The sequence below is a fragment of the Podarcis pityusensis genome (genome assembly GCF_964106645.2).
Source record: "Podarcis pityusensis genome assembly, chromosome: 7".
Taxonomy (NCBI): domain Eukaryota; kingdom Metazoa; phylum Chordata; class Lepidosauria; order Squamata; family Lacertidae; genus Podarcis; species Podarcis pityusensis.
The window spans coordinates 83,428,012-84,004,727 of NC_138031.1; the positions used below are offsets into that span (position 1 = coordinate 83,428,012).

A 576,716-nucleotide genomic window follows, 5' to 3' on the forward strand; every position below is an offset into this window, starting at 1 on the left:
AGGGGCTGCCAGTTGAAGAGAGCTCTGCAAGGGCAGGGGGTGGGGCTTATGGTTACTGTCCAGTGTTCTAAATTTTTTGCATGTTGAGGGTGTGGCCTCTATACCATCCACAAGTAGATACCATCTCCAGCTCAGTCCTTGATTGGTAGGCTTTGGTGGTGTTTCCAGGAATGCTGGGGACAGAGAATCATCGAATCGTAGAGTTGGAAGGGACCCGTGAGGGTCATCTAGTCCAATCCCTTGTGACACATGTTAATCTCAACCCGCAGTCCCCCAGCCAATTTGAAACCAGACCCTGCTTAGCTTTGCAAATGAGCTAACAGGTTTTATTGCCGCACCAGTCACATTGTGGCCTTTCCACCAGTGCAGCAACAGCGTATCTGTCGTCCAGATGTGAGGATTAGGATTGTTTTGCTCATTTGGGGATTTCTTTCTCTCGCCCCACCCCCTTTTAATGGTGTCATCCATTCCCCTGCACGTGCGTATTTAATGCATCTTATTAAGACCTCGAGGGACGCGGGCGGCGCTGTGGGTTAAACCACAGAGCCTAGGACTTGCCGATCAGAAGGTCGGCGGTTCAAATCCCCGCAACGGGGAGAGCTCCCGTTGCTCGGTCCCTGCTCCAGCCAACCTAGCAGTTCGAAAGCATGTCAAAGTGCAAGTAGATAAATAGGTACCACTCCGGCGGGAAGGTAAACGGCGTTTCCGTGCGCTGCTCTGGTTCGCCAGAAGCGGCTTAGTCATATTGGCCACATGACCTGGAAGCTGTACGCCGGCTCCCTCAGCCAGTAAAGCGAGATGAGTGCAGCAACCCCAGAGTTGTCCGTGACTGGACCTAATGGTCGGGGTCCCTTTACCTTTTTATTAAGACTTCAGCATATGTTAGAAGGTGTGCAATTGCATCTATGCATATGAAGACTGTCCTACATCGTTGCCCATCCCAGACCATATCCAACAGTATGTACCAGGACCTGGCACACTTGGGAACTTCATACATGAGTGCTGGCTGATGTAGGTGTGTAGGTTTCTTGCCATGTTGAAGGTCCACCTGGAGTGAAGATGGAGGGTGCAGCGATGGAAGAAGTGGCATCCATCAGGATGAAGATGCTGGACTAGTTGGGTCTGGATGTGCAAAGAGTATGCCTGTCTCAACTACTTCTTTCTCCTCCCTCTGGGCTCCATAAGAACTGGATCTTTCCTCCACGGTGTTGTCTATAGCTGCACTACTGAGGTCCTCCATTGGAGTGCTGGATCATGCCTTTAAAGTGCTGGATTATGTCTTCAGTGTCCCTGGTGACCTCGTCTACTGCAGTGCTCTGTAGCTCACACTGCCCTGCCATAACAGGAGCTTTTCCTTAGAAACAAACAAACCAATTTCTGTGCAGTTCTTATGACATAAAACTAACATCATGGGTGCTTGTCAAGCAATAACAAAGGTGAAGAAGTTTTGTGGCTTTCCCTACACCCCAAACCCACACCTGTACCCACACACACACTGTGTGGGGACTGGCTGCTGGCACTGTATTAGGTCTAGCACAAGTATGGAAAAAGTCCCAGGCTAGCTGTCTACAGCAGCAGAGGCTAAGTTGCAAATCAGAACTAATGGTAGAAATCCACCATTGGATTGCCTGATTATGATGAAGATGATGATGAATTAAAATTAGCTGCCGGGGCTTTATCAGAGTAGCAGTGCTTGAAGAGGGTTTGTTTAAAAACAAAAACAAACCTCTTTCCCCCAGTCTCAATCCTCCCAAGGTCTTTCTTTCCTTCTTCCTCGCTTCTCAATTTGAGATGGTCTGACTTGTTCGGTTTCATGCCTTACAAGGAGCCTCGTGGCCAGAGCTGGTAACTAGGTAAACAGGATAAACAGGGCTCTAGGCAGCAAAAAACACTGGAAAGGGCAGAAACATACCCTTCCTTGCAGATTTTTCATATCTGCTATGCTGGCTGCCCCTAAAAGAAGTTCTTTTCTGGCCAAAACTGTTTGTGGAAAACACAGGAGTACACAACATCGCAAAGAACAAAAATTAGTGTTAACCGACATTCAGGGCCCATTGGTTTAATGTGGATTGTGAAGTCCTTATTCCTCCTTTAATCCCACCTTCCCCATGCATACGCCTCCAACCAACGCTGCCCCACACTTTCTGCTCCCTAAATCAAGAGGCTCCCCATGCAATCGACGTACGTAGCTCTCCTATTTGGGTTTTCAAAGGGCCCTTAGTAGAACAGAAGAGGTGGCAACAGAATGATATAGGGTCCAAGCTGAAATCCTAATTAGAAGGGCAGTTCAGCAGTGGAACAAGCTATCTAGGGAGCTCATCATGAATCTTCCTTCCTTCAAATATTTAAAAGAATGCTTTCAGCAGACATTTGTCGGGCTGCTGTAATACATGGCAGTGTTGTCTTTAGGTCCTTTGAGAACTTCCACTCCATTCTGCAATGGTAATGGCTGTGCAGTCTGACATACAATTTCTCTTCTCTTCTCTCCCCACACCCTATAGCTACGCAGATTGGTTTATATTTGGCCAGCGCTATCCTATCTACTCTCAGGGTCCTTTCCTATTGTGTCTTCCCAGTCTTCTCCAGAAGCTTTGGACTACAAATTCCATCATTCCTGACTGCCAGCCATGATGATGGGGCTGATGGGAGTTGTAGCCTAACAAACCCTGGAGCAAAATAACAACAAACAAACAACAACACCCATGAGTACCTACTGAGGCACAAACAGTGGTACCTCTGGTTAAGTACTTAATTCGTTCCGGAGGTCCATTCTTATCCTGAAACTGTTCTTAACCTGAAGCACCACTTTAGCTAATGGGGCCTCCTGCTGCTGCCACGCTGCTGGAGCTCAATTTCTGTTCTCATCCTGAAGCAAAGTTCTTAACCTGAGGTACTATTTCTGGGTTAGCGGTGTCTGTAACCTGAAGCGTATGTAACCTGAAGCGTCTGTAACCCGAGGTACCACTGTATATAAAAAGAAATTATGGTGAAAATAAGAAAGCGGGGGCAAAATTTGTCCTCGCTCAGGGTGCCATGTTACCAAAATCCACCCCTGCACAAAGTAAAGTCACTAGAAGTGAGGAGAAGGGCCGGCCCACCCATGAAGCAAGGTGAGGCGACTGCCTCAGGTGGCAGGATCCACATAGGCAGCAGATGAGTGCATCACTCACTGTTCCTACTTCGTGGATAGAAGATGCTGGTGTTCTCCTTCCACCCTTGTTCCTCAAGTACAGCAGACCTTTATTCCACTCTTGTTCCTGATGTAGAACTTCACTCACTCCCTTCTTCCCTGACCAGGGGTGAGGTGGGGGGCATAATTTTGTGGTTTGCCTCAGGTTCCAGAATGTCTTGGTCTAACCCTCGTGAGGAGCCTGGTCCACAGCTTGGAGGCTCCAACATTCCTCAGATGAAAATAGGGACATTTCTCACTCCCCCCACAACTGACCCTCCTTGACTCCCCATTCCCCCCCCCCATCCCTGGCAGAGCACAACCCTGACACCAACGGTACACAGCACACACGCCCTCCACCAACCTGAAAAAAACCCTTAATCCCGATTTTATTTTATTTTACAGTGGTACCTCGGGTTAAGTACTTAATTCGTTCTGGAGGTCCATTCTTAACCTGAAACTGTTCTTAACCTGAAGCACTGCTTTAGCTAATGGGGCCTCCTGCTGCCGCTGCGCCGCCGGAGCATGATTTCTGTTCTCATCCTGAAGCAAAGTTCTTAACCCGAGGTAATATTTCTGGGTTAGCGGAGTCTGTAACCTGAAGCGTATGTAACCTGAAGCGTATGTAACCCGAGGTGCCACTGTATTTTATTCTTTGGTAGATTTACAAAAAGAAAAACACATACCAATAAATAAATTTTGGAAAGGGTCAAGGTTAGACATGGACACGCAAAGCATTTTATTTTTTAATCAAGACTTCTTGTGCTCTGCTCAGCTCCCCCTTTTTCCTTGCCCATCCACCTGCCGTCCACCTGCATCTCAGAGACGGTTCTCAGAGGCCGCGGAAAGGCCACAGGATGCTCCCTCGCTGCTGCCACATTCCGGGATCAAATCAGAAGCCGGGATGGCTTTCGTAATTCCAGGACTGTCCCTGAAAAATAGGGACAACTTGGAGGGTATGCAACTATCGGGTCAGAGGAAGAAAGGAAAGAACAGCTTTACTGGACATGCTTTAAAGCCCTCTAGGGAGCAAGGGTCCTTTTGCCAAGCAAGCAAAAAGAATTGCGGCATCATCACTACCAATCGCAATGATTATAGGTCTCACAGCTGCCTTTGTTATGCTGACTAGGAAGAGGCCAGGTGAACAGTCTGTCTCAAGCTTAGCCAATACAGACACAAAAGCCGCAGGGCTGGACGTGCTGTGGGTTTTTACTGAGCCAGCCACATGGCTATCCTTCCAGCTGCATTTCTTACTTATTTAAGGTCCTCTGAGGGCGCCATCCTGTTCCCCAGAGATACCTCCCTGCAAAATCAATGCAGGAAGGCAGCTTAGGGGAGGGTTAGAGCTATACAGTCTTTGGGACAAAACAGGAAAGGGAAAGGAGAAACTAGGTCTTTTAAATGCTGTTAAGCACTTTGTGGGCCTAATGGTTTAAAAGCGGGATATAACCCTAAACAAACAGCTCTCAGTTGCTGTCCACCCCACAGCGATGGTGGGAATACTGCCTTGGAAGATTTAAACATCGTTATTTTAATTTATTAAAATATGTCTGTACTGCTCTCACATAGCAGTGTAGCAGTGTAATGCATCATTAAAACACACACACACACATTAGAACAATTAAAAGCACACAGAAAGCAAACAGATTCCAGGCCCAAGCAGCCGTTCAAAATTTTTGATAGGTAGTCTATTTTATTACATCCCACAGTTTTTAAGGGCGCTTTATGGTTTCTAGTAAACATACATTGTTGTACACACCACTGCTGTTTGGTGAGGGAGGCAGTATATAAATACTTTTGTCAATTAATAGGTAAATAAGCAAATGAGCTATCAATCAGCAATCAACAAATGTCTGGATATTTATTTATTTTCCACCCATCTGGCTGGGTTTTCCCCAGAAACTCTGGGCGGCTCCCAACAGAACATTAGAAACACGACAAAACATCAAACATTGAAAACTTCCCTAAACAGGGCTGCCATTCAGATGTCTTCTAAAAGTCGGATAGGTGTGTATTTCCTTGACATCTGATGGGAGGGCGTTCCACAGGGCGGGTGCCACCACCGAGAAGGCCCTCTGCCTGGTTCCCTGTAACCTCGCTTCTCGCAGGGAGGGAACCACCAGAAGGCCCTCGGAGCTGGACCTCAGTGTCCGGGCTAAACGAAATATTTTTAAATGCTGGTCCCCAATCTGTGAGGGGCAACTGTTTCACAGAGCAAGCACCCCTGCAGACAATGTCCCTTACCAGGCTGTTGCCAGGTGGACCAAAGTTGGCCATGGCACCACTGAGAGGGGCTCCTCAGGAGATCTCAGGGTATCAGCAGGTTCATATGGGGAGTATACTGTCTCAGAGAACCAGCTCCCCGAGTTGTTTAGGGCCTTATAAGTCAATGAAAAGAACCTTAAACCAATGGGCAACCATGTAGCAGGGTGCACCAGCAAGCAGCCTAGCCCCAGTATTATTATTCTTAATGTATGGTATTTTTATTAAAGGTTTTCTTGGTTTACAAAAGTATATGCAATCTCTCTCTCTCTTTTTTCCCCAGGTAACATTTTTTACAGATCAGTTTCATTTGTTGAGACATTAGGAAGAAAAGGGGGAAAGAGGGGGGGAAGGTGAGTGGGGGTGGAGTCGGGTGGCGATGTTTCTATTTTACTTAATATATCTGGGGCTTTGTGTCAGCGTCACTTGTGCAGGTTCTGCAGTATTCACTTGTGTTCCTTTGGTAGTGAGAGAGGTTGGGGTTGGCCTAGGGTGTGGTTGGTTGGTTGTTTGTGATTGGCTGTGGTGATCTTTGTTTTCATGTCTGAGTGGGGTGGGTGGGTGTTTTGGATCAGGTTAGCCATATTGATTTGTATGCTGTCGGTGGATTTTTGTCATTGCCTTGTTGGGCTGTGTATGTGATATAGGGGAGCCATACTGGGGTGAAGGTGTCTTCTTCTGTTTGTCCCCGTGTCAGTTTCAATTTATTGGTTAATTTTTCTTGTAAGGCTGTTTCCCATACAATTTGATACCATTGGTCCATGCTTACTGCTGACAGGTCTCTCCAGTGTCTGGTTATGATGTTTCTGGGTGCTGAAAGTAGATGGGTTATGAGTTCTTTGTAGTGTAAATGAGCATTATTGTCTTGGAAGATGTGTAGTAGGGCCAATTCTGGGGTGATTTCTAATACTTGCTTAGTTATTTTACATATTTCTCGTATGGCTGTTGTCCAGAATAGTTGGACTTTGGGACACTCCCACCACATGTGAAGGTATGTCTGTGGATGTGCACCCTGTCCGGCATTTTGGTGAGGTTCCTGGGCGTATTAGCACTAGTTTTCTTGGTGTTAGGTACCACCTGTAGGTGAGTTTCAGAGTGAGTTCTTTTCTTTTCATTGATATGGATTTAAAGGGGGGTTTAGACCACATTCTGGTCCATTGAGCGGGGTTAATCTCATAGCCTATGTCATCCTCCCATTGTTTTTTGATTGTGTCTAGGGGGTTCATGGAATTTTGGAGTAGTATTTTGTATATTGCGGATACCATCCCTTTACCTTGTCCCTTTCTTGTTAGGAGGAGGTTCCTAGCCCCAGTATTTGCTGCCTCTTGCAGCCTCCCAGCAAAACCTAAGAGATGTCCCGAAAAATAGTGCACTTACGGTGCAATTAATTTATTCATAGTGTTTTTGCAGCTATTGTTTCTTCCTGATTCATATAACAATTTTGTAAGGTAGGGAAGGGTTACTGGGCACATGGAACTTTCTAAGCCTGACACATCTTAAATTCATTAAATCCTACACAGTCATGTTAGACTGAGCTGCAGATAAATTGTACGCACACCGGAATTCTAGAATAAGCAGTCGCTGACATTAAGTTCAACATTTCACTGTCATTCTAAATGCGTCCTACTTTTACGTGTAAGATGCCAATTCAGAAAATTTATTTAAATATTGCAGCCGCCTCACAAGAGAGTCCAGCGGTTCTGAGAACAACAGCTGTAGCCCACTTCTTTAAGAAGTGCAAAACTGAACCTTAGCCCAGCATTTGCTGTTGTCGTGGCAACAGGACCCGGAAGCAGTTGGCAGGGTCTGAGGTACTGAGGAGACAGAGCAACCGCTGCAGCCCAAACTCTGTGAACAAACAGAATCCGCTTCAGTTTTGAATGGAAAGGGAGCACCTGGTCACCACCAGCAGCGCCCCCACATGGAAATCTAGCATATCAGGGAGAAGGATGGCTCAGCAAAATGCATATTTCAGTACAGTAGTACCTCAGGTTAAGTACTTAATTCGTTCCGGAGGTCCGTTCTTAACCTGAAACTGTTCTTAACCTGAAGCACCACTTTAGCTAATGGGGCCTCCCGCTGCCGCCGCGCCGCCGGAGCCCGATTTCTGTTCTCATCCTGAAGCAAAGTTCTTAACCTGAAGCACTATTTCTGGGTTAGCGGAGTGTGTAACCTGAAGCGTATGTAACCTGAGGTACCACTGTACAGTAGAACCCAGTTGGCACTACTATCCCTTCATAAATGTAAAATAGTCACAATAATAGTAGTGGAATGCCATTGCAATGGTAATTAAAAACAAACAAACACATACACAGGGAGATAGCATTGCACAGTGGCTAAGAGCTTTAAACCAATAAGTTCTCTGTTCAAATCTTTATTCTTCCAGGAAATCAACAACACAGGCCATGTTTTTTCAACCTCTACTCCTCAGCTGCAATATGGGGATACCCAGGACTTTTTTTTCAAACAGAACTCACCAGATCTCAGTTCTGCCACCTCTCAGGTGGGTGCCATGGTCATCATAAGAGAAGTTCATGGTAGGGTACATTTTATCATATGTGGTGGGATTGTAAGGTAATTTAAAAAATTTGGGAAATGATATACAACGAATTGAAGAAACTGTTCCATTTAACATTTGTTTAAAAACCCGAGGCATTTTTGTTGGGGATTGTAGGGAAAGACCTGCCAAAAAAGTTGAAAAACATCTTCATGTATGCGACAACGGCCGCGAGAGTTCTGGTAGCACAAGGATGGAAGACTGAAGAAACCCCAACTAAAGAATCATGGCAAGAAAAATTGATGGACTATGCAGAACTGGCAAAACTGACATATAAGCTACGGGACAAGGATAACTGTGACTTTAAGGATGAATGGGAACCCTTTACAAAGTATCTGAAGACGCAACAAAGCGAACTGGACTCCTTGGCAGGTTTTGAATAAATATTCACAAACTTTTTATTGATAATAATCAGCTAAATAGTTTGAGGATCTATACAACTTTGTAACATGCAGAAAACAGCATTCTTAGAGAAACCAAAGACTGGAACTGAGGGAAGTCGGGGGGGTTGGGGGGGGAGGAAAAATGGGGTGGGGGGACAAGGATGATATGTTTTTGGATAATATGTCTTGTTGTAATTTTGAATTATTATTTTTATTTTATTTTTAAGAGAAGTTCATGGTGAGTTCCGGCACCTCTTTTTCTACAAAAGTAGCACTGGGGATACCCTTCAGGGTTGCTGAAAGGATTACTGAGATAATGCTACATGAATGGGGTAACTGTGCCCCTGAAGGACCAGGTGCGCAGCCTGGGAGTCATTTTGGACTCACAGCTGTCCATGGAGGCGCAGGTTAACTCTGTGTATAGGGCAGCTGTCTACCAGCTCCACCTGGTACGCAGGCTAAGACCCTACCTGCCCGCGAACTGTCTCGCCAGACTGGTGCATGCTCTAGTTATCTCCCGCTTGGACTACTGCAATGCGCTCTGTGTGGGGCTACCTTTGAAGGTGACCCGGAAACTGCAATTAATCCAGAATGCGGCAGCTAGACTGGTGACTGGGAGTGGCCGCCGGGACCACATAACACCGGTTCTGAGAGATCTGCATTGGCTCCCAGTACGTTTCCGAGCACGATTCAAAGTGTTGGTGCTGACCCTTAAAGCCCTAAACGGCCTCGGTCCAGTATACCTGAAGGAGCGTCTCCACCCCCGTCATCCAGCCCGGACACTGAGATCCAGCGCCGAGGGCCTTCTGGCGGTTCCCTCATTGCGAGAAGTGAGGCTGCAGGGAACCAGACAGAGGGCCTTCTCGGTAGTGGCGCCCGCCCTGTGGAACGCCCTCCCATCAGATGTCAAAGAGATAAATAATTACCTGACATTCAGAAGACATCTTAAGGCAGCCCTGTTCAGGGAAGTTTTTAATATGTAACGCTGTACTGTTTTTAACACTGATTGGGAGCCGCCCAGAGTGGCTGGAGAAACTCAGCCAGATGGGCGGGGTATAAATAATAAATTATTATTATTATTATTATTATTATTATTATTATTATGAAGCAAACACTCAAAAGTGTGGTACAAATGCTAGGGATGGTGATGGCATTGTCTGTGGATAATATTTGTGTGAATGGGTGATGGCATTCTACGTACCATGGTCTATCTTGGTGCCCCTGTGTCAGTGAACAAAAGAAATCTCTGCTGAAAGCAGTGGCCGGGATAACTGAAAGAAATCAAGGCGCCACAGACGGAGAAGCATGAACAGGCTTAGAAAGCTATGTACGTACAGCTAAAGCGAAGGGGACTCAGGTCAGCTGCAAAGTAGGCATTGGAAAATGCCAGTGAGATGCAACAGCACAAATGGCTTCAGCAAAGAGAGAGAAAGAGAGAGCGAAGACTCAACGGCTGCAAGGAGGAAGCTGTAGGGAACAAACAGAATAAGATGGGTGTTGCCATGGGAACCAGAAAGTGCGTGTTCCAAGGAGCGAAATGGCTGTGGGCAAATAACGAAATGGTAGGCCCTAACGTGGCATGAAGCAAAGAAGAGCAGAACGAGGGCATCGAACGGCAGCTCTAACTGAAGTGACGACGGGCACTGCATGTTCTTTTCTGAACGCCGAGTGGCAGGTGGCGCTGACCTAGTTTCTCCTGAACTTTGTGTTGCAGAGATTTCTTCTCTTAGTTTCCTTGGAAGGAAGTAGGGACAGTAGGCTCTCCTCATAAGCCCTGGGGAACCCATAACTAATCCCTGGTTTTTCACCTCCGATTCCTCCTGCTTTTTCTCTGGGGGAAATGGCCTTGTACTATTGCTTGGTTGTCTGGCATTCCATGCACACATGTCCAATCACCAGGTGCCTCATCTTTGTCATATACAAATTCCTTTTTACTGTCGCTCATATTGTTACATGTCACCCCGATCTCCGAGCGGTGCAAGATTCCAGGGGTTCCAAGCACTTACCGAGGGTTTGTTGTTCCTTTTGGAAACAAGGCCCAGTGGAGACTGTGGTGTCTTTATGATATATGGTTTATTTACTCAAGATATACAACCTGCGCCTGCAATGGAGGGGCTCACAGCATTAACATTTCAATAGGGTCCTGATTCCCCCATTTCTGCAGCCGTGGATTCAAAAAGAAATCAAACATAGCTCTGACTCTAGCCTGCTGCGTTTAAAGACTGCCACTTTTTCTCTCAAACTTACATCACAACAACTCTAAAACTCTACTTCAGAGCCTTTTGTCTTTCTAACTAATTCTGAGATGATGGTGAGACCCCTCCCATTTACCCTCTGGCACAGAAACACCCCCTTTGTCCCCCTAACAAACCATCTTTGGTGGGTCATTACCAGGCTGGCCTCACTATTCCAGCAACTGAATCTGTGTTGGATCCAGGAATTAGGAGGCAGTCCCAGGTGATTTCTTGAACATGGGATGCCACCCTGACTTGTATTTTAACATGCTAAATTCAGTGTCCAGCACCCAGGAATCAGAAGCAGGGTCCAGGCAGCTCACAAACTCACAACAATATTGTACATGGCATTTTTAAAAGAGCAGCAATGTAAGCGTAAGAAAGATCGCGCCCCAAAGGAATGTACCATCTCAAATGTGTCAAAGAGGTGACAACAGGAGAAAAGCATAGCCAGGAAGAAAGATGAGAGTCAAGTGTAATAGGCTGGAGATTTGTCAGTGTAAATGTACATACTTCAGACTATGTTTCATCTGAAGGTAAGGAACAAGTCAAAGGGTTGATGAAAAGCATGGCTTTGGAGAGATTTGGAAGAAGCAAGAGAGATGGTGGTTCTAGTAACATGTGTGGATTTATTGATTGAAGGCAATCTTCTTTTAAACACTTGGAAGAACAGTACACCTTAACGTAGCTTTCTCCTCAGTGTTCCACCCTCCCTCCTCTTCACTCTTTGGCTCAGCTTGGATCATAGCTGTCAACTGTCCCTTATTTGGCGGGAAACTCCCTTATCCCAGCGCCGTTTCCCACTGCTGTCCCTTATTGATGATGTCCCTTAAATTTCCTGGGCTTCAAAGGAAGCAGCTCTTCTCCCTCCCTGCCTGCCGGCCAGGGAGGAGGGAGACTCCAACTGTGTTGCTTGGCTGCGTTGCTCACCCAATAAGGAGTCTAAGAACAACTGGGGGGTGGAGCTTGCATGCCTTGTGCTGATCAAATCAGCCGCGTAGGTGTAGTGGTTAAGAGCGATAGACCCATAATCTGGGGAAGCAGGGTTCGCATCTCCGCTCCTCCACATGCAGCTGCTGGGTGACCTTGGGCCAGTCACACTTCTTTGAAGTCTCTCAGCCTCACTCACCTCACAGGGTGTTTGTTGTGGGGGGAGGAAGGGAAAGGAGAATGTTAGCCACTTTGAGACTCCTTCGGGTAGTGATAAAGTGGGATATCAAATCCAAACTCTTCTCCTTCCTGGGGACTCACCTTTGCTCAGCGCTTCCCAGCGGTGGTTTTCCTTGCTGCATCCCCTCTGCCGGGTTGCTGCGCTGTGGGAACCACCGCTTGAGGCTTCGTTTGGCTGCTGGTTGACTAAAATCCTTTATTTTGGCTGCTGATCCCTTATTTTCTCTAAGTTGACAGCTATGGCTTGGATGCATGAGCTTTGACCCCAGGGTTCTAGTTGGGTGTCACCTGTTGACCAACTGAATACCACCAGAAACAGTTCAAAGCACAGAAAAAACCAGTAGAGTATGTTAAGGGGACAGAAGACTCTTTCCTCCAGACTGTAGCCTGCAAGGTGTCTTGGTGAAGCCTGGCAGGAGACAGAGCAGGACCATGGAGCTGGTAATATCAGCTGCAGAGCATTCAAGAGCACCAAGCTAGAAGGTTGTCCTCAGTCTGGACACTGAGGTCTAGCTCCAAGGGCCTTCTGGCAGTTCCCTCACTGCGAAAAGTGAGGTTACAGGGAACCAGGCAGAGGGCCTTCTCGGCAGTGGCACCCGCCCTGTGGAACACCCTCCCATCAGATGTCAAGGAAATAAACAACTATCTGACTTTTAGAAGACATCTGAAGGCAGCCCTGTTTAGGGAAGTTTTTAATGTTTGAAGTTTTATTCTGTTTTTAGTGTTCTGTTGGGAGCCACCCAGAGTGTCTGGGGAAACCCAGCCAGATGGGCGGGATATAAATAATAAAATTTATTATTATTATTATTATTATTATTATTATTATTATTATTCTCCCTCCAAGGAAACTGTTGGTGTTTCAAAAAGCTGCGCCCTTGCCCTATTCCTCAGGCACTGGCAGAGCTGTGGAGTCTCCAGCTCAAGAGTGCTGGGATCTCTTGAGGAGCTGTTCTCAGAGTCAGAAGAGGTGCAGGCAACCACCATAAGCAATGGACAGCAGTCAGAAGAGAATGAGAAGCCATGAACCAGAAGTCCAGACTGAAGAGTGCTCAAGATCCGAGGGCAAGCCAGAAGGTGGGACTTGAGAATAAGGACTGAAGGCCAGCCAGAAAAACAAGACACACCAGAAGTCAGGTAGACATCATTGCTCAAGAAAAGTTCCATTGAGAACAGCAAAGGCAAATCTTACCTTTGTACAATCTATGCTCACACAGCCCTCTCTACCCTCCATCCTGGAAAACAAGAAGTTAAAGGGCACATTCCAGCCAAGCACTTGGAATGTGAATCCAGGCCACTGAGGGGTGTGTCCTAAAAAGAGGAGGCGTGGCCTGTGGAGAGGGCCGACCGTGTATAAGACAATATTTTTTCCTTAGAAATAATAGGCAAAAATGGTGGGTTGTCTTATACACGGATACCAGAGGGGGGACGGGCGATTGGTGGCAACAGCCAGCAGGAGATTGTCAGCAGCGATTGGCGTGTGATTGGTTGCTGCAGCAAGGCCTGCTGATGAATGGCTGTGGCTGCAGCAATTGGGCGGGCTATTTACGTCAGCGGCAAGTCGTGCATGCAGTCGGCTGTGGTTGTGTCAAGCGTGCAGGTGGGCTTTTGGCTGCGTACAGTCATACGATTGGTGGCCGCGGTGATGTGTGCAATTTGCACTGGCGGGCAGGCTGTAGAGCGATTAGTCCCGGTAACACCCTCCCCCCCCCCGAAAAGCTCATCAACTTTGGGCAATCCCTCCCCCCAAAAAAAATTATTTTTTGCTGCGATCCAAAAAAATAGGGGTCGTCTTATACACGGGGGCGTGTTATACATGGAAAAATACGGTATATTAAAAATAGAGGAAAGTATCTGACTTTAGAAATCAGAAATGTAAGCACTATAAATGAAGCAAGAAGGCACGTATTATTTTTCTTATTGTGCGCTTTCTACCAAACCAGGGACTAGCAAGTCACAGGTTCTAGGAACCTGAAGATTCTCACTGTCATTATTATCATCCACAGAACTCATAGATGATTTTGTACTCCTTCTTCATGTCCTTCAACTACAATGGTTCAGTCCTCAGTTATGAATATTCATGACTCTAATAGCTTAAAACATGGGTTCTTAACCTATGGTCCATGGGTGCCTGGGGGCACAAAACTGGGACCTTTTTTTCTTTTCTTTTCTTTTTACCCCAATGCAATACAACTAATAGTATGCAAAATTCTGTATGAATGTACTTATGTAGATTTCCCCCCATAGGAAGTGGGTTTAGTTTTCATCAGTTTCTCAAAGTGGTCTGTGTCCCAAACCAATATAAGAACCACTGAATTAAAATATTTCACGTATACTTTCCATATCACTAGGAACACTCTTTTATCTAAAAACTATCAGCACGAAACGTACAGAAAGACCTGGAAACTTACAGACCAGTTCAGTCCTTGTTTACTCGGAAGTAAGTCTCACTTTGTGCTATGGGACATTTACAGATGAGAGTGCCTACTACTGCAACCTCATAAGTAAGTGTTCTTGCTTAATGTTTGCATACGAAGATAGAAAGAGCCAAGACGACTGTTCTCTAAGCAGACACAATTCTGCAGTGCAAAAAAAGCATGTAGGTTATGGTTTAATGGTGTAATAAAGGTTCCATTTAGTTGCAAGCCAATATGTCTTAATTGTATGTGGCCATGGGCTACTCTACATGCCTGTTCAAGAAATATATGAATGCCCGAATGGGATATTTGATTTACATCAGTTATTTAAGTTGGCTTAATTTAAATCACCATGTATTGTGTTTCAGCTGAGTTCAGGTGTTTACGATTGCTCTGCGGTGGATAATTGCACATCATCACTTGGCGCAATGGTCACATAGGTGAGTTGGCCATAAAATGCACATCTGATCCACTCACATGCTCTTTGTGCCACACACAAATGCTACTGAGATGTGCTTTTCACATTACAGCAGCCCTAGATCCATCCCATGGGGCAGCTGCAACGTTTAAGGGCTTGTGACCAGGTGGTCAGGACGAAATGTGAGAGTTGCTGCTCATACAAAATTGGCACTGCGGGGTAAAATGTGGCCCCCATGTTGGTGCTGTTACACCACCTGACGCAGGGCAAATGACAGAAAATGAATTTATAATTTCCAGTCAATGTAAGATTGCATTACATTACACTGCGTTATAGGTTATTCATGAAAATGTTTTCCAGGTTCAGGTCTGACAGCTTTATTTTTTTCTTTTTTGCACTGGTGCAGCCATGAAATCCCACCCTTTGCCACTGGTGCAGCTGCAGAAAACCCAAATTGCTGTATGCTCTGATTCAGTACTAAAGAGCAGTTTTTCCTGGGGAAAGTGGTGGGCAAACAGTGCTCTGGGACAGGCCTGGAAAGCCCAGACCTTGTGCCTATAATGTGTGGGGCAAAAACGTGGCTGAGCCCTAAGTTACTACAGATCCTGACTGATCCCTCCGTGAAATTATTTCTCCCGGTAATCATAGGGAAGAAAACTGAAGCTCTTATACTGTACTATTCTATACTTCTGTAAAGCGTTTTGTGAATTGACGGCACTATATCAAGAAGCAAAACAGCCCTCCTCTTCAGATATACAGGATAGAGGCGTAGTTGTGTTAGTCTCTTGTGCAAAAACCACGAGTCCTCTGGCACCTTAAAAGCCAACATTGATTGTCACATAAAACTTTTGCTACAAGGAAAGCCTTTAAGGTGCCACAGGACTCTTGTTGCTTCCACACAAATATATAGCTACACGCGAGGAATGGAAAATAGGTGGCAGAAAAAAGAATCCCTTTTTCTTTGTAGTGCCAAGAAGCAGCCCAATAAAACCCCCGGTATCTTTTTCCTTCCCTAGCCCACAACCAAGGACGTCTACTCTCCTTACGCATGTGAACGTTTATCTTGTGACGAACGGGATTTTTTTAGGCTCAGACACACACAGCCCATTAATACGTCTTGCATTTCTCCTCCCCCCCCCCCGCCCCGTCCTTGCTGGAATCAACCTTGGTCTGAAAGGCATGCTTTTAAATCTTATTTCTTAAACAAAACAAAAACAAAAAAAACTGTTGCAGGTCTACAGATTCTTCGCCTCCCGCCGCCCGACATCCACCTTGGTATTTTGCAGGTCTCTTGTTCACACGCACCTGCAATTATCCTGAATTATACTATGGCGAGGGGGAGGCGGGGGATGCTGAAGGGTGGAGGAGGCTTGCTGCAAAAGCAGCAGCCATCCCTCCTCCATCCTCCAAGAACCACATAATTCCAGCTTCTCCCCCCCATCCCCATTCTCCAACCAGTAGGGACCCAGGTTGCCACCACGTGAGCATCTGCCTGGCCCGGCCCTCCTCTTCTTGCGGATACAGAATAGTAGGCGGGCTTTAACCGGGGTTTTTTTTCTCTCCTCCTCTGCCTCCCTCTCCGCCTCCCTCCCCCCCCCCCCCCCGCAATGTCAGATCCGCTGCAGAGTCGCGGGGCAGCCTGCAAGGCAGAAGGAGGCGCCGCGCGCAGCTGACGGGGGCTCCCCAAAAGCCTGCAGCCGCGAGGAGGCGAGCGGAAGGTCAGCGCCCTCGCTTCGCCGGCGTGGGGGTGGGGGGTCGCCTTGGCTGGGGAGGGGGGAGCCGTCTCCATCTTCTCCCCCACCGGTGCGCACGAACGGCTTCGCTCCGGTATTAGCCTCGCCTGCGCCGGATCCCCGGCCGGAGAAAAGACCGAAGCGGAGGGTTCCTGCTTGCAAAGCAGCCGGGGAAAAAACGGGTGCCCTAGGAGAGGAAAGTCAGACGGTGGGTAGTAGGGGTGGGGTGGGAATTAATTGCAAAATAAACGCATGCGGCAGAGCCACCATCTCACCTCGCTGTGGAGAAAAAAAACTGGGTGAAAGAAGACACCCCCCTCCCCAAGAGCAAGCCCGGCTGGATCCCATTGTGTGTGCGCGCGCGCGTGGTTTGGTCGATCGGAGCTGAAGGTTATTGTGGAAGGAAGCGGCCTCCTGCAGCAGCAGCAGCAGCGTGTCGTCGGGAGTGGGCGGAGGGAGCCGGGGTGGCGGCGCTTTCCAACGTGGGATTCCATGGCTCTGGCGGCGGAGCTCTGGTGACCCGGGGAGAAGCGGCTCGACTGCGGCAATGCTGCCAGCAGCAGCAGCACCGACGGCTCTGCTGAGAGGAGGCGCCTGAGCAGCTGCGGCGGAGGCGAGGGCAGGCGGCAGGATCCGGCCACATCCACCCTTCCCCCGCTGCCTTTTCTGTTTCCTCCCGCCGCCCCTCCGAACGGATTCTCCCCACTCCACAAACCTCTGCCCACCGTTTGCGCTCTGCTCGCCACCCGAGGGGAGGCGAGGCGTGCGCGGCTTGGCTTGCCTAGCCCGGGCAGGTAGCGGGTCTCTGCGTCCTCCTTTTGCCCTCCTTCCCTCCGACGACCCCCGCGGCCAAAGCCCTTGGGAGCATGGCTACCCTGCTGCGGAAAATCGGGCTCATCCGGATCCACAACAGGGACACCGAGGACCCCAAGCATCACCACCACCATCACCACCACCGTCGCGGCAGCATCCAGCAAGGCTCCTCGCTGCGGGGCAAAAGCAACCAGAAGAATAAGCAGCAGCAGCAGCTGCAAGGCACGCCGGCCAGCGGCTGCGGGAGCCCCGGCAAAGAGAGCTGCAGCAGCAGCCGAGGCAGCAGCCCCGCGCGCAACAAGCCCAAGAAGGTGCTGGAAGTGGCCAAGCAGCAGCAACAGGCGAGCCCCGACGGCGCGCCAGAGAAAGCGCAGCAACAGCAACAGCAGCAGCAGCGCGACGCCAAGGAGGCTGGCTCGGGCAAGGACCCGGCGTCGGGGGGCAGTGTTGGGCGCTCCAGCACCCCGGCCTTGGTGCCGCCGTCGCTGGTGCCAGCCAGCCGGCAGGCGCACTGCACGCAAGTGCGCACCCGACGGCTGATGAAGGAGCTGCAGGACATCGCGCGCTTGAGCGACCGCTTCATCTCGGTGGAGCTGGTGGACGAGAGCCTCTTCGACTGGAACGTGAAGCTGCACCAGGTGGACAAGGACTCGGTGCTGTGGCAGGACATGAAGGAGACCAACACCGAGTACATCTTGCTCAACCTCACCTTCCCGGACAACTTCCCCTTCGCGCCGCCCTTCATGCGGGTGCTCAGCCCACGTCTGGAGAACGGCTACGTCCTGGACGGCGGCGCCATCTGCATGGAGCTCCTCACCCCCCGGGGCTGGTCCAGCGCCTACACCGTCGAGGCCGTCATGCGCCAGTTTGCCGCCAGCCTTGTGAAAGGGCAGGTAAGGAAGGAAGGGTCTCCTGGTGGGGGGGGGAGTCTTGGGTGGGGGCTCTCTAGGCCGAGAAGCAGTGGGTCCTGGCCCACTGAGAGGCCTTGGGTGGCACCCAGCCCGGCTGTGGTTGAAACACCCCTGAACCTCTCCCCCCTGCTAATATTTGGCCAGCTGGCTCCCTCTGTGACTCTGGTCCCTTTCTCTCGCTGAGCTTTGGCGTTGAAGGGGGTGTTCTGGAGCAAAGGCCTAGGCTTGTCTCAAATCCATCTCCTCCTGCGCTGCCATTTTGCTGCACTGCATTAGCCACGTGGCTGAATACCAAACCACACATGATGTGGGCGATCTGTGACTTCCCAACTTTTGCCTCTTAAATATTAAAGGAGGTGTAAGGGGCTAAAAAATTGGTCAGAGGAGCACCACTTATCCAAGTCCCTCCTGTCTTGTTCGGTTGTTTCTTCTTAAAAGGACGTGCAGACACAACTATCCCATGCTGTGAGCCTTATTCAAGAGATCCCTTACAAAAGGGGTAGCCAATGCTCTCCAGATGTTGGAATTCCAACGCCCAGCAGCCCTTTCGTCCCAGAGTTTTAGTCCTGCAACACCTGGAGAGCAGCAGATTGGTTATTTCATACCTTATAGTGTCTCAGAGGATGCTGGAGTGCACCTCTGGGATGATGCTCAGTTGTGCCCCAGCATCCTCTGCTGGAATACTGGTGAGGATACTGGGATGCCCATCTTGGGCCACACACTGAGCACTTACAAAAAATATTTCTGGACCTCAAACAAGCCCTGCCCAACTCCCCACCCCACTCCCCCAAAGGGTGTGTAGAAAACCTTTTGCCAAACTCTAGCGCTGGCGGGGGGGGGGGGGGGCAGGCAGGCATCCTAACCACTTTCTCAAAGATGGGGGAGGTGGTTCTGGCCCCCAAATCTTTGTGTAAATGGAAGAGGATGACTGCTCTGTAGTATTCTGTGGGCTGAGTAGGAGAGATTCGTATTCTAAGAGGCTCTGTAGAATCCAGCAGTCAGCAACCCAGCACGGTGTAAGCGACCCTTTGCAGGCCACAGAAGGTGCCCAGGAGTCCCCCACAAAAGGTGACTTTGGGGAGCAGACATGCAAAGCCAAGATTTATAAAATTCAGAATTATCTGGAGAGCGTGAGTAAAACTGAGTTATTCTCCCTCTCCCAGAACTGGAACTTTTGAGTCATCCAGTGACAAATTGACTGGCAGAAGAATTTTGTCATATAGAACAGTAACGTAGGCAGTCCCTTGCTACAAGATGACACGATAGCGACTACGGTACATCTGTTGGCTAAAAAGGGAAATACAGCACATTGATGGAGACCAAGTTTGCCAGTGACTAAGAGTCAGATTCTGGGAGCAATTAATTCCAGGACTGGCTGGTCAAGTGCTCACACAAATGGAGGCACAGTGTGTTCTTTGCTCTGATCCAGAAAAGCATTTTTGATGTTTTAAAGCGGTCTCACAGCCTGACACAGCTATCTATATTGTGGTGCTGCGTGGAGATGTGATGTTATGAAATGAAGCCTATGGCTTCAAAGCAGAGCCTCTGCAGCCCCGCTTAAGATTGTACGGATATGTGAGACAAAGCAAGGAGCACCACAGTTCTTGTGTATAATAAACCCCAAGCTCTTGAGGTGTCTGCTGAAATGAATGGGTATCAACTGAAGCCTAAGCTAGATAAAGCTACCACCTTGCCAGATCTAAGCTGCCTCCCCAATCCAGCCTTCTGGCTCTTTGTAATCTTGACTAAATATGCAGGAGACCCCTTTTATATATATTTGTCTCCCTGTTTGTGTATAATCACATATATGTTTCATGTATATCTATATGTGCAACCCAATCCTATGCATATACATTTGGATGAGTTTAGTGGGATTTACACCCAAGTAAGCAGGGATAGGATTGCAACCAAAGTCAGATATACGGTCTTCAAAACAGAGACAGCAACAATTCCTCTGCTATGTTGTTTCATGAAAAATGTTTTTGGGATGTGGTGGGAAGGGATTTTGGTAAGAAAATCCACGCACCCATTTATTTCTTTTTTAAAAAAGTTGCTGTAATGGGTGTACCTGCCTTGGCTAGCTCCCAGTGAATGGCCTCAAGATCTTAATGTGCTTTGTATCCCATCCTCCCCTGAAAACGTGCGCTGTGGTCACAGACCAATGCAAAATTTGTATTGCTTTTAAATGTTTTTCTGTCGTCGTATGTCATCCTGATGTTCTGCGAGACGGCGGTATATAAATCCGTCTATAAATATATTTTTTTATTAATCGCTCTGTCATAAATTAAATTTGGTATTGACTAATGGTTACAAACCCATATTTCCAGGTAATGGTTTTAAACAACTGCGTATTGCAATGCACTTATGCAGGTTGTAGATCTTTCTTGAGCCTCCTCCTGCTTTCCAAACATCAGTATCACTAAGCAAGACAGACAGGACAATGCCCTTTGGAACATCCTTAGCTGTTTGGGTTGCAGTCTGGTGGGAAGTTCTGTGCAAGCCCCATTGAAATGAAGGCATTGTGCAGATCTTGTTCACTTCGGTGGGCTTTGAGCATGATAGTATCCTTTCATTTTTGCACCTTTCATTTTTTCTTTTTAATAGCTCCAGCATAGGCATTGGATGTGTTCCTCTTCAGTGTTAACCTCCAAAGACTCCTCCCACCCCCAAATGCAGAATGTACATATACATAGATAAATTAAAACAGAATTGAAAAAATCAACACACACACACACACACAACTTTAAAAAATAAATAAATAATAATAGCTTGGTGGACGTTAACTCTGAATACCAGCATGTTAAACCAATACTTACAGCCTCCTAGAACTGAATTTTGTGTGTGTGTGTTGTGTGTGTATGTATGTATGGGGGTTATCTGAACAAGTCATACTCTAGAGTAAACCCATTGAAAGCAATGGAACATGAGTCCATTTATTTCAATGGGTCTTCTCTGTTTGACTTAGTCAGGTGTCACCCACTGAGTTAAATACCACTTCTCCCTGGGGAAAATATGTTTTGAGGATAGAAATGACATAATTGTGGCACGATAGGACACATACTGTATTCTTATGATGGGTTTGAGACAGGTGCCCTTGGCTTCGCCAGTTATCACAGATATTGGAATCCAGCTCTTGGTTCCAAGAGATGCCATCCTATATATTACTAAGAGCAGACTACGTCTACCTGGGTGCTCTTGTATAATCCTATTTTTTTCACCAGCTGAGCTTTTCAGTTTGCTTCATTCTCGAATTATGAATCCTTGTTTAGAAGTTTTAAGGGCAGTCTTGAGGACTAAGTGGCTGTTATAACCGAAAAGGTTATGTAAGGTTTGGGCTTTATATATCCGCTTCATTTCTTTGGAATATCTATATCTCACCTTTTGAGTGAATTATCCTCAAGCTGGCTTACAACAGACTGCAGCAGTGCACACCTGTGTGAACACTCAGCCCAAGCTCACACAACCCAACATCATCCCTTAGTCCGCCTGGTCAACTGATGGGGCCAGAGTGTGCTTCCTTCGACTCTGCAGTTCCAGGGCAACTGGCAGGCAGGGGTTAAAGAATCTCACTTCACCTGCTTCTTCTGTGATGGATGGATGGATGGATGGATGGGAGCAAGTTGGTGTCCACCCCTTGCCATGATGTTCTTCTAGAAGGCAGGGCGGAAAACATCCAGTGGCCCAGTCCTTTGGCCAATGTCAGACACCAGAGGGTGCTTCTTTTCAGTGCTGGAATCTCAGGGCACTTGGACCTGTGTACAGTGGTACCTTGGGTTACATACGCTTCAGGTTACATACGCTTCAGGTTACAGACGCCACTAACCCAGAACTAGTACCTCAGATTAAGAACTTTGCTTCAGGATGAGAACAGAAATCGTGCTCTGGCTGCACGGCAGCAGCAGGAGGCCCCATTAGCTAAAGTGGTGCTTCAGGTTAAGAACAGTTTCAGGTTAAGAACGGACCTCCGGAACAAATTAAGTACTTAACCCGAGGTACCACTGTATTCTTTAATGTACAAAAATGTCCCATGGAACTCAAGGGAGATTACATGCAGAGGATTGTACTGATTAAGTTGCTTAATATATTCAGTTTTACTAAAATGACTTTAAATGTTGAACAACCTTTTCACATTTATAACAGGCCATTGAGCATGCTGCGTGATTGACTTCTATTTAACATTCCTAATGCACTGCTGCTTAACACACATAAGGAACATTTACCCATTTAATAGGCAGGTGTATTTACATGTATCATTTCCCAAAATTCATAAAAATACCAAGTTCATTTATTCAGCTATAGATATATGAACACATCAATACATAATAGTATACTTTGTAGATAGTCTACATGCTCTCTTTGGATATAACCTATTTTAGTAATTATATTAACTGGTTGGTATGTATCATTGTTTAGGAAAGGTATGACATACCAGTGGGATGGGAAATTTGATTTAAATTAATGATTTAAATTGTAGGGTGTGTGTTTTTTAACTCAACAAGAGAAAGGCCAATATAAATCATTGGTTTAATTCAAGTTTCTCATTATACTTCAAACCTTCCCTAAACAATTACCCATATTCCCTCAATTCTAATGAACCCACCTTGCCTTCTTAAAGTATCAGCCGCCCTCCTAAGTTAAATGACTACCAAAAGACAATGAAATTGTCTGTGCCATTAGGCTCAAAGCAGTTTTCAGTGAGAAAACATTTTTTAAGCCTGTGAAGAATGCACAAAATGGACATTTTGGATATCAGTTTGATGGACACTTTATTTTATTATACACAGGGAATGAGGAAACCAGTTTTATCTGCTTTTGCCCTGCTTTACCAGAAAGCCATTAGGAAACCAAATATTATATAGATGCAATTTCAGGGTAAATCAATGGTTTTGTGACATTTGCCATAATTATTTCTGCCAATACTATCTTCCTCCTCAGCTTTCCCCTCTGCTCCCCAAAAACCTCCTTGTAATTGTACGGCGATTTTCTCCTGGAAATACTTCTCGTAAATATCTGTCCGTTTGGGGATTAGAGGATGAGGAGAGGTGGTTGCACGTTTAATTAAACCATATTGCTTCATGTTTCAGGGCTAGATCGTGGAACCACTTTCCCATCCATTAGTCATATGATCCTTTTTGCCGCTGATATGAGTAATTCATGTTACTTCAAGCCTAATGAGAACAATTGTCAGCGCTGGGTCTTTTTTGCATTCTTGCAATTAAAGTAACAGGCTTTTACTTAATTGCTTTATGTGACTCAGTCATGTCTTCTAGAAAGGAGCGTAGGATCGTGTTGTACTGAGCAAGCTTTTGACTTCCCTAGGAACACTTCAACAGATTAGTTGTCAGGAAAGCCTACTACGGATGGGTGGGGCAGGTGGGAGTCCCCATTTAGTGCTGATCCAAAAACAAAATGTGGGAGGCAGGAGCAGACGATTCAATTAGGCTCAATTAGCTGCCGCAGTGAAGAGGGAGACCAGGTCCAGAGGTTCCTGCCTTGACATGTGTGCCCATATACGAAGTCAGCATCAACTATTCTAATGCAGTCAACCTGCACCATTTTAAACTTAAACACTGAGACGAATAATTATTTCAACATTTGTTCCTGAACGCAGTCTATTGCTTCAACCCCTCCTTATCACATGAGTGTCTCTGTGAGAGAAAGTGTGTGCTTGCGAATAAGAAATACAGAGCTGTGATATAATTGCTACAGAGAAATACATTTTTAAGGGAAGTTTAAATTGCAACTCTAAATATACTTTGTAGGGAGTAAGCCTCACTTAGTATCGTGGGACTCCTAATTATTCACAATGCACTGTTTTCACTGGAATTCTATAATTTTAATTCTGTAATCTAGAATATTAATTCCTATACTTGTTATTAAAAAAGTATACGATGTTCCTGTGTTGTTGAAGAGCAAAGGGAAAATGCAGAGGTGAATGTTTGTCAACAGTTTCATAATGCTTTTTTGTAATTAAAAATGTGAAGGCAATCGCATAGGGAAAATGAGAGGGTATGAGAGTGTTGTCAATGTCTGTTTGATAATCTGAGCAACTGCTGTCCAGTAGCAGTCGGATTCAGCCCCGTGTAATACGAGTTGCATTATATAACCTGGATGATTCTGTTGCATAAGGCAGATGGTACGGAAGCTCTGGCTAGGAGGAGCACTTGAGATTTCTGGTCCTGTTTGTAGAGCTAGTCTTTCTTAACACTTAGTTTCAGAAGGGCACTTGCACTGAGAGGGAACCTATTTCCATCTGTTGGGAAATACAATCATTGAATTTGTGAAACTCTTAACTGGCATTATACCCATTGTGTAGCACTTGGTAAGATTCCCAGTGTTTCATCAGAAGAGCTTCTGTCAGTTTAATCAGGCAATGTTAAGATAGTGCTTTAAATGGAAATAAGAGCCCTGTTGGATCAGGCAGGGACTCCCTCTAGTTTCCAACAATGCATTGCAGGAGATTGAACTAAATGGCCCTTGTGGGCCCTTCCAACTCCTCCATGATTCTGTGAATGGCCCCAAATTGATCTCCCCTGGGCAGCCCGTGGAAGGAGAAGCTGGAGCAAAGCACATGTTAATGGATCACTACAATTATTGGGATTAGTAGTATATTCCTTAGTGGTGCCCGTCTTACCGTGTGGAAAACGTCTAGCAAAAAAGCACCAGAGCTCCGAAAACTTATTTACGTAGCATTAACTATTATTTAAGGGACGCGGGTCGCACTGTGGGTTAAACCACAGAGCTAGGACTTGCCGATCAGAAGGTCGGCGGTTCGAATCCCCGCGACGGGGTGAGCTCCCGTTGCTTGGTCCCTGCTCCTGCCCACCTAGCAGTTCGAAAGCACGTCAAAGTGCAAGTAGATAAATAGGTACCGCTCCGGCGGGAAGGTAAACGGTGTTTCCGTGCGCTGCTCTGGTTCGCCAGAAGCGGCTTAGTCATGCTGGCCACATGACCCGGAAGCTGTACGCTGGCTCCCTCGGCCAGTAAAGCGAGATGAGCGCCGCAACCCCAGAGTCGGTCACAACTGGACCTAATGGTCAGGGGTCCCTTTACCTTTACCTTTAACTATTATTTATCTCACTAATAAGACACAGGAGATGTAGGGTTGTTTCCAGCTAAGTTCTACTCAGAGATCCATTGAAAATATTGAGCCCAAGTTAGTTATGTTCATTAACATAGATAGGCCTACTCAGAGTAGGATTAGCTTTGGCCGCAACCCTGAGGGGCAATTCCTTGCTCCCTGGGTAGGCAGCTGAGGGGCCATAAGTTTCTTTAACTTCCTCCTCCACCAGGGCGGGGAGAGTGAGGTTGCTGCCAGAGGCCTTCCTGATGCACAGAGGAAAACTCTGCCACTGACTGATGCATATTAACTCTATAACGACAAATAAAATGCAGCAGCTCCGCAGGGACTCCCACAAAAGCTTGAGCAAAAAAGTGTGCTGAAAAACTCATCCTCATTGGCAGTGGCGTAGCGTGGGGGGTGCAGGGGGGGCGGCCGCACCGGGCGCAACATCTGGGGGGGCGCGCTCGCACTCGCAGCTCTCTGCCCCTACCTGGCTCACTCTCTCTGCAGTGCTGGCTGTGCGAATCCGATCCGAGCCGCTGGGTCGCCGCCCACTGTGAAGGGGGTGGGTGCCAGGCGTGCGGTGCGGAGAGAGAGCGAGGGACTATCTGGGGGAGGGACAGTGCAGCGGCCACCCAGCGCAGCACTGAGCGCGGGAGAGAACCACACCAGACCAGACCAGGCAGCAGCAAGAAGAAGCTGGCAGTGGCGGCAGGTTAGGGGTTAGGGGGCCCAAATTACCTGCCTTGCCCTGGGTTAGGGGGCGCAAATTACTTGCCTTGCCCCGGGTGCTGACAACCCACGCTACGCCGCTGCTCATTGGTGCCCAACTGCACCTGAGAAGGGAAGCATAGAAACATAGACTTGTAGGGTAGGAAGGGAATTTGAGGGTCATCAAGTCCAAACCTGCAATGCCGGAATCTCAACACACGGTCCTCCATTCTATTTGAAACAGTACAAAGCCCTGCATAGCTTTGCAAGTGTGCTAGTGATTTTCTTGCTGCACCGCTTGGAGGGCCAGGGAATTCCATAATTGGGGCACCACTGCTGAGAATGCAGGTAGATGCTACACAGTCAAGAAGGCCTTTCCCAAAGATCTCAAAATATGGCTTAGAAAGCCCTGCTGTGATCCATCTTTTACTTCATGTCATGATTCTGATGTTGGCTGTGAATCATCAGACTAATGAGATGGGACCGTGGATTTGAAAACGTGTTTCAGGGAACCTTGGAAGCTCGTTGAGGCTCTTCAGTAAGGAAACTCACCAGTCGAAGACAGCTTGGCCATAATTATCTTCTCTTCCCACAGAATGTGCAGCTTCAAAGTACCTTTAGATCTCTTCTAAGCCATGCTCTCAATTGACATGGGTCAACAGTGAAAACCTATGGATCTGGCCATTAGGGAGAAACACAGAAAGCTGACTTACATATGAATCAGAGCATTGATTGACCTAGCTCAGGCCTTCAGGCAGAGGCCGTTCCCAGCCCTACCTAGTGATGCCAGAGACGGAACCTCCACTGAGCTTTGGCCTTTCCCTAAAGACAGACATCGGTTGGTGAACCACCAACCTTTTGGTTTACAGTCACGCAGCTAACCAGTTATGCCCAATTGCTTCCCTTTATGAACTGAATGTGATCCTTGGAATGTGACCTGGAATTATTGACAGTGCACAAGGCAGCCATGGCAAAACAAGTTGATCTGGAAAAGGCTCCCTGAAGGTAGAAAACTTTAGACTAAGACATGCTTACCAAAAAAATGGTTTGTGGACACAAACCATTACAAAACACAGTGTCCTGCCGGGGCTGTGGGTCTATTGAATACAAATGTTTGTGGATCAAGTCTGTGGGCATATTTGGGCAGGCCTGTGGGCACACTTTTGAGTGAGGGGCATGGACAACACCCTTCCGGTCACTTCTCTCCCCCAGACCAACCTCCACTCCCAAGAGACAGAAAGAGAGAAAGTACATGCACATACAATTTGCATTTCCAAGGAATCTGGGTAAAAGCTGGATCCAGTGCAGTTCACTGAGCCTTGTGAAACACAAAGAGCTGAAAGATGAAGTGTTTTCCCCAACTGTATGTACATTTCAGTACAAAAGGTATTGAGAAAAGGGTAACCACTCTTACCGCAAGATGACTAGGGGGCAATGAGTGGGGAGGCACTCAGAGGCTTTGTGGGTGCCAGGGGAACAACTCAAGGGGACCTCCCATAGGCTCTGTGTCGGTGACCCCTAAGCTGCAGTCTCCAAACCACTGTCCATTATTCCTAAACTCATTTTTAGAAAGTGGTGCTTTTAAATTATGTGCTCTGAACGTGAAAACACGGGCCATGCAGATGTGGCGAGCCTATTAAGAACACAAGAATGCCCTGCTGAATTGGGGCAAAGCTGCCTAGTTCAGCATCTTGTTTCCTCATCACTTGGGATTCAGCCGCATGCTAATGCTCATCTTGGAGGTAAAAAGGTAAAGGTACCCCTGACCGTTGGGTCCAGTGACAGACGGCTCTGGGATTGCGTGCTCATCTTGCTTTATAGGCCAAGGGAGCCGGCATTTGTCCATGACTAATCCGCTTCTGGCGAACCAGAGTAGCGCAGGGAAACACTGTTTACCTTCCCACCGGAGCGGTACCTATTTATCTACTTGCACTTTGAGGTGCTTTCAAACTGCTAGGTTGGCAGGAGCTGGGACTGAGCAACAGGAGCTCACCCCATCGCGGGGATTTGAACCACTGACCTTCCGATCAGCAAGCCCTAGGCTCTGTGGTTTAGACCACAGCGCCACGCGCGAAAACAGGACTGATAGCCAATTATAGCCTTTCCCCCTGTGAATTTGTCCCTTTTAGGGCCACCTAACTTGGTAATTAAAAGGGATGCGAGTGGCGCTGTGGGTTAAACCACAGAGCCTAGGACTTGCCGATCAGAAGGTCGGCGGTTTGAATCCCCGCGACGGGGTGAGCTCCCGTTGCTCAGTCCCTGCTCCTGCCAACCTAGCAGTTCGAAAGCATGTTAAAGTTCAAGTAGATAAATAGGTACCGCTCTGGTGGGAAGGTAAACGGTGTTCCTGTGCGCTACTCTGGTTCGCCAGAAGTGGCTTAGTCATGTTGGCCACATGACCCGGAAGCCATACACCGGCTTCCTCGGCCAATAAAGCGAGATGAGCGCCACAATGCCAGAGTCGGTCACGACTGGACCTAATGGTCAGGGGTCCCTTTACCTTTAACTTGGTGATTGTGATAAGTCACCCTACTTTATAGGTGGGGAGCCTGCCTTCTATTCATTTTTGCCGATTCACTGATGCATGTGAAACGAGGGATTCCTAATTTACTCCCACCATTGTCCATAAATTCAAAACCTAACTGCCATATATTTATATTATCCTGTTTCTTAAAGCCTTCATCTACAACCCAGTAGCTGTGGTATTATAGACATGGCCTAAAACCAGCTAGGCACACTTATTATAAGTAAAAGTATATAAAAGTAAAAAAGGTGTTATTTACCTATCAGAAACTATAAATGTAAAATAAGGCAAATTCAGCTGGGTCCTATTTCTTACTTATGTTTGCTAAATTGAGGTTACAGTGTCTTCAAGTGACAGTTACAGAAGTTTGGGTATGGCTGCCTAGTAAAGTGTAGCTCCTAACCCATTTAATTGATATTCCACTTTCCCCCCTAAATCTCACCACCAGGCACCGTAGACTTCAGCCGGTTTCCTCTGAGCCAGACTTGCAGACAGTTCTCACTCTGGTCAGCTCCAGAAGCTCCTTGCTGAATCCCTCTCACTTGCTTAATGCCTTTATATGGCATCACTGCCAAGTCTTCGGCATAAGCCAGTGATTCAGCTCTTTTGAGACAGACTATATTTCCTTTATATAATTTTTATTAAATTTTCTGTTTTACCATTTCAAATAAACATTTTACATACTTTAAAATATCAATGACTTCCCTTCTTCTCTTTCCATGGTTCATTTTGCATATCTTACATCCTTGCATATTTTACAAAAATTGTTCCAATCGGTTTTCCATTATTACATCCGTCAAAAATTATTTACACTGTTGAATTGATTTTAATCCTGCCAGCATTTTCAGCTGTACACAGTTATTTTCCATATACTCCAGTCTTCTTTAAACATATGTTCTTCTTGCTTTTTTTTCTATATGTTAAGTCTGCAAGTTGTGTATATTCTGTCAACTTAAGTTGCCAGTCTTCTTTAGTTGGGACCTTGCTCACTTTCCCTTTTCGGGCTAACGAAACACGGGCTGCAGTTGTTGCATACATAAATAGCCTTTTCTGACACCTGGGAATTTCGGTCTAAATTATCCTCAACAGAAAGGACTCAGGGTTTTTTGGGGGGGGGGGGAGAGGAGTAATTTGAAACATTTTTTTCAATTCATTATAAATCATTTCCCAGTGAGACAAACCAAATTTTCAGTTTTCTCTAGGCTCTTAATAGTCCCTTGCCTGTCTTCCACCTGCTTCTGCCTCCTCTCTCAACTTGTTCTTCTTGGCTGTCTCACTCTCCTGTCTTCTTTATTCTTGTCTTCTTCATTCTTGTCTTCTTCTTTCTCTCTGCCCCCCCCCCCCCCGCAAGACTAGTAGAATAGCTTCATTTATTTTGCAGCCAGCCTGTCCTTCAGCCAGTCAGATTTGAGTGGAATCCAACCTCATCCAATCACTTTTCTTGTCCAATGAGTGATCAAGAATTTCTTCCCATTAAGCCCATCAGAAGTGTGGTTTTACAGTTCTGTCCCATAGTATTTAAAAGGACCCAGTTTCTCCCCAGACCAGACTTTTGTAACTTAAATAGCAGCTGAATGTCAACCGCCTTTTAATGGGGAGAAAATGTAGTCTACGTTTACTTTACAATGGAGTGTTTGAATGAGATTGGCATCAGTGCCCGAACAGACAAGCACTCTTACCTAGAAATAATTTTTTCCACTTTAATCTCCCAAATGATTCCTATCAAGTGAAAAGCCATTGAAACATTTTTAGCATCTGCAAGTCAAGAAAATGCTGCTGAGAATTTTTGGATAAAGTGATGCATATCTCTGGGGCTTGGGAAAGGATTTAAGTCATTCAGCCAGCCTATCCAAACAACTCTTAAGAGTTTATATTTCGTACCTCTCAATTGAAAAGTCAGTCACATTTCCAGCACATTCTGGTGTGATTAACACAGAAGAACCCAGAATGGGACTTTGTGGATAGGAGCTGAATTGATTCCCAATGGTTGGAGCTATCAGGGGCAGAGAGCAAATTAAACAGTGGTGTCTCCAAGTACTCCCTTTCCCCTTTGTTCCCTACAAGTGAATAATAATAATAATAATAATAATAATAATAATATTTTTAAAATATTTATACCCCACCCATCTGGCTGGATTTCCCCAGCCACTCTGGGCGGCTTCCAACAAAATATTAAAATACAATAGTGCGTCAAACATTAAAAGCTTCCCTAAACAGGGCTTCCATCAGATGTCTTCTAAAAGTCTGGTACTATAGTTGTTTTTCTCTTTGACATCTGGTGGGAGGGCGTTCCACAGGGTGGGCGCCACTACCGAGAAGGCCCTCTGCCTAGTTCCCTGTAACTTGGCTTCTCGCAGCGAGGGAACCGCCAGAAAGCCCTCGGTGCTGGACCTCAGTGTCCGGGCATAACGATGGGGGTGGAGACGCTCCTTCAGGTATACTGGACTGAGGCCGTTTAGGGCTTTAAAGGTCCGCACCAACACTTTGAATTGTGCTCGGAAATGTACTGGGAGCCAGTGTAGATCTTTCAAGACCGGTGTTATGTGGTCTCGGCAGCCGCTCCCAGTCACCAGTCTAGCTGCCGCATTCTGGATTAGTTGTAGTTTCCGGGTCACCTTCAAAGGTAGCCCCACGTAGAGCGCATTGCAGTAGTCCAAGCGAGAGATAACCAGAGCATGCACCACTCTGCAGGCACATAGGGTCTCAGCCTGTGTACCAGATGGAGCTGGTAGACAGCTTCCCTATACACAGAATTGACCTGCACCTCCATGGACAGCTGTGAGTCCGAAATGACTCCCAGGCTGCGCACCTGGTCCTTCAGGGGCACAGTTACCCCATTCAGGACCAGGGAGTCCCCCACACCTGCCCACCTTCTGTCCCCCAAAAACAGTACTTCAGTCTTGTCAACCTCAACCTCAATCTGTTAGCCGCCATCCATCCTCCAGCCGCTTCCAGACATGTTTGTCATACATTCTTGTGTGAAAAAGAACACTTGTTGCAGCGAGGGGGAAACCTGCCTTTCCCCCCGGACTATGGGTGTCTCTGCCTTCACTGACCACAATCCTCCAGTGGGGTGCAATGCGCCCTCTTGTAGATATGCAAGTATTGCCTACCCACAGACACCATCCATCATAAAAATGATGGCCATTTCCACCAATTTAACTGCCAATAAGGGGCCACTCGGTGATTTCAGTGAGGTATAACTCAGTCTACCCCAGGGGTCACCCATCCCTTGGGAGCCAGTGGGCACATTTTGAATCTCTAGAAAGTGTCGTGAGTGCCAGTCACAAAACGGCTCTTGTGGGGTGTGGGGCATAACACAAAATGGCGGCTGCAAAGTCTGGGCCAGTGACAACAGGAATTGAGCAGGAAGAACGTACCGTCTCTCATGCATTGCAAATTTTGAGGGGATCTTTTACTGAGGCCTATTATGGGTACCATATGAGGTACTGCCAGGTTTTGTATGCTGGTGCCTGCAGGCTCTATATTTGTGTCCCCTGATCTAGCCTATGAAAGGAAGAAGAATGAACAAAGAGAGAATTCTCCAGTACGTGTGTTTTATCACCATAGATAGCTCCGTCAGTAGAGCATGAGACTCTTAATCTCAGGGGCCTGAGCCGCATATTGGGCAAAAGATTCCTGCGTTACAGGGGGGTTGGATTAGATGACTCTCATGATGCCATCCAGCTCTGTTATTCTCAGAACAGGATTAATGGCAAAAGAAAATCAGATTTGTGATGAAAATTTGCAGCAAGTACCGAGCATGAAATCTTTTTTTAAATATAAATATAATTTATTAGTTTTTTTTTAACGTATCATTTTCAACAGTAATTAAACATACTTTTACATCTTATTCAAATTTTTGACTTCCATCAATCCTGTCTGAAAATTTTCCAATCTAATCTCTCAGTATGCATTTCTTATCTTCCCTATTATATTTCAAACTCATAACCAATATTTCTATCTTTTTCTACTTTGTAACACTTCATATATTTCTCCTTACAAAACTTCTTGTAGTCCTACTAGCGTAATTTGTTGATTACAGTTGCTCTTCAAATAATTCATATACTTCTTCCAATCTTATGTAAATCTCTGGTCCCACAGGTTTCGAATCCTTCCTGTCATTTTGTCCAATTCTGCATAGTCCATTAATTTTGTCTGCCATTCTTCTTTCGTCGGAATTTCTTCTTGTTTCCATTTCTGGGCTAACAATACTCTTGCCACAGTTGTTGCATATAAAAACAATTTAACATCTTGCCTATTAATGTCCTGAACTATAATACCAAGTAAAAATGCTTCTGGTTTTTTTAAAAATGTATATTTCAACATCTTTTTCATCTCATTATATATCATTTCCCAGAAGTTCTTTACTTTTTTACATTCCCACCACATATGATAAAATGTTCCTTCTTTTTCTTTTACATTTCCAACATTTATTATTTGTCTTATACATTTTAGCTAATTTCACTGGTGTAATATACCATCTATACATCATTTTCATCATATTCTCTTTCAAAGCATTACAGGCTGTAAATTTTATCCTTTCATTCCACAACCTTTCCCATTCTTCCTACCAAAGAACTCATAACTTAGCTTTATTCACACGCATGTGCTCAATGTCCCTCTCACCAATACCGTTTAGACATCCAAGATTTAAAGTTGGCTAGATGGTACACATTCCTTGCAAGTACTTTTGTTGCTGCTATTTAACAGGGATAAGTGGTTATGGAACTTAGGGCTCATTCACACTTCTGGGTTCTGTGATTTCTTCCATTTGTCCCATGATTTCTGGGCACGGCTCCAAGAGGTTTTCCTTCCGTCCCACCGCTTTCCCCAGGAAAATCCCGCTGTCTGCTGTTGAATCTGAACAAATGTCAGTCCGCAGAAAACCCAATTGATGTTTGTTCCGATTCAGAAGTAAACGGAAGTTGTGAATGAGCCTTTACTTAGCCACATACATAAATAATGTAAGTTGAGAGTATTACAAATGGGAATTGTTAAAGTGGGGACAGGTTTTTTCTTTATATTGCTTACTAGGAGGCTGTATCATACAACCTTAAGGTTTTTGGAATTCATGGTTGTAATAAATCCATTGCTCTGCAATCAGCAAGACTTATTTGTGGGATGTGAAACACAGGAGCAGTCAATTACAACATTCCTAGAGTGTGCATGTTTAGACATGGGGAGTGATGTTTGTCCAGCCAGCAGGTAAACTTCCTGCTTCCCTCTGGGCTGGGACAGACTTCCTCCGCATGTGACTAGAGGTGGGTGTGGCCTCACCTGTGCAGGTAATGATAAAAGCACAGGGCAGGGGCAGCCATCCCTCTCGTGCCTCTCTGCCATCTTCATCTTCGAACAAGCAACATCTCTCCTGAGTGAAAGATGCCCTCTTGGCTCCCAGCCAAGATAGAATCCAAATGTATATTACTTCACTAAGCTTAAGTCTGCCTTCTGGGATCTGATTGTGAACAGAATGTGAGTAAACTCTTTTTATATTTTTGTAAAGGACTGTGTCGTGTCTTCTATTTTAAGAGGGAAAAAGGGGAAATTACCAGAGTGATTAGTATAGAGGCTTAAGCGAGCCTGAGCAAACGCTGCCGTTGCAAACTTAAAATAAAGGGGAATATTTTACTCTGCTGATATTTTGGGAACTTGTTAACACAAGTTGGATAAGGATATAATCACACAATATATCCTCTCCTGCATCCCTGAACATTCCCACATTATTTACATCACAAGCATGTATCCAGAGACCCCATTTCTCGCGTTCTGAATGTGCTCTGTCCTTAAGTTACGATTCAGCAGCTCCCCTGTTGATTGTCGCTCTCCTTATGCGAAACTGGTTGGGCTTTGGGCTGTTGCTGGGTTTGCTCAGTCAGAAAACCATCACTAAGCTGGTGCTTTTGAAACATGTTCTTCCCATTGTATCTGTGCCTTTCTCGCCTTTTTTTGTGGCAGCTTAGAAAAAGCAAATTCCGTGTTAGGGAGCATCGGGGAAGGGATTAAAAATAAAACTGCCAGTATAAGAATACCATTATACAAGTCTGTGGTGCTATCACGTTTGGAATGTTTTGCACAGTTCTGGTCACTGTGGGTAAAGGGATATTGTAGAAATAGGGGGGAAAAGCTTGAGAAAAGGGAAGCAAAAATTATAATTAAGGAGATGGAGCAGCTCACCTATGTATTTCTTTTAAATGGCTGGTTCACTTCCTCGCAGAACAAACTGTTGTGTTTGCTTTTGCTTAATTCGTGGGTTGAACAAGACCTTAAATCTGTGAAATTTCCGTTCTGAGTTTTGAATCGCTTGATGGTTGTGTAAGAAGCTGATTGATAGAAAAATCAATGTGCTGTTTCACATTGCAAAAGATGCTGCGTTTTTTCCAGAATTATAACCTAGCTAGTGTCAAAGAGACGACATGCTGCATTTTCAGATTTTTATATCCCCAGGTACATTTGCATCACACTCAATTATGTGAGCAAAGTGGGATTTACTTCTGAGTAAAGGTGAATAGGATTAGGCTGAATATACAGGATTATATCATAGAATCATAGAATCATAGAGTTGGAAGAGACCACAAGGGCCATCGAGTCCAACCCCCTGCCAAGCAGGAAACACCATCAGAGCACTCCTGACATATGGTTGTCAAGCCTCTGCTTAAAGACCTCCAAAGAAGGAGACTCCACCACACTCCTTGGCAGCAAATTCCACTGTCGAACAGCTCTTACTGTCAGGAAGTTCTTCCTAATGTTTAGGTGGAATCTTCTTTCTTGTAGTTTGGATCCATTGCTCCGTGTCCGCTTCTCTGGAGCAGCAGAAAACAACCTTTCTCCCTCCTCTATGTGACATCCTTTTATATATTTGAACATGGCTATCATATCACCCCTTAACCTCCTCTTCTCCAGGCTAAACATGCCCAGCTCCCTTAGCCGTTCCTCATAAGGCATCGTTTCCAGGCCTTTGACCATTTTGGTTGCCCTCCTCTGGACACGTTCCAGTTTGTCAGTGTCCTTCTTGAACTGTGGTGCCCAGAACTGGACACAGTACTCCAGGTGAGGTCTGACCAGAGCAGAATACAGTGGCACTATTACTTCCCTTGATCTAGATGCTGTATTCCTATTGATGCAGCCCAGAATTGCATTGGCTTTTTTAGCTGCCGCGTCACACTGTTGGCTCATGTCAAGTTTGTGGTCAACCAAGACTCCTAGATCCTTTTCACATGTACTGCTCTCAAGCCAGGTGTCCCCCATCTTGTATTTGTGCCTCTCATTTTTTTTGCCCAAGTGAAATACTTTACATTTCTCCCTGTTAAAATTCATCTTGTTTGTTTTGGCCCAGTTCTCTAATCTGTCAAGGTCGTTTTGAAGTGTGATCCTGTCCTCTGGGGTGTTAGCCACCCCTCCCAGTTTGGTGTCAATAAAGTCAGGAGGATGTAGCCACAGTACTAGGTAAAAACAGTAATGTTGGTTTAAGGGTACTTACTGGGAACTGTAGCTCTGGGAGGGTGAAACCACAGTTCCCAAGATTCTTGGGAGGAGTGCTCTAGTGCATGGTGTGTATAGAGCAGGCACGTCCAACAGGTAGGTCGTGATCTACCGGTAGATCACTGGACATCTGTGGTAGATCACTGGTAGATCACTGGCTCCCCCCCAAAGATGCTCAACAAATTTGGCTCCCCTAAAAAAATCTGTGCCCTGCACCCCTAAAAATGGGACTTTCCTTCATTAAAAAAAGCTCAGCAACTTTGACCTGAAACCCGTAAAAAGGGGTAGACACTGCCAGTTTGTGAGTAGATCACAGTCTCTTAGAAGTTGCCCCCCCCCCCCCCGGTACAGAGCACAGAAAGGAAAACAAGACCAAAATAACTTGGTAGGACAAAATTTGTCTCTTGTGCCTCTCAGGCAAGGGCAACACATGCATTGGCAAGGTGAAGCCATTTGCTTTAGGCAGTGAATCTGACCCCCGCCCCCAATGTTGCACTGATGCCAGCACTTCATTCATGCTGCCAGCCTTGCCACTGTAGCCGCCTTGTGGCAGCACGGCTGCAGCCACAGGTGAGGGTACCGTTATGGCAATGGGTCTGGCAGCAGCACAGTTGCATCGGTGGAGGCAGTGGGGTGAGGACCCAGATCTGCAGGGGGACGTGGCATCGGGGCACCTTACCTACGGTGGCAAAAAATCTTGGGCCACTCCTGCTCTCAGGACTAATTCCAAGAGGTGGGTGCACTTGTTCAGTGCCAGATTCAGAAACGTGGAAGTAATCTTGCTGTGTAGCTTTGATCCCAGAAGATCCCGCTTACACACGGCCTGCTAGGGCTTGGTTTGACAAGATTTTGGAACTGCTTGTTATAGATAGGTATCCACACAGATAAGCATTTCTGTTCACCCAAATTTTAATTTTGATTTCCTAGCAAATGTGTTCCCATTTATTACCTGTGTAGGCTTAAAGGAGGAAAAAAAGATGGAGATGACCAGCAATTTTGAGCTGTTTATTCTTTGATGATGATGATAGTAGTGGTGCAAAATAATGTCAATATAATAATGAATTCATTCACGTTCAATAGTCATTTGTAAAAGTTATGGTGTTAGTGGGCACATTATAAATTGCAAAGAAGAACCTCTCTAAGTTGCATCTGAACTTCTCTTTCCCCTGGTGAGCCTGGGAAATGGACGTAGGCAGAATTATCTTGGTTGTTAGTGAACTTGTAAAAAAATAATCGTAGAGTTGGAGATAGTGAAAGAAATGCAACAACAGTAGCTGCCTATTGGGGACACAGGTGGCGCTGTGGTCTAAACCACTGAGCCTCTTGGGCTTGCCGATCAGAAGGTCGCGGTTCGAATCCCCGTGACGGGGTGAGCTCCCATTGCTCGGTCCCTGCTCCTGTCAACCTAGCAGTTCAAAAGCACACCAGTGCAAGTAGATAAATAGGTACCACTCCAGCGGGAAGGCAAATGGCGTTTCCATGCGCTGCTCTGGTTTTGGTGTTCCGTTGCACCAGAAGTGGCTTAGTCATGCTGGCCACATGACCCGGGAAAACTGTCTGCAGACAAACGCTGGCTCCCTCGGCCTGTAAAGCGAGATGAGCGCCGCAACCCCAGAGTCGTCTGCGACTGGACCTAACTGTCAGGGGTCCTTTACCTTTAGCTGCCTATTGAGTATGTCATGGAAGTCCAGCCCTGGAGTTACGAGAGCATGAACAGCAAAAAGGAAACAGGGCTGAAGAGAAAGGAGAATGGGGTTGAACAGTTAAAGAAACAAGTGGGGCAATTGATCAAGACCATGAGTTGGAGTGACCAGGTGAGACCTTGGCAAGTATGAGAGCTTTCTTCTCCCCACCCTGCTAAAATGCACTGCCCTTCATAAACTCACTTTTATCTGCAATCTGCGTTTAGCTGATTTCAGTTCCCTGCTATGGGCAGATACTGAATAAAGCTGCAAAAATACTCAAAAGAGATTGACTGACCTTTTTAAAATAAAACTAGTGCTGCAATCCTAAGCACATTTAACAAGGGAGCAAGAGCTCTGTAGGGTTTGTTTCCAGAATAAACCCAGTTAGGACTGCTGTGAAATTATACGTGCTGGAATATGGTGCTGCTGTTTCCCTAAGTGATGAGCTGCTTCAAGAGCAATGCTTGGCTTCTTTTGGAAGATCACCCAAACTAGTGGCAAACTTGAATATAGGTGGAGGCAAACAGCATAGGCCAACTTTAGGCAGCGAGTTATATCCATTATCCCCAGAAAGAGATATTTGCGACCCTAAAGATTCCTTCCATTCTTCAACTCAGCCCCTACTACTTCAGTCTGTCTGCTTCAATCTGGGTCCCCTGGACAGCAGAAGATGAATTGCTTCCTGAAGATTCAGATGGGTTTCACATTCAGGGCTGTCTTTATCCAGGGGTGCGGGGCACCCAGGTGCCAAATTCTAAGGGGCGCTAAATGTATACCTACTGTACACCGGTCCCTCTTGATTGGCGGCAGTGAAAAGCAATGGAGTGAAAGTCCCCTCCCCCTTGCTCTGTTACTCCGTAGCGTCAAATATTCCTGACAAGCCAGGAAACAAAAGCAGTTTTATTCATTGCGTCGTCGTTACAGGTGAGAGATTTCCCCGCTAAAGAAGGTCAACAACTTTGGCTTCCCCCCTCCCAAAAAAGCTCAATAAAAGTTAATTTGGGGGCGCTGGGCGGATCTTTGCACCCCAGTGGTGCATATGCTGAAGACGGCCTGTTTACATTCCACACCATTCTCCAATAAAGCAGGGGTGGATGGGGAACTTGTGGTTCTCAAGATGTTGGACTCCCACCGGTTCTAGCCAACATGGCCAGTGGTCAGGGATTATGGGGATTGCATGGGAGGTTCCCCAATCCTGCCCTCAAGAGCCGTTCATTGAGCATCTTGGGTCATTAGTGAACAATTTGATCCATAGCAGATATAGAAAACAGAGACATACTTGGCCAGCATTCATAACAGTAGGCTTAAAAGATAAATCCCCAGGAAGCAAATGTTATTCTATAGAATGAAGCCGGACTAGGAAAAATCGAGAAATTTGATATTTTATTTCTAGCTTCATTTGTCTTTTTCTTTTATGTGAAATTTATTTCATTGTTTATTTTCCCCGCATGTTTATAAATTGCTTAATAACAGAACAGTCTCCAAGTGTTTGCTGTTAACTGTGAAATGTATGCAGAAAATCCCATTCATATTCTCCGACATAAATTATATAATGCAAAATCCACTTTACAGATTTCACAGATATAAAATTTAATAGACTCAAACTTCTGCGAAGAAGATCCTGCTTCCTTGGTTGCTCAGCTGGATGCAAAATACTATCTTCTCCTATCAGCAGGGAGCAAACAAACCACTATATTTTTCCAATGGCTCAGTTGGGCGCAAACAAATTCTATCATCCAGTAGCCCTGGACGCCGGAAGCAAACAACTTACATAAAGTGTGAAGGAAGGGAGGAAACCAGCACATTAGAGGAAACTAGTCTTTGCAATCCAGAGAATTCCTTCTGCGCTGTGGAACAGTTTGTTGTGCATATGCAAGACGGATGTGCAAGAACTTCGCAAGAGGAAAAGCAGGTTGTGTGCAGAGAATCTGTACCGTGTAAAGACGCTTGCTTCACACAGCTAATAGTGGACATGATTTGTGAAAGGGTTTGCAGATCCATTTTTCTCCCCATTCATTCCTTCATTTCTCCCTTGATTGTTATCTAGTCAAAGAGTGAGCTTTGTTGCTGTTTAGTCGTGTCCGACTCTTCGCAACCCCATGGACCAGAGCACACCAGGCACTCCTGTCTTCCACTGCCTCCCGCAGTTTGGTCAGACTCATGTTTGTAGCTTCGAGAACACTGTCCAACCATCTCGTCCTCTGTCGTCCCCTTCTCCTTGTGCCCTCCATCTTTTCCAACATCAAGGTCTTTTCCAGGGAGTCTTCTCTTCCCATGAGGTAGCCAAAATATTGGAGCCTCAGCTTCAGGATCTGTCCTTCCAGTGAGCACTCAGGGCTGATTTCTTTCAGAATGGAGAGGTTTGATCTTCTTGCAGTCCATGGGACTCTTAAGAGTCTCCTCCAGCACCATAATTCAAAAGCATCAATTCTTCAGTGATCAGCCTTCTTTATGGTCCAGCTCTCACTTCCATACATCACTACTGGGAAAACTATAGCTTTAACTATACGGACCTTTGTTGGCAAGGTGATGTCTCTGCTTTTTAAGATGCTGTCTAGGTTTGCCATCGCCTGTCTCCCAAGGAGCAGGCATCTTTTAATTTCGTGACTGCTGTCACCATCTGCAGTGATCATGGAGCCCAAGAAAGTAAAATCTCTCACTGCCTCCATTTCTTCCCCTTCTATTTGCCAGGAGGTGATGGGCCCAGTGGCCATGATCTTCGTTTTTTTGATGTTGAACTTCAGACCATATTTTGCGCTCTCCTCTTTCACCCTCATTAAAAGGTTCTTTAATTCCTCTTCACTTTCTGCCATCAAGGTTGTGTCATCTGCATATCTGAGGTTGTTGATATTTCTTCCGGCGATCTTAATTCCGGCTTGGGATTCATCCAGCCCAGCCTTTCGCATGATGAATTCTGCATATAAGTTAAATAATCAGGGAGACAACATACAGCCTTGTCGTACTCCTTTCTCAATTTTGAACCAATCAGTTGTTCCATATCCAGTTCTAACTGTAGCTTCTTGTCCCACATAGAGATTTCTCAGGAGACATATGAGGTGGTCAGGCACTCCCATTTCTTTAAGAACTTGCCATAGTTTGCTGTGGTCGACACAGTCAAAGGCTTTTGCATAGTCAATGAAGCAGAAGTAGATAATCACGCAGCTAATAGTGGACATGATTTGTGAAAGGGTTTGCACATCCAGTTTTCTCCCCATTCATTGCTCCCTTGATTGTTATCTAGTCAGAGACTGGGCTTACTTTAAACAGATTCCAGAGGAAAGGTTTGGTCTGTCTTTTTAAATGGGGGAGCATTCAAACATGCAACCCACACGTTCTCACTGAAGCACTGCAGTCCAAGAACTTCTTTGCCACATGACTCTCCTGATTGTGGAAACTGAGTCCTGTATACCTGAAGGAGCGTCTCCACCCCCATCGTTCAGCCCGGACACTGAGATCCAGCGCTGAGGGCCGTCTGGCGGTTCCCTCATTGCGAGAAGTGAGGCTACAGGGAACCAGACAGAGGGCCTTCTCGGTAGTGGCGCCCGCCCTGTGGAACGCCCTCCCATCAGATGTCAAAGAGATAAACAACTACCTGACAATCAGAAGACATCTTAAGGCAGCCCTGCTCAGGGAAGTTTTTAATGTGTAACGCTGTACTGTTTTTAACACTTGATTGGGAGCCGCCCAGAGTGGCTGGGGAAACTCAGCCAGATGGGCGGGGTATAAATAATAAATTATTATTATTATTATTATTATTATTATTATTATTACTATTATACCTGACTTGCCCACTAATTCCTACCAGCAAAGTACCTGTCCAAGTCCTGATTTGCTATTTGGCTTGATTTCATTGCATTTTAGGTGCCGAAGATAGGAAGGAAGAATAGGAACACTTTTAGTTATTTTCGTTTTCTAAAAAAAGTTTTCATAATACCCCACCTTTTTTAAAGCAAAAAAACAAACAAAAAAACCCCAGTTGCTAATGTGTTGTTTTCCGATCCGTGTAATCAGGGGTGGTTTATTGTCTGTTTAAATGGCAACAATGCCGACTTACCAGCAGGCACCGCAGATTTCTTAATTCCGCCTCTGACCTCAAGCTTCAAAACAAAATTTTCCCGTTGCCAGTTTCCGTGTTTATCTATTAAACGACAGACGTGGTTTTGACAAAGCCAGAGTAAACCCTGGTAAGCCTTCGCTCCATTGTAACTATTTCCCAGCAAATAACGCTGTGGGGAAAATGGAATGTATTTCAGAGATGTGCTTAGTATTGGTCTTGCTCTTGTTAGAGCATTGGTTATTAATATATCTGCATACAACAGCAGCCAGAGACCTGTTATTTGCTTAACGGAAAGCATACGAAACGTTAAGGGGAGTTATTGTGCTGGTCAGATTAGCAGCCGGGAGCAAACTACATGTGATTCATCCATCACATCTGGCGTTCATCTGTCTGCCCCCCCCCCATGTTAAAACATGGGGTTTCTACTTTGTGAATCTCTGCATGTGGGGATGAAAGCCTTTCTTATGAGAGCCAGTGTGGTGTAGTGGTTAAGAGCAGTGGACTCGTAATCTGGTGAACCGGGTTCGTTTCCCTGCTCCTCCACATGCAGCTGCTGGGTGACCTTGGGCTAGTCATACTTCTTTGAGGTCTCTCAGCCTCACTCCCCTTACAGAGTGTTTGTTGTGGGGGAGGAAGGGAAAGGAGAATGTTAGCCGCTTTGAGACTCCTTTGGGTAGTGATAAAGCGGGATATCAAATCCAAACTCTTCTTCTTCTTCTTTTTCTTCTTATTCCTTGCTACTTTTGGGACAAGAGGGTTGGAGTGATGCAGCCCAAGGCACAGTATTCACATGCAGCACAGAAAGTAGGGTTGAGAAGAGCGTGCTGCGGTTATACTTTGCTGCAAGAGATCCCCCCATTTCCTGCTCACCTGTGTGGGGTGTTTTGCCTTGGCAGCCCCAGCTGATGGAATAGACCAGTGGTCCTCAAACTTGTTTTCTACGGGCCGCACTTTCAGAATAAAAATTGGCTCGCACCACACCGAGAAAACAATGGAAAACAAAAAGAAAACAACTCCTGGGTGCGCTTGATTTATCACATAGAACACAGCTACTTTATAATAGGAACATGGGACCTCCATAAAGTATAAAATAATGCAGCTACATAAGAACATGAATCCTTCTCAAAACAGAATGATAAGCGAGCCTCTTATATATGTACCATATAAACTCAATGAGAGGCGAGCGCTTGCTCTTGCTGGCTATTCTCATTTATATTATGTCTAATTTGAAATAAAAAAAACCCCTCTCATCTCCTTGTTAACACACAAAAGCCTTTCTCTTTCATGATCTTTCATACTTGTCATACTTGAATTTTTTGGGAAAATATATCTATCCATATTCTGCAAATTTTATATATGTGTGTGTGTGTGGATAGATGATAGGTAGAAAGATAGATAAGATAGATTAGATGATAGATAGATAGATAGATAGATAGATAGATAGATAGATAGATAGATGATAGATAGATAAAGATGATAGATAGATAGATGATGATAGATATAGATAGATGATAGATAGATAGATGATAGATAGATAAATAGATAGATGATAGATAGATAGATAGATAGATAGATGATAGATAGATAGATGATAGATAGATAGATAGATAGATAGATAGATAGATAGATAGATGATAGATACTATGCTACACTGAAGTGTTCCTTTGATGGTCCTTGAATCTTCCTGCCACACCCTTTGAGAATGACTGGAATAGAGCACGGTACAGTGGTACCTCAGGTTACAGACGCTTCAGGTTACAGACTCTGCTAACCCAGAAATAGTACCTCGGGTTAAGAACTTTGCTTCAGGATGAGAACAGAAATCGTGGGGCGGCGGTGGCAGCGGGAGGCCCCATTAGCTAAAGTGGTACCTCAAGTTAAGAACAGTTTCAGGTTAAGAATGGACCTCCAGAATGAATTAAGTTCTTAACCCGAGGTACCACTGTATTGGTGTTTTTGTGGCCAGAATACTTGTCATGATCTTAGAAAGTGAAGGTCCAGCTGTGTGCTCAAGCTGCAGAGAGAAGAGGCCTTGCGCAAAGTGTTCTCTTCCAAAGTGATCCTCAAGGAAGCACAACGCCCTGCTAAGGAGATGCCGCCCCATCTTGCATTGCGCTGCTAGCTAAAGTTATGGCTCTCCTGTGTTTTTATCCTTGGTGGTGTGCTGCGATTGGCTGCTGAGTTGTACTAATTGAGGTGGAAAGGAAAGAAATTACTTCCGCCGGGTGTGGAGGTAGTTCAGAGTTGCACCATGAATAGGGACCTGGCCACTGGATGGAAGGGCTAGCTCCACCCATGAGGCAAGGTGAGGTGACTGCCTCAGGTGGCAGGATCCACAGAGACAGCACATCAACCCTTCAAGGAATGCCTCGCCCGTCACTTCTGCCACTGCCGTGGTCGCAGCAACGACTGCAGCACACTCAGTAGAGGCCGGATCGCCTGTCTCCTCAGCAGCTTTCTCCCCCCTCCCCAAATATCGCCTCTACAGTGGCCTCTTGGTGAATAGGTACCTATGACATATGGGGGGTATCCTGCTCGCATATTTTTCATGGCAGCGGTACAGCCAGTCAGCTAGTATATTTTAAATACAGTGGTACCTCAGGTTACAGACACTTCAGGTTACAGACTCCGCTAACCCAGAAATAGTACCTCGGGTTAAGAACTTTGCTTCAGGATGAGAACAGAAATCGCGCAGTGGTGGCAGCGGGAGGCCTCATTAGCTAAAGTGGTACCTCAGGTTAAGAACAGTTTCAGGTTAAGAACGGACCTCCAGAACAAATTAAGTTCCTAACCTGAGGTACCACTGTATAGGATTTCGTCCCAAGTCTCTTTCAGTGGGACTTACTCAAAAGAAAGTGAACAGAGTGTTGTAGCTTTAGATGGCCTCGAATCTTTGCAACCTGGCAGGTGGTATGGGGCAGGAATTTACAGAGTGGATGCCAGCATGGCTAAGCCGGGACAGGGCAGTAACACTTACGCATTTCAATGGTTGGGGACTTAAACATACATACATGCACAGTTTTGTCCGCCTGCCACCTTTCCACAGTTCAAACCCTGCTCAAACACAGAGAAAACAGATAACTGCAACATAGCAAAAGTATTTAGAAACAATAAACAAAACATCAAAAAATGCACAACCAAACTGAACCATTTCCACATAAATTGCACGATCGCAAATAAAGATGAAAAAACAAAAGCAACAAACTTCCCCTGAAAAACAGCACACCAGTATAGTCGATTGAGCTTGCACATCACAGTGGAAGCAGTTAGGACTGCCCTTAGTTTGCCTGCTGAGGCAAAGGAGATGGAAAGGACAAAAGCCTCTTCAGGCATCCCTCCAAATGTGGGCAGCCTTTTACATTAAGTCTCCCATTTAGTGGAGGATAAAAAATATTTTTTAAAAAACCCTATATTCCTGCAGGGGGATGGAATGGTGAATTCACTGAGTTCTTTTCTAATGTCCAAAATTCTCCCCTGCCAGAATGAGAGCTTTTGGGCTGCTACTGCTGTTATTATTTTTTAATGTTCACATCGCAGCATCTTACATTTGACTATTTTCAAGCCCAAAGCTTGAGTAAGGCAGCGCAATAATTGAAGATGCCTCCTTTCCCTTTGAACTGGGATCCACCTTGAAGTGAGGAGAGGGCAAAAGAGGTGATTGTCTTCTAACACTTTCACCCCCCAGACTGTAATAATAATTATTTGTTTATTTGTTTATACCCCGCCCATCTGGCTGAGTTTCCCCAGCCACTCTGGGCAGCTCCCAACAGAATAATAATAATAATAATAATAATAATAAAGCAATAAAACATCAGACATTGAAAAATTCCCTAAACAGGGATGCCTTCAGATGTCTTCTAAAAGTCAAGTAGTTGTTTATTTCCTTGACATCTGATGGGAGGGCATTCCACAGGGCAGGCGCCACTACCGAGAAGGCCCTCTGCCTTGTTCCCTGTAGCTTCTCGCAGGAGTTAGGTTAGGAAGGAAGTTGTGCCCCTCCATGGGCAGAACCAAGATACTGTATTTTTCGCTCCATAAGACGCACCTTTTTCTTCCTAAAAAGTAAGGGGAAATGTCTGTGCATCTTATGGAGCGAATGCGTGGTCCCTAGAGCCGAATTCCCCAGGGGCGAAAATCAGATCATGCTCTCTTTTTTTTGAAAGAGGGAAGTAGGTGTTGAAACAAAGCCGCTAATGGGCAAGCAATTGGGGAGGGAGATAAGGGACGCTAGCAATAAAGGAGGCTGCCTGGGAGGGGGGAGGTAAAGACAGCGAACTTGGAAGGAGAGGAGACAGGAAGACTAAAGCAATGAGGAGAGAAATTACAAGAAAAGGAGGAGCAAAAAACTGCTCCAGCTAAGGAAAAGACACTAAGGCAAACAAGAGGGAAGGGAGTGTTGAAAGGAAGCAGCTGATCGGCAAGCGATCGGGGAGAGAGATAAGGGATGCTAGCAATAAAGGAGGCTGCCTGGGAGGGGGGAGGTAAAAGCCCATGGAGCCTCAGGATTTTTGCATTGGGTCACCCCAAATTCACCATCAGATCACATAGCATGTCCATGGCTACAGCCTGCACCAAAAAAACCACACATCCACTATTACGTGGGGCTGCAATGGCACAAAAGCGTGGTTACAAAGCACGGATCCACATGGATCCTCAGGATTTTTTGCATCGGGCTACCCCAAACTCACCGTAAAATCACATGTCTGTGGCCACAGCATGAACCACAAAAATCATACACCCACTGTTTCATTCAGAATATTTTTTTCTTGTTTTCCTCTGAAAACTACGTGTGTCTTATGGTCAGGTGCGTCTTATGGAGCGAAAAATACGATCGGATGGATGGGAGAGGGCAAAAGGAAATCAAGGATTACAGATGTGCAGGCCTAAGGAAAACTGGAGGAGGAGTTTAAACATTTTTTTATTTTTTCAGGGGGGGAAATGGACTTGAGGATTAAAAAAAACTAAAAAATGAACTGTTTTTTTCTTTAGAGAAAATGCTTTTAAGACAGGATTTTAAAATTTTTGTTCAGCTGCACTTTACCCTGTCAAAATGGGGAAACTGTTGACATGCTTAGGTCCTGCTCTGGGGCTTCTCAAAGGTATTTGGCTCATCACTGTGGGAACAGGAAGCTGGATTTGAGGGGACCAGGTCTGAGGCTGTAGGCTTTTCTCACATTTTTATAATTCATTTTAGGATCTTAAAGTAATAAGGGTATGTCTAGAATTGGTAAGACAATAACTGTCCCATATATTTCAATTTCCCCTAACATTTCTATTTCATTTCTCGTTACTGGGGGAGAATGAGAGGGGGGAATTGTACATTCGTCAGGGCTTCAAAATCTTTAGCCAAATTTCACCTACATAGTTTGGAAATATATTGGAAGAATGAGGGTCTTCTGCAAAGTATTTCAGCCTGGAATTAAAATGAGAAATGCCCCTTGTTTTTTGTTTATCAAGATAATAAAAAAAAAAATTCATTTGTGAGATAAAAAAATTGCTGCTTTGACTGCCTCCGCACAACAGGTGTGCCAAGTCTCTTAGGGCGACTTTACATACTACGTTTTAATTTGTGAGTGCTAATGTTTGTGTCGAAGAAAACACACAACTAAGCAATTTATGAATGGTGGCTTTGGTTTCATTTTCTGTGTGGGGATACTGATATATATGTATCCAATTCCTGATACGTAAACCTGGAATAATACACGTTTGCTGCTTCTCCCGTATTACATGGCACACTCTTCTTCTGATACTCATACTCAGGTTGCAATAAGTATATTATGTCATTGCCATGTTCTGTTATGCAAAGAGGGGGTCCTCTCTCTAGACCAGGCACCCCCAAACTCAGCCCTCCAGATGTTTTGGGACTACAACTCCCATCATCCCTAGCTAACCGGACCAGTGGTCAGGGGTGATGGGAACTGTAGCCCCAAAACAGCTGGAGGGCTGAGTTTGGGGATGCCTGCTGTAGACTTTCCTACAGCTTGACAACAAAAAAAGTCCTTGTTTTAGGAATATGGAAGGTTGCTTGAAGTCCTTCAAAGCTAAATTGGAGTCTGCATTTACAAGGATTGTTGTTTTTTGTTTGTCAGAATTAACTATTTTTAGGGGCAAAATCCACTTTTTAAAAAGTTTGCATATTCTGTGCTTTAATGTGATGCTTCGCTCAGCTATAACAATAGCATTGGGTCAGGTCTTGGTTGATTATCCAAACCTGGCTTTGACCTCAAAGGTACATAAATACTTAGGAGCACCATAGTGCAGTTCAGGCATCAGGTACCCATAGGTACTGATTGTCTGAAGGGTCTGTCTGGAATGTGCCTGCCTAGATGCTGATGTGCACGCCAGCCATGCCCCCTAAGCAACAAGGGATGAAACTCAGTTCTGATACATACATCTGTATGCATTTAGACGACTTCCATGAGGACGCGAACTCTGATCAATCAAGAATTGTCTCCTGTGCATATAAGAAACTTGTATCAGTCATGTTTTGGGACTACAACTCCCATCATCCCTAGCTAACCGGACCAGTGGTCAGGGGTGATGGGAACTGTAGTCCCAAAACAGCTGGAGGGCTGAGTTTGGGGATGCCTGCTGTAGACTTTCCTGCAGCTTGACAACAAAAAAAGTCCTTGTTTTAGGAATATGGAAGGCTGTTTGAAGTCCTTCAAAGCTAAATTGGAGTCTGCATTTACATCCAGCATTAGCTGGAGTTGTGGCGAACTCATGCATTGTCATCCAGGAAGGAAGCTTGACCCACACATCTGTGAGAGCCCATGGATATGTTCTTACTGAAGAGGGCTGATGAATTCGTGTTGCTAGGAGGGATTTATTTAATGCTTGCATCTGCATTGGGGTACTGAACACACCTTTCTTCTCTCTCCCCCCCCCCCACTTTGTTTTCTTTTACACAGGGACGCATCTGCAGAAAAGCCGGGAAATCGAAAAAGTCCTTCAGCCGCAAGGAAGCTGAAGCAACATTTAAGAGCTTGGTGAAGACCCATGAAAAATACGGGTGGGTGACCCCCCCTGTGTCCGATGGCTGATGCTACATGCAACCCGCTCATCAGACGCTAAACAAAACAACACGACAACGATGAAGTACTCTTTGACATTTCCTCAATGCTGTACACCACATCCATCCTTTTTCTACTTCAGCTTCTGTTAGATATCATGAATGTCATGGAGACGTCCAAATTATTTATGAACAGATCTGTTTACAGAGGGAGGGAGGGGAAATGTTGTATAAGATTATATTTTGAAACTGGCGAATGATCGGTTGATCATTAACAAGTCACTTTAGCGCAGATGTTGAGATTGTATCACTTGCCCCCTTCCCCACCCCACCCTCTTCTTCCATCTGAGCCGCACTTGTCGCCTGCTTCTCCCCCCCCCCCCCCCCCGCCCCCCCATGGCACAGCAAAACCAACCGGGCGGTTCTGGAAATCCCATCCATCGTTGCTTAGTTCATTTCCATGTAAAATGAAGCAGTTAATATTTAAATAAGGAAGCAGTGCATTGCAGATCCATGTTTGCTGTGCTGTTTTTAATCTATGTTTTCAAGCAGGTCAACCTAACTTGAAGATGTGTTTTCTTTTCTGTGGAGCTGTGGTCTGCTGTGGCTAAATTTTAGACCTCATTTGTGCTCTGTAATATGACCTTTGGTTCATAAAAAAAAGAAAAAAACAAATTCTAGCAAAGACAGACGCTCTAGTGTTAAAAAAAAAAAGGCAAAAGCACCCAGTTGGTCAAAATGTGCTAGCTATGGTGATATTGTGGTGTGCTGTTGTTCACCAATAAAACCAATGTGATCATATGAAGGCTTTGACACCAGATGAACCCAAGTCAAGGGGCTGTGAGGAGCCAAATGGTTTTCCTCTTCCCAATAGGACAAGGTACTTTTGGAACAGTGTATTCTGCAACGATTGAACAAAAAAGTTAGACAAAATGCAGACGAGTTAAGCTTAAGTGTATGGTATTAGGTTCGAAATGATGGTCCAAGTACAAAAGCAAAGTCAGATTTTTAAGACCTAAGGCATTTCTGTACTATTTGTATGCCTGGATTTCCCTGCCCACCCAACATAATAGATAAGTACTTTTGAGTCCCATGTCAGAGAGAATCAGTTAACATATAAATGTCCAGCAGGGTCACTAAGAATTCACATTCCCTCTTCTATCAAACAAGTTTTTAAGACTTCATATAATGTTCCTAAGAATACAAAGGGTGAGTTTGAAATGTGGAACCCAAATGGAGAATTGTGTTGGACACATTCTAAATAAAATCAAGCAAACAATTTAATTGCCTCAAGATTTAAGTCATTCTGTTTGCAGGACTACTGTGTAACGCTAGAAATCTTACAGATATATTCCACTATGAATACTTTCACAGCATTTTTGGTAAAGACCTTAGGAAGTTTTTGATCGTGAAAGGTGATGAAAAGAAAAATTGCAACACACTCCCAAGCATATTGACTCAGAAGTAAGTCTTGCTATGTCCAGTGTGACTTGCTGCTTAGTAAGGATGCTTAGGACAGAGGGCTATTAAGAAGTTTTCCGTCATAGAGAAGACCAGGCTTTAAAGACATCTGCACGAGAAAGCGAAATGTTCATGTATAAGGCATTTGGTAGCAATGATAACAACAAACCAGACGCAAACCGCCTTTGAAGAGTATTATTTTCCTTGCACACCTAATGGTTTTCCCATTAGGGAAACTTGCATAACGAAGGTGCTTCATTTTGTCCAAGCTCCAGAAGAGCTAGTGATTGTGTATCGGAAGCATTTTACCGGCCTGAACAAAATTTTACCTTCTTTGCTGATTCCCAGAAGTGGAGGGCGCAAAGGCAGACGACAAACCAGAAAATGTTTTTTGCTGTTTGCGTGCATGTGTGAGCTATCCTAGTGCATATGATTGCACAAAGGCATCATAAGGGTGTCTGCAATTTCCATTCACTTGGGTGCACTGTGAAAGCTGAGTGAAACACAATTTGAACGTGAGTTTGGACACACTGCTTCTAGGCCAGCGTTTCCCAACCTTGGGCCTCCAGCTGTTTTCGAACGACAATTCCCATCATCCCTGACCACTGGTCTTGCTAGCTGAGGATTATGGGAGTTGTAGTCCAAAAACAGCTGGAGGCCCAAGGTTGGGAAATGCTGTTCTAGGCCTTTGTTTGAACAACTTCTTTCAGGGGTTGGAAGGGGAACTTTGCACGTACTTGGCAATCTTTCTTGACAAAACTGCATGCCCTCATATAACGGAAATAAAAACATAATGTAAAACAGGTGCTCCCCTTTTCTATCCCCGATTCGGGGATCTTACTTTCAAACAGAAACACAAGAGAAATATGTAAAGGACACATATCGCAGAAAAGCTCAGGCTCATGGCATCAATCTGAGAGAAGGTGGCCCTTATGCCCTAGTCAACCGTTTTGCCAGACCTCTGACTCTGACCCAAATTCTTTGGGTTTGGGTTGGCCAAAGACCCCGACTCCAAGCCTCTGGACTCGCTAATCGTTCTGTGGACCACATGCCAAAGCTGACATGGGCCCGTCCCAACCAGAAATGGAAATACAAGATTAAAATACAATTAAAATATTGAAACATTAAACTATTAAAATGCAGCCTCATCACAGGAGGAGAAAGGAAAAAGGAAAAAGAAAGAGGGGGAGGGAATCAAATTGGCTCCAAGCCAAAGGCCAGGCGGAACAACTCTGTCCTACAGGCCATGCGGAAAGAAATCAGATCCTGCAGGGCCCTGGTCTCATGAGGCAGAGCGTTCCACCAGGCCGGAGCCAGTGTTGAAAAGTCCCTGGCTCTTGTTGAAGCTAATCTAACTTCCTTGGGGCCCGGGACCACTAGGGTGTTGCTATTTATGGACCTTGAGGCTCTCCATGGGACATACCGGGAGAGGCGGTCCCGTAGGTACGAGGGTCCTAGGCCGTGAAGGGCTTTAAAGGTCAAAGCCAGCACCTTAAATCTGACCCTGTACTCCACCGGGGGAGCCAGTGCAGCTTGAAAAGCACTGGGTGAATATGCTCCCATAGCAGAGACCCCGTGAGGAGCCTCGCTGCTGCATTCTGCACCCGCTGGAGTTTCTGGGACAGCTTCAAGGGCAGCCCCGCGTAGAGCGAATTACAGTAGTCAAGCCTGGAGGTGACCGTCGCGTGGATCACTGTGGCCAGGTCGGGGCGGGAAAGGTAAGGGGAAGGGAAGGTAAGATGAAGAGACACTGCATTCCTCCACCAAATCATTTCTCAACTGGCCCCCACTGTTGTACCATTACATTACCTCACCTCCATCCATTTGGTCTGGAAAGAGAGGAGGAAGAAGAGTATTATGATGGCAGCAAGGGATGTTTGCAAGCAGAGCCACGTGTCTCCAGTGGCAAGCTCACCAGCAGCTTGCCATCATTAGTGGCAATGCAAACCATAGTGGCAGCAGCTGGAACAGGGTGCTGTCTGCATTTGGGTGGGCTGGCAGCAGACGTTGGCACCATAATTGTGCACCAATTGATGGGGGCACAGCTTGAGTCCGTCCAGCAGAAGATACCGGGTGGAGAGAGATCAAGATGTACATGTGTGTGTATGCATGGGTGGGAATGTGTGATGTGTATATGCACAGGTGGAGAAGTATGCATAGATGCATGGATAAATTAGTGTGTGCATGCATGCACGCACATGCTCAGTGTATATCTGATGCATGAGACCAAACACACAAGTGTCACAATGGAAAATAGATCCTGAACTTTTGTTTTAGTTGTATTTCACTCCATTTCATTGAATAACATCTTCTTGAAAATACTAGCATAATGAGAGAGACCCATGACTTCTAAATGTAACCTCTGTGCTTTATACACCCAAGATAGAAAATGAAATTAATTGAAAAACTTGAAAAAAAGCTTTCCAGCTTTTTAACATGTTAATATATTCCTCAGCTGTACATGCATGTTTTCAAATATTTCACACTATTTCACGACGCAGAAGATGGAGGAGTCTGAAGTGACGGTGGAGTAAGAGGCTACCATACAAAGGTTTTGCTATGCTGTTGCAAGAGTAATACACTTGGCAGATTTCTAGTTTTGACCAAATACCTAAAGATGTTCTGTTTTCTGAAACTCTAGAAAGTACCGTATTTTTTGCTCTATAAGACTCACTTTTTCCCTCCTAAAAAGTAAGGGGAAATGTGTGTGCGTCTTATGGAGCGAATGCAGGCTGCGCGGCTATCCCAGAAGCCAGAACAGCAAGAGGGGTCACTGCTTTCACTGCGCAGCGATCCCTCTTGCTGTTATGGCTTCTGAGATTCAGAATATTTTTTTTCTTGTTTCCCTCCTCCAAAAACTAGGTGCGCCTTGTGGTCTGGTGCGTCTTATAGAACGAAAAATACGGTATTTTTTAAATATTGGATGTGAGCCAGGCCGCAGGGAGGCCTGTTCTCAAAGCTGTGTGCTACACCAGCCTACCTATTGTCTGCAGAGAAAGGTATCACATGTACTGTGATACATGCAAATGCCTCCACACAATGGGGAACTTGGTTTTTGTGGGTTTCCTGATTGCACATAAGCCTTCATGCATGCAGCTGTACATGTGAAGGCTCTTTTTTGCACATGTCCATGTCAACACAGAAATGGTGGGGTGCACTACAGCTGGGGGGGGGCTAGTGGGGGCAGTCCTACTCCCACATCATGCATTGAGTCAATGCATGAGTTTGAATGCATGGAGCTGGTGTTATCACACTGTCCCAGCCGTTATTTTCTGGTGCATCGGTGCGAACTGCTACAGACTTCATGATTTAGCTTCCAGGTCTCTAGAAAATAAACCCATCACCAAGTGAGTGAGCGGATGCACCTTGTCTCTAGTCCACACATACGTGTGCAAATGTTTGTGCACAAACACAGTGGCACCATTCAGCACCCAAAATACCATTTTGAATACTAGCAAGGCTAATTTTGAACCAGCCTTGTCACTTTCATTGATCATATAGTCCCGAGACAAAAATTCCGAACGGAACTTTTCCAGCAAACTTCTGGGGGAGCGGGAGAAAAAACAAAATGAGGATGGGGAGAAAAGCACGACGATTTGGGGGGTGGCTGGCGGGGCTTACTTTTCAGATTGGTAGAGCGTTCCCCCTCAGAAGAATCAGTAGAGCCCTTCTGCGCTTGTGTTATTCTTCCATGCAGCCTCAAGAGATCAGCTTATAGCAAGTTTGAGAAGCTTCAAGGATTATAAGACAGAGGACTTCACCCAGTCCACCATCAATCTGGTGCCAACCCCAGTTTTGGGGGGAAGAAGAGCTGGCCTTCAATACTGTCTCTGGCCACAGACTTGACCATCCTAGCAGACCGTCCTCTTTCCACGCTGCTTCATAGCAACCTGCACTGGCAGAGTTATTTCTGCAGGTTTCCTCTTACAAAACAGCTTCCTCTATCCTTCTCTGTATCGGTGCAGTTGTAGAACAGTATGGCAACCCTATCAATGGGGGCCACCTGGCTTACTAGCAGTGCATTTGAAAAGGATCTAGGGGGTTTGGTGGACTACAAGCTTAACATGAGTCAACAGTGTGGTGCAGCAGCAAAAAAAGCTTATGCTATTCTAGGCTGCATCAACAGAAATATAGTGTCCTGGTCAAGGGAAGGAATAGTACCACTCTCTTCTGCCTTAGTCAGACCACACTTGGAATACTCTGTCCAGTTCTGGGCACCACATTTTAAGGAGGGTGTTGACAAGCTGGAACATGTGCAGAGGTGGGCAACCAAGATGATCAAGGGTCTGGAAACTAAGCCTTATGAGGAGCGCCTGAAGGGGCTGGGAATGTTTAGCCTGCAAAAGAGGAGACTGAGAGGAGATGTGATAGCCATCTTCAAATGTCTTAAGGGCTGTCACATGGAGGAGGGAGCATGCGTGTTTTCTCCTGCTCTGGAGGGTAGGACTCAAAACAATGGTTTCAAGGTGCAAGAAAGGAGATTCCGACTAAACATTCAAAAAAACTTTCTGACAGCAAGAGCTGTTCAGCAGCGGCACAAACTCCCACGAGAGGTGGTGAACTCTCCTTCCTTGGAGGTTTTTAAGCAGAGGTTGGGCGGTCATCTATCTGTCATGGATGCTTTAGCTGAGATTCCTGCATTGCAAGGTTGGACTAGATGTCCCTTGAGGTCCCTTCCAACTTGAAGATTCTATGATTCTATGTATTCTTCTGTTTTCACACATGTGTGGGAGCCTGTGCACTAGACCTGTAAGAAGTGTGTCTATGCAGCTAAGGATGGTTACACTTGAGAATTAACAAAATGAGAGATTGCTGCCAAATAAAGCTCTTCCCACCTACAGAATCATCGTTACATAGATTTGGGTTGATGATGCCTTCTGTCCTGGTATGGTTCTGCTCTAACTTTTCCACAAATATCCTCATCATATGATGTTTCCCCAAACTTCAAGAGGCCATCATCTCAACTGACTGGGCTCCAGTTCACATGACATATTTATCGCACTACCTTTTAGATGGATTCTGAAATGTTGAATGGGCTTCAGGTAGGATGTCAACCAAATAAAAAGTCCAGTTGATTAACCAATGTTTAAAATATAAACACATTTACCTATTTTGTCAACACAAATCCTCAAACTAGATGCCTTTATGAAATATCTAAGGATATTGCTGTTTTATAAGCAAAAGCTCCACTCAGAAGGTAAGGCCATCTTCCATGCTTCCTCTTTAGTTAACTGCTATAGTGATTCTTCTGAACCTAAAGAACATCAAAATGTGTGCCTTCAATTCACCACCACCCCTGATTACAATTTATCCTCACTGATGAAAATTGGTCCCCTACCAGCTAATCAATTACTTCCTAATTGATTAACCTACCACTGAAATCTTGCAGCCATAGTTTAGCAAGTAATTGGACTGCTTTTCCCAGTAGCAATTAGAAGCTGAAATAGCAGTATGCTGAGAAGGTGCGATGTCGCGCTCAATGGGGTGTGTATACACATGCAAAAGGAGTTTGGGTGTATGAGGGTCTGGCTTCCTGAGGTGAAGGACAATTTTGTTGTTTAGTCGTTTAGTCGTGTCCGACTCTTCGTGACCCCATGGACCAGAGCATGCCGGGCACTCCTGTCTTCCACTGCCTCCTGCAGCTTGGTCAGACTCATGCTGGTAGCTTCGAGAACACTGTCCAACCATCTCGTCCTCTGTCGTCCCTTTCTCCTTGTGCCCTCCATCTTTCCCAACATCAGGGTCTTTTCCAGGGAGTCTTCTCTTCTCATGAGGTGGCCAAAGTATTGGAGCCTCAGCTTCAGGATCTGTCCTTCCAGTGAGGACTCAGAGCTGATTTCCTTCAGAATGGAGAGGTTTGATCTTCTTGCAGTCCATGGGACTCTCAAGAGTCTCCTCCAGCACCATAATTCAAAAGCATCAATTCTTCGGCGATCAGCCTTCTTTATGGTCCAGCTCTCATTTCCATACATCACTACTGGGAAAACTATAGCTTTAACTATACGGACCTTTGTTGGCAAGGTGATGTCTCTGCTTTTTAAGATGCTGTCTAGGTTTGTTATTGCTTTTCTCCCAAGAAGCAGGCGTCTTTTAATTTCGTGACTGCTGTCACCATCTGCAGTGATCATGGAACCCAAGAAAGTAAAATCTCTCACTGCCTCCCATTTCTTCCCCTTCTGTTTACCAGGAGGTGATGTGGCCATGATCTTAATTTTTTTGATGTTGAGCTTCAGACCATATTTTGCGCTCTCCTCTTTCACCCTCATTAAAAGGTTCTTTAATTCCTCCTCACTTTCTGCCATCAAGGTTGTGTCATCAGCATATCTGAGGTTGTTGATATTTCTTCCGGCAATCTTAATTCCGGCTAGGGATTCATCCAGTCCAGCCTTTCGCATGATGAATTCTGCATATAGGTTAAATAAGCAGGGAGAAAATATACAGCCTTGTCATACTCCTTTCCCGATTTTGAACCAATCAGTTATTTCATATCCAGTTCTAACTGTAGCTTCTTGTCCCACATAGAGATTTCTCAGGAGACAGATGAGGTGATCAGGCACTCCCATTTCTTTAAGAACTTGCCATCGTTTGCTGTGGTCAACACAATCAAATGCTTTTGCGTTGTCAATGAAGCAGAAGTAGATGTTTTTCTGGAACTCTCTAGCTTTCTCCATAATCGCATGTTTGCAATTTGGTCTCTGGTTCCTCTGCCTCTTTGAAATCCAGCTTGCACTTCTGGGATCCACATACTGCTTAAGCCTGCCTTGTAGAATTTTAAGCATAACCTTGCTAGCATGTGAAATGAGCACAATTGTGCAGTAGTTGGAGCATTCTTTGGCACTGCCCTTCTTTGGGATTGGGATGTTGACTGATCTTCTCCAATCCTCTGGCCACTGCTGAGTTTTCCAAACTTGCTGGCATATTGAGTGTCTCCCCCAAAAAACACACACCCATTCCATGTATATATGTCAACTGGTCTGTGCCCTCTGGGGTCTCCTGGGCTCTGTACCACCCAGTCACATGAAGAGCAGGCCTTCACCATCCCCTCCCATTATAGCATTTGATTCCCACTTCAGCCATCTGGTAAGGTTAATTTGATTCCCCTGCTTGTTCCCAATGTCGATCTTCACTCATTCCTTCTTTCCTACTTGCGGGGACAGGGCACCATTTTGTGGTTTCTGTCAGGTGCCCAAATGCCTTGGAGTAGCTCTTGCAGAGAGGACAACAGCTAGGGGGCTACACCACCCCATTTAACATGCATATGAAAACCATTTATGTATGTAACCTCGCAGCAGAGTTCAGTAATTGCCCTTGGGTATATTCAAGAATAAATCACTTGTAATTTAAAACCTCACAATAGCCCAGATTGAGGTACTCGGGGAGAATAATCTTATGTGGTCTGGAACTGGGGAGGGGGTGGGACTCTGCCTCTTCCACCTTCCCCAAAATAAACCCCCTGAGCATCTTAGTGACTTTGCCCTCTGTCTGATGAAAAGTTACCACCTTTTCCTTGCCCAGAAACATGGAATGATAGGGGAAAGGTTACTCGTTTTGCAAGCTTTGCCACTTTGTTCTGTTGAATGCATAAACTGGGAGTAGCAGCAGCAGCAAGATATAAGCAGAAAATCCCGAATCTTTTATTCTTGCTGGCATCTGCCTTCTGCCTTTATTTATTATGATAGCTCTGCTTAACGGCATTACAATAATACCATCTGAGGACTCCTAGGGCGAAGCCCCTACGGAAATGACAAGCGGCAGTAAATTGTAATGCCACGAGAAACAAAAGGGGAAACTTCCCAATGTGAACATTTCAAATGTTCAAAAGCTTCACCCTTAGGACTCCAGAGTTTCCTGCTAGTCCTTTTGGCATTCGTTTGGCAGTTCCTGCAAAAGCCTTGTTTTAAAAAATGAAGCCAGGCATGAGGTATGCTTTGATTTTATTATGCTGAAAAACGGTCTATAGTTTGGCAAAAATGAAGCCTTTGAAATGTATCGTAAGCACTCCCTATTTAAAAAATAATAATCAATGAAATGTAATGTTTCCAGTTCTAATTAAGTGTCTGCGTGATTTAGAAGCCTTTCCCCCTTCAGATTTCATTTGCATTAAAAAGATTTGTGGAGTTGTTTAGTAATGAGCCCCTTCTCCCGCAGTTTCTGGAATACAATAAAAACTTAATTGAGCACCACTCATCTCTTAACAGAACAGGATTAAATACATCTCTCTAGAAATTAAAGTGGGGAATGCCAAAATACATAAATCACAGGGTAGTGTAACAGAAGAAATGAGAGGTATGTTTCTGGGCTTGACCTTAAATTCCAGCACTTTGACCTTCTTGTGTGGAACATGTAAAATCTCAGGGTGAAGACCAAGAATTGAGGGGCCAGGCAACTTCGAAGCTTTTTGCTCTGCCAACCGCAGGAAAGGGGAACCATTTTCAGACCCAAGACATTTTGGCAGACCCCAAAATGGTGCCCCCCCCGCCAGGGAAGGTGTGAGGGAAGATCTACATCAGGAACAAGGGAGAAAGAAATATTGGCATTGAGACTGCTGCCCCTTGTGGATTCTGCTGCCTGAGACAGTTGTCTCACCTTGCCTCACGGGTGGGCCGGCCTTGAGCCCAAGGGCTCATTCCTTTCTAAGCAGCCTTCGGGCACTACGTGCCAGAAGAGCACAGGGCCAGAGGCAAAAGTCGGCACAGCAACAAAGGCAAATTTGAACTTTCCGTAGTAGGCTAGTTTTGATAAACACTTGCAGAGCCCTTCTCCTATCTTCTATCCAGGTAAACAAGAAGCATTCTCAAGGAGAGTACAATGTTCCTTATTCCAGTGGTGGATCTGGGGGTCTCAAATTTCAGTGGCGCCATGTGCAATGCCAAAATTCGGCACCCCCCGCCTCTCACCTTCCATAGTTGTGGTGCCCCCGGTGCTCTGCGCCGAGTGCGACCGAATCAGTCATGCTCCTCTGAAATTCCCTCTGCTCATTTGTTGCCTCTCTGCTGCAGGCAAATCCTCCCTTCATCTCTTCAGCCTGAGCCAACTGATTCAGCTATCTTGAGCTAATCTTCAGCAACCAAGCCATTCCACCTACTTCCAAGCTCTTCTTTCTGCCCTCCTTTCCTCTGCTGTCTTCTTCTCCATCTTCTGGCTGACTCCACAAACACCAACAATTGCAACCGTCCTACAAACGCTGCTCTCCGTTTAACAGACCCCCCCTCAACTGACCAGCTCCTGGCCATATATAAACTATTCCTGGCCTCTTTAGTCCTGCCCCCGTCAAGTCATGTTGCCTAGCTCAAATGGCTATACCTGCACCCACCAAATGAAATGTGCACACAATTTATCCTTATTTTGCAGGTGGAGAATTCTCACTCGCATCTGTCAGCTAAGGCCCCATGCGAAAGTTAAACTAATTTTCTCCCGACCAGAAAGAAAACTTCCCACACCAAATACTCTACACTCTGATGTTACCATCGAAACGTCAGAACCACCTTCCACAATACCCACTGGAACTTAATTCAAATTAACAGGATCTCTTCACAAACGAAGATTCAGGTGAAAAGAATCAACTTTTTGGGTCAGGTAAGGATAAGAGACAGCTGGTAAAGCGCAGCCCCTGGGCATACAAAGAGTTTCCAGCATGCTATATTGCATAATAATTCATATCATTAGAACTAACCTGTCCCCATAGTCGCTTGTTATAAACACGAATGCCATATACCAGAGCGTTGAAATGCTGCTGGAGCTGCTGTCACATGAACTTGGCAAGAACGGAGTTATTGTTCTAAGAGGCCAGGGTGAGAATTAAACATGATGAATGTCCCACCACACGGTTTCTCCAGCTGTTGCTTCAAGGCCCACAGCAACAGTAGGATGTATCTTAAGCTACACCAGTAACGCCGCCACAATTTAACATTTGTATATATGTGCACGCTTTGTTGTTGCTGTGCCTTTGGGGGGGAAAGGACATGGAAGGAAAGGATGGGGAGAGATGGAATGCAACTCTGAGGGAACCAATCTGAGAGGGTAATATTCTCCCAATATTATTTCAAGGGGTGTATGGCGCGTTAGGGGAAGGGGAGTATCTCTGGTGGAGGCCACATTGAGCTTCTTCTGGGATAGTTTATCCCCCTTTGGTCCCCCACCCTGCACTCAGCTCTCACCTGGGGCTCCTTGAAGCTGTCAGCATGTGACAGGGGTCCCACACCAGGAATGGCTTTGACTGGCTGAATAAACCAGGTGAGGGCAGCCAATGGGTCTCCAAACCTCAGTAAGTTAGGGACTTCCTTTACATGTGAAGACAGGCTCCAGCAGTTCAGACCAATAGTGGGTCCAGTGGTCAAGAAGGCAGTTTCTGCACATGCTGTAGAGAGGTAAGGTAAAGGTAAAGGGACCCCTGACCATTATGTCCAGTCGTGGCCGACTCTGGGGTTGCGGCGCTCATCTCGCTTTACTGGCCGAGGGAGCCAGCGTACAGCTTCCAGGTCATGACTAAGCCGCTTCTGGCGAACCAGAGCAGCGCACAGAAAGGCCGTTTACCTTCCCGCCGGAGTGGTACCTATTTATCTACTTGCACTTTTTGATATGCTTTCGAACTGCTAGGTTGGCAGGAGCTGGGACCGAGCAACAGGAGCTCACCCTGTCACATGGATTTGAACCACCGACTTTCTGATCGGCAAGCCCAAGGCTCAGTGGTTTAACCCACAGCGCCACCCACGTCCCTGCTGTAGAGAGGAGTGAGGGGCAAATGGGGCTCATTAGCCTGGGAAGAGAGCCCATTTAGGAGAAGGAAAACCGACTCTAAACCTCCAGCAACTCCTGCAGCCAAGCTGGTGCCAAACATCTTGCTCTGCTTTCCTTTGGACCACATCAGCCCAGGACCTCCATACACACTGCCCAGGCTTGCGTCTTGGGAAGGTCACTGCTAACAAAGCAGTTTGTGTTTCGAAATAGACAGATGCCAATGCATTCTCATCAAGGGTAAAGGCCCATTCTTGAATATATATTAAAGATATGCTGGGGGGAGGGAACACAACATGAATATTTTAAGAGCATTTTATGTGATTCATTTTTAAATACAGTGGTACCTTGGGTTAAGTACTTAATTCGTTCTGGAGGTCCGTTCTTAACCTGAAACTGTTCTTAACCTGAGGTACCACTTTAGCTAATGGGGCCTCCTGCTGCCGCCAGAGCACGATTTCTGTTCTCATCCTGAAGCAAAGTTCTTAACCTGAAGCACTATTTCTGGGTTAGCGGAGTCTGTAACCTGAAGCGTATGTAACCTGAAGCGTATGTAACCTGAGGTACCACTGTACTGAAATACAGTTATTTATAAATAACTGTAACAATGATATGAACACAGGCCAAAGAGTTAAACTTTTGTTTAATTGTTGAAGCAAAGGCATTTGTGTCATTGGTAGGCACATCTTGGCATGGTGTGTCTGTTTCTGCCAAAGGTGAAACATCACCTTGAGTAGCTCTGGATGCCAGCCATGTAAGATTGTGCTTCTCCTCCAATCTTAAAAAAAAGATGCCCCAAGCCTGGTCAGACTTTCTACTTTCTGAGAAGAGAAAGACAAGTTGAGGTTGGGGCACAGGACACAAAGACTGGAGGGAGAACCATGTTGTGCGGACGCCATATGCCAAGGAAGTGAATGGCAACTGCATCCGAAGTGCCTTGCGTAGAAGCATCCCTGGCACAATCTCATGTGCAACCCAGGTAAGCGATGCCCCTCCCCACCCCCTATTGTACCCATGAGAGAGGAGGAAGGGAAAATAGCAGAAGAGAAGGAAAACAGAGAAAGAAGACGGATGTAGAGGAAAGTTTAAAATTTAAAGGCAGGTCCTGAGTCTGGGAAGACTAAAAGCTACTGTCTATCTCTCAACTCTCCAATTCCTATTTGTATTGTAAATTCCGCATATCTTTTTTCCTTATAACACCATTTCAGTGTGTATACTACTTTATTAATTTAAGTATTAGTGGTCTGCCGAGGGAACAGATTTGAGAAGGACTTTCAGTCTGGCCAATCTGTCATTTGCTCATTAATATGTATTTTAATTTACTTCAGTGCCTGGCATTTCCCCTATACTATCATGTTTAGATGTTTAATTTCAGCCTAGTCTTGTGGAGCATTTTTAAAATCCCTGCTTGAAATAAAACATGTCACTCACAAAGGCTGCGAAAGTCCCACAAGAAAAGTTAGAACGAGATGATTATTGGTTGAGCGGCTCGGAGAAGCTCTTAAGTGAATTCATCCTGGGCATTCTTCTTAGAAATGGATTCAGGGCTTATATGATCATTGACTGTTTTGCTTGAAGCTGCTCAAGAAAACAAAATAAATCATTTACAAGCCTCCAGATAATGAGTAAGAAGAGAGGCGGTTTTCTTTGGTACACCTGGTGATGGGACTCCTAGGATGTGCTGAGCTGGTACCAACCTGCACAAACGGAAAGCGATTTGCAGGATTTGTGGGTGAAGTGGCAAGAATCCAAAACAGGGCAGATCTTTTTCAGGCCTCTAGTCTACTTTGTACATCCAGTGAGATCAGGCTGCCCAGAGAAAGATAAATATTTTCTCTTTTCCAGACCCCTTGCTGCCCCACTGAAGACATGAGGGGGCAGGGAAGGCCTGACCCACCCAGAGAAGGGCACGAAAAAACCCAGAACCTCAGTGCCCATATGCACACTCAATTACACTACTGGATCCTCAAAGAAACTAGAAGAAAGGTAGTGCAAAGAAGACCCCATTTATTTTAGACCAATAGTTCTCAAAGGGTGTGAAAGGGGAGAGTGGCAAATGCGGGAGGAAGATTCAAGCACAATCGAATGACATTTAAACACGTCAGAGTAGTATAGTATCATCGTTATTTTTTGCACAATATGGATAAATATCTTTTCAAAACGAGAGCAAGAGCATCAAGTGATACGGAGGACAATATTAGTTATGTCTTCCAGTGTACAGTATTTCTTAGCAATAAAAAAATTGGTGTGGCACGAGCAAATTTTTATTCTAAAAGTGTGACCCAGAGAAAAAAGTTTGAGAACCACCGTTTTAGATGGACATTGACAGTACCAGTAAATTCTGGACATGGGCAGTGTATTCAAGGTCGCTGGGTATTTGGGAAGCACAACTCATCTTCTTGAGACTTTCGGGGTTTTTTTCCTTTTAAAATAATGCAAGTTTCTAGTCCCTTCGCAAGAATCATCCCTTGTGAAATCTGAGAAGCTAAAGTAGCTTAATAAAGCTGTGTACACATTAGCAGCTTGAAACACATCATGGTTGTTAATTCCTGCTGCATTACAAGTTGCATTTTTATGCTGCAATATACACCAAAAGGGGAGGAGGTTTTTCTTCACCGGATGCACATTACAGTGGTGCCTCGCAAGACGAAATTAATCCGTTCCGCGAGTCTCTTCGTCTTGCGGTTTTTTCGTCTTGCGAAGCACGGCTATTAGCGGCTTAGCGGCTATTAGCGGCTATTAATGGCTTAGCGGCTATTAACGGCTTAGCGGCTTTAATAAAAAGGAAACAAACTTGCAAGAACTCGCAAGACGTTTCGTCTTGCGAAGCAAGCCCATAGGGAAATTCGTCTTGCGGAACGACTCAAAAAACGGAAAACTCTTTCGTCTAGCGAGCTTTTCGTCTTGCGAGGCATTTGTCTTGCGGGGCACCACTGTACTTGGTTTTTTCTCTGCAGCTATTTAAACTCTCTATTTACTGAAGCTGTCATCTGCACATGTGCAGAGGCTGTTGTAACCTCAGCTTTAATGGCAGCCAAATCAGATGGGAGCTGGATTGAAGGAAAATGCATCACACAGCAGTATTTCTTGAGGAACTAAAGGATATGGAGTATGGTCAATGCCAAAGGTACTCAGGTTTGAGCACCAACCATGGGAGAGCACTGGAGCCAGAGTAAAATGTAATGTGTACACAGTCTAACACTTCCTGTAAATCTCATTTTCCCCCACTGACCCAGCCTTTCTGCTACCTGGTACCCTCCAGAAGCCCCAGAATGGGGAGGGCTAGACCACCAGAAGCAGACTAAAACATGAGCAAAAGAAGCAAAAATATGCACAGTTGCTTTAATTTGAATAATTGATATAAATGTCAGAATTCAGTGTTTCTTGGAGCAAAATATGGGTTAGTGTTGGTACAGAATTTCGATTTTGCTTTTTCTAGCTCTGATTTGCTTTTTTCAGCCCTGCTGAAGAAGCCACAGCACAGCCCCAAGATATTTGCCTACGGTGGTACAAGAAATCTGCAAGGACATCCAAGAGCAGAACAGATGTCTCCTGTCTCCCGATGATGTTTGATGTTTCCTACCTGCAAAGATCAGCGTCTCGCACCTGTTAGAAAGCCCTTTTTTATTCTCTATTCTTTGCCTTCAGGCTACAGAGACGGAAGATTTTGGGACCTGCCAGTCACCATAGCAGGCTTAAGAGCAGCTTTCTCTCTCTCTCTCTTCGTGGTTTAGGTGCTTTTGCAACTGTCAGAAAGCTGCTTTCATCCCTTCAGCAAAGTTTGGGCAGCCTGCTCTGCTTCACAGCCCCCTTCCTGCTAAGCTCCACTGCTTCCCTGGAAGCACAAAGGCAGCCTAATTAAGCAGAGTTATTCTGCAGGCTCATCCAGCTTCTTCACCCAAGGTCAAAAGGATAGCAATTGGTTGCACTCTGCCCTCACTGATGCTAGGCAAGAAACAGGAGCTCTTTCAAGCAAGCTTCAATAGCACAGTCATGCATAGGGATTTCTTTTGAATTGCAGTAACTTTGACATCGTTATCAACATTAGAATTTAGCAAGGCTGCTTTTGTCAGCCCTGGCCAGCAGTTAAGTGTTCTCGGAGGGCCAGGAAAGGGTCTGGAAGGCTGGTGGCAGGATAGAAATACACACCCATTTCCCTGAAAGTGAACTTTCCAGGAAGACTCACTGCTCCACTCTTGATATCCACACACTTCTGCATCCAGGCTCTTCAGAGAGCCAAATTTGGCCCTGGGCTCTCCAGCAGTTGCCCATCTCCATCCTATAGCTTCCCACCCTCTGTCAGGAATTGGCACGATGCTGATGCGTGTGCACTAGGGGAAGAGGGGCTGGAGTCTAACTTGGGAGAGGGGGTCAGTGGTTTGTAGGGACCTGTCCCGGCCAGGAGGCAAGAGTCGGAAGCAAGGCATGCTCCTACACCACCATCTCCCAGAACCAGGAGAGGATTGATGAAGGATGAGGGGAGGCAGTTTCTACTCCAGTTGTGTGTGAACAGCCTGTCAGGGGAAGTGGCCCCCTGTTGCTGCAATTGCTCCATACAGTGCTGACCTGGGAATAGCTGCCTGGATGCTCGATTGGTGTGCATGGGTATTTGGAGCCAGGAAACAACCAAAGTGTTATCTTTGACAATAAGGAGTTAAACTATTTGTGGTGTGCATTCTTTTGGCTAGAGACATCCTCCTCCACACACACACCCTTCCTCAAGTCAGTTTGTATTTTAATGAACAAAATCAGTTTAGGAATTTCCACATTTGATTCTTTCACCCTTTTATTCTTCATGCCTCAGTAACTAAAGTGGCTCCCACGGAGACTGCCGTTGTTAAAATGGGGTGATGGATCACAGAAAAATACTGATGAATGTCAGTTGAAAACTCAGGTTTCTTCCACAGATGGGGACTGAGGAAGCTCTGAGGCACAATGGCAAAGGACACATGCTACATACGGAAGATCCTAGATGCAATTTCAGGTAGGGCTGGAAAGTCAGTAGCAATCTGTGTAGGCAGTACGGAGCTAGTTGGAAAACAAAGAGGTAACAAACTCCTTGCCAGCGCCAGTCAGGATTGCAGAACCACCATCACCCGTCCATACCCGACACCCTCACAATTCTGTTCCTGGAAGGCTTTTTCCTTAGCTGAGATCTGATGCCAGACTTGCAACTTTGCAAAATGCACTTGGGGTGAGGGGCTGCCAAATTCAGCACCAGCGGTGAGGAGGGACGTCTGCTGTTATTCAAAGTGATTCTCCCCCCCCCCCAAAAAAAAACCCCTGTGGTATTAACACCAGGGCCTCAAAGGGGAGGGGAAAATAAAGCCAGCTTTCTGTTTCAGCCCAATATGGTGTTCAGGCTTTCTGCACGCACCACAGGGTGTCAAAGTGAAGCCTTACTAACTTGACCATTTACCAGATATTTGAGGCACAGACCTTCCAGTTCTGCCCCCCACCCCAATTCCATAGGAATCCTCCCCTTTCATTCTGCAGCTGCAGCAGAGTGTAGAAGGAACTGAGTTTTGAATTGCTATTCAATGATGTTTGTTTTTAGAAAGGTTTTCATTGTTTTCCTCTTGGATTCAACGAGGTCTCGAGGACCACCAGAAAGGAACCACCAGTTGCCCTGGCCACTTTACAGAAGAATGCATCAATCCCAAGCTTCGTTCCATGAGTCCTCTGGAGCCATTTGCTCTGAAAGTGCTTTCTGCAGCAAGGCCTGCTCACTTATTCTGCCACTCAGCGATCTGGATTATCTAAATCAGTACCTTTCAGTCTTTTCATCCCAACCTACAGCATGAGACTGACTTAATACTGTAAACCGCCCAGTGATCTTTGGATGAAGGGTGGCATATAAATGTAATAAATAATCATACTTTTTAAACTCTCTCACCCCAGCTTTCGCTTCCTGTTTTCTCCAGCCTCTCATCTCTTACCTTTCCCGCCCCGACCTGGCCACAGTGATCCATGCGACGGTCACCTCCAGGCATGACTACTGTAATTCGCTCTACGCGGGGCTGCCCTTGAAGCTGTCCCAGAAACTCCAGCGGGTGCAGAATGCTGCAGCGAGGCTCCTCACAGGGTCTCTGCCATGGGAGCATATTCACCCAGTGCTTTTCAAGCTGCACTGGCTCCCGGTGGAGTACAGGGTCAGATTTCAGGTGCTGCTTTTGACCTTTAAAGCCCTTCACGGCCTAGGACCCTTGTACCTACGGGACCGCCTCTCCCGGTATGCCCCATGGAGGACCTCAAGGTCCATAAATAGCAACACCCTAGAGGTCCCGGGCCCTAAGGAAGTTAGATTAGCTTCAACCAGAGCCAGGGACTTTTCAACACTGGCTCCGGCCTGGTGGAACGCTCTGCCTCATGAGACCAGGACCCTGCAGGATCTGATTTCTTTCCACAGGGCCTGTAAGACAGAGTTGTTCCGCCTGGCCTTTGGCTTGGAGCCAATTTGATTCCCTCCCTCTCTCTTTTTTCTTTTCCTTCTCCTCCTGCGATGAGGCTACATTTTAAGATTTTAATGTTTCAATATTTTAATGTTGTATTCTAATTTTGTTTTTAAGTTGTAATCATTCAACTTGTTTTTATTATTGCTTGTAAGCCGCTCTGAGCCCGGCCTTGGCTGGGGAGGGCGGGGTATAAATAAAAATTATTATTATTATAACGTGGACCCTCCAAACTTCCTTTTATCCAAAGCTAGCATACAGCTATGGCACAGTTGTAGCCCCAAGCCAGTTTTCTCTGCTTCTGACCCACAAATGTTTTAATTTTATCATCATTTATAAATAGATGTTCTGTTAGTAAGAAGAGAAAATCCAAGGCTACACTGTGACCTTTCATCAAGCAGAAATTGCTTTGCTAAATAAAGCCGAGGAGTGTGGGTCTTGCCACGTTGCTTGTCTGGATGGGAGATGCAACAGAACACGTATTAGAGTGCTGTATTCAGCAGTAATTTCGGATTAAAGTTTGAGGTCTGTCGTGCAAAGTTAACAAGACACGGACATGCGAATCCTCTCTTTTTGCATGGTTAGCTACCAACTAAGACCAATTTTACCTCATCAGCCAACTCACACTGGACTTGGTTTTCTCAAAAGGGCAGGAAAGAGGCTGAATTGAGGGCAGGGTATTTTTAGCACTCATCACGGCCAGAGATTTCAGTTGTCAGCAGCTTTTCCCTTCTGCAGAGGTGGGAGAACTACCTGCAGAGGCTGATGGATCGCATTGATTTTCAGATGGCACTAGGGGGCTTTGTGGCCTGGCAACTGACATGGTCATTCCAGAGCAGTATTCAGGTGGCTCCTGTATGCTGAGAATACAACTTGAATGCAGGAAGAGGAAAGCTTGAATACAAGCAAACATTAGTACATGTTGATAGTCTACTCAGTGGTAGTGAAGGCTGCAAAGAAGACTTTCTTAACTAAATGCCAGGCAGGTGAACTTTTCCAGGTGGTTCAGAGTCTTTTATCTCCTGGCCCAAACGAGTCTGTGGAACCCCCAGCAGCCTGCTGTGACTCATTTTTTTTATTTTTTTTTAAATGATATTTATTAGGGTTTCCAATAAAAAGAACACATCAATTAAAAAAATTAAAAAGAAAAAAGAAAAATACACAATTCAAAAATACACAATACATAATCCAAAAAAAAAAAAACAAAAAACAAAAGACAAAAAAGAAAACAGTTAAAAACAATGCCACCTTTTCGTCACCACTTTTAAGTTTACTTATTTTCTGGACCTCCTCATACCTCCCTCTTTTGTATTCCAGTTCAATTTGTTTGTCCAGCAATTTCTTTCCCTCTTTTTTAATCCCAATCCTTAATCTTAATATAATATTCTAAATCTTTTTTCACTTCCGCCCAACATTTTTCATAGTTATCTTTAAATAAATTCCCATTTTTTGCTGTCATGTTGATCCCCAGGTATTTAACTTTCTTAACCACTGTTAAGCCTGTCTCATTCTGAAACCTCTCTCTCTCAATCGGTGTTAAGTTTTTCTCTAAAACCTTAGTTTTTAACTTGTTCAATTTAAATCCTGCAACTTGACCAAATTCTTGAATCAATTCTAAAACTCTTTTAGTACTAGATTCTGGCTCCTGTAACGTCAATACTAAATCATCTGCAAATGCTCTCAATTTGTACTGTTTAGCTCCGACCTGTATACCTTTAACCAACTGGTCCCTTCTGCTGTGACTCATTTGCACGGCATTTTGAGGATAAAATCTCTTGCATCTGCCAGGCCTGGGATTCCACTGTTGCAGCCAATCCATCTCACAAGGCATCCAGACTACTGTCTGGTTCAGGGTTATTGGACGAGTCTCGGTTGGCAGGTTCAAAGATGTGGACAATGTACTTGGATTGGTGTGTGAGCAACCACTTGCATACTTGACCCTTGCTCTCCATGACAGGTAAGATGTAGCACGGACAAATGGCTGGACCAGGGTGTGTGTGATTAATGGCGGTAAGACAACTTCTTAAGAAATATTCCCCAGGCCCAGAATGTCTTAATAATTGTAGACTGGTCAAACATCTCCTTTCTAGGAGGTGTTCCAGAGCAGGTGGTCACTGAACAAATCCAGGCACTATTGGCTAAGACTGATTTTCTGGATCTACTTAAATTGGGCACTGCCCTGCTATTATTTTCTACCATCTCCTCCTTTTTCTGGGTGCCTTCAACTTCAGCATTGGTTTTTCAAGCACTCGTAACATGTCTCCTCCCACTGAAATGCAGCTCACATCAGCACCAATTTTTTAAAAGCTTAAAAAAATGAGTGAGGAACTATGCTGCAAAAAGTGGGACCCCAAGTAGGAATCTGGTATGAAATCACGTCTTGAGTCTGGAAAGGTTGATGACTACTTTCTTACAGGGTGGCTTTGCCATAAGAGACATACTTTGGAGCCATCTTTTCTGCACACATATACTCCCTTCTGTGGCTGGGGTTTCTTCTGCATATAGTGATGGTGCTTTAAAAAGTGTTTGATGACACCCGCGGAATTGGTGAAGTTGTGAGCCATCATTTTAAAATGGCATCTTTTACACTGCCCTTCAAATTCGCCTAAAAACTCAACCTCTGGTTTTCTGGTTCTTCCCCAAATTCTTGGTTTTAAGGCTAAAATATTTAGCCAAAGTACATCCATAAAACATCATGTACACGGATAAACACACAGCACAGACAGTTCTCTAGACCCAAAGAACAAAGGAATTGAGTGGCAAGACCAAAACACATTAGGTATTGTGTCTGCGGTGTCCTTGCTCTTGCAATACAACCTTCCTGCCAAGGACTGGCATCTTAAGTGTTCTGCCATTATTCCTGGATTACCCTGTGCTGCCCCCTGCTGCTCCACCTTAGTTATTAAAATGTTATCAGCACATCCCTAGTAGAGCTACACCACATGGCTTGCTGTATTGCATTTACCGTATTTTTCGCCCTATAAGACGCACTTTCCCCCCTCCAAAAATGAAGGGGAAATGTGTGTGTGTCTTATGGGGCGAATGCAGGCTCCTTGGCTTCCGCGATAGCAACGCGAAGCCTGCGCTCCGGAGGCTTTGCGTTGCTTCCGCTGAAGCCAGGAGAGTTTGCTCTTTGAGGCTGGCGGTGGGGAAAAGCAGTGCTTCCCCCATGGCCAGCCCCAGATGATGGGGGGCAGTGGGAAGGCGCGCGACGCCTTCCTGCTACTCTCCGACCCGGGTTGGAGGCTGGCAGGGGGGGAAGCAGCGCTTCCCCCATCCCCAGCCCCAGAGGATGGGGGGCAGCGGGAAGGCACGTGACACCTTCCTGCTACTCTCCAACCCGCCTTTGAGGCTGGCGGTGGGGAAAGCAGCGCTTCCCCCATCGCCAGCCCCAGAGGATGGGGGGCAGCGGGAAGGCGCGCGACGCCTTCCCGCTACTCTCCAACCCGGCTTTGAGGCTGGCAGTGGAGAAAGCAGCACTTCCCCCATGGCCAGCCCCAGAGGAGCGGGAAGGCGTGCGATGCCTTCCCGCTACTCTCCAACCCTCCTGCGGGCTTTTGCGGGAGGTGGGGGAATTCCCCCACCTCCCACAAAAGCAGGCAAAAGCCACACGCTCTTTAAAGGAGCTCCGCGGCTTCTGCTGGCTTTTCTAGGAGGTGGGGGAATTCCCCCACCTCGTAGAAAAGCCCGTAGGAGCCGCGCAGCCTTTAAAGAGCGCGCCGCTCTTGGGGGCTTTTCCCCGAGGAGGGAGAAGGGACTGACTGGCCATTTCAGTCCCTTTTCCCTCCTGGTCGAAAAGCCCGTAGGAGTCGCGCACGGCTCCTGTGGGCTTTTGCGGGAGGTGGGGGAATTCCGCCACCTCCCGCAAAAGCAGGGAGAAGGTCTTGGAGTAGCGCACAGGCTGCGTGCAGCCTGTCCGCTGCTCCCAGAGCTACGGGGGGGAATCATATTTTTTTCCTTGATCCCCCCCCCCGAAAACTAGGTGCATCCTATGGGCCGGTGCGTCCAATAGGGGGGAAAATACGGTACTCAGCTGATACTGGAAACCAACCATTCATTTCTGGAATGCAGAATGAGCGGCAAGGATACCAGACTTTTGCCTCTACCAGTGTTTTTAAACTTGTTACATTCAGCGATAAAGCAGATGTATCTAATGCAGAGAAGTCAAAGTGCAAATCTATCTGATTCAGGAAATATGAAGTGAGATTCCTATTAAATTAATCCTCACTGCTTGCTGCTTCATGTTAGAAATAGTAACCAGAATTAGAGAAGTACAATATCCCCCAAGCCCAAAAGGCCGGCTGAGCTAATGACACTAAGAGTTATGCAATTACCTCCTTCACATTGGAGATAGAGCCCAGTGGAAAACACCACAAATATAAGGAATTATATGGTGTCAACATCTGGTCTTTGATTTCAATTTTCATGTGAGCACATTTCAAGTACGCAGGGACAATAAGGAAGTTATAAGGTGTGTATAAAAGCTGACAGTTGTGTTCAACAGGTTCTACTGCAAGTAACAAAGAAAATTCATAACCCAATTTTACAAGTTATAGCCACTTAGCAGTAAATTTAATATTGATGTTGACAGATGTCATTTTAGCGGTGCAGTCCACTGCCAGCAACAGACCCACCAAAATTATAAGCGTCATGGAACTTACACGGTACAAGAAGTAAATATGAAAACCATTTATATTTTAAAAATAAAATGTAAGGAAACTCTTGTAAAATGATTCCCATACAACACCCCCCCCCCCATAAAACCTGAAATACCCTCTTATTAAAAATGTGTTTGCAGATGCTTAGCCGGAGCATAAATATCTAGAACAATGCACATGGATAGTCAATGAAAGTTATCCCATTAGACATTTTTATCACTAAGGTCAACATTATCTTTGCTTTCTATATTTTTGGTGCTCTCATTTTTGACGCTGGAAGAAAGGCTTTCTACTAGCTTAGCGTCTATGGGTTCCATTGCAGGTTGCCCATTCAGTTCATCTTTAATTTGTTCAGGTAACTGACTGTGTTCCTTAGCTTTGCATCCCAAGTCCATTTCTTCCACCACCTGCCCTGCGGTGTCTATGGCTGTTTTACCTTCTGCATCTTCTTCTTCTGTTTTACGTTCTACATCTTCTTCTTTTCTCTTTGCTTTGAACACCTCAACCCCCATCATTCTCAGGTAATGCAACCTCTCATTCTTGGCCACGAAGGCACGAAGGGAAGTCTTGCCCAGCCAGCCACAAAGAACAATGGAACACTGAAGACTGTCTGGCTTGCTGCAAAAACAAGAGATCACCAGCATTAAAAATATACATACAGTATATTGAAAATTAATTCAGCGACACAAACAGTTTCTGTAGGCTACTGCTTTCTCGGTTAATAGTAAATTCCGCTGCCACGTCAATGAGATGTATTAGTAGTTTTAAACAATACTGCTGGCTGGTTTTTAAAGTACTTTAATCAGAGCGGTGGCACAGCTCAGTGGTAGACCACATGTTTTGCCATGGAGATGATCACAGGTCAAAATCTCAGCACTTCCAGTTAAAAAGGATTTGTGGCAACAACAATGGGAAAACTCTCTCCCTGGGATCTTGGAGAACATCTGCCAGTCAGAGCAAGGTATACAGAGATAGATGGTCCAGTGGCCTGACCCGGTACAATGTGTGTTATTTTAAATGTAGTTTTCCCCCCTGCTTGCATACTCCTTTAATTAATTGCCTTCAAGGCTAAAAGGGGAGGATGAAAATAAATAAATTGAAGGAAACAGCTAAGGAAGTTGAAAGCTGAAGGTAAAGACTGCCAAGAGGTAAAGTCAGACGTGAGGGACGCGGGTGGTGCTGTGGGTTAAACCACAGAGCCTAGGACTTGCCGATCAGAAGGTCAGCGGTTCGAATCCCCGCAACAGGGTGAGCTCCCATTGGTTCTGCCAACCTAGCAGTTTGAAAGCACGTCAAAGTGCAAGTAGATAAATAGGTACCGCTCTGGTGGGAAGGTAAACGGTGTTCCTGTGCGCTACTCTGGTTCGCCAGAAGCGGCTTAGTCATGCTGGCCACATGACCCGGAAGCTGTACGCCGGCTCCCTTGGCCAATAAAGCGAGATGAGCGCCACAACCCCAGAGTCGGCCACGACTGGACCTAATGGTCAGGAGTCCCTTTACCTTTACCTAAAGTCAGACGTGAAAGTAAGAAGAGCGATGAAAGAGCTCCTGCCCTGGGTAAAGGCAGGGAATGAACTGGGAAAGAGCCTCCAGGAAGAGGCTGCATTGTAAAGGTTTGGTCAAATACTCCTTGCCTTCCTAAGTGGTGGGAGCATCAACCTGTATTACTAGACGCCTCATTGGGAAATCACATGGTCTGTTATATTTCAACTTTTAAAAAAAGATTTAGGTGTTTGCTGATGGTTTTGTAAAATTCTTTAGAGAAACAGGAAAACGGAGGAGGCAGATGACCAGGTCCTCCCTTCTGTCCTTTAAAGCAGAGCTTTCCAAACTCTTCATTTCACAACACAGTAATTCAGTTTTATTAGCAAACTGGAGATTACACTAACCCCTTTCCAGCCCCGGGATGGGGAGCGTTCGCAAGACTACCTACGCACTGCAGCCGACACACCAACGTGTTGCAACACACGTGGAAAGCTCTGCTTTAAAGGTACAATAGCTCTGAGATGTGGCCTTCACAGGTTTTATTAGAGTTAAGAAGACAGGGGCATAAAGGCTTCAGTTTCCCCAAAGCTCGGTTAGCTGCTGCCATACAGAAGCAGCTGCTGTTTGTTGCATGCTTTTATTTCCACCAATTTCAATGGAAGGAACGTTAACCTGAAATCAGTCAAACTTAGAAGTGCGTCTGTATGTGCACATGTGCGCACACACAATGAAACAGTGCAGTTACTTACGTTGGATCTGGCTCATACTGCAGGACTATGCTTCCCATAGCTGCAAAAAAGAGCATATGCTTTATTAGACAACATCAGGACCTGCTCCAATCTCACCCCATGCCACCATCTATTTAATGGGAACAGAATGAGGAACCAGCCAAAGACAACATCTGGATTCAACCAGTTGGATTCAAGTTAAGATGGGACTATGGTGTCCCACTGTTTTCAATGGGAACTAAGTGCAACTAACTTAGCGAAGCTGATTGCGCTGGCCACTCGGTCAGTGCCTGAGGGCTACCACCTTGTTGAAGCTAAGCAGGCCTGGATCTAGTTAGGGGCTGGATGGGTGACCAATCACATGCTTGGGAATCACTGCCATGGGTTCCATAATGGAAAAAAGGCCATAAACATACGAAAGTACAAATAAAGGAAACAGAATGGGCTTGATCCAGACCAAGCATAAGTCCTACTACACACCTGAAGCTTGTGTACTCTTGATATTCAGTCTGTGTTGATTGATAAGTAATTGCTTATTAGAAAGCTCTGTTCTTCAAAGTTAAAATTAGGGAGTAACTATTATTACTACTATTACTACTACTCTCAGGGGACGTGGGTGGCGCTGTGGGTTAAACCACAGAGCCTAGGACTTGCCGATCAGAAGGTGGGCGGTTCGAATCCCCGCAACGGGGTGAGCTCCTGTTGCTCGGTCCCTGCTCCTGCCAACCTAGCAGTTTGAAAGCGCGTCAAAGTGCAAGTAGATAAATAGGTACCACTCCAGCGGGAAGGTAAACGGCGTTTCTGTGCGCTGCTCTGGTTCGCCAGAAGCGGCTTAGTCATGCTGGCCACATGACCCGGAAGCTGTACGCCGGCTCCCTCGGCCAGTAAAGCGAGATGAGCGCCGCAACCCCAGAGTCATCCGCGCCTGGACCTTATTACTGCTATTAGGGAGTAACTATTACTACTATTACTATGGAGCTCAAGGTAAGCTGAACAGCAGTCAGAGCTTAATAATTAGTATATTTCCTTCTGTACATGATGCTTTTTACCACTGTGAGAAAAGAATGAACCAGGATTGGAAATCCTCAAAGTGAATACTTACCCATTGCTTTGACTTGATTGCGCACCTCATTACTAAGTTTACTTAAGAATGGGTTTTCTTCTGTCAGCAGCACTTTAACATCTTCTATGCTGGCATTTACAATCCTTGCATTAATGAAGGGATACAGTGTGTATATCCCCTGGATGTAAAATAGAAAACCTATTTTTAAAATGCAGTCCTTGCTTTCTTACTATAGGCTTGGTCATTTTACTGGTCCAACACAACAACAACACAACAAACCACCAGCACCAATAAACACCCCCTTTAAATGCATGTTTTTAGCACCATTATATCTAAATATTTTTGGACCATTATATCTAAATAAAAAAATAGTCAATTCATTCTTCCTCCCTCCACCCCCAAATCAGTTCATTGTTGTGAAAGAAAACTTGCACTGAACTGATAATCTCTTCCTGGTCAACTGAATGTTAAAACATATGAAAGCAGAATATAGCCAAAATTTTCAGCCCCTGCACTTTGAGTATAACAGTATCAGGGAGGTAATGCACATTTGTCAGGTTCCAATTTTATGGGATAGGAAAAAATACAAGGGAAAGCCTATACTATACATGTGGAGACCTACAATGGAACTACAGAAATGTTCATAAGCCTGTCAGGAAAAAAACCTTTACGACAGAAAACCCGTCCTCAAAAGGGACAAAAATACACAGCGCACCCAACAACAGATTAATAAATTTAAGCACAAGAGAGTTGGATCCAGGGTCTTCTCCCAAGTAAAGGCAAACAAGCAAAAACCAAAACCATTTTTGGAAGCAACCGTGCTTTTGCCTTTAAGTACTAGAAGCAGCTTACATCCCACCTGTGGACAACTTACACTCAAGGGAAAATATATACACTTATCCCATTGGTATTTTAAGCTTTACTTTGGATTGTCACAAGCTGTAGCCCTTGCATTTCACAGCCACTTAGCTGAACAGATCACAATTTTTTTCTCTATACATACACAGGTATGAGAGAGAGGTCTGCCAATTAATTGTCATGAACCTTATGCAATGAAGTTGGCTGCAAAAGCAAACACCGAAATAAACTTGTCTTTAACCACAAAAAGACTCTTTGTTTCAAGGCATAGCATAAATAAAATACTTTCACAGCATAACTGTAGTGCGTTCATTGTTACCTCTTGCGCTAATCTGAAGGCACAGCCAAACTGTTCCCCATCGCTATTGCGGGACCACACTTTTATCCCTGTGTTAATCACCTAAAAACAGGGTTGAAAAGAAAGCGAGAAACAGTATTAACATATTTAAGCATTCCAACATGGAATAGGGCTTCGGAAGTGGCTTGGCAGGCATCAGTATCGGTAAAAAGACATAGCCTATTTTTCTTGACAGGGAAAGGCACTGAGTGGAAATATAGGCATCTTACATGGTCTACTCTGAATTTCACAAAATATGTAGAAAGACAAAGAAGGGGATAATTGATTCCTAATAAGGACCCCAAGTTGGGAAGAGTTTACCTCAGCCTTTCATAAAGGGGCAGTAACTGAGAGCTTATATGGAGGTTTAGGTGCCCAAGTTGGGGGGCGGGGAGCAAGAGGACGAAGGGAACTGGAAACAAGTGACTGTCCTCACCAGAGGAATCTGCTTCCTTTCTTCATTTTCCTCAGCAATGGGACATTCTAGGCACAATTTACACTTTTAAAGCACTCTTTTCTCCTGTGGTTGTCAACGTGGTATTTCCGGTCTTGAAAGAAGCTAGCTGCTGAGTTTGCTTATTCACTGACACTTGAACTGTTAGGGAAAGACTGTGCTCCACCGGGACCAAGTTAAACGTCATGGTGGGAGACAGCTTTGACAGACAGAAAGAGAAGTGCAGCCATTATGGATCATCAGACAAAAGGCCTAACTGGTCCAGCATTCTTCTCATACTGGCCAAACAGATGCCCATGGGAGCCCCACAGACAGGACAGGAGTGAATAGCATTCTGCAGCTTTTGATCCCCAGCAATCAGAAGTTATCACCATCCCTACCCGCCAGGACTGGGACGCAGGTGGTGCTGTGGTCTAAACCACAGAGACTAGGGCTTGCCGATCGGAAGGTCGGCGGTTCGAATCCCCGCGACGGGGTGAGCTCCCGTTGTTCGGTCCCAGCTCCTGCCAACCTAGCAGTTCGAAAGCACAGAGTGCAAGTAGATAAATAGGTACCACTCCAGTGGGAAGGTAAACGGTGTTTCCGTGCACTGCTCTGGTTTTGCCAGAAGCGGCTTAGTCATGCTGGCCACATGACCCGGAAAAACTGTCTGCAGACAAACGCCGGCTCCCTCGGCCAGTAAAGCGAGATGAGCGCCGCAACTCCAGTCTCGTTCTCAACTGGACTTAACTGTCAGGGGTCCTTTACCTTTTTACCTGCGGGACTATTGTTTATTTCGACTTTCTTGCTGAGACAAGAAATACAAGTCAAACCTTCAGCTTTTCACTGTTGTTCAGGAGTACATTCCTGATTTCCTTGGAAACCATGTATAACTGCCTTTTCTTCCCTTCCTGAGTACGAGTTAACAAATTCATCTTGGGAAAGGAAGGATCCAATGCATAAAAGGTTCTAATAAACAAACAAACATATTCAAGTTTTATTATTCTGTAGTTCTTACTATATTGTTGATGTTTAAGCTGTATTTTTGGTATTTTCTGGAAAGATAAACATAAATATTGATGTTCATAGCACCTGTGAACCTTTAACTTGAGATGCTGAATTGATTATTATTATTTAACTCAACGTACATTATGAAGGCTTAAAGCAAGTTAATATCGGGCCAATAATATACGTAGACCACACATCAGTGATATTTGAATAGATGTGCAACAATTCTGCTGAAATATATACTGGACGGAGACTGAATAATCCTTTCCTGCAGAATAAGGCAACTTCTTGAGGATTTGAGACATAATTTCTTTTTTCAAACGAACAGAACAGAAGGAATGGATTAACAGTTTAGAAAAGATTTAATGTGCACATGAGATGAATATAAATAAGGCAGCTTCAAAAGAAAAAAAGCAATATGCAGAGAGAGTAATAAAAAACCAAGATGTTAGAAAAAGTACTGTGCATAAAAGATGCAAAAACATAAGCTAAAAATAGCCAGGAACTAAGTTGAAATTATTAGACGCTCACGACAACAGCAAAACCTTTGCTATACTGTGTGAGACAGCAAGGCAAGTTCAGAGTGAGACAGCAAGTTTCCCTACAGCTAGGTGTACAATGCAACCCCAAGTTGTCCAGTTTTTTTGCTGCACAGTGCTCTTTTGAAAGACGTGTTGTCTGCACACCGAACCACAAGAGTGGGCTTCTTTCTTAATTTCTTGTAGGCTTTAGCTTACTGAAAGGGAACCTATGACCCACAAGCCTAAATTGGTTTGTGGTGGAGAGGCATATTTGGGCTAATACATTTAGCACACTGAATCTGTGCTTTCTCCAAGTAGACAGAAAGTAAAATAATGTCAATAGAACCCCTGACTTGAAAATCAAAAAGATGGACTGACTGAAATGTCACACCATAAATTTAACTTTGAACTGTTGTCTACTCAATGAAACGTCTATGATAATTTGTATTATTTAAAATTTTTATTAATATAAAATAGTGAAGTGAGGATCACATATTTACGAAAGGAACCTGCAGATTTAAAAATGGCTTGGTCGTTTCATTTCTTCTCATGATCCTGTTGTCTGGATCCAAAAACCAGTGACAGTAGGAGAAAATGCAATAGCAGTATTCTGTGAAATCTTCTGGAAGCCAGCAGTATAGCACCACAACATTACCAAGAGGTTATTGTGCAGGATGTGAAATGTGCTGAATAAGTAAAATAAATGCAGGTTGTTATGTAGCATATACTTATGTTGTATGAAAAATGAAACGTATTTTCTTACTGAATTGGTGAAAATAGTGAATCGTCTTCAGAAAGAAACACAAACGGATCTTCTTTAAATCCAAAAAGCTTCATTTTTTTAGACGGTGGAGGCCTGGAAGTAACAGATTTATCCAGGGTCAACAGTTTATGGATGGACTGGCAAAAATTATGGTCAATGGGTTCCCCCTTCTGCTCCACCAAAGAAGCTCCCCACCACCACTAGGAGAGCCTGCCATTTTTGGGTAGGCGGTTTTGGCTGCTCAGAGAGAAGGCTGGTTTGGCAGTGAGGGATGCCAGTGCCAGCATCCTCCCCCCATCATCCCTCTCAACTTTAGAGCTGGAAAGGGAGCAGAGATCACCACACAACTGCTGAGATTATCTCTGCCCACCTCTGCAGTTTTTAAGTAGAGAGGAGGGCCAAACTCCCCAGGTCGAAACCTGGATATATCAAAGTTGAGCAGTACAGGAAGAATTTTAACAGATTTCCGTACAGTGGTACCTCAGGTTACATACGTTTCAGGTTAATGACTCCGCTAACCCAGAAATAGTGCTTCAGGTTAAGAACTTTGCTTCAGGATAAGAGCAGAAATCGTGCAGTGGCGGCGCAGTGGCAGCAGGAGGCCCCCATTAGCTAAAGTGGTACTTCAGGTTAAGAACAGTTTCAGGTTAAGAACGGACCTCCAGAACGAATTAAGTACTTAACCTGAGGTACCACTGTACTTTGCAGTGAGAACTGCCAGAAATATATTTTAAAAGGCTGGTTCAACAGCAGTTCTAGAATCCTCTCCTGGGAAAGCTCAGTTGGTAGAGCATGAGACTCTTAATATCAGAGTCATGAGTTGGAGCCCCACGCTGGGCAAGAGATTCCTGCACTGAGGGGGATTGGCCTAGATGATGCTCACTGTCCTTTCCAACTCTACAATTCTTTGATTCTATGATATTCACTAATGCAGAAAAGCATAACCACGTAATACTACTACTCTAGTATGTGGGAGTTCAGTGTTCAAAGTATTCCATATATATTCTCAGCCATCCTTAAAACAGCACAGTAAACTAGTCCACTATTACCATTATAACACTAGCTGAAGAAGTGTGCATGCACATGAAAGCTCATACCAATAACAAACTTAGTTGGTCTCTAAGGTACTACTGGAAGGAATTTTTTTTACATTTTAACACAGTGGTTGGGGTTGGGAGGAATATTGCTTATAGCCAGCTAGGATGCGGGTGGTGCTGTGGGTTAAACCACAGAGCCTAGGACTTGCCGATCAGAAGGTCGGCGGTTCGAATCCCCATGACGGCTTGAGCTCCCGTTGCTCGGTCCCTGCTCCTGCCAACCTAGCAGTTCAAAAGCACGTCAAAGTGCAAGTAGATAAATAGGTACCACTCCGGCGGGAAGGTAAACGGCGTTTCCGTGCGCTGCTCTGGTTCGCCAGAAGCGGCTTAGTCATGCTGGGCACATGACTCGGAAGCTGTACACCGGCTCACCTTGGCCAGTAAAACGAGATGAGCACCGCAACCCCAGAGTCGGCCACGACTGGACCTAATGGTCAGGGGTCCCTTTACCCTTTACCTAAATTCATGGCAGAGACAAAATTTAAACAAGGCTTTTCCACCTTGTAATTCTATCTAATCATTACGTTACACCAACTTTCCAAAACAACTACTTCCGTATCAGTCAGCATAGGGATGTCACAACCATGCATATGAAGTGGCCCTCACGGGTTGGCTTTGCTTAGGGCAAGAAAACAAAGTGTTGAGAAGGCTGAGTGGAGATTGTATCTCAATAAGGCTGCCTTTGTGGTTCTATGATCTCAAGAGCTTCCAGCTGGAGACGAAATCATGGGGCAATTTCCGCTTCCCTACATGCTGGGAGAACCAGCAAAAGCACCAATAGAGACAAATGGCTTGGCTTGACTATCTTTAACAATGGCAAGCTTCATTTTAGTTTCTTACCCACACACTCCATCCTTCTTGTTTTCAGTAGTCTCAGTTACAAAGGAGCCTCCATCCTTTGCTTCTACGGCCACATGGTCTTCAGCAGTTTCTAAAGAACCCTGCTCTGCGGTGGCAGACACTGTGCTGATTGTCTTCTCTGGCAGCCGGTGCTGCAGCTATTCCAAAACAGAAGGAACAGGTCTTGATGCATAAAAAAAAGGTCTCAAATGTTACAACAAACACCATTTCCCCTTACCACTGTTTAAATCATATCTATTAAAGATCCAAAGTGCGGGAGCGGGGGAATTATGCTTTTCATAATGCACTGAAATTCAGAGTTACAAACCATGTACAACTTTATGTTTTATTCTATTTGATAGCAACAACAGATCCGCCTCCCTGTTGAGTGGGACACCAAGTTACACTGATAAGCTTCACTTCCATCTTTGGTAACTATTTTTGTTCTTATGGTTTTTTTTAGCTGTGCTGTGTGTTTTTTAGTCTTACAGAATTACAGATCAGCTTTGAGCTACATGTGTCTGCATGCATATGTCTTATGTAAATTGTCATAATGTACCATTTTACTGGCCTTACAAGATGTAATCCCTATTAAAAAAAAGTGAGACATGAGCACTGTGCATTCTGTTCCTAAAGTGTTTCTTAGCAGCCTCCTACTCAAGCTGCTGGTGCTGAGCTCCCAGAAATGTTATTAGAGGGAATAAATAAGAAAATTCTAAATTATCCATTTGTATCCTCTTATATGTAAGTTAAAGAGGGCCAGCAATAAATAAAACAAAAAAGGGAGGTAGCCCCCCAAAAAATCTGGACAAAGGCAGCAAAAACCATGAGATAGAACATTATTCCTTTTTCCTATCCTGTGCATTTTGCTCCTATTTATATTTTTTACATTCCACACTGCATTTTCTAACTGTGTAACTTCACAGGAACTGTAATAAATACAGCAAAATGAAAAACTGTGAACTATCAATGAATTTAAGTGTACCGCGAAATCCACAGAATTTGCATGAATGCACATTCTAAAACGGCAAAAGATGCTTTAAAGATGTTTCCACGCTATCCTGAGTACAGAAGATTTAAATATTTTTTCAGCTGAACACCTAGGGCACTGTTGAAATAAATGGGCCTTAAGAATTGATTAGTTCTGACTGGATTGTGCCACTAGTATACAGCCCCCCCAAAATACATTATTATGTATTGCATTATTATGCAAATCTTCAACACTGCGTCTTTGCACTTCTACTTTCTTATACAATGGTTTCACAGTTATTTCTACAACTATCTGAAAAACTTGTCAGAACTGGGTTTCAATGAAAGAGCTGTTCCTTGTCCATAAGTGTCACAGGACCAACTTCAAAACAGAAGCTGGGACAGCTAGTACTCATTCTGCCATTTTGAGATCAAGTGCTCAACTAAAAGGGCTTTGTAGACCCAGCCTTTTTCTAGAACACCAAAGAGATGTGATACTTTGAGACATCTAGCATAACTCTGTTATTATGGAGAAAGCAGCCCTACACAAGAAAACCAGGTACCATAAGGTGCCATGTTACCTTCCATTTGTACAGGTTTTCATGCCTCAATTTCACTAACTAGCCAATTATGCAGCCATATGCATCTGGAGTTGTATTTATGTTATGGCTGCATAATTGGTTAGTTAGTGAAATTATCCCTAGACTCACATCTCTTTGATGGTGTTTAGAGCAGGGCCAATGAGGGGCAAGCCTGAAGAGAACCCCAAGAAGAAGAGGCCTTTGGCCCACGGACGTAAGGTTTCCTGATACTTTGAGGCATCTAGCATAGATAACTCCATAATAACTCCGTCATTATGAGAAAGCAGCCCTACACGGGAAAACCTGCCTCTTGTTCTGGGGGTTCTCATCAGGCTTGCCCCTCATTGGCCCTACTCTAAACACTCCCTTGTGGCTTTTACCTGCCTGGAATATGGGCCTGGATTAAGAGATATGTGTAGAAACCTCTGACATGCGTGGCCGGAAGGCAGCCTACTGTACAAATCTAAGAGTCACACACATTTCTATGTCCACTTTTGCCTCTGACATGGCAACATAATGCCCAGGTCTCAATGAATTTCTTTGAGGATGTTCATAGATTTGGACTGCTCAATGAGTTGTTTTTTTAAAAGAAGAAGAGAAGAGTTTGGATTTGATATCCTGCTTTATCACTACCCGAAGGAGTCTCAAAGCGGCTAACGTTCTCCTTTCCCTTCCTCCCCCACAACAAACACTCTGTGAGGTGAGTGGGACTGAGAGACTTCAAAGAAGTGTGACTAGCCCAAGGTCACCCAGCAGCTGCATGTGGAGGAGCAGGGAAGCAAACCCGGTTCCCCAGATTACAAGACTACCACTCTTAATTGCTACACCACACGGGCTCTCAAAAATTCACCAACTGCACTTGAAAATTCCCCTTGACATCCATGCTCAAAAACAGTTCCCCTTGGTGGCCTGGGGTGAGTGAGAGGGGTTGCTCTATGAGACACAGAAGCCCACAGTCCTCTGGGGCCACCAAACTTGTCTTGGAGATCTTGGGATCCTAGCCTCTCTTTCACAGCATGTTGCAAAACCGTTCCAACTAGAGCAAACATTACCTTGGGCTGACGCTTATTCCATGGCATCGGAGATTTTTTAATTAATACAGCGACAAAGAAACCTCCAGTATTCTGATGATGTGGCAGAATTCTGAAACTAGATAAAGACACAGATTTTGTACCACTATGCACCACCTAAGGAAGGAAACTGAAGTCCAGTTTATGAACAAGGAAGTTTATACTTTTTGGTGTATTATTTTTTTTTAATCAAGCCAAATGAAATCTAAATGAACTGTTTTTCTACCATTATTTTTTTCTGAACTGTCATCTATTGAATAAAGAATTCAGAACAGTGACATTTTCATGGTATTTGACTGCTTTAGGTTAAGGAACGTATCGTAAAAGCAAATATCCAAAGGATTATGAAACGTAATTTTTAATCAGCTTGAGCTCAGCAACAGAAAAGGATGATATAAATGTAGTAACAAATAATAACAACAGCTTTTTTTTTGCTTTTAAGAAAGTTGATCTGGTTTTCTGCATTGCCACTTAAGCAGTCATCCCCAGTGCACACACCCTGTTTTAAAAATAAAAAGTGCTTACAGCTGTCTGAGCACATACTTCACAACTGAACCCAATTAACAAGTCTGCCAATTTCAATGGCTCTACTCTGAGAATGACTTAGTTGGATGCAACCTGATATTTAGATGAACCTGAACTAAAACAGTCTACAGTTCTGAGACCACCAACAATCGACCCTGAAATAAACATCTCCTCATTACGATCAACTAGGAACTGCAAGAGTATGCTGAGCGTGGAAGCAATCAGCTGCAAGAATACCCACCAGCGCTCCAAATGTAACGCTTTAAGTTTTTCTTCATCTTTTAAGGGGAACATGGTGGGACGGATCTGGGTTTGCCTGTTGGAAGGCACTTCACTCCAGTCTTCAAACCAGTGGCCATCTTTTGTCATTACCTAGGTGGGGAAATGTACCAATTAACAATGAGGGTGGCCTCAAGTTTGCCAATGACAAGTCAGCAGATTATAAGAGGAGACTGTTAAATAGCAATTTCAGATTTTATTAAGACTTTAAGACTCAGCCCACTAGGTGAAATAGATGAATCTGCTAGAAAGCTGGAGAATGTGATTTTATACCCCCTGCCCCAGGGTACCCCCTGCCTGCTACTGGGGATAAATTCTGCTCCCTCCAGGAAACAGTCACAGGGTAGTACCTGTATGAATGTTTTATCTAGGGAGTGTATTGTTGTATTGTTGCCTGCTTGTATGTTAGTACTTGGGTCTCACAAAGTCACTATGCAAAGGGGTTGTTGATCAAGGATGTAACACTTGTAGAATGTGGACAATATGATTTGAGGGTGTACCAGAATAGTAAGTTTTGGGCTTGAATGGAACTGAATGGTATTTATTCTTAGCCACTGTGCTTACTGCAGTGGATTTAACTGGTTTGTTTAATGGTATGACTCAGGCATAGGCAAACTCCGGCCCTCCAGATGTTTGGGACTACAATTCCCATCATCCCTAGCTAACAGGACCAGCGGTCAGGGATGACGGGAATTGTAGTCCCAAAAATCTGGAGGGCCAGAGTTTGCCTATGCCTGGTATGACTGATTCATACATGGTGCTACAGAAGAGTGAGTAGCTTTTCTTTTGCTTTGTTGTTCATCATGCTATTTTAAAAGGTGAAATTTATACTTGCTAGTTGATTTTCACTTGTAATATTTTACTTCCTGATGTTTACAGTATGTTCAAAAGTTAATCTGTTTATTTGTATACTATGAACATACTTTGCATTTTTGTGGCTGATTTTTATTTGTAATGTTCATTTTCATGCCAAAAAGGATACTCTTTGGTTGTTAATTGTGGTTTATAGAATGCAGAAAATCTGTTATTTTTCTCTATTTTTCTCTATTTGCTAATTAACCTATTATAATGGTATGGGGTTGCTCGTGCGTAAGTTGCCGCCTCTCCTGGCTATGTTGCCTTGTTAAACCTTTCTGTCTGGACAGCCCTTCAATTCGTGGATGCCTCAGCAGAATCCGTCAGTGGGCGTTTCTTAAACCTTTTCCAACATAAAAGTTGTTTGACACCCAGTCTCCTCCTACTTTCTCTGCGCGGAAGTCTTCTGCGCAGGGAGGGCGTGGGTAGCGGAGGACCAGTGCTCTCCCCGCTGGTGTCCGGTGAAGAGTCTGGGAGCCCTCTCTCCGATTCCCCCATCTGCCCCTCCTTATTCCTGATGTTGCACTGAATTGCTTCCCCATCTGCTGAGCTGCCTCTCTCCCTGCTGGGCCCATCTCCAGCATCATTAGAGAGCCTCCCCTCCACCTCTAGCTCCGATGTCAGTTCCCTGACACCTATGTTAATGTTTTTAACCTATGCTGTAAACTGCTTATAGTTTCATTTCAATGCAAATTGTCCAAACAAACAACAAACATTAAACAATCCAGAAAGTTGAAGTGCTGTGTCCACCAATGTATATTTTCATATTATGTTTGTTTTCAAACACACCCCTATGTAATGTATTTGAACAACATAATTCTGCCCCAAACCCAGCATTTCTCAACTCGGCACCAGATTAGGAGAATTCTCAGTCTCAGGTATCCTTCTCTCTTTCCCTCAAGAGACTGGAGGTTACTGTCTGGGTAGGTGAAAGTTAACTTCTTGGAAGCCAAGAAGTGCCATAAAAACGGTAAGAGCTTTCTCCTGACAGGGAAGTGGGAGTTGAAGAATGAACTGCTACAGAACAGTAGTGCTCTTTTGCTTCAGTATATGTTCATTTCCTACTCAACATAGGATTAGGAGAAGACAAGCCCAAGAATCTGTGCCAGGAGTCAGAGGACATATATCTTTAGGGCCCCTATTCTTTCAGGCAGAGAGAAGTTTATTGAAACTCTGGAGAGCTTCACATAGGTCACAAGCTGCGTAGGTCTGACTTACAGAAAGAAGAAATACAGTGGTACCTCGGTTTAAGAACAGCCCTGTTTACGAACAATTCGGTATAAGAACTCCGCAAAACCAGAAGTTGTGTTCCGGTTAGCAAACTTTACCTTGGTCTACGAACGGAAGCCAAACAGTGGAAGGGCACCGGCGGGGGGACGCCTCATTACGGAAAGTGCGTCTTGGTCTAAGTATGGCTTTGGTTTAAGAACGGACTTCCGGAACTGATTTTGTAAACCGAGGTACCACTGTAGTTCAGTGATTGAGGACATTCTTTGCACATAGAAAGATCCAAGCATCTGAGACCTCCCAAAAAAAAGCATCTCAAATAGTATGACTGGGAAATAGCGCTGTTTCAGATCTTGAAAAGCTACTGTGGTCAGGGTAGATAATGGTCAAATGGTCTGATCTGGCGCAACGCAGCTTCATATACAGTAGTACCTCATTTTGCGACCGGGATCCATTCTGGAGCCCCGGTCACTGGCTGAAAAGGATGCTGGACAAAGCACCGTGTCTGCGCACGCGCATGGAGCGGTTTGTGCTTCTGCGCATGCGTGAGTGGCAAACCCGGAAGTAACCTGTTCCGGTACTTCTGGGTTTGCCACGGACGTTCGACGGAATGAGTGCTAGACGAGGTACCACTGTACCCATAAACACATGACTACTCATTTGATTTTAGAACAGAATGCTGTTCTCTATTAAAGTTTGATTTGGATTCTATTACAATACACATTTCTATTAAAAAATACCTTCCACTGTGTAACCCCAGGCATCCTTTTCAGACCCGGCAATTCAGAAGAGACGTCAGCAAGTTCTAAGGCACCTTTGAACAAACAAGATTACTGTAAATAAGAAATAGCTAGGAAAGTTGCGCAGTGCCAACTCTGAGAAACTATCCCAAGCCAAGAAAAACAACATGTTTTGAAGCGACACAATTCTTTTTATGATCTGCAAACAATGAAGATTGGCAGTTGCATTTCTCTAACTCTGCCCACGTTATCTCCACAGGATTGCTGTAAGAAGCATTACCTATTCATTTCAGCCAATGAATGAAGCATAAGAGAGAGCGTGGAGGTACATGGAGACGAACACAACAATTCTAACCAGGTCTACTCAGAAGCAAGCCCTATTAAATTCAATGGGGCATACTCCCATGTGAGTGGGATTAGGATTGTACCCAAGTGAGTCATATTATACCAAATTGTAGAATGCATTTGCTGAATGTACAGCACAAATATAGTCACTAGACCTGTGCACCAGATTTGGCTGAGGCCCGAGCCAAGCTGACTCAGAGGAACCCAGATGGGATCAACCCCCAGAATGCCCTGAGTTGGGTGTCCTGGAGCAATCCAGGACTGTCAGGGGGTGAAGCATCCAACAAGAAAGAGGCAGGTGTGAGCAGGAAAGAGGACACTGTGTAAAAAGGCCTTGAGTGGGAAGGACCAAACTTAGGGTGCCAAATTCTGGAATGCAATCAGGTTCACAAGCAGAAGAACCTTAAAAGGGATGTCAGAGTTGCATGTGAGAACTGCAGGTTTGCATTCAAACTGCACACTTCATTAGACTCCACTTCATGAAGTACAGGATCCTGATCAAGGGAAGTAATAGTACCATTCCATTCTGCCTTGGCCAAACCACACCTGGAGTACTGTGTCCAGTTCTGGGCACCACAATTTCAGGAGGATATGGATAAGCTGGAACCTGTGCAGATGTTCAAAGGCCTGGAAACCTGGCCTTATGAAGAATGGTTGAGGGAGTTGGGTATGTTCAGCCTGGAAAACAGCAGACTGAGAGGAGATATGACAGCTATCTTCAAATATCTAAAGGACTGTCACATGGGGCAAGCTCTTCTTCTACAGCTTCAGAGGTTAGGACCTGAACCAGTAACAAGAAAGGAGATTCCAACTAAACAGGAGGAAAAACTTTCAGACAATAAGAGCTGTTCCAACAGAGGCACAGACTCCCTGGGAAAATGGTGGACTCTCCTTCCTCGGAAGTTTTTAAGCAGAGGTTGGGTGGCCATCTGTCAGGGATGCTTTAGTTGAGATTCCTGCATTGCAGGGGGTTGGACTAGATAATCCTCAGGGTCTCATCCAACTCTACAATTCTGTGATTCTGTGACACTGGGCACATACTCCCTGCCTTCTTGGGTAGTGGGGGTAGTCAACTGCCACTACCTGATGCCTCCTTCAACCCAAACTGAGTAGTTTATACCAATTGAGTATAGTTTAACACTTGATTCCACTATTATTGTCTGTTCTCACTATACAACCAAGAGATACACACACCTTCACTTTTTTCCAGCAGAGAGGCAATGACAGCTTCATTTTCAACAGGATTCAATGAGCAGGTAGAGTACACCATCCTACCTCCTTCTGCCAGCTGCTCAACTCCACGGGTTGCAATCCTTAACTGCAATCTGCAAATTGATGAACGGGTTAGCATCTCATCATCCTTTCCCAACAGTTGGTCCTGAGATTTCAAGTTGACTTTGACAACTAAATAATCCAAACATTGCTTTCAACATGTTTTGTCACACTGAAAGAGCTCAATTGTTCCCACCCATTCAACAAGTCAATCAATTGCTGTATCATATACAAAGCCATTTATACGTATGTAGAATACACCATTTATTAAGTCTTTTGAGTGTATGGAATAAGGACTCAACTAAGATGCAAGCGAAGGATGTCATACACTGTGTGTAGAAAAATTAAGGCTGCAACCTGAATTGGTGCTGGTGTTGGATATTTGACAGTCAAAAACAGTTTGCCCAAATAGCCAGTTAACTAATGGTAAAGTGTTTTTAAAAACATTAACACTGTGAAAACAAAAGTAACAATCTACATGTCTGATCTGTATCCTAAAAAGAAAATCGTAATTACAGCTCTTATTGTGAAACAATGGCACAGTTTTTTAAACTGTTAATTATTTAGCTTTATAACCTTTTTTACTGTTCCCTTCAACTAACTGACCTTTCAGCTAATGTGTTTTGTTGCTGAGTGAGGATTTGAGCCTGAGTCTCCTTGACCATAGCGTGACAGTATATCTATTATTATTATTTACTCTGCATTTGTTTAGCCATTAAGATGCCACAAGACATGTTGCTTTTTCCTGCAAATGGGAACATGGTCAATCCTCCTCAAACGTCAACACGCTGGCATTCTTGGAATATCTGATTAGTCAATAGATAAGTGCTGACCAATCCCTTTCCTACAAGCTATTCTTGGAAATGTACTGAACACACTGAACTACAATCTGAAATGCCATGCAAAGGTGCAAATGTGCTAACCCAGATAAACAACAAAGGAGCAGACTGCAAGACCATTGCTCTCTACAATCCTTTTTTATAACTGGTATGGACATACGTAAGTCAGTATGCTATATTCTAAAATGTATGATCAGCCCTGGAATAATTAATGCCTGGTTGGCCAGAGCTGCCTTCTTAGTGTCAAGGGTTTGGTTGGGAAAGCAGCAGAGAGAATATAAATGGGGGAATGTAAGACTATGAATCTGGAATGTGTCCAGATTAAAGCATCTAAAGTATTACCAATGGCGCAGTATTTGTTAATGAGAGTTTATATTGTTCTCACATCTGTTATTCTTTTCTCCATTTTGCAACATTTAAAAAATCAGTTGTCAAATATCAAACTTTGAAAACAAAGTTGAAGGAAAAACAGTTTGCTTTTATATATTTTAGTGGTATTCAACCAATTTTTACCCAGAGTAAAGGTAAAGGGACCCCTGACCATTAGGTCCAGTTGTGACCGACTCCGGGGTTGCGGCGCTCATCTCGCTTTATTGGCTGAGGGAGCCGGCGTACAGCTTCCGGGTCATGTGGCCAGCATGACTAAGCCGCTTCTGGCGAACCAGAGCAGCGCACAGAAACGCCGTTTACCTTCCTGCCGGAGCGGTACCTACTTGCACTTTGATGTGTTTTCAAACTGCTAGGTTGGCAGGAGCAGGGACCAAGCAACGGGAACTCACCCCGTTGCGGGGATCCAAACTGCCGACCTTCTGATCGGCAAGTCCTAGGCTCTGTGGTTTAACCCACAGCGCCACCTGCGTCCCTCACCCAGAGTAGACCCACTGAAATTGACAGGCATGACTAAGTTAGGTCTACTCTGAGGAAAACTTAGTTGAATACTACCTCTGGGTTTATACATTTATCTTACTCATTCACACCAAGTTATTCTGAATTATTTAGTCACTGGCCTCTGTTTTGCACACCATAGTTATTACATCATTATGATAAAACCCTCACTAAGTAAGGGCCCTGACATCTAGGCATTTCAAGCAAAGAGTTTGCTCCTGTGCCCCACTAGGCATAAAACCTATATGCTTGCGATATGTGTGAACCAATTTTTATCTTTACAGTAAACTAGCTTCAAATACCTTGGAGGATGGGGAGATTAAAATACAAGGAAATTAATATATTTTGGGGAAATGCAAAGTTATTACTTGTAAACTTATTTTTATTCCACTGAAGTTCAAAAAGTATGTGATATTAGAAATAAAATTGTTTCTTACCCATGTAGCTGCAAGCTGTTTTGAGTAGTCCACTTTTTCCACACATCAATGTTTTTTCTCATGGTACCATCTCCACTGCAAGAGACATTCACACATGAATTCCAATGAAACCAGTAAGCTACATTCTGAGTCAGTAACACACCTCGTGTGTTTTGAAAATCAGAAATCATTGACTATTCTTATTTATTAATCGCTTTCTAAAACACTGTCTCAAGGCAATTTACACATAAGGTACCATATTTTTTGCTCTATAAGACTCACTTTTTCCCTCCTAAAAAGGGGAAATGTGTGTGCGTCTTATGGAGCGAATGCAGGCTGTGCGGCTATCCCAGAAGCCAGAACAGCAAGAGGGATTGCTGCTTTCACTGTGCAGCGATCCCTCTTGCTGTTCTGGCTTCTGAGATTCAGAATATTTTTTTTCCTTGTTTTCCTCCTCCAAAAACTAGGTGCGTCTTGTGGTCCGGTGCATCTTATAGAGCGAAAAATATAGTAATTATAAACAGTAAAAAACAGAAAAACAACTAACTAAAACTAAATCAAAACTAAACTAAAACAGTAACAAGTGGGTGGTCGTGGTAAAGAACATTTATCTACCTAGGAAAGTTTATTGGAGCAAATATGTCTTCAGTTGTTTCTGGAAAGTGCAGATAGTAGGTACTGATGGTATTTTTACAGGAATACTATTCCACAAAATAGAGGCACACTTAAAAGCTCTGCTCTGAGCTACTATAGAGGAGGCTTCTGAGAGCTTTGGAACTTGCTGGAGAAACTGTCCCACAGATGGCAGCTGTCTACTGGGTATAGAAGGGTTCAGGAAGTCTCTTAAATAACCTGATATTGAACTGTATAGGGATGGATATATTAATACAAACACTCTGAACTCGGCCTTCAGCCATGAGGTTACCAATGCATGAACTATTGTGGTCAGGCTGTGATTTCTCTTGAAGCACAAGGTGTGAAACTGATGATATCAACCACTAGGTTCTATCAGCACCAGAAAATCAACAGACTAGATTTGGCAAAAAGCGATGTACACTTTTGTAATCTATTCTTTCAGTTACTCCTTTCCCTGTTTGTTTGTTTGTTTGTTTGTTTGTTTGTTTGTTTTTAAGCACAGCTGTTGTTAGTAAGACATTGGTTCGGTTTTTGAGATCTTGCTATTTCAAAGCAGATGCATACTTCAAAGAAAAACTGAACAGGATGCAAAAGACAAACATGACACTGATAAAAGGCACAACTGAAAATAATATTAAGGCTGAGAAAACTTTACTATGCTTTAATTTTAGAAACTTATGAATTATTTTGTATTCCACACTTCTTCCAATGAGCACAAAGTGGCATGCATGAGCACTTTTGCTTCCCACATTTAGTAGCAATCTTGGGATATACAGTGGCACCTCGGGTTAAGTACTTAATTCGTTCCGGAGGTCCGTTCTTAACCTGAAACTGTTCTTAACCTGAAGCACCACTTTAGCTAATGGGGCCTCCTGCTGCTGCCGCGCCGCTGGAGCACGATTTCTGTTCTCATCCTGAAGCAAAGTTCTTAACCTGAAGCACTATTTCCGGGTTAGCGGAGTCTGTAACCTGAAGCGTATGGAACCAGAGGTACCACTGTAATAATTTGCCCAAGGTTACCCACAGAGCTTTAACAGTGCAAGAGATTTGAACTCCGGTCTCTCAGATACAGTGGTGCCTCGCAAGACGAAATTAATCCGTTCCGCGAGAGTCTTCGTCTAGCGGTTTTTTCGTCTTGCGAAGCAACCCTATTAGCGGCTTAACGGATTAGCGCTATTAGCGGTTTAGCGGCTATTAAAGGCTTAAAGGCTTAGGGGATTAGCTGCTAAAAGGCTATTAAAGGCTATTAAAGGCTTAGCAGATTAGATAAAGGGGGGGGGGAAGCGAAAAAAAAATCTCTAGACTCGCAAGACATTTTCGTCTTGCGAAGCAAGCCCATAGGGAAATTCGTCCTGCGAAGCAACTCAAAAACGGAAAACCCTTTCGTCTAGCGGGTTTTCCGTCTTGCGAGGCATTCGTCTTGCGGGGCACCACTGTACAAATCCTATCTCGCTATACAAAACATCACACCCTGCTTATCTTGATGTGATGTAAAGGGCACACTAGTATTAAAAAGTCATAAGCATTACAACACTAGCAACATTAAAAATAAATATAGCATACCTGCAAGGGACATCACATAATATCCTATCGTAAAAAAGGATCTCCTTCTTTCCATTAGTGGTGATCTGTAAATTAGGGATGCTGGAAGCATCATGATTTACAACCATGATGCAAGGGCTGTTTAACCTCTTTGCTTGATGAACCAGTAGATAGCAGCGCTTGTTGTCAACATCATTTGCAATTACAAATCCCTCTAAAGAAAAAAAAATGAACTCTTTAGGTTAAGGGTGGAATTTTGGAGGGAGGCAAGCAAATGATTTTTTCTGCAGTTTATTAGACCAGGTGCTCAAAAGAATATTAAAAAAACGTTATAAGCAAAAGCATAATTTATGAGAAATGTTTTTAGAATAATCATCAATATAAAGTAGAAGAGATATACAATGGATGTTAACATTTTGTAGGACATTTGTCTGATCTAATAAGCACATGATGTGATAGTTAAGTTACGTTTTGAGCATTATTTTAAGTTATATAAAAAGAGAAGCCTGTTATAGATTTCTTTTTAACTGGTTTTAATAAAACAAGAAAAGCATTCTAAGAAATTATCAGTTATGAAACCACTAAGTAGCTTTGCCCACAAAAAATAACTCTGATGAAGTCAGGGCAAGGAGAAAGGAATTCTGTAGTGAGAGAGGTAAGAGAAAAGAAAGGGAAATTAGTTATGTCAACACAATTAGTCTGACACACTAGTGGCACTAAAAGTACAGGAAGAGAAGATGAAGACTGATAGATGACAAAAACAGGATGGATCTGGGAAAGCAGAGGGACAGGAAAAGGCCAACACAAAATGATGAAACGCAGCTAGCAAAAACAAAAGAAGAGGAAGTCCATTTTTGATCCAGACAAAGAACCCCAACAGGGAAAAGGTGCTTCTTGGGTGATGGTTTAAAGGTTCCAGGGTGGCCAAGTAAGAGAAATAATACACAAATACATATACCTCAATACTAACAAAATGTGTGACAAAGGAGTGTTTCCACTGAGGAAGGTGAAATGGTGGAATCCACAGGTAAGATCCAACTGCTAACAGCAACCATATTGAGGTTCCAGAAGCAGGTCCCTATCCTATGCAGGGCCTATACTGTTTGGCACCATGGGGCTTTAAGCCCTCTCCCTTTCATGAATCTTTCTGGCAAACCTTCAAAAAGATTACTTGAAGGTCCGCCTCTTGGATTGAATTGCATATTATGTGTGAGCAAACTGGGGACTAATGGCCACAATCCAATGCTAACCCTGAAAGGTACAGCCTTGACTGTAAATGAATTTTGTTTCTCAACAAAAAATGGGGCAGGGATCTCTATATACCACTCCATCTCACTTACCTGGAAAAGGAACATTCATGTCTGCGTGCAACATTTCAATAAGCTGGGCAGTTTTGGACCCTGGTGCAGCACACAGATCTAGAATCTACCAAGAGCAAAACAATACACAAATAAAAGATCTCATTAACATACGTACAAAAATTATATTACATATAGGTATCTCCCCACTTACACACGTTCCAACTCGTGTGGAACCGCATATATGCAAAGCACTGGGAAATGGTTAAATAAATCAATTTAGACTGCAAAGATGGCACAAAAAGAGTGTTGAAACGGCTAGCAATCCCAGGAGCCTTTGCAACTGCAAGCTCAGAAGCCTTTGGATCAACCTTTGAAGCCTGTGGAGAGTTGGAATTTGAGAAAGGAGGCTTGGAGGGAGCGATTGTGGTGGAGTTTGGCTTTTTAGATAGTGTTCCCCAATGTAAGTGATTTCGTGTATACATACAGCACCCAGGAAAGTAACTCTCACAGCTGTATTATCTGCTTAGAAGTAGTTACTTCAGTCATATGGGGCAGAGTCTACAGAATTCTTCATTTCAGAAAGACGATACTAAGCCCTTCACAATACTACAAACATTCCAGTTAAAACTGGGAGATCTAATTAAGACCAGTCCATAGCAACTGAACAGAAGTTCATCAATAAGGAATGCATTAATTCAAGTATGTGTTGAAATACCTTTCCAACTAACTTCATAATCCTTTTCATTCTGAATGTATGCAATTGAAAAAGAATGAAGCAATAAAAGGATAAAACAATTAAGCTACTCGTGCAACTGGCCACTGCCCCTTTTATGAAACAGAAATGTGTCTTATTGATACCCTGAAGCCAGGTTTCAAGAAAGCCACTACCCAGGGTGAATTTGTAATATAAATTTATAATACAAAAAAGAGCATATTAGATGTACTGTGTCAGGCTACTTTTAACAAGACTTCAAGATCCAATAGCAATGCAAGGCCTACCTTATGATGAGACTGGACATCAAGGAGCAGGGGAGGAATCATACTGACAGCTTCTTGGCGACTAATGTTCCCCTAGAAAAATAAAATAAAAATTTGTAATCAGTGGCAACTCCAATTTCATGTTTTGAATATTTTAGATGCAGAAAATGTATATATGAAACCCTAATGTAAGTTTTATTGTTTTAAGCTTATCTGATTTTGTTCCTAACAAACCCTTAATGGGAGAATTTCATTAACACATTGTCAGAAGTCACGTTCACGTGCAAGTTACTATTCACTGTGACACAGTAATCTCTAGTTCCCCAAGGGACATGTCAATGGCAAGACAGCGAGTAACAATTCTTCAACGCAAAAGATCACAGTAAGACACAAAATGAATTAAAACAACAGCAATTTAGGAACGTACTTACACATTCTGTTTCACTAACAAGAAAATGATGGAATTTTTCTAGTTGTGGGGATTTTCGCAGGACCTTTCTGCTTAGGTTTGTATGCCATGCCAACTCTTCTGGATACCTAATGAAATATAGTTTTTATAAGAACTATCACCAGCATATTTGAAATGAAATAATGGAGCATGCCATTCCATTTATATATATAAATGTTTTTTTATAAACAAAATAAACTAAATATAGAACATAAATAAGTAGTATTGCAGCAGGTTGACAACATGGACATTATCACGGGGCCTATTCCAAAACACTACAAAAATACCCATTCTGGAAATCTGTTCAGACCATTATCTCTGATATGTTAGGATATCATATACCTTTGGAACCTAAAATATTTCTGCTTGGTTATCTAAAATATGTAATTTTTGAAGATGATCAAGAAATACTGTTCAACCTACTAACTGCTGCTAAGATTAGAATAGCTAAAAATTGGGGGGGGGGGGAGTATCTCCTACGACATCTGAATGGATTGAGAAATTTAGTCCATACTAAGTATAATTACGCTAACTTATTATAATAGAATACATATAAACCTGTCTAACAGGTTTATGCAATTGCATTTTTAACTATATACGCACAGATTTAACTTGTGTATGAAGCATGTAGAAACTGGATAATACTAGACGTAATAAGGTTACTCAATGAGGTAAAATAAGCATGCTAAACACAAACACACATTGATGTCAGCAATGGGCTTTTAAAGAGAACAAAAGCAGGATACTCTCAAGCCCTGATATATGTGTTTTAGCTACTTTATTATTTTAGTATGTATGTTTTAGTCCTAGAAGCAATATTTATGGTCCACACACTCTTTCAAAGCATTTGCACTTACCCAGCTATTTAAAGATACAGACTTAGAACTAGGGATGGACAGAACAGTCTTGTTCCAATTTGTGTCCACAAGCAGACTAGTGGACAAATTCTGTCAAATGTCTGTTTGGATTTTCTTAGGCAAAGTACTAAAAACACCTCCACACCTTTTAAAGGTTTCAAAAAGTTATAAAGCAGTTACAAGGTGGCCCGAGGGATTTCCTGACTTTTTTCTTTTTGAAAACAACTCCTAGATCTGATACTGCAATAGGCGTGGGGGGGGGGAATGGCTGCCCCCCACTAGATACATGAGGGCATCTATTGCTCTTTGTACCTTTACTCTGGAATGGGTGACATACTATACCGTTACTTCCAGGAGCTTTTTAGTCAAATTTGATTAATATGGAAAGCACTGTGCTTTCTAGAAAAATGTCCTGTGCTTTCTTAGACCACACTGCAAAAAGAAAAACATAACCTGGATCAAATCATTCTTAGAAAGGTTCATAGACAAGCAATCTGATCCCTGTCTACATTAAGATCCAAGTATGATCCATTGGATGTTGGCCAGGGAGGTTTGCTGCTAACTGTGGAGTGAACCAAAATCCTCCACCATCCCAACTTGGATCCTGAGAAGCCCATCTGCAAATGAAGGGCCCTCTTGTACATAGAACAGACTCCAATCCGCCAGACGTTCACACTGTTAGAAGTGGAGAGGCTATTTTCACCCATTCCCTTCCCCCTGCAGCCACTTCTCAATGGTATTTCATGCATGTATTTATGGGTCCAAACTGTATTTATTTAGAATAATCTTTAAAAAGATCACACTGCAACTAACAAGTTGAGAATACCACATAGCAGAGGGGGAATGGCTAATAATACCTTCAAAGTCAGTGTAGACAATTACACAGCAAAGGCAGGAACATGCTAAATATGTTGATGGCCATCTTACAGGTAGTCTTACCAGCTTAATGGCTGAGGCATTTCAATTTTCTGACCGTCTACCACCTGGTTTTCTAATTCCTTGAAATATTTATTCTTCAAACAATGGAGAATTTCTTTAGCATGGCTACAAAATGAAAAACAACATTAGAACCGTAAAGAAAACAGTACAACCTATTATTTCACTGTAACTACTTTTTAAAATCTCAATAAAAACCTAATTCTAACTACTACCATAGTTACAGGATTTTTGGAATGGACTCATTTTCTTGAAAAGTACATTTTACATGACCAAGCACTCTAGAGGCTGTTCAAAATTTAATCAGTATGCCAATTTACTACGAGGTACCAACTGCAAGGCACATCACATAATATAACAAGACTTTCTCCATATTGCCACAGAAGTCTTGAGTCTCTTTTACAGCCAGAATAGAGAAAACCAAATAGTAACTAATCAACTGTCCTCTCCATGAAGTAGCTTCTGTGCCACTGTTTATAAGAAGCAAGATGAATAATAGTACTTTATAAAGTATTTTATAAGCTGTTTAACTCTTATAAAGGGGTGGGGATAGATAAGTGTTATTGTCAGATCTGTTAGAAAAGTGGGCTCTATACAACCCCCCCACAACCCCCCCAAGCTGAGAACCTGCTATTAGATCTTTCCCACCCCTCAGGTGAGATAAAAGGAAAAGTGGCATGAATCTTTTATCAGAGGTTGTATTGTTCCTTGCATGTCAGTATTTGTCCAGGTTTGCCTGGGTCTCATGATATGGACATGTCAGTGTTGTTGACTAAGGATGAACAATTGAATTAAGGAAATACTTTAGTATTTGGAGAAAGGAATTAAGAGTGTGCCAGAATATTAAATTTGGATCTAATATTAAATTAGAATCTTTGTGTTCGATGCAAGTTGTGTCGATCATGTACAAGTGTGCTTGAGTGGAACTGAATGGTGTGCATTTTTAACTGTTGTTAGATTAAGCTGTGCTTATTGCTCTACAATTGGGGCTGGAAATTTAATTGGATCAATTTGTTTAATGGTATGATTGGGGAAAATGAGCTGGTTTTCTTTTGCCTAACTATTCATTTTATTGTATGTTAAAAAGGTGGAATTCACACTTTTTAGTTGATATTCATTGCTAATGTTTAACCCTGATGTGGCATATGATTATCCAGAGAGGCCTTGGGCCGGATTAATTCAGCCTCTGTTCTGGGCTGCTTGTGTGAGCTCTTTAATGAACAAGCCTGTCATATTAAGCAACACACATTTTTAGCATAGCCTGCCCATACCCTGGATAATACAAGTTACACAGGTAGTTTGGCATTACTTCAGAAAACTGCCCGGTGAAGCAAGTTCTGCAGATTTTTGAAGAAGTACAAAGACCTGCAAAACATTTGCTTTTGGCAAGCACCAACAGTGCAAAGGATATAAAGTCTATGGCTTTTGAGATGTAGGGGTCCAACTCCCTTTGCTCCCAGCCAGCACAGCATAATGGCCAAGAGATTTGTAGTCCAATGTGGACTTTATCCCTGTAATAACACAACAACAAAAAAATAACTGCATACACCACAGGCTTTGGTTTGATTCAGCAGGGCTCTTACGTTCCATTTCCATCAACCAACCGCAACTTTTAAGATTTTGCACACCGTTGTAGAAATTTATCAGTGGGCAAAAAATAATTGTGTTTAATTTCATAAGAAGCTTCAATGGTGAAGGAACCAGGAACACAGTCCTCCCTTACTACAGGGCTTCCTTATTTATTAAGAAAACTTATGTCAGTTGCATTCTCCACTTTAAAGCTTTCAAACTTATATATATGCTTATTGGAAGGGAGCACGTTTCCTCTCAAAGGGGAAACTGGATTCCCCCTCCCTCCCCCCAATACATAAAAGGAGTACTGGCTAAGAGACAAGCAGAGCAATCCCAGCTCCTAATCCACTGCGCTGAGGTCTGGATGGAACAGACTCTGCTGAACTTCCCTGATGAAGAAGACACACGGGGGGGGGGGGGGGCACTCTGATGTGAAACCCAAAACAGGAAGTGGAAAATACAGATAGCAGCATCCCCACGAGTGGAAACCCCAGAAATTGGGTCTCTCAGGGATGGGGCATTCTGCTGTCACATGACTGCAGCAGGCCCAATCTGGGACTCTTCACTGCACCAGCCTCATGGCATAAATGTCAGGGCTGTGAATGCAATGCTAGCTGTTCTGTTGCATCAAGTGCTGCTCTCCATCCTCACGAAGGATTAAGACTGCAGTGTGAACTATGTAATTCAGAAAGTCCCTGGTTTGAAATCTTGACAATGAACTCACTATGAGTTCCTCACTAGGTTAGGAACTCTCCCACCTTGACTCTTCCCTCCACTTTAGAATACAGTGGTACCTCAGGTTACATACGCTTCAGGTTACAGACTCCGCTAACCCAGAAATAGTACCTCGGGTTAAGAACTTTGCTTCAGGATGAGAACAGAAATAGGACTCCGGCGGCGCGGCAGCAGCAGGAGGCCCCATTAGCTAAAGTGGTGCTTCAGGTTAAGAACAGTTTCAGGTTAAGAACGGACCTCCGGAATGAATTAAGTACTTAACCCGAGGTACCACTGTATGGGAATAATAGCTACAGGGACCACACTATGAGCAGGCTGCTTTCATCACTTTTAAGATCACTGGATAGAAAAGAAATTTTATGCACACGTAACCAAATATTAGAAAACATGTAAAATTTGGACCCACCCCATTCTCTATGCACCAGCGACCAAATTTTGCTCACCTCTTGTACCCTGTGATGCGGAGTGTGGCAGGGAGTGGCTCCCGCAGGGCCGCCATGAAGCTCTCCCACTCCCCATGAGGCACAATGCCCTGCTTGCCATAGTAGTGCTCAAAAAGCTCATTCTCCTTCACAATCTCCGGGTAGCAGCTTTCAGGCCAGCACTGAAAATGAGTGGGTGTGAAAAGTTATCAGAGGAGGAAAGAGTCAGCAAATCCCTTATTCTGCGTCTTCAGAATTGCAGGTGCGGACATACGCCAACAGAGAATGTGAACGGGCTTTGTGGTTTTATTGTGCACTGTGAACTACCAAGTTCTTTGGATGAAGGGTAGAATACAAATTTAATAAATAACAACAATAATAGTAATAATAATAGAACTCCCTGCACACAAAAATCTAGCACATTAAGGAGGCCAGCCCTTCTTTACCCACCCGACATGCACGATCTCCTTCCATTTCCAGTAAGTACCATTCCTTCATGAGCCTCCTCCATGTAAGGTCTGGAGGAGGATGGCAACATAAAAATTGAGAATGAGATTTCTCTGTGGTGGCTCCCCATTTGTGGGATGCTCTCCCCAGGGAAATTCGCCTGGCATCTTCATTATATATTTTTAGGGATCAGGAGAAAACGTTCCTCTTCAACCAGGTCTTGGGCGGATTAATATTCTATACTTTTTTTAATGTGTCTGTGGGAAGGGAGGGTTACTGCTTTGCTGTTTTACTAAGTTTTTGACTTTGTATTTCATTCTGTGAACTGTCCTGAGATCTTATGCCAAATAAATGAATAAATTGGTTCAATAAATCAATAAGCCCCAAGCCCATCCCGTTTGGGAAGAAGGCTTTCTGTCACAGGAACCCTACCCCCCCCCCACCCGCCGGCAAAAGGCATGCGTAGGAGACACGTGTACAACGAGACACGTGTACAAGGAGCAACGTGTAGAGCGAGACACGGGCACAACGAGACACGTGTAGAGCGAGGCACGTGGAGAGCGAGACACGCGTGGAGAGAGACACGTGTAGAGCGAGACACGGGCACAGTGAGACACGTGTAGGGCGAGGCACGTGTAGAGCGAGACATGGGCACGAGACACGTGTAGGGCGAGACACGTGGAGAGCGAGACACGCGTGGAGAGAGACACGTGGAGAGCGAGACACGGGCGCAATGAGACACGTGTCGGGCGAGACACGTGTGCAACGAGGCCTCAGCCAGGCCCAGGCCCTGACTCACCCCAGGGCCCTTCTCTCGGGTATTCGGCTGCGGCTGCCGCCTGTGGCGCTGCCTGCGGCCCATCGCGCCCGCACCACGCAAGGCCTCGGCCCGAAGCGGAGCCGACGACGAGCCTCCCTCAGCCGCGGACGCCACGCTGCGTTGGGGAGACGTGATGCGCATGCGCAGAAAAGGGGGAAGGAGGGAGGGGGGAAGAAAGAGGACCAAATCTTTTAAACTCGCACGACGCCCGTTTAGTTTCCGGGTTCATTTGCCGGCTTTCGGCTTGCGCGTGCGCGTCAGAGTCGAGCGAAAGTGCTGCCGCGGAGCGTCGGTCCTGCAATATTGCAAGCGGTTCATCGCGTATCAGCAACGGACAGGGCGCCAGAGAGCTCATAGCGCACTCTTTCCTAGCCCAGAGGTTTCTTGGGCATTTTAAAATTTCCATTCAAAGTTGTTGCAAAGCGTTTGCAATTGCGTGCACTGGGCATTTAATCAATGGAAATTTAAAAACTTACAAGAAACCTCTGGCCATCCAGAACTTGGTGGAAGTAAAAGGTGGCTTTCAGTCGTCTTTCTCATTCTAAACAGAATGATGCAGAAGACTAGCTCACAGATACAGAAAGAGAGCAGGCAGAGGGGTTCAGTGAGGTCTGTTTCCAGGAAGAAAAACTGAAGCACTGGCAAAAAAATTTTTAAAGGTTTCAAAAACTAAATAAATATGACTTACAGAATACGAAAAACCCATGCCCCTTTAATGGTGTTGCAAGGCCAGATGAAAGACCCCATTGATGTCGCCTACTTACAAACCTTGTTAGGTAAAGGTAAAGGTACCCCTGCCCGTACGGGCCAGTCTTGACAGACTCTAGGGTTGTGCGCTCATCTCACTCTAGAGGCCGGGAGCCAGCGCTGTCCGCAGACACTTCCGGGTCACGTGGCCAGCGTGACGAAGCTGCACCAGAGCAGCACACGGAACGCCGTTTACCTTCCCGCTATAAAGCGGTACCTATTTATCTACTTGCACTTAAGGGTGCTTTTGAACTGCTAGGTGGGCAGGAGTTGGGACCGAAAGACGGGAGCTCACCCCGCCGCGGGGATTCGAACCGCCGACCATGCGATCGGCAAGCCCTAGGCACTGAGGTTTTACCCACAGCGCCACCCTTGTTAAGTTGCTGCTAAAGCTGGGATGGCCTGGGATGAGCCAGAACAGCAAATATATAAATAAGATTCCCCCCCCCCCCATGTTTGAGACACCTGAAATCCATATTTTTCGAATGCAAACCACTCCAGTATTATAATTTATTTACCTCTTAAAACCCAAAACTCTTCTGAAACAGAACATGGTTGGATTTCAGCCTCGTGTAACCCTAGCATATTTGCAACTAATTAGTGCATGAAGGGATTAAAGAGTAATTGTCTTGACGGCTTAGTCTATGCCACCTCCCCTCAGTTTGGGAGGAAAGGGGTTGCCAAATCTTTGTTATCTCACTCCTCACGTGGATTTCAGTACATCTTTAAAGGAACTCCTTCCAGGCAGCCACATGGCTTTAACCAGCCTCTCTTGTTTCAGAGCAGCATGGAGACTTGCCAAACATGTGATCTCTGTGTTAGGGAAGTGGAATAACTTGGAAAGAGCTATTAAAAGGGGGTGTTTTAGGAACACACTGGAAGGGCACATTTTAAAAGTTTGACAGCTTACGTTCAAACATTGCCTCCTACATTGCCAAGAATTGGGGCAGGGTGGGGTGAGTGGAATGGGAGGGGAAAGAACCAGGAATTTTGGGCAGGGCATGTTTGTCCCACTTTCCGATCCTGAAATGTTGGACGGTATGTGCTAAGATAAGGGACGTGGGTGGCGCTGTGGGTTAAACCACAGAGCTTAGGACTTGCCAATCAGAAGGTCGGCGGTTCGAATCCCCGCGACGGGGTGAGCTCCCATTGCTCGGTCCCTGCTCCTGCCAACCTAGCAGTTCGAAAGCACGTCAAAGTGCAAGTAGATAAATAGGTACCACTCAGGTGGGAAGGTAAACGGCTTTTCCGTGCGCTGCTCTGATTCACCAGAAGTGGCTTAGTCATGCTGGCCACATGACCTGGAAGCTGTACGCTGGCTCCCTTGGCCAACAAAGCGAAATGAGCGCCGCAACCCCAGAGTCGGTCACGACTGACCTAATGGTCAGGGGTCCCTTTACCTTTACCTTTTATGTGCTAAGATAATAGAAATCAAAGTGGCACGTTGACCTATTTTCCAGTGGGGTAATGTGTGATGAGAATTGAGCAATCTCTTCCATTATGTTACGGGAAAATTTAGGTGCGAGGCTGCTCAGTCACCCTGAAGCAAAGCTCTTAACCTGAAGCACTATTTCTGGGTTAGCGGAGTCTGTAACCTGAAGCGTATGTAACCCGAGGTACCACCGTAAAGTGAGGCAAGCGCACCTTTCCCCCAAAAAAGACCCCGGGCCATAATGCTGAATTCTGTGCACGCTCCGCGCTCCCTTTGCGGGGTGCAGCGCGCGCCGCGCGCCTTCCACGGCGGCGCGCTCCGGCTTGGCTCGCGCGCGCGCGCATCCCGCCCGCCCTTGTGACGCCGCGCGCCCGCTCGGCCACTCGCTCGCTCGGTGCCGGCGGTGCCCTGGGCGGGCGCGGCGGCGGCGTCCTGGGCGGGGATGGCCACGCCCGGAGCCCCCGCCCGGACACCTTCTTCCCGCGGGGTTGGCCTGTCGGCGGGGAGGGGGCCGGGGCCGGCTCCCCTTTTCTTCCCCCGCCGGCGCCCGGGCGCGCAGAGCTGAGCCGCGTCGCCTGGCGCCATGGAGACGTTGGCTTGGGCGCTGCGCTGCTCGAGGGCCTTTTGGCGGCGCGTCTCCGGCCCGGAGGAGCAGCGGCTGCTGGAGGGGATGAGCTACGGGATGGTGGGCAGCATGGCGCTGGCGATGCTGGCCACCCGCTACCTGAAGATCCCCTACGGGCGCTACGCCTCGTCCGCCTACGGGCCGCCCATCCCGGCCAAGGTGGCCTGGGCGCTGCAAGAGGCGCCCGCCTTCCTGGTGCCAATGGGGCTCGTCTGGGGCAGCGACGGCGCCCGGCTCGCCTTCTGGCCCAACCGCTTCCTCCTGGCCCTCTTCGGCATCCATTACGCGTACAGGTGAGCACGGCTGGCGCAGGTGTGTGTGGGGGGGGGGGTTGGCCTTCCCGGGACCTGGAGGACCCGGGGAAGGAGCCCCGACGCCGGAGGGAAGCAGCCCGGCAGCGAGGTCCCCGCCGGGGTTGTTCCATTCTTCCTCCGGCTGGATGAAATCGGCGGAGGAAATAGAGGTCAAAACTTCACAATAGAATGTAGAATGGCCTTTTATTTAAAATGCATCTCTGGGTTATTTGTGGGCCATAGGAATTTGTTCATATTCCCCCCCCCCCAATATAGTCCAGCCCCCCACAAAGTCTCAGGGACAGTGGACCGGCCCCCTGCTAAAAAAGTTTGCAGACCCCTGATTTGACCATTGTGACCAGTAGCTACTGGTAGCTTCTTCCATTAAATTGTATAGCCCATTTCAAAGCCTCCACATCTTAGGCATGCAAATTCCATAGTTTAAACCACTTGCTGTGTAAAAATGCGTTTCATTTTGTCTGTCCCGAAATTCCTACTATAGTCATACCTTGGTTTTTGAATACAGTGGTGCCCCGCAAGACGAATGCCTCACAAGACGAAAAACTCGCTAGACGAAAGGGTTTTGCGTTTTTGGAGTCGTTCCGTAAGACGAATTTCCCTATGGGCTTGCTTCGCAAGACGAAACGTCTTGCGAGTTCTTGCGAGTTTGTTTCCTTTTTCTTAAAGCCGCTAAGCCGTTAATAGCCGCTAATAGCCGCTAAGCTGCTAATAGCTGTGCTTCGCAAGACGAAAAAACCGCAAGACGAAGAGACTCGCGGAACGGATTAATTTCGTCTTGCGAGGCACCACTGTAGCTTAGTTCCTGAACGTTTTGGCTCCTGAACGCTGCAAACCCGGAAGTGACTGTTCTGGTTTGTGAACTATTTTTGGAAGCCGAACATCCGACGGGGCTTCCAGTTGGTTGCAGGAGCTTCCTGCAGCCAATCAGAAACCACGCTTTGGTTTCTGAACCTTTTGGAAGTCGAATGGACCTCCGGAACGGATTCCGTTTGACTTCCAAGGTACGACTGTATTTAGCTTCATTGGACAACAAGGTTACGCCTGTTGGTTCTAGCATTATGAAAGAGGAGAAATATGGATTGGGCAAGAGATTTGGGACATAATATAATGTTTGAAGATTGGGAAAGGTTGTGGAGGAAAGGAGTCAAGTTCACTGCATGTACGGTGTTAAAGGAAAATATTATGAAAATGATGTATAAATAGTACTTAAGCCCTGTAAAATTAGCAAAGATATATCATAACATAATCTATGCTGGAAATGTAAAGAAAAAGAGGGTACCTTTTATCATATGTCGTGGACCTGCCCCAAGGTGAAAGACTTCTGGGAGAAGATTTATAATGAATTGAAAAAAATGTTGAAATATACATTTATTAAGAAAACAGAGGCCTTTCTTCTTGGAATAACAGGTATGGAATTGCCCAAAAAAGATGTTAGATTGTTTTTGTATGCCAGAACTGCAGCTAGAATTTTGTTAGCCAAGAATTGGAAATCACAAGAAGTCCCAACAGTAGAGGAATGGCAGATGAAGATGATGGACTTTTCGGAGCTAGCCGACCTGACTGGAAGAGTCCGCGACCAGGAGGAGGAGGAGTACCAGGAGGAATGGATGAAATTCAAAGACTATTTACTTAAATACGTTAAGATAATTTAACTGGAAAAACTTGCAAATATAAGATAGGCTTAGGATTTAAATATGTGATGTTAGAGAATAATATGTTTAACGTTAATATGAAAAGAAAGAAAGATGTTAAGTGATTAAGTTAATTTTATGGGGGAAAAAGTGGTTTTGGAAAACTGTTACAATGATATACACTGAAATTCAGCCAGGGAGGAAGTCACTTAACAATGTTACTAAGATTGGATCAAGTACAGTTCAGATCTATGTTTGTTTGTCTGTTTAAAATTTTGGAAAATCAATAAAATGTATTTTGTGCTATGCTGAATAGAAGGCTCTGCTTATTAAGGGGGATGTCGATGGTCTTATACCTTTTGCCTCAGGCCTCAAAATCTCTTAGGTTGGAAAATGTCCTGTGTGTGTGCAACTTTCTTCTTTTGCCCCTGACCTTAACATACATTATGCTTTAAAATACCATTTTTGAACCACTGCTATTGCAGTTTGTCACATTTTAACCAGCACCCACTCTTTCTCTATTTTTCTTTTTACAACTTTGGTATACCTTTCCCTGCCCTTTCCCCTAATATGTGACCCGATTTGTAAGGTAAGCATTGTGAATTGGGGACAGCTTAAAGGAGTAACCCAGTTCCTTCTCATTTTGTATTACTCAGCTAAGTGGAATCCTTGCTACCTTACGTTACCAAAAGCAGGGTTATTTGATCACAAGCTGTGCTTTAAAGCTGCTGTCAATATGAACGCTTACAAGTAAATGATTCATTTTTAAAGTCATAAAAACGTGTTGCAAAGTGCAAACGATAGCTTTTTCTAAACGTAGTTGTAAAAATACGGAAAGATTCACACCATAATTACAAAGGGACCTTAATCTTCTCTGTATCGTTCCGTTTTTAAGCTTCTGTGAGCACACATAATTCAGTGTTTAGGTAAATATGACCCAAGGTTCTTGCACCATAAAAGCTAATTTGCCTGTGTGTCTACAACTTAAAGGCAGCAAACTGCAAATACAAAAATACGCATGCGGCAGTGTATGCTGCGAAATCTATTCTAGCAAAGAAAGGGGGCTGAAGCCCATTACACCTTTTCAAATAGACAGCAATGCATTCTGGGAAGCAGAAACTTCCTTTGCATAAATAAGGCTGAGGGTCTTGAGACCTTTTTTGCTGTCTTCCCCAGCGCCAATCCTATCATTAGAGTGAGGTGGCAACTGATTTGGGTGGTCATGAAAGGGGAACTGTAGTTATTATTCACAGCCGTGGTTTGAAGTAATTGAAGTTTCTGAACAGTCTTCAGAGATGGCCCCATGTACAATGCATTGCAATAATCTCATCTGGATGTTACCAGGGCATGACAGGCTATTCTTCTTCAAGGATGGTCACAGCTGGCCTTCTGCGTCACTGAAACCAGTTAGGTCTCCAGTTAACAAATGGCTCCAAGAAAGGCAGAGTGCTTGTAAACACTTCACCTTACTTGCCCAACTCTGGAATGCAATTGGACAGGCTCTGGGAGGTTCTTGCAAGATCTCGTGGGACCGTCTGAGTTCCTGAGAGATCTCGCAAGAGCCTCCCCGAACATAGTACAGTGGTACCTCAGGTTACATACTCTTCAGGTTACATACGCTTCAGGTTACAGACTCCGCTAACCCAGAAATAGGGCTTCAGGTTAAGAACTTTGCTTCAGGATGAGAACAGAAATCGTGCTCCAGCAGTGCGGCGGCGGCAGGAGGCCCCATTAGCTAAAGTGGTGCTTCAGGTTAAGAACAGTTTCAGGTTAAGAACGGACCTCCGGAAAGAATTACCGTATTTTTTGCTCTATAAGACTCACTTTTTCCCTCCTAAAAAGTAAGGGGAAATGTGTGTGCGTCTTATGGAGCGAATGCAGGCTGTGCAGCTATCCCAGAAGCCAGAACAGCAAGAGGGATTGCTGCTTTCACTGCGCAGCGATCCCTCTTGCTGTTCTGGCTTCTGGGATTCAGAATATTTTTTTTCTTGTTTTCCTCCTCTAAAAACTAGGTGCTTATTGTGGTCTGGTGCGTCTTATAGAGCGAAAAATACGGTAAGTACTTAACCTGAGGTACCACTGTAAGTGAGTCTGTGGGCTTAAAAGCTGTTGACACACTGGGAAAACCCAGCGCAAAAGAGACTTTGAGGTTCTCTGCCTTGCATGCAATTCATTTGCAGGATTTCAGCCAGCTAGCTTTCAGCTGCTACAAGATGCAATTGTACTGCACTCCGTCATTTAGTCAGAATATTGGGATCCAGATAAAATCCACACCACACCCATAATATATAATCTAATCTAGAACTACTATAGAGTAGATCTCGGCTCCCGGCCTCTTAAGTGAGATGAGCGCACAACCCTAGAGTCGGACACGACTGGCCCGTACGGGCAGCGGTACCTTTACCTTTTACTATAGAGTAGATCTAAATTCTGGTTGAAATCAGTGCGACAAGATAAGCCATGAGTAACTTGCCCATTGGTTTTAACTACATTGATCTGGAACCAAGCCTATTAGTGGAATGCATAGGATTAAGCTAAGAGTACATTGAGAACTATGGGACGCGGGTGGCGCTGTGGGTAAAACCTCAGTGCCTAGGACTTGCCGATCGTATGGTCGGCGGTTCGAATCCCCGCGGCGGGGTGAGCTCCCGTCTTTCGGTCCCAGCTCCTGCCCACCTAGCAGTTCAAAAGCACCCCTAAGTGCAAGTAGATAAATAGGTACCGCTTTATAGCGGGAAGGTAAACGGCGTTTCCATGTGCTGCGCTGGTGCTGGCTCGCCAGAGCAGCTTTGTCACGCTGGCCACGTGACCCGGAAGTGTCTCCGGACAGCGCTGGCTCCCTGCCTCTTAAGTGAGATGAGCGCACAACCCTAGAGTCGGACACGACTGGCCCGTACGGGCAGGGGTACCTTTACCTTTACCTTTACATTGAGAACTATGCATGAATGTATAATCAGATTAAGGTTGAACCCTGGTCTGTCAGGAGTAACACGCAATACATACAATGATTTCCAAGAACTAAAGAATGTTCTGTGCATGACTGCCTTTTACGGGCTACACAATCTAGTGGCACCTGAGCCCTTTGCACATGCATGTATGATGAAATGCATCTGCATTCAATGATTGGTGGTTGAAATGTTCTGTGCGTGATTGATTCCTCCCCAAATTGGAGAGGAAACAAACTATAATCTGAAATATGTGTCACTTGCACAACATCTTCAGAGGAGGTTAATATTTAAACCTTAGAATAGCTTTGGAAGTGGATATAGGCTGTAGGGTTAGAAGTAGAAGATAGGGTATTTTAAAATAGTATTATTTGTAAGTGATAAAATGTGAAGTTATTTTAAGTGTGATTAAAAAAAAAAGAGGGTTAGAAATTATGATAGATGTATACTGCGAAAGATGAAGTAAAATGAATATCAGATAGGTGGGACTTGGGGAAGCCCACTTAACAATGTTTAGAAAAATAAGGATATGACAAGAATTTGTTTGTATTGTTTGTCTTTTCTGTTTGTGTTTTTTATTTGTGTTATAAAATGAATAAAAAAAAATTGGGGGCAAAAAACATCTTCAGAGGAGGCTTCTGCTTCCATGAGACCCTGGAAATGCAGCCGCCCCATACGGGGATCAAACTGCGGTTATCAGCACCACGCTTTAAGCAACCGTGGAGGCTACCAAGGGTTTTCAGAAGCCAGGAAAAACCAGGGTTTCGAAACAAACAGAAGGCTTCCTGAGCCTAGGGGGCTTCCCCATTGCAGACAGTTGCCAATGAGCATGCAGCGCATTACAGGGGCAAGGGCAGCGTTGACATCCGCATGCACCCTCTCATTTGCGTCCTTCTCTGTTCTGATCCATATCAGAGCAGGGTGGCACTCACAATACCCAAAGCAGCCCTGCCTCACCTGTTGTTGCATCGTGCACAGATGATGGAAGATGGCTTGAAGTGAGTTTCTTTGGGAGATGTTGAAAAGCAGGACAAAAACAAGTATTTTCACTCTATGAGACGCACCAGACCATAAGACGCACCTAGTTTTTGGAGGAGGAAAACAAGAAAAACAAATATTCTGAATCCCAGAAGCCAGAACAGCAAGAGGGATCTGGCTTCTGGGATAGCCTCTTGATGTTCTGGCTTATGGGATAGCTGCGCCAAGCCTCTCCTGGGCAGCGGGAGGAAGGCTCCCCCAAGAGCTGCGCTCCCTTTAAAGAGCCGCGTGGAGCATGTGTGCGGCTCTTGGGGGCTTTTCCCCTAGGAGGGAGAAGGGCAGCCCAGCTCTTTAAAGGGAGCGCTGAGCAGAGCCTCTCGCCTGCCTTCGCTCCATAAGATGCGCACACATTTCCCCTTACTTTTTAGGAGGGGGAAAGTGCGTCTTATAGAGCAAAAAATACGGTAAGTAAACATGGCTGCTGCTTGGTGAGTCTGAAAAAGGAGGCCACTCGAACCAAAAGAGGCTTTCTTTTGCTTTTCAAGTTTTTGCAGCTTGTCGTTATTTTGGGGGAAAGAAACCCTCTGAAACACTGGAAATTTCCTCCTTCACCCCAAGGGACTTGCTGTGAGCTCTCCGGGTGGGGGGCGTTTCACACTGTCCATAAGCAAAACCTCAAATCCGCAGGGTCATCTTGTTTGGGTGATGGACATTCTCCTCGGGTCTCAAACTGCTTCTGCCTCGATGTCTCACCCCAAGGATTAATTTCTGAACCAAGGGTGGCCTTTTACTTGGGTTTCGTAGCCAGGAAAACATCAAGAATGCACTTTTTTGCACTACAGACCAAGTTTACACCAAAGATACTGATAATGAGGAAACTGCGGGCACTGGTAACAGTTTTGTGCACTTTTCAGGCATTTTAAAACCGTGGATTAGCGAAATTATGGAGAGGAGAGCAGGATCACACCCATTCTCCCCTCTCAGCCTGGAACAGTCTCGGATATGGCATAGAGAGTTGTCATTTGTGGAGGGGATTGGTGAAAATGGGATGTGCTCAAATATAAAGGGTAAAGGGACCCCTGACCATTAGGTCCAGTCGTGGCCGACTCTGGGGTTGCAGCGCTCATCTTGCTTTATTGGCCGAGGGAGCCAGCATACAACTTCCGGGTCTTGTGGCCAGCATGACTAAGCCGCTTCTGGCGAACCAGAGCAGCGCACGGAAACGCCGTTCACCTTCCCGCCAGAGCGGTACCTATTTATCTACTTGCACTTTGACGTGCTTTCGAACTGCTAGGTTGACAAGAGCTACGGGAGCTCACCCCGTTGTGGGGATTCGAACCACCAACCTTCTGATCGGCACGTCCTGGGCTCTGTGGTTTAACCCACAGCGCCACCCGCGTCCCTGTGCTCAAATATACTTGAGTATATTTGCAGAAAAACAAATGGGAAGATTATTTGGAACAGTTCTCCACCTCCTTTACTTAGGAAAATGCAGCAGCCAGTATTGAAGGGAGGCTTCAACTTTCCAGATATTAGTTTATACCAGACGGCATATTTGTTAGCATGTACAAAGGATTGGCAGGTTTCTCCTCCTATCAACACTCCAGCTTGGGTAATTTTAGAGATGACTTATTTAGTAACACCTTTATTTGGATGGTTAATGTTGGGGTCTATGTATAATAAAAAGAAAGGATCTAAACCACATTTAATTTTAGCAGCTAGAAAGATACAGGGTATACAGGCTTGTCAGTTGCAGTTTGACCCACGTGCTCGTACTAAATTAAATTTATGGGATTGGAAGATAGGCAGCCTTTTTTGCGGACGAAATAACAAAATGGGTTGAATGCGATGTGTGTGTGTGTGTGTGTGTGATTTGCTATTTTACAATTTGAATATAGATTACCAGCAAGTACGAAATGGCAGTATCTTCAATTACAGCCTTTGCTGGAGTCTATATATAGCCCATCTGCTTTGAGATCTTTGGTATCTCCTAAGGCGTTGGAGGAAATTATTGGATCTTCCCAGAAAGAACAACCTGTACCTGTTGTTTATGAACGCTTAACGGAACTTCGTAAGGGAGAATTTCAAGAACTCAGAGGTGCCTGGAATAGTAGGTAATTAGAATGTAATATGCAGCCTAAAGAATGAAAAATTGCTTTAGAAGAGACACAGAATATTACCTTAGAATTGAAATACCCACCGTTCCAACAATAATTAATTGAGTGTATTGGACTCCACAACATTTGTATAGGAAGTCACTGTCTAATAGAGATAAACGTTGGTGATGTAACACCTTGGTTGAGGTACATGTTGCAAGCTTGTCCGGTGATGCACTATTTCTGGTCTGAAGTTTTTATCCGCATTGGCATCTGTTTCGTATTGGCAAAATATTTGTGTACTTCTAAAATATATTCTTGTAGGATGGGATTAACAGCAGGACAACAAAAGTGGATTTTTGTGAGCCCTTATGATAGCTAAGAGACTCAAACTTCAAACCTGGAAGGGTAAATTCCATGGTGACAATTGGACGTATTTCATACAGACATAGATTTTTGTGTGGATACCTATCTGGACATTTGGGGAGCTTATCTTAACTTACATATTTGACTTAAGATTTACTGATGATTTATTGTACTGTACTCAGATTGTGAACCTATTGTGGCTTTTTGGGGGGTTAGTATTATTTATATACTACTTTTAATTGTCTTTATTATTTTGTTCTCTTCCCTTTCTCTTCCTCTGTTAAATTCACAATTTAAAAAACGATTAATAAATGAAAGACCAACTGACACAGGGCCTGGACTTCTACAGCATCACTGAGTCTCACCTCTGCTATTGCAGGAGCAAAGCCTCCCTCTGCCGCTGACTTGTCTATGGAGGGTTGTCGACCCAGTAGGCAGATTCTGAGGATTTCCTGGTTAGGAAAGTTTTTAACGTTTTTATCATGTTTTTAATATTCTTTTGGGAGCCGCCCAGAGTGGCTGCAGAAACCCAGCCAGATGGACAGGGTATAATAATAATAATAATAATAATAATAATAATAATTCCCTCCTCCTCCTCTTTCTTCTTCTTCTTCCCTGGAAGTAGACTGGCCGGGTGCCTTGGAGATGAAGGCATAATAGACATCTAATTAATAAAACAGATCTGCCTCCTGCTTCACTGTAAACAAGGAATCTTTGCTTCCTGACCTACTGATGCCAGTCATTTCAGTCCGATGAATGCTCTCCATCGCAGAAGCGACACCCAAGGGAGCCTGCTACAGATATGCCTGCAATGGCTGAAATGAGGGCTCCCTCCAGTGCTCTTGAATGATACCATATTCGATCCTGGCTCTGCAAACAGTGAGGGGGGAAAGCTTGCCTATTTCTGGGCTGGATTCCTGGACACCCTTTAAGTTGCACTCTAGAAATCATCTGGTGCACAGACTATTAACATCAAATGAGCAAAGTCACTCAGCCCTCAGGAAACAATTATAGGCTCCTCCCTTGCCTCGCCTCTCAACAAGTCACAGGTGTCCTCCTTCCCTGCCCCACCTTCCTGCAAGACGCTTCGGTTATTTAAATAATGTGCACGAAGTGCTTTGAGCACGTTCGACTTCCAAAAGGTTCGGAAACCAAAGCGCGGCTTCTGATTGGCTACAGGAAGCACCTGCAGCCAATAGGAAGCCCTGTTGGACGTTTGGCTTCCAAAAATAGTTCTCAAACCAGAACAGTTTGCAGCGTTCAGGAGCCAAAACGTTCGGGAACTAAGCTGTTTGAAAACCAAGGTACGACTATAGTAGGAATTTCGGGGGGGAAAAGACCGAAATGCATTTTTACATTTAAACTATGGAATTTGGTTTAAACTGTGGAATTTGCATCCCTAAGATGTGGAGGCTTTGAAATGGACTATACAATTTAATGGAAGAAGTTACCAGTGGCTGTTGGGATTTTTCCTCTATGTGCAGCTTCACACGAAGTCAATTAAGAGTTGCCCAACAGCCAAGACTGAGCAAAGAAGAGTTATTTGCCTAGAGATATGGGACCTTGGAGGCAGCTCTATCATAAGGTCTCACGCAGGCATAGATAGATAGATAATACTTTATTCGGCTATAAGCCCACAAGGTAAAACAAATCAATAGATAAAAATCAATAGATAAAATCAATAGCATTTTACAATCTAAAATATCAACTAAAATATTTCAACGCATAATCTCTAAATGTACCGTGTTATGGCCTTGAAGATAAAGATGGTGCATAGAGTTTACTGAATTTTTAATAGTCATGCAGCATTCCATGAAGTCTTTTATATGACAGAACTGAGATCAGGAATCTAGCAACCTGTAAAGTTCTATAAGAGTCAATGTCCTGGAGTAGATAAGCCAGATGTAATTCAGGTGGTTTAGCAGCAATTTCCAGAATGATTGAACTCAGGATCCTTGATCGGGGAACATTGTATAAGGGGCAATCAAACAAGATATGATAAAGGGATTCTATCGATTTGTTGTCACATGCGCACAAAACAGAGATTTTACCGTTAGAAAATCTATTGCTCAGCACATTTGAGGGGAACACATTAAATCTGGCTCTAACAAATGCGAATCTATGCGACGCAGCCGATAAAGTAGACAGATATCGAGGTATCTGGGACATAGATGTAATGCCCTGATATATCGGGGAACATGTACCTCCACCTGTGGTAAGATTTTGTTGTAAATCTACCTCCTCCAGTCTTTGTTTGATGACCTTTTTAGCTGTAATTAGATCTAAATTAAGTATATCGGAAGGAGAGATTCCATAAGACAACAGTTTGGAATGGATTTTTGTTGCCCATGGGCTGGTGAATTCATCTCTCCAAAGGCACTGAATAAGATGGTAGTTTGGCAATTTATGCCAAAGGGACAGCCAATAATTAAAGGCATGTCTCCACATCAGAATCTCAAGGGAGGGGGTCTTAAGTTCTAAGCGAATGGCAGAGTTGCTTACACAGGAGGGTAGTTTCAAAAGGCGTCTTAGAAAAAGATTTTGCAATGTCACCAGAGGCAAGAGGTTTACAAAGGCGCCCCATAAAGGGACCGCATAGGCCATAGTTGCAACCACTTTTGCACTATAAACTTTTAAGGCGGATGGAACATGCATAGCCCCCTCAGTAAAGAAGAAGCGTAGTAGAGCGTAGATAAGGGCTTTCACCTTGTTTTGTAAATATGTGATATGCGCTTTCCATCCCATATTATACTGGAAGTAAATTCCTAGATATTGAAATTTGTAAACTTGTTCAATTGGCTTCCCCTCAAGTTCCCATCTATACAGTTTACGACTCCTGGAAAAAATTAGGACTTTAGATTTGGAATGGTTAATAGTAAGTAAATTTGTTTGGCAATATGATGCAAAAATCTTAAGGGCCCTCCTCAAACCGATTCGAGAATAAGAGAGGATCACCGCATCGTCAGCGTACAATAATAAGGGGCAGCGATAGTCTGCAAGCCTGGGTGCATGAATGGAGGTTTGGGCCTCAGCTAGGGGCGTCCTCATGTCACTAATATAAAGGTTAAAAAGATAGGGGGCAAGGATACACCCTTGTCGTACCCCCTTGTTTATTGGAACTGAGTTTGTGAGATCGCCCTCAGGTGTTAACCTCACCCTAGCGGCCGTCCCTTCATGTAATTTAATCAATAGCCACAACAGCCTTTTTTCTATGCCCCACTTTGCCAGTTTTTCCCATAACAGGTCTCTAGAGATACTGTCAAAAGCCGCCTTCAGATCTATAAAAGCGGCACATAGAAGACCATGAGTAGGGGAAGAATACTTCCGCGCCAAATGATATAGAATTATAGCATGGTCAATAGAAGCGCGATTTGGTCTAAACCCGACCTGTTCGTGGCCTATCAGATTGGAATCTTCGGCCCATTGGGTTAGTCTGGTTAGCAAGAAGCGAGTGTAGATTTTTCCGATGATTGATAATAAACTGATATTACGATAGTTTCCTGGGTCCTCTGGTGGTCCTTTTTTATATATAGGAATTATGATGGACTCCTTCCATGATGTAGGTATCTGGCCCGTGGCATTGATTGCATCAAAGATTTTTGCAAGAATTTTAGCCCACCATATTGGGTGTTGTTTAATAGCTTCCGCCGGGATCAGATCAGGCCCTGGGGCTTTATCAGTTTTCAGTTTAGCAATTAAATCTACTATTTCCTCCGGGTCAGTATCTGGCCATATGGGCAAGTGACTTGAGAGAGTATCAGATTGGATGTTAGAGATGTCTGTCTGGGAGAAATATTTTCTTAGAAATTGTTCCCATGTCGGGGCTGGGATAACCGTCAATGGGTATTTCCTCGATCTTTTGTTGATTAAATTCCAAAAACCGCGAGAGCTGCGAAGCTTAGAGGCAGCAATCAGCGCTTGCCAACGTCTTAGCTGCCACTCGTGCTTGGCTGACTTCTGTGCCTGTTTGTAAGCAATTTTGGCCTGCAAGTACTCTGGGGGGAGAGTTTCAGCTCCAGAGGCTTTATATCTGTTGTAGATACAACAGAGAGAGAGTCTAGCTTGCTTACATTTGGCATCAAACCAAGGTGCACCGAACCTGGGTTGATCTCGGTTAGCCAGGTGAGCCGGCATCGTAAAGAAGCTAGTTAAATCTGCAGAGAAGTGGAAGAACCACTCCAGTATCCTATTTGGTTCAGACAGCTCCGCCAATGAAACAATAAGGGATTCGGAGCTATTCCTCTGGAAGAATTCTGCATATTTTGGGGCCTGTTTCATGGACCATTTAATGCCTCTTACTTGAGCTGTGGCATTTAAACCTACATGAATTGGGTGTGTTCCGCTAACCGGGTGCCAGTCAAGCGTTAGCTTGGCCGCTAGAGGTAGGTGATCACTGGATTGTACATTATCTACTTTGAGGTAAAAGAAGTTTGAAAATAGGTCTTCTGAGACTAGAAGATAATCTAGGACACTATTTGATGTTGTGCCCAAATGAGTGAATTCACCTGGCACGTCCGGAGGGCAGTTGCCATTTAGAATGTTCAAATTCATACGAATGGCCAATTGATAAAGAAGGACTCCCGCCTCATTCACTCTGTTGTCCTTAGATCTTCTTGATGTGAAAGAGATTAAATCAGATTTTGGGTAGGGGGGAGATACCCACCACTTGGCCTTAATTATCCCATTCCAGTTGGCAGCTGTACGTGCATTGAAGTCACCACCCATTATCGATGGAATATTAGGGTACTTAACATAGCATGCCAATAAATGATCTTCCAGAGAATCCCATCTATAATGAAGGTCTGATATCAGACCACCTGGAGGAAGATAAACATTGGTGATTAATAGTGAGAATTTTTCACTTGAAATCAGACCAGTAAAAGCAAAAGGAGGAAAGGTATGAACTAGCGAGAGTTTGGCTCTCATTTTAAGCGATATGACGATTGCAAGACCGCCTCTGGACCGGCCACCTTTCTGGGAGGGGATAGCTGGAAGTGATATCAGTTCAAAGCCATTTATATCTATTTTATCTTCTTCCCATGTTTCTTGCAAAAGGATTATCTGGAAAGAGTTTATATAGGACAGAAATTCGGGATCTAATCTTTTCCTTTTCCAGCCAGCAATGTTCCAACTTAGGACTGCTAGCTGGGGACTTCTATGTTGTTCTTTTAACAGTCAAAACGGGGGGGGGGGGGGCAGACTCTCTGTTAAAGACAGAAGATGTAACAAAAAAGTCAGTTATTTTACTTTGGGAAGATGGTAACTGTGAGGTGCCCTGCAAATTAAAGTTTTTAACAATTTGGTTCGACTGTTGGCACACTGTGGATGATCCACTGAAAGTAGATCTCTGAACAGGAAGTCTCTTCATTTCGAAATTCTTGGTACAACTTGACAGAGAAATACCCAGGTAGGGGGAAATTGAGTCCGTCGGGGTAAACCCTCTCGCAGATTTATCATCCGACATTCGGATTATTTTATTGATGCGTCCCATCGGGTCTTCAATCGTTTCTGACGGCGGGTCCCGAGGTGTAACATTCGCAGCTTCCTTTGAAGGAGGTAATTGAGGGGGCATCACGGGGGTGGAAATTGCGGAAGACTCTCTCAGGGGCATCACTTGTGGACTACTTCTATATCTGGACGAAACTGGAGAAGATTCTAGCTCTGGCATAGATGAGTGAGTTAAAGAGGGATTTGAGTCAAGCAGGGAAATCAGAATTTCTTTTTTTATATATATAGATTTTTATTGGTTTTACAACATTTTTTAAACAATACAAACAAATAAAAAGACAAACAAACATGTATAATTTCGTAACCTTTTTTCCATAACCTTCGTTTCTCGGACTCCCCCATACCTCCCCTTTCTGCATCCCTGTTTGCAAAATTATTTCAGCAGCTTCTGAGCAATTTTATCAAATATATGTCCTCTTAGTCCTTTCTCTAACTTAATCTTATGTCACTGTTTCCCTTTTTCTCTCAGCACCTCGGCATTTTAGCATTCATCAATTTTATAATAGCTCTTAAGATAAATTTTAAATTTCTTCCAGTCCTCTTCCGCCGTCTCTTTCCTCTGATCACGGATTCTGCCAGTCATCTCAGCCAGTGTCATATAGTCCATCACTTTCATCTGCCATTCTTCCACGGTGGGTAGGTCTTGTGTCTTCCAATACTTTGCGATGAGTATTCTTGCTGCCGTCGTAGCATACATAAAGAAAATTCTATCTCTCTTTGACACCAATTGGCCGACAATGCCCAAGAGAAAGGCTTCTGGTTTCTTAGGGAAAGTACATTTAAGTACCTTTTTCATTTCATTATATATCATTTCCCAGAAAGCCTTAATCTTCGGGCACGTCCACCATAGGTGATAGAAAGTACCTTCAGTTTCTTTACACTTCCAACACTTATTATCAGGCAAATGATAAATTTTTGCTAGCTTGACTGGGGTCATGTACCACCTGTAGATCATTTTCATAACATTTTCCTTTAAGGCATTACATGCCGTAAATTTTATACCGGTGTTCCACAACCATTCCCAGTCAGCAAACATAATATTATGACCAATGTCCTGTGCCCACTTAATCATAGCCGATTTAACTGTTTCATCTTGTGTATTCCATTTCAGCAGCAAGTTATACATTCTTGACAAATTCTTGGTATTGGGTTCTAACAATTCAGTTTCTAATTTTGATTTCTCCACCTGGAAGCCAATTTTCCTATCTTGTTTGTAGACCTCCATTATTTGATAATAATGGAGCCAATCTCTTACTTTAGGTTTCAATTTCTCATGACTCTGCAATTTCAATTTATCTCCATCTTGTTCCAAGATTTCCCAATACTTTGGCCATTCGGCCTCCATATTGAGTTTCTTCAATGCCTTAGCCTCCAAGGGTGACAACCATCTAGGGGTTTTGTTTTCCAACAAGTCTTTATATCTTATCCAAACATTAAATAACGCTTTTCTGACAATGTGATTTTTAAAGGCCCTATGCACTTTGATTTTATCATACCATAGATATGCATGCCAACCAAATGTATTATTGAAACCTTCTAAGTCCAAGATATCTGGGGGGAAATCAGAATTTCGTCCTTAGGTATGTTGGTTGATGAATATAGATGAAGTGAGGATGGCAGAGCCTGGTCGTCTCGTGATGTAGCGCACGCTGCAGAAGCAACTTGAAGATTTGAGTCTTGTCGGATGGTTTTTGAATTCAGAGTGGGGCTGAGCTGAAGAAGGTCAACCACTTCTGTCCGGTGAGCCCAAGTGGGATTATTTGAGACATCGTTAGTATCTTCCCCTCTATGTTGGACTTGCAAAAGCTGAGATTTAAGCGTGTCAAATCTTTGCATCATCACCGACTGTTCTTTCGGAGGGAGGGCTCTAAATGAATCAATAAGTTCCCTTTCGTCGAGGGCAGTCTGCAGATTATCATCCTCATATATAGCAGTTTGAGAGGGTATTGAGTTTGGTCGCGGATGGCACGCTGCAGAGTCATCGCGGTTGGGCCTGACAGTATTTTGAAGTAAGGCAGAGTCTCTTGTCCTAATGTCCTCACCGCCAGGGCACCTATTTAGAAGGGGTTTGATCTTGCTGTCTGTAAAAACCCTCGTTGCTACAATGTCGGCCATGGACAAAAGCGTTTTCCTCCTAACAATAATAGATGGTATCTTTTCAGAGTGGAACGCAAGTATCACCTTCAAGAAGTTGGTCTGCCAGGGAAGGGGCATCACAGCATATAGGTCAATCTGATGTTTCTTAATTTTTAAAAGTTTGCTTAAGCAGTCTTTAGCTCCTTCTAGCGTTGACCATCTTCCTATTTCCGACCTGACAGAAAGGCAACTTTTCTTGGGTTGCAAAGTTAATATCTGATTGTTCAATTGGGAATTTAAGACATATTTAGTTTTAGTCTCCAGTATTTTATCTGAATGGGGGTGAGGCAATAAGTTTTTGACCTCACAAACTGAAGATTGTGTTGTTGATTCAAGTTTTCCGATTTTCAGCAGGATATTGGATAATTGTGAAGATACCTCGTCCAGCCTTTTAAAAATACAGTGAAGGGTCTTAATTACTAAGTGTAACTGCTCACAACTGGGGAACTCCCCCATAACAGATGCCAAACCATCTTCCTGCGATGAGAGTTTTTCTTTCGTATTCTCCTTTACAGGCTTTACATTTGAAACATTTTGAGTCATCGGAATCGGAGTAGCTTCTAAATCAATTAGAGGTTGGAAGCGATTTTGGGTTTCCACTGCAAAGCATTGCTCGGCATGGTCACTCCCTCCTCCATTCCGGTGTGGCACCAACCTTGATAGTTTTGGTTTAGGGGATGATAGGGGCTCGTCAAAGTCTCTCAAGCGTTTTTTCTGACCCATGCTTTCCTCAGGCCAGAGATTATACGATTCTTAAAATAACATAACACTTGACACGCAATTAAGATAATGGCGTTCTCAACTCCTTTAGCGGCTAAAGCCAGCCCGCTGATACGAGAGAAACAAAGAGCAGCTTGCAGCAGTCTGGAGCAGGGCCAAATCTCTCAAAGAGTTTCCATAGTATGCGGCTGCAGCAATTATAAAATACTTCAAAAACTGACTGAGTCAGTTGAGATAAAAGTATAAAAGATTAAAAGAATATTAAAAGAAGCCCGAAGAGCACCGGTAAGCGCGTCTTACCTCGGCGCCATGTTGGCTCCTCTCTCACGCAGGCATAATGATTTATGACCTACTGACTGGAATGTGTTTTGTTGGTCAGTGTGGTGTTTCCGAGAGTCGTTTGGTTTTGTTAAGAGAGAGCTAGTTAAGATCCGTGTATCTGTTCCTGTATATAGTAACTTGTAGAGTCTGTTGTACATAATGTTGTTGTTTAGTCGTGTCCGACTCTTCGCGACCCCATGGACCAGAGCACGCCAGGCACTCCTGTCTTCCACTGCCTCCCGCAGTTTGGTCAGACTCATGTTTGTAGCTTCGAGAACACTGTCTAACCATCTCGTCCTCTGTCGTCCCCTTCTCCTTGTGCCCTCCATCTTTCCCAACATCAGGGTCTTTTCCAGGGAGTCTTCTCTTCTCATGAGGTGGCTAAAGTATTGGAGCCTCAGCTTCAGGATCTGTCCTTCCAGTCAGCACTCAGGGCTGATTTCCTTCAGAATGGAGAGGTTTGATCTTCTTGCAGTCCATGGGACTCTCAAGAGTCTCCTCCAGCACCATAATTCAGAAGCATCAATTCTTTGGCGATCAGCCTTCTTTATGGTCCAGCTCTCACTTCCATACATCACTACTGGGAAAACCATAGCTGTACATAATAAACACATCTAAGTAATCAAGTTACTAGTAGCAGCATTTGTTCCTGCTTCGTCCATCCTGCCTGCAACTGATTGCTTTCTGGAACTCTTCGTATGTTCTGCTAAGGTCTGGCTAAGGTCCTACAGCAGGTCAAAGTTGCAAGACACCAACAGTGGCTACTGGTCACAATGGTCAAAATGTACTTTATGCATACTGCACAATTTGCTTAGAAGGGATTCTGTTTTCAATAAGCTTGGAGCTTAGTTTTGCGTGCGTGTGTGTGTTGCATTTCTGCAACGTTTAAAACTAAATAAAACCCTTAATTTTGCATTTATTCCAGGGCATTCATCTTTCCTTTCTTAATTCGTGGAGGAAAGCCAACTCCTGCCATTGCATTTTTGCTAGCTTTTGTCTTCTGCACTTATAATGGATACCTGCAGGGCCGGAGTTTGAGTAACTATGCAGAATACTCTTTAGATTGGCCAACAGTACTGCGCTTCATTCTAGGTGAGTAACCTTAGGTACTAAATACGTCACAGATTTTCAAGTGCAGCCATTGGCGATGGTTCAGAACATCATGATGCAAGCAGATCGGATACAGACATACTGTGGTGCATTCTCATAACTTTTTTTTTTAAGGTTGTGTTTCTAAACCAGCATTCTAATATATTTTCAGGTTTTTCAGGGTGGCTAAGTGGCCTGCTGATTAATGTGCATTCTGATAATATTTTGAGGAATCTCAGAAAACCAGGGGAAACGGGCTACAAAATACCAAGAGGTGAGTAATGTGTCATTGAAATCCTATGCTGCAAATGTGTCATTGAAACTTAAATTATTTTATAATGAAGCATTCTAACAGTAAGGGTCCCAGAGACCCAACTTGCGTTGCAAGTTGCTTGTCACAGAAGTGGATTCAAAAGGAGTAGAAGTGTTTTTTCTTATATATAAATTCCTGCGCTCATAAAGCAGGTGTTTTTTAAAGAACACAATAAAACAGATTTTTCCTTTTTGAAAATCTCTTTAGCTATTGCTGAGACACCCGCTTTATTGACAGTAAAAGCTCTGGGGCCGCATCACTTTTCCTAGTTGTGTGTGCTCAAATCCCATTTAATTTCCATGCGAGTTAAGTATATGGAACTGGTTGGAAGGTAACCCAGTCCTACAGTCTTGACAAGGTGGTTACTACCTCTGCTGCTTGCAAAAGTGCAAGCCAAGTCTGTCTCCCCCACCGCCATCCTCACTCAGCAGAAATTCAACAGCATTTAATGAAATGCAAATGCAGAAATAGCAACCAGTCTCGCCACGCAGTGCTTAGCAACCATGCAGCTCCTTATCAATGGCGACATTGTCTGTGATCCGCTCCATGCGCAGCTGTGCTTGGAAAGCACCAATCAGCCAGCAGCATTGTCACCTTCCCCCCCCCCCATGCCGCTCGCAAGGTAAAGACCCTGTAGGTTTATATGCAAAGGAAACACCAGGCTTTCCCTCCTAGCTTCTTGAGAAACATGGAGAGGCAGTTTCAAGCTGTGGCCCTGCGGGGAACGTGCCTTAGCTAAAATGCAACATTCTCAGTACAGCATGCATTTGATGGAGGCAGGCACACATTTCCCAGTACTGTGGATCACAGCCGTGAATTCCTGAGTTTTATTTATTTGCCAAGGGCATGATGCAAGTTCACTAGGTGTCAGGGCTCTTTTGTCCAAACGAGCCTGCAACTTACTACAAGGTTACTCTGTCTTCATTCTGGGATTTACTGCTAAACAAATACAGTGGTGCCTCGCAAGACGAAATTAATTCGTTCCGCAAGTTTTTTCTTCTTGCGAGTTTTTCGTCTTGCGATGCACGGTTTCCCATAGGAATGCATTGAAAATCAATTAATGCGTTCCTAGGGAAACCGCCTTCAGACCAGGTCCGGGGACAGTCTGTCCCCCGACCTCTTCTGAAGGCTGGGGGGGGGGGACAAGGGCTTTTCTTCCCACCCCCAGCATTTTAAAAAACCCCGGGACAGCGGAGGACTTCTCCGCTGTCCGGGGCGATCTTAAAATGCTGGCGGGCGGCATTTTAAAATCGCCCGGGACAGCGGAGCACTTCTCCGCTGTCCGGGGCGATGTAAAAGCCCCTGGGAAGGCAGGCAGGGGGGACAAAGACTTTTGCCCCCCGCCCGCCTTCAGAAGAGGTCCTGGACCTCTTCTGAAGGCGGGCGGGGGGCGAAAGTCTTTGGCCCCCCCGCCTGCCTTCAAAAGCCGTCCGGGAAGGTAGGCAGGGGGGAGCAAAGACTTTCGCCCCCCGCCCGCCTTCAGAAGAGGTCCTGGACCTCTTCTGAAGGCGGGCGGGGGCGAAAGTCTTTGCCCACCCCCGCCTGTCTTCAAAAGCCGTCCGGGACAGCGGAGAAAGGCGCTGCCTTTCTCCGCTCTCCCGGGAAGGCAGGCAGGGGGGAGCAAAGACTTTCGCCCCCCGCCCGCCTTCAGAAGAGGTCCTGGACCTCTTCTGAAGGCGGGCGGGGGGCGAAAGTCTTTGCCCCCCCCGCCTGCCTTCAAAAGCCGTCCGCGATAGCGGGAAGCTCTTCCCTGCTATCCCGGACTGCTTTTAAAATGCTGGCGGTGGGGAGCAAAGCCTTTCGGCCCCCGCCGGCCTTCCTGGACCTCTTCTGAAGGCCAGAGGGGGGGAAAGGCTTTGCTCCCCACCGCCAGCATTTAAAAGAGGTCCCCGGAGATTTCCCTATGGGCTTTCGTCTTGCGAAGCAAGCCCATAGGGAAATTCGTCTTGCGAAGCGCCTCCAAAACAGAAAACCCTTTCGTCTTGCGGGTTTTCCGTCTTGCGAGGCATTCGTCTTGCGGGGTACCACTGTAATTCCTTTGAATTAAATTGTATAGCCAAGAGGGCTTCCAGAGGAATGTACAGCCATATTAAAATACAAAATAGTAAATAATAATCCAGAGAGGTTTGGAGAGGGTTTATTTACCCCACCCCACCCCCTGAGAAATTGCACACCCACCCTCAAAAGACAAGTCCAAACCACACACTGACAGCAATACTCTCTTATCAGCTCACCAAACAAAGCTGGAGATGTGAGTTCAGTCCCCATTACGGGGAAGTGGAATATGGCCTCCCCTCCTGTTTTTCATGCCTGACCAGCAACAGCGATACCAAGCAAAAAAAGAGGAGCTCCCGATATTTGAACCCGCTTAGCCACAGCAGTAGACAGGGAAACAAGAGACACCACGGGGCATTTTGCTTTTGCCCAGCTCCCTCAAGACTCAAATACGTGCACTGACATCACATGGGCTTCAGAAGGAGCCCATGTCGGGGGTGGGGGAACAGCTTAGGTTTCATATGCAGGGGATCACAGGTTCAAATCTAAGGCCTAGACCTAGCACCACGCTTGAGAAGGTGGGGGGAGAGACTTCCGGTTGGTCGCCCGATTAATGGCGACGGGAGCTCTTTCGGCTGAAAGAGCCCCGGCGCTATGAAGATTGGGGTGACCGCGAGAGTGTTACGGAACCCCGAAAAAAACCTCACATTGAGCATTCTAAGGACCGGGTACCCTGAGCGACTCCCCTGCTCCCCGGGAAGCTCTAGTAAGAGCCCCGAGAGCGAGCGGGGTTGGAGACGTGGGTACTGTGGAATCGACTCGCTTTCTTCATTGCGCAAAGCTCCAAAGTCCGGTGATCGTGAGCGACCAATTTCTCCGAAAAAATTAAGATTTGGAAACCGTGAGTAAAAATCTAAGGCCTAGGCCTAACACCACACTTGAGAAGGTGTGGAGGGGCTCCCACGTGAAGGCATAGTTGAACCAATTTGTAAGAGTGGTGTATGATCCAATGGCCCTCTTGGTCCACCCTTCCCCTAGCAACCCATGCAACCAGTGCCTCTGACTATTTTCCTTGCTAGGCCAGCCCTAACGTCCCAACAGACCCAAACATCCCTCCCTATTCCCCCATGCTGCCACAGTCTCTATTTGGAACATCATGCAAACCACTGCTTTATTTTGTAACGGAAACCAGAAGGGTGCAAAGAACCACCATGTGTTTAGCTTCACCTCTAGCTCGGACTCGAGGTACCGTCTCTGACAAAAGCAGCAGCCAAGAAACAGAAACGACCACGCCTGAGTCACATCTGTCTGCTACAAGGGCTAAATCAAGAGTTTGCTTTCTCAGAGGATGTGGATGTAGCTACCATGTACTCCAGCAGCCTGGTCTTGCTCAGCTTTAGACCTACTTGCAAGCACAGATGCATCTGACTATGAAGCTCTGGATGACATTGCAGAATTGGGAGAAGGAATTAAGAGTCTTGCAAAGTACAGGATGCCACCCAAAATGAGGGTGACCAGAGTTGCAGATATTTTTTGGTGAGCACCAGGAGGGGGAACCTCAAATCCTCCTTGAGGATCTGACTTCTCTTGTCTTGGAGCAACAACAACAAAGATTTACTTCTTTCTCTCTTCCTAAAATCTTGTTCTGAGAAAACAGTTCCCCCTCTGGCAAGAGTCTAACTTGCTTCTCTTGCCCATGGAAGCGATTGGGACAGGGCTGGAAACCATGACTTAATGTAACATCAATATTGCTAGAAGTAGCTATAATTAGTTGTTTTTCAACTGGGTAACTCCCAATACTTTCGGATTTACAGTGACTTAAAGCTATCATAGCATTAATTGCTACTACATTTTGTTCTACAGGAGGAATGTTTGAATATGTGACTGGAGCCAACTACTTTGGAGAGATTCTTGAATGGTGTGGATTTGCTCTTGCCTCCTGTACCTTGGAAAGCGCTGCTTTTGCTGTTAGTACATTCTTGATATTAGGAAGAAGGGCACAAATGCATCATCAGTAAGTTTTCAGAAATTCTGATTTCTCTTGAATTTTCATGTGGGAGTTTTAATGCATACTTATTTGTTTTTTTGTGATAAACCATACTTAAGGTTCCCCCTCTTCTTTGTATGGACATAGAGCTTATGTTTATTATCTATATTTGCTAAGGAAAGTGACAGGGAAGCTAAATATTGAGCTGGTTTAAATCATTATCAGGCCCTTCAGTTATTCACCTTTCCCTCCATCTGGTACCCTCCAGATGTTTTGCATTAAAATTCCCATCAGCCCCAGCCATGCTGATTGGGACTTAGGGGAATTGTAGTCCAAAACATCTGGACAGCACCACATCTAAGTCATTGATAAAAATGTTGAAGCATTGGGCCCAGGTTGAATCTTGTAGCACCCCATTTGAAACTTGCCTCAGGTTTGATGAGGAAGCATTGTGAGTCCTCTTTGAGCGTGATTTCCCAACCAGCTCTAAATTCTCCTGATTGTATTATCATCCAGCTTGCATTTAACCAGTTTGATAACAATATTATGTGGAACTTTGTTTTCCTGAAATCAAGATACCGTATTTTTCGCCCTATAGGACGCACTTTTTCCCCTCCAAAAATGAAGGGGAAATCTGTGTGCGTCCTATGGGGCGAATACAGGCTTTCGCTGAAGCTTGGAGAGTGAGAGGGGTCGGTGCGCACCGACCCCTCTCGCTCTCCAGGCTTCAGGAAGCTATCAGCAAGCCTGGGGAGCCTGCGGGAGTTTCCGCAGGGCTCCCCACGCTGCGGATAGCAGCCTGCCGCCCGGCGCGCCCTGAAACAGAGCGCCCCGCGCTTCGGGCAGACATCGGCCAGCCCCACAAGCTCGGGGAACAGCGGCGAGGCGCAGCGCCGCCATCCCGCTGTTCCCCGACCTGGTTTTGGGGGGGAAATAAAGGAGAAAAAAATTTTCCTTTATTTCCCCCCCAAAAAACTAGGTGCGTCCTATGGGACGGAGCGTCCTATGGGATGAAAAAGACGGTAAGTTACATTCCCACAGTCCGCTAACTCAGTAACCCAACCTTAATCTGGACACAAATCCGGGTTATTCTTGATAAATCCATGCTACTGATTTGTGGCCGTGGTGGCCCAGTTGGAAGAATTCACTTGGCACCAACTTTTTAAGTGTCAGGCAAAGACTTTAAAAAGCAAACAAAAAACCAGTCATTTTAACTGTCTTTATTATATACAGGTCGTGCTATCCAAAAACTCATTGTATGAAAAGTCATTTATCCAAACAAGAGGAATTAGTACTCTAACCTCGCCTATACACACCAGATTCAGATATCCAAATAGCTGGATCTGCATATAGTATTGTAAACAAATAAGCAGCCTTAAAACAAGCCTTACTTTTTTTCTGTTTTACTGACCCATAACAGCCATGGTGAGAGGGAAGGGAGGCAAGGGGAGAGATTGGACAAATAAATGAGCATTTTCCCCTTCTTGTTTGCCTTTTGCAAGGTTTCAAGGGGTTTTCCAGGGATTTTACAAGGCTTTTCAACCTTTTAGGGCCAAAATTCCATTGTTGGGAATGCATTAAATTTCCCCATAGGAATCAGTGGAAATTGTGGACTCGTTGTGTGAATGCTTGCCTAACAAACTATTTCCCAAGAATGCATTGTGTTCGGATAGCGAGACCTGTGTGTATTTTAAACTGACTTTTAACTGTGTTGGTACCTGCCACTTTTATGCTTGGGTGTTTTTAAAGAAAAATATTAGATTTATTACCTGCCCTTCACCACAAAGTATCAGGGTGGGTCACAACAATGTAAAATACAACATTAAAAAATAGTTTAGAACATTACAATCAGAACTAGAACAGGTCCTAAAATAAATATATCTCAAATAAATTGTTTTCACTTTGGTGCGTTAACTTTGTAAACAACTTAAAAACCTACATACGGCGATAGAGAAATGTAATAATTAAATAACAATTGCATTGTTATCAAGTTGCTTACTCCGTAAATAACCTGTTCTACATGAATTTGGGTTCTAACATACCGAATTTTTTGCTCCATAAGGTGCACCGGACCATAGGGCGCACCTAGTTTTGGGAGGAGGAAAACAAGAAAAAATTATTCTGAATCCCAGAAGCCAGAACAGCAAGAGGGATCTGGCTTCTGGGATACCGTGTGGCTGTTCTGGCTTCTGGGATAACCACGCCAAGCCTCTTCTGGGCAGCGGGATGAAGGCTCCCCCTTCCCGAAGAGGCTGCGCAGGGCTAAGGCAGAAGCCAGGACAGACACGTCGCTGAAGGGGCGCTGCGCAGTTCTCCCTCTCTGAGAGGGAGAACTGCGCAGCGCCCCTTCAGTGAAGCTGGAGAAGGAACAGAAGGAGTCCCTTCTGTTCCTCCTCCGGCTTCGCATGACAGGCGCGTCGCTGATAGTCACCTGAAGCCTTTGGAGCGCATTGGGAACTTGCGCTGCGCTCCAAAGGCATCGGGTTCCTTTCGCTGAAGCCGGGAGAGTCTTGCTCTCCCGGCTTCCGGAAAAGGAACCTGAAGCCTTCGGAGCGCAGCGCAAGTTCCTGCCTCGCTCCGCAGGCTTCAGGCGGCTATCCCTGAAGCCTGGAGAGCGAGAGGGGTTGGTGCGCACTGACCCCTCTCGCTCTCCAGGCTTCAGCGAAAGCAACGCGAAGCCTCCGGAGCGTGGAGGGAGCGCTCCCTCTGCGCTTTGGAGGCTTCGCGTTGCTATCACTGAAGCCAAGGAGCCTGCATTCGCTCCATAGGACGCACACACATTCCCCTTCATTTTTGGAGGGGAAAAAGTGCATCCCATAGAGCGAAAAATAAGGTAAATTTGGCTTTTCCTGTTCTTACTGAGGCAGTTAAGAAATGTATTTGTATTTATGAAGATTTAAGAACGTGCCTGGGCCTTATTCCAGATATATGAAAGCTGGTAATGTTCTAGTTTTATACAATTTGAGCCAAATAGTACTCCTCACTTCTTCTGCTTCTTCTCCTTCAGCTGGTACCTCAACAAGTTTGAAGACTATCCCCGCTCCAGGAAAATTCTGATTCCATTTATCTTCTGAGCTCTTCCTCACATTTCCTGCTGATTCTCAGCAATAGCTGCTGCTATGACGAATAAGAGAAGTTAATGTTCAATAAATGTTGGCTAAACGGGGCCTCTGAATACCCACCAGGGCACTTCTGGCAATGCAAATACTGTGCTTAATGATGCAACAGGGATATTTCACATTATAAAGTATTTTTGAATTATAGGTGCTATACCGTAACTCTTTACGAGCTCGTTATACCTCAACTTAATGTTCTCTAAGGAACTTTCTTAACTTTCTCGAAGGAAAAGGCCCCTTACTAGGTTTCCAAAAGGTGCTGAAACCTTAACCTAGGTAATTATTATATACTTATTATTATATACTTCCGACTGCTTTTCTACTTTTAAGAATTCCAGGCAGTTAACAGACTAAATTAGAAATATAGGGTGGTTGTCATTCTTGGAGCAGACCCACGGGAATAAATCAACTTTAAGTTCATTGGTTTCATTGGGTCTATTCCGAGTATCACTTAGTCCACCCTTAATGAAAGACAAGGAGCAAAAATAAACAATATAATAATACCATACAGTATAATATAATAATAATACAATACACAATATACAATAATATAATACAATATAATAATATAAACAATAGCAGGCCAGTAGTTAAATGGCACCCTTCCCAAACAACTTAAGTTTTAACTCAGCCTTAACTCTTATTAACACTCCTCAAAAAGGAGAGTAGATGGATGTGTTTGGGGATGGAGTGCCAAGGCCTACAGGGAAAACCACCTCTGGCTTTTTTCGGGTGTTTTCCAGAGGAAGCAGCAGGTCCTTGGGAAACTTACTAGCTTCCTTCTCTCAGGGAAGAAGGACAGAAAATAAAGCTTTTTGCTGTAATGTTCATGAAATGAAATACTAATAGGAATTCTTTCAAAGCGTTAATTCTATTATATGCTTTGGCACACCATTTTATTTTTATTTATTTTTAAAAAGAAGCCTGAATAGCTTTTCAGATACCTTTTAACTGAATAACTTTCTAAAAAAGTGCCTAACGTAACTGGTATTATAGTTTGACGTCTTCTTTATTCTGTTATATTTTACTCCAAGAAGACCCATTTATCCTAAACAGAACCCAGTAAGGCAGACATGTATGTACAAAACGTTTTGTGTGTTGTTTTTTTTAAGTGACCCCATTGAGATATCAAGATCAAAATTTGCAGGTAGCTCTTAGAAATATATTAAATAATTAATATAATTATTGGAAATTTTTAATCACGTTAATTTTTTAACCACTTTTTAAATTTTGTAACTTTAAAATGTAAAGGAAGTCCATCATGTGACATATCGTTTTAAAGCCCATGAAGTTCTGAAGACGTTGGTATTTTTAGTTTTGAAATATCTCAATTCTCGGCTGAACTGTTAAGGTTTTTGTGTAGTTCAGCAAGGCCAAAATTGTCATTTTTATTTTATTTTTTAATTTCAAACCATAACTCAAAAACGGGACGAGATAAATAAAATTTTAGATTTAAACTTAGTTTGGATCATTCAACAAGTGTGCTAAATATTAAGAAAAAAAATGGATGACATGACGTAAAAAAATTGGATCACTTGATATGGAATGACCCAACCCAATGGATGCAACCCAATGGCATTCGATACGGAATAGGCATGTATGCAATTGAACTGTAGGGCTACAATCCTATGCACATTTGCTAAGGGGCAAATCTCCTTTAAATGAGTGGGGGTTACTTCTGTCTAAGCACGTTATGTGCTGCTGACTGCCTAGGAACAAATCACCAACAAGAGCTCAGGGTGTTGATCAGAGACTTCAAAAATACTTGCTGCTACCTAGAAGGTGACAACTGAAGAGCGATGCCTAAAGATGTTGACCATTAGATTGACACTTGGTACGGCTGAAGCCAAAGGCATAGAACTTTCTCTGAGCAGACAAAATTGAGGACTCAATAGCTTGGAAGATGGCCGAGGCATTTACGCCGCATGAAGCCAATTCATGCATGTTATAAGAGAAAAGCACACGAGAAACTGTTGAACTATTGAGCTAGTTATTCTGGCAAGCATCTTAACCGAGGTTTGGTTTTACAGTTCTGATTAGAACTTCTTTCACTGTATCTTTGTAAACCACAGAGACTGTTGTAGTATATACATTATTTAAATGAAATAAATCATTAATAATAAAAGCAAGGCTTATCTGCCACCCTACACGACCGCCATGCAGCCGCTTGCAGTAGCTAGAAGCAGCCTCTTTGAGAATCCATGTCGCACATGCTCAAAATTTGTACACCCTGGATATCCAGGTTGGTCAGAGAGATGCGTTGCCTTTTCTGTCACAATTATTTTTGGTGTCATAACCAGAGAATTCCTTTCCCGCCAGGGTTGGGGGCAGGAGTGGAGTCAGGAAGTTTACTTTATTTGTGGATACCCCCCCCCCCCCCGCTCAAAGACACTTGGTATAGAGATTTACCGTATTTTTTGCTCTATAAGACTCACTTTTTCCCTCCTAAAAAGGGGAAATGTGTGTGCATCTTATGGAGCGAATGCAGGCTGCGCAGCTATCCCAGAAGCCAGAACAGCAAGAGGGATCGCTGCTTTCACTGTGCAGCGATCCCTCTTGTTGTTCTGGCTTCTGAGATTCAGAATATTTTTTTTCTTGTTTTCCTCCTACAAAAACTAGGTGTGTCTTATGGTCTGGTGCATCTTACAGAGCGAAAAATACGGTAATTTGCAGTAGGTTGTCCCATCTAGTGCAAGCAGCAGGAAAGACGCAGCTACTCTGTGGGAATAGGGGTGGGAAGTTGACAAAAATAGGAGAAAAGACGAAATTGTGTTTTGATGTATAGGTTAGAAATGTTGAAATGTAATAAAATTGGTAAAAAAATGAATGTATCTGCTGCCTGAATATATGTATAACCTTGCTGTCAGAAGCTGCCTCTGTATACCCCGTCTATCTTCATTCCACGTAATAAACCAATCTTCATTCCTTTGTTGTGTGAGCTTCTTTATTAGGCGTAAGGGTTAAAGCTATACACCAATGTTCAACAGATACATGTACAGACTCCACATGAAAGGTCTTAATCCTCTTAGAGCTGTATGTTGAAGACATGGGTGTTGTGAACATGCACGTAGGTTCAGACATACACCTCGTGACACTAGCAGCCTGGAGTAGCAAAATTAAAGGTTGAAACCAGAGATAAGAGGATAAGAAGAACAGAGGAAGTGGGAAGGATTTTGGAATTCAAGGAGGAATGTGTGTCTAATAATAATAATAATAATAATAATATTTTTTTATTTATATCCCACCCTCCCCAGCCGAAGCCGGGCTCAGGGTGGCTAACAATGCATTGGATCAATAGCTTGTCCCTAGAGTTTGAGTTTAAAAATTGAAAATTTGGAGCAGATTTCAGCCAAGGTTGAAAAATGGCAGGCTTCAAGACACATAACTTCATGCTGTGCATGGTTCCAAGTAAAAATAAAGTATTCCCACCGCTGCAGAATTTCTGAGTCCTTATTAAGTTCCAGAATATGACTATTTAAATTTACTAAGATCTCTGCCTGGCGTTGCTGCATAAACTGATGTTTATTTTAAGGACATGGATTCAAAGACTAGCATTGCTTTCCACTGCTTCACTTATAACCGTTTAACAAAGTGTTTGAACAACACAGTGGGCGGGATTCACTAAAATTCCATCAGCAGAAGCCCTACACTAGGGCTGTCCGGTGCGCAGTGGGGCTTTCCTTGTCACTGAATTCCAGCCCATATCCATAACTCATACTATAATGTTGAATATCATTTACCACTATCGCAGCCCCACGAGGTAGGTTACGAATATTTTCATTATATAATTTTTGTAGATAGTGGCATGTTGCAAAAAAGAAAAGGAGGGAAAAGGTACATTGGAAACAGAAAAATTGTTGCTTCAGTCAAAGTGTAGTCACTTTAATCAAAATATATTACTGTAAAGGGAAAAAATGATTAGTTTTCCATGTTTCTGGTATCCTGAGCATGAGCCAACAGGTTATGTATTAACCTTCTTTGGCGATTGCTCGTAGCCGAGTAAGATTGTCTTCCATAAAAACGGTTTTAACTATGAGTCCGTAAGTGACTGTGGAGGCCAATTACGTACATACATAAGCTCTGCTCTGACAGGCATGGTTAGCAAAAAAAGAAGAAACATTTTACATATCTCACGCTGTTGAGCAACACGTTTTAAGATTCAAACACAGTTCAACGGCTGAGCAATACTGTTCCCTACAGTTCTGAATGATCCTATAATTTCAAGGAATACCCCAAGTTTCCAAGTCAGTCATTTCACCAACTACTTTCAGCATGGTAGTTGCTTCTGGAAACATTAAGGCAGTCTCTTTTAAGTTTAATTATAATAGCTGACCATCGGTGGTTGTTGTTTAGTCATTTAGTCATGGCCGACTTCATCGTGTCTGACTCTTCATGACCCCCTGGACCAGAGCACACCAGGCACTTCTTTTTTTTTTTTTATAAATATTTATTAGGGTTTACAATACAAATAGATATAATAAACAAAATAACATATGTTATAACATAATTTCACATCTTCTTTGGACTCCCTCGCATCTCCCGCTCCCACTTTCATCGTAATAAATTTTTACCAGCAATTTATCATCTTGTTTGCATTTATATCCCATCTATTTATTTATAGTCTAATAATTCTCGAAAAAGTTTATGTTTTCTCATTCACACTTATCATCCTGAATCATCTAATTTATTGGTGCTCAATTATTTATGATCTAGCATCCTGCTTAACATTCAATCAAATTACAGTATTTTTGTAGATAAATCTTGAATTTCTTCCAATCCTCCTCCATCCTCTCTTCTCCCAGGTCTCGGATTCTGCCGGTCATCTCAGCCAATTCCATATAGTCCATCAGTTGCATCTGCCATTCTTCCAGTGTGGGTAGATCTTGAGTTTTCCAGTGCTTTGCAAGAAGTATCCTTGCTGCTGTTGTTGCATACATAAAAAATGTCCGGTCCTTCTTTGCCACCCCTTGGCCGACAATACCCAAAAGAAAGGCCTCTGGTTTCTTTGTGAAGGTATACTTAAGTACCTTTTTCAGTTCATTATAAATCATTTCCCAGAACGCCTTCACTTTAGGGCAGGTCCACCAGAGATGGAAGAATGTTCCTTCACTCTCTTTACATTTCCAGCACTTATTATCAGACAGGTGGTATATTTTTGCAAGTTTGACTGGGGTCATATACCATCTATATATCATTTTCATTACATTTTCTTTCAAAGCATTGCATGCAGTAAAGTTCAACCCAGTACTCCACAACCTTTCCCAGTCCTCAAACATGATATTATACCCAATGTCCTGCGCCCACCTTATCATAGCCGATTTAACCATTTCATCTTGTGTATTCCATTTTAACAGCAAGTTATACATTCTTGAAAGTACCTTAGTCTTTGGTTCTAACAATTCTGTTTCTAGTTTCGATTTCTCCACCTGGAACCCTAGTTTCTTGTCATTTTTAAAAACTTCTTTAATCTGAGCATAGTGTAACCAGTCTCGCACTTTATCCTTCATTTTCTCCAAACTCTGCAATTTCCAGTTGTCTCCATCTTTTTCTAGTATTTCCCAGTATTTTGGCCATTTGGCCTCCATATTGGGTCTTTTTCGGGCCTTAGCTTCCATAGGTGAAAGCCACCTTGGAGTTTTATTTTCCAGCAAGTCTTTATATTTTGTCCAGACATTAAACAGTGATTTTCTGACAATATGGTTCTTAAAGGCCTTATTGATTTTAACCTTGTCGTACCATAAGTATGCATGCCATCCAAAAGTATTGTTAAACCCTTCCAAGTCCAACACGTCAGTGTCTTCGAGAAGTAGCCAGTCTTTTAGCCAGCAGAAAGCTGCGGCCTCATAATACAACTTTAAGTCTGGCAGGGCAAAGCCCCCTCTTTCTTTCGCATCAGCACACCAGGCACTTCTGTCTTCCACTGCCTCCCGCAGTTTGGTCAAACTCATGCTGGTAGCTTCGAGAACGCTGTCCAACCATCTCGTCCTCTGTCGTCCCCTTCTCCTTGTGCCCTCCATCTTTCCCAACATCAGGGTCTTTTCCAGGGAGTCTTCTCTTCTCATGAGGTGGGCAAAGTATTGGAGCCACAGCTTCACGATCTGTCCTTCCAGTGAGCACTCAGGGCTGATTTCCTTCAGAATGGAGAGGTTTGATCTTGCAGTCCATGGGACTCTCAAGAGTCTCCTCCAGCACCATAATTCAAAAGCATCAATTCATTTGTGATCAGCCTTCTTTATGGTCCAGCTCTCACTTCCATACATCACTACTGGGAAAACCATAGCTTTAATTAGAGGGACCTTTCTTGGCTGACCATCGGTACTGACACAAATTCTAGCTTCCAATACACTAGAAGTCTTTTAGCAAAACGCCCGGCCCAAGCTGGCCAAATTGGCAGGTCACAAGTGTCTAATGATAATAATAATAATAATAATAATAATAATAATAATAATAATTGTATAGTACGAACACACAGCCAGGGACTAGAAATGCAGGCCCACACTATATAGGGCATCTTCTTGTGCATAGGATTGCTGCTTAAATCTGAGCAGGAATTCTAAGCCAGATCCACCCCTATTGACTAAGGAGGAAGTTTCACTGGTTTTAGTGAACCTTTTATTTCCCCCTTGTTTTAGCAGCCTCAGCCTAGGGCTCCCACCTTCCATTCCACTACACAAGCTGTGAGCACCCATGGATCTAGGATTAAAACCTAATGTATTACTTGTGTATTCCTTTGTTCTGTTTATCTGGAAACATTTCCTACCTCCAATATCCTCTAACATTGTTTCCCCAAATGCCCTCTGTGATTTATAAATGTTAATTGCATTTGTTGTGCTGACTGATGGTTTTATTTAACTAAACTGGAATATACTTTTATTCATTAGAAAAGGAAATGGGGTGAGGGCTGTTGAAGAAGAGAACACACTTTTGCTCTCCTTCAGCAGATATCAAACGTGCATGCTTAATTTTATTATATTTACTGTACTCAATGGAGTCAACCATTACTTTAGGTTGTTCATATTTATGAGTTTGCAAGATGAGAAGGGCTGTTTAGGGCAGCCCTGTTTAGGGAAGCTTTTAATGTTTAACAGATTATTTTATTATTTTGTTTGAAGCCGTCCAGAGTGGCTGAGGAAACCCAGCCAGATGGGCGGGGTATATTATGGAGGAAAGGGGTAAAGTTTACTGCATGTACGATGTTGAAGGAAAATATAATGAAAATGATGTATAGATGGTACTTAACTCCGGTTAAATTAGCCAAGATTTATCATAGTTGTGATAATATATGTTGGAAATGTAAAGAAAAGGAAGGTACCTTTTATCACGTGTGGTGGACATGCCCCAAGGTGAGAGACTTCTGGGAAAAGATTTATAATGAATTAAAAAAAATGTTGAAATATACATTCATTAAAAAACCAGAGGCCTTTCTCCTTGGAATAATAGGTTCTGAATTGCCCAAGAAAGATGTAAAGTTATTTTTGTTTGCCACAACTGCTGCTCAAATTTTAATAGCCAAGAAATGGAAAACACAAGAACTACCGTGGAAGAACGGCAGATGAAAATGATGGAATATATGGAGCTGGCTGACCTTACTGGAAGAATCCGTGATCAGAAAGAAGAGGAATACCAAGAAGAGTGGAAGAAATTCAAAGACTATTTGAATAAATACTGTGATATTAAAAATTAGAAATTACTTGAAAGTACCAAAATAGGCCTGGGACTAAATGAAGAGTTAATTAAATAAATAAGACTTAGAACTTTAAGAAAAGTTAAGAAATTTTATTTTAATTGGAATACTGTGTTTTAAAAATGATATCAGAAAACTGCTACATTTTATTTACAAGGAACTTCAGACGGGAGGGCTCAGAGGAAGTCCCAAACATGTTTATGAGGACAGAAGTTTAAATAACTAATTAATTTGTGTTGTTTAGGTATTTACTGGTAATTTGTTCTTTTTGTTCGTTTGTTTATATTTGTGATTTTGTCTTTTTTCTTTGTTCTTTTGTTGTGGTACGTGTTATATTTGTAAGAAACTTAATAAAAATTATTTATTAAAAAAAACAGATGGGCGGGGTATAAATAATAATAATAATAAAATAATAATAATAATAATAATAATTAGGAGCTATTTGAGAAAATTACAAACATCCATAATATTAGAAATTTTCTGCGAGCACAGGTACAGCCTCGCCCCGCCCCGTAGAGGGAACCAGGAAGTCCTCGCGAAACGACGAAGCTCCCAGAGCCACTGACGACTACAAGTCCCAGAAGGCCAGAGTGCCGCTTCCGGTTAACCTCTTCCTCGCCGCATTCTTCTCGAGAACCGTTTCCCTGTCTCTGGAGGTCCTCGGGGGTGTTTGGGCAGTGAAGACACACACACACAGAGAATGAGACACACAACGCCCCCCCCCAATAAAAATTCCCTCAGCTCTGCTTTCTTTCCCTCAACGGAAAGGCTGCCCGTCCTATATAGGCCCGACGCGCCCCCCCAATAAAATTTCCCTCAGCTCTGCTTTCTTTCCCTCAACGGAAAGGCTGCCCGTCCTATATAGGCCCGACGCGCCTCCTGAGGCCTTTGGCTGCCCCTCGGGCGGGCTGTGTCCCCGTCAGGCGAGAGCCGCGGCCTCCCGCGAAGCCCCTCCTCCCTCCGGCTCCACGGCCCAGGCGGCGGCGGCGGCGCCTCCTCCTCCGGGCCTGAGGCAGCGGGAAGGGAAGCCGCTTCCCCTCACGCCCGGCCGCCGCCGCTAGGGGCGCTCCGGAGGGCTCGGCGTCGGGCGGGAGGAGAGGGGTCGGCGGGCTGCGCGGCGCTGGGCCGGGCCGGGGCGAGGGAGCTGAGGGCCGGCCGCGCCCGCCCGGGCCATCGCGGGCTGCCGGCGAAGCCCCGCCATGCCTGCCGCGCCGCTGCCGCCCAAGGAGAGCAACCTCTTCAAGAGGGTCCTGGTGAGGAGAGAGGGCAGGGCCTTCCTCGGGGTGGGGTGGGGGGTCGCACCCTCGTCGTCCTCGTCAACCCCCCCCCCCGCCTTCCTTCCCTTTGTGCGGCGCCCGCCCTGGAGCTGAGCCCCCCGACCCAGCCCTCCTTTCCGTCCCGGCACCTTTCCGGGCCTCCCCTCGGAAGGAGGAGGCCTCTCTCGGCTCCCCTCCTTATTGACGGATAAGCTAAACAAGCTCTAGCTTAGGGCCCCACTCCCTTGGGCCCCCCCTCCAAAATAGACTTCTTCTTAAATTCTCTCACTATTAATATACTTCTTAATTGTCTCTCACTTCTTCTTAATTGTATTTCAGTTCAGCAATTACTTTGATAAAACACCTATTTTGTTATGTGCAAATGTACCTATTAGGTCCATGCATTACCATATAGCATATATTCAACACACAAAACAGTGACAATTTGTTGTTGGCAAAGGGCAGCTGGACATATAAAGGGCCCCATTAGTAGCTTAGGGCCGCATCAAACCTAAATCCGGCCCTAGGCTCTCTTTCTCTTCCCCCCACGCCCTTCTGCTGTCAGTTGCCTGCAACATACCATTTGTGCATTTCATTTGTTTTGTTAAATTTTCCTGCTGTCCTTCCTCCGGAGGCCTCATCCTGCTCTCTCCCGCCCACCCTGAATATCCCACACTTCTCGCCCCTCGCTGGAGATCCCCCGTCTGGTCACGGCGTGGCTTCATCAGGACCGAGGACACTGGAGAAGTGCAGGATTTGCTCCAGCCCCCCAGCTGGGCCCGCCAGGGGCTTCCCCAAGGGAAGCCAGCTGGCAGGATCCGAGCCTCTTGTGTACAGAGCCCTGCCAGCCAGGCTGGTGACCTGGAGAGCCTCCCCCCTTCCCCCATGAGTGAGTGGGGTTGAGCCCTCTTTGACAACCACCCAAGTTATGGTCATAACTGTTTGCAAAGGACCGCCTCCAACACTGCAACCCCATGAACACGACAGGGTTTAATTTTAAATGAGTATGCAATAGGATTATGCTGTCCAGCTGCAACCCCAGTAAAGCTGCATTAGACACAGTGGGGCTTGTTTCCCATTGAACACCCTGAAAAGCTGCATCCCTTAAACTCGCTCCAATGGGAATAAGTTCTGAATCAAACGAGACAGCTTAGGATCATGCTGCACTTCAGCAACTTTTTCACCTCCTCAGCCTCATTTTAAATCAGGTCCCCAGCCTCTGTTCTTAGCTCCCCCTGAAGCACCAAACGTACAAAACCCTTTCAGTCATTTTGGGGGAGTGGGTTGTGTTCAGAAGCCAACTTGCATTCTGCATGTTAACCATGCATGCCAGCTCCTCTTCTGCTTCCCCAACTTAGGAGGAGTTAGGGTCACCTGTGCCCACAACCTTCCTTTAGAAACAGGCACCCTGGGTCCTTGCAGCTTTCCTTCCCCATGAAGCGGTAGATATACCCGAGCAGTCAGTGTGCTGTCACTGCATCATCTCTACACAAGCTTCAAAAGGAAGCGTACAAAACCAGTCATCACAATGTACTGGATGACCCAGGCACCAAGACAATAATAAATCAGTAGGTATGGGGTGAAGGGGCCTCCACATGGTGTTTTGAAATGCTTCTGGAGTCTTCTAAAAGACACTCATTTTTTGTAATTGACATTTCCACCCCCCCCCCCCTTTCTTGTACTAATAAATTACCATGTTAAACATGTGGGCAGTGTTTGATTATATATGAGCAGTCAAAAAGTTTTTTTTTTTAATCTGTCAGATTCCAACCTTTGTAAAACTGCTTGGTTTTAATACTGTATTTTACTGGGAAAATGGGGAGAAGTGGAGTTAGTTTGTGTAGGTCTGGGTAACTTTTTTCACTTAGGGGGATAATCTGCTGGGAGGTGCATAACATTGGTGGGCAGAGCCCAGAGCAAAGATGATTGGTAGACCTAGAGGCAAACAGTCTGGAATAAAAACCACCCTGTTACAAATCTCACCATGATTTCCGCAACTTAGAAACTCCAAGTCTATGGAGGCTTACTCAGAAGTAAGCCCCACTGGGTTTGATGGCATTTCTAACAAGAACATAGGAAAATGTTAATTCAACAGAGTTGCTGTTGGAAAGCAAATTAAGCCAACTCTTTTCTGACTTGGGCATGCTAAATGTGCATACAGAGACACACAGGCCTGGTTCACATATTGCATAGCTGAAAACAGACTTGTTTAATTTGGATGTACTGTACACTGGTTCAAGCTACTGAGAAGTTCACTCCTTCCCCACTCCTGCTGCTGCATCACCAAGCAGCAAGCCAGAGTCCAGCTTGTGATTCCTGAAGCTGGATTTGTGGTTTGTTTCTCTCTAAGCAAACCATGAGTGGTAACAAAGGTTTGTTCTTTGCATTCTGCTGGTGGTTTGTTTGGAGGAAATAAACCACAGCTCCTGGTTTGAACATCACAGCAAGCCAGACTCCTGACTTGTTGCCCAGAGGTATGGCAGGAGCAGGGGAAGAGCAGAGTGAGAATTTTTATTGTTCACATAAAATCATTGCTTAACTATAACTTGTATGGCCCAGTTTGCCTGTCAGAACTCTTATTGGACACCTGGAGGCATTTAGCAAGGGGAGATGGCAGGTAAGGAAAAGGAAAAAAAGTTAAGAACTATTCTCTCCCACTGCTGTTTTTAATTTTTGAAAATTACTGTCAGTTTCCCTGCATATATTTGATTGTGTTATATAGTTTGACCCTCAGAGATCTCATTAAAAGGCAATCTTGTCAGTGATTTGAAGTGCCAGTGAAGAAGCTAATGAATTGTGATACTAAGTTAAGTAAGAGATTACTTTTTAAGATAGGTGTAACCTAATCTTATTTTTTTCCCCTTCCTAGAAATGTTATGAACAAAAACAGTACAAAAATGGACTCAAATTCTGTAAGATGATCCTTTCCAATCCAAAGTTTGCTGAGCATGGAGGTAAGTGCATTATTAATTTAATTTATTCATTTTCTTAAAGCAGGGGCGTCCAACAGGTTGATCGTGATCTAGTGGTCAATCCTCGGGTGGTTTTGGCTCCACGGAAGACGGAGTTTTCCCCCTTTTTATTAAAGTTCAACATTTTTGTATCCCCTCCCTAAAAGAAGCTCAACAACTTTGACCTGAACCTCTGCTCCCCCCAGTTTTTTATTCCAGTCTCCTTGGAGTTGGACGTCCCTGTCTTAAAGGATGCAAACTGTTTGTTTACCCAGCAGATATTCAGAGTGTTTGTTTTACACCATTTAGAATGATAAATTTTAAACTTCAAGTATCTTGAAATAATTTAAAACAAGCCTTTTCTTCTGAGCAGTGGTAGAAACTCAGCCACATAAGCTAAGTGCCAAATGGCACCTTAAACCTAGGTTACGTTTGCCACAACAGACTGTCTAGTTGCCTTTTTTGGCAGTGACATTTATTATTATTCCTTTTCTATACCAATTTATATTTTAAAGAAAAATCTCAAAGCGGTTTACAGCACATTAAAACATCAAATAAAACAATTCAGAATAAAACGACAAGAAATCTCCCGTGATCGGACGACTGGCTGGCATACAGCAGCATCTTTTGATGTGGGGGTGTGCAATAGCAGAAAACGCTGCAGCCTGCTAGCCAGATGGAGACGTCAGTCGCCAAACCTAGAGACGAGGCACTGTCACTTGGGCGAAATTGGATCTGCACCAGTTGCAAAATGTTCCTGGCACCTGTGGAATTTCAGACAATGCTTCTGAGCAGAACCTTAGAGAATTCAGTCTTGGTCTGGTGTACGTGTACAAAAGAATGAGGTGGTAAGGTGAATTGTGCCATTTCAAACTGCAGATGGTAGATTTTGCTCCTATATCTATAAATAAGTAGAAAACTAGCAGAATTGGGAATTAGCTGAACTACAGCCTTTTCTCTCACATGCTAGATGTTTCTTGCACAGCTTGTGCGTTTGTGTATTTTAATATGGGGGCATCCTCACCAGAAGTCTGAAAGCTCATTACAGTACAAAACCTGTTCCCTTATGTGGTAGTCTTTGTTTTGTTTTATACTGGTACAATCTGTATTCTGAACTGTTAAACTTTCTCCTACCACTCTGTTCTGAAGGTGTAGAGATCAGAACTCTCTGGTTTCTGGAAATGAATGCATGTTCCATGATAGTTGTTGGTCATCGGTTATTATTGAGTTAAGCTTGAATAATTTCACTTTGATTTACTCTGATTCAGAGCTGCTTTGTTTGGGGAGTGGGGCAGTGTTTTCTCCTTCCATTCTGCAGAGCAAGAGCAGGATGATGTACACATTCTTCTGTGTGCTCTAGACTTAGCTGCCCCACCCCACAAAATAGTGAATGAGAAGCTTTGTGGATGTGTGGGATGGTGAGAAGCCATACCAGTGTTTGCATCCATGTATTCCCAAGAGGCGCTTGGATTATTATTATTATTAGATGTGGACGGTGAAACTTATCACACGTGTGTTGCTTAAACTTGATTCTTACATTATAAAATATTTCTTACAGAAACTTTGGCTATGAAAGGACTGACCTTGAATTGTTTAGGGAAGAAAGAAGAAGCATATGCATTTGTTCGCAAAGGCCTTCGTAATGATGTAAAAAGTCATGTGTGTATCCTTTCAAATAGTACACCAATTTCAATTTTTCCTAATAGTTCTGAAATCCTCTTTCTCTACCCCTCTCAATTATTATCCAGTGAATACTTTGCTTTGTAACAAATTTGAGCATTTTATGTTTAAATGTATAGATTAGGCCATTAGATATTGTCTAACATACCTGTGGCTAACCTGTGGCCATCTAGATATTGTTGGGACTCCAACTCCCTGCCAACCATCAGGGATAATGGGAATTCTAGTCCCACAACAACTGGTGGGTCATAGATGAGCCACTCCTGGTCTAACAACTTAATTTGGTATGTAATCTGTTAAATTTAGGAAATTCTAAAATGCAGGGTATTAGTCATAACACTGGATTCCTGGGTACTTACTGTAGGTCAGCACAAAACGTTTGATGTTTACTATGCCATTCTGTTTCTGCAGGGATGGGGGACCCTTTTATTCTGGCAGGCCGGATCCTGTGGACTCCTGCCCTAGACACCAGCCTTATAGATTAGGCTGAAAGAGCCACTGCCTGAGGTTACTCAGTGAGTTTCATGGTGGAGTGGGAATTTGAATGCAGGTTTTTCCAGTGATGCTTGTTTTTAGCAGGAGTGGAAATCTCCAGCCTGTGGGCCTAGTTAGCCCTCTAAGCCTCAGATGTTTGCTCCCCAGGCTGTTTTCTCTTTCCTGGGCCTGATGTAACAATATATGGCACTGGGCACAGGAAAGTCAAGGCCTCAAATAAAGGAAGAATTCTGAGCACCCGCAAAGCATGCTTCTGATTCTTCCTTTACAGATGCTTCTTGAACTTTGAATTACTTGACATCCTGTAATGTCAGGGGATGGAAAGGTGGTTGAAACCACCCACCTGCTCACATGGTTTGCAGAGCCCGGGCCAGTTCTGGATCTGCCCATAGGGACTTCCCACCCCTGACCTACAGCCGACTTTTGAGGGTACAAATCTGTCAAAGGAACTTGCAAACAACATCAGTGCCTATTAAAACACACCCAGATTACTAATCCAGGGAGGGGGGTCCTTCCCCCAGGGCCCATGGCAGCCAGTGAGTCTGTGGCAGAGAAAACCTTCCAGCTGGAGCAGGAGGGGCCAGTCTCCTGGCGTCTCCTCTGGCCTGCTTGGCCTTCTCCTGGCTTTCTGTTCACAGAGCAGTTGTCAAGAACTTCCTTCATATCATGCTTCTGTCCTTCTGACATGCAGCTGCTTCATCTTCTCAGCTGCTTAGCCTCCTTGAATTTGAGTCATTCTGCAGAAAGGCAGGTAGCAAAAACAATCAAAATAATTTTAAGTAAAATAATATGTTTGTCCATACATCACCTCAGCCTCATGGTCTAAACAAGTAATAGGCTATTTTGTGAAAATGAAGAATACCTAATATCACATGATTTCCTCCTCCCTTGGCTTATGGCACCAGAGTATCCGATGGCTTAGTCATATACAAACTTGGCATGGGAGCAAAACCTTATCTTTACCTTTGGCCTCCAGTTCATCTGGGCCTTTGTCTAGCAATGTCCAGAAGGGCTACATCACCACAGTAGTATGGGAGATTTTTCATGAGGAATAAGCTCTCACTAGGATTGGGAAATACTTCAGTTTTCTAGGTGCCAGGATGTCTTGATTCCCAGACAACTGAGCACTTTGGACTTCTTTAACCCAAGGAACTTCTCCACAATTTTCTGTTGAAGTGCTATGGTAAAATGGCAATTTAACATTTAACTGGCAGATGCACAACTATACCATTAATGCTGAATGCCTGCGCAAAAACATTGTTCACATCAAAGTGCTATTAAATGCCACATCATATTGCTAACTCCTGCGTTGTATTTTGTATTTGAAATCGCTCCTATGGCTATATAAATCCTTCATTATAATATGTGTTTGCTCATGCTCTTAAGTTGAGATAAATGAATAACACTCATTTATGAATCCTTTCAGGACTATAAACATTTGTCTTCAGCTCCCCATCCCCCCACCCCCAAAAACAGTGCATTTCCTTAACTCTGTTAGGTTGGCATGTTTATGGACTCCTGCAGCGCTCTGATAAAAAATATGATGAAGCTATTAAGTGCTATCGAAATGCTCTGAAATTAGATAAAGACAATCTACAAATTCTAAGAGATCTCTCACTGTTGCAGATCCAAATGAGGGATCTTGAAGGCTACAGAGTAAGTAATTCCTCCGGTTTTTGTGTTGAGCTTAACCGAAAACTTGCAAAGTGCTCTCTGAATATTTACTAGAGTTGAGAGGAGCATTTGAGTTTAATTAGGTTGGGGAAATGGACATGCCAATGTTATCTGGGCACCATCTTATGGGTATATGATTTATTTGCCATGTTCAAAACCACCATTGTACAGAACAATGGGGGGGGGGACTTTACAAAATTGTAGCACATGGCAAAATGGAAAACCTTTCTTGATGTAGTACCTTCCATTGCTACTTGCAACACTATTCTTTAATTCTGGAGGAGTGACAGTGACAAATTGTAAATTTACTTGCTAGTAAACATAGTTAAGGTCAGAGGTTGGGCTTCAGTTATAAGCATTTACCGTATTTTTCGCTCTATAGGACGCACTTTTTCCCCTCCAAAAATGAAGGGGAAATGTGTGTGCGTCCTATGGGGCGAATGCAGGCTTTCACTGAAGCCTGGAGAGCGAGGGGGGTCGGTGCGCACCGACCCCTCTCGCTCTCCAGGCTTCAGGAGAGCCCCAGCGCCAGCCCCACAAGGTCGGGGGACAGAGGGAGGCGGAACGCCGCCATCCCGCTGTCTCCCGAGGTGGTTTGGAGGCTGACGGTGGGGAGACCCCGCCGCCAGCCCCGCAAGCTCCGGGGACAGCTGGGAGACGCAGCGCTTCTTCCTGCTGTCCCCGGACCTGATCTGAAGGCGGGCGGCGGGGAGAAGAGTGCTTCTCCCCGCTGCCTGCCCCGCAAGCTCCGGGGACAGCTGGGAGATGCAGCGCTTCTTCCCGCTGTCCCCGGACCTGATCTGAAGGCGGGCGGCGGGGAGAAGAGGGCTTCTCCCCGCTGCCTGCCCCGCAAGCTCCGGGGACAGCTGGGAGGCGCAGCGCGTCTTCCCGCTGTCCCCGGACCTGGTCTGAAGGCAGACTGCGGGGAGAAGAGCGCTTCTCCCCGCTGCCGGCCCCACAAGCGCCTGGGGGGGAAATAATTTTTTTTTTCTTTATTTCCCCCCCAAAAAACTTGATGCGTCCTATGGGCCGGTGCGTCCTATGGGGCGAAAAATACGGTAATAAGAAGTCCAGCTGAGCTTTTCTAGTTTTCTTTGCTGTTAAGTCTTCATCCTTTTTTTCATTAAACAGAATCCTTTTGCACTGTTGGTTAAGAATGGCAAAATGAATTATTTGGTAGATTATATTTATATTCATTATCTCTTTAAAGGAGACCAGGTATCAGCTGCTGCAGCTGCGGCCCACGCAGAGGGCTTCTTGGATTGGATATGCAATTGCATATCATTTGCTAAAAGATTATGATATGGCCTTAAAATTACTGGAAGAGTTTAGAAAAACTCAGCAGGTAAGATCTTTTAAAAATGTCAATTATTGTACACAGTTAAGAATCTGAGTAAGTGTACTGTAGTCAGAATGATTACTTATTTTCTGTTTTTCTATCCATTGTTCGAAAGAATTACAACTTTGGGACATATGAAATGTTTCCATTTATTGTACAGTCAGTATCAAATTCCTTATAGCCTCAGTTATGTTAGTGGAATGATAAGCTAATCAAGTACCAGAGATTGTGATACATTATACACCTGAAATTAAAAAATAGAATGCCACGGGCAATGCACACAGGTGGTTCAACATACGCAAGTCTTTGTACTTTGTCCTTGGTGGAATACCAGAAGAGTATTGTGAGTTGTCTGTAAAGCTGTCATTCTTGTTGGGTGGATCAAATTTGATCTCTACAGGTCCCTCTAATAATTTTGTTGTCAATTTGAAATAAGACTTTTCTGCGAAGAAGCTAAATTTAAATGGAAACCATTAAGCCACGATATCATGAAGAATTGACAAATGGTGTTTGTCAAATTCAGTTCAAAGCATCTGTTTATAATTTATGCTGGTGGGTGGGATTATTCACTTCCTGAATCATATACAGTGGTACCTTGGTACTCGGAATGGCTTGGCTCCTGTACAAATCGGCTCCCAAACGCTGCAAACCTGGAAGTGTTCCGGTTTCTGAATGTTTTTCGGAAGCCAAACGTTCGACGCTGCTTCCATGGCTTCCGACTGAGTGCAGGAAGCTCCTGCAGCCAATTGGAAGACGCGCCTTGACTTTTGAACGGTTTCGGGAGTCAAACAAACTTCCGGAATGGATTATGTTCGAGAACTGAGGTGCCACTGTAAATGCTTTTTTTTTTTTAACCTCTGGAATAATATGAACCTGGAACATTGTGGCATTTTTGGTACTTCAGTGAGGGATAACGCTATCAAAATACTTTGTTTTGGGGTTTTATATACCTGGGTTCAAAATACAGGTCCCCCCTTTATAATGCATGGCAGCAGGAGACTTGTTTCTCCTTCTTGCTGCATCTCTTTTTAAAATTGGAAAGCGTGTATGCATGAAGTATGAATAGTACAGTATAGATGTACTTTGATACCAGAGTAAAAAATGTATCCTAAGAAAAGAAGCAAATATGAATGTCAATAGTTGAGAGGATAATTGAGGAGATCAACTTATTGCTTTGTCATTTTTCAAGGCAAGAATTCTTTTAAATGACTGTTCATTTCCAAGTTCTAATTCAACTATCCAGTGTCCCTTTATTAACCAAAAAAGAACTTTTGTGAAGTTAGTCTTCTGGGGCAGATTAAATGTTAACTCTTCTGTTATTTTCCAGATCCCTCCTAATAAAATAGACTATGAATATAGTGAATTAATATTGTACCAGAATCAAGTTATGAGAGAGGCTGATCTGTTTCAAGAATCTCTGGAACACATAGAAACTTACGAGAGGCAAATATGTGACAAGCTCATGATAGATGAAATAAAAGGTAATACTTTTTTTCCTTTTCACATGCTTAAAATATTCCTTCACGTGAATCTTGGTCTGTGAGGTGGTTCAGTCTAGGGAGCTGTGGACCATTAAATCTAGAGGAAGATCACGTTTCCCCCTTGTCATTAGGTGTTTTGGGGGGGACTCTGTGTGCGTAATATACCGTATTTTTCGCTCCATAGGACGCACTTTTTCCCCTCCAAAAATGAAGGGGAAATGTGTGTGCGTCCTATGGGGCGAATGCAGGCTTTCGCTGAAGCCTGGAGAGCGAGAGGCGTCGGTGCGCACCGACACCTCTCGCTCTTCAGGCTCCAGGAAGCTATCTGCAAGCCTTGCGCACCCGGGGGGAGTTCCCCTGGGCACTCAAGGCTTGCGGGCAGCAGCCTGCAGCACGGAGCACGGGGCGCCCTCCGGAGGATGCCCCGTGCTTCGCGCAGGTGCCCGCAAGCCTTGCGCGCCCAGGGGGAGATCCCCCCTGGGCGCGCCCGGCTTGCGGGCAGCAGCCTGCAGCGCGGAGCACAGGGCGCCCTCGGAGGACGCCCCGTGCTTCGCGCAGGTGTCGGCAAGCCTTGCGCACCCGGGGGATCTCCCCCCGGGAGCGCAAGGCTTGCGGGCGGCAGCCTGCAGCACGGGGCGCCCTCGGAGGACGTCCCGTGCTTCGCGCAGGTGCCCGCAAGCCTTGCGCACCCGGGGGATCTCCCCCCGGGAGCGCAAGGCTTGCGGGCGGCAGCCTGCAGCACGGAGCACGGGGCGCCCTCCGGAGGACGTCCCGTGCTTCGTGCAGGTGTCTGCAAGCCTTGCGCGCCCGGGGGGAGATCCCCCCTGGGCGCGCACGGCTTGCGGGCGGCAGCCTGGAGCACGGGGCGCCCTCGGAGGACGTCCCGTGCTTCGCGCAGGTGTCCGCAAGCCTTGCGCACCCGGGGGATCTCCCCCCGGGAGCGCAAGGCCTGCGGGCGGCAGCCTGCAGCGCGGAGCACGGGGCGCCCTCCGGAGGACTCCCCGTGCTTCGTGCAGGTGTCTGCAAGCCTTGCGCACCCGGGGGATCTCCCCCGGGAGCGCAAGGCTTGCCGGCGGCAGTCTGCAGCGAGGAGCACGGGGCGCCCTCCGGAGGACGCCCCGTGCTTCGCGCAGGTGTCGGCAAGCCTTGCGCACCCGGGGGATCTCCCCCCGGGAGCGCAAGGCTTGCGGGCGGCAGCCTGCAGCGAGGAGCATGGGGCACCCTCCGGAGGACGCCCCGTGCTTCGTGCAGGTGTCTGCAAGCCTTGCGCGCCCGGGGGGAGATCCCCCCTGGGCGCGCACGGCTTGCGGGCGGCAGCCTGCAGCGCGGAGCACGGGGCGCCCTCGGAGGACGCCCCGTGCTTCGCGCAGGTGTCGGCAAGCCTTGCGCACCCGGGGGATCTCCCCCCGGGAGCACAAGGCTTGCGGGCGGCAGCCTGCAGCGCGGAGCACGGGGCGCCCTCCGGAGGATGCCCCGTGCTTCGTGCAGGTGTCTGCAAGCCTTGCGCGCCCGGGGGGAGATCCCCCCTGGGCGCGCACGGCTTGCGGGCGGCAGCCTGCAGCGCGGAGCACGGGGCGCCCTCGGAGGACGTCCCGTGTTTCGCGCAGGTGTCCGCAAGCCTTGCGCGCCCGGGGGGAGATCCCCCCTGGGCGCGCACGGCTTGCGGGCGGCAGCCTGCAGCGCGGAGCACGGGGCGCCCTCGGAGGACGCCCCGTGCTTCGCGCAGGTGTCGGCAAGCCTTGCGCACCCGGGGGATCTCCCCCCGGGAGCACAAGGCTTGCGGGCGGCAGCCTGCAGCGCGGAGCACGGGGCGCCCTCCGGAGGATGCCCCGTGCTTCGTGCAGGTGTCTGCAAGCCTTGCGCGCCCGGGGGGAGATCCCCCCTGGGCGCGCACGGCTTGCGGGCGGCAGCCTGCAGCGCGGAGCACGGGGCGCCCTCGGAGGACGTCCCGTGTTTCGCGCAGGTGTCCGCAAGCCTTGCGCGCCCGGGGGGAGATCCCCCCTGGGCGCGCACGGCTTGCGGGCGGCAGCCTGCAGCGCGGAGCACGGGGCGCCCTCGGAGGACGTCCCGTGCTTCGCGCAGGTGTCCGCAAGCCTTGCGCGCCCGGGGGATCTCTCCCCGGGAGCGCAAGGCTTGCGGGCGGCAGCCTGCAGCGCGGAGCACGGGGCGCCCTCCGGAGGACGCCCCGTGCTTCGTGCAGGTGTCTGCAAGCCTTGCGCGCCCGGGGGGAGATCTCCCCCGGGAGCGCAAGGCTTGCGGGCGGCAGCCTGCAGTGCGGAGCACGGGGCGCCCTCCGGAGGACGCCCCGTGCTTCGCGCAGGTGTCGGCAAGCCTTGCGTGCCCTGGGGGAGATCCCCCCTGGGCGCGCACGGCTTGCGGGCGGCAGCCTGCAGCGCGGAGCATGGGGCGCCCTCCGGAGGACGCCCCGTGCTTCGTGCAGGTGTCTGCAAGCCTTGCGCGCCCGGGGGGAGATCTCCCCCGGGAGCGCAAGGCTTGCGGGCGGCAGCCTGCAGTGCGGAGCACGGGGCGCCTTCCGGAGGACGCCCCGTGCTTCGCGCAGGTGTCGGCAAGCCTTGCGTGCCCTGGGGGAGATCCCCCCTGGGCGCCACGGCTTGCGGGCGGCAGCCTGCAGCGCGGAGCATGGGGCGCCCTCCGGAGGACGCCCCGTGCTTCGCGCAGGTGTCTGCAGCCTGCCGCCCGGCGCGTGGGGCGCCCTGAAGCAGAGCGCCCCTCACGTCAGGCAGACATCGGCCAGCCCCACAAGCTTGGGGGACAACGGGGAGGCGCAGCGCCGCCATCCCACTGTTCCCCGACCTGGTTTTGGGGGGGGAAATAAAGGAAAAAAAATGTTCCTTTATTTCCCCCCCAAAAAAGTAGGTGCGTCCTATGGGACGGAGCGTCCTATGGAACGAAAAATACGGTAAACATCACACAGACATGCTTGCACACACTGTGCAGACACATGCCAGTCCATAAACATTTGTCTGAAATGTTCAAACAGTTTAAAGGAAAGGCTACTCTAGATTAAAAAGATACCCTATAGCGCCCATCCCTGTCTGCTTCATCATGCCTAGGGCTCCCATTCCATCACCGCGAGGGCTTCCACAACAGGCTGTCACCAGAGAGCCAGCGTGGTGTAGTGGTTAAGAGCAGTCGACTCGTAATCTGGTGAACCGGGTTCGATTCCCTGCTCCTCCTCATGCAGCTGCTGGGTGACCTTGGGCCAGTCACACTTCTCTGAAGTCTCTCAGCCCCACTCACCTCACAGAGTGTTTGTTGTGGGGGTGGAAGGGAAAGGAGAATGTTAGCCGCTTTGAGACTCCTTCGGGTAGTGATAAAGCGGGATATCAAATCCAAACTCTTCTTCTTCACCAAACTGCCTGGTGAGCTTGAAAGGCAAGCTGAGCACCACCACCATCCTTTTGTATTTTTTTAATTTATCTAACAAAATTTATTTACCTCTTGATGGCAAGAAAACCTCTTAAGCAGTTCTTGTTTTCAAGAAAAACAGGTGCCGGAACTTACCATGAAATCATTACAGTAAGTCGCTGGGTGACTCAGGGCAGCGCTGAACAGACACAGCAAGACCTGTCTCGTTATCCTAATCAGAATGCTCATTCCATATCACATCAGCACTGCCCATGCTGGGTAGAAACTGATCTGGGAGAGTATTATGATCGGGGGCAGATGCGGGATGTTGCTGCCGCACAGTTTCTGAGCAGCTTTCTGCAGAGTAGTTGGTCAGTGTCATCATCACTGTGGCTAACTGGCTCTTTCAGGCTTCCAGAGTTGAAGACTTCACCTTCCACCTGTAGGCTGTTTCCCTTAACTAAATCTGGTTTGCGATTTTATTACTACTTTAGGAGAAATGTTGTTGAAGTTGGGAAGATTGAAAGAAGCTTCTGAAGTCTATAAAGAGCTTATTGATCGGAATGCAGAAAATTGGTGTTACTATGAAGGCTTGGAGAAAGCTCTACAGCCACGTAAGTATTGTGGTTATAAACTTGGCTTGCACTTTTTTTATTAAGCAATTGGTGTCTTGTTAAGTTCAGAAATCAGAATCCTTGGAACCCTAGACCTTGGAAAGAAGATGTGTATTTGAATTTCATTGTCCATCATAATTTCCAGTGTTTTATCTACTTATAAGCCTATCTGTACTCAGAACCATAAATCATTACCAGGGACTGCTTCATATGGAGCAGCTTAAAGAGTGAGCTAAATGGCTATGTTCCTTACTGAAGTGATAAGCTTACAGCTTTTTAGCTACTTGTTTTTTTAAGCTACTTCAGTGTACAGAAACCCATCACCCTGAGATTAAGAGTCTCGTGCTGTACCAACTGAGCGGCATCAGAAGTATAGCTCAAAATACTGTCCTTGGAAAAATGCTGCCAGAGAAATGATGGTATACAAATGGAAGAACTACTTATAATTACTAAATTTACTCTTAAATGTGCTTCACTGCACTATGCATAACTATTACATTACAACATTTATAATGAAATTTCAATGCTATGCATCCATTTACTGCTATTTACACTCAACGGCTTCAATGGAGTTAAGCACAGTCAAAGGATGGCAGCCTTTTAAAGATTATATTTTAACCTTTATAACAATGCTACTTTTTTAAGGTGCTCATAGAATTGCTTCCTCCCCCATGGTAAGTTCTGAAGCTCCAACATGTGATTTCAGAACTGAGGATTTATGTACTGCAGTTTGACTTTTGACATTGTTGAAATATTTTGCAACATGGTTGCACCACAAAATTGTTTGGTTTCTTTAAATGCATCCGCACGCACGCACACACATAGTATATTTCTATCTTTCTTTCATCAGCTGTTCTCTTTCATCATACTGAAAACTGCTTTTCAACCTGTTCTATATAAAAAAATGCAGTTTGAGACGTTCACCAAGGGCTTCTGTTGAAGAGAACAAGATAAAATTCCTACTAGTGTAGTTTTCCATATTGCATATAGGCACACTTGTGATTTAAACCAGATGCTTATAACATACAAAGACTCAAACTGTACATTTATTATCTACCAATAGGCTCTTTAGATGAGAGACTAGAAATGTATGAAGAAATCAGCAAGCAACATCCAAGAGCGGTTTCCCCTAGAAGATTACCTTTAAACTTTGTTACAGGTAACATTGCATATTTCTTTAGTACCTTTAGAACTAAACCGTTGGCCCCACATACCAGTAGCATGCAAAGTCAAAACATTGTGGAGCTCAGCACTGCAGCAGAACGACTGTGAAAGAGCAGAGCAACTGCGATTCCCGCCCCCCCCCCCCCCCCCGGGAGCTTGGCTTAGGGTGACAGGCCAATAACTGCCAATACAAAAGGCAAAAGGGATTTTTTGTGTGTGGAAGGCAAAATTGTGTGCTTGGCACAAGTACAGTGGTACCTCGGGTGAAGAACTTAATTCGTTCTGGAGGTCTGTTCTTAACCTGAAACTGTTCTTAACCTGAAGCACCACTTTAGCTAATGGGGCCTCCTGCTGCCGCTGCGCCACCCGAGGTACTATTAACCCGAGGTACTATTTCTGGGTTAGCGGAGTCTGTAACCTGAAGCATCTGTAATCCGAGGTACCACTGTACTAGAGCAAGACAGGAATCCCCTCTTTTCATTGCAACCTGCTGTGTCCCCCCAAAACATTGCTGCTGTGGGTTGAAAGATACAGAACAGGACGGGATTCAGCACAGAAGGCTGCCACCACATCGTAAAGGATTGGTGAAAGTGCTTGAGCTAGTGGAAGCATGTCCACTAGCACAGAGCCACCATTTGGCCATGTCAGATGGTTCTGTCAAACGCTGGTCACAAAACAGCTGACTTTCTTTCTAATGTACACACATTCAGATGCTTCCTGTATTAGCATAGCACACTCATCCTTTATTGCTGTTACAAACAGCAGTAACGGCCACTAATTGTAAGGGTTCAGATATCTTCCTTAAGTCATTTTTTAACAACTCCGTCGTTAAAACGTCATTCTGCACTCACTGAACTCCTTGGATATGTCATAGGTTCAGTTAAAGAATGTGCTATGTGTGTTTTTTTAAAACAACAACAACAGCAACCCAGTATCCTGGCAGGCTGAAAAGGCTGAATTTGTGTATAAATTATGCAAATTAGAAAAATTATTCAAAACATTCAAATTTGCTCAAAAAAAGACCAGGTACAAGTATTTCTGTCGAAGCAGAAAAACTTTTTAATTTCAAATTACAAGTAGATCACTGTTCTTACCAGCATCTTTCAGGTTTTAATATAAAATTTATAAAAACTATAACATGAGCCGAAATCAGTAGTGCAACACTAAGTAATAAGAATATAACCCAATGCAATTTTGTTTCTAGGTGAAAAATTTAGAGAACTAATGGATAAATTCCTGCGGGTTAACTTCAGTAAAGGCTGCCCACCCTTGTTTACCACTTTGAAATCTTTGTATTACAGTAAAGAAAAGGTAAAACTCCAATTTATTCAGTTTTCATACAGCTTTGTGTGTCGTAAGGATAATTTACCAGTTACAGTCACTTTTCCTTTCCATTTCTCATGCCATGGTAAACTGTAGTAAATGGTTAAGATTATTAATAAGAAGAGTATTTCACTCCTTCCCACTCTCCCTGGGTGGGAGGAAACAAGCTGTGACCCTTGACTTATGCCTGAAGCAGGGATCATGGGTTGTTTCACTCCCAACAAATCATGGTCTGTGGCCAAGTTTGTACTTGGCTTATTGATCATGGTTTGTTGGAACAAAGCAAAGCTTCCTGGTAAGAGGAAGCCAGGGATCTAAGCAAGGGAGAACTGAGTCTATGTAAATCTGTGTTTAAATTTCATTCATCTGCCATAACCACCTGAAAATTTGATTTCGTATAAAACTTGCTATAGTCTTGTTTATCTACCCTGCTACAATTTTCTATTTTACTTGCTTACTTGGAAGTATATTCTATTGAAGCCAAAAGGTGCCTACTTGCGAAATGTGCATAGAATTGCAGCCTAGAGATCTAGATGCAGTTTCTGTTGCTCACAGATTGTTGACATGCCGTTATGATTTTCTAAACTTAAAGACTTTATATATTTCCAATCCATGTCCTCATAGCGAAGGAATAGTACAAAAGACAATAAAATGATTCTGAAGTCTTCATTTTCAGTAGAAAAAATGATATAAAAACTGAAAGAAAATATTGTCTAATGCATTTAATAACTCTTTGTGGAATTATGTCTTTTAACATAAACTATAACATAATCTCTAATGTTAACTTAAATGTGTGGGTAGTGTCATGCAATAACAGTTTAAAGGTTATTTTAAAAACATTTTCACAATTTCAGTAGCCGTATATAAAAAAAAACTTCAGCGGGGTGGGGGTGGGTGTATAAAAAATACAACTTAAAGGTAAATACTCCTGTTATTCTTACCGTAACATTAACATTAGTTAATATCACTCTTCATCTTCAGGTGAAATGGCTGGCTGTTAAATAGTCAGGGAAGCCATGACTTCCTGACTCTTTTGGAAGATGGGACTCAGAAAGCCACCTGTTGTGTGGTGTGTACACATTGTTATGAATGGGAATTCCTAAAGTGGGATATTTATGCCAAAATAAGGAGCAGTCGTTGATTTATTGTACTGTCTTTAGGAAGCTATCCTGTATTCTGAGTGGATGATTTATCTATATAGACAGCAGTTGATCAGGACCTTGGAAGAAGTGAGCTGGATGGCTTTTACATTGAAGATGGGTTTGGAAAGTTGAAGTTGATGGGTATTTTGTGGGGTTTGGCCTTGTCATCTTGACACAATAAGATATAAAAATAGAGGATTAATGTTTGTTTTGTGAAAAGCGTTTTCAAAGAATTTTAGGTGGCGATTTTGTTCCCAGATAGATGCAAAACCTTAGCTGTAAGAGTAGAGGCTCTTTTTTCATTTTATAATTTACCCATAGAGCAGTGTCTAGTGCGCAGGCAGACATAATTTACACAGCAGGATTTCCCCTTTTCTTGCTTATACACACACAGAAATCTGCCCTGCAAGATCTCCCAACCCTCAGGCATAGCTTTTTGGAGCAGTAGAGAGCATACGGCAACACCACATACCTGACCTCCCTCCAGATAAGTTACTGCTGCACACCTGGAGGAGGGGCAAGGCCAGTGTAGTGGCAGGTGCTGGTGATGCATTAACCATGTGCTGACCTGACTGCCATGTCTCCCCTCTCCATCTCAGGATGTGGCAGCAGGTTGGCCAGAGGGCGGTCAGGTAAGCAGTGCAGCCCCACAGCGCCATCCACTTTGGTTTGGAGGGAGGAGGAAAATTCCCATACTGCAAGTCTTTTCCGCTTGTGAATGGCAGTCACCTGTAGAAAATGGAACAGGTTGTGTTCCCTGGAGTATGTTTATAACATAAAATAATAATAATATAATAATATCTTTATTGTCATTGCCCCCTTCGGGGACAACGAAATTACTTGACTGCTCCATAAAAACACTAATTAATCAGTACAGTATAATACAGCAAGGGAGATTAGATGACTTTCAAAGTCCGGGCTTCCCATTCAGGGCCGAGATCGCTCTGGAGAAGAAGCTGTTCTTAAGACGGCTCGTTCTTGTCTTCATCGTCCTGTATCTCTGTCCCGACGGCAAGAGCTCGAAGAGACAGTGACCAGGATGCGATGGATCTTTTACTATGTCCAGTGCCTTCCTATGGCACCTTGTGGCATAAATCTGCTCTAAGGTGGAGAGTGGGCAGCCAACAATGCTCTCTGCTGCCTTAACAACCCTGCACAACCCCATCCTGTCCTGGGTAGTACAGCTTCCGTACCACACACATAAGCCATAAGTGAGCACGCTCTCAATGGCACAGTGATAGAAGGCAAGCAGCAGTTTCTGCGGAAGATGGTTTTTCCTTAGTATTCTCAAAAAGTACAGTCTCTGCTGCGCCTTCTTCACAAGCCCCCTTGTGTTGACACTCCAGGACAGATCCTCTTGTAATTCAATGCCCAAAAATCTGAACGTTGTTACCCTCTCCACACAGACCCCATCAATCAAAAGTGGCTGGACGTTGCTCTTCTGTCTCCTGAAGTCCACCACAAGCTCCTTTGTCTTCCTTGTATTTATGAGCAGGTTGTTAGCTCTGCACCACTCTGTCAGCCGCTCCACCTCATCTCTATAATCCGTTTCACCCTCCCTTTCAGGGATGAGCCCAATCATGGTTGTGTAGTTGTTTGTGCTGCAGATGGGTGCTATTCTATCTGCCCTGCTCATGGATGCCCATAGCCCCATTGTCTTTCAACAACTTTGTAAGTTGTGCCACTGGAGATGTCTGCATCTCCAGGTTGGGTTACTGCAATCACCCTAGGGCAGGAGCATCTGAAGGACTGCTTGCTCGTCTTATGAGTCTGCCCCTTCCTTGGCCCTTGCATCAGTTAGAAAGCCGCATCTCGGAGGAGGAGGGCTGTGCATGGCATTGATTTCCTGCTCATTGTATCAGTCGCAAAAAAGCTTCCCAAACACTCTTCAGAATTCTAGCAGTCAATCCTTCAGAGTGAAATACGAAGGGAGGACTGTAAAATAAGTCAACATCAAGGTCTACGTCAAATGTGTTGCAGGTGTGTTGATTCCATTGAAGCTCAACATCATGTGTCCTCTTTGAGTAACTTAAAACACGGAGAGGCTGTGAGGAAATAATGCATGAGGGAATGACTGGCTGGAAGAAACAGCAGAAGTCTCAGAAAGTGTACTCAGGAAGGTAGGCTGACTCCCCCTGAAGACTTTTCTTTTGCCCTCGTAGGAAGGCTGGCTTTGTGCCTGATAGGAAATAATGGGGGCCTGAGGAAAGCTGTGGTAGCTGCAGAAGAAAGAGAGTCTCTTCCACAGCCAGAACAGAGGGGGAAAATCATTCTGTCTGACTGGATGAAACGTTTGCACAGGCAGAACGTTTAGCATAGTGAGATTTCACCCTATATTCCACCTCTGCTTCCAGACTTCAGGAGGAGAGTATCATTGTTTTTCTAGCAAAAACAGCACCACACAAATGGGAGGAATCAGCAGAAAGAAAGAAAGAAAGAAAGAAAGAAAGAAAGAAAGAAAGAAAGAAATTTCCACGAGTGTGTTCAGATAGACTGGGCAGGACAGAGAGTTACTGTGGAAGTAAGGGGGCTGGTCTGCAAAGTTGCTCACTTTGCAGCCAGCACAAGCCGCATTTGGGTTGTGAAGGCCAAACAACTGTTGGCTGTGGGGTGGGCGAGGCAGCAGCAGAAAAATTGGACAGAGGGTACGAAATGGGGAAGAGGTGAGTGAAGAAAGCAGCAATGGAGAAAATGAAGACGGAGGAAGAAGGAAAGAAAATAGCAAAGAGGAAGAAGGGACAGCGAGAAAACCGGAACTGAAGTGAATATAGTGAGACTTGCAGAAAGGGAAACTAGAACTTGAGAAGAGTATGGGATTGTTTGGGACATACCAGGGATCTGTAACGTTTCACTTTTCCTTGCCTGTTTGGCAGCTGTGTATACCCTAAACCAGCATTTCCCAACCTTGGGCCTCCAGCTGTTTTTTGACTACAACTCCCATAATCCTCAGCTAGCAAGACCAGTGGTCAGGGATGATGGGAATTGTAGTTTGAAAAAGCTGGAGGCCCAAGGTTGGGAAACACTGCCCTAAACAGCTACGAGGAGCTCCTCAGTGTTCCCCCTTGCCAGGCCTAGCTTGGGAATCCATCCCTCTAACCTCTCTGGCAAACCTCATGGATTGAGACAAAGCTACTGGGGGCCAGGAGGAGCCAAAGTTCATTTTTGCCACCTTACTGAGTCCACCCATGCAGCTTGGGTGGCTCCTTTTCTTAACATCTGCTTAATTTTGCTTGGTACCTCTCCCACTTGCCTTCCTTTGAATCCTCACTCCCTTCCGGTCCTGCCAGCTCAGACTATCAGCCCTAGAATCACAAGATGGGCCTTTCCCCTGTGGTTACAATATTACCATGTGCTTCCTTGCAGCAGAGGATTATACAGTACCATGCTAGGTGCACTTGTGAACGGGGCCTTGAGTCACAGCTCCTGTGCAAGTGCTAAATGAAATCAGTGGAGTCCTGCAAGAGCTTGTTTACATAATCAAGGATTCAGAGGTGACTGTTACGGGATAAGTTGTCATCCACAAACAAAAATTCAGGTTGTTTCCAGTGCACCTTCTTGATCTTGAGCTGTTCACTGTGTCACTGTATTTTTCAGGGGGTCTGTCTCATTTGTCAGAGATAACAAGGGACATACCTCGAAAAGATAAACCTATGATCTCTGATTCTGTTAACAATGATTGATTCAGTCTTCAGTTGTCCATCTCCATTTCACCCCTTGAGCACTAGATTAACCGCATAGGCTGCTGAAGCAGAAAAGGGGATCGTGTTCTAAAAAGCAAAGCAAAAACAAGCTTATCAGTGCTCTTTTGAGTGTTTCATTGAGTGTACCCTTACCAAGGATGCACAATCCTCAGTGAAATGAGTTATGGTATTTTTCTCCTGTGTGTGTGTGTGTGTGTGTGTGAGAGAGAGAGAGAGAGAGAGAGAGAGAGAGAGAGAATGAGAATGAGGAGGCATATTGTGTAGGGACCTATGGAGAAAGGGCTTGGCTACTTATTTATATCAAATCAGAATGCAAAATGAGCCACGTTCCCCCCTTGCTTCATGGCAGGTGGACACTTTACCACATCGCACACCAGCAGAATTAAATGCATGCGTTTGGATAGAGTGTGAGGTTTTCCCTAGCACAGCAGGGAAGACCTTTTAGTTTGATTCAGTAGGGCTGTGCTATGCTATCCCATGTCCTTGTGACCGACCTCTCTCTGTTTCTGTGGAGGCTTCTCTTTCATTCATGCGTCTTGCAGATACCAGGGTGGTGCACTTGTCCACGAGATTTCATGTGTGGAGGTTCACTTACACCAAACTGCGCTTGCTGAATCCAAACCAGTATCTGAAATGCGGATACTTTGAAATGAGCAGACCCTCACCCCGTCAGGTGAATCAACACAGCAGTTGGAATGGTTATGGACATTCTGTGATGATTAGCTTCATCACTGAAAATGAACACTCACATTATCCAATATACTAATCGTGTGCTGATCCTTATGTTGCCAGAATGGCGTTGTCCACACTCCAGGGGGAGGTGTCAGCAGGTTCAGGGGAGACCCAATGTTTGTAGAAATCTGAAAATAAAACTTTAATTAAAAAAGTAACCCTAAGGAGTGGGGGACCAAAAACATTCCAGTGGGGCGTGAGCACTCTTTTAAGTGTCTGTTTCCAGGTGAGGGGAGAGAACAGAAAACTGGGAGGGGGAAATGAAGTGTTCTGGAAGAGGGCTGGCTTGCTGGTTATTAGGGACTCCAAACAGAAGCATTCCACTCTTCAACACTTGGTTGCTCATCCCGCTTGATCTGTATAAATTCAAACACAAAATGGGCCATTAAGCTATGGATTTCTCACAGGTCTCTGGTTAGCAATTGGGGTAAGCATAATGCTGGGCTAGATGGAGGCTGCTTTAGTATATAACACTAAGCCATGGTTGCTTTAACCATGTGTTGTTCAATAAGCCACAAGTCATCTCACAGACAAATCATATCTTGTTTCTCTGAAGCTTGGTTTGTTTTTATATCTCTGTTGCTTTGGAAGAGTCTGGGGCAGACAAACTATGGTTAAGCAGAGATGCTGGGCTCTGACGGAACACCAAGCCATGGTTAAAATAATCCATCAACAATCACAGTCCCTTCCAACTCTACCGTTCTATGATTCTATGTATCTGTGGCTTCACATTGTAGCTTGTTGCCAGAAAACAAACAGTGGTTAATCTTCTGAATTAGAATGGCTAAACAGACCATGGATTTCTTTGTTATTTGTGAACCAGGCCAGCCCGCTGATGGGATCCAGCAGTTTATTCTTATGTAGCTTCACCCATGTTCTCACAGAAACCCCATCTCTTTTGTGCTCTGATAGCAAAAGTAGAAACTGATTGGGTTGAACTAGTCTGCAAAAGTAGTTAACAGTTTTAAAAACAATGGGGGAAAAATAGGCAACCATTTAACCTTTATTGTAAAGAGAAAGGAAAGGGATCCTCACCGCTTTGGATATAACGGGTGATATCCAGTGTTGGTTATACTCTGAGTAGACCATTAGATCAATGGTTTGATGCCACTAGCTTTTACATGTTCCGATTTTGCTCTGGGAATAAACTAGGTGCGGATTATTTGTTTTGCAAAACATAATGTATTATACAGATTTTAGTATTGTTTTAAGTTAGTTAGAAGTATTAGCACTATTCATTTGGCATGATTAGCTGTATCTGGATAATATATCAAATTGAATGCAATGTGATTTAAAGAAAAAATCAAGTTAAAATAAACTTGGCAACTATATTTTTATAGGTTTCTACGATCCAAGAGCTTGTTACTGGTTACGAAGCTTCTTTGAAAACCTGTGACTTGTTCAGTCCATATGGTAGGTTTCATTATTCATGAATTGTAGCTAAAAAGCAGCTTTTAATCCTTATTTTAGCTCTCTTGGTAGACCTCCAAACAGACATAATAATAAGTAAGCATTTTAATTTCTTGCCAAATTTTCTGACACGTATGTATCATTGCAGAAAATGGCGATCAAGAGCCACCGACAACTCTGCTTTGGGTTCGCTATTTCCTTGCACAGCACTTTGACAAACTGGGTCAGTTTTCCGTGGCCTTGGATTACATTAATTCTGCCGTTGCAAGTACGCCAACACTAATAGAGTTGTTCTGTCTGAAAGCAAAAATTTATAAGGTAATATTGGCATAAATGTCTCAGAAATGGAATATGTAATCAGTGTATATCCTTTTCATAGGAGCTGATAGACATTTTATGTTGAGATAAGAACAGAACCACTCTTACCAGATCAAAGGAAAGCAATGCACAATGTTTTCAATGAAGCAGCTAAAGTAATGTTAAGTGCAAAACCAAAACATCTAGAAATCACAAGCATATCATTAAAAACGCCGAAAGAGTTTTTGCATGGGCAAGACCCAGCTTTCAGTCTGCTTTTGTAGGAGAACGACCTTCCTAGCCACTCATAATCAGAACCAAGGTGCTCCAAGAACCCTAATAGCTAGTCCTATCTTAAACTCTCAGGTACCCATGTAAGCCCAAAAGAAAGCTACTACTTCTCCCTTTCTGGAACAGGTAAATTTTAGCATTTCAATTTCAATCTCTCCCTTTCTCCCTCCCTCTCTCACTCTTCTGGCTTCCTCTTGAGGCCTAGTCCCACAGCATCAGCATTTTGAACTTGCCCATTCCAAGCCTCCATTATGCCCCGCTGAATTCCAAGCACCCTTCCCTCTCCTTATGCAGCAATGGCAGTTCTTTCCACCTCTGTTTCCCTTTCCTTCTCCATCTGCCTGCGGACTGTCTCGCCAGAGTGGTGCATGCTCTGATTATCTCCCGCTTGGACTACTGCAATGCACTCTACGTGGGGCTACCTTTGAAGGTGACTCGGAAACTACAACTAATCCAGAATGCGGCAGCTAGACTGGTGACTGGGGGCGGCCGCCGAGACCATATAACACCGGTCTTGAAAGACCTACATTGGCTCCCAGTACGTTTCCGAGCACAATTCAAAGTGTTGGTGCTGACCTTTAAAGCCCTAAACGGCCTCGGTCCAGTATACCTGAAGGAGCGTCCCCACCCCCATCGTTATGCCCGGACACTGAGGTCCAGCACCGAGGGCCTTCTGGCGGTTCCCTCATTGCGAGAAGCAAAGCTACAGGGAACCAGGCAGAGGGCCTTCTCGGTAGTGGCGCCCGCCCTGTGGAACGCCCTTCCAGCAGATGTCAAAGCGATAAACAACTACCTGACATTCAGAAGACATCTTAAGGCAGCCCTGTTCAGGGAAGTTTTTAACGTGTGATATTTTACTGTATTTTTGGTTTCTATGGAAGCCGCCCAGAGTGGCTGGGGAGGCCCAGCCAGATGGGTGGGGTATAAATAATAAATTATTATTATTATTATTATTATTATTATTATTTATTATCTCCATAGAATCAGCTAAATTTTACCCAGGGTAAAACTTGAAATTAATGAACACGATTTCACCAAGTTTACTCTTAGCTGAATATCACTCAGTGAATTTCTGTGTGGCCTGTACATGTATCCACTTGTCCCTGTATTTCTTATCAATCAAAGTGGCTTTTTCCACCTCTAGCTGTAATATGTGTTCCAATGCTGTCTACCTGCACCCCACCCACAAATTATTGGTATACTAGACCCCAGATCTTGGATAGCATGCTGCGGTTGGATCTATATGTACATGTGCATGACCAAGGCCTTAGTGTTCGCTCCTTTGTCCATGGCCTCTTGCAGCAGTCAGAAAAGGGACAAACAAAAGTAATTCATAATAAATTGTTCATACGAAATGTTTGTGATCATCGTCTTTTTGCGGAAGCAAATAGTGGGCTTGGACTATGGAAATGGTTTTTGTTTTCAATGTAAAATGTGAGCAGCTCTCACTCAAAGTTAGTAAAGGTTCTGTGCTTCTTCCATACTCAGATATTTAATGCTAACATAATTTTGCCAGACCTGTGAAGCTTGACATAGGCACTGAAGTCTGAACATGATCCTTTGTTGTTAACTTCTTTTTTTAGTTTTCATCGGATCAATATCTTCAGAGCTACGTTTCACACAGCAAAGCATAATAAGATTGGCTGAGATTTGTGCATGCAAAATGTTTCGGAAAGGGGAGATGCACGTGCGCGTTACAGTTCTCAGAGCTTACACAATATGCCTGTTACTGACATTGAAAATTAAGTATTAAACTCTTCCCTTTCCCTCAATAGCATGTAGGCAACCTAAAGGAGGCTGCCAAATGGATGGATGAGGCGCAGTCCTTGGATACAGCCGATAGATTCATCAACTCCAAATGTGCAAAGTATATGCTGAGAGCAAATATGGTGAAGGATGCAGAAGAGATGTGTTCCAAGTTCACACGGGTAGGAGATATATTTTAAATAGAGGTTGGTTGCGTATTTGTTTTGAAAATTTCCTCTGTCAGTTTCAGATTTTTTTAATTTTATTATTATTATAAGTCATTGGTAGCAGAATTGTATGATGCAGGAAAAATTCACCTAACTTCAAATTGAGCCAAGATAATAGTACTGATGAATTTCCAGGAACAGAATAGTTCTATTTTCCCCCTGTAATCTTTAAATATATTTTAGCTATTTCACTGCAGTATGAAACAGCTTCATCATGAGTAACCCTGTCACAGTAAATGAATTACTCATGAGGAGGCTGGAAGTTTTAGTGGGAGCAAATTCCATGTCCATAGACTAGCCAACTAAAAGTCAACATTTTTCATTAAGATGCATAGGCTAACTTGGTGGTGAAAGAAATACAGGCATCGTTACTACTGAAGACTACGTTTAAATTTCGTAAATTATTAAATAGACTGCAGGCTACAATCCTGTACCCATTTACCTTGGAGTAAGCCCAGTTTAACTCAGTGGGACTGGCTATTGGAACTGTATGTGCAAGATTGCATTGTAAAAATCTTTGAAATGTCTTCCCATTCAGGCAGTTCTTCACATTGCCAAATTTTCCATTGGCATTTGACCTTTTGTAAGGTCTCCGTTCATTTTGACTGGGAAGCCCAGCCAGATGGGCGGGGAATGAATGAATGAAAAACTATAATATAATATAATATAATATAATATAATATAATATAATATACAGTCACATTGCCAGTACGGTGTTGAGTGGTTGCCTTGATGACCACAGAGGGAAAGGAGTTGTTCAGATTTGCTTTTTTTTTTTTTTAATTAATATTTATTAAAGTTTCAGAAAAGAAATAAAATCACATTAATAAACAAGAAAAATTTAAAAAGAAAAAAGAAAAATACACAATACAAAATAGAGAATACAAAATACAAAGAGAGAAAAAGAGAAAAAAACAGTTAAAAACAATTCCGTCTTTTCATAACTTCTTTTACATTTACTTGTTTCCCGGACTTCCTCATACCTCCCTCTTTTGTATTCCAGTTCAGTTTGTTAGACCAGCAGTTTCTTTCTCTCCTTTTTAATCCCAATCCTTAATCTTAATATATTGTGACATTAGATTTTTACCTATTTAAAACCAATTTTTCCATTCTTTTAACCTTTTTAATCCTAATCCTTAATCTTAATATATTTATAACTTTAAAACCTGTACAGCTAGAAGCCACTTAACTTCAATCCAACATCACTCTAACATTCATTAATTTTGCAATGTTTCTGTAAATAATCTTTAAATTTCTTCCAATCTTCTTCCACCGACTCTTCTCCCTGGTCCAGATTTGCTTTTCTTGGACCTCAGTCCTTTACCCTCTTACCTAGGAGTAAGCCTCATGGACATGAATAGGACTTACTTTTGAGTAGCTATGTATAGGATTACCCTCTTAGTGTTGCACCTCGTGTCTTCACTATTAAAATTCCCTGCCTTCTTGAGCTGTCAGTCATTAATTAAACAAGACCACATTTATAGCTTTTTGCACACAGTGTTTGCTACTACATGAGAAATATTGTCTGGTCTTCTTAAGAACACCTCCCTTATCTCTGCCTCTTTTACAGTGAAAGTGCCCACATTCTCGTTTCTGTATGAATGAAATATTGCCCTTCTCACAGACTTTCCCCTTAGCTGAATAGAAAAAGTATGCATTAGGTAAAGCCTTTGGAAAAGGGAAAAGAATAGGATACTTTATAAGACTGGGGGTTGCCAATATGATGCCCTCCAGGTTTTGTTGGAGAACAACTCCTGTCACCCGCTGCCTGACCATGGATTGTGGTGGTCAGGGCTATGGCAGTGGCTTGGTTCTGCAACATCTGAAAGCGCTACATTTGCTATCCCTGCACTCAATAATTGAAAAATCCAGAAATCAATAATTATCTTCTTTTTAAAAGACATCTGAAGGCAGCCCTGTTTAGGGAAGTTTTTAATATTTAATGCTGTATTGTTTTTAACACTTGATTGGAAGCCGCCCAGAGTGGCTGGGGAAACTCAGCCAGATGGGCGGGGTATAAATAATAAATTATTATTAATTATTATTATTATCCAAAGAATCATATCAGTTATTTATTGTTAAAGCATTCTTATAGGATATCATAGGGCTGTGTGTGTGTGTGTGTGTGTGGATGGATAGACAGATAGATAGATCTCACACATATACATATAAATTTAAACGACTGTTGATCCCACACAATACTTTTTTATTTATTTCAGGAAGGAACTTCTGCCATGGAGAATCTGAATGAAATGCAGTGCATGTGGTTCCAAACAGAATGCGCTTTAGCTTTTCAGAGACTAGGGAAATATGGAGATGCCTTGAAAAAGTGCCATGAAGTGGAGAGGGTAAGTAGGTAAACAGATTGCTTTTTCCTGACTACCGCTTCTCATAAGCAACATGAGCTTTGTTAACTTGCCACCTGCTTTAAAGTTGCCGAAAAACTTATTTCGAAAAAGCTGTAAGCACACCTAGGAAGCTGCCTTATTTGTCCATCTAGTAAACTGCATCATAAAAAATAGTATCCTCTTTTATTTTTTTAAAGCACTTTTTTGAGATAACAGATGATCAATTTGACTTCCACACCTACTGCATGAGAAAGATGACACTCCGTGCCTATGTGGACCTCTTGAGGTTGGAAGACATTCTCAGGCAACATGCCTTCTACTTCAAGGCGGCTCGCTCAGCAATTGAAATCTACCTGAAGCTATATGATAACCCGCTAGCCAATGAAAGCAAAGAACAAGAAGTAAATTCAGGTATTGAAGCAATAATTTAGATAGTGTGAGTATAAAAAGCTTTGTACAGAAGTGTTCACTGCTGAAAATGTAAAGCAGCAGTGGTGGTATATGTAAAGGAAACTTATTTTATACAGGGCTGGGGAGAATCATCTGCTGAAATGGTTGTAAAAATGGCTTAATAATCAGTGCAGTATTAAGAATTTAAAACAGGGATTTCCAGCCTTTTTGTGCCCACATACACATTTGAAAACTGGGAAAACTGATTGCCATTCATACACCACAACCGTTGAACACACCTAAATCTGTTGTGTTGGCTGCTGCAGGCACCAAGTTGATGGACCCTGATCCAGCACAGAATTTAGATGGTTGAAAATCTTCATTTTAGGGTTGTTGTTTATCCATACAGAGAGATTTCTCTGAATCTCAATATTTCCCCCCATCCCCTCCGTGGGGCCTATTGTCAACGTTTTCAACTGCATATTACCGTATTTTTCGCTCCATTGGACGCAGTTTTTCCCCTACAAAAATTGAGGGGAAATGTGTGTGCGTCCTATGGAACGAATGCAGGCTTGTGCCATAGCTGCGCGCAACCCCTCCGGCAGGGAGAGGCTGCACAGGGCTATGGTTTCTTTAGCTCCACGCAGCCTCTGACGGCAGGGAGAGATTGCGCGGGGCTAAAGAGGAAGCCAAAGCAGCCAAAGCAATCCATCCCGCTTGCTGCCTTGGCTTGTTCCATAGCCGCGCGCAACCCCTCTGGCAGGGAGAGGCTGCATGGGGCTATGGCTTCTTTAGCTCCACGCAGCCTCTCCTGGCAGGAGAGTTGTGCAGTTGAAGGAAAGGTAATTGTCAGGGAACTGACATCGGAGCGGGAGGCGAAGGGGAGGCTCCTAGATGATGCTGGAGAAGGACCCAGCAGCAGGGGGAGAAGCAGCTCAGTGGAGGGGGAAGCATTTAAGCGCAACACCAGGAACAAAGGTGGGCAGATGGGGGAATCGGAGAGAGGGCTCCCGGACTCTTCACTGGAACTCAGTGAGGAGGGGACAGGTCCTCCGCTACCTACGCCCTCCCTGCGCAGAAGGCTCCCGCGCAGTGAGAGGAGGAGGAGACTGGGTGTCAAACAACTCTTATGTTGGAAGAGATTCAAGAAACGCCCACTGACGGATTCTGCCAGTGACTGAGGCAGTCATGATTAGAAAGGGCTGTGCAGTCAGAAAGGTTTAACAAGGCAAATTAGCCTAGAGAGGCACCAGTTTACGCACGAGTAACTCATACTCATCACAGTAATGGTAGAACTTTTAGCCGTTAACTGAAATGTTCTACAACAAAACGCTTTCCTCTGGTGTTCACAGAACCACGTGTCATTTAGATCACTGCAGAAAGGAAAATCTGTTGTTGCTTCAAGCAGCAAAAGCGTTCACGTATGATGCTTCTGTTTACTTCCCTGTCAGAAAATATAGTTCTCTTAACTCACTGATGCTTCTGTGCATACACAGGCTGAGACCTATATAAATTTATAGGAGTTCACACTTTTCTCCATTGTGCAAATTGCAATTTATTCCTACAGTCTGCTTCCTATCTTTTAACCATAGCATATCTACCTCTTATCCCAAAATTGCTACGTTTTCTTGAGAAATTTTGATGAGGGACCTTGCCAAAAAGTTTCTGAACCTGAAGCGCATAGTGTGTACTGGAGTGCTTATAGCTAGCTTTTAAGAATCCTGAAGGTTTATTTAAACAATAAATTAAGAGTTACTTCTTTTATTTGTTTATTTTGTGTTTTTGTATAGTAAAGGCATTTAATGAAGTGATATTTAAATATGACACTATATTTTTTCATAAACCCAGCATTTCGTATGGTTTGTAAATCTCCTATTACTTGTAGAAAACCTTTCGGCCAAAGAACTTAAGAAAATGCTTAGTAAGCAAAGACGAGCACAGAAGAAAGCTAAACTGGAAGAGGAGAGAAAGCACGCAGAGCGAGAGAGGCAGCAGAAGAACCAAAAGAAGAAGCGAGAGGAGGAAGAGGAAGAAACCAGTGGTCCCAAGGAAGAATTAGTTCCTGAAAAACTGGAAAGGGTAGATTTGTTTCTCCTTTTCTATATTTGTTAAACATCGCATATTCAAAACCTTCTTCACTGTGCCATATCAAACCAAAATATTTACCGGAAGGTTGGGGTCAGTTAACTCACTGGCCTGACATGTAGACCGCACATATGATGTTCACAATCTTGGATTCACATGTGCCGCTTTGTCTCGAATGTGCCAACTGATCAAGCACATTCTGGGGGATGTACATGACTGATCAGATGACAGACACATTGTACATGCTGGAAGAGGGGCATCAAGATCAAAGCAAGCATTTTGCTGCTTTCTTCTGAACTTTTAAGAGTTCTGTGAAACTTGGTTTTGCTCACATAATTCTCTTCCACTGAGCTCCTGTTCCAAACCTTTCTTGGTATCATGTTTGTTCAGCAGAGTTGCTTTTAATTCCTTCCTGTGTTTCGTCTATTGAGTGTTGTTCTCAAGAGTAGGCTTTATGGTCATACATTTGTTCCCTCAACTTTGTCCCATCTTCCTTGCTGCAAGAGAAGTGAACAGTCACATTGGGAAATCCCCTGTTTGAATAACAATGGGGTTATTTAGGTAGGGCATTAAGTTCTCTGCCCAGTGATGATGACAAAGCAGGGAGCCCGTTAACCTGAAACTTGCTTTCAGTTTCCCTCTATAGGGTGGATCCCGGGGAGAAAATGAACAGCTGTTGGGCATTTTGTAATTCCTAAAGTACCATTATATTGTAGTTGTTGGGATGGCTCAAAGTTACGTCCAAGATGCCAAGCTCCTTCTTAAGTATTTATACAACTCAACCTGTTTCGTTGACTAGCTGTCTTTTAGAAGGGCGGGTAACTATGATAAACACTATTAAATGCATTGTGTGCAAAAATACATCAGTAAGATTATTGCAAGCTTGATCTTTAGAGACTTTTTTGGTATGACTTCAGTTTATAACTAACTTGAATTTCTTTTGGCAGGTTGGCAATCCATTAGAGGAAGCTATTAAGTTCCTTATACCACTTAAGACTCTTGCGGCTGATAACATAGACACACATCTTTTAGCATTTGACATTTATTTAAGGAAAGGTAAAGTATATGTAATTGTGAAACAGGATTGTGAAATAACAGGATGATTTTGTAATAGTTACATGTGTAGATTTATCCATTATTACATAGTTTTCAGGTTACCTGTCTGCAAAAACACTAGTCATCTCTGGGCTTGACTTACTGGGTTTTCCATTGTCTCACCTTGGTCACAACTGTCCGGCACTGCTGCTCAAATTATTCAGTTTTCTTATTGCTCTCTGCACATAATGCCTGTCCTTAAATCCCTGCCCTGGCACCCTTTTTGCTCCCAGTTTCTGTGCAAGCTTCTTATCAAGACCTCCCTCTCCCCCCACCCCCTTGTCTCTCCATTTTTATATACCAACATATTCCTGTATTTTGGTTTCATTGGTCCAGCTCCACAATCCTTGGGTGTCCAAAGTTCTCCTGCCACCTCAAACAACACCATTTCTTATTTCCTGCCACTTACGCCTGAAACTTCCTCCCCATCGACCATCTCCCCTACTTCATTCAAATTCTCCTCCTCACCTTTTCTGTGATGCTTTTGCTACACTGTCATTCTCATAACCTTCGATGACTTAAATAACTTCACATTCAGCCCATCTACCCCTGCCTCCATTCACCTGCCCCTTCTCTGTTGTCTGCCTCAGGCCTGTTTCTTGGTTGTAAGCCCCTGTAATGGGCTGGCTGGGCACAGAGGAGTGGTGGGAGGCATCAGCTGGGGGACCTCCAAGGGAATCCCAGAAGCTCAGAGCCAGGGGACTGGTGATGGAATGGCAATGAGAGGTCAGAGGGAGAAGAAGGAGCAGATTTGGGGGGAGGAGGTGTCAGAAGCAGAAGAGGTAACAGGGTTTAGCGAGCAGGAAGAAGCAGTGGGAGAGAGCAGTTCAGACTCGGAGGCTGAAGCAGAGGCTGGAGAAGATGGTCAAGAGGCAGAGGGGAGACAGGTTCCTGAAGAAGCCAGGGAGTCTCCCCGTCCTTCTGCAACCACTTCTCTCCGCCTGGTCATCTAGAACACGCAGAGAAATGAAGAGCAGAACAGAGATTGGCTGTGCGCAGACACAGTCTATGACTGCTTGGGAAAGACCCTGGAGAGCAGGAGCCTTGGAGAGCAGTGGGGCCTTCAGTCTTTGCAGCTGCCTCATTCGGGCAAGATCTCCTGGGAAGAGTTTCTCAGACCACTAGGCCTGCGCTTTTGGGGCTTCTCTGAATAAAGAGTTAACTTCTCTGACACTGTATTTTTTTATTGCTGACCCACGTTTGACTTCAGCTCCTGGCAGCCCCATAGGGCAGGGACCTGGCCTTGCCTTGTTCATAAGCTGTCAGGTGCATATATAAATAATAGGGGTCTCCTTTATTTTGCATGTGACACATGAGCGAGAGTGTGTGTGCAGAATGGTTGTAACGCAGCAATACAAACAGATTATTCAAATGTAAATAACATCATAAAAACTAGTTCTTTGTTCTTGTATGCAGGAAAGTTTCTCTTAATGTTGCAGTCGGTTAAAAGAGCTTTTGCTATTGACAGTAATAACCCGTGGCTACATGAATGTTTAATTAAATTCTCCAAATGTGGTAAGTATAAGATAAATCTGCTGTTTGCATGCTGTAAAACTGTGCTTGGAACACTGAGGTACAGTCTTGTCAGATGGTAACAACTATGTGCTTTGTTGTTGTTTTTTGCTTTTTTAGTGTCTGATCATAGTAATTTGCCAGAAATTGTGAACAAAGTCCTAACCCAAGAAATGCAGAAGATTTTTATTAGTAAAGATTTGGAAAGTTTCAATGAAGAATTTCTCAGACGCAATTCTACCTCCATACGGCATCTGCTGTCAGGTTGGTTTATTTGTGTTTTAAAGGATGACATTATGCCAAGCCTGTGTTTTATGGTAGGACTTGAAGCAGGTTCAGGAGAAGAGCCCTGCTCCACAGACCAAAGGTCCATCTAGCCCAGGACTCTACCCCTGACAACCATAAACCTCTAGGAGGCTCCTAAGAAGGCTTGAAGGCAGCCTGGAGTTGGTCAGTCACCATGAATTCAAGTTCTTTAAGGTCCTCTGTCTTCTAAAGCTGGTGACAATCGTTCAGATAAAACAAGATGCTCTGGCTCATTACAGACTTCCTGGTTTATTCACTCCATGCCCTCCAAGTGTCCCTATTTTCCAGGGACAGTGCCGAAATTACGAAAGCCATTCCGGGTTTTTTATTTGATCCCGGAATGTCCCTGTCCTCTGCCTATGCTGCTGCCACCAAGCTTTGGGAGGAGGAGGTGGCGCTTGGCCTGAGCTGTGACGCTGCAAGGGAGCATCCCATTTCCTCTCTCTGGTCGCTGGTGCTAGCCTCATCCCTTGGGCTGCTCAAAGTGGCTGCTGGAGAGCAGGCAAGGAGGAGGGTCTGTGGAGGCCCACCCAGCCTGGTGTGACACATCGGCTCTGAGGCGCAGACAGAGGGCAGGGCTGCCCTGGGCAGGAAGAAAGGGGAAGCGGAACAGAGTGCAAGGAGTCTTGATTTTTCTTTTTTAAGCTGAAACGATGTTTATTTAAATCTGAGCACATAGAGAAGTCCTTATGCTAACTAGCACACAACCTCCACCAACTTCTTTTATTTTTTCTTCTGCTTTTCTGCTGAAGAACTTTGCTTTTGCAACTACAGGCTGCTTGGGCAGTTTCCCCTTGCCCAGGACTGTATAATAACCTGAGCGCACAACATCAATTACAGGTGATAATCCGGCTGGATTTTTGGCATACTTGAGCCTTGTCTGCTCACTAACAAGCGCCCACAGTTTTTCCAGGTTGACTGTGGGACAGAAGTGCTGGTTTTTCTTCAAGTGGTAATCCTTTCCAAAATAACCAGGATGGTATCTATCAAAGTTAATTATTGTGGTGGTGCTGACCTCCAGCATTACCACATCCTCCAGGATGCTTTCTATGCTTACCAATACGACCATGGCCATGGCTGACGTGACCTCACAGTTTCCTGGTCTTCCTCAGCCTTGAAGGCATCTTGGCGGCTCCAAGGAGATAAAGGAAAAGAGTGCTCCTCTCGTGAGATTTCACGGAAAGGAAGGAGTCTTGAATTTTAAAAACAATGCTTTGTGTGTCCGTGTCTAATCTTGCCCCTTTCTAAAATTTATGTATTGGTTTGTGTTTTTCTTTCTGCAAATCTACCAAAGAATAAAATAAAATTGGGATTAAGGGGTTTTTGCAGGACGGTGGAGGGGGTATCTCTCGTCTGCTGTTGCTCCACAGCCATTAGTATTCAGAGGCGGAGTACCTCTGAACATGGAGGTCCCATGTAATCAGTATGACTCATAGCCATGGTACATTTCTTCTCCATGAATTGGAGAATTTGGCAAACACTCCAGCTAGTGGCAATGAACTCCATAACTTGGGTGAAGCAGCCCTTCCACCGTCCGGAATGTGCTGCTGGTCAGTTTCATTAGATGATTCCTAGCATTATCACTTCCAAGTTCAGAAGGAAGGAAAGTCTAAATCAGACAGGGCCAAAGTTGGCCCTCCAGATGTTTTGGGACTACAACTCCCATCATCCCTCGCTAACAGGACCAGTTGTCAGGGATGATGGGAATTGTAGTCCCAAAACATCTGGAGGGCCAAGTTTGGCCATGCCTGGCCTAAATGAAGACTGAGAACTTGAAAAAACATTGCTAATTGTTGTCTTCATCATTTTGCAGTTTTATATATGTGTTTAGTCTACCACCAGTCTTTATGGGCTGAGGATTTCCATCTCTGTCGTCCCCATTGTCTTCTATTATTAGAATGCCTTCCCCCATTACTTCATCAGGTCTTTCCCATGGGGTTTTCTTACTCTGTTATCTTTTTCTTTTGTGTGGTGTCTATTCTTAGTGGCTTCCGAACTGTAACTCACAATTTCAGGTCGTTAGCATGGATCTTGCTACATTTGCTGCCCTTTAAAAGTCATGTTTATTGTTAAATACACAGCCAAATTACAAAGCTAAATTACTTTAATTACTTTAATGAGGTAACTGTGGATAATTGAACTTAATTTTCTCTTGTCTTCATTAATTGCTTTAGTACCTGTGGCAAATAAAAAATATATTCAGATTTTGTGTCATGGTTCGCCTTTAATTTAGACTTATTGGAGTTCAACGTGTAATGGTTGCAGTGAGAATTTGAAGTCAAATACCCGGTTCTGAGTGAAGTAAGGTTTTTCCCCCTCCCAGAACCTCAGAATAATTGAGGTCATATCAATTAAACATATCATTAAGTTCTCCCTTTGAATGGTTTCCCTGTTCATAAATCTATGCCACTTCTTTTTCAGGTGCCAAGATGATGTATTTCCTGGACAACTCAAGACAAGAGAAAGCTATTGGCATTGCGACTAAACTAGATGAAACGATGACAGACAAAAATGTGAAGGTAATTCATTATTACGATTGTGAAACTGAAGTTTCTAGATAGTATGCTGTTGTGAATAGTGCATGAGGTGACATGTGCATGAGCAGGTGTGGGGAACCTTTAGCCCCTGGGTAGGCAAACTATGGCCCAGGGGCTGGATGCGGCCCAATCGCCTTCTCAATCCGGCCCGCGGACGGTCCGGGAATCAGTGTGTTTTTACATAAGTAGAATGTGTCCTTTTATTTAAAATGCATCTCTGGATTATTTGTGGGGCATAGGAATTCGTTCATTTCCCCAAAAAAAATTTAGTCCGGCCCCCCACAAGGTCTGAGGGACAGTGGACCGGCCCCCTGCTAAAAAACTTTGCTGACCACTGCTTTAGCCCTTCTTATGTTGTACTGCAACTCCCATCACCCCTGATCATTGGCCATGCTTGCTAGTGCTTATGGGAGTTGCAGTTCAGCTGAAGCTTACCCACTCCTGTATTAGAGGATAAACGGGAAGGTAAACAGCGTTTCCGTGCGCTCTGGTTTCCGTCACGGTGTCCCGTTGCACCAGAAGCGGTTTAGTCCTGCTGGCCACGTTACCTGGAAAGCTGTCTGTGGACAAAACGCCTGCTCCTTCAGCCTGAAAGCGAGATGAGCGCTGCAACCCCATAGTCTCCTTTGACTGGACTTAACTGTCCAGGGATCCTTTACCTTACCTATTAGAGGATAACACATGGAAGAAAGTATTTTGACTTCCAGTGGAAAAGAAAAAAGATCGCGGCAGCAGCCCTACACTTGAGAGAGGAGCTAATAGGGAGGGGTGTTTCTGTTGGGATTATTTTGTGGAAGACACCCCAACTTAAAAATAATCCTTTTTTCTGTCTTCAGACTTTAACAACAGTTTTGGAATCCTTACTTGATGGCAGCTTTGGAGTCAGCCCCACCCAGAGCGATGAGTATCGGCTGGCCTGCCACAAACTCTTTCCTTTAGCATCTGCATTTGTCTCTCCCACGAAGGAAGATGATGGTAGCTTTGCATCGATCAATCATACAGCCATTCATCACAATGTGCTGTCCAATGAAATTTAAAGCCGAGCAATGAATGGGATTGTGCTCTCTTCCACACTGGTTGAACATAGTTCAGGGTTTCTACTTCCGAACACATTGGAAAAATTCAAACAGGCAGTTGAATGAAAATGTCCTGTGCTATGAGCTCATTTCTCTCAACAGGAGCTGCTGATATTTATGTAGACATCTATCTCTGCATAATACTGGTTATGTTTATATTTGTACAGTTATGGATCTTTTTATCCAAAATCATGGACACAAGAGATTGACCATTCACATGAATGCTGTTACATACTCAAATAAGGACAGCCACTTCTTATAAAACCTATTGGATTAGCAAACTTGGCAAGTTAAAAGGGTTATCATACTTGTCCATTGTTTTCAGCTTTTTTATTTGTTTCTTTCAAAGCACAAATCCTAATTATGGGTGAGGGCAATTTTCTGTTTATTTAAAGCATTTTATGAAAACTGTGCTTAATTCGGAGAGCTTATTTGTGTTTTTAAATTGGTATGCTTTTTTTAAAAAAAGCTATAACCTCCTTTTTCTCGTAACTATTAGTTTGAACTGTTTATTAAATATTTTTGAACTATTGAATACCCGCTATTACTGTTTAGATACTTGTTTCTTCACCACTTACAAATTTTGAAATATTATTCCACTTTTTTGGGGGGGGCGAGGGTACGACAACATAGAATGTGGCCAATCCCAGATAATAAGTTATGTTTAAATATGATGTTGAGCTCTGTTAAAACTCACAAGAAGTGAACTTCAGTTTTTGCTGAAGGATTGATTTAAGTGCTATAAAGCAATTAGTGGTTAATATTTACTTTAACAAATTTAAATGAGCACAATTAGTTTGTCTACAAATCACAGTTAATATTTTTCTTTGTATTTTGGTGCATTAATCCAAATGGATTATGTCTACAACATATCAAAGTTCTAAGTCAACCATCTTAAATGTTTTACTTCATGGCATCAATGGCTATTCATGACAACTTTATATAAACTGCTGTCCAAACTTAAAATACACCCTGGCTTGTACAGAAAATCCATTTTCTGAAAAATAATCGAACCAGTTTATTTTCCTTTTTATGGTTAATGTAAATATTTAAGTAATATTACTTAGGCCCTATGCAAAATCCAAGAAGGGAAGTTTTATCAAGACAGACAGTTACCTTGAAGACAGTCTCTTCTGACATAGTTGAATGAAAAATTCACTGTAAAATAATGCCAACTGATGTAATGCTGTAATAAATTATTTTGTACACATTGGCTCTGGTTTTGTGTTTCTATATATATTGAATGTTTATTTTTACGGGGCCGTGGTCATGAAATCTTTCTTTTAAAAACTATGAAAATGATGACCACAGGATACTGCCTTAGACCAAATCAGACCATTGCTCCATCTAACTCAATATTGTCTACTCAGTCTGGTAGTAGCTCTCTAAGTTTCCAAATAAGATAATTTCCCCAGATCTTATCTGAAGACAACAGGGATTAGAAATTGGGGCCTTCCGCATTCAAGGTAAATGTTCTACCACTGAGCTGTGGAATTTTTGAGCCACATGTTGACCTGGAGGGGGTTTCTAGTAGATCAGAACTTACCACCACCATGTGATCGCCTTGTCTGTCAGCAGTGGTTTTCTAAGGCAGAGTTTATCCATCAGGTTATCAGGAAAGATCCACATCTCCCATTGGTAAACGTGTGTCAACAACAAGAACCTGAAGAACAAGCCTTGTTGGCTGATGGACACTTGTTTCACCTTTGCTAAACATTGGAGAGACTTAGAAGGAAGACTGACTGATTGATTGATTGATTGATTGAATTTACCATATATACCGCCCTATACCTGAAGGTCTCAGGGCCGTTCACACAACCTCCTCCTGCACTGGTTTAATTTAGCTCTTCTTTCAGATCCAAATGCAGAACACTGGGTTTTGTGAAGGTTTCTCTAGGGTTTCGGTGTTAACTAATTCTAATATCCATTGTGGGATGTTCATGAATCTCAGTGAGAAAGGAAATATGTAAGAAGTCTCTAAAGGCAAAAGATGAGTTTTATAAACAAATGCACGCATGCATGCACACTCACATATTCTATATTGCTTTGAGGAGCTCGCTTCCAGGTCACCGATTCAAAACACAGCTTTTAGCATTTGTTAATTATTATGTTAATGCCTCTGTGATTTCTTACGTTAAGATGCCTTCTTGGCTCCCGCTCAAGTTCTGCTGTTAGACATCTGTTCACATTACAAAATCCACAATCGTAGTGAAGTTAGACTGCCAAATTCAGTAGCGGCTTCTGGGTTTGAATTTATCCGATTCTTGTAATATGATGTAATAGAAGCAGATTGGTAAAAGCTCACTTTCTTGAGTTACCTGCTAAGTCACAGACTTATTTGCCTGTTTATCCCCTTCACCCTGGGATCCCACAGCTAATTCTTCCCTGGTCTCCTCGCTGGCCCAAATAGGACTAATTTAGCCAGCTAGATCATCTGGTGATCACCTAATGTTTATTGGATGGATTTTCCCCTAAATTGATTTTTGAATTCTGAATTTATTGTTATTCACATTTTATACTGTATTTTAGGCTGTTTTTTGTTGCATCAATTAATGTTTTAAATTTGTCAGCTGCCCTGAGCCTGGTTTTCTGAACCAGGAAGGGTGAGGTATAAATAAAAAATTATTATTATTATTATTATTATTATTATTATTAATGGCATCCTATAGAATAAAAGCTCTCTTGGTGCTTACAGTAAGTAAATATAAAAGCAATCATTTCTTGACTGGAAGGTTCTTGGGGTGATCATGTTTGCTTTGCACTGAAAGAAGGGAGTTGTTGTTGTTTAGTCATTTAGTCGTGTCCGACTCTTTGTGACCCCATGGACCAGAGCACGCCAGGCACTCCTGTCTTCCACTGCCTCCTGCAGCTTGGTCAAACTCATGGTGGTAGCTTCGAGAACACTGTCCAACTATCTCGTCCTCTGTCGTCCCCTTCTCCTTGTGCCCTCCATCTTTCCCAACACCAGGGTCTTTTCCAGGGAGTCTTCTCATCTCATGAGGTGGCCAAAGTATTGGAGCCTTAGCTTCAGGATCTGTCCTTCCAGTGAGCGCTCAGGGCTGATTTCCTTAAGAATGGATACGTTTGATCTTCTTGCAGCCCATGGGACTCTCAGAGTCTCCTCCAGCACCATCATTCAAAAGCATCAATTCTTCGGCGACCAGCCTTCTTTATGGTCCAGCTCTCACTTCCATACATCACTACTGGGAAAACCATAGCTTTAACTATACGGACCTTTGTTGGCAAGGTGATGTCTCTGCTTTTTAAAGAAGGGAGTACTGCACATTAATGCCTGCTCACCGCAGCTCAGCCCCCTGACCTTGGCTTTCAGCAGAAGAGCTGGAGGGAGATCCATGGGGCAGGAACATGCGGCGCAAGGAGGAGCCTTGGGCAACAGGGCCGCTCAGTCCCAGGAAGGGGCCTCCAGGGGTACGGCTGTACACTTGCATGCTCACTGTTCAGAGCTGCTCCTGGCTCCATTGGGGGGTGGGGGGCAGAGCAAGTGGACCCCTTGGGTGTTGGGTTGAAAATCACGACAGACGAGTGGCAGGTGTCATATGAGAGGCGTCTGCCGGGGCAAGCCCCGGGAACTCTCTTTTATTGAATATTACAAACATTGCCACAGGTGTGCTTGTGGCTGATTGGTTGATACAAACACAAAGCATCTTGTTGCTGATTGGTTAACATAGGTACAAGGCGGGAATTACATATAACTATTTATCACTGATAGATCAAAGGCTGAGAAACGGAGCTGGAACTAGACAGGCATGAATCCTCCTAATTAAATTATAACTAAAGATTGATATTGAAAGAACATAACATGAAAGAATACAACAATCACGTTCCGTAGATGTGGTCAGCAATGCATTAAGAACAGGTCAGGATACACTGTTTCATGAACTCAATGGGAACTGTTCAGAACATTCTCAGACTCTTGTGCAGAGGCAAAAACTTCCCAGAATGCAAGAGAAAAGAAGCAATAGTTCTCATAGCAAGACTTAATGCCACAGTTATGTGCAGAAAGAGAACTGCAGAAAGAGAACTTCCCTTTACTTGGGCATGGAGGCAGAGCACTTGGAGGGGCCACTCCTTGTAGCCTTCCTTCTCATAGCTGTCAACTGTCCCATATTTGGCGGGAAACTCCCTTATCCCAGCGCCGTGTCCCGCTGCTGTCCCGGATTGATGATGTCCCTTAAATTTCCCAGATTTCAGATGCGGAGACTCAGGAACATTCTACCATATGTGGTGGATATGTAGGAAAATACAGGTATTCTGGGAGAGTATACATGTAGAACTGCAAAAAATGCTAAAGATCTCTTTCAGTAAAAAACCAGAGGCCTACCTCCTGGGAATAACAGATTTGGATATTCCACAAAAGAGGAAGGGTATCTTTTTATATGCGACTGCGGCAGCAAGAGTTTTGATCGCAGCAAAATGCAAGAGTAATGAAATCCCCTCTATTCAAGATTGGATCCAAAAGCTGACAGAATATGCTGAATTAGATGGTTTATCAGAAAAAATAAAGAATAAATCAAAACAGGAATTTGTTTCTAAATGGGAGGTTTTTAAAGAATATCTGAAAAAGGAATATAGTAGTTTAAATTCTGTTGCAGCATTCGAGGAACTTCAGTAATAGTTGCAAGTAGATATAAGAAATTAGATTTAATGAGAATAAGTTTAATTATGAAAAAAAAAAGTATTGGCAATAAGTAATATGAATTTGAAGTATGGATGTTTTATTGTTTGCTAAGAATATTAAGTGTCTATGGTTATTTTTGTAATTTGTGTGTAATTTGGTATTTGTGTTTTTTGTTTGTTTGTTTTTCTTGTTGTATAATTAAAAAACTAAAAAATAAATAAATCCCAGATTTCATGCTCGCCCGGCTCGGGAGGAAAGCGGCGGATTGGGGTCCTCCGCCTTGAAAGAGAGAGCGCACAAGCTGCCATGTCTCCGTCTCTCCCTTTTCCCCCTCAGGGGCGCATCGTGAGGAGATGGGGGGCGGGCGGGCAGGCAGCCCCTCTCTTGCGAGACTTCCTGAGGGAGGCCTGAGGGAGGAGGAAGAGGAGGGGATGGGGAGGGATGCAGAAGGGCGGCGCTTCAGCGGCCGCCGTGGCGCCGCAACCACCTCATGCCAGGCCCGTGGGCGGCGTAGGCGAGAGTCTCTCTCCCTCCCTCCCTCTCTCTCAGGTGGGGAAGGGCCGATGGAACTCCTTGCACCAGGACGACGGCAGCCCCGACGTGCTGCTTAGCATCTCCTCCAACCAGTGCAGCATCTTAATGTAGTGATTTCCCCCTCTGCATCCCTTTCATAACTCTATTTTTATAAATCATTTGTCCATCCATAGTTCAAATTTTTACTACAAGTTTTCTGTCAATCCTACCAATGTATATAACTCTTTACAATAGCTTTTCACCTAAATTATAAACTTTCCCCATTCTTTATTAAAGAGGCCCTCTTCCTGATTTCTAATTCTGCCTGTAAGCTTTGCCATCTCGACGTCATTCATCAGTTTTGTCTGCCACTCTTCTTTGGTCGGCGTTGTAGACCCTTAGGATCATCTAGTCCAACCCCTGCAAAACACAGTCAGTGGCAGCAAAAGCAGCATGGATCCATCAGTGGCGGATTTCTGTATAAACTAAACCAAAACCCCTTATTTTGGCTGCTGATCCCTTATTTTCAAATCTGTAAACTGACAGCTATGCTCCTTCTGCATTTGCAGAAACACTCTTCTTCCGAAGACATTGGAAGAGCAATGCGCAAAAGAGAAATCGCGCACGATCCAGAGCATATGCTCCTTCAATGAAAACTTACCAGAACAGCATCCTGCAGTTGAATCGGCGATAACCGCAATTGCACACGCATATCCCCATTTGTATGCCGCCCTGCGCGCGCCAAGACCGTCGGGCGGTTCGCAGCCAGCAGCCGGCGTGGCTGGGCGGGGCGCCGGGGAGCCTTCCCGCCTCCCTCCGCCGGAGAGACAGCGAGAGACGGGGCGGGGAAGAAGGCTCCGTGGGCGGCCCCTGCCTCTGCCTCCCGTTCCCCGACGGCGGCTCCCGGTCGGCTCCGTCGGAGGGGGAATTGGGCGCCTCTGGCTGGACGTCTCTCTCTCCGCCCGGCGGCCATGCAGCGTCCGGAGGAGCAGCAGCAGCCCGGGGGCGCCTTGGAGCCGTCGGGGCGTCGGGGAGCAGCGGAGCTCGGCGGGCGGAGGCGCCCCTGTCTCTCCGCCGACGGCAGCGTCTCGGCCAGGCGGCCGCCGAGCCGGGCGGCGACGGAGGGCCCTCGCTGCTCTCTCGACGGGGCTCCCGGGGACCTGGCGGAGGAGCTGCGCGAGTTCGACGCCGTGCTGGACGCCTTCTCGCCCGGCGCCCAGCAGCGCCGCTTCCCCGGCGAGGAGCCTCCGGAGTCCCTCTTCCGCCTCGACGCCCAGAGTGAGTCCATGTTCTGCTGCTGCCAGGAGGGAGCTCTCCCCCTTTATTTCAGCCCCCTCTTCAAGGGACCCTCGGTCGGTCGTGGGCTCAAGGATCTCTCGGGGATCCAGGGCTCATCTCCTCCTCCCCGTCGCTTTTGCTCGACGGACACGCGTCTGCCCCACAGAAAGCGCTTGCTTTCTCGAGCGCTTCAGGGGGGAGCTGAAGTCGACACGGTCGTGTGCATGAAGGATGGGGATTCAATTGCCCAGAGCAGAAATGGCTCCGAGTGTCAGCTGAAGTTCCCGGTTCAAGTCCAGCTTTATGGAGCACACACGGGGCTGCTTCACCTGTCATGGGCATTTGAATGTTAGTGTGCTGATTCTTGCTTGCTTGTTTAAAATGTGCAGATAGATGTGCAGTCCTGAGAAATTGACTGCTGTTCTTCCTGCCTTGGTAAACAGGAGATGCCCACTTCGAATAGTCATCTGTGTACTTAATTTCGGGTTGGCACTTAGCCTCCCCCCACCCATGCATTTGAGAACCTCAGGTGTGCTGCCGCTTAGTGCCAGTGTTCTTCTGAAAAAGGTGCTGGCTTGACCTTTATCTTTTGCATCTCTACTCTGATAGGCTCCCAAAATTGTTTCTTATTTACAAAAAAAAACAACTCTTTAGGACAGATGCGTTTTCTGACAGTTTGCTCAGTGCCATTCATAGCAGATCCGGGACTTGACTGCTGCACTTGAGAATTAACTGCTCAAAAACATCTGCTTGTTTACCCGGCTTGTTCTTGAGAGAGGAATGCTTCTCAAAGCTATTTTTACCTGTCTTGGGACACAGACACCCCCACCCAACAGAAACAAAAGCGCAGCTTTGTTTTGTGCCCGTGTTTTTCCTGCTGACGATATTTATTGCGATATATCTTGTGTCATTAAAACTCTGGTGGTTGGGAGATCTAGTCCTAAGTCCCTAGAATTCACTGGAGTGGACTTGTATAGAAAAGTGCTAAAAATCTTCATGATTGGCCATGGAAGCAGCTAGGGCTGGGCGATATCAACTTTCCAACATCGCAATGTATCGCCAGCTAAATAATGTGATCATAGTGATTGTAGAATTGTAGAGTTGCAAGGAACCCTGAGGATCATCCATTCGGGGATCGAACCAGCAACCTTGGCACTATCAGCACCACGCTCAAACCAACTGAGATCCATTGTGATGTTGAAAAGGAAGGAGCGTCATTTGGCCCCGTCCCCACGTGGCGCTGATGTGAAACCACCTCGGCTCCCCCCACTGCCAGCACCCGGCTCAGGGAGGAAGGAGGCAGCTGGAGAAGGAAACTAAGGCTTGACAATATACCTCTGAGTGAAGGTGCCATCATGCTCCAGCCCTCAAACCAGTCCTGGGCAATGGGTTGATACATAGTCCAGGCCTAAAAACAGCATCTCCACTGTGTTGCATGTCAGGTGCCTTGCAGTATTGAAGTCCTCTAATCCCGAAAATATAAGCAGGGTACTCCCACCCGTTCTTCAATGGAACAGCAGAACATCTGGAGGGATCTCTAGAGAACGGGGTTGTTGCAGCTGCTTCAAACCACAGCTGTAAGCTTGTTCCATAAGTGCCAATTCCTAGGGTCCCAGGTCCCTTCACACACACCCCAGTAAAATATTTGAGGGGGCTGGTCTTGTGGTAGGACCAGGTGACTGACAGATGGTGACCCTACCTACCTGTCACAAGGGACTGTGGGGAACCTAATGGTTTGGGGAAATAGCCATCCAGCCCACTGGCTAAAAATCATTTCCCAAATCTGCAGTGTGGCATAATTTAGCACACACAAAATGAGAATTCAAACATTCTGTTTCTTAAAAAAGAAAACACAATGCAAATGTGCAGCTGCTGTATAAAGATATTTGGAACCACACAGGCAATATTTGGAAAAAAGACTTCTGTTGCCCTGCCAGCCAGCCTGTCCTCCTCTCGCAGCTTCCATTCAGACAACTTTTAACACCATCCTTCTTGCTAAGATGTCGTTTGACCACAATCATATTCCAAAGCAACAGTGAAAATCCAAATTTAATAATGCCTGAAATATTGCCACGATAAAGCGTATGAAATAGGGGCTAAAGCACCATGTCCAGTCTGTTGAGTGGGTAGAACGAGGGAGATCACCAAAGATGGTTGTTGGGTTCTCAAGAAGAGGATTTAGCTCTAGGGCAGGAATGGGGAGCTTGTGGTCCTTCAGGCCCAGCCAGGGATCATGGGAATTGTAGTCCATCAACATCTGGAAGGCTACAGGGTCTCTATCACTGTGTATATCCATCTCCTCAGAGTATTGTGGAAGAAGGATGTCAATCAACATTTGATGATCTCCTTCTTCTGGTCCACAATAGAAAGTGTCCTTTCATACTGCATCATGGTGTGGTACACTGGTTTGACATCAACTGATAGGAAGTGCCTACAGAGGGTGGTGAATATAGCACAAGATATTATGGGCTGTCCCGTGAATCCACTGGATGAAATAGCGGAAGAACGTTGCCTCAGGAGAGTGAGGAAAATTCTCAGGGATGATTCACACCCTGGCCGGCACTTTCTTGATCTCCTGCCCTCGGGCAGAAGATATAGAAGCATGATTAGTCGCACCAACAGGGTAAAGAACAGCTTTTATCCGTTGGCTGTTAGGCTGCTGAATGAAAAGATAACAACCGGGCAACTGACTTTCGGGTTTGACGGGTGTGAGTCAGTAAACGAGTGGAATTAAGACTAAGAGAGCTGAGTGGGAGGTGCTCATGTAATCTCACTGTGTACAAGTTGTACAAGTGACAATAAAGTATTTCAATTATATAAAAAGACAAGTCAGGGTCTGGGTGTGTTTAAACCCTCGTCAAATTGGGAGGAGGCAGACTTCTAGTTACATGGACATGCCTTGATTTCTTTCTTGGTATTCTTGAATGGCAATATAAAGAAACGACAATGACCTTTTGTAAAGAAATCCGAAAAGCGTAGCAGGATTAATAGAGAGGGCCTTTATTCTAGGGAAATGCACAGATGTCATAACTTGACTGCTTCTCCTCCTTGGCCTTCTATGACACACACTGCTTACAGCCGCTCACAGTCCAGTACTGTTCAAACATCGACTCTCCCTCTTTGAATACAAGTTTATTTCCCTTTTTGTCTCTGTAGCGAAACTGTGGTGCCAAATTCATTACCCCGCCGTTTCCTTGGTAACACTTATGCGAAATGTCAGTGTGGGAGAAGCCAGGCCACAAGGAGACATGCTCTAAAAACACAAATCTGCAGCAACCGCAGTATTAAAAAAAGAAGGCGGCTGCTAGGTGGTATTTTGTCTGTAAACAACTTTTATTGGATGGAACAGCAAGCCACCTTACACATACTCTCTCCTCTGGCTTCCTGCAAATTCATATCGGCTTCTTCTGATCTCTGCTAGCTAGTAGCTTAACCACAAGCCAAGAAAAGCATTCGACCAGCTCTTTCTACAGATCCTCTCTCTCTCTCTCTCTGTTTTGGGACTAAGGCTGTGACTATACTGTGTGTAACCATCTGCACTGCGCAGTGGATCGATAACTGAGAGTCTTGATAGCTAACCTCCCCACTTTGCCTTTGACCTGCCCACTCCGTGTGCGATTGTGATGGGTTCCAGAGCAGGAGGTACTAGGTGTAGGTTCTAGGTGTAATTGCAGCACCAATGTGAGGACCTCTGCTACCAGCACTGGAGCTCCTATTGCCTTCTGGCCCTTGGGATCAAACAGTGGTCTCTCCTTACACAGCAACCTTTATTTCTTCAATGTAGAATTTGCAGAAGAGTCAAGTGTAATGACTAGTTATTATAAATGCTCTAGATGGCCATGTCCTTTTGGGCCCTTCTTTGGAGCAAAGTATAGAAGATGAGTTCATGCGATTTAAACAGATTTGCGAGCTAAGATTTGTCTAAATCCAATTCTGAACGGACTAAAGACAAAAGCTAAGGCTGTCCCTTGTCATCACTGTTATGTATTCGCCTTGGTTTCAGAACCATTAGCTACAAAAATAATCAGTTAATTTTTACATCAAAACTAATTCCCAAAACTTATTTATCCAGTCACTACTCTGAGGCAATAATAGAGTTTTCCATTTGGGGGCAAACAGTACTGTCACTGCAACTATCATGTAGAAGGTTAATTCTATATGCTCTGTACTGATTGATTGAGATGTGCAATTTCAGAACAATAGTAGGGAATCTAATATTTTAGACATTAATCTTATAATAATGTTCCAGTACGTATTTCTGTCTCATTTCTATTTCAGTATATTCTTTTCTATACAAAGATGAAATGCTTATTGTGCACATTAGTAAGACGTTCTTGTGAAATATAAATGGGAGATCTAGGGGTATTTATTAAGTAAGTTAAATTCATACTACATGTTTGTAGTAATTCTTATCTGCTCGTTTCTCTGTCTCTCTTCCTGGATTGGAATCAAGGTGTATTTGCTTGCATCCGAACAAGCTTCCCTCACTGCTGGAAGAATAGCTGGGCAGCAGACCTACAGTAGATAAGCAGTACCATCAAAAGAAGGAAGTTGTGCACGATTGTGCAGCAAATCAGAACTGGCCATCCCTGTGTGGTTCTCCTGAACCAGGGCGCTTAATGCCTAAGAGCTCCTCCATCTGGAAACGCCTAGTTTGTGCCAGCAAGGCTGGTGGGTGTCTGAATCTCTGTGTGTAAATATACCAAAAGCAGCGTGTTCACATTGGAGATGGAGGGAAAAGGTGATGTTCCAGTAACACATTAATGAGCCATAGAAAGACTTTCCACTCATGCAGAAAAGTTGATTCCCCTCCCTTCAAACCCTGCAATCCTGGCTATGGACTTTTGTCGGTGGCCCCATGCACTCTTCAGGACACACATGGGGCCTGATATTCTACACCAGGGGTAAAGGTAAAGGGACCCCGACCATTAGGTCCAGTCGTGCCCGACTCTGGGGTTGCAGTGCTCATCTCGCTTTATTGGCTGAGGGAGCCGGCGTACAGCTTCCGGGACGTGTGGCCAGCATGACTAAGCTGTTTCTGGCAAACCAGAGCAGCGCACGGAAACGCCGTTTACCTTCCCGCCGGAGCGGTACCTATTTATCTACTTGCACTTTGACGTGCTTTCGAACTGCTAGGTTGGCAGGAGCTGGGACTGAGCAACGGGAGCTCACCCCGTCGTGGGGATTCGAACCGCCGACCTTCTGATCGGCAAGCCCTAGGCTCAGTGGTTTAACCCACAGCGCCACCCGCGTCCCACACCAGGGGTAGTCAACCTTTTTATTTACCTACATGCACTCTTCAGGACACACATGGGGCCTGATATTCTACACCAGGGGTAGTCAACCTTTTTGTACCTACTGCCCACTAATGCATCTTTCTTGATGGTAAAATTTCCTTACCGCCCACCAGTGCTTGATGGAAGGAGGATTCAGCTTGTGCCGTAGAACCCCCTACCGCCCACCTAGAATCCTGAAATGCCGACTAGTGGTCAGTAGGGACCAGGTTGACAACCCCTGTTCTACATGGACAGTTAGTTGCAGATGTAAAGAGAGTTTGGGTGGCATCTGCACTTGGCTAGGGGTGGGGAACATCTGGCCAGATTTTGCTGGAACTCCATCTCAGATCAGCCCCAGCCAGCATGGCTGAGGGTTAGGGTGGATTGAAGTTGGAGCCCAACCACCTCTGGAGGGCCACAGGTTTGGCCAGCCCAATAATTACCTATTCATGGCACAGATTTCAGTGGGGCGTTGTCAGAACTGGAGCATAACCTTGTGAAGGCATGGATTTTTGTGGCTTGTATCCTCCTGGAAACTTTGATATTGTGCTGGATTGTAAAATGCTCTGAGGATTTAGCTAGTTCTGCTGACTCTTCTGTCTCAGGTTTGGATGACTACCACTTGATTGGATGTTAGACATAATTTATTCTTGGCTCAACAGCCAAGTTTGGTCTCTCCATGCTTTCATGCTGAATTCAGTCAGTGGAACTCCACCAAAGATGGATTGTGCTTTTGTGGCACAAAGCTATAGGACTAAATCCAACTCAACACAGCTTAGAACTGCATCTGCAGACTTCCATCTCTGAATAATAGAAGGGTAAGTCAACCTTGCCCACCTATTGATGATTACAAGGTCTTGGTATTTTGCTGCAACAAATCTGCAGAGCATGTCTCTGGCAAAAGCACTGGGGTCTTCTATTCCAAGTTAGACCATTTTGAATGAGTTTTGTTTTTGTTTGCATAGAGAGTTGCTGGTTGTGATGCATACAAAAATCCCCCATAGGCGTAGCATGGGGAGTCCCACGGGGGCCGTGGCCCCAATGCACACCTGTTGAGTAGGTTTGTTTAAACGTTAGGGTTCATTATTGTTTCACAGGATGTGTACCATTTTAAAAGCCAGGGTGCATATCCTGACCTAGTTTTTACATCTGTGTAGCGGGTGGCGCTGTGGGTTAAACCACAGAGCCTAGGGCTTGCAGATCAGAAGGTCGGCGGTTCGAATCCCCGCGACGGGGTGAGCTCCCATTGCTCTGTCCCAGCTTCTGCCAACCTAGCAGTTTGAAAGCACATCAAAGTGCAAGTAGATAAATAGGTACCGCTCTGGCGGGAAGGTAAACGGCGTTTCCGTGCTCTCTGACTTCCATCACAGTGTCCTGTTGCACCAGAAGCGGTTCAGTCATGCTGGCCACATGACCCGGAAAGCTTGTGGACAAACACCAGTTCCCTCGGCCTGAAAGCGAGATGAGTGTCACAACCCCATGGTCACCTTTGACTGGACTTAACCAGGGGTCCTTTACCTTTTACCTCTCTCCTGGGCATCAAAGGATTTCTGTTTGAATCCAAGACTATGGGAGGAAATAAACCATATATCATTAAGACTCCACAGTGCCTCATTCCCAAAGGAAATACAATCCCATGGAATCTTGCACTGCTCGGAAGTTGGACTGGTGTGGAAGAATACGTTTAAGTCAAAGATGCAGGGTGACTCTGCTATAACACTAAGGATTATGGGTTGTCTTCTAGGACACTGGTTTTCCACCCATTAGTGAGGCATGATCTGACCTAAAGTGGGTTTCAGCAGCACTGCTATCACTGTGTAGATTATATGGTATAAAGTTAAAAATCGGGTCCCACAGTGCATGTCTGGACTAAAGGTGGGTCCCCAGTCAGAAAAAATAGTTGAGTACAGCTGTTCCAGAATAAATGTGTTGTTTAAAAATAATTGCATGGTGATTTCTTCCCTTTTTGCTCTAAAAGGAAACTCTGAGTGTTCTTCTACTGCCCTTTCGACTAGTGTAATAACTAACTGTTGCTTAAGAGGCAGGCCGTCCTGCATGTAAGTAGATCTCTTGAGGTTTCGCTGAAGTCTGGAATAGAAATAACTGGAGCTAACCATGAATTATTTTGCCTGCCAAGGTAAGCATCCATCTTTCTGTACTCCAAACCCTTCATTAAGTAAGTTTTGCTTCAGCCAAAGCAGGCTGAATCTGCTTAGGAACTTGAATTCATATTCAAAGAACTGGGCTTGACGATACTTTCCTTAGAATTTTTCATAGTCTGATCCACCAAAGTTAGTGCGACTGGCATCAGGAGTCAGAAGCAGGTGAAGGACATGGTTGGGACACTTAGTGCCCACATTCTATCTGGGGTGATGCTAAATATTAAACGATACATTCCCAGGAATCGAATCCCCATGTTAGGAATCGAATCCCCATGCTAGGATCCAAGAGGGTTGAAGAGAGAGACAGTACAGCCCAAAAGCTTACTGTTCGGTATGACATGGTACTTGGAACATCAGAGGGCTGGTGTGTAGAGCCATGCTCCCTTCAGCTGATGACAGTTACAACTTCATTTTCAAGGGCAACCCCACATGAAGTGCATTGCAGTAGTCATTTTTTTTAAAAAAAACATTTCTGCTTTAGGTAGTTGAAAATTTCTAATTAGGAAATAATTTTGTAGCCTCAATCAAAGCATCGCGTAGTGCCAATTTTGCAGTAGTTCATACCAATAAGTCGGATGTGGGTCCCAGTAGACATCAGAGATTTCCCTTATGCTCACGGCTCTTTGCCCTCTCCCTGGAGACTCTGGAAATAGCCATGCATAATGATAGAAATGGAAGGGGTTACAGGAGGGAGGGAGAATAGTATATCCTGAACCTCTATGCAGATGATATGATACGTATGATTCAAATGATGCAGGATACCTCACGAGCATTGTCAAAAAACCTGGCAAATTTGAAATACCTGGCTTTTTGGATACATCTTAAATAACATATTTCAGTATACCCCCAATGATTAAATGCGGCTAAAAGAATGGATAAATATTCCACAATGCCATAAGGATTTCCAATACCTTGGAATCTGGATACCCTGAAACTTGAACAAATTACATGCTTTAATTTGTTCTTTTAGTGAGTTTTTTTTAAAAAGGGCATGAGTAGATGGAATAAATTACAATTAACAGCTTTAGGAAGAGTTGTGGCGGCACATATTATGATACTTCAGAACTTACCCTTTTTGTTTCAAGTTCTCCCCACCCCTCTCCAAACAAGTAATAGTGCCACTGTATTCTGCTCTGGTCAGACCTCACCTGGAGTACTGTGTCCAGTTCTGGGCACCACAGTTCAAGAAGGACAGTGACAAACTGGAACGTGTCCAGAGGAGGGCAACCAAAATGGTCAAAGGCCTGGAAACGATGCCTTATGAGGAACGGCTAAGGGAGCTGGGCATGTTTAGCCTGGAGAAGAGGAGGTTAAGGGGTGATATGATAGCCATGTTCAAATATATAAAAGGATGTCACATAGAGGAGGGAGAAAGGTTGTTTTCTGCTGCTCCAGAGAAGCGGACACGGAGCAATGGATCCAAACTAGAAGAAAGAAGATTCCACCTAAACATTAGGAAGAACTTCCTGACAGTAAGAGCTGTTTGACAGTGGAATTTGCTGCCAAGGAGTGTGGTGGAGTCTCCTTCTTTGGAGGTCTTTAAGCAGAGGCTTGACAACCATATGTCAGGAGTGCTCTGATGGTGTTTCCTGCTTGGCAGGGGGTTGGACTCGATGGCCCTTGTGGTCTCTTCCATCTCTGTGATTCTAGGTAAAGGTAAAGGTAAAGGTAAAGGGATCCATGACCATTAGGTCCAGTCGTGACCAACTCTGGGGTTGTGGCGCTCATCTCGCTTTACTGGCCGAGGGAGCTTCCGGGTCATGTGGCCAGCATGACTAAGCCGCTTCTGGCAAACCAGAGCAGTGCACGGAAACGCCGTTTACCTTCCTGCCGGAGCGGTACCTATTTATCTACTTGCACTTTGATGTGCTTTTGAACTGCTAGGTTGGTAGGTAGTTTGAAACAATGGCCCAAAATTATACCTGTTTTTGCATTTCAGAAAAAGTAACCTGAAAATCGGAATTTTGAGGTCTTAGTTATATGGTAATGTTCATAAGCGTACCAACCAAGCACATACATAGATCAGCACAGGAGGACCGACCTGGAACCATTTTGATTCCTAAACTGAGCAAATGTTTTCTCTGCAAGGTCAAAGTGGGAAATCTTCCCATTGTCTCTTTCCTCACAAATCCTGTCTTAAGGGCACATTTAAGATATGAATAGGGTGTGAGCCTGTGACCTGGCCCAGGAAATAAGTATATATCGCTACAAAAGAATGGCTAGGCTCCCCAGGCAATCCAATCAAGTAACCTGCCAGACAGGAGATGAACAACAACAGGAGAAAACAATATTGAAATTTCTGTTTTAGGTTGCCTTTTCTGTGATGTAGGTATGATGTATCTGAGGGGTGGTCTTAGGTTACACCCCTTCTGTGATGTATGTATGATGTTTCTGGGGGTGGTCTTGATCTACAGGGTGGCAATTTTAAAAGTCTTTATAAGGCCTTGCGCGCCATTTTTCTGGGTTCCTCCTCTCCTGCGGGCGAGGGGAGCACCCTGTTGCAACAGATCAATGAAGATCAAGCTTACTAGCTGCTTTGCTTCTCAATATTCTCTTGTTGGCCTCTGTTATCTTCTCCTTCCAATAGGGAACCTATGTAAGGACTCTATATGGGTTCTTGGATACCCCATAAGGGAAAAGGGCAATTTTTGTTTACAACACTGTCAAATGGCCCGAAGGCAGAAGTTTGTTTTCAGCACATCCAAGCTACATCAGATCTAATCAGCCGGGGCAGCACATGCTTTCATGTGCCAAAAGCACACAAATCCACACTGTTACAGTAAAATCTGGGCTACTCTGCCACCCAGCTCGTCGGACTAAGTCCGCGGGTCCCTGCGGAAGAAAAATGAGCTCAGCCGGAGACAGGAGCAGACTGCAGAAGATCCAAGTTTATTGCGCAACAGGTTCAAGGCGAGATTGAACAGCGAGAAAGGGGTGACATGAATTTTTGAAACTTCCCTCCATGTCCCAGAATACAGTGCAAAATACATCCCAGTTACATCATGAATACATTAAGAAGAGGTTGGGTTACACAGATTACATCACGAATACATTAGGAAGAGGTTGGGTTACACCGGATTAACATATGGAGGAGGGAGGGGGGAATATGCAGAGCTGGAGATATGCGCAGATAAGCACATCCTGAGAAGACAATGGTCCATGTATGCATGGTCTGCCACCTGGCATCGCCCGGAGGAAGGGCTTGGCAGAGCGATTTGACAGGATTAGGGTCTTGACACCTTGCTTGAGGGATTATGGAGGACAGGGGAGGTGTCATGGAGTCCTAGAGAAATTGAGCAAATTCGCACGTTGATTTTCTATGAATTTTATAGATTTTAGTCCAATTTTGCAGTAGTTCATACCAATGTCGGATGTGGGTCCCAGTAGACACCAGAGATTTCCCTTATGCTCACGGCTCTTTGCCCTTTCCCTGGAGCCTTTGGAAATAACCATGCATAATGATAGAAATAGAAGGGCTTACAGGAGGGAGGGAGAATAGTATATCCTGAACCTCTATGCAGATGATATGATACACATGACTCAAATGATGCAGGATACCTTAAGAGCATTGTCAAAAAACCTGGCGAATTTGAAAGGGTGGCTTTTTGGATACATCTTAAATAACGTATTTCAGTATACCCCCAATGATTAAATGCGGCTAAAAGAACGGATAAATATTCCACAATGCCATAAGGATTTCCAATACCTTGGAATCCGGATACCCTGAAACTTGAACAAATTACATGCTTTAATTTGTTCTTTTAGTGAGTTTTTTTTTAAAGGGCATGAGTAGATGGAATAAATTACAATTAACAGCTTTAGGAAGAGTTGTGGCGGCACATATTATGATACTTCAGAACTTACCCTTTTTGTTTCAAGTTCTCCCCACCCCTCTCCAAACAGGTAAAGGTAAAGGTAAAGGGACCCCTGACAATTAAGTCCAGTCGTGACCGACTCTGGGGTTGCGGCGCTCATCTCACTTTATTAGCCAAGGGAGCCGGCGTACAGCTTCCGGGTCATGTGGCCAGCATGACTAAGCAGCTTCTGGCGAACCAGAGCAGCGCACGGAAACGCCGTCTACCTTCCTGCCGGAGCGGTACCTATTTATCTACTTGCACTTTGATGTGCTTTTGAACTGCTAGGTTGGCAGGTTGGCAGGATTTAGAGGTGTAACCATTTTGTAAATTGTCATCTACAGCAATACAAAAAAAATCCATATACATTAAAAGATCAGGACACGGGGGGGGAATGGAGGGTCATTCACCCCCAATGCGCTTCTTACTGTTTCCACTGGAATATCATCCTCAGGTTGTAGATTTACCTTGACAGAAAACCATTTTGTATTGGGAAAAGAAAATTATGTTCAGCAGCCTCACATTTCTCCTCAGTTATCCCTACTATATATGCGGACAGAAGCTATGAAACCAATTGTAATGGGAATTAGAGCTGCTTGTCATCAACATATTGATTTCTGCACATTGGATAGTTTTAAAATGCTTAAAGTTGCCTCTCTAAGGCAGATTCCACTGTTTAGAGTTGTGGGGTATCCTTCAGGTTCTGCTGGAGTTCATTTATTTAATTTTTATTATTATTAAAAAGAAAATGCTACCCTGAGGAGCAGACTTCCAGGTTACAGCATGGTCCATCTTGCCACCTTTCAAAATGATGCCTGCCTGTCTGTCTTGTCTGTGTGCGTTTCATTTTTAAAATACCCAGTTTCATCTTTCATTCTCTACTAGCTTTTGTAGTCCAGCGCCCATATAGCTATAGGAATAAGAAACTTTGAAAAAACCCTCTATGTTTTCACCTAATAAATAGCATAATTTCAGGAGTGTTGCTATTATGGGAGCCCAGAATGTGGAAGGGGTGATTAAAAACCGAGTGGAGCTGATAACACGGAATTGGTTAAATATTTGCCAGTTATCTGAACCTTTTGTTTTCTCTGCCGTGCCATCAGGCCACAAAGATCTTGCTCCCTATTGTGATAGGAATTTTTAGGTCTTAGATATATGGTAATGTTCATAAGCGTACCAACCAAGCATGTACATAGATCAGCACAGGAAGACCGACCAGGAACCATTTTGATTCCTAAACTGAGCAAATGTTTTCTCTGCAAGGTCAAAGTGGGAAACCTCCCCATTGTCTCTTTCCTCACAAATCCTGTCTTAAGGGCACATTTAAGATATGAATAGGGTGTGAGCCTGTGACCTGGCCCAGGAAATAAGTATATATCACTACAAAAGAATGGCCAGGCTCCCCAGGCAATCCAATCAAGTAACCTGCCAGACAGGAGATGAACAACAACAGGAGAAAACAATATTGAAATTTCTGTTTTAGGTTGCCTTTTCTGTGATGTAGGTATGATGTATCTGAGGGGTGGTCTTAGGTTACACCCCTTCTGTGATGTATGTATGATGTTTCTGGGGGTGGTCTTGATCTACAGGGTGGCAATTTTAAAAGTCTTTATAAGGCCTTGCGCACCATTTTTCTGGGTTCCTCCTCTCCTGCGGGCGAGGGGAGCACCCTGTTGCAACAGATCAATGAAGATCAAGCTTACTAGCTGCTTTGCTTCTCAATATTCTCTTGTTGGCCTCTGTTATCTTCTCCTTCCAATAGGGAACCTATGTAAGGACTCTATATGGGTTCTTGGATACCCCATAAGGGAAAAGGGCAATTTTTGTTTACAACACTATCAAATGGCCCGAAGGCAGAAGTTTGTTTTCAGCACATCCAAGCTACATCAGATCTAATCAGCCGGGGCAGCGCATGCTTTCATGTGCCAAAAGCACACAAATCCACACTGTTACGGTAAAATCTGGGCTACTCTGCCACCCAGCTCGTCGGACTAAGTCCGCGGGTCCCTGCGGAAGAAAAATGAGCTCAGCCGGAGACAGGAGCAAACTGCAGAAGATCCAAGTTTATTGCGCAACAGGTTCAAGGCGAGATTGAACAGCGAGAAAGGGGTGACATGAATTTTTGAAACTTCCCTCCATGTCCCAGAATACAGTGCAAAATACATCCCAGTTACATCATGAATACATTAAGAAGAGGTTGGGTTACACAGATTACATCACGAATACATTAGGAAGAGGTTGGGTTACACCGGATTAACATATGGAGGAGGGAGGGGGGAATATGCAGAGCTGGAGATATGCGCAGATAAGCACATCCTGAGTACCGGTGATGGGAAGACAATGGTCCATGTATGCATAGTCTGCCACCTGGCCTTGCCCGGAGGAAAGGCTTGGCAGAGTGATTTGACAGGATTAGGGTCTTGACACCTTGCTTGAGGGATTATGGAGGACAGGGGAGGTGTCATGGAGTCCTAGAGAAATTGAGCAAATTGGCATGTTGATTTTCTATGAATTTTATAGATTTTAGTCCCTTTTGACATTGACAATTGGAAATAAATGGATATATTGTAGCGAAGAAGAAGGTGAAGAAGACATGCCCCCCCCTTCCGTATCAACACGGATCAATTAGATTCCTATTTTAATAGACACTCGGATGGAGGGGAGCTTTTCAGCCCCTTAAAATCCTCAGCCTGTTTCTAGACCTGTACTTCTGTGGGCATGGAGCCCGTAATAGCCATTTACATAGGGGCCTGGAGAGGTTTGGGGGAAGTCTCAGCCTAGTTAGTGAACGGGCTTTATGCCAACGTCTCCGAACTCCACGAAGGACGAACAGAAGTGTAAATAAACCCACATACTGTAGCTAGTTGTGTTGGGTTCAGTGGGAAGCTTGCTGCATGCAAGGGTACATTAAATATTTTCACCCACTTGCCCACCTAGCCTATTTCATTCCGTTAGAAGAAGCAAGCTAGCCGACAGCAGAAGAAAGCTTTTATGAGCTTCTGCGCATGAACCACAGCCAAAGAGGCAGAGAGCAGCTGGTAGAGACAGAAGGAGCATTAAGACTGAAGCACAAAAGTCAAACAGCATTAAATCTTGAGAACGCCTTCGAAGCCACGCTGCCATTGTCAGCTGCTGCCGTTGTCCTGAAATGTCTTGTGATTTACCGTGGTTGTTTCAAACCTTGCAGTTAGTTCTGGCATTCAGATAAGCCGATGGAACAATCCCCGTGCTAATTTTGCCTTTTCAAGCATTCCAAATAGCTGCTCAGGTAGAAATCCCATCTAGCTGCAGATCAGAATCTCTTCGGGGGGGGGGGGACATTGTGGGTGCGTAGAGGAAGCTTATCATCTCACAATAAGTGCATGGCTTCTCGTCGCTTGAGAATTCAAACATTGTTCCTCCAGGTAATTTCATTGTTGCATTTCATAGAATCAGAGAGCTGCAAGGGAACCCCCCCCCCCCCGGACCTTCTAGGTCCAAGATTCTGCAACGCAAGAACCACAGCTAAATAATCCCTGACAGATGGACTCTTCTGTTCAAAAACCTCCAGTGAAGAAGATTGCACAACCTTCCAGCTGGCTCGGGTGACAGTTGCTGTCAGATGAGAAAGGAGAGGAGGATGTGGGGGCAGCCTGAGAGGGTGGGGGCTTCCTTTGCCCCTTTGCCTTTAGACACAGGCCTACTGGCTCACTCTCCTGCCCCATCCACAGAGCAGCCATATTTCCTAGCAAGCTGGGAAGGGAGGCTGCACAGCTGGAGGAGCAATGAGAACCAGAGGAGTTGACCCCCCCCCCCCTTGTCACCAATAACTTGTCACTGCTTCTGCCATGGGCAACAGGCTCACACCTTCAAACACACCCGTCTCATAAGGAGTTTTGCGAGTGAACACACCATCTTACCTTTAAGGCCAGGGCCTTTTCAGTGATGGCTCCGACCTGGTGGAATGCTCTGTCCCATGAGACCAGGGCCCTGCAGGATTTAACCTCCTTCCATCGGGCCTGTAAGATAGAGCTATTCCGCCTGGCCTTTAATTTGAATTCAGCCTGATCTTTTATTTCCCTTCTCTTCCCTCCCCCTCCCCTTTTATGAAGATTACTCTCTCTGAGACCCCACAGCTAATTCTCCCCTGGCCTCCTCGCTGGCCCAAGTAGGACCAATTCAGCCACCTAGCCCTGGGGATTATCTAATATTTATTAGATGGATTTCCCCTAAATTGATTTTTGAACATTGAATTTTATTGTTGTTCATGTTTTTATACTGTATTTTATGCTGCTTTTACAATTAAGTGTTTAAAATTTGTTGTTAGCCGCCCTGAATTATTTATTATTATTAGTGGGAGGGAGGGAGGGAGGGATGTAACCATTATTAAGACATCTTTGTGACTTTTATCCCATCCTGGAATCCTGATGCCGTTCTTGTCGCCCAAGACTATCTGTCTCTGACTTGGTTCGTTGCAGGCTGTGAATAAAGCTTGCCCCCCCCTTTTTTTTACATGTAGGAGCATCTGTTGAAGATTTGGGACAGGAGCCAGGATAAGCACACAGAGAGTTAACTGTGAAACCTTCCAGGAATCTGTTGCTTCTTTTTTCTCATTTATTTGGGGTGGTGGAGAAGGGATTTTAATCAGCTCTCATTGATTAAGTCTACGGGGTAATCAAATTTTGCAGCACTAGCAGAATGACATGGGTATAGTCATTCGTTCTCTCTCTGGTGGTGGGAGGGGGTTGAGGAAGGGGGCTCCTGCTGCTACAGATTTTGCTGCCCTAAATGCCTGATATGTTTTTGTTGCAGGTGAGGATTCACTCTGCAGAAATAGTTTCGGTTTCAGTGACGGAAAGCTAAATTCCCCAGCGCTGTCTCCTGCAGCTGTGTCTACTCCAACAATAGCTTCTCGCAAAGGTAATGCAATTCTGAATAGCACAGGTGTGTTTATAAGGTCATGTTTATGCTGAGCATCCATGTATCTTATTCTATGTTGTAGAGATAATCCACCATCACCCCCCAAACCCCTGGATTGACTTGATTAAGCTTCCTCCTGTGAGGAGGAAGAAAAGATCACCATGAGCTCAGAGACCGGACACCAGACTGTGCAGGCTAGAGAGGGATTTCTCCTTAGGAACCACCCTCTTTGGCCTCTAAGCTCCCACATGTGGCTCCGGGCCCCTTTTTCCGTGGGATGGTGGCCATTGGATGCCTGCTCCTGCCCTACAAAGACAGTGTTTGCCTGTGCTTCAGGATCGCATTACGGACCTCATTTCTGCTAGTGCTCCATTTGTTTCCATGCCAAGGCAGAACCTTTAGGATCTATAAAGTAATGGGAAATAAAACTTGTTTCTCAGGAGCGCAGGTGCATTTTCCTTGCCACTAAGGAACTCTAAAAGACACTCCTTGCAGCCAAGTTTAGGAAGAAGGGCTTCTGGATCAGAAAGAGCCATTTTCCTATCATGCAAGGGCCAGACATCTTTTCACAGAAATCGGGAGAAATCAGATTCAGTTAACACTTAAAGGTGGACCTAACACGATTTGCACCTTGCAAAACAGTACGAGAACTGAAACACAGCCATCCTTTAAATTGGTGTCTCTCTGAATTCCCAGTGCTGTTCTCTAGCCAAGTATTGCACACAAATATGCACTGACTGCAGTAAAGTGTGCATAGAAATGCATATATAGCATTAGTGAAAATAACGTACAAAAATTCATTATATTTTGAAAAATTACTTTGCAAAAATGTTGATACTGCTTACAGACTTGTGCATATTAGGACAAATTGGTGGGTGGGATGTTTTAATGTTATGTTCTTTTCTGGGTTTTAATGGATGGATGTAGTTGTTTTCTTTCTGTAAGTTACTTTGGGTTGCCTGTGAATAATTTCTCAAGTGGCATTAGAACTCTGGAAAACTCATGAATTTGTGTCTTTAAATGTTCATTGTTATTTATTTAGACATGCACCATAAAGCACCATATCAATCTTGGGCTTGTTTTTCCAGGAAAGCTTGGAGACACAAAAGAATTAGAAGATTTTATCGCTGATCTTGATCGGACCTTGGCAAGTAAGTCAGGCTAATGGGCAACCAGACTCAAATTCATTTATTGCAGATGGCGGGGAAAGGATGGCTGCAGCCTCACCTCTCAGATCCTGGGCACAAATACCAGGGGAAAACTGGAACCTACTTTAGACAGCTGAGGCAAACCACAAAATGGCGTCTGTCTGCCAGGGAAGAAGGGGCGAGCGAAGATCTACATCGCAAACAAGGGGGAAATCCAACCAACCTTACTCAACAGTTGAAGTGGGAATCAGAGGTCGTTGCAGGGGAAATCTGAATCACTCGGGGTGTGTGCAGAGCCCAGGAGACCCCAGAGGGCAGCCCTTGCCATTTCCTTCCTAGGTATGGGAGGAGACCCCTAGTACCTGCTATTCACTGAGAGGCCACTATAGAGGCGGCCTTGGGGGGGGGGAGGGACGCTGAGCAGGAGGTCTGACCCCCCCCCCGAAAAAGTGGCACCACAGCCATTGCTGCCACCATGGCAGCAGCGAGGAATGCATCCCACCGGATCTGCTCCTATGGATTCTGCCACCTGAGGCCGATCGCCTCACCTGGTCTCAGGGGTGGGCCGGCCCTCGCCTACTTGTCCCCATTGCATCCTCAGCTTGGCCATAAGGGCAGGAATGATTACTCCTTGTTGGTATAACTTGTGAACCTTCCCAGCAGCGGTGTGTGACCTTAGCGAGGTTATCTTGCTGTCGTAGAGGTTTAAGGAAACTGACCCCAAAAATACAGTTGAATGCACGACAGCAGGCCATTTTGATACCTGCCCTGCCTTATGTTCTTATAGGTATGTGAAACAACTGTTTTTGCATGAAACTGGCCTGCAAAAGGATGAGGTTGAGTCTGGGCTGATCCTGTTCTGTACGACAGAGACACAGACGGAGACCCTCATCTCCCAAGCGTGCAACCTGCCATCTGCTCTTCCACTTTTAACCGTGACGACTCCTGCAACTTTCTCTTCAAATAACAAATTTGCTGATGCCGTACTTTTTCATAAGATATAGCTTAACATTAATTTAAAAGAGCTGACGAAAAGGTTTGTAATTTTATATAGCTAATGTAAATGCTTTCTTTTTTGGTTAAATATATTTTTGTATGCAAATAAAATACGAACTGGATTTTTTTGTTTTGAAAAAGGGGGCTGTCTGCTATTTGACACTTTCATCCCATTCTTTCAGAAGCTTACAGCGGTTAACTTGGGAAGCCACCATCCTTCTGACACAGATCAGTGTGGTTCTAGTTCACCCTGTGCCCATTGGCTTGCAAGGATTCCATCCTGCATTAGATAGCACGCTGGCCGGCTGGCTGGCACAATTCTGCCTCTCTTTCTCAGTGCCCATTTACAGTGACGAGAGGCGTACTCATCTGATATGACAGACATGGATGGGAGCGACAGAGCTGTAGCAACCGAGCTTCTATTGAGCATCAAAACAATGGGAACGCTCGGCTGGCGTACGTACGGTAGTCTGTGAGGCCAGATCTCTTGCATTCGGTCTGGTTTCATAAGGAATACCTCCCCCTCCCGGCATGTTTCCTGACCCCATTTTAATTAATGTAGACATTCATTTCAGTAAAAGCAACATTGCGTGTTGCACAGTCTTTCAATATTTGGTTACTCGTGATGAACTTTGAGGGCAAGAATGCTGAGCCTAACTATATTCCTGATATATTCATTTTTGTTGGGAAGAGGGAAATTCAGTCGTCCTGTTCTGAAGGAGGGTTGTACCACAGGGCTATTTTGAATGTGAAGATTATTTGAGGGTTGCATTGAGGGGACTCGTATCATACGCTCCTCCTGGGCTTGTACTGTTTTAGAAGCCACCTTTAAATAAATCACTCGGACAGCAGTAAAGGTTAGTTGACTCTCCCCCCAAAACCTTTTATCAAATCTTGCAGCTGCTTTCCCTGAACTGAATTCCTCCCTTCTCCAAGTGCAAATTTCTTTATGGCTGTAGTACATTAACTTCCAGAGAGGCACTGAAGCATATTTTCAAAAAGAACACTCGTGGGAAATTGTTCACATCGGGGTGAGTTGCATTCTGTTATGAGTAAGAATAGAAAATAAAGACCTACACACTGTGTTCTCTAGATACAAAGAGACCCTTATTTATTCTTTTAAATGTCAGAATGGGGAAAACGGGTTATTATTGTTCACACGTTTTTGGATGCAGCAGATGGGCTATTTAAAGAAACATTTGCTTGCTTGCCAATGTGGCTGAGCTGGGAAGAGATCCGAAAACTGACTGACATTGTGAGTGTAATGCAAAGTCTAGAAAACAAGGAATGAGTCCAAACGCCAAATTATGAAGAAATCTTAAAAAATAAGAGTGCTTTGTACAGCCCTTCGGGGTCTTAGGGCACAGAAGTAGAAATGCTATCACTGTCCTTAAGAAATCAACCTTCCCCTCAGGTTTTCTATTTGTCATTGAGTTGCACATAGGAAAAAGGTTGTAAGAAATTTGTAGTAAGTGTATTTTGCATTTTGCATCCAATTCTTAAAAAGCCTGGTTCACACACTGCTTTGTTGTTTTTCCAGCTCATTCTCTTGTGTATCACAACACATACAGTCTCACATGGGGGGGTGACTGTTTCAGCAAACAACCACCTTGCATTGTTATTTTCCCGGGAAACAATGTTAATTAATGGTTTGAAATCTTAAAACATTTTCTAGCTGAAGATATTCTGCTGACCCGCTTCATTTTCTGATGTATTACCTGCCTTGCCTCTCTCTCTCAATCCAGAATTTTGAATTGAGACGTTTACGTTTTGAAATACATTGTGAACCGCCTTGAGGATTTGTTGGGGAGGAATGAAATCCACAATATTATTCCTCTCTTCCCCCTGGTTTGAATTTAGCAGATTTAACAAACTGGTAGTAACATGTGGTCCAGAGCCAAGTGACGCATGAATTGTGAGGCATCTTAATACATAACCATTATTCACTCTTGCAATTTACTAAACTAAAACGGAATTTCAGAGCTTGCCATACGTGGATGGTGGTGCTTTCACGCCAGTCTGCTTACGAATGCAATAAAATATTACCGTTTGTGTCTCTTGATTCCTCGCATTGCCCCTAAGCTGGTTTTTTTTAAAAAAAGTTTCGCATTTAGAGGAAGCTCATGGCCTTTACCAGTTTTATGCTATTATCTGTTGCCCTTCCATCATCAGGAACATTGTCATGTCCATGTACAGCAACATCTCACTGCCTTGCATGATGGAAAATGATCTAAGGAGTTTGCTCTAATATTGTACTGCTCTGGCTTTCAGAACGACTCCACATTTTTCTGGCTCATTCAGTGGACAGGGAATGGCTCTCAAGTACCACTTCACTGTGGATGGCAGAGCTCTCTCTCTCTCTCTCTCTCTCGAGACTTTTTGCCGTCTCTTCATAATTGGACAGTCAGCATCGTGCTATGCAGTGTTTTCCTTCCTACGAGACAAACAGCAGCTTCAAGAGAAACATTTAGATTGGGAAAATCTGATTTGGTTCTTAGCCTGGTCAAATATTTTCACTTAACACAGCCTCAGAAAGTCAGCTGCAACCAAATATAATGCCTCTGGGCATTTTCTTTCAGTGTTTGCAGATGCACTGTTGCTTATAATCACAGTTAGATGTCTACACAGAGCGGCAGAAAATCCTAAGCTTCTGAAAAACAGTGACGGCCATTCTAGTCCAGCAGGCATTTAAATGAAGCTTTGGAGTTTTTAATGATATTTTATTTTATTTTATTCGTTAATATGCTTTTGCAATTTCTATGTACACCACTTGGAAACATTCATGATTAAGTGATATATAAATAGCTGAAATTATATATTTTTTAAAAAAAACACTACAGTGCTGCTTGTTCCAATTGTGCAGTACCTTTCATGGGCGAGCAAATCACTGCTCACACTGCAGCCAATTCAAGGGCAGATTAACGATCTAGAATTAAACAAATTGGTTTTTCATTTGAAATTCTTGGAAGTTTTCAGATGCCTGTGAGACAACTGCAAATCATCCCAGCACATTAGCCTCCACACCTTAACACTCAAGGCAGAAAACGCAAAGGAAGATTATTACATCTGTCTGATGTGCACATTACTACATTTATTCTTATTAACGGACAGAAAATTGTTATGAGTTTTACCAGCTCAAAAAAAGGTGTCCAGTGGTGTCCAAACTTTTTTCAAAGAGGGCCAGATTTGATGAAGTGAAGGGCTGTGAGGGCCAACCAAAGTTGTTGAGCTTTATTTAGGGCTGAAGTTGCTGAGGTTTTTTTTAGGATTTTACCCAGGAAATAAACTGCCACAGGGGCCGGATTAAACCGAACGGCTGGCTGGATTAGGCCCCCAAAATGGACTTTGGTCATGCCTGCGGTAGACAAGATATTCAGTGCAAATCAGTGTCTAAGGAAACTGTAGATGGAAAGTTTAAATTACTGAAAGCTTTTAATGTGGGTGGGGTTTCTTTAAAAAAAAAAACCACTAAGGTTTTTACTCAAATGTAGCAGTAATAGGTAGATATGCCCATTTAAGTACAATATATACTCCAATGTAAAGTATAGTACTTATTCCAATTGGAGGCATACGGGTTGTATTCTGTGCCATCCATGAGCAGCACTTACACGTGTAGAAGGCAACTTCTTCTTCCTATCCTCTCTCCTCTAATCATGCTGAGGGCTCCTCCCTCCACAGAAAACATTGAGGCGTGTGGGCTTGGGGAGGGAGGCGAAGTCCCTTTACGGAAGCACAAAGTCCACCGGTACAACGCTAGATTCCACCCAATGTTACTAGAATTAGATCACCCTCTTAAACTCCACCGAGGTGCTTCCCATATACAACTGACCAGTTACAGATTAAAAGCAGGCCCCTTCCTAGGCGTTTGACAGCATGGTGGAGGTGAAGATCTGCTGCAGAATCTGTGGGATGTCTTTGGTGTCCATGGCAATAAAGGAACGGCCGGCTGGCAGCGTCCTTTGCAACCTGCAGATCAGGAAAGAGAAAAATACATGATTGCAAATTGTGTCCCACTACAATAAATACGTGGACGCATGTGGCGCTGTGGTCTAAACAACAGAGCTTAGGGTTTGCTGATCAGATGGTTGGCAGTTCGAACGGGGTGAGCTCCCGTTGCTCGGTCCCTGCTCCTGCCAACCTAGCAGTTCAAAAGCACGTCAATGTGCAAGTAGATAAATAGGTACCACTCCGGCGGGAAGGTAAACACCATTTCCGTGCGCTGCTCTGGTTTGCCAGAAGCGGCTTAGTCATGCTGGCCACATGACGCGGAAAGCTGTCTGCGGACAAACGCCGGCTCCCTCGGCCAGTAAAGCCAGATGAGCGCCGCAACCCCAGAGTCGTCCGCGACTGGACCTCATGGTCAGGGGTCCCTTTACCTTTACCTTTACACTAAATACATCAAATAACGTTTAAATGCTCTTAAGAAGAAAGTAAAAATTTCCTTCTAAATCTCTTGTACTGTAACTGCAACCTGAAAGACTTGGAAACTTTGGTGGGAGCAAGCGGAAAAAGCTTTGCCTCTGCAAAAGTCTTTCTGCAGCAAGACTCCTTTCTTTTTGTGTTTGCTATGTGCTATGCACATGCGTGGCAGTCAGCACAAAGGAAAGTACAGCATTAATACTCCAGATATTATGGGGCTTGTCCAATGGGACTGCGATAGGGTGTCGCCTAAGATGTGGGATCTACAGCAAATCCATGAGGAAACGTGTTTTGTGTTCCCCAGAGCACAAAACCAATGACTGATTTAAAGTAGATTTTTTATTTTTATTATTATTGTTATTATTATTACATTTCTTAATTGCGAGAGGTAGTCTTTGGAGGCACAGAATACAAGTAGCCCTTTGGTAAGGTAGCATTTTACTTCAACCAATACTGAGTTAAACACACAGCAGAAGAAAGGCCGAATCTCTCATTTGTCACACCAAACTCTGGCATGGGCAGAAGTTTTTGCTTTCTGCAAAGCTCAGCTTGGCGTGAGTTCTCTGCCGCTCACAGCACAAGAAACTCTGTGTGATGCTAGGCAACCAGCCTGGCCAGAATGCCAGACCTGAGCAGATTTGTGGCGAACTGTGCAGAACACATTTTTAAAGAAAACTTATGCCATATGTATGCATGCCATGAACTCATTGACCTACCTGTCTGCCTGATCTCCTAAGGAGCCTATGAATATGGCAAATGCGTTCACTTTGGGGTTGATGGTCAAGGCTTGAGCAAACCGGGCTGCGGGGATGCCGTACCGCTCAAGGTTGGCATCGCTTAAGACTATGACGAAGTACTCGTCCGCCTCTTCTTTCGCAATCTCCCGAATGGCGTGCTCTGTGCCCTCCAGAGTGTGGTCGCCACTCATACAGAACTGCGCATGGGCATGCATTATCTGCGGAGGGGGTGAAAACATCAACGAAAAGAGGCACGGAAATGAAAAACAAGGAAGCAAACCTTTCAGCACCCATTGAATGGAAAAGCCTATTGCATGTGAATTCGTGTCCAAATTTTAGTTCAGACAATAAAGCAACTTTTTGATTGGGAAAAAAAGGGGAAACCTTCCCATTTCACCTCAGGCAGCAAAATGAGATGGGACACCCCTGGGACAGAAATATGGAAAATAAATGGACCCGTGAACCAGAAACTTATCTCACTGGGACCATAAGACAAGACTTGTAGTGACCACAAGGCTGTGGTGATCACACAGGGTCCCCGAACGTTTCACCGTCTATTGATCCGTGTGCCACCACTATTTTTTGCTGCCACCACCCAGGCCCCACCTGGGACAATACTGAGTCCAGTCAGGGTTAAATTGGAACATAAACTTCTGTTTGTTTATTGCATTTTAACAAGCGTGTGGTTCCCTAAATGGTATCAGTCAATTACAATCATGGGGTGCCTATCCAGTCCTATAACTTCCGCTTCCTGCTCTCACTCACTAAACCGCCTCTCAGATATTTACTCGTCTTCCTAGTTCCTAACTGTTCCTGACTCAGCTTATTTCGCTACACTAACTCAACCTACCCACAGACTCTATCCCAATTCACTCCCACTCCAACCAACCACCCAACTCCCAACAAACTTCTCCCTTCGCCCCTCCCAGAGCTGGTTTTATAGTCCCTCTGACTCCACCCCCTGGGTCCTGATTGGGTAACCTGTTTAACTATTTCACTTCCAGCACTCTCATATGTTAATGTCACTCCGGCTTTCTTAGGCAAATCCCCAGTGGACTGAGAAGGGGGTGGCTGGGTAAATGTACCATGCTGACCAAATTGGAATTAAAGAGAACGGTCCTTCATTTCTGACAGCATCGCTCCAGAGCAGAGCAGGAAAAAATGAACGCCATCCATAACCGGCCTTTGCTGGAAGGCTCAAAGTGCATGCAGAACAACCAGTGCCTAGCGTTTATTTCAATAGTAAAATATGGGATATGACGCCTTAACAACAAGAGATGAGAATTTGCAGAAAAATAAAATGTTTTGTGGTTCCTTAGAAACAAAAGGATTTGTGAAGTGTTATCTTCAGTTGACGAGATTCATTATTTGTATCTATCTCCATGCGCACACCATTTTTGGAGAAAGCCCATTAAATGCGAGAGGTCCAGGTGGCCTGTGAACCCTCTGCAACGCTCAAACGCATAGAAGAGAACTATAACTACTCACAACAGTAGCAACTGGTGAGAACACCATCTGGACAGGGAACGAAATCCGTATGTTAATGCGTATGCCATTCTAGAAAGTCACTCCATAAAAACAAATAATATATTGGCAGCCACTGTGAGAACAGGATCCCCGACTAGATGGGCAAGTGGCTGGATCCAGCAGCTTCTCCTTACGTTCTTATATTCAGATTCCTAAGTGCCAAAGGTGGGGGTTTTTACAGCATGTTTATACTTTCACACTCCCTGTCTCGCTTGGTTCTCTTTCTGGGATACCAGGCACTACACAAATGTCTAAGAATTTCAGTCAGATAGGTTTACCTTCAAAATTTCCAGTCTTTGTTTATTGTTCTTCGGAACATTGTCATTCTGGACCACGGCAATGTTAAAACCATCTCCCGAATGCCCAGTGATGTCATACTGCATGGAAAAGATTTAAACATCATTTTTAAGCATCATCCCCATAATAAAATGTATGTTTTATCATAAGGCACCAATCACAGTTTGGAGCCTTGAACCACCATTTGCCACCCACCAATTTCTGTGTTGTTTTTTAAAAAAAATACCCTTGTGCTCACAGGCCAAAGTACAAATTAAGGCTGGAAGAGGCATATTTTATGCCTTTAGTTACACATTCAAATTCTTAATATTGATTGTTCAGCCCTTTTAAGCAAACCACAACAGCATGTGCTTTTCAGCATCAGCTTGCATGGACAGATCAGACAAATTCATACTGGAATACCAGGGGAAGGGTTATCTTTTAAGCTGTCCAGTGTCTGATTGCCTATATTTCTATGAATATTAATTTTATTTTACAAGACTTATATGCCACTTAATCAACAAAAACTAAGCAGCTTACATAAAAAATATAAAATATTCATTTAAAAATTCTGATAACATTAACGTTAAAACCAAACGGGCAAAAAATGCATAAACATTGTACTAGACATGTAGTAGAAGCATGATCTGGCCAACAGACATTTAAAATGTTTCCGGATAAGAGAGGGATGTTGAAACCTCTCTTACAAAGACAGAAGGGAGTCCGTTTGCACCATAAAGACTCACAAATCTTTTGCACCATTAGCTTTTGTGGACTAGAATCAGAGAAACAGAGAGTTGGAAGGGACCCTGAGGGTCATCTAGTCCAACCCCCTGCAATGCAGGAATCTTTTTGCCCAGTGTGAGACTTGAACCCACGACCCTGAGCGTCTCATGCTCTGTTGATGTATGAAAAGGTCCGGGGGAAAGGAAGGCACATGAGATACCGTATTTTTCGCTCTATAGGACACACCGGACCACAGAAGGGGGAGGACAGGAAAAAAACAATTCTCCCCCTCTCTGCTCAGCGCCCCTTCAGCGAAGCGGCAGGAGAAACGGGGCCCCTTCCATTTCTCCTCCCGCTTCGCTGAAGGGGCGCTGCGCAGAGAGGGAAAACTGTGCAGTGCCTCTCCAGCAAAGTAAAGCCTGGAGAGCGAGAGGGATCGGTGTGCACTGACCCCTCTCGCTCTCCAGGCTTCAGGCGGCCATCTGCAAGCCTTCAGAGCGCGGCGGGAACTCCTGCTGCGCTCTGAAGGCTTGCGGATAGCTGCCTGAAGCCCCCGGAGCGCAGCGGGCATTTCCACTGTGCTCTGGGGGCTTCAGGCTTCAGCGAAAGCAACATGAAGCCTCCGGAGCGCGTGGGGAGCGCTCCCTCTGTGCGTCGAAGGCTTCGCGTTGCTATCGCTGAAGCCAAGGAGCCTGCATTCACTCCATAGGATGCACACACATTTCCCCTTCATTTTTGGAGGGGAAAAAGTGCATCCTATAGAGCAAAAAATAAAGCTAAAGTTAAAGCTATATTGATGCAATATGCTGAAGCCTCACTACTACCAACATTTAACAAGAGCATTTTAGACACTAAAGCTAGAGGCAAAACGCAATTGATTTTTGTACTCTGCAATGCTCCCAAACAATGGTGGTAAGACTGCTTTTTGGTTTCGTAAGAGAAAGAAATGTCTGTTCCTTTTGCGAGCAGTAGTGCAGTCTACATATTTCTACTGGAAATGGTCTACTGGAAAAGCTAATGCCGAAAAGTTAATAGGTTCATGTGCAAATCACCTTAAATTTCTGCTCGTAATTCTCAAAGGCTTCCATAACCATGCAAACAGCTTCCATGGAGCGCTCCAGCCGCCCGTCCACCCCGTTGAAGCGGTACATGCTGCCAGAGACATCCACGACCAGGCGGAGGCGTTTGGGCTTTTGCTGAGGGCTTCCCAGCTTAAAGAAAGCAACAGCAAGTCACGTTGGTGGAGGGGTGGGTGAGCTTCAGTCAAAAGGGACGAACAGTTACGTGCAGGCTTAAAGGGCAGATTTAAAGAAATGTTCTAAGGCAAAATTGGTACAAAAGTACCTAGATGAACTGGGCACAAATCCTTCTAATTACTTTTTCAGGTACCTTTCTGAATCACTGTTCTAAGAGCAGGTGAGCTCCTTCTCTGCTACCTCTGCTTCCTTATTTGTGCATTTAAGACGGACCCGAAGGAACAATTCTCTGAAAAGCAAGGGTTAGCTCACTGTTTTGAGAATTGCACATGGTCCTCATAAAGGTCGCGGGTGGCGCTGTGGTGTAAACCACTGAGCCTCGGGCTTGCTGATCGGAAGGCCGGTGGTTCGAATCCCCGCAACGGGGTGAGCTCCCGTTGTTCGGCCCCAGCTCCTGCCAACCTAGCAGTTCAAAAGCAGTTCAAAGTGCAAGTAGATAAATAGATACTGCTCCGGCGGGAAGGTAAACGGCATTTCTGTGTGCTGCTCTGGTTTCACAAGAAGCGGCTTAGTCATGCTGGCCACATGACCCGGAAAAGCTGCCTGCGGACAAACGTCTGCTCCCTCGGCCAGTAAAGCAAGGTGAGCGCCACAACCCCAGAGTTATTCGCGACTGGGCTTAACTGTCAGGGGTCCTTTACCTTTACCTTTTTTACCTCATAAGGGTATTGTAATCCTGTTAAAATATTACGGAAAACACTTCTTTTGAGATACAGTGCTACCTTGGTTCTCAAACGCCTTGGTACTCAGACAACTTGGAACCCAAGACAGCAAACCCAGAAGTGTTCCGGTTTGCTAACATTTTTCGGAAGCTGAACGTGCTCTGTTTTGAGTGTTACGCTTCCATTTTGAGTGCCACACTTCCGTTTTGAGTGTTGAGGTCTGTCTGTTTTTACTATTTATTTTTCCTTTTTGTTTTTGCGGCTTTTTTGTTTTGTTTTTGTGACTGTGTGGAACCCAGTTCAGCTACTGACTGATTGATTGTGTGACTGTAGCACATTGTTTATTGCTTTCATTTTATGGATCAATGGTCTTGTTAGATAGTAAAATTCATGTTAAATTGCTGTTTTAGGGGTTGTTTTTAAAAGTCTGGAACGGATTAATCCATTTCGCATTACTTTCTAAGGGAAAGCGTGTCTTGGTTTCGGAATGCTTTGGTTTTGGAATGGACATCCGGAACAGAATGAGTTTGAGAACCAAGGTACCACTGTATTGAGAAAAATCTACTGAATAGATTTCTGGATTTAAGTTGCCCATACTGGAAACAAAATCCAAGAAACATGTCACATAAGGTTCTGCAGGTAAAAGTCTTTTTTAAAAACAAACAAACACTAAAATCTCAGATTCAGAATTCATTCTAAAAGCAAATAGGGATTTTTAAAAAAACATGCACTGTGGGGATAACTCGGCTTTGTGTTGCAAAGCTTGTCTGGGGACATTACAGCCTTTAAAATGGGATTCTGGGCGACCCTGCACTCAGACTATAAAGTAGATCATTTTAAAAGTGAAGCGCCTGTTTTAACACTTTCTGGCATTGCTGCTGGATCTGAAAAGGTATTTCATGACACATGAAACAAGGCAAGCCGGAATACAAATACCAAGCTGCTTACGGAGAGTTTGGCAAACAGATAAAAACGCTTAAAATATTTGTTTTGTTCTACTAGCTTCCAATGTCATTCTTTCACTGAATCACCATTCAAGCATTTTGTTTTGAATTCTCTTCTTCTCCACTGAAATAGAGATGCTTCTCATAATTCGGTTCTTTGTCCCCATTATTTATGATTTACTTCAATCCAGAAGACCCAGAGCAGACATTATAAGAAGAGGTTGGAATTGCGAACACTAAGCTCTCTGGAGTTCCAACAGTTGCAGGCCTAGGACCAGAGGCCTTCAAACATCACACATCCAAGTGGAGGCCTTCATGGTCAGTCATGGCAAGGAAATTCCCCAGAAGGGCACACAGCCATCAATGAGAGCCCAGAATGTGGCTGCTGATTCAAGCTGCCCATTACGAGGTTCATATAGCAATTATCTCCATATTCTGAGGGCCAAATGGCAGAAGAGCTAGCCGACCTAACTGGAAGAGTCTGCGACCAGAAGGAGGAGGAGTATCAGGAAGAGTGGATTAAATTTAATGATTATTTAGTTACATATGTTAAGTTAAACTAACTGAAAACAGCTTGCAGATACTTAATTGGCTTGGGATTTTATTTATGATAAGTGACGAATTAATATGTTTAATTTCATAAGATTTAAGGATGTTAATGTTTAAGTTAAATTTTATAAGAATTGTGACTTGGAAAACTGTTAAAAGGATATGCAATGAAATTCAACCAAGGGGAAGCGGGGAAGTCACTTAACAAAGTTAGTAAGTGTAATTTTCAATAAGGTTATGATTTATGTTTGTTTGTCTTATGTGTTTGTTTGTTTATAATACTGTGAAAATCAATACAAAATTTTGAAGAAGAAAAAAACAAATGGCAGAAGACTGTGGGAAATCTGTAACTGGGTCTCCTGCTATTCTTTAAAAGTGTGCTACCTGCAGAGAAAATAGCAGCTTTGGAGAGGGCAGTTTTATGAGGAAAATGGAGGAAGGGGGAAAGAATCAACTTCTTCCAGCTGCACCGCAGTCCTTATCAGATTCCTCCTCACCACCTCCAGCAGCTACTTAGTAAATAACAAAGGGAAGCTGCTCTAATCCCAGACCTCCGGCTATCATGTCTAACGCCCCCTGGGTCCAGAAAAGGTAAAAACAGCTGACTCAATATCATAAAAGCAAGACTGAGAAAAGTTGCTCTCAAAGGCATGTTTGGAGACAGAGTTACGTCACACAGAGCTGCAGCACAAAATGAAACGAGCACAAACAAACAATGTCAATGGACTCCGCAGGAGAACTGACTCCATCCCAAACATAATGCACATAATGTGATTCTGGAACCTGCATGGAGCGGCAGGACAGCCACAGTTGCCTCCCAGAACAGGCAATAATTCTGTGGAAAGTCACTGTGCCAGACTCCAGGGGGGCATACTAGCGGGGCTCCATTTAAGTTGCCGTGCGGGCTCTGTGCAAGCTCTGCCTTACGCATGAATAAAATGTGTGAATAATAGGGCGGGCGGGCAGATTTTTGTAAATTACACCAAATTACCCAGCAAAATGTTAAATGGACTGAGAAAAGCATGTATGCCAGGAGAACAGTTGGTGTGCATGCACTTTAACTGTGTCTCAGTTAACTTACTTGTGGGTCAAGATCTCCCCGTCGCTTATAGATAGTTTTTTCTCCTGTCAGACTGTCAATTATCTTGGCATCATCTAGTTCTCCAACGGCCTGGTTTCTGAGCCACTGTCTTTCCTTTCCTTTCGCCTGTGAAAAAAAAGGAAACACTTGTCTTTAAGATTATTTTCTTTCTGAAAAGTCTTTGGACGTACTAATGGGACTTCTGCTGCAAATTCTACAATGAGGTTTGGCAGAAATATTCAAACCAAAACACGAATAGGCAAGTATTTAAGAACACAGGGCTCTGCCTTATACTGGACCCGGACATTTCCTACTTAGAGATGCCGGGATTCCAGCTGGGACCTTTTGCCAATGAGCCACAGCCCTTTTCCACTGATAATCGATCCTTCCTATCAAACAAACAAACTGTTAATAGTTCAAGTTGTATGGCTTAAGTGATGATGGGCAGATGACACAGCAAATAGTTAGCAAATACAACCCTCAAAATACAGTTAGCTTTCAGTTACTGACATAAGTAACTGGACTTTGAGAGACGTGTTAATAGACGGCCATCACTCTTAAGCCACATGTAGTACAGTGGTACCTTGGGTTACAGACGCTTCAATTTACAGACGCTTCAGGTTACAGACCCAGAAATAGTACCTCAGGTTAAGAACTTTGCATCAGGATAAGAACAGAAATTGTGTGGCAGTGGCGCAGCGGCAGGCCCCATTAGCTAAAGTGGTACCTCAGGTTAAGAACGGTTTCAGGTTAAGAACGGACCTCCGGAACGAATCAAGTTCTTAACCCAAGGTACCACTGTACAATGTCGTGACTTGCCCTGTTTCACTGGTCTAAGGATGCTTTGTGACTCTGAGCAGGAGGCACTATTGTGTGCATGTTAAGAAGAAGATAAGTCCAGACCACGTCTCTGTGGCATCCATTGTCCATTCAGCCACACGAACCTCCAGCTTGAAGCAGCACCACGCAGGCACGGGTTTATCGCCTCAGTGAGAACTAGTCCCAAATAACGGGATCATACACCAAATAAGCAGGTTGTTAAGTTTCACAGTTATATGAGTCTTTTCCTCCTCCTTTTTTTTTTTTTTACAGGCGACAAAGAATGTCTGGTTTCTGGGTCAGATAGTTTTGCTACACATTTCCCAGGAAGACAATGCAGCCTCAGGAAACAGAGCATACGGCGCTTTCCCCATGAACTTAAAACAACCTTTTGTTAGTCTAAAGGAAAACGGATGCGCTTCCTTCCCTGACGTTGTGGCAAGTGCTGCTCTGTGTCTCTAGGCACCAGGGACCAACTCCTAAGACCCTGGCCCTGAGGGAGGGGGCACAGGGCTAGCGGCTGCTTCCTCCCTCCCCCTTCTCCCTCAGCAGTCCTGAATTGTGGAGCCCAAAGCCTAAAATGCAATATATAACATGTAACAACAGTAAAGTGTCTTCAAAAAGAAGATTTTGATCATATTATTATTACTTACTACAGTGGTACCTCGGGTTACATATGCTTCAGGTTACATACGCTTCAGGTTACAGACACCGCTAACCCAGAAATAGTGCTTCAGGTTAAGAACTTTGCTTCAGGATAAGAACAGAAATCGTGCTCTGGTGGCGCGGCGGCAGCAGGAGGCCCCATTAGCTAAAGTGGTGCTTCAGGTTAAGAACAGTTTCAGATTAAGAACAGACCTCCAGAACGAATTAAGTACTTAACCCGAGGTACCACTGTACTACCACTACAAACAGAATTTTGAAGGTTTCTTCACTTATGACCTGGAATAACTATTTGGGTTTTTTTTAAACAAAAAGAGAAGCTGGGGGGAAAGCACACTGTCTTAACAATTTGGGGGCACAGTCAAGCTCTTTTAATCTCTACAAAGTATGAGCTACTCAGATTTTGAGAAAAAATATTTCACTGCACACTTTGCAAATGGAAGCTCATCTTGATTCTCTCTCTGCATTTCTCCTTCTCTCCCTGGCTTTCAGGCAGCAAAACACAGATGTCAAGAAAGATCATGCCATGGACAAATAGCTGAAACACTCCTGGAGCAGATGTAAAGGCTCACCCAGCTGAAAGCATTATCTGAGCACAATGGCATGAGTTTCAAGGATCAGTGAACTATGACACGAATCACCCTCTCTTTCAAAACTAGATGCAGCACCTCCTAAAGCAGCAGCGGGAAACGGATGGACAATGGCCCAAACGAGGTCACAAGGCCATTTCCCACAAGCTCCATCCACCTTCTCGACATTAGCTATAAGGTCAGGTGTGGAGCAGGAAAAAACGCAACTCACCTGACCTCATGGCAAAATCAAGTGAGTGACGGATGGGGAGCCCTACCCGCCTATCAAAATGGACCTGTCAAGGGTGTTGGAGGAGCTCAGGGTCCATCTCTGTGCCAGCGTGGTGTAGTGGTTAAGAGCAGTGGACTCGTAATCTGGTGAGCCGGGTTCGCTTCCCCGCTCCTCCACATGCAGCTGCTGGGTGACCTTGGGCCAGTCACACTTCTCTGAAGTCTCTCAGCCCCACTCACCTCACAGAGTGTTTATTGTGGGGGAGGAAGGGAAAGGAGAATGTTAGCCGCTTTGAGACTCCTTAAGGGGAGTGAAAGGCGGGATATCAAGTCCAAACTCCTCCTCCTCCTCCTCTTCTTCTTCTTCTTCTATATATTTATGGCTTCTTCTTCTTCTTCTTCTTCTTCTTCTTCTTCTTCTTCTTCTTCTTCTTCTTCTATATATTTATGGCTGTCATTCCAATATTCTAACCCCTGGCCACAAATAAGCTTAGCCCTGGTTCATACATGCACACATGAGGGAAGAGAAGGTTTTCCATTCCTTTCCATTCCATGGGTTCCCTGCATTCTGCTCTTCCTTTTGGTTTACACCTCCTTTGTGAGCTGCGATTTAATTTGTGCGCAAATATGTATGTTGTGTGATCACATCGTGATCCTTTTTTGTGCTGTATGTATCCTGCCAGGAAAGGATGTGAACTGAAAACTGTGGCAAACTGCACAGAGGCCTAAGCAAAACTTGGAAATAAAAAATAGGGAAACAGGTAATTGATGGTGCATTGGTGCAGCTTCAGAAAAAAGGCTGAGATGCTTTGGGACTCCAAAATGAAGATTTAAATTCAAAGCAGGAAGCACCTCTTATTTCACATGGATCTACTGTTCACAGCTATAGACTTGATGGGCAGCAGCTGGACGTGTGAGTTACCTCTGCTGAAATGTGAAGAGATACAGCAGCCATGGCAGAAAATCCCTATTGTGACAGTCTACTCAGATATGCAACTTATGTCCAGTTGGTTGGGTCAGCAAGTAATGAATTCAAATATCACAACTCATTGCTAGCTGATTAGTTTTCTACCGCTAGAGAATTCTGAGTGGGATCCGTAAAACAGCTCCCACAAGTCATCCATTAAACCCTCATACCAGAGAGACCCCTCCAGTTTTCATATATTTTTTCCTTGCCAATAACTTGAAAATAAACAATTTCCTCTCAGGTAAAATGAAGAAAAGGGAGTTTATCAGTTTTTAAAAGTCAATTCTTACCTGTAAATTATCCAGGATGATTCGGAGTAAATGAACTTGCCGTCGAACAGCTCCAGAGAACCTCTCATACGTAGATGCATCATATTCACTCATCTGGATTTCTTTTAGTCTGAAGAAATGAGATGAATATAGAATGAAATGAGTAAGAGGCATTTTGCACAGCTATAAAAGAGTTGGTCAACTTTCTTAAAACAGGACATACAAGTACAGAATAAAACAGGCCTTCATAGCTTAAGTTCGAAAACAGACATTCCGCCATTAACTGGGATGGTCCAAATATCAACAGAATTTGAATCTCAGCTAGACTATTTTTATACTGAACTCTCACATCCTGAAATCTGGCTTGTCTTATACTGTTTCAAGAAGATATAGAAGTGAAATCAAGAAAACTGAAGCATTCAGGTAGCCACTTTGATTTCCTTCACACATATTGGAGGTTTTTAAACAGAGCTTTTGTGATTCCTGCCTTGCAGGGAGTTGGACTAGAATTAAGCTGCCATATTCTGAAAAGCAAAAAAGAGGGCAAATTTGCTGACTTCTACTTTTAACTATGAATCACTATGATGAATCTACCAATGAAAAAGAGGACGTGTCCTGGAAAAAGAGGACATATGGCAACCCTAGCAGGGTCCCTTCCAACTCTATACAGTTCTATGACTCTGGCTCACGGCTCATCCAGATTTCTGCTCACCCTGCCACTTTCTCCCAAGGAAACCCAATCTTTAACTCTCTAGCAGAGCAAACGTCAATTGGGTTTCCTCAGGAATGACATTTGCCCTCATTTAAGGCTAAAGAGGAGGGTTTTCCCTTGGAAAGGGAGGGAAAGAAAGGAAGGAGCACGATTCCCCATGGGTGTGGGGTGACAACTCTAACAGAGAGGTCTCCAAGCGGCTAAGCATGTAGATACATGTCACAGTCTACCTCTCAACATGTGCAGGTTGTGTCTTGTCTAGCTTTTCACCAACACAAATATCATGGTGCAAGAGTAGGAACTTCCATAAGTTCCAAAAAGCAACAGCCATTTCCCCAAGGGAGACCACAAAGTTTGTGTCAGCTTAAGGCTTCTGGCTAACCACCGAAAACAGGCAAGGGAATGGGGTTAAAGACAGGAGCAACTTGGGACAAAGGGTCCCGCAACCACGTCGTATTTGGAATTGAGCCACAAATGTGCCCCATGTGGGAAATGGAGGGAAAAGAGCTTAGCTTCAGGCGATGCAATTAGCTCTCAAGTAAGTTTGCAATGGGGCGCTGCCTGCCCAAAGGAGACTTTTGCTCTGACCAGGGACAGTGGAACCTGAGGCTCCTGCTTGGGTTGGCAGATGGAAAAGCATCAGGAGCAAAATGAGGTGTTAGCACAGATCCCTCCTTCTTCCACCTCTCAGTTCCATGAGGACTATCAATGCCTTTGCAAAGGAGGGCAGCCAGTCTGTGCCAAAGGCTTCCAAAAAGTTTGTACTCCTTGCACCGCCACCTGTTGAGTGAAGCTAAAGGAATCACAGAGTTCCTTGGCATGTACAAAGCGCCAACGGACCTGAGCACTTCAAGAACAATGCGCCCGCATGCTCCCAATGCGATCACGTGAGTGACGAGCAGGTTTCAAACTAAATAGCACAATATCTTTCAAGTAACGGAGCAGTCAAGACAATTGGTGTAAATTATACATAACTGCAAACAACTTCCTGGGGGAATTAAGAAACAAATCAATTGGAGAAGGAAGGCAAAGGCGCAAATAATTTACTGAGCAGCTGCGTGTGCCTTCTTATGCATACTCATGTTTTTACAAGAGCTGAATGAATCCCTCCCATGCATAGCTGTCAACTTACAGATTTGAAAATAAGGGATCAGCAGCCAAAATAAGGCATTTTAGTCAACCAGCAGCCAAAGGAAGCCTCAAGCGGTGGTTCCCACAGCGCAGCAACCCGGCAAAGGGGATGCAGCAAGGAAAACCACTATCACCTCTCCGCTGGGAACCGCTTAGCAAAGGCAAGTCCCCAGGCAACGCGGCCGATTTGATCGGCACAAGGCATGCAAGCTCCACCCCCCAGTCGTTCTTAGACTCCTTATTGGGTGAGCAACGCAGCCAAGCAACACAACTGGAGCCTCCCTCCTCCCTGGCTGGCAGGGAGGGAGGGAGGGAGAGGAGCTGCTTCCTTTGAAATTTAAGGGACATCATTTAAGGGACATTTAAGGGACATCCATCAATAAGGGACAGCAGCGGGACATGGTGCTGGGATAAGGGAGTTTCCCGCCAAATAAGGGACAGTTGACAGCTATGCTCCCATGTATTAGCATCATTTTTATTAGGACTGCAGCCTGGGGAGTGGGGGGAGAGTGAACTACCCCTGCTCCCTACATGGTACAGTCCTGATCGGTGCTCCTCTTGTTGCTGCTTAAATGACAAAGATCAGGCATGTTAAATGCACACACATGCATTATCTGCTGGGGCCCTTGATGGATCATGTGTCTAGTAGGCACAAGGGATTTCACTTCATAAACCCAATGCTTCTTTCAAAGTGTCCATTGCATGAAGAGAAATCCATTACAAAGTGAATATTAACCTCTGTTTAAAAGCCTTTTCTCCCATCTCCCTGGCGGCTTTCTTCACCTCTTCAGGCACAGCATCTTTCTCCGCTTGAGACACCTGGTAGACCTTGTGGCCAGCATCCAGTCGGTACGGACCGCCTTTGCCGCCCAGCCCAGCCGTGTCTCTTCCACCTAGAAAAGAAGCAGAAACGGCGCTCTTGATTTTGGATGGAGGAGAATCCAATGGCTTTTCAAACGTCTCATGTTGGTGACACACTTTTTAGACATCATGCATCATTTCGTGACACATTTCGCGACACAGTCATACAGTTTTACTAGGAAACCGGAGGTCATACAGTCATATAGTTTTACTAGGAAACCGGAGGTTCCTTTCCAGCCCAGGGAGGAGCGTTTGTGCGATGCACCTACACAGTGCAGCAGACACACTAACGTGTCGCGACACAGTTTGGAAAGCTCTGCCCTAGAGAATGAGGAGATCAGCACACTGTCATTTCAAGCGAATTGTTTAGAACTGCATGCTACATAGGCAACAGAGCCTGGGACACCCTAACCACTTCAGCACGTTTCAGGGATGGCTCCTGAATATCAGGCGCAAACAATGGTTTTGTACCTGTTCCACCAGCCCACATGTTTCCACCAACATGAGGAGTGTTATCTGGATCTATCTTCCCATGCTTAGGAGCGCTGACATCCAAACCGCTTTCTCTCTCGATAGTTATCTGTTGAAGCAAAAACAAAGTTTGCAGAAAAATGATGGTTATAGGATACTCCGCCATGCGCTCTTTATAAGATCTAGGCATAGAACCAACTTGACCATATTAGTATTCCTTTACCCAAAGGATGGCTGATGTAATGCATCAAATAAAAGGTTTCCTGGGAAGGAAAGAAGATCAGGGCTACATATGGGGCACTGAAAGAGTGTGAGCAAATCAAAACATATAAAGCATAACAGAAGGGTACCTGTTCAAATGATCAGGGCTCCTTAGAAAAATCAACAAGGGGGCGGAGAGAACGAAAGGAGTTAATTTGAATTTTGTCAAAATGCTCTTTATGCTCCCTTGCTCCCGAGAAATTAGGGCACAAAATGCGGAAGTGTCTGAACTTGCTTCTGAGTCTGGATCTTAACTTCTTCCACCATCAAAGGTGCTAAAAACGTGAAACTTCCCGTCAAGTCCAGGCACCTTGCCCTAAAGATCAACGTGCTCCTCTCTCCTGGGCAACTCAATTGCATGACCTTGAACCTCACCGCTTCCTTTGATGGTCTAACAGGAATGCCTTCTCTGTTTCTTCCAAAATAGTTTATTATGTATATTTTAAAGTTATCTTTTAGATCAGTACTGAATAAATGCTTGAGGATAATTTCTATATTCATTTCCAATCTTCATTAGAAATCTGATGCTGAACACATTGGATACATTTATCACCGTGTGCTCCATCCATGTCCATCAAGGGATTATAGATACCTGTAAGCAGCCATTCACCACAGCCTTTACAGAGAACGACTCTAAGGGAAATGCCACTCTGTGAACTGTACTGTATATTTATATTTGACCAATGGATGGTGCTGTGGTTCCTCCAGTGATGATGAGAGCAGCTAGCCCTGGCAGAGCAATAACACCAGGAACAGGCCGCCAGAAGCCTTTTTTTCTTATGACCTGCGAAAAGCATTTGATGACTCCAATAGCAGGAGCACGTCAGCAGTCACACAAGGTTCTGTAAACAGAGAGCATCTTGCAAAAAGGGAATATGGGACAGAAAAGACCGCCCAGTGAAAGGAACTTTGCTTCCTGCATCCTGGTTCCATAACCAGCCTACCAGGTGCTGCTGAGGTTTAAGACATATTGTTCAAGATGAGAAACAATTATCATTTTAGAAAATGCAGAAGATGGAGGCTAAAAGTGGTTGCCTGGATATTGTTGGTATTATGGGCTGTGTGCAGCAATCTGTGGCTCCGTGTCTGGATTCTTTACTACATTCTTCTGCTTGTTAACCTTGCCATCTCCTGCAGACCTGTGTGGGGAGCTTTTTCTTCAGATGAGAAGCATTTTGCCTTTTTGTACTTTCAGACCAGTCTGGTACTATACCCACATCCAAACCTGAAATACACTGTCTTCAATCCAGGCTTTGAGGGAATCTGGAGCCATAACGGAGGTTGGGACTGGAGCCTGCAGGGTAGCAGGCAAAGATAATAATGGCCTTCTGCTAAGTTCAGGGCAGAAATCAGGGCTCCTAGTACTGACTGTAAGCTTCCTTCCTAGATTGTTATAGCTGCCCCATAAGAGAAGCTGCCTGCGAGGCTCACAAAATAAAAGGCCAAAAATTAAAACACAGCATAAAACAGTAAGAACCCTAAACTATTAATAAAACCCCCACAAAATGCAAATAAAACACAATTTTAACTGTCAAACCAATTCAGAGCCATCATACTGAATGCTGTTTGCAGGGGCTGCTTTTCCGTTTTGTCCTTTAATAATAATAATAATAATAACAACAACAACAATAATAAATTTTATTTATACCCCGGCTAGAGCAGGGCTCAGTAAAATTACAGTAAAAGCATAGTGGGGGGGGGGGACCCAATTTAAAATACAGGTTAAAATGCAATTTAAAATGCAGCCTCATTTTAATAGTAGCCCATAGATCAAAACCATAAGGGGAGGAGAACATAAGGGTCAGACTGAGTCCAAACCAAAGGCCAGGCAGAACAGCTCTGTCTTGCAGGCCCTGAGGAAAGATGTCAAGTCCCGCAGGGCCCTAGTCTCTTGTGACAGAGCATTCCACCAAGTCGGGGCCAGTGCTGAAAAGGCCCTGACCCTAGTTGAGACCATTCTAACCACCTTGCGACTTGGGACCTCCAAAATGTTGTCATTTGTGGACCTTAAGGTCCTCCGCGGGGCATACCAGGAGAGGCGGTCATACCAGGAGAGGATTTTTAGGACTGAGCACCCCCAGGCCCAGGTAACTCAAAAGGCTGTGTTTCAGCCTAAAAGCACAAAATTTAACCCCTGGAGCCCCCGATGTGGAATGTGCTTCTTCGTCTTACCTGCACAGGCCTGCCATTCTCTTCTCCAATCATGGTTCTCCATTCCTGGAGTGATCTCTGAAGACTTTCCAAGCTGGTTTCCCAGAGCCTGACATTGCCACCCATGTCAACAGTGACCACACCTGCTTCGCCGAGTGCGGCCAGCAAGACGTCCGTGTCTGAAATCGCCGAGAGCCACGATGTATAGGGAGTCAGGTTCGTTGGTCTGAAAACCAAGGGAAGCTGGTTTACCGAAAGGGTATTTTAAAACTATGGAGAATTGAAAACGGTGCTGAGCTTTGAACAAAGTTAGGGAAGCCCTACGGATTAAAATATTAGTGCAATGGCTTCTGTTTGTTGTTTGCGGCTGAGACAGATTTAAACATGAAATACCTGGGAACAGGAATATATTTAAGTTTCTTTGTTGTAAGATCCGTAATTTCCAGGTAACCAGCAGCTTGGGGAGGAGTAACATCTGCAAACAGAAGTATTGGAGGGATATTTTATAGTTAACAGGAAACTCTTTCAATAAATCGTGTCTCAACATCTCTCAAAAACACTTTATAAAGCTTAATTTCAGAAAAAGAAATGAAAGCAAAGACAAATGCTTATGCCATGAATGTTGAACTATAAGCAAACATGAACAAAACCTGATCAGGCATGACTGACCCCAACTTAATCTATCATCTCGTAACAAACACTAAAATGTACACTTGAAGAGCATTTCAACACAGAACGCTTTGGAAAAGCTGAATGCCAGAGACACAGACTGAGACGAGGATGCCCCAATGGATTTCCTCTTCCAGATTTTTAGTGACTAGCAGATTTTAGAAGCTGCAAACATGATATTTCAGTTGGTATTATAGTTATCTAGCAGCATTAAAACTGTTAATGCATGTACATACAAGCAAAAGACTTAACTTGCACTTGAACCATTTAGACCCAGGTGGGTTAAACATAACTTCTATACTGACCATATTGGCAGCTCTACTCAGTCGCTCAAGCCCCTATAGACATCTGCTGCAGACAACTGGAAAGAACTGATTAGTAAGCATTAGCAAGTCCTACCACAAAGCACACTGGAAATCTCTCTGGAAGGCTTCTGCCGCCACTACAGAATAGTTTCACAAGCATAAGGGCAAAAAACTTGCTTTCAAAATAAAATAAAAGACCTTTTTTTCCCAACCAGGCCTTTGGCTAATTAAACAATCTATGGCCTTTTAAATGCGTTTGTGGGAGGGGGTCATTTTTTGTTCTTGCTGTTATGTTATGTATTTTGTGTTTTCATTTTTATGTTGTAAACCGCCTGTGATAAAGAGTGGTACAGAAACATAATTAATTAATTAGTTACAAAGTGAGGTTCTTGTTATGCACCCAGAATCACATTCTGTGCATTTACACAGAATCATGAAGCACAGAGTCCTGACTACACTACACAAAAGACTACAAAATTCTATATTTGCCAATTCAGAATTCTGTTGTAGAGCTTGCTGCTTCTCAAAGAATCTCACAGCCCAATTTTATGTATATTTACTAAAAGTAAATCACACTATTTACTTCTAAGAACTGCAGCAAGCTAAGTGAAATGTAATTTAGTAATCCCACTCGTGTTACCTTTGGGATAAAGTTCTTTCAAAGGCACATCTCCAGGAGCCAGAACCCTGACCACCTGATTGGCAGCTGCAAGAGTCACACAATTTGGTCGCTTTGCTGCTCCACCTTTGCTGCGCTTTCCATAATACAACGGATCAGAAGCCAAAGGTTGCCTCTGGCTCAGGACAGAGTCCCTCTTCCAGCTGTAAACCTCATTGGGAGACTGCAAGAAAATCACAAGAGAAGCAGGACGATAGGACAGCACTGCACAACAGAGTATACAATCCTGGTCCATAAAATGTGTTAAGGATGAACAATGAGGAAAAGGGAAATATCAACTTAAACATTCACTTCCTTGAACAGGGACTAATGAAGGCTCAACAGGCTTCTGCAATTAAAAGTTCACCAACTGAGGCTCCTCCTAGCCACAGGGACCCGTGGTGTGGTGAAATCTACCTACAAAACATCTTTCAAGGTGTGTTAACAGGAACACCTCCTAGATCTTGTTTGGAATGCTGTTGTTAACTAAGCAGATATTTAAATGAAAAATGTATATTACTTTTACTGAAATGTTATATTTAATTTTATCTACAATGCGTTGTCTAATTTCTTAGGTATATTTCAGTTAAATCCCGCTGCACGATCCAATAATTAAGAGGTGGCGGCATCTCCTCTCCAATTCTGGGCAACAGACGATGGTAAAAAAAGGTAAGGTAAAGGACCCCTGGACGGTTAAGTCCAGTTAAAGGCGACTATGGGGTTGCGACGCTCATTTTGCTTTCAGGCCGAGGGAGCCGGCGTTTGTCCACAGCTTTCCGGGTCATGTGGCCAGCATGACTAAACAGCTTCTGGTGCAACAGGACAACGTGACAGAAATCAGAGAGCACGGAAACGCCGTTTGCCTTCCCACTGCAGTGGTACCTATTTATCTACTTGCACTGGCGTGCTTTTGAACTGCTAGGTTGGCAGAAGATGGGACAGAGCAATGGGAGCTCACTCTGTCACAGGGATTTGAACCACCGACCTTCCTATCAGCACGCCCAAGAGGCTCTGTGGTTTTTATAGTGGCACCATAAATGCCTCCATTATATGAAGGGCATCAACTGCTACCATGTAGGATCAGAATTTTATCAAGCTTGTCCAGAGCTAATTATCTACCTAGTGTGGCATCCTTGATGCTGGCATTTCATTTATTTAAGCTAAGTAAAAGCGATGCCTACCATGAGGTGTGGAAATCCAACAACGAGAGAAGCATAATTATGTTCATCGGAAAGCATTCTGTTGGGGGAGCTGATCTTCTGCCCAAGTGCTACACTTAGGTTTTCGGAAGACAACTGGTCACATGAAACTGCCTGTGGCATATGCAGTTCTGAAGTGAGGCAAAAGTGAAGCAAACAAATAATAATAATAATAATAATAATAATAATAATAATAATAATAGTAGTAGTAGTAGTAATAATGATAATAATAATAATAATAATAATAATAATAATTTATTTCCCTAGCCACTCTGGGCAGCTTCCAACAAAATATTAAAATACAATAGTGTGTCAAACAATAAAAGCTTCCCTAAACATGGCTGCCTTCAGATGTCTTCTAAAAGTCTGGTAGTTGTTTTTCTCTTTGACATCTGGTGGGAGGGCGTTCCACAGTGCGGGTGCCACCACTGAGAAGGCCCTCTGCCTGGTTCCCTGTAGCTTGGCTTCTCGCAGCGAGGGAACCGCCAGAAGGCCCTCGACACTGGACCTCAGAGTCCGGGCGGAACGATGGGGACAGAGACGCTCCTTCAGGTATACAGAAACATTCTTATTTAATCCCAAAGAGCAAAAGCTTGTATCCAGCTAAGGGGCCAATCCTATGGCAAGATACGTCAGGGAGAGCAGCTGAGGATGCCGCAGATCTCCAGCTCACCTGGGCTCAGCTGACATTAAGTTGCCAACCCCAACTCAGCCAAAGATATGCCAGTGTAAACTTGCTCTTCCTGGCTCAGCAACGGAACAGCGAGCTGAACTGAAAGTGGCTGAGTCTGGTGCAAGGGGAGATTTGAGGCCAAGGGACTCAATCCATTCAGCTGGCAACCCAACACACCCCACTCTTTTAAAGGCTTGTTTTCCCTCTGCCACCCTTGGGCAGAGCAACAGGAGATCCCCCACTGATGAATGGGGGCTTAGATCTAGTATGATTTTACACCAGTTTAATTTACTCCAGCTCGCTTTAAGGCAGCTTCTTTTGCACAAGATTGCTCCCTAAGTCATCCTGAGATAAACTCACTGGAAAAAACCAACAGATTTAAATTAGCTTTTGCCCACTGATAGTTTGTAGGCTGAGAAGGATTCTCATGGTTCAGCGGCTATTCCCTAAGAGGTGATGAGATGCAGTTTTCATCAGGTGATTGGCAGGAGGCATAGAAAAGTACGGGAATCACATTACACCTCCAGGCATAAGTTTTGTGCTTTTTATTATGCAGTCACAAACCATATTTAGGCAACTTTCTTGTAGCAGACATGCAGGACAGTAGTTGACATTGGCCACCACAAGTTCCTACCAAACGTGTCTGAACTGAACACCTACAGCTGCCTATTGCACAGCATTCTGTGGAACCAACAGTGAGCCTAAACAGGACAACAGGGAATTTCTGGTCTTATACCACAGTTGTTGTTTTAAACACCAACACCATCTGATGACATGGCTCCCCAAATCAACACAGACTGTGGAAACTTCACACTGGATTTCAAGCATCTGGCATTGTGTGCCTCCCCATTCTTCCTCCAGACTCTGGGTCCTTGGTTTCCAAATGAGATGCAAAAGCTGCTCTCATCAGAAAAGAGCCATGTCATCAGCTGGTGTTGGTCCACTGTGCTTCATTAAGTCCAGGGTCAACACAGCCGTCTACCGGGAGATTTTGGAGCACTTCATGCTTCCTTCCGCAGACAAGCTTTATGGGGGTGCTGACTTCATTTTCCAGCAGGACTTTGGCATCTGCCCACACTGCCAAAAGTACCAAAACCTGGTTCGATGCCCATGGGATTACTGTGCTTGATTGGCCAGCAAACTCGCCTGACCTGAACCCCATAGAGAATCTATGGGGCATTGCCAAGAGAAAGATGAGAGACATGAGACCGAGCAATGCAGAAGAGCTGAAGGCTGCTATTGAAGCTTCCTGGTCTTCCATAACACCTCAGCAGTGCCACAGGCTGATAGCATCCATTCCAGACCGCATTGAGGCAGTAATTGATGCAAAAGGGGCCCAAATGAAGTACTGAGTACATATGCATGCTTCTACTTCTCAGAGGTCCAATATTGCTCTATTTGCAGTCCTTGTTTTGCTGATTTCATTTAATATTCTAATTTTCTGAGATTGTCAATTTGGGGTTTTTATCAGCTGTACGCTATGATCATCACAATTATAACAAATAAAGGCTTGACATATCTCGCTTTGCATGTCATGAGTCTATCTCATATATTAGTTTCACCTTTTAAGTTGAATTACTGAAATAAATTAACTTTTCCACGATATTCTGATTTTCCGAGTTTCACTTGTATGGTGGCTCTGCCAGCTTCCATTCGCACTATTGGAAACTACGTGAGGTTCTCACTGAGACAGTAGGAGGCTAGACTAAAATCTTTCTTCCTGACATGCTAGTCCTGACATGGGGAGAACTGTGAGAAGTAAGTACGGGCAGTGACCATTTCACACGGGGGTTCTGTTCTCGGCCCCCATGTGCATCGGGGGAGCACACCCTCCGCCCGGTTACGCCCTGCCCCACCCTCTTCCAGGTCCAAAAGGACCCTAATTTTGGCAGTTGTGTGGCTATTGGACACGCCTCAAATGCTTGCCCCCTGTACTGAGGCTCCCAGTTAAAACAGGAAGACATAAATGAGTTGCAAGTAACTTTTCCTGTTGATTTCAATTAGACTGAATATAAACTTTCTTTGGATGTGAGTCACTACATCTTGTCATCTGAAGTTTTAACTCTCCTACTTTGGCATTTGGAAGGGACACAATTGTAGAAGAGGCCACAATCTTGTTAGCAGTACTGTAGTAAGACTGGGAATTGTCCCTTTAAAGCTTTTAATTCACATAATACGTGTGACCAGGTGGAAACCTGACTCATGTAGTGCCAAATCGATTTTAAATTCCCTACCTGTTTTTATCCCAGATTCGGTCTCCGTTGGCTCTTCATTCAGTGCATGTAACTGGCAAATTCCATTCATTTCAGATTCCATATGCGTAGGCTTAGTTAAAAGATATTTCCTGCAAATCAGGTGGAATTGCCCAGTGGTTATTTAACACGGCCATATTTATCTCTTGTCCATTGCACTGATCAACACCGTCACAATTGTTAGGTTCCTGAGCCCCCAATCTCTCTCTCCCACCCTCAAATTATCCTTAGGACTTATTCTCAGGTTAACAGTGATGTAGCTACCACTTGTAGAATCATAGAATCATAGAGTTGGAAGAGACCACAAGGGCCATCGAGTCCAACCCCCTGTCAAGCAGGAAACACCATCAGAGCACTCCTGACATATGGTTGTCAAGCCTCTGCTTAAAGACCTCCAAAGAAGGAGACTCCACCACACTCCTTGGCAGCAAATTCCACTGTCAAACAGCTCTTACTGGCAGGAAGATCTTCCTAATGTTTAGGCGGAATCTTCTTTCTTGTAGTTTGGATCCATTGCTCCGTGTCCGCTTCTCTGGAGCAGCAGAAAACAACCTTCAAAATGACTCCTTCCTTCCAGTATAATACCAGCAACATCTTTAAGCAGGGGATTATGGGAGACAGGCTGATGACATGACTTCTTCTTCCCACATATGTTGCTGATGTCCATGAGGTGCCATGGCTGTGATGCAGGAAAGGGGCAGCCCCACCTCCCTGGGCACAGTAAGAATGTTCCCCACTCTTAAATTTAGGGTAGGAGATCACGGAGGTAATCTTTTTGTGATGACTGCAGATAGTCTTGATCCTTGTAGACACTATTACAAATAATATTCCATTTGCTTTACCAATCTTAAGATTCATAGGTAAAGGTAAAGGGCCTGACCATTAGGTCCAGTCGTGACCGACTCTGGGGTTGCAGCGCTCATCTCGCTTTATTGGCCGTGGGAGCCAGCGTACAGCTTCCAGGTCATGTGGCCAGCATGACTAAGCCGCTTCTGGCGAACCAGAGTAGCGCACGGAAATGCCATTTACCTTCCCGCCGGAACGGTACCTATTTATCTACTTGCACTTTGACGTGCTTTTGAACTGCTAGGTTGGCAGGAGCAGGGACTGAGCAACGGGAACTCACCCAGTTGTGGGGATTCGAACCGCCGACCTTCTGATTGGCAAGTCCTAGGCCCTGTGGTTTAACCCACAGCACCACCCGCGTCCCTCTTAAGATTCATACCCCACGTTAAGTGCTTGAAAACCTCGTGGATTTCAATGAGTTGGAGCAAAGCAAGTTTTTAACTCATTAGCATGAACACTAAGCCAAACCATGGCTTAGCAAGAATAAGCAGTCCCTGGAGTGAAAATCACAGCTGCTTTGCTCCTTCCCTGAACCTGCTGCCGCCATGCAACCCAAAGCTAAGCCATAGTTTGGTTGACTGTCATGTGTGAAACCAGGTTTGTGGTTTGTCTCCCCCAAGCAAACCACAAAAGGTAAATCAAGAACAAAACTTTGTTATATACTTTATAGGGAGAGAGACAAACCACAAGTCCAGGCTGTAAGCCAAGCACTGGGCCAAGCCACGGACAGCAGCAGCATGGCCAAGGGAGGAGTCAAGTGGCAGCAATTTTCACCCCAGATACCCCAGGATTACCAGCTCTTACTAAGCCAAAGTTTGGCTTAGCGTTACATAAAAACCACACCAGTATTTTTGGCTAGACCATGCCAAAAAACTTGCTAAAGCAGCAGCAGGGGTTACAAAAAATGGAAATTCCCAAGTTATGGAGAAATATTTTCATGCAAATATTTAGGCATGGAGAGGGCATGGATATGTCTAAGTTTCTGGGTGGAACATGCAGGCATATCTAGTATCTTACTGGTTTGTTTTGCTCTCGACCAGGAGCCAGTGGTCTTCAGCCACCAAAAAGACAGAGGAGAGTTTGATAGGCAGCGTGATGGTGTGAGCATGGCCTTCCAGGACATCTAAAACGGTAAGGTGACTCCTGGAAAATAAAGGGGTAAGAAAGACAAAATTAGGCTGAGGACAAACGCAGGAGAGGGACCTCTTTTTTTTTGCCGTGAGGGGAGGGAATAGGAAACAGGAGTTCTTTCTCACCCTTCTTCTTTATAGAACACCAGCCAGTTTTTGTGGGAAAACTCCCTGCACATTTTGTGACTCTTCTAAGAAAAAAACAAATTACAAAATTACCCAATTCAAACTCACAAAGTTACCAAATTCATCATAACTTCAGTTGTAAAAGAGTTGTCTGCCTGCTTACAGAAGGAAAAACAAACAAACAGCAAATGAATATTTGGCCTCTATCTATATGAATGAAAAGTGCTTCAGATCAGGCTTTTACTTCCATAGAGACCTTGTTTGGCAAAAAATATAGTACTATATTCCAAAAGCCAGCAGGGTGCACTCTACTGATATATAAATGCTTGTAACCACAGATTCCCTGGTTTATTTGACGTAAACTGGATTGAGACTGGAACAAAAGAGATTTATCATGCGAAGCTGTCAGACCACTGGGTCCATCTAGGACAGAAGACTTTACCCTACTCTTGAAGAATTTAGCCCGAGATATTTCTAGTTCTTTTGAATTGAGATCCTGGGTACTGAACAAGAGGCCCTTTCACATGCAAATTATATTGCATCACGACTACATAGCTCCTCCAAAGCGCATTTCCTATATCTGACTGTAAGGGAAATTTAATTAAAAATACATGCATACAAATTTCTGAAGGGTAGCTATGTCAGTGCCTGCAAGCAAAAACAGTTGTTCTAAAGAAATGCACCCTGGCATGAGGTTTCAAAGAGAAGAGCTTCCTTTATGTGTTGCTGTTCATAAAGGCTAGACAGAAAAATTCTGATAACTAGGCTTGGAAGAGACCGAAGCTTCTCATTTCGCACAAAACATAGTTGGCTACTGGGATGCCTTACCTCAGGGGTAGGCAACCTAAGGCCCGGGGGCTGGATGCGGCCCAATTGCCTTCTCAATCCAGCCAGCGGACGGTCTGGGAATCAGTGTGTTTTTACATGAGTAGAATGTGTCCTCTTATTTAAAATGCATTTCTGGGTTATTTGTGGGGCCTGCCTGGTGTTTTTACGTGAGTAGAATGTGTGCTTTTATTTAAAATGCATCTTTGGGTTATTTGCGGGGCATAGGAATTCGTTCATTTATTTTTTTTCAAAATATAATCCGGACCCCCACATGGTCTGAGGGACGGTGGACCGGCCCATGGCTGAAAAAGGTTGCTGACCCCTGCCTTACCTGCTCTTCCTTGTTGCCCCACCAGGATGATCTTTTAGGACCCTCTTTCACACCTGGTGACAGTAAAAGTCGGCGTATGGATCCAGTGTTAATGTCCACTAATAGAATAACATTGCTCTGCAAAAAGAAAGTAAAAAATTACATTCTTTTCCAGCATATGCCATTTTCATGGCATCATTGATTCCTTTCACTGAAAAGATTGACACTGAAGACATTTTAGAATTTTGAGTAGATTTCATTTTGTTGGAAACCACTACCTAAGCTTCTTTCTTTCTTTCTTTCTTTCTTTGGAGGCCCCTCAACAGCATTTTGTCAAAGTTCACTGTTAGGTTGAAATCCTTGACTTAGAAGAGAAATATATGGTTGGTCTGTTGTGTCAAACTGGTCTCAATATCCCAACCCATGTAATGTCATATGAATGGGAGAGCACCAAAGAAATAATCACAGATTAATTCCACGATCTGCTACAGATCACTTCTTTGGTTATTTTGTTGGAGGAGGCTGGAGCAAGTGAAAGTGTTCAAGCAACCTGGAATAAGATGAGGCACAATCTAGGACCATAAAATTCATGCATGTCTATTTGGAAAGAAGTGTGGTGAGAGAGCTCCCCTTATATTTTAGGATATGGCACTAAGGTAAAGCATTTCATTTCTTCTTTTTTAAATTCAGCTACCTATTCAAGACCATGACAACTGGGGTCTCCATGCCATATTGCTATAACTTCACCCTAAAAAACAGACAAGCATCAGTTTGGCAGAAATGTAAATTATGTGAATTATGTAAATGTGAATTATGCCTTGTTGTTACTGGGGTAGTGAATTTGTATCTGGGCGATAACACTTCAGGTAGCAAAAGGGAACGCACTTGCCTGAATGTTCCTTCAGGCAAAAGAATTCCTTACACAGAAAACTTGGTATCAGGGATAAAGCTTCTAGCCGAGAACCCCTTGTTGTTGTTGTTTAGTCATTTATTGGTGTCCGACTCTTTGTGACCCCTGGACCAGAGAACGCCAAGAACTCCTGTCTTCCACTGCCTCCTGCAGTTTGGTCAGACTCATGTTGGTAGCTTCGAGAACACTGTCCAACCATCTCGTCCTCTGTCGTCCCCTTCTCCTTGTGCCCTCCATCTTTCCCAACATCAGGGTCTTTTCCAGGGAGTCTTCTCTTCTCATGAGGTGGCCAAAGTATTGGAGTCTCAGCTTCAGGATCTGTCCTTCCAGTGAGCACTCAGGGCTGATTTCCTTCAGAATGGAGAGGTTTGATCTTCTTGCAGTCCATGGGACTCTCAAGAGTCTCCTCCAGCACCATAATTCAAAAGCATCAACTCTGCGGTGATCAGCCTTCTTTATTGTCCAGCTCTCACTTCCATACATCACTACTGGAAAAACCATAGCTTTAACAAAGTGGACCTTTGTTGGCAAGGTGATGTCTCTGCTTTTTAAGATGCTGTCTAGGTTTGTCATTGCTTTTCTCCCAAGAAGCAGGCGTCTTTTAATTTCGTGACTGCTATCACCATCTGCAGTGATCGTGGAGTCCAAGAAAGTAAAATCTCTCGCTGCCTCCATTTCTTGCCCTTCTATTTGCCAGGAGGTGATGGAACCAGTGGTCATGATCTTAGCTTTTTTGATGTTGAGCTTCAGACCATACTTTACATGTAAGAACCCCTTACATGTAACAAATCTCCACTCATACATTCCGGATCGTAGTTATATTCAGCAAATCAACATCTCTTCTTAAAAAAGAAAGGTTTTAACTCAAACCCAGTAAGATATTGCCAAGCACTTGGCATTATACCCTACGTAACTCCAAGAAAGTGTTTGCAATGCTCACAGCCCCTATATATACAAAAGTACATGAAGGAGAAGATTAAAAATGCCTTCTTGATGAGTCTCGAATGCGCATTAGCACAATCTAACTAAATAAAGGGTTAAGATTTCCTGGCCATTGCAAGTATTAACAAGGCAGTTGTGTTCTTTCACGTAGCGGTGGGCTCAGGAGGTCGGCTGGCACCATCACAAGGCCCCTTTCCCAACCCTTGCAGACGTTAATGGCTCCCATCTGTAACAGGGACTGGTGGTGTATTGGTTTGCGTATAAAAATAGAAATTTGCATCACTGGTGAATACTTCCAGTTACAGCTTTGGCAATTCTTCAAGTGGGCTGGGAAGTTATGCTGTGCTTGTGCACAGTTTCGCTTATGTTTATTCTTTACTGGGAGAAAAGAAACCTTTGGGTGACCTCATGTCCCCAGTGCCTTGAATTCCAAATACTCAACAGATGTAACAGCCATTATTTTGAGGCGCCGCTCTTTTATTTTTAGCTACTGCAAAGCTTCCCTTTCCTTGTTGCAGTTTGTTCCTTCACCAGGGTTTTCCTCCCTTGGAAGAACTTAGTTCAAATAAGGGTGTAATTGCGACTAAGGGAAAGGGAAGCTGATGTTAAGAGTTCTTCTAGATGGGAGGAGGGGAGTTTAAAAATGAAGAGGAAGAAGAAAGGATAGAGAAGAAAATATTTGAACAGGACTTATTTCCTTATTGCTTTTCCATCCCTCCTTTCCTACAGGCAAGTATTTCCTCCAAAGCCATACCCAGTTCCCACTTTTCATGCCCCCCAAGAACAAGAAGGTACTCAGTATTTTTGTTTTGTTTTGTACATTTGCTTGAAAGAGCTTTGGAGGCATTCATTAATTTCCTTTTCTCTTCACTTTCTGCTGGAGCTCTGGAGACTGTTTCAGACAGTACAAGCGCATTGCAAGAGCAATAAAAGCAAACAACTTTTTTTTTTTTTTAGTGCCTAATGATGAGCCCCAGCTTTCATCTGCTTTCTTGTACAAAGTCTGCAAAAGGAAATTAGGATTTAAACTGGACTCTGAATGGCGGTGGTGGTGGCAAACTGCTTTTAGCCTGCAGAACAATTATCTGCATTTCTCTGTGCCATTAAGGTCCTGGAACATGAATAAAGGCATTTTGCCCCCAATGCACCAGTTAAATGAAATATCCAGAATGCATTTATCTTGTTAGAGCAGACTGTAAAGGATAGGAAGAGCAACAGGAAGCAAACAGATGATTTGGTTCAGGAATTATGCGAGTGCGAAGTTGCCATCAAACGCAGCAGCAACACCTCTCTTTTCATTTTCAGTGTTTAGCAATGCAAAACTGGAGATATTATGTCACCATAAATTTTGCTCTGCCTAATAAGTGGCGCGAGAACAGAGAAACTTGCAAATGGCGACATTGTCGCTCCATACTTTTGCATGAATAACCAGAAGGAGCAGAAGGAGACTGCCTAGCCATGTGCCGGCTGTACTGCGTAATGCCGACTCAGAAAAGTTAGTGTTCATACAATTGTTTCATTCAGCCCAGACACTGAGATCCAGTGCCGAGGGCCTTCTGGCGGTTCCCTCATTGCGAGAAGCGAAGTTACATGGAACCAGAGAGAGGGCCTTCTTGGTAGTGGCGCCCGCCCTGTGGAACGCCCTCCCATCAGATGTCAAGGAAACAAGCAGCTATCCTATTTTTAAAAGACATCTGGAGGCAGCCCTGTTTAGGGAAGTTTTTAATATTTAATGCTATATTGTTTTTAAACACTTGATTGGGAGCTGCCCTGAGTGCCTGGGGAAACTCAGCCAGATGGGCGGGGTATAATTATTATTATTATTATTATTTTGCTTCACTTTTGCCTCACTTCAGAACTGCATATGCCACAGGCAGTTTCATGTGACCAGTTTTCTTCCGAAAACCTAAGTGTAGCACTTGGGCAGAAGATCAGCTCCCCCAACAGAATGCTCTCTGATGAACATAATTTCAATGCATGGCAAAAAGATATTTCTAAATATATTTGGCAAGGGAAAAAAACCTAGAATAAAATATAAAATATTGATAGATGCAAAAGAGAAAGGAGGTTTCTCCCTGCCTGACATGAGATTATACTATGAAGCATCTTGTCTTTGTTGGTTGAAGGAATGGATGACATTGGATAATTCACATATTCTAGACTTAGAATGTCATGATAATATTTTCAGTTGGAATGCTTATTTATGGTATGAAAAGGTGAAAGTACGTAAAGGATTTACAAATCCTATAAATGGGAAAAAAATGTATAGAGAATGGAATAAATACAAAAATCTATTAGATGCAAAAACAGCACTTGGGCTGTCACCACTGGAAGCCATAGTGGTAAAGAAAAAGAATATGGTGGAAGGTTGGACAACTTATAGAAATTTATTTTAAAAATTGTGATGAGTATAAATTAGAATAATTTAAGGAATTATCAGGGAAATTGACAACATGGATACAATATCCTCATTTGAATGAAGTACTTAAGTAAGATAGAATACAAGGGACTGGGGAACAAACATCACAACTGGAGAGAGATCTGTTGGAATGTAATGTAAAAGCGCTGTCTAAAATGTGTAATATGCTATTGGAATAGAAGACAAAGCTTGCAACAAGTCTGTAAGGTAGTGCCACAGAATTATCCCTCTCTTGCAGATGTGGATGTGGAGGCAAAGTAGCATGTCTAAAGGACCCCCAATTAGTTTTTGGACAGAAAATCCCCGGTGCAAATCTTGTCTCCAATTCATAATGCAGTATCTTAACCCCCATACTACACCAGCTCTCATGCGGTACAAGGAGCCAAGTTTACAGAGGACTGCAAGTGAGCAAGCAAGATGCGTCACAAGCCCAGCTCCTACACAGTCGGAAAACGTTTGGTGAAAACAACAAAAGACAGTGCCATACACCAGGGGAACGTGTGTCCTCCATAATCCCAACCAAGATGAACTGGATGAGAATTATTTTTTATCTCAAAACTAGACAGATGTTAGAGCTTGAGAAATATGAGGGATCCCTCTTCCTGGTGGTAACAGATTAACCCCAGAAATGGAAATCATGTTGGCTTTTTTTACCTGCTCTTCGTGTAGAACTACTTGACCTTTGAGAGGGTTACCCAGAGGTGCCAATGTCACAAACGGTTGCCATATTCCACCAACGGTCCTTGGGAAGATGTCATACAAGTCTATAATGCATCCATTCTTACTGGCCAGATCCATGGCATATAAGGACACAGGATTGCATGTAGCCACATAAAGGGCGTCTTCTGCTTCCGAAAGTGGGAATAAGATACAGATTACATGAAAGCAAACATATGAACAGATTGCTTATAGGCACAGACATTGTTTGCATAAATATATTGATATATGGAATGAGTCTATACATAATATAGCAGGTTATTAATAATCCTATATGTATTCGCATATATATGTATTCACATATTATACAAAGGTAAAGGTAAAGGGACCCCTGACAGTTAGGTCCAGTCGTGGACGACTCTTGGGTTGCGGCGCTCATCTCGCTTTATTGGCCGAGGGAGCCGGTGTACAGCTTCCAGGTCATGTGGCTAGCATGACTAAGCTGCTTCTGGCAAATCAGAGCAGCGCACGGAAACACCGTTTACCTTCCCGCAGAGGGGAGGGAATTAATATAGAGCAGAGGGAATAAAATAAGGCAGCATACAAACTAATTTATATTAATTATGTTCTAGATATCTACACATTCATACTGTTTCTCTTCATCACTAAATAAACAGAAAATAAAATTTATACTCTACCTTGAGCCACAGCAACATCACACACAAAATTAACTTCATTCAAAGGCAGTGACCAAAAGGCACGTTCTTCTGTAAAGCTCAGGGATCTGGCTTCATGTCTTTCCAGTGGGAATGCCTGCACATTTAAGTACATTGGACCCTAAAAGAAATATAATTTATATTTTGAATTAGACACATATGCGGGCACCAAAATCTTTTAAATGCTTAGGGCCTCTAAGGGTCTTTATCCAGCCCTGGAATTGGTAGACTACAAATTGTGAATACATGAAAAAATTCTGTATGACTTTAAAATCCTGGAAAATAGGGTATGCTTACAGTGAACATTAAGATTTATTTTTTAAAATCTTACCTTTATATCTATGTGATGTGTTTCAGTTGGGCACAAAAGTTTCTGTTGTGGCTGGCTGACTTTCCAGTAGCCCATTAATTTTGCACTTGGCAATGGCAACCTGTCCAACAAAGAAACTATTATTATTTTTTTGTTTTTTAGGTAGGTAGATAGAAAGATAGATAGATGATAGATGGTAGTTTTCAAACATTTACAGACAACAACAACAAAGAGAAGAGAGGAACAAAACAAAACCAAAATCAATGTAAGAGGGAAAATGCAAGTTATTGGCATCTGAAGTGCCATGAATGCTAACCCACCCATAACTTTCTCTTTTTAGACGTCACCTCATCTAAAAATACATTTCTGAGCTGAAAAGTTTCCTTGTTAACCTGCCACAGAGTCAGCAGTCTTAAGATCTCAAGGAAACAATACCAGGAGGAATCCCACTGAAAATTATACTCTGTGAGGGAAAGACTTGGAAACCCAAATGGCCTGTGCAAGTACAGTGGTGCCCCGCAAGACGAATGCCTCGCAAGACGAAAAACTCGCTAGACAAAAGGGTTTTGCGTTTTTTGAGTCGTTCCGCAAGACGAATTTCCCTATGGGCTTGCTTCGCAAGACGAAACGTCTTGCGAGTTCTTGCGAGTTTGTTTCCTTTTCCTTAAAGCCGCTAAGCCGTTAATAGCCGCTAAGCCGCTAATAGCCGCTAAGCCGCTAATAGCCGTGCTTCGCAAGACGAAGAGACTCGCGGAACGGATTAATTTCGTCTTGCGAGGCACCACTGTATAAGCTGTGTCCCAACATATCCAGAAACACTTTGGCTGCACGGAGGCCACAGGTTTGAATGCAACAACTGACAAAGGAAGAAGGAAATACATTTCTAGAAAATACAAACAAGTTCTGCCAAATAAGAGTTTAAAGAGGAGGCCAAGTTGGGTTCTTTTTTTCTGTGGGGTGGGAAAGATAGATGGGGAGCTGACAAGATCAAGGAGAGACTAGATAAAAATAATAGGAAAAGTCCTCTATGCCAGGGCTGCCATACGCTCGGAATTTCCCAGAGATAGTTGGGATCTGTACGTCAAAAATGGCGTCTGGGTGGAATTTTTGAAAAGCAGCACGAATGTCCAGGAAAACTTGGCAGCCCATATCGGAAGTGTTGATTTTTTTTGGTATTTTCCTTTTTTTAAAAAAAGGGTTTAAAAAAAGCACTCCATTTTGGGGGGAGATTTTGCAAAAAATTGAAATATGGCAACCCTATCGTATACAACTCAGCCCATTTTCATTAACTGCCATGACTGATGAAGCATTGCCATTGAACGGCTGTGTCTCCCTCAGAAGAAGGTCTCCCAGCATTTCCTGCACGTCACAGAATGCGGTCAGGGCATAGAATCGGAGCGGATGAGGACACACATTATCTTAACACATTAGTTAAGATAATGCTTGTTAAACCTGCCAGACTTCCAACATTATGACTCTTAAAGGTAAAGGACCCCTGACAGTTATGTCCAGTCGCGAATGACTCTGGGGTTGCGGCGCTCATCTCGCTTTACTACTAAAACATCTAACAATACAAACTTGACTCTGAGAGGCAAGTGTTCCTTTTCAAACAAGTTTTCTGAGGAAGGGGAGGGAGACAGTGGGCTTGCTTCATAGCCCAAAGATCACCAAGATGCCACTTAGGTGGCACAGTGCCGAAGATGATGCTTGGGAGCGATCATGTCAACTGCCCCTTTCATACTGTCATTTCATAGGGAGGTCAGTGCTTTGACAGGAACACATCGGTTTCTGAGGGGAGGCCCTTCAAATAGGCCCACTCCCCTTACTGCCAGGAATTGCCACTACCAAGCCAAACTTCACCAGACCAGGTAATGGTCCAAAAATAACAAGGGACTGCACTGTATTCCCTCATTTTCAAACCATCCCTCACATCACTCAAAGGTATGCCCTGCCTAATCTGTTGGCCCAACAGCCACTTGAGACATTCCCATGGTTGTCATGAAGGACATGAAATTTCAAACCAGCCCAATATCAGCCTCCACAGGGACAATGGAGTCATGCAAGACAACTGTCCCAGGATCCTCTAACACTATGCTGGGGACCACCTTGTCCAGCTCAATTTCATTGCAAATTCATTATTCTCGGACTTCTGGGGAGGCATCATAGCTGGTTAGCTGTCTCTGTTGAGGCTCTATTCTCAAAGATAATTAAGTGGTGATTAACGATAGCTACTGTCTCGTATTATCTCTGAGGAACAGATATAACAGGGATTATCTTCCAAATGTTCTGGAAGGATTGCTCCCGCCATGGGACCAAGAAATCTTCAAGGAACCCAAACGGGTGAATTTTGCCCAACCACCACTTAATAGCCCTAGAGGTCAGCCCCTAGGGCAAAGATAATCAAAAGCTCCTTTCTTCAGTTATTTCTGAAACTCCTATAAATTACTACTACGACTATCTCTCTGTTGGTTAAAATGTTCATTTGAAATACAACCCAATAGCTGGCTTAAGAGGAGACACCATTAAGGGGCTGTAAACAAATAAATAAAAAAAACATGCTCTTATTCCACATATCAAAGAAAGTTTTTCAAACAGCTAAGTGATTCTGCAACTTTGATAAATTTTCATCTTATTTTGTTCTAGTCTTAATCCTGTTTTACTGGTGAATGTGCTGCTTTGTACTGTGAAACTACATGGCTGCTCCCTGTGAGAAGGCAATGTTAGAAATGCAACTTCCTGCAATTTCCAGATAAGCAAGGACTGTGTGAATTTCTGAGAAAGCACTCAGGCTGGTGAAAATGCTGAAAAATACTGCATTGACTGTTGCAGTTGTGCAACAATTATTAAATGAGCAATTAAAGGAAATAAGAGTGAAGCTGCATAAAATGTTAAATGTTAATTGGGCAACACTGTGGTTGGATATATTATATATATATAGCCTTTGGAAAAAATACTGCTGGAGATTTGCCAGACCAGGAGAATGGAATGATATAGTTGAAGGCAAGAGATGATGAAAGTGAGAGGACCTCCACACAGGTGCCTGGAGGAATGAAACAGTCAAGCTATGATGTTGGAGGAGGGGAAGCGGTCCATAGATGGAGAGACTAAGAAATATCCTGAGCTGGCAGAGATGAGCTGAGAACGAAAGGATTCTGCATACAATTTGGAATAAATCTCGAGGGGAAAGCTACTTACTCTTGTAACATGTTTGGGAAAAGAATGGAAAAGGAGGAAATGGAAACTCTCTCTCTCTCTCTCTCTATATATATATATTAAAGGACTGAAAACAGTGGCCATCAGGAAATGGGACTGGAAGATATGGATTCGGATGTGAATTAATGATTATACAATAAGTAAATAGCTATCTATTATTGTCTTAACAAATAACCAGAGTGAATAAACCCTTGAGGAATAAAAAACAAGGACTGAATGTTTCTTAATATTGGAGATCCAGTTGTGATGCCGGACTGGAGGAAGACTACTGCTGACTTTTATATATAATAGCATAATAACAATCGGGGAACCTCTTTTGGACTTCTTATCTGGAAGGAAAAATGAATGAACTTGAGATGTCCAGACTGAAGGCTGGGAAAAGTCACTTAGCAGAGGGAGGAACAGCTGGATACTACTCTGGAGTAAATATTTGACTGTTTTGAAGAACTCTTGTATATATAACTGGCAAATGGGTAGTTGGAAGTCCCTTTTCCTTTTCTTCAGGAAGAAGTGCCGCCACTGGAATTCAGTTGCTACTGTAGTGGCATTGCTCCAAACCATGCTGATCTGGGCTCAGGCCAGCATAACATACCCCAGCTTTGACCCTAACCATATTCTGTGCCGGAACTGTACATATGAAGCTAACTATGGAAAGAGAGGTAGTTCCCAAATGCTTTAACAAGATTTTTGCACCCATATAGTCTCTCAGAGATCCAGATAACGGTCTCAACCGTAAGCCAACATTCACTTTTGCTTCTAATATTTATTTGCCCTCAGTAATCCTTGCCCCAACATGCCTTCTGCCTTGCAGGTATGAAGAAAATACAAAGAACTGCCTGGCAAATGCGGGCTGTTATGTTATGTGCAGTGAGAACAAACAGTCCCCATCGTCTACGGCCAGGAAGGAGAGCAAATCCAAAGTTTTGTTTCGGATTACATTAACAACTGTAATTGATAAAAAAATAAATAAATGTAACTCCTAAACTATTGACTGGAATGAGGCAACATGAACCAATTTTAAAACAACTTCACTTGACTACCTGTTTGTTTCTATGCCCAATGCAAGGTGCTCCTTTTAATCCTTAGGATCCTAATTTTAATTTAGGCATGCATTTTAGATGGTATTTACTAACTAACTAACTACCTGGCCCTTCACCTAGGCAGTTTCCATAAAAAACAATTTGCCTAGCACCAGTGGTTTGTATGTATAAAGGGGAATATTTGTTTTTCTATAAATGGTTTTGGAAATTGGTTTGCAGCGCGATCTTATCCATGTCTGCTCAGAAATAAGTACTACTGAAATCAATAGGGCTTACTCCCAGGTAAGCCGAGATAGGACCACAGCATTAGTAGTTATGACACATAAATTATGTGCATTTATTATACTCATCAAAAAAACAGTCTGAAACCAGAGGAAGGCCACCAATATCATGAAGCAAACTGGATGGCCTGTAAGCAGTTTGTGGAGTTGTGGTTTTGCAAAGTAGATGCCAAATGTCTGATGATGGGAATAAGTATTGAAATGCTAACTTCACTCAAGAATAAGTTACTCTTTGGACATGTTCTACAAAGTATTTTGAAAGATTTGTGCAAGAATAGGGGCTAACATATTTCCCCACTATTGATAAAAAGAATTTGGATTTGCTACTAATCATGGAAATAAATTGCAAAATGATCATTCAATGAAGAGAAACCGAGAAGAACGAATTTTCCCCTTTATTGGATCCATTTAATCATACAAATCATCACTATTCATAATATAATACATTCACAATTTATACATAATGCTGTAAATGTGCAGAGTTAAAATAGTATAAATTAATAATAGTTCAATAATATATCAATCTGTTTTCAGGTATTAGCAATATTTGCTTCAAGCATTCAAGGCAGACAGGTCGATCTTAACTAGCAGCAAATATACAATGTATGTTAGTCTTACTCCTTAGCCAGGTGTACATTGGTGGGTTTTGCTCCAATGGGGATGCCATGTTTATGCAGAGTCCGAATTAAAATCTCACGCATTTCGTTATTGTAGGAGTCAAAGTCAAATACATTTCTGACAACGTTGGCAAGCCCTTCTGTTGGAAATTTCTACAGAGAGGGAGAAGAGCACAAGATTAATGAGCTCCCCATGGACCGAGATGCAAGGTTTCACAGGTTCTGAGATGCACAAATGGAGTTCTAGGTAAGCAGGAACATCTCCACTCACTAAGATTCTTTGATAGGGATGCACATTGCAAGGCTGTTTCATACGCTGAAGTGAAGGCCCATTGCTGGCATCTGTCTGTCTCGAGAGACAATGGGAATGACCGTCTGGGGGTGAAGTCAAACTGCATTAACAGCACTGAAGGGACATCTCTAGGCATAGGCCTGGGTGGTGTGTATGGAGGTTCTGGGCTGCCCAGATGACAAGGCCCCCCTCTCAGCCTCACTGATGTGGTCCAAAAGAAAGCAGAGCAGTGTGTTTGGCACTCGTGGCCACAGGAGAAAGCAGCCGGCAAGCACCTTCCCATTACCAAGACAGCTCTGTTGAAAGCCGCCCGCCCTCCAGCTATGTGACTATCACATCCCCTCTAGGTAGGCTCCCTGACTTGCTATAGACTTCGGTTGGTCGCCTCAGGACCTGGTAGGAATTTTTTCCAATTGGTAATTGGCATATACAGCCAGTTGGTTTTTCGCCTACCTCGTAGCAACTCGCCACAATTCCTCAGTATTGGCGGTTAGGCATTGGCAAGGGAGGGTTAAGTGGATGAGAGGGGGGAGGGAAGCGCCATCGCCTCCCCCACAAAAAAGGGTAGTCCGATAAAGGGCTCGGGGGGGGGGGGCGTTGCTCTGTCCGAAGCCTATGGAGGTATGGGTCCAAGGCACGCCCCCAAGCGGTGACTCCGGGGGAGTTCCTAGTTGACGTGCCTCAGCAGGGCTCCCCCTACTGGTGGTTAACCCTTGCCGGTCTTCATGCAATCGGGCTGGAGCCGGCTAGTCGATAGGGCCAATGCCTAAGCCAATACCGCTCATTCCTGTAATCAATAAAGTTGTGGCCTATTTTGCCCATTAACCTTATATTCTGGTGTCCTGTGTCTTTATTTCTTCCTGGGTGGGGGCGGGAAGTCGCCACGCAACCAAGACAGCTCTGTTGAAAGCCGCCCTCCCTCCAGCTACTGACTATCACATCGCCACGGCCAGTGTGAGAAAGCGACAAACCAACAACAAACAACACAAGCAACACAATGACCAGTATGCTAGATAGCACTGCAATTGTTATTGCATAATATACATAATTTAGTACAAGCGGTGAAACTTTTTAGGCGTTCATGGTGCCGAAGTAGTAAGTGAATAACTACATAGGACAGTGATCCCAGATAATCTGACTGTTTCGCTGGAATCTTCTTCAGCACAACCCACAGATTAGAAAAATGCACAAAGTTTTACCTCTTAGCCCACAGGATAGCATCTATTACTTTGTTTCAACTACAGACTTATTATACTTCTACGGACTTTCAAAGATTGACAGAGGTGTGTTCATTTGATTTCAAATATATTAGAGAATTTACAAGTGTACACATTTTGTTTTTGTTGTACTAAATTATGTATATTATGCAATAAGAATTGCAGTGCTATCTAGCATACTGGTCATCATGTTGCTTGTGTTGTTTGTTGTGTTAAGTTTGAAACAGGGGTTTGTTGTTCTGTATTAGTGAGAGAAAGTGGCCCGCCTTCCGCTGTGGAAGCTCAATGATATGCTGAATAACAGAGAACTCCTTCCCAAGCTTCTTTTTTACCTCAGCCCTCCCAATCCCTATTCCTCTGGGGTCAAGCCTAAGAACATGGGATTATCTCATTTCTAATATTCATAAACTGCTCTGGAAGCCTTTGCCTCGAAAATGGGTAAATAGGTTATATTATTTCATTCTGAACAAGCTACAAAGAACACAGGATAATTTTTCTGAACCTTCTGAGAAGAGTATTTTAGGTTGCAACCCTAACATACTTCACAAGGAAAAAGCCCCATTGATCATAGCTGGCCTGACTTCTGAGTATATATGTAAAGCACTGGTTTTCAACCAGTGTCCTGTGGCACCCAGGGGTGATTTAAGGAACATTCAGGGGTGCCCCTGGGGCATTGTTTCATTAACTTGCTGCCCATATCTTCCTGCATTATCTCTCTCTTTCTCGCTAAGCAAGATTCAGGGGAGCTGGCAGCTTTAACTTGCAGCCCATTATCTTCCTGAAATAAAACAGTGGCAAAAAAAGTGGAGAAACACTCTTGAATGACTGTTTTATCTTCTTAAAATCTCTCCCCCCCCCCAAAAAAAAAAATCCTCCCCAGCTTCAGTAACTAACAGTTCCTTAGTTTTACACAGAGGGCTTGAAAAATGCAAGAAAATAGCAGGGTAGCTTGATGTTGCGTGTGCCCAGATGTGTGTGTGTGTGCTTTGCTGGCATGTGGCATCTGGAGGGATCAGAAGTTGCTTGAGGCTGATAAGATTAGCAACCCCTATTTTATGGGCTTGCTTCCACACAGAAGTGGCATGTCTACAAAGCGAATAAGAATAATATAATAATAATTTTTTATTTGTATCCCGCCCTCCCCAGCCGAGGCCGGGCTCAGAGCGGCTAACATCATAAAAACATAAAACAGACATCAATTAATTAAAATGCATCTTAAAATTAATTCAGACAAGTTAAAATCTGGCCAGGTGACAATTATCAGGTAGGAATTGAGCGTGGTTAATACTTGCCAGGATCAACTGTTTACACTGATCATACAAGGACCTGGGAGCGGGTTGGGGCCCTCCTTCGGGCTTGTTCTATACAAAAGAAAGTCAAACTGCACCCTGCCCAAAGGCCTGGCGGAACAGCTCCGTCTTGCAGGCCCTGCGGAAAGATGTCAAATCCCGCAGGGCCCTGGTCCTTTATATACACAGGAAAGGAGGAATCATCTGGGCACATTTTCTCTTGAGTCAATCAGATTCAGGCCCCTGCTGGACTTGGGTCATCCACGACTAACCTAATTTCACTGCTTTCACTCTGGAACCAGCCACAGCCATTAAAACCACTTAGATGGTCCTACAAACATTTTAGGCTTTACCAATTTCAATCTACTCTTCCGAACGGTTTTTGCAAGTTACATTAGGAAGAACTTCCTGAACTTCCTGACAGTAAGAGCTGTTTGACAGTGGAATTTGCTGCCAAGGAGTGTGGTGGAGTCTCCTTCTTTGGAGGTCTTTAAGCAGAGGCTTGACAACCATATGTCAGGAGTGCTCTGATGGTGTTTCCTGCTTGGCAGGGGGTTGGACTCGATGGCCCTTGTGGTCTCTTCCAACTCTATGATTCTATGATTCTATTCTATGATTCTATGATTCTATGTCAATATTTATCAGTGGGTCTGTTCCAAATCGTGCCAGTAGCAGGAATGTATATACTGTACCTGTAAATGCTTGACTATATTCACTACTTCTCTCGTTGAGTAAGGATAGTTGATAATTCCTTGGTCGGCCAAGCTTCTGAGCTCTCCAAAAGCAGCCACCAGTTTCTGCAGGACTGGCTCAGGAACCGCGGGCCCGTATTGTCGAAGCATTGCAAGTTCAGAGCTTGGTTTGGGGTTATCAATTGCATGGCAGCTAAAAATATCTCCTGGAATAAACAAGCAAGGAATGGAGAGTTGTGGAAAGGTTGTAGCATATAGTAATGGAAACCCTGAAGCTATGCAAACGCCACAAAGCCAGGTGTTGTTGACACGGTTGCATTCCTGGACTGGAGGCGGAAGTCTCCACTGAACCTTCAACCATGTTGCCCCTTGTGCTATTCAAAGGGGTCTTTATGGCAAACGGTCCCTCTAGATACCTATTGCCCAGCTTCAACGCATCTTCGCGTATGGAAGTTCGCCAGCTGCTGAGTGCTCTCCTCAGTGGGGACCATAATCATTCAGTCCTCCACTTGAAAGTAGCTCAGGCAGAAAGGCTGGGAACGGATCCTTTGTATGAGATTTCCAAGAGCTAGCACCAGAGTTGATACTATGAGCTTTCAGCAACCTGCTGCCCTCCCAATGAGGTGCCAACTTCCATCAAGCCCATCCAACACTGAGGAAGGTTGGGGTATATGGACCCACAACAGTCACGGAATGCCAGTATTTGGACCCCTTCCTCTCGTCCCAAATTACCTTATAACAATCCCAGAAACATAGTTCTTCTTGCTAACATTCTGAAAAAGTATGTGCTGCTATGTGCTTAGCCAAATACTTTAAAATTCAAGATCCCTTATTTTATGCAGCCACTTTCCCCAAAGAGTCCATGTGTAATACTCTTCCAAGTTTCAGATGAGAAAATGACTGACACAGCCTCCTATCTGAAAGGCTGAACAGATTTCTTAAAAAACAGCCTGTTTCCTGTGTATCTTTTCTATCAGGACGACGAGTAAAGCAAAGCTTATATTTTCCATACTGAAGTCTGTAGAAAACACAGTTGTTGGTTTATTAAGCACTGCACTTACCTAGTGTTCCAAAAAAGTCATTGCCCAAAAACGGAAATCCAGGTCTGTTTGCTAGAACGATCATTCTGAAATCTGGATGAATTACCACCACATTTTCTCTTCCACTCACACTAGCAGAGTCTAGAAAATACATATAATTGAATTAATATTTTCAACTTTACAAGGCACGGTTCAAGTAACAAAATTCATGCCCACTGAAAGGTTTTAAATAATCAATATATATGAAATGATCTGCTTAACTCTACAGTGAATATAACCCATTATCATTAAAATTTTGCAATAGAATACCCCAAAAGTACAAAAAGTATAAAATTATGCATTTTGTTACAAATACATTTATATACATATTTAAATATGGATTTTCATACAGATTTTTTAAAAAATACTTGGTGATTAGTGAATGACCACATGAAAAATTCATATGAACCATTAGCATTTTGATTCATCTATCCCTACATTTCCCTTGAACAATGTGTTACATTTCACAATTATTTAAATTTTACTGATTCTACAGCCTTCTCTCCTGCTGCCAAACTATTCCATTCAATTCCAGTCTAGAGAAACTCAACAGTTCAACTCATTCTTCATAAAAAGGTAGAGGATTTCACCTTTTCCAATCCTGCAGGCCCACTCCAAGCAAACTTACAACAAGCTAACTCTCTCTATTAACACTCTGATCTGAAACATTTATTAAACGACAGAACCTAAGGCTTGCCGATCAGAAGGTCGGCAGTTCAAATCCCCACGATGGGGTGAGCTCCCGTTGCTCGGTCCCTGCTCCTGCCAACCTAGAAGTTCAAAAGCATGAAGTGCAAGTAGATAATTAGGTACTGCTCCGGCGGGAAGGTAACCGGCGTTTCCGTGTGCTGCTCTGGTTAGCCAGAAGCGGCTTAGTCATGATGGCCACATGACCCAGCTGTACTCCAGCTCCCTCGGCCAATAAAGCGAGATGAACACCGCAACCCCAGAGTCATCCATGACTAGACCTAACGGTCAGGGGTCCCTTTACCTTTACCTTATGTAATAAAACTAATATCCATTAGCGCAGCACAGTGATCACTACAGTCCAATATAAGCACTTCTTTGTTAGACAGGCGCACCTGGTTATAATTTTTTAGCTAACCAATATGCCAGTGCTCTGAATATAGCAGAGGTTTTCAACCTTTTTGAGTCCGCGGCTCCCTTGACCAACTACATTCTTTTTACAGTTCCCCTGTGGGGCTCAGGAACCCAGTTATGTCACCCCTTGCCTGCAGAGCTGGCAGCCTCTCAACCTTTTTTGAACCACCCCCCCATTGGAACACGCCTGTGGGGCACACACAGTCCCCAAATGGAGACAAACCTCTCCGGGCGTCTTCCTGATGAAGTGCAGCCCGGGACATCCATAAATCTTCAGCCCCGGTGCGCACCAGCGACACATAGCCAAAGATATGTGCACGCTCAATCAGCAGAGTATAGCAGAAACGAAGTGGAGCTTTGGTGTGTGCATTCTAAGTATTTATTAAGCAATATATACAGGACATATGGAAGGGAGAGCTGGACCATAAAGAAGGCTGATCGCCGAAGAATTGATGCTTTCGAATTATGGTGCTGGAGGAGACTCTTGAGAGTCCCATGGATTGCAAGAAGATCAAACCTCTCCATTCTGAAGGAAATCAGCTCTGAGTGCTCACTGGAAGGGCAGATCCTGAAGCTGAGGCTCCAATACTTTGGCCACCTCATGAGAAGAGAAGACTCCCTGGAAAAGACCCTGATGTTGGGAAAGATGGAGGGCACAAGGAGAAGGGGACGACAGAGGACGAGATGGTTGGATAGTGTCTTTGAAGCTACCAGCATGAGTTTGACTAAACTGCGGGAGGCAGTGGAAGACAGAAGTGCCTGGCGTGCTCTGGTCCATGGGGTCACAAAGAGTCGGACACGACTAAATGACTAAATAACAACAACATATACAGGACAAAGCAATCATGGTGTCCTCTCACTTCTTCTTCTTCTTCAAGAGAGAGAAAGTAAGTAAGTAAGTAAGTAAGTACAAAGTACAATACAGCGGAAGAGATAAGGCTGACTTCCGTTCTCATACTTTCCAAGTCTGGAAAGTAAACACAGACATGTGATATGGCAGTCAAACATCCAGCAACGGAGGAGTGAAATGCTGACACCCCCACCCCAAAGAGAGGTGCCTCGCAGAAGCACCATTAGCCGGTGGAGCTTATAGCCAGGGCTGCAGCAACAAACAGCTGTGAAAGCCTTTGGGAGGCAGAGACATGAAAGATGAAGGAGGGAAGGAAAGAGGGACAGAGGCCAGTGTTTGCTAATCTCATATATTTCCATTTTAATTCCCAAGGCATGAGGGGCTGAAAATTAAGAAGGCATGTCTGCTGGACTCCTGCTGGCAGAATGGAAGTGAGGGGCAAAGGGAACACAATCTGTGCTCCTCTTTTTTTTTTAATTTATTTTTAATTTTTAAAAAAACTGGAATGAACTCCAACAGTATTTGGGCTGCATTAATTTATTCCTTGAATAGAGGCATGTTGTGGGACTGGATCCTTTGGATCCATGGATTCCCTAGAATCCCTCCAAATCACCCTGGAAAATCCCCTCTTGAATTTACTGACTTCAGAGCTCTGACCTCAATAGGGCAAATGGCATGGAAGCTGCTGTGGTGGCAGCGAAATGGTAGCTGGGTCTCCTTTTCTGAAGGTGGAGCTGTCTTTCTGCCTCTGATGTGGCACATCCAATGCCTCTTATGGCCCCTGGGACCAAAGATTTGCAGAGCCAAGGTCTTTTTCCCAGAACTATTTAAAATAAACTTGCAAGCTATCCAGCCCAAGACCGCAGCACTGGCTGGTAGTATTAAAAATCTTTGTTTCCTAGGGCAATGCATTCTTATTATATAATTATTCTGATATTCTCAAATATACATTAATAATAAGAGACAGAGAACAAGAACCTAATGTACCGTCTGAGTGTTTGCAACCTAAAAGCTTTATTTTCTTTGGTAAACTATATTTAGATAGTAATTAATGACCAAAAGAAGGCCCAAACATTGGAGAAATGTGCTAGTCATTAATCTGCAACAAATGCAACTGCTGGAATGCTGTGTTCAGGGGTTTACTTACTGGCAACAAGGCGCCTTCCATCAGACAGAATCATTTCTCCACTTTCCACCAAGGTTTTCAAAATGCAGGTGACATTTGTTGGGGCCTTGTCTGCCTCGTCAATAACCAGAATGTGTCCCTTTTTGACAGCTTTCACCTGGAAAATGTTAAACAGCACGCGCATTGGAAAAGAAACTGCACAACTCCGGATGCACTTTGATAAAGATGTAAATTTACTACCTGTGCATTTGTCATAGAGTTCACATTTTGGATATTTAAGAGAATACATTCAATTGATTGTTTTCTCCACTTCTCTTGGCAGAAACCTCTGCCAGACCAAAGGCCATTTCAACTTACTTGTTTTGAGGGCTAGAAAACTTACTTTGAAAAGAAACAGGGCATTCTTAGATTTGTAACAATGTATTTCATCTCAAGATAAGGACTTGGACCCATCAATGAAATTTAGTGAAGAACTCATATACAGTGGTGCCTCGCAAGACGAAATTAATTCGTTCCGCAAGTTTTTTCTTCTTGCGAGTTTTTCGTCTTGCGATGCACGGTTTCCCATAGGAATGCATTGAAAATCAATTAATGCGTTCCTAGGGAAACCGCCTTCAGACCAGGTCCGGGGACAGTCTGTCCCCCGACCTCTTCTGAAGGCTGGGGGGGGGGGGAAACAAGGGCTTTTCTTCCCACTGCCAGCCTTCAGAAGGCTGTTCTGAAGGCTGGGGGTGGGAAGAAAAGCCCTTCTCCCCACCTCCCGCCCCGCAAGCTCCGGGGACAGGAGGGCTTTGCTGCCGACCGCCAGCATTTTAAAAGCCTCTGCAGCGGAGACTTCTCTGCTGTCCCGGGGAGATTTTAAAATGCTGGGGGTCAGCAGCGAACGCTTCGCTCCCGCCCGCCAGCATTTTAAGATCGCCCGGGGCAGCGGAGACTTCTCTGCTGTCCCGGGGAGATTTTAAAATGCTGGGGGTCGGCAGCGAATGCTTCGCTCCCGCCTGCCAGCATTTTAAGATCGCCCGGGGCAGCGGAGACTTCTCTGCTGTCCCGGGGAGATTTTAAAATGCTGGGGGTCGGCAGCGAACGCTTCGCTCCCGCCCGCCAGCATTTTAAGATCGCCCGGGGCAGTGGAGAAGTCTCCGCTGTCCCGGGAAGGCAGGCGGGGGGGAGCAAAGAGGTCCAGGACCTCTTCTGAAGGCCGGCTGTGGGCGAAAGTCTTTGCTCCCGACCGCCAGCAATTTAAAACAGGTCCCCGGAGATTTCCCTATGGGCTTTCGTCTTGCGAAGCAAGCCCATAGGGAAATTCGTCTTGCGAAGCGCCTCCAAAACAGAAAACCCTTTCGTCTTGCGGGTTTTCTGTCTTGCGAGGCATTCGTCTTGCGGGGCACCACTGTATTCAAATGCACAAATGTGGACTTACTAGTGGAGAATCCTCATAGACAATATGACCATCTTTAACCGAAGGCTGAAGTGTAAGACTCTGCACGGTCGTGTCTCTAAGATAGCAAAACATGCACAAGTCAAAAAGGGAATTAATTTATTCTTATTTCAAAGTATCTGACTCCATTTTACACTTAGAAACCACCTTAGAAAGGGCACTGAGCTTTAAGGAAAAATGCTTTCATCACAAAACTGGTGTTGAAAAGGGAACCGAAGTTAGTCTTCTCAGGGAAGTTATACTCTGTTTCACCACCTCAAGATGATTTTTCAGTTAGCAGTCCCTTGTTTTAATGAGTAGAAGAGACCATGCCATTCAGCATTATTTAACCTTTGAAAGCTTTAATCCCTTTCCATTCAGAATCTTTCCACTCCAATGCGTTGTTTAGAACACACTAGTTTCAATTTTGCAAAGTTGCCCCCTCTCCCCTGGTGTTCTCCATACACAATAAACCTAGAGAAACAATTTTGCTTGTCCATGCATGTTTTTTATGCCTGGGTTGCCAAGATGCCACAAAGGGCTTCAGGGACGCCTGCTTTAACTCTGGACAAACCCCAAATCCCTCCAAGGCAACCTGTCTCAGCTTGGAATTCATCTAATGTACCCTCCTGTTCAACATAGAATCAGAGAATTGTAGAGTTGGAAGGTCCAACCCCCCTGGAAGGCAGGAATCTTTCATGGGAGAACGCGACTCCTCCTCTTCCCACCCACTGGATTGAATAACTCTAAAGAGAGCAAAAGAGCAGGACTTTCAGCCATTTTGCATTTGGTTTTTGGTTTTACAGCATGGGCTGCAAAATGGCTGCTTCTGCAGCTTTCCTGAACGGAAGGGTCAAAAGTTCAAAATAATGTTCAAGGGGATGTTTTGCTGAGGAAATTCTGCACAGGATGTTAAAAGGTTTAGATCAGGAACGTGGCAATTAGGGGAAAGAAAAACTTAACAAACAGAAACTTACTCTCCTTTGGTGATTGGCTAAAAAGGTTGAAAAGGGGAGTGAAAATATTGTTTAGGAGTTGAGAAGAGATAATTGCTGGACCTGATGAGCTGAAATGGCTGAATTGAAGAGGAAGGAAACAGGAGAGGATCATGAAGAGACTCAGAAGCTAAACTGAGGGATACAAGTTGATAAGCATTGCTTCACCGAGGGAAACATACCAGAGCACATAGATCTGGGTGCATTCGTCTCTATTAGCTATTCATTCTTACGGGTGACTGCTCAAACTATTCAACTCACCTTTTCCTAAAATTATGTCCTAAAAATGGTTTAATTTGTTGTCTTGTTAGAACTTTAAATGCAGCACATTTCCTGTGACCTTGCTATTCACTCCAAATCTAAATTGCTATATCACTCTATCCAGTATTGGAAGTAGGTTGGGCCAGCTAAAGGGATATTTACTGGAAGCATCTGTAATATTTCACCAGCCATGTGTCTGAAAAATCCAGTATAATTTATAGCAAAGCCCAACAATTGAGATAATAAAAATTATATACCAAGTGTACAAAAAAAGCATCAAAGCTGTTTACAAGAACAAAACAGTAAAATGATCAGTAAAAATAATAATAATAATAATAAATTTTATTTATATCCCGCCCTCCCCAGCCAAAGCCGGGCTCAGGGCGGCTAACAACAATAAAACAGTATAAAAGTATAGCATAAACAACACTCTAAAATCATTCATTATAAAATTAATTAATTCAGGCCACTGGCAACTATTGGGCCAGAGCTCCGCGAAGATTGCCGAGGGAGGGAGTCAGGCTGTGCCCTGGCCAAAGGCCTGGTGGAAGAGCTCTGTCTTGCAGGCCCTGCGGAAAGATGTCAAATCCTGCAGGGCCCTGGTCTCTTGTGACAGAGCGTTCCACCAAATCGGAGCCACAGCCGAAAAAGCCCTGGCTCTAGTTGAGGCCAGCCTAACTTCTCTGTGGCCTGGGACCTTCAAGATGTTTTTATTTGAAGACCGTAAGTTTCTCTGTGGGGCATACCAGGAGAGGCGGTCCCGTAGGTACGAGGGTCCTAGGCCGTATAGGGCTTTAAAGGTTAAAACCAGCACCTTAAACCTGATCCTGTACTCCACCGGGAGCCAGTGCAGCTGGTGTAGCACCGGGTGAATGTGATCTCGCAGCGAAGACCCCGTAAGGAGTCTCGCTGCAGCATTCTGCACCCGCTGGAGTTTCTGGGTCAGTCTCAAGGGCAGCCCCACGTAGAGCGAGTTACAATAATCCAGTCTGGAGGTGACCGTCGCGTGGATCACAGTGGCTAGGTCAGGGCGAGAGAGGTAAGGAGCCAACTGCTTAGCTTGGCGGAGATGGAAAAATGCCGCCTTTGTTATAGCTGCAATCTGCGCCTCCATGGAAAGGGAGGTGTCGAAGATTACACCCAAACTCTTAACGGATGGTGCTGGCACTAATTGCGCCCCCGCAAGAGATGGGAGTTGCCCCCCCAATCCCATATCGCCCCGTCCCAGCCACAGGACCTCTGTCTTCGAAGGATTTAGCTTCAACCGGCTCCCATGTAACCATCCAGCCACAGCTTCCAAACATCTGGTCAGTGTGTCTGGGGCCGAGTCAGGATGGCCATCCATCAACAGATAGAGTTGGGTGTCATCGGCATACTGATGGCAACCCAGCCCAAAACTCCGAACAAGCTGGGCGAGGGGGCGCATAAAGATGTTGAAAAGCATCGGGGAGAGTATCGCACCCTGAGGTACTCCACACACCAAGGAGTGGCGTGATGACAATTCCCCCCCAAGCGCCACCCTCTGTCCCCGACCGGAGAGAAACGAGCGCAGCCATTGAAGGGCTGTGCCCTGGATCCCCACGTCGGCAAGGCGGTGGTCCAGAAGTTCGTGATCGACCATGTCGAAAGCTGCTGACAGATCTAGAAGAATCAGCAGCCCCGACCCGCCTCGATCCAGCTGTCTACGAAGATCATCTGTTAGGGCGACCAGAGCCGTCTCGGTCCCATGACCAGCGCGGAAGCCGGACTGGAATGGATCCAGAGCCGATGTTTCATCCAGAAACCCACCAAGCTGTTCAGCAACCGCTCTCTCAATCACCTTACCCAGGAACGGAAGATTCGAAACTGGGCGGTAATTGGATAGATCTAAAGGATCTAATGATGTTTTCTTTAAGAGCGGGCGCACCACCGCCTCCTTCAGTTCCCCTGGGAATGTCCCCGTGCCAAGGGACAAATTGATGATATCCCCCAGGAGGGCCCGCACCTCGTCTGGACACGCTCTAATCAGCCAAGACGGGCACGGGTCGAGAGGACAGGTGGTGGGCTTTCCAGCTCGGAGGAGTCTGTCCACATCGGCTGGGGATATCCGGTCGAAGTGGTCCAATACTGGACCCGAGGACAGTCGAGGGGCCTCCAGTTCCTTTATTGTATCCAAATTGGCAGGGAGGTCATGGCGGAGCAACAAGACCTTCTCCGCGAAAAAGCTCGCAAATGCCTCACAGCTAAGTGTCAAATTGTTATTTAAATTTGGCTGTCCCTCAAGGGACGTTAAAGACCTGATTATACTAAATAATTGCGCCGGGCGAGAGCTAGCGGATGCAATGGAGGCCGAGAAGTAAGACTTCTTAGCAGCCTTCACCGCCATCTCGTAGGTTTTCATAAAAGCCCTATAAGATGTTCTTGAGGCTCCGTCACGGGCACCCCGCCATACTCGCTCTAGCCGTCTGAGGTCCCGCTTCATTTTCCGGAGCTCCTCGGTAAACCAGGGAGCCCGGTTTCTGCGGGGTCGCAGAGGGCGCTTAGGTGCGATCTCATCGATGGCTGCCAGGAGCTGGGTATTCCAGCCCTCAACAAGCTCAGTCAATGAGTCGCCAGGGGGAGCAAGGTCCCGCAAGGCTTGGCGGAATCTATCAGGGTCCATCAGCCTCTGCGGGCGAGCCCAAATTGGCTTGCCACCTAAGCAGGGTGGGGGCGGAAAGTCAATCCTGGCTTTCAGAGCGTAGTGATCAGACCATGGCACCTTCATCGAAGGAGACATGATCACATCTATACCTACGCCAAAGATCAAATCCAGCGTGTGGCCTGCTTGATGTGTGGGGCCCGAAACAAACTGGGAGAGCCCTAGTGTCGCCATGGAAGACACCAGGTCCAGAGCCTGTGAGGAGGGAGTGGCATCAGCATGGATGTTAAAGTCCCCCAATACCAATAGGTTAGGGAACTCCAAGGCCCAGCCGGCCACCGCCTCCAATAGGCCTGACAGGGTGGCTGCTGGTGCGCTAGGTGGCCGGTACACCAGCCAGACAGCCAAGCTCTCCTCGGAGCCCCACACTAGGCCAACACATTCAATGCCGGGGATCGATGGCGATGGTAGAGCCCTGAAAGGACAATCTTCCCGGATTAATAATGCCACCCCTCCCCCCCGGCCCACAGTCCGCGACTGGTGGAGGACGGAGAAACCCGGGGGCGCCATCTCTCGTAAGGTAACTGTTGCCCCTTCACGCACCCAGGTCTCCGTCACACAAGCCAGGTCGACCCCCTGCGAGATAAAGAAATCTCGCAGGGTGGCGGTTTTATTGCCTATAGACCTGGCATTGCACAGCACCAGTGACGGAGGTGAGTAATCCTTGCTCACCCTACCCTCGTCCCTCGGGATGGGGCGCAGATTGGAAGGGGTACGAGCGTATCCATATCTCGATCCCCTTCGCCTAGAACATCTGCCCCCACCGCCATACCTCCCTCGCCCCTCCACGGTAGCAATCCCAGGCCTCATAGTAGCCTCCATTGATGGCAATTAATGTTATTCTTTCGCAGCCTAAAACAATAAAACCTTAAAACAATAAAAACAAAAAACAAAACAACCCAGAAAGCAATAAAACAATACAAATAAAAACTGCAAAAATTACAAATTCATCAAAATCTAACAAATTCCCAAGCCCACCCAAACATCCATCCCACCCCCATATATAAAAAATCTAAAGGGAAAGGAAATTATTTAAAAAAAAAAAAATGTTAAAAAGAACTCTGCACCCCTACAGGTCCTCCTGGGCAGTAGCAGCATCAGTGGCAACAACCATCCTTGTGAGGCCCCACCCTGGGCCAGATAGTAGGTGGCAGGAGCAGTCCTTGTGAGTCCTGTCAGGCCCTCCCTGGGCCAGGTGGTAAGTGGCAAGAAGGAGCAGGGCCCTCAGGCATTCACACAGGGGAGTCCCCCTGGGCAGCAAGCAGTCCTTGTGAGGCTTCAGGCCCCGCCCCAGGCCAGATGGGAAGTGGCAAGAGCAGGGCCCTCAGGCACTCACCACAGGGGAGTCCCCCTGGGCAGCAGAGCAGTCCTTGTGAGGCTTCAGGCCCCGCCCCAGGCCAGATGGTAAGTGGCAAGAGCAGGGCCCTCAGGCACTCACCACAGGGGAGTCCCCCTGGGCAGCAGAGCAGTCCTTGTGAGGCTTCAGGCCCTGCCCCAGGCCAGATGGGAAGTGGCAAGAGCAGGGCCCTCAGGCACTCACCACAGGGGAGTCCCCCTGGGCAGCAAGCAGTCCTTGTGAGGCTTCAGGCCCCGCCCCAGGCCAGATGGTAAGTGGCAAGAGCAGGGCCCTCAGGCACTCACCACAGGGGAGTCTTCCTGGGCAGCAGAGCAGTCCTTGTGAGGCTTCAGGCCCCGCCCCAGGCCAGATGGGACAGTTAACATCAGTTATTTAAAACATTTAAAAATGATTAAAATCAATGATAAGCTAAAAACAGGTTAAACAGGTGCCTACCTGATTGTGAAGTCATGTAAAATGACTACACAGCCCCTCTTACCTGTGCAGTTGCAAATACTCTCTTGGTCGATTGAGCAGGTGAAGGAATCTGTCAACCACCTTATTTTTCCCCACACCCTGCAGAAAGGAAAACCATTCCACTCCTTAACGGCAAATTAATGCAACAGGATTAAATATTCTTTACAACCAAGGAAAACCAAACCCCAACCATGGAAAAATGATTAACAAAAAGCAGTGCTCGTACTGTATGTAGAAACAACATTTTTTTTAGGCCTAGTTTGCACAACACAGTCAATAATGGCTTCCTGGGACTGTGGGAACATGCTGACTTCCGGAGAGGAGATCCTTCCCAGCGCCTGCAGTAGCTAACTCAAGGTTTGGCTTTGCATGTCAGCTGAAGCTGGGCTTATAGTAGTTAAGGACTTCCCTTGCAAACAACGAGCTGTAGGTTTGTCCTCAGCTACCATTCATGATGAAGGAGGAGAGCCCAGCCATGAGCCTGGGTTCAGATAAGTAGACTAAAGGTAAAGATAAAAGTACCCCTAACCATTAGGTCGAGTCGTGGACGACTCTGGGGTTACATGCTCATCTCGCTCTATCGGCCGAGGGAGCCGGCGTTTGTCCGCAGACAGTTTCCAGGTCATGTGGCCAGCATGACTTAGCTGCTTCTGTCGAACCAGAGCAGCGCACGGAAATGCTGTTTACCTTTCCGCCGGAGCGGTACCCATTTATCTACTTGCACTTTGATGCGCTTTCGAACTGCTAGGTTGGCAGGAGCTGAGACTGAACAACAGGAGCTCACCCCGTCGCAAGGATTCGAACCGCCAACCTTCTGATTGGCAAGCCCTAGGTTCTGTGGTTTAGACCACAGCGCTACCCGCCTCCAGACAGGGGCTTTGCTGCCACACTGCAAAGTATTGGCTATCTCTTCCCTGGAGCCACACACTTTTTAACACCGCCTTAGTTTGCTTATTTTTCCAAAGCTCATTCTGAGACCCAAAGCTCATTCTGAGGGTAATATTCAAAATAATTTTACATCTTTGGATGCAAGGTTCCCCCCCCCCCCCATGTACAGTAACAGTGGACTTTTCAGTGTCAGTCATCTGTCAAATTATCCAGGTCAGAGCTTTCAATAAATACTAATTACAGTAAAACAAAAGCACACGCTAGCAAGAAATATTGGGTTGCTCTCACCTGGTTGCCAACCAAGAGAAGGTGTTCGCCAAGCAAAAAGTCTTTTAGCATATCTTCCATCACCATCATATGCTAGAGAGAAATTAAAACTGCTTTATAAAACTTGAAACAACTTAGTAATGGCAAGGCAGCAGGAAGAAGTATTCCAGAGCTCTTGAATGTACATGTGTAATTTTTTGTGGTGTTGGTGATGCACAGTTGCCACACCCATTTAGAGAAGCAATAATATATGTTTTCTTTAATTACACATTAATCTATATTGGTAAGAATTTAAGAACTGGTGTTGATTGGTTCAGCTACAGGTATGTCTAGCTCAGTAATGAATCTATTGAATAATACTAAAACTGATACTGATAGTAATAGAGGCATAATAACAGAGGCTGTCTTTAACGCACAGCAGAAAAATGCAAAATCCACACCTAGGAAGGTGAACTAACACAGCAATGAATGGAAGAAGGAACCTCCCAATAAACTTCCTACGTGGCAAATGGGACTTGAGGTAAGTGAAGAAATCAGGAGTGCCACTTCTTGCTGGAAACAGCCACAGCAACCTTGTTAACAAAATTCTTCGGTGGCGATGTATTTATCTAGAACATTTGAATAACGTTTGCAGTGGTTTTAATCACATTAGATAAGGATGGCGGAGAAATCTGGTCGTAAGTATTTGTTATTAAAATCTTGGCCGAAATTGGTCAGTGAGAGATCAGCACTTACTTGGGTATTTTCATAGAAGAGAACATCGGGCACTTTCATCCTTTCCAAGGGGTTATAAATCGGGATTGTGACTGCCCCAATCTTCAGGGTTCCCGAGTCCACTTCACCTGGAGGTTTCATACAAACCACATATATGCACAACTATATCCATTCAAAGTGCAATGGAAATATTTGATTTTAGCAAAGTCATGGAGGTGGGGAACATAAGATACATTGAGACGTCATTATGAAAGCTTGAGGTATTTTGAAAAGGAGCATCTAGCTAGAGAACATGCTTATCAGGAGAGTTGTGCATTCTAAAACCTGGAAACTATTTAGAAACTAAATACTGTGTAGACATATGATGCCATGACTTGTCTTACATGCTTGTTACTACTTTTAGAAGAAGAAGAGTTTGGATTTGATATCCCGCCTTTCACTCCCTTTAAGGAGTCTCAAAGCGGCTAACATTCTCCTTTCCCTTCCTCCCCCACAACAAACACTCTGTGAGGTGAGTGGGGCTGAGAGACTTCAAAGAAGTGTGACTGGCCCAAGGTCACCCAGCAGCTGCATGTGGAGGAGCGGAGAAGCAAACCCAGTTCACCAGATTACGAGTCTACTGCTCTTAACCACTGCACCACACCACTTTTAGAATTACAACAGATCTTCCAGGTAGCAAGAAAGGGGAAGAGGCCATGTTTTAGGGAAGTGGGAAAAATGCAGCCCCATGCAATGGCTCACCGGTCAATACGTTTTTTGGGGGGTGGGGGAAGGAAATGCGGTTCTGAGAAGAAAAAAGTGGTTCTGAGATGTGCATTTGAGGAGTTTAGAGATCCGAATTGGAGGCCTGCTCTCAGCAGTGAGCTGTTCACTGTGCTTTGCCACTATTCTGGTTAGCCTGGCTGCACTTGGATACTTTCCACTTAGCTTTTGCGTTTCCCTTTGCTTAGAGAAATGGCTGCCATAGCAAACCCTCAGAGTACAAGGGTACAAGTATGCAAATGGCATTCTAGGAGGTAGTGAGATTGAAACACCGAATCATGGCCTGTTTATCCTAAAGTTCACTTTAACAGAAGAAGCAGGGGGTGGAGGGAGGGAGGGAGGGGGAGAGAGAGGGAGAGAGAGAGAGAGAGAGAGAGAGAGAGAGAGAGAGATAACCGCAGCTTACAGCTATAGCCTTTCCCCTCCATTTCCAGAGTTTCAATGGGGCTTGCTTCAATTCCAGAGTCCAGCAGATTTTTATGTAAAGCAGATTTTGCAAGGTTGGGTAAAAACCTAATGAGACAGAAATGGGAGAAAGTTAACTTTCGGGTGGGTGGGGGGAATAATCAACAATATTTGCAATTCTCCAATACGGAGAGACAAGACCATAGTGCATTGCGGTCCTAGAATACTATCTACATATTTGCCTCAACCACTTCAGATGTGTCTACTGAAATGTGTTTGTGTTTGAGCATGGATCTTAGACACTATGTCATGGGAGAGTAAGCTCTCAGATTTCTTTTCATTGGTCTAATCCTTATTGCAGCAAAATGCACCCAGATTATAATGAATACATTAGTTATTTAAAACAACAGTAGCCAAGACAAAGCTTCTCTCTTCATGAGGTCACAAACCTATTTACTGGGGGGCTGTAGAGCACAGGGAGGGAACGTCCAGTGTTCAGACTGATCTTGGCCTGTGAGGCAATTTCCCCCCAAGCCCCACCCTCCTGCCCATCAGGTGACATTACTGGGCGGCATCAGCTGATGGGCAGGAGGGCGGGGTTCAACCCAGTTGGGGTCTGCTTCTCAGACATGTTCCCTGCAAGGGAGCAGGTGTGCCCAGCCAAAGTGAGATGGACTGAACCTCTGCTCACCGACTGATTCTATCATTTAATTTCTATACCGCTTAATATATTAAATACATCTCCAATATATTCATCTCCAAGCAGTGTATATAAAAGAAGCAACCGCAGAGAGCTTGAACAAAATATTGCAAAAACACACATTACCTATAGATACAAAGTTAAAGGTAAAGGGACCCCTGACCATTAGGTCCAGTCGCGGACGACTCTGGGGTTGCGGCGCTCATCTCACTTTACTGGCTGAGGGAGCCAGCGTACAGCTTCCGGGTCATGTGGCCAGCATGACTAAGCCACTTCTGGCAAATCCAGAGCAGCACATGGAAACGCCCACCGGAGTGGTACCTATTTATCTACTTGCACTATGACGTGCTTTCGAACTGCTTGGTGGGCAGGAGCAGGGACCGAGCAATGGGAGCTCACCCCGTCGCAGGGATTCGAACTGCCGACCTTCCGATCAGCAAGCCCTAGGCTCAGTGGTTTAGACCACAGCGCCACTTGCGTCCCAAGAAACAAAGTTACTAATATCTAAATCAATCTCAATTCCATTTCCTTCTGGTGCACCCTCCCTCTCAGCCACCAGGGCCCAAACAAACTCTCAGCTCACACACTAAGACAAGACTTCCTGGAAACTTGCTTTCTATGGGCAGGCCAGGGTGGGTGGTCCTTGCTCAGGCTGCCCCTCGCTGGGTCCGACTCAGCTGCCCTCTCCACACCCAGGTCTACTATTCAGCTACTCTTTCTGGCAACCCTGACATTATTAGCTGTGAGATTATCTGATTGCATTACATGTTTTTAGATGTTTTCAATATTATAACACATTCTTAGAAGTTTTCAAATGTTTTAAATGTGCTTTTATTTTATTTTTAATTGTATTGTTTTCTCGCCTTCGTGTTTGCTGCCTTCGACTGAGAGGAAGCATGATATATACAGTTAAGAAACAAACAAATAATTCTGTTTTCGCCCTTTTATCGTCATTAAGTGGAATTCAGTTAAACAAAAAGATCAAAAGCAATATCTGGAAATTTCAGATTGTTAATAAATAATGTATTTGTGTTGTTAAACTAAACACAATAATAATAATTCACAACCGTAAGAATGCAAAAATATACCTGGAAAGACAAGCTTTATTGACAGCATCATAGAGTCTTTCATCTGGGTACTGAGATAGACGCCGACAAATTCTCAATAGCTGCCGTGTAGACAAGGATGATGCCAATGACTGAGCCTAGCCAAAGTAAAATTAATTTTATTCAGCATTTCTTAATCAGTAACGCAGGAGGAAAACGGCTTAAATCCCAAGCTGCCCACGGTTATGCAACTGACACCAGTGCGCAATTCAATCACGTCTCTGCTTTAAGTGCTATATAACTTGAAAAAATCCACTATTTAAATAAAAAATACAGTCATACTTTGGGTTACAGATGCTTCAGGTTGCGTGTTTTCGGGTTGCGCACTGCGCCTAACCCAGAAGTACCGGAATGGGTTACTTCTGGGTTTTGGCAATCGCGCTTTGCACATGCGCAGAAGCGCCAAATCGTACACAGACGATTTGTGAACGCTGCACGTTGTGAACGTGCCTCCCGCATGGATCACGTTCACAACCCGAGTGTCTGCTGTACCACAAATTCAGTGATGTCAATTACTAGATCTCAACTGAGGAAGTTCAAGCATCAAGACTTGAGTATCAGCGCTAACATTAGATATGGTTAACCAGAATTCCCTCCTAAATGGAATTTGAAATCGGAGTTCGAAGCTGAATAGCAAACTCTGGTTGGCCTTAACAGTGCCAGTTCAATGCTCTACCAATGTCAATCCCATCAAGTGAAGTGAGTGGGGTGGTCTGGTGAAGAGCAAGTACACAATCACCTAGCCTGCTTCTGAGTCCTTAACTGTGGTTAAGAGATCATAGAATCATAGAGTTGGAAGAGACCACAAGGGCCATCGAGTCCAACCCCCTGCCAAGCAGGAAACACCATCAGAGCACTCCTGACATATGGTTGTCAAGCCTCTGCTTAAAGACCTCCAAAGAAGGAGACTCCACCACACTCCTTGGCAGCAAATTCCACTGTCAAACAGCTCTTACTGTCAGGAAGTTCTTCCTAATGTTTAGGTGGAATCTTCTTTCTTGTAGTTTGGATCCATTGCTCCGTGTCCGCTTCTCTGGAGCAGCAGAAAACAACCTTTCTCCCTCCTCTATGTGACATCCTTTTATATATTTGAACATGGCTATCATATCACCCCTTAACCTCCTCTTCTCCAGGCTAAACATGCCCAGCTCCCTTAGCCATTCCTCATAAGGCATCGTTTCCATCGTTTCCCCAGATCCCTGGGGTTATGCCAGCATGATAAACTATAAGAACAATCCATCCAACTCCAGATGTTACATGGTGAGTACAGCACAATGGGAACCAGTAAGGAGATAGCAGCAAACATACTGCAGCTTCTCTCTCAAATATCTGCACTAACAGAGCAATACCATTTGTAGTGCTTTCCAAAGCCATAGTGTTTGGGATAATAATAATAATAATAATAATAATAATAATAATATTTTTAATATTTATACCCCGCCCTTCCCGGTTTTAAAAACCAGGCTCAGGACGGCTAACCGCAAATATAAAACACTGATTAAAATGTGACTTAAAAACAGCATAAAACAGCATAAAATACAACATAAAATGCGGCATCAATATCAATAAAATTCAGGGGTCATTTTGGAGAAAGGAAAAAAAAAACCCCAGTCAGTAGACATCAAATGATCACCAGGGCTAACTGGCCAAGTTGGTCCTACTAGGGCCAGCAAGGGGAACAGGGAAGAATTTAAATGTGGGGTCCCAGAAAGGGTTTCTTCACAGAAGAGGAAAGGGGAAAAGGGAAGAGAGAATTGGGCTAATTCAAATTGAAGCCCAGGCGGAATAGCTCTGTACAGAGCATTCCACCAGGTCGGAGATGTCACTGAAAAAGCCCTGGCCCTGGAGGAAGATAGTCTGGTTTCCTTAGGGCCCGGGACCTTTAAGCTATTATTATTCATGGACCTTAGGGTCCTCTGCGGGACATACCAGGAGAGGCGGTCCCATAAGTACGAGGGTCCTAGGCCGCATAGGACTTTAAAGGTCAAAACCAGCATCTTAAACCTGACCCTATATATTTGTGGCTTAGAAGAGACACTGAATCCATTTATACAGTTGGCTCTCACTCTCCTCAAACAGCAAATTTGCACTAGTTAGCTTTTTAAATATATATATATAAGTTAACACTGCAAAGCAGAACTGCTCACAAATTCACATCCATTTGTTGTCAGCAAACTTTGCTTTTCTCCAATGGCCAAGATGCAAGCAAATTACAACTATTTATATGAGCATTTTCTAGATGGAACAGAAAGAGACTCTGGAAAATGTAACATCTGGCAGGGACATTCAAGTTCAAGATATAGGTCATGTTTAAAAGCAAGAGTAATTTGTGTATTGAACAGGTTAGCAAGCAAGTTCATGCCCTGTAATTATCGCCTTACACAAGGGTAAACATGCATCTGGAACCCTATGGGGGGGGGTGAGCAGCTATATTCTCTCCCTGACGCTGCATGAGCCATCAAGGATTGTATACCTAAGGCGTACATTTCAACTCGCAGCACAAGAGGGCTATTTATATCTTTCTGCAGATGTCCTGTCACTATTCATCTGCAGGAATCTCCCCTCGGTCCGAACTGTGACTCACTTCTGACGTGCAGGCCTCTGGACATTTTGAAATTTCAAAACGTTATCCCTGTGGAGAGGCCCCACTTTTCAGACTCACTGTATGTCAGAAATCTGTATCTATGTGAAGGGCCACAGAGATTCTCTTTTTAGATATAGCAGATTTGGGTGCTAATTAGGCATTAAATGAATAATACATTGATTTTTTTTTTGCCCTTCAAAACTACAGTGGTACCTCGGGTCACATACACTTCAGGTTACAGACGCTTCAGGTTACACACTCCGCTAACCCAGAAATAGTGCTTCAGGTTAAGCACTTTGCTTCAGGATAAGAACAGAAATTGTGCTCTGGCGGCGCAGCAGCAGCAGGAGGCCCCATTAGCTAAAGTGGTGCTTCAGGTTAAGAACAGTTTCAGGTTAAGTACAGACCTCCGGAACGAATTAAGTACTTAACCCGAGGTACCACTGTACCAGCATCCAAGACATGTAATATGTAATCATTTCCTCTTAAATGCAGACATAGAATGAATGGTAGTCAAATAATACAATTTCTTCTAGGTCCTAGTTTCACTGGGAATGGCAATATGCAGAGGGTCATCAATGAACTTCTAAGTGCCCTCTCTGACCGAGGGCAGTCCAATGGGCTCCTTTGATTTCTGAGGAATTCTGGGTAATGAAGGGTGCTGGATAATGGCTAGAGCGCAGGTGGCACAAGTCTCAGTGGGAATCTGATTGAATATAGGTACAAATACACAGCTCATAGGTCAGTGGTGGCAGCAAAGAGAACAACCTCTCAGTCCCTATGGCTTCTTGAGAATTGCCCAGTAGGGGTGTTTGGAGCGGCAAATTGACTGGTCCAGACCAGAGCTGTATCATTAATGGGCCACTCACAGACTCCTGTTGAGGCGTAAAGGGCGTGGAGTGAAAAATCATTCAGATCCATGATGCCACAATTAGTGGAGGTCTTTGGAGCACAGTTGCAGCCTGTGGCATCAGCTTAAGTGGTTGTAGCCTCAGGATGTCTACAGGACACTTGCAACAGTGAGGCAGACTGTGTGCCCTCTCCATCCAGGCCCATTAGGGCTGGTAAAATCCAGGAGGGGGATTGGCTGGATGGGTCCAAGGAGTGGATGATGCCCACTCCATAAAGTGGCAGTGGTGGAGCCTCCTGAAGAGGTCCCTCCTGGATCAAGATTATAGAAAACTTCCCCTTTCTGGGAAAGACGGTCAAGAGGGATGTGGCAGGCCAGCTCTTGACATGCCTGGAGAAAGCAGATTATCTGCACTCATTCAGCCAGGTTTCGGACCTAGTTTTAACACCAACCCTGTGGATTCTCTCCTCTCTCAAAGGCACTACTCAGGGGAGGCACTCCTCCTACTCAAAGGATCACCACCAGAAAGTGGTCCTTGAAGACCGTGGCTCAGTCCCATGGCTTTGAGTTGTAGGATCCGTCAAGGGACCATTCCCTCCCTTATGCAATTCAACAACCATATGAAACCATTGGGAGCCGTCACCTGCAGATCTAGGCCACGGAGTCCTCTACTTCTCCGTTCCATCTGAATTAGGGGAGGCTGTGATTAAGTGTGATTAGGGGAGGCTGTGAAGGTGTGACTGGTGTTGGGAGGCAGTGATGGGCTGAATGAGAGCAATAAACTGAGGCTGTAAGAGAGAGGCGTGGGGGTAGGGCTGCTTCTGTGTCCAGGAAGTAGGTGAATGAAATGTTCTAGGAAGGACTGCACTTCCCTCTTGAATGAACTGGGTGTTTATGCCCAGCTTAGGTCAGCTTGTCAGCTACAGTTGTTCCTAGACCAGAAGAGCCTCAGTTGTCCATACTCTGGTGACCTCCCACCAGGACTACTGCAACATGGGACTCTCCTTGAAGTCAGTCTGAAGGCTACAGCTGCTAGGCTGGTAAGTGGGGCATTTGCTGATGGTCTTGCAGCAGTGCTGTTATTCTAGTCAAAACACAGGACGCGAGAAAGAAGAAGGAAAGCAACACGGAACAATTGAAATTCGAATGGTTGGACTCACAGTGGGATCATTTGTCTCGCGGAGTTTGTGTGCTAATTTCAACAGCTGCTCCACTGCAGCACTAGGAACATTTGGAACCTGAAAAAATATATATAAATATAAAATACGGCTAGCACTATATAATTCATTCATTATCTGAGTGCTGACATTGCCAAAATGGCATCATCCACAGAGAAGCATCAGCAGCCTTGGAAAACCCCAAAGTTTACAGAACTATAACTCGGGGGGTGGGGGGTGGATAAACTTAGGAGGAAAGACCCCCCCCCAAAAAAACCCCAGATCTCTGAGGACAAACCATGCTCAGTAGCCACAGAACAGAGAATGTGTTTCATGAAGGGGGAACCAAAAATGGGGAAGGAGGCCATGGAAGTAGAAGAGAGTAATCTGGAAAGAGACAGGGCTGCGTACCTGTTCGATCGGCACCCTGGACAGCAGCACACCACACTGCAACATTTTGTTGCCGATCCCTCTTGTATACATGTAATACACATACACACCATGCATGTATTTCTGTTTATATATGATCTATTCATTTTCACAGTATAAATGAGAGGGCAGAACTCAAAAAACACCGTTTGTGCAGCACCTTGCACACCTTCAAAAAGCTGAGAACAGAGGGAGGTGGGGGGGAGAGAAAGAAAGGGCATTGGGTAGCCATTCAAAGGACTCCTTGAATGGCTACCCAAAGCCAAGCAGCAAGGCAAAGTTTTGCAAATACTTACCACCCCTTTAATAACTTTAATTTCTTCACTCTTGTTCAGAGGCTTTATGTCATGGAAAAGGAAAAGCGTCAAGAGCTCTGGGCCCAGCCATTGCTGCGTGGAGCTTCCTATGACAGGTGGCTCTGCTAAGGCAATTATTCTAAAGGAAGGTTGAATGGGGAAAATGGACCTGCGAGAAAATGGTAAGTTTTAGATGTGCCATCTTGCCCAGGCCTGAAGAACACCTGAATGCAGCTCAAAAGCTCGTTTTGCTTTCACATTCCCACTCACTGCATGGTCCGAGAGGCGGCAATGCCTACATTATTCTGTTTTTCACTTTGTCGGACCAACACAGTATGGCAGCATTCTGAACAAGAATGGTACGTTAGACATCACTGCTTGGAAAGTGGCGGTTACAAAAAAAAAATCTAGTATTTCAAAGACTAAGCTGAGAACTGCCTGCTGAAAACACTCAGATCAAAATCCTGGTGGTGACATCAGTTATTTTTAGCTTAAAGTCATAAGCCTCAAAGCTAATCCCTGACTGATAAAACACAAACAACAAAGCGTCTGAAATAAATAATGTGAAATGGGAATAATGAATATGCAATTGTCAAAATGTAGGAAACCAGCAAGTGTCGAAGAAAAGCAACCATCCTTATTACAGAAAGAACTTTTGTAGGGCAGCTGTCTTCACATTTCTATTTTATACACTTCTATTTTCACTAGTAAGCAGGATAACATGGTCATTTCTGAAACTCATTCCAATCCCTCTGTGTGATGACTTGTGTCAGGAAATGCAGGGACTCTGGCAGTCAGTTCCCTTACAGGCTGCATTGCACTAATAGGGCAAGTGGCCTTCAAAAAGAAAAAGATTCCCGTGGTAAAATATCTGTGAGACACTGGTGCAAAGCTTCAGCGATATGCAGCCTCATCACATTCATGAGTCACTGCCAGTTAGCTACAGATCACAGCAAGTCCATGGCTCCTCATGCACTGCAAATATGCTACAAACACACATACTGGATGTTAATATTTAAAAAAAATTAGGGGAAAAGTTATGAGAAGGAAAATACCCAGGATTTTAAACAAGCTATTGTGCTTCTTGGGACGAGGGTGGCGCTGTGGGTTAAACCACAGAGCCTAGAACTTGCCGATCAGAAGGTCGGCGGTTTGAATCCCCGCGACAGAGTGAGCTCCCATTGCTCGGTCCCTGCTCCTGCCAACCTAGCAGTTTGAAAGCACATCAAAGTGCAAGTAGATAAATAGTTACCGCTGGGCGGGAAGGTAAACGGCGTTTCCGTGTGCTGCTCTGGTTTACCAGAAGCGGCTTAGTCATGCTGGCCACATGACCCGGAAGCTGTCTGCGGACAAACGCTGGCTCCCTCGGCCAATAAAGCGAGATGAGCGCCGCAACCCCAGAGTCAGTCACGACTGGACCTAATGGTCAGGGGTCCCTTTACCTTTACCTTTATTGTGCTTCTTGTGGCCACAGAGCATTCTATGAAGCATGGCACTGTTATGCAGTGGTCCCGCTCCTTCCTCCTGGGCAGTGTCCAGAAAGTAGTGGGGGGTCTCACTTCTGGGGTGCCTCAGGGTTCCGTCCTCTCCCCCATGCTTTTTAACAAATGAAACTGCTGGGAAACTGCTGGGAGGTATCATCACAGGGTTTGGGCTGGGTGTTCATGGTTGTGGGGTGGGTGGCAGTCAACAGATTGAGGTTGAATCCCAACAAGAAAGAAGTACTGGTTCTGGGAGACAGGAGGTGGGGCAGGTGTAGGGGATTCCCTGTTCCTGAATGGGGCAACTGTGCCCCCTAAAGGACCAGGTGCGCAGTCATTTTGGACTCACAGCTGTCTGTGGAGGCACAGGTCACTTCTGTGTCCAGGGCAAACTACTGGTCTATGACCATAATAAACTGATTAAACTGATTGTGTCCAGGGCAGCTGTCCATCAGCTCCATCTGGCACAATGGCTGAGACCCTCCCTGCCTGTGCACTGTCTTGGTCGGGTACATGCCCCGGTTATCTGCCTCTTGGACTACTGCAACACACGTGAGACTACATTTGAAGGTGACTCAGAAACTACAACTAATCCAGAATGTGGCTGCCAGACTGGTGACTGGGAGTGGCCACCGGGGCCATATAACACTGGACCTAAAAGATCTACATAGGCTCCCAGTACGTTTCCGAGCACAATTCAAAGTGTTGGCGCTGACCTTTAAAGCCCTAAATGGCTTCAGCCCTGAATACCTGAAGGAGCGTCTCCACCCCCATTGCTCAGCCCAGACACTGAGGTCCAGCTCCGAGGGTCTTCTGGCAGTCTCCTCCCTGCGAGAAATGAAGTTACAGGGAACCAGACAGACGGCCTTCTTGGCAGGGGTGTCTGTCCTGTGGAACACCCTCCCATCAGATGTCAAGGAAATAAACAACTACCTGACTTTTAGAGGACATCTGAAGGCAGCCCTATATAGGGAAGTTTGATAATGTTTGATGTTTTACTGTGTCTGATGTTTTAATCTGTTGGAAGCCAACCAGAGTGGCCGGGACAACACAGTCAGATGGGTGGCAAACAAACATTAATCTTCATCATCATCATCACCACCACCACCACCCAGCAGGCTACCTTTGTTGTAGTTCCTCATCGGAGAGCTGTAGATCTTCTTTCAACTTCTGATATCTCTCATTCCTGAGCAATCTAGTGCCATCATACAGAGTAATGTCTCTGTCATGAATCAACCTGCACAGGATTTTACAAAAAAGGGGGCAATAAGCAAGTTAGAGGATCTGTTCTAATAATCAGTACTTGTTAATTAGAGAAACACTTCATGCTTGCCCTTTCTGCCACTGACCATCATAGCAATTCCTTCATGTGTTGAAATATCCACGCATAAAACAAACCTACAGGTGAACATGAATGAGTTGAGGGCCATCTTCCAATCTGAACACATTTTCTGAAGGATGCAATTTACAGCGAAAGTTCAGAATCAGAGTTAAAACTCTGATCGACAACATCCAACTAGGACAAGGAATTAACACTTGATTTTTAATTTATGCATGAAGTATAATGTCACTAATAATCTTGCTCTCCTATCTTTTGAAAGAATGTAGTATTGAACAGTATAACAATACGTTTTAAATGAACAAAATTAAATATATGGGCTAGGACACAGAGATGTCCAGGCATCCGGTCTGCACATGCATCCATTGCCCAAGGGTTTTTCTTTCAAAAGACAACTTCAAATTGCTCTTTAAAGCTTCCATACAGGAAAAGCACTTTGAAAATCTGGAGCAAGCACTCTAGGGGAAAATAAGGGCTAAAAATATCCTACCCACAACACAGCTTCCTGTTCCCCCCCAAATTCCAAGGTGCTAACAACATAACCAGTACAAATTCCAAAATGTGATTTAAAGGAAAGCATAGCAATATTAACATATAACTGAAGGCAAATTCACAGAATCAGTGGTGTTAACTAAACTAGAAATGTACACACCGAACATTTTCACACTTTATTATCACCATCACAGATAAATCTCATTTCAATCCCTAATGAAACAATTTAGAATGATGACGTCTAGAGGGGCAGTAAGAAACCAACAGCGAATTCAGAAGACTACAGCTCCAGTTATGAAACAACCATTTCATACTGAAAGAGTTAATGCTATGGCCTGGGGCCACTTTAGACTTTACATGGAATAATTCTTTCCTGTGTATATGCTACATGCCCACATGAGGAATATGAAAACACAGGAAGATTGTGCTTCAGGATAACCATAGGGAGTCATATGCCAGGACTGCCACAACTAATGGAATTCGCTTTGTATGTGCTCAGTCTGGTTTCTAGATTCAGCCTTTATCTTAATTAAATGTTACAGTGTGGAATATTCCTACGTGTAATTCATATATTTCCATTCAATGTGAGCATCAGATGCAAAACCTAGCCATACACTTTCCATCACGTTTAACAACTTAAGCAACCTAAGGATAACTCAGGACCAAAACGGATGTGGCATCTGTCATGTGGTTTGGTCTTGTGTGGCAGTTTAAAAAAGCAAAACAAAATCAGTCATGGTAGGATTAGTAGAGCTAGATTAGGTCCATTGTGTGGAGGTAAAGGTAAAGGACCCCTGACAGTTAAGCCCAGTCACGAATGACTCTAGGGTTGTGGCGCTCATCTTGCTTTACTGGCCGAGGGAGCCGGCCTTTGTACACAGTTAGTTTTTCAGGGTCATGTGGCCAGCATGACTAAGCCGCTTCTGGTGACTAAGCGTGCTTTCGAACTGCTAGGTTGGCAGGAGCTGGGACCGAGCAACGGAAGCTCACCCTGTCGCGGGGATTCGAACCCCTGACCTTCTGATCGGCAAGCCCAAGAGGCTCAGTGGTTTAGACCTTAGCACCACCTATGTCCCTAATTCTGAAGCACAATCTTCCTGTGTTTTCATATTCCTCATGTGGGCATGTAGCATATACATAGGAAAGACATTTGTGTGGAGGGAGGTGCTTAAATCCTATGCCCTACCTGTAGTGCCATTTAAAAGGGCTATGGCAGGGCAACAGTTAAAGCCGCCTCCCTCCACATTCTGTATCGAGATCACCCTTCTTCAGAACTGGCAATTCTGCTTGTCAAATCAGCCGTGTAAGGCCAACCTATGTGGCAGACATGACATCTGCTGTGCTCCTCGGTCCTTTTTTTTGCCGACCTATTTATTTATAGTATTTTAAGTGAACTGCCTTTTTATGGCCAACTCACACTTGCTGGCAGCTCCCCTCGTGCCTTGGAAGCATGTGGGACTGCAAGCAGGCTGTGCTCATGCAGAAACAACATTTCCCTGAACTGGGGGCTCTCTGTGGGGCTGGTATCCGAGGCTGCACAGCTCCATTGGCTTGAAAAAATATCGCCCAGACTCCATAATTCGTGACTGGTCCACCAAATTGGTGACTCTTCACAAGCACTGTCAGAATCTTCCAGAAACACTCCTGCAGAAGCCCCAGTGAGTGTGGACCTGTCCTGACAAGACAGAAGTACTGTTTTGGGGGGACAGGGTGTGTGTGTGGGGGGGGGGAATTCCCTGGTCCTGAATGGGGTAACTGTGCCCCTGAAGGACCAGGTGCGCAGCCTGGGAGTCATTTTGGACTCGCAGCTGTCCATGGAGGCGCAGGTTAACTCTGTGTCCAGGGTGGCTGTCTACCAGCTCCACCAGATATGCAGGTTAAGACCCTACCTGCCCGCAGACTGTCTCACCAGAGTGGTGCATGCTCTAGTTATCTCCCGCTTGGACTACTGCAATGCGCTCTACGTGGGCTACCTTTGAAGGTGACCCGGAAACTGCAATTAATCCAGAATGCGGCAGCTAGGCTGGTGACTGGGAGTGGCCGCCGGGACCACATAACACCGGTTCTGAGAGATCTGCATTGGCTCCCAGTACGTTTCCGAGCACAATTCAAAGTGTTGGTGCTGACCTTGAAAGCCCTAAATGGCCTTGGTCCTGTATACCTGAAGGAGCGTCTCCACCCCCATCGTTCAGCCCGGACACTGACATCCAGCGCCGAGGGCCTTCTGGCGGTTCCCTCATTGCGAGAAGTAAGGTTACAGGGAACCAGACAGAGGGCCTTCTTGGTAGTGGCGCCCACCCTGTCAAACACCCTCCCTTCAGATGTGAAGCAAATAAGCAGCTATCCTATCTTTAAAAGACATCTGAAGGGAGCCTTGTTCAGGGAAGTTTTTAATATTTAACACTGTACTGTTTTTAACACTTGATTGGGAGCCGCCCAGAGTGGCTGGGGAAACTCAGCCAGATGGGCGGGGTATAAATAAATTATTATTATTATTATTATTATTATTACTTCTTAAAGCCTCGGTCGCTGCATCCTTCATTAACACCCCACAGATCTATTCCTCTAGGACTGTCACACTGACCTTTGCAGAACAGTGAGGGTTCCTGGGTTGACACGGTGAATCCCATCCAGAATAACAAGCTTCCCCTCCAGGGCAGCTGTTATAAGTGCAGATGGTCTCCAGGAAGTGTCCCCATTAGGGAGAGTGTACCTTTGCTGCAGTAGATCTCGGGCTGTCATATCCTATGAGTAACAACAGCAGAAGCAAACTCCTATTAGTGTGAGTCTCAGTAATACAAAGCATTTATTTTGCTGGCACTGTAATATTTTGCTTTAGTCGACACATCAAAAAGGGAATCGTGATTGTTTTAGCCGTAGATTTATGCACACATAAAATGTGCAATAAACATATAAGCATGCTACAGCTTTGTCTCCAGAACAGGCAACAAGCATTGCCTCAAATGAAATGATGTTGCCAATTAATGCAAAATACTGTTTTAGTCCTGGTGCAGTTTAAGGATTGACCTCTCTTTTCTGTAATCCATCATCCTTACTTAGTTGCCTAGGCATCAACCCATGTCTTTAATGGTCAATACCAAGAACAGAGCAGTAGAAAAGAAAAACTGGTTTCTAAGCAACTTCAATGTACGATAGTGTTACTATGTCATCTTATTTTCCCTTATCCAGGTCCAGGGCTCCCACAGCCTCTCCTGATTCAGAAGCCAGCCAAAAAGTAGAGCTGATTGCTATCAGAACACTGATGAAACTTGGTTCCCAAACTCTTCATATAGATATTAAATGGTTCTGGTGATAAAATGGTGCCAAGCTATGTAGGCTGCACCGGACCACCTTAACACAAACCCAAATTTGTTGTTTTAAAGTAAACATAAAAGCAACCTAAACTATTAACATGCAGATTTATTTTGAAAATGAAATCAGCTCCAGTTGCCAACAGATCACAGAATCAATGGCCTACTTTTCACTGCGGTGCCTGGGCTGCAGGTGGGATCTCACATTATTCTTCTGTATAAAAACATCCCTGCAGCACAGGAACCATAGAGAATAGACTACAATTCTTCCCCCAGGCATTTCTCAGGGCACTGACTTTTGAAGGGACTTCAACTGCATGGCATCTGAAATGGTATAGCCTGGTCCAACCCCCTTAGTAAGGAATAGGGTAACACCATAAGAGACGAGCGACAATCCAAATGCAACCCTCTGGTCAGTGTGTGACAAGCTTGGAGGCCAAGGGTTGGGGTATCAATAAACTTACCTGATATAGCATGACAGGTTCTATGTTATACCCTAATGTAGCTGCAAATTCCTTAGCAAGAACTGTTTTTCCACAACCCTGGAGGGGGAAAGGAGAACAAGCTGATTGAAGCAGCTGTATGTTCAACCTGAGCAAGTAACAATTACTTCCAGGTGAGGCGCACAATAGAAACCAGTCTGTGATAAATTAGTATGGGCGGTTCCCCCACCCTCACCAATTGATATAAGTTTGTGTCTATCACGATGCTGCATTAAATTTAGCGCTATGTACAGTTACATTAGGGATGCGGGTGGTGCTGTGGTCTAAACCACTGAGCCTAGGGCTTGCTGATCAGAAGGTTGGCGGTTCGAATCCCCGCAACGGGGTGAGCTCCTGTTGCTCGGTCCCTGCTCCTGCCAACCTAGCAGTTCGAAATCATGTCAAAGTGCAAGTAGATAAATAGGTACCGCTCTGGCGGGAAGGTAAACAGCGTTTCCGTGTGCTGCTCTGGTTCGCCAGAAGTGGCTTAGTCATGCTGGCCACATGACCCGGAAGCTGTACGCCGGCTCCCTCGGCCAATAAAGCGAGATGAGCGCTGCAACCCCAGAGTTGGCCACGACTGGACCTAACGGTCAGGGGTACCTTTTCAGTTACATTATGTCACTTACTTTTTCTCCAATCAAACAGATATCTTTAACCATGTGGGACAATATCATTTCTGCCAATTGCTGTTCATGGCTGGGAGTCTTAATGAAATTGTCTGTCCCAGAATGCAGGTTTAGTGGCCTAGTTCCAGCAGGAACCTAAAAGACAGATAGCACTATGTTAAGTATAATTGGTTTAATTCACACAGAAATGGTGAATACCTGTGTATTGGTGAAAAGGTTTAACATGGGGGTTTTCCATGGGGCTATATTAAAGCTAAGAAAGTATCTCTGAGCTCTAGCTGAATTGATAATTAACTGTAGTTCTCTAGTAGCTAACATGTGAGTGAGTAACCTTAGATCAGGTGATTAAGGTACTGAGCTGCAAATCTGCCATCTTTGGAGGGTGGTGGCTGGAATCATTTGTTCTCTCAGACTCTATGGAGTAAAGATGTGTAAAAGACTCTCCTGAAGGGAGAGAAAACAGCTCCAGGGAAAATGGAGGGTGGAATGTAGACAATGCCTCTCTGTTTCTCTCTCTCTCTTTCTCTCTCTGTGTGTGTGTGTATCTGTGAGAGAGAGAGAGTGAGCAAGCACTACGTTTGTCAGCTCTCATTATAAGCTTATTTTATTTCTAAGAAGATGCTGAGCCTCTGCTGGATATGCACAAGATATGAAACTGTTTTGATGTATCATTTACTTTTTTGTGTGTTATATTTTAAAGAACATTCTGCAAGTAAAATTTTGAATAATATTCATGGGTCTGGACCATGCTTCATTCCAAAAGCACTCTGTTTCCATGCATCCCTTTGCTTCAAACTGTGCAATATTAATATCTGTAATATGCTAACAACACATAGCTCTCTTTGCTCAAGCATTCACTCCAGAAAACAAATTCAGACATTTGCCTGTCAAATAATATGAATGTAACTTGTTTCCTGAACAATAAACAAACCATATGTACGTCTCCATCCATAGCTCAGCTTAAGTCTTTCTTACTGACTGCTGTATCATCAAACAATAAACTATGGTTTAGCACTACAAGGGTGCTCCACAACAAGTTTCCTGCTTGTGCACGCACACATAAGCACCTGGAACTGCCACAATTATGATTTTGGAAGTTTTCACTCCTGCTTCAGAATAACCATAGCTTGTCATGACACCCAAGCAAGTCTGTCAGCATCCCAGTTTACAGGAATGCAACATATTGTTGATTTTTATGTCAAATTCTGGGAAAGTCAGAAATGAAAGGAAGGCAGCAACATAGCAATACATGTGCAATAAAGCTTATCCTCCCACTTGTTAAACAATTAAATAGTTACCCGAAATGTCACAGCTTCCCCGGCTATTTGAATTGTCACGTCAGCCTGCAAAATCTTGCCATCCTCCCTCTTGTTCACATTTATAACTCTTGTAGGTACAACAGGTCTTTCTGAATCCTGGAGCTCAAATCGCTAAGAAAGAGGAAGGAATAGAAGGTCTAGATTATTCTATTTGTGAAAGTATTTTCAGCCCCAAACTCCTCCACCTTGTTTGGTCCTTAGTCTGGGCTTGGCCACCATGCTGAACTTGCACCAATGTTACAGGATCACGAAGAGCCATGGGCAAATATTATTATTATTTATTAAATTTGTTAGTCACTTTCTCTTGCCCAGCAAAACTCAGAGGGACTTACAGTCAAATAGAGAGACCCAGCGTCTAGAAGTTGCCCCTGCCCAGTGACAGTGTTCATGGGGGATAAAGAAGGGACATGAGAAACCTGGGATGGCCTCATGGGACAGATCACAACACTGGCTGCAGTCACATAAAGGGTGAGGATTACATCAGACAGCTTCCATAATGGCTAGCTGTATGTTGTCTGCTCCTTTAACCAGACCTCCTGTAGACATGACACCCCCCCCACACACAACAAAAGAGACTCAGGTGGAAATAGTATTTGTTTTCTGTTAAAGAACAGATCTAATAGCAAAATGATGCCTCATAACTAGGAAAAGTAAAATGATCCCACAATGTATGATTAATTTTTCAATATTTCAGCTCTAGTTTAATTAATTGTCATAATCAAATGTTAATTAATCAAATGTCATCAGTTTGAAGGGAATGTAGCAAACATGGCAAGCTTCTTGAAAACTGGTCTTAAAAAAGTAAGGCTACAATCCTATGTACGTTTACTTAGGAGCAAGCCCTATTAAACACACTGGGAATTACTTTCAAGAAGTATGAACAGGTTTGGGTTGCATATGTCCCCTTAAGCAAGAGCACTGTCAGTGCAGATCTTCTGTGTTTCACTAAATTAACTTATATTTAATAAACCTACAGGGCACCATGATCATGGAAGACTACGTCCCTCAAGACATCCTTACTATTCAATCATCATTAGACTTCAACATGTCAAAAAGAATCACGAAACATACACAGCCCAACAAGATAACAAGAAGAATCCACCGACAGCATACGAATCAATCTGGCTAACCTGATCCGAAAACTCACACACACACACACCACTCACAAACAAAAGCAAATCTCACTATAGCCAACCAAAGACAACCAACCACACTCTAAGCCACCCCCAACCTCTCTCACCACCAAGGAAATACAACAAGCGAATAGTAAGAGAACCCACACAAGTGACACTGACACAAAACCCCACACATACACTGAGTAGAAGAATAGAAGCACTGCCACCCGACCCCACGCACCATTCCCCTCTCCCCCTTTCCCCCCTTTTCTTCCTAACCTAACACTGTATGCAACACTAACGTCTCACAACAAATGAAACTTATCTGTAGAAAGCACGACTTGAGAAAAGAGACAATGCATGCATTTTTGTAAATTAAGAAATTTTTAATAAAAATATGTATTTAAAAAAAGAACCACAAAAAGAAAACACATCTCATGGAAGGCCTTCACTTACAGTTTTCATCAGTCCTCTCTGTCCCCACCCAAAATGACACGAAATAAATACAGAAAGCCATAATAACTAGAAGACACTTTTGGAGACACATAAAACAGCAGCAGAAGAGAAAGTTCTTGAGACCATAGGGCTTTCTCTAGCTTTGAAACCAATAATTTAGCCATTATTATTATTATTTTATTCCAGAGAACTGTAAAGTGTGGCTGCTACCTATGCCAGAATAATTTGTATGGAAACAGTGAACGCTTACCTTTAAGGCATCTTCTACGGCTGTCTTGCCTTCCCTCCCCAAAAGAACATTATATGGATAAAGCCACCTGATTATATGCTGGATTGACATCATAGGCAAGCAGTTCTGGGAGGGGGGAGAGAGAGAGAACAGAAAAAGTGAACATAGAATCACTATTGTGCTAAACCTGAACGAAACATTGATGCTACTCTCTGCTTCCTGCTACTTAGCCAACTCCAGATCCACAGGAGGAACTCTCCTCTGGGTCCATTCTGCTCTGGTCAGACCTCACCTGGAGTACTGTGTCCAGTTCTGGGCACCACAGTTCAAGAAGGACACTGACAAACTGGAACGTGTCCAGAGGAGGGCAACCAAAATGGTCAAAGGCCTGGAAACGATGCCTTACGAGGAACGGCTAAGGGAGCTGGGCATGTTTAGCCTGGAGAAGAGGAGGTTAAGGGGTGATATGATAGCCATGTTCAAATATATAAAAGGATGTCACATAGAGGAGGGAGAAAGGTTGTTTTCTGCTGCTCCAGAGAAGCGGACACGGAGCAATGGATCCAAACTACAAGAAAGAAGATTCCACCTAAACATTAGGAAGAACTTCCTGACAGTAAGAGCTGTTTGACAGTGGAATTTGCTGCCAAGGAGTGTGGTGGAGTCTCCTTCTTTGGAGGTCTTTAAGCAGAGGCTTGACAACCATATGTCAGGAGTGCTCTGATGGTGTTTCCTGCTTGGCAGGGGGTTGGACTCGATGGCCCTTGTGGTCTCTTCCAACTCTATGATTCTATGATTCCATGCCTGGGAAGTGATCACAGGAGTCTGCAGTGAAGTACCTTGTCAAAAGCTTTTTGGAAGCCCAAGTCCACTCTGTTAACCGGATCAGCTCTATCAATACAGTATTCTAGTTCACCTTCTCAAAGAACTTTAAAATATTTGTGAGACTAGACAGCAAAGCCAAACCGGCTCTGCTTCAGCCAAGACTTGTCATTTGCAAGCCTTGCGCAAGTGAAGACCACAAGGGCTAGCCTTCTGCCTTGAATTAGTAACTATGAATTTGATTAACCTAATACAAGAGGGAGCTTAAAGAGGTTTTATTTCCTATAAATTCCATAATCTCTCAAAGTGTCATGCAGTTTTGTTCAATAATAACCCAAGTGATTCCTTTCAGTTACAGTCCTGAATCTGTGGCTTTACTGGTTGAGCTTTATTCTGTTCTGCAGGATTGCTGCTGGGCAAATTTGAGCCTTGACTGGGGGATCCAAAAAACATTAGTTCACTGGCCAAGATTTGACATGGTGCTATTGGGCATTTGAAACATGCCGCAGAGTGCGTGCAGAGTAGACCACACAGACGGAATCACTGAAGAGACGTAAAGAGATCTTTGCAAGATTTAATAACAAAACTCCTCTAACATACACCTTACATAGTGTCTATAATCATCACCTATCCATCCACAAGGAGACAGAGTAAGGTACATACAGCAGTATATACCATTCACAATTGCTGACACAGCTAATTACAGTGACTTATCAGCACCTGCTACACTGCTACACAGCTGTAAAACCTAGGTCAGGATATGCACCCTGGCTTTTAAAGTGATACACCATCCTGTGAAACAATAATGAACCCTAACATTTAAACAAACTATTCAACAATACAAAACTGATTTCAGTTGCAGATGACAACTATGTTAGAAAAGAAAATAAGCTTTCACCGCAGGAATTTGTTATTTTCTCTTTTTTCCCCCCCTAGCTACACTGTAGAAGCAGTTTCTTTATCCTTAATACCTGAATGTTTTCCCTAAACTCCAGATAAGGAATCTCCATCTCGGTATCCATTATTTATTTGCAAGGACCTACCAGAATCTGCACAGCAGATGCTAACGTGTCCAGAGGAAAATCAGGGAGACCCAGGGCGGAGGATTCTTGGGTGCAAAAAGTAGTTGCAAATGACAAAAGTTTAGAAATTCTAGAAAGAAAACCCAAAGGCAGAAAATGTTAGACAAACAATACTTCTAAATAAAACACTTTTTAAAAGAAAAATAATATTTTTCGTAAAAGATTCATTTCTTTTTACCAACTTCACCCCGTTGGTTCCTTCACTTAATCTAACTGCAATAGCAAATGGTTCAATATCCAAACAGCAGTGATGACAAAGAGTGTCTGTGCCTTGTGTCCCAGTTTAAAAAGAATGGCTCTGAAATAGCTCCATCATTGATTAGCTTGGTTATATGGGCACTATTCATAGCCTTAATTCACCTTAAAATTGATAATTGGGGGGGATTCAAAATCAGATTTTCAAATGGTGGTAATGGTCTCATTGCCTGAGATTTAACTGTTGAGTTTGAGATAGTGTTTTACCTGAAAGATCAATAGCCAATTCATATTACACCCTTCCATTCTTTCCATGATTTGCCCTGCTGTGAGATAAATATCGCTTTCTTAAAAGTGAATCAATCTATAAAAGCCTCTTTCTTTCCAGTTGATATCCAACAGCTTCCAATCAGATGTGTGGAAGGAGGGCTGCAATACGAAGGGAGTCAGCTGTGATACCGGAGGTGCTCATTTTGATATCCAGGATCGCCCATCTTTAATTCTGCTTTTGCAAAATCTGTTTGTTATAATTTCTTGGACAGTTTATGTTATGAATAAAAAATGGGTTACCTGGTATTCTGTGCTCAAATTTATCAAACTCTGATTGTATCCAAATATTCCCTTTTCACATTGTTGATCATACTACAGGCTTATGTGGGGGTTGAAACACCATTGAAAAAGCCTGCAAACACCCTGTTCTACCCCTTTTGGTGACATTTTTGTGATGCTTTCAGGTCACTTCTGGGTTCGGCACAAGGCACATGTGCATGGTTCACACATATCGGATGTGCCTATAGTGGCCGCTGCTTGTAATGGCATTTTGTATATGGACCGCATCATGATATCTTTGCAGATATGTTAAACCAATAGCCCCTCTCTGGGAAGGTTAGGACATTACAGTTAACTGTAGTCTAGGTCTCTTGCCCTGATGAGTAACGCTTACAATCATTTTTTGCCATTTCCTTAGGTCCTTTGCTGAAATACTTATAGGCAGGGTTTGAAACAAAAATAATTAAAAACGGTAAAATCGTCATTTTAACTGATGCTACCCTGCCCATCCAGGAAGCTTTAATTCATCTTTAAGAAACATATCCATTTCCAAATGTTTGTAAAACCTGTGCTAGATAGGGTCATTCAAGCCTATCAAATGCCTTTTGGGGATGAATGAATGAACTTTATTATGGTCACAGACCAGAATAATGGGGATCTAAAAACAAGCTAGTCCCTTGTTTGAGACTATAGATAGCATTAATACTATTTATGAACCTTTTAATATACTCTCATCTTGAAAGTCAGGATAAATCCAGTTTAATCTGCATCAAATTATTTAGCAATAAATTTGCTTAATCTAGCTGCCAATATGGATAACATCTTAAAATCATTGTTAAATAGAGCAATCTTCTATATGATATTGCAATAGAGGCCACTTTCTTTAGTTCCGCTTTAATTAGAGTACTAGCTTCTTTCATACGGTTGCCATACGTCCTCTTTTTCCAGGACATGTCCTCTTTTTCATGGGTATGTAAAATGAGTGTCGTCATAGTGATCCATAGTTAAAAGTAGAAGACGGCAAATGGATCCTCTTTTTTGCTCTTCAAAATATGGCAACCCTAAAGTTTTCATAACATACTGACGGAAACCCATCTAGGTAAATTTTAATCTTAAATTCAAAATGCTAACTAAAGTAAGGCTAACAGTTGCTACAACCATAATATCAGGAGTGTAAACAGGAAGGCATATATCCATCCTGTGTACATGGCATGTTCACACACAACATGGGATCCAGCGCAGAATGTTTGATCCTGCAAGCCACAGTTGTTGTTTTTAAGGCACGTTTCTAACAGAGCAAGAGATCATTGCTGAAATTTAAGATGTTCTATTTCCCATCCCTGGCCCATTCAGCTTATTTATCCACAAATTCTAAAAAGGAAACAAACAATCAAAACAAAAAAGGTACAAGTGTCTTTAATCTCACATTGGCCCCATTCAGACTTCATAGGACCACTTACATGAACAAGCTGCAGGCCTCCATCTTGTGCATTCCCAGTATCTCCTGTTTTGCATACTAAGGAAGAGATCAGAAGCCCCTGCTTCCAATTTTAAACTGAGTGCAATTCCCCATAATTGTGGGATGTAATCCACTGAGAGCAATCAAACACAACATTTCTTGTTTTCCTAGAGAAGCATTCCGGGGGAATGTTTGGTCCAGTCATTTGAAAGCTTCCTGTTTCCTCCTGGCTGGAACATCCTTCCTTTACATGTGACTAGAGGTGGGTGTGACCTTACCTGTCCAGGTAACAAAAGGACAAGGCATGCCGCCACACTCTTTCTTTTTTGACTTCCTCCATCGTTGGAGCAGCAGCTTTCAGCTAGAATTGCTCTGTTGGCTCTCAGCCAACATAGGACACTGGGACTATCTCCATATGGGATAGATCCACATGTATATACTTTGTAACTAAGTCTGCCTTCAGGGATCCAACTGTGAACTGATGATGTGAGTAAACTTCTTTTATATACTTTACACAAGACTGTGGCGTGTTTATTATTTTAAGAGGGATATAAGGGAACTCGCCAGAAGTCTAATATTGAGAGGCTTAAACAAGCCTGCAACCAGCTATCTGCTGTGCGTTTAAAATGGGAATGTAAAACTGTGCTAAGTTATCGAACCTGCTAGCGCAAGTTAGGAAGGATATTAATAAACAATATATCCTCTCCTGCCTCCCTGAACATTCCCACAATAATTTCTGAACTTGGGGAACTGTGGTTTAAACTATGGTTTCAGGGAGATCTGAAATCACAGTTGCTCAGTTGTTTCTGACTTTTTCCTCATTAACTATAGTTTAGAACAAACTACAGGACCTCTGTCATGAAATGAAGGTTCATCAAAGAGCTCATCTAGGTTTATTCACAGAGGATTCTTGCTCACCCCATCCTAAAGATGTGAGTTTGGTTGGAAGATAGAAGTACCGAAATTTTGTACCACCATTACCTAAAGTAGATTAGCCATGAAATCTGTCAGGAGGCCTAATAAAAATCTGAACCTTTGTATATCATGTCTAGATTATCTCACCCAATTCATTTGGTCATATCACAAAAACTCTACAGAACTCTAATATTGTATGAGGGAAGCCAATAGGTAAGAAAACTAAATTCTAAGAACATTTATGCATAGCTGTAATGCATATATTTACCTCTCAGTTGAAACGTTAGGTCCAATACAATATAACTGTGAAAGATGGTCCTAAAACAGAAGACAGTATCACCTATCAGGCCATTTACTCAAGCAACAGCACTCTGTCCACCAGGGTGCAAGGTGAAATCTTCATCAAGCTCTCCACCCAAGTTCTCGTTCCTGGTCCGTCAACGTCAGATGTTATGTTACAATGCACACCACTTTACACTTGCTAACATTACGCAGTGTTTGCCATTTTAACATCTATTCACCCAGTTTGGAGAGATCCTTTTGGAGCTCCTCACCGTCCTTTTCGTTTTTATATTCTGAACAATTTTGTGTCATCAGGAAACTTGGCCTCTGTCCTGCTCACCACTAACGCCAGATCATTTGTGAAGAATATAAAAAGCACCAGTTCCAATACAGATCCTTTGGGGATCCTACATTATTCCATTATGACATTTATTCATGCTCTGCGCTTCCTGAACTTTAACCACTTGCATAGCCATAAGATAACTTGTTCCATGACTGCTAAGCTTGCTCAAAAGTCTTTGGTGGTGGGCTTTGCAACAGCTTTTCAAAAAGTCGAACACACACAGTCTACTGCATCATCCCTCCCTACATGCTTATTGATGCGCTCAAAGAATTCTAAAAGGTTAAGTAGACTGGACTTTCCTTTGCAGAAGCTATGCCAGCTCCTCTTCAGCAAGACAACATCGGTATGCTTAGTAATTTTATCTTTAATCATGTTTCCCACTAGTTTTCCTGGAACAGATGTTAAGCTAACTGTCCTGTAATCTCCAGGATCCCTACTCCCCAAATGTGGGTTGTTGTTTTTTTGCTAGATGATTAGCAATTCTAATTTTGAGTTCTTAAAGAGCTCCTGTGTAGATGCCATCTAGAGCTGTTGAAGCCTTCATTTTTAATTTGTCAACATAGCCTAAAACATCAGCTCTTGTCACTACTAGTTGCCTCAGTTCCTCATTCACTTCCTGATAAAGTAGTAAAGAGACAGGCATCTGCCCCTCCACAGTGAAAAACAAATGCAAATAATGCATTGAGCTTCTCCGTCATTTCATTTTCCTCCTTTAGAACACCTTTGACTCCCATGTAAATGCACACATTGAAGCATCATTCAACTGTACTTTGTGTACAACCCCAGTCACCTGCAACATTACTTACCTTAAACGGTAGATAATAAACATCTCTTGCTTGAAATCTAGATCGCAGAGGTGGGTCTAATGGGTTACCCAAATATCGGGGGACGGGAAGGCCCAGGGCAATGACTCTGAAGTTTTCACTGACTCTAACAATCTTCCATGCATCCAACTCTGATTTATTATGCTCCTGAATAAATTAAGCCTATAATTAGAATTCTGCAACCACTTCAGAAAAAAGACCAACTATTCAGAGTACCCAATGAAGAGCTGTTTGAACTGGACAACAAATGATAAATAGATCTGGAAGACATGGAGCTCACACTCCTTCAGCTTCAATATAAATGCCAGTATTAACAAAACTGCATATTGATTTTAGATTTTAATAGTCACTTCACACATTAGTGATCTGCATGCATGTTCACTGTGCTTTCACAGTGAGCCATAACCCTGAAAACAATTTTAGAAATCTTCCTTTAAAAAGAGGAGGGGGGAAATGTCAGTACATGGCAAGGAAGCCATCATTACCTGCAATGCCAGGTCAATGATTCATAAGACCAGAGCCATCCATGACTCGATCAAAAAATTGACCTGCACGTGTAACAGAGACATGGCTGGGCATGGTAGCTGTGCCTGTTCTTGCCACTGCTTGTCCACCAGGTTTCTCTTATGCACAGCAACCCAGATCGTTTGGGTGGGGAGGGAGGTTGCAGTGATTTTTAAGAAGTCCTTCGTTTTCACCAACCTTCCTATTAGGAAGACCCAGTTTTCCGAGTGCAAGTTCTGGAAGTTGGGCAATAGGGGCAGTACAGGATTCCTATGGTGTACCGACCTCCCCACTATGAGAAGCATGTGTTAGATAGATATTGTGGTATTTAAGGGCAAACATAGAAATATAATGAAGAAAGAAAGAGTTCCAGGCAGTAAAATGTTACTTGAGAGATCCAGCAGGGAAGGAGTGAATATAAAATAAACCATATAAAGAATAAGCCTTCTAGAGATCAAGGCTTCTCCAGCAACTTTTATTTTAGATTTAATGTTGTTTGGGATCTAATATTGATGGAACAACCCAATACCTTCAGCAGTTTGTCATAACGTTCTGCTGACATGAGAAAACGGCCATCTTCAAGTTGCATCTCCCGGTTCTCCAGTAAATTGTTCAAGACGGGTAAGACATTCCGCTCGGCCTTCTCTAAGCCTTCCAGAACCAAGATTCTGCCTTCGGTGGCTGCTCGTACGGCACACTGCCCATCAAAACAAAATCAGCTTCAGAAGCAAAAACAGCTGAATAGGAGTTCACAAAACGAAAGCTAGGCTGAATATTTCCCACTGCACACATTTGCAGGACCATATTCCCCTGTGAAAACAGGGGTGGAATATCTGTCAACTTTCAGGGGAGAATGTGAATTGCAAAAATTGGGGGCCTTACCTTTACATACAGCATATATTACTATAGCCAAGTTCTTCCTCTAGAGATAGAGTTGCAGTTGGGCCACCAGCCTAAATGAAAGGATGGAACATTGTGGCATCGAGGCCACCTGTGCTCCAAGGGACTGCAATGGATCCAGGAGAACCGCACGCCCCTCCTCCTTCCAAGGGAGAATGGCCCCTCTTGAGTAGGGGCCACACAAATATGCCAGTCAGAGGAACCACCCACCACAGCATCTCAGTGTTGACTAGATTAAGCTTCAGTTTATTGGCCCTCATCTAGTCTATTATCACAACCAAGAGCTAATTCAAAATGTAAAAGGAGAAATGCAGCTGTGTGTCATCAGCATAGTGGTGCCAATGCTCTACAAAACTCTGTATGGTCCCACTCAGCAGTTTCATGTAGATGTTACACAGCATGGAGCAGGGGCAGAGTTGACTCCTGTGGGACCCCACACTGGAGAATCCCCAGAGCCAAGCATTGCTCCTCCAGGAACCACATTTTGGAGCCATCAATTCAAGCAGGAATGAAACCCCTACAGCACAGTGCCCCCAATACCTAAACTCAAACAAAAGGTTTCTATCGTCAACAGTATCAAAAGGTACCAAGAGATCAAGTAGGATCCATGGAGTCACACTCTCCCTGTCTCTCTCTCTCAATACAAGTCATCATGCATGGCGACCAAGGAAGTTTCCATATCAAAGCCAGGCTTGAATTCTGGCTGAAATGGATCTAGGAAATCTGACTCCTCAAGAGTACCTGGATCTGGTTGGCAACCACGCTCTCAAGAACCTTGCCGAGAAATCATCAGTTCTCATCAAATTGACAATAAAGACCCGTGGTGATTATAAGTACTCACCTGATCAATGTAGTAAGCAGTCCCAGCTCGGATCTCTCTCCGCTGTTTGAGATCTGTTTCTGTTGTGTCCCTGGAGAGTGCAATGTACTCCACTTCTCGCTTGGTCAACTCCTGTAGGACACAGCACAATATTTGAAAACATATAGATTACAATCAGCACAGCGTCACAGCAAATTATCCAACAGAGGCAGAGGCAGTGACACATCACTAAATGGAATAAAACTAAAGAGCAACACCATCTCTTGAGGCCCAGTTTAGTGCTCTCCCTCAATCAGCATGGTTGCAGGCCTCCTCCTTATGAACATTTCTGAAACATTCAGCTTTAAATCACTTGGATGGATCAAAACAAAGTAAGGAGGCCAGCTAAAAGGAGAAATAAGAGAGACACACCAAGGTAAAAAAGATCTTGCAGTATGTTCCATCAGTGTGACTCATAGCATGACAGAAAGCAGTAATCATAAACATATAAACAGCATTGCTATTATTTCTTTATCATTATTAGTATTGTTGAAAACTTTGTTTCGCTTGTGTTGTATTCCTTTGGGTACATATTAGTGAAAATGTGTTTGTCTAGCACTAATGGTTGCTCATGAAATGTATTGTGAGCTGGAGGATCACAGCGCATTTCCTGAATATGTGCCATTCATATAATATAAATGTTGGAACACAATGCAAAGTAATGCACTGCAGTAATAGATTCAAGTAGGTAGCCGTGTTGGTCTGCCGCAGTCAAAATAAATTAAAACAATTCTTTAAAAAGATTGTTTAAAAGGCTCTTCTTAAAAACCTAAAAACTCCCTTAAAAGAATCAAGTCTTCAAAGACTTGAAGTAATTGCAGTAACAGACATAGACAGCAGAAGTTAAGCTATTCCTGTTCAGGTAGGGGTGCAGCTGGGCTACCAGTCAATGCTGATGGAAGGCACTCCACGCCACTGAGGCCACCGGAGCCTCAAGTAACAGCAAAGGATCCTGAATATTCCCAAGCTGCGTACCTGCTCCCTCAGAGGGAGTGTAAGCCCATCAAGAGCAGGCAACCTCCCAGCCTTCTGGTCTAGGGAACCACCCAGTGCCTCAGTCTTATCTGGATTGAAGCACAGCAAAGCAATGCCACCCCCCAACTCAGACAGCCGCTCCAGTAGGATACCATGGTCAATGGAATCAAAAGCCACTGAGAGGTCGAGGAGAATTAACAAGGACATGTTTCCCCTGTCTCTCTCCTTACAAAGGTCATCATACAGGGTGACTAAAGTGCCCAAACCTGGTCTAAACACCAGTTTGACTATGCCAATAAAATAAGTATACCAAATGTTTGAGGCAACAAACAATGAAAAAACAACCAGATAATAATAATAAGAATAATAATAAGAATAGTTGTTGCTGTTTTATACCCAGCCCATCTGGCTGGGTTTCCCCAGCCACTCTGGGCAGCTTACAGCACATGTAAAAATTTTAAAACATCAGACATTAAAAATTTATCAATACAGGGCTGCATTCAGATGTCTTCTAAAAGTCAGACAGTTGTTTATTTCCTTGACATCTGATGGGAGGGCATTCCACAGGGCGGGTGCCACTGCCGAGAAGGCCCTCTGCCTGTTTCCTTGTAACTTTGCTTCTCACAGGGAGGGAACCAGCAGAAGACCCTCAGAGCTGGACCTCAGTGTCTGGGCTGAGCAATGGAGGTGGAGACACTCCTTCGGGTATATTGGGCCGAGGCAGTTTAGGGAATTAAAGGTCAGCACCAAGACTTTGAATTGTGCTCAGAAACGCACTGGGAGCCAATGAAGATCCTTCAGTACTGGTGTTATATGGTCCCAGCAGCCACTCCTAGTCACCAGTCTAGAAACTCAACTGTAGTGTGTTCTTGGTTTGATTCAAAGGCTTCAAAATTGGGAAGTAACTCTAAACAATCCTTGATTACCAAACATACTCTCTGCACACTGGGATGGACACTTTACTGGGCCTTCTGCCAGAAATCCTAAAAGATACTCTCCCAGGCTACATGTCTCTTAGACTGCTAAACATTACTACACCGAAACCTAAGAATTACTAATGTCCACTCCAGTTTCCAAATGAAAATTAAGTCTCTCTCCCCAAGCTTACCAAGTACTGCATGGCAATCGATCGCCGAAGAGGCCCAGGTGGTCCTATGAGAAAGACGTCTTGGCCCAAAAGGTCTTTTTGCATGATCCATCTTAAATGCTGGATTACAGACTGAGCCACAGAGTCTGAAACTAAATAAGAAAGCGTGGACTTTGGTCTAAATTAAGAATTTACAAACCAATATTTTTAAATTACAAAGCACCTTTAATAGTTTTGATACTGCTCTTCAATTTCTGAATTTATCTTTCTAGCCTCACTGTTAGAGCTCCTTTTTTTCAGAGTACAAACATTTCAAATCTATTAAAGTTCAAACCAATGCAACTGACAGTGTTTGGGATGCATAAAATGGACTGATACGAGTCCAGTTAAATTAATAAAAGGAAGTGCCATCTAGAGTCTTGGGTTTAAAGGCGAGGCAGCGGGTGAGCCAGGTTAAGATTTTCCTCCGGCTGGACATTTGATTAAACATTAAGGCGTCTCAAGACTGGCCTGTGTTAGGCAACTAGACAAACAAATAAGTAATCTCTGCTCGTCGCTGAAAGTCCCTGGGTAGACTTTAGCACATCATTTCTGCCAGCACTCACAAGATACTTAGGAAGGTAAAATAAGAGTAAGACAAAGGCAGCTCTTTTACCTTCTTGGGGCTACAAATGAGACAAATACAAGAGAGTGTCTTCTCCAGGAATGGCCATCGAGCTATTGCAGCAATAGCCAACGTGGTGGCCTCCCTCCCAAGGTTGCTGGCCTACAGCTCCCATCATTCCTGACTGCTGGCCAAGCTGGCTAAGGCTGATGGGAGCTGGAGTTAAGCCACGTCTGAAGGGCACCACGTTGGCTACCCCTGGGCTATGGAAGGTGCTGTAGTCCCTGGAGAAGGCCAATGCTGCCTTCATTCTATTCTCCACATGGCTCCTTCTCTCTTATGTGTGAGCTTCCTTTGCCAGGCTTAGGCACGGTTAAGGCAGAACAGGGATTTGAAAACAGCTTTAAACGCTGGTGTGGCGTCCCTGTTCTCGGCATGGTATAGCCAGAAGCCGGGACTTCTCAGCAGGGGGCAGGGGGCTTGTTCACATTAAACCACAGAGAACCATTAAGTATGGCTTAACATGATGTGTGATCACAGCCAGCATTAGAAGCCCAAGAGCAGTTTACTTGCTATGCAACTCCACGCTCCTGGTACATTTCACATTAATAAATTTAGCTAGCTCTATTTTTAGTTACGGTTTGAAGAAAAGAAATTGGATCAGATTTAAGAGACACCTAAAATGGAAAGAAAACTCAAGAATGCAAAACAACCTGTCAGATAGGAACAGAACATAAATGCATACAAGAATACCCCCCAAAGCCTCAGGGCCACAGACCCTACGGACACAAGGGCACTCAAATGCACTTTTCAATACTATAACCAGCTCCTACAAAATTTCACTATTTCCTTTATATGAAATAAGAAGAGCATAGAAAGGCCTGTAGGTAGGAATTGGCAGATATGTTTAGTTGATCTTATAGTTTTATTTTACTAGTGCTCAGGTTAACATAAAGTAATTAACCATTACTAATGAAGACAACCAAAAAAATGTTATCTTCCCAGACTTTCTCCATCTTGCATTTCCTTTTATCTTTCCTCCACCTTCTCTCCATCCTGTAGTAATTAAACTCTTCTAATATTTATTTAACTATTTGCAGGCTGCCTTCTAGTCAAATCCTGCCAAGCTGGCTTCTGACATAAATTCACAGTATAACATCAAAAAGCTTTAAAAAAATCTATTGCAGGTTGTTTTTAATGATTTTTAGCAAATGTTGTTCTTATCTGTAAGCTGCCTTGAGTCCGTCAGGGAGAAGGGTGGGGTGAAAATAAATTTAAAAATCATTACTATTATTCATATATGTTTAACCAGCTGGGTATTAGAAGAATATTGTTTCTTACTGTAGTTTACTGGGACAAGTTCTGGATTTCTTGGAATTTTGAGTTTGTATGACACATCTCCAATAGTAACAGTATCACCTGAAAAGAAAAGGGAGAACTGTCACTGATTGCTAACTATACAATCATCACAAATCTAACACAGCCTACAAAGAGAAAGATGTTTGCTCATTCAGGGCACATAATATTTTCTGAACCTTCCTGCAGGGCATGATCCAAGATGGTACTTTAACCATAAAATCTTTGTTATAGCCTTTGCTCTCTGTGTCAATAGTTGCAATAGTAAAACTTTGTACAGAGTAACAAACCTAGTATATCTAGCTTAAGGTTACCGGATTTTTTTCCAATGAATCCGGGGACACTTTTCAACTTCAATGGATTTTGTATGGGGACTGATTTGTAAATCCGGGGACTGTCCCCAGGAAAAGGGGACGTCTGGTAACCTTAATCTAGCTTCCACTTCAACTCCTGGCCTTTGCAACCCAAGAACTTTAGAAAAAGGACACGTGTAAATGAATAGCTCCATCAGCCACTTTGCAGAGATTCTACAAAAAAAACAGGTCATTCATTCAGGTTGTGATACTTAACATTTTATTTAAAGATGTGGGGTTGGATCCAGGCTTAGTCATGCCCACTGAAATCTAGTTTAAACTGATCTATTTTAATCATTATTACACCTGAATCCTGGCAAGTTGAAAGTGTGTGATTAAATGCACACAAGAATTTCCCAGCATGGAAACAGCTTTTAAGCTCTCTGCCTTGCTTTCCGGGCAAGGTCCACTCAGTGCACTCACTCCAAGATGTGGGGGGAGGGGGACAGTTCCAAGGGTTTCAGGCCCTGTGTGAGATGCCTTCAGCATCATGTAGGCTACCCAAAACCCAATGGCTAGGTTGCAATCAGGTAAGGAGAAAAATGAAATACAGTGGTACCTTGGGTTACATACGCTTCAGGTTACAGAGACTCCGCTAACCCAGAAATAGTGCTTCAGGTTAAGAACTTTGCTTCAGGATGAGAACAGAAATCGTGCTCCGGCGGCGCGGCGGCAGCGGGAGGCCCCATTAGCTAAAGTGGTGCTTCAGGTTAAGAACAGTTTCAGGTTAAGTACAGACCTCCGGAACGAATTAAGTACTTAACCCGAGGTACCACTGTAGGGTGTGTGGCAACAGGGAATCCTCAATGAAACACACATGACAAACTGCCCACCAAAAAAAATAAGCACTAAAAAGCATCCACACCACCAGCAGCTACAGATGACAAGTGGCTTGTTTTTCCTTATTGGGTTATCCACAGAATGAGAATATCAGTATTTTATTGGGAGAGAAGGATTGTGGGTTGGCATTTTCATGAGGAGAATGCCACGTGGAGAACAAGAGAAGCACGCACACCTCATATCCACTTCAAACTACTGTGTGTGTATAGTACAGCTATACATTACCTATTGTGAAAATAGACCAAATATGATTTTTTTCATATTAAATGACCAGAGCAAGTTCTGTGCTAAGCATCTGTAGATATGGCAGGTATTAAACATTTAAATACATTTTGCAAGAGCACTGACTTGCAGCAAGCACCCCTGTGTGGTTTTCTCAGTCATTCCAAGAGGGGCAGAATAGACCCCAAAAGATGTAAGAGTAAAAACATTTATTTTTTCACTAAATTAAGGAGGGGGGCTCTGAAATACCACATGGCAATCACAGCTCATTACAGCCGAGAACAACATGGGGTAATGGAAGACTGACATACACGTTTTATTATTGTTTTCAGTGCTTCTGGGATGCATATGTGGCCATAGTGAAGCTAAAGAGGGCAGGGGTATTTAGGGCTCAATCATTAGATTCTCAAGTGATAAATGGGAGGATGCTATACAAATCTCTGTTTGATCATGGGGCAAACATATCCCATTTCAACAATTTTAGGATTTCATTATCTTTCCTGCCTGGCAGCTGTAAATTGTTGTATACTCATTTCTCCTTTCAAAAATAGTTACTTCTTAACACCAGGGTTAACTACTCATTTTGAATATGTTCTTTAAAGTCAACTGTTATTATTTTTCTTTAATAATGTTTTTAATGCAACTGAAATGAATCTGAGTTTCTGCAAGTCAGTTTCAGGGCTGGTGGGGGGGATGACCAGCAAAAAATTAACTAAAAGGACTTTGATCAAAACTAATGCTGTTGGGCAACTGGGTGACAAACACAAATCTTGCTGTGGAAGTACTTATTATCAGGTTTTTAAAAAGCAAGAGATAAGGAAAAGCTCAGAAATCCTTAGTGCGCCTGGGAGACAACAAGAAATTTATACTGAGAGTGAAAAATGGGCACACCACTCTCCAAACAAGATGTTATGATCACAACCCCAGCAGAAGCACAATGAAAAGCATGCCAGACGGTGAAAAGGAGACGCATCAAAGACTTCATACGGAGCTGAGCTAAACACGTAGAAAAGGTTCCCATAAAGAAGCTTAGAACATTGACAAAAGAGAAACAGGGACACTTTAATCAAATTAAATGTGATGGAAAGTCAAAGCTGAGATATCATCCAAAACACATGTATGTGGCAATAAGTTCCACTAAAAATCAGGGTCACTTCTGACCACATTTAAAATATACTAGAGAGTTAAACCTAGACTAGAATAATAGGTTAAAGAGTTATATTATCTGCAAACCAAAATAATAAAAGTGGTACAGAATCATATAGTTTGCTTTTATATTATACTGAAATATGGAGCATCTAAGTATGGTAAATTTATTCTGGGAAATTAAGAGCGAGGCTGCAATTCTGTGTACCTCATAGAATTGTAGAGTTGGAAGGGACAACAAGGGTCCTCTAGTACCACCTGCAAAATCACAGCTAGAAGCAAATCCCACCAAAGTTGATCCACAATAAAGGGTTTAATAAAAGTAGCATAAACTAAGTAGTGTAAATGTGTTGTAAACCACATCTGAGCTTTTTTTCTTAAAAATATAAAGCAGCCTAGAAATGAAATGACTAATGATATTGATGAAGATATAGGCTTGTCCACAGCCTTTCTCAACCTCTGGTCCCCCAATGTTATTGGACTACAACTCCCATCATCCCTAGCTAGGAAGACCAGTTGAGAAAGGCTGTTACTGCCAGTCTCAGGGGTGGGGGAGCAGGGGTCTATTTCCTATTTATCCCTATCCATGTGGCCTATTTTTCCAGTTCCTTGTAGAATGTGTAGCTTTTGTTTACTTTATTTCAACGGAAGGAGCCCAGTCATGTCAATAACAACTCCTATTATGATGATGATGACGATGATGTAAAGGAAAAAGGTAAAGCATAGCTCCCATTGGAATGAGAGAAGACTTAAAGGGGAAACAGGGTTTAGAAAAAAGGATGTTGTGTTTCCAGAGATGCTGCTAGGAAGCCAGCAAGCAGGTTAGGAAGGTAGATTGTTCCTCCCCTAAGAATTTTATTCTGTGAACCACCCTGAGATCCACGAATGGTATATAAATTCAATAAATTCAATAAATTCAATAAATAATAATAATAATAATATTAATAATAATAATAATATACTGGTGCAGAGAGGTGTGTGGCTTTTGAGAAAGAAGCGGTTCCACTGAAAGGGCTGAAGCACTCTTGGAAGCGCAACCCCACAAAAGGGCCTTTAAAAAACAAAAACCCTTTGGGAGCAGAAGTCACCGAACTCTTCTTGTGGCGGTGAGTCCCATAAGCTCACTCAGCCACGGGGAAGGAAGACCAGAAGCGGAGGGCCAGGGAAGTTCTAATAATAATAATAATAATAATAATAATAATAATATGCTGGTGCAGAGAGGTGTGTGGCTTTTGAGAAAGCAGCGGTGTCCACTGGAAGGGCTGAAGCACTATTGGAAGAGCAACCCCACAAAAGGGCCTTTAAAAAACAAAAACCCTTTGGGAGCAGAAGTCACCGAACTCTTCTCGTGGCGGTGAGTCCCATAAGCTCACTCAGCCACGGGGAAGGAAGACCAGAAGCGAAGGGCCAGGGAAGTTCAATTAATAATAATAATAATAATAATAATAATAATAATATACTGGTGCAGAGAGGTGTGTGGCTTTTGAGAAAGAAGCGGTTCCACTGAAAGGGCTGAAGCACTATTGGAAGAGCAACCCCACAAAAGGGCCTTTAAAAAACAAAAACCCTTTGGGAGCAGAAGTCACCGAACTCTTCTCGTGTCGGTGAGTCCCATAAGCTCACTCAGCCACGGGGAAGGAAGACCAGAAGCGGAGGGCCAGGGAAGTTCAATTAATAATAATAATAATAATAATAATAATAATAATAATAATATGCTGGTGCAGAGAGGTGTGTGGCTTTTGAGAAAGAAGCGGTTCCACTGAAAGGGCTGAAGCACTCTTGGAAGCGCAACCCCACAAAAGGGCCTTTAAAAAACAAAAACCCTTTGGGAGCAGAAGTCACCGAACTCTTCTTGTGGCGGTGAGTCCCATAAGCTCACTCAGCCACGGGGAAGGAAGACCAGAAGCGGAGGGCCAGGGAAGTTCTAATAATAATAATAATAATAATAATAATATGCTGGTGCAGAGAGGTGTGTGGCTTTTGAGAAAGCAGCGGTGTCCACTGGAAGGGCTGAAGCACTATTGGAAGAGCAACCCCACAAAAGGGCCTTTAAAAAACAAAAACCCTTTGGGAGAAGAAGTCACCGAACTCTTCTCGTGGCGGTGAGTCCCATAAGCTCACTCAGCCACGGGGAAGGAAGACCAGAAGCGGAGGGCCAGGGAAGTTCAATTAATAATAATAATAATAATAATAATATGCTGGTGCAGAGAGGTGTGTGGCTTTTGAGAAAGAAGCGGTTCCACTGAAAGGGCTGAAGCACTATTGGAAGAGCAACCCCACAAAAGGGCCTTTAAAAAACAAAAACCCTTTGGGAGCAGAAGTCACCGAACTCTTCTCGTGTCGGTGAGTCCCATAAGCTCACTCAGCCACGGGGAAGGAAGACCAGAAGCGGAGGGCCAGGGAAGTTCAATTAATAATAATAATAATAATAATAATAATAATAATATGCTGGTGCAGAGAGGTGTGTGGCTTTTGAGAAAGAAGCGGTTCCACTGAAAGGGCTGAAGCACTCTTGGAAGAGCAACCCCACAAAAGGGCCTTTAGAAAACCCAAAAACCCTTTGGGAGCAGAAGTCACCGAACTCTTCTCGTGGCGGTGAGTCCCATAAGCTCACTCAGCCACGGGAAGGAAGACCAGAAGCGGAGGGCCAGGGGGTGCCGTCGCTCCAGCAGCCCTTTCCGTCTCAACCTTGTGGGGAAGCGTCCGATCCTGTGGGGTCCTCCGGATCCCCGGGCCTGCCGCCATGAGGCGACCCGGCAAAGACCCGGCTCCCAGTCCCCGCCGGGCCGGGGGTGACCTTGGCGCCCCAGCCGGCGGCGGCGGCGGAGGCCCGGGAAGGCGCCCTCTGGACCCCGCCGTTACCTTCGGCCTTGCCGGTCGAGTGCAGAAGCCGGGCCCGGCCGGTGCGGACGCTCCCGGCGCCGCCGCTTTCCGAGGCCGCCACCTGTCGCAGGAGCAGCCGGACCCGCCTGGTCGCCGCCGAAGCCCCGCACACCCCGCAGGCGCCGGCGCCGCCGAGGAAGAGCATCCGCGATGGCATGGCCCGGCCGGCCTGACAGGAGGAAGAGCCGGAGAGCAGCGTCGCTGGGGGACCGGTGCGGCAGTTGCACAGCGTCCCCGCGGAAACAGCGCCCGACGCTTTCGGGGCCGGGCCAGGCGGCGGAAGGGGTTTTATCTCTCTCTCTCTTTTTTTTTAAAATGATATTTATTAAAGTTTCAAAAAATAGAAGAAAATACAGAATACAAAAAAAAAAATAAATAAAGTTTTTAAGATATAACAAAAAAGTAAAAAAGAAAACATACAAAATAAAACAGTTAAAAACACATTAATTTTCCATAACCTATCTTCCTTACACTTATTTCCCCGGACCTCCTCGTACCTCCCTTTTTTGTATTCCAGTTCAGTTTGTTAGTTCAGCAAATCCTTACCATTGAGCTTTTACCCATTTGTAAGCCTTTTTTCATATCTCTTAAAGCATTACAGCTGGAAACCACTTAGTTTCTATCCAACATCCTTCTAAGATTCCTTAATTTTACAATATTTCTGTAAATAGTCTTTAAATTTCTTCCAGTCTTCTTTCACCGACTCTTCTCCCTGGTCTCGGATTCTGCCAGGAAGGGGTTTATCTCTCAACGGCTGACTGCCTCCCTCCGACCTCGGCGGCTTCTCCAATGTAGGGAGCGTGGCCAAGATCACTATTATTTACGGATGTGAGAAAAACACTCGCCCCTCGCGGCCACGTTTGCCTCAAGAAGGTCCCGCTTTGCACAGCTGCCGGCCTGAGCTCGGGAACTGCTTCTGCAATTCGTGCAAGAGCTGCGCGCCTCGTCTGTTGTTGTTTAGTCGTTTAGTCGTGTCCGACTTTTCGTGACCGCATGGACCAGAGGACACCAGGCACTCCTGTCATAGCTGTCAATATTCCCCCCTTTTAAGGGAAATTCCCTTATTCCGAATAGGATTCCTCGCAAAAAAAGGAAAAGTTGACAGCTATGACTCCTGTCTTCCACTGCCTCCCGCAGTTTGGTCAAACTCACGCTGGTAGCTTCGAGAACACTATCCAACCATCTCGTCCTCTGTCGTCCCCTTCTCCTTGTGCCCTCCATCTTTCCCCACATCAGGGTCTTTTCCAGGGAGTCTTCTCTTCTCATGAGGTGGCCAAATATTGGAGTCTCAGCTTCAGAATCTGTCCTTCCTGTGAGCACTCAGGGCTGATTTCCTTCAGAATGGAGAGGTTTGATCTTCTCGCAGTCCATGGGACTCTCAAAAGTCTCCTCCAGTACCATAATTCAAAAGCATCAATTCTTCGGCGATCAGCCTTCATTATTGTCCAGCTCTCACTTCCATACATCACTACTGGAAAAACCATAGCTTTAACAATGTGGACCTTTGTCGGCAAGGTGATGTCTCTGCTTTTTAAGATGCTGTCTAGGTTTGTCATTGCTTTTCTCCCAAGAAGCAGGCGTCTTTTAATTTCATGGCTGCTGTCACCTCGTGGCTGTGTGCTTAGTCTAGGATCGTCTTTTTATTCCTGCTTTGAGAGAACTGGACTTGAGAAAGGGGCTTGAGAAAGGGATTTACGTATAAGCTAAACAAGCTATAGCTTAGGGCCCCACTCTCTTGGGGGCCCCAAAAAAATTTAAAGGAAAAAAAACCTGGATGTACATTTCCAAAATATAAGATAAAAAACAAATTTTTAAAAAACCCTACATACATCAACAGTGTTTTGTATTGTGTAGGCTCCTGTGATGTAAGTAATGGGCCCCGCCTGCTAGCCTGCTCCCTAAAATATCACTGGTTTGCTCATTTCTATATATAGGGTGCCTACATTCTGCATGTGCAAATGGCTCTAGATACCTATTAGGTCCATAAATTACCATATAGCATATATTCAACACGAAAAAACAGTGACAATTTGTTGTTGACAAAGGAAAGCTGGACATAAAAAGGGCCCCATTACCTTCACTAGCTTAGGGCCTCATTAAACCTAAATCTGGCCCTGGTCTAGTGCTATCTCTAACGTCACTTATCCGTTCATTTTGTTAAAATCTCTTTCCAGGTAATAATAGAAGCCCCACCCATAAATAAGCATATGAGATTTGCTGATTTAAAAAGCGCGATGTTATGTGCGTACAGGGATTAATTGCGGGCTAAACTGATTTGCCTCCAGGCCAGCCCTCCATTCGCACATGCAGTGATTTTACCCCAAGCGTGTAATGAAGGGGAGAGGTATGGAGGAGCATCCTCTCAGTGGCATTTGCACAGGTACTTTGCCAAGAGTCGTGGCTACTCAAAGGGCTTCTTTGCTGGCGCATGTTGGGCAGGGGCTTTCCTTAAAATGGGGGGAGAAAATGAAAAGTTAAGTCTCTAGCCCTTTTCCTTGCTAAGAAGCAAAAGCTATGAAACGAAACATGCAGGTAGCCTTCTAATGGATTCCTGTGAAATGAGTCAGACTGGCTCCTTCAGTCTACTGGAGTTTGAGCCTGAAATGGTTAAGAGCAGGGGTAGGCAACCTAAGGCCCGGGGGCCGGATGCGGCCCAATCGCCTTCTCAATCCAGCCCGCGGATGGTCCAGGAATCATTGTGTTTTTACATGAGTAGAATGTGTCCTTTTATTTAAAATGCATCTCTGGGTTATTTGTGGGGCATAGGAATTTGATCTTTTTCTTTCTTTCTTCAAAATATAGTCCAGCCCACTACATGGTCTGAGGGATGGTGGATTGGCCCACGGCTGAAAAAGGTTGTTGACCCCTGGATAAGAGAGTTGTTTGGACACCAGGCAATAAGAATCCTTGGGGTTCTAAAGAACTGCTATTTCAGCCTCCCCTTTAATGCACTTCTCCAGCGTTGGTCCTAGTTTCTAGGCAGAAATTCAACAGGTTAAGCCTTTTCTCATATGGAAACACAATTCACCAGTATTGCCCTGTCTCTAATTTTGTGCTATGCTGTGCTCCCTTGGCAGTCGTGTTGTGACTCGTACCCCTAGTACTCCCTCGAAATTCAAAATGTGCTTCCTGGTCCAAAAAGGCTGGCAACCCCTGGCTAAGGGGGAAAGTTGGTTGCCAGGGCAAGGTGACAAGAGTATTGAGTGCATTCCTGCTGTTAACTTTTGGGAGGTGCTGGGGGGGCAGACATAGGGTCCACAGGCTATTCTAGGTAAGGAAATGGGGGTTGATTAAATGGTCCTGCTGAGGACATCTGTAGGCTGTGCACACACTGTTATCCCACACTTTCCAATTTCCCCATCATTTTCCTTATTGCAAAAAGTCCAGTCCTTAGGGGACATTCGTTTATTGCACAAGACCTCAAAATAGCACTAGAACAGCACAAGCTGAATTTGCTGGTATGTGATTGAACTGCCTGAGAACCAAACTGGAAGAAGCCTCCTGTCCTGAGCAGGCAGGCATAGGATTGCGCACTAAGCTGTTTTGACATCTGTATCATGCCAGGCCCTCACAACCTCAAGCCTTTCCTTAATAAGTATTCCAAAGAATACTGTTTTCCTTTGTTATTTTATGTGTTGGTACATGGCACTTAAATTGCAGCTGGCTTGGGACTAAGGGCTTTTAAAGCCCTTCCTGCCACATCTAATTTCCCATTAATCAGCTTTGATTGTCTGCAGAAAATAAGTTTCAAGATGCCCAGAAGATGAGACAATTTATCTACTTTGCATGCCAGGAAATAATGGTCATAACAATATTACAGAAACTCTGAAGTTGTAGATCAGATCCCTAATGTAATAAAGTCTGTTGCCGCATAGTTCATTTGGAGGCAGAGTGCCATATAAGCTATTTGCCCATCAATTGCTTTCTCAACTAGGGTTGCTCTTGCCGCTGTGCAAAACACTTACCTTCTAATGATCTAATTTTTGCTTAATGGTGCAGCAGTGCAGTAGACATTTATCCACCAGCAACATTTGCTGCTTCAGATTTCAAACAGATGAATGTATTTTGTTTTGACAGCGTGCGTAGGAAAGCTTTGTGCTTTCACATGGATTTTCACATCACAGATTTTCGTATAAAAAGAAGTGTTACAAATGTGAATCAAATATTGCTGTAATGGGGCCCCAAAATTCAATGCATATAGAACTACAAAATGCATGTGGAGATACAAATCAATTTAACGTATTTCATCAAACAGCACACATTCAAAAACGAACAAATCGTTAAAATAAAACTTTTAAAAGAGTGTAGTGCTTTGAGAACTATTAACAGAGACTAATCCACAGGGTGAAATCCTGGCTTCTTGCAGGTCTTTCCCCCTTACATGCTATGATTTTCCTACATACATTTCATCAGGGCAAATGTGCACATGTATTTGCAATCATCTCTGCACAGGGTGAAAAAAGATTATTGGTGATGACTTCATGTCAGGGTGGAGAACCGTCTTGCAGCCCCAGGGCCACATTCTTCCATGAGGAACCTTCCAGGACTGCATGCTAGCAATGGATGAGGGCAGAGCCAGAATCACCCTACCCTTTCTTCTCATGTATGCATGCAAGCACACACACACACACACACACACACACACACTCCGTCGATCCACCCATCCATCCATTGCATTTCTCCCCTTCTCTCTCTTTCTCCCTTTCCTGTTCCCTCCCCATCCCAACTATCTCCACTCCTCAGCTGTGCCTCCACGCAGCAAGTTCAGTGGTACCTCGGGTTACATACGCTTCAGCTAACAGATGCTTCAGGTTACAGACTCCGCTAACCCAGAAATAGTACCTCGGGTTAAGAACTTTGCTTCAGGATAAGAACAGAAATCACACGGCAGCAGTGCGGCAGCAGCAGGAGGCCCCATTAGCTAAAGTGGTCTTCAGGTTAAGAACGGACCTCCGGAACGCATTAAGTACTTAACCCAAGGTACCACTGTAATTTTAAAAGCAACAATTCCACTAGAGTAGAACTTGGGGAGGAACACAGTGTGGGTGGTTGGGAAGATTCACCTTTCCTTTCCAAGCTGCAACTCATCCCCAAAGTGACTTCCACACAACATAAAGTTCACGTGCATACAAAGGCATACTTGTCCCATGGGGTGGTGTACTTATTTCTGTACAAATACAATATCCGTATGACAAACTTCAAAACATGAAGTTCCCCTTAGTCATCTAATTAAATGACTCACTGGTGTTATATAGTCTATGTACAAATCTGGGAAAAAGAATTGGGTGGTTTTTCCAGGTGCAATCCATAATCTGGAGCTCTTGCTACCTCTGTTGACTGTGAATCCCATCTCCATCTATGTGACTCCTATAGTACGCGGCTTTGAGAGAAATGTGTGGATTATGAGCATTTCAAGGTTTTACCTTTCCCCATTTCTGTCACACATAAATGGTATGCCTGGTTGGAAAAAGAAAACCTTGATGTGTTAAGATCCGTCAGAATGGAAAAGAATTGCTACGCAATTGTTAGAACTCCGCAGTGGAAATATGTTTCAGTACAAAACTGAGCAGATGTTGCTGTCTGGAATATTGATGGAGAAAATGGATAGCTTTAAACCTGAAGGCTACAATAACAAATACGAAGTATCTGAGTACATTCCAAAAAGTAAGCAACTGGAACTTAGGGAGAGGGGTAGCTGGATGTCTGAAGCCCTGTAAGGTGGTGAGCACAACTTCCACCATCTCACAGGTGACCCGGAAGTGTCTTCGGATAGCGCTGGCTCCTGGCCTCTTAAGTGAGATGAGCGCACAACCCTAGAGTCGGACACGACTGGCCCGTACGGGCAGGGGTACCTTTACCTTGGGATGCAGGTGGCGCTGTGGGTAAAACCTCAGTGCCTAGGACTTGCCGATCGTATGGTCGGCGGTTCGAATCCCCGCGGTGGGGTGAGCTCCCGTCTTTCGGTCCCAGCTCCTGCCCACCTAGCAGTTCAAAAGCACCCCTAAGTGCAAGTAGATAAATAGGTACCGCTTTATAGCGGGAAGGTAAACGGCGTTTCCGTGTGCTGCGCTGGTGCTGGCTTGCCAGAGCAGCTTCGTCATGCTGGCCATGTGACCCGGAAGTGTCTTCGGACAGCACTGGCTCCCGGCCTCTTAAGTGAGATGAGCGCACAACCCTAGAGTCGGACACGACTGGCCTGTACGGGCAGGGGTACCTTTACCTTTAAGGTGGTGAGCACAACTTCCACCATCTCACAGGCATGTCCAAAGTCCATTTCCGGGGCCTAATCTGCCCGCCGGTCAGTTTAATCTGGCTCTTGTGGCAGTATTTCCTGGGGTAAAATTGTAAAAAAAACTTCAACAAATTCAATCCTAAAACAACTTTGGGGTAAAATCAAAGAAAAGCTCAACAACTTCAATCCTAAAAAAAGGTTAACAACTTCGGGCGGCCCTCACGGCCCTTCACTTCATCAAATCTGGCCCTCTTTGGCCAATCAAAACAAAAAGTCTATAAGGATTGGGGAATCTTTAAAGAATATTTAGAAAACTATGCAATAAAAGGAAACATCTTGGCAGAATTAGACTGAACCCTGTATTGTATAAATATAAGTTTGTAGGGAGGTAAAAAGAAATTACGGTATATAAGAAATATGTAACTGTGCGATATAAAGTAATAGATAAAGTACAGTGAGATTAATTGGAAGTCAGTTTTAAATTGCTTCTCTATGAGTTTTATAATTGTGTTCAGAATGATAATTATATTAATCTTCTTGCATCTTATAGTGTGGTGGTTTGTTTGATTTTTCTGTTATTTGTTTGTTTGTTTGAATGTTTGTTTACTTGTATGTACGTCTGTTTTCTCATAAATGTATTTATTTTAAATTAATAAAGATATAGTTAAAAAACTAAAAAACAAATCTGGCCCTCTTTGAAAAAAGTTTGGGCACCACTGAATGGCACTAGCAACTCTACAAATTTCCTCTACCTTTTGGTTCTTCCCCCAATGCCCTTGTGTTCAGGCATCCCCCTTACTCACATCCCCTTTCCACTTGTAGGTGCTTGTAAAAAACTCATCACAAGCGTATTTATGACTATCATTACACCTTTGGTCCCCACCCTGCACTCAGCTCTCACCTGTGACTCCGAGCAGCTTTCAGCAGTTGACAGTAGCCACACGTTGGGAATGGCTTTGATCAGCCTGCTAAGGTGGGTTGGGGACTTCCCCTGCATGCGAAGGGTTGAGGGGACAAGAGCCATAGTGAATCCAATGGTTCAGAAGGCGATTTCTGCATGTGCTGCAGAGGGAAGTGAGGGGCAGATGTGACTCTTTCACCTGGGGAGGGAGTCCATCTAGGAGAAAGATAACTGATCCTGTACCTCTGCTGCCTTGCAGGATATCTTCAGAAGAAGAGTAAACCCCACACAAATCCAGGGTCAAGTCCCTAAGACAGTTGGATGGCGCCTTATATGCCTCCTTCTGGCAACTCCTGCAGCCAAGCTGGTGCCAAACATATTGCTCTACTTTTCTTTAGACCACATTAGTGAGGCCAAGATGGGGTCTTGTCATCTGAGTAGCCCAGGACCTCCATACACACTGGAGGTCACTTTGGGGCGGCTAACACAGCTGTTTGACTTCACCCCCCGAGGCACACTCCATTGTCTCCCAAGACAGACGGATGGCAACTACAGTGGTACCTCTAGTTATGAACTTAATTCGTTCCAGAGGTCCGTTCTCAACCTCAAACTGTCCTTAACTAGAGGCGTGCTTTCGCTAATGGGGCCTCTTGCTGCCGCTGGCACACAATTTCCGTTCTCATCCTGGGGCAAAGTTCTCAACTCGGGGTATCTCTTCCAGGTTAGTGAAGTTTGTAACCTGAAGCGTTTGTAACCTGAGGCATTTGTAACTCGAGGTACCACTGTACTACCAAATTACTTCTGTGCCCAGTATAGAATATGTATATCATAGTTTTTATTATTTAACTTATGGAATTTCAAAAAAAGAATTTTAACTATTTTCATTAAACTTTAGGTAATTAAGCAATCAATGGCCTTTTAAACTGGGGAATATTGCTTTTGTTGTTGTTACTATGTTATGTGTTTTTTGTGTTTTCGTATTGTAAACTGCCCTGTGGTCCTTGGATGAGGGGTGATATAGAAATGTAATAAATGAATAAATAATAAACAACAATAAGCATTTCAGCCACAAGCATAACCATGCAGAATAATTTCAGCTACAGGCATAACTTACAAGAATAAGTTCAGTTATCACCATTCCTCTGCGTCTAAATCAATCCATGACATTTGCTTTGCCGTGGGAACCAGCAAGGGAACTACCAAGGTAAGAAGGCTCAGAGCATGGGGCGTGGTGGTGGGACAATGATGAGTGATCAAAGGGAGAAGAGAGAGAAGACTGGAAGAGGAGGTGTTGGAAGCTGAAGAGGTAACAGGGTTTAGGGAGCCCGTGGGATGGCTTGCAGATTTGGTTCCCAGGAGGATGGCTGGGAGAGAGAGCTGTGTGGGCATTTACAAGTTAGCGAAGACACAAGCAGAGGGCAAGACTGCACCAAGAGACCCACAGCCGGCATCTCTCCTGCTGCGGTGATGCAACTATGAGGCGCACTCCCTTGTCTGTAGGACCTGCTGCTGGGAGCTGGGCAGGAACAGGAAGAGTGGAGGGGAACTGCCCTTCCTTCCATCTGCTGCTTTTCAGCTCTCAGTTTCATGACATAAGCCTAGACTGTGAATAAGGATGTCCACTGAGCATCGGTCCTGAACGTGGAGTCAATAAGGGAAGATTAGAACTAAAGCAGGGGTCAGCAACCTTTTTCAGCAGTGGGCCGGTCCACCATCCCTCAGACCATGTGGTGGGCCGGACTATATTTTTTGGGGGGAAATGAACAAATTCCTATGCCCCACAAATAACCCAGAGATGTATTTTAAACAAAAACACACATTCTACTCATGTAAAAACACGATTCCCAGATTGTCGGCGGGCCGGATTTAGAAGGCGATTGGGCTATATCTGGCCCCTGGGCCTTAGGTTGCCTACCCTTGCACTAAAGTTTCACCCGAAGTTAATCATAAATTCCTGATTTCAGTCTTCCTACATTTTGCAAAAGCAGTATTTGTTCAGTAACAAATTTGAAGGTGGTTGGATTTACTCTCAATTTAAATCTAAATATAAACTGCAAGTGAAAGATGCTATAGAGGAGCTGTGAAAGAGGCGATCTATGACCCAGTCTTGTGAATGGCAGGGCTGTGCTACGATTCCCTGGAGGCTCCATGTGGTAATCAGAAGTTATGGAAGTTTCCAAAATCCCCACACCGACCGAAGAAAATAGTTGTGTGATGCTCTTCAAGCAGTTAGCAGCAAAAACAGACACCAAATGCTTTTTAATGCTATGTTAAATTAGAGCAGAAACATACTTTGTTATAGCAGATTCCCAGAGCCTGTAATACCACTAAATGTTCCCGTTTCAGGTAAATGTTTACTTACAGCCCCCCTTTTCCTCTAGGGAGCTCAGGGATACAGGCATGGGGCTTCGGGGTGGATTTTCATCCATCCAGGGACTGACTAGCCCTGTCTTGAAAGTGGGTAACGATAGCCAAACTTCTGCCTAATATGCGATGTCTGCTTCAGACATAACATGGAAAGGCATTAATTTGCTACCATTACTTGTGCAATGCATTCCTGTGGTTTCTCCTTTGCCAGATCATACTTCCTTTCACAATGGACATTTCCCTACTGTAAGTGTGACATTGGAGCAGAAAAGTAAAAGGTAAAGGACCCCTGGGCGGTTAAGTCCAGTCAAAGGCAACTATGGCGTGCGGCGCTCATCCTGCTTTTCAGGTCGGCGTTTGTCCACAGACAGCTTTCTGGGACACTGGAGCACCAAACAGGAACACACTCATCCATACATATGAACTTGGCTTGAGATCAGTTTTCTTCTGTATTGGGTCCCCAGATATTGTTGGACTACATCATCCCCAGCCAGTTTAGCCAATGGTCTGAAATGACAGGAGGTGTAGGCTAGCAACATCCAGGGGACCCAAGCTGAAGAGCATCTTAAGACTTCTCGGCCACATCTCCCTGTGTTGTTAGTAGCAACATGTACTGCATCCATATACTAACATAATAGATCTTTTGCATCACCTGATACAAAACTGTCCTACCTCCTGCAATGCAGGAATTGCAGCTAAAGCATCCCTGACAAATGGCCATCAAACCTTTGCTTAAAAACCTCCAAGGAAGGAGAGTTCACCACCTACAGAGGGAGACCGTTCCACTGTTGAACAGCTCTTACTGTCAGAAAGTTCTTCCTGATATTTAGTTGGAATCTCCTTTCTTGTAACTTGAATCCACTGGCTCAAGTCCTACCCTCTGGAACAGGAGAACACGTGCTTGCTCCCTCTTCCATGTGACAGCCTTTGAGATATTTGAAGATGGCTATCATATCTCACTCTTCTCTTTTCCTGGCTAAACATACCCAGCTTCTTCAACGGTTCCTCATAAGGTTTGGCTTCCCTCCTCTGCACAATTTCCTTCTGCTCAACATTCTTCTTAAATTGTGGTGCCCAGAACTGGACACAGGACGCAAGGTGGGGTTTGATCAAGGCAAAACAAAGTGGGGCTATTAGTTCATTTGACCAGAAGGTCGGCGGTTCAAATCCCCACGACGGGGTGAGCTCCCGTTGCTCGGTCCCTGCTCCTGCCCACCTAGCAGTTTGAAAGCATGTCAAAGTGCAAGTAGATAAATAGGTACCGCTCCGGCGGGAAGGTAAACGGCGTTTCCGTGCGCTGCTCTGGTTCGCCAGAAGCGGCTTAGTCATGCTGGCCACATGACCCGGAAGCTGTACGCCGGCTCCCTCGGCCAGTAAAGAAAGGGGAGTGCCGCAACCCCAGAGTCGACCACGACTGGACCTAATGGTCAGGGGTCCCTTTACCTTTTATTACTTCATTTGACCTGGACACTATACTTCTGTTGATGCAGCCTAGAACACCAGCCTTTTTCTTTTGCTGCCGCATCACACTGATGACCCATTTTAAGCTTGTGGTCCACCAAGACCCCAAGATTCTTTTCACGTGCTAGTAAGGTAGGCATCCCCCATCCTATATTTGTGCATCTGGTTCTTCCTGCCTTAGTGCAGAACCTTACATTTGCCCCTATTGAAATTCATTTTGTCAGCTATGTGCCCAGTTCTCCAAACTGTTAAGGTCGTCCTGAATCCTGATTCTGTCTTCAGCGGCATTAGCTGCCCCTCCGAGTTTGGTGTCACCTGCAAATTGGATGAGCAGCCCCTCAAGTCCTTCATCCAAATCCTTTATAAAGACGTTGAACAACAGGCCCAGGACAGAACCCTGCGGCAACCCAAATGTCACTTTTCTCCAGGATGATGAGGCAGAATTAATGAGTACTTTTTGGGTTTTAAAAGTCCAATTCCCATCATCTATGGTCTGGGGTGGTGGGAAATGATGCCCATCAACAGAGGGTCACAGGTCCTCTCGTCTGCCCAGCAAGAAAAACTGTGCTTTGAACACCTTTTAAAATTGTTGCTAATACTAAAGCTGCAAAGGCATGTCCTCCTGAATAACCAGCACAGATGTTGCATGGATTGCTCCTGCTCAAATGCGGCATAATTATCTGCCGGTCAAAAGCAAATCAGGAAAGTGTTGGAAGTTCTGCTAAAAGCTAGTTCTGTGGCACAGGCAACTTAGCTGTTTCTACAAAAGTACTCCTGATAGATCATAGTCCATTATATATTATAAATGGTAATAATGATAGTGAGAATTGCAGCATACCTCCTTCAGCCCTTTTAACTTTCATCAGATTTCAGATCATTGAGAAAGTAATTATAATACAAAATCCAATTAAGATGTTAAAGCAATTAGCGACCGAATTCCCATCCCATCTAAAGTGCCCCGAAGTTGCAGCTCCTCTTGTTTGCCTTCCGAGAGAGGCAACGCGCAGCTCAGGATCCGCGGACCGCGCGCTGCGCTTCGGCTCAGAGGAGCAGCGAGGCTCCGCTCTGGGGACGCGCGTCACGTGAGAACGCCGTCCCCGCTCCGTCCCTCGTGAATACCGGACTGCGGAGGGTCACCCGGCACATCGGGATGGAACCCGTTGGGGCTTCTACCCCCCTGAGAACGTGGCTCCAAGCGCGGGAGCTTCCTCCCACGAGGGCCGTCGCGAAAGGGCCGAGCCTCTCGAGGGCCACCGACGGCCCCGCGATGCCGGTCAACCCGGACGCCCGTCCGGCACCCCCGGCGCTTGGGGCTGGCCCACCCCGCCCGACGGTGCTCGTCGAAGGGCCAAAGGGCGCCCAGTCGTCAATGTGCCCCCCCCCCCCGCGGACCTGAGACGACTTCAGCCCCGCGCGCTCGGAGGGGGATTCCCTCGGGATTCCCTCTTCCCGGCAACTTCCGCCTGCCCGGAGCGCACGAGCCTTTCCCCACTCCGAGTCTCCCCCCTCCGTGCTCCCCGCCCCGTCGAGGCGGAGAGAGAGAGAGCAGCTCAGGCTGCGCCCACCCCCACCCCGGCCTCGTGGGCTCCGGCCCGGCGCGTCCGCCCCTCCGAGGAGCCGGCGGTGGGAGCCGCGGAGCGTGCGCGGCGGCGGCGGCGGCCTCGGAAGATGGCGGCGGGCGGGGCGGGACTGGGGCGGCGGCGGAGCCTGCTGGCTTTGATCGCCGCCACCTCCCCTATCTCCGCCCCGGGAAGAGCGAGCGGCGGGCGGGAGGCGGAGGCGGAGGCGGCGGCGGCAGCGGCAGCGGCTCCTCTCCGGGGCTGAGCCGGGCTGGCGCGCCTGCCTTGCCTGCCTTCCGTGGGCTGCTCCTCGCTCGCTGCTCGCTCGCCCGGGGGGAACATGGCCGGGGTGGAGGCGCCGCCGGGGGACCCCGGAGGAGGCGAGGCGGAGGCGGCGTCGGGGCCGGCCGACGAGTCGTCGGACAGCGAAGGCGAGCACGAGGCGCCCCAGAAGCTCATCCGAAAGGTCTCCACGTCGGGCCAGATCCGGAGCAAGGTGGGCGGCCGCGCGGAGGGGGGGGGGAAGGAAAGTGGGGTGGGCGTCGGGGACCAGATCCGCCCGGGGGTCCGGAGCCCGGACGAGGCCGGGAAAGGAAGCGCTGCTGCTGCCATCGAGGGTCCCCCTTCGCCGTCTCCATTCAGATCAGCCCTTCTTTCCCCCCCCCCCCCGCCGCCTGCCTGCCTTCCTTCCTGGCCGGGGTGGGGCTTGGACCATCGCATCCCTTCCCCCTCCTTCCAGCTGCGGCCACATCTGTCTCTCCCCCCGCCGTGGCGGAGCGACGATCTTGGCCGCTGCTGCTGCTCGGGAGGAGAAGCGGCATCGCCGCGCGCAGGGAGCCGCTCCCGGCTTGGGTTTCCTGGTTGCGCTGCCCCGCCGGCCTTGGACAGGGCGAGCTGCCCAGGAACGGGCTCCCCCTGCGCTCCGCCGGATCCTCCGCCATCCCCGCCCGCCGCCTCCTCTCCCCTGCGGAGCCGGAAAAGAGCGGAGAACCTCGCAAGAGTCGCCCGGGGAACCCCGCGCCCCCAGCCCGCTTCTCCTAGGCGCCTGGATGGCACAGAGTTATAAACTGGCAGTGACCTACCCGCTTTTTGGGGGGTTCGGGTGAAAGTTGTTGAGTTTTTTCAGGGAGGGCGTAAAATGTTGAGGTTTTTTTTTAGGGGAGCCACAGTTGTTCAGCTTCTTTGTGGGGAGCCAATGACCTACCAGTGATCTAACGGTAGATCACGATCTACCTGTTGGACTATCCTGAACTACAGGAATAAAATAATTCAGATTAAAAAATCCCTCCAGGAACACTTAGCACCTATCTTGTTTTGTCGTGTTCTTCCCCCCCCCCCCAAAAAAAGAAAAAAATAACCAGCCCTCGAAGTTCAGGGACAGGAATTTGCTTTCTCCCCAGGTCAAAGCATCTCTTAAAGCACATTAAAACTCTGGAGAGTGAAATAGCTTGATATAAGGGGGGGTGGACACACACACACACAAATGTTCCTTTGCAAGTGGCCAAACATGGGGGTGGCTCCTTTCAGGCTAGTGCAGGACTTGTGGCGTGTGAATTCAACTTTAAGGTGGGGGGTAGTTAGCGGGTGGTGCTGTGGGTTAAACCACAGAGCCTAGGATTGCCGATCAGAAGGTCGGTGGTTCGAATCCCCGTGACGGAGTGAGCTCCCGTTGCTCGGTCCCTGCTCCTGCCAACCTAACAGTTTGAAAGTACGTCAAAGTGCAAGTAGATAAATAGGTACCGCTCTGGCAGGAAGGTAAACGGTGTTTCTGTGCGCTGCTCTGGTCTGCCAGAAGCAGCTTAGTCATGCTGGCCACATGACCCAGAAGCTGTACGCCGGCTCCCTCAGCCAATAAAGCGAGATGAGCGCCGCAACCCCAGAGTCGATCATGACTGGACCTAACGGTCAGGGGTCCGTTTACCTTTACCATTACACTATGGCACTTACTTTTTCTCCGGTCAAACAGATATCTTTAACCATGTGGGACAATATGAATTCTGCCAATTGCATCAAAGTGCAAGTAGATAAATAGGTACCGCTCCGGCGGGAAGGTAAACGGCGTTTCCGTGCACTGCTCTGGTTCGCCAGAAGCGGCTTAGTCATGCTGGCCACATGACCTGGAAGCTGTACGCCGGCTCCCTCGGCCAATAAAGCGAGATGAGTGCCGCAACCCCAGAGTCGGTCACGACTGGACCTAATGGTCAGGGGTACCTTTACCTTTACTTTTACCTTACCTTACTTCTAGTAGCAGGTCAAATGGCGACATGGTGGTCTGAGACCTTGCCCAATGTGAACTCTTAAGACCTCGCTCAACTTTCTTGCGGAGACATCGCTTGATGTTGCTTCCACATCCCGTGTGACGTCCTGCCCTCTGCCACCGAGTCCTTGTCACTGAGCAACGTTCACAGTGACATTGCTCACCGATGGGGAGTCCAGTGTGGAATATTAATGCACACAGAGATGCATTAACCCCCCAAAAAAGTTGCCAGGGGTCCCAGTTATTCCCTCAATATGCAGCCTGCACATCATGAGGTATTTGGGCAGTGCACTGTATTCGTCAATATACTGAAGGTTGGTTGGGACAAGCAATTACGCCCCCCCTCCGCATGTGCACGCACTACATCATCATGTCCCCCAGTGTGTCGACGTCACTCGCGCACATGGCAGGGCATGGTGACGTAGCACACACACGCTGGTGTTTGTGTGTGATGATGCAGTGATGCACTTTGTGGGTGCCCTGCCCCCCTTATTCAAAATGTTGGGGGGCCACGGCACCCAGGACCCCTGGGACCTGGTGCCTATGCTTAGCTGTACACATCTATGAATTAAAAAAATCCTTCCAGTAGCACCTTAGAGACCAACTAAGTTTGTTATTGGTATGAGCTTTCGTGTGCACGCACACTTCTTCAGATACCTTCACACGAGAGCTCATACCAATTACAGTGGTGCCTCGCAAGACGAAATTAATCCGTTCCGCGAGTCTCTTCGTCTAGCGGTTTCTTCGTCTTGCGAAGCAACCCTATTAGCGGATTAGCGGTTTAGCGGCTATTAAAAGCTTAGCGGCTTAGCGGCTTAGAAAAAGGGGGGGGGAAAGCGAAAAAAATCTCAAGACTCGCAAGACATTTTCATCTTGCGAAGCAAGCCCATAGGGAAATTCGTCCTGCGAAGCGCATCGAAAAACGGAAAACCCTTTCGTCTAGCGGGTTTTTCGTCTTGCGAGGCATTCGTCTTGCGGGGCACCACTGTATAAACTTAGTTGGTCTCTAAGGTGCTGCTGGAAGGAATTTTTTTATTTTGTTTCGACTATGTCAGATCAACACGGCTACCCACCTGTAACTGCATCTATGAATGTTGCTGCAATACGGAGAACCAGCATTGTGTGTGATAGCGTTACATTTACATGATAGGTGTGGCAAATTCAGAAACCTTTTTGTGCGTCACAAGTGAAAATGCATGAAGAGTGCTTGCCCGTAACATGAGCTAGTAATGTCGTTTTGTGTTTTACATTGAACCTCCCCAACACCGCTGGGTATAGGGCGGTATATAAATTCAATCAATCAATCAATCAATAAAAATTGTACAGACAGACCAGTCTGTATGTAAATAACAATGGACATAAATCTGACACCAGATATGGCCATTTCAAAACCGGTGGACAAGCATTTCAAGCTTCCAGGACATTCTGTGGCTGAACTTCCTAGAACAGAGGAACTTTAAAGGGAGAACTGTGAATTCATCACTTCTAAGCTTAATAGAGACAAATATCACAGTGCATCTGCTAAGTGGCTCACCAAGGCTAGGATGTCTGTGTGATAAAAGAGCAACTGTGATTTGTTCTGTCAATGGCCATTGTTAGCAACGTAATTTTCACCATTTCTACTTTTCTTCATTTAATTTCATTCTTACCTCACTTTTTACAGTTGCACCCCCACCCCAAACCCTGTGCATAGATGCAACTGAATATTACACTTTGTGCATCTGATGAAGCAGACTGTAGTCCATGGAAGTTTATGTGGACATAATGTTAGCCTGCAATGTATCGCCATACTTTCTGTTTTGGTCGCCCATGGTGAAAAGTGCCTTTGGACAACCAGCCAGAGAAACCGTCCTAAAATGCACACACTCTCTCTCTTGAGCATAAATGGAGTTTAGATCAGCAAGTTATATATCATTTAGATATTTGGGTGTTCTTTTCAGTGAATCCCTTTCATGGAAATGGTTTAGTGTGGCTGTGAAATCGAAAGCACAGAAACCTATGGCAGTGTTAGAAATTAGCCAGGAGTGTTTTGCAACTGGCACAGGTCCAATTGTGACCATGTTGAGTTCTCTGGATGCCAGGTTGGCAACTGGGGTAATAATAATATAATTATTATATTATTATATTTATTATTATTATATTTATTATTATTATTATTATTAAGCAAAATGTCACTTAGAGAAAACTTTTATTGAAGCTTGAATTGGTTTTATTCTGGATTGCTTTATTTGATATTTTAATATGTTGTAAACTGTTTTGAGATTTTTTTCTTTAAAATATAAAGTGCTATACTGTACAGTGGTACCTCTACTTATGGATATGATCCATTCCGGGGTGCCATTTGCACCCCGAAAAGTCCATAAGTAGAGCGCTGCTTCTGCGCGTGACGCGATAGAGTGCTCATGCGCGATGTGCACAGATTGCTCCTGCACATTCGCGATGCGGAGAACCTGGAAGTGAACACTTCTGGGTTTGCCGTGTTCGTAACCAGAAAAAAACGCAACGGAAAGCAAATGCAACTCGAGGTATGACTGCAGTCATGATGATAACGATAATAAACAATATTGGGGGAAATGGTGTCTAGACATTCCACTGTCAGGCATGTCGGGTTACACCCAGCATTGTTGGTGCCCAGAACGTGTGATGTCACAAGGTGGGAGGAAGCCTGCCGAGGCTGTGACTGGCTCTTGCTGCAGCGACGGGTTCCATTGGGTCTTCCCACTGCTGTCCAATGGAGCCCGTTGCAGTTGTGGCAGGCCCGTCCAGCCTCCTCCTGCCACATGGGCTGTGGAATATTGATGGGGCCTGGCCCCCTTACTGAAAATGGGGGGTGGGGTTGGCCCCACACAAATGGCGCTCCTGTCCACTGTGGCAACTGTCACCTAGGTTTAAGGTGCCATTTGGTGATTAGATTATATATACAGTGGTACCTTGGGTTACATACGCTTCAAGTTACATATGCTTCAGGTTACAGACTCCGCTAACCCAGAAATAGTGCTTCAGGTTAAGAACTTTGCTTCAGGATGACAACAGAATTCATGCTCCGGTGGCGCAGCGGCAGCGGGAGGCCCCATTAGCTAAGGTGGTGCTTCAGGTTAAGTACAGTTTCAGGTTAAGAACGGACCTCCGGAATGAATTAAGTACTTAACCCAAGGTACCACTGGATATATATATGAGTTTCTAACGTGGCTATTAAAAATTGTTACTGTTATTAAAGATTTTCTGGGGTTACAAAAGTACACACATCTCTATTTTCAGATCGTAAAGTCATTGCTGTAGGGCTATTGATGAAGTTTGCTTATAATAAGGGAGGACAGCTGATTGAACCTGTCCTAAAGATTTTCAGTAGCAAAGTGATCCCTGGAGCGGGAGCCCGGCTTGCGGAGAGTTGCCTGTTCTGGGGGCTGGGGGGGGGGGAAGCTCGGGCTTCCCCCACCCCAGCCCCGCGCCTGGGGAAAAAAAATAACCCCCCCTTTATTCCCCCCCCCCAAATACTAGGTGCGCCTTATGGGACGGTGCGTCCTATAGGGTGAAAAATACGGTATGTGGCTATCAATTAAGACAGCAGTAGAATGTGCACAGTTAAGTTAACAAAGTGCAACTGACCATTTTATTAACTGACCATTTTCCTGTGTTGTGCTATATGGGAACTGGGTAAGAATCAATTTTGGGAAACAGCTCTTCAGGATATTTTAGACAATTATTATTTTCCAGAGCTGGATGTCGTATTGGGCATGGACAAGAGTAGGGTAGGTTTTCTGGGTAGGTTCCAGAAGGGAATTGCAACTAATTAGGAACTCCAGATTTCCCATGGGGTATTCTCTTTTGCAAACAAAACATTTTAGGGCCAGTTATTTAATGAAACCTGTGCCTCTTCCCCTGAAAAAATGCTTTTAGTGAGCTGTGATTTCAAGTGATGCCAACTGAAGTCCCTGGTGGTCGCTTATAACAAGGTTACTCATAAAGGCAGATTCTGTGTTTGTGGCCTGTTATGTACTGAAGTTCTCACCCTGGGCCAGCAGGGGGATACTGTAGATAGTTATGCAAATGAAGGATCGAAAGTGATGTTCAGTGATTGGATAGTTTGTATGCAAATGAAGGATCGAAAGTGACGTTCAGTGATTGGATAGTTTTAGAAAGTTGCTACAGTAACGTTGTACTGGAGCTCTATATAAGCAGGTTGACTGAACCCTTCAGTTCAGTTCTGTTCTGGCCTCGGAATAAACAAGAGCTGTTTGAAGAATCGCTGTGTCGTCTGATATGTTCACCCACAACTTAACACGGCCAATATCAGCTGGATTGCGATATTCATTTTCTGTTAATCTGTCCTTTCTATAGTGATACAGAAGAGAGATTTCTGAAACTTTTGTTGACGTATGGCAACAGGGATACCTTGGTAGAAACGGTACTATTTCTTTTGACACTAATGGCTTTGTGACACACCTACTTCTGTTCACACACAGAATTCATCTTTACAGATCCTGGACCTCGCAATTTCAAATTAACAGTAGAAGCAAGGTGCACAGGAATCACTGTTCTATTAAAAATAAAATAATTGGATTTTATAGAAATCATATCCATATCAAAATGCTCCTATCAATGTACTTGATTTAAACAGGATTTTTAATTCTATTTTTAACATTCGTGTTCTATTAAGAGCTCTGTAAAAATAACCTGGTTTAAAATATCTCTGTGCAATACAAGCATATGCATTAAAGTCTCCACTTGTATATTTTTATGGTCAAATCCAAGAGTGTCCTTCAAACTCATTGAGCCTGCTTTTGCACTGCAAAAGGATGAGCAAGGAGTAAAAAATATGTGACTTGAAAGCAAAATCCAAAGGGGACCATGCGGTCCTCACCCTCCTTAACCTCTCTGCTGCCTTTGATGCACATGATCACACTAACATCCCTTCATGGCACACTAAGTCTCTGCTGTTCTCAGTCTTCTGAACTAAATACATTTGTCTAGTTTTTCCATAGGGGGAAACTTCTCTCTCAACCTCATCAAATCACATGGTTTTCCACCTGTACACTGAGGATAACCCAGCTCTACCTCTGTACATGAAAAGTTTCTCTGGGACATTCCACATACAGTGGTACCTCGGATTACATACGCTTCAGGTTACATATGCTTCAGGTTACATATGCTTCAGCTTACAGACTCAGCTAACCCAGAAATAGTGCTTCAGGTTAAGAACTTTGCTTCAGGATAAGAACAGAAATCAGGCTCCAGCAGTGCGCCAGCAGCAGGAGGCCCCATTAGCTAAAGTGGTGCTTCAGGTTAAGAACAGTTTCAGGTTAAGAACGGACCTCCGGAACGAATTAAGTACTTAACCTGAGGTACCGCTGTACTGTATTCAACAGCTTGACTCTTATTTTGCTTGGATCCTTAATGGTTGGCCCAAAATAAATATGTCCCAAGTATGACCTACACATATTTCCTCCCAAGCCCCCTTCGTACCCTTCCCAAGGCCTGAGACCTTGTCTCTCTCTAACCCCACCTCACCCAACATTACCCCTCTGCCCATTGAGGCACTGCTGGCACAGGTGTGCTTCAGCTCTTTCTCCTGGATGTTGCCAGCCTCCTGCCAGAGGGCTTCTGAGCTGGTCACACAGTTCAGCCCTGGCCAGGAAGCAAGAGAATGTAGCTATGGAGGAATAGAGATGGGGAGAGCAGGGTGGGCAAAGGCAGGGGGAGAGGCACACCAAGGTGGGCCAACAGAAAGGGGATGTGGGAGGAGAAGGCTCAAAGAGAGGAAAGCTGAGAAAGGGACAGGCTGGAGTACATCAGGGATGGGGAGCATCAGAAGAGACCTCAAGCCAAAGGCCCATCTTATACAGTGGCCATCCAGAAGCTCCACTGGTTGTCAGACTCCAGATTCCATCAGTTCCAGCCAGTGAAGCCAATGGTTCCCCAGATATGGTTCAGAATTATGAGTCTCAGAAGTAAATGGCACGAGCACGCACAAAGAGAGCCAGTGTGGTGTAGTGGTTAAGAGCAGTGGACTCGTAATCTGGTGAACCGGGTTCGATTCTCTGCTCCTCCACATGCAGCTGCTGGGTGACCTTGGGCTAGTCACACTTCTCTCTGAAGTCTCTCAGCCCCACTCACCTCACAGAGTGTTTGTTGTGGGGGAGGAAGGGAAAGGAGAATGTTAGCCGCTTTGAGACTCCTTCGGGTAGTGATAAAGCGGGATATCAAATCCAAACTCTTCTTCTTCAAAGTGCATCTGCTTTTCTAGTGAGGAATCTTGTTTGTACTTGATAAGATGACTCCATTACAGTAACTTCAGTCTGAAATACAAATGTCTTGGGCTGTGGCAGTCCTATTGAAATTAAGCATGAGTAACTTGGGCCTATTAATTTTGAGAGTGTCTGCTCTGAGTAGGGCTAGCATTAGTTCCAACCCTTCATTGCCAGTCAACCGCATGATGCAATAAAATAGAAGCAAGCGACTCTCCTGCCAACAGAGAGTGACGCTGTGACGCTAAGGGACTGCAGTCAGTGTTTCAGATGTGCCACTTTGCTAGAGCAGTTCCAGTCAAGGTTTTACGAAACAGTTGCAAGGCCTACAGCATCCATTGCTGGCCAAAAGAAAGACATGTCTCTGAAAGCCTGCCAGCCAGCCAGCCAGCCAGCCAGCCAGGCTGCCTCCCTTCTTCTCTCCTTTCCCTGCTCAACTTTTGTCTAATTATGCTTTTAATGAGGGCAAGCTGCTACAGGAAATGTGGCAAAAACATTTCCTGTGCATTGGACTCAGCGGATCAGAGCAAGATGTCCTGGGTCCCACAGGGCAAGGCCAACCAGGAGTTGCAGAACCACAGATAGCTGGAAGTGAGCAATTTCCTCCGACAGAGGTCAGAAGCAAATTGAGCCTTGTGAAGCCTTTTTCCACTGAAGGCAGGCGCTCGTCCTTTGGTCCATGACCTCCAGACGCACTGGTATGGTGCTGTGGAAGGCATTGGGTTCCATCAGCTTAGGCAAGACACCTGTGAGAGTTCAGCGCTGAAGGCCCTGGTTCTACGCGAGGTTCTTCTTTGGGTTTGCTGTCCGCTTGAAGCCCACCGGTTTCTCAATCTGCATCAGCAGTCTCACAGCCCTGAATCTGGTCTACCTCCTCATCTGGTACTTCTGCCGAGTCAGATTCCAACTCAGTGCTGGACTCAGGGGTCATGATGTAGGTAGAAGAAGCAGAAAAGATGGGGGGGAAACAGGATATACAACTATTTTGTTCTGACAGTTCAAAATGTGCTGGAAATGAGTGTAGAATTTTGTACATCTGTAAAGGTTTGCATTGTGGAGGTGCAACAAGATTCCTGATAACAGTGGCTCTGTGTGAAGTCCATATTACATCCTTTACCTGATGAGGATGAAACCAGAATAGTACCAACACTTCATTTCATCGATATAACTTTGTCAAAGAGCAAAGCTGGAATGAGTTACTCGCGAATACTTTATTTACTCGTGGTACATAACTCAAAAGTACTTATATCTGGTTAGAAAGCACTCATTTAGTTTATTATCATCATTTATTAAATTTGTATCCCGTCCTATACCTGCAGGTCTCAGGGCGGCCGACAACATAATCACAATATTAAAAACACAAAATATATAATAAAAACAAAAACAAGGGCCACCCAATAATCCCCCCCTCCCCAACGCATTTTAAAAGGGCATTGGATGTGAATCGGCCAAAGGCCTGGTTAAAGAAGGACGTTTTTGCCTGGGGACCCAAAGGTGTACAATGAAGGTGCCAGGCAGACCTCCCTGGGGAGAGCACCCCATTGGACGGTTGTGAGTTTACTTTTTCACTGGCGGTTGGCCTGCAGTTACAAGAAACCACTGGAGAGAAGGATCACTGGAGAAGAGCTCTTTCACCCAAGATAGTGTCTTATGTTTGAATTAAAAACATTAAGACTCACTTTCACAATCTAGAAAGTAAACCCATTTCTTGATTTAGAATTTAATTAAATGGATTGGGCTAGTCTTGCAGCTAAAAATAGGGACCAAAACATGCACTCACTGTTTTTCTTGGCTGTGGTTGTTTATATTGTTAGTTGAAGCACTTCTGCATATTAGAATATATTCCTTAGCTTGCAATTGGGGATATATATATATATATATGTGTGTGTGTGTGTGTGTTTTGCAGGTTCACTGTCGGAAGATATTATTTTTAGCTGCTTTGATACAGTTAATCATAGCTGAGAAATGCCATATGGTGGTGCCTTTGCAGATGGCATTGTCCAGTAGAAGAGATCTTAATATCACATTATTTGACAAATGTGTGAACATTTGTTGTGTTCCTTTTTAAAAGAAAAACATTTATCAGTTCTAAAATCACTGTCAGTGAGAATAAAATTCTGAGCACCTCCTATCTTCTGAACATGTACATTGAAGTCTTTTTTATATAGAAAAATGAGGCAATTTTAAGAATGTTGTTGGGTTACAATTACCATTATCCCTGACGGTTGGCTATTGCTGGCTTGGGCTAATTGGTATTGCAGTCCCACACCATCTAGAAGGGCACCACGTTGGCTATCACTGATTTCGTTGGATTTGACCCATTGCATTTAATGATTTTCTTTTCAGTATACAACCCGCCTGTAACAACCACCTAAAATCCCAATGCAATATTAAAATGATTTAAGCCAGGGCTCAGCAAACTTTTTCAGCAGGGGGCCGGTCCACTGTCCCTCAGACCTTGGGGGGGTGCGGACTATATTTTGGGGGGAAATTATATGAACAAATTCCTATGCCGCACAAATAACCCAGAGATGCATTTTAAATAAAAGGACACATTCTACTCATGTAAAAAACCACTGATTCCCGGACCGTCCGCGGGCTGGATTTAGAAGGTGATTGGGCCACATCCAGCCCCCGGGCCTTACTTTGAATAGCCATGATTTAAGCTATGCATTAAAATAAATAAGAAGGCTTTGGGGAATAAGAATGGCTTTGCTTGAACCCAAAGGAATAGCTCAGAGAGGCACCAAGTGGGCCTTTCTTGTGACGCCGTTCCAAAAAGAAGGTGTCATAGCATCCAAACTGCAAACCTGATTCTTTAGGGGAAGAGTAAAGGTAAAGGTAAAGGGACCCCTGACCATTAGGTCCGGTCGTGGCCGACTCTGGGGTTGCGGCGCTCATCTCGCTTTATTGGCCGAGGGAGCCGGCGTACAGCTTCCGGGTCATGTGGCCAACATGACTAAGCCGCTTCTGGCGAACCAGAGCAGCGCACGGAAATGCCGTTTACCTTCCCGCCTGAGTGGTACCTATTTATCTACTTGCACTTTGACGTGCTTTCAAACTGCTAGGTTGGCAGGAGCAGGGACTGAGCAATGGGAGCTCACCCCGTTGCGGGGATTCGAACCGCCGTCCTTCTGATCGGCAAGTCCTAGGCTCTGTGGTTTAACCCACAGCACCACCCGCATCCCAGAGGAAGAGTAACCCCATCCAAAATTAGAGACATCTGGCCTCTCTTCCTTGACAACAGTAATGCAGAAAATGCAATTCCAATGTTTATTGCGATCTATGTGTCAGAATGTGAGTCTTGGCCGTGTTTTATGGAGTGAGAGTAGGATGAAGCTTTTAGCATGGCATGGCTGAGCGTTCGTGCTGAACCCTCTGCCTGCGCTTCTCTTCCCAAAACCTTGTTCCACCCCATCCATTCCCTGCCTAGAGGGAATTAATTTGGTTTCAGAGCTGCTACAGGAGCAAAACACTTCCTTTGCTCTTTCTTTCTATTTTGTGCAATCCTGAGGCTGAGGACAAGACACAAAGTGCTATCACTGGGGAAAGGGTGGGCTTGTGGGTTGGTGAAGCCATATCTGAATCTGGTCCTATTTTTCAGTGTCCAAGAATTGGGTTTGGTGGTTTGCCCCAGCAGTGGCAATGTGTGATTTTTAGAACTGCCTAGTATATTGGTACTGTGCAGGGCATTACTTCGTTATAAGCAGAAGCAAAGCAGCTTAACTGCAGAGAATTGAGTACAGCGTGTATCTTAGGCATGTATGTCACAATTCTATGTAAGCACATTAAATAACTGCAGAATTTGGTCCTGTGCATAATTTGGTGTCTTGTAATACTACATTCTTTAAAAGGGGGAAATATCCTGTCATTTTGCATGCAAATCTATACTACAAGATATTTGGGTTGTATCTGGTGAACTCTCAGAAGGGAAAGTACCGATCATTACAGTTTGGAGCAGCATATACAAACACACACGTCATCCTGTTTTTTAAGAAGTTGGCCTGGTTTATGCACACCATTCTTTATTTCAGTCCAAAGACCCACAAAAAACATTTTCGAAAGCAAAATAAAACAGAAATACAGGGAAAGAGTTTCAAGGCGGTCGCTATGTTTTATCCAGAGCATGTAGATTTCTGTTTCTTAATACTTCAAAGAGGAACAGTTTTTAGGAAACTGGCCTGTTTCACAGCATGGTTTGGTGATCCTTTGGGAGAAAAGCAATGACAAACCTAGACAGCATCTTAAAAAGCAGAGACGTCACCTTGCCAACAAAGCTCCGTATAGTAAAAGCTATGGTTTTCCCAGTAGTGATATATGGAAGTGAGAGCTGGACCATAAAGAAGGCTGATCACCAAAGAATTGATGCTTTTGAATTATGGTGCTGGAGGAGACTCTTGAGAGTCCTATGGACTGCAAGAAGATCAAACCTATCCATTCTTAAGGAAATCAGCCCTGAGTACTCACTGGAAGGACAGATCGTGAAGCTGAGACTCCAATATTTGGCCACCTCATGAGAAGAGAAGACTCCCTGGAAAAGACCCTGATGTCGGGAAAGATGGAGAGCACAAGGAGAAGGGGACGACAGAGGACGAGATGGTTGGATAGTGTTCTCGAAGCTACCAGCATGAGTTTGATCAAACTGCGGGAGGCAGTGGAAGACAGAAGTGCCTGGCGTGCTCTGGTCCATGGGGTCACGAAGAGTCGGACACGACTAAACGACTAAGCAACAACAACAACAACAAGTGATCCTTGGGCTGGCTTGGTCCCTCTCCCAGCAACCTTTCTTTCACAGCAAACCATAGTTTGGTTATGCCCTCCAAAGCAGAATGGCAAAGCACTGATTGATCCTGGTGTGTAATTCTTGTTTAAGGGGCAAGACCAAACTGTGGTTTCTCACTGTGGAAAAGATCTTTTCTTATGAAAGGGAAGGTGTGGGAAGCCATGAGGGAGCTGAGTGAAGGGGAGAGAGGGTAAGACTTGTGCAGGCACAAGTCATTCGTATAAAGCCAAGCCATGATTGGGCACTAAGTCCAAACCAAGTCTTTGTCTTCAGTGAGCTCAGTGATTTGTGTGTGTGTGTTGCTTTCTCGTATTGATGCCGTGACTTTTGCATTACAGAAAGTCACGGGCTTAAAACAATTCCCCATGTTAAATGTGCACTGAAGTGAGAATTTTGAACATTTTGTGATCTTGCTTGCAGCCTATTCAATGTGTGTTTATGTCAAGCAGTGCAGTGACATTTTCTTGGCAGAGTGTTTGTGGTTACTAGTAACACCCACAGTTCTTGTTGACCCCTTAGAAGAATACGAACTGAAATCTTCCTCCTGGAAGAAAAGCTTTCTAAAGTTCACAAGGTACATTGGATTGTTTTTAGAATGCAATCTTGATTTTGTTGTTGGCAGAATCATGATTTAAAAGTATCCAAATGATATATATATATATATATATATAATTTCAAAGAAAAGAAAAGTTGTGGGAAAGTGGTGGTTACAAATGATAACCCCATTCACTGAGGGAAGAACAGAAAGGGCCGTGAGCCCTAGAGAGAAGACCGACTGCCAGCATTCACAAGCATCAGAACCGTGGGTCGCAAGTTTCCCTGGGTTATATTATTTGTTCAGTTTTTATCCCACCCTTTTACAAAGGAGCCTCCTTTTCTCTTTATCTATGGCACCACACTGGTTTCCTCATGGACTGTGTCACATCAACTGTTGCTGAAGAAACTGCATGTCTGAATGCTCTTCCATTTAAATAACCATGCATGGCAGAAAACTGATACGCCAGGGAGGAGGGAGTTGCTTTTATACTGGGAGGTTTTTTCCCATGGGAATCGTTCAGTCACGCAGTTTCCTCACCTGTAGTCTGGTATGGTATAATACAGGAAAAACAGCCCATTGTTGCATTTGTAGATTGACACTACATCTCAGTTTCCAATATGGCCAGCTGGTTTGCACAGCACATTAAGTCACACCGTGGCTTTTTTTTTTTAATTTGCATTTTATTTATTTGTTAACATTCTTATATTACATCGGTAAAGGTTGTCATATTACATTACAGGACTTACTATAATATAATTTCCAACATGTATACAAAAATTATATACAAATTTTATATACCTAGAAAGAAAATAAAACAAACAAAAAAAGAAAGAACAAAGAGAAAAAAACAAAAACAATTCCCCCCCAATCATATACATACCAACACACTAGACTTCCTGTCTTTCCTGTTGTACATTCCTTTTTTACAAATGGATGTACTCTTATTACTGTATATTTCTTTACATATTCTCTAATACATTCCTATATCAATATGTGCTCTTAGTCTTATTTCTCAACTCAGTCTCACTCCAACGTCAATCAAATGCTAACATAGATAGCAAACCTTTACTGTATTTTTGAACATATGTTTTATATCTATCCCACTTTTCCATAAATTTTTGTTTTGAATTGCCTCTTAGGGTATTTGTTAACTGCGCCATTTCAGCAAATTCTTGTAGCTTGTAATGCCAGTCCGTTATTGTTGGGGCTTCTTGTTCCTTCCACCCTTTTGCCACCAAAGTCCGAGCTGCGGCTGTTGCATATAAGAATACCTCCCTAAAGGCCTTCGGGATGTCCCTGCGAACAATGCTTAACAGAAATGCCTCTGGTCTTTTAAAAAAAGTTATTCCAAACATTTTTTTCAACTCCTCATAAATTAAGCCCCAGAACACATTGATCTTCCTACAAACCGTGGCTTAGTGAGACTCTGCAAATATGTGGGCTACAGGAGAGCAGCTTGCCACACCATGCTGAGCTAAGCCAAGGCTGGGCTTTCTAAACGGGACTCCTGGTTAAGCTCTCATTTCATTAGCCATGAGTTGTCTTCTTCTTTGGTGATCCCTCGTAGCTGAGTAAGATTGTCTTCCATGAACATGGTTTTAACAATGAGTCCGTAAGTGACTGTGGAGGCCAATTCTGGAACCACACGTCCTTCCACAGTGGGGACATTGGTTTCCAGGTGGGAGTTGATCATGGTGTGGATTTGCCAAGCGTGCCTTCCTCTTAGCACATTTCGCTCTTGTGTCCTGAGTGTCTTCAAAGCCCATGACACCTTTGGTAAAGGCTGTTCTCCAACTGGAGTGCTCTCAGGCAAGTGGTTCCCAATTGTCGGTGTTTATACTACATTTTTTAAAATTTGCCTTGAGACAGTCTTTAAACCTCTTTTGTTGACCACCAGCATTACGCTGTCCATTTTTAAGTTCAGAATAGAGCTGTAGCCTCCATTTGCTCTTGGTTGCAGCTCGTGGCTAGTGAAGAGAGGGTTCGACCACAAATCCCAGTCCGGCCAGCACTCAAAGCCAAATCTTGACAGCTCAGTGTGGCTCACCAGTGAAGATAAGCAAGGAAGAAGAAAGCCATTGCAAACCTCCACAGTCACTTACGGACTCATTGTTAAAACCGTGTTCATGGAAGACAGGTTTTGTGGTTCTGCTAAGCCGTGAGTTGTGTCTGTTTAAACTACAACACAAAAGGTTTCCTTCCATGTTCTGAGATACCTAAGCTGATAACCCTTGTTTGTTTTAGGGAGGCAGTTCCAGTGGTGGGAGTTTAAAGTGTCTTCTTTATTTTTCCGCTGTTTCCTTAATGGATTGTGAAAACAAACTGCTTCTGTAAACCGATAATACTCTTTAAGAGCCATTTACCCTGAGATGGAATGGAAGGGAAACACAAGTCCTAATTTGGCCAGGTGGTCTTTTTAGTATCTGATCTTGTGAAGGGGAGGACTTGAACCAATGGATTCAAGTTACAAGAAATGAGATTCCAACATCACATCAGGAAGAACTTTCTGAGGGTAGGAGCTGTTTGACAGTGGAGCGGACTCCCTGGGAAGGTTGCTGTTGACTCTCCTTCTCCTTCCAGGGAGAAAGGTTGTTTTCTGCTGCTCCAGAGAAGCGGACACGGAGCAATGGATCCAAACTACAAGAAAGAACATTCCACCTAAACATTAGGAAGAACTTCCTGACAGTAAGAGCTGTTTGACAGTGGAATTTGCTGCCAAGGAGTGTGGTGGAGTCTCCTTCTTTGGAGGTCTTTAAGCAGAGGCTTGACAACCATATGTCAGGAGTGCTCTGATGGTGTTTCCTGCTTGGCAGGGGGTTGGACTCGATGGCCTTTGTGGTCTATTCCAACTCTATGATTCATTGGAGGTTTCTAAGCAGAGGTTGAATGACCATCTGTCATGGATGCTTTAGTTGAGATTCCTGCATAGCAGGGGGTTGGACTAGATGACCATTGACGTTACCATCCAACTAAGCAATTCTGTGATTCTGTAAAGACCAAATGATTAGTCTTTTTTTTTTTTTTAAAGGATTCTTAGGATAACCATTTGGAATAGCCAACTCAAAACAATCCTTTGTCTGAAGCGCTATGCACTGCATGTTTGCATACATACATACTGAGAGCCAATGTGGTGTGGTGGTTAAGAGCGGTGGACTCCGGATCTGGTGAACCGGGTTCGTGTCCCTGCTCCTCCACATGCAGCTGCTGGGTGACCTTGGGCCAGTCACACTTCTCTGAAGTCTCTCAGCCTCACTCACCTCACAGAGTGTTTGTTGTGGGCAGGGGGGAAAGGGAAAGGAGATTGTTAGCCGCTTTGAGACTCCTTAAAGATAAAGCTAAAGGGACCCCTGAATGTTAGGTCCAGTCGCAGACGACTCTGGGGTTGCAGCGCTCATCTCGCTTTATTGGCCGAAGGAGCCAGCGTACAGCTTCTGGATCATGTGGCCAGCATGACTAAGCTGCTTCTGGCGAACCAGAGCAGTGCATGGAAACGCCGTTTACCTTCCCGCTGGAGCAGTACCTACTTATCTACTTGCACTGCATGCTTTCGAATTGCTAGGTTGGCAGGAGCAGGGACCGAGCAACGGGAGCTCACCCCATTGCAGGGATTCGAACTGCCGACCTTCCGATCAGCAAGCCCTAGGCTCTGTGGTTTAACCCACAGTGCCACCCGCGTCCCTTAGGGTAGTTATAAAGCGGGATATCATATCCAAACTCCTCCTCCTCCTCCTCCTTCTTCTTCCTCTTCCTCTTCCTCTTCCTCCTTCTTCTCTTCTTCTTCTTCTTCATACCCATTTAGTTGGAGTATGCAGTCAAAGATGGAGGTGGCCTAGACAAAATCGGAAAGAAGGATAACAAAAATAAGTGCCTACTGGTAGTAACACTGTCATGTTGTGAGGAGAGCAGAGGTGAAATTTCTATCTCATCCTAGTAATTAGACTCAGCTGCTTACGGTCTGAAATGTAGTAGGTCCTCCAGAGGAACCCTGTTATTGTCTTTAAAAAATATTATCTGCTGGCCGTGGTCTCCCCCCCAGCAGCCCAGCGCCCACGTTCCTCACTGGTTTCAGCCTCTGCACCAACCTCAAGAGTAGCCCCATATAGAGAGCACTGCAGTAATGCAAGCTTGAGGTTACCAGTGTATGGACCACTGCAGTCCAGCTCTCTTGATCCAGAAACGGGTGCAGCGGTCTTATTGAGTGAAGTTGGCGAAAGGTCCTCCTAGGCAAACTAAGGCCCAGGGGCCGGATCCGGCCCAATCGCCTCCTCAATCCGGCCCGCGGACGATCCGGGAATCGGCGTGTTTTTTACATGAGTAGAATGTGTTCTTTTATTTAAAATGCATCTCTGGGTTATTTATGGGGAATAGGAATTCATTCATTCATTCCCACCCCCCCAAAAAAAATATAGTCCAGCCCCCCGCATGGTCTGAGGGACGGTGGACCGGCCCACGGATGGAAAAGGTTGCTGGCCACTGAAAACACTTGGCCCTCCGGTAACAACTCCCATAAGTGCTCTCTCTCTCTAAATATATATATATTGTTCAGCGGTCAAACGAATTCTGTTGCTTTAGAACTCAGAATTAGCCAATTGAGAAGAACATATTATCTACTTGAAAGAGGAATAATTAACTCATGGCCAGATTCTCCATTATCGGAATATAAAATCAAATTAAAAGATAATGAAGTTTAAAGGTTTTATTAAGTATTTTTTTGCTCTGTGTGCTGAAGTACCGAATTAGATAATACTTTGTTCTTATTTAATTGGAAGCATGTACCATTTAACCTGTCCTGCATCTCTGTGACGAAAACACCCAAGCGAATTAATGTCAAAGTGTTCAAGAGCAGATTTGACTGGGCACAGCGTCTGGTGGCAATCTGCTGATTTTCGCCAGAGATATCCCTACCAGAAAATGGAACCGTGTTCTGTGCAATTGTTCATGAATTTGAAAGCTTAATTTTTGTGCTGTATTTCCTTTCCTATATACAGCTTTCCCTTGTTTTTGGAAACATTGCTTTAAATAATGTAGCTGTCTGTCTGTAGAGCTTTTCAACACAGTAGTTCACTAAACGTCTTACACAATGTGCTTTACGATTGTAATGTTTCACCAGGATTTGTGGCCTTAACTCTACTTTCAGATCCCAAATGTACACTGAAGCTATGCTTTGGCTTGCCAGGCTAATAATCCTGGAGTGGGGTAGGGAGCAACCTGTCTTTAATTTATAGCTTACTCGGCGTATATGTAACATCTAACCATGGAGAGCATATTTGAAACCCTGGTCTCGTACATTGCTGTGTAGCCAGAAGGCTCTAGTGAAAACGCTGAAAAACTCTTATGAGTTCCACAAAAAGCATAATTAAGACATAGGTTAAGAACAATTTTAATTTCTCAAGGCAAAGAAGTTCAAAACTGAGCACATATTGGTCCCAGGTAACCAAACAGTTTATGAAAATAAAATTACCGTATTTTTCGCCCTATAGGACGCACTTTTTCCCCTCCAAAAATGGAGGGGAAAAGTGTGTGCGTCCTATGGGGCGAATGCAGGCTTTCGCTGAAGCCTGGAGAGCGAAAGGGGTTGGTGCGCACCGACCCCTCTCGCTCTCCAGGCTTCAGGAAGCTCTGCGCAGCCCTCGGGAGCCCGGTGCGAAGTCGCCTGCAGCCCTGGGGGCTGGGGTCGGGGGAAGCTCGGGCTTCCCCCGCGCCAGCCCCGCGCCTGGGGGGAAATAATTTTTTTTCTTTATTTCCCCCCCCCCCAAAAAAAGCTAGGTGCGTCCTATGGGGCGAAAAATACGGTATATGCTTCTCAAACTTACTTTTAAAAAAACCCCAATTAGTATATATGACATGTGTATTTTTAACAAATGTTTTGTCAGTAATATACAGACCTTTCTCAGTCTAAATGAATATTGGAAGCAGCAGTTTATAAGTGCTATACACTGTGTCATGTTAATATCTCAGCTTAACTTCAGCGTGATATGGGATCTTAATAGAAGTAGGGTTGTTTATAGTTTTACTCTCCTTTCCAGCCAAAATAAGCTCAGAAAGCAGCTGGTGGTTTTTGTATCACAGTCTAGATGCTAATGCCTTCTTGCAATATTGTAAGACCTGCAAAAAAATAAGCTGATTAAATAAAAGTGCTATTATATTTCTATTCAGTAGAAGTAGCAAGGTATTCCTATAGTGATTTTATATGGTGTCTAGATTTTGCTCAGAATTAAAAGAATCACTGGCCCATCCTACTTCTTAACTGATTCATTTTTAATTGATTGTGGTCATTGGTAACAATGTTGCCGATAGATGCACCGTCTCTTTTCTCTGGTCTCGGAGTCTCCCAGTCAATTCGGCAAGTTCGATATAGTCCATCATCTTCATCTGCCATTCTTCGATAGTTGGTAGATCTTGTTTCTTCCAATTCTTCGCTAGCAATATTCTCGCAGCTGTTGTGGTATGCAGAAATAAAGCATCCTTTTTGGGATTTCACCCCCCACTATACCAAGTAAAAAGGCTTCTGGTTTCTTAATAAATGTGTTTTTCAACACTTTTTTCAATTCATTATAAATCCTTTCCCAGAAGTCTTTTACCTTGGGGCACGTCCACCACATGTGGTAAAAGGTTCCTTCTTTTTTCTTTACATTTCTAGCATTTATTATCATGAGTATGATACATTTTTGCTAACTTCACTGGTGTTAAATACCATCAGGGCTCTTATATTCTTGGGCACATTGAGTTAGGAATATAGTGGGTTAAGGAAATTGCATATACAGGAATCCTCCCAAGTCTTCCTCTGAAGCTGCTGGCCCATAAACTAGCATGCAGTTTCTGTTCGCTGACCTTTGTTCCATTACAGACACCGACTCTGTGTGTATCAGAACAAGCAGAGACTTGCCCTGTGCTCTGCCTGATGCAAGCGAACCAGGCCTGAGTCAGATTAGCCCTTGTGCCAATTTCACAGCCAAGTTTCTTAGAACGAGAACTTTCTTTTACAACTTTACGGCCAGGTCTTTTCATTAGGGGTCTTCAGCCAGCAGAAGCTGCATGCCCTGGATTTTATACAGCAACTTCTGCCAGGAGGGTAAAATGGGACTTTCGCCTCCTGACTTTTGTGTGTATTGTTAACGGAGAAATCTGAGGGCTCCCTTGGACAAAAAACAAGGACACCAGCCAGGAATACCAGAGCAAAACAGCAGCCAGTAGGCTTGGTCTTTATTGAAGACTGTCGCAACAGGACTCCCACCTGCCACCAGGTGGAACAAGATGGAAGCCCTGAACAAAAAAAGACCCCAACTTTTATTAGCTACTAATCCCCCAAGCTACACCCCTAAAACTACATCACAACTACATCATGACTACATCATTGACACATCACAAAAAGGAGGGGTTGAGGCAGGAGTTGTGGTGGTAATCTGAGTGTCTTGTCACCTGGCCTGTTCCTTCTTTCCCCCTCCCCATGAGTGCTCACAGCGATTTCTTCAAGTAGCTCTTTATTATGGTAAGCTGGAATAGAACTGACTGCGAACAGCTCAGCCGGCCTGTATTTATAGGCAGCCGGCTGTCAACATTGTAACCACAACAGCCCAGAGTTCCCGCCTAAAATAACTGGCGCGGACCTGAGTGAAAACTATCTACAGACCTGAGTGAAAACTATATACAGTATCCCCCTGTTGGCCCAGGGTGAAACTACACTACATAACACCCCTCCCCACCGAGATAAGGCGTTAGTTACAATCGTAATGGTTTCCTTATATACAGCACTACGCGTAATGGTTCAATTAGGCACAAAAGCATATCGGTTACATTTCCCATACTTAGACCAACAGTGATACCTGTCCAACAACATAGTCCTTTAAATAAGTTGGGCGCTTGGAAACTCTGCCAGACCGCCGGGGACTGGTAGCCAAGTCCGGAGGGCCACACAGTTCTCGCTGAGGCTGTGGTGCGACCCTAGGTGGCGTTGGAACCAACTCCCCTGGATCCGCTGCTGTGGGTGGAGCCTCCGCAAGTGGAGTGGTCTGAGTCTGTTCTGAAACGGCTTGGTTCGGCTCCACGCTGGCAGTTTGCGAGGGAGGTGTAGGTGGGGCCTCGCCATCTGTACGTGTCTCTTCTGGAGCCGCAAGCGCAGTTGGGGGCACCTCGGTAGTGTCCAAGTCCCCAACCCTGCGTCTAAGCTGGTCTATGTGCCGTCGCCACAAGCGTCCGTCTTCGAGTGCCACCTGGTACGAGCGAGGTCCAGTGACTCCCACTACTGTGGCTGGCACCCAAGGGATGTCCCCCACATAGTTCCGGGCAAAGACCTGGTTTCCTGGGACAAATGACCGTGGTGCGTTGGCACAGCCTGGGGGTTCAGCCACGGCAAAGTCTGGGTGTAGCCGGTCGAGCGGTGACCTGAGGCGGCGGCCCATAAGCAGTTCAGCAGGACTCCTCCCTGTGGCCGCATGAGGGGTGATGTGTTGCACGAACAAGTATTCGGCGACCCGCTCATGCCAGTCTCCCCGGTCCAGGCGCGCCAGTGCCTCTTTTGTCGAGCGCACCATTCTTTCCGCTTGCCCGTTGCTGGATGGATGAAAGGGTGCCGTTAGGGCATGGCGGATGCCCAGTCCCAAAAGATACCGCTCAAACGTGCCTGACGTGAACTGCGGTCCGTTGTCAGAGACAAGGGCATCAGGACACCCATGCGTTGCAAACAGGCCTCGCAGCACCCGGATGACAGCTTCGGTAGTGGTGGAGGGCATCAGGGCGACCTCCAGCCATTTGGAATAGGCGTCCACCACTACCATAAAGGTCCGGCCGTGAAAGGGGCCAGCCAGATCGATGTGCACCCTCGACCAGGGTGTCTTTGGCGTCTCCCAGGTGTGTCCCTTAGCTGCCGGTGGTGCAGGCCTCGACTCCTGGCACGCTTGACAGGCGGACACCCAGGCAGTGATGGCATCGTCCATATTAGGCCACCAGACGTAACACCGAGCCAACGCCTTCATTTTGACAATTCCCGGGTGGCCAACGTGCAGAGCCTCCAGGACGCGCTGACGGAGTCCCTGGGGAATCACGACGCGGTCTCCCCACAGCAGACAGCCGCGATGAGCTGAGAGTTCCTGTTGTCTGGTTGCGAAGGGCTGGAACTCCGATGCAAAAGGCCCTTGTGGCCACCCCCTCCACACCCAGTTGAGCACCCGGCTGATGGTGCGATCCTGGGCAGATGCGGAGGCCACAGTGGCAGCCGATACAGGCGCTGCCGGAAGATCCTCAATCAGAAGGAGCGATGAAGCTGGAGCCGGGTCTTCCACAAATGCTGGAAGAGGGCAACGGCTGAGGGCGTCGGCATGGCCCATCGATTTCCCCGGGCGATGGATGAGCCGGTAGTGGTAGGCAGCCAGGAAAACAGTCCAGCGCAGCATGCGTGGTGAGAGGACCGGTGGAGTTGGACGATCACCGGCGAGGAGGCCCAGGAGTGGTTTGTGGTCAGTGATGAGGTCAAAAGTCCTGCCATAGAGGTATTCATGGAACCTCTTCACTCCAGCCACAAGTGCCAACGCCTCCTTGTCGAGCTGGCTGTAATTCCGTTCCGTCGGAGATAGAGTCCTGGAAAAGTAGGCGAGCGGTGCTTCTCTTCCATCTGGAAAACGGTGACTAAGGACAGCACCGATGCCAAAAGGTGAGGCGTCGCAGGCAAGGACCAGCGGCCTGGATTCACTGTACTGTACCAGCACACTGTCTGAAGAAAGGAGAGCCTTGACCGCGTTGAAGGCCGCCGTCTCCCGATGACCCCAGGCCCAAGGCGTCTTAGTGCTAAGGAGTCGGTGAAGAGGCTCAGCCACTGTGGCTTTGTGGGGCAGGAACATGTTATAAAAGTTCAGCAGCCCCAGGAATGCCTGCAACTCCGTTTTGTTCTTTGGGGTGGGGGCCTGCTGGATAGCGCGGATCTTGGATGTGGTTGGATGAAGACCGGAGGCATCGATAAGATAGCCCAGGAACTCTACCTGTGGAACGGCGATCTGGCACTTCTCCCTCTTTACCTTGAGCCCGGCCTCCTGGAACCTGGTCAGCACGGCACGGAGGCGCTCGAACAGCTGCTGGTGTGAGTCTGCAGACACCAAGACGTCATCAAAATATGGTACCACGCCCGGAAGCCCTTGCAGGAGACGCTCCATAAGGCTTTGGAAGATGCCAGGAGCCACACTCACCCCGAACTGCAACCGGCGGCAACGGAATGCCCCCCGGTGGGTGACGATCGTCTGGGCTTCAGCAGTGGCATCATCGACTGGCAGTTGTTGATAGGCTTGGGCAAGGTCCAGCTTAGCGAAGACCTTACCCTCACCCAGGGAATGCAGCAGGTGTTGGACAACAGGAACCGGATAAGCGTGCTGCTGAAGTGCCTTGTTGATCGTGCACTTGTAGTCAGCGCAGATTCTCACCGACCCATCTGGCTTGACAGGCGTGACGATGGGGGTTTCCCACTTTGCGTGGTCAACCGGCTCCAAAACTCCTTGGGCGATCAGTTTGTCCAGTTGTTCGTCCACCTTAGCCTTGAGAGCAAAGGGAACCCGGCGTGGCTTTAGCTTGATGGGGGCGACTTGTGGATCAAGGCTAAAGGAGATGGGCGTACCTGTATATTGGCCCAAGGTGCCGTCAAAAACCTCGGCAAAGTCTTTGACCAGACCCTCAGTCTCTGCGTTAGAGATGCAGTTGATGCCGGTGACTTCCAGGCCGAGGGCATCAAACCAGTCTAGCCCTAGGAGGCTTGGCCGCTGACCTTCGACCACCACCAACCGGAGCAGGCCCGAAAAATCCTTGAAGGCGATCCGGAACCGGCCAACGCCTACCACGGGAATGTCGTTTCCCTGGTAGTCTCTCAGGTGTATGCGGTGAGAGTCAAGTTGCCTTTTGGACACTCTGGGTACCAGTCTTTTGATGGTGCTCCATGACACGATGGACAGGGCAGACCCGGTGTCGATCTCCATGTCACATGGAGCTCCTTCAATGAGCACCGTGACGTTCAGCTTGCGTCGCGTAGGCGAGTCGGTTTGGCCAATCGTGGTTCCAGACGGGCAGCGGCAGTTGGTGAGAGCGAAACAACTTTCCTTGGCAGACTGGAGTGAAGACTTGGACTTGCGAGTCGATGAAGGGGGGGTGTCAGACGGAGCCGATCGGCAGACCTTAGCGATGTGGCCCCTTCTGGAACACTTCCTACAGATGGCGTCTCTGAATCGACACTTGGCACGGGAATGGTTGCCTCCGCAGCCAGCACATTCCGGTTGGCCCTTGGACTTCTGTTGGAACTTCCTGCGCTCCCGCTTTGTCTGGTGCACGTCATCGTCTTCACTGGAGGATGCCTCCTCACTGCTGTCTTCTTCATGATGCACCGGAACTGGCTCCCTAGCAAGACGCGGGCTGCTGGACTTGCGGATCTCCTGGGCGGAGCGTTCAGCAGCTTCTGAGGCCACAGCTTCCTCAATGGCTTTCTGTAGCGTGAGGTCTGGCTTGGCTAGGAGGCGCCGTTGCAGATGGATGTCCCGGACCCCGCAGACGATTCGATCCATCAGGGCATCGTCTAAGTCTCGGAACTCACAGTGCATTGCAGCCTGTCGCAGGGCGGTGGTGTAGTTGTTGATTGACTCCCCCTCTACCTGGTTCCGGTGGTAGAACGCATGGCGGGCAGCAATCTTGGACGGCTTTGGTGCGTAGTGGTTGCGGAGCTTCTCTTGGATCGTGTCCCATGGTGTTGCCTGGACTGCTTCAGGCGCAACCAACGCTCGGGCCGTCTCAAACACCTCAGGCCCACAGAGGCTGAGGAATAGGCCCCGCTTCCGATCCTTTGATACTGCTGTCAGCTCGTTGGCTTGGAGGTAGCAGTCGAACCGAGCGAGGTAGGAGTCCCATGATTCAGAGGCTGGCGCAAACGGCGGTAGAGGCACAAGTGAAGCCATGATTCCGATGCCGGCGTGAAGGGCGATGGATGGAACACAGTGCTCTAGCCAGAACAGTCAGCTCTGAATTGGTTCTGCCCAGTGATTTCGCTCAGTGATTTCGCTCTGTGATTCAGCTCAGTGATTCAGCTTAGTTCAGAGGCTGGCCGCATCTGGCTGTGCTCTGATGTCCATCAATCCCATCCTCGTCGCCAGTGTTAAGTCGTGGGTTGACATAGCAGCCGGCACAGCGATTTCTTCAAGTAGCTCTTTATTATGGTAAGCTGGAATAGAACTGACTGCGAACAGCTCAGCCGGCCTGTATTTATAGGCAGCCGGCTGTCAACATTGTAACCACAACAGCCCAGAGTTCCCGCCTAAAATAACTGGCGCGGACCTGAGTGAAAACTATCTACAGACCTGAGTGAAAACTATATACAGTATCCCCCTGTTGGCCCAGGGTGAAACTACACTACATAACACTTTCCAAAGGACAAAGGGGAGTTTGCAGTTTCCTGTCCCCAGAGGGAAGAGCTGATCACTGTCCTTTGTTTCAGTCCGTGCTGAATCCACTCACATATGCAGGTCCTTTGTGAGTACAGTGGTGCCCCGCAAGACGAATGCCTCTCAAGACGGAAAACCCGCTAGACGAAAGGGTTTTCCGTTTTTGAGTTGCTTCGCAGGACGAATTTCCCTATGGGCTTGCTTCGCAAGACGAAAATGTCTTGCGAGTCTTGAGGTTTTCTTTTCGCTTTCCACCCCCTTTGTCTAAGCCGCTAAGCCTTTAATGGCCTTTTAGCAGCTAATCCGCTAAGCCGATAAGCCTTTAATAGCCGCTAAACCGCTAATAGCGCTAATCCGTTAAGCCGCTAATAGGGTTGCTTCGCAAGACGAAAAAACCGCTAGACGAAGACACTCGCGGAACGGATTAATTTCGTCTTGCGAGGCACCACTGTATAGTGATCTTCTGTCTAGGGCCATCAAGGTTGGCATGTCAACTGGGTAGGGTTCCTGCGGACATGTTGGTTCGCTCGAGGGATTATGGCTGCCCTGTATCAAACCTCCCTCCTTCGATAGTCCTTCCTTCATGGTGTAAAATAAAAGTGGAACGGTGCAGATCCGACGTATGGTTGATTTTCTTTGAATTTATAACAGAAACGTCACGTATGTCGTGTGTGAGTGTGTGTGTCGTGTTTGTACAAACTGAATGATTGGGGGGGGTTTCCTGCAACAGTATGAATGGGTCGTTTGTAGCCAATGAAAGAAAATATACCTCCTTACTTAATTAGTGAGGGTACATATATGGAGCTCAAATATTTTTGCCAGTTCCCCCCCGTTGAGTGCTAACAAACATAACTTCTTGGTTATGTGAACCAGGGGTGTGGAACCTTTTTGGCTCCATGGACCAGATCCGCATCAGGGTTGGCTTTCTGGGCCAAATTTGACAAGTGGGTGCAGCCCACTTGTCAATCACCTGATGTCCAAGGTGGTTTGAAGTAGCAAAGTCAGGCGTTCATAGTAGTACCTTGCAAGGTGTTGCTAAAGCTGAGTCCCCCTCCTGAGTTTCAGCAGGGGTTCCCCCTCAGTTTCAGCAGGGGTTTCCATGGCATCCTGCTGAACTGAGCCATGATTTAACCACCTGCCTGCTCATCAGTTGAGGAGTGGGTTCAAATCCTACCCAGGTTGGCTGTGCACCCCTGTTGCGTGTCGAGGACCCCCAAGACACCCCCAAATAAAGACACGGTTCACACATCATTTTTGTTTCGGTTTTTGGCATAATTTTGGCCACAACTTTATTGAATTACAGTGTGTGAGTGGTTGCTTAGGCATTGGTTAGCGACTATCTGTTCCCACACAGAGGTAGGAACAGAACTGACAACCGCAGGCCTGCGGAAGTCAGCAAGGGTAAACAGTTTTGGGGAGAGAATAAAGCTGGGCGCCAGGATCTCACCTCTCCCCAAATGCTCCCAGGGGCTCTTGCAAGGCCCTAGCCCCTTGCCAGGGATTCGGACAAGAGCATGGCAAACCCCTGGATTCCTTTAACGGAATACCCTTGCAGCAGCAGCATTGGAGGGGCAGGCACAGCCAGTCCTTACCCCTCCACCAACCAATTTTTAACCAATGCCTAACCGCCACCTTACAAGTTGTGACGATTTGCTACGCAGTAGGCAAAATCCAAACGGCACCAGCCAATCAGCCAAAGGGTAAAATTCCTACTAGGCCCCGGCACCAAAGCTGACGACCCCATGACTGGCATAGCAAGGTCAGCACGAACAAACCCTAAACAAAGGGAGGGTGGGTGGGTAATCCGATGTACACAGTGAAAAGAGGAAGCTCAATTCTGCGCACAGGGAATAAATATAGCACCCCATCAATCAAATAACATTGCAACAATCACTTCTCCCCAGCAACAATTGGAGGTGCCCGATCAACTTTGTGGCCATCCAAACTAACCCACCCAGCAACAGGGGATGTCATGGTTGCCCCCACCACAACATGAAGGAGAACCCGCTTTGCCAAGTGGTGCATGCAGCCAAACGGAGCAAGATTTAACTTGCTGCTTGTCAGCTGAGGAGCAGGAGGTTGAATTCTGCTGCTTTGGCTGTGTTCCTCTGTTGCCTGCTGGGAGCAGGCATACTCAGCCAGCACAGGATTTAACTCTACCCTCCTGTCCCTGGCCTCAGACCTGTGGGGGGAGCCAGGTACACTTGCCCTGGGCTTTGGAGGGCTAAGCCAGTCAGGGCCCACTGCCAGGGGCCTGCCAGACTCTCGCTGCCATGCCTAAGGCATCACACAAGCTCCACATGGGCCGGCCGGCCCATCAGATGACATGAGTGACATCAGGTGATGAGCTGGCGGGCATGTTTTGGCAAAAATGGCCTTGTGGGTCAACTTGGGGGTCAGATTTGATTAGATGCTATATTTAGTGGGTACTAAGCTATGGTTTTCCCAGTAGTGATGTATGGAAGTGAGAGCTGGACCATAAAGAAGGCTGATCACCAAAGAATTGATGCTTTTGAATTATGGTGCTGGAGGAGACTCTTGAGAGTCCCATGGACTGCAAGAAGATCAAACCTCTCCATTCTGAAGGAAATCAGCCCTGAGTGCTCACTGGAAGGACAGATCGTGAAGCTGAGGCTCCAATACTTTGGCCACCTCATGAGAAGAGAAGACTCCCTGGAAAAGACCCTGATGTTGGGAAAGATTGAGGACACAAGGAGAAGGGGACGACAGAGGATGAGATGGTTGGACAGTGTTCTCGAAGCTACCAGCATGAGTTTGACCAAACTGTGGGAGACAGTGGAAGACAGGAGTGCCTGGCGTGCTCTGGTCTGTGGGGTCATGAAGAGTCGGACACGACTAAATGACTAAACAACAACAAATCCTTCCTTCCTCATGTTTGTGACTTCAGCAGAGTGCCATCCCTTTGCAGCTTAAAAGGGAAGCTTTGATAGGCTAGTTTTAGCTTTTTAGCTTAAGTAATCCAGGATGCTTTAAGGCAGACAGGATTTTCCTGGTATTACCTCCTTTTCTCTCCCTTAAAATAATAACTACACACAAACAATCTGGTAATTGGTAAAAATAGCAATTACTCACTCGGTATACGTCTTGAACGATAACAGATACAGCAGCTTGGTGCAGGCAGGCTTAAAATGCTAATTGAGTTACTAAGACATACTAAAGCCTAGCTTTAAAATGGAGTCTGAGCTGGAGCTCAGCATTACGGATGTTCTCGCGTTGCAGATGTAATGGAAAGGAGAGGATGTGCCCAGGCAGGGAGGAATATATACAGTTACGCCATTTTCCTGCCAGGACACGATAGGGAAGTGATCTCACAGAGTTCTCTCTAGCAAGTTTACAGGAAAGCTCTGTGAGCCTCAGGCTTTTTGTGCACCTCTCTGGCAAAAAAAGGAATAGCTGCATGGTATATGTAGCCTCGGGGACGCGGGTGGCGCTGTGGGTTAAACCACAGAGCCTTGGGCTTGCCGATCAGAAGGTCGGCGGTTCGAATCCCTGCGACGGGGTGAGCTCCCGTTGCTCGATCCCTGCTCCTGCCAACCTAGCGGTTCGAAAGCACGTCAAAGTGCAAATAGATAAATAGGTACCACTCCAGCGGGAAGGTAAATGGCATTTCCGTGCGCTGCTCTGGTTCGCCAGAAGCGGCTTAGTCATGCTGGCCACATGACCCAGAAGCTGTACCCCGGCTCCCTTGGCCAATAAAGCAAGATGAGCGCCGCAACCCTAAAGTCGGTCACGACTGGACCTAATGGTCAGGGGTCCCTTTACCTTTACCTTATATGTAGCCTCAGAAGCTAAGGAGTCACAAAACGATACCAGGACCCTACAATTTGCTTTCAGTTTAAATCATTAACCCCAAAAAAGGAAAGGCCCATCTGCTCTGGGGGTTGGAGGTGTTGCTTTGTAACTCAGAGCTGGTGTCTGTTTGCTTTTGTCCTCCTCCCTCCTCCCTCCTCCCTCTCTTTTCCTTTTATGCCCTGCCTTTCAGATTGTAAGCCTGAGGCCAGGGAGTATTTTATTACTGATCTTCCTAAGCCACTCGAGGATCAATTTTTTGACCGAGGAGCTGCGTAAAAATGCTTAAAATAAATAAATAAGGGAGAAAGGCATTTTCGTAGGGGAGAACACTCCTAAGTTCGTATCAATTAAAAAGCGATTGGGAAGTGTTACAGCTACACTCTGTTACTGAGACGCAGTAGCAAGGAGAAGATAGTGCCTTCTTACAATTTCTGATAGAATTGTAAACTGTGTGTGCTCCTTTTGCTGGAAATTTGTAGAGCAATCCTAAACGGTAGATAAAACTTGCTTTATGAGTCTGCAGAAGCCAATGTTTTGCATTAAGGGGGCTCTGAATCTTGCAGTTCAGAAAGAAGCCATAATATGAAGCAGCTAGCTCTGCGCTTTAGATAATAGCTGAGAATTATTAGCATAATAGAGGCAAGTTTGCAGTTAGCTCATTGCTAAGTGCCATACAATAGGTGCATGTTTTGTGGGATGATTTAAAGTGATGGATGAGATTAACCAGGAGAGAGAGGGCTATTTTAATAATCAGAAAAGCAAATTTAAGTGACTTTATAGAGCTGGGTTACTTTAGGTTAAGAATTTTATATGTTCATTTAAGAGACAATTGGGCACGGTGTCCAAAAAATTATAGCAAAGTAAGTTTCTTCGAGTAATTGCTTGCTTGAGAAATCATGTGGATTTGGTTTAGATCACAGACTGATGTTGTTCCTTGTTGAAGTGCAAAGGGGGAGGATACAGGCTGTGACTCTACTTAGCCTGAACTTGGTTTAGTAGTCAATATGCTTGCTTAGCAGGGTGGCGCTGTGGTCTAAACCACTGAGCCTCTTGCGCTTGCCGATCAGAAGGTTGGCAGTTCGAATCCCCACAATGGAGTGAGCTCCCATTGTTCTGTCCCAGCTCCTGCCAACCTAGCAATTCAAAAGCACACCAGTGCAAGTAGATAAATAGGTACCGCTCTGGCGGGAAGGTAAACAGTGTTTCCATGTGCTCTGGTTTTCATCACGGTGTCCCGTTGCAGCAGAAACGGTTTAGTCCTGCTGGCCACATGACCCGGAAAGCTGTCTGTGAACAAATGCCGGCTCCCTCAGCCTGAAAGCGAGATGAGCGCCGCAAACCCAGTGTCACCTTTGACTGGACTTAACTGTCCAGGGGTCCTTTACCTTTTTACCTTTTACCGAAAGAGTTAGATTATTTGGCACCTCATTTTGGCATTTCTACAAGATTCTTTGAGGATAAGATCACTTGCGTCCATTCTGAGCTGCACTTTACTAACATAGCTGTCCGGAGTCCAGTTTTTATTGCACAAATTGTTTCTTTTTTATGCCACATCTTTCCTACTTTTCACATACTTTCCCTGGTTGGTTCTAGTGAGCTGGTAATGTGAGTGCATGGCTTGTTATGATAATCAAGGCCTCCAAGGATGGGTGGCATAGTTAATCTGTTCTGAAGGAGGTGGTTGTTCTCCCCTGGAAAAGATGTTCCTCTCTTGATCCTCAAGGTATTAGAAACCAGCGTCTACATTTCCATTCTCTGCTCAAGAAGTTGAGCAGAGATTGCCAAACAGTTTCTTGTGGGTCTGGATAAAACGCATTCTATTGATATGGTTCAGTCCAGCTTTATCCTGGGGCTGGTCCTGAGTTTGTTATGGTCCCTCTGGTGCTTGGCCTGTGCTATGACAGGGACAGGGGGAAGACGATTGATTCCCTTATGGATTCCCCTGGATCTTTCAGTGGCCTTTGATATTACTGACCATGGCACTCTTCTGGAATTCCTGGAGAGCTGAAGGCTCGGATGCCCTGTGCTCTGTTGGATGAGTTCCTGCCTTGCCGAGATGTTCTAGATAGAAGATAATATTGGGAAGCTTTTCTTCTCTTTTGATTCCTGAGTTTATTTGTAACCTGTTTTGATAACAGTTGCTGAAAAGAGCTCTGTACATTGTCAAATGTATATCTATTGTCCTCTGTAGGGCTGCTGATTGGTGGCCTGTAGGAAACTTTGGCTTCTTCTGTTAGTACAGTGGAAGAGGTTCTGGAGATCGCTTCAGGTTTTTTCTCCATGTGCTGCAATCGTTTGGCTCCCTACCTGCATGCTGCGTAAGGTGATGGTGGGGAAGCTGAACTGCTGTCACAGAAGGTGAATTTCTATTTCCTACCGCCCTGTTTCAAGCACCTCTTTGTGGAAAGGTGCCTTCTAGCATCACTTTCATTTTAAACGTTATGTGTGGTGAGGAATGGGCACTTAAGTTAAGGTTACCAGATTTTTTTCAATGAACCTGGGGACACTTTTCAACTTCAATGGCTTTTGTATGGGGACTGATTTGTGTGGGATGGGAAACACAAGAGCAGTCAAGTACAACATTCCTAGAGTGAACATGTTTATACATGGGGAGGAATGTTTGTTCAGCCAGCAGGTAAACTTCCTGTTTCCTTCTGGGCTGGGACAGACTTCCTCTGCATGTGACTAGAGGTGGGCATGGCCTCACCTGTGCAGGTAGCGATAAAAGCACAGGACATGGCAGCCATCTCTCTCTCTTTTGACTACATGCATCGAAGAAGCAACATCTGCTTAGCCAAAGATGCTCTCTTGGCTTCTAGCCAAGAGAGGACAAAGGGACTGTCTTGTTATGAGATAGTTTCTAGGTATATGTTACTTTTCTAAGCTAAGTCTGCCTTCTGGGATCCGATTGTGAACTGAATGATGTGTGAGTAAAACTTTTTATACTTTTATAGAAGACTGTTTCGTGTCTTATCTTTTATGAGGGAATAAGGGGGAAATACCAGAACAGTTATTATAGAGGCTTTAGCGAGCCTGAGCAAACGCATCTGCTGCAAGTTTAAAAAGGGGAATGTTACTCTGCTAAATTGTGAACTTGTTAACACAAGTTGGAAAGGCTATAATCAAACAATATATCCTCTCCTGCATCCCTGAACATTCCCACAATTTGTAAATCCGGGGACTGTCCCCGGGAAACGGGGACGTCTGGTAACCTTAACTTAAGTCTTTCCCCCTGTCTACTATTCCCCGATCCAAATCCCCCTAGAATCCCACCCCCAATGGCTTTTCTGCTTGGAACATGCAGCGATAACGCTGCTAGCACATTGGCAAAAGCTAAGCAGGGTCCGGTATGGTTTCAAATTGGATGGGAGACTGCGTGTTGAGATCCCCTCATTGCGGGGTATTGGACTAGAGGACGCTCAGGGTCCCATCCAACTCTATGATCCTGTGAATTTTCGGAGGACTACCTGGGAGATGAATGATGTGCTATAATTTGCAGCATTTGCCAGACTCCCCATAACATAGAATTCTCTGGGTGGCTTACAACGCTGGTATAAAGGGATATAAATACATTTGTAGTGTATGTACATTATTTCTTCCTCATTCTTTTCTCCCCTGCACATTCCCATCTTTCTACTTCTCTTTACAAAATGCAAAGTAGAGCAAATGTTGCATTTTAAACTTGTGCTTCCTTATTGAGAAGTTGAAAACAACACTTGTTTATTTAGCTGGATGCCATTTCGTATTGCTGGGACATTCCAAGTGCTCTTTATGGAACAACTTGTATTGATACGGACTTTCTGGTGTTTCAGACAACCCAGATGGTCTAGCCCATTTTCAATTAGACTAAACTAATTGTTGATACCAGAAATGAGTAAAGAGTCACAGCAGCATTGCTATAAATATAGCAGACCTGTGTCTTAACATCCCAAAGGTCGGTACTAAGGCAGCTGCATTCAGATCTCTACCTGTAAGTATATTATAATTTCGGAGGCTGATTTTCGCCCTGACAAATGTAGTTGTATATCACAATGATATTCTTGTGCACTTTGAAATTGACCCAGAAAAATATATTAAATTGCTGCATTTTGTATTGAAGAACAAGCATTTTGAACTGCATTAACACTAACTTTAGCAGTTCTTTGTATTGAATTATCTTACGAAAAGTAAAAGGTAGTGATGTTGCAATCCTTTTTTTTGTTGTGGTTCTATAGAACTGTGTGTGTTGTTTTGTATATAATGGACGGGGGAGGCTAGACATCCAATTCTTGCATCTAACAAAATTTAAGGGAAGCTTAAGGGTGCGAGTTTAATGTAGGAGAGGATGAGGCAGTGCCAACAGGAACTGAGCAGGAGGAACAAACTCATGTATTGCAGGTTTTTGATGGGATATTTACTGAGGCTATTTGCAGACGCCATCAGACAGAGGCACTGGTTGACACATTGGTGACCCCAACATTATTATCACTTAGATGGTTGGAGTGAGACTGACTCCAAACCGGATTTCTGCCTCTAGTTACTAGTAGTTCAGTAGTGCAAACCACAGAGTTTAGTGGCCATTAGTGTCAAATTATGAGAATGCTTCCTTAAAGAATAAGATAATGAGGTTAGCTGCTCGTGAATGTATAGCATGGAGGTTATCAGTGAAGAAACTGCAAGTCAGGGGCTTAATTGCCATTTGCACAGAAAGTTGAGTGTGAAAATAACAGGGTGTCATTGGAGAGTTTGACTAACTGTTACAGCTGACAGGATACAATTACTTTGCAGCTCTTTTCTAACAATAAAAAAAAATGTGTCGCTTCAAGTGATTTTCTTTTCAGTATTGTATATTCATATTCTGCACTTGTCTGGAGGGGAAGATCTTAATCACAGGTTAAAAATCTGCTATTTTTCTCCCCTTCTTTACAGTAGAGTTTCAAAATCAGCTTTTTTTGTGTGTGAATTGCATGCAGACACTCAAGCTAGAGGAGAGCTTGTAGGAGTTCGAGATCCTGGCAGGGAAGGAGCTTAATGCTTTATTAAAGAAAAGTACAGTGGTACCTCGGGTTACAGACGCTTCAGGTTACAGATGCTTCAGGTTACAGACTCTGCTAACCCAGAAATAGTGCTTCAGGTTAAGAACTTTGCTTCAGGATGAGAACAGAAATTGTGCTCCGGCGGTGTGGCAGCAGCAGGAGGCCCCATTAGCTAAAGTGGTGCTTCAGGTTAAGAACAGTTTCAGGTTAAGAATGGACCTCCAGAATGAATTAAGTTCTTAACCCGAGGTACCACTGTATAGACTTACAGCAGAAGCAGCCTGCCCACTCCCCTTGCTCCGACAAACTAGGGACGGACACAACAGTAAGGACCTCAGCAAGGAGATGTCTTGTCCGCATCCAGCCCAAAGTGTGTGCATTCTGTGTACAGTGAAGCAGTATACGTCACATTGTCCAAAGAGATGTGCACACAGGTGGCCAGTCCCCAAAACATTACCAATGTTTCCCCTTTCTGGGCTCACAGCCCGGAATTTCCAGACTCACAAGCGAACAGTACTTTCAAAGCAAATCAATTAGTGTACGTCCAAGCAAGTATACCAGCATATATGAGCTCATTGCTACAGCAACTACCAGTTAATTTTGGGGTTATCTTGACGTCCATCATGGCGTAAGCCGTGCTTCTTGAACAGTTCACCTTTGGTTCTACACAGCTATCACTCTCCTCTTTTTTAAAAAAGAAAATTCTATATAATCAGACATTTTAGAAAGTGGAAGTCGAAAGTAATTTGTAACCATTTTAAATATCAATAGTAAAACTCAAATCTGTCGAATTGAGTATAGTTTTTACATAATTGCCTTCATCTTTCTGCAATACAGAAAATGCCACCCATTCTATCTTCTGTCGTAGAATTAAGTAGATCTGCTTCTGATGATCTGATCTCGAAGTTTAAAAGCTGCTGATGGAGGTAGCAAGATTTACAATTGAACACACTATTGGATTATCTAAAAACCAAAGAATATGGAGCCTATATAATCCCGATTGCACTGTGGAATACATAAACTGGTAGCCGCTTCAGATTTATATAGCTTTCCCCCCTTTCTTCACTGCATAGTTAGTATTGATCTGTTTTGTAAATTAGCCTGTTTGATGGCTTCTCTTTCTTTCTTTCTTTCTTTCTTTCTTTCTTTCTTTCTTTCTTTTCCTTTTATGTATATCGTTGATTTCTAGGCTGCTCATTCTAATTGCAAAGCTGTGAAAAAGGAACCCATTAAGGAGCGATTCCTAGGTTTAATACGTCTTGGATGTCCGTGTTAGAAATACTGAGCTATGTGGACAAATAATAATAATAATAATTTATTATTTGTACCCCGCCCATCTGGCTGGGTTTCCCCAGTCACTCTGAGCGGCCTCCGCAGAGACCAAAAGTACACTAAAATGTCACACATTAAAAACTTCCCTGAACAGGGCTGCCTTAAGATGTCTTCTGAATGTCAGGTAGTTGTTTATCGCTTTGACATCTGATGAGAGGGCGTTCCACAGGGCGGGTGCCACCACTGAGAAGGCCCTCTGCCTGGTTCCCTGTAGCTTTGCTTCTCGCAATGAGGGAACCGCCAGAAGGCCCCCCCCCCCGATTGGTGCGATTGGGTGTTCGGCAGCTCCTTGTCTTGTTCTTGTGTTTAAGAGACTGACCTATGAACAGCAAATCACTAAGGGAGCCATCCTATGCACAACAAGCTGGTGTAAAGCAAGCAGGCGTTAGCTGAGTCGAGTGGAGTGCAAGCTTGGAGCCTTTCTGAATAGATCTGAGGACGAGGTTAATTGCTAAATCCTGGGGGGCAAAACTAATCCATTCCACTCCATTTCTGGCCATTTGCACTCCATTTGCACAATGCAAATGCCTGGTTCTTGCTTTCTTCCAGCCTTTAGTAAGACTCCCTCTTTGCCTTCGCTTTCCCCTTGCCGGTAAGCCAATAAGGAACATTGCTGGGAAGGCACCAGACTGTGATTTTAAGAAAAGAGGGCAGGGTTTTCTGTTTTTCAGCTGCACTGAAGGGTTCTTGAAAACCCGGCATATATAAAAGGAAGCTGCTGGAAAGCGGTGCTCTGGTTGGCCTATTCAGCGTCCCAGAGGATTGCTTGAGTCACAGAAGAAAGGGGAGACCACAAACATTGCTTGCTATTCCAGAGGGAGATGCCTAGTTCCGCTTGAAGGCGCTGCTGTCGTATCATCTGCTTATTTTAAGCTACAGTGAAGGAACGCTGCAGGCTCTCCAAATAACCTGGATAGGTAATATTAATGCCTCGCTACCTCCATTTCCCCCCATTCCCATTTGCTTAGTTTTCCTCCAATCTGGCCCTTCTGAGATGAGAATCCTTCTGCTTTGCATGTAAAATTTTCCCCTTCCTAGTCCGCTTGCAATCCCATAGCAAGCAGGGTCTTTAAAACTCTGCCTTATAATTCCTTATTAGGCGACTTTGCTGCTTTCCCAGTAACTAAGTAGATGGCATGCATGAATAAGCTTGTCAACACTGATAACTTTCAAGATTTAAAGCTACTCTTCTTGTTTCTAATTCATTTTATATTGGCCATGTTATTGCAGTCGTACCTTGGATTTCGAACACTTTAGTTCCTGGATATTTTGGCTCCAAAACGCCGCAAACTCGGAAGTGACTGTTCCGGTTTATGAACTATTTTTGGAAGCCAAACGTCCGCAGGGGCTTCCACGGCTTCTGATTGGCTGCAGGAGCTTCCTGCAGCCAAACAGAAGCTGCGCTTTGGTTTTCGAACATTTTGGAAGTCGAAAGGACTTCTGGAATGGATTCTGTTCGACTTCCAAGGTATGACTGTATTTTAAAACCTGTGCTTATTTACAAATAAAAATATTAGAATTGTCATTGCAGTGTGTGTTTTTGCTAGGCATAGAGAGCATGTGCAGGAATTTTGGTCCATGCTAAGTTTTCCCAGGCAAAGCAAAGGGTGTCTAAGGCTCTGAGCCTATGCAGTCCTCTCTATTTGTGTGTCTCCAGTAAAGATCCCACGGATTGTATTGCTACTTGCTTCCCTACAGGTGTAACACTCACGTAGATGTGAATGCATGCATTCCTGCAAGGGCAAATCTGCTGATCAACAACACTGTTCTGTGTCAGCGCTAATTTGTTTAAAGGATGAGGTGTGGCTTTATAGGGTGAATTTGAAAATGTCAGTCTCTTCTAGAACAAACATCCAATTCAGGATCCACCGCCTCTCCCTGCTGAGCGGTGGCAAGACCCAAGGCATTCCTGGCACTCACCCTGGGTCTGTGTTTCTTTGGAGAACTGAGGCATGGCAGAGGCTGTCGTAGCTTTCAAAAATACAGTTTATTCACCTATTTGCACCTTCCGTCTTCATGGAGAGAGTCCAGATCTTACAGTGTGGCCATTCCAAGAGGGATGTGTTCCCCCACAGCAGTGCAGCCACAGAGTCCGAGGCATCTCTTCCAGCCAGCCTTCAGCCAGCCTGCCCAAGATGGATCCCAGTCTCTCTTCCTCCTCTTTCTGCCCAGAACACTCTGATACAAAACTCCCTTTTCTTGTCACCTCACACCCTGGCAACCTTCCGAACTCCCAGTCTCTCTGGGGGCAAGGGGGGGAGGACAGTGCTCTTGCGTTGCCAATGGCCCTCAGTTGCCCTCTATTGTTTCTTAATGGCCCTAGCTAGGCCAGGTGTTTTGCACAGGCTAGCCCAGGAATTCCTCTGCAGCTGGTATTTCTGCCTTGACATCCCAAATAATAAAAATCCTACAATTTATTAATTCCTAGGTTCTTTTTGGGGGGTCCCCCAAATATATAACAATTATCAAAGGCAACTGTTGGCACTTTGGATTTCACTGGCATTTCAAGCTGAAGAGTATTTTGAGAAAACTTGCTATGTTACGGTATACATGAAAACATTAAACTATGCATAGAATTAAAAAGTAAAACTAGTTTGTCATAGACATACTCTTCATTTGACGTAAGTGCTAACTGTAGTAAACTAAAAGGTGAAGGTTGATTTCCATCCTTTGTGATATTCTGTAACCATCTGTTTCTGAAAAACCATCTTGTATCCTTTCCCATGTGTTTGTTTTTGCATTTTCTAACAAATAATTCTTTATTTGCTACATTGAGAAGTCTTGGGAATTCTATGTGCTTTGTTTAGCGAGTGCTCTGAGTCTTTTCCCCTCAAAAGGGCCTTCTGTATTGCAACATGAATGGGAGCTGATACGGAGAACCCCAGAGACTTTGGGATCTTCTGGAGAGATACATTAGATTACTCCTTTCTCATTGCTAAGGCTGGAATCAGCTCTCATAGCCTGAATCAGCCTGCTACACCACGTCTGTGGGGCACAGTTGAAATCCCCCTTACATTCTTCCAATTGTTTTGGATCCAGTGTGCATTTTATTCAGCCTCATGGAAGTTGTTGTGAAACTTTTTGTTGGGGTAGAATGAGAGGGGAGGTCTATTTTAAAGCCCCATATGGCCTAGGACCCTCGTACCTACGGGACCGCCCACAGAGGAACTTACGATCTTCAAACAAAAACATCTTGGAGGTCCCAGGCCACAGAGAGGTTAGGCTGGCCGCAACCAGAGCCAGGGCTTTTTCAGCCGTGGCCCCGATCTGGTGGAACGCTCTGCCACAAGAGACTAGGGCCCTGCGGGACTTGACATCTTTCCGCAGGGCCTGCAAGACAGAGCTGTTCCACCAGGTCTTTGGCCAGGGCACAACCTGACCCCCTCCTTTGGCAATCCTCACAGAGCCCAATGGTTGCCATTAATCTGATTTGAAGTAATTTTTTAATGAAATGATTTTAGAATGTTGTATTATTTTATTGTTGTTAGCCGCCCTGAGCCCGGCTTCGGCTGGGGAGGGCGGGATATAAATAAAAAATTATTATTATTATTATTATTATTATTATTATTATTATTATTATTACCAGGATGGGCTACAACTCATGTTTTCCTCCCGAAAAACGTCATGTGATAAAAAGGAATGATGTGATGAATGTTTCTAATGGTGAGCCACATCCGTGGTGCTGCCATTGTGGCAAATAATAATAATAATATTAATCCTGGTAGCTTCCACAAAGCTCTAGAGTAAAGCAGAAAATGGTGCTGTGCCATAGCCATGAGACACGGAATACTTTTGACATTTCCCCATTGTACATCTTTTCAATACATTGTTGTTGAGTCGTTTAGTCGTGTCCGACTCTTCGTGACCCCCTGGACCAGAGCACGCCAGGCACTTCTGCCTTCCACTGCCTCCCGCAGTTTGGTCAAACTCATGCTGGTAGCTTCAAGAACACTGTCCCACCATCTCATCCTCTGTCGTCCCCTTCTCCTTGTGTCCTCAATCTTTCCCAGCATCAGGGTCTTTTCCAGGGAGTTTTCTCTTCTCATGAGGTGGCCAAAGTATTGGAGTCTCAGCTTCAGGATCTGTCCTTCCTGTGAGCACTCAGGGCTGATTTCCTTAAGAATGGATAGGTTTGATCTTCCTGCAGTCCATGGGACTCTCAAGAGTCTCCTCTAGCACCATAATACAAAAGCATGAATTCTTCGGCGATCAGCCTTCTTTAGGGTCCAGCTCTCACTTCCATACATCACTACTGGGAAAACCATAGCTTTAACTATACAGACCTTTGTCGGCAAGGTGATGTCTCTGCTTTTTAAGATGCTGTCTAGGTTTGTCATTGATTCCAATACATTAATGATATGTCAAAGTAATATTTGGTGCTTAAAAATCATGAGTTGGATCCAGCTAGTTTCATTTAGGCCCCATTGAAATCAATGCTGAAGTTAAGCTCCATTTGCTTCAATGGGTCGCAGAGAAAATAAGTCCACCTGAATGGGGCTTCCTGCCAGGTAAATGATGAGATGCATTGTGGTCCATGAAAGGTTAGGCCAGAACAAATTTGTTACTGTCTAAGTTGCCTCAGTGGTCTTTTTGTTTCAGCCTTAAATAGTTACTATGCTGTGTTTTCTTTTATGAATTAAACAAAGAAATGATTTGCTTAGCTACCGAAGAAATGACTTTGTAATACAGTTGTACATTGGGAGTCAAACGAAATCCATTCCAGAAGTCCGTTCGACTTCCGAAATGTTCGAAAATCAAAGCACGGCTTCTGATTGGCTGCAGGAAGCTCCTGCAGCCAATCAGAAGTCCCCTCGGACATTCGACTTCCAAAATTAGTTCACAAACCAGAACAGTCATTTTTGGGTTTGCGGCGTTCAGGAACCAAAACGTTCAGAGACTAAGTTGTTCGAAAACCAAGGTACGACTGTAATGGTAAACTCAAGGGTGAGTTGTTAAATCTTGCATCAATTTGGGTGCTGCTGCACACAGTTTTAAAACGTATCCTATTCGAGAGTTACCGTACTTTTCCATGTATAAGACTAGTTTTGGTTTTTTTACTGAAAAATTATGTTTAAAATCGGGGGACGTCTTATACACAGGTAGTAAAAGGTAAAGGTAAAGGACCCCTGGATGGTTAAGTCCAGTCAAAGGTGACTATGGGGTTGCGGTGCTCATCTCGCTTTCAGGCCGAGGGAGCTGGCGTTTGTCCACAGACAGCTTTCCGGGTCATGTGGCCAGCAGGACTAAACCGCTTCTGGGACAACAGGACACTGTGTCAGAAACCAGACCGCACAGAAATGCCTTTTACCTTCCTGTCGCAGTGGTACCTATTTATCTACTTGTGCTGGTGTGCTTTCGAACTGCTAGGTTGGCAGGAGCTGGGGCAGAGCGATGGGGGACGTGGGATTGGTGTTGCGAGCCAGAGATGCTGCGCAGCATGTTATTGGTGTCTGCAGCAAGGGGTGGTGTTGATTTATTAATTTTTAGTCTCCCAAAATGGGAGGCGTCTTATACATGGGGGCGTGTACGGTATATCATATTTAATTGGCATAATGGTCAGTATGTTTTGACGGAACGGTGTAAATTACAGCCAGTGAATCACACCATGTTTCCCAACATTTCCTTGGTCAAAGATTAGGTTTGATCATGATAAGATGAAAGAGGAGACTTTGTGTCATATTTCTTCGTCTTTTCTTCTGGGCCCAATTCCATGTGGGCTTCACAAGTTTATCCACTATGGAGTAGAAGTGGATTTATTTATCCGTAAGTGTGCAGCTTATGCAACCACTTGTGAATCTACGCCTGCTGCTGTTGTTTTTTAGAGTGAAGCGTCTGTTTCAGAATAAGCCATTAGGTTACAGTGATCACTGTGACATACTGGATCGGCTTGAGAACTATTAATTCATATAACCATACTGCCACCTTGTGGTAATTGGATAGAATTCAGTCTTTCTAACTGCCGTATTTTTTGCTCTATAAGACTCACTTTTTCCCTCCTAAAAAGTAAGGGGAAATGTGTGTGCGTCTTATGGAGCGAATGCAGGCTTTGCAGCTATCCCAGAAGCCAGAACAGCAAGAGGGATTGCTGCTTTCACTACGCAGCGATCCCTCTTGCTGTTCTGGCTTCTGAGATTCAGAATATTTTTTTTCTTGTTTTCCGCCTCCAAAAACTAGGTGCGTCTTGTGGTCTGGTGCGTCTTATAGAGCGAAAAATACGGTAAGTCATACTGATAAGATTTTAATTCAGATCAATGAGTAAAAGGCAGTGCTTTTTTAAAAAAATATGTTTAGGGTTACTCTCATTTTCCTGCTCATATTGAAATACTGCCCTTCAATGAGGCCAAACGTAGATTCACAAAATGTTTAGGGGTATACGTACACCCTGCGTCCCCCCAGAAAAAAGGAATGGTAAAAGGTAAAGGTAAAGGACCCCGGAAAAGTTAGGTCCAGGTTTCAGTTTTTATAAATAATATAATTATTTTGCAATATATGTAACAATTTTGGCACATGTGTAATTTTGCATTTTCATTTCTTTTTCTTCCCCCCTCAAGACCAGTATAAAGGAAGGATTACTTCTGAAGCAAACCAGCTCTTTTCAGCGATGGAAAAAACGTTACTTTAAGCTTCGGGGCCGTACCCTTTACTATGCGAAGGATTCAAAGGTAAAGATTCATTCTGGTAGAAATCAATATGCCGTCTCTATAATACTAACTGCGTTTGGGTCTCTCTCTCCCTCTCTGCCTATTATGAAAACAGTTTTAAAAATAGCTCCCCCTGCTTTTGTAAAAATTAGTTGTGTTGCCTGCATAGGTTCCTTGTATTTTTCTAGCACATTTAAAAAATAAATTAGTAGTGGGTTTGATTTCTGCTTTCTGGGATGAAAATGTTAGGTCAGGGGCAGGAACGTCTGGTTTGCAGGCCTAGCGAGCGTTGACTGATTCCCTGGCTTTTACTTTAAAAAAACCCCTGAAAAGATAACGGGCAAGTATCATTCCTGTGTATGTAGAAGATGAAACGCATCCTCTGTGTTCTTTTCACAGTCTTTAATCTTCGATGAAGTTGACTTGTCCGATGCCAGTGTGGCCGAATCAAGCACAAAAAATGTCAACAACAGCTTTACGGTATGCTTCCAATATTCTTGATGTTCTAACAAGCTTTTGAGTTTTTCGTTTTGCCTTTTAAAAACTTGTGACAGTGGAATTTCTCCTAGTGTTCTTAAGAAGGGTGTGTTTATTGAAACATTTCTTTCATCTGACGAGAGCATGTAACCTATAAACCATCAATTATTCTATAGCATGGACAAAGAGACACACTTAAGGAATTAGGAAGGGAAGGGATGATTTTACAGGAGGGACGTACATATTGACACTCACAGAACAAACAGTTAGTTAAGTAATGTCCAAGTTATCAGAACAGTTATTTTATTTCCAGCAGAGAGGTTCAGGAACAAACTATTAGAGGTCTCCTGCTCTTTGAGGTCTTGTTGGTTTCTGTGGCTGTCCCACCATGTGACCGGCCTAACGCATGGCAAGGCCACACTCTGGGCAGAAAGAGGGTGATCTGAAAGCAGGGGGTATTGACATCAGTTCCTTGTTGTGGCCAGATCACTTCCTGTTGAGATTTAAACTTTCAGGGCCTTTCCCCCTCTACAGAGGATGGAGATCTGTTAGGATGGTCCACCCTTGGAGGCTGGTGGAGTTCCCAGATGGCTTTAGGAGATTTTCTAGCTGATATGACTGGTGCCCCTGTAGAAGCCCTGGTCGACATCTATATTATTATTATTATTAATAATAATAATAATAATAATATTTATATTTATACCCCACCCATCTGGCTGGGTTTCTCCAGCCAGCTTTCAACAGAACTTTAAAAACAGAATAAAACTTCAAACATTAAAAGCTTCCTAAACAGGGTTGCTTTCAGATGTCTTCTAAAAGTCGGGTAGTTGTTTATTTCTTTGACATCTCATGGGAGGGCGTTCCACAGGGCGGGTGCTGCTACTGAGAAGGCCCTCTGTCTGGTTCCCTGTAACCTCACTTCTCACAGTGAGGGAACCACCAGAAGGCCCTCACCGCTGGACCTCAGCGTCTGGGCAGATCGATGGGGTTGGAGACGCCCCTTCAGGTATACTGGACCGAGGCCGTTTAGGGCTTTAAAGGTCAGCACCAACACTGAATTGGGAGCCAATGTAGGTCTTTCAGGACCTTCTGAAACATTTGAATGGCTTGGACCATTGGCATAATCATTTGTGAGCACCTTCTCCTTCTTTGTGGAGCCTGTTTGGCTCCCTGGTATACTCCAGAACTTAAGGTGGGGAAACAAGCTGGGAGACGGCTCAAATGTAAGTGGAGAAAAATGCAAATTGAGGGCACACCATCGAGTCTACCTTGTGGCAGTGAAGGCAGGAAAGAAGGCATACTCAAGCTGCCTCCGTTGCATCCTCAGTACGTTGTCTGGCAGAGCTCTTCCAGGTAGTGGAAGCCTTTTGCAGTCTGGCCCAGAGAAGGTGGGGAAACCATCAGTAGCTCACTGTGACTTGTTTGCAAAGGATTTTGAGGACAGAATCGCTTGCATCCACCCAGCTCTTGACTTGGCTGTTACAGCAGATGAATCTCAAGGGATGTCTAGAGCACAGTCTAGTCCCATTATATTGGATGAGTTTCAGTTGTTAAGACTCGAGAATGTGTCCCTCTTGGCTGATAAAAACCACCAGAGAGGGGACAGCTGGCTGGGCCAGGGAGCTCTTTATGAGAGGCAGTGGTAAAACCACTCCTCAAGAAACACTCCCTGTTAGATGTTACAGGTTTCCAGACTAGCTGGTAAATGCTTAGCTTATTTCAAGTTATTTCACTTCAGTTTCTTAGTTGCATAGATGTTAGAGCTTATTCCCGTATTTTTCACCCCCTAAGACGCACCTGACCATAAGACGCACCTAGTTTTTAGAGGAGGAAAACAAGAAAAAAATATTTTGAATGAAACAGTGGATGTATGATTTTTGTGGTTCATGCTGTGGCCACAGACATGTGATCTGATGGTGAATTTGGGGTGACCCAATGCAAAAATCCTGAGGATCCATGTGGATCCGTGCTTTGTAACCACATTTTTGCACCATTGCAGCCCCAGGAAACAGTGGATGTGTGATTTTTTTGGTGCAGGCTGTAGCCATGGACATGCTATGTGATCTGATGGTGAATTTGGGGTGACCCAATGTAAAAATCCTGAGGATCCATGGGCTTTTACCTCCCCCTCTCCCAGGCAGCCTCTGCTAGTGTCCCTTATCTCTCTTCCAATCCCACCGATCAGCTGCTTCCTTTCAACACTCCCTTCCCTCTTGTTTGCCTTAGTGTCTTTTCCTTAGCTGGAGCAGTTTTTTGCTCCTCCTTTTCTTCTAATTTCTCTCCTTATTGCTTTAGTCTTCCTGTTTTCCCCCTTTGCAAGTTTGCAGTCTTTACCTCCCCCCTCCCAGGCAGCCTCCTTTATCTCTAGCGTCCCTTATCTCTCTCCCCGATCAGCAAATGATCAGCGGCTTTGTTTCAACACCCACTTCCCTCTTTCACAAAAAAAAGCATGATCTGCTTTTTGCCACTGGGCAATTCAGCTGCAGGGACCACACATTTGCTCCATAAGACGCACAGACATTTCCCCTTACTTTTTAGGAAGAAAAAAGTGTGTCTTATGGAGCGAAAAATACGGTACTTTGGTTCTTAAACAAGGTGGTACTTTCTGTCAGTTTTCCAGCCTTTTGACAATCCTACTCCTGATGTTTTTCCAAATACCACAACAGATCCAGGGGATCACCACGCCCCTCCTAACTGGTTTAGGATTCTTCTCTTTCTAGAAGATCTCTCCCCTCTCGACCTACATGCGACCCAAGTAGTCTGTATCGTCCTCACAGCTTCTACTTCTTCTGCTCAAACCCAGCCCTCCAGTTAACACCTGTCTGAATACACTCCCAAGACACAACACACTGTCTTCTGATCTGAGCTCAGAAACTCCTTTCTCTAGCTGTAGATATTTTTCTTAGAGTGGACGTTGCACATGGATCAGAACCAGCCAGTTGCTCATCTCCCTTTCCTGAGCAAGGTTCTAGAGCAGGTGGTTATGGACCAGATCCAAGCACTTTTGGAGGAAACTGGTTTTCTAGATCCATTTCAATCAGGTTTAAGGCCCGGTTTAGGCTTGGTCATCCTGTGATAACCTTTGTCGGGACAGAGACAGGGGAAACATGTCCTTGTTAATTTTCCTCGACCTCTCAGTGGCTTCTGATACCATCAAGCATGTATTGCATTGTGGGGAGGATTCTGAAGTCTTTTTAATATGTTGTTAACAATTATTGTGTGGTTAAAAACTGTGATTTTTAAGCCACCTCGAGGTTTTGGAACTTGGAAAAACGGGATTTAGATCATGGGAATCAATCAATAAATTTGGTTCCTGTGTGTGAGTTGTGCTACTGTCTGTACATTTTTGTGGGGTAGATATGTTTGAAAAGGTCAGGAGGTGGAAAAGAGGTTCTTCAGTTCCAGCGGCAGCTTGTATATATAGAACGGCTTGCAAGGGTCTCCCTCTTCCTTGTGACTCATGGATTGTGCTGCTTGTGGTTAGTGAGCTTGTTAGAGACCGTAAAGAGCAGTTTGGCGATGAGCATCTCGCATGGAAGAAACAAATGGCAGAGACTGCTGGGTAAGTCAGAGAGGAGGAAGTCAGAGGATTTTGTGTGTTGCTATTAGTGGCATTATACGACAAAATTTTTCGTCATTATGTGGAATATGAACTCTGAAACTTTTGTAGATATTAATTTGTTGTGGTCTAACTTAATAGCCTATCAGAGAGCACGGCAAATGGAATGGGAAAATAATAACGACTCTGACAAGGAAAGAAAATCTTCTGAACGCTTGCTGCTTAAAGGTTTATGTTGTTTGGCTTTTTAAGTTAAGGGTACCAATATAAACCACAGTTATTGTCTTCACTCACTGCTTTCCCTACGCTTTATGCACACATATCTTATTTTGATTGCAAAGTCATATAAACGCAGCGTCATACCGAACACTGGAATATAAAATACATTAAATATCCTTACAACCTAGGCTTGCTTTTCTCAGAAGGGTGATGAATTTGTAGTATCTGAATTTCCTACTAGAAATAAACAAGAATCTCTCTCTCTCTCTCTCTCTCTCTCTCTCTCTCTCTCTCGTGAATTACACAGGAAAACATTTACAACTGATAACAATTTTTTTGTCTTTGGAATTTATTAAGGTGATCAGTATTTTACAAGAATTATGAGATCTTGCTTTTTCTGTGTTCTTTGTTACCTTGTCCTCCTTATAGCAATTCGGAGTCATCATATTAAGTGATCTTTCCGCCCCCCCCCCCAGGTAATCACACCATTCAGGAGATTAATATTGTGTGCAGAAAACAGAAAAGAGATGGAGGATTGGATCAGCTCTCTGAAGTCCGTACAGTCCCGGGAACATTATGAGGTAAGAGGAATGCTGCCCATCTTGCGCTTTTTAAAACTGAAATATTGCCGGTTTTTCAAGATGCAGTAAACGGGGAAGAAAAGGTGTATGTCCCTGATGCGGTGTGAAAAATCCATGAAACTAAAATAGAGATTTGGTTAAGCCTGATATAGCCATATAGTTCATGTTACTTTTGTTTAAAGAGCCTGGGGAGTATTCTTTTTGGAAGGTGATTTTTTCACATGTGAGGTGGTTTTAGCTGCTGCTGTAGTGATGTCCTGTTGCTGCAAATCTCTCTTAACTTCTCCTTCATTAGGCTGCCCAGTTTAATATGGAACATTTCTCAGGGATGCATAACTGGTACGCCTGTTCCCACGCTCGACCCACCTTCTGCAACGTCTGCAGAGAGAGCCTTTCTGGAGTTACTTCTCATGGCCTGTCCTGTGAAGGTAAAGGCGGCGGCAGCCCCCACCCCCCATTTTGTATTATCACATAATTAAGTGGTGACACACAGTAGAAGAACGTATATCATATTAAGCTAAGTAAAGGTAAAGGGACCCCTGACCATTAGGTCCAGTCGTGGCCGACTCTGGGGTTGCTGCGCTCATCTTGCTTTATTGGCCGAGGGAGCCGGTGTACAGCTTCCAGGTCATGTGGCCAGCATGACTAAGCCGCTTTTGGCGAACCAGAGCAGCGCATGGAAATGCCGTTTATCTTCCCGCCGGAGCGGTACCTATTTATCTGCTTGCATTTTGACGTGCTTTCGAACTGCTAGGTTGGCAGGAGCAGGGACCAAGCAATAGGAGCTCACCCCATCGCAGGGATTCGAACCGTTGACCTTCTGATCAGCAAGTCCTAGGCTCTGTGGTTTAACCCACAGCGCCACCTGCGTCCCTATCAAGCTAAGTAATAATTTGCTGTTGAGCTTCAGTGAACATCGTAAAATCATTTAGTCTGACCCCCTGCAATGTTTTTTGTCTTTAAAATATAGGGGTTCCTGAAAAGAACCTTTCAGGATTCTTGTTACCTTTGTTTTCTTCATTGTTAACTTGGTCACGTTGGCCCTCCCTTCCAAATGCCTTCTTTTTGGAAATTCATTTGCTAGGAAAATAACAAGGCAGTTTTGTGTCCCCCCCCCCCCAATGTCTAGATATTGTATTGTTTAACTCTTGTGTTGGTGATATAGAGCTGAACTTTTAGCCACATCCGTCATGCCACGTTGTCATCTACCAGCAGCAGTGCGTTGCATTTGGTTGTTTGTAGATCGACCCAAATGTGTGAGTTGCTACTCACATGTAGGAATTCTGCACATGAGCAGGAGCTTGCAAAGTTGGGTTTTTGTGAAGACAGCTGTTTGCAACAAACACTGGGAAATAAGGACGCAAGACACAAGGCTGAGGAAGCTGGGTCAAATTTGTTAATTTAATGGACCAGATCCCCCGTAGAGAACCACGGTGTGAGATATTAACTGATCGTAACCAGCCGTGGACAGCCACCCGATTCCACATACCCCTTTCCTCAGGCCCTCCTGTTTCAGGTGACTAGAGAGTCCTTCCTGCTTCATCCCCTCCCAGGGCCCCACAACTCTGGTTGATCTAACAGGTTGGCTTCAGAGCTGCCCCCTACATTGCCCTACATAGCCCTGAAGGCAAGTCTCTGGACTGCACTCATCACACTGAAAGGTGCTCACCAAACCTTAATCACCAGATTTTCCTGAAGGGCCTCCTACCCCCTCCTACGTGCCACAAGGGTCCTGCATTTGAGGTAGAAAAAAGAGTGGAACACTGTACGTCCCTGTTTAATAATATATTTTAATAATAATTTTATTATTTATACCCCGCCCATCTGGCTGGTTTCCCCAGCCACTCTGGGCGGCTTACAACACATCTAAAAACATAATGAAGACATCAATCCTCAAAACCTTCCCTAAACAGGATTGCCTTCAGATGTCTCCTAAAAGTCAGATAGTTGTTTATTTCCTTGACATCTGAAGGGAGGGCGTTCCACAGGGAGGGTGCCACTACCGAGAAGGCCCTCTTGCAATATGAATTTTTATTACCATCCAAAATGAGAGTTTATTTCCTAGTATCTTTAATCTACTTCTGGGGGTGTTTGTGATTAAACCCTGCTGTGCATATTTGTATTCTTAGAAACAAAATAACAGGTTTTGTGTAATCCTACAAGACAGCTATTACGCTGTCTGACAAGTTAAACTGCAAGTCCCAGGACGTGGATCTTGTCAGATTAGCGCTTTTGCTTTTTTTGGAATCAACCAAGGCATTTGGAGAGAGCAGCTGTTCTTGGAGAACTACCAACGCAAAGTTTCTGGGATGGTGAGAAGCTTGCAGGCAATATTCTTTAATTATAATAAACAGTAGCTATACTGCTGCAAGGGTTTACATCCATTATCTCTGCAGATCCCATAAGCCATGGGTTTCCTTAGGTGGCTTTCACAAACCACGGTCCATAAGCCTCAGCTTTCCATCTGTGAAGTGGGAACCACTTCCTTACAAACTGGAATAAAGGTTGGGATACATTTTAGGTGCTGACAACATTAAGTAGATGGGCAGCCTGCTCCTGTTCAGGAGATTCCTTGCTTCCCATGCAAAGCAGGAACTTTCTGTCCTTCTGACTGTCAGTCTCTTCTAGTTACACCCTTTTGCCAGTGCCTATGCATTGCAGTACTGCGGCAGGAGAAGAGACAGGCTTTTCCATATCCTAGGGGGATCCATGGACAGCCTCGTGCCTGTGTGGTGTAGTGGTTAAGAGCGGTAGTCTCGTAATCTGGTGAACCGGGTTCGCGTCCCCGCTCCTCCACATGCAGCTGCTGGGTGACCTTGGGCCAGTCACACTTCTCTGAAGTCTCTCAGCCCCACTCACCTCACAGAGTGTTTGTTGTGGGGGAGGAAGGGAAAGGAGAATGTTAGCCGCTTTGAGACTCCTGAAGGGGAGTGATAAAGCGGGATATCAAATCCAAACTCTTCTTCTTCTTCTCTGACACTGCTCTCAGATCGCACTCAGCCTGGACACTGAGGTCCAGCGCCGAGGGTCTTCTGGAGGTTCCCTCACTCTGAGAAGCCAAGTTACAGGGAACCAGGCAAAGGGCCTTCTCAGTAGTGGCGCCCGCCCTCTGGAATGCCCTCCCATCAGATATCAAGGAAAGAAACCAACTATCTGACTTTTAGAAGACATCTGAAGGCAGCCCTGTTTAAGAGAGTTTTTAATGTTTGACGTTTTACTATGTTTTTATGTGTACTGTAGGTCGCCCAGGGTGGCTGGGGAAACCCAGCCAGATGGGCAGGGTATGTATGTATGTATGTATGTATGTATGTATGTATAAATACAACAACAATAACCGTAGTGTGGTGTAGTGGTTAAGAGCGGCAGACTCGTAATCTGGGGAACCGGGTTCGCTTCCCTGCTCCTCCACATGCAGCTGCTGGGTGACCTTGGGCTAGTCACACTTCTCTGAAGTCTCTAAGCCCCACTCACCTCACAGAGTGTTTGTTGTGGGGGAGGAAGGGAAAGGAGATTGTTAGCCGCTTTGAGATTCCTTCGGGTAGTGATAAAGCGGGATATAAAATCCAAACTCTTCTCCTTCTTCTTCTTCTTCTTCTTCTTCTTCTTCTTCTTCTTCTCCACATTAGCCCTTGTGCTGTGAAGCAGGTAATTCCCACAGTGGACTCCTGCAAGCAAGCAAGGCGCCACTTTCTCTTCAATGCTTACTGTGGTGTCTAACCACCCATGGGGATGCAGGTGGCGCTGTGGTCTAAACCACTGAGCCTCTTGGGCTTGCCGATCAGAAGGTTGGTGGTTCGAATCCCCATGATGGGGTGAGCTCTGTCCCAGCTCCTGCCAACCTAGCAGTTCAAAAGCATACCAGTGCAAGTAGATAAATAGGTACCACTGCGGCGGGAAGGTAAACAACGTTTCCATGCGCTCTGGCTTCCATCATGGTGTTCCGTTGCAGCGGTTTAGTCATGCTGGCCACATGACCTGGTGTCTGTGGACAAACACCGGCTCCCTCAGGCTGAAAAGCGAGATGAGCGCCGCAACCCCATAGTGGCCTTTGACTGGACTTCACTGTCCAGGGGTCCTTTACCTTTACCTTACCTTTAACCACCTATCTACGAAGATACCACAGACGTCTGCTGGTAGTGGACTTGGACTGCCTTGACTGCTATGTGTATAAACTGATATGAGGCAGGCGACTTTGCTGTGTCATCTTATACACCTTCAGAACACTTTTTTGTTTTGTTTTGATAAGCCTTCCTAGCTGTACAGTTTATATTTGATAGTTTTTAAATTGTTTTGTAGATTTTAGCTCTGCTTTATGTACAGTTTTATTTGCAGACTGCTTAGAGAGCCTTTTGATTAAGTGGCCTATAAATCTAACTAACTAACTAACTAACTAACTAACTAACTAACTAACTAAATTACCCTGCAGGGTGAGTCTCTCAGTAGTTTGGTAGAGTTGGAAAAATTGTGAGATGAATACTCTTCCTTTTGAACAATTTACATTTTTAACACTACCTATTGCGGGTGGCGCTGTGGGTTAAACCACAGAGCCTAGGGCTTGCCGATCAGAAGGTCGGCGGTTCGAATCCCTGCGACGGGGTGAGCTCCCTTTGCTCGGTCCCTGCTCCTGCCAACCTAGCAGTTCGAAAGCACACCAGTGCAAGTAGATAAATAGGTACCATTGCGGTGGGAAGGTAAATGGCGTTTCCGTGCGCTGCTCTGGTTCGCCAGAAGTGGCTTAGTCATGCTGGCCACATGACCGGAAGCTGTACGCTGGCTCCCTCGGCCAATAAAGCGAGATGAGCGCCGCAACCCCAGAGTCGGTCACGACTGGACCTAATGGTCAGGGGTCCCTTTACCTTTACTTATTTGTGTAATGAAGTGTTTGATTAAGCTTCTGAAAGATGATGTGAATCATTCAAAGATTATGTGTGTTTTTTCATCCAGTGTGCAAGTTTAAGGCTCATAAGAGATGTGCAGTCAGAGCAATAAACAGTTGCAAATGGACTACTTTGACTTCAGTTGGAAAAGATATTATTGAGGATGAAGATGGTGTAAGTATTTCTCAGAAATGCAGGCAGCACCCTGCACATGCTTCGGTTTTATGTAGAAAAAAGAAACATTTGCTAATAGGTAGGACAATGCTAATTTTAAGTGATTGTGGATCCTGTCTACATTAGGGGGGGGGGAAATATTTTTAGCACATTTATTTATTTAAATATAAAATAATATTTGTTAAAGGTTTAAAGATTACAGAAAGAAAAAAAGAAAGAAAAAATAAACAATGCAAATCAACACTATACATAAAAAAAGAAAAAACAAAAGACACAATACATCAAAACAAAGGCAAAAGCAAAAACAATTAAAAACACATCCAATATTTCCATATCTTTGTCTTTCATTAACTTGTTTCATCGACCTCCTCACACCTCCCTTTTTTGTGTTCTAGTTATTAATTGTTTCAGCAAATCCTTTCCATCTTTCACTATTTTCTATCATATAATTATCATAATTTATTTTAACCTTATCTTACCATTAATACCCTAAAACCTATTTGTACTTAACTCCTTATAACATTTCTACTAAAGCCGTGTAATTTCATTCCAACATTTTTCTAACACTCATTAATTTTACAATGTTTCTATAAATAAATTTTTAAAACTTTTTTCCAATCTTCTTCCACCGTCTCTTCTCCCTGGTCTCGGATTCTGCCAGTCCTTTCTATCAATCCATATGGTCCATCAACCTGGTGATCTTCTGTCCGAGGCTCTTAACTCTTTTCCATGTCCCTTCTGCAGATCTTCTTCATATTTATACATACACTTTACTTTATCTTCTGCTGATCTTATTCTTAATTTCCTTCCTTTAACATTGAGGAGTAGATCTCGGGGAAGCTCCAACCTAACAATGTCTTTATTCCTTCTCGACTGGTCAGCCCATTCTCCATAGTCAAAACTAGAGTCCAAAAGATATTTCAGGACGTGTTTCAATTGGCTTTCTCTAAATTCAGACATAGAAGGCCACAGCTTATATTCATCAAATTGTCTCTGTAAGACTGAGGCTCTCTCCGCTTGTATTACTTGAGATTCTATTTTTAGCACATTTAATCCTGCTGGAGTGAAGCCTTATTACACAAAGAAACTCATAACACCCAAAGTAATCTCACCTGCGGTCCACTAGAGGAAAGCCAGCCCCTTGCTTTGGGTATTGCGATATAGCTGCTGCCTCTGGGGTTCTGTTGCGTGTCGAGGTCCCCAGGGCCACCCCAATAACTCACACATCACACCAATATTTTTGTTTAAGGTTTTTGGCATAATTTTGGCCACACCTTTATTAAAATACAAACATGTGAGTGGTTGCTTAGGCATTGGTTGTGACTAGCTGCCCCCACTGTGGGGGACAGTCTGACATTCTGCACGCCTGCAGAAAGTCAGAAAAGGGGAATACACTTGGGGGTAGCGACGGAGCAGGGAACCTGCCCTCAGCCCTCCCCAAATGCAACCAGGGGCTCTTGCGTGGCCCTAGCCCCTTGACAGGATTCAGATAAAAGCAATAGTGAGCCCCTGTATTCCTTTAATGGAATCCCTCGCAGCAGCAGCATTAGAGGGGCAGGCACAGCCAATCCATGCCCCTCAACCAACCAAACCAAAAACCAATGCCTAACCGCAACCTTACAACCTTACCTTGTGACGATTTGCTACGCAGTAGGCAAGAACCAAATGGCCCCAGCCAATCAGCCAGATGGACAAAATTCCTACCGGGCCCCTGCCCCAAGAGCAGACGACCCCATGACAGGCATAGCAAGGTCAAAGCGACCAACCCTAATTCTAGGGAGGGGGGGACGGGCAATCCGATGCACGGGCGAAAAGAGGAAGCCCTAGCCTCGTGCAAGGAGTTTTAGCATTTCTGGCTGTCAATCAACAAATGGCAACATTAACTGCTTCCCAACGACAAGGGAAGCCCAATCGCATCAGTGGCCAACGGTCAATTAGCCCGCCCCACAACTTTGGAGTGTCCTGGCGGCCCCCACTGCAACACGTGCTCTCCATGAAGGAGAACACGCTTTGCTCTCCTCACTTCCCAACACAGTGGGCTGCTTGCCAAGGGGGATTGGGGAAGCAAGGGGTGCTGCGCCAAGGTCCCTGCACCTCAGCGCTTCCTGCAGCGACCTGTTCTGTTGGCGTGCTTGACACAAGTTAATCTACACTGGCAGCGAAGTGTAGTTGAGGGGGGGGCGGTATTGATAATGGCAGTTGTCCAAAAGGGTTGACGCAGCTGTGCCAAATTCTCCCCTCCCAGCAACAGCACCCTGACCCTAGAAAGCCAGTTCTGAAACTCGGGGGGGGGGGGGGTCCCCTGTGAAACAGGGATTTCATTGGGCGACTGGAAGGGGAACCTTCTGTACCACGGCATATACGTACTCAGATCTCTTTGGTTCAGAACCTCAGGGGTTGTATCCAGCATTAAGTCTTCTTCAGAGTAAACCCATTGAAAATAATGGCTAACTTAGATCCATTAATTTCTCTGACTATTTTGAGTGCAACTTAGTTTGATATGACCGTAATAGTTTTCAAAATGGGTTGTGTGGGTGGGGAAGCAGTGAATACGGTACAGTCAAACCTCAGTTCCTGAAAGCCTTCATTTTGGAACGTTTCGACTCCCAAATGCCGAAAACCCGGAAGTAAGTGTTCCGGTTTTCGAACATTTTCCGGAAGCTGAACGCGGCTTCTGCTTGAGTACAGGAAGCTCCTGCAGCTGCTCAGAAGCCATGCCTTGGTGGTCGAACATTTTGAAAGTCAAACGGGCTTTCGGAATGGATTACATTCAACAACCAAGGTTTGACTGTAGTGAATTTGGAAGAAAAGTGACATGCTTATTTCCCTGTCTCCGTTGCCCCCATTTTGACCTTTGAAACACTCCGCTGCAGGTAGCTATGCCTCACCAGTGGTTAGAAGGAAATCTTCCTGTCAGTGCCAAATGTGCAGTTTGTGACAAGACCTGTGGCAGCGTCCTGCGACTGCAAGATTGGAAGTGCCTTTGGTGTAAAACGATGGTGAGTTCAGATTGTACAAGTCTCTTTCCCTCAAAACAGTCTCCTAGAATGTTCTCATAATTTTTGGTTTGCGTTTGTCTGTTTCGAGAGACAATGGAGTTCGCCTCCGGAGGGTGAAGCCAAATCACTGCGTTCTCAGTATCGAAGTGGCTTCCCCTGGGCGCAAGCCTGTGCAGTGTGTCTGGAGACCCTGGGCTGCCCTTTCAGCCTTGCTGATGGGGTCCAAAGGAAACCAGAGCAAGACGTTTGACACCAACTTGGCTGCTGGAAGGAGGCGTACAAGGCGCCATCCAACCCTAGGGACTCCTGACTCATATTGACAAATAATTTTTACTATAAAAAATGAAACTCTGAATATTTTTAAAATATCAGAATAAGCTGTTATTTAGAAAGTGTACGTCAAACTGCGCAATTTGTGACACAGAAAGGTCAACATATTCCATTAGCCATTTGTTTTTTTTTCTTTGTAGCTTCTGTGCAGTCCTGTGATTTTGATTTATTCTTTTGACCTCACTGTTCTGCCCCCATGGATAGACAAAGCAGTATACATGTTTAATGAAAGATGTTAAGATATAAATACAAACCATCATCATAGAAGAAGAAGAAGAAGAAGAAGAAGAGTTTGCATTTGATATCCCGCTTTATCACTACCCGAAGGAGTCTCAAAGCGGCTGCATATAAAACACCTAAAGCCAAAAACGTTCTACAGCGGTATTCCCCAACTTGGTGCCCTCCAGGGATCAAGTTGGGAAAGCCTGCTTTAGGCATTTTACTAAGGAACTTGTCCCGCCCTCACTCATCTGCTTCCAGAGAAGAGTCTTCACTATCTGAATGTGGGTAGAGCATTGGGGCGGCTTTTGGCTCAGTTCTCTACCGACCACAGTGGAAGCCACAGATCTGCAAAGTTTAGCTTGTTCCACTGCATCCATTTTCTCAGTGCCCAACCCTCTCCCTAGGATCTGATGGAAGCGAGTAAGAGCCAGCGCCATCCGTGTAGCCATGCTGCTTCAGCCGAAACCTCCAGATAACTTATCCGAGCAGCTTCATGGAGATGTTAAGAAACATGTCACGCAGGATAGAGTTCTGTGGAACCCCCTGGGCCAATACACCACCTCCTTTTATGTATGCACAAGGATTAGGTGGTGGAACACTCGCGTTTTGCATTCCTTCCTAAAATTGACTTTAGAAAGTCCTTGTGGTACTTCTTGCCTTCTTCCCGGAACATAAAAACTGTAGGAATGGCTTGGCATACCTCAGGAAATAACACCAAGTGTTTCCATGGAAGGTCTCACTTTGATGCCAACCTTCCCTCTTTTCTATGAATTAGCTAAGCAGGGAGAGTGAAAAGGGTCATTCCTCGGCATCTCCAATTAGGTGGGAAAGACTCCTGGAAAGCCACTTACATTATATGTAGACAGTCCTGAGCCAGATTTACCCAATGGTTTGAATAGGTAGAAGAAGAAGAAGAAGAAGAAGAAGAAGAAGAAGAAGAAGAAGAAGAAGAATTTACTGCTTACAATATTTTTCGCTCTATAAGACGCACCAGACCACAAGACGCACTTAGTTTTTGGAGGAGGAAAACAAGAAAAAAAATATTCTGAATCTCAGAAGCCAGAACAGCAAGAGGGATCAGTGCACAGTGAAAGCAGCAATCCCTCTTGCTGTTCTGGCTTCTGGGATAGCTGCACAGCCTGCATTCGCTCCATAAGACACACACACACATTTCCCCTTACTTTTTAGGAGGGAAAAAGTGAGTCTTATAGAGCAAAAAATACGATATATGTAAGCTGCCCAGCCACTCTGGGCAGCTTCCAACAAATCAAAACATTAAACCCAGTAAAACATCAAACATTAAAAACTTCCTCATTTTACCTGTATTATTTGATATTTTGCCCTTTTCTTGCTTTTAAAATGCATGCGTTATTTGTAGTCTCGCCTCCAGGCCGGCATGTAAGTGACAGCGCTCTTCTCAAGGGCTCCCTAATTAGACCTCTGAAATGTTCCCAGAGGGTCCTCTGTGCAGGGGCAGAACCCGTCTGTGATGATGCTCAGACGGCCACTCCAGACCAGCAGTGACTAGTTAGCAATCTGTTTTTGCACTGAGTATTCATGACGCTCCGACTGGACTGCTATATATACATGGAAGGCTTGATGGGCCAGAAATTATCCAGGCCTGGTGTGGCTTTGTCACTTGGGAATAGAGCACACCTTTATTTTTATATCTTTCCTTGAAAAATGAGTGTTTCTGTTACAATACTCAGGAGTATGCTTGCTGCCATAACGTTAAGGCTGCATGTACTATATTGACGGACCATTGCTTGTTCATTTTTTCCCCTCCAGGTGCACACGGCATGCAGAGATTTGTTTCCTCGCAAGTGTCCACTTGGCCAGTGCAAAGTATCCATTATTCCACCTACAGCACTGAACAGCATAGACTCTGATGGTATGCAGGTCCTTTAATATATTTCTTCGTGACACGCTTTGCAAATAAGATTGAGTGTAAAGACTTTGCACAAGGCAGTTGTGCTGATTGGGACTGGAGAGAGGAGGCTGCTGCCTATTGCAATTTTATAAGGTCTACGAATAGGACCAGGGACTCTTCTCCTTGTGTTAGCTCAGCACAAGTACAGAATATTAAAATGATGCTGAGGTTGTTCTCCGTCAACAGACATGCATATAGCTTTGCTTTCTCACCCAGCCACCATGGAATGCCCTGGCAAAACTGGGCAGTTCTTGAGATCTCTTTCCAATTATGCGCTCAGGTCCATTATTATTATTATTATTATTATTATTATTATTATTATTATTTATTTGTACCCCGCCTATCTGGCTGGGTTTCCCCAGCCACTCTGGGCGACTTCCAACAAAGATTTAAAAATACATTAAAATGTCACACATTAAAAACTTCCCTAAACAGGGCTGCCTTCAGATGTCTTCTAAATGTCAGGTAGTTGTTTATCGCTTTGACATCTGATGGGAGAGCGTTCCACAGGGTGGGCGCCACTACCAAGAAGGCCCTCTGCCTGGTTCCCTGTAGCTTTACTTCTCTCAGTGAAGGAACCGCTAGAAGGCCCTCGGTGCTGGATGTCAGTGTCCGGGCAGAACGATGGGGGTGGAGACGCTCCTTCAGGTATACTGGGCAGAGGCTGTTTAGAGCTTTAAAGGTCAGCACCAACGCCTTGAATTGTGCTCGGAAACGTACTAGGAACCAATGTAGGTCTTTCAGGACCAGTGTTTATGGTCTCGGCAGCCGCTCCCAGTCACCAGTCTAGCTGCCGCATTCTGGTCCATAGACAGAAAGGGAAAAGAAGAGAAAAAGGACAGTGAGTTGGATCCAGTGATTCAACTGGTATGTTTCTACTCACAGAAAGGGCACTCCGTGCTAAGGAAGCGGGAGGATTTTTGCTGGTTTCCTCTGCCCACCCCCTTCTGCTCCAGAGAGCAGCTTGGGAAGACCAAAAGACTTAAGAAGAAGATGCTGACTATCTAGCCAGGACCATGAGGTGGGGCGATTGCCTCAGGTGGCAGATCTGCTCACCACCTGCCCACAGAGCCGCCCACTGCTGCCACTGCCAGCTGCCTCTTTTTACTCCCTGTGACCGTAATAAATCTATTCATTCATTTATTCAGTCCCTGGGCTGCCTCACGAGGTGTGCATTTGTAATACTTATTGACACGAAGGGTAATCATGGCTCGTGTTCTTTTATTTAGGAGGAGTTTTAAGCTGAGAAAAACTGGCGGGCTTTCAGTTCAAGCAACAAATCTAAATATTTGCTAAAATTTTCAAACCTCCCATTCATAGAGTGGGGAGGTGATTTTTCATGGAGTCTGCCTGTTTCATTTTCATTCCCTCAGTCTGTTCTGGAGGACTGGAGGTTGAAGGGTATAAGAAGATGGCACAGGGGGAAAGAGGAATCTGTGAAAATCATTTCTCTTCCTCTCTATTTAGTGGGCACATCATTCTGCAATTGGAAGAGCCTACTCGGGGTCCAAGCCATCCTTTATTAACCACTTACAAACTCAACGCTACAGTACAATAAAAGCAACACAACCCTGCCCACAGACATGTAGTCTAAGCGACCTCCAAGTTCACTTGGGAATAAACGCAATAGCGTTTAATTCTGAGTAGACTGTGCTTTTAGTGGATTAGCTAAATCTTGAAGAATAAGTGGGGGGTGGCTGTCATTGGACTTTGTGTAGTACATTGCAAATATATGCATCACCTATTACGTTTTGAAGGCTTCACAATGCAGATGTTTCCAGCAGATGTTCACTTTCTGTTTGTAATTACAATTTGAAATTGATAGCTAAATTAGCAGAAATATCACCATTATTATATTGTAAGAAAATGACTCCCATCGTTAGGGCTGCCGGCCTATTGGCACATTTCAGAACATGCACAAATACCAAGCGGAATTATATATAATTCCTTACCCTTTTAGTGTCATAATTTGGGGGGGGGGGTATAATAGGATTCACAAGCACTTGGGATCTCATAGGTCCATTATACACTTGGATTTAGTCATTCTTTCTTTAAATGGATTTTGGAATTTAGTCATGAACAGCTGAGCGTGTTGTGTGTCGATTGGGACCTGAATGTGATTTTCATGGCAATTATGTCCATTAGCATGATTTAACAAGAGCTTTTTGCTCAGGTTGCTGGAGCTATTTAGATAATCACAATCTTTGGGAGCTTTAATGAAGGTTAACAAAGGCTGTTTTCCCCATCTCTGGCTGCTTTTTGGTGCCAAAAACGGCTATTTAGTAGTTGCCAGAGGCTGGCATGGCTATACTTGTTTCCCAACATCCTTTGCTTTTTACTGGAAAGAAACCAGAAATAAAAACCTCCCTCTGCCCCCCCCATTGGTGAGTTTTCATCATGACCCAGATGACTTCTGAATTTAAAAACAACAAAAGGAGTTCTTTTAAAATAACAACAGTGCCTTTCTAGTCTTAATCTAATGTGCACCAGATACAATCTCACTTAAAATGTATATAGGAGGTGCAGTGTAAACGATGGAAGTCAATCAATGAGGTTTTATTAGTATTTTCATATTGAGATATTTGTAGAATAAACTTGGGAGAAATTCTTCCAACTTTTCTTCTTCTTTTTCTCTCTTTTTTTTCTTTCTTTTCTTCTTTTTTCTCTTTTGTTCCTTTCTTCATGTATATGTGCTTATTTGAAATATGTATGTATGTATTTGCAATATTTTGCTTATATTTTGTAACAATTATGTTAAATAAACAATTTTTTTTTATAAAAAAAATGATGTGCACCACCACCCTGTTCAACAAAAGAGGTCCAAAATCAGTTGTCTAGAGGCATCTCTGGCACAGTGAGAGTGCAGGGAGTGGCTCTCCTGAATTCTCTATGCTTCTGCCACTGTCTGAACCCACAGCAAATCTGCAAGCTCTTCTTCGATACAAGAGCTAACAGAACAAAAGGTTGCTGCTCTTGCCTCTCAGATGCTTTGCAGTAGAGTAATTTACTTCTGTCTCACTTGGGGCTTTCACTTGTGCACTTACCCTGAACACTTTAATCAGCTAATTCCCAACCCTCCTATTGTCTTTAATTAGTATGGGGACAATTAGACCTTTTCAAAGTCAGAGCTAAGTGAGAATTGGCTTTTTAGAGTGGATATTTGTTTGTTTGTTTTGTCCGCTAAAGCAGTAACTGGTGATCCTGTTGGAAGAATAGGAGCCACTTGGTTCCTTCAACCATATTTACAATATTTTATCCCTTACTCTGTTTACAGGATTCTGGAAAGCCACCTGTCCACCATCTTGTGCCAGTCCTCTGTTGGTTTTTGTCAATTCAAAGAGCGGCGACAATCAGGGTGTAAAATTTCTCCGACGATTCAAGCAGTCGCTAAATCCAGCTCAGGTGTTTGATCTAATGAATGGAGGGCCTCATTTAGGGTAAGGAGTTTTGCTTTCTACCCACTGTTAGTCCTGGACAGGGTCATTGCAAAATTGGTACATTTAAATCGAACTTTATTCTGCTAGAGTTCACCATATCAGATTGCTGTATTATTGGAGAATTACAAAGCATCCAGTAGTTTCTTCTTCTGAGAAACATGCAGGTTGCCTAGAGAAGTTACCAGACAAGAATCATAGAATCATAGAATAGAATCATAGAGTTGGAAGAGACGACAAGGGCCATCGAGTCCAACCCCCTGCCAAGCAGGAAACACCATCAGAGCACTCCTGACATATGGTTGTCAAGACTCTGCTTAAAGACCTCCAAAGAAGGAGACTCCACCACACTCCTTGGCAGCAAATTCCACTGTCGAACAGCTCTTACTGTCAGGAAGTTCTTCCTAATGTTTAGGTGGAATCTTCTTTCTTGTAGTTTGGATCCATTGCTCCGTGTCCGCTTCTCTGGAGCAGCAGAAAACAACCTTTCTCCCTCCTCTATGTGACATCCTTTTATATATTTGAACATGGCTATCATATCACCCCCTAACCTCCTCTTCTCCAGGCTAAACATGCCCAGCTCCCTTAGCCGTTCCTCATAAGGCATCGTTTCCAGGCCTTTGACCATTTTGGTTGCCCTCCTCTGGACACGTTCCAGTTTGTCAGTGTCCTTCTTGAACTGTGGTGCCCAGAACTGGACACAGTACTCCAGGTGAGGTCTGACCAGAGCAGAATACAGTGGCACTATTACTTCCCTTGATCTAGATGCTATACTCCTATTGATGCAGCCCAGAATTGCATTGGCATTTTTAGCTGCCGCATCACAGAACTTTCTCCAAGGAACAGACTCTCCTTCCTTGGAAGTTTTTAAGCAGAGCTTGGATGGCCACCTGTCATTGGTGTTTGAGGCTTTAGCTCCCTGTTACAAGTTTGGCTTTGGTTTGCTAAATTACTTTTGGGGAGCTGTCCGGGCCATTTAGGTAGATAGCCACTGGCTCCCAATGACCCTTGCAAAATTTAAGCAGGGGTGGGTGGGAATACAACCGGTTTCACTTGCAAAGAAAAGAAGCAGAGAGGCTCTGTGCATATTTCACATCAGCTCATTGTATTTCCATCCCACGTCCATGCACCGCTTCCTCAGTCCCTTCTGCCTCTTGCTGATGACCTCATGCTATCTAATCACATGTGCGCCATACCTGTTAGGGGTCACCTGTTTCATTCTTCTAAAATGTCTATTGAGCTGCTATTCAACTGGCAAACTAATATTCTGTGTTCTTGTGCAGAGAATTATTATTATTATTTGTTGAATTTATATACCACCTTATACCCAGGGACACGGGTGGTGCTGTGGGTTAAACCACAGAGCCTAGGACTTGCCGATCAGAAGGTCGGCGGTTCGAATCCCAGCAACGGGGTGAGCTCCCGTTGCTCGGTCCCTGCTCCTGCCCACCTAGCGGTTTGAAAGCACCTCAAAGTGCAAGTAGATAAATAGGTACCGCTCCGGCGGAAAGGTAAATGCCATTTCCGTGCACTGCTCTGGTTCGCCAGAAGCGGCTTAGTCATGCTGGCCACATGACCCGGAAGCGGCACGCCGGCTCCCTCAGCCACTAAAGCAAGATGAGCGCCGCAACCCCAGAGTCAGTCACGACTGGACCTAATGGTCAGGGGCCCTTTACCTTTACCTTTCATACCCGGGGATCTCAGGGCAGTTCACAGAAGGGAGTGGCCCCTCCAATAATTCACCAGTGCCTTTAAGGGCTTCCTAGAGTTTAATCACCTCTGAAGGGGACTGGTTATTCTGGCTTGTGGATAATTCTGCAGAGAACAGAGTGCCCCCTCAGAATGTGACCAGTTAGCCAGCTAAATAGCACTTCAACAGATGCTGTTTTCTGGAAGATAGCTGGTATCAGCAAATCTGTGGGTGGTAAAGGTAAAGGGACCCCTGACCATTAGGTCCAGTCACAGACGACTCTGGGCTTGTGGCTCTCATCTCGCTTTATTGGCCAAGGGAGCTGGCGTACAGCTTCTGGGTCATGTGGCCAGCATGACTAAGCCGCTTCTGGCAAACCAGAGCAGCACACGGAAACGCCGTTTACCTTCCCACCAGAGTGGTACCTATTGATCTACTTGCACTTTGACGTGCTTTCGAACTGCTAGGTTGGCAGGGAGCTCACCCCATCGCGGGGATTCGAACCGCCGACCTTCTGATCGGCAAGCCCTAGGCTCTGGGGTTTAACCCACAGTGCCACCCGTGTCCCTTCCTATGGATGGTACCCATCCTTAATCCTACCCTGAATACACCCAGTGAAGATAATGGGCATGACTAACTTGGGGTCGTTAAGAATATGAGAGAACCAAGGCAGTCAAAATCTCCTTGTTTGCATGGGGGTTGCATTCTGGGTCATTGTTCGTGTCAGCAGTTGTGCGTAAACCCGTTCTGCCACCGCTCTGTTCCGCCCCCTTCCGGGGCAAAAAAAGGGGTGGTGTTGGTGGGCAAAACAATCACTGCCTGTACTGATGATCCAGCAATAGAGCAGAATAGCACGTTTACCCTGTTTGCAACGACGCACTTCAGGTCTTGTATACCTGAAGGAGCGTCTCCAGCCCATTGTTCAGCCCGGACACTGAGGTCCAGCGCCGAGGGCCTTCTGGCGGTTCCCTCGCTGTGAGAAGCCAAGTTACAGGGAACCAGGCAGAGGGCCTTCTCGGTAGTGGCGCTTAACCTGTGGAATGCCCTCCCAGCAGATGTCAAGGCAATAAGCAACTATTTTACTTTTAAAAGACAACTGAAGGAGGCCCTGTTTAGGGAAGTTTTTCATGTTTGATGCTGTATTGTTTTTAACATTTGGTTGGAAGCTGCTCAGAGTGGCCAAGGAAACCCAGCCAGATGGGTGGGGTATAAATAATAAATTATTGTTATTATTATTATTAAATTCCATGCTTTCTTCACATGAAGAGGGATTGCCACAGGAGGAATCCTATTTTGAGGGGTTTGGCCTTGGAGCAGACCTCACTTTCATTGCAATAATGCCACCACCATATTTGGTTAGTACTTGTAGACCAAAAACTGTTGGTTTGGATCTGTTATTTAGCAGTTTCTGCTAAATGCCAGAACTTTGAAAAAGGGAAAGCAATCAGGTTTTGCCACCTGAATTATTTTTTTAAAGCAACAAGTTATTTCCCATAAAATTTCCAGAAGGATAGACATGATTGCAGGAAAATCAATTGAAGACAAACAGATTTGTAATGGCAGCTTTTGTGGGCTTGAGTCCACGAAAACTTGTGCTAATAACAAATACTTAGTCATTGGTGCTCTTGGTTGTTCCCCTCTTCTGAAAATCTGCATAATTTACTGTCAACAGCTAACACTGTCATTGTTGTGAATGTTTATATTGTACCTCCTTGTGGATTTGAACACAGACAATGTATTCTCTTTCAGTCTACGATTATTTCAGAAGTTTGACAATTTCCGAATCCTAGTGTGTGGAGGAGATGGAAGCGTTGGCTGGGTATTGTCTGAAATTGATAAACTCAACTTACACAAACAGGCGAGTATCGGTTTCTTCTTATTGAGGAGGAAAGAAAGAGTGAGGTGGGTTTTTAAGAAACTAGAAAATAAAACAAAAGTGAAGAAAAACAAAACCCCACAAATATAGGTCTGTAAGTTGACTTTAAACAGAATATTTCTGATTTCGTTTAGTGTCATTTGGGAGTGTTACCCCTGGGTACAGGAAATGACCTTGCCCGTGTCCTTGGCTGGGGAGGGTCTTGTGATGACGACACACAGCTTCCTCAAATTTTGGAGAAGTTGGAACGAGCTAGCACCAAAATGTTAGACAGGTAAGTAAGCATCTCTTTCCTCTCCCCTACCCCAATTAATGTTATTCATAAGCAGTGCCGGATTTACATATAAACTAAACAAGCTATAGCTTAGGGCCCCACTCTCTTCCCAAAAAAAATTAAAGGGAAAAAAACCTGGATGTACATTTCCAAAATAAAAATAAAAAACAAATAAAATAAAACCTACAGTGTTTTGTGTTGTGTCGGCTCCTATGATGTAATAGCTATGATGTAATAGGCTCCTGCTAGCCCGCTCCCTAAAATATCAGTGGTTTGCTCATTTCTGTATATAGAGTGCCTACATTCTGCATGTGCAAATGGCTTTAGATACCTATTAAAGGTAAAGGTACCCCTGCCCGTACGGGCCAGTCTTGACAGACTCTAGGGTTGTGCGCTCATCTCACTCTAGAGGCCGGGAGCCAGCGCTGTCCGCAGACACTTCCGGGTCACGTGGCCAGCATGACGAAGCTGCTCTGGCGAACCGGTACCAGAGCAGCACACGGAAACGCCGTTTACCTTCCCGCTATAAAGCAGCACCTATTTATCTACTTGCACTTAAGGGTGCTTTCGAACTGCTAGGTGGGCAGGAGCTGGGACCGAACGACGGGAGCTCACCTCGCCGCGGGGATTCGAACCGCCGACCATGCGATCGGCAAATCCTAGGCGCTGAGGTTTTACCCACAGCGCCACCCGCGTCCCTTTAGATACCTATTAGGTCCATAAATTACCATACAGTGGTACCTCGGGTTACATACGCTTCAGGTTACATACACTTCAGGTTACAGACTCCGCTAACACAGAAATATTGCTTCAGGTTAAGAACTTTGCTTCAGGATGAGAACAGAAATCGTGCTCCGGCGACGCTGCGGCAGCAGGAGGCCCCATTAGCTAAAGTGGCGCCTCAGGTGAAGAACAGTTTCAGGTTAAGAACAGACCTCCGGAATGAATTAAGTACTTAACCCGAGGTACCACTGTATAGCATATATTCAACACAAAAAACAGCAACAATTTGCTGTTGACGAAGGACAGCTGGACATATAAAGGGCCCCATTACGTTCAGTAGCTTGGGGCCTCATCAAACCTAAATCCGGCCCTGTTCATAAGGGTTGAATTACCTTTGAGTGACTATTTCTTCTTCTTCCAACGCGAATACAAATTGATTTTGCTGGGCGAATTTGGTCCTTTGCATGTTGTTTGATCACCTGGATATATGGCACTTTTTTCAGGTGGAGCATAATGTCTTACGAATTGAAACTGCCATCAAAGCAGTCTATTCTTCCTGTTACGCCAGAAGAGGAGTCTGAGGAATGTCAGGTGAATATAGGTTTTGGGATGTGATTAAATTGTAGAGCTGGAAAAAATGAAATATAATTAACAAAGCAATCCTAGGCATGTCTACTCAGAAGTAAAATCCCATTGCGTTCACCAGGGCTTAATTTCAGATAAGTCTGCAAAGGATTGCTTAAAAAAAACTAGGCTTGTATGTAGCAGCTTATTTCAATAGAGTTTTGTTTAAAAATTACATTGGTGTAACATGGATAGTCATTGTTAGCAAATATGAGAGATGTTTCTTACCGACAGTTGGGGATCCACATGCACTAATTAATTGAAATTTTAGGCTGTCCTTCATTGAAGGAGTACATATGACTTTCCTCTCCTGCATTTACCATCCCAATAACCGTGTGAGGTAGAGTCAGGGACTGGCAGGATGCTGGCGAGTGTACATCGGTGGCAGGGGGGCTAGAGGCTGGCTCGGGAGAGGGGGGCAGTGATTTGCATGTCAAGGTCCCCAAACCACCCCCAAATGAATTCACACTACACACAGGAATTTTTGTTTAAGGTTTTTGGCATAATTTTGGCCACAACTTTATTAAAATACAAAATGTGAGTGGTTGCTTAGGCATTGGTTGCGACTATCTGTCCCCGCCCAGGGACAGAACTGACTTCCACAAGCCTGCGAAGTCAGTAAGGGAAAACATTTTGGGGGAGAGAATAGAGCTGGGTGCCAGACCCTCACCTCTCCCCAGATGCTCCCAGGGGCTCTTGCGTGGCCCAAGCCCCTTGACAGGGGTGCGGACAAGAGCATGATGAGCCCCTGGATTCCTTTAACGGAATTTCCTTGCAGCAGCAGCATTGGAGGGGCAGGCACAGCCAATCCATACCCCTCCACCAACCAATTTTTAAAACCAATGCCTAACCGCAACCTTACAAGTTGTGACGATTTGCTACTCAGTATGCAAAAACCAAATGGCACCAACCAATCAGCCAAAAGGACAAAATTCCTACCAGGCCTCTGCCCCAAAAGCAGACGACCCCATGACAGGCATAGCAAGGTCAAACGCAAAAGCCCTAAAATCAGGGAGGGGGGCGGGTGATCCGATGTGCGCAGCGAAAAGAGAAGCTCAACGCTGCGCGCAGAGAATATATAACCTAACGCTGTCGATCAATAACTGGCAACGTCAAACTCTCCCCAACAACCAGAGGAGCCCAGTCACAACAGTGAACATCCAAACTAACTCGCCCAGCAACCGAGGGGTGTCTTGTGAACCTCACCACAACCCGTGCTCTCCATGAAGGAGAACACGCTTTGTGGGGACCTGTGCCAGCCAGGAGGCAAGAGTCAGACGCAGGGGAAGCTTCAGAGCTGGAAGATGGAGCACAGGAGGAAGAGGGGAAAGAAGCAGGTCAGGCAGGTGAAGGGCTGAGTGCTCCCCCGCCCTTTCCTCCATCACCATCTCCCTGAACCAGGAAAGAATTGAAACGGGAAGAACAGACGCAGCTTCCACACAGGCTTAGTCTTTGACTGCATGCATGCAGCCTGTCAGGAGAAGATACATAACCTGGTGGAGGAGGAGTGGTCCCCTGTTGCACCAGCCGCTCCTGTGTGTGGTATTTGGAGCCATGGAAACTCCTGTGTCAGCTTTGACAATAAAGAGCAAACTATCTGCCCTGTGCCTTCCTTGACCAAGAGGTTAGTCTGGGGCATGTTTAATGGGTGTGCACCAATTTGAACCAAGGTAATCCCTTAGTCTAACCACTACCTATACAATGCCGGCTTTACATTTGTTTCAAAAACAAAGGCTGCTTATTTGAAGTGTCTGTCAGTTCATTTGAGTTTGAGAAAGTCTACAATACAACCACGTATTAGAATCGGACTGTAATCTGAAGACTTCCCATAATCCTCAATTGCTCAGTAGTTTGACTGATTAAATCATTTCAAACAAACAAACAAACAAACAAACAAACAAACAAACGGATGTATACATACAGGCAGGTATTAAGTGTTCGGAATTAAACTCTCTCTCTGAATATCTCTTTCATTTTTTATTTACACGGCTCTATGGGGTTTCATCTATGAATCTATGGATTAGTCTTAGGTGATCATACTATAATCATAAAATTGATCTATTACATTGTCCTGTATATTAATAGAACAGTATTAAAATAATAAGTGCTAATACCTCAAACTGAGATTAGCTTTTCTCAGCATGGTAGAAACTTCATCAGACAGGCAGGAACGCTTGGTGGTGATAGAATCATCAGAGGGTGTGACATTGAATTCCTCCTTTGCCTATGCCTCACTAGATTGTGGCTTTCATATTTTTTCAAACCGATCTATTATAATTTCCCCCTAGTTCACCATTTTATGTTGGAGTTAAGACTGAGAGCGTTCTTAGGCTAAGAAAATCAATAACCGCAGATACATCTAGCATTACTGTATAGAAGGCATCTTTGGTGGATGCAGAAAGGGATGTGCTTGTGTGAGATTTGTTTTTTACTTCAACACAATCACAGGTAGAACATGAATAATTATTTCTTAATTTTTAGATGTCTATGTATGAAGATTCAGTTGCTGCTCACCTGGCTAAGATCCTCGATTCTGATCAGCACTCTGTTGTCATATCATCGGCCAAGTAAGTTAAAAAAAACACGTGCACGTCACAATATAGCGTAGAGCAGTTTTGTGTTACATCTTTTTTAATATGCATGCAAGCATGAACGTTTACTTGCACACTCAAATTTGGACTCTTGCCCGATTCAGATGTTACATGCAAGGGTGCTGCAGGCGCGAGAGCAAAGTTATGTCTCAGTGACGCTTCAGGGTGGATGTGGAACTGTGATTTCTGCTTGTGGCAGAGTGCTTGTACAACAGTGCTTCACAACAAGCTGTGATGAACCTCGGCTGACAAAAGAATGTCAGGCTCATTAGAACTGTGGGTTAAACCACAGAGTCTAGGACTTGCTGATCAGAAGGTTGGCAGTTCGAATCCCTGCAACGGGGTGAGCTCCCGTTGCTCGGTCCCTGCTCCTGCCAACCTAGCAGTTCAAAAGCACGTCAAAGTGCAAGTAGATAAATAGGTACCACTCCGGCGGGAAGGTAAACAGCGTTTCCGTGCACTGCTCTGGTTCGCCAGAAGTGGCTTAGTCATGCTGGCCACATGACCCAGGAGCTGTACACCGGCTCCCTCGGCCAGTAAAGCGAGATGATCACCACAACCCCAGAGTCGGTCCCGACTGGACGTTATGGTCAGGGGTCCCTTTACCTTTACCTATATGCCCCAAAGAGGATTCCTTAGGCCTCAGTTGTGTACAGTTGTGGTTCCAGCATCACCTACCAATCTTGAGTTTTACCTTTTCTGTATTCTCTTCCACACACACACACACACACTGCCTCTAAGTCTCATGCTGCCACTGTGCAGGGAGAAGGGGCATTTGAGAAGGTGGCAGTGTCTGGAGTCTTCCCTTTGCTCATTCTTGTGTGGTGTCCTTGTGAAGACAAAGGAACCCCTTCATTCCTCACCCTGGCTCCCCACCACAATGGGTCCGGCCGCAAGAAATATGGCAAGAAGATAAGGGAGCATGAACCCAGATGCGCATGGGCTGTGAAATCTAGGGGCCGTTGCTTGTGTGATAGAAAATGCATGGCTGCTAGGCTCTAAATGGATGTTCATTGGGAACAGTGAAACTATATTACAGCCTCAAACAGAATTGATATTCCAACATCACCACTTCCCTTTCTCTTTACCTTGGCGTTTCTGTCTCTTTCATAAAAGGATATTGTGTGAAACTGTAAAAGGCTTTGTGGCTAAAATAGGAAAGAGCTGTGACAGACCCATGGAGAACACAGAAGCTGGTGCTATGGCCATTAAAGTAAGAATTAAGCTTTCCTTCCTTAAAAAAACCCTCACTTCAAATGTATCCGTGTTAGAAATTTCCCAGTGTTAAGAGTTGCTTCTTTGTATAAGTTCTCAAAACGATTTTAGTAAAACACTTTTTAGTAAACTCTTGTGTGAAGTCAAGAATTGGTTAAATCTGTATTGTATTTTAAATTGGTTTTACTTTTGGTTTTCCTAAGTTTCCTTGTGAAGTTCATTCGGAAGGCAGAGTAAACATTTTTGTCCCAAGTTCTAAAATAGCTTTAATGAATACCGATGTTGTACAGTTTATTATGACTGTGCCCTGGCTTTGCCCTCCTAGAATGCAACAACAACGACAACGTCTTGAGATCCATATTCTTCATGACAGAAAATTTATGAAGGGAAAGAGAGCAGGAAATATCAAAGCTCCTAGTAGGCAGCCTTTTGGATGCCTTAGCAAAGTCCCCATATGGAAGGATCAGTTGTATGGGGCAGGACAAGCCATGCCACCTAAGGCGACACTTGGTTACTCTTTGGGCAGTGACAGAGAAGCGGAAACGTTAATCTGCTGGATGGGGGAGCCTGAAGACCAAACGGCTGTATAGTCTTAGACCTAGGCTTCTCTCTTAACAGAAGCCCTGCTTGCTCCCAATGGAGGTGGCCGCCGTGATTCATTCAGACCTAAGTAATGAGTGCCACACCAATTTTCCAGTGCTCGTCTCTAATAAAACCGGTGTGGCGGTCAAGATAGGGCAGGGCGGGGACACTGTTACAGGCCTGCAGACATGAAGACCTAAATCTCACTCGTGTGAGAAGGTTTCGTAACAGGAGAACCTTACTTTAAACCAGGGGTGGCCTTTTCGAGCCTAAAGGATGCATTGACCGTTGGGTCAGCTCTACAAGGTCCTTACGCCGGCACTCATACCACACGCACAGCATAAACAGTGTCCACACATACAGGGAGCCACATGCACGCACACACACTTCCCAGTCCTACCCACACTGAGTGACTGTGGTTTTAGGAGTGGCTCCCGCATAAGTGTATTTTCACCCCCCCTGACTCTAGATAGTTGGGTTCCTGGAGGGTTTCAGCAGTGGCTCCTGCAGCCACCATTGACGGCTGGTCAGTGTTCTCTGAGAAGCTCTGATGCTTCACCATTGGTCAGGAAACATCTTGGAGTTGGAGCCCACTTTCTGGAGTGCTCCAACCAATTCAAAATGGCGGTGGCTCGCTCATTGATGCTGCAGAAGCCAATGACGTTGCTTCCAAAAAACATTGCTTTGAGGTGTCCCATCCAAGTTAGACTAATGGACTATGCTGAAATGGCAAAGTTGATGATAAAATTAAGAAGAAGAGACGGCAATGAATTTAAGGAATAGTGGAAGGTGTTTATTGCATATATACAGAAGCAATGTACAGAGGTTAATACATTAGCAGGGTTTTAAGTTTACTTGTGATTTTACAATGAATGGCTAATAGGTGATTTAAATATGTTATAAATTTAACAATGGACATGCAACATGTTGACAAATAATGGAACCAGGGAAGGGATTAGAGGGAAGTCAATTTGTTTTGTTTTGTTTTTGTATTGTTGTTGTTTTCTTATTTTTCTTACTTTTGGAAAATCAATAAAATACTATTAAAACAAAACAAAAAACATTGCTTTAAAAATGAGAAAACTGTAGTAGAATTGTTGGCATTTGTCAGGGAGCTGGTGGGCTGCTTTATTGTCAAAACAATTGCTTAGTGTTTATTTAGCCTTACGTATGAATGCGCATTTCTTTTTGTGTATATTTCTTTCCGTTTGTCTGTGACGTTGTTAGTGTTCAGAGCTGAACGAGAAGCTCAACCTGTTGCTTCAGGCCCTTCACTCTGAAGCCCAGGTTGCCCCTGTGTTGCCGCGAAGCACTTCCCCCATTGCAGAGGAAGCAGCCGAAGAGTCATCAAGCGAAGAGTCTCTGTCCGATGCCAAGGAGCCGCTGACAGAGAGCAACAGAACATCTGTCCCACACCAGATCTTCAAGCCCCGAGAACAGCTCATGCTCAGAGCAAATAGTCTGAAGAAGGCTCTCAGGCAAATTATTGAGCAAGCAGAGAAAGGTGTGCTTCTGGAAGACAGTCTTGCTTATTAACTTTACTTGAGACATTTTCTGATTCATTTTTTAAAAAAATAATCCCACTTACTACAATGCTAACTACTTGTATGCTTGATTTTTTGTTGTTGCACTTATAACATGAATAAAGTATCAAACAGAATGAGGAGGGAGTACTCAGGTCTCAGGTAGATGGCAAACTACTATTTAGTCGCAAATGCCTCTTCTTGGGGAAAGGTGTTTGAGAGGGTGGTGTCAGTCCAGCTGCAGAAACTTTGAGAGGAAACTATTGCAGATGCCTTCTGAAAATTTAATAGTGCTTTGCTTATCCCTCTTTTACTGAGAGGGAGTACAATAATACAGTGGTACTTTGGGATGCAAACGGAATCCGTTCCGGAGTCCCGTTCGCATCCTGAACAGAACGTAAGACGTGGCGGCGCATCTGCATTTTGCCGCTTCCGCGCATGCGTGTCACGTCATTTTGAGCGTCTGCGCATGCGTGAGAGGTGAAACCCGGAAGTAACGTCCTCTGTTACTTCCGGGTTGCTGTGGAGCGCAACCCAAACATGCTCAACCTGAAGCACATTCAACCAGAGGTATGACTGTAATAGTAAATGCACATGAAAAGAATGCACAAATTTCCCATAGTGTTTTCCAGTAAAAACCAAATGTGTAAATCCACCTTAACATTCAGGAGATATTATTGGGAGTCTAGCAGTACATTTTCTTTTTCTTTTTTACTTGCATACTTAACTCTTATTTAGTGAGACACGATAGATTTCAGAAATTTGAATAATAACATGGACAAGTACTTGCCTTCTCTTGTAGTTGTAGATGAACAGAATGCCCATTCGGAAGTGCAAATAAATCAGTCGTTGGTGAAGTATAGTAAGGAATTGGATGAATCCAAAGAAGAAGATACAAAGGAATCTGAAGCTCACCCAGGTCAGTAGCCAAAAAAGTAGCCATTGCTTAAGGATTCTAAATAAGTCTGCAATGAGTCTTTTTCAGTAAGGCTTACACAGGGAGTGAAGCTCATACTTCCATACTTATGTTCAAGCTCTGTTTGTTATTTCTCTATGGAGTTCCCACTCCTCTTTTATCTTAGCCCAAATATGTGCATGAATATTCTTGATGGAAGCTCCAAGACTCTAGGGCCTCGTATAGAAGATGTCCTTCGCTCAGGCTCTTTCCATCTCATTCATCAGCTGGAACCTTCAGTGGGATAAACCAATTGCTATTCACCCCTTTGCTTTCCTTCCCACCTTTCCCCCACTGCCCATTTATTTAAACCTCAACAAACAATACACAGGGCAGTGATATAAAAGCCAAATGCAAAGGCACGCAAAAATATATCACCAAGGGCGGCTGCTCCACAATAAACAAGCAAACTAATAAATCGCAGGTGTAGCCTTTTTCGGATAAAGAAAACGTACACGTATGGCTTATTTATTCGTTTTATAGGTAAAAAACTCGATTTATTTCTACTTAGGGATATGTATATATATTTCTGTCTCTCTGAATAGTTAAAACTGCCCCCAAATCTCCAGTTGGACGCAGAAGTCGCATTACTTCACATGCAAGTTCTTTTTCAGCAACAACCTGCACAGCCAGCAAAGAAAACCTTCCAGTGCTGAACACAAGGATAATTTGCCCAGGTAATAAGGATTTTAAAATTCTCTAGTCCATTGCCTCGAGTTTCCAAATATATACTAGTGCAGTTTTTCTAAGGACCTGTCAAAAGAAGCTTGGTTGTTAACATCTTTCTCCCATTTTCAAAAGAGCTTACACATTGCTCAGGGACGCGGGTGGCGCTGTGGGTTAAACCACAGAGCCTAGGACTTGCCGATCAGAAGGTTGGCGGTTCGAATCCCCGCAATGGGGTGAGCTCCCGTTACTCGGTCCCTGCTCCTGCCAACCTAGCAGTTCGAAAGCCCGTCAAGTGCAAGTAGATAAATAGGTACCTCTCTGGCGGGAAGGTAAATGGCGTTTCTGTGCGCTGCTCTGGTTCGCCAGAAGCAGCTTAGTCATGCTGGCCACATGACCCGGAAGCTGTCTGTGGACAAACGCCGGCTCCCTCGGCCAATAAAGCAAGATGAGCGCCGCAACCCCAGAGTCGGTCACGACTGGACCTAATGGTCAGGGGTCCCTTTACCTTTGCACATTGCTCAAGCCTGAGACTTCAAGCTATGACTTTGAGATATGGAGTTCACCGGGAGTCTTAAAATAATAGAATCAAAGAATGGTAGAGTTGGAAGGGACCCAAAGGCCATTTAGTCCAACCCCCTGCAGAAAGGAAACTCTGAAATGATGGCCCAGAGAGGTTGGGGATGGAAAAATAGCGGGGGGTTCATATAGTTTTGCTGCTTCCCATCTTCCACAGATCCCATTTCTCCCCAGGTCCTTTTATTTCCAATGTTTCCCGTAGAAAAATGAACACCCTGAAAAACATTCAAAACTAAAACAACCTCATATGAAATATTTCCGCTTTTAGAATGAGTGAAATGCTTTTCAGGGTAATGTTTTAGCTACCCACTTCTCGTCCTCCCTCAAAATGATTTCTAACAGCTAAGATAAAACTACAGTATTGGCTAATTGTAACATGCATTTCCCTGTTTTCCCATCAGGTCTAAGAGCCGGTCTGGCGGCTTCTATCGCAGGGAGTTCTATTATCAGCAAAATGTTACTAGCCAACATTGATCCATTTGGTGCTACGCCATTTATTGATCCTGATCCAGAATCACTGTAAGAAGGAAAAAATGTTTTGCTTAATCCTTATAGTTTTCTGTTTCACATTTACTTGGCAATCCTATTTCTCTCTCTACACCAAATTAATATCCAGAAAGTCATGCCGCAAACGAAGGAAAGTTTGAGTGGTTTTAATGGATTCAAAAGTCCAGAACTCTTAAGTGAGAAATTCTTTCTTAAAAATAAAAACAGCAGACCTACACAATTGTAGTTCCCAAATGAGGTCATTAGGTAGTCAGCTGTTCTATCCAGTGTGGTGTATTGGTTAAGAGCAGTAGACTCGTAATCTGGTGAACCGGGTTCGCTTCCCTGCTCCTCCACATACAGCTGCTGGGTGACCTTGGGCTACTCACACGTCTCTGAAATCTTTGAGCCCCACTCACCTCACAGAGTGTTTGTTGTGGGGGAGGAAGGGAAAGGAGAATGTTAGCCGCTTTGAGACTCCTTCGGGTAGTGATAAAGCGGGATATCAAATCCAAACTCTTCTTCTTCTTCACATTGTCCTAGGAAGAACTGATAAGTGATGTGCTTGAGTTTTGGACTTGAGTTAGAACTTCAGCTGTAGCTACCTTGTTCCTCCTTCACACACCTTCCTCCGAAAACAGTTTTAAGAGCAAGGGGGGAGACAGGATTAACAAGAGCAGTAGGTCTCCTCAAGCTGTGCAGCCATCCACGCTCTGTTTTTCTCCTCTCCCCTCAAGAAAGGAATGGAAGGGGTTGGGCGTGGAGGGACAAAAAAAAAGAGAGAATCTTCACATCTGTTCCGTGAGCAGTTGTGTAAATCAAAACACCTTCCCGGTGGACTGCCCCAACTCTGCATCACCTCTGTCATCGTGGGGGATTGCAGTGGGCAGGGGGTTCACTGACAATCAGGTTCCCCACCTTATGCAAGAAGATGTATTTTCCAGTGGCAGAAACCCAAGGTATTCTTCCCAAAAGATGAAGAAGGAGGAATGGCCAAATATTTATGTAACACACAGTTCTGTTGCTGTCTCATGGTGTGTGTGTTTGTGTGTGTGTGTGTGTGTGTGAGAGAGAGAGAGAGAGAGAAATGTGGGAAATTAGTGTAGAATCGGTTGACAAATTATAAATGTGTCATTGTATACTTGTACATACAGTTGTTGCAATCAACCTTCACCATGATAAGGTTATAATACAGTTGCACATTTGTCTACAGGGAAGGATATTCAGAGAAGTGCGTCATGAACAATTATTTTGGCATTGGATTAGATGCAAAGATTTCATTAGAATTTAATAATAAACGAGAAGAACACCCTGAAAAATGCAGGTAATTGAGTCAGAACCAAGACTTTAAATAGAAATATTTTCTGCAAACATGTATTTTTTTAAAAAAATGCTTCTTAGCAGTGGTTAGTGTGTGAACTATACGCCTGGGCATGATCATTTTTCCTTTTCCTTTTAGAAGCAGGACAAAGAACATGATGTGGTATGGTGTACTTGGTACTAAAGAATTACTGCAACGGACCTACAAGAACTTAGAACAAAAAGTTCAGCTTGAGGTAATATTTATATATCCCTAACTGCATCCCTGTCAGAGTTGGGCTGCAGGAACAGAAGGCTCCCTCCCCGTCCCCCATCCCTACAGGCCAGTCCCTTCATACTTACTTGTTTTATTTATTTATCCATTTCATTAAAAAAATTACACGTCTTGACTGGAAAAAAAGCACTCACAGCAATTTTTAAAAAAGATTAAATCGTAAATTCAGGGAAAATTCACAATACATAAAGAAGTTAAAATACTAAAACAGATTAAAATTCACATCAGCGTTTCTAAGTGTTTGAAACAAAATAAACAAATTCCTTCCAATAGCACCTTAGAGACCAACTAAGTTTGTTATTGGTATGAGCTTTTGTGTGCATGCACACTTCTTCAGATACACAGAAACACAAGTCACCAGACCCTTATATATAGTGAGAGGGTGGGGAGGGATATTATTCAGAAGGGTGGTGGGAATGGGTGATTGGCCGATAGGTGTGGTAAACCTGTTGAGGACTGTTAACGACTGCAATTGGTCTTACAGGAAAAAGCAAGGGGTGAGATGGCTAAAAATAGCTTTATCATGTATAATGAAATAAGAATCCAATGTCTCTATTCAGACCAGGTCTCTCCATGGTTTTAAGTTTGGTAAAAAAGGTAAAGGGACCCCTGACCATTTGGTCCAGTTGTGACCAACTCTGGGGTTGCAGCGCTCATCTCGCTTTATTGGCCAAGGGAGCCGGCATACAGCTTCCGGGTCATGTGGCTAGCATGACTAAGCCACTTCTGGCGAACCAGAGCAGTGCGCGGAAATGGCATTTACCTTCCCGCCGGAGCGGTACCTATTTATCTACTTGCACTTTGAGGTGCTTTCGAACTGCTAGGTGGGCAGGAGCTGGGACCGAGCAATGGGAGCTCCCCCCGTTGCGGGGATTCGAACCGCCGACCTTCTGATTGGCAAGTCCTAGGCTCTGTGGTTTAACCCACAGGGCCACCTGCGTCCTTTTTAAGTTTGGTAATAAGTTGCAATTCAGCAACTTCTCTTTCTAGTCTATTTCTGAAATTATTTTGTAATAAGACATCTACTTTGAGATCTTGTGTAGAATGTCCTGGAAGACTGAAGTATTCTCCTACTGGTTTCTAAGTGTATGGGTAGCCTTGCCTACCCAGGCACCCAAAATAGTACAGGGAGGGTGCCTGCTTGATTCCAACAGGCAGGGAGTTCCAATGTGCAGCCGCTGCCACAGTAAACGGTTTAATGGGTATAGAAAATCTGTGCTACGTAAACTCAATGACCTTTAGGTCCAATATGTGATTAAAGGATACAGCTAATTATTTCAGGGATCATTTATACAGTTGTTGTTTTTATGCATTTCAGTGTGATGGACAATACATCCCCCTCCCCAGTCTTCAAGGCATAGCTGTTTTGAATATCCCAAGCTACGCTGGCGGGACTAATTTCTGGGGCGGAACCAAGGAGGATGATGTAAGCAGGGTGAAGGGGGTTGTTTCTAAAAGTGTTTTTGCTGCCAATGTCCTGTGAAGCAGGATTTCTGCTGGTTCTATTGACAGTATGTTCAGGTTTGACATCTCCAGAAAAGCAATGACAAACCTAGACAGCATCTTAAAAAGCAGAGACATCACCTTTCCAACAAAGGTCCGTATAGTTAAAGCTATGGTTTTCCCAGTAGTGATGTATGGAAGTGAGAGATGGACCATAAAGAAGGCTGATCGTTGAAGAATGGATGCTTTTGAATTATGGTGCTGGAGGAGATTCTTGAGAGTCCCATGGACTGTAAGAAGATCAAACCGATCCATTCTGAAGGAAATCAGCCCTGAGTGCTCACTGGAAGGTCAGATCGTGAAGCTGAGGCTCCAAGACTTTGGGCACCTCATGAGAAGAGAAGACTCCCTGGAAAAGACCCTGATGTTGGGAAAGATGGAGGGCACAAGGAGAAGGGGACGACAGAGGACGAGATGGTTGGATAGTGTTCTCGAAGCTACCAGCATGAGTTTGACCAAACTGCGGGAGGCAGTGGAAGACAGGAGTGCCTGGCGTGCTCTGGTCCAGGGGGTCACAAAGAGTCCGACACGACTAAACGACTAAACAACAACAACTCTTAAAATGCCTACATATTTGTTATTTCTTCATATATGCATAAAATAGTAAGGCTTGCGTCACGCTGCAGTTCATCAACCCCAGCGTGATGACAGAATGACAGGCAGCAGACCCGTTAGGAGAGAAGGAAGCCGGGTACGCTTGCCCTGGGCCTTGATGCTGGCATGGGGGGCTCTGCCAGGGGCCTGCTGGACTTGGCATGCCGAGAACGCCCCTTGTCTCCCAGTCAACTTGGGGACTTAATGGGTGAAACGCCCATGATTGTTCGTATGCACTGCAAGTCTTTGATTTGCGTTGCTGGTCCAGATTTGAATAAAATGTGTAGCGTCAGACGGGGGGCCAACTTGAATAAAACATGGGGGGAGGGGAGCAGGTAAGCCCCACCCCACATAACATTGGGGAACAAAATTTTTGTTACATTGACACCTGCAATTGTTCTAACCTAATTTCGATGTGCTGATTTCATATCTGAAGTTGGATTTGTTCTGTAAGCTCTAGGTTTATTTTTTTTTGCAATTCATGTTTTTCACTTTTCACCATAATCTTTGTTTTTCACAACGCAAAAATTCAATATTTTATTAAACACATAGCCAAAGTGGTACAATATGAGTATAAATGTATATACTATGCTCCTAGTGTATATAGCACTATGAGTATAGTATATAGCATTGAACATGACATGTATAGCATTGAAGATGACATGTATATCTATGTACAGTTGGAGGTATGCAAAAAAATGTATTCACTTGGGATACACAGTATACTGGCGAACCAATTTTTTCCCCATTTTCTTTTGCATGAGATTTTTCAACTGTTCTTATATGTTCTTTCAATGCTGATTTCAAAACTGAAATAGATTGTTGTGTACATGCTATACAGTGGTACCTCTGGTTGCGAATGGGATCCATTCTGGAGACCCGTTTGCAACATGAAAAGAGTACAACCTGCAGTGGTGCGTCTGCGCACGCGCGGGTTGCAATTCAGCGCTTCTGTGCATGCGCGTGACGTCACTTTGCACTTCTGCGCATGTGTGAGCAGCAAAACCTGGAAGTAACCCTTTCCGGTACTTCCGGGTTGCCGCGGGACGTAACCTGAAAACATAACATGAAGCAGACGTAACATGAGGTATGACTGTAGTTATCTTTCAATTTCCAACTTTTGCTGATATGTCATATTTACACTGAGGATAAGTGGACACTGACACGTTGATCTACCCTAACCACATCAAGTAGACACATTTTTGTCTACTTGAAGAAGCCATGGTCCAATCTGAAAAATACAAATATTTAGGTTGCAAAACTATAAAAATAAAGAAAAATTTAGTTTGCAAAGCAATAATTACCATGTGGTTAGGGTAGATCAACGGGTCAGTGTCCACTTATCCCCAGTGTAAATATGACATATCGGCAAAAGTCGGAAATTGAAAGATAACTATAGCATGTACACGAAAATCGATTTCTGATTTGAAATCAGCATTGAAAGAACATAACAGTTGAAAAATCTCATGCAACAGAAAAGGAAGAAAAAAATGTTCCCCAGTGTAACCAATCATATGACATGGTGCCCACGCACAATCAACTTTGGGGAGGCCCAGCCCCCTCAAACATTATACTATGGAATCGAAGACCCCTTGGCCCCTGGGAGTTGGCTCCTATGGGGTCAGTTCAGATTAGGCGTTGACATTGTGCTGCATCTGATGAGCAAGACTCCCGCCCAGGGACCCAGAGAAGCTCTGCCTAGGCCTGGCAGGCAGCCTAGGTGAGCAGCTTAATGATGGTGAAGTGCCCCCTGCCTCGTTTAAAAGAGGGTATGGCTTGGGGAAAGCTGTGGGGGGATAGGCAAAGGAGCAGGCAAGGTGTAAAGAAAGCAGGGAGGGTTGGTCAGGTGTAAAGGGAGGAGGGCTGGGCCAGGTTGGTGGGTAGGCCGGGTTGGTAAACAGGAGCGTGGCAGTCCCTAAGCGTCTAATATAAACGCTGTCAGAACTTTTGCTGTTTTAAAATTGGAAAAGTTACAAAATATATAACAGTAGGGTTCTTTCAGCCACAGGAAAACTGGGTGAAGGGGCTGCCCCAACTGTTGATGGTCAGGAATCATGGAACTGTAGGGTTGGAAGGGACTATGATGGTCCATCCCCCTGGAATGGCAGGGGGTAATGGCTGTAAAGTGCCCCAAGGAATGTGGGGGTGGGGTTGCCCCCAACAGAGTGCATCTGAATTGTGTCCCAAATGCTTAACGTCTTCATTGAAGTTTGAGGGATGCTGATTTGTATACTGGAGCGCATGATGTGATTTCTCAATTGCACCCGTTCTGGTGTCCTCCTCGATGAGTTACATAATGGACAAAAGAGCAGCTGTAAGCTGCTGGTAGGCTTCCATCAAAAGTGTAAGCGCAGACTTGTGTTTCCTTTCTGTCCACCAGATCTTTGGGGCACCATCATTTGATGATAAGATTTTGGAGGTTGTTGCAGTATTTGGCAGCATGCAGATGGCCGTTTCTCGTGTTATCAAGCTACAGCACCACAGGATAGCCCAGGTACGTGTGTCTTACCGGGAGAGAAGAAACATAGCCCGCGAATGTGCTCAAGCGCACACGAATCAAGCGTTGACTTTTCATTTTCATTTTAAGCGTGTTGAGCACCATAAATGCCAAAATGCAGTAGCTTTTTGCCCATGAGTTGTACCTGGATGCACAGAAGCCACAGCTGTTAATGACCACACTTCTTTTTGGGAATCATCATGAACATCTCAGAGTGGTTTGATATTCTGGGGGTGTTATGTACTGAAGTTCTCACTCTGGGCCAGCAGGGGGGATACTGTAGATAGTTCAGGTCCACATATGCAAATAAGTGATCGAAAGTGACGTTCAGTGATTGGATAGCTACAGAAAATGGTTATTGTTGCGTTCTAGTGGAGCTCTATATAAGCAGGCTGGCTGAACCCTTCAGTTCAGTTCTGTTCTGGCCTGTGAATAAACAAGAGCTGTTTGAAGAATCGCTGTGTCGTCTGATATGTTCACCCACAACTTAACAGGGGGTTCCAGGAGCTTACCCAGGGTTCAGTGTCCTTGGAAGGAGGAACAGTAGAGACTATGGTGTATTTATGATAAATAGTTTATTTACACTGTTTGATCTCCACTGCTGATGGTGTCCTCACACCTGCATTCCCTGTCCAGGCAGCGCATTCTCTGAGCAGCACTGGTCGCTGATTTTACGTGCGCCTTAGCAGTTTCCTCTACCCTCCCTTCAATGACATTTCCCGTAGTTCTATGGTATATGAAAATGGGGGGGGGGGAGGAGTCTGCAGGTTGACATTTTCATGAAATCACCCTTTATTAAAATCAATTTACTCTCTTCCAGTGCCGGTCGGTAAAGATCACCATACTAGGAGAGGAAGGAGTCCCTGTTCAGGTGGATGGAGAGGCATGGATCCAACCTCCAGGAATTATTAAAATTGTGCATAAAAACAGAGCACAGATGCTAACCCGAGACAGGGTATGTGATAGAAAGGATATTATAATGGTATGGGGTTGCTCGTGCGTAAGTTGCCGCCTCTCCTGGCTATGTTGCCTTGTTAAACCTTTCTGTCTGGACAGCCCTTCAATTCGTGGCTGCCTCAGTCGCTAGCAGAATCCGTCAGTGGGCGTTTCTTAAACCTTTTCCAACATAAAAGTTGTTTGACACCCAGTCTCCTCCTACTTTCTCTGCGCGGAAGTCTTCTGCGCAGGGAGGGCGTGGGTAACGGAGGACCAGTGCTCTCCCCGCTGGTGTCCGGTGAAGAGTCTGGGAGCCCTCTCGCCGATTTCCCCATCTGCCCCTCCTTATTCCTGGTGTTGCACTGAATTGCTTCCCCATCTGCTGAGCTGCCTCTCTCCCTGCTGGGCCCTTCTCCAGCATCATTGGAGAGCCTTCCCTCCACCTCTAGCTCCGATGTCAGTTCCCTGACAGATATTTTGTCTAATATATAATGGGTTGCCTTCAAGTCCCACCTAGGGTAGACTCACTGAAAGGAATAAACTTGTTAGTTATGTCTATTACCTTCAATGGGACTATGCTGAGGATTATTAATTATTATTATTAGAATTTATATACCACCCTATACCCAGGGGTCTCATTGAATACCACTTACTGTCTCCTGTATAAATCCCTTTGTGAGGAATTTGATTTTTCTGTGCATTAAGAAACATAAGTAACATGCAACAATAAGGTTAGTGTAAGTATGTGCTTCAAATACCTTAATCTTTTTAATGGGGAAAAGGTAAAAATCCAGCCAGCCTCACGTGTACATTCACATGTGTGTATTTACACACGTGCAGTATTTACTATACAGCAGTACTCTGCAGTATTTTGTGTTTGTCTTTGGTTTTTCACCAGGGATTGTATGCTCCCACCCCCCAAATGCAGCCACAAATATTAAGCTTATTTTTGGCATTAGTTTTCATTGTAAAAATTAATAGTGAAGTATGGTATGAATTATTGTGTATAACGATCCTACATGGAAGCATTGGTATTCATGTCAAACAACTTCCTCGATTCTGAACAGGCCTTTGAGAGTACGCTGAAATCCTGGGAAGACAAACAGAAGTGTGATTCCTGCAAACCGATCCTGAGATCCCCTTTATACCCTCAACAGGCTGTGGAACTGGCCACTGAAGAGGAGACTTTGCAGATCCAGTCGTCTTCTCAGGCCGCAGAGGAGCTGATTAGCAGGTACCTTCGCCTTGCTTTCTTCACGAGGCCTTAAACTTGACAAGATCCAGGTCTGACAATGTCTTTGCATCTAATGTGCCGTAACTTAGACCAAATATTGTGCTGAAATACCATGTCAGTGGACTGATTCTGAAAATTTTGCTTACCCAATTTGTCCCTCTGTCATGTTTTTGTGCCTTATGTGGCTTCCCTGGAACGGAACCTCTGCCCTAGTTGCGAGTGACCTGTATCTCTTTTCTTCCTGTTTGGGCAGCTGTTTATCGACGCAGAATGCTTTTCTCATTTCCTTTCTGTTTTTCCACCCACAACATTTGTTGCAGAATCTGTGAAGCTGCGAAGATACACAGCTTGTTGGAACAAGAACTGGCTCACGCAGTAAATGCATGCTCTCATGCGTTAAACAAAGCCAGTCCAAGTTTTTCGGAGGTAAAGGAAATCTATGGTGCTAGTTGAATATGATTATTTTGTTATTTATTTCATTTGTCGTTTGCTTCCTATGAGGTATTTTGAAGTTACAGTGGTACCTCAGGTTATATACGCTTCAGGTTACATACGCTTCATGTTACAGACTACGCTAACCCAGAAATAGTACCTTGGGTTAAGAAATTTGCTTCAGGATGAGAACAGAAATTGTGCTCTGGCGGTGCAGTGGCAGCGGGAGGCCCCATTAGCTAAAGTGGTGCTTCAGGTTAAGAACAGTTTCATGTTAAGAACGGACCTCCGGAACGAATTAAGTACTTAACCCGAGGTACCACTGTATTTACAACACAGTCAATACATATATGAAACACTTCCCTATATAAAAACAGTTTTAAAACAAAAACCATCCATTACCAAAACAATTAAGACAATGATTACATACAGAACAAGGTGTACATATACCGTATTTTTTGTTCTATAAGACTCACTTTTTCCCTTCTAAAAAGTAAGGGGAAATGTGTGTGCAACTTATGGAGCGAATGCAGGCTGCGCAGCTATCCCAGAAGCCAGAATAGCAAGAGGGATTGCTGCTTTCACTGCGCAGCGATCCCTCTTGCTGTTCTGGCTTCTGAGATTCAGAATATATTTTTTCTTGTTTTCCTCCTCCAAAAACTAGGTGCGTCTTGTGGTCTGGTGCGTCTTATAGAGCGAAAAATACGGTATATATAATCCATTTCAAATCCAATAGCAACAGCTCCACTTAGAAGGCTTGTGAAGAAAAGTCTTCAGCAATTGCCTCAAAACAAGATGGCACTTGTCTGATACATCGCAAAAGGGAATTCCAAAAGTTAGGTGTCATCATCCCTAAGGCCCAGTTACAACATGGTCAGAATGGACCTGCAGACTGCCCTCTCCTCAACATACTTGTCCCAGATCTCCACATGACCATCTCATGTACATGCTAAATGGCAATGGGGGCAGGATGGGACCCTGTGGCATTCCACAGCACAACTGCGAGGGAGCTGAGAAATCACCACCCAGTGCTATTCTCTGAAACCAACCTTGGAGATAGGATAGAAAATACCGAATTTTTTGCTCTATAAGACTCACTTTTTCCCTCATAAAAAGTAAGGGGAAATGTGTGTGCATCTTATGGAGCGAATGCAGGCTGCGCAGCTATCCCAGAAGCCAGAACAGCAAGAGAGATTGCTGCTTTCACTGCGCAGCTATCCCTCTTGCTGTTCTGGCTTCTGAGATTCAGAATATTTTTTTTCTTGTTTTCCTCCTCCAAAAACTAGGTGCGTCTTGTGGTCTGGTGCATCTTATAGAGTGAAAAATACGGTACATTTTAATGTATTTTTAATCTTTGTTGGAAGCCGCCCAGAGTGGCTGGGGAAACCCAGCCAGATGGGCGGGGTACAAATATATTATTATTATTATTATTATTATTATTATTATTAAAAACCATGTCCCCAATACCCATCACTCTGTTCAGGAGGATACTATGGTTGACGGTACTGAAAGCTACCAACAAGTCAAGTAAGAATAACAGGGTCATTGAATTGCAGAGTTCTCCCTGCAATGCAGGAATCTCAGTTAAAGCATCCATGACAGATAGACATCCAACCTCTTATTATGTCATCACCAGTTTAGACATTGTTTTTCTTTTGGGTGAAGACAGGGTCAAAGTAGGGTTTGAGTAGTTCCCCCTTCTCTCTGACACCCAAGAGCATTTCTCTGTCTTCTCCACGTAGAGGACCAACCACTTGCTTCGGACATAGCCGAGGGAAACAGCCCGCATTATTTTTAACCTCTCTTGCACTGATGGCATTACACTTCCCCATTCTTCTGTAATAAAGGCCATCCATCAGGGCGACCAAGGAAGATTCAGTCCCCCAAGCAGCCCTGAGCCTCGACTGGAAAGGTAGCCTGTTTCATCCAAGAATATCTGCAAATTTCGCACAACCGTTCTCCAAAATGGGGGTGTTTGCAACTGGGCAAGAGATGCCATGAACTAGTGGGCCTCCTTTAGGCTTTTTCCGGAATCATTGAATCACCACCTCTTTCAGGATAGCTTGGAATATTCCCTCCTGCCAATTGATGTGTATTGATCATACTGTAGACATATCAGGTCCTGCCTCCCTCCCCTGGCAAGGTTTAATAAGCCTCGAGAGGGCAATGGTAAAGGGAGGACATGGTTGGCTGCATCCTTGCAAGCCATTCAGGTTTTTTTTTAATGAGGGGTAAGCAGCAACACCCACACAGGGGGGATGTTTTAAACCAGGCACCCCCAACCTCTGGCCCTCCAGATGTTTTTGGACTACAGTTCCCATCATCCCTGACCACTGGTCCTGTTAGCTAAGGATCATGGGAGTTGTAGGCCAAAACATCTGGAGGGCTGCAGGTTGGGGACGCCTGTTTTAAACCAAATGCATCTTTATGATGGCTGATCAGTCTGAAATGAGGCCTTGTTATGTATAATGTTTTAAATACTCTCTATTTGCACGCTGCACCTCAAGTTTGATTAGAATTCCGGCTGTGGAGGAATGATCCTGTCACTTATCATTTTCGGGTACAGTGGTACCTCAGGTTACATACGCTTCATGTTACATACTCCGCTAACCCAGAAATAGTGCTTCAGGTTAAGAACTTTGCTTCAGGATGAGAACATAAATTGTGCTCCGGCAGCGTGGCAGCAGCAGGAGGCCCCATTAGCTGAAGTGGTGCTTCAGGTCAAGAACAGTTTCAGGTTAAGAACGGACCTCCGGAACGAATTAAGTACTTAACCCGAGGTACCACTGTATTGAGAATGGATTACTGAGGCCGTTGACTTTAGGACTGTGTCAGGCAGCTGACAAGGGGAAAAAGGTTCCCCGTGATCTTTCTTTCTCAGTGCCGCAAGTAGAGAACAAGGACGTTTGCAGAGCAAGTAGCACAATATGACGCCAGCAGGTGATCCCAAAACAGGCACTGCATGAACCTCCCTAGTCCTGGAGGAGATTTCCTTTCTGACCCTTAATACAGCATTTAAAAAGGTAAAGGTACCCCTGACCGTTAGGTCCAGTCACGAACCACTCTGGGGTTGTGGTCTCATCTCGCTTTACTGGCTGAAGGAGCTGGTGTACAGCTTCCAGGTCATGTGGCCAGCATGACTGAGCCACTTCTGGTGAACCAGAGCAGCGCACAGAAACACCGTTTACCTTCCCGCCGGGGCGGTACCTATTTATCTACTTGCACTCTGACGTGCTTTCAAACTGCTAGGTTGGCAGGAGCTGGGACCAAGCAACGGGAGCTCACCCCGTCGCAGGGTTTCAAACCGCCGACCTTCTTACATTATAGTGGTACCTTGGATTACAAACATCTCAGGTTGCAAACACCTCGGGTTACAAACACTTCGGGTTACAGACTCCGCTAACCCGGAAGTAATGCCTTGGGTTAAGAACTTTACCTCAGGATGAGAACAGAAATTGTGTGCCAGCAGCCCGGTGGCAGTGGGAGTCCCCTTTAGCTAAAGTGGTACCTCAGGTTAAAAACGGTTTCTGGTTAAGAATGGACCTCCGGAACAAATTAAGTTCTTAACCCGAGGTACCACTGTATTTCAGCACAGCCTTTCAACAAACGTGGTCAAAAGAGTTAAGGACCCTGTTAAGATTTGGAAAGGAAAAGCCAGCTGCGTTTATTTGATTTTTCAACTATTATAAACTGTTTACGAGTAAATGTGCTCCTTGGTTTTCTTCCCACAGAGCCTTACCAGAAACACTGCCCTGGAAGTCGCTGTCAACATGAAGGCTTTGCATGATGAAACCAAATCCTTGCTAGTAGGAAGAGCTCCTTTGGTAAGTGAACTTTTTCTCCCTGTTCAAATTCAGGCACTGGACAGAGACTTTTCTAAATTTTTAAGGAACCTCTTGGTTTGTACGATTAATTCTAATTGATTTTAGCCATTGCATGCTTTTTGAAAGTTTTATGTACGTTGCTTAGAAATTCCTGTGATTGAGTGGTGTATTAATAGCTCAAATAAATAGATAATAAATACATAAATAAACTTGGAGGACTGGGCACTTTTGGAGCAGAACTTCAGTATATATTTTTTTGTGTTATCTCAGCACCTCATTTCTTCATCTGTGTGGTGGCTATAGTTGCTCCTGACAACACATGTAATCAGTAGTTTACAGCACATGTACCCAGCATTGGTTGGGAATAATAGGAAACGGAAAATCAGTGCAATTTTGAAAGGTGCAGTTTCCCATGTTATTTAAAATGGCATCCAATTGCAATTTAAAAAATAAAAATGGTAGTACATACGGCACGTCTATTTAGTTGTAAAAGTTGGGAAATTACCGTATTTTTCGCTCTATAGGACGCACCTTTTCCCCTCCAAAAATGAAGGGGAAATGTGTGTGTGTCCTATGGAGTGAATGCAGGCTCCTTGGTGTCAGCGATAGCAACGCGAAGCCTCCGAAGCTACACGTTGCTTTCGCTGAAGTCTGGAGAGCGAGAGGTGTCGGTGCGCACCGACCCCTCTCACTCTCCAGGCTTCAGGGATAGCTGCCTGAAGCCTTTGGAGCGCAGCGGGAACTCGTGCTGCGCTCCGAAGGCTTCGGGTTCCTTTTGCTGAAGCCTGGAGAGCGAGAGTGGTTGGTTTCAGGTTCCAGACAGAGCAAGACTCTCCTGGCTTCGCTGAAGGGGCACTGAGCAGAGAGGGGGAGATTTTTTTTTTCTTGTTCCCCCCCTCTAAAACAAGGCGCGTCCTATGGTCGGGTGCGTCCTATAGAGCGAAAAATATGGTAGATGCTCCCCTTTAAAGGACACAGGCCCCGTAACATTTTGTGATTTTTTCCTGCAGCAGTTAGAATCCCCTCATGAAGAACTGCTCTCAACAGCTGTGCACAATTTAGAGAGTGAATTAAGGAAGGTGGCTGAGATTCCCTGGCTCTTGTATGTTCTGCAATTAAATGACGATGAGGTGGGTGAAATTCACACTTGCAAGCCTGCTTTCATTTCATTTCATTTTTAAAATATATATATATATATATCTTTATTAATTTAAAATAAATACAGTTATGAAAAACAGACATACATACAAGTAAACAAGCATAGAATCAAACAAATAACAGAAGAAACAAACAAACCACCACACTGTAAGATATAAGAAGATTAATATAATTATCTTCATATATACTCCTGGTATTGAACACAATTATAAAACTTATAGAGAATAAATTTAACACTGACTTCCAATTAATCTCACTTAACTTTGTCTATCCATTACTTTATACCGCACAGTTACATATTTCTTATATAATTTCTTTTTACTTCCCTACAAACTTACATTTATACAATACAGGGATCAGTCTAATTCTGGCAAGATGTTTCCTTTTATTCCATAGTTTTCTAAATATTCTTTAAATATTCTTTTTATTAAATCAGTAAATCGAATCATGCTGGCATCCAAAAACTCCTTTGCACGTTATATCCATCTTTGCTATTGCTTTTTTTTTTTGGTCAGTGGTACCTCCGGTTGCGAACAGGATCCGTTCCGGAGTTCCGGCCGCATCCAGAGGAATTTGCAACCGGAAGTGCCACTTCTGCACATGCGTGCGGTGCGTAGAGTGCTTCTGCGCATGCTCGCATGGCGAAACCTGGAAAATTACTTCCGGGTTTGCCGCGTTCGCATCCTGAAAGATATGCAACCAGAGGTGTGCATATCTAGAGGTACGATACGATAATCTTTATTGTCATTGTCCCATACAGAACAACGAAACTGAAAATCTACATCAGACATTCGAAAACCAACAAGTCTGCTATCCCAGCTATCCCAGCCTGGTTAGCCCCCTAAAAACTCTGATACCCCATAATTAAATACAATATACTCCCATAGAGACTACCTTACACTGCATTTAAAACCAAAATCGCATTTGAATAGAAACTTTCTCAGGCGGCTAGTCCTAGTCTTTATAACCCTGCACCTTCTTCCAGAAGGCAGAAGCTGAAAGAGATCATTTCCAGGGTGCGCACTATCCTGCACTATCTCTGCAGCTTTCTTATGGCACCTGGAAGCGTAGATTTGATCCAAGGTGGGAAGAGTGCACCCAGTTATTCTCTCCGCAGTTTTCACAACCCTGGATAACATTGTTTTTTCCCTGACTGTGCAGCTCCCAAACCACACACAGAGACCATAAGTTAATACACTCTCAACAGTAGAATGGTAAAATGCCATCAACAGGTACTTTGAGAGATTATTTTTCCGGAGGATTCTCAGAAAATATACCACTGTAAAGGATCTACATTTGCTCCCAGTGCATTTCTGAGCACAATTTAAAGTGTTGGTGCTGACCTTTAAAACCCTAAATGGCCTCAGCCCAGAATATCTGCCCATTCAGCCCAGACACTGAGACGTCTTCTGGTGGTTCCCTCCCTACAAAAAGTGAGGTTACAGGGAACCAGGCAGAGGGCCTTCTTGGCAGTGGCACCTGCCCTGTGGAACACCCTCCCATCAGATGTCAAGGAGATAAAGAACTACACAACTTTTAGAAGACATCTGAAGGCAGCCCTGTTTAGGAATGCTTTTAATGTCTGAGGTTTTATTGTGTTTTAAATGTTTTGTTGGGAGCCGCCCAGAATGGCTGGGGAAACCCAGTCAGATGGGCGGGGTACAAATAATGAAATCTTAATCATTCTTATTATTGGGAAGGGTTTGTACCAACACCTGACCAATGAGGAATTTGTCAGCAAATGGCAGAAAACCATGGCTAAAAAAGCCACCTCTATTGGTCTGTCACCCCCCAACTGTATTACCTGGGTTATGAAGGCGCCCAAAATATGTTAAAGCAAAGATTATGGGATAATGCACACAGTGACTTGCGATCTCAATCACACGCAGTCTGTAGTCCGCTGGCAGTAGGAGTACAATATGGGTACAGTATGTCTTTAAGTTAACATCTTACATTAAAAACCTGACAGTACCAAACTATCAAAGGCTTTTCACCAAAGCCAGACTAAACGTCTTTCCTTCTGCAGTTTTGGATGTCAGGTTGAGAGGAGTTCCCTACCAGGACAGACTTTGCTCGTGTGCTCAAGACATCGATTCCATAAAACATATTTTGTTGCATTGTGCAAAATATGAGCAAGCCAGGGCTGAACTGATACTACCCTTGCTGGTACCTTTCCTGGGAAAATCAGAGGCTCACTATGTCAGGTTCCTATTGGAAGACCGGACAAATGCTAGAACATTAGCAGTGGCAAAGTTTTTGTCGGTGGTTGCAAGAACCAATGATCCCTATATTCTGAACAAATCCTTGTTTAACCTGGAGGTAGGCTGTATGAATTGTGTATTGCTTTGTAATGATTTGTTGGGTCTCTGGACTGTAATAAAGATTGATGATGATGTTATTGCTTACACCTACAATAAAGCAGCCACAAATGGGAAACCTTGAAAATATTTTTCCTTCTCCCCTGCCCCATCCCACCTTAAGTATGTTTTCAAGCCCAATTTAGCTCCTCCGTTTGGGGTGGATTGGAGTAGGTTAGGAAGGGGAATCTTCTGCATTTTTTCCCTTCTCTTGGCCAGACAGATAACATGTACTGGACATTAAAACTGCTGCCTGGCTGGTCAGATTTGCCTATGTGCTGACATAATGGTGGAGAAATGAAGCTGGTTTATAATAAGGGCTGTGCTTTTTGGACTGTTCTTGTGACTTTCACCCTCTTTTCAATTTGACATCCCCCCCCCCAAAAAAAGTCACTGAAGAAGAATTACCGTCTGAGGTGCCTTCCAGAAAGAGTGAAAGTTCCAACCTACAAATATTCTGTCTTCCCATTTTTCAAATGCAAGTTCTGTCCTTGAAATTGCCATTCTCCCCCCCCCCCCCGAATTTTTAAGTTTTGCTTCTCAACATTGTTTTTCCCTCTCTTTTGTTTTTAGGATCCTCCTTTGGAATATGCTAAAAGAAACAACAGAAGCACTGTATTCCGCATAGTGCCAAAGTTTAAAAAGGAAAAGGTTCAGAGACAAAAGACTAGCCCTCAGCGTGGTATGCTTTATAAAAATAACAATACTGTAATAATAATGTGGCTATGGGGGAGACGTGGTTCAAATCTTTCATTACATGCTCAGATGATGAATCGTTATCTGACTCAGCTTTGAGCTGAAAGGAACCTTGACCCATGTCCTTGCATAAACGACCTGTGGTCTGTTTTTGGAGGATGTGAAATATCTCTCACTGGTTTGACTGTCCTGGGATTAGCTAGCCCTTAAAATCTAATATAGCCATACCTTGGTGGTCAAACGCCCTGGAACGCAGACATTTTGGCTCCTCAATGCCGCAAACCCGGAAGCGACTGTTCCGGTTTGTGAACGTTCTTTTGGAACCCGAATGTCCAATGGGGCTTCCGCGGTTTTCGGTTGGTTGCAGGAGCTTCCTGCAGCCAATCAGAAGCCGCAATTTGGTTTTTAATGTTTTGGAAGTCGAACAGACTTCTGAAACGGATACCCTTCGACTTCCAAGGTACGACTGTATTAGTTTTCAAACGGTGTCCCAGGAAATCCTTGGGATTCATCCTCATTTCAGCAATGGCCAGCAAGCATCCCTTGTCCTCTTGTCCTGTTCCTCCTCTGTACTGTACAGTTGCAGACAAGTGTTTGGTATGTTCTGGGGTGCGCGCTCAGTTTATGCCAGAAAGCAGTGTATTTCAGAAGCCTGTTCCAGTGTAATTTTTGAGTTTAAACAAACTTTTCAACCCTCTTCTCCCATTGTTACAGAATGTGTACAGGTTACCACTTCACTATTGATTATAGAGATCTCAGACTAGGGTCCTTTAGCAGAGAACATTTTTGAAAATGCTAAAAAAAAGAAGAAGAAGAAGAATAGCAAGCACATAATTCTTAATAAATGTAAGAGGCTCACAAAGTACTCATAACCCACCTACTTTCAGCAGCCAGAAACACCATAACCAGACACTGGAGAGACCTGTCAGGAGTAACTTGGACCAATGGTACCAAATAGTATGGGAAACAGCCCTACTAGAAAAATTAACTAATAAACTGAAACTGACACGGGGACAAACAGAAGAAGACGCCTTCACCCCGGTATGGCTCCCCTTTATCACATACACAGCCCAACAGGACAATGACAATAATCCACCAACAGCATACAAATCAATATGGCTAACCTGATCCAAAACACCCACCCACCTCGCTCACACACGAAAACAAAGATCACCACAGCCAATCACAAGCAAACAATCACACCCTAGGCCAACCCCAACCTCTCTCACCACCAAAGGAACACAAGTGAACAACACAAGCAACGCTGACACCAAACTCTACATACATTAAACATAATAGAAACACCGCCACCCGACCCCACCCCCATCCATCTTCCCTCTCTCCACCCCCCCTTTCTTTTTTCTTTCTTTTTTTCTTCTCCCCCTAATGCCTCAACAAATGAAACGGATTTGTAAAAATGTTACATGGGAGGAAAAAAATACGAGGCATTACACTTACTTCTGTAAAACAAGAAGATCCTTAATAAAATATTTAAAAAATAAAATAAATGTAAGAGGCTTCATTGAAATAATTGGTTAGCTGTTGCTTACACTTCAGAGGCATCGTGTGTCACATCCAGCTTCTGAAACGAAATAGCACTGCGTAAAACACATGAAAATTGAAACAATGGCTTATGTACTCATTCTTCTTTATTAAATTCCTTTCTCAGTTTAATGTGGGCAACTAACCTTGGAGAACAATGTTGACAGAACTTTTAAATGTGCTCTTTTGCCTGATATGGCTAATAGATAATTTTCTGAATTAAGGGCTGTAGTTGTTTATGTTTTAATGAGTACTGATTTTTCCCCTACTAACATGGAAGCCAATAAATCATCATTTGTGTGCAGCAGAACATGCACAGACCTTGTAGTACATCTTCTAATATGGTTACAAGTTAATTAGTTGGTGTTCAGGAAGCTTGGTAGCTTTGATGCTGAAGCTGAAAGCATGGCTGCAATACAGAATGCCCTGTCTTTTTTTTTTTAATTTAACATACATTCACAGGTTTTGTTTAACTGCATGGAAAAAAACGAAGCTGCCAATTTTTTCAAGACTATATTTGACTTTTGCTATCACTGCCGTGTTCTAGTCTGTTTCTCACCCTCTGTGGCCTAACCTTTGCTTGTGATGCGAGTTGAGCATGTAGAAATTAAGGGGGTTTTGCTCTTAACTTTGGTAGTTCAAAAATGGGGCACAGATGAAGTTGCTGCTTGGCTGGATCTGCTCAGTTTGGGAGAGTACAAAGAAATCTTCATCAGCCATGACATCCGAGGCTCTGAGCTTTTACATCTGGAAAGGCGAGATCTGAAGGTATTTTCTATGTGCTACTTTTCTGCTTATGATCATTTTTCTTTGATAGAAATTAATTAAAAACTTTCCTCTGTCCCTATTCCAGCTGCGTGCTTGTAGCTTGGCTTTTAGTGTGCAAACTTGCAAAACAACAAACCAACCAACCCCAAACTAACTAACTAACATGCTGTTAGTTAGGCCAGACTCTCATCTTCTTATTAATAGGAATATTGGGAATTTGCTTCTTTTAATGATTTATACAGAGTAATGGTGGAACCGGGCTTTGAGAAATCGTTAAATGTATTGGCTGTATTGATTTATATGAAAATAACTACATTAACATTAAAAGGGCTTATGTTGGAGATAGTTTGTAATCCATCAGCTGGCCGTTATCAAGATACATGTGATACAAGATTTTAAAATACACCCATCCCTCACTCTGGGTCATAATCCCTTTCTATTTGAGGCATTCTGGGGTAACCTCTAAGTAGGCGTTCTGCATTTTGTATCTGTCACTGCTGCTAGTCAGACCAGCTTTGTGGATTAGATAGACAGTTCTTTCTGCTCCAAACAGAATTGTCTGCAGAAGCAGCTTGACAGGTGAGGTCGAAACACTGTGTGAGCCTCCTGGCCGGTAGGTTGCTGTGGCTTGCTGGAAGGGAGAGGGGCAAGGCTGTGGGGAGCATACCACCTGGAGCGCTGGATTGGCTCCATGGATGTGTTCGCACCACCTCTGTCTCCCCACCCCACCCCACCCCGTCTCCCCCTTCTCCCTGTCCCTCCCACTGTTCAACAGTGTCCCACCTGCGAGCCACTTCTGTGTGTACATTTCCAGGAGATTTTCTCCACTCTTCCACTACCACCGCTCCTGTTCTACATCTGTCTTTCATTTTAGGCTATAATCGTTGATGCTTGGGGCAACAAAGAAATCTTAATAGTGAGTAGAGAGGCCAGGAGTTGTCTGTGGATGTAATTTAGCTTATTCCTGACATCTCCTTAGCAGGAGGGAAATTGTCTTAGGCATAATGTTTAGTTTCTGTTTTTAATTATCAGTTAACTCAATTGTGTTCATAGTTCTAGATTCCAATCCTGTCTGGCATGTCTAACACTAGCTGTATGAGGAACCGTATTATGGAAACTTGTGTCCTGAAACAGCTGGCTTCCTTCTGCTTGTTTTCTGGCCTTTAGCAGGTTTCTGTAGCACCACCTCAGTTTCCTGGGCATCAGTGAAGCTGTTATTCCTAGTTCCTGATGTTTTTCTGGTATACCTATAGTGTGCTGCTGTGCATTTTGCATCTGCGGGTGTTAAATTTTCATTAATCTTTTTCCTGGAGAAGGTGAATGGAGGTGTATCGCTTTCTCAAATTAATAGCGTCTTAGGGAAGGTATAGACAATTGCCTTAATTGAGCGTTAAATGCAACAGGTTCGGCAGAAGAATTGTGCAATTTGCAAGTTTGCAATGAGCCCACAATGCCTTAGTTTACACGCATTTATACAAACAAGGATTCACGGGAATTGCAATGTTGTATGAATGACTCTGTTGAAATTTGGAGTGAAATATTCAGACTTATTTGAAAATTTATAATCCTCTCTTTCATAAAATATGACAAGGCAGCCTATAACATATAAAATGCAACAAAACCAGTCTGTTAATATCTATAAAGCTATAAAATCTATAATCTATAATTAAAAGCATCAGTAAAATGTCAGTAAATATTGGTTGTTTTAAGGAAAAAAACATATTGTGAAGACCTGCCTGAACTGTGCCATTTTCAGAAGACATCAGAAAGGAGGCAGGGACTGTTCCTGCTGAACCTCTATAGGCAGGGAGTTCCACAGGAAAGAGAAGGGCTTGCACCCTAAAGGCTCAATTCCTAGGGGAGGCCATCCAAACCTCAGAGGCCTGGGAGAAATGAAAAAGATGATATAACTCTTGATACTACTAATAATTGGTTAATTTAATCATATTTCTTTCCTATTGGTTATGAACATATCTAGAATTACTTCTGATTATCGTGTCATTTTCCAATTTCACTATTTTAGTGGAAATGCCTAGTTTCTCTTAAGAAACTAATACTCATTTGTTAAGTATGAGAAAGGTAGTTTACATGTGTATTTTTATATAATAAATCCTGACATTAAAAAGTAGCTGAGACATTTCCCTCTGTTAGTAAGCTGTCCAGTTTTTAACTAGTTATGAAAAGTACCCCCCCCCATTATATTTTGGTTAAAGGTAAAGTTAAAGGGACCCCTGACCATTAGGTCCAGTCGTGGCCGACTCTGGGGGTGCAGCGCTCATCTCGCTTTATTGGCCAAGGAAGCCGGCGTACAGCTTCCGGGTCATGTGGCCAGCATGACTAAGCCGCTTCTGGCGAACCAGAGCAGCGCACAGAAACGCCGTTTACCTTCCTACCAGAGCGGTACCTATTTATCTGCTTGCACTTTGACGTGCTTTCGAACTGCTAGATTGGCAGGAGCTGGGACCAAACAACGGGAGCTCAACCCATCATGGGGATTCAAACCACCGATCTTCTGATCGGCAAGCCCCAGGCTCAGTGGTTTAACCCACAGCGCCACCCACGTCCATATTTTGGTTACGGTACTTCTAAAGTTAATGGACTGCTTTGCATGACATGGTAAGCCATGTGTTTGTGTGGGATCCCAGAGATGGGTTTGGCAGGAGCACAAAGAAATCTTGAGAACAGGCCCCAGACGGAGGGGACCCATAGAACAGGGTCACTAGGACTGAGTCTTGGAAGAAGAAGAAGAGTTTGGATTTGATACCCCGCTTTATCACTACCCGAAGGAGTCTCAAAGCGGCTAACAATCTCTTTTCCCTTCCTCGCCCACAACAAACACTCTGTGAGGTGAGTGGGGCTGAGAGACTTCAGAGAAGTGTGACTGGCCCAAGGTCACCCAGCAGCTGCATGTGGAGGAGCGGGGAAGCGAACCCAGTTCCCCAGATTACGAGTCTACCGCTCTTAACCACTACACCATATGCTTCAGGCTGTTACAGGTCCTCTTTGTTCCAAAATACATGTTCAAGAAAATGGCATGGCACAGTCATCCCTGAACTGTACCCCACTGCCATTCAAGTCAGGGTGAACATAAAGGATAATTCAGTAATGGGAAGTAGCCTCAATTGCAAGGGAGAATTTTTGTGTAAGCCTTCTCTGTGAGAGACTCGCTTTTCCTGTGTTGGGTAGTAGGTTAATGAGAAGAAGCGTTCAAATACTGTAGATATGATTGTTTCCTTTTTCCATCCCACAAACCTAGTTCAATTTGTTGCACTATTTTTATGGAAAGGATCCCATCTGCAATTTCTGAAAAGGCCATAATTGTGTATGGTCAAAACACACTAGGTGAAATTAGGAGGGATTGCCAACAATAATTTCCTGGACACCTGCCCCCTTTCTACCCCTGTTTTTATTTTATTTTATTTTATTTTATTTTATTTTATTTTATTTTATTTTATTTTATTTTTTTGCAAGATGTGTAAAGCAGAATGCAGACGGGTTAAATGCATGCAAGTAGAGGGCATACTGTATAAATTTCATTTTTTTGTTGCTGATCGTTACAAAATATTTGATTAGGGGGATTATTCAGAGCACTTCCTTAAAAAAGACCGGCCTTGGAAGTTGAGTTGAAGGAACTAATTTCTGGAGTAATCTTATTGCATCTTCTGTGTTAATCAGGCAAGAATTTTGGGTAGACATTTTGTAATGACTTCTTCTCAGAAGGAAGCTTTTCTCCATATCCTCTGCTTACCACCTGCATCCCTTGTTAGGATACTTGTTTAATCCCAGCAGCTTCGTGACGATCTCCATGTAATGACAAAGTGACACTTATCATTCTGAAATGTGGGCGTGCAGTGGTTTTCCAACTTGGGTGTTCACAGCGCAATAAACACATCAAAGTCTCTGTGCTTTTCCCACACGTAGAGGAAAACCTATTGTTCTCTGAAGGGACCTTGTCATTTCTGCCAGTCAAGAGATTCATTCCACCAGATATTAAAAGAGAGGGACCTAAACTGGGCTTTTTTGGGGGGTGGACATACACATAACAGAAGACAAATCTGAGATGTCTTGGGCAGAAAAATCTGTTGTGGGTCATCACATTTAGGATACAGTGGAGGTAGAATGTAGGAATCTGCCTTGTACTATCAGACCATTCATCCATCTAGCTAGCTCACTGTTGTCTAAATGGACTGCCCCACCTGGAGGTGTGGGGGGTCTGAGCCTCTGTACAAAGCACGCTTTCTAATGCTGAGATGCAGCCCTTCCCCCAGAGGCTGACATTTTCTGGATATATCGAGAAACCTCCTGTTTAAATGTCCCATGAGTTTACAGTGGTGCCTCGCAAGACGAAAAGAATCCGTTCCGCGAGTCTCTTCGTCTTGCGGGTTTTTTCGTCTTGCGAAGCAAGCCCATTAGCGCTTTAGTGGATTAGCGCTACAGTATTAGCGGCTTAGCGGTCTTAGCAGATCAGCTGATAAGCGGCTTAGCGATCACCTGATAAGCGGCTTAGCGATCAGCTGTTAAGTGGCTTAGCCGATCAGCTGATAAGCGGTTTAGCGGCTTGGGAAAAAGGGGGGGGGAGGAAAAAAACCCTGCAGGAACTCGCAAGACATTTTCGCCTTGCGAAGCAAGCACATAGGAAATTCGTTTTGCGAAGCACCTCCAAAACGGAAAACCCTTTCGTCTAGCGGGTTTTCCGTCTTGCGAGGCATTCGTCTTGCGGGGCACCACTGTATTAGAATTTTTTTGCATTATTGCTGCAGGTAAGTAACGTTATCTAAATCTGTTAGGAATAAATTACAAAAATTGTCTTTACATCTTAATACAGTGGTACCTCGGGTTACATACGCTTCAGGTTACATACGCTTCAGGTTACAGACTCCGCTAACCCAGAAATAGTGCTTCAGGTTAAGAACTTTGCTTCAGGATGAGAACAGAAATTGTGCTCCGGCGGTGTGGCAGCAGCAGGAGGCCCCATTATCTAAAGTGGTGCTTCAGGTTAAGAACAGTTTCAGGTTAAGTACGGACCTCCGGAACGAATTAAGTACTTAACCCGAGGTACCACTGTATTTAGAAATACACCTTGTTCAGGAAATTACATTAGTAGCAGTAGTAGTAATAATAGTAGTATAGTGGTACCTTGGTTTACAAACTTAATCCATTCCGGAAGTCTGTTCTTAAACCAAAGCATTCATAAACCAAGGCATGCTTTCCCATAGCAGTGGGGGACTCGATTTACAAATGGAACACACTCAACGTGTTCTGTTTCCAAGGCAAAGTTCACCAACCAAAACACCTACTTCTGGGTTTGCAGTGTTCTTAATCCAAGTTGTTCATAAACGAAGCTGTTCTTAAACCACTGTATTCGTAATATTAGTATCATCACTATTATTTGCATGGCTGCAGGAATTGCTTTTAAGAACCATGTGTCATCAGTCATGGGAACTGATGCTTATTACACGATTAGCACAGTAGCAATGGTTGGGGGGGATTTTTTATTATGGGTTCCTTGCTCTCTCCCTGTGCTTTTGACTAGAGGTAGGATCATTCCTGCAAACCTGCCCCCTTTGCTGGCCATCTGAACCGGTCCTCATTGTTAAAGGTTAAAAGATCATTGGGTGCCTGTGAGCGAACTCTTGTGACTGACCTTTCCATTCTCCTTGTCTTGTAGGACCTGGGGATCACGAAGGTGGGTCATATGAAGCGAATCCTTCAGGGAATTAAAGAACTCGGCCGGACCTTGCCTTTGACGGAAGTATAGTTCTCTTGCTGGCCTCTGAAGAAGAAAGGCTGTTTATGCAAAGCCGTGGAGGCGCATTGCCGTCTCTGTAGGTTTCTGCACGGATGTGTGAGTGTCAGTATGTGGCGTGCGAGGGATTGTGTTGGGGGCATTGCTTGAAAAAAGAGCCTAATGGGAGTCCTTGGAAGGTTTTGTGGGCCTAACGTTGCTGTGAAGTACATTGCGAAGAGCAGCTCTTAAAAAGTCAGCTTTTGACCGAAATCTGGGCTGGGTAGCTTATGGGTTATCTAGCAAAGGGCAATCAAGATCGGATGGCTTTCCTTACATACGTGGGATTTCTCAGTACTGCAACAAATAACTTAATGCAGGGAGAGTATTAGGTTTGAAAAATTCCTGAGGCCTGGAAACACTTGCCAATGTCTTGGAGGGACTGATTACCGGTGGGTTTTTCAGGCAATGCTGATAACCTCAGCAACCTCCCTCCTCTTCTGTCTCTGACCAAGAAATCAAGCTGGAGCCATCATGCTGTATACCGTGAGTGCAAACTGTAATACTTGGTTTGCCTTCCTGAACTGTCTTTTTTTGTTGCATGACACACCTGACACTTTACAGACTTGAACAACTTTTATATCGGTTTGGAATAAGGTTTAATTTATTACTATTCTGTGTCTTGTGTTGGTTGAAGGCTTTTTTCTGACGTCGTTCGTACCCTAAACGTGCTGTGAACATCTCTGCTATTCTCCAGCATGGGATGTATATTAAATATAATGGAGAGTTTATGTCCTCTGGCTGCAAGTAACTTAATAGTATTTTTTAAAAGGCTGGTACCTCACAATATTATGAGTTTACTCCCAAGAAACAGAATTATCTGAATATTTTCTTATCGGCTATAAAATATGCAATGTTTATCTCTTACAGCCTCTCTTAAGGCAACTGCTAGCTTACTTTGAGTATTTAAACTTCAAAGCATGGCAGTATTGTGACTCATAGCAAGGTGGATGTTTGCTAATTCAGTGGTAGCAACCTGATTACGTTCACAGAACTAAAATTACTTCATATTGAAGGCACACGTGGACCAATTATTTGAATATCAGGGCTTGATTATGTATTTTTTAATGGAATCAGTAAAAATTACAGAGCATATCAAATATTCAGTTTACCAACACAAGGCATGTCTTTCCTGTAAATATTAAGCAAATACTTCTTTTAGTTCAGAAATTATTCTCTTTAGAAATACTTAATTCCTGGGATATGCGTGAAGCCTGTTTATTGGTGTATTTGTTAAAATGGATTAGTAAAATGGATTAAGAATTGTCTGTCTTAAAAATTCTAATCCCTTTATTAAAATAATATAAAGCGCATTTATATTTGTTTCTCAGCTGAGGCAGAGCTCTTTCAGGTGAATGCTTAAGCTTTTCATGTTAAAAATAACCAGTGGCAAGTACTAGGTCCTAAATTGACTGGTCTGATATAATTAAAGATTGTCCAGCAATGAAGAACATAAATACAGTACCTAATAGAAGACAAAATATCTATTCTGATACATGTCATGATTTCCCCTTCTGCTTAAGTGGCAGTGAGCAACAACGGGGAATCCTGAGCGATGCTACAATTGAATGTGATCCATCATAGCTTCTGAAAGAAATTTGATCAGTTCAGATAGCAACTATTGCTCATCAGAATGATGGTAGCATTTTATCACTCCAAATAAGTTGGACTTTCTACCAAGCTTAGGTGGAGCTCCACAAAAACAGCGTTCAGCATCCAGTTTTCAAAATGATGTTGTGCTTTTGTGCTAACAGTGTATGGACAAATTCTTTGTTGCATATACTTTTAAAAGGAGAAGTACTTGAAGCATCCTTTTATATTAAGATGAAACTTGTTATTTCTTCATTGTTGTGAAATTTTAGCTATTTTTTTAATAAACCTTATAGCTCAAAAGTACAGACACTAACGATTTTCTAGCTTTACGGTGGTCAACGTAAGATTCACCATTAATGTTATGTACTGAATTACGATAACTTACTGCAGGAATTTGTTTACTTTTCCAATGATAGCACTGGTTCTCTCAAACTTTGTCTTACCTGTCCACAAAGGCACGTAAGGGATTAAATGTGAACTCTTAACACAGATGCCCTTGCAGAGAGCCAGCCTATTTGGCAGAGATCCACAACTCTGACATTACTACATCTTTTTATAGTTTCACTGATTTCTTTATTTTAGACTCTTAAAAGATGACAACATTTTCAGCAGGTGACTACAATTACAATGGTAGATTTCTAACACAGAAATTTTTCTAGGCTTTTTATATTGGCTCTGCTCCAAAGATCTCTGTGGTAACTTGGATGTCCACACAGACTAACACATGAAAAGCTTTCTTTATTCACTTTAACTTTGGGAAGTAGCGTCAGTGTCATGTGATGGATACAGAGGGAGAGCAATCTTTGCTAATGAAGTGAATTGATTACCACCCAAATAGGAAGGAAGTCTGTAAAGCCTAGATTAAAATTATATAACACCTTGGCTAACTATCACATACCAAAGATGAAATCTTGTGGAACAGGATGACTATCGCCAATACTAAATATTTCCCTTAAGGACGTACAGTTAGGAGGACATTGTAGGCACATGCATAGTAAAAGAGAGTTATGGAAAGATGGTTTGCAAAGTGACAGGATTGATGTATTGATGAAGCAGAAAATGATGTGCATTTTTCTCAACATCTGTACCAATTGTCAGATAGTATTGCTTCCTAGAAGGACATTCTGATTTAGAATTAATCTGTTGTAACATTATTTGCTCAAAATGTTGCATCTATTGCCTTTAAAATGTACAATGCCTTCTTTTGATTCTGAACAAAAGTGAAACGCAAATTTTCAACAGTATCTGAAAGGGTTACATAGAAACACCACATAGAGAGGAAAGGTTTAGTTATGATCCATCTGGTCATGACAATTTGGTTATAATAACCCCCAAGCCTTCTGGATGGAACATCAATATACAATTTTAGGGAAGCAAAGAATGCATGGGCATTGAATACAGAAAGGCATTTTAAAAAAAAAAAATTTAAAAAATGAATGTTCAGTACAGTATTTGAAATAGAATGTCCCCATTGTTTGCAGTTTGACACTTTATTTTAAAATTCTCACAAAGCATGGTTTTCCCCTCATTCCATGGATTCATTCCACTGTTGCCAGCAGATAGCTGAATCTTTTATATACTTTTTGCTTTTCAACTGGAAATAAATATCAAGCCGCTTCATGAAAGCTGCACTAAATCCTCACCCTATGTACATTCTCTCTTCTTAGATATCTAGATAAAAATTTGTTCGGGTTGCCTTCTATTTTGTCTAAGAGGCAGGTGGCCAGTTTAACATTTAACATATCCCTTTAATGTATTGGTGAATGATAAAATACAGAATTATTCTTTCATTTAAAGTATACCTTGAAAACAAGAGTTTATATTGTATGTCATAGGAGATAAAAAGTAAGAATTAATATTGATTTCAGTTGTTAATATTTATAGTTGCACTGTGAAGGTCCATCACTCTTTATAGCTGTATATGCATCATTTTTATATAGGCAAAAGATGGCTGACAGGTCTGTCAACTAGTTACGTCAAAAGGCTTGTGTGTGTTGGTGTGCATTCAGACTTTATGGAATACATGGTTGGGACAAATGGCTAAGATAGAACTATATATTAAAATTGCAACCAATGAAATGCCGAGCAGGTCTGGTCATGGTGTGTCCAGTGGGTCAGAGCTGCCCTCCTGACATTGCTACTTACTTGGATGGGATTGATGTGGGGCAGCAGTGAGGTTGGGGCAAGGTGGGTTCTTTTCGGGTGCACCTATGAAGCCACAGTGTTGCTGCTGCCCAGTTAGGCAAACAGGACTTGCGCCAGTGTTGGCACGGCAGATCCAGGGCCCCACCTCACTGCTGGAGGGTTCTGTTGATGTTTGGCAATCAGATCCCATTGATTTCATGTGCTGAAATTAAATAGGTGTAGTGCTTCAGCAGGGACGCGGGTGGCGCTGTGGTCGAAATCACTGAGCCTAGGACTTGCTGATAAGAAGGTCGGCAGTTCGAATCCCTGCGATGGGGTGAGTTCCATTGTTCGGTCCCAGCTCCTGCCAACCTAGCAGTCTGAAAGCAGGTCAAAGTGCGAGTAGATCAATAGGTACCGCTCCGGCGGGAAGGTAAACGGCGTTTCCGTGCGCTGCTCTGGTTCGCCAAAAGCAGCTTAGTCATGCTGGCCACATGACCCGGAAAGCTGTCTGCGGACAAACGCCGGCTCCCTTGGCCTATAGAGCGAGATGAGCGTGCAACCCTGGAGTTGTCCGTGACTGGACCTAACGGTCAGGGGTACCTTTTAGTGCATCAGCACTAGTTTCTTGTGTATTAACACTTGTACACTAAGCACTTTGTATACTGAGATTTGATACTACAAATATTTGTTATGGCATTGAGACCAAGAAAGATCCGTGCTCTTAATCTACTACAGAACTTTTAAAGACCAAAAGAATGATATTTTTTACAGACATGTATCCTTGATAAGGAGCCCATTTTATCTTTGGTTGCGTCTTGAGTGAGTTAAGAACTTAATAAATAGTTAGTGGGTGCTCCATTACACGTGGAAACAATGCATTACCATGTAAGTAAAAAAACCCAACAGCTTCTGGATTATAGCATCACTAAGAAATGGAACCCAATCTTAGGCTATGTATGCAGAAAGGTTTGGGCTTCATTTTCAGGGCTCTCCTTAAATTCTGTGAGAGAAATCGTGTCCGCTTCACAGAGGTTGCGGTGAGATCACTAAGACCGACCTCACTGTTTGTGTGGGTGGGAGTGATTAGATAGCCACAACAACCTGATTGGGTCACTCGGTTGCTGGGGTAATTCTGGCCAATGGGTTGAGAGAATTTGCAGCCGGGGGACCTATTTAGACCGCTGCATGTTGCGTCGAGCTTCCTCTTAATCCTTCATGCATCGGATCACCCGCCCACCCTCCCTGTATGTAGGGTCTTGCCATGACCTTGCTATGCCGTTGTGGGTCGTCTGCTTTTGGAGCAGGGGCCTGGTAGGAATTTTCCCATTCGGCTGATTGGCTGGTGCCACTTGGGTTTCGCCTGCCGCGTAGCAAATTGTCACAACTTTGTACGGTTTGGCGGTTAAGCATTGGTTCAAGGTGTGGTGGAGGGGAGGTTGCCACACCTGCCCCTCTCAATGTGCGATAGGGTATTCCGTTAAAGGAATCTAGGTGCTCGCCATGCTTTTGTCCGATCCCCTTCCAGGGGTTAGGGCCACGCCAGAGCACCTGGGAGCATTTTGGGGTGAGGTTGCGTCTGTGGTAGGACCAATGCGCCCCCAGTATGTTTACTCTTACTGACTTCTGCTGTTGTCAGTGCTGCCCTGCTGGACCAAGTCGAACCAATGCCTTAAGCAAACCACTCACATTCTGTAATCAATAAAATTGTGGCCCAAATTAGGCCAATAACCTTAAACCAGGCGTCCCCAAACTCAATTCCCATCGCCCCTGACCACTGGCCCTGTTAGCTAGGGATGATGGAAGTTGTAGTCCCAAAACATCTGGAGGGTCGAGTTTGGGGATGCCTGCCTTAAACTAATATTGGTGTCAACTGTGTCTTTCTTTAGGAGGTCTTGGGGGTCTTCACACGCAAAGTAAACAGATTTCAACCATCAAAACTAAAAGTGGCACAGCCTCCTCCCTTGAAGAGTGTGGGTTTGGGTTGTAGCCAACTAAGTTCTAGTCAGAGTAGACTCATTGTAATGGACCTTTTAGTTGTGGCCATTAATTTAAATGGGTCCACTTGGAGTAGGATTAACATTGGAGACAATCCACTTATATCTCCAGGGACAGACAACATGTTTCTCCTGCTAGCCTAGTGCCATTTGCTCCTGATTATATTCCTTATATTCCCCAGATAAGTCCGTGGCTGCTATTCTCTCTTTTGAGAAAAAGTAACCACCACCACAATTTTGTTGTGCGGTCAGTGTATACCCTTGACAATCAATGCTTTTGTCTTCACCAAGATGTAATTGTCAGTCACATTGACAGGTGTTTTGCTGAAAGAGGGTCTTCAAAGATTGTAGTCACATTTTTACTTTTTGAAATACCGAAACCCTAAGAAACTTACCTTATTTTTCCGTGTATAAGACGCCCCCATGTATAAGACAACCCCTGTTTTTTGAGCCCAAAATTAAGAAATAAATAATTTCAACGTTCCATGTATAAGACAACCTCCAATTTTAAACCTAAAAAATTTGGGGGGGAAATACAGTCTTATACATGGAAAAATACAGTAATTTGGAATTTTATTTTATTTTTTCTGCTTTTTAAAATAAAGAAATAGTTCTGTGTTTTAAAAGGACAGATATGTGACTTTTACGTATAGGAAAGCTAGTGGACTTTCCCATAAAATTGGGAAATGAAGAACACTGATTTTAACACTATGTCTTAAAATGTCGTTAGTATTGTGAAAGGGTTTGTTCCGAATTGTCACAGTGGTTGGAAAATAACTTAAAAATCATAGCCTGTAAGTAAAACAGAAAGCAACCAGCTATATTGATGTTGTTCTCAGTTGTCAAGTAGCAGTTTAGAGGAAAAAGAAATGTTGTTTCAGGACAGAGTTGTAGTTTACTTATGCTTTGTGGTGGTTGCAGCATGTATGTATTTGTGGTGATAACTTTATATATCTGCATATATCCAGTTCTTCAACTTGCTCTGAAGAAAACAAGTAGGCTCTGGTAAACAAGTGAATGCTTGAGTTCTTTATAATTAAGTATTAATTTCTTTCTGGGCTACGTATGATGTGGAAGGGGCTGGTGTAAATAAATCTTGGTTCTCTAGGTAGCTACCCTCCAAACACAGTGGTACCTCGCAAGACGAATGCCTCGCAAGACGAAAGAGTTTTTCATTTTTTGAGTTGCTTCGCAAGACGAATTTCCCTATGGGCTTGCTTTGCAAGACGAAAAACGAAAACGTCTTGCAAGTTTGTTTTGATTGCAATGATTTTCAATGCATTCCTATGGGAAACCGTGCTTCGCAAGACGAAAAAACTCGCAGAACGAATTAATTTCGTCTTGCGAGGCACCACTGCAGTTTAAGTAAATCACCATACATTTATTTAAATGAAAATTTGCACAATGGAGTGTAAATTTCTGCTGCAAAGGCCCCATATGCATGGCTTCGTGGCGGTGAGGGGAAGCAGTCCAGGCTGAGGGGACATTTTGCTTGAGGTGATGCCTGCAGGCCTTCCTATCGAAAGGCTCTTGCAGGTAAAAACCAGCTGACTAAGAGTCTAAGATAAGGACAAATATTCCCAAGTCACTCTCTGTTGTCAGGGTCAAATAACTGCACTAATTTGTCAGTTGAAAAGCAACTGTTGTTCACATAATTTTTTTTTGCCTCTGAACTTTGAATTAATTATATGGAAGATTACTTGTACTCAATTCCCCTAGAACAGATATTTGCGGTGGGAAAAACAGTCAAACCTCGGTTGTTGAATGTAATCCATTCCAGAAGCCCGTTCGGCTTCTGAAACGTTCCACAACCGAATCACGGCTTCCGATGGGCTGCAAGAACTTCTTGCATTCAAGCGGAAGCCGCGTCAAATGTTTGGCTTCCGAAAAACGTTCAAAAACTGGAACACTTCCGGGTTTTCAGTGTTCGGGAGCCGAAATGTACTATAACGGAGGCGTTCGGGAACTGAGGTTTGACTGTAGCAGTTTAAGCTTTTGTTGCACGTGTGCAATGTAGTATGCTGATTTCTTATATAATTTGGATGGGTACTCAACTATGTTTTACACAGAGTAAATCCAATGAAAGGAATGAACATGGTTAAGTTTGGTCTATTAATTCCAGCAGCTCCACTCTGCATTAAATATCACCCTAGTTTATAATAGTAGAATAATAACAACTACTACAAAATAACAACAACAACATTATAAGAGTAAAAAGACAGTAACAGCAGTCAGATCCTTATTGGAAACGATATTCTGAAAGTCTGCTGAAATGAAACCGTATAGTTTTGTCAACGTTAAACATATCGCTTTGCAGTTACTCCAGTCCTTTAAAGACATTGTGCACCTGGTTAGCTTTAAACATGAGTCTCATCAATTAGTCTATTAAAAAACGGAAACAGTATTTGCTCCTTAAGACAGATATAGTACTGATAAAAAATGGAAGCTGCAACTTTAAAATAGGTGTGAGGAACCCCACTGGTTTTACCCTCCCCTCCCAGCCACAAGCTATTTATAAGAAAATAACTGAAAGGGGAAAGGGCTTTGATGGCGTGCAAAATGTACATTGGCTGGCTTCTTCTTCTACAAGAAGTTCAGATGTCTCAGTAGATGGATTTGTGGTCCTGACAAATACGCAAACAGTGTGCGTGAATTTTGCATTTGCCAAATATGCACTTGCCTTTTGAAGGGTCTGGGCTGAGCGATGGAGGAGACGCTCCTTCAGGTCTACATTATTTGGGGTTGGAAGTCTTTTTGCTTTTTAGCACAGGGAGAGGTAAAAGGGTATTGGACAGTTTTGTTGTTGTTTTTTAACCCATTTTGATACAAAACATCATTGGAGAAAATGGTGAGATTTGAGTGAGTGGAGTTACTAAGGATTAAGTACATGCCTCTGTTTCCAAGTGAAGTAGTTCTCTGTGCATGTCTGTGAAGGTTGTAGAATGGTGGGAGGGGCCCTTGCTACCTCGGATTGGGTCCCCCACAGCTTCCCACTGGGATTTTGTTGTTGTTGAGTCGTTTAGTCGTGTCCGACTCTTCGTGACCCCATGAACCAGAGCATGCCAGGCACTCCTGTCTTCCACTGCCTCCCGCAGTTTGGTCAAACTCATGCTGGTAGCTTCGAGAACTCTGTCCAACCATCTTGTCCTCTGTCGTCCCCTTCTCCTTGTGCCCTCCATCTTTCCCAACATCAGGGTCTTTTCCAGGGAGTCTTCTCTTCTCATGAGGTGGCCAAAGTATTGGAGCCTCAGCTTCAGGACCTGCCCTTCCAGTGAGCACTCAGGGCTGATTTCCTTCAGAATGGAGAGGTTTGATTTTCTTGCAGTCCATGGGACTCTCAAGAGTCTCCTCCAGCACCATAATTCAAAAGCATCAATTCTTCGGCGATCAGCCTTCTTTATGGTCCAGCTCTCATTTCCATACATCACTACTGGGAAAACCATAGCTTTTACTATACGGACCTTTGTTGGCAAGGTGATGTCTCTGCTTTTTAAGATGCTGTCTAGGTTTGTCATTGCTTTTCTCCCAAGAAGCAGGCGTCTTTTAATTTCGCGGCTGCTGTCACCATCTGCAGTGATCATGGAGCCCAAGAAAGTAAAATCTCTCACTGCCTCCATTTCTTCCCCTTCTATTTGCCAGGAGGTGATGTGCCCAGTGGCCATGATTTTCATTTTTTTGATGTTGAGCTTCAAACCATATTTTGCGCTCTCCTCTTTCACCCTCATTAAAAGGTACTTTAATTCCTCCTCACTTTCTGCCATCAATGTTGTGTTATCTGCATATCTGAGGTTGTTGATATTTCTTCCAGCAATCTTAATTCCGGCTAGGGATTCATCCAGCCCAGCCACAACCCTCAACCAGTCTGAAAAAGTTTACTCATTCCTGTGCATAAATAAGTAAACGTAAATAAGTAACCATAGCCATTTGTCCCTGTGTGTGTGATTCCACATATGTGGGGAAAATTAATCCAGTTCCAGAGATATAAACGTACAAGATGGATAGCTTTTATCATAGTTGCTTTTTGTGTCAAGGTAAATGGTAGGAAATGGGTGGACTGGGTTTACAAAATCTTAGGTGTGCCGAATCCTGCATGGGATTGCAGCCTCAACCCTTTATTTTCAGTGGAGTTGGTCACAGCATAGGATCAGGCTGTTAATATTTTGAATACTTATAACTTAACATAGCTCAAGGGGAGAATGCTTTTGACGGTTTCCATGAGAGATTCCTACAGGCTTCGATTCTATTGAAAAGACTTCGGCTTTTCCCAGTGTGCAACTATCATTTACTATAAAATAGTGGGGAGCCTCTGGCCTGCACACGATGCTGGGGACGTTAAAGCTGTGGCTGCGAAAGAACAGCCAGCAGCTTGCTTATTATTATTATCCATCGTTGTTGTTATAATTATTAACTGCAAGGCTTCTTAGTTGTTCCTTTGCAGTTGCAGCTTGAACCCAGTTGAATGCTCTCCTCTTTGAATTGTGTGCTGTTGAGGTTTTTAAAGCTGTTTTCCGCACGGATCCCATTCATTTTGGCCCTCCCCAAGATATCTGATTCCCACCAAAAGCAGAGATATTTCTATAGTAGAAGGTTGAGTGTGTGTGTTTCATGGCTAAGACTCAGCAGGAAGAATAGGAGATACTCTGCCTACAATTAGAAGATCTGAGCTACCTCTGTGAGTTCAGTTTTCAAACCTTGCATTTCTTCAAAATAGACTTCCAGGCTTCTCTCTTTCTCAACCTTATTTTTTATATGTTTTCGTTGGAATTGGAAGGTTAGCCGCTTTTTAATCCAGCGAGGTTACCAGCCCTTCTTTAGGTTATATGTTCTTCGCAGCACAAGTGTTTTGTCCAATGTAACCCGAGGAATTTTAAACCCAAGAAATAGTAAGAAAGTATAGTACAGCCATACCTTGGGTTGCGAACGTGATCCTTGCGGGAGGCACTTTCGCAACCTGCAGTGCCGCATGTGCGTGATGCAATTCGGTGTTTCTGCACATTGCGCGAGTGCCGAAACCCGGAAGTAACCTGTTCTGGTACTTCTGGGCTTGGCGCGGTCCGCAACCCAAACATGCACAACCCGCAGTGTTCGCAACCCAAGGTATGACTGTACCTGCAACTAAAACACACCATTTCTTGCTGTGTTCTCCCCTGCATCCCCCAGAAAAAAAGCACTGGTTTTGTATCTCAAATGACGCTGCTTCTGCCGATGTCTGTGTATTTCAGGGTGTGCCAATCACCGACAAGGTCAGACATTTAGAGCCTCTAAGGTGACTTTGTTCTCAGTTAAATGTGCACATATTCCTTATGTGACCAAGTGTTTAAAAGTACTAATGAGCTAGTCCTGCTGGTTAATGGCAATTTTGCAAAGTATTGCATGCTAAAAAAATTCCTTCAGCAACATGTACTTCTTTTATTCATTCAAACAAACAAACAAACAAACAAACCCAAAATTTCAGCTAGTTAGCCAGATATTTGAATTTTGTGTTTTTCAAAACCATATGAAGCTATCCATAATTATCAGATAGCAGCACTATTGCCAAAGTGTCTAATTTACATATTTTTTGTATTGACAATTGTCTGAAAATTCCCACTGGCTTTAATAGGAAGCTGTACAGGGTCTTGCGTGCCATTTCCCTCACTCCTCTTGCTGCTCTGCATTATAGCTAAGCCAGGAATATTGAGTTAATAAGAACTATGAAGCAGGTGCATATTTCTTACCTTTCATCTTTCGGGGTGCCTGGATTCCGTTTCTTGTCCAAGGCATTTGATAACTCTCTTACTTTTCTAAATGCCAGCGTATGTGAGATCAGAAAGTAGCTATGTGAAGCCAACTCGTGTCGAACTGGAAGAACATTTATTTTCGTTTATTAAAACTCGTGCATACTGCCTTTCCTCTTGTTAGATCAGGATGGCATCTGACATAAAATCAATACAAACAAACACAAAACAATCGTAAAAGCCACAGGAGAGAAGTGAAACAGATTGAGATTTTCTCAAATTTAAGTGTTTAAATTCCTGGGTGGGGGAAAAATGTTTTTGTCTAGCGCAGGGGTAGTTAATCTCCAGCGGATTAACTCCAATGTTCATCTGCCCGTCAGCCTAGCCAGTGGTCAGGAATGATGGGAATTGTCATATGATGTGGAGGGGCCCAGGGAAGCCAGCCCTGGTCTAGCGCTGACATTTTCTCTTGGGGTGGCCATTTTACAACCTGGGCACCGCATCCATTCAAGGGACAGCTTCTTCCCCTAATGTGCAATTGTGAACAATTTAACCTTTCTGTGCCTATGTTTTCCCATTTGGAGAATGGGAATCCTGCCTAGCAGCTTATTTGCAAAACAGAGTCTGAAGATCTCTAAATGACAAGTGCTATGCAAGTGATTAATGGTTTCCTTATGTTAAACAGCAGTTATCACAAATCCGAGTTTTATTTTCGTAGCGTTGGAAGGGAACCCCAGGGTCATCTAGTCCAACCGCCTGCAATGCAGGAATCTCAGCTAAAGCATCCATGACAGATGGTCATCCAACCTTATTGATTATTGATACTGATGACGCTTTCATAGTTCAGATCTTTACCTATGGGGTGGTGCATCCTTCTTGCAGCAGGGATAGCCTCCTCCCATTGAGAGCGCCAACCTTAGTGCATGGGTTGTGTGCCTTGCTCCCTGAGAGTTTAGCCATTCCCTGACCCCTGGACCAGGCCACGGGCACTGAGATACTCTGCAGGTGAGCCTAGCTGTCGTCTTCGTATGCTGTAAAAAGACTCCGATTTTTCAGTGTGTCAGCAAACTTGCCCATGAAATCTGTTGAGCAGAGAATGTTGTAAGTTTGGGCTTTATTTACTTGTATTTGTTTTTAAGAAACAGTGAGGTTTTTGTTTGTTTACATACTGTTTACAATGACACAGGTTTATTTTTAATATATACAACGGTTGAGATATTTATTGCATATGCTATTTGAAAGATGTTTTATGTGTTTTGCACCTTTGGGATATATTGTTACATTTCTGTATTCAGAATATTTGGGTGGTTCTGTTAATAGTAATTTTATGACTTCTAAGTGACCAGTTTTTTGTGCCTTTTTATTACTGGATGCATGATTGCCTATTTATTATTGTATGGAAGTCATGGAGATGTGTATTTTTGTATGCTGCTGGATGCAATGGTTGATTTTATTGTACATTTATGAGATATGCCTCCCTTAAAGGGCACTCGATGGATCTTCCTTCTGAAATAAACCAATACATACAATCTCAATAATTTATTTGAAATTTTTTTTAGTGAGAAATGGGTTTAATGAGCAGACTGACTTCTGAATAGACAAGATTGGGATTGCCCTGGACAAGAACATCTAACGCTCTGGATATTGTGTCCGTTGCTCCAGGACTCCTTTGTCCATTGCACAACAAAAGATGGAGGGTGGTTGTCTCTGAACATTGGATGGATGCCTGGCTCCTCATTCCTTTTATTTGTGTGCCGCTTTTCCGCACACACAAAAAACATGCTTACGACAAAGAAAACAATAACATTTCAAAAACAGTGGAAAAGAATTTCCTAATAACATAGCAAAACAACACAATAGCAAATATAATAACATACAAAAAAAACCCTTTCAGAACTGTAAATATAGCAAGATTGTATAAACAACACCTAGCATGCAATAACAAAAATAACAAGGGAGCTTGACCGTTGCACCTTGGTTGTAGAAACGCCCCTCCCATGATGTGGCTTACAGTTCCTCTCCTTCAGCAGCTTCATAGAAGGCTTCGAAGTGCAGGGGGCGAGGTAATAATAATAATAATAATTTATTATTTGTACCCCGCACATCTGGCTGGGTTTCCTCAGCCACTCTGGGCGGCTTCCACAAAGACCAAAAATACAGTAATATGTCATACATTAAAAACTTCCCTGAACAGGGCTGCCTTAAGATGTCTTCTGAATGTCAGGTAGTTGTTTATTGCTTTGACATCTGCTGGAAGGGCGTTCCACAGGGCGGGTGCCACTACCGAGAAGGCCCTCTGCCTGGTTCCCTGTAGCTTTGCTTCTCGCAATGAGGGAACTGCAGAAGGCCCTTGGCGCTGGACCTCAGTGTCCGGGCTGAACGATGGGGGTGGAGACGCTCCTTCAGGTATACTGGACCGAAGCCATTTAGGGCTTTAAAGGTCAGCACCAACACTTTGAATTGTGCTCGGAAACGTACTGGGAGCCAATGTAGGTCTTTCAAGACCGGTGTTATGTGGTCTCAGCGGCCGCCCCCAGTCACCAGTCTAGCTGCCGCATTCTGGATTAGTTGTAGTTTCCGGGTCACCTTCAAAGGTAGCCCCACGTAGAGCGCATTGCAGTAGTTCAGGTAGCTGAAAACACCCCTCCCATGGTGTTCCTCGTAGGAGATAAAGATGCATAGATGCATAGCACCCAGTGACTTGCAGTTCCAGTGGGCAATTTCTCTAAAATGAAATGCTCCCTCCACGTTGTGGTGGTGAATACGTCCAAGTTCTTCCATCTTTACCACTCCAGAGACTGCTGGCTGCCTCTTCTCACCCAAGAACGCACTTGCAGTAGCAGGTGCTCTTGAATTTGCTGCAGGACACACCTTTACTTTGGCTGTGTTAGGTGGCGTTACACAGTTATCTCCCTAAATTTATATTTAAGTTTTCAGTGCTTGTGTGAACACACAAACATCATGTAGCTGTTACCTGGTCTGCTTCTCATGCTGTTCATTTGAAGGTACCTTTATTGGGGGCTGATCATCCCAACTGGGCCTATTTCACCCAAACAAATTTCCCATTTGTCCTGTTTTTAAAACAACACCGTTCAATCAGCTTGTCGTCTTCTGACTATCTTTCTGCAGAAGAGAAGAGAGAAGATACTGGTTTGAATACGTTCTCAGTGCACGATAGAGGCATCGCAGTTCCTCATTCCCGCCCTTTGCTTTAATTTCTGATTTGCACTAAACCCAACAGCAAGCATGTCTGGGACATAACACTAATACAGTGGTACCTCGGGTTAAGTACTTAATTTGTTCCGGAGGTCCATTCTTAACCTGAAACTGTTCTTAACCTGAAGCACCACTTTAGCTAATGGGGCCTCCTGATGCCGCCACACCGCCGGAGCACGATTTCTGTTTTCATCCTGAAGCAAAGTTCTTAACCCGAGGTACTATTTCTGGGTTAGTGGAGTCTGTAACCTGAAGCGTATGCAACCTGAAGCGTATGTAACCCGAGGTACCACTGTAAAAGTTTATTTTATGCGATGTTAGTTTTATCTTACACATTTGTACAGTTAATTTCGACTCATCTGCAACACATACCATAGAAGACATAACATGAGCTGCGTCTCAAACTATAACTATTCAAAATATCTGGGGGTGGGGAGAAGAGAAGAATCTGACTAAAGCACCAACAGGAGTTAACAGCACATCCAGTCTCTTCCCTTTCTTCAGGTGTGCTCACAAAGAACAGTTTCATGCTGAAATGTCATGTTACACTTGGTAACCCACAACAACATGGTGAAGTGCAAAAAAGCAGAGGTGGAAGTCCAGCCTAGTATGACAGCAGACTGTTTCTTCAATCCAAGACCCCCATACTGTTGTTGAAAAAGTTAGGGTTGGCATTCACAGCCCAACTCTCCATGAAGGGATTCAGTGTCCCTTAAGCCCATTATTGGTCAGAGAGAAATGAATGGAGGCAGGAACCAACAGAAGGAAAGCAAGGAAATGTTTATTTTTCTGTTGCAACAGCCCCCCCCCCCATCCACTGGGTGAGGACCCAGAACAAAGGTGTGTAAAAACTTTTAAAGGTTTTAGAAATGGCCCAACCCCTTAGCCACCCAAAAGCACAAGTGTTGCAGGAGGCAGATCCCAAAATTCATATTCCAGGTAGCGAATGCCCCAGACGGGCTTGCAGGCAATTCATACTAAATGCTACGGGTCAGACTTTGGATTGGCTTACAACAACCCTGCCGTGTTGTTCAGGAATATTAGACCCTAATTGCACATTGGGTTGAAACGAGCGAATACAACAAGCCTAAAATAGAATCCATTGCTTTTTATGCAGGTTGTTGGCCAGAGAGAGTTGGGTGTGTTGCAAACCCTTCAGTGCAGTTCAGAGATGGTTAGATTGACTGGGAAAATCAGAAATCAGGAGGATCAAAACTTAAGTAGAAAATGGGACAAATATGGATTGTATTTAAAAGAACACTGTAAACACTTGAACTCTTTGGCAGGCTGTGAATAATGTTACAAAGACTTTGGATATATTGGAGGACTATAATTATTTTTTTGACCTCCTCAGTCACTGACTAATGCAGGGCTGGGCTCAGAACCACTTTGCTATGGAGTGGGAAAGTGTCTCCCAGGGGTTATCTAGTCTAACCCCCTGCTATTCAGGAGCCAGCTTGTATAGTCTAGTACAGTGGTAACTCGGGTTAAGTACTTAATTCGTTCCGAAGGTCTGTTCTTAACCTGAAACTGTTCTTAACCTGAAGACCACTTTAGCTAATGGGGCCTCCTGCTGCCGCCGCGCTGCCAGAGCACAATTTCTGTTCTCATCCTGAAGCAAAGTTCTTAACCTGAAGCACTTTTTCTGGGTTAGCGGAGTCTGTAAGCTGAAGGGTATGTAACCTGAAGCGTATGTAACCTGAGGTACCACTGTATATTCTAGTACAGTGGTACCTCGGGTTACATACGCTTCAGGTTACAGACTCCTCTAACCCAGAAATAGTACCTCAGGTTAAGAACTTTGCTTCAGGATAAGACCAGAAATCGTGCTCTGGCGGCGCAGCGGCAGCAGGAGGCCCCCATTAGCTAAACTGGTGCTTCAGGTTAAGAACAGTTTCAGGTTAAGAACGGACCTCCAGAACGAATTAAGTACTTAACTCGAGGTACCACTGTATATTGTGGGGGTGGGGGGAAAGAACCACAAGCACCAGCCCAACGACCAGTGTGAGGGCTGGACTGAAGTGTAACAGTAGTAATTTTACATTTATTTATAGCCCGCCTTTTCCCCTGACAGGTACTCCAGGCGGCTTACGTAAGAGCAGGCCGGGGCGGGCAGACGGGGGGGAGGGCACGAGCGTCACGCGGCGGCTTCGTTCGCGGCTACTGCGCATGCGGGGTGTGTGGCAGCGGGGGGCGAACGTTAGCGGCGGCGGCGGCGAACGCGTCCCTGTGTGTGTTCTCGCGAGAAGGAGGAGGCGGAGAAGGAGGAGGAGGAGGAGGCGGCGGCGTAGGCGATGGGAGTCCGCGAGTTGTGGGGGGAAGGAAGGAAACGCCTCAGGTGAGGAGGGCGGGGCGGGCGGAATTGAGCCGGGCGAGGGGGCGTCGAGACCCCCTCGAAAGGGACAGGTGACTCCGGGGAGGGGGGGGGAAGGGCTGCGCGCGCCCCCCGCCCTCCCCCCTCAGAGCAACGGTCCGGCGCCCCCTCCCCCCGCCCGGCTCTCGGCCTTCCCCCCCCCCCTTCCTGCCACTCGTGACGCCACTCCGGACCCCTCCCCCCTTTCCCTCATTCCGGCCGGGGGGGGGCAGGAAGAGGAGCAGCGGCCACGACACCCATCATGATGATGATGAGGATGCTCCGCGGGATCCTCGCAGCAGCTGCACCGGGGGGAAGGGGGGTCTCTAGGTCACCGGGGGGGGGGAGGGAGAGAGACGGGTCGCAAGGCCCTTCCGAGCGCGCCGCCGCCACCGCTTTGCCCGCTGCTTTTCTTAGTAGGAGCAATGAATTAGCTCAGTGCTCAGGTGGCTTCGGAGCCCTTTACAAAACTGTTATTTTTTATCTATAAATGGGGTATGTGTGTGTGTGGATATATATGTAACTATTGTATATTTAATAAATCATCACTATAATTGTAATGAATATTATGTATTATCCACTTGGGGCAATCATTATTATTTATAATAAATGTTATTTATTATTATAAATAATTATAGATATAAACACACACACACATATATATATACACAGTGGTACCTTGGGTTAAGTACTTAATTCGTTCCGCAGGTCCGTTCTTAACCTGAAACTGTTCTTAACCTGAAGCACCACTTTAGCTAATGGGGCCTCCTGCTGCCGCCGGAGCACGATTTCTGTTCTCATCCTGAAGCAAAGTTCTTAACCCGAGGTACTATTTCTGGGTTAGCAGAGTCTAATCTGAAGCATCTGTAACCTGAAGTACCACTGTATATATATACACACACAATCACATAACATTATTAAAATACAGAGTAATTAAAGATACACCACAATTAAAACACACTGGGAACGTACACAGCAAAACAATCCACTTTGGGATTGCACAGCCGTTCGAACAGGAGAGTGGCCAAGAGGTCAAGTCGAGGCCTTTGTCAGACCTGGCAGGAAGGCAGTAAAGATGGGGCTTCTCCTGTTCCAGCACAGCAAGGGTTTCTCGGCACCCCAGCCTGCCTCTGCTGTGCAAGCCAGTCATCCTCAGGCCAGGACGCAACTCACAGGGGTCCGCTGGTGCCCTTACTGGGCATTGCATTGGAAGTCAGCCTTTTAGGTAACCTGCTCCAGAGTCGTTCAGTGCCTCCTGTGCAAGTAACAAGGCCTCAGAACGGACTCAGTGGCTAATAATTTTGTTCTGTGAACCACCCTGAGACCTCTGGGTATACAGTGGTATATAAATTCAATAAATGTTAATAAAAAGAAAGCCATGCACATCCCTTTAAGGGGCTCTGCTTGCCACCCAGTAGGTAAAGGTAAAGGACCCCTGGATGGTTAAGTCTAGTCAAAGGCGACTGGGGTGCGGCACTCGTCTCTCTTTTCAGGCTGAGGGAGCTGGCGTTTGTCCACAGACAGATTTCCAGGTCATGTGGCCAGCATGACTAAACCGCTTCTGGTGCAACAGGACACCATGACAAGTGCCAGAGCACATGGAAACGTCATTTGCATTCCCACCGCAGCGGTACCTATTTACCTACTTGCACTGGTGTGCTTTCGAACTTCTAGGTTGGTAGGAGCTGGGACAGAGCAACGGGAGCTCACCCTGTTGCCCGGATTCTAACCGCCAACCTTCCAATTGGCAAGCCCAAGAGGCTCAGTGGTTTAGACCACAGCACCACCCGCGTCTCTTTGCCACCCAGTAGAAGTCCATGTGCACCTTAGGTAGCCATAGCCATTCATATATTAAAAGAGTGGGAGATAATGGCTTGTCTGAAGCCACCTAAAAGGTAAAAGGTAAAGCCACCTGGTAAGTTGGTGGCAGAAAACATAAACGTGCCCCTTCTCCCTACCACCTGCATAAAGTCATCTCATCTGGACTGAGACTGCAGCATAAGAGGAGGACCTTAATTTGTTTCCCCACATCCCCTTTTAGCAACCCCCCCCCAACCTCCAAAGTTGCAGTTTGTCCCTGAAGGTGCCCCATGGCATCTTTGGGGCAAATAACAATGGGGGGAGAGAGAAAATGGGACAAATTTTCCTGCAATCCCGGACTGTGCATGTCTTTGGTGAGGCCCTGAGGCTTTGGCAACAAGGAAAATAATTGTGCCTGCCTGGTCCAGCATGTGTCTCTACAGCACCAGGCCATTAAAAAATACAAAACTTTTTTTTCAGTGGACGCTGGCATTTGCTCCACTATGCCAGGTGCTAGTTCAGTGCCTAAAGACAACTTCTACAAGCCACATTCTGCTTAGATTTTTGCTACATATTACTTGTTTATGCACTGTATAATGTTATGGTAGTAAAAAAAGAAAAAGGATTGAATTCAAACCATATGATGAAGCTATTATAAATTGAGCTAAACTGGGTTCACAAGAGTATAGAGTCAGTCAGCTTGGTGTCAGCTCTTTCAGCCTGTTGTGTACCTTATGCCTTTAAAAACTGAGGTGCCTTTATTGCTGGGATGACTAGATGTAAAGAGGAATGGGGTTTCTGTATCTTGAAATACTTGTAGAATATAAAATCTTGGCAACTATGCTTGTTCTTACCCTGTACAGGCAATGACCAATTTATGCACATTTGATGTGTGCGAAGTTGGTGGAATGGGGGGGGGGGGGCATTATGGGCTTATGCATGCTCTGCCATCGTGCACGATGACCTGGCACACAAACCCCACGTAAATTGGGGGTTGTCTATATAAAAATTCACCATCAATATATAGAACGCAAAAGGACAAGTAGGGTTTGCCAATAAATGTTGGTGCCTATTTGTTGAAAATACATAATTGCTCCTACTTCACTTCGTTTTTTGGTGGCCATCCTGATAGATGTAATATCTCAGTGGTATAGGACTTACTTTTAAGTATATAATTGCACTGTGCAACACACCATGAAAATATTAGTAAGGCTATAACTTACTGAGCCAGCTATTGCTAGTGAATATGTATGTATGTATGTATGCAATTCAAGTTATATTTAACTGCCTGTTGGGCCTGGTTGCACCCTTGGAAACTCTCTTAGTACAAGACCTCTGTCCCAGTAGATATGGAGTAATAAAAAGACTAAAAGTAATAAAAAGACTAAAAGGAACTGGACAGAGTATGTTTTTCTCATTGCCAGGTAACAACAGCCTCCCACACTCATTTGAAATGCAGGGGATGGGGAGGAGATTTCAAGGTGACAGAGTGCAATTTCTAACCAGACCAGAGCCATCTAACCTGTTTTGAAAATTAAGCATTCTTTGCAGACTTCTGTGTAATGAGAAAACTCTTAATTTTAAAAATTGGCCTTACAAAAGATGGTAATTTACCTGACATGTGCACAGCAGTTGCAAACTGCTCATTTATTCCTGGTACCTCTTCTCCTCTGTCAGGTATTTTGCTAAATAGCCGTTGCCCACAATTTTCAGTCAGGTATATTGTCACCACTCAGTCTGGGGGTGGAACTGGCTATTGCTTGTGTGCCAAGTGGATCAAGCCTGAGTAACATCATTCAGGAATCTTTCTTTGCTAAAATGAATGAAAGGATAGCAGATGAACAGAACACAACCTGTGGTCTTCCATTGCAAAGGAATATGAGGACAAATAACCAGCCTAAAAATGAAGGTCCAAAGGTTCCTTGTGAAGAAGAAGTCCTGGAAAAGGGGGATAGAGTTTAGAGGGAAGGAATTACCCTATTTAGTTAACTAACCCTAATCCACACGCTAAGGGGGGGGGGGGGGAATACTCACAAATAGGATCTTGGCCAGGGGGCCTTGAAAAAAAAAATAGTAAGATGGGAGAATGAAGTGCTGCCCTCAAGTGCTCCCTTTCAAAACCTCTGCTGTGCAGTACCCTCAAAAACCGTGGTTCTTTTTGTGGATTGGTTCTCTGAAATGACATTGAGAGTCAGCTTTGTTTATATACACATGGGCTGATGAGGCACTGCCTCAATCAGAAATCCAAATGGCTTGGCAGTTCTTCCCTGCCAAGATTCAAGTTTGAATTGTCTCAGTATTGTTCTCTGCACCTGCATGGGAACATCTTCCATTTGTATAGGCCCCAAATTTCTGCATGTTTAAGTAGTGAAAGTCTAGATTGCTGGCATTGCTCACCTGCTTCTTAGCTCACCACCCCCTGCCCCCTCGTAAGCAAAAACCTGTTTACACACAAACTCATGTAAGTGTTCTGTTCTGGTTGCTATGCAGTTGCTAAGGTTGAAGACCCAGGTTCCCCCACACTCTCTCTGCTGGCCACTGGCGAATGTCATTTGTGTTTCAGCCTGACCATACAGACTAGGAATTTCATAGCAGGCGCAATAGTCAAACTAGGAACTTTGTGATTCTTAGCCACCACATTATACCAGTTGTTTATTTACTTTTTCTATACCAGTTGTTTTCATCAAAGTATTATAATCAGATTAGTTAGTGCACTGAAGCTCTGTTCATACATCTAAAATTTAAGTGCTCTCTAGCGCCTTTTATAGTTTAATAATTACAGTTGCGGGACGCGGGTGGCGCTGTGGGTAAAACCTTGCCGATCGTATGGTCGGCGGTTCGAATCCCCGCGGCGGGGTGAGCTCCCAGCTCCTGCCCACCTAGCAGTTCGAAAGCACCCTGAAGTGCAAGTAGATAAATAGGTACCGCTTTATAGCGGGAAGGTAAACGGCGTTTCCGTGTGCTGCGCTGGTGCTGGCTCGCCAGAGCAGCTTCGTCACGCTGGCCACGTGACCTGGAAGTGTCTCCGGACAGCGCTTGCCCCCGGCCTCTTAAGCGAGATGGGCGCGCAACCCCAGAGTCGGACACGACTGGCCCATACGGGCAGGGGTACCTTTACCTTTAATTACAGTTGCATTATGAATAAATGTGTTTATAGAAGGCATTAACAATACAAAAAAGCTTATTTGTTTTGTCCTCTAGAAGCCAACTCCAAATCCCACCCCAAATTTTGATTTGGTTCAAGTTTCTGGCAGGGGAACACATTTTTTTGGCTTGCAGTTATACTATTCATGTTACTCATATTCAGTCAGGAAGTAAACACAACCAGCTGGGGAATGGCAGTGCTAGACTGGTCAGATATTATTTTGTTTGGCACTGAATTATTGCAATTTTATTACTCATAGCCAATGCATTGGGAGGAATAAAACCTGGTAAAATCTCCAGTTGCAAGTGGAGGTGTTTCCATGTTCTAAAGGTACAGTATTTAGGTTACCTTAGAAACCCAGATTTTTCAGAGTTACACTTTCTTTCTTACTGTATTTGAAATGGGGAGCTTTCCTCTCCTAGACAAAAATGAGGGTTTGAGTTGTTGCTGCTAACAAATCGTACCCTTTTAAGTATCTTCCTGCTAAGCTGTTAGTTTCTCTAAGCATATTCTCTCTGAGTTTCTTTGAGTAATATGGACTCTGTCTCCTGAGTTTTCTAAAAACAGCTTTCAGCTATTGCAAAATAAAACAAGGGATTCTCTGCATCTGGTACAAAAAAAGTATATGATCCAAGAGATGTGTTCCTGTGTTATCTGCAACACCAGAACCTTTCCTGTAGTGAGTCTCTCCCATAGTGAGGATCATATCCCTAGTCAAATAATCCTGACTATTTGCTAATGGCAAAGCTGTCTGGCTAGTATGCCGTTTATATTCATTTAATTTTCTGCTATTCACACCCTTCATTGTTTTTAGCAAAATGATTATTAAAAAATGTAAACAGCAGTTGATTTCGTAAAGTTATCCTATTGCTATCTCCTTTTGTTTTTCTTTAGAAGTTGTTGGATTCATCATTAGAAACAAAAAGTAAGCAATGGATGGTCATATCAGGATCCGAAGCAGTCATAGGATGTCAAGGGTACCAGTGAGAAAGGTGAAGTCTTGTTCTTTTGGCTATCCTGTTGTTGAATAAATCTATCTTGTACTGTCTTGTAGCCATGATAAAGGTTTGACATAATATTTCATATTATGTTACATTCTTGGCTTTTCAAATATCCATTCATCTGCGACTAGACCTAACAGTCAGGAGTACCTTTACCTTTACCTTTAGACTGAATTGAGTGTATGTACACATCTAGTTACCTGGCGTAAAACCTGAATCTTAAAAGGCTTGAAAAATATATGGTGTGTTTTCATTTCCTGTTTTCTTTTTCCAGAGCTTTGGTGAATGTTCAATGCCTCCCATGAAGGCATTGTTGCAAAGTGAAAAAGAATTATGCACAGTATCAGCAGAAGAGTTGAAGGCAGAGAAAGACAATTTCAATGAGGTTTGGCTTTGTTTTTACACATCAGATTTTTAAAAAATAAATTTGAAAAATGCTTTTCACTTACATCCATGCTAGCAAATATTGATTTTATGCTCAGTATAAAGACATCATAAATGCGTGCTGCTTGAGTATACTACTAGCAGTGGAGGCTTGTGCTATGTTTTGTATAATTAACTAGCAACCTTGTAACTGATGTTGCTTGGGAATTCTAAGAAGCAAAAAATCAGTGTAGTTTTGAAAGGTGTGGCCTGCTATCTTGATTCAAAATGATATCTATATAGAATTGTAGAGATGTGCAACTAACCTCTGCTTAAAAATCTCAAATGAAGGAGAGTGTACCACCATATGAGATAATCCATTCCACCGTCAGATGGCTCTTACTGTCAGAAAGTTCTTCCTAATACTTATTCAGAATCTTCCTTCTTATAACTTGAATCCATTGGTTTGTATCCTACTCTCTGGAGCAGGAGAAAAGAAGATTGCTCCATCGTCCATGTAATAACCCATTGCTATTTGAAGATGCCTATCATATCTCTACTCAGTCTCCTCTTTTCCAGGCTAAACATACCCAACCCCCTCAACTACTCCTTATAATGCTTGGTTTCCAGACCCTTAATCATCTTGGTCAGCCTCCTCTGCACATGTTCCAGCTTGTCAATACCCTTCTTAAATTGTGCCCAGAAATGGACACAGGACTCCAGGTGTGGTCTGACCAAGGCAGAATAGAGTGGTACCATTAATTCCCTTTATCAGGACTACACTTCTGTTGATGCAGCTTAGCATAGCATTTTGTAGATCTTATATTCTTGGCGGACCACATGGAGGAATTTAGTAGACCTTACATATTTGGCAGTGTTTGAGTTCCAACAGATATTCAACAGATATCATTCTGAGTGTTTGGTAATCTGCAGTAGTAAGGGAGCATCCAAGTCTTCAGTCTAGCTTTGAGGAGTGTAGCAGACACCCAAAGTAAGGTCACTGTTGTTTCCCTCTCTTACAATTTTTACCCAAATATTCTCAATCTGCCTTCCATGCTCCAGGTCATAGATATCTTCACAGGTGTACACATCATTCTTATATAATGATATTCCTTCTCCTTCTCCTTCTCCTTCTCCCTTCCTGCTTGGTCTATTCTTTTTGAGCAGGTTTCTACATCCCAGTCATGAGTCTCATCCCACCAGGTTTCAGTAATGCCTCTTAGGTAATATTTGCTATCCTGTAGTAAGAACTCAAATTCGTCTTGCTTGTTTCCCATGCTGTATGCATCAGTATAGAGAAAACTGAAACCATGAGTCATTCCATCCAGCAGCTTCTTTCTTGTTTTTTTCTTCCCATTAGTAGGTTCCTGTAGCACCATTCCTGTGAAGTCCCCAGTACCAGGTTTCCCCCTGTTGTCTGTAATATTGTCTCCCTTCCCCTCAGGATTTAGTTGAAAGCTCTCAAGATCAGGTTCACACGACTCTTAGAAAACACATTGTTGCCAGTCACTGTCTTAATAATAATAATGCCCTGTGAGGTGCAGTAGCAGAAACCATGGTCCGAGAAGCCATATCTTTCCCAACAACAACACCAGCACAGCCAGTTTTTTCTTTCTAGTATTTTCCTCTCTCCTCCTGGGTCACGACCTTCAACAGGAAGGAGTGATGAAAAAACCGCCTGTACTCCTAGGCCCTTCACCTTCCTGCCCAGAGCCTCATAGTCCCTTGCTGCATGTTGAAGGCTGTGTCTGTCAGTATCATTTGTACCCACATGAATCAGAAGGAAAGGGTAAAAGTCAGCAGGCTTTATAAGACTTGGCAACTTGTCTGTCATATCTTGAATCTTTTTACCTGGAAGACAGCACACCTCCCAGGATATCCTGTTTCCTCTACACACTGCTGCCTCTGTCCCCCTCAGTAAGGAGTCACTTTTCCACCACCACTTGTTTCTTCCTCCTCTGGGAAGTGGCAGGAATAGTGCCGAACATAGATGAAAACCTGCTCCTTGATAACCAGGTTATGATACCTTAAGAGGAATCCAAATTCATTGTGAGCAGACAGATAACCTTCCATTATAATGTTGTGGGGAAAGTTTTGCATAGTGAATATTCAAAAACTTATCCTAAAAATAAAACCAAATAATAAATTGGAGTACAGAACAATTTTCAGATTTTCAAAAATACTTACTGAAGAATTGAGTGTAATCAAACAATTGCTCAGTCTCCTAGTCTGGGTTTACCCTGCTGAATTGCCTAGGTAAGGGTAAGATTCCTGGCTGAAGCACAGCAGTATCTCCTAGAGCTTCTTTGCCCACTGTTTTCCTTGTCATTTTTTGCAGGTGACATACAAGGGTGTGTGTCGGGGGTATGCATACCCCTTCAGAATCTCAGATGCACCACATTTGGTTATTATGTGACCCATGTACACCTCGCAGAAAGGTTCTGGGCAGACAACTTCTGTCCAGTGCCTCATTGCATATTAATAACAGAAATAGTATGCACTTTGGGTATATGGATAAGTAATAAAGTACACCCACCCATCTCCTGGTAAAATGTGTCTTAGAGGAAATCCATATTCTATTCTATATCTGTATAGTTCTACATGTATATAGTGTAGAATTGAAAGCTTTGATATAATTCTATTTGCTTATATAACATATATGTATTTCTATTACAGGTCACATTTTTGTGCTTTGCTGATGAGACAGCTGTTGCTCCTAAGGTATGGTGTGTGCATAAGATATCTTAGTTGACTGGCAGAGAAAACTGGGAAAGCATCATGATATATGGCCCCTGGTTATACTCCAGCACATTAACCTCTGCATCCAAACCTTGTTTGGAGGTGATTGGGAGGCGCTGTGGTCTAAACCACAGGGCCTAGGGCTTGCCAGTCAGAAGGCCAGCGGTTCGAATCCCTGCGATGGGGTGAGCTCCCATTGCTCGGTCCCTGCTCCTGCCAACCTAGCAGTTCGAAAGCACGTCAAAGTGAAAATAGATCAATAGGTACCACTCCGGTGGGAAGGTAAACGGCGTTTCCGTTCGCTGCTCTGGTTCGCCAGAAGTGGCTTAGTCATGCTGGCCACATGACCTGGAAGCTGTACGCCAGCTCCCTTGGCCAGTAAAGCAAGATGAGCGCCACAACCCCAGAGTCGTCCGCGACAGGACCTAACGGTCAGGGGTCCCTTACCTTTAAGGCCCTTTAAAGGAGGCTAAGCCTAGTAGAGGTAACAAGCAGGCATCATGCAGCACCATTGATGTCACCCAAACAGCAAACACGACCCACAAGGCATGCTTGACATGCACACCCTACATATAGCCAATCTCAGGCGCACACTGTAAACAAACATGTCAGCATCCCCCCGGTGAGACACAATTGAAGCCCCCACAAGCACCCTAAGTGCTCCCAGATGCCACCCACTCTTCATGAATATGAATGAAACATGACCACACACAAAAAGACGCTGAAGGAAGGTTTGTTGCAAGCATGGAAGGCGATACAAAGCTCAAACAGTACATCCTGCGAACAGTCCCATTGGGCGCAGCAGTGGAGGAGACGGCTAGCATGGACAGCTGGCAGTCTGCTCTTTCACCACCCCCTCTCACACTTCCTGGCACTGTCTCTGGAGGCAGGGAAGCCCCCATGAATGGCAGCAGGTGGGGGCTGGCGGAGAGCAGACTTGGGTTGGTGGAGAAGCGCACCGTTTGTCCCAATCAATCACTCTCCTCTGCTGCTGTGTAAAAGACAAAATAGTAGTAGTAAGTCGTGTTACTGTTAGGTAACATTTTTTAATGCTATATGATCCTTAATTTGGGGAAACACAGCAGATGGGTGGGGTATAAATAATAAAATATTATTATAATCTCCTTCAGTCTTTAGTATTCCCATGATAGAAATACAGCAGTTCTCTTTTTCCAGAGGGAACCTTAATTTGAAATGGTGACTGTACAAAATTCCTAGGGATGAAAAGGGCATTTAGCTTAGTCTACTTCTGTGCTATAGGAGCACTCAGACATGCCTCAGCATGCCAGAAGTGTAAGTAAGTGTAAAAGTATAAACAGCCTTTGCCTTTAAAGCCCTGAAAGGTCTGGCATCAGAGCATCTCATGAACTGGTTTGGAAATTTCACTTGGCTTCTGAGGCTCCTCTTGCAGTCCCTCTTACAGGCAGTGTTTGGGTTGGAGTGAACAAGAGCCTTTTCAGTTGTGGCACCCAGATTAAGATGTGTTTCCCATTTTTAAGAAGGTACTTTAGTTGGTTTTGTTTCAGTTGGCATTGTTTAGTTATGACCTTTAAGGATTCATTGTTTTATTGTTTCTGTCTGCTTTGTATTGATTCAGTTGTCTGTGCTTTTCTATTTTAAATTCCTTTCATTGTTGTTTTATTGTTAGCTGCCTTGTGAGTGCATTATGGAAAAGGGCAGTGTATACATTTTATAATAAAATAATTGGAATTGCTTGTAAATAAAACAGGATTCCAGCACTGTGGAACTATGTCCGGGTGAAAGAACGCTAGGCTGAGTTTGCCACAAGTCCTCTGACATTAAAGGAAAGTTTTCCTAGCATGAGTGTATTAGTCTCTGTGTTTGGTTTAGGAATTGGCAGCCATGTCTGTTGAGCTCCCAGATCTTCTGAAATCCCTCCATTTGTGCACTTTACATGAAAATGATGTCATTTTTCTAAAGGATATTCATAAACCATTGGAGACCAGTGTTCTTAAGCAGAAGGTAAGAGAGATTTAAAATACATAAATGTATGATTGGTGGTATACTTCATTTAATTTGCCTTTCAAATTAATTGTATTCACGGGATACAACATTCTGAATATAAAATATGAAATCTGTGTGTGCATTACTCAGTTCTACAAATTGTCAAAGGCTGGGAGTGTTGCTAAAAAAGTTAAAAGTCAATATTTTGATAATGGAAACTTGTCAATAGTTTTTTTTCCTCATTATACTCAGGGAATATGCTTTTCATTTTTTGAAATTATTAGCAGAAACTTCGCTTTATTTTCTTAACTGATGTCACTGCAGTTTAGAAAAGAAGGAATAATCTTTGAATGGGTAAAATTACATTTTCTCTCTCTTTCTCTTTCTCAAGAATTACCCCTCACGGATTCTGTGTGTGATGAAATTGTCTCCATCATTTGCGAGACACGAAGTGGATTCTTTATTTACTTTACTAAGTAAATATTCTGCTGGTATAAGATGTACTGTGGAAATACGCTCATTGCAGAAGCACCTGTCCATCATACCCCATGCTGAGGATGATGATACTAATCAGTCAGTGTCATCAATTGAGGATGATTTCGTTACTGCGTTAGAACATTTAGATGAAGATGAGCCCACAAAAATGATAAACTCTGGTTAGTGTTCCTGCAATATTCTGATAGCATAAATAAGTTGGGATTTAAAGGGATTGAATACCATGATTAGCTTTTTAAAAGTGAAATACTTGTATATACAGTAGTCTATTGATTTCTGTATCTTTTATATATATATATATATATTTAAAAAAACCTATCAAGCAATACTAGCCCCTGTGATGAACTCTGATTTTTTGGAATGACCCATCTAATAAACAATAATAGACTATGCTTGCTCAGATTTTGTAAATCTTGTGTAATCTCTGGCCTTTTTCTTGAAGCAACAGTTTGTGATTGCATAAATATGAGATGTTCTTAAAGTAGAATCCAAGCTGTCAATCTAAATTATCAGTCTTACCCTTTTCTACTAAATGAGATGTATAAGTTGTTGATACTTTAAGATTTTAGTAGCTTCTTAAGTAAAGATGGGCAGGTTCTTTCCATCTCACCACAGAGGTGATCCAAGCTCTTTTTCAACAAAAATGGAAGAACTTTACATTTTCTGAGACACACAGAGGACTGTCCCCAAAACAGCCTCCTCTTCAGTGCTCCTCTCCTCCAAATATCATTTTGCCTTTCTCTTATCTGGCCAGCAGAAGGGAGGAGAGAAGTCTGTGTCGTCTCTCTTGCCCAGTTGTTCTGATACATCCTGCTGAGCCAAACCATGGCTTGACATGAACATATAGACTATAGGAGAGGAGTCTGTAGCCACTTTCCTCCATCGTGGTCTTTCTGCTGCGCCATGCTGAATGAAGCCATAGTTTGGCTAGGTATGACATCTGAACCTGGGCTCCTGGTTTATCTCTTTCCAGACTAACCACGAGCTGTAAACAAAGGTTTTCCTATGGTTTGTGGCTCATTGTTTGTCTGGGAGAGCTAAACCACAAGCCCAGGTCTGGATGACACGCTATTCCAAATCATGGCTTAGCTCAGCATAATGAAGCAGCAAAACAACCGGGGAGAAGCAATGTAGCTATGAGCTCCTCTCCCAATGCCCAGCACTCATTCATGTTAAACCATGGTTTGGCTTAGCATGACATGTGAACTGGACCACTGTGTAAACTGTGCACCAGGTAGACAGAGGAAATGGGAGCAGGGCAGACCTCCCTGTGCAACACAGGTGTCTCTGGTACTGGCGCCATTGGCCAGGTAAATAAAGGGAAGCGGGGGGTCGGGGGATCGGGTCATTTTGGACATGGGAAATGCTGGTCAAGAATAAAACAGGAATTCTTATGTGGCCAAGATTTATGCTCGCTTCATACTCAAGGTGGGCTTTTCCAAGCCTTCAGAGTTCTTCTTCGAGCCCAACTTGGGAGAATTTCACTGACAATTCTACTTCTTATCCTGTTCATATTTACTTGGGAATAAACCCTGTTGAATGAAATAAATCTTACTTTTGAGTAAACATGAATAGGATTGGGCTGCCCAATCTTTGATCAGACCAAAATTCAAGTACATTTTAAGCTATTAACCTATTTCTGCTACAGCTGCAATCTTTTGCTTTCAGACGTACTGTATGTTAACTATTCCTTTCCCTCCCTGTTGGCACAGGCCAAGTTACACCTGAGAAACTTCAAGATGCTGCTTTGCAGACCATCTCTGTTCAACGTTTGGAATCTCTTGATCCAAAGTTTCATTTTCTACATCGGAAGCCATCTGTCAAGTCATCAACTTCTCTAGTTAACATCTTGGAATTAAAAGAATTGTCGTCTTCTGTAAGAAATTCTGTCACAACTTCTGTTTCGGATCCTTGGCTGCAGAGGAGTTTCTTCAGGCCACAGAATTCTTCTGATCAGAATGTTAACGTTTTATGTAAAACACTGTTTTCTTCCTCTCCTGCTGAATCATCAGAGTCAGATTGTTCTAGCCCAAGCCCTATTATTTTCTTAGATGAAGAAGGGTATCAGAGAAGCCTAAAGGCAAAACTTCAGCTACCAAAAATCCCAGTAATGAAAGATGGCATAGAGGATTCAGACTCTGAAGTAAGTGAATTTTTCGATAGCTTTGACCAATTTGATGAACAAGAACAAACACTGGAGAGCGGTTGTAAACATGCTAGGGGTCCTGTCCTTCAACATCCATCTCATATGAAAATGATTTCACATAAAAGGCCACGCTCTGCAACCGCTGCAATGAATCCTCAAAGGTTCAAGGTTGATCATCCCACTCTTCCAGCCAATGTGAGGAAGCCAACTCCTCGCAAACCAGAATCTCCATATAGCAACCTCTTGGATGTTCCTGATTCCCCCCGGCCATTGAAAACATCAGGGGATGACAGTGGAGGCTTGTTCAGCCCTATCAGATCTTCAGCTTTCAGTCCATTAGGTAGTTGTCTTTCAACAGAGTGTCCTTGTCAGTTGGGTGTCAGTAGAGATGCCATTAACCAAAAGCACAATCTGGTTTGTCACCCATACTCAGATTTTGCAAATAATATTTCCTTTGAAATCCTAGGTTCTGTCTTTAATTCCAGATCTCCATCATCATGTAGATGCACACAGGAATTTTCTAACAGTAATAGGATTGTCTCAAAAGAAGAAACAGCCCAGTCAGCAAAAACCCAAGGGGAAACTTCTGGAAAAGAATTAGATAACAGACAAAAATCTAAATGCAAATCACTAATGATTAAAGACCACATCCAGAAATTTGCATCAGAGCTCGTTGAGAAGAGTTTTGGCAGTGCTTTTAAAGATCTTCAGAAAGGTGTTTCTTCATGTACTAATGCACTCTGTCACTTGGCTGCAAAACTGACTTCTTCAATCTTTCAGATGGCTTTTTATGAGATTGGGAGGCAGCAAGCTTTTTCACTGAAGAAGAAAGCTATTAATGGACTAGCAGGCTTTTTGGTGAGTGAAGCGTTAACAGGTGCTTTAAAAGAGCTACATTCTGTAAAGCAACAAATATTTACGAACACAGTTGCAAAATTTGCAGCAAACCTGGCTGAGGAACTAATTTTTGAGGGGATCATGGAAGTGTGCCAGTTTTCACACCCATCAACTCCTACAACTTTTCAGAACTGGTCCTTCCATTATGATGATAAAGTTATACAGTCATATTCCAAAGACTTGTCTGAGTCGGTTATTCAGGAAGCTTTTATTGAGTTATCACAGGTTGAGGTGGAATTTACAACACAAGCAGCTATTAGTATTTCCACGGACAATATAAAGTACATAGGTGCAGAAAGTAGTTTGGAGTCAACACAGGCCTCCAATGCTTCCTCTGAGTTTCATGATCAAGAACCAGTAGCCTTGAATTCAATACAGGAATTCAGGGAGGAATATACTGTCCATAAAGCTTTGTTCTGTACTTCTGGCATTGCAAGTTCAATCCCGGTGCCCTTAGCTGGAAGCATACTTGGTCAAAATCAGATTTTATTTAATGACATACAGGTAAGGAAACATTCAGCGTCAACAGGCAGTCTGAAATTTTATAAAAAATCAGCAGAGCGGTGTTGTGCAACACAAAAAAGACAAGATGAAGTGACATCAGTTAGAAATGTTTACTTGATGACAGATAGCAGTCAGAACAGTGAATATAATGCACATATTGTATGTACACAAAGTGACTTTAAGCAAGCAAATAGCCATGAAGTCAGTAAATTTTCAGACTTAACAACTAGGATGCCAAGCGTCAGTAATTTTTCTGGAACAATGGTAGATATGATTGTAACGGAGGCATATGAAGCAGTAACCTCTTCCAAGACATCCAAAAATGCAGAGCAATACACAGAAATACTAAAACTGGATAAAACATCATATTTGCCATGCATTGGTGAAGATGCCTGTGAGAATATGTTTGCAAATTATTTAGCCAAGCGAATAGTGAAACAGTCTGTAGATGAGACTAAATCTGCATGTTCTGTTACCGGTGAGAAATTAGCATACTGTGTGGGATTGGGAACCAGTAAAAAAAGCAATAGGAAAGAATTGCATAGTGCAATAAAAGCATCAGAAACAAACAAAAGTATTCCAGTAATTGTAGGGCAGCAGCAGATGCCCTTGAACAGCTCATCTAAATTTCATGTATCGCCAGTTTGCTCTAATAGGTGTCTGCTTTCAGGATCTAAAGATGCCATTCAGGGGAAAAAGAGACATATGGGTTGCAGGACTTCCACATCCACGTCATCTCCTTGTTCTGCAATGACTTTTGTGAAGCCTGCTGAAGAGTTTCCAGATGCAGAAAGCTGTTCAGCAAAATCCTTAAGCAACCCCCTGGGAAAACACAGTACATACAAATCAGCAGGGCACTCTGCGCTTTGCTCTACATTTGGTCCTGAAAGAACTTTTCCTAGCATTAATGCCTTCACTTCTGTGGCAACTAACGGTGAAGATGCATTTCAGATGGAAGACAAATTGAGTATCAGAGATGAAACTCCTTGTGTCCTACCAGACACACCTCCACCGACACCTTTAATAGCAACCCAAACGAGTTCAGAGTGGAATTTAAGAAAGCTATCAAAGAAACTGAAAGGTGAACTAGCAAAGGAGTTTGCACCCGCAACGCCTCCTTCTACCCCTTACCGATCAGAAACCGGTGGAGTATATGAAAATGAACGTCATGACTTAGAAAAGGAAGAGTTCATGTTGAAACTGATGCGGTCTCTCTCTGAGGAAGTCGAAAGCAGCGAAGATGAAGAGCATTGGCCTATAACATTGAACGAGAGAACGAAAACATCAGGAAGGACAACAGAATATGCCGATCATCTAGCCACTCACATAATTGCTGTGGCAACCGAAATGGCTGCTTCACATTTAGATTATAAAGCGGTTCAAATGGAGAATAATAAATGCTTTCAAATAAGTGCAGAAAATAAAAGATGTGGGCATAGTGGATTTGTGAATGTTTCAGAAGCCAGCCTACATTCGTTGTTGGTTTATGCTGGTAATATGGCTGGAAAGGTCATTAGTGAAGCTAAGAAAATAGTTGAATCCAAACATTGCACGCTTCTAAGGCTGAAGCAAGTGAACTGCGGGGCAGATGGCGTTCGTCCTAAAAGAAACACTCATAAATGCTGGTCCAAAGACATGAGGTGTCCCTGGGCAGACCAGGGGTCTCGAGAGACAGACTCTTCTATACTCTCTCTACCCCAGCACCCAGAAGCTCCAGGTCTGACCTCTAAATATCCAAGTTGTGAGAGTGTAACTGATGAATATGCAGATCACATAATTCGTATTCTGAAAAGAGAAGGTGGCCACAGTGAACTGATAATGGATCAGTTTGCCAGTAGACTTGCTTACAGATCTATAAAATCTGGAATGCAGGAAGCTGCTGGGAAACTCAGGATGAAGTATAAAAGTAAAATAGCTCCCTCCGAGGGCTCAAAGGTAAACAGTAAGGCTGATCCGAGTGTGGATGGAAAGAAACAGAAAAAAGGTAACATTTGTCATTTGGGGCAGCAAGCCTGTGGAAACAAATGTAGCACACACAGAACTGAATGTACAAAGTTGCTAGATTTTTCAGAATCCCTTGCTTGTAGCATAACATCTGATGTCAGAAGAAAAATAATGAGAGGAGCGTGTCTGTCAAAATCTTTAACTGATTCCTGTTTGTATAAAAAATCTAAGAACGATCAAGTCACTGATCTTAAAGCAACATTTTCTAAAGCACTTTCTCCTTTCTGTTGCAAACAAAAGCTTTATCATAGTACAGGCAGTTTAAATGAACCTACCTACCGAAATGGCATTATTCATGCCATTGAACAGTATGCCAGGAAGGTAGTAGATGACACTTTAGAAGCTAGCTTGGAATCTGCTACGCTGCAAACTACTGAAAACTGGACAAATGGAGATAGAACAACATATGCAGAAAAGTTGTCTCCATTTTCTGCAACAGCCTGCAGATACTGTAGTATGAAGGAGCATCAATACTGTGCTGGAAGTTCATCTTTGCAGCTGACTCGGCAAGAACTCCACTCTCAAGTTCATCAGGTTCCCAGAATAAGTGGAATCTGTCCTAAATCTCACATTCTTCACCTGGATATTCCAAAAATTCATATTAATATGGATGAGAAGGTAGTATTTGCTGAAAATGTGGTTGCTACAGTTTTTGACAAAGCAGAAAGGCAGCTTAGCAACACAAGTTTGACAGCGGATAGTGGAATTGGCCAGGATGGAATCAGCTTTGCTGAAAGCCTTACTACAGAAATAATGACTTCCTGTATGACAAACATTAGTCCACCTGCCAACATAAGGTAAAGTTCAATTATTTTATATTGCTTTTAATAGATGTAAGGTGCTGAAAACTATATGCATTTTTCAATATTAGTACAATTTTAATTTATGCAAGAAAGTCATAAGAATGTATCTTTTCGTTTTGTGATAAAGCTTAAAAACAAGGGCATTTAATAGTATTGCCATGGGAAGTAATTGTTTACTGTGTTCACGAAGGGTGCTAGGATTTAAGTAAATTTAAAATGCAGAGTATAAGCTTAAGAGTATTTGTCGTCTTTCAGGTTTGGCCAACTTTTTGTTTCTCGTTTTTTGCTCCAACATAAATATAGAAGCCATTGTGAAGCATAAATGGTAGAAGATAAAACATCACTGATTTCTGCTAAGTCAGATGCAGGTTTGGATAACCTTTTAGGTGGCGGTGGAGAGATACATGAAGCATCAAATTAAAGCACAGAACATGTAGTTACATAGAAAATAGTATTGCTGAGCTACTCATAAATCCTAACAAATTTGATCAAAGAAAATCCTGAGGTAAACAGAAGCTGATTTTGAAACTTCTGTAAGTGTTGGCTGTGAAGGTTGAAATGATCCTTCCCTGGTTATGTGAATACTGTTGAAGCTGTTTCCCTTATCTTGCTTCCAAATTTATCATTAAAATAGAAAGCACAGTTTGTTATATGTTGTTGGTTTGTCCATTAATAATACAGCTTAGGAACTTCAGTAGAATCCACTTTTGTCCCTCAGTTGTTGTATGTTTCCTGCGGTTCCCATGGTAGAAGAAATATTTTCTTAGAAGAAAAGTCATTGTGTCCAGTGCTCTGCATGCGAATGTGTTGCTTTATAGCTGCAATCTACTGATTAAAGAAAAAGCATCTCATTTTACACCAGGCAAAAACATTCCTCTTCTCCCAGGCCTTTGGCTAATTAAACAATGGAGGGCGGGTATTATTTTTGTTTGTTACTATGTTATGAGATCTAGAGAGAAAAGAGTGTGCAAACTGCCCTGTGATCCTTGGATAAAGGACAATATAAAAATTTAATTACCGTATTTACTTGAGTCTAATGTGCCATCGAATCTAATGCGCACCTAGATTTTCAGAACCTTGAAACCAAAAAATGTATTTGATGGCGAATGTAAATGTGCCATCGAATCTAATGTGCACCTAGATTTTCACAACGTAATTTGGCCAAAAAAGTGAGGATTAGATTCGAGTAAATACGACAATTAATTAATTAATTAGTAATTTCTGTCTGACCAGACAGTAGTCAAAAGGAAGTGAGGTTGATCACTGGCAAGGTCAGTAGCACCGCAGAAACTATGTTAAATGCCTAATGAAGATAGACGTATTTAAAGAAATAACAGTATGAAAGATGACATTAAAATGTGACTGAACTTGCTAGTAAATTAGCTGGAATCCCTATTCTAGGCATAGTTCCTTATTATACAGTTTAGTACCTCATTATTATTTTTTAAATGACCCACTGTGATATGAAACCAGTCTCATTCTTTTTGAAAAATATACAGTCTCGATAAATTTAGGTGATTCACTTGGTAGAAAGGATTCTGGAGGTTTAGCAAAATGTTTTATTTTCTTTTTCAAATGAAGGCATCTTTGATCTTGTTGAAATAGTTTGTGTGTGTGTTTCTGTATGTATTCTTTATCTGATTTGTGCACCACTGTATTACCACATGTGATCCCAGGGTGGTTTATAAACATAGCTACTTATACATTAAAACTATAAAAACTATAAAAACACAGTATAAGAAATTTAAACCAGATTAAAATAAAATAAAATAGGCATACCACAGGCAGGAATTTCTCAGTTGCAGGTGGCCAAAACCCAATCAGCCACCCCCAAAAAACTTAGGTAAAAATATACGAATTTAGCTGGTGCCAAATACCATAACAAGGTACATCTGAGGCCGTGGTGGGGAACAGGATCCCAACCTCCTTCTGTCCCTGTAGATAGGTGAGTAGGGTTGCCTACCTGTCTCATTTTCATGACATCATTTTTAAAAATCATTTTTATTAAGAATTTTCAACATAAAAGACAATAAAAGCCAAACTAATCTAAAGAAGAACTAATAGGAAAGAAACAAGAATACAGTCATACCTCGGGTTGAAGTATTCTTCAGGATGAATATTTTCGGGTTGTGCTCCGCGAAGACCCGGAAGTAATGGAGCACGTTACTTCCGGGTTTCGCCACTTGCGCAGATGTGGCGAAACGCAGCACACGCAGTCGCGTGTTACATTCGCTTCAGGATGTGAACGGGGCTCCGGAACGGATCCCGTTCGCATCCAGAGGTACCATTGTATGCAAAAGAAGAGAATAAAGGAAGAGAAGAGAAAGAAGAGAGAATAAATATCGGACCCTCTATCCCAATTATATCTTAATCCTTATTCCACACACAGAAAAGTCAATCCTCCCCACTCTCGCCTGGGAGCTTCCCCTTCTTCCCCCAGGCTCCCACCCTCAGAGATCCTTTCACCTTCCTTCCGTCACCTTAGTGTGTATCTTCATTAATCCACGATAGGAAACTTCAATAAACAAAGCATAAATATAGATAAAATTTATGGAGAGAAAACAAAAATTAAAGATCATAGAAAAGGAAGATAAAAAGAGAAATAAAGAAGAAGAAGAAAAAGCATCTTTTGATTTTCTGTCTGACAATTATGTAAATGACAATTGTTCAAGGTATTCAGAGTATGCTTTCCAAGTAATCTCTAGCCGTTTTAGGGTCCAGCTTTCTCTCAGTCTGCTAGGTGTTGTTTTCTCAGTCTTCACTCCCAGGCACCTCAGGTCCACCTTTTTTCACTCAAAAAGTCCAAAAGTAACTCTTCAATTATAATTGTCATTAAGTGTCCAGAATAGCCCTTCTCTAGTCCAGTATGATGGATTTCTCCCCATGGGTTCTGACACATTTTTATAGTGTAGTAGTCCATGCTTATTTGCTTGTTATGTCTTCATTCATTCGTACTCAGTTCTCTATATTCCAGTCCCATTTCCTGCTGTCCAAGCTTCATCCTGGTTTAAAGAAAAAAGAAAAAGCCTCCACACACACTCACTTCAGTTCTGGCAAAAGAAATGCAAGTAGGCCATAAGAGATGCCTAAAAACAATTTGAGGAGCATGTTGCTGAAACATAAAGGTCAACAGCAAAAGGTTATTTAAATGCATTACTAGCAGAAGACCAGCTGGTTAGGCGATTGGATCTTAGGATGACAGGAGTACCTTGGGTGTGCTAACAGAGGATAAGGAGTTTGCAGAGAAGACAAATGAATTGTTTGCATCTGTCTTCACAGTGGAAGATATGATGTAGATCCCTGTGCCTGAATTGACTTCCATAGATGGAGAGTCTGAAGAACTGATGCAAACAGTGGTGACAAAAAAGTTACAGACTTTTTAGACAAAATAAAAATGACAAATTGATGAATCCAGATAGCATCCACCCAAGAGTTCTTGAATAACTCAAATGGGAAATTGCTGATCGTCTAAGAAAAATACGTAACTTCTTCCTAAAACCAGTACCTGAAGACTGGGAAGTAACACATTATTTTATTTTTAAACGGGGGATTCAGGGGATATCCTGGAAAGTACAGGCCAGTTAGCTTAACATCTGTTCCAGGAAAAGTAGTGGAAAGCATCGCCAAAGATAAAAATACCAAGCATATAGAAGAAACATGCTATGAGAGGTCTTTTGAGAGTGTCAACAAAGCTTACAGATAGAGATGATTTTACTGACGTTATGTACCTTTTGACAAAGTATGCCATATAAGCAGTCACAGAGTAAGAGGAGAGGTCTTCTTGTGGATCAGGAACTCATTAGTTATTGTTATTATTTTATTTATTTACTTTTGGGTTTATATACTGCTTTTCTGCCAAGGCACCCAAGACGGTTTGCAATTTAAACACTTAAGCAATAAGAATATATAATCCAAAGACAGACAGTCTTCTCATGCCAACAGTTAGTTGATGGTATGTGTGGTTCCTGAGCTGGGCACCATTGTGTCAGGACATGGAGGTCTTCAGCATCCTCCAGGGAAGGTGGGGGCGGGCAGGCATAGAGAGAGCTGCCACTACAGTTCTCTTGGTTCATAGCTGATGTCATTTGCGCTCCCTGATCTGGACTCATCATCAGACCAAAGGCCCATCTAGTCCAGCATCTTGTTCCCACAGTGAGCTCCTAGATGCCTCTGGGAAGCCCACAGCACTCTTGCACTCACATTCCTCAACATGATACCTTTGTTCCTGTCATTCTGTGATGGCCTGGGACTCGGGCTCGGACTCGGACTCGGAACCAGAGGAAACTCAGTCTGCACCAGATCCTTTGCCTCAGGCATCACCTGAACCAAGTCTGGGGCCTGATCCTGAAGAGTCCCAGTCTGCACAGATTCCCCTGCAACAAACACCAGCTGGGCCGAGTCAGGGGCCTGAGCTTGCCCTGGCTCCAGATGCAGGGATTACCTCGTTGCGTTCAGCTGGGCCATCACTTACAGCTGCTCCACTACCGGTTTGGTCAGGGGAGGCTGAGGTGGCCCCTGGGTCTAGTAACCTACTAATGTCTCCCTAGCTGCAGAGACTGAGGTCTGAGAGAAGGAGAGACCTGAGTACTCGCAGGAGGAATGCTCGCCTTCGGGCGAAAAAGGGAGGTGAGTCAGGACCAGCCGCTACCCTGACAAAGATAAAAGGCTGTCGGGCCCTGCCTCAGGTTGCGGGAGCAACATTGCTGTATGCAAGATCCTGTACCTGTCCTTGCCTGGTTTCCTGCCTCGTGTCCTGCCTTGGCCCTGTCGGACTGACTCCTAGCGGAACCTTCGGATTCTGGACCAGTCCTGGACCATGTTGCATGGGTTACCCCTGGGCCCAGCACACATTCCTCCTGCAGATTCACTGCTCTGTATCAAGATACAGAAGGGGAGCAGTGAGTTAAGAAACAGGAAGCAGGGAGTAGGAATGAATGGACTGTTCTCAGTATGGAGGGAAGTAGAAAGTGGAGTTCTAAAATCAATGAATCAATGAGAAGGGAGTCCAAGATGGATGGGAGTTTCTTAAAGGTGAAATAAAGACTCCAGTGCAGACAATTTCAAAAAGAAAGAAAAGTGGAAGGCATCTACAGAAGCCAGTATGACTGCGTAAGGATCTTACAGATAAGCTGAGCTTTAAGAAGGGTATGTATAGGAAATGGAAGAGATGAGAAATCATGAAGGAGGAGAATGCATGAATAGCCAACGGTTGCAAAGGTGAATATCAGGCAGGCTAAAGCTCAGAATGAGCTCAGTCTTGCAAGAGAGGTTAAAAATGATTTAAAAGGTTTGTTTGGCTATGTTCAAATCAAGAGGAACAAGCATGTGGTAGGTCCTCTGTGTAGAAGATGGAGAAATGCTACTAGGTGACAGAGGGAAGGCAGAACTGCTCAACACCTACTTTGCCTCTTGTCTTCACTCAGTAGGAAAGCAGTGCCCAGTGCAAGGAGGGACCTGCAGCCCAAGAGAGGAATAGAGGGGGGTAAGAGAACACCTAGCTTCTTTAAACAAATTCAAATCTTCAGGGCCTGATGAGCTGCACCCAAAAGTACTAAAGGAGTTTGCAGATGTAATCTCAGAGCCTCTGTCTATAATATTTGAGAATTCTTGGAGAACAGGTGAGCTCCTTGCAGACTGGAGGTAGGCAAATGTTGTCCTCATCTACAAAAAGGAGAAAAAAGAAGACCCAGGTAACTCCCGACTGGTGAGCTTGACATCGGTACCAGAAAAGATAATAGAACAGATCAGTCTGTGAGCACTTAGAAAAGGATGCTGTGATTACTAAAACCAAGCATGAGTTTCTTAAAAACAAGTCATACCAAACAAATCTTTTTCTTTGTTTATTGAGTTACAAGCTTGGTGGATCAGGGGATCCATATGCTGTGGCTATAGTGTAACTTAATTTAAGTAAGACTTTTAACAAAGTCCCCATGATATTCTAACAAGGAAGCTGGTAGAATGTGGGCTAGACAAGGCAACTGTTAGGTGGATTTGTAGCTGGTTGACTGACCCGAACCCAAAGAATACTCACTAATGGTTCCTTGTCCTCCTGGAAAAACATTACAAGTGGGGTGCTGCAAGGTTCAGCCTGGGCCCATTGTTCATTTTCTTTATAAATGACTTGGACAAAGCTATTGATGGGATGCTTATCAAATTTGCAGATGACACCAAACTGGGGTAGCTAATGCCGCAGATGACTGAATTGGGATACAAGGTGACCTTAACTGATTGGACGAACTGGGCTCAAACTAACAAAATAAATCTCAATAGGTTCTGCATTTAGGCAGGAAGAACCAACTGTGCAAATATAAGATGTGGGACACCATCTGATTCTATGAATCATAGAATTGTAGAGTTGGAAGGGATCCCGAGGGTCATCTAGTCCAATCCCCTGCAATGCAGGAATCTCAATTAAATCATCCCTTGCAGATGGTCACCTAATCTCTGTTTTAAAACCCCCAAGAAAGGACAGTCCACAACCTTCCAAGGGAGTCTTTTCCATTGTCAAATAGCTCTTACTATCAGAAAGTTCTTCCTGGTGTTTAGTCAGAATCTCCTTTCTTGTAACTTGAAGCCATTGGTTTGATTCTAACCCTCTGGAGCAGGAGAAAACAAGCTTGCTCCATCTTCTATGTGGCAGCCCTTTAGATATTGGAAGATGGTGGTTGTATCTCCTCTCAATCTCCTCTTCTCCAGGCTAAACATAACTCACTCCCTCAACCATTCCTCATAAGGTTTGGTTTCCAGACCCTTGATCATCTTGGTTGCCCTCCTCTGCACACACATTCTGGCTTGTCAATATTCTTCTTGAATTATGGTACCCAGAACAGGACTCCAGGTGGGGATTGACCAAGGCAGAATAGAGTGGTATGATTACTTCTCTTGATCTGGACACTAGACCTAGAATCATAGAATTGCAGAGTTGGAAGGGACCAAGAGCATTATCTAGTCCAACCCCGTGCAATGCAGGAATCTTTTTGCTTCTGTGGATATAGCCTAGAATAGCATTATGTTTTTGTTGTTGCTGCCATCACACTGTTATGTCTATGATTGTTTGGATCATTAATGCAGATTCCAAAGACATGGCGCTGCAGAACTGTGGGCAACTCACTCCGAAGCAATATGGGAGCTGAAAGTGTCTGCTCAGGCTAAACTCCTAGCTGAACAAGCTTGCAGGGGCAATAGAGGGAGCAGAGAGGGAAAAGACAAATTCGGGGCAGGGCTGGCTGTTGGTCCTCTTTTCTGAGAAAGTGTCACGTTCAGAGTAGCAGTTTAAAACTAGAAGAACCAAATGAGCATTTTGAAACTCTAGCTGGCAGAAGATGCTTTGTTAGGCAACTATTCAGTGTTACAGTCTGATCCTGTGCATTCTAAATGAGAAGCAAGTCTCGCTGAATTTAATGGAGCTTGCTCTGTGTAAATATGCATAGGATTGCAGACGAGGAAGAATAATGTGATGAAGAGTCAAAGTTTATAGTCAAGATTTTAGAATGGATGGCAGCTCAAGCTGCATTTGTAATTGGAATGGAGCAGATTTCCCCCTCCCTTTTTAATGCCTACCTTTCCTACATTTTCTACAAACTGAAGGTAGTTGATTTAGGTCTTGATTCATTTTTTAAGCAGTTGGCAGGGAAAAGTTTGTCAAGGAGCTCCTTGCTCAGAGGAAAAAAGGTCTCCTGCAGCTTTATTTGTGAGGCCCCAGCATCACATTATTTTAATCAGCACATCCACATTCCCCCAGTGGGCAACAGTAGGGGGCGGCAAGAAGCCAAACTGGGAGTGCCATGGAACTATATGCAACACAATAGTGATCCTATCATTTTAATCTTTATCTAGCTCTGTGGGAAAAGAAGGGTTTAATTCTGCTGAATCCATAGTCAGCCAGCAGATGAGTCTCAGCACTGGTGATGACAGCACTGGCAGCTGGTCCAACCTGAGTTTTGAAGATGAGCATCCTGATGAGAATAGCAGCTTTCTCCACCTCAGTGATAGGTAACTAAAATACCTTTTGTACATGCTCACAGCCTTAATGATACGGTTTATCCTTCAGCCCTGCATTTCTTTTAAAGTTTCAGTTTTTACTTGAATTCAGCTTTGGGAAAATATTATTTTCAATAGTCAAAAAGTTAAAACACAAGTAATAAACAAATGAAACTTTAAACACCATTATGTAAAAAGAAATCTTAAATCAAGCAATTCTTGCCCTTGGGAGCTACCACGGTAATCTTGGTGTTATAAGGGGAAATTAACCTTACATTAAAATTTCACACATGGTTAATTAAACCATGGTATACAAGTGTGACTTCTGAAAATTCCTCAAAATATTATTTGTATGGGATGTGACTTGGTCAGAGTTAAACATTGTAAATAATGTAATGTATGGCTTGATTAATATGTGCCTGTGCAGGAGCAAAACATAAACTCACTGCAAGAATCTCAGTGCAGATCAAACGAGGCAATGGAGACTTCTTGTTGACTGGAGTGGTAGAACTACTGTGATAAGAAGAGATCTACATGACACCATTGTTTTAATTCCATTTCTTCATCTATTTCCCCATCATTTCTCTATGCTATCAGTGGAAAACTCAGCCAGTTTTCTGCAGCCTGTAACTTTGGCATTTTCCATCCTGACATTTAGTTGCCCATCCGCAACATCCGACTTCCCAAATATCAGGTGAATCATTCTGTAGGCATTTTAAAGGGCACTAATTTTACAAGCAACTTTTAAAAAGAGAACACATCCTTAGTGGAAGGTCCAGCTGCATTTCTCCTACTTATAACTCCTGTTGGCTTGGCATTTCTAGGCAGGGGTGCCCTTACAATATTTTCTGGGCCCAGCATGTGGATTGGGGCCCCTGTTTCCTTTGTAGTCAATGACAAAGTTAGATACAATTTGCATATGCAGTTTGCATCCTCTTTGTGGCTGGGGTGGAGGCCCCAAAAATATATTGGGCAAAACACAAGTAATAGTACTACTACTACTAATTTATTTATATGCCACCCATCTGTCTAGGTTGCCCCAGCTACTCTGGGTGGCTTCCAGCAATTTATTAAACCACAGTTTTAGAACTAAGGTGTCTGACAGACAGAATGTAAACAGATGAAGCTTTCCCCACAGTTGTATTTCCATATAATCAAAGTCTTAACCTGCATTTCTGCCTGTCACACTGCTGTTAAAGACACAAGAGCTCTACTTCCCCCCACAGTGCAACTCTTAAACCATCTGCTATCAAGCAGTTACCTTACAGAAAGTCTTTCCTCGGTGGATCTTAGGCTGTCAATATTGTGTTCTAGGGATGGGGAACAGGTAGCCTTCCTGGTGCTGCTGGGGTTCTTCAGCCCAAACCAGCAGGGTCAGGGCTTCGTGGTGATGGGAGTTGTAGCCCAGGAAGATCTGCAGGGCCACAACTCCCCAGCCATATTCGGTGGAAGAACGCTTGTGGTAGGTACTTCAGAGGGGATGAAGATTTTGCGCAGCCCAGGTTCAGATGCCCCTGCTGGATAAATTCAGTTGCAAACTGCTAAAGCAAGCAGTGTATTCTAAGGCGGTGGTTCTCAACTGGTGGTCTGTATAATCCACCTGGGCAGGGGGAGCTCTGTGGCACCGTTCACATAACAAAAACTACCATAGCGAGAACAACATTTTCAAAAGCAGGCGTTCCATGTCTTAGCTGTTGAAAAATGGGGTATTGCAGTACTTAGGTACTTGGGAACCACTGTTCTAGGGGCATCTTTTGTATTTCATAACATTTATTTATTTAAGGTATTTATTATGTCACTTTTCAGGCAGACGACACCAAGCAGTTTACAAAAGATGGTTACAAGCAGTGTGGGTTTTTTAAACGTTGCAATACATTTCAAATGCAGGCGTATGTTAAAGCAAAAGCTGGAACTGCTTCTTCTCTGCTCCCCTCAGGGCAATATGGTTTTCCAGAAGTGTGTGCAGTAGCAACTGGCAGCAGAAGGGGCCCTGCTGGGAACTAGATAGTGGCAACTCAGCAAAGTTTTTTTCTCTTTCTCAGGGAGTGAGATGGTCCTTCAGGGGATGGCAGTTGAGGGAGGGAGCGAGGAGGCTAAAATACTGAATTTTTGCATTGCCGTAACATGCCCTGAGACCTTCTGGTGAAGGATGGGTAAGAGCTTTTCCAAATCAGAATAACAACTCTCAATATTATCATCAGCACATAACAAACAATAACACCACCTCTCTTGAGCAAAAAAGGATTTAAGCCTTTGATATCAATATACCAATTGGTTTATACCAGCAGTGACAACCCAACCCAGGAATCCCCCTATTTTTCTCCATGGCGAGGTTGCGGGGGGGGGGAGCAATCACTTCTCCCCCATTTTGCTGCTGCAGTCATTTCCCTAACAAGCCAAGAGGCTGGATGACAACACTGGACTGCACCACAGAGTTTTCACATACAGTGGTGCTTCGCAAGACGAAATTAATCCGTTCCGCGAGTGTCTTCGTCTAGCGGTTTTTTCGTCTTGCGAAGCAACCCTATTAGCGGATTAGCGCTATTAGCGGTTTAGCGGCTATTAAAGGCTTATCAGCTTATCGGCTTAGCTGCTAAAAGGCTATTAGCGGCTTAGCGGCTTAGAAAAAGGGGGGGAAAGCGGAAAAAAAATCTCAAGACTCGCAAGACATTTTCGTCTTGCGAAGCAAGCCCATAGGGAAATTCGTCCTGCGAAGCAACTCAAAAACGGAAAACCCTTTCGTCTAGCGGGTTTTCCGTCTTGCGAGGCATTCGTCTTGCGGGGCACCACTGTACAACTTTTTCTCAGCCCCGCCCTTCCCCACTTTAGTATAGCTGCTCTGGGTTGCTCAGTCACAATGCCCCCCTCTTTATGCAATATGGTTATAGTAATGACGGACTTTATTTGCATTTGTAGGTTAATTTATTTTCCTCCCATGAAAATATACCTGAGTTAGACCATGAACTCCTCCTGCTGTCTATGCTGCTACTCTTTGCCTTTGGGTTGGTGCACAACTACCCAGTCACAGCTACGCTAAAGTCCTGGATTTCTCAATTATTTTCCCAGAACACTATTGCAAGATGAAAGAGCAGCTTCAAAATGAATCAGACAGTCCTTTCTTCATTGTCTGGAGAAGGAACTTCCTGGGTTATTTTGAAGCTATTTGCTGTCCTTTCCTGGTGCATGTGTGACTAAATCAGGGACAGCTCTGATTTCACATTTTGGCTAAAAACACTTGAAAAGTGGGAAAAGGCTCATTTCTCACAAAGCAAGTAACTAAAAGAGTGCCTGCACATTAACAACTCATAATAAGCTATCTTTGGAGTATACAAACATAAAATTAAACCATTTCTTAAATATACACTCGAAAGAACAAACAAACCTGACCAGTGAAGGATAAAGAGTTCTTGTGGGTTTGTTATTTGTGAATGACAGTTTTCATAACCAAGTGTGACCATTCACATATGAGCTGGTGCTAAGGATGACTTAGATCATTGTTTCTCAAGCTTTTTAAACGGTTAGGTAACATAAACCTCCCACACACCTCTTCAAACCTGGCTCTTGTAATTATTTTATTTGAATTTTTAATTGGATTGAAAGTTTGTGACTTCCCCCCCCCCTACACTATCCACATTTTTTAAAAAAAACACACTCCCATCCTGCCTGAGATCTTCATCTGCCCCCTGGTTGAGAAACACTGATTTAGATTCTATAAAGAAACATTGTCAACAGTAGATACCTGGCATACAACTTGATGTTGATATAGTGCTCATGAAGTTTTTCCATGCAAGCTCAAGCAGTATGGACTGGTGGAGGCTCCGGTAGACAATGGGATGATGAAATGTGTCTCTAGTCCAAAGACAAATGATACAGTATCTGATATAGCAGATCTGAGTCTAATCAGTTCCTAGATAGGAGACTGCCTGGGAGCCTGGAGTTCTTTAATTCTAGTTACTACTAAATGGCACCAGCTTTACTGCGGAGTCTAATATAATTTCTGAGCACTTACACTTGTGCCACAAGATACATTTCTGGCCGTCTTCTCACTGTCTGTAGGTTGTTTGGACTGTTTGGATTGATTGGTTTGTGGACTGATGGCCTCTGAAAGTTGGACGTCTCTTGTTGAGGAGATGAACTAGATTCATAAGTGGGCCCAGGAAGGCATTCAGCCTGTGATACTGTTCTCCTCTGCCTTCCTTCCCGTGCTTAGATTAATGGCTTTTTGATTTGATCCAACCATAGTTTGACATTATGTCTGACCTAACAAATTATTGTTTCCGTGAGTCCTCCAAACAAGGATTTCAAATCACAGTTGGATCTTGTTTTGCAATCTCTGATTGGACAACTCACTCAGACCAGTTTGCTGCTTTAAAGGCAATGGCAAACTGGTTTGATCAAACAAGTAAGTTAACCATTTAAACTGTAAGGGGAGGAAGAAGGAAGGGGAAACTCATGAGCACTTGACTTCTGATTACAGTTACAAGGTTCCTGCCTATGTACAGCATAAAGTGGAGAGTGAATCTTCATCTGCTATTTAGATTTGTAATTATCCATAAGGATTTACTAATTGTTTGACCGACAATGCCTTCCATCTGAGAATCGGCTTTTAATTTAGTTAGCAAATTATTTCCCCCCAAGATTCTTTAGAAATGGTTGGTGTTTTATATGCAGGAAATTGACATTGTGTCACAGACTTTAATGCCGTTGGCTGGAACACTGTGGCCTTGGGCATGCCCAGCAAAGTTCTGGGTTGGTTGCCCTTGAACAAGACATACACCCTTCATTCCACCTGCAAGAAACACAAGTCAAAAGCCGCCTCAGGCAATTTTATTTATTTATTTATTGAATTTATATCCCGCCCTGTACCCAGAGGTCTCAGGGCAGTTCACAGAACAAAATCAAAATATGAAAGCACAATATATATAATAAAAAACTTAAACCACTTGTGTGGGTCTTTAATTGAGTCATTGTCAGGGAAAAAGGTGGGGGATTGATTGATTGATTGATTGATTGATTGATTAAAACTCCCAGCTTTGTGCACCCCCACTTGGTGCAGACTTAACTCCACTGGTTGCAAATGTAAGCTAGACTGACAACCACTTTCCTATTTTTAGAAGTACATCACTCTAGTTTATAATATTTTGCTAAATTGACACCATTTTGTTCTGCCAAAGGAAGTGCTCCCAGCTGGGGGATGAGGTTCTTGCCAAATGGGACTTGTGACGGGCACAGTGTCCTGGGACACCAGGTCATACACTAGCATTTGTTCCAAATTGAAGAAGCAGAGTTGGGTCAAGCATAGGTCAAGTTCCAGAAAAGCAAAGTCCACATAAACAAAGCCAGGTAAAGTAGAGATTAAAGTCCTAAAGGCAAAGAAGCAAAGTGGGATGAACCTTGGATAGCACCAAGTAGAGCCTAGGCTAGAAGCAGACAGGTTAGGCTTGACTGTTGCTCCCGCAACCAGCAAATTCAGACTGGGCCTTAAAGGTCTGCAGCATCCTTAGAACAGCTAGTCCCTCCACTGATGAGGGGAGTCTAGCCCATTTAAAGAACGAGGGCCTCTGGTGGCACTGGAGAAGTTGGTTGCGTATGGCCTCTGAGCTGGAGTCCTTAGAATCAGAAGATGGTAATGCAGCTTCTTCAGACCAGAGAAGTTCTGGCATTTAAGGCTCCCTGCGTTATAGAACTTCAGCATGCAGATATCAAAGACTGGTTCTTAGTCCAAGAAGTTCTCAATCCATGACCTCTTCCCCTGAGGCTGAGGAGTCCCATGTCATGACATATTTTATATATATTAAAAGTGTTTTGACAGGCAACAGAACAACAGCAGGGCTTCTTAAATTTCTAACTTAGATCTCCAATGCAAACTTTTCTTTCTCACTTGACTCCTCATCTGCATTATAAATACTGGCTTACTTATGAATTTATTCAGTGTGTGGTCAAGATCTCTAGCAAAGGAACTTTGGCCTTAGAGGTACTTTAAAATTCCTCTTTCTTTCCTTTTTAGCAGTGTAAACGTCGCTTGTAATTCTGATGGTCTGAGCAAGGCAAGAGCAGTGGGGCTGAGCGAATGGCAGAGGCACCCCTGCATTTGGGATTCTGCTGCTCCTGCTGATCAGGATAGATGATAGGAGGGCAGTAGGAAGGCTGCTTTCCTCTGCACCACTTCCTGCCGAGAACAGCAGAGAAGCCTGGATCAGCCCCATTAACAGTAGCTGGACTTTGTTTAGGACCCAGTGGATTTGATGGCATTACACTTTACAGCAGGAATATTGCTGGTGATAGTGGGGGGGGGGGGCGCTTCATGGCAGCAGAGCCCTTTTCCCCCAGTGGTGGAGCTTAGCGGAGCCAGAAGAAGAGACACCTGACTCATCCTAGCCACCTCCAGCACAACAGGTTTTCAGCACAAATATTGTTTTCAGTCCTGGATGTCTCAGGTTTATGGGCTGTCCTGTTAGAAGAGGGCCAAGGAACGTCTGCCAAATACCTTGGAAGCACTACTGTCATTTGGTTAGATGCACTAATGGTCTGCGTGACTTGGTATAAGGCGACTTCAGATACCTTCACAAAATCTTTTTCTCTCTCAACACACTGATTTTTGAAACAGCGTTGTAAAGAAACTATAGAGTGTGGCATTCAACCATATTTACTCGGAGAAGACCACTGAAATCAATGCACTTAGGTATGTTCATTCATTTCAGTGAGTTTACTCTGGTTAAAACTTAATTGAATGCAAGCCTTGGAATTTGCTGTTTGCGAAAGAAACTAGTACTGGTTCAGCACTTTGACATTCATGTAAATGATTAGGAAATCCAAATTATTCCTTTGTCAGTTGCTGCATTGCTGAAGCTGTGTTGCACCTGTTCTGACCTGGACCAGCTCAGCACATGAGGATTGCAGAAATCGTTTGGCAGTGGGAGAAAAGTGCCACGTGAATTCACATTTATTTTTCTGAGCAGTGTTCATAGGTGCCCTTTCATTTTGTTTCTTTGTACCTCTTTCCCCCCAAAGTGTTTTTGTATACTTATTAAGAAAATGGTGCCACAGCTCAGGAATCTGGACAGAGCGCATCAAGGAAAATGAAGATTCTGGGTTCTGGTTTGGGCTAACTTTTTTCTAGTTCAGCTCTGTTCTCTTCTTCCCCTGGCAGTAATGGTAACAGCAGTAGCTGGAGCAGTCTTGGTTTAGAAGGAGATATGTATGAGGAGAATTTATCCTTTCCAACATCAGACAGGTTGGTCAAACCAAGACATTGAAACAGGCTAGTCCCTCATATATTAATGCATGAAGTCATAATTTTTCAAGACTGAATAAACTGGCATATATGAAATGTGATTCATTACCCACACGCTTTTCACCTGATCATGATTTTCCTTAACAAATTCATACTGAATGGGTCCATTTTACTGTGCTACAGTGTGACTGTCCCGACAAACATGTAAAATGCAACACTTTTGTGCATGTTCTGCTTGCTATTCTAGATGCTTCCAATTATCTCTTCATAAAAAAGAGCTTGCTTCCTACAATATTTCTGTTTCCCCTTTTGTTTAATCATTTATTTTCTCCTAGTAATTAGAACCATTGCATATAATTCAGTGCATTATAATAATAACATATCTCCTTCTTAAAACTCCATATTTGAAAGGGAAAGGTAGAATTTCTTTTAAAGTTTTATCTGGGAAATTTACAAGCCACGTGACAGAAAATGGCGTGAGAAGCAAAGCTTCCATTTTCACAATCATTCCTTGATACTTTGGTTAATTCATACTATGTTTTCCTTGAATGTCCTATTGAAGTTTCAGACCTTAATATTATCCTGCTTTGCATTAATTCTACCTTCCTCCCCTACAGTGATGGAACAGAAGACAAAGAGGAAGAGCTTAAAGATACAATTGAAGGTAACCTTAACAGGATGTATCTATTATTCTGTAGTTGATGTAAGAATGCTCTATTTATGGATCAGTTTGTATGAGACTTGTGTCAGAAGAGCAGCCCTCAGCTGTTTCAAAGAATGACCTCTATATTTCGTAATAGCTTCTGGGCGGCTTCTGCTGAAGCTATTCCAATTCATTTTTTTTCTAAGCAAAGTGTGTATGTGGGAATGACCCAGCTCCATCTTAGGGACTTTGGAAATAGTTTTCCCCCCTAAAGTCCTAGAATGCTGAAATTTTTATTGGCCAGCCAGATGAATCAGTGAAGTTCTCTCTTCTCAGGTTAGATACTTACAGTTGAGTGTATATGTCAAAATTAGGATTTATTTAATTTGCTTAACCACAGCATGCACCACATTGGACAGTGGACTTTCATACATTAAACTGCATTTGCCATTTTGTTGCCCATTCAGGCAGTTTAGAGATATCTTTTTAGAACTCTTTGCAGTCGGATTTGGTTTTCGCTATCCTGAATAATTTTATATCTGCAATCTTGACCACCTCCCTGTTCAGCCCTGGCCCTCGGATCATGTGTGAACAAGGCTTTACTGTATTGCTTTACTGTATTGCTGTTATCTGAAGAGTGGGCCACCATAATTCATTGAGTAAAATATGCTCACAGAGCTTTTCATCTTTATTCTCTCTCTTGCTTGCAATAGGGTTGGGAAACATAGGAAAGGCATTGGTAATCATAAATGTTGACATAGGGCCATGCCTGGTGGACTCCCAGCTGAGAATGGCCCTGCAGTGGCTGACAGCTTCCGAAGCAGGGGTGGCCAAGCTGCATTTCCATGACGGTGTTCCAAAGGAGTTTGTTCTTGTGAGTAATGAAAGGGCTGTCATTGTACAAATTGCAGTTGCCGTCCTTCAGCTGTGTTTATCACGTTTTGTAGAAGAAGAAGAAGAGTTTGGATTTGATATCCCGCCTTTCACTCCCCTTCAGGAGTCTCAAAGCGGCTAACATTCTCCTTTCCCTTCCTCCCCCACAACAAGCACTCTGTGAGGTGAGTGGGGCTGAGAGACTTCAGAGAAGTGTGACTGGCCCAAGGTCACCCAGCAGCTGCATGTGGAGGAGCAGGGAAGCGAACCCGGCTCACCAGATTACAAGTCTACCGCTCTTAACCACTACACCATACTGGCTTATTGTACTGCAATAAGCGAGAGTTGATACCTTCACAGGTCTAATCATGGGTAGAATAATTAATAAAAGGTAAAGGGACCCCTGAACGTTAGGTCCAGTTGCGGACCACTCTGGGGTTGCGGCGCTCATCTCGCTTTACTGGCCGAGGAAGCCGGCGTACAGCTTCCGGGTCATGTGGCCAGCATGACTAAGCCACTTCTGGCGAGCCAGAGTAGTGCATGGAAACGCCATTTAACCTTCCCGTCGGAGCGGTACCTATTTATCTATTTGCACTTTGACGTGCTTTCAAACTGCTAGGTTGGCAGGGAGCTCACCCCATCGCGGGGATTCGAACCACCGACCTTCTGATCGGCAAGCCCTAGGCTCTGTGGTTTAACCCACAGCGCCACCCGGGTCCCCATAGAATAATTAGGTAACCCCCATTAACACTGCATCTAGAACTGTTTCCACAGCAACCTGGGTAGAACTAGAGCAGGCATAGGCAAACTCTGACCTCCAGATGTTTTGGACTACACCTTCCATGATCCCTAGCTAACAGGACCAGTGGGCAGGGATGGTGGGAATTGTAGTCCCAAAACATTTGGAGGGCCGAGTTTGCCTGTGTCTGAACTAGAGCCTGAGCAGTGGCTAACTCAACTAACAAGTTAGTAGATTGGTTTGATAACACTGTTCCAGTCCAACTTGGATAGTCATTTCTGGAGGGTGGTGCCGGGGGAGTGCTCTTTGGCCCCATGGAGCCTTCAATGTGCGGTTCCTCAAGGTTGGATTTTATCCCCCTGTGCTGTTTAACATCTACCTGAAATGACTTGAGTGGGGTCATCCAGAGATTTGGAGTAAGTTGTCAGCAACATGCTGATGACAAACAGCTCTGCTTCTCTTTTACATCTGCAGGTGAGGCAGTGGAAGTGCTGAAACAATTACATATCTTTAGGCATCAGGCAAAAACATTCATCTTCTCCCAGGCCTTTGGCTAATTAAATAATCTATGGTTTTGTAAACTGTGGCAGGGGTTATTGTTTTTGATGGTTACTATGTTTTTATGTTGTGATGGTATTTAATAAATTTGTTTAAATTTACTAAATAAAATGACAGAACTTTGTGGCTGGGCTTGTAGTTGGAAATTTAATTTTCTGCTTTGTGGAACTTCATGCTTCTTAAAAATTTAACTTGGAGTCAGTGGTTTCATTTGATAATAGAGTAAATAATACCAGTGAAACCACACTTTTTGGACATGCATATTTTAGTGTTAATTTGTGCAACTGTGAAATGCTTATTTATTGGGGATGATGATAGATGTATGAATATTTGTTCAGCATTGGTTTTGGGGGGGCTGTTATCTGCTACCTACATTACCATGTAGTACAGATTTTTTGGGAGTGTCACCCTTAAGAATGGCATCTTTAAGAAAATCAGAGGAAATTCTGGACTTTGAGAGTGCCTTGTTTTTACAGCTGTAAAATATCAAAACGTTTCTGGCTTGTAATTTTAATACTGTGGTTGTTAGTCTGGATATATATTTTTTAAGGAAAGAAGCTTAAAATTACTCGACTTGCAAATTATAAGTTAAAGAAAACAAATGGCTAATGCATTGGTTAGAAATACTTCCTTTGTTGCTGGGATTGAAGCAGAGAGTGAAGTGGAAGCAAGTTGTCCTTTATGTCAGGGAAGCAAGACAATTTTTGTCCTGAAAGCCACATTCTTTCTCCTGCAGGGGTTGTGTACTAGCTGTGGGAAAAACCACCCTGCACTCTCTTCCAAACATGCTCACATTAATATATACAAATGGCACGCTCATCTCCATGACACACATATGGTCCAGGCCACCCGTCCACATGCTCTCAGCCTCCCCCATCCCCTCATTCAGCAGTTAGCCTTTCAGGGGAAAGCATTTAACATTTTTTCAAGCCCAGCTGCCCAAGCGGGGGTGTTGGTGTTGGGTGAGATCTTCATGGAAATTGCAGGTGAGGAGAGGAGGGGTGCTTTCAAGCCTAATTGCAGTGTCGGGGCAATTTTTGAGGGTCCCCGTTTGAGTGGAGGGGCAGGTCAAGGAAGAAACCCGGGACCAGATAAGGAAGCCCAACAGGGTGTGTTTTAAGCCAAAGGGAAGCGCAGTGAAGGGAGGTGACCATAGTACAGTCATACCTCAGCTTACAGCCGCTTCAGGTTGCGTTTTTTGGGGTTATGGACCGCTGAAACCCGGAAGTACCAGAATGGGTTTCGGCAGTCATGCATGCACAGAAGCGCTAAATTACGCTTTGCGCATGCACAGAAGCGCCGAATCGCAACCCACGCATGCACAGATGCGCAGGCGTGGGTTGCGAACACTGCGGGTTGCGAACATGCATTCCACACGGATCACGTTCGCAACCCGAGCGTCCACTGTATTGTAATTTATCTTTTCAGCTTTACTTTTTAATGTAACCTGTTTTTGCTTTCTCTTCCCAGCTTTCAAAGAAACTGCAAGAGAGAGGCTGGAAAGTGGGAGACCTCTTTCAAGCAGTGCTGAAGTACTGTGAAGTAATGGAGAAAGTTGCTGATGGGGAGAGAGCTCTAGGCAGCAAAACCTTTTTTGGGTGGCTTCAGGAACATGTCTGAATGCCATGTGAGAAGATGCGCTGATTTCTTCATGCCTCCTTTGGGAAGAAGGAAATGTGTATCATATACTTTAATTAGCAAATGTACTATTTGTATTGTGATAAGCTTTGGGTTGAAAGTAAGCATAGCTGTCCTGTCAGGTGCTTTGAGATGCTCTGTATGCTTTTTAGCCCATCTTTTTATCTTCATCATAAGCCCCTCCATTCAGCCGGTGTGTGTGCACTTCTGGCTAGGCTGTGTTTTGCCTGCAGCAGCAGTGAGAAGGATGAGCTTTTGTGTGTTGTGTGTAATAAGGGTTTCAGCTAAACCAGGGCAAAAAAGAAAAAGTTATACCTCGCTCCTCCTACTTATTTGCCTCTTTCTTTGTGTCCTTTTCCTCTTAACAAGCTCCAAGAGGTATTCAGAGTCCACTTGCAGTTTGCTTTTGCCACTTTCCCCAGAGCAAAGCAAGACTGCGTTGATCTCTGCTGCCTCTAAGGCCTAGCTGAACATGCAAGCAGAATAGGAGGTCTGCTCACTCTGACCTGTGAAGACTCTGGTGGAAGGTTGCATTCCTTGTAAATTGACTTCTCTTAGCAGCTAGAGAGAGCTGAGAGCATGCTTTCAGATGTCTGCTCTCATTATATTTTGATATCTTTTTTGATATCTATGAAAAGTTCTATTTAAATAAAATGACCCCCCCCCCAGTTTGTATGTGAAACAAATATGTGCAAAGAAAAATAAGTGGGTTATTCTTAAATGCCTCCCAATAAAGTATGACAGTAGCATCAAATGCACAAAAATTAATAGCCTACCAACAGCTGGATTTTTGTAGTTTATGAGATGGTGTCAGGAAGCATCTTTGACTTTTGATCTCTGAAGTACTGTCCCAGGACCAATGTTGCGTCTTTATAAAGCAAGTTACATTTGGGACGGTTTGTGACGACAGTTGCTTGAGTTAAAGTAGATTGAACACTGCCTGCAAGAAAAATTGGCATTAGCGTTGCACAGCCATTTTAATATACTCACTTTGGAGATGGAATGACAAGGTCTGTCCACATGCAGAACATTTCTTTGCTGTAGCAGGATCGGGGCCATACTTCCAGCTCTGCCCCAAATGCATCGCCTCCTTCCTTTGACAGTCGTCTGTTGAGTCTGCTAAGGAATGCTAACGTCCAAGAAGCCTTTGCAGACAACCAGGTTCAGCATGGGAATGTTGAAGGAAGGGCATTGGGAGGGGGGCTAAAACGTTGCCACACCCCTGCTTCAACTTGGGAATGTCCTACAGGCAAGCAATGTGTGCATAAGACAGTAGGTTGGAAATAATGGGTTTCTTCGCCATCGCAGTCTGGGACAGGTTGACGTAGTTTAACACTGAGATGGGTGGAGCTTTGCCCTCAATCCATATCAGTGCTTAATCTTAGGACAGCAACTACCTTGTGTCTTCTCCTTGGCTGGAGGGCAGCAGTACGGCTTTGGTGTTGCACTCCAGCAAAAACAGAGCAGATCTTTGATAATCAAATCCCAAAGGAGGGCCGATGGAAGCAAAAGTCTCCTGCTTCTCCTCCCCTATGACTTCAGCTTCATTCAGGTTATGACACCTCAAGTAAAAATGCATTTCCCTTGTTTCATTGAGCATTGCTTCTCTCAATATTATTTTAGCATGCTTCTGGTCACTTTTTTCACTTTAGTTTTGAGACGTCTTTGTACATTCCTGTTAAAGCTGAAGTTGTATTTTAGGCTGTTATTGTCTGTTGTAACGTTGAGTATTTTTTCATGCCAGGCATTTATGAATAGTTGGGAATGCAGCTGGTTGGATCAGTTATGCAGAGTTAGGGCAACTCGCAGCCTGGTTTGATCTTGAGGCAGTTTACTTCAAAGGAAATTCTACCAAAGTCCAAGTAAATGTGTTTAGGATTGTGGTATCAGTTGGCCATTGATAAAGGCACTCAATGAATTTTGACTTTTTGCACTTTTTGCATCTTGAGGCCTCAATTTGAAGAGCAGCCTCCCTCTGTTGACCCCCTTTTAAACCCCTAACAGCTTTGTACTGTGAAATCTGTGGCTGCTTGAGGGGTGGGAAAGAGCTCCCAGCCCAGTGATCACAGTGAAGGTGGCCGAGGCATCAATTCCCGAATCCCCTTCTCCACAGTTCTGTTGCACTTGAGCCTAATGGTTTCTTTGCTGCACACCTTGGTGTGGCACAGATCTTGTGCCTGTAAAAGGCAAGTTGACATTCTTCAGTTTCCCATGGCACACACCTGCAGGGCCGGAAACCTCGCCTGCTCAGTTTTTCTCCTGGACTACAGCTTGAAGGAACAGAAGCTGTAGTGAGGAGTGGATGACAACTAGAAGCAGTGCTGTGGAACAGCTGGGAAAGGGACATTAAGAAGCCCTTGCTGCCTTCCTCCTGGGACTCTGAAACCCACTTAAGTAGCTCACGTACCTCCAAATGAGAGAGATTGGGATTAAGGAGCCTCGGAAGCACCACCTGTATGAAAGATAGCTTGGGAAAGGAACTCTTCATCCTCTCCAAGATTCTTCACAGAGTCTGGTGTTTCTGAGAAGAGCTACAGGACTTGAGGTCTACATCACCCCAAAACCCAGCTGAAGTGAAGGTTAAAGCCCTGGTTTTCACCTAGTCTGAACAGCAAGCAAAAGGTGCTTTGCCGCAGCTGCATTTTGCTTAGTACTTGGGGTTGCTTTCTTATGTTTTTCCTACATGGAGAACACAGAGATGTGGTTTCCTTGTCTTCCCAGGACGTGTCAGATACTTGTGTGAATGATGGCCGCGTGTGTAAACTGCATATACTTTTCACACTTTTTCCTGCGCAGAAGTGCTTTCGGTCCAGGAAACGCGTAACATGCAGCTAAAAAGCAATTTGAATAATTAACAGTTGGTTATATCTCTGTGTAGCGAATGAAGCAAACAAGATCCTTCCCTGTGTAATGACGACTTTTTGTTTTTTTGTTTTTTGAAATGTGGTAATACACTTAGTTGTGAGATGTGAATTTCAAGTTGCACTAACCTCGTCTTTGTTGAAGCAGTCTCTTAAAATAAATTATATATAAACATATTAGGTACTGTGTAATGCTTTCTGATTATTTATCATGTAAATTGTCAGTTTGCTTTTTTCTCTTCCAAACAAAGGTAGGACTTAATTGTATGGGGATTCTTGGTTGGGAGCGTTTGTAGTTTCAGACATGTTGCCTGAAAGCAGCTACAGAAACTTCCAATTGCCCTGAGATTGCAGAAGCAAGGGAGAAAGACACGATGGCTCCATCCAATGGCTAACTGCTACTCAGGCAACCACACCAGTGAGGAGAGATTAGACTGGCCCTAAATGAATGTAAGACCCCTGTTGGATAATAATAATAATAATAATTTTTATTTATACCCCGCCTTCCCCAGCCAAGGCCGGGCTCAGGGAAGCTAACAAGCAATAATAAAAACAAGTTGAATGAATACAACTTAAAAACAAGATTAAAATACAACATTAAAATATTGAAACATTAAAATATTAAAATGCAGCCTCATCATAGGAGGAGAAAGGAAAAAGAAAAAAGAAAGAGGGGGAGGGAATCAAATTGGCTCCAGTCTCCTCTTTTGCAGGGTAAACATACCCAGCTCCCTCAATCATTCCTCGTAAGGGTTGGTTTCCAGACCCTCGATCATCTTGGTTGCCCTCCTCTGCACCCGTTCCACCATGCCAATATCCTTAAATTGTGGTGCCCAGAACTGGACACAGAACTCCAGGTGTGGTCTGACCAAGGCAGAATAGAGAGGTACTATTACTTCCCTTGATTACACCTCTCTTGATGCAGCCTAGAATAGCATTTGCTTTTTCTGCCGCTGCATCACACCGTTGACTCATGTTAAGCTTGTGGTGTATTAAGAACCTTCAATCCCTTTGCTGCCTAAGCGTTGAACATTTCATTTTCTCCTATAAAAATTCATTTTGCTAGTTCGGGCCCAGTTCCCAAATCTGTTAAGGTCATTTTGAATTCTGATTGTGTCTTCTACGGCATCAGCTACTTGTACCAGTTTGGTGTCATCTGTAAATAGGATGAAAAGCCCCTCAATTCCTTTGTCAAAGTTGTTTATAAAGTTGTTGAACCACAATGGGCCCAGGTCAGAACCCTGTGGCACTCGACTTGTCCCCTTTTCCCAGGATGATTAGGAACCATTAGTGAACACTCTGGGTTCAGTTAGAGATTTGTCTGGCATGACTTGATTTTGAGAAACCCATGCTGGCTCTTATGAATCTGTTGTTGGCATCCGTCTGTCTCAGGAGACAATGGAAGAGGGGGCCTTGCAGGTAAAATAAAACCATTTGAGAGTTACAATTCCTGCTGTGACTGTACAGACAGATATGGGAGAGACATGTTTTCTTGCAGGTGGAGCAGATGAAAATATCCAGCCTTGCTGCTACGGGCGCACCATGGCACCTCCCTCTGTGCTGCTCTCAGCAGTCATTCTTCCTCTGGTCACTGCTATTGATGTATGACCTGTCTGTCTCTAGGCACTGTGATCGTCTGGAAGGAATTCCGACACTGTGGGGTTAAAGGTTGCCAGCTTTCATGGCACGTTTGCAGACATCTTTGTAACACAGAGTTGGTCTGCCAACTGGCCTAGCCAACGTCTTGGTGATCCTGCCATCTTGCATTCTGTAGACATGGCCCAAGCCAGTGTAGACATTGCTGATACAGAAATGTGAACAAGCTAGGAACATGGGCACATCTTGGTTTGATGTCTTGCCATGTGATGGCCAAAATCATCTTGACACAGCATATATGCAAGGCATCGCTCCTGGAGAATGTAAGTTGCCCACGACTCACTTCCATAAAGCAGCGTACTCAACACGCAAACTTGGTAGACCAAGCATCCCCAACCTGTGGCTCTCCAGATGTTTTAGCCTACAACTCCCATGAGCCCTAGCTTATAGGCCTAGTGGTCATGCATGATGGGAATTGTAGTCCAAAACATCTGGAGGGCCGAAGGTTGGGGATGCCTGTGGTAAACCATCTTGGTATTGGTCATTAGCATCACATGCTCCCATACCCCTTTTGGAGAGATGAGCCATTGGTGTAACTGTCTTGCCTATACCAGCATCAAGCTGGTTATAGTGGAGCCCAGGTAGACAAAACCCTCTACCACCTCAAGTGTGTGGTCACCAACGCTGATATGTGGAGAGCCAGCAACATCCTTACCAGGATCTTGGTCTTTGCTGATGGTGAGGCATGCTTGGGCCAAACAGATGGTGAGTTTCTGTAGAGCTTTCTCAGAATGCGCTGTCAAGGCTTCGTCATCTGCAAAGCACATCTCTCAGATAAGAACCCATCATACTTTGGTATGGAGCTGTGCCACGTTGAAGAGACCCCTGTCTTCAGTATACAGTATACACCGTCTTCAGTCGAACTGAAGGCATAGAAGAGCCAACAGGCAGAAAAATATGCCAAAGAGCTGGAGCGAGAACACCTATTTCACACTGCTCTTTATGGGGGATGTTTCTGAGGATGAACTGCCATACTGGACAGTGCAGCGCATGTTAGTAATCACAGCATCCTTTTTCTAAGTGCTCAAAATACCAGCTGCTGAATTCTCTGTTCTAGGGCCTTTTCTGGTATTGATGTCAAGCTCATTGGTTGTTGGTTACCTGGGTCGTCATCTCCTCCCCCCTTTGTGAAGATGGGGACAACATTTGCCCACCTCCACTGTGCAGGAACCTCACCTGCTCCAAGAATTCTCAAGAGTACATATGGTACAACAAGACTGAGGAGATTTCACCCCTCCCATATCCAAGAATCTGCTGATGTGCTCTGCTAATTGTCCAGAGAGGAGGGGGCGGTTTCTGCTCTCTACTTATTCTGCTCCAGCCTCTCATCAAAGAGCGAGAGAGAGACTGAGTGTTAGAGAGAGATCGTGTGTATAGATAAGGTTGCTGCTAAGAGCAGCTGCAGACACTCAGTGCAGTTCAGCATTTTTCGCTTAGACCTCATTTAGCTCTGTACATAGTTGTGTATTATAGTTGTAGATAGAATAAAGAAGATATTCTACAGAGCTGCTCTCCGAGTCGTTTATGCTCTGCTATACTCTGCTGTACTCTGCTGTACGACGACTGTCTTCTTGTTGGAGTGAATCCGGTGCTCACACCTCTAAGCTGTGAGTCCACAGCACTTTGACCTGTTCCTGTGCAGAAGGTGGTCTCTGGAAGTGCTACCCAGCTCGCCTGGCCCAGTCGGGGCTGAAGTGTGTGAGTCCAGTTGGTGGCACTGGCTCAAGGGCGATGCTGACGAAGACACCACCTTAGGACAGTCTTATGTACACAGGCCTCCACTCCAAACAGCAAATGTTAAGCCCCTTGTTGAAGAGTTGCTGTCCGAGTCTCGCTGCCTCCTTGTACTCTGGGCGCATAGTGCAGCTGGGCTGGTTAACCACACAGCTAGTCAGGCTCTTCCTGCTTCTTCAAGGATGAGATGGGTAAATAGGAATACAAAAACACTGAAAAATGCTAAGTGGCCATCTCTCCACCATGGAAACTTCAAATCCACAAGAGATGATGTTGGTTTTGAAGAGTGGACTGAAAAGAAAAATAATGACTAGACAAGAATGTCTCCATGGAAAATTAACTGAAGAAGCTGCTAATTAGAGCAGAATCGCTAGAGGAAAATTATTTCCAGGCCATGCTAACATTTATCAGATTAAACTCCCTTCAACAGATGGAGTTACATCAATCAAATCAAAGGAGGAGTATAATTTGGTGCTTTAAAGCTTTTAACTGTATTTAAGCCTGTGAACCTAATTATTCTCACTTTACTAATGGTGTCTATGGGCCTGAGAGAGCGAGATAAGTGAACCAGGGTTTAAATCCAGATATTCTGTGTCTAAATCCCACAGCCCTCTTCCATGCTTTGATTTCAGAGTAGTTACACGTATACCACATTATTGCATAAAAAAAGAAAAAAGGCCCAAACTTGCTGTGTATACAGCTGAATTTTAGCCTGAAGGAGAGTGCCCTAGCCTTTGTACACTTTGCTTTCCCAACGGTGACTTGAAATATTTTTAGCTGCACTTTAGAAATAATTCTGTTGTTCTGCTCTGTCAAATTAAACATCTCTCCTAGTACTTAAGAGCATGACACACATGTTTGCTTAGCCTCCCTCTCCTCCAACCTTTTTCTTTTCTGTTGCTTTTCCACTCCTCCTGGAAACAAGATTCCCAGAGATTCAAGCCTATCAGTGGTTCATAGTTTGTATACAACTGGATCAGGAGTCAGGACAACTTCCAAGGTAGCCGCAAGCTCAAGCCTGTAAACTCTTTTTCATTTTTTAAAAATGTTGGTACATTTAAGGTGGGGAGGGAGAGGAGAGTCAGCCAGTTGTTCTATTTTGAAGGCCAGATCTTTCAGCCTTACTTTCCCCTGGTAAATAAGCTCAGAGCCCTTGGTTTTGCTCCACATCTGCTTTCAGCATTCCCGGTGCCCCAGGGCTATTTCCCCCACATGTTAGCCTTGAATAATTTGTAAGACCTGGGAGTATTTAGATTAATGATTGCAGAAGAAAAAGCAGAATAAATGCATTTACAGTACAAATCAGTGTTCTGCACTCCTAAGTTTGGCAATTAATTGTTTAATTAATTACCAATACAAACCTGAACGGTGGAAACTGTTTTTAGTGCATTGGTCATTTAATTAAACTGACATGTTATATTTTTATTATTTGTTCATTGTTTAGATGGAAGAAAAAAGGAAATAATTCTTATAAGAAAGCACAAAGAGTGCCTTGAACTAAAATAGTAGTAGCAGAAGCAGTAATAATAATAATAATAATAATAATAATAGTAATAATGTAATTCTAATTTTTGTATTACTTATAGTAAAATAAAGAAAAATGATGTTCGTCTCCCAAAGACCAATGGATGCTTTACTATTTTGACTAGAGTGGGTATGCTTTTACTCCTACATAATTCGCAAGTTTCCATACGGACATATTCATACATCTTTGATCTCTGGTCAACCATCAACAGGATCTGAGTGTGCTTCTAAGTCTTTGGATAACAGAGTCTGGCAGCAATGATAATGTATATTAAAAAATTACAGTGGCTTTGATACCACTTAATTTGGGAAATTTAGCATGGCCCAATCTTAGTATGTGTACTCCAGAGAACCACCAATAACCACACTTCTGGTTCAATTACAGTATTTATTTATAAGCAAATGATGGTTTTATTGCAATCAAAGAATAAATGATCGTTCTGATATATCAAATTTCCTCTTATTCCTGAAAATGATAGCTCTTGTGGGGTGGTTTGTGCTGCAGAGAAGGCAACCAAGCCTCGTGTTCATTGCAAATCTAGTATGAAATTCTGGAATGTGAGAACCATTTGTGTTGGTAGCACTTAGCTTCTCAAGGAGGTGAGCTGCAAGGCCTGTGTGTGTTGCAGATCAGCACCTTGCTCACTTGAAGCCAGGGAATTTAGTAACTGAACTCATTTCTGACTCATTGCATCTCTCTCTGTATGGCACTGAAAACATCTTGGATGTATAACTTTCGATAACCAACAAATTAATAATTTGGCAGTTTCACAACCTGTTATGGACTGGTACTGTACCTAAACATTTCTGGCCTTTAGCCAACATATTTATGAATTGCTTCCGGATTGCTTACCTATAATGGTATGGGGTTGCTCGGGTGTAAGTTGCCGCCTCTCCTGGCTATGTTGCCTTGTTAAACCTTTCTGTCTGGACAGCCCTTCAATTCGTGGCTGCCTCAGTCGCTAGCAGAATCCGTCAGTGGGCGTTTCTTAAACCTTTTCCAACATAAAAGTTGTTTGACACCCAGTCTCCTCCTACTTTCTCTGCGCGGAAGTCTTCTGCGCAGGGAGGGCGTGGGTAACGGAGGACCAGTGCTCTCCCCGCTGGTGTCCGGTGAAGAGTCTGGGAGCCCTCTCGCCGATTCCCCCATCTGCCCCTCCTTATTCCTGGTGTTGCACTGAATTGCTTCCCCATCTGCTGAGCTGCCTCTCTCCCTGCTGGGCCCTTCTCCAGCATCATTGGAGAGCCTTCCCTCCACCTCTAGCTCCGATGTCAGTTCCCTGACATTACCTATTTTTGTGTCCTCTGAATGCTTCAATTCCCCACTCCCTTGGGCCCAATAATTATCAGACAAAGAGCCTAGACAAAGGCTCTGAAATTACACCCGCAAGCTCCTTTAGTACCCTTGGATGCGGCTCATCAGCCCCTGGAGATTTGAATTCATTTCAAATAGCTAGGTGTTCCCTTACAACTTCCTTTCCTATCTTTGCCGTTACTTCGCCTGTTTTTTTGGCATGGGTTTTTGTTATGTACTGAGTTGAATAGGATCCAAACTGCAGCAGTCTGATTGGTCCTAGAACAACAGGATTCAGAATGCAGCAGTCTGATTGGTCCTAGAACAATGCAGCAGTATGATTGGTTGGCAGGAACCACCCAATCATGCTCCAGATATAAGTGAATCCACAACCTGATTGGCTTACAGTAGAATTCCAGAATTAGCCAATCATGTGCAGCCCATTGTGTAAATGATGTATGTAAAGCAGATACTTTGAGGGGACTTCCATTCATTCCTCCTCACCACTATGAGCTGAATAAAGAGCATGAAATCACTTTGCGACTCTGAGTATATTTCAGTTTTGCTGCCTCTCCAGACATCGTTGCCAAATGGGTTGCCATGAGGGTTGCCAAGATAAGGACGACAGCCTTAGTCTCTGCTCGGATGCCGAGTGCCATTTTGAATCAAGATGGTGAACCAAAATTTGACTCCGGTGTGACTTCGCCAAATCTTCAAAAAGTACAGTGGTACCTCAAGTTACACACGCTTCAGGTTACAGACTCCGCTAACCCAGAAATAGTACCTCGGGTTAAGAACTTTGCTTCAGGATGAGAACAGAAGTCGTGCGGCGGCATGGCAGCAGTGGGAGGCCCCATTAGCTAAAGTGGTGCTTCAGGTTAAGAACAGTTTCAGGTTAAGAACAGACCTCGGGAACAAATTAAGTACGTAACCAGAGGTACCACTGTACATTATTTTTTGGATTCTAAAAGTACCTGAGCAGCGCCAGGCACTCACTGCTAGTCCTGACTCCCTCCTTTGGCAATCCTCACAGAACTCTAGCCCAATGGTTGCCATTTATCTGATTTGAATTAATTTTATAATGAAATGGTTTTAGAATGTTTTATCATTTTACTGTTGTTAGCCGCTCTGAGCCCGGCTTCGGCTGGGGAGGGCGGGATATAAATAAAATTTATTATTATTATTATTATTATTATTATTATTATTATTATTATTAGGGAATGGCCGGAGGGGTTGATGGGAACTGGAGTCTACCAACATTGAGAGGGCCTCATCCCCTCTGCCTGTTCTAAATGCTAAGCGTGAACAGGATAATGGCTTTCAAGCAGGTTCACATTGTTCAAGAACAGAGCTGCTGTTCTTTTCAAGGGCTGTTTTTACCCGTAACGATTTGGCAATCTTAGGCCTTTGCAAGCAGCACAGTATTGGGATTTAATGACAGAGGTGGCTCTTCTTACCACCAAAAGCACAGCCTGTTGGGTGTCTGGCAACCTCCTATCGTCATCTCCCCCTGGGTGGTACTCAGTTCATCTGGCATCTCTCCACGAAACAGGGCTGGCGCTTTCGTCCCTTGCCAGCGTGTGTGGGCAATCACTTGTCAGAACATTCAGTTCATCCTCCATGAAATAGAGGATTTGTTTTTTTGTTATTGTTTTCATATATATAAAAAACCAGCTTCCATTATTTCAGCATCTTGCAACAGCATAAACAAACCCTGTCACCTTAAGGCATTTGGGGGAAATGAGTACATGTTTGTAATTATTGGTTTATGTTCTACTTCATTCATTTCTGTGGTGAGCAGAATATATGTTTATACCTAGGCTAAATAACTTGAGATGTAGACCAGGCCGTGATAATATCTTTACCGGGGGAGCATAAAGCTGGGGCAAGCAGGTCGTATTTTAAAAGTGTCGTGTTCCTCATTGGTAGTGCTGGAGGTTGGTGTGCAAGTTTGGGTCAAAAAATATTTTGCCTTTGCTGCTCATCTGTATTGACCTCTACCCAAGTTATGCAACAGAGCACTGAAGGAATAAACAATGCCATTTCTCCTTGTTGGAGTCAAAGGGTGGACCTTGGTATGGGGAATTAGCAGCAAAGGGCCTCTGTTCAGCCCTATACTTCATGTTTGTCTCCTTCACCTCTATGCTCTGTCACGCAGCGGTGGAGGAAGCCACTCGGGCGCTTGGGGCGGCGTGCCCAGGGGTGGGGCGAGCCTCCCATAGGTGCGGGGCACACAGCGGAGCCTCGGGAGTCTGCCTGCCTCCCCCCACTCAGCCACCCTACATCTGGGGGGGAGGCAGCGGGCGGACCGTTTGGGCAGCGCGGATCCTGCGGGCGCCTAAGCCACCGCGTCTCTCCCAGGAGAGACACGTGGCTTGGATGCACTGCCGGGCCGGTGAGTGTCGTCCGGCATTTTGTCACCCCCCCCAGTGGTGACACCCGGGGCGGTCCGCCCCCACCGCACCCCCCTTCCTCTGCCCCTGGCTCTGTGTTGGAACAGGAAAAGCAGGCCAACACTCATAAAATATTGGGGTAGGGGAAGTGTGTATTCACACTGCTAGGTTGTGAAAGTAGCGGTGCATTTGTGGCATGATATATTTTGAGACTTTTTCAACTTTTGCATGGAAATGCAACTTCCTGACATAGAAAAGATGGAAAAGGTTGGTTTAATTTTTACGTCCTGTGATTATTACATCTAAAAATACAGTCCTAGGAAACCGCTATTAGTGAGCTAATATATTTTATGGAAACCCCCAGTTAAAAGTGTTTGATGCGGTATGCTTCTTAGGAAACCATTATTTCCAGTAACTGAAACTGTACAGCCAAACCATAATCCATGCAAACCAAACTCAGTGTTCTTTTTTGAAGACCTGCACATCAGTACATCATTAGGTGTTTGATGAATTGGCTGCCTTCTAGCTACCAATCTGTTTCCAGGCACAATTCCAGGCTTCCTGAAAGACCCTATTCCCTCCTGCAGACATGCCCAGGCTCTGAGGTCTCCAGCGGAGGCCCTTCTCTCGATCCCGCCACCCTCACAGGCACGCTTGGTGGGATGTAGGAGAGGGCCTTCCCAGTGGTGGCTCCTCCCAGACAACTTTGGAACTTCCTCCCTGGAGAAGCCAGACTTGCTGTCCTCCTGCTGGCAGGTGACAGGCCTCTGGGAACTGGCTCCATTTTATTTTTAAGGAAAGGGCTTTTAATAGTGCTGTGCTGTTTTCATTATTTTCATTATCTGTATTTCTATCTCTATCTATCTATCTATCTATCTATCTATCTATCATCTATCTATATCTATCTATCATCTATCTATCATCTATCTATCTATCTATCTATCTATCTATCATCTATCATCTATCTATCTATCTATCATCTATCTATATCTATCTATCATCTATCTATCTATCTATCTATCTATCTATCTATCTATCTATATCTATCTATCATCTATCTATCTATCTATCTATCTATCATCTATCTATCATCTATCTATCTATCTATCTATCTATCTGTCTATCTATCTATCTATCATCTATCTATCTATCTATCTATCTATCTATCTATCTATCATCTATCTATCTATATCTATCATCATCTATCTAATCTATCATCTATCTATCTATCTATCTATCTATCTATCTATCTATCATCTATCTATCATCTATCTATCTATCTATCTATCTATCTATCTATCTATCATCTATCTATCATCTATCTATCTATCTATCTATCTATCTATCATCTATCTATCTATATCTATCATCATCTATCTAATCTATCATCTATCTATCTATCTATCTATCATCTATCTATATATCTATCTAATCTATCTATCTAATCTATCATCTAGCTATCTATCTATCATCTATCTATCATCTATCTATCATCTATCTAATCTATCATCTATCTATCATCTATCTATATAAATTCTATTAGAGTTTTCATTACTTTTTAACTATTATCTGTGTTTTATCTGTGTTGTTGTAAATTGTATAAGTTGCTGTGAGTCCCAATCTGGGGAAAAGCTGGGATTTAGACAACAGCAACTGGGAGATGCCCCCAGATTAATCAAAACCAGCTAAAAATACAAGGGGGAAATGAATGAACCCTATGTATACAATCCCTCCCAATAGTTTACCAAACATAGAACCTTGCAAGATAAGAATCGTTTTTCTTGTTGGTGTACATGAAGAATGTAAAAGGGAGCCAGAATTTCCATTCTGATGGGTATTCATCATAATCAAGGCTGTTTCTGTCCCACTGCAATTCCCCCCCCCCCCCCGATTCTTCAATGGCATTTCCCTCCACAGCATCTTCACTCCCTAGCTTTCTCAAACATCACAGTTAAAGCTAAAAGGCACATTTCAGGCTATTTCCATGTTGACTGATGTCAAAATGCATGCATACTAAATTTGTCTGAACCATGACAGATATCTTTGCAGTGTCTGTATGTTGAAGTGTGTGTTCTTGGAAAAGTATTAGTATACTTTTAATTTACAAATTTAAGTGTTTTGTTCTGCATGGGGGTACACCCAGAGGACTCCTGTTTTGGGGGAGATTTCATGCACTTAATATATTAATCTCACTTACCCTCCATTGCTTTTGAATTATGGTGCTGGAGGAGACTCTTGAGAGTCCCATGGACTGCAAGAAGAACAAACCTATCCATTCTTAAGGAAATCAGCCCTGAGTGCTCACTGGAAGGACAGATCCTGAAGCTGAGGCTCCAATACTTTGGCCACCTCATGAGAAGAGAAGACTCCCTGGAAAAGACCCTGATGTTGGGAAAGATGGAGGGCACAAGGAGAAGGGGAAGACAGAGGATGAGATGGTTGGACAGTGTTCTTGAAGCTACCAGCATGAGTTTGACCAAACTGCGGGAGGCAGTGGAAGACAGGAGTGCCTGGTGTGCTCTGGTCCAGGGGGTCACGAAGAGTCGGACACGACTAAACGACTAAACAACAACAACCCTCCATTGAATTCAATAGAATTCAGAGTAGACATGGCACCAGGTCCAACAGAATTGGCTTGTTCCTATGGCTACTTTCCCATGACCAACATGCTCTGCCTTGAACCAATTAAAACAAATGAGTCCGGCTTCCTTTCATGGCATTTATGATTCTCCCCTTCCACATTTTAACACAGGCCAAGGGAGCGGTGATTTTAACCCTGGTCTCCTACACTTAGTTAATTTCATATCCCTCCACATTATGGAAAGAAGGCACAGAAAAGTGAGTAAGTTGTGGTTGGGTGGAATAAACTGTTTCCATAGGGCTGAAAATGTTAGCGGGTGGGGCTTGTTAACCATTCTATGTAACACCTTCAAAGACTAATAAATTCAGGCTCCAGTCGTATCTGGGAGCCATCTCCGTGGAATTTATTGGGGCTTGCTTCTGAGTAATGTACGGTTTTTGCAACATTAACCCATACCAGAAACTGAAACAGCAGCGACCAAGGTTAGACACTTTTCATGTTTAATTAGGTAAAGGTACAGGGACCCCTGACCATTAGGTCCAGTCGTGACCGACTCTGGGGTTGCGCGCTCATCTCGCTTTATTGGCCTAAGGAGCCAGCGTACAGCTTCCTGGTCATGTGGCCAGCATGACTAAGCCGCTTCTGGCGAACCAGAGCAGCGCACAGAAACGCCGTTTTCCTTTCTGCCAGAGCAGTACCTATTTATCTACTTGCACTTTGAGGTGCTTTTGAACTGCTAGGTTGGCAGGAGCAGGGAGCGAGCAACAGGAGCTCACCCCGTTGCGGGGATTTGAACCGCCGACCTTCTAATTGGCAAGTCCTAGGCTCTGTGGTTTAACCCACAGCGCGACCCGCGTCCCTGTTTAATTAGGTGCTAAGTACTTAAATACAATGCTGGAACAGGAAAAGGAGAGCAATACCAGTGCTGATTCTGCATTCACTTTTTTTTTAAATAAGTTTTTATTGTTAAAATAGTTCATCATTAATACACATATACAAGCATACAAACATACATTTCATACAATCCTTAAAAGTGTTCAAACATACTTACATTCAATCCCACAAATAATTGCTTTCCCCATCACCATCCACCACCCCTCACCCCACCTTTGTGTTTGACTTCCAATCTACTCAATTACAATTTCTTTTCACTTCTATTACTTTCTTTCACACACCTTTAACCTAATTTCATACTTCTTTTTCTATTACACATTGTTATCCATCTTATTTGATATTTCAGTATTTGAAACGGAACTTGTTTATTCTAATAGGAGTTCTGATTTTTCGATATGATTTTGCAAGTACCTTCCAGTCCCTATCTATCTTTTCTTTTGAAATCCTTCCAATTTCTTCCATTGTTTTGGATATATTGTAATACTCCAATAATTTGGCAAGCCACTCTGTTTTTGTCGGTATTATACCACTTTTCCAGTTTTTCGCAATCAATAGCCTTGCTGCTACTGTTGCATATAAATATAAGGTCTTATCTTCTGCATTCACTTTATTGTTTCCCTTGTGGCACATTTGTCAATGTAGAACTGAAATTTTTTTGAGCCTTTGATTTCCCCCTTCTGTTCATTAAACTTCAGCACCTCATTCTTCAAAGGATGCAAAGGAAAGGACATTGTTCCATGGTCTAGCAGGAATTCGTGTCCCTGGCTACTTTCAGCCAACACAAATGCCGCCCAAAGTACAGAACAACAAAAGGGAATTAGCCCCTGGTATCACATTAGCCTAAGTGCTAACAACTATATAGCACAGGGGTCAGCAACCTAAGGCCCATGGGCCAGAAGCAGCCTGTGGCGGTCATTTCACTGGCCCCCGAACTGAGTTGCCCGCTGCGCTAAATCGGCACAGCATGGCGCAGGGACTTGCTTCCGTGGCGCCGAAAATCACAGGCATGCGCGCTCACATGGGCCCACAATCCGGCCCATGGAGGGATCTTCGCGGGACCAATCCAGCCTAGGCAAGAAAAACCTTGCTGACCCCTGATATAGCATATTGCAGTGCATGTTGGTTACCTCTTGATTTTCCTAACTCTTTGTGATTTAGAATTAGATCGCTCAACTTAATTTTTAGCAATGGAATGTGTCTCTTGAAAACCTTTTTCTTTAAATAGGATAACTTTTTGGACTGCTGACATTTTATACGTAATTCCAAGCTGCATGTGCCTGGTTGGAAGTAGGGTACATAAACATTGTAAAAAATGTATACAGTGGTAAGGTAAAGGTAAAGGTACCCCTGCCCGTACGGGCCAGTCTTGACAGACTATTTGGTTGTGCGCTCATCTCACTCTAGAGGCCGGGAGCCGGCGCCGTCCGCAGACACTTCCGGGTCACGTGGCCAGTGTGACATCGCTGCTCTGGCGAGCCTGCACCAGCGCAGCACACGGAACGCCGTTTACCTTCCCGCTATAAAGCGGTACCTATTTATCTACTTGCACTTTAAGGGTGCTTTCGAACTGCTAGGTGGACAGGAGCTGGGACCGAAAGACTGGAGCTCACCCCGCCACGGGGATTCGAACCGCCAACCATACGATCGGCAAGTCCTAGGCACTGCGGTTTTACCCACAGCGCCACCCGCGTTCCGTATACAGTGGTACCTCGGGTTAAGAACTTAATACGTTGTGGAGGTTCGTTCTTAACCTGAAAATGTTCTTAACCTGAGGTACCACTTTAGCTAATGGGGCCTCCTGCTGCCGCTGCGCCGCTGCTGCGCGATTTCTGTTCTCATCCTGAAGCAAAGTTCTTAACCTGAGGTACTATTTCTGGGTTAGCGGAGTCTGTAACCTGAAGCGTATGTAACCTGAAGTGTAACCTGAAGTGCATGTAACCTGAGGTACCACTGTATATTCATTGCCCTGGTTAAAAGAAATCAACGCAGAGGAATTCTCAGAAGGATTTGTATCAATTAAACTCCCTCCCCCCCTCCAGCTGATATTCAACATGAATTTTCAGCCATGGCTGCCAGGAGGGAGGATGCAGAAAGACTCCTATTAGTTGTCTCCCACATTATTCCCATTAAATTCCAGTAGCAGCCTAAGTACACAGCAAGGCACATAAGGAGAAGTTCCACCCCCTGACTCGCTCCCAGCTGGCATTTACTCTCCATTTGCTGCCTCCGGATCTAGCTTCCTGATCTTCAGCCAGTGGGTCAGGGCCTTCTGCTGAGTCTCAGCCTGACCCCAAGATCCATCACAGCAGCAGCAGCAGCCCCATAGGAAATGAAAAGTGGCTCCCCCAGGAGTGTTTGGGCGAAAGCTGAGCCTGAGCTTCGAAAGCTTTAAGAGAACTGATGCAGCTGAAAGCCAGTAATTCTGAGTTTTCCCCCAAACTTTCAAAAGTGGAACTTGGCTAACTTAGGGAGCACCTCAAACCAAATGCCATCTGCACTGCGGAGGAAGAGGGGGGCGGGGGGAGCGCACCGCCCCTGGCTGCGTGATCCATGTGGGGTTCCATCGCGGCTGCCCCCCCGCCTGCGCTGGGTGTTACTGCCCCGCAGGCAGCACATCTCGCTCCTGCGGGCGACACACCACGACGCCAGAACGCGCGCCATGCCCCTGAGGGTGGCGTGCCACGTCCCCGGGACACACGCCCCGGGACACACGCCACACACCCCTAGGACTGTTGGGATCTCCGCTCGGCCAAGCTGATAAAGCTCATCTTCCTCCGGAATCGCCCTCCCGACGAATAATTAACGACCTGAGCCTTTGATGAGGCTTTCAGTCATGTTCCGATTCAGCAGAGAATCAAAGCAGTGATGAGATTTATGGCTACATCGTTATGCTTTATTTCTTACTACGCAGACAGAAAAACACATCCTCTCTCCGTGAGAGCAGAGAGCAACTGAAAGAAAGGAACAAAGGAAACAGGAAGCCACTAACGTCACATCCCGTCTCCCGTCTCTCATGAGACTTCCAACAGTCTGGAAGGTCTCTGGAATGTAAACAGAGTCCTGCGACTCTAAGCAGCTGCTCAGTGGCAAACAGAAACTACAGTGGTACCTCGCAAGACGAATGCCTCGCAAGACGAAAAATGCGCAAGACAAAAGAGTTTTCCGTTTTTTGAGTTGTTCCGCAAGACGAATTTCCCTATGGGCTTGCTTCGCAAGACGAAACGTCTTGCGAGTTCTTGCAAGTTTGTTTCCTTTTTCTTAAAGCCGCTAAGCCGTTAATAGCCGCTAAGCCGCTAAGCCGTTAATAGCCGCTAAGCCGCTAATAGCCATGCTTCGCAAGACGAAAAAACCGCAAGACGAAGAGACTCGCGGAACGGATTAATTTCGTCTTGCGAGGCACCACTGTAACTAGGACATGCGCCAGCCACGCCCCCACCTGCTGTCCGCCCCCCAGTGTCGGAGCATGAAGCTCTGCCACTGATCATCTGCTGGGATGAGCAGAGGATGAGCAGAGTTTGGAACAGGCAAATTCTGGCGGAGCTACGGCAGGCTACAGCAGCCAAAATCCTCCCTCCTGGCTCTGCTGGGGCTCCCCACCAACCAATAAGAAAGGGAGATGGTTCCTGGTATTTTTAATGCAAAAACAAACAAAAAAACCCTAGCCCTTTTGCTGCAGCAGCATTAAAAATAAAAATTAAATTTGCTTTTGTGGGTACAGGAGGCAGGGGAGGAGAAAGGAAGGAAATGGATTAATTCAAGGGACTCCAAATCCCTGGTGGACTTGGAGTGACTCATTGTTCATTTTCATTTTTTTTTACTACGGTTTTGTGCAAACGTGGAATATTAGAAAACTTGTACTTCAGTTACAAAAAACAAACAAAAAAACCCCCTGTCTGCACACAGATAAACAAATTCTTTCAGGCATGCATGTAGCAGAACTCAGATTTGTGGCACTTATAGAGCAGCAGCAACACAGCACAAATGCATCCCATCGAACACTGCCCAATGGTGGGGAAACAGTGAGGTCGATTTTGGAGGCATCAGACTGAAAGCAACATGTACATGGAAACAGCCAGTCATGACCACAGGTCTGCCTTAGTGTGGCTGCAGTTGTACTAGCCGTCATCATCATCATCAACTTTATTGCACTAGCCAAAGGCCATGGCATCATTCACAAAGGGAACAAAAAGAAAAGCACCAATAACCATAAAAACATCAGGCACTGCAAATACAATAAACCACGGTCACGTCTCCTAGAAATTATTTGTTGCATACGATAGAATAGCAGGAGGTTCTCAGGTAGAATGTCCCAGCTTAAATGTCCCAATCGCCTTTGCAATTGACCGCTATTTTATCTACGTAGTTCTTTTCTCCTGATCTTCTTAGCTGCCAACGCATATAGTGCTACCTCAGGCATGTCCAACAGGTAGATTGTGATCTAGAGGTAGATTACTGGACGTCTGAGGTAGATCACTGGTAGATCATTGGCTCCCCCCCAAAGAAGCTGAACAACTGTGGCTCCCCTTAAAAAAGCTCAACATTTTACCTGCTCCCTGAAAAAACCCAACAACTTTGACCCGAACCCCCCCCCAAAATGGGCCTTCCTCCTTCCTAAAAAAAGTTCAACAACTTTGACCTGAAGCCCCAAAAAGGGGTAGATCACTGCCAGTTTTTAACTCTGTGAGTAGATCACAGTCTCTTGGGAGTTGGCCACCCTTGCTACTTTATAAGTTAAGAAGTCATCAGTATCACTCAGCAGCCATCTCACCCTTTCCACCCTGTTCGAGTGTGTTCCATTCGTGAGCAGGGTTTTTTTTAATAAATCGGTCTCTTGGATCTCTATATAGCAGGCAATGCAATAAATAGTGGTACAGGTCCTCTACGCAAGGTTGTCCACACAGACAGAGTCTCTCCTTTGCCGTACCGACCATCCACCACCTCCGAGGACATCGATTGGAATCATAATTCTGTAAAATACTAGCCCCTATTCATACCAACAAGCTCCTAACTGGACTTGTATTTAATTGCACTGAAAACCTGAAGAAAAAAACAGATTTAATTTAATAATACTGTATACATTAATTATCATAAAAAAGAACCCGAGGGGGATATATGATTTACTTAAGATATATAAAACTAATTACATAATTAATTGTGCATGGAATTCTTTATATTGCAAGGTAATCAACAGTCGGGAGATTAAGTAATTGGAAATCTTATCAGCTCATTAGAAACCTGAATTGTGTGTTAAAAGTCTCCATTAAAAAATGTGCCCACAATTTCAAATTGACATAATTAATTGAGTCTCCTGGCATTTCTGCAACCCATAGCAGATTTTTGGGTGGGCTTACATTGTTCAGTGTGTCTTCCTGTAACCCACAGGACTTGCTGGGTCATTTCAGAGGTGTATAGCTGACAGTGCATGCTGATCATGCGACTGGAATTACTTTGTTTTAAAATCCTGTTATATACGGCATCACATGCCTATTTTGACAAGGCGAGGATTGTTACGTTCAGGTTAGCTGCAGTAGAGCCTATCTATATTTCAGATTGCCCCTTTGCTTTCCTCCGGGCAAAGCCGAGTCAGAACAAACGTTTCTTCCGATTTATCGCTCCAGAGCAGGTTTTGGGGGCAAAAGCGGCAGGACAAAGGCGAAACCATCTGGACTTTTGCCTAGAAAGCAAGAGGAAAGTGGGAAAGGGCTCAGACCCAGAAGTGTGTGCTTTTCTTTTGTCTTGTTCCTTGAGGTTTAGCCGTTGATGTTTTAACTTTCCCCCACTGTGGCTATTCTTAAAGGGAAAGGGACCCCTGACCATTAGGTCCAGTCATGACCGACTTTGGGGTTGCGGCGCTCATCTCGCTTTATTGGCTGAGGGAGTCGGCGTACAGCTTCCGGGTCATGTGGCCAGCATGACTAAGCCGCTTCTGGCGAACCAGAGCAGTGCACGGAAATGCTGTTTACCTTCCTGCTGGAGCGGTACCTATTTATCTACTTGCACTTTGACGTGCTTTTGAACTGCTAGGTGGGCAGGAGCAGGGACCGAGCAACGGGAGCTCACCCCGTCGCGGGGATTCGAACTGCCGACCTTCTGATCGGCAAGTCCTAGGCTCTGTGGTTTAACCCACAGCGCCACCTGCGTCCCGTGGCTTTTCTTAAGTTGTCACTTATGTACGTTTAATGTTTTACCTAGCTATTATTTTAGCACTGTGCTTTTTAATTGCTGTTCAGAACAGCCTTGACACTGTGAGGGTCATAAATAAATATTAGCATTGAATCAGTTCCAGCCCATCTAACCATCTTCCCCTCCACAATGCCCTGAGTCTGAAATCCTCCCACCGAGCCCCCCCTCCACATCTGTATTTAAAAACTTAGCCCCCGTAGGCATGGACATTAATCTTTCCATCAAAGTAATGAGATAATTACTTGGTCTGTCTTTTCAGACTTACAGAAGATGGATGGAAACTAATGTGTGGGCTGAGTCTTTAGTTTGCAGCTTGTTTTTCCCCACTGAGTCACCCAAAGTTTCCAGTGTCTACCACACCTTTGGTCTTACCTCATCCAAATTCTCAGTCAGTTTTGTATTAGATCCTGTTTATTTGGGTTAGCGTTTGGTTGAATTTTACGTGTTTGTGTGCGCAAAATTGCTTGAGGTATTCAGAATTATCTTATAGCAGAGTTGGTTCCCTTTGCCTCTGTGTTCCATTGTTTTTAGCAACTGGTGCGATTTATTAATATTTTTTGAAGGAAAGTCTTAATTATCATTGCACTGTGATGCCAAACTCATCCAGTTAGCCGGATTTTGTACACCAGGGCAATTGCCTTGATTTGACATCACATCCTAGGGAGATCCATGGATGTTCTGGCCCCTGAGTTGGTCTTTTTAGTTTATCCACTACAGATCTCCTAAATTGTAGGCTGGAGAATGGCAATAGATGGGGCAATATTCAGCTAAGTTTTACTTAAACCAGACCTACTGAAATTATTGAGGGTGCCTATTATTATTCTGAAATTATTGAGGGTGTCCATTAATTTCATGAGGTCTACTTTGAGTAAGATACCACCAAACATTTGGAGAATCGTGGTCAAGGCAGGATGGAGAAGGATTTGGAGACAGCGTTTTCTCCCTCCCCTGCTTCCTGCACTTGCAAGGCCCAGACTTACTATTTTTTTAATAGAGCTGTTTTGTGCAAGGGCAGCTCTGTACAAAACAGCTGGTGGGGTATTGTTGTTGTTTTTTAAATAAATTCTCGGAACATGCCTTCAACAACAACCAGCAGAAAGAGGCACACTGCCTCCTTTTCTCATGGAAACAAAATGCCTCGGTTGTGCTCAGGCAATGAGCAAAGGGAAGTGGCGATAGATAGATAGCACCCGCACGTGGTGGTGGTGGGGAAACCTGTCTACACAAGGTGCTTCAGTGCATCCACAGCTGGGTATGTTATTCTTGACCGCCCCCCCTCCTTACTGCATCATCTGTGGATCAGGAAAAGCCAAATGAGATGGGGGGGGGGGACATTGTGTGAACAATGTGAAAAACTTGCACACGTGAGAACTGTGGGAATGTTCAGGGTGACAGGAGAGGATATATTGTTTATTAATATCCTTCCTGACTTGCGCTAGCAAGTTCCTTTACTTAGCAGAGTTTACATTCCCCTTTTACACGCACAGCAGCTAGCTGGTTGCAGGCTCGTGTAAGCCTCTCACTATTATACAGTTCAATCTGTCTAAGATTTAATTGTACGTTCCTGGTAAGTTCCCATGAGTTCCTCTTAAAAGAATAAACATGCCACAATCTTATTCATAAGTCAGTAAAAGAAGTTTACTTGCATCAGGCAGAGCACAGTGTGATCCCTGAAGGCAGACTTAGTTACAAATATATACATGTGTATCTATCCCATAGCGAGGAATGATCCCAGCGCCTCTGCTAGCTGAGAAGCTAGCAAGGCAGTCCTAGCTAGAAGCTGGTCGAATGAAGAATAAGTGAAAAAGAGAGAGAGTGATGCGTGACTCGTCCTTTTGTTACCTGGACAGGTTAGGTCATGTCCACCTTCTATCACATGCAACAGGAAGGATGCTCCAGCCCAGGAGGAAACAGGAAGTTTTGACTGGCTGCACCAAACATCCCCTTGCATGTCCACTCTAGCGTTACAAGGAATGTTGTACTTGACTGCTCCCAGTGGGTTACATCCCACAAGAACGATGCACCAAATCCACTTTAAAATGCTCTGTGTGTGCACTTTCTCTTACTAGCTAGCAATCAGCACTTTTCATAATAGTTTCTGCTTTGTGTTCTTGAGCAGAAAGAAAGTATCAGGTGTGCCCTGTTCCCCAACAAAAAAGAAATAAGATCAAGGTCATAGTGGGAGACTGGGTGACCACTTTAGCGAAAGATGTGCATTTAGAGATTCCTTATCCCAATGTGATGGCGGGTTTAGCTTGTTGGGGTGTGTGTACAGTGGTACCTCGGGTTAAGTACTTAATTCGTTCCGGAGGTCCGTACTTAACCTGAAACTGTTCTTAACCTGAAGCACCACTTTAGCTAATGGGGCCTCCTGTTGCCGCCGTGCCGCCAGAGCCCGATTTCTGTCCTTATCCTGAAGCAAAGTTCTTAACCTGAAGCACTATTTCTAGGTTAGCGGAGTGTGTAACCTGAAGCGTATGTAACCCGAGGTTCCACTGTATGTATGTTGGTGTGTGTGTGTGTGTGTGTGTGTGTGTGTACTAGTTCCTGAAACAGATCCTCCATCAGTTGTAGCTGTGGCACAAATTTCGGGAACCAGACTGACCACTGCTGCTTAAGTGGTTTGACAAAGACCTTGGGGCAGCTGGTATTCTGAATAAGTTGAACAAACAAATGTGTGTGTGTGTATTTGTGCGTGTGTGTATACTTTACCCCACGGCAGCCTTGTCAGCTGGGCCTCCGGCAGCCGAGAGAGGACACTCTGTTTAATGAAATGGTGTGGCAATGGCAGTTGTGCACTTCCTGCTTGACTCGATGCCTGAATCACATCATGTACGAATTTCCACAGGCTGAGAGGTGCAAGGAAAACAGTCTCTTGTCGGCTGTGGTCACTTCAGAAATTCCATGACTACTGAAAGGAAGATGATGGGAACCTGGAGCAGAAAGAAGGTTGTGACTGAGGGTAAGAGCTAAATCGGAAGCTGGGAGGACAGGGAAGGGTGCGAAACACACCAAAGAAACACCTTCATGGCAGAGGGGAATTTTGCATGGCTTAAAAAAACCACCCAGGGGACAGCCAGGAAGAAAACATGCAACCTAACAAAGCAACTGCAGAACAGCCTGTTTCATTACCTCTGAAATCAGCGGGAATACTCCTGACTTTTCTGTCTATTCAGCCCTTCCCTGTGATTTCATTGTGGTTGAGTCCCCACCTGGGCATTACCAATTCATCATAAACAATCATCTGAGCTTTCATAATTTGAAATTGTAATAATTTAGATACCATGCTTTCTGTACCATCTGCTGCTGTTCCCTCTTTCCACGCCAGCCCCATCTCACATTGCCTTGAGACATTTGTGTGGAAGGTGACTATGGCATTCGTACAGAGCCCCCAGTCATTTCACGGACTACAGGGGACGCTCGGGTTGCGAACGTGATCCGTGCACGATGCACGTTCACAACCCGCAGAGTTCGCAACCTGCGTCTGCGCACGCGCGGGTTGCGATTCGGTGTGTCTGCGCATGCACAAAGAGAGATTTAGCGCTTCTGCGCATGTGTGACTGCCGAAACCCGGAAGTAACCCATTCTGGTACTTCTGGGTTTCGTCAGTCCACAACCCGAAAAATAAGCAACCTGAAGCGGCTGTAACCCGAGATACGACTGTATTGACCTGTACACCACTACTTTATCCTTCCGCTGCCACCAATCTTGTGGGAAAAACCCCAGGGTTCCCCAGTGAAGTATTGAGTCTCAGTCAGGTAGAGTTAACAATGAAGATTACAGTTTATTTCAAACACAAACAAGTTTTAAAATATATTCGAAACGCTGTCACTCTATTCCCTCTCAGTCTTGTCCATGTCTCTAACTCACTCAGACTCATCTATCTCCCCCCCAAAAGAACCAACCAAACTAACTAACTGTCAAAACCTCTGGGCGGAGCCTCAAAATCAGGTAGGCTCCGCCCCCGGGCTTTCTTATTGGTCAACCTATTAACCCTTTCTCTCCCCAATACAAACCTATCCCCAAAGAATGGGCAAACGCCACAGTGACAGATAACTAAACAAATGGAAAATGAAATAAAATACCACAACATGTGTTTTCTGGTATCTTTTTTGGGGGTGGGGAGGGACCCTATTTTGGAAACTGCACCGGGGCCCCGCCCCCATGTACCTTAATCCAGTTTTGCTAAGCAGAACCGCCAGCCAGATTCCCACCTGAGGTAACAATAAAAGGGCACCCTTGCTGCTGGGACATGGGCTCAACAGGATGACAACCATTTGGTTATGCACTTCTTAAGACTATGACTCTCAAAACGCATATTCTTATTTGAAATTTTCAGCTAATTCATTCTGATGGTGAGCAAAATACCCGGGCTCCTATTGAATTTCTGTCTCTGTGCTACACACAGCTTTTGTGTCATAGAATATTATTTTGGGAACTTCACATATGTAATGTATCCATCCCACTTCCTGGAAAATCTCCAGATGAAGAAAATGTGTGTGCAAGCAAAAATAATAACAAAATGGAACAAGAGCCTGCAATGCAATCAGTTGCCATAATCCTGCCTTGTTTGTTTAATTATGGTTTCCCTGCATTGTGGTCTGTGTGATTTCCTTGCTGGAACTTCTCCAAGATAAAGAGATGCTTTCTACAATGCAGTCACTCCCACATCTGACTCTTCTGTATGGAGGTTTTATACATCACCCGCAGTTAAGTCATCGCCGCAGCTTTACATAAATAAATAATAATTATTATGATCCAATATTGTAACTTTCCAGAAACCCCAGTATTTCATCAGATTGCTTTATCTAAACTGATGGGGTTACTGGGCCCGTTTTCCTCTCCAAATATCACACTTTTCTATATAAAAGAATTGGAGTGACATAGAAGAGAAGAAGAAGAGTTTGGATTTGATATCCCGCTTTATCACTACCCTAAGGAGTCTCAAAGCGGCTAACATTCTCCTCTCCCTTCTACCCCCACAACAAACACTCTGTGAGGTGAGTGGGGCTGAGAGACTTCAAAGAAGTGTGACTGGCCCAAGGTCACCCAGCAGCTGCATGTGGAGGAGCGGGGAATCGAACCCGGTTCACCAGATTACGAGTCCACCATTCTTAACCACTACACCACACTGGCTGTTTTCCTGCCATCAGGCAGAGTAAGACCAGCTAAGGCAGCCACCCCAGGCGGCAGATCACTCTCAGGGGTAATAAATATTTTTTCTTCTGCCCTGTGTTGCCACCCGAACCTTCTTCTCCCATTGAAATAAATTGACACATGGAAGATGCAACAAACTTGTTTTCATCTGCAGCTGGAATTGAACCATTGGCTTGAAGCTACAAAAAAGGAGATTCAGACAGACCAAACACCAGGAAGAACTTTCTGGCAGTAAGAGCTGTTCAAGAGTGGAACAGACAACCTCAGTTGGTTGTGGACTCTCCTTCCTGGGAGGTTTTTAAGCAGAGGTTGGGTGGCCATCTGTCATGGATGCTTTAGCTGAGATTCTTGCATTGCAGGGAATTGGACAAGATGACACTCAGGATCCCTTCCAAGTCTGTGATTATATGACTTAAAATCTCTATGTTTAGCAAGATTAGTAAAGGTGAAGGGACCCCTGACTGGTAGGTCCAGTCGCGGACAACTCTGGGGATGTGGCACTCATCTTGCTTTACTGGCCGAGGGAGCCGGCGTACAGCTTCCGGGTTATGTGGCCAGCATGACTAAGCCGCTTCTGGCGAACCAGAGCAGCGCATGGAAACGCTGTTTACCTTCCCGCCGGAGCGGTACCTATTTATCTACTTGCACTGGCGTGCTTTCAAACTGCTAGGTTGGCAGGAGCAGGGACCGAGCAACGGGAGCTCACCCCGTTGCGGGAATTCGAACCGCCGACCTTCTGATCGGCAAGTCCTAGGCACTGTGGTTTAACCCACAGCGCCACCCTAGCAAGATTAGTAGGCGTTCACAAATAAGAATATATCTGAATCACTAAATGAACTTTTACTAAAATAGAAGTATGCAGAATTTAGCATTATTTTTTAACATGACTGCATAGTCTGTTACATGAGCAGTTACTGATCTTTGGAACATTTTACAAATTGTAATAATCACACCTTAAAATGCAAATTCACATTTCAGATTAAAAAGACGATTTAAGGTTTTGTATTGGATCTTCAGTTCTCCCTGTCTCTACCTCACAACATATTAGGCGATGTATTAGAAGTGGTCAGGGAACATCTGTCTACTTCCCTCATCCATTTTTTCCCCTTTATCCTGCATTGGCAATATATAAAAATGCTGTTTGGTGGTGTTGAATTTTTTCTTATTACTAGATCTACATCATCTTGTTTCCACCAATACAGTCAAGTCATTTACAATTTAGATTAATGGCTTAACAAGGGCCAGATGTGGCTGATAGCATAGAAAAAGACAGAAGAATTGGGGGGGGGGGAGATTCAATACGTTCTTACATAATATTATAAACACCCTTGAAGCAAACAGCCTTGAAAACTAAGCCCACCTCAAATAAAGCATTAACGAAAGGAGCGAAATTCTCCTAGGTTTCAGAGGTGTGCAAAAACCTTTCTAGATCTCCTCTTAGTTGCTTGACATGCAGTCTGCAAAGTAATAATGTTATTATCTATATAGACATCTATGTTGACTTGTTTCAATACAGTTTCTCACAGTTCTAAAGAAAACAGAAAAATAACGGAGGCATCCTGAGTTTTCCCACCTACAGACAAGCCTGAGAAGATGCTATTTCTCAGACTTGTTCATTTTTGAGTCTGGGAACGTTTTGATTCCCTTGGAAGATAAACTATATGAAACAGTCTTGAACAACTATTTTTTTTAAAATGAAAACAAATCTTGATTTCCCCTTGCTAGAAATATTTTATCCTGGCAACAAGACTCTCTCTCTCTCTCTCTCTCTCTCTCTCTCTCTCTCTCTCTCTCTCTCACACACACACACACACAATTTTAGTAAATCAAATAATGGTTATTTTACCTTCACAAGGGAGTGAAAACCAACTGTATTCAATAGCTGAGCAGAAGGAGTGGGAAGGTATTTCTTAAAAGCAAATGTCAAGAATTTCCCCTTTTAACAGTGCAATAATATTTATTAGGGACGCGGGTGGCGCTGTGTAGACACAACCACAGAGCCTAGGACTTGCTGATCAGAAGGTCGGTGGTTCAAACCCCCACGATGGGGTGAGCTCCCGTTCCTCGGTCCCTGCTCCTGCCAACCTAGCAGTTTGAAAGCACGTCAAAGTGCAAGTAGATAAATAGGTACCGCTCCAGCGGGAGGGTAAACGGCGTTTCTGTGCACTGCTCTGGTTCGCCAGAAGCGGCTTAGTCATGCTGGCCACATGACCCGGAAGCTGTACGCCGGCTCCCTCGGCCAGTAAAGCAAGATGAGCGCCGCAACCCCAGAGTCGGCCACGACTGGACCTAATGATTAGGGGTCCCTTTATCTTTAATATTTATTAATTCTTGCAACAACAAAAGCCTCCTCTGAGTTGCACACAGTATGGTGGAGGGGGCACAGAATATTTTGTGTTCTGCCCTGCACATCGCTGCCCTTCATTTCAGAATACATGGCCTGAGAAGTCACAATCCTGTGGGAGGTTTTTCCGTGCAATCCTCGTGGAAATGAGAAGTGCTCTTGCACAGGAGAACTTCCAGGTGGGCTATGACCATGGTCATTTGATTCACGGCTTGCAACTCTACCTCTTTTTTCTCACTATTGCTTGGAGTTGTGCTGTTCAACTGCAGCATCACAGTCCACTGAAAAGCAATTTTATTTCCCTCTACAAGCCCCCTGCGCTAACTTTGAGGGCTGGCAAACATAGTCTCACTCAGACTCTAAAACCCACATCCTCTTCTTCGCGGTGAAACTTTGAGTCATGCAGAATTATGTAAAAGAAAATAGAACTAACTTCTATAGAGACTAGGAGTGACAGAAGAAGACAAATCTTTTTGGAAATCTTGTGTGTCTCTTTCAGTAATATATCCGAAGTTGTCCCAATCATACTGGGAAGGAGTGTGTAGAGAGAGATCATTTCACATGTAGGATTTTTTCTTCTCTGGTTTTCGTCCAAGACCTTTTACCATGTTCCTTGCTGGGACAGCCTGGGCTGCCTGACCACTTCCCCTTTGCAATTAAGGAGTGAAACCACTTGCTTACGCACAATGAGACCATCATACCTTTAACCCCAAAGCAGGACAGAAAATCCAAGAACACTGTTATTCCTAGTCCAGGACAGAAGGAACGCAAGTCCAGGATATTGGACACAGAATGTGGTTGATAGGAAATGTGTGCAGGGTTTAAATTAAACTTCCTTGTCTATGTATTTAAAACGTTTTGATGCTTTCTATCTGTTTAAAAAGAAACAAACCCAGAGGAGTTCAGTTGTTAGTGCTTCAGTGCAAAATCTTACATCTAGAAATTAGAGCCAATTATATTCATTTATTGCATTTAAATAGCAAGTCGGCACCACCTTTAAATGTGAATAAGGGTTCTCGGATTTTGTACTTGAAGAGTACGGTCTGCATTTGAAATACATGATGCAGAAGACTGGAGCTTACAAAAGACGGGTGCTTGGAGTGTAGAGCACATCCCCCTTTTCTACACTCCAGACCCCTGTCCCAAACATCTCATTCAGAATAGCAAAAAATCCTGGATTTTCATTAATGTTTTAAATGGCAGTTTGAAAGGAGGCACAGTTTGGAGGCTTGGGGGGACGGGCAACAGAGACAAAAAAGGGGGGAGAAAACTTGAAGCAAAAATTTATTGTGCACTGGAGACATTTTATTTTATGTTCCATTTTGGTTTATTTGTCTTGGTTCTTCTCTGTATTGAAAGACTGACCCGCACAGACATAAAAAAGACATCCTCTAGCTGCAACTGTCTGACCATCATTTGTGGTCCAAACACTTGTGGGAAGGGCACTTCCCCAGTCTGGAGGATGCTGCCAAGAGCAGTGTTGGGATGTTGTGCTTTTGAAAAACAGGGCTTATTTAAGATAAGCTCACGTGACAGCATAAAAAAGAGAAAAGTTGTGTAGGCATTACTGTGTTTGTTTGCGTGTTTTTGTGTGTGCATGATTCCAAAGTGAATAGTAGATACCTATCTGGAATAGACTGCGGATCTGAAGAATCTGGCACAATATACTTGGAAAATCTGCCTGCCCTGAGACTGTGGTAAATAGTGTGGAGACAAGCTAGCCAACCTTGTTTTCCTAAGCTATTGACTAATCACTGAGTTTGTGTTCAGGATAACTGTGGCAAGCTAGTTCATGACCTCCGCGAACTCTTTGCATCCCATCGCCGGGTGGTACGCAATGCTTAAGCAATGCGTTTAGACTGCGCATATACACAGACATACAAGGGAGTGGGTCCCACTGAACTTACTGCACTGAACACTGAAATTCTACATGTGTCTGTTCAGAAAAAACACATGCAGAATTGCACCGTTAGACAAGGAGTGAATAAATGGAAGCACATCTCAGTTGCCTTCCCAAATGTCTTGCCAGCTCAAAAGCATCCCAAATGCTAAGTTTGCAGGCCCAAACATGAGACCCTCTGGTGATGTCCCTCAGCGTGATACATTAAGTCTTGCATACTCCCCCACGTGTCCCAATTTTCCGGGGACAGTCCTGGAGTTACAGAAGCCATCCCGCTTTCTGATTTGATCCCAGAATGTCCCACTTTTCCTTTTTCCTCCCCTCCACATCTCAGAGAAGAATGGAAAGTGGCGTGTGGTCTATTTCACAGGATGACCACATTGGCTCTGCTCAACTGCCCTCCCTCCCTGCAGTTTACAGGCAGCCCCCCTCGCAGCTGGCACTCAGCTGAAACTCCACCAGGCAGCAAAAGGGCTTTGGAGAGGCAGCCTAGGGGTCCTGCCCCTGCCCCCAGGACCTCTCTGGTGGCCAAACAGCCCTGCCCAGCCCATTTCCCTTCTCCTTTTCTTTTCCGGGAAAAGATATATAACGAATTGAAAAAAATGTTGAAATATACATTTATAAAGAAACCAGAGGCCTTTCTTCTTGGAATAACAGGTTTGGAATTGCCCAAGAAAAATGTAAAATTATTTTTGTATGCCACAACTGCGGCTCGTATTTTGTTAGCTAAAAAGTGGAAAACCCAAGAATTACCAACGATAGAAGAATGGCAGATGAAGATGATGGATTTTTCGGAGCTGGCCAACCTAACTGGAAGAGTCCGCGACCAGAAGGAGGAGGAGTATCAGGAAGATTGGATCAAATTTAATGATTACTTAGTTAAACATGTTAAGTTAAACTACCATATTTTCGTCCCATAGGACGCTCCGTCCCATAGGACGCACCTAGTTTTTTTGGGGGGGGGGAAAGGAAAAAATTTTTCCCTTTATTTCCCCCCCAAAACCAGGTCGGGGAAACCGAACCAGGTCGAGGAACAGCGGGATGGCAGCGCTGCGCCTCCCTGCTGTCCCCCGAGCTTGTGGGGCTGGCCGATGTCTGCCCGGCGCGAGGGGCGCTCTGCTTCAGGGTGCCTCGCGCGCCGGGTGGCAGGCTGCTATCCGCAGCGTGGGGAGCCCTGCGGGGAACTCCTGCAGGGCTCCCCACGCTGCGGATGTCTGTCCGGCGCGCGGGACGCTCTGCTTCAGAGCGCCCCTCGCTCCGAGCGGCAGGCTGCTATCCACAGCCTAGACAGCCCTTCGGGAACTCCCACAGGGTTGCCTAGGCTGTGGATGTGTTCCCGAAGCACCGGGCGCTCTGCTTTCAGCGCGCCCGGCGCTCCGGGAAGCAGGCTGCTATCTGCAGCCTAGACAGCCCTGTGGGAACTCCCGCAGGGCTGCCTAGGCTGCGGATGTCTTCCTGAAGCCTGGAGAGCGAGAGGGGTCGGTGCGCACCAACCCCTCTCGCTCCCCAAGCTTCAGCGAAAGCCTGCATTTGCCCCATAGGACGCACCCAGATTTCCCCTTCATTTTTGGAGGGGAAAAAGTGCATCCTATAGGGCGAAAAATACGGTAACTGAAAACAGCTTGCAGATACTTAATTGGCTTAGGATTTTATTTAAGTGATGAATTAATAGGTTTAATTTCATAATGTGAAGATCTAAGGATGTTAATGTTTAAGTTAAATTATTTTAAGAACTATGATTTGGAAAACCGTTAAAAGGACATGCAATGAAATTCCACCAAGGGGGTGCGAGGAAGTCACTTAATAATGTTAATAAGTGTAATTTTTAATAAGGTTATGATTTATGTTTGTTTGTTTTATGTGTGTGTTTGTTTATAATGTTGTGAAAATCAATAAAAAAAGTTGAGGGGGGAAAACAAAAAAACAGTCCTGCCCAGCCCAAAGTCCACGAGCTGCCACTCGGCTCCACATCCCAGTCTTCTGCTAACATTCAGAACTGCCTTCTACTGAGTCACACCACGATCTGTAAAGCCCAAGATTGTCTAACGAGCTCTCCAAAGGCAAAGCCCCAAAGGCAAAAAGCCTTCCACAGCCTTGTTGCCAAAGCTTATTGAGTCAGAGAAAGCTGAACCCAAGATGGCTTGCATGCCAAGCAGGTGTCCTGCAGCTGAGATATTGCCTGTGCCCTACAGCCCTTCCCTTCGCCCAAAGGTGAATTCCCTCAGCCCTCCTGACAGAAGGGAAACCTTTGTAGCTGGCACTGAGCAGCAAGAGAGTGGTCATGCCATGATTTTATCTGTCCCCCTTTTGCATTTTAGCACAAGTTTATTTGCACTATGGCACTGTGCCAGCACCGTACTTTCACTTTTGCCGTTTCAATGCTCAGGCTGTGATTGCTGCGCTAAATGTTGTGGGGGGGGGATGACATCAACAGGAAGTACGTGGGAGTAGCTACATCACAAAAGAAGTGACGTCCATTAGACACCTTGCCCTGGTGCCCTAGTGTATCAAAGGCGGTAGCAAAAACAAAAAACAAACAAACTTAAAAAAGAGGAACGTTTCTGGTGCCAAATGTTTCTGGATATTTGCTAGAAGCTACAGACCACGGGTGGCACTGTGGGTTAAACCACAGAGCCTAGGACTTGCCGATCAGAAGGTTGGCGGTTCGAATCCCCACGACAGGGTGAGCTCCCGTTGCTCAGTCCCTGCTCCTGCCAACCTAGCAGTTCGAAAGCACATCAAAGTGCAAGTAGATAAATAGGTACCGCTCCTGCGGGAAGGTAAACGGTGTTTCCGTGCGCTGCTCTGGTTCGCCAGAAGCGGCTTAGTCATGCTGGCCACATGACCTGGAAGCTGTACACCGGCTCCCTCGGCCAATAAAGCGAGATGAGCGCCGCAACCCCAGAGTCGGTCACGACTGGACCTAATGGTCAGGGGTCCCTTTACCTTTACCTTTTACAGACCACACATGAATGACTATATCTGAAATGTGACCATTCCAAACATTTTGAGGGTGAAAATCCACTAGAATGCAGGAATGGGTGTGGACACACCCCACCCCCGATACTATTAAGAATACAACACAAACTATCCTGAATGCACAAGAAAAAGGTGTCTGGAGGGCCTCAAAGAGTCAGTTTGGTTCCACCATGGAACTTGCAAATTGGCTTGGCATTCTCAGCCTTATCAGGTTTGTTGTGAGGAACAAATGGGATGAATGCAGGGGCTTAGCAGAGCACTGGGGGGTTAGGGTTAGGGTTAGGATAATCAGAATATTTGAAATTGAAATGCTCGCTGATGTCACATTGATAATGTTGTGGCACATTCTAGTGATGTTACTGACAACCTGACTGAGCAGTAGACAGCCAGACAGAAGATGAAGGCAGGTGGGTGTTCTGCCCCCCCCAAAAACCCCCAACAACATAGATCCTGGCTACACCCATAGATTAATGCCAGACATCCTCAGTCTGCAAAGACACAGATCCCTATTCAAATTAATGGAGTTAACTTTTGTTATGATTAACTTGTTCCACTGATTTCACTATCAACTTTATTTGGAACAGGGTCAATATAAAAAACACACACACGTTAAGATAAGATTTTAAATGGCTTAACTAACCCCCCCCAAGTCCCTGCCCCTCTAGCAATGTAGATGTCTGACGCATTTACATACCCTCCAGTGTTTCTAAATGTAACATATTTTCCAGGTATCTGAAGAAGTGTGCATGCACACGAAAGCTTATACCAAGAACAAACATAGTTGGTCTCTAGCGGGTGGCGCTGTGGTCTAAACCACAGACCCTAGGGCTTGCTGATCAGAAGGTTGGCGGTTCGAATCCCCGCAACGGAGTGAGCTCCTGTTGCTCGGTCCCTGCTCCTGCCCATCTAGCAGTTTGAAAGCACGTCAAAGTGTAAGTAGATAAATATGTATCGCTCTGGTGGGAAGGTAAACGGCATTTTCGTGCGCTGCTCTGGTTCACCAGAAGCGGCTTAGTCATGCTGGCCACAAGACCCAGAAGCTGTCTGTGGACAAATGCTGGCTCCCTCGGCCAGTATAAGGAGATGAGCGCAGCAACCTCAGAGTCGGCCATGACTTGGACTTAACAGTCAGGGGTCCCTTTACCTTTAACGTGCTACTGGACAATTTTTTTAATTTTTAAAAATATTTTAACAGCTTCAGACCATCACGGCTACTTACCTGAACCTAGAACCATATTTTCCAGGGACAGTCCCGGAATTATGAAAGCCACCCTGGCTTCTGATTTGATCCCGGAATGTCCTTATTTCCCCTGCCAGTGTCACCGCTGCTGAGCTCAGGGAAGAGGATGAGCATTTGAAGTGGCGGCTGCGAGGAAGCATCCCGTTGCCTCTCCATGGCTGCCACTGCCATTCTCCCTCGTAGCAGCAGGGCTACGTTGGGTAGGAAGAAAGGAGGAGCAGAGCACAAGGAGTCTTGATTTTAAAATAATACTAATACTTTGTGTGTCCGCATCAGATCTTACCCCTTTCTAAGATCTGTTTATTGGTGTGTGTTTTTCTTTTTGTAAATCTAGCAAAGAATAAAATCAAATCAGGATTAAGGGTTTAGTGGAGGATGTGTGTGCTGTGTCCTGTTGATGTGGTGGTGGAGGAGATGCTCTGTGCGGTTGGGGGGAACCAAAAATGGGGGGCCAAGGAGGGTCAATTGGGAGGAGAGTGAGAAACGTCCCTTTTTTTCATCTGAGGAATGTTGGAGGGTGTGCATTTACTGGTGGAGTTTGGTTTGGTTTCTGGGAAGAAACTACCTTTTCAGAAATGGCTGCTTTCTGATCATGCTAACGCCCTCAGAACAGACCTCTTCCTTGCAGGCTTAAATTCAAGGTTTTCTGTAGACACATATAAATGTGCTAGATTCTCTCTCCCCTTTTCTTTGGCACAGACCCAGTGAAGAATGTCAAAAGGAGCAAGTTGGGACATGTAGGCGGCAAAGAAAGAGGTTTACATATTTTTCTGTGACTACGATAATGTTATATTCGTACTCTAACCTTAGAGATAAACTGGGTTCAATGTTTTGCTGTGAATCCATCTCTCTTTCTACTGCCTGCTTGTAATCTTTTTATTATCTTTCTGTCTCCAAACAACAAACCATGATCTGTTCTTTCCAGTCCTGTATATCTTTTTGCCATTTTCAGTGATACATCATCACTAATTTCTGTTTCGTGGAGTGGAACTATGAGAAACGTGATTTTGGAAGTTTTGAGGATATTGTTTTATAGCGTGATCCTCTATTCAGAAGTAAATTCCATGGCTGTGAGTAGTCCTAGGCATCTGGAAACAAGATTATAGCTTTACAGTAGGATTATTATTTAAGTCCTTTGTAGGGGCATAGATTTGTTCACTTTATTCTGCTCTTAGGTACTATATGTCTGCCTGGTTACTAATACTATTTATCTTGGTATTAAATAAGAAGATAAGAGTTCAGAAGTCACATCTGACCAGACTCTGGCTCACACAAAGACTTCATTCCTTTTAACTTTGTCACATGTAGGTTTCCTTTCGATGGACTGTCATTAAAACCTACAGTAAGTATCTTTAGGAACCCAAACATCATCCAATGAGTCAGTCGTTAATCTTCATGCTATTGAGCTGACTCAGCTTCCTTTCATTTTACACGGGTGCGGTGGTGTCCAAACTTTTTTCAAAGAGGGCCAGATTTGATGAAGTGAAGGGCCGTGGGGACCAGAGGGCCAACCAAGTTTTGTTGACCTTTTTTTAACATTGAGGTTGTTGAGGTTTGAGGTTTTTTTAGGATTTGACTCCAGGGAATAAACTGCCTCAGGGGCTGGATTAAACCAACCAGCGGACCGGATTAGGCCCCCAAAACAGACTTTGGACATGCCTGGAGGGTCAGTTGTTGCTATTATTATTAAATTTGTATATCACCCTTCATCTGAAGATCATAGTGTGGTTCACAACATAAAAATACAAAATGAAAACACATAACACAATAAAAAGAAAGAAAAACCAATAACCCTCTTTCCACAAACACAAGGCCATAGGTTTTTTTTTTAATCAGCCAAAAGCTCGGGAGCAGAGGAATGTTTTTGCCTGATGCCTAAAGATATGTAATGAAGGAGCCAGATGAGCCTTTGTGGGGAGAGCATCCCACAAACGGGGAGCCACTGCAGAAAAGGCCCTTTCTTCTTCTGCTGCCCTCCAGACCTCTCAGGAGTAGGCAACCTAAGGTCCGGGGGCCGGATGCAGCCTAATTGCGTTCTCAATCCAGCCCACGGATGGTCCAGGAATCACCGTGTTTTTACATGAGTAGAATGTGTCCTTTTATTTAAAATGCATCTCTGGGTTATTTGTGGGGCATAGGAATTTGTTCATTATTTCCCCCCCAAAATATAGTCCAGCCCACCATATGGTCTGAGGGACAGTGGACCGGACCACAGATGAAAAAAGTGTCTGACCCCTGCCTCAGATGATGATCACATGTCAGAAGATGATCACATATCAGGAGCGAGCCAACAATAGATCACATGGAGTAAGTGAAGTTAACTCTTTATTAGACTGCCAGACCCACTGAGCACAGCAACTCTTCTTGGTAGGTCGTGTCCCTATGAGGCACTTGCTAAACCTGAAGGCCCCTGCCTTCTCACAGCTGCCTAAGTCTTTTCCTCTCCTGGGTCCTTCCCAAGTAATCTGAGACGACACCGATGTGCCTGCCTTGCTCTTCCCACATGCAGCATACCTGCTCCTTCAGAGGGAGTGTAACCCCACCAATCCGGTCTAGGGACATGCCCACTAACAGTGCCTCAGCCTTATCTGGACTGAGCTTCAGTTTGTTGGTTCCCATCCAGCTGGTTTTTATCAGCCAAGACGGTCCAGGGTCCAGAGACAAGTGGTCGTCCTGACCGATCCATGCACAATGTTCACATTCTGTGCTGTGTGCCCCTAACCTGGCCTGCCCCACTCCTGACACCATAGCTCCCCTTGCCCAGAACCAGTGCAATTGGCCATCACTGCTCTCCCTGGCTCATCTCCTTGCAGGCACATCTGATGTCCCTTAATTTATACAACAACAAAGCCAATTTGAAATCACACAGCTTAAAGAGCAGTTTAAAACAATTAGGACAATAATAACAGCCACTGAACCTCCCTACAAAACCCCCTAAATAATACCCCAACCCAAGCATCTGTTCAGTCGTTCCAGCTTTTGTAGCTGGAGTCAATCCAGGTTCTGCCCACCAGGCCAGGTCTTCCAGGACTCACAGGACTCACTACACAGTGTGGTGTAGTGGTTCAGAGCAGCAGTCTCGTAATCTGGGGAACCGGGTTCGCGTCTCCGCTCCTCCACATGCAGCTGCTGGGTGACCTTGGGCCAGTCACACTTCTTTGAAGTCTCTCAGCCCCACTCACCTCACAGAGTGTTTGTTGTGGGGGTAGAAGGGAGAGGAGAATGTTAGCCGCTTTGAGACTCCTTAGGGTAGTGATAAAGCGGGATATCAAATCCAAACTCTTCTTCTCTTCTTCACAGCCAAGCTAAAATATCATGAAAAGTTCTGCCATAAAAGCAGCAGCAGTGTTACACCATTAATTCCTGATTGTAGGTAGGCATTCATGCTAATATATCAGGGCTGCCATACACCCGGAATTTCCCTGACATACCCGGGATTTGGCCCTTGTAAACAGCATCTAGGTGAAAATTGCTTAAATGTGCATGAAAATCCGGACATGAAAATGTCGGAAGTGAATATTTTGGCAAATTTACTTAGAAATAGCTCAAAACTTCTTTTTTTTATGATTTTGCAAAAAACAAAACAAAACAAAAAGACTCAATAACTTTGGCCCAAAATTTATAAAGCTTGACAACTTTTGGGTCTACCCTATAATATATAAAAGAACAAAGGTGTTTTCTGGCATTTTGGTTCCTGAGACAGAACATCAGAGGACTCTGACCCACTGCCTCTGATGAACATGAAATACTGTCCACCGAGAAGTTCTCCTGCACAATCTTCGTGAAATGAACATGAGCCGGTGAAACAGCACTGCTCAGCTCTCGCAGAGCTCCTTCTGTTTCAGTGGCGCTTATGTAGGAGAACTTCCTAGCAGATCATCCCTCCTGGCTCAAGTCTTTGTTTCCACCCTTCTACCCATAATGGAATCCCAAATCCCTATTTGTGGCAGATTCATCTTTGAAAACATGTGTTACAGGATCACTGCAGCAAATAATGAGTCCCAGAGCTCCCCGTGGCTCAGCTCTAAGCCTGTTTTGGACGTCAGTGATCAGATGTGAGGCATACTGAATAATTTTCACTTTGGTCAAAAACTAAACAAAACCAACAGCAACATTCTTTTTATGTCGAGGAAGGGAAAGGTCAGACATGTGTGTATAAAGATACCAGATAAAAACTTCAGAAACAACACTTATTAATTCCTTGTTTTGGCCTTGTACATAGCATTTCAATGCCAGGTACAGTGGTACCTCGGGTTAAGAACTTAATTCGTTCTGGAGGTCCGTTCTTAACCTGAAACTGTTCTTAACCTGAGGTACCACTTTAGCTAATGGGGCCTCCTGCTGCTGCCGCGCAATTTCTGTTCTCATCCTGAAGCAAAGTTCTTAACCTGAGGTACTATTTCTGGGTTAGCGGAGTCTGTAACCTGAAGCGTCTGTAACCTGAAGCGTCTGTAACCCGAGGTACCACTGTACTGAGGAGGAGTTTATTTCATGTATTTCTTAAAAAGTGATTTCTGTGCCTTCCTTCACCAAGAATGGCAACAAAATAAGGCAATATAAAACACAAAAAACAGAAACATTAAAATCATTATGAATAAATCACATACTTAGCCACACATTAAACCTCGCTTTGCAGCCCTCACCCAATAAGACAAAGCTATTGCGAAGTATGGAACTAAGTGTGAGTTTGCACAATTAAAGACCTACATGGAGGTTGCTTTCCTCATCTGTATCCCATGTGGGTCTTTGAATGTTTGTGCTGAGCTCCATGTGGGGAAAATAAACTGTTGTCTTGAAAGTCTTCTCACAGGGTTATGCCTTTGAGGCTTCCTGTGTGGTTGCTGGTTTGTGTATCAGAAGTGCAGCCCAGTCCCACAGAAATGGAAAGGGTTTTCCCTACCTACAATGGAGAAGGCAGGCCTGGGCGTTTTGCGTGGCGCTCGGCTTGTTTCTTCAAATGGATGGTGCTTTGTCAAATGTTCTGCTGATCCCACAGACAACACCATAGCACCATGGAAAGTGAGAGATTTCAAGCAACACAGCATGTTTCCAAAACAGAGAAGAGCAGAGATGCAGTTTGATTCCCGCCATGTTTACCTGGGTGTAAGTCCTGCCAACTTTAATGATAAATATATATGTGCAAATTTTGCAAACTTGTCCAAGGCTCTTTTGCTTGCCCATGAGACACACCCACCGCAGGCAACCTTGCCAGAAATAAGATGTGGTCTTTCTCCTAATTTCACCAGGTACCCAGGACAACCTTTGGCTAATTAAACCATCTATGGCCTTTTAAGCTCTCTCTCTCTCTCTCTCTCTCTCTCTGTGTGTGTGTGCACAGTAGGGGTTTATTTTTTGTTTTTGTTTTTATGTTACGTACTTCTGCGTTTTCATGTCATCCTTGAATGAATGGTGGTGTATAAATTAATAAATAGTAATAATAATGTAGAGCAGCAGAGTGGTCTTTTACCTTTTATTTGGAAGAAATTGTTTCATTTAACTGGGTGGTGCTGTGGGTTAAACCACAGAGCCTAGGACTTGCTGATCAGAAGGTCGGCGGTTCGAATCCCCGCGACGGGGTGAGCTCCCGTTGCTCGGTCCCTGCTCCTGCCAACCTAGCAGTTTGAAAGCATGTCAAAGTGCAAGTAGATAAATAGGTACTGCTCCAGCGGGAAGGTAAACGGCATTTTCCGTGCGCTGCTCTGGTTCGCCAGAAGCGGCTTAGTCATGCTGGCCACATGACCCGGAAGCTGTACGCCGGCTCCCTCAGCCAATAAAGCGAGATGAGCGCCGCAACCCCAGAGTCGATCATGACTGGTCCCTTTACCTTTAATTGTTTCATTTAGAAATGGTGGAGTCCCATACATTTTATAGCGTCTTAGGGTGCAAAAATAGGACATCAGAATGTGACCATTGCTGACAATAAAGGTTCTGTTACATTCCCAAGACCCTCCTCCCCTTCGGTTGGTGGTCCTCTGAGGTGCGGTAGGGGGGCCAACACGCAGCCGGGTTCTACGGAAGTTTCTTTGGATGTGGTTCCTACTGAGTGCGATGGGATTTAAATTTAGGATTACTGCTTCGAACCAACCACGCGGATGCAAGGAAGGAAGAGCGAAAGAGCATAGTCTAATCCAAACAGAAATAGGAGTGCAATGGCTTTATCAAGACCCAGGTGAAAGACTTCTGGGAAAAGATATATAACGAATTGAAAAAAATGTTGAAATATACATTTATAAAGAAACCAGAGGCTGTGGAATTGCCCAAGAAAGATGTTAAATTATTTTTGTATGCCACAACCGCTGCTCGTATTTTGTTAGCTAAAAAGTGGAAAACCCAAGAATTACCAACGATAGAAGAATGGCAGATGAAGATGATGGATTTTTTGGAGCTAGCCGACCTAACCAGAAGAGTCCGCGACCAGAAGGAGGAGGAGTATCAGGAAGAGTGGAATAAATTTAATGATTACCTTACTTAGTTAAACATGTTAAGTTAAACTAACTGAAAACAGCTTGCAGATACTTAATTGTCTTAGGATTTTATTTATGTTAAGTGATGAATTAATAGGTTTAATTTCATAATGTGAAGATCTAAGGATGCTAATGTTTAAGTTAAATTATTTTAAGAACTGTGATTTAGAAAACCGTTAAAAGGACATGCAATGAAATTCAACCAAGGGGAAGCGAGGAAGTCACTTAACAATGTTAATAAGTGTAATTTTCAATAAGGCTATGGTTTATGTTTGCTTGTCTTATGTGTTTGTTTGTTTATAATGTGAAAACCAATTAAAAAAATTTGGAAAAAAAATTAAAACGAGCGGGCTGGATTTTGGCTTCCACACAAGCCCCCTCCCCCGTTCCAAGTGAAAGGAGAAAAGTGAAAGCGGGGGGGAGGGAAAAGGGGAACCTCTCCCCACCCCCAAGGCGATTCTGAAGTTCTCCAGCCGGGCGCAGGAGCGGATGATCCGCTACAGCGTTGCTGCTGCAGCTGCTGCTCCTCGACGGCTCTCCCCCGGGGTTGCGCAGCGTCCACTACAAGCAGCCGTCGGCTTTTCCGCCTCCTGGCCGGGCTTCCTCGGCGCGCTGCCCTCCCTGCCCGTCGGGGCGGAGCCGGTCCCGGCTGGGCGTCGCCGTCGGGCGAGCCTATAAAGGCCCCGTCGGGCGGCGCTGCGCTCCGGGCGGCAGTTTGGGCGCGAGCGCGCGGAGATGCGGCGCGCCAGCCGAGACTACGCCAAGTACTTGCGCGGCGCCGAGGAGCCGGAGGGCGCCCCGCCGCTGCCTTCCCTGCCCGCGCCGCCTCCGCCGCCCAGCGCGCAGCCCTCCGCCGCGCCCGCCTCGCGCTCGCTGCTGGCCGCGCTGGCGCTGCTGGGCCTCGGCCAGGTGGTCTGCAGCATCGCCCTCTTCCTCTACTTCCGAGCGCAGGTAAGCGGGGCTGCCCGGCCAGGGATGCGCGCGGGCGCCCCGACGGCGCGCGGCTCCCGGTGCGCTGGGCGGTGGCGGCTGCGGGGCTTGAGCGCAGGTCCCAGGGGAAGGCTGACCATCAGCTCAATGGCTTGTTGTTGTTGTTGTTGTTTAGTCGTGTCCGCCTCTTCGTGACCCCATGGACCAGAGCACGCCAGGCACTCCTGTCATAGCTGTCAATATTCTCCCCCTTTTAAGGGAAAGTCCCTTATTCCGAATAGGATTCCTCGCAAGAAAAGGGAAAAATCGACAGCTATGACTCCCGTCTTCCACTGCCTCCCGCAGTTTGGTCAAACTCATGTTCATAGCTTCGAGAACACTGTCCAACCATCTCGTTCTCCGTCGTCCCCTTCTCCTTGTGCCCTCCATCTTTCCCAACATCAGGGTCTTTTCCAGGGAGTCTTCTCTTCTCATGAGGTGGCCAAAGTATTGGAGCCTCAGCTTCAGGATCTGTCCTTCCAGTGAGCACTCAAGGCTGATTTCCTTCAGAATGGAGAGGTTTGATCTTCTTGCAGTCCATGGGACTCTCAAGAGTCTCCTCCAGCACCACAATTCAAAAGCATCAATTCTTCCGCGATCAGCCTTCTTTATGGTCCAGCTCTCACTTCCATACATCACTACTGGGAAAACCATAGCTTTAACTGCACGGACCTTTGTTGGCAGGTGATGTCTCTGCTTTTTAAGATGCTATCTAGGTTTGTCATTGCTTTTCTCCCAAAAAGCAGGCAAGGTCAATGGCTAGCTTGGGCCAAAAGGGGCTGATGCGCCGTTGGGTTTGTGTGTGTGTTTATAAACCCTCTGAAAATCACATGTAGCTTTTTATTTTTAACAAAACGTTAAAATTCACTGCTTGTTGAATAGCGCCTGTTTAACTGGAACGAGGATGAGGTTGGTTTCAGGCAACGTTACTCTGTGGTTGTGGCTGCTGTCGAACTTGAAGGTGACAAGTTCAAGCTTAATATTTCATAGAATTGTAGAATTGGAAAGGACCAGAAGATCATCTAGTCCATGGGTAGGCAAACTAAGGCCCAGGGGCCGGGGCTGGCCCAATCGCCTTCTCAATCTGGCCCGTGGACGGTCCAGGAATCAGCATGTTTTTACATGAGTAGAATGTGTCCTTTTATTTAAAATGCATCTCTGAGTTATTTGCTGGGACTGCCTGGTGTTTTTACATGGTAGAATGTGTGCTTCTATTTAAAATGCATCTCTGGATTATTTGTGGGGCATAGGAATTCGTTCTTTCCCCCACCTTCAAAATATAGTCCGGCCTCCCACAAGGTCTGAGGGACAGTGGACCGGCCCCCTGCTGAAAAAGTTTGCTGACCCCTGATCTAGTCCAGTCCCCAGCAATGCAGAAATTAAAGCTGTCCCATAAGGGGATCAAACCTGCAGCCTTGGCGTTATCAGCACTGGGCTCTAACCAACGGAGCTTAAAAAGATGCATCCAACCCACAATTTCACAGCTTTCCATTAAGTCGGGAAAGGGCAGAGGGAAGAAGGAGCTGCTTTTTATCCTTCTGCGACAGAGAGCTTTAGGATGCCCCATGCATGGAACTTCAGCTTTGATTTTTCTGATCAGTTTGGTAACTCATGATTAGAAACTGGAAGGGGATAATGGCTGCCATACAGTTGGAAGCGAGTTGCTTAGATGTTTTGGAAACTGGAAAGACAGAGATGTAAATGTCTCATGGAAAAATAATAACCTGGTGATTGCTGGTGAACCTTAGCACTGAAACCGTGTGGCTGTCAACTCAAGCTCAAGGTAGCAATCCACTTTAATACAATTGTGATTGGTTACTGTGGGGCTGGGATTGTGCCCAGACATGGATCTAGTAACTTTCTTAATGCAGAGAGAAAGCCAGCTGAAACTGATTCTTATTGCATTCACTTTGGGAAAGAGATGGATTTTTATGACTGGTATCTGTTAAACATTTTTTTATCTCTTAATCCTGGGAAAAGAATAGATACTGCTGAATAGATTCAAGAAGAGGGGTTCCAGAAATGCCTTATTTCATCTCTGAAGGAGAGAACCTCACACCACAGAAATCTAGAAAATAAAGAGGGGTTTGTTGTGGGCAGCACAAATATATCTGCATTGCCGGGGTAGAGGAAGCTGCTTGTAGCATCGGCTTTCTGGTGGTTTATGCTGTGGTGCTGAAAAGATTTTTCTTTCTTTCTTGGAAATTACCCTGTGCCTTGGTTGAGTTCGCTTTTTTTGTTGTTTTGGCTTAGCGTTCTGAAATTTCTCAAAGGAAGTTAGAGGCTGATGTTTGCTCTTATCTCCCCAGAGGTAGAAGCAAATTCTGGTTTTGGGTTTCTCTTTTCTTCCTGATGAACGAAACATTTCTTAGTAGTGCAAGGCAGTAATGCTGGACTGTAGAAACGTTTGTACAAATGTTATAGAATAAATGCAAGGGAGATTTCCCCCTTGGGATGTTAAACAGCTTGCCTTACAACAAGACAAAATGCATAAATATTGGGATTCCACCCAGGTGGCTCCTTTTAAGCTTCAAATAACCACTCCAATCCAGGATGCGACCATTCTGCTGAAGCTAGGTAGTCTGGGTCTGGTCAGTACCTGGATATTTCAAGGAAAGCACCTTGAGCTTCATGATGGAAGGAGCTCAAGAGGGGTGTACATGCCTCTTCTCCCCATTTCACCCTCACAACAACCATGTGAGGTAGGTTAGACTTAGGGATTGTGGCCCTAGATTGCCCAGTGAGCTTCGAACCCTGCTTTCCCAGGTCCTAGTCCAACACTTTAACCATTATGCCAGGCTAGCTCTTGTATATCTTGGGTAGTCATCTGTTAGCTCATGTAAATCACTTCACTGAAACTTGCGGTCTTCACAGATGCGTCAATATCTTAAATGAAAAGTCCGTCCCCCGTGCAGTATTGGATTTCTGAGGATGATAATGTTGACTGTCTGTGCAACTGCATAGAACAGACCAGTGAGATGTATTAAGGAAGTAACCTGATGCCCCATCTGACTCAGTGGGGTTTACTTTTGAGTAAGGCTTCCCTTTATCTGCCATGCTTCGGATTGGGCTGCAAGTATTTCTTAATCTGCTACAGCTTCCATTCACAAAACCCCTTTTAAGCCGCCAAGTGTACAATTCCACCAGTGTCAGCTGTGCCATATACATTGCATCTAGATTAACTGGCGGCCGCAAACCCAGGGAGTCAACATCTGGGTCCTGGAAAGACAGTTCAGTTGGGTAAGACAGCCTTGTGAATGCGGAATTGTCAAGTAGGTAATATTTTCTCATTGACAAAAAGCATTTGATAACTTAAAGTTGGAGTCTTTTCCTTTGGGCTTTCATTTAGTGCCTCGGAACACGTGCAAACTGAACACCTGGTGTCACTGCGTTGCTGTAGCCCATGTGGTGCCGGCTGATCATTTTGGATGATGGCATTTCTAACTCCAGGCTGGCCGAAGCTGATGGCAGCTTTTGTCCAAAATATCTGCAGGGCATCATGCGAGCTCCCTCTTCTGCAGCCCGTTGGTTTTAATCCACAACTCTGCACATCGGGACGCGGGTGGCGCTGTGGGTTAAACCACAGAGCCTAGGACTTGCCGATCAGAAGGTCGGCGGTTCGAATCCCCGTGACGGGGTGAGCTCCCATTGCTTGGTCCCTGCTCCTGCTAACCTAGCAGTTTGAAAGCACGTCAAAGTGCAAGTAGATAAATAGGTACCACTCTGGCAGGAAGGTAAATGGCGTTTCCGTGCGCTGCTCTGGTTCCCCAGAAGTGGTTTAGTCATGCTGGCCACATGACCCGGAAGCTGTACCCTGGCTTCCTCAGCCAATTAAGCGAGATGAGCGCCGCAACCCCAGAGTCGGACACGACTGGACCTAATGGTCAGGGGTCCCTTTACCTTTACCTGCCCATCAGCATTCTCCAGCTTCGTGCCCACAGACATTTGGGCCGCAACTTCCATCCTTGCTGATCCTTGGCCACACTCACTGGGGTGAAGGGAGCTGCAGTCTAATAAATATCAGGAGTATTTGCAGAGCTCGAGGCAAATCACTCTCTGTTGCTTTTGTTCCCCCCTACCCCCTCCTCCTCTTCTGGGGGATGGTGGCAGCACCCCCACCTGCCTTCTAGGCTTGTTTGGGCTGTTGCAACAGTGAAGATATTTCCCATTTTTTTTCTTTTGCAGGAGCACTGCCTCCAGGGTTCTCCCTCTCCTCCTCCTTCCTTACCTTGCTTTATGAAGAAAGGGGGTGGAAAGCCTGTCTGGGTGGCCAGGAAGTGTCCTGGCTGTCCTGGCAGTGCCTCCCCCCACCCCACATGCAAGGTTTGGGATGCTTGTCCTGATTCCCTAAGTGTCCTTGGGACAGTCCTGGGTACCAGTGTTTGGGGAAGGATGAGGTTCCGAGGTTCATATCTGATTAATTAAAACAACAACAACCCTATTTCTGAGGTGTGACTCTTTTTTCACCAGGACATTAAAATTGCAGATTTGGGTTTGAATCTGGTTCAGTTCACCGGTGCTTTTTAAAAACTCTGACCTTAAGCACTGACCTTAAAAAATGGTTTGTTTACTGGTGCGTCGGAATAATTTCAGATGGGTTAATACCGGCCTGAACGAGCTACGTAAAGATGAGCCACCAGACGTGAGTTGTGGCCTGGGCACTGTTTGCAGTGCCTTGTCTGTCTGGGCAGTTCTTGGCAGCTAGCCAAAGCAGACCGCTAGCCGAGTGCCTGGTTGGCTCAGCAGGTCAAAAGTTGTGCAAACTTGGCTTAAACACAGAGGTCTTGCCATTGGAATGCAAAGTTCATACAGTGAACAATATTGTAACTTGGAGAAACGCTATCTGCGTTCCGTAATTTTATAGCTCTGTCTGTCATATTTGTCCACTAGAGCACAGAATGAATTTCTTTCTACATGATAGAAAAAGAGGTTGAGCTCAAATCACGTTTTTATTCGTTTTGGCTCTCCTAGCATCAAATAACAGCCAACAAACCATTTATGCTAGTCTGTAGCACAGCCACATACAGAACCCCATGTGCTGTTAGGGTCGCCCCATCTCATAAAAATAGGGAACCAAGAAAGGAAGAGAGTGGCTGGTGGGAGAGACCTTTGTGAACCTTGTTCTGCAGATAAGCAAGAGTCTGAGTCTTTTAAGTTGCCTCCCTAAGCATAGTTTAACTTCTGGAAGCCAAAGATGACCAACCAGCTTAGATGGCTTTACAGAAGATTAGAATCACCTGTGGTAGATTCATGCTCCATTAATGTCAACCGTATTTGAATGAAATATCCATGTTAAATGTATAAACAACAAGAGAAAGAAAGAAAGAAAAAGAAATTACTCATGTTAAGAGGCAAATGATGATGATGATTTTATTTTATTACTCACTTTTCATCCTAAGGTCCTGATGTGGGTTGCAACCACAAGACAACATCAAAAACAGCTAAAAGATTTCGTAGCAGTAATATACACTTTGGACGTTCATACTTGGAAGAAGTTGAATATGGACCATTTAACTGCCATTGCTGATCGCTTTTACCAGACCTCCAGGGGAATGTCAGCACTGGGTTTAACCGGGGCAGAGTCCACAGGTGGCTGTTGGAAATAGTGTGCTAGAATGGAAGGACCCTGGCTTGACCTGGCAAGGCAGTTCTTAGGCTTTTATTTTCACTTTGTCTGAGATGAGGCACACTGATAAAATATCTAGGTCAGGCGTCCCGAAACTTGGCCCTCCAGCTGTTTTGGGACTACAGTTCCCATCATCCCTGTTAGCTAGGAATGATGGGAGTTGTAGTCCCAAAACAGCTGGAGGGCCGAGTTTGGGGATACCTGATCTAGGTAGAGACCTGAGTCCTGCCTTTACCACATCTCTCTTGGTTCTTGGAAATTTGCATACTAATTCAAATTCACTGTCTGAACTAGCCAGACATTTACTCAGTTCTTCATTTGGAGTAGAATTCTTGAGAAACTTCAGATTGGTCCACAGAGTCATTAGATTTTAGATTTTAACGATCTCTGTCCTCATCTGAGAGAGGCAGTATGTACAGGAGATGTGAGAACCAATACTCCAAATCCACTGTCCTTGTCCTGCTGCAAGGATGGGAATTTGTCATGCTCTTAAACATTCTGCTCATTTTTAGGTCCAAGCTGAAGGACTAGTGGCAAGGACTAGGGGCAGAGGGGATGAGACCGACGATAAGATTCCTGTCTTCAAGTGTCATCCAATGTGTCACTTAAGAATGGAAGGAAAGAAGGGAGTTGTTTTGGCACAGAGATGCTACCCATCAGTTTATGTGCATATTTCAATGTTTGTGCAGTTTAATGCTTCCTTCCATGTTAAATACGACTTGCTGAAGTATCCGTGATTCTTGTATCTTTGTCGTCAGTGTCTGGTCCCCAAAAGTATACTGCATCTGAATTTATAAAGCATTTTGTTAACAGCTGCCTATCATTGTGACTTGTGCTCCATCATGTATGTTCCAGAAATCTAGAAAGCAACACAAGCTTGAAAACTCCAGGAGTTTCAGAAAACAACTGTAGTGTGGCAAGGCTACATGTGAACAGCATCTCTTGAACAGCCAAAATAATCTCCCTTCTCCATTTGGCAGCACTTAGATCAGGGGTCAGCAACCTTTTTCAGCCATGGGCCGGTCCACCGTCCCTCAGACCATGTGGGGGGGCCATACTATATTTTTGGGGGGGGGGAAATGAACAAATTCCTGTGCCCCACAAATAACCCAGAGGTGCCTTTTAAATAAAAGCACACATTCTACTCATGTAAAAACAAGCTGATTCTCGGACCGTCCACGGGCTGGATTGAGAAGGCGATTGGGCCACATCTGGCCCCTGGGCCTTAGGTTGCCTACCCCTGACTTAGATGCTGGCCCCGAAGCCCATTCAGAATATGTAGCCTTTTTCTGCCACCTCCACCACAGCTGCCTCAAGTTTAGCAACTTTTATCTGTTTCTCGTGTTTTCTTTCATGTTTGATGCATTTTTCTTAATTTCACCAGTTGCCCAGTCTTTTGCAGGTTCTTACTATGGTTCAAATCCCCGCGACGGGGAGAGCTCCCGTTGTTCGGTCCCTGCTCCTGCCAACCTAGCAGTTCGAAAGCACGTCAAAGTGCAAGTAGATAAATAGGTACCGTTCCGGCGGGAAGGTAAACGGCGTTTCCAAGCGCTGCTTTGGTTTGCCAGAAGTGGCTTAGTCATGCTGGCCACATGACCCAGAAGCTATACGCTGGCTCCCTCGGCCAGTAAAGCGAGATGAGTGCCGCAACCCCAGAGTCGGTCATGACTGGACCTAATGGTCAGGGGTCCCTTTACCTTTACCTTTACTATGGTTCAAGTACAGAATATAAAATGTATTTGCCACCTGTTAGCCACCAAAACTTTCTGACATGCTTTTAACAACATACAACACTACATCTTTGGCTTTTGCTAATTATAATATTGATTATGATTGTTCACCTTTGGTTCAGCAACTCCCCCCTTTTGCTATATTCCCTGTTTCCCAGTCTGCGGAAAGTTTACACACGCGACCTTAAACTGGTTGATGAAGTTTGGTAGCTAGCAAGCAACTCGTAAATCTTAATAAAATTATCATGAACATTCCTTGTCTTGCTGAAGTTGTTTGCTAGATTGTGTTGCACAGATTTGTAGGCACATTTGCGGTGGCATCACTCACACGTCCCTCTGTTGCTGTCGCCTCCTGCCTGCCTGCCCATGCTGGGCTTCCGTCCAAAATGGCTTCATATGGATCTAGTAGATCTGATTTTAAGAGTTTGAGCCACAACCCTCCCCACTTTTTCCAGCTTGCTGTGGCTAGTTTAAAGCCCTTCCCTGAGCCAGCTGCAAAGTTGGTGATATTTTTTGAATGTATTGTTGTTGTTGTTTAGTTGTTTAGTCGTGTCCGACTCTTCATGACCCCATGAACCAGAGCACGCCAGGCACTCCTGTCTTCCACTGCCTCCCGCAGTTTGGTCAAACTCATGTTTGTAGCTTCGAGAACACTGTCCAACCCTCTCGTCCTCTGTCGTCCCCTTCTCCTTGTGCCCTCCATCTTTCCCAACATCAGGGTCTTTTCCAGGGAGTCTTCTCTTCTCATGAGGTGGCCAACGTATTGGAGCCTCAGCTTCAGGACCTGCCCTTCCAGTGAGCACTCAGGGCTGATTTCCTTCAGAATGGAGAGGTTTGATCTTCTTGCAGTCCATGGGACTCTCAAGAGTCTCCTCCAGCACCACAATTCAAAAGCATCAATTCTTCCGCGATCAGCCTTCTTTATGGTCCAGCTCTCACTTCCATACATCACTACTGGGAAAACCATAGCTTTAACTGCACGGACCTTTGTTGGCAGGTGATGTCTCTGCTTTTTAAGATGCTATCTAGGTTTGTCATTGCTTTTCTCCCAAAAAGCAGGCAAGGTCAATGGCTAGCTTGGGCCAAAAGGGGCTGATGCGCCGTTGGGTTTGTGTGTGTGTTTATAAACCCTCTGAAAATCACATGTAGCTTTTTATTTTTAACAAAACGTTAAAATTCACTGCTTGTTGAATAGCGCCTGTTTAACTGGAACGAGGATGAGGTTGGTTTCAGGCAACGTTACTCTGTGGTTGTGGCTGCTGTCGAACTTGAAGGTGACAAGTTCAAGCTTAATATTTCATAGAATTGTAGAATTGGAAAGGACCAGAAGATCATCTAGTCCATGGGTAGGCAAACTAAGGCCCAGGGGCCGGGGCTGGCCCAATCGCCTTCTCAATCTGGCCCGTGGACGGTCCAGGAATCAGCATGTTTTTACATGAGTAGAATGTGTCCTTTTATTTAAAATGCATCTCTGAGTTATTTGCTGGGACTGCCTGGTGTTTTTACATGGTAGAATGTGTGCTTCTATTTAAAATGCATCTCTGGATTATTTGTGGGGCATAGGAATTCGTTCTTTCCCCCACCTTCAAAATATAGTCCGGCCTCCCACAAGGTCTGAGGGACAGTGGACCGGCCCCCTGCTGAAAAAGTTTGCTGACCCCTGATCTAGTCCAGTCCCCAGCAATGCAGAAATTAAAGCTGTCCCATAAGGGGATCAAACCTGCAGCCTTGGCGTTATCAGCACTGGGCTCTAACCAACGGAGCTTAAAAAGATGCATCCAACCCACAATTTCACAGCTTTCCATTAAGTCGGGAAAGGGCAGAGGGAAGAAGGAGCTGCTTTTTATCCTTCTGCGACAGAGAGCTTTAGGATGCCCCATGCATGGAACTTCAGCTTTGATTTTTCTGATCAGTTTGGTAACTCATGATTAGAAACTGGAAGGGGATAATGGCTGCCATACAGTTGGAAGCGAGTTGCTTAGATGTTTTGGAAACTGGAAAGACAGAGATGTAAATGTCTCATGGAAAAATAATAACCTGGTGATTGCTGGTGAACCTTAGCACTGAAACCGTGTGGCTGTCAACTCAAGCTCAAGGTAGCAATCCACTTTAATACAATTGTGATTGGTTACTGTGGGGCTGGGATTGTGCCCAGACATGGATCTAGTAACTTTCTTAATGCAGAGAGAAAGCCAGCTGAAACTGATTCTTATTGCATTCACTTTGGGAAAGAGATGGATTTTTATGACTGGTATCTGTTAAACATTTTTTTATCTCTTAATCCTGGGAAAAGAATAGATACTGCTGAATAGATTCAAGAAGAGGGGTTCCAGAAATGCCTTATTTCATCTCTGAAGGAGAGAACCTCACACCACAGAAATCTAGAAAATAAAGAGGGGTTTGTTGTGGGCAGCACAAATATATCTGCATTGCCGGGGTAGAGGAAGCTGCTTGTAGCATCGGCTTTCTGGTGGTTTATGCTGTGGTGCTGAAAAGATTTTTCTTTCTTTCTTGGAAATTACCCTGTGCCTTGGTTGAGTTCGCTTTTTTTGTTGTTTTGGCTTAGCGTTCTGAAATTTCTCAAAGGAAGTTAGAGGCTGATGTTTGCTCTTATCTCCCCAGAGGTAGAAGCAAATTCTGGTTTTGGGTTTCTCTTTTCTTCCTGATGAACGAAACATTTCTTAGTAGTGCAAGGCAGTAATGCTGGACTGTAGAAACGTTTGTACAAATGTTATAGAATAAATGCAAGGGAGATTTCCCCCTTGGGATGTTAAACAGCTTGCCTTACAACAAGACAAAATGCATAAATATTGGGATTCCACCCAGGTGGCTCCTTTTAAGCTTCAAATAACCACTCCAATCCAGGATGCGACCATTCTGCTGAAGCTAGGTAGTCTGGGTCTGGTCAGTACCTGGATATTTCAAGGAAAGCACCTTGAGCTTCATGATGGAAGGAGCTCAAGAGGGGTGTACATGCCTCTTCTCCCCATTTCACCCTCACAACAACCATGTGAGGTAGGTTAGACTTAGGGATTGTGGCCCTAGATTGCCCAGTGAGCTTCGAACCCTGCTTTCCCAGGTCCTAGTCCAACACTTTAACCATTATGCCAGGCTAGCTCTTGTATATCTTGGGTAGTCATCTGTTAGCTCATGTAAATCACTTCACTGAAACTTGCGGTCTTCACAGATGCGTCAATATCTTAAATGAAAAGTCCGTCCCCCGTGCAGTATTGGATTTCTGAGGATGATAATGTTGACTGTCTGTGCAACTGCATAGAACAGACCAGTGAGATGTATTAAGGAAGTAACCTGATGCCCCATCTGACTCAGTGGGGTTTACTTTTGAGTAAGGCTTCCCTTTATCTGCCATGCTTCGGATTGGGCTGCAAGTATTTCTTAATCTGCTACAGCTTCCATTCACAAAACCCCTTTTAAGCCGCCAAGTGTACAATTCCACCAGTGTCAGCTGTGCCATATACATTGCATCTAGATTAACTGGCGGCCGCAAACCCAGGGAGTCAACATCTGGGTCCTGGAAAGACAGTTCAGTTGGGTAAGACAGCCTTGTGAATGCGGAATTGTCAAGTAGGTAATATTTTCTCATTGACAAAAAGCATTTGATAACTTAAAGTTGGAGTCTTTTCCTTTGGGCTTTCATTTAGTGCCTCGGAACACGTGCAAACTGAACACCTGGTGTCACTGCGTTGCTGTAGCCCATGTGGTGCCGGCTGATCATTTTGGATGATGGCATTTCTAACTCCAGGCTGGCCGAAGCTGATGGCAGCTTTTGTCCAAAATATCTGCAGGGCATCATGCGAGCTCCCTCTTCTGCAGCCCGTTGGTTTTAATCCACAACTCTGCACATCGGGACGCGGGTGGCGCTGTGGGTTAAACCACAGAGCCTAGGACTTGCCGATCAGAAGGTCGGCGGTTCGAATCCCCGTGACGGGGTGAGCTCCCATTGCTTGGTCCCTGCTCCTGCTAACCTAGCAGTTTGAAAGCACGTCAAAGTGCAAGTAGATAAATAGGTACCACTCTGGCAGGAAGGTAAATGGCGTTTCCGTGCGCTGCTCTGGTTCCCCAGAAGTGGTTTAGTCATGCTGGCCACATGACCCGGAAGCTGTACCCTGGCTTCCTCAGCCAATTAAGCGAGATGAGCGCCGCAACCCCAGAGTCGGACACGACTGGACCTAATGGTCAGGGGTCCCTTTACCTTTACCTGCCCATCAGCATTCTCCAGCTTCGTGCCCACAGACATTTGGGCCGCAACTTCCATCCTTGCTGATCCTTGGCCACACTCACTGGGGTGAAGGGAGCTGCAGTCTAATAAATATCAGGAGTATTTGCAGAGCTCGAGGCAAATCACTCTCTGTTGCTTTTGTTCCCCCCTACCCCCTCCTCCTCTTCTGGGGGATGGTGGCAGCACCCCCACCTGCCTTCTAGGCTTGTTTGGGCTGTTGCAACAGTGAAGATATTTCCCATTTTTTTTCTTTTGCAGGAGCACTGCCTCCAGGGTTCTCCCTCTCCTCCTCCTTCCTTACCTTGCTTTATGAAGAAAGGGGGTGGAAAGCCTGTCTGGGTGGCCAGGAAGTGTCCTGGCTGTCCTGGCAGTGCCTCCCCCCACCCCACATGCAAGGTTTGGGATGCTTGTCCTGATTCCCTAAGTGTCCTTGGGACAGTCCTGGGTACCAGTGTTTGGGGAAGGATGAGGTTCCGAGGTTCATATCTGATTAATTAAAACAACAACAACCCTATTTCTGAGGTGTGACTCTTTTTTCACCAGGACATTAAAATTGCAGATTTGGGTTTGAATCTGGTTCAGTTCACCGGTGCTTTTTAAAAACTCTGACCTTAAGCACTGACCTTAAAAAATGGTTTGTTTACTGGTGCGTCGGAATAATTTCAGATGGGTTAATACCGGCCTGAACGAGCTACGTAAAGATGAGCCACCAGACGTGAGTTGTGGCCTGGGCACTGTTTGCAGTGCCTTGTCTGTCTGGGCAGTTCTTGGCAGCTAGCCAAAGCAGACCGCTAGCCGAGTGCCTGGTTGGCTCAGCAGGTCAAAAGTTGTGCAAACTTGGCTTAAACACAGAGGTCTTGCCATTGGAATGCAAAGTTCATACAGTGAACAATATTGTAACTTGGAGAAACGCTATCTGCGTTCCGTAATTTTATAGCTCTGTCTGTCATATTTGTCCACTAGAGCACAGAATGAATTTCTTTCTACATGATAGAAAAAGAGGTTGAGCTCAAATCACGTTTTTATTCGTTTTGGCTCTCCTAGCATCAAATAACAGCCAACAAACCATTTATGCTAGTCTGTAGCACAGCCACATACAGAACCCCATGTGCTGTTAGGGTCGCCCCATCTCATAAAAATAGGGAACCAAGAAAGGAAGAGAGTGGCTGGTGGGAGAGACCTTTGTGAACCTTGTTCTGCAGATAAGCAAGAGTCTGAGTCTTTTAAGTTGCCTCCCTAAGCATAGTTTAACTTCTGGAAGCCAAAGATGACCAACCAGCTTAGATGGCTTTACAGAAGATTAGAATCACCTGTGGTAGATTCATGCTCCATTAATGTCAACCGTATTTGAATGAAATATCCATGTTAAATGTATAAACAACAAGAGAAAGAAAGAAAGAAAAAGAAATTACTCATGTTAAGAGGCAAATGATGATGATGATTTTATTTTATTACTCACTTTTCATCCTAAGGTCCTGATGTGGGTTGCAACCACAAGACAACATCAAAAACAGCTAAAAGATTTCGTAGCAGTAATATACACTTTGGACGTTCATACTTGGAAGAAGTTGAATATGGACCATTTAACTGCCATTGCTGATCGCTTTTACCAGACCTCCAGGGGAATGTCAGCACTGGGTTTAACCGGGGCAGAGTCCACAGGTGGCTGTTGGAAATAGTGTGCTAGAATGGAAGGACCCTGGCTTGACCTGGCAAGGCAGTTCTTAGGCTTTTATTTTCACTTTGTCTGAGATGAGGCACACTGATAAAATATCTAGGTCAGGCGTCCCGAAACTTGGCCCTCCAGCTGTTTTGGGACTACAGTTCCCATCATCCCTGTTAGCTAGGAATGATGGGAGTTGTAGTCCCAAAACAGCTGGAGGGCCGAGTTTGGGGATACCTGATCTAGGTAGAGACCTGAGTCCTGCCTTTACCACATCTCTCTTGGTTCTTGGAAATTTGCATACTAATTCAAATTCACTGTCTGAACTAGCCAGACATTTACTCAGTTCTTCATTTGGAGTAGAATTCTTGAGAAACTTCAGATTGGTCCACAGAGTCATTAGATTTTAGATTTTAACGATCTCTGTCCTCATCTGAGAGAGGCAGTATGTACAGGAGATGTGAGAACCAATACTCCAAATCCACTGTCCTTGTCCTGCTGCAAGGATGGGAATTTGTCATGCTCTTAAACATTCTGCTCATTTTTAGGTCCAAGCTGAAGGACTAGTGGCAAGGACTAGGGGCAGAGGGGATGAGACCGACGATAAGATTCCTGTCTTCAAGTGTCATCCAATGTGTCACTTAAGAATGGAAGGAAAGAAGGGAGTTGTTTTGGCACAGAGATGCTACCCATCAGTTTATGTGCATATTTCAATGTTTGTGCAGTTTAATGCTTCCTTCCATGTTAAATACGACTTGCTGAAGTATCCGTGATTCTTGTATCTTTGTCGTCAGTGTCTGGTCCCCAAAAGTATACTGCATCTGAATTTATAAAGCATTTTGTTAACAGCTGCCTATCATTGTGACTTGTGCTCCATCATGTATGTTCCAGAAATCTAGAAAGCAACACAAGCTTGAAAACTCCAGGAGTTTCAGAAAACAACTGTAGTGTGGCAAGGCTACATGTGAACAGCATCTCTTGAACAGCCAAAATAATCTCCCTTCTCCATTTGGCAGCACTTAGATCAGGGGTCAGCAACCTTTTTCAGCCATGGGCCGGTCCACCGTCCCTCAGACCATGTGGGGGGGCCATACTATATTTTTGGGGGGGGGGAAATGAACAAATTCCTGTGCCCCACAAATAACCCAGAGGTGCCTTTTAAATAAAAGCACACATTCTACTCATGTAAAAACAAGCTGATTCTCGGACCGTCCACGGGCTGGATTGAGAAGGCGATTGGGCCACATCTGGCCCCTGGGCCTTAGGTTGCCTACCCCTGACTTAGATGCTGGCCCCGAAGCCCATTCAGAATATGTAGCCTTTTTCTGCCACCTCCACCACAGCTGCCTCAAGTTTAGCAACTTTTATCTGTTTCTCGTGTTTTCTTTCATGTTTGATGCATTTTTCTTAATTTCACCAGTTGCCCAGTCTTTTGCAGGTTCTTACTATGGTTCAAATCCCCGCGACGGGGAGAGCTCCCGTTGTTCGGTCCCTGCTCCTGCCAACCTAGCAGTTCGAAAGCACGTCAAAGTGCAAGTAGATAAATAGGTACCGTTCCGGCGGGAAGGTAAACGGCGTTTCCAAGCGCTGCTTTGGTTTGCCAGAAGTGGCTTAGTCATGCTGGCCACATGACCCAGAAGCTATACGCTGGCTCCCTCGGCCAGTAAAGCGAGATGAGTGCCGCAACCCCAGAGTCGGTCATGACTGGACCTAATGGTCAGGGGTCCCTTTACCTTTACCTTTACTATGGTTCAAGTACAGAATATAAAATGTATTTGCCACCTGTTAGCCACCAAAACTTTCTGACATGCTTTTAACAACATACAACACTACATCTTTGGCTTTTGCTAATTATAATATTGATTATGATTGTTCACCTTTGGTTCAGCAACTCCCCCCTTTTGCTATATTCCCTGTTTCCCAGTCTGCGGAAAGTTTACACACGCGACCTTAAACTGGTTGATGAAGTTTGGTAGCTAGCAAGCAACTCGTAAATCTTAATAAAATTATCATGAACATTCCTTGTCTTGCTGAAGTTGTTTGCTAGATTGTGTTGCACAGATTTGTAGGCACATTTGCGGTGGCATCACTCACACGTCCCTCTGTTGCTGTCGCCTCCTGCCTGCCTGCCCATGCTGGGCTTCCGTCCAAAATGGCTTCATATGGATCTAGTAGATCTGATTTTAAGAGTTTGAGCCACAACCCTCCCCACTTTTTCCAGCTTGCTGTGGCTAGTTTAAAGCCCTTCCCTGAGCCAGCTGCAAAGTTGGTGATATTTTTTGAATGTATTGTTGTTGTTGTTTAGTTGTTTAGTCGTGTCCGACTCTTCATGACCCCATGAACCAGAGCACGCCAGGCACTCCTGTCTTCCACTGCCTCCCGCAGTTTGGTCAAACTCATGTTTGTAGCTTCGAGAACACTGTCCAACCCTCTCGTCCTCTGTCGTCCCCTTCTCCTTGTGCCCTCCATCTTTCCCAACATCAGGGTCTTTTCCAGGGAGTCTTCTCTTCTCATGAGGTGGCCAACGTATTGGAGCCTCAGCTTCAGGACCTGCCCTTCCAGTGAGCACTCAGGGCTGATTTCCTTCAGAATGGATACGTTTGATCTTCTTGCAGTCCATGGGACTCTCAAGAGTCTCCTCCAGCACCAGAATTCAAACGCATCAATTCTTCCGCGATCAGCCTTCTTTATGGTCCAGCTCTCACTTCCATACATCACTACTGGGAAAACCATGGCTTTAACTGTACGGACCTTTGTTGGTAAGGTGATATCTCTGCTTTTTAAGATGCTGTCTAGGTTTGTCATTGTTTTTCTCCCAAGAAGCAGGCGTCTTTTAATTTCGTGACTGCTGTCACCATCTGCAGTGATCATGGAGCCCAAGAAAGTAAAATCTCTCCCTCCCTCCATTTCTTCCCCTTCTATTTGCCAGGAGGTGATGGAACCAGCGGCCATGATCTTAGTTTTTTTGATCTTGAATGTATAGTGGCATCAAACTTTTAAAGCATTACATATGTGGGTCCCCCTCCCCTTCCAGGATTTTTGAAGCCCAGATTTTGCACTGAATTCACTCTGTGTTAGAGCTTAGCTCCCTTCTTCAGGGCCATCTTGTAGCTTGAGGTCTTGGTTTATGAAAATCTTAACCACATGTGAAACCATACACCAGAGTGAAAAGTGCATGTTGTTATCTCAAACAGGAAACAGAATGGCCCTGTGAATCTCAGCCAGGAAGCTGTGGTTGCTTACCTGTTTTTGTATTTTGCATGAGTAAGAGTTTTTACTGTGCTAGAGAAAGTGGAACATGGGTGAAACTCTGAGGACAGGTTCACACAGTTGTTTTCATGGACCCAAAACACTCTACATGGTTAACCTTGAGTACCCATGTCTGGTGATCCCACAGCAGTAGACGAATGCACTGCTTTCCATTGTTTTGTTTTATTTATGAGTTACTTCCTATGAGACATATAGAAAACAATCGCTTATCTAAAAACAGTCAAAATAATTACATAAAGTACACCAGGTCGAAACTCTGTTCAGCAGTGGATCCTTTTGGGAATTACAGGGACAGAACTACACAGACAGTATAGAAATTTATTCATGTATGCGACTGCAGTGGCAAGAAGACGTCCCAGCAAAAGAAGAATGGATACCAGTATTTAATGAATATGCAGAAATGGAAAAATAAGAAATTAAGATAACAAACTTTTGATAAAAGAATGGAAATGGTTTATGGAATATTTACAAACAAACTGTAAACAGATAAGAACATTGGCAGGATTATTGTACAGTGGTACCTTGGTTTACAACCATAATCCGTTCCGGAGGTCCGTTTGAAAACCAAAACAGGTTGTAAGCCAAGGCATGCTTTCGCCAATGGGGCCTCCCCCCCAAATTTATTCGTAATCCAAAAAAAAAAAAGGGTTGTAATCCAAAAAGCAAGGTACCACTGTAATGATCTGCAGTTTTATAAGAGTATACAGTATATTTAAAGTAGATGAATAAGTGAGCAAATTAAGTTAATTTGGATATGCAGAAAATGTTAAAAATAAATTTAAGGAACCGCAGAAAGAGGGGGAAGGAAGTCAAGTTTTGAAATGTTAAAATGATTGTAAAATTCTTGAAATGTATAAAATTGAAAAGCATAAGTAAAACAACAACAACAACACAACAACAGGTCTTCTTCAGCAGTGGGGCAGCTGCTGGGAAGTCAAGCCTTTAGTCTTTTTAGTTACACCAGCTTTTGCCAGCGTAACTTTTACTGAGTTGCCAGGTCATGTGGCCAAGCAGAAGGGGATTAGGATCGATCCTAACTTGCCCCTCTCTGGTCCCACCACACACACCCAGAACCACGGGTGCATTCTAGAGCTGCCCAGTCAGCATGCAAGGGGACCTTCTCAGCCACCGAGAAGTCGTCTTCTCGCCTCTTTTTCCTAGAAAAAGAGGTGCTGGAACTCACCATGAACGCCTCACTCGTTCTCTTATCATGGCAATGGCGCCCACCTGAGAGGTGCCGCAACTGAGTTCCAACTGCAAAAAAGCCCTGTCTATATCTATCTATAAATATTAGTGGATGGAGAGATAGATACATAGAGTGGGTGGCCGTGGGTGACCTTCTGCCATGGATGCTTTAGTTGGAATTCCTGCATTGCAGGGGGTTGGACTAGATAACTCTTGGGAGTCCCCCTGCAGTTATATGATAGTAGAAGGTGCTTCAGAAGGCAGGGGCGACCCATTGTGTACAATGGAACATTAAGGAAAACACTATTTGAGTCTGTTGTAAACAAAAATCTGCCCCTTTCCCGCTTATGGGGTACCCAAGAGCCCATATAGAGTCCTTATGTAGGTTCCCTCTTGGTAGGAGAAAATAACAGAGGCCAACCAGAGAATATTGAGAAGCAAAGCAGCTAGTAAGCTTGATATTTATTGATCTGTTGCAACAGGGTGCTCCCCTCGCCCGCAGGAGAGGAGGAACCCAGAAAAATGGTGCGCAAGGCCTAATATAGACGTTTTAAATTCCCTGCCCTGGAGCTCAAGACCACCCCTCCATACATCATACATACACCATGGAAGGGGTGTAACCTAAGACCACCCCCCCAGATACATCATACCTACATCACAGAAAGGCAGTCTACAGCAGAAATCTGAGTGACTTGTTTATCTCGTCTGACAGGTTACCTGTTTAATGGTCACTTGATTGGATTGCCTGGGGAGCCTGGCCAGTCTTTTGTAATGATAAATACTTAGTTCCTGAGCCAGGTCACAGGCTCTCACCCTATTCATATCTTAAATGTGCCCTTAAGACAGGATTTGTGAAGGAAAAAGACAATGGGGAGGTTTCCCACTTTGACCTTGCAGAGAAATAATAGAGGTCAATTTGTTCAGGCCTTTTTTTCTGTGGTGTTTTCAGACATGTGGTTTATATATTTATGTATGTGTTTGCTTGGTACGTTTATGAACATCTATTACATATCTAAGACCTTAAAATTCTTATCACAAGTCCCTCCAAATGAAGGCGTTGGAGCCCTCCAAATCATTTGGCCATGTTATTTGCACAGCAGATATTGGCTCTGCCTGAAAGTCAAGACATATAGATCTGCGGTGTTATAGATGGGATCTTGGCAGGTGAAGAAAATGTTTCTGTGAACAGCCCCTGAGATACGCAGAATTGTAGACGGCATCCAGCTTGCTTCTCCCTGGGATCTCTGCCCCTGGGCTTTCCTTTTTCCAGACCTCTTCTACTTTGCCTCTCAGCCTTCAATTCCCTCATCACCCCAAACGCTGCTTTTCCTTTTTTCTGGCAGCTGCCAGTAGCCCTTTCTGATGTGAGGTTTTCCCAGCAAAATTGATGTTCAAAACCCCGCGCATCCTGCATTTATAACTGATTTTCTAGCTTAAGTCTGATTTGCATACCCAATGAAAAAGAAACATGTGCGCTGTGTTTCACACATATCCTTGTGTATACAGTGGTACCTCGGGTTACATACGCTTCAGGTTATATACGCTTCAGGTTACAGACTCCGCTAACCCAGAAATACCACCTCGGGTTAAGAACTTTGCTTCAGGTTGAGAACAGAAATTGTGCTCTGGCGGCAGCGAGAGGCCCCATTAGCTAAAGTGGTGCTTCAGGTTAAGAACAGTTTCAGGTTAAGAACGGACCTCCGGAACGAATTAAGTACTTAACTTGAGGTACCACTGTATTCTCTTTCCTGAAAGGGCTCTCTAGATCAGGTTATCTCTTCGAAGTGTGGCTGCCATCAAGTTAATGGCCAGGACTCCCTTCCTGTGTGGGTCTGATCACAATAAAGTTTCCGTTTTTAGTTTGCATGCTCAATACCTTCTGACAAACCTTCCCACCATGACTTTAGCTGCTCCTTTTAAGAACATAGCAATAGCCTTGCTGGACCAGGGCAAGTTTTTTTGACATTTGATATCTCTGGGATGGCCTCCATTCTGCTTTTGGGTGCATGAACAATCTGTGAAATAAAAGCAGTGAGATGTCTTTGAATATTTTCTTTCAGATGGACCCTAACAGAATTTCGGAAGAAGATACGCATTGTCTGAGAACTTTTCTGAGACTCCAGGGGAATATAGACCTGCAGGAAACAACCTTGGCAAACCAAGAAACAAGGCTGCTGTCTGAATCGTGCAGAAGGATGAAGCAGGCATTTCAAGGAGCAATGCAGAAGGTCAGTGCAGCCCAGCTGGTCTGAAGCTTGCAGGTAGCCGAAGCTTCCACATTAACCCCAGGGCAAAGTGAGTTCCTGGCACCCACAGATCCAAAACGGTCAGTCAGTCAGGCTTGCCCTGCTTAGCCAAGAAGCTGATTTCTTCTTGGTGTGACTCCCAATCTGCATTGGGAACGTAATACAGTGGTACCTCAGGTTACATACGCTTCAGGTTACATACGCTTCAGGTTACAGACTCCGCTAACCCAGAAATAGTACCTCGGGTTAAGAACTTTGCTTCAGGATGAGAACAGAAATCGTGCTCTGGCAGCGCGGCGGCAGCAGGAGGCCCCATTAGCTATAGTGGTGCTTCAGGTTAAGAACGGACCTCCAGAATGAATTAAGTTCTTAACCCGAGGTACCACTGTACAGTACCGGTTCAGCACCCCAGAGCTGTTTTTCCATCCGAATACAAGTGGCACCCTTAAGCACACTTAAAAAAACCCACATGATTAACCCAACCTGCAGTTTGTTTCTTACCCGCAGCTCATTTTATACTTACGGTTGCTTTGGAAAAACTGTTATTCCTGGCATTATCTTCATCTGGGGTATATAACTAATTCTATAATCAATATCAATAACTTATGGTCCACAATTCTTCATTCCCTCTTAGTGGAAAAAGTTTGGAGTTCAGGAGGTACAGAATATAAATTCTGCATGTCCCTCAGCAGAAAGTGCTTGGAGTTTATCCTAGTGGTTAAATGACACAGTAATACCGTATTGGCCCGACTATAAGCCTCACTTCCCCCCCACATTCCGACCTTACGGTATGAAGCCAGGAGCGCAGCAAAGTGGTGTCTGTCCTGCGCATAGGCCCCTGTCCTCTGCGCAGCGCGGCTCCCTGCCCCGTATGCAGCCAGGGGCAGCGAGGAATGGAGTGGCTTATATTTGGGTATTTTTTCTTTTCTCTCCCCCCGCCCAATTTTAAAGGTGCGGCTTATATTTGGGTGCGGCTTATATTCAGGCCAATACGGTAGATAAATGACACAGCTCAGGACTGCAATGCCTCAAGGACTTCCTCTCCCCATATAAACTGGGCCCTGCGATCATCATCTGAGGCCCTTCTTTGTGTGCCTCCGCCATGAGAGGGCCGGAGGGTGGCAACACGAGAATGGGCCTTTTCTGTAGTGGCTCCCCATTTGCGGGATGCTCCCCCCAGGGAGGTTCTCCTGGTGCCTTCATTTTTAGGTGCGAGGCGAAAATGTTCCTCTTGTCTGAAGCTGGACAAATTATGACAAACTATAGCTTGGGACACGGGTGGCGCTGTGGGTTAACCACAGAGCCTAGGGCTTGCCGATCAGAAGGTTGGCAGTTCGAATCCCAGCGACGGGGTGAGCTCCCATTGCTCAGTCCCTGCTCCTGCCAACCTAGTAGTTCAAAAGCACAAAGTGCAAGTAGATAAATAGGTATCGCTCCGGCGAGAAGGTAAACAGCGTTTCCGTGCGCTGCTCTGGTTCGCCAGAAGAGGCTTAGTCATGCTGGCCACATGACCCAGAAGCTGTATGCCGGCTCCCTCGGCCAATAAAGCGAGATGAGCGCCGCAACCCCAGAGTCGTCCACGACTGGACCTAATGGTCAGGGGTCCCTTTACCTTTATAGTTTAGAGAGGCTTGTTTCAACAAAGGGATCCGATAGGATGAAGAGCAGGCTAGAAATATATTCAATACATAATTCAGCCGCAGATTACAGTTAACCACGGTTTTTCAAGTTCAGACAAGTTGTGGTTAATCTTAAACAGAAGCAGCGCTTTCTTTCAGCTAGATTTTGCTGGAACTCAGTTCTGGCACCACTCAGGTGGGCGCCATTGCCGTTATAGGAGAATGAGGAAGGTGTTCATGGTGAGTTCCGGCACCTCTTTTTTCTAGAAAAAAAATAGCACTACATAGAAGTGATAATTTGCAAATTCCTGCAAGAGAAAGAAAAACCAAAATAAGTAATGGTTGATGTTGCTATTATTGTCCTGTTTCTATCTGTAGTTTCAGTTTGCTAAAAATCTAATGAATTTTTTTTTTTAAAAGTTTCCAACGTCCTTTGCACAGCCACACTGGAGGAGAAGTGAGAAACAGGTGGCTCACTGCAGTTTGTTGTTATAAAGCGGAAACTTTCACTTTTGAGTTGAGCGTTGAATCTGAATGAAGCCAGTGAGGGGTTTTGAAACCTACGTAGGTCTTCCCAGTCTGACCGCTAGACCACATGGGCTCTCGTGAAAAGCTGTTGTTGTTTGCAACAAGTCTTTACGATAAAGTGATCCATAAATTGAAAGGACAAAATATAAGCCCAGTTTGTTTGTTTGTTTGTTTGTTTTTAAACAGTCATGTTTTTATTGTTAAAATAATTCAGCATTAATGCACACATATTGCGAATATACAAGCATACATTTCATACAATCCTTAAAAATGTTCAAACATGCCTACACACAATCCCACAGATAATTCCTTTTCCCATCACCATCCACCACCCCTCACCCCACCTTTGTGTTAGACTTCCAATCTACTCGGTTGCAATTTCTTTCCACTTCTATTACTTTCTTTCACACACCTTTAACCTAATTTCATGCCTCTTTTTCTATTACACATTGTTATCCATCTTATTTAGTATTTCAGTATTTAAAACGGAACTTGTTTATTCTAGTAGGAGTTCTGATTTTTCAATATGGTTTTGCAAGTATCCTTTAAACACCTTCCAATCCCTGTCTGTCTTCTCTTTTGAGATCCTTCCAATTCCTCCCAATTTTTTTGGATATATTGTAGTACTCCAATAATTTGGCAAGCCACTCTATTTTTGTCGGTATAATACCACTTTTCCAATTTTTCGCAATCAATAGCCTTGCGGCTACTGTTGCATATAAATATAATGTCTTCTTCCTTTAGACTTCCTGGCACTATTCCCAATAGAAAACCTTCTGGTATATAAGCCCAGTTTGGAGGACCATCCCAAGCTCCATAAATCATAAAGGTTGATGAAACTGGGAAGGAGGCCAAGAACTCCACATTCGCCTTCCCCTCCTCTCCTTGTGTGTTTGCAAGATCTTGTCCAGGGTTCAGAACAAGCATCAGGTGCAAGGAGATTTTGACATGGGCCTTGTGTTCAAAGAAGAGAAGTCAGAGGACATACAGCCCCATTTGAATGCTGTGTGTCTCGATGAACACTGGCTCTCAATTTTCCTTTTGCCTGACTTGAAGACTTAGCAAGTCCTCAGAAACTGAGCACAATACGCTTGCTTCACATGGAAGTGTCTGGCAGAAAGTGCCAGGCAAATGTCTAAGGGTTGGGTTAGAAGCAAATACCAGAGGGTCTTTAGAGTGTTTGATCTCTTACACATCACTGCGTATTTAGCTCTATTTAAATGTAATTACAATCTAATCTAGAGCCGTTTAAAAGCTGATAGAGTGCTGGCACTTGATATGTTCTGTCTTTTGTAATTGCCCCTTGCGTAGGAAGTAGAAAACTCTTGGTTCGTTTCCTCTTTATTGCCTTTGAGGGATTCTAATGTCCCAACAGTTCTGTTAATAAAAAATACTGCAATAGGTTTTAATTGCCCTAGTTCAAAGTTTAAAGAAAAGCTTTGTCTGAGCTGTGCAGAAGAAAGAGGGCTTAATGTGTAATGTTGTACTGTGGTACCTCGGGTTACAGACGCTTCAGGTTACAGACGCTTCAGGTTACAGACTCCGCTAACCCAGAAATAGTACCTCAGGTTAAGAACTTTGCTTCAGGATGAGAACAGAAATTGCACGGTGGCAGTGGGAGGCCCCATTAGTTAAAGTGGTACCTTAGGTTAAGAACAGTTTCAGGTTAAGAATGGACCTCCAGAAGGAATTAAGTTCTTAACCCAAGGTTAAATTATAAAATTTTGCATGGGTAGGGTAGGCCCTGGTTTTCACATTTTAAAAGGTGTACATCATATACACAACTGAAATACAGTGGTACCTCAGGTTAAGTACTTAATTCGTTCTGGAGGTCCATACTTAACCTGAAACTGTTCTTAACCTGAAGCACCACTGTAGCTAATGGGGCCTCCTGCTGCTGCCGTGCCGCCGGAACACGATTTCTGTTCTCATCCTGAAGCAAAGTTCCTAACCTGTGTGATAGGAATTTTATGGTTTTAGATATATGGCAACGTTCATAACCACACATACATAGATCAGCACAGGAAAGCCAACCTGGAACCATTTTGATTCCTAAACTGAGCAAATGTTTCTCTGCATGGTAAAAAATGGAAAAGCCTCCCCATTGTCTCTTCCTTCACAAATCCTGTCTTAATCTGTGTTTGAATAAGGGTGTGAGCCTTATCATTACAAAAGACTGCCAAGGCTCCCCAAGAAATCCAATCAAGTAACCTGCCAGACAGGAAATAAACAAAGCGACAGGAGAAAACAACATGCAAATGTTCTGTTTTAGACCGCCTTATCTGAGGGGTGGTCTTAGGTTACACCCCTTCTGTGATGAATGCATAATGTTTCTGGGGGTGGTCTTGATCTAGAGGATGGGAATTTCAAAAGTCTTTATAAGCCCTTGCATAGCATTTTTGGGGGTCCTCTTCCTCTCCTGCGTGTGAGGGGAGCACCCTGTTGCAACAGATCAATAAAGATCAAGCTTACTAGCTGCTTTGCTTCTCAATATTCTCTGGTTGGCCTCTGTTATTTTCTCCTACCAATAGGGAACCTATGTAAGGACTCTATATGGGCTCTTGGATACCCCATAAGGGAAAAGGGCATATTTTTATTTACAACACCTGAAGCACTATTTCTGGGTTAATGGAGTCTGTAACCTGAAGCGTATATAACCTGAAGCGTATGTAACCCAAGGTACCACTGTAATGTGCTGAAGTTGTCTAACTGTTTTCTCAGTGGCATTTGGAGAGGGAATCAATTTAGCCTCAGTGTCCTGGTGAAATGCTGTCTCTGTGCTTTCCACATACAGGTTTTTCAGTTTTCTGAATACAGGTGATTCACAACTTAGGTGCATTTTGCTTGAGCACATTCAGCGTTACATACTTGACCCCCCCAAAGCAAAAAATTTAAAGAGGGGGAGCGGGTGCCTGGGGAGAAAAAGGTTTTGACGATCCCACCTGCCATTGAACCCAATGTGCTTCGACAATACAGTGGTACCTTGGTTTACGAACTTAATCCGTTCCGGAAGTCCGTTCTTAAACCAAAGTGTTCTTAAACCAAGGCTTGCTTTTCCATAGCAGCGGGGGACTCGATTTACAAATGGAACACACTCAACGTGTTCTGCTTCCAAGGCAAAGTTCACAAACCAAAACACCTACTTTGGGTTTGCAGTGTTCTTAATCCAAGTTGTTCATAAACTAAGCTGTTCTTAAACCAAGGTACCACTGTACATGATTTTCTCTTTTCGCTGGAACGTAACCCCCATTTTAGTTGACTATATCTCATGCCTTTTCCTTTCCCCCCAAATTTCAAATAATTATGTGTACCTTCAAAGGTAGGAAAACAGGTCAACAACAGTTGCAATCTTGGGCTATGGTTTTTTTCTGTACAACAACATTTTTTTAAAAAAAACATCCTATGTGGCAGGATATTGGTATAGATCTGTAGGTGCCAGGGGCCTTGCCCCCCCAAAAAAAGTTTCCAAGAAGGGAGCTGCCCCCCCCCATATCCCATGGTGACGTAAATGCCACACAAGCAAGTGCGGCATGCGCAGATGATGTCAGCACATTGCTCCTGTTGAATCAACAAGTGTAAAAGCGAATTTACTCAGGTAACTTCCTTTTGAGACCGCCTGGAAATAAGCCACTTAGGTGCCACAGGGGGATGAAAGGGCAAAGCTCATTTGCAGATTTGTGGGCTTCCTCCCTCTCTCAAGGGCTAAGTGTGAATAGGTGTGGAACGCTAATCCCCTTTGAGGTAATGAGCTTTAGTACATCAAAAGAGGGACCTTCCCTGGACCAGAATTTAGGTCAGGGGACAGGAAATCAGCTGGAGTTAAGAGTGAAGGAAGCAGACAGGAAACATTATGCTGGGTTGTGCTTCAGTGCAAGTTAGGCAGCGGGAGAAAGATGGCGTTAGGCTTATTGTTGCTATGTAATCAGCTGGTTTTGGGGGGATGCTGCTGCTGCGAGCCTCAGTATTCTGCCTAATTCCCGAAGGAAACACTAACCCCGGATAGCGTACCTGCAGCCCCTGGAATCTTGGGGGAGATTGGGGTGGCGTGTAACACTGGTGTCAGAAGTGGGATCTGTGTTTCCGAGCAGAAAAGGCCTGTGAGCATTTGTGAAGTCAAAATGGAGGGAGGAATTGAGGCACTCCTTGAAGAGTTCAGGTTGATGGAGCAGCGGTTGGACCAGCAAAAGAAGCAGCATTGTGAGCAATTAGCAGTGGTGGCACAGAGGAAGCTGTGGCAGGGCCGGCGGTGGCGCAGTGGAACTGGCAACAGTGGGGACTTGCTTCACCTCGCTTCATGGAAGCCTTGCTAAGGGGGAAGCTTAGTAAATAAAAATGTCCTGGCCTCTTTGTGGTCAACCGCGACAGAGCATTGTCCAAAGTCTGTGGCAGCCGCCTCACGTGGAATGGCTGCCTCTGAACTGGACCCTTCCGGCTTGTTCGGATAGTGACTAAACTCGGAACGCCGTCTCCAGCCTTTTCGATTCTCTGCTAAAATCTGCGGCTCCAGCTTCCATTTAGACACGTGCAATGTTAGGGTGCCACTTTTCTCACTTGGATCTTGGCCATTGTCCATGAATTCCCCAGCTCCATTCAAACCAAGTAGCAAAATTACATTTTTTGTTCTTGTAGTCTGTTTGTTGATTTCCTACTTGAGGCCTTTGCCACTCCAGAGCTGCAGAACCCCACTCTTAAAAAAGCGGGAGGGCAAGACGGGCAAACAGAAAACTGCGAGACAGTTTGTGGAGTGATACTTTTCTCTGCCCCCGTCCCCTTGGCTGGGCTCCAGACCTCGTCACCTTTGGGAAATCTCAGGCCTGGACTCGTCTTGCGCATGGCAACAAAGCACTCCATCGGCTGGACCTCCAAGGTGGCCTTTCATGAGGAAACGTTGGCGTCTGAGAGAGTGCTTGAGGAAAGTCTGGCCTCGCAGTCCTGGGGCGGAAGGGGAGAAGTTGAAGCAGGGAGCTGAGAGTCAGGGAAGCCCTGTGGTTCAAATGCTGCCTCTGCCATGAACTCTGGAGGTGACCGTAAGCAAACCACGTTCTCTTCGGCCCACCCTTCTCTGCAACAAGGGGGTAAAAATACTATCTCACAGAGGCTGTTTTCGTTTTGTTTAGGATTACACAATGTTGTGTAGCATTTGGAAGACTCTGCAAAGCCATCTTCTTTTTTTAAAAAAACGAATTTTATTAGTATTTTCCACACAACAACAACAACACGAAAGATATCAAAAAATAATAATACACAACACACAAAAATCAACATTCAAAAACTAAAAAAAACCTAACAAAAACAAATCCATATCTTACAATTTAATATTATAAACACTAAAACAACAAGAAGACATTGACTTCCACCAGTCCCACAGCACCTCCTTTATCTCTCATTGTGTCTTCCTGTTTTCCTGTTTTCTTTATCATCTCTATCCTAACATCTAGATAGAAATCCTTCTTTCATATCCTTTCACTTCCCAAGGTTATTCCAGACTCAGCCAGATTTCTGCCCTCGAACCTTGACTTTTGAGGTATTCATTTAGGCACTCTGCAAAGCCATCTTCAATGTCGCTGCTGTTTTTGAGTTGGCAATGTGAGGATGCAAAGGGCTTTTCGTAGGGTTAGAATTAAAAACTGTTTGGCATCAGGACAAATGTGACTTGTGTGAATATTCTTCAGTGTGCCCATTGCTAGGGCCCACCTAAACTGCAACCTGCAACAGGAACCCCTTGAAATGTTGTAACTATACATGGAGTGTGTGGCTTCTCATAATTGCAGAATAGAGGGGATTTTGATAGATGCAACTTGTCGTGCAGGAGTGACAGAATCTGGCCTTCTGGAATTCACTCTTTGACCCAGTTGTGGATGATGTGACCAGGGGGGTGGGGGCAGACCTCTGTGTTGGATGAAGCCTATAGGGCTGCCCCATCTGGTCCACATTCTCCATTCCTCATCTGCCCCCCACCCCCGTTCAACCTGGCAAATATTGCAAGCCAGTCAGGTATTGGGATATTTTGCTTTCAGTGGACGGTCCCCTTTCCCATGTTGTGCTATTTGTTGTTATAAAGATTCACTGGACCAATTTCTGTGGCTTCGGCATTCTGAACCAGTTTGCTTTCTCTGCAGTTTACTTCCTGAGCTGCAGAGATAGAAACCAGTGAATTTCCTGGAAGATAATGATTGTGATCTTTTCTCTTTCTCGGTGCCTGTTACACAGTCACTTCTAGGCAGCCTATCTGGGTTATGCTCAGATGGTGCTACTGACACTTTCCTTGAAATTAAAACAATGCCCAAACACTTCTTAAAATATTCAAAAGCTTTTCCTTGCAGAACCTATAGCTAAAGAAGAATATGTGCAAAGTACTTATTCACAAAGCAGGGGCTTAGTTTTACTTAGTTGAAGATGACAGCTTCTTTCTTAAACATTCAAACAAACTCTTTCTTTCTTTCTTTCTTTCTTTCTTTCTTTCTTTCTTTCTTTCTTTCTTTGCACTCAGACCTCTGTACATGACCCAGGCAGGCCATGCAGTTCCTTCTGAGAGGTTTACACTTTCTCCTTCCAGCAGATTTCTCCTTCTTGCTTCTTTGGGAGAACATCAACCTGTACTTCTTTCTGTCACAAGCATTCACACAGAAACACGAGCGCTTCTTTCTGTTGCGTTGAGAGAGAGTTATTGGGGCCGACCTGGCCACAGTGATCCATGCGACGGTCACCTCCAGGCTTGATTACTGTAATTCGCTCTATGCGGGGCTGCCCTTGAAGCTGTCCCAGAAACTCCAGCGGGTGCAGAATGCTGCAGTGAGACTCCTCACGGGGTCTCTGCCATGGGAGCATATTCACCCAGTGCTTTTCAAGCTGCACTGGCTCCCGGTGGAGTACAGGGTCAGATTTAAGGTGCTGCTTTTGACCTTTAAAGCCCTTCACGGCCTAGGACCCTCGTACCTACGGGACCGCCTCTCCCGGTATGCCCCATGGAGGACCTCAAGGTCCATAAATAGCAACACCCTAGTGGTCCCGGGCCCTAAGGAAGTTAGATTAGCTTCAACCAGAGCCAGGGCCTTTTCAACACTGGCTCCGGCCTGGTGGAACGCTCTGCCTCATGAGACCAGGGCCCTGCAGGAACTGCTTTCTTTCCGCAGGGCCTGTAAGACAGAGTTGTTCTGCCTGGCCTTTGGCTTGGAGCCAATTTGATTCCCTCCCCCTCTTTCTTTTTTCCTTTCTCCTCCTGTGATGAGGCTGCATTTTAATGTTTCAATGTTTTAATGTTGCATTTTAATCTTGTTTTTAAGTTGTATTCACTCAACTTGTTTTTATTATTGGTTGTTAGCCGCCCTGAGCCCGGCCTTGGCTGGGGAGGGCAGGGTATAAATAAAAATTATTATTATTATTATTATTATTATTATTATTATTATTATTGAACACTGTCTCTTCTTCAGTGTTCATGGAAATGCTTCCCTTTAGATATTTGAAGATGGCTATCATAGTCTTCTGTTCTCCAGGCTAAACATACCCAGCTCCTTCAGTGGTTGCTCACAAGGCTTAGTTTCCTGACCCTTGTTCGTTTTGGGATGTTCCAGCTTGTCAACACCCTTCTTCAACTGTGGTGCCCAGAACTAGAAGCAGCGTTCCAGGTCCGACCAAGGCAGACTAGAGTGGGACTATTACTTTCCTTGATCGGACACTATACTTCTGTTGATGCAGCCTAGAATAGCATTAGCTTTTTTGCTGCTGCATCACCCTGTGGACTCATGTTAAGCTTGTGGTCTATGAAGACCCCTAGATCTTTTTCACATGTGCTACTGGCAGGCCAGTGTCCCCGATCTTAAATTGTGCAGCTGGTTCTTCCTGTGTAGAACCTTTTATTTTTCCCTATTGAAATTCGTTAACTTTTTCTGCTGCTGCAGTGTGTTGATGTTAGGATCATCCTACTCGCGTGTAGGTCCCTGGCAGAGATGCATGCCCGTCTGGCATGTTCTCTCCCTCCTGGTCGATCGTTCGGGAGCTTCAAAAGCTTTCTCCAGCTTGAACATCACAGTGACTGATACCAAGGGGCATCAATGCACTTAGGATCCTGCAGAGTATTTGTAGTTTGTGTAACAGACTCAATAGCTCAGCATTTTGGCTAATCTACTTTTATTTACATATAATACAGTCACAGCATTCTGACTTAGCTCCTTCCTCTTTCTCATCAGACAGCAAAGAGAAAAAACAAAGGACAATAGTCCCACATCATGGAACACAGTAACATAAACATCCTGTCTCTGTCACTTCCCACACTGTGGAATGAAAACATACACCGTCATGTGATAGACAACAATCCCATGACTGCAAGCACGGAGCAAGAATCCTAACAGTTAAGCCATGCAAATTCAGCTTCACGCCTTTAACAAAAACCAAGATATGAGTCAACATCCCCAATCAGCCACGGCAAACATAATTATATGTCCACGTATGAACTGCAAGAGGCAACATGATAGCTTGGCCGGGAGGTGGGTTCAAATGGTCTCCTCTACCCCCATCACTCAGTCCAGACACTGAGGTCCAGCTCCAAGGGCCTTCTGGCAGTTCCCTCACTGCGAGAAGTGAGGTTACAGGGAACCAGGCAGAGGGCCTTCTTGGTAGTGGCGCCCTCCCATCAGATGTCAAGGAAATAAACAACTATCGGACTTTTAGAAGACATCTGAAGGCAGCCCAGTTTAGGGATGTTTTTAATGTTTGATGTTTTATCATGCTTTTAATATTCTGTTGGGAGCTGTCCAGAGTGGCTGGGGAAACTTATGAAGAATGTGATTTGTGGGTGCCATTTTTGCTAAACTCTGGTTAATTTTAACAATGGTTAATTAAAGCAAGCCAGCTTAATAAATGATGGTTTGAATTAGTCCCAAATCTGTCCAAGTTCAGACAGCACTGCAGGCTGCAGTTCATCTAAAATGCTAAGTAGAAAGTTTCAAACTCCTCCTTGCAGCCATGGCAAAGAAGGAGAGGGAACCTTATGAACCTACAGATTTGCTGCAGCTCTTTTTTGAAACACTAAACACTATGGTTTAAGCTTACAGCATTACATACAAATTAGCTCAAAGTGGGCAAAGCAATTTGCGATCTTGCTGCCACTTTAACTAGATGGTGTGGTTTGCAAACTGTCACAAACTTCAGCATCTCTTAGTTTTTCAGGATTTGTGAGCGTGCGACAAATTTAGCTGTAGCTTCACTATGCAAAATTAAGTTTGTTTCTTCCATTTTTAGGAAGTCCAGCGTATTATTATTGGTAAGGATCAGTCAAGATCAGATAAATGTAAGTATGACAGTGGCTTCATTACTTGATATTATTCAAATCTTATGAGATTTTTCTGTGGTGATTTTAACAAGATGTCTTGCTTTTAGCTACAATGGGAGCATCATGGCTAGATTTGCCCAAGAAAAACAAGCCTGACAAAGCACCCCTTGCCCATCTCATAATCGATGGCAATAAAATTCCAGCTGGTAAGCTCCTTTTTCATCTTGTTTCTATCAATATTATGCTGTCTGAATTGTGCCAGTTTACGTTATTGTGCAAAACCGTGGTTAAGAAAACTCAACTATGGTGTGGTGTGATGCCTGAATTGATAAACCATTGTTTGAAGTTGGCTGGCAAAGTAGAATCTGCTCATGATTTGAAGTTGGCTTGAAAACCTTGGTTTGCATTAACTGTAGCTTCATGGGAAATCCAAATTGACAAACCATTTTAATGACAATTGTCTCCTTTCATTGCCTAGTATGGTGAACTGAGCAGATGGAAAATGAAACGAGACAAGCAGCTCTAACCTGTTGTTTTATCTGTAAATTTGGGAGGCCAAGCCGCAGGTTGAATTGAACTAGGGTTTATGCAAACAATTGGTTCACTGTAGCTGGTTGAGCCAATATATAAAGAAGTATGAAAATAGATACTTTAAACTTCTAAATTAAGCTTTCATTAAGTCCAAACTGTCGTGGAGTTTTTGTAAGATGGCAAAACTTCTGTGAGGCCTCCTGATTTCAGATCTCCCTCACCCCCAGTAAGGCATGTAATTATTCAACTTTGCATAAAGTTGGTTAAAATCTTGCAGTGGAAATTCTGGAAAGCAAGAAAGCATTGGTCAGCAGTGGTCATGACCACAATTCATGAAATATTCCAAGCTAATATGATAGTTGATCCACAAGCATGTCTCCTAAATTATGTCAATAATTTGTAGGGCTAGAATATAGGGGCATATTTCCCATTATCTGGGGTTAACTTGGCTCTTGGGGTGTTTCCAGAATAGAGGATGAAAAAGGAAATGTTTTAAAATGGTCTTTCCCTTTTAATGCAGACTTCTGTTGAGTAAATTGCATTGTTAGTTATATGGTGGCTTCTGTTGATTAAATTGTAAGTTATGTTACACTTCCTTCAACAACGCCAAAATACATATACGTTCAGTTCAGGTAGTATGAATGTTCACTTAAAAGGTAAGGTAAAAAAGGTAAAGGACCCCTGGACGGTTACGTCCAGTCAAAGGTGACTATGAGGTTGTGGCTCTCATCTCGCTTCAGGCCGAGGGAGCCGGTGTTTGTCCACAGACAGCTTTCCAGGTCATGTGGCCAGCATGAACACCGTGGTGCAACGGAACACCGTGATGGAAACCAGAGCGTACAAAAACACCATTTACATAAAATGAATTGAAGATTAATTGGCTAAAATCAGGTGACAGTTATGATTCTGTTCTGACCACTTCCTTCTGTCCAAGTGGAATCCAATATTCTTAGCCACACTTCACTGAATGGATAGCCTAATACTGTGGAAAACCTATAATCTGTATAATCTGCTCTCTGTGCACACATCCCATTTTGAAACAGCTGGGGAACATAGTAACCCTTCGGCTGGGGCCAAGAGCTGAGCATCTCTGTTCATGACTAGAGCCATCATGGGTGTCGTAAAATGGCCATCTGAGTTTGCTTCCCCAGACATAGCTAGAAGAGTCATCGAATCATAGACTTGTGGAGTTGGAATGAGACCAGAAAAAGTGAGGAAATTAATTTAAGAGAGATTTAAGAGTATAGTCAAGTTGAAGGCTCTGGACATTACACATTAAAAAGCTTCTCTATGCAGGGCTGCCTTAATAACAGTAAAACCAATTCTAGGTAAACACCAACTCATGGCTGCAAAAACAATATATTATCCACCTGTGACATTAAACTTAAAATAAGATATACATTTTCTTATCTGTTTCCCTCATAGGTACCAAAAAAGTGAACCTTACATCTTGGCATCATGACAAAGGCTGGGCAAACATACGGAATATGACATTCAGTGATGGGAAATTGGAAGTCAATCATGATGGCTTTTATTATCTGTACACCAATGTATGCTTTAGACACCATGAAGCTTTGGGAAACCTAACTGGACAAATTCTGCAGTTGATGGTATATGTCATAAAAACAGATGCTAAAAGGAGAAACCCTGTAGTTTTGATGAAAGGAGGAAGTACAAAGAATTGGTCAGGAGACTCAGAATTTCATTTTTATTCTGTAAATGTAGGAGGGTTTTTCAAACTGAAATCTGGTGAAATAATAAGTATCCAAGTATCATACCCGTCATTACTGGATCGCTCTCCGGAAGGAACTTACTTTGGGGCCTTTAAAATAAGGGATATCGATTGAGTTTTGCTACAGGATTTTTCAGAGGGGAAGTAGCCTATTCATTCAACTGGACCAGATTATGGGAGATGTGATGGAACGGCTTTTAGGATCCAATTGTACAGGAACGATCATTTCTTCCTAGACCAGGGTAGTCAGCCTGGTGCTCTCCATCTTTTCTCGGACCACAACTCCCATAACTGCTGGCCATTGGAGAGGCTGACTAGGGGTTGATGGGAGTTGTACCCCGAGAATATCCGGTGAGCACCACATTGGCTATCCTTGTTGCAGACAGTCTTCTCTACAGCTCAATTGCACTTAGGATAGTTCATTTTCCAATGCTTAATTTGAAATTTATTTGTGAAGATCTGGGTTATGGATTTGGGATATGTGGATATAAATTGGCATCAGTCCATAATAGCATCTAAACTATTTTTTTAGAGACGTACTTCAAAATCCAAGCACGCTTTTCATGATGCTCAAGAAACAAAAGGTGGAATCCGCACTAAGTTAGTTGCATGCAAGTTCCATTGAAATTGATAATGAAAAGTCCCATTTATTTTGGGGGAACTAAATGCAACTAACTTACAAAACCATCCTGTACATATCTACTCAGAAGTAAATCCCAAGGAGTTCAATGGGGTTTACTCCTAGGTAAGTGTGTAAAGGATTCCTTTTGATGGAAGATTTAGAAGTGTGGATTTTTAACATTTGTTTTGTTTTGCATGTTTGGTCTGCAAAGCAACCTGTGCACTGATGGCACTTTTAAATAAACATTAGTACTATTTTTTCCCCATAACCAAAGCATTTGAAAAGCCAGTTTTATTTTGCCCAGTTTAAAAGTCTCTCTAGACCTGGATTCAGGGGAAATGTTAGAATCTTTAATTAAAAATAGAATTGCCACTTCTCCTTGTTTGTTTTCCAGATGATGAAAATATTTGTTCTTCTGCAGGCAGAATTGCATCTTGTGTGTGTTGTATTTTGTACCTATGTGCCTTAATTGGTTTTCATTTTGTTCCACTCCCCCCAACCCGCTCTGGCCAAGGGATATGCCGCCAAAGGTTCCAGTGTTGTACATTTTGTAACTACTGGCACTGAAGTTGTTCCTGACTTGCATGTTGCCACATGTGTTTTCTCCTGCAATGTAAGAGTGCTTTTACTGTTGTGATGGAAGACCAGCAATGAAAAAGGGAGAAGCTATTGCTTATCTAGGTGACACTGGAAGTGTGGGGTGATTGACTATTCGACAATGCAGTGATAATGAGGACTAACTCACATCTCATTTTTTAAAAGGTTACATACATCTACCAAGAGTTTAAGTGCCTTTCTAAACATACCGTATCTTTCTGTCTATAAGACGCCCCCATGTATAAGACGCCCCCTATTTTTGGAGACTCAGATTTAAGAAAATAGGGGGGGGATTTGTATCCATGTATAAGACGCCCCCTAATTTTTTAGGGGGAAAACCTAGTCTTATACACAGAAAAATACGGTAGTTGAGTTGGATCCAGACTAAAGTTAGTTGAACTTTGACTCCATTGAAATCAGTGGAAAACGTTAATCATAACTTCAGTCCCATTGATTCTGGTAGGAATTAAATTCAGCTAATTTAATCTTGATGTAACCTGTAATGTCTAGAAACACATTTAACATACAGATCCTCTCATCAAAGATCCAGGGTTGTCAATGTGTCTCAACCTGTGTTTGCTGCCTTGAAATGCGTAAGGCGTAGTCAGTGCGCTGAGCAAAGGCTTTTCGGAAAACAGCAACTTGGGTTTAGCAAACGAGCTGTTCAATGATGTAACGGCAGACCCAAGAAATGTCCCCACTTGGCGTGTTAAGAGGTGCTAATAAAATATAGTTAGGTGGGGATGGTGTTGATTGTTCCTTACAAGAAGTAATCTTTAAAGCAGCGGTTCTCAACCTGTGAGTCCCCAGATGTTGTCCCTGAGCTCTGGCCTTGCTAGCTAGGGGTGATGGGAGTTGTAGTTCATCAACATCTGGGGACCCAAGGTTGAGAAAGGCTGCTTTAAAGCATGAAGCATTTGACATGAGTCCATCAAAATGAATTCAGCATGCTTTCTTTAAAAAAACCTTAAATTGCTCAATAGGAGCTAGAGCATAGGTGGGCAACTAGTTTGAATGCTGGGACCATCTCTCCCTGTTTTCTAAGCTTCCAGCCTTCTTTGTATGTCACAACCAACCTCCCTGAAATTTCACATGCTTTCAGTACAAAACACCTTCCCTTCTGTGTGCCACCGTGTCTCGTGTGAGGCTTGCTACAGAAAGGGTGCAGAATTACTAAGCGCTGGAATTATGCTGGCTTGGTTTATGTGCAACAACCAAGCCTCAGGTTCATACACCCCCACCTGCCCTTCACATATAAGAGAAGGAGATTTAAAGCTTCAGTGCTTTGACTAGAAGAACATGGAGTTTGTAAACCTGGTCTTCTTAACTCAGCCCAGAAGCTTTTGATCTGTGTTCCTGGAGATGTATGTCCCTTCTTCCCTGCAATCATGCCACGAAAAAGGTTCCTGTGGCATGCACAATATACCGTATTTTCCGCCCCATAAGATGTACCTGACCATAAGATGCGCCTAGTTTTTAGAGGAGGAAAACAAGAAAAAAAATATTCTGAACGAAACCGTGGATGTATGATTTTTGTGGTTCATGCTGTGGCCACGGACATGTGATTTGACGGTGAGTTTGGGGTAGCCCAATGCAAAAATCCTGAGAATCCATGTGGATCTGTGGTTTGTAACCACGTTTTTTGCCATTGCGGCCCCACAAAACAGTGGATGTGTGGTTTTTTTGGTGCAGGCTGTAGCCATGGACATGCTATGTGATCTGATGGTGAATTTGGGGTGACCCAATGCAAAAATCCTGAGGATCCATGGGCTTTTACCTCCCCCCTCCTAGGCAGCCTCCTTTATCGCTTATCTCCCTCCGACCAGCTGCTTCCTTTCAACACTCCCTTCCCTCTTGTTTGCCTTAGTGTCTTTTCCTTAGCTGGAGCAGTTTTTTGCTCCTCCTCTTCTAATTTCTCTCCTTGCAAGTTTGCAGTCTATACCTCCCCCCTCCTAGGCAGCCTCCTTTATCTCTAGCGTCCCTTATCTCCCTCCCTGATCGCTTGCCGATTAGCGGCTTTGTTTCAACACCTACTTCCCTCTTTCAAAAGAAAGTGAGCATGATCTGCTTTTCTCCCCTGGGCAATTCGGCTCCAGGGACCACACATTCGCTCCATAAGACGCACAGACATTTCCCCTTACATTTTAGGAAGAAAAAAGTGCGTCTTGCCATTGTACAAGAAAGGATAGGAGTCCCACACATTGAGCATTGAGCCTTTTTAATTTGAAAGGAAGTCCTGCCAATGGATTCTCAGCGTCATGCAGAACTTGCAAATACATAAGTTCCAAAAAAAAGGCAAAATGGGTATTTTTATATTCTGTAATATCAAGTTATATTTCAGGTGTATGTTTTGTTTGAAAAAAATCTGTAATTTATATTTGTCCTAAAGTATTTGATACAAAATATTTAAAAACTTACTGTATGTGTATTTAATGTTTGAAAATTGTACAGACATGGATAACTGGTGCACTTTTTTAATCCCGTTGGGGGAAAACTGCAGCTAATATGATCATTTGCTACTAGCAAATGTGATGTTTCTTGGTGTTTTATTAATTTAACAGCTTCTCTTCGATCTGATCAGTGTTACTGAGCAGTCAAGGGCCAAGTATCATTAGACAACTGTTGATAATTTTAGGTACTTTTCACATCTCCAAAAAGTCTTCATTCTAGCAAAGTCCTTCCATGTCATGTTGAAATTCTTGAGGAGGGAAAGTTGGGTTCTTTCAGGAAGGACTGAGAAATGGCAGCAATATTTTCAAGATTGTGCCTTTGAATTAGATTAACACCATGCCGCTGGGAATATGGAAAAGTATACAGCAGACAAAGAGATTTGTTAAGAGTATTTATGTAATTGTTCAACAGACATTTTATCCTATTGCAAATGTTGCAATACTGTAAATGCTGTAATAGATTTTTGCAATACAAACCTTTTCCAATAAATACATAGAGGCCCATGTTACTATTATTTTATATTGTATAATAAGCATTGCTTTTGAATGCTATGACTTTTTTTATAAACACATTTCTAAGAAAAAGAGTTTGTGGTTTGCATTTCTCTTCTGCCCCCACATCCTTTCTCTGTAGATTTCTTATCTTAGTACTAGCACTATACCATGTTGGAGCAAAGATTTATAACAAATTTGATTGCTATTAGTTTGAGACATATGGAATGCAAATTCTGTTAAGTGTGAGCAGCGTAAATTCAAATAATGCCAAACCTACACAACTAGTCCTGCTGTCTTTAGGTTAGTGGCTAGCTGAGCAAATTATGGCAGAGTATCTTCAGCAGAGTTGGGGGTCAGGAACTGAATACTATCTGAGTCAGGAATCCCTCAGCTACAACTGAGATCTGCTGTATCCTAAGCTCCTTGCCTGGTGGATCTTGCCATAGGATTGCTCCCTACATGACTACATTATTAAGTGGGATGATAAAGCAAGGATTTTGTTCTCAAGAAATGCACTTCAGGAATTGAACAGTGTAATGAAAATTCATTTTTTTCAGGTGGTGGGTCTTTCCCATTTGAGATATGTTTATGTGTTTTTGCTCCATTTTTTTGTCAGTTACACCATGTGTACAGTCAATCTCCCTCTCTGCATTTTGGCAACTGCATCATAGTTTGGGTAATGGCTCAAAGAAGGAAACTAGAGGGTCTAAATTGGAAAAAAAACAACAATTTACACATTGTTATCTGCTCGTGAGATTATTCCTTTTTTGGCATTTCAGCAAATTTTGCTACAAAAATAATATGTCAAACTTCGGAAATCAGTAATTAAACCAAATTGAATTATCTTAGATAGACTGTGGCTTGGGTGTGTGTATTGGACCATGCAAAACAAGGGTAATTGAGAATTCAATCTAGCATTTTCTGTTTGTGTCTATATGAGAGACACAGGGGTGTTTTTTTTAATAGCTGTAGGTCATCTTAGGTTAGGAAGGAATGAAATTTGGTCAAGTGTGGGCTGGCTACCAACATGAGACAGTCTGTATCAACAATGGGAACGGGATAGTTACCAAAAGAGCAGCAAGACCTTCGGGCTCCCATTTTCCTTTCCTGGAGAGAGGACAAAAAACAAAGGTTTGTAAGCCACTTAAATAAGCAGACTGAAGAATGTGCTATGAAATGTCTTCCATTTGAGTGTAATTGTAATTGTAGCTGGCACTCTGGCCATCCTTTTATTGAATAGTCTACAGAAGTCTGAAATGGAGTAGCTATATTTTGTACGTTGGGAAAGTTGAGTCACTTTTCCTAAAATGTATACTGGGCATGCCCCCAGCCATAGTTAAGCACATTTAGATGTAATTACTTTGAATGGGAGAATGAGGGAGCAATCTTACGCACAAGAAGCTGACGTAAAGCAAGCTAGCGTAACTGAAGCTGGCGTAAAGTTGCACTGGATCCAAACCCTGTTCAGCAGCGGGGCTGTTGCTCCTGCTTTGCCTAAGCCTGGCGGAAGGAAAACAGCCTTTGAAATAGTGTTCTACATCAGGTTGCCAGATCATGTGACTGAGCTGAGCATGCTTAGGATCCCACCTAAGTACCACTCCCAAAACACTCCTTTCAGACCCTCCAAGTGTCCCTATTTTTCAGGGACAGTTCTGGATTTATACAAGGCACCCCGGTTTCCGATTTGATCTGCTTTTCCTTAAAGGCAAAGGTAAAGGGACCCCTGATCATTAGGTCCAGTCATGACCAACTCTGGGGTTGCGGCGCTCATCTCGCTTTATTGTCCAAGGGAGCCGGCATACAACTTCCAGGTCATGTGGCCAGCATGACTAAGCCGCTTCTGGCGAACCAGAGCAGCGCACGGAAACGCCGTTTACCTTCCCGCCGGAGCATTACCTATTGATCTACTTGCACTTTGACGTGCTTTTGAACTGCTAGGTTGGCAGGAGCAGGGACTGAGCAACGGGAGCTCACCCCGTCACAGGGATTTGAACCACCGACCTTCTGATCGGCAAATCCTAGGCTCTGCAGTTTAACCCACAGTGCCACCCATGTCCCTTGCTTTTCCTTAGGACGTCCCTATTTTCATCGGAGAAATTTTTGGAGGGTATGGAGTTATCCAACCCCCCTAGCCATCTGAAGGTCGCCCTGTATAGGGAAGTTTTTTAAAATGTGCAATGCTTTATTATGTTTTTATATAGGTTGGAAGCCACCCAGAGTGACTGGGGCAACCCAGTCAGATGGGAGGGGATAAATAGTAAACATACGGTTATGGAATAGGACGTCTCTATTTTCATTGGAGAAATGCTTGGGGGTTTGTGGGGTGCTTACACCAGTCTTGGCTCAGCCAGGATGAACAAGTTACGTTGGTGCATCTTCTGTTGATAATAATATTAATTTTTTGTTTATACCCCGCCCTCCCCGGCCAGAGCCAGGCTCAGGGCTGCTAACACCAGTAAAATTACAATAAAAACATAATAGGGGAGGGGGGGAAAGCAATTTAAAATACAGGTTAAAAATACAATTTAAAATGCAGCCTCATTTTAATAATAGCCCATAGATCAAAACCGTAAGTGGAGGGAAACATAAGGGTCAGACTGAGTCCAAACCAAAGGCCAGGCGGAACAGCTCTGTCTTGCAGGCCCTGCGGAAAGATGTCAAGTCCCACAGGGCCTTGGTCTCTTGTGACAGAGTGTTCCACCAAGTCGGGGCCAGTACTGAAAAAGCCCTGGCCCTAGTGGAGACCAATCTAACCACCTTGCGACTTGGGACCTCCAAAATGTTGTCATTTGTGGACCTTAAGGTCCTCCACGGGGCATACCAGGAGCCAGGATGTTGAGCCAGGATTGGAGACTTAATGCTGACACACAAAGTATTATTATTTTGAAATCAAGACTCCTTGCACTCTGCTCTGCTCCCCCTTTCTTCCTGGCCAGGGTGGCCCTGCAGCTACGAGCTGTCCAAGGGAGGAAGACGGCAGCGGCAGCCATGGAGAGGCAATGGGATGCTCCCTAAGCAGCCATTGCCTCAGTCGCCCAGGACAAGCAGTGGCACTGGCGGAGGAAATAGGAACATTCCGGGATCAAATCAGAAGCCAGGGTTGCTTTCATAATTCTGGGACTATCTTGGCAAATAGGGACACTTGAAGTTATGGGGAATGTCCTCTCCAGTCCTCTTTTGCACTCTATGCAGGAAGGCAGAGATATTTTGGGGGGTGGGGAAGCAGTGTTCACAACACAGTGCTTCTCACATGGGTTGATATTTCCTGTTTAGGGCTTCCATTGAAACGGTATCTGCCAATTGCATGCCCATCTGACACAAAGCTATGAGTTCTCAAGCTGAAGAACACAATACCTGAGAAAACTGATGGTTGGGAGAAAACGAGGGAAGATACTGAAAGTTCCCGGAGGCAGTTTTAGGAATGCTGGGGGTGGGGGGCAGATCCCACTCCAGGGTTATTTGAGGGACCTGTAAATGATCTGGTAATTTAACCAGAGCCACTAGCAGTCTGAGGTTTGTGAAGATAAACACATTATTTACCTGTATATAACTGTTGTCCTGCAGGATTTGAGCTCAACTGTAAATTTAGTTTGAATAAAAATACTTCCCCTCACTACTATCATTTTCTTGCTTTGGCCTTCACGTGCTGAAGCACTTGCTGATTTTGCCTTCAGCAGCTCACCCTATAAAATACTTTATCTGTAGTGGTACCTCCCCTCTCTCTGCTGGGCTTGCCTCCCATACTGAACACCACAAAATTGAGACATATGATTGCTTCGACCCACATCCTTTCAATTAAAACTCCCTACTGGACGGCTCTTTCAAACATTCCCGCCCCCGGTCCCATGTATACTTCAGCTGCAATCATGTGCACATCGTAAAGGTAAAGGGACCCCTGACCATTAGGTCCAGTCGTGACCGACTCTGGGGTTGCGGCGCTCATCTCGCTTTATTGGCCGAGGGAGCCGGCGTACAGCTTCCGGGACGTGTGGCCAGCATGACTAAGCCACTTCTGGCAAACCAGAGCAGCGCACGGAAACACTGTTTACCTTCCCGCCGGAATGGTACCTATTTATCTACTTGCACTTTGATGTGCTTTCGAACTCCGAGGTTGGCAGGAGCTGGGACCGAGCAACGGGAGCTCACCTCCGTCGCAGGGATTCGAACCGCTGACCTGATCAGCAAGCCCTAGGCTCTGTGGTTTAGACCACAGCGCCACCCGCGTCCCGTGCACATCTTGTTTCAGCTCAAACCTTGCAAATCTTGCAGGCTGAACAGAATGACTTCCCTGCAAGGGAATCCTTTGCCCCAAACGTTTCTCATAAGAGCTTGGCCATAGAAGAGGCTGCGTCCCTACAGCTCAAGAGTGTTTCCCTGCTTCTGGGATCCACTGTGGGTTTCAAAGGGTGACAGCACTCCCCTCTCAGCCCCAGGATTGGTGGAACCCAGGAAGAACCTGTCATTAGCGAGTTGCATACGGAGGGAGACAATGTAATTACAGTGGGCAGAGTTTGGGGGTGATTCAGACATCTGTGACCTTTATGGAGAAAAATTTGAATGCAATTTGATTCTTCTGACCTGCTTTTAGTTTATATTGTGGTCAACGTCTTTCTAAAATGAAGTAATAGCTGCCAACACTATCCCCCAGTCGATCTAATTGTGCATTTTCCAGGGAAGGCTGTGAATACAGCCTGCCTGCCTGCCTGCAGACTGGTGTGAAGACGCAGCATAGGGCATGCATCAGCAATGCCTGGCACAGGGAGATGGTGACAGTTGTCTTATTTCTGCAACCACTTGGCATAGGAATACAGGGCTCTGCTTTGCAGCAAGTCAGACCACCATGGTCCATCCAGGGCAGTGTTTTCTACCCTGAGTGGCAGAAACTCCCCAGGGGGGTAAGATGGGAGTCTCCCCCAGCCCTCCCTGAAAACATCAGGAACTGAACCCGGGGCCTCTCACATGCAAAAAAAACCCCTTTAAGGGCTGTTGCTACCTAAGTATCTAAAGTCTATGTGGGAATATGATGGAGGGTCTTCTCTGGTGGGTTTTTTTTTTTTTTTTGGCATTTTAATCTTTATTGGTTTTTGGAATACATCACAGTTAACCTTCTCCATCAAAAATATACATAAAAGAATATACTGAGATGCTGGAAATAAAGTAAAGATAAATAATGAAGTATTGAGATTTCCCTTCAGCCCATCACGGGTCCTCTACCTTTCTAAGTTAACTGCATATTAAATAGTATCTAGTTAATATTTATCCATTATTTCCATAAGTTATGTCACATTGCAGGAGTCATTCAATTTCCCCCGTTAATCTTGCCATCTCAGCATACTCAAATAATTTTGTCTGCCATTCCATTTTTGTTGGTATGATGGATAACTTTACATCCTCCTAATAGCTTTTGTGGTGTGATGGAGTAGGTTCAGGACCAACAAAATCATCTGCTTTCTCCAAGGAGGCCTTATTTATTTAGGCCATTTGCAGTTACTTTAATGATGTAATGATAGCTACTAGTTTAAAGGTAAAGGGACCCTTGACCATTAGGTCTAGTTGTGGCCGACTCTGGGGTTGTGGCACTCATCTCGCTTTACTGGCCAAGGGAGCCGGCGTACAGCTTCCGGGTCATGTGGCCAGCATGACTAAGCCGCTTCTGGTGAACCAGAGCAGCGCACGGAAACACCATTTACCTTCCCACCAGAGCGGTACCTATTTATCTACTTGCACTTTGACGTGCTTTCAAACTGCTAGGTGGGCAGGAGCAGGGACCTAGCAACGGGAGCTCACCCTGTCGCGGGGATTCGAACCGCCGACCTTCTGATCGGCAAGTCCTAGGCTCTGTGGTTTAACCCACAGCACCACCCGTTTAAGACAACTTCATGGGACATGTGTGCACCCAAAGTCATCTGCTGTGCTCACAAGCCTTTTTGTGGCTACAAATTCTTCCATTCAGAGGGTAGTACCCCAGAGTTGATCGCTGCAGAAAGAATGTCTGCATTTTATATATCTGTATGGAATTTAAGCCTTCTCCAAAAGATGGCACTGTTTGTTTGTACTCTACCTCAAACGCTGTGGGATACTGGAATCGCTGTCTAAAGAGAACTCCGATAGGGTCAAAATATTATTTATTGAAAGATATCACAATTCTAGTGCAGTTTCAACACTTGTCTTTGCCATATTACTCATGTACATATTATGAATATATTATGCACATAATATGTACATATTTTGCACATAGAAACAAGAACGGAACTTGCACAAAAATATCAGCAAGGTTTTGAAACGATGACCCTGTCCTTACATTTAGGTTGACCATTGGTCCATCCAGCCCCCACAATGTCTTTTTAACTGATGGAAGATCTCCTGTGTCTCAAGAGTTTCTCAGCCTTGATCAGCAATGCAAATAAAGAAAGCTCTACTATAGATACAGCAACAGAACCTTCCCAGGAGCTGGTCTGCTTCAATAACGCCCCCCTCTCCCCGCACACCTCCCAAAAGCGACTCGGGTTTGAGTGATTGCTTCATACTTACCTCATTTGTTTTTAAGTACAGATAGTTTATATAGCACCGATTAATTACTTGTGATCTGAAATTTCAAGCATTAGGAAAATACTCACCAGGGGTATACTTCCTTACCTTCTGTCTGCAGTTCCTCTATTCTATATGCCCTGATTCAAGGTGTGTTTTAACCCAGAAGATGCGTCACTTTTTCAGTCAGTGGAGCTTAGCTCTCTGATGCTAATTATTTCTGCAATCGTATCAGCCAGAAAAGCCATCATAGGCATTTTTAGATGGGAGGCAATGTGGTAAAGTTACCAAAACTTGATATATTCCCCCCTCCCTCTGATATGGTGGCCAGCTACCTGAATGCTCTGACTTATTTAGACTTATTTTGGCTCAACTTCAATGGTCCCCCCCCCCCCCCAGAAGGAGGGGAATCCATGGCCTCAATGTGTTTGTGACACATCAGAATCGATCACACATCACAAAAATATGGATGTACTATTTTATACATTAGGGAATAAAGACGTCTTCTACCAAGTTTGTCTGTTCTGACTATCGTCATCTGTCTAGAAATCAGGTGGGAACTTTCTCCAGCTATTCTGCCCGAGATCCTTATGAGTAATGGTGTCACAGGATGAAACCTGAGGGTTTCTGCATGCAAGATGCTTCATTTGCAACAGTATGGCCCTTTCCCTTGACAATGGGCATCTTGAGACTGTGGATGAAGAGGATATCATGCTGGACCAGTTGTTACACTCCGGTTGTAAATTTATGCACTACTAAGCTGGTAACTTAGGGGAAATATTCTTGGTTGTCTTACTAGCCCTATGCAAGAATCAGCAAGGTGCAACTCGCTAAGGAATGCAACCACAGCCAAGGGTTTCTTAAGAATGTGAGAACATAAGAGAAGCCAGCTCCTGGATCCAGAACAATAATTATACATACGTTATCAACCTTCTGAGAAAAATACAAAACATTAAACAAAGCCACAAAGACTTGCGAACTACCCAGCCAAAAATGAATTTATAATGTCTGGTTTCAATAGATTTTTCAAATGCTTAACTTAGTCTTTTAGATAAGTTCATGAAGATACCAACAGTCTCTTAAGCTTAAGCCAAGAAATTCTCTATAAGATTGAATATCAATATACGTATCAAGACTTTGAGATTAGACCACTGAAGAAGCCCGAAAAACTATCTTGGGAGTGTGCTACCTGCAAGCCCCAGTTAAAGGGCCCCATGGGGGGCAAACAGCGGCCTTTTGATTACTTGGACTGCCAGGGCGAAACAGGTGCAAAACGCCGACACCCTGTCATCTACAACTTTATTAACATCTATCTACAATTCTACTAGCATCTCTCGGTACTGTGAATATCACCAAACTTACCTTTCATTGGTATCTTCATGGCCACTGTTTTCATCACCTCCTGGCAAATAGAAGGGGAAGAAATGGAGGCAGTGAGAGATTTTAATTTCTTGGGCTTCATGATCACTGCAGATGGTGACAGCAGTCACAAAATTAAAAGATGCCTGCTCCTTGGGAGAAAGGTGATGACAAACCTAGACAGCATCTTAAAAAGCAGAGACATCACCTTGCCAACAAAGGTCCGTATAGTTAAAGCTATGGTTTTCCCAGTAGTGATGTATGGAAGTGAGAGCTGGACCATAAAGAAGGCTGATCGCCGAAGAACGGATGCTTTTGAATTATGGTGTTGGAGGAGACTCTTGAGAGTCCCATGGACTGCAAGAAGATCAAACTGATCCATTCTTAAGGAAATCAGCCCTGAGTGCTCACTGGAAGGACAGATCCTGAAGCTGAGGCGACCTCTTGAGAAGAGAAGACTCCCTGGAAAAGACCCTGATGTTGGGAAAGATTGAGGGCACAAAGAGAAGGGGACAACAGAGGACGAGATGGTTGGACAGTGTTCTCGAAGCTACCAACATGAGTTTGACCAAACTGTGGGAGGCAGTGGAAGACAGGAGTGCCTGGCGTGCTCTGGTCCATGGGGTCATGAAGAGTCGGACACGACTAAACGACTAAACAACAACAACCAGACTTTGTACGATGAAAAGCAAGCTGTGAAGTTTTGTGTATGCAGCAAATATGATGTCTAACACTGAACAGTGATTCCGCATATTGACTAGTGTTTCGTAGAATTCTTCGTCAGCGTGGTGGGGGGATATAGAATTGCTTCATAAACCCATCTTATTTCGAATGAATGTATGTAAATGAAAATATCAAATTCTGTGGAACAGTGCTCATGTAATAATGTAGTCACTGCTCACAGATTGACACAGGCAGTCTTCAGGCCAATGTGAATTCACCCTTTGCATTCTCTGGATGACTTCTGGAAGCCATCCTGTGAATATACATATGTTGAAAAATTCCCTGAAAAGTTACTATCTGGCTAAACTGTTCCAATGTTGGTCTTGTGGGCAATATCATAGATCCCTGTTATTTTCTGCTTATAGGAAAAAAATACACCAACACAGAAATCCACTATGTCTTTTACACGCAAATATACTTAGAATCATAAAACTGTAGAGTTGTAAGGGACTAATCTAGTCGAGGCCCCAGTGAGGCAGGAATCTCAGCTAAAACATTCAGTGTAAAGTGTCTTTGCATAAGTATATTGCTTTGGCCCTGAACATCTAGCCATCTTTTTTCTTTCTTTTTGTAATTCACACCATTCAAATGGATTGTAGATTGAGACACAGCCTGATAAACTAGATATATGGCTCATATTTTTAAATGACAAAATCATCTCTAAGAACATAAACAAATAACTGAAGAGAGATCTATAAAATGGAAATTAGTGTAATAAAGACTGAAACAATCATCTGGATTCTTCTGCTACTCCATGAATTGTAATGAACTGACACAATTGAGGAATTCAAGTGTCTTACAGGCATTTTTCAGATGCTAAGGAGAAAAGGATGAAGATATGGAAATATTTGCCCAGGAAGCAGGTCTCAAATCTCCATTCAGTTCAAATCAATTATCAATGCTGCTGAAATAAGTACATATAATACAGCTGTAAGATAAAAAGCTATCACTGCAGGCCTTTTTGCTAGTATTATGTTAATATATGCTTCAAATGTGAATCTAATTACTTGAATAGGTGACCTTCATATATGGCAGGGGTGGAGGGGAAGAGGCACTGCTGCAGAGAGGTTAATTTAGAATACGTGGGAAATGATAAAATAAATGTAAGCAGGGCTTTTTCCTGGGGGGGTATACAAGGGGTACGCATACCCCTAAACATTTTGTGAATCTAAGTTTGGTCTCATTGAGGGACAGTATTTCAGTATGAGTAGGAAAATGAGAGTATCCCTCAGAGTACCTTTTTAGAAAAAAGAAGCACTGAATTTAAGGAACCGCAGAAAGAGGAGGAAGGAAGTCGAGGTTTGAAATGTTAGAACTATTGTCAAACGTTTGAAATGCATATAAATGAAAACTATAAATAAAAATATAAATAAATATTTTTAAATGGATTCTCTCAGCTAAGGCCTGCATTAAATCATCCACAGGGCCGGTAAGAAATTCTACATTCCGAGGCACCGTGTGCTTCCGTGAAATCACCTACATTTGAAAAGCCTGCGAGTACCCTGTTCTGCCCCTGTCCTGCCCTGTCCCTTTTAATGGTGTTTTTGGGTCACTTCCGGGTTCAGCGCAATGCATATGTGCGCAGTCACGCACATGTTGAATGTGCATAAATGGAGGCTTGCCTGTATTCATAACCAACACAAGCCATAACTCTAGCAAAATATCCCAAACCTCTTGGTAGTTAAAATAAAAAAAATCCTTCCAGTAGCACCTTTAAGACCAACTAAGTTAGTTCTTGGTATGAGCTTTCGTGTGCAAGCACACTTCTTCAGATACACTGAAACAGAAGTTGCCAGATCCTTCTATATAGTGAGAAGGTGGGGAGGGGTATTACTCAGAAGGGTGGTGGGAATGGGAGATTGGCAGATAGCTGGGATGAGCCTGCTGACGACTCTTAACGACTGTAATGGGTCTTACAGGAAAAGGCAAGGGGTGAGAAGGTGAGAAATGGCTTAGTCATGTATAATGGGATAAGAATCCAATGTCTTTGTTCAAACCAGGTTTCTCCATGGTTTTAAGTTTGGTAATGAGTTGCAATTCATTAGTAAATAAAAACTTACAGTCGTTAAGAGTCGTCAGCAGGCTCATCCCAGCTATCTGCCAATCTCCCATTCCCACCACCCTTCTGAGTAATACCCCTCCCCACCTTCTCACTATATAGAAGGATCTGGCAACTTCTGTTTCAGTGTATCTGAAGAAGTGTGCTTGCACACGAAAGCTCATACCAAGAACTAACTTAGTTGGTCTTAAAGGTGCTACTGGAAGGATTTTTTTTATTTTGACTATGGCAGACCAACACGGCTACCTGTCTGTCTCTTGGTAGTTGTTATGTACTGAAGTTCTCACCCTGGGCCAGTAGGGGGATACTGTAGATAGTTTTCACTCAGGTCCACATATGCAAATAAGGGATTGAAAGTGACGTTCAGTGATTGGATAGTTACAGAAAATGGTTACTGTTGCGTTCTAGTGGAGCTCTATATAAGCAGGCTGGCTGAACCCTTCAGTTCAGTTCTGTTCTGTGAATAAACAAGAGCTGTTTGAAGAATCGCTGTGTCGTCTTAACAGTAGTGCATGTGTGAATGCATGCAAATGTTGGACATGTGTCTGGGTTCAGACACATGCATTGCATCTTTGTGTGTGGGAGGCAGATATGAGCTGCATCGCTCTGCCTGAGAAGCCACACCGGCCCCTGCAGGCAAGAAACCATCTTTGTCAGTTTTAAAAAAGAGCACTGCTTTCCCTGGGATTTTTAATGCTCGAATTGACCCAATTAGATAAAGCTCTGTAGAGGAAGGTCAGCCCACCAGATTTTCCTTTCAGATTATATTTTATAATCAAAGTATGACTGCAGCTCTTTAATTTGCATAAAAGAAAATGTTCTTTTTCTGAGTAATGGAGGAGAAACTGTGGTGGATCTGAATTTTGAGAGTGCTGCAGTAACTGTGGCCAAGTTCCTGTTGCTGAGTGCTGTTATTTAAGTACAGTGGTACCTCTGGTTAAGTACTTAATCGTTCCGGAGGTCCGTTCTTAACCTGAAACTGTTCTTAACCTGAAGCACCACTTTAGATAATGGGGCCTCCTGCTGCTGCCGTGCCGCCGGAGCACGATTTCCGTTCTCATCCTGAAGCAAAGTTCTTAACCTGAAGCACTATTTCTGGGTTAGCGGAGTCTGTAACCTGAAGCGTATGTAACCTGAAGCGTATGTAACCCGAGGTACCACTGTATATACAGGGTGAGTCTTTTAAAAGAGGCCCCGTGGAACATGTGTACTCTGTATCTACAGAGTCTCTTTTAAAGGACTCACGCTGTATATACCTGCACAAAATATTGCAGGAATCAACACTTACGTGGTTATCAAATTTGTCCTTCAACTCCATTGAGTTTTAATGCTAATTACAAGAGTCTTCCAATTTTGCTGAAGGTGCAGAATAAAGTCTGTGACTCTGTTTACCACTAAGCCGCTTCCATTTACTGGCTCTGCTGCAATGCTGAAAGCAGAAACATTTGATGGTCTCTCTAAAATGAACTGATGTGTGAGGGAAAGGGAAATGTTGCCGTTTACTATAAATGTGCAACACAGCTTAGTAAATAAAAATTGTACGACAGTTTCAAACCAAGATTTGATTCCATTGGCAGCAGACCTGAGCAACGATCAGCTTTGTACACACATACACAGAAATTCGTAAAAATGTCAAGCATTTCTCCTTTACTAAAATTATTCTTGCCCATTTCCTCAAGCTCAAGGTACACATGGTAGTACAGTGGTACCTTGGTTCTCGAACTTAATCCATTCCGGGAGTCTGTTTGACTCCTGAAGCGGTTCGAAAACCACGGCGTGGCTTTTGATTGGCTCCAGGAGCTTCCTGCACTCAAGTGGAAGCCACGTCGGACATTTGGCTTCCGAAAAACTTTCGCAAACCGGAACAGTTACTTCTGGGTTAGCGGCGTTCGGGAGCCGATTTGTTCGACAACTAAGCCATTCGGGAACCAAGGTACCACTGCCTCAGCAAGCCCTTTAGCCAAAGGAAAGTACCGTATTTTTCGCTCTATAAGACGCACCAGACCACAAGACACACCTAGTTTTTGGAGGAGGAAAACAAGAAAAAATATATTCTGAATCTCAGAAGCCAGAACAACAAGAGGGATCGCTGCGCAGAGAAACCATCAATCCCTCTTGCTCTTCTGGCTTCTGGGATAGCTGCGCAGCCTGCATTCGCTCCATAAGACACACACACATTTCCCCTTACTTTTTAGGAGGGAAAAAGTGAGTCTTATAGAGCAAAAAATACAGTATTCAGTAAGTGATGGAAGTTAAAGGGATACCATGTAGGGGAAAAAACTCACATCAACATCCTGTGTCAAATTAACTAAAATTATGCACAAAATAATCTTGAATTCTGCAACTTGTATAGATTCTGCATATTTGTGCATAATTTGTTCCGCTATTAGACTAAAGAAACTATGCAGGACATCAAAGTCATTCCTCAACCACTCAAAATCTTGTTCTCAGCTCCTAAGATTTCACCTGCACACCTGTATGCTCTGCTGTAAGGACTAGAATCTTAAAACTGAGGTTCTTCGCTAAATTTTGTGCCCACTTTTTACCTATTCGACATTTACCTATAAATACAAAATAAAAATTATACCTTTAGCCAATTTCCCTCTCTAACACCATCCCAAGTTAACTCACAGGTCTGGGAAACGGGCATTACTTGAAATATTCCCTCAGGTCAGAGTTTTGTGTCACATTAAATGGCTACTTTGACCATAGGGCATCCACGTAATCTAGAAACCAGCAGTCAGGGTGTCGTATTGCTTGGGATCCTGTTGCGAAGTTTGTTATGGGGACCAGCACTGGTGAACCTGTGAGCTTTGTAGGATCACAACTTACGCTGGCTTTTACGTACACAATCGTAGATATATGTGGATCACCAATACATACATACATACAGAAAGGCCGGAGACCCTTTACTTACTCAGCTCTGGAGGCCCTCATGAGATCTTCCCACAAACATGGGCTCACTCCCCACTTCCTGACCTCAATGGGCTCTCTCATTAACATATATTGTTATTTTTCTCTCAGAGATGTGGAAAGAACACAGAGGAAAAACACTTTGTCCCTTCTGTGCATAATTTTTGCCCCTGGTGCTGCTACTGTTTAGATGGTTTGACTGCTCACTTCAGAATCCTAAGGATCCTAAGCACACAGGGATCGACCATTTGACTGTTTCAGAGTGTAATAACGCCAAGCAAAGCCTCTTCCATGCTGGCTTTCCATCCCGCCAAACTGAATGAAGGCACGCCAGGTTGGGTGACAATATCTTCAGACACATCTGAATCGGTGCCGTTAGGAACGGTTCTGTCAGTCTCCTTGATTCAAAACGACATTCAGCCACTTCCAAACATAGATCAAAACCCTCTTCTCAATCTCAGGAACTGTCATGCCAAAATGTGTGTCCTGAGTGGCATTGAGAAGTGAGCAGGCGAAGCCTTCACAGTGTTGCCAACAGTGTATTAACGCTCATAAACAATAGTAAGAAGACACTATCCATGATAAATTATCTCATGTCTTACATAAGGTGGCAGAAATCTCCAAAAATGCTTTTAAATCTGGATTACCAAAGAAATATTAGCATAGGCAGCCTCTTAGCTACTTAAAGATATTTAAATATTTACCATTATAATCCTTCCAAATTGCTTTTTTATAATAATCTTTTAATAGGTTCTGCATTTCCTCTAATCATTCTTATGTTGTTCTCAAACCACAATTTAGGTTTCCATTAGACTGTCTTATTTGCCTTAATTACTTAGATAATTTTAATCTAGCAGGAATCAGAGGCAGTAGAGCTCAAGAGTCACCACTGTTGGAATATCTGCAGCCCAGGGAGGGAAACTCTGGGCCTCCAGATGTTGCTGGACTACATTTTCCATCAGTCCCAGCCAGCATGGCCAGTAGGAAAGTATGAGGTGAGTTATGGTGCCACAATATCTGGAGGACCAAATGTTCATCACCCCGACCGCTAGTCTCCTGTTCAAAGGGCAAGACTGAGGCTGCTCTCTTAAAGGTCCATGTGGAAGCCTTCCAAAGTTCATTGGAATGGCTAGAAGCTGCAGAGAAATTATCTGAATCATCATAGTGAAGCCCCTCTCCAGTAGTTGCTATATGAAGCAGTATAGAGTCTATGAAAAGATATTTTCCTCTCTACAGATCCTCTTGGGTGTTAAGATCAGCGAATGAGGTCCTCTTAGTAGCTCCACAGCCCTCAGAAGTTGGGTGGAAGTGGCCTGGTAGAGGACATTTTCTGTGGTACCTCCTAACCACGCAGTGGTGCATCAAATACCTTCTTTTTATTATTGTAAACAATATACTATTGTAAATAGGTTTATTTATATGTGGACAGCATAATATGTACACATGGGAACTGCTATGCTCCAGAAATACTGAGCAGCAACTCCTGTGATATATCAGTCAAGAGCAGTTTGACGATACAACTATGCCAATATAACAGGTGCTGAGGACAAAAAGTACATTATCGATGAATATCTGCTTCATATTATTTACTTTTGAAAAATGTACAGTATGAGAAATGAGAGGACATATATGCAGTTCTAAATTCCCCCAGTTCCTTTCCTTATATAAATGTGCACAAGGCTGTCATCACCCACCGGTGACGCTCCTGCTGCAACATTCCCTGTCAAGACATTGGCTGCCTCCATCTTGCAGACACGGACTTAAGTCAAACAGCAAAAAGAAACCGAAACGAAAAAACCCCCAGCTTTTTGTACACATGCATTCACTGACACAGCTCAGTGCACTTGTTCTGTCCCTGTAGTCTCCAGGTCCTTTTGGGCAAACCACCTGTGGCAATAAGGACAACAAGAAAAATATAAATAGTGTGTCCAGCACCTTCATGATGTAGTTTTTGTTGTGTGCTAAAGACACACCTCTTTGTCCTGGCCTGTGACGCCTAGGTAGTCATAGACAAATCTGTCAATTCCAGTTCTCTCAGTTTTTAATTTTTCCAAACCTAAACTCAGTTCTCCACATTTCTGCAGCAATTTGTGAATTTTAGTTGAAATAATCATTACAAAAGTTCATTTTTTAAGCAAAAAATGTCCATGATGTGGACACCGTAGTCTCTAAGTAGTCTCTTTAAAAAGATACAATGATGATAAAAATCAGTTAAAAACCAAACGTAAGATCAGAGAACTTACTTAAAATGCCTACTGAAATAAAAAGTTAATGTCAGGAATTAGCCAGCTCCCAGTGAAGGTTTGCAGCCAGCCTCAGAAAGCAGCCAGAAACAGAGTGGGTTAACTTTCATACAGGATGAAATGTAGAGAGAGCTAGCTCCCCCGTCCCTTGGAATGCCAGTTGATAAGGGAACAACTGTGAGTGGGCTGGAACCCAGCCAAAGCTCTCAGGAAGTTCAATCAGGAGGGAACAGAGAAGGAAGTAGTTTGTCAGACTGGGAAGTGGTTGGAGCTGAGCCAATCAGAGTTGACTAAGGGGCGGGCTGTTAGACCGGAAACAAAGCAAGCGACGCAAGGTTCACAAATTCCATATATTGTGTAAAATCCGGAAACAGTCTTCAGAAGGGTCATCTTGATTGATGATGCTGGAGGCTATGTTACAGCCGTCTGGAGCTATCTGTTTGCTTTTGCAATAAATCCTCCGTTTAATTAACGAGGCTTTTTGTGTTATCAAGTCGGGAACTTGGACACATGACAGTTCTTCACTAGGCCCACAGAACTGGCCCATGACACACAGCCCATAGCTCCTGGTGAATGTGAGCTGTGCACCAGAACTATGAGGGACCACCAACAGTGACTTCCATGAAGACCTTAATGACTGCGCGAAGATCTATGGAACCAGACGGTCCTTAAGATATCCTGGACGGACCCAAGTTGTTAAGGGCCAGTCAAATGAACACGAGAACCTTGAACGATGGGCACCATCTTTTACGGGCTGGCAGTAGTCTGCCCCCACAAAAAGCCTAGCTGCAGCATTTGACAGCAGCTGAAGCTTCAGACCAGTCAAGTGGCCGCCATGTTCCTGGGGTTCCAACTCAGTTTATTGCCCTCATCCTGTCCACAACGGGTGATGGGAGATGTGGCTGGACAATTTGCCCCCTCTGTCATAATGGGAGGTGTCCCCCCCCCCATGCTAACTGGTACTGCTGTTGTGGGGCATTTTTCAGATTCTGTGGCTGGGAAGAGAAGGCATAATTTTCCTCTCCCCACATGCTGCCATTTTGATAGCAGACTCTTCCTCCAACCCATTATCTCATTGTTAAAAGCACATGAAGTGATTTCTAAGCATATCATTAATGTTATGTGTCGTTAGGTCCTCAGTGCTTTCCAAATTGTGACGCTGCATCCTTTGAATACAGCTTCCCTCATTTAGGATGTATTTTAAGTGATGGAGTTTCAATAAATTAAGAATTAGACTCAAAAAAGTAGTTTCCATTAACTTGTCATTAACTTTCTCTTGCAGTGATACAATTTGCTCTGCTACAATTCACAGTGTACAATTGACTTCTGTTTTTTCCTCTCTCTCCTTAAACCCACCTCATTATTCCTAGATTTATAACTGGAAGACAGAAGTTTGTTCGCAAATGCTGCCTAAGGTTTGTAATTCAGAAAGACTTTTGGTTGGTTAAATATTGTCAGTGAGATTTAGAAGATGACATCTCCATTTAATGCTTTTGTGGTTTCGTAACAAGAAAGATTAAGCTTTCAAGATGTAGCATTTGTGATTAGAAGAAAAACCCACTATCATCGTAATGAGAAGAGGGCTGAAATATGTCTCCTACCTAAAAATGGAATGGAAAGAGAAACTGTCTCGTCACTGACATTATATATAATGTATAGTTATAGTTATCAAATGGAAAATGGGAGCAAGCCTCACTGAACCCTGATCAATGCTATCAAGATGGAGCTAGTTGCCTTTCCTCCACCAGACCAGAGCAGGGCTACTGCCCACTACAGAGAGACAGGGGTGGAGGAAGGGGGTGTGGTGGGGGCGGTCTGCCCTGGGTGTCACCACTGAGGGGGGTGTGACAAAATGCCAGGCGGCACTCACCGTGGGGCCTCTCCTGGGAGAGACGCGGTGGCTTAGGCGCTCGCAGGCTCTGTGCTGCCCAAACAGTCTGCCCGACGCCTCCCCCTCAGCTTTAGGGCGGCTGAGTGGGAGAAGGCTGGTAGACTCCTTGGAGGCCCCACGGAGCGTCCTGCCCCAGCCCCTGGGCAAAGGGCATGTGTGCCGCCCTAGCCACCCGATCGGCTTGTTCCGCTGCAGAGAGAACCATAAGCTTAGAAAACTGACCACCGCCTCTCACGCCTTGCTTGAGTCTATCTCTCCTGTAGAAAAATGCCATGAAGTCTGGCTGTTCTTTCTTGCTACCTGGGAACCCAGCACACCTAACTCTGCTTGCTCACACTACTGGGAATCACTGCAGGCCTATAAATCTGTTTTATAGACTGGAAATCCATTTTCTCTTTCTTGGAAAGAAGCTTTTCCTAAGCAATTCTCACCTATGGGAGGACATTTATGTTACAAATCCATTTGTGCAGCCCTCTGATAGGAACTAGACAAAGCAAATCTCTAGGCAACCTTATACCTGCCCATTATCTTGTAAAGATCACATTTTCCCCAGGAGCAGAGATTCCGTGCTGTAACAGCTGCACACAAGGCAAAAGTCGAACAGGTCAAGAAAAAGGTGCCGTTCTTATTTTTATCATCCCTCCATATAGAAAGAAGAGACTTTCGGAGGCAAGAAACTTGTTTTCTTTGCCCAGTAAAGCAGCATTCAAGCCAATTTGGCCCAGTTAGGATTTGAACTAACTAAAACCTCTTATAAACAGCAGCAAGACTGAGGATAACTGGTTTATTCTGCCTTAAGTAAGCAGAAGCTTTGCTCTCCATCTTCTAGGGGTGGAAATCACATATACAACATGTGGAAGAAGCAAGATCCCACTACGCTGAACAATGTGGAAAGCAGCAGAGGCACTTGGAGGAACTTACTTGTTAAGTTGTGGGTGAACATATCAGACGACACAGTGATTCTTCAAACAGCTCTTGTTTATTCACAGGCCAGAACAGAATTAAACTGAAGGGTTCAGTCAGCCTGCTTATATAGAGCTCCAGTACAACGTAACTGTAACAACTTTCTGTAACTATCCAATCACTGAACGTCACTTTCGATCCCTTATTTGCATAACTATCTACAGTATCCCCCTGCTGGCTCAGGGTGAGAACTTCAGTACATAACATTACTCTCATGTAAGTGGAAAGAGGATTGCAGGCAGTCCCTGAAATCGAATCATAGCAATTCCCCCAGTGTCACATCGTGAGCTGAGCTGAATGGCTGAGTGAGGTTTTGAACCCAGGTCTCCCAGCTCAACAGTGAACCTGTCCACTATAACTGCCTTTCCTGGAGCTTTTCCATTCACCGATGGCATAGATCTGCAGTGGCACGCGAAGGGGCAGAGCGGCAGGGGCGCTGGGGTGAGGTGGCAGGAAGGTTGAGGGCTCACTAGACCAGTTGGAAAGTCTTTGCAGTCATCACCAGATTGTCACGGGCTGCTCCTCCTTCTCCTCTCATTGTGGAGATGCACTGAGGCTGGGCGAGATGAAAGGAGGGAGAGTCATAGCTTGTGTGAGCAGCCTCCTTCGAAGTGAGCCAGAGAGTGCATGCAAAGGACTGCCGTAAGGAATTGCTGACTCTTAGCAACTTGACTTTTATGTTGCTTCATCAGAACTGAAATGTCAAGCCACATAACCATTTTAAAGTTTAAAACATTTTAATATAGGAAATACTGAATGCAAGGAGAAAGCTGCTCTTTGTCTCTTGTATCACGCTCTGTTTACGCACTCGGTACTCCATTCTAAAGGGTAACTTCTAATTATTCCTTGGTTATCCAAATACTGTTGCCTCCGCAACAGCTGCTTTTTTTTGTAGTAGCTGCTCCAGAAATGTGTTAACTTTTGTGGATCTTCTCAGATTTTGTTGATCTATCATCTGAATTTCCTGTTGTATTGTGGTGGGATTAAATTGAACTGACTCCAAACTTCTTAGTGGTGTCTATGTCTCTATGTGCTCTCTCTTCCTCCATATACAGGACATCTGCAATATGTTTGGGCATGGTAATATTTGAACTTTCATCTTTGCAGTTCACTAATACCTTTGTTCTAAAAAGCCCATGTCACAACATGTATACTGTATAATGTAATATGATTCCTATAACAGAATGGGCTACGTTTTCCCACATCAACCTTACTTTGACTCTTTTTTTGGGGGGGGGGTGTAGACTAAATATGCTGGAAGCAATTTTAGGTTTGCTTTCATAGCAATCAAGAAGTAGCAATATTGCTAGATTCATAGATTTGTAGAGTTGGGAGGGACCACGAGGGTCATCTAGTCCAACCCATTGCAACGCAGGAACCTTTCATGTGCAGAAGAAGGCATCTGGGTGCAGGTAACAACTTTTGAGTCCCCTACCAAGACATGGAGAAACCAGGACAGACGAGCCTGAAGAAGGGCTTGTGCATTTAACTGCCGTGTAGCAAGTAGAAACTTAGCAGGTTAAGCCTTTTCTAGTATGCAAATACAATTATGGGGAAAGATTCGCCATTGCTGCGCTGGTTTTGTGTTAGGCCACGCCTACCAAGGCAGCCATGTTGTATCCTGCCAGGCTCTCTATGCACTCTCTCAAAAATGCATCCAGGGGTCCAAAAATAGAAGGGGAAGAAATGGAGGCAGGGAGAGATTTTACTTTCTTGGGCTCCATGATCACTGCAGATGGTGACAGCAGTCACGAAATTAAAAGACGCCTGCTTCTTGGGAGAAAAGCAATGACAAACCTAGACAGCATCTTAAAAAGCAGAGACATCACCTTGCCAACAAAGGTCCGTATAGTTAAAGCTATGGTTTTCCCAGTAGTGATGTATGGAAGTGAGAGCTGGACCATAAAGAAGGCTGATCACTGAAGAATTGATGCTTTTGACTTCTGGTGCTGGAGGAGACTCTTGAGAGTCCCATGGACTGCAAGAAGATCAAACCTCTCCATTCTGAAGGAAATCAGCCCTGAGTGCTCACTGGAAGGACAGATCATGAAGCTGAGGCTCCAATACTTTGGCCACCTCATGAGAAGAGAAGACTCCCTGGAAAAGACCCTGATGTTGGGAAAGATGGAGGGCACAAGGAGAAGGGGACGACATAGGACGAGATGGTTGGACAGTGTTCTCGAAGCTACCAACATGAGTTTGACCAAACTGCGGGAGACAGTGGAAGACAGGATTGCCTGGCGTGCTCTGGTCCATGGGGTCATGAAGAGTCGGACACGACTAAATGACTAAACAACAACAACAACAAGAGAAACACTTGCAACAATAGGTGCTTGTAATATTTTTCACATGGGGTTTGTTTTTTCTTTGATGAGATTCCCACAGCTCTGATTAATCTTTCTTACTTGTTTTGAGAGATTTTCTTCTCCCTTATAAGAACCCCTACTTATGGGTTTATACCCAGAACTAGCTTTTTTTCTGTTTTGGGTCTGTGGTAGCTTTGAATGGACTTTATTAGTTCTGGGCCAAATGTTCCACATTTCTTTGGGCCATTCAAGGGGTGTGATTGAGGTGCAAAGCAAACTGGTCTGCTGTTGCTCTTCATCTTTTAGAAAGTCTCTTGCTTAGAGGACCCTTCCCCAGATGGCAGCATTTTCAGTGAAATAAATCAATAAATACGATAGTGCACATAAAGTGGATTTTTCTTCTCCCATATATTCCAAACCACCATTGCACAGAAAAGAACCTTAAAAAGACTTCAGCTGGCCAAAATGTTACCCAGTGAGTTTAATGGCTGAGCTGGGAATCTGAGGGCCTTTAAACAGGAGGGCTTTATTAACCCTGCAGAAAACTATTGCAAAAGATAGCATTTGACCCTCTTCTATGGAGAAAGCAATGTCAACACAAACCCGGTGCTGCGCCGATGCAGCCACAACTCCCCACCACAACAGCACAGCCAACCAGCAAATCCTGCCTCGCCCAGGAAATAGACAGCAGCTCCCAAGTAAGGGGCTTTGCATAAAGGTAAAGGTAAAGGGACCCCGACCATTAGGTCCAGTTGTGGCCGACTCTGGGGTTGCGGCGCTCATCTCGCCTTACTGGCCAGCGTACAGTTTCCGGGTCATGTGGCCAGCATGACGAAGCCGCTTCTGGCGAACCAGAGCAGCGCACAGAAACGCCGTTTACCTTTCCACAGGAGCGGTACCTATTTATCTACTTGCACTTTGACTGCTAGGTTGGCAGGAGCAGGGACCGAGCAACGGGAGCTCACCCCGTCGTGGGGATTTGAACCGCCAACCTTCTGATCGGCAAGTCCTAGGCTCTGTGGTTTAACCCACAGTGTCACCCATGTCCCACAAGAAGAAGAGTTTGGATTTGATATCCCGCCTTTCACTCCCTTTAAGGAGTCTCAAAGCGGCTAACATTCTCCTTTCCCTTCCTCCCCCACAACAAACACTCTGTGAGGTGAGTGGGGCTGAGAGACTTCAGAGAAGTGTGACTAGCCCAAGGTCACCCAGCAGCTGCATGTGGAGGAGCGGGGAAGCGAACCTGGTTCACCAGATTACGAGACTACCGCTCTGAACCACTACACCACACTGGCTCTCAAGGGGGGCTTTGCATACCCCCCCCAAATGCTCACTAGCAATTTCCTCATTAGATTCCGACAGGGAGCCTAAATTTGAATGTTTCAATAAATGTGAAGTGTCAACCTTTTAAATGTCAAATATCAACATTTTAAATGATATAAATTGTCGTCTTCTTCCTCTTCCTCCTCCTCCTCCTCCTCCTCCTCCTCCTCCTCCTCTTCTTCTTCTTCTTCTTCTTCTTCTTCTTCTTCTTCTTCTTCTTCTTCTTCCCCCCTGTTCAGAAAAATAGAAATTTCAGCGTTTAGAGCAACATGCACAGTTCAGCACTGTGATTTTATCAAGCTCTGCTCTGACCAGCGCCCTGGAAGCTTTTGAACCGAAGGCTGACTAGCTCTGACAGCCTCTTCCACAAAGACATGATTAACGTTTTTTATTCCTGGTGAATGGTTTGAAAAGTCTAGTTCTCCTGCCATATAAAACGCCCTTGATAAAGTCCGTCTTCAACGTGATGGAATTCAGCAGTTCTGTTCGATCTTTATTAAAGAAAGGGAAAAATGAAGGAAGCTGAAAATAAATTATTTTACAAGAGGTAACGCAGCCCGCTTGAGGGCAGGAAGTTTAGAATTAATTGGTTGCTCACTGATTTTGATGGCAAGGAATTATTCTCCGGTAAAGGAAGGTGTCTCTTGAATTTTAATTCCTCCCTGTCTTCCCGCCCCAAGAGAACTGTGTGATGCCAAATGCACTGAAAGGCTCTTCCTTCCACTGAGCTCAGGACTCACAAGGCCTTCAGGGGCAGCAGAATTCCTTAAGATGAAATGTGACTCTTCCATATTCCAGAATAACAAGCCCATGGGCAGCACACCATTCGTAGTCCTTGCATACGACTTCCCATAGACAAGTTCAATTTTATTTTAAGGCACATGCAAGCAAAACAAGAAGAAACTCGGGCCCAACCCCCCCCACTTCAGCAAAGCACGAGCAGTTAATCTGTTTTGCAGTCTGGAGTTAATGTTGAAAAGTGTTCAATGGAGTGTCCCCAGTTAGGGATGGTAGTGAATTTCGCAAATATCAAGCTTGATACTGAGCTCCATCCTGTTCACATGTTCATGAATGTTTGCAAATGTTTACAAGCTGATAAGGTTCAGGTGACTTAGTAGTATTTAGTAGCAGAGATCTTTTGTAGCAAACAAAAGATAACCGATCCAATGGCAACTTCCCAACAGTCGATTTGGTTCCTCGTCAGATTTGTTGTGTTGCAGAAATGTTAATCTCTTGGAACTGCTCTCTTGAGGTGGTGATGGTAGCCATTAGAAGAAGGAGAAGAAGAATTTGGATTTGATATCCTGCTTTATCACTACCCGAAGGGGTCTCAAAGCGGCTAACATTCTCCTTTCCCTTCCTCCCCCACAACAAACACTCTGTGAGGTGAGTAGGGCTGAGAGACTTCAGAGAAGTGTGACTAGCCCAAGGTCACCCAGCAGCTGCATGTGGAGGAGCAGGGAAGCGAACCCGGTTCACCAGATTACGAGTCTACCACTCTTAACCACTACATCCCGCTGTCTCTTGCTATGTTTTTTTACCGGTCTGCTACCTGTAGGTCTCATCTAAGGGTCTCATTGCATGATGTGATTGTGTGTGTGTTTGTGTGTGAGAGAGGGAGGTAGTAATGCTTTCTACACAAGATTCTTGCCAATGAATATGTCAATCCTGCAGCAGCTCTATTGCCCATTGTCCTCTTTGTGGGTCTCTCTCTCTCTCTCTCCTCTCTGCCCTATTTCTGAGCTCTTCTCCTTTTCTGTCCCCCATGGAAGATAAAAAGGAACGGAGGATCTGTTTGATGGGATATTATGTATAATTCACCCATTCTGATTCAATTGGGCTGCTTGTCTATCAGCCTCAGGAATTCCCACTGTAAAATGAGACAAAAACTTCTGAGATGTGCCCTAAATGTTATACAGCAGCACAATCCTAACCACATCACCTTAGACCTAAGTCCCATTTAAAGCAATGATGCATATGCACAGGTAAGTGGACTTACCTTGCTGTACTAAATATCACAGAAAAAATCAGCCAGCTCAGCTCTCAAAGCCTCTGCACCATTTTATTTCTTGCCGAGAGGAGGGGCCCATTGTCATCCATGCAACCCTATATTTTGTGTCCCTGCTTTCATGGAAAAGCTGTTCCCCACTCACCCAAGCCATGCCATAAAATCAAATATTGGTCCTGTTTAAAATATTTCTGTTTTCCCTGCATTTTCTAGCAACTGTGCTTGCAAGAAAATGGGCAGTGGTTATTTCCGCATTGAGGGTGGGCAGAAGAGGAAATGGACAAGACCCTGCAAGTCAAACCAAGGACTGCACCACTGGGGCCATGCGGGTGGATACCTGGGGATTTGCAAATAGCAAAAGGAGTTCTCGCAGCACATCTTGCAGAATCGGGGGGAACTGCATCACCAAAATGGTCAAAGGCCTGGAAACGATGCCTTATGAGGAACGGCTAAGGGAGCTGGGCATGTTTAGCCTGGAGAAGAGGAGGTTAAGGGGTGATATGATAGCCATGTTCAAATATATAAAAGGATGTCACATAGAGGAGGGAGAAAGGTTGTTTTCTGCTGCTCCAGAGAAGCGGACACAGAGCAATGGATCCAAACTACAAGAAAGAAGATTCCACCTAAACATTAGGAAGAACTTCCTGACAGTAAGAGCTGTTCGACAGTGGAATTTGCTGCCAAGGAGTGTGGTGGAGTCTCCTTCTTTGGAGGTCTTTAAGCAGAGGCTTGACAACCATATGTCAGGAGTGCTCTGATGGTGTTTCCTGCTTGGCAGGGGGTTGGACTCGATGGCCCTTGTGGTCTCTTCCAACTCTATGATTCTATGATTCTATGATTTTCACAAAATGAAGTGGGCCATGGCTGGTGTGCATTGCACAAGCTATGGGATGAAATGAATCAAGTTTAACACAAGGGCCTTGTGAGAAAAAGAGATTGCATAAACCGGTGCTCTGTGATCGTCACATGAAGGATGGTATATAAATTTAAACAATAAAAACAAGTAAATAAGCCAGAAGCAATGCTGTTACTATCGTTATTTCCCTCAACTTGACATGGCAACAAAACTCCCAAGGATTGCTGTGTGGGAAACACGTCTGCTCCGTGTAAAAATAGATGTCTGAATCCTAGGGCAGATACCGTCAGCTTGGTGGAAAAGGATGTTCTTGCCACTGCGGGGCACATGCGAAGCTTCTTTTGCCCGCTGCTTCCCTTGCACCTTGGAAAAGAACTCGTCCCTCTGTCTATCTGCTAAATGTCGGAAAGTAAGCAAAGCAATGGACCAACTTGGTTGGGTCAGATGCTGGTTTTATTAAGCACACCACATTCAGACAAGAGTCTCCACAATATTTACCAAAAACGTCCGCTAACTTTTGGACAAGCCAGAACTGTGGTTAGAATGAACAGGACATTAAGCTCGAATTATAAGGCTTATATATGACTTGAGGTGGAAGCCTAGGCAGATTCCGCGGTTTCATGTGGACTTCCATCTGGAATTGATTTGAATCTTGGAGTGTTTTTGGATGATGGCTATGGGAGTTACTCATCATGAAATCATAAGAAAATATAAGGCAGGAGGCCTTCTAAACGGTTGTTGCAGAGGGTTCATGCATAGGGCAAAAAACAAAGCACTGGTTGCTCTGTGACCTTTAATGAAAGCCAGTGGGAACCAGTGGAAGCAGATCAGAGAGAGAGAGAGCGGTGCTCAAACTGCTGCTCAGTCTCAAATCCTTTGGCTAGTTCATCACGGGACCCCAAGCTCCAGGGTGTTCTCTGCAAATAAATGAGAACAGGAAGTAAGAGCAGTTTCATATGTGCATGGCTTATCCTCACCTCCATTTGCCCCATCGCTTTCCCCCAGGGAAACCGGATCTTTACAGCTGAATTGGAACAAACAGCAATCGGGTTTTCTGCAAATTGCCATTTGTTCCAGTTTCCAGGGGAAAGCAATGGGGCAAAGGCAAAACTACTCAGACCTGTGGAAAACTGCTTGGACCTGTGCTTTCTAGGCAGGGGACAAGAAGAAGAAGAAGAAGAAGAAGAAGAAGAAGAAGAAGAAGAAGAAGAAGAAGAAGAAGAAGAGCAGCTTGGATTTGATATCCCGCTTTATCACTACCTGAAGGAGTCTCAAAGCGGCTAACAATCTCCTTTCCCTTCCTCGCCCACAACAAACACTCTGTGAGGTGAGTGGGGCTGAGAGACTTCAAAGAAGTGTGCCTAGCCCAAGGTCACCCAGCAGCTGCATGTGGAGGAGCGGAGACGCGAACCCAGTTCCCCAGATTACGAGTCTATCGCTCTTAACCACTATACCACACTGGCAGTGTCCACAGTGTGGACAAGCCCTCAGCACACACCCCATCAGCATCTTCTGTAGGTGACCATTGATACAGGAGGGCTAGGCTGAAGGGGCTGCCTGGAGTCTTCCTGGTTTGGTCTCCCAGCCAGTAGCAGATGGTCTGTGCTTTGCCAGCATCAGACTGAGAGTTGGTCTCTTCTGCCGGCCTACCGGTAAGAGGTTTTACTCACTGATTGCAGGGCTCAGACACACGTTTGTTTGTCTCAGGATTTCGCCCGCGTTTCCCATGATTTCTAGGGCTGAACGCAACTCATCTTTTGTGCAACACCACCGTAACCCAGAACCGTAGGCATGCAAATGCAATTTAAGGTCAGCAAGTGTAATGTCACACATGTGGGAGGGACACACACCCTAATTTCACATATGCTCTAATGAGAAGGAAACCAGTGGTGACTGACCAGCAACAAGGCCTTGGGGTCATGGTGGATAGTTGTTGTTTTTTTAATAATAATTTTTTATTCATTTTCCAAACATTTTTATACAATCAACTCATATTAGCTCTCACATTCATCAATTTTTGACTTCCCTCAGTTTCTCTGCCAATCTTTCGTTAAAATTTCTATTGTTAACACATTTCTGAACTTATTATTGCCTTTAACCATTCCTCTTCCTTTCTCCTACTTTCTTTTTTACAATATTTCTTAATTTTTCACAGCGACTCTTCAAAACCAACAAGCGTTGTCTGTTCATCACATATGCTTTTCAGATAATCTGTGAATTTTCCCCAGTCCTCAATAAACTTTTGGTCATTCTGATATCGAATCTTCCCAGTCAGTTTATCCAATTCTGCATATTCAGTCAGTTTCATTCTCCATTCTTCCACAGTTGGAATTTCTTCCTGCTTCCATCTTTGTGCCAGAAGTATTCTTGCAGCTGTTACAGCATATTGGAAAAGTTTACAATCTTTTCTATTAATTTCATTCCCAGAAGCCTTTCACCTTTTTGCATTCCCACCACATATGATAGAAAGTTCCTTCTTTTTCTTTACATTTCCAACACTTGTTACATGTTTTATACATTTTACCTAATTTAACTGGCGTTATGTACCATCTATATACCATTTTCATTACATTTTCCTTCAACGCGGTACATGCCGTAAATTTTAACCTTTCATTCCATAATTTCGTCCAATCATCATATTGTATATTATAACCAAAGTCTCTGGCCCAATGTATCATTACTGATTTCACCTCTTCATCTTTTGTATGCCATTCCAACAACATTCTATACATTTTAGACAAATTTTTATACTCATTATTCAATACCTCTATTTGAAATTTTGATTCTTTTCCTTCATATCCACACATTTTACAGTCTTTTTTAAACATTTCAGTAATCTGGTAGTAGTGCAACCAATCATAAACAAATTCTTTCACCTCTTCGTAAGTCTTCATTTTCCCTTCCCCCCCCCCTCTTACTATCAATTCTCCATAAGTTATCCACCTCCCCCTCATGTTTATCTTTTTTACACTCATCACTTCCAATGGTGAAAGCCAATGGGGGAGTCTTGGTTCCAACAAATTTTTATACCTCTCCCACACCTCTATCAATGATCTTCGGAAGATGTGGTTTTCAAATCCTTTATGGATTTTTTTCTTTTCATACCACAGATATGCATGCCACCTGAATCTTTTATCAAATCCTTCTAAATCTAACAACTCTCCATTCACTAATTTAATCCATTCCTTTAACCAACAGAGGCATGATGCTTCATAATATACCGTATTTTTCGCTCCATAGGGCGCACCGGACCATAGGGCGCACCTAGTTTTGGGAGGCGGAAAACAAGAAAAACTTATTCTGAACCCCAGAAGCCAGAACAGCAAGAGGGATCTGGCTTCTGGGATACCGTGTGGCTGTTCTGGCTTCTGGGATAACCGCGCCAAGCCTCTTCAGGGCAGCGGGATGAAGCCTCCCCCTGCCCGAAGAGGCTGCGCAGGGCTAAAGCAGAAGCCAGGACAGGCGCGTCGCTGAAGGGGCGCTGCGCCTTCTCTCTCTGCGCAGAGAGGGAGAAGGCGCAGCGCCCTTCAGCGAAGCTGGGGAAGGAACAGAAGGAGACCCTTCTGTTCCTCCTCGGGCTTCGCTGGACAGGCTCGCCACTCAAGGGGCGCTGCGCCTTCTCCCTCTCTGCGCATCGCCTCTCCTTCACAGGAGAGGTGCTGCGCAGAGAGGGAGAAGGCGCAGTGCCCTTCAGCGAAGCTGGAGAAGGAACAGAAGGAGACCCTTCTGTTCCTCTTCCGGCTTCGCTGGAAAGGCGTGTCGCTGCGAAGCAGGAGAAGGAACAGGAGACCCTTCTGTTCCTCCTCCGGCTTCGCTGGACAGGCGCGCCGCTCAAGGGGCGCTGCGCCTTCTCCCTCTCTGCGCAGCGCCTCTCCTTCACAGGAGAGGTGCCGCGCAGAGAGGGAGAAGGCGCAGCGCCCTTCAGCGAAGCTGGAGAAGGAACAGAAGGAGTCCCTTCTGTGCCCCCTCCGGCTTCGCATGACAGGCGCGCCGCTCAAGGGGGGTTGCGCCTTCTCTCCCTCTGCGCAGCGCCTCTCCTTCACACGAGAGGCGCTGCGCAGAGAGCGAGAAGGCGCAGTGCCCTTCAGCGAAGCCGGAGAAGGAACAGAAGGAGACCCTTCTGCTCCTCCTCCGGCTTCGCATGACAGGCGCGTCGCTGAAGGGGCGCTGCGCCTTCTCCCTCTCTGCGCAGCACCTCTCCTGTGAAGGAGAGGCGCTGCGCGGAGAGGGAGAAGGCGTAGCGCCCTTCAGCGAAGCTGGAGAAGGAACAGAAGGGTCTCCTTCTGTTCCTCCTCCGGCTTCGCTGGAAAGGCGCTTCGCTGCGAAGCGGGAGAAGGAACAGGAGACCCTTCTGTTCCTCCTCCGGCTTCGCTGGACAGGCGCGCCGCTCAAGGGGCGCTGCGCCTTCTCCCTCTCTGCGCAGCGCCTCTCCTTCACAGTCCCTTCAGGAGTCCCTTCTGTTCCTCCTCCGGCTTCCAGGTCAGGCGCCTCGCTGCGAAGCCGAGGAGCCTGCATTCGCTCCATAGGACGCACACACATTTCCCCTTCATTTTTGGAGGGGGAAAAGTGTGTCCTATAGAGCGAAAAATACGGTAGTTTCAAGTCTGGCAGGGCGAAGCCACCTCTTTCTCTTGCATCTGTTAATAACTTAAACTGAATCCTTGGCTTCTTGCCCTGCCAGATGTATCTTGAAACTATTTTTTGCCATTCTTTGAAAATTGATGCCCCTTTAATTATCGGTAGTGATTGGAATAGAAATAACATCCTTGGCAGCACACTCATCTTTATCATAGATATCCTTCCCCAAAAAGATAGCTTCAATCTTCCCCACACCTCCAGATTCCTTTTTATCCCATTCCAAACAGGTACATAGTTATTTTGAAACAAATCAATATTCTTGGGGATTAACCATACTCCTAAATATTTCACTTTGTTCACCACTTCCAGCCCTGTACTTTCTTGCATTTCCTCTATTAATTCTTGGTCCATATTTTTCGCAATAATTTTGGTCTTTCTCTTGTTTAAATAAAAACCTGCAACTTGACCAAATTGTTCTATTTCTTCTAGGATTCTTTTAACACTTCCCGCTGGCTCTTCTACCATCATTACAAGACCGTCCACAAATGCTTTGACTTTATACTCATTTTTCCCTACAGACACCCCTTTTATTTCTTCATTTTTTCTTATTGATTTTAGAAGAACCTCCAGCACCAAGATGAATAATAATGGTGATAATGGGCATCCTTGTCTTGTACCCCTTGTTATTTTAATGTCTTCCGTTGTATAATTGTTTACTATCAACTTCGCTTTTTGCTCTGTATATATTGCCTTTATTCCATTAAAAAATTCCGTACCTACGTCCATATGTTCCAATTTTTTTAACATAAAGTTCCATGATATATTGTCAAAGGCCTTTTCCGCATCCACAAAGATTAACATGGCTTGTTTCTCATTCCTGGCATTCAGATATTCTATTATATTTATTATATTTATTATATTATCTTTCATCTGTCTGCCAGGAAGGAAACCCGCCTGATCCTTATGTATGAGGTCTTGCAGTACTTTTTTCATTCTCTTTGCTAATATACTTGCAAAGATTTTGTAATCAGTGTTCAACAGCGAAATAGGCCTATAATTTTTAACTTGCGTTAAGTCCGATTCTTGTTTTGGGATAAGTGTAATAAAGGCTTCTTTCCATTTTTCCGGTATTTCCCTATTCTTCAAGATATTGTTTACAACTTCTTTCAGTGGTACAAGTAGGGTGCTTCTCATTTCCTTATAGTATCTAGCTGTGAATCCATCTGGTCCTGGGGCTTTCCCCTTTTTCAATTCGCTTATCCTCTCTTTAATTTCTTCAATTTCAATTGGGGCATTCAAGTTATCTTTTTTCTCCGTCGGGATCTTCTGCACTTCTTTTTCCTTTAAGAATCTTTCTACCTTCCTCATATTATTCTTTTCTTTGTTTTTGTACAGTTGTCTATAAAAGTCCAGGAATCCTTTTCTAATTTCTTTCGGGTCTTCTATTTCCGTACCTTCAATGATGATTTTGTTTACTGTATTCTGCTCTTTTCTTTTCTTTATCTGCCACGCCAGCCATTTTCCTGATTTATTCGCAAATTCAAAATTTCTTTGTTTCATTCTTTTTATATTACCTTCTACTTCCTTATTTATTATCATTACAAACTGTGTTTGTAAAGTCTTTATGTTTTGTCTTATCTTTTCGTTATTTGGTTTTTTTAATCAATTTTTGTTCATTCTCCATTATTTGTCTCAATAATTCCTTTTTATTCTTTTCCCTATTATTTTTCAGGGCATTTTGTTGAATGAAAAAGCCCCTCATCACAGCTTTGCTGGCATCCCAGACCGTATTCATTTTTGTTCCCTTATTACAGTTATTTACAAAATATTCCGACAGGTTCTTTTGAGCATTTTCTACTACTTTCTGATCATCTAGAAGATAGTCGTTTATTCTCCATCTAAACGTTCTTTCTTCAAAACCCTTTAGTTCAAATTTTATTGCACTATGGTCCGAAATCACTCCTGGTTGAATTTCAATTTTCGAGATTCTTGGAGTTAATTCATTTGAGACCCACACCTGGTCTATTCTTGACATGGATTGGTTTGGTTCTGAATAAAACGTGAATTGTTTCTTCAGTGGGTGTCTAAGTCTCCAAATGTCAATCAAATTACAATTCTTAGTCATTGAGAAAAAAGTCTTAGGTAATTTCCCATCTTTGCTCACCCCTGTTGTTCTCAGTCTGTCCATTTCCATTGACACCACTCCATTCAGGTCTCCCATTATTATAATTTTCTGATCCATATATTCAAACAATCTTTCTTCTAAATTTTTATAAAATTCTGTCTTGTTTCCATTTGGTGCATAGATCCCGACAATTATTATTTTTTCTCCTTGCCACTTAATTTGAACTACCATAACTCTGCCTTCTTCATCTTTAAAAATTTGTTGAGCTTCAATTTTTTTTCTGATGTACAAAACTACTCCTCTTTTTTTACTCCTATCCGAAGATATAAATTCATTTCCCAGTCTTTTATTAATTAAATTTTTTTTGTCTTCTTGCCACGTGAGTTTCTTGTAGACAAATGATATCCAAATTTTTCTTTTTAAAATGTTGTTCGACTTTATTTCATTTTTTTTATCGTTAATCCCATTAATATTCCAAGTCCATAATTTTAGCTTCATTTTCGCCATTTTGAATTCTTTATTACAAATTTTATAATTCATCTACCTCTTCTTCTTCTTTCTCTTCTTCTTCCCTCTTTCTTTCTTCCTCTTGTTCATCCGGGTCCACTCCTCCTGCCGCCTCCATTCCTGGTTCCACTTCTCTTGTTTCTTCCTCATCACTTCGCAGCTCTTTATATTTTCTTAAAAATTTTCCTATTTCTTCCGGGCTCGTGAGTCTATGTCTTTTACTTTGGTAAATAAAAGAGATTCCTTCCGGGTATTCCCATCTGAATTCTATATTATTCTTCCTTAAGATCTGAACTGTTGGTTTATATGGGTCTCTCCGTTTAAGTAGCCTGTTCTCTCTATTTTTCTGGAGTATCAAATTTCTCATCTCTCTGTCCTTAAAGGTAATCAGGCAGTCCCCCGGAAATTTTCTTGCCTTAGCCGATCTTATCTTCATTCGAAAAGCACTTTGCACTGATCTTGACCCCTCATCTACATTCATCTCCATCCATTGTGCAATCTCTTTTATTAACTTCTCTTTAATATTTTCTCCTTGCACCTCTGGAACCATCCTCAATCTTAAATTCACTTCTCTCTGCCTGAGTTCGTTCATAGAGATCGCATCCGAGACTTCCTCTTGTGTTTTATTAATTT

At 44.3% G+C, this 576,716-nt stretch overlaps 9 protein-coding genes, 3 long non-coding RNA genes and 1 pseudogene across 25 annotated transcripts; 7 read left to right on the forward strand and 6 right to left on the reverse strand.

Annotated features, from left to right (window-relative positions):
* Positions 1 to 16,189: 16,189 nt before the first annotated feature.
* On the forward strand, positions 16,190 to 49,875 carry UBE2QL1 (ubiquitin conjugating enzyme E2 QL1). Its single transcript, XM_081015001.1, has 2 exons — positions 16,190 to 18,046; positions 48,498 to 49,875. Exons 1-2 carry the CDS (start codon positions 17,207 to 17,209, stop codon positions 48,627 to 48,629), a joined length of 972 nt encoding a protein of 323 aa, XP_080871127.1. The 5' UTR covers positions 16,190 to 17,206; the 3' UTR covers positions 48,630 to 49,875.
* Positions 38,034 to 42,733, reverse strand: LOC308482158. Its single transcript, XR_013989097.1, has 3 exons — positions 42,457 to 42,733; positions 41,584 to 41,755; positions 38,034 to 38,402 (listed from the first exon to the last, which is right to left on the reverse strand). It is a non-coding gene; the product is annotated as an uncharacterized lncRNA (long non-coding RNA).
* LOC308482208 lies at positions 49,173 to 51,568 on the reverse strand. Its single transcript, XR_013989151.1, has 2 exons — positions 51,085 to 51,568; positions 49,173 to 51,026 (listed from the first exon to the last, which is right to left on the reverse strand). It is a non-coding gene; the product is annotated as an uncharacterized lncRNA (long non-coding RNA).
* Positions 51,569 to 71,786: 20,218 nt separating this feature from the next.
* NSUN2 (NOP2/Sun RNA methyltransferase 2) lies at positions 71,787 to 101,889 on the reverse strand. Of its 2 annotated transcripts, none has more exons than XM_081014747.1 (19): positions 101,713 to 101,889; positions 100,488 to 100,648; positions 97,741 to 97,845; positions 95,928 to 96,033; positions 95,518 to 95,589; positions 94,558 to 94,642; positions 93,239 to 93,431; positions 91,061 to 91,135; positions 88,822 to 88,952; positions 87,283 to 87,356; positions 84,423 to 84,553; positions 83,639 to 83,735; positions 81,037 to 81,194; positions 79,100 to 79,192; positions 77,641 to 77,776; positions 76,357 to 76,437; positions 75,219 to 75,357; positions 74,138 to 74,177; positions 71,787 to 72,521 (listed from the first exon to the last, which is right to left on the reverse strand). In XM_081014747.1, the coding sequence occupies exons 1-19, from the start codon at positions 101,872 to 101,874 to the stop codon at positions 72,107 to 72,109; spliced, it is 2,454 nt and encodes an 817-aa protein (XP_080870873.1). In that variant the 5' UTR covers positions 101,875 to 101,889; the 3' UTR covers positions 71,787 to 72,106. The 2 variants fall into 2 exon arrangements, with proteins under 2 accessions (XP_080870873.1, XP_080870874.1); XM_081014748.1 differs by having other exon boundaries at positions 72,383 to 72,521; positions 74,138 to 74,196.
* Positions 101,890 to 104,341: 2,452 nt separating this feature from the next.
* On the forward strand, positions 104,342 to 132,977 carry SRD5A1 (steroid 5 alpha-reductase 1). Its single transcript, XM_081015019.1, has 5 exons — positions 104,342 to 104,830; positions 122,478 to 122,644; positions 122,814 to 122,915; positions 126,813 to 126,963; positions 129,944 to 132,977. The coding sequence occupies exons 1-5, from the start codon at positions 104,496 to 104,498 to the stop codon at positions 130,008 to 130,010; spliced, it is 822 nt and encodes a 273-aa protein (XP_080871145.1). The 5' UTR covers positions 104,342 to 104,495; the 3' UTR covers positions 130,011 to 132,977.
* Positions 132,978 to 138,831: 5,854 nt separating this feature from the next.
* Positions 138,832 to 177,190, forward strand: NAA16 (N-alpha-acetyltransferase 16, NatA auxiliary subunit). Of its 2 annotated transcripts, XM_081014375.1 has the most exons (20): positions 138,835 to 138,989; positions 141,862 to 141,946; positions 143,502 to 143,606; positions 145,617 to 145,774; positions 147,003 to 147,137; positions 148,459 to 148,612; positions 152,476 to 152,595; positions 153,659 to 153,754; positions 154,964 to 155,070; positions 161,998 to 162,070; positions 162,216 to 162,385; positions 164,431 to 164,583; positions 166,848 to 166,976; positions 167,174 to 167,387; positions 169,252 to 169,445; positions 170,399 to 170,507; positions 171,963 to 172,061; positions 172,179 to 172,322; positions 174,786 to 174,883; positions 175,738 to 177,190. In XM_081014375.1, exons 1-20 carry the CDS (start codon positions 138,936 to 138,938, stop codon positions 175,936 to 175,938), a joined length of 2,598 nt encoding a protein of 865 aa, XP_080870501.1. In that variant the 5' UTR covers positions 138,835 to 138,935; the 3' UTR covers positions 175,939 to 177,190. The 2 variants fall into 2 exon arrangements, with proteins under 2 accessions (XP_080870502.1, XP_080870501.1); XM_081014376.1 differs by lacking the exons at positions 161,998 to 162,070; positions 162,216 to 162,385; positions 164,431 to 164,583; ... (6 more) ...; positions 174,786 to 174,883; positions 175,738 to 177,190 and adding an exon at positions 156,064 to 156,426 and having other exon boundaries at positions 138,832 to 138,989.
* LOC308481737 (large ribosomal subunit protein uL15 pseudogene) lies at positions 172,345 to 174,034 on the reverse strand (annotated as a pseudogene). The gene has a single exon. The product of its transcript is annotated as a large ribosomal subunit protein uL15 pseudogene (transcript).
* Positions 177,191 to 181,948: 4,758 nt separating the features above from the next.
* RGCC (regulator of cell cycle) lies at positions 181,949 to 202,804 on the forward strand. The gene is made up of 4 exons (XM_081015066.1): positions 181,949 to 182,407; positions 198,491 to 198,598; positions 199,687 to 199,749; positions 200,534 to 202,804. The coding sequence occupies exons 1-4, from the start codon at positions 182,101 to 182,103 to the stop codon at positions 200,539 to 200,541; spliced, it is 486 nt and encodes a 161-aa protein (XP_080871192.1). The 5' UTR covers positions 181,949 to 182,100; the 3' UTR covers positions 200,542 to 202,804.
* A 36-nt stretch (positions 202,805 to 202,840) lies between these two features.
* On the reverse strand, positions 202,841 to 296,320 carry VWA8 (von Willebrand factor A domain containing 8). 4 transcript variants are annotated; one of them, XM_081014592.1, is made up of 46 exons: positions 296,128 to 296,320; positions 290,690 to 290,767; positions 288,766 to 288,896; positions 286,665 to 286,775; positions 285,453 to 285,620; positions 284,402 to 284,566; positions 283,239 to 283,288; positions 279,814 to 279,922; positions 277,970 to 278,074; positions 276,128 to 276,259; positions 274,830 to 274,964; positions 274,183 to 274,260; positions 272,992 to 273,152; positions 269,700 to 269,813; positions 267,096 to 267,264; positions 266,374 to 266,451; positions 261,762 to 261,877; positions 259,975 to 260,081; positions 258,828 to 258,934; positions 258,114 to 258,185; positions 256,960 to 257,036; positions 251,192 to 251,267; positions 249,793 to 249,928; positions 246,677 to 246,796; positions 245,616 to 245,821; positions 242,127 to 242,278; positions 236,996 to 237,095; positions 236,647 to 236,785; positions 235,946 to 236,139; positions 231,042 to 231,158; positions 229,883 to 229,947; positions 229,644 to 229,769; positions 227,763 to 227,872; positions 224,838 to 224,986; positions 223,639 to 223,840; positions 222,418 to 222,499; positions 222,046 to 222,250; positions 219,613 to 219,721; positions 219,017 to 219,173; positions 216,459 to 216,567; positions 212,920 to 213,045; positions 209,480 to 209,638; positions 207,704 to 207,802; positions 205,878 to 206,116; positions 204,572 to 204,708; positions 202,841 to 203,176 (listed from the first exon to the last, which is right to left on the reverse strand). In XM_081014592.1, exons 1-45 carry the CDS (start codon positions 296,303 to 296,305, stop codon positions 204,600 to 204,602), a joined length of 5,727 nt encoding a protein of 1,908 aa, XP_080870718.1. In that variant the 5' UTR covers positions 296,306 to 296,320; the 3' UTR covers positions 202,841 to 203,176; positions 204,572 to 204,599. The 4 variants fall into 4 exon arrangements, with proteins under 4 accessions (XP_080870718.1, XP_080870719.1, XP_080870717.1 ...); XM_081014593.1 differs by lacking the exon at positions 202,841 to 203,176 and adding an exon at positions 203,442 to 203,668; XM_081014591.1 differs by lacking the exon at positions 202,841 to 203,176 and having other exon boundaries at positions 203,442 to 204,708.
* Positions 211,067 to 212,910, reverse strand: LOC308482145. Its single transcript, XR_013989083.1, has 2 exons — positions 212,173 to 212,910; positions 211,067 to 211,747 (listed from the first exon to the last, which is right to left on the reverse strand). It is a non-coding gene; the product is annotated as an uncharacterized lncRNA (long non-coding RNA).
* A 12,673-nt stretch (positions 296,321 to 308,993) lies between the features above and the next one.
* DGKH (diacylglycerol kinase eta) lies at positions 308,994 to 422,168 on the forward strand. 3 transcript variants are annotated; one of them, XM_081014659.1, is made up of 30 exons: positions 308,994 to 309,164; positions 351,604 to 351,714; positions 352,093 to 352,173; positions 356,425 to 356,529; positions 356,825 to 356,957; positions 361,474 to 361,580; positions 364,454 to 364,579; positions 366,920 to 367,022; positions 370,336 to 370,498; positions 373,935 to 374,043; positions 374,196 to 374,335; positions 375,562 to 375,649; positions 378,164 to 378,249; positions 379,390 to 379,486; positions 381,298 to 381,574; positions 382,396 to 382,512; positions 383,094 to 383,225; positions 384,195 to 384,312; positions 385,493 to 385,603; positions 385,739 to 385,835; positions 387,192 to 387,299; positions 390,351 to 390,464; positions 391,288 to 391,422; positions 392,471 to 392,637; positions 392,958 to 393,063; positions 396,801 to 396,893; positions 397,904 to 398,023; positions 400,982 to 401,090; positions 403,284 to 403,414; positions 409,083 to 422,168. In XM_081014659.1, exons 1-30 carry the CDS (start codon positions 309,009 to 309,011, stop codon positions 409,170 to 409,172), a joined length of 3,630 nt encoding a protein of 1,209 aa, XP_080870785.1. In that variant the 5' UTR covers positions 308,994 to 309,008; the 3' UTR covers positions 409,173 to 422,168. The 3 variants fall into 3 exon arrangements, with proteins under 3 accessions (XP_080870785.1, XP_080870786.1, XP_080870787.1); XM_081014660.1 differs by having other exon boundaries at positions 383,163 to 383,225; XM_081014661.1 differs by lacking the exon at positions 403,284 to 403,414.
* Positions 422,169 to 426,052: 3,884 nt separating this feature from the next.
* On the forward strand, positions 426,053 to 466,764 carry AKAP11 (A-kinase anchoring protein 11). 6 transcript variants are annotated; one of them, XM_081014584.1, is made up of 13 exons: positions 426,132 to 426,184; positions 431,404 to 431,474; positions 432,039 to 432,136; positions 432,420 to 432,530; positions 435,185 to 435,229; positions 437,099 to 437,230; positions 437,604 to 437,868; positions 439,420 to 444,055; positions 451,898 to 452,053; positions 459,192 to 459,275; positions 459,893 to 459,939; positions 460,632 to 460,792; positions 463,559 to 466,764. In XM_081014584.1, the coding sequence occupies exons 3-13, from the start codon at positions 432,077 to 432,079 to the stop codon at positions 463,706 to 463,708; spliced, it is 5,847 nt and encodes a 1,948-aa protein (XP_080870710.1). In that variant the 5' UTR covers positions 426,132 to 426,184; positions 431,404 to 431,474; positions 432,039 to 432,076; the 3' UTR covers positions 463,709 to 466,764. The 6 variants fall into 6 exon arrangements, with proteins under 6 accessions (XP_080870709.1, XP_080870711.1, XP_080870712.1 ...); XM_081014583.1 differs by lacking the exon at positions 431,404 to 431,474 and having other exon boundaries at positions 426,053 to 426,184; XM_081014585.1 differs by lacking the exons at positions 431,404 to 431,474; positions 459,192 to 459,275 and having other exon boundaries at positions 426,053 to 426,184.
* Positions 466,765 to 505,665: 38,901 nt separating this feature from the next.
* Positions 505,666 to 543,791, forward strand: TNFSF11 (TNF superfamily member 11; the record flags this gene model as incomplete). Its single annotated transcript, XM_081015005.1, has 5 exons — positions 505,666 to 505,881; positions 525,674 to 525,841; positions 537,244 to 537,292; positions 537,382 to 537,480; positions 539,231 to 543,791. The coding sequence occupies 5 exons, from the start codon at positions 505,666 to 505,668 to the stop codon at positions 539,650 to 539,652; spliced, it is 954 nt and encodes a 317-aa protein (XP_080871131.1). The 3' UTR covers positions 539,653 to 543,791.
* Between the last annotated feature and the right edge of the window lie 32,925 nt (positions 543,792 to 576,716).

What these genes read in the sequence shown, in the direction of transcription:
- UBE2QL1 (XM_081015001.1), top strand. Translation starts at nt 17,207, where the DNA reads ATGGCTACCCTGCTGCGGAAAATCGGGCTCATCCGGATCCACAACAGG. An exon ending in CCAGCCTTGTGAAAGGGCAG is followed by an intron (nt 18,047 to 48,497) that starts GTAAGGAAGGAA and finishes TCTTTTACACAG; the next exon opens with GGACGCATCTGCAGAAAAGC.
- NSUN2 (XM_081014747.1), bottom strand. Translation starts at nt 101,874, where the DNA reads ATGCGCATCACGTCTCCCCAACGCAGCGTGGCGTCCGCGGCTGAGGGA. An exon ending in TTGTTAGTGAAACAGAATGT is followed by an intron (nt 95,590 to 95,927) that starts GTAAGTACGTTC and finishes TTATTTTTCTAG; the next exon opens with GGGAACATTAGTCGCCAAGA. An exon ending in CCTTCAGATTAGCGCAAGAG is followed by an intron (nt 75,358 to 76,356) that starts GTAACAATGAAC and finishes TTTTACATCCAG; the next exon opens with GGGATATACACACTGTATCC.
- SRD5A1 (XM_081015019.1), top strand. Translation starts at nt 104,496, where the DNA reads ATGGAGACGTTGGCTTGGGCGCTGCGCTGCTCGAGGGCCTTTTGGCGG. An exon ending in AGTACTGCGCTTCATTCTAG is followed by an intron (nt 122,645 to 122,813) that starts GTGAGTAACCTT and finishes ATATATTTTCAG; the next exon opens with GTTTTTCAGGGTGGCTAAGT. An exon ending in AGGGCACAAATGCATCATCA is followed by an intron (nt 126,964 to 129,943) that starts GTAAGTTTTCAG and finishes CTTCTCCTTCAG; the next exon opens with CTGGTACCTCAACAAGTTTG.
- NAA16 (XM_081014375.1), top strand. Translation starts at nt 138,936, where the DNA reads ATGCCTGCCGCGCCGCTGCCGCCCAAGGAGAGCAACCTCTTCAAGAGG. An exon ending in ACCTTTAAACTTTGTTACAG is followed by an intron (nt 153,755 to 154,963) that starts GTAACATTGCAT and finishes TTTTGTTTCTAG; the next exon opens with GTGAAAAATTTAGAGAACTA. An exon ending in TTCCTGAAAAACTGGAAAGG is followed by an intron (nt 169,446 to 170,398) that starts GTAGATTTGTTT and finishes TTCTTTTGGCAG; the next exon opens with GTTGGCAATCCATTAGAGGA.
- RGCC (XM_081015066.1), top strand. Translation starts at nt 182,101, where the DNA reads ATGCAGCGTCCGGAGGAGCAGCAGCAGCCCGGGGGCGCCTTGGAGCCG. An exon ending in CTTCCGCCTCGACGCCCAGA is followed by an intron (nt 182,408 to 198,490) that starts GTGAGTCCATGT and finishes TTTTTGTTGCAG; the next exon opens with GTGAGGATTCACTCTGCAGA. An exon ending in AACAATAGCTTCTCGCAAAG is followed by an intron (nt 198,599 to 199,686) that starts GTAATGCAATTC and finishes TTGTTTTTCCAG; the next exon opens with GAAAGCTTGGAGACACAAAA.
- VWA8 (XM_081014592.1), bottom strand. Translation starts at nt 296,305, where the DNA reads ATGCCATCGCGGATGCTCTTCCTCGGCGGCGCCGGCGCCTGCGGGGTG. An exon ending in AGAATGGCAGGCCTGTGCAG is followed by an intron (nt 219,722 to 222,045) that starts GTAAGACGAAGA and finishes TTGCTTCAACAG; the next exon opens with ATAACTATCGAGAGAGAAAG. An exon ending in TTAGGAGATCAGGCAGACAG is followed by an intron (nt 204,709 to 205,877) that starts GTAGGTCAATGA and finishes CCTGATCTGCAG; the next exon opens with GTTGCAAAGGACGCTGCCAG.
- DGKH (XM_081014659.1), top strand. Translation starts at nt 309,009, where the DNA reads ATGGCCGGGGTGGAGGCGCCGCCGGGGGACCCCGGAGGAGGCGAGGCG. An exon ending in TCATGGCCTGTCCTGTGAAG is followed by an intron (nt 356,958 to 361,473) that starts GTAAAGGCGGCG and finishes TTTTTCATCCAG; the next exon opens with TGTGCAAGTTTAAGGCTCAT. An exon ending in TGCAATTAAATGACGATGAG is followed by an intron (nt 398,024 to 400,981) that starts GTGGGTGAAATT and finishes TTTTGTTTTTAG; the next exon opens with GATCCTCCTTTGGAATATGC.
- AKAP11 (XM_081014583.1), top strand. Translation starts at nt 432,077, where the DNA reads ATGGATGGTCATATCAGGATCCGAAGCAGTCATAGGATGTCAAGGGTA. An exon ending in GCTTAAAGATACAATTGAAG is followed by an intron (nt 459,940 to 460,631) that starts GTAACCTTAACA and finishes TGCTTGCAATAG; the next exon opens with GGTTGGGAAACATAGGAAAG. An exon ending in TTCCAAAGGAGTTTGTTCTT is followed by an intron (nt 460,793 to 463,558) that starts GTGAGTAATGAA and finishes TTCTCTTCCCAG; the next exon opens with CTTTCAAAGAAACTGCAAGA.